The 573,481-nt window shown below is 36.6% G+C and overlaps 1 protein-coding gene, 5 long non-coding RNA genes and 4 pseudogenes across 13 annotated transcripts in view, besides 14 other annotated features; 4 read left to right on the top strand and 6 right to left on the bottom strand.

The window, feature by feature from the left end:
* Nucleotides 3,970-4,264: a silencer, noted in NCBI's record as "tiled region #3285; K562 Repressive DNase unmatched - State 24:Quies". NCBI's record gives its function as "represses a minimal TATA promoter and a strong SV40 promoter by Sharpr-MPRA in K562 cells {active_cell/tissue: K562}" and the evidence as "EXISTENCE:reporter gene assay evidence [ECO:0000049][PMID:27701403]".
* FAM241A (family with sequence similarity 241 member A) lies at nt 22,241-72,043 on the bottom strand. Its single transcript, NM_152400.3, has 2 exons — nt 71,764-72,043; nt 22,241-30,804 (listed from the first exon to the last, which is right to left on the bottom strand). Exons 1-2 carry the CDS (start codon nt 71,914-71,916, stop codon nt 30,559-30,561), a joined length of 399 nt encoding a protein of 132 aa, NP_689613.2. The 5' UTR covers nt 71,917-72,043; the 3' UTR covers nt 22,241-30,558.
* RPL36AP19 (ribosomal protein L36a pseudogene 19) lies at nt 45,919-46,314 on the bottom strand (annotated as a pseudogene).
* Nucleotides 71,133-71,272: an enhancer, noted in NCBI's record as "active region_21820". NCBI's record gives its function as "activates an Ori minimal core promoter by ATAC-STARR-seq in GM12878 lymphoblastoid cells {active_cell/tissue: GM12878}" and the evidence as "EXISTENCE:reporter gene assay evidence [ECO:0000049][PMID:35858748]".
* Nucleotides 71,613-72,262: a silencer, noted in NCBI's record as "silent region_15633". NCBI's record gives its function as "represses an Ori minimal core promoter by ATAC-STARR-seq in GM12878 lymphoblastoid cells {active_cell/tissue: GM12878}" and the evidence as "EXISTENCE:reporter gene assay evidence [ECO:0000049][PMID:35858748]".
* LOC105377370 (uncharacterized) lies at nt 86,420-96,649 on the top strand. Its single transcript, XR_939078.2, has 3 exons — nt 86,420-86,501; nt 88,822-89,036; nt 96,579-96,649. It is a non-coding gene; the product is annotated as an uncharacterized LOC105377370 (long non-coding RNA).
* RPS12P8 (ribosomal protein S12 pseudogene 8) lies at nt 100,513-101,007 on the top strand (annotated as a pseudogene).
* LINC02945 (long intergenic non-protein coding RNA 2945) lies at nt 105,227-414,031 on the top strand. Of its 4 annotated transcripts, NR_186681.1 has the most exons (4): nt 105,227-105,308; nt 196,982-197,083; nt 388,447-388,570; nt 390,292-391,334. It is a non-coding gene; the product is annotated as a long intergenic non-protein coding RNA 2945 (long non-coding RNA). The 4 variants fall into 4 exon arrangements; NR_186682.1 differs by lacking the exon at nt 196,982-197,083; NR_186683.1 differs by lacking the exons at nt 105,227-105,308; nt 196,982-197,083; nt 388,447-388,570; nt 390,292-391,334 and adding exons at nt 144,835-144,896; nt 407,781-407,926; nt 412,904-414,031.
* Nucleotides 130,162-130,730: an enhancer, noted in NCBI's record as "NANOG-H3K27ac-H3K4me1 hESC enhancer chr4:113007923-113008491 (GRCh37/hg19 assembly coordinates)". NCBI's record gives its function as "activates a minimal SCP1, AML or CMV promoter by ChIP-STARR-seq in naive H9 embryonic stem cells {active_cell/tissue: H9 hESC(naive)}" and the evidence as "EXISTENCE:reporter gene assay evidence [ECO:0000049][PMID:30033119]".
* Nucleotides 133,624-134,823: an enhancer, noted in NCBI's record as "P300/CBP strongly-dependent group 1 enhancer chr4:113003830-113005029 (GRCh37/hg19 assembly coordinates)". NCBI's record gives its function as "activates an origin of replication core promoter dependent on BRD2, BRD4, P300/CBP, MED14 and CDK7 cofactors, with strong dependence on P300/CBP, by STARR-seq in HCT116 cells {active_cell/tissue: HCT116}" and the evidence as "EXISTENCE:reporter gene assay evidence [ECO:0000049][PMID:35650434]".
* Nucleotides 133,930-134,224: an enhancer, noted in NCBI's record as "tiled region #2998; HepG2 Activating DNase matched - State 8:EnhW". NCBI's record gives its function as "activates a minimal TATA promoter and a strong SV40 promoter by Sharpr-MPRA in HepG2 cells {active_cell/tissue: HepG2}" and the evidence as "EXISTENCE:reporter gene assay evidence [ECO:0000049][PMID:27701403]".
* Nucleotides 138,971-139,902, bottom strand: TUBB8P3 (tubulin beta 8 class VIII pseudogene 3; annotated as a pseudogene).
* Nucleotides 140,156-140,205: an enhancer, noted in NCBI's record as "active region_21819". NCBI's record gives its function as "activates an Ori minimal core promoter by ATAC-STARR-seq in GM12878 lymphoblastoid cells {active_cell/tissue: GM12878}" and the evidence as "EXISTENCE:reporter gene assay evidence [ECO:0000049][PMID:35858748]".
* CCDC34P1 (coiled-coil domain containing 34 pseudogene 1) lies at nt 148,969-149,491 on the bottom strand (annotated as a pseudogene).
* Nucleotides 156,362-156,575: a silencer, noted in NCBI's record as "fragment chr4:112982078-112982291 (GRCh37/hg19 assembly coordinates)". NCBI's record gives its function as "represses an EF-1alpha promoter that drives an FKBP-Casp9 reporter gene in an ReSE screen in K562 erythroleukemia cells {active_cell/tissue: K562}" and the evidence as "EXISTENCE:reporter gene assay evidence [ECO:0000049][PMID:32094911]".
* Nucleotides 168,103-168,182: a silencer, noted in NCBI's record as "silent region_15632". NCBI's record gives its function as "represses an Ori minimal core promoter by ATAC-STARR-seq in GM12878 lymphoblastoid cells {active_cell/tissue: GM12878}" and the evidence as "EXISTENCE:reporter gene assay evidence [ECO:0000049][PMID:35858748]".
* Nucleotides 225,929-225,998: a silencer, noted in NCBI's record as "silent region_15631". NCBI's record gives its function as "represses an Ori minimal core promoter by ATAC-STARR-seq in GM12878 lymphoblastoid cells {active_cell/tissue: GM12878}" and the evidence as "EXISTENCE:reporter gene assay evidence [ECO:0000049][PMID:35858748]".
* Nucleotides 293,801-371,208, bottom strand: LOC105377369 (uncharacterized). 2 transcript variants are annotated; one of them, XR_939077.3, is made up of 4 exons: nt 370,778-371,208; nt 367,191-367,271; nt 315,330-315,464; nt 293,801-294,071 (listed from the first exon to the last, which is right to left on the bottom strand). It is a non-coding gene; the product is annotated as an uncharacterized LOC105377369 (long non-coding RNA). The 2 variants fall into 2 exon arrangements; XR_939076.3 differs by lacking the exon at nt 370,778-371,208 and adding an exon at nt 369,844-369,932.
* Nucleotides 408,830-409,410: an enhancer, noted in NCBI's record as "NANOG hESC enhancer chr4:112729243-112729823 (GRCh37/hg19 assembly coordinates)". NCBI's record gives its function as "activates a minimal SCP1, AML or CMV promoter by ChIP-STARR-seq in primed H9 embryonic stem cells {active_cell/tissue: H9 hESC(primed)}" and the evidence as "EXISTENCE:reporter gene assay evidence [ECO:0000049][PMID:30033119]".
* Nucleotides 468,738-470,351: an enhancer, noted in NCBI's record as "VISTA enhancer hs926". NCBI's record gives its function as "enhancer in: other[4/7]" and the evidence as "EXISTENCE:transgenic organism evidence [ECO:0001131][PMID:17130149]".
* On the top strand, nt 501,440-512,098 carry LOC105377367 (uncharacterized). Its single transcript, XR_939075.2, has 3 exons — nt 501,440-502,311; nt 503,392-503,468; nt 510,866-512,098. It is a non-coding gene; the product is annotated as an uncharacterized LOC105377367 (long non-coding RNA).
* Nucleotides 505,916-506,085: an enhancer, noted in NCBI's record as "experimental_72110 CRE fragment used in MPRA reporter constructs". NCBI's record gives its function as "activates a minimal promoter by MPRAs in K562 erythroleukemia cells, with activity observed for both the introgressed and non-introgressed 4:112632653 variant alleles {active_cell/tissue: K562}" and the evidence as "EXISTENCE:reporter gene assay evidence [ECO:0000049][PMID:34662402]".
* Nucleotides 541,525-542,225: an enhancer, noted in NCBI's record as "H3K4me1 hESC enhancer chr4:112596428-112597128 (GRCh37/hg19 assembly coordinates)". NCBI's record gives its function as "activates a minimal SCP1, AML or CMV promoter by ChIP-STARR-seq in primed H9 embryonic stem cells {active_cell/tissue: H9 hESC(primed)}" and the evidence as "EXISTENCE:reporter gene assay evidence [ECO:0000049][PMID:30033119]".
* Nucleotides 568,689-573,481, bottom strand: part of LOC105377366 (uncharacterized) — a 16,639-nt gene continuing 11,846 nt past the window's right edge. For 2 of the 4 annotated variants that reach the window (NR_188426.1, NR_188429.1), the window contains exons 5-6: nt 571,826-571,942; nt 568,689-569,346 (exon numbers count right to left, since the gene is read on the bottom strand). This is a non-coding gene — a long non-coding RNA (uncharacterized LOC105377366). The remainder of the gene's footprint in view (nt 569,347-571,825; nt 571,943-573,481) is intronic. The other 2 variants (NR_188427.1, NR_188428.1) reach the window with 1 other exon arrangement.

Raw genomic sequence — 573,481 nt, 5'->3', positions numbered from 1 at the left:
CAAGCCTACTGTCCACATTTGGATGGCACACAAGCTAAGACTGGTTTTTACACTTTCAAATGCTGGAGAAAAAAAGAAAAAACAAAAGAAAAATAATGTTTTGTGCTGCGTGAAAATTATATGAAATTAAAATTTTATCATTCCCAAATAATTATATTGGACCAAAGCAACGGTTATTCATTTTCTTAATGTCTATGTCTGCTTCTGTGCTACAAGAGCAGAGTTGAGAAGTTGCTTTAGAAACTGTATGACTTGCAAAGCCCAAAATATTTACAATCTGCCCTTTTACAGAAAAAGTTTACCACTGTGTACACACATTGCTGAGTTGTCAACTGTTGTCATTTTTTTATAAGGCAATTTGGCCAGAAAGGAGAACAAAAAATAATAATAGCTGTATTAAAGTAACAAAATGATGGATTTTTCCCTTCCCAAATTCCTTCAAGTATTTTGATAAGACATGTATAGTTTTTAAAAAAAAAATCTATTCAAGTATTTTAAGCTAAAGCAAATGAATTTACTGTTTGAAGAGTGAAATTCCAGGCCTATAATAAAAATTGGAAACTTCGTTAGGTCATACCAAGCAAAAGCTTATATAAGTAAAGCTGACTATAAAGTGTGTTGGGGAGCAAGAAACTAGATTCCACTTGTTCAGCCGTAGGGAGGAGCTGTGTCATAGACAGATCAGTCACTTCTGGTTAAAGGTTCAGGTGTGTGCTAGATTCAGAGGCACAGGAATTCAATTTATCCGTCTCCCAGGAGTTGACTTTTGAGCACAATTTTTCCCAATAAGAAAGGCCTGTTGGTATACCAAAGAGTTGTGTGGTAGGTATGAAGAGCAAATGGGCTGAGTTGAGGCTGTGAACAGTTGTCATTTAACTAGGATAGCTTCTTAATATAGGGACATAATTAGTCTGACCAGAGAGCCTGAATTGGTTAATCACAATACCTTCTGCTATAGATAAAGTAGATAAATATTGACAAATCATTGCTCTTTGGTTCTCACATTTTACACCCCATATTTATCATTATTCTTCAGTTATTGTAGAATGGCACTGTTGTAGACAATAATAAATATAAATAATAAACTATTCCTAAAGTTATCATTATATTTACTCTCTTTGATAAAATTAAGGAGCAGCATGGTCTTTTTGATGGAATTTGGAGAACACGCTAATATTATCAGTACCATTTGAAAAGTTAACTCAGAAAGTGACTTTTATTAATCTCTTTCTCTCTAAATTCTGAGGAGTTCATTATTTTTAGGAATTATGTGTTCAACTTATTGTGGGTACTTATTATATTTTGTGATGATTCTTTAGCTGCTTTGTCAAAAGGTGACAACTTTTTTCTTTCCCTTTAGCATGGTCAAATGACAGAGGTAAGGAATGTCACATCATAAAGCATACAAATTTATAGGGTTTGAGGTATATGGATTTTTTTTTCAGTGTATAGAGTGACTTGAAATATACTACAATATTTTCTGTGGTAACTTTTTAGCACATATTTTCTGATAGAATATAAGATGGAAGCTGGAATGGCACAATAGTATGCTTTCCATTTCAGACATATCAAGTCTGAGGGGTCAATGAGAAACAATACGACAAAGTCCAGAAATCTACTGGAAATGTGAAACTACACTGTGGGTAAAGGTGAGGCCTACAGACACTAGAGTTGGAAGTCAGGGCAGAGCAGCAGATGAAGTCAATAAGAGAATATGTGGAAATGGAAGAGAGGCCATGTGGTGTGAAGGGAAGATATATAAAGTATCTGCCATAGTGCTTGGCATGTGCTGTGCACCTTATACATGGTAGATGCTAACAGTGGATCTGCAGCTGAGGAACACTGGGATTACATAAAGGAAAAGAAGCCAGTGAGAGTGAATGTAGCGACATTTTAGGATATAAGGTAAATATACAAAAATCAATTATATTTATCTATGTACTAACAGTAAGCAGTTTAAAATAGAAAATTTAAAAATACTATTTACAAAAGAAACAAAAACCATGAAATACTTGGGATAACTCTAAATCAACTTCATTATTTTTCTCCTTTCATCTTCTATTTCTAATCCCATTCCCTCTCCTCCAGACACTAGAATTAATGCATGTAACATATGCCTTTACAATATGCTCTCCTAATACTTATTTGGACATATATGTATCCTTGAAAAAATACACAGTGGTCTTCCTGTGTATTTAATTTTTTTAATATAATTAGTGTAATTCTGGCCTTTTGTAATTTGGCCAATGTGTTCAGACAATTAAAAACTTACAAAACAAACAAAGTAAAACAAGACACAACCCCAAGAAGTTCAGGAAGTAACTGACAATTACTATATTGGAAGAAATAGTCATATACTTGTTATTTTGTTTCTATTATACTCCCTGGAGGCATTTGTTTTACATTTTTGGGGGGGAATTAAAGCTGTTTAAAGAATTTTCTTTTTTAGTGCTATACTGAGAAGTAATGGCAATATAGTTTTTGTCTTTTGTTTTTTTGGTGGTTTTGTTTGTTTTTGTGTTTATTTTGAGAGCTGGGATTCAGTTCTGAGGATTGCCTACAGGAAGACAATGCAGAAATACTCATGGACATTTCCATGACATATTTAGGAAGAGCTGCCACCTGCAGGTAAAAAAATGAAATAAATGCACTGGGCCTTTTTTTTCTTTTTGAATGAATGGAATTCATTATCACTACTTATTTTTCTTTATTTAAAATAATCTTGCTCCCTCTTTCTCCTGCCAATTTATGAATCTTTCCTGCCTCTCCTTTTCTTAATTCCCAATTCTTTCACTTTTTCTTTGGAAGAACATCATTCTCCTCACCTCCTTCATTCAGTCTACCTTCTACTCCACCAAAGACACATATGACAAGATGTCTAAAATACAGTGATTAATTTAGGGATTTAGTTTTAGTTTCAGTTTTCACACTTAGTATGTTAATGGCCCTAGGCTTTGTCACACATAAAACATTATCTTAGATTTTAGCCTCCAAACATTAGGAATATGCTTATTTGATTCTTTTTTTCTTGCTTTCATAGTTTTTTTTAAGTCTTACATTCAGCTTTCAGAAGTATCACTTTAGAATGGATTCACTATAAGGTCATAAACTTCTTTTATCATTTCTCTTAATCTCTGGGTTTTTCTGAAATTAAAGCTCTATCAATTCTTTCTTAAAGTTGTTTTTTTACTCAAGGCTATTTTTCTTTTGGTCTACAGTTAGATCACAGCTACCTGCATGAGGCTGCACTGACTGGATTTAAATATTCTAGTATTAGTTTCTATTACTTGTTTTTAAGTGGAAATAGCTTAATTTCCAATTAAAAATTTGTTCAAGACCTAAGAGAACTGTACTTTTACATTTGTATTGCTACATTTAAAATGAAGCAATATGTGTTAGTCACCCCTCGGTACGGTATGCTGACTAAAAAGTTGATTTCCGCATTTTAGTGGCTTAAAATAATAAACATTTACTTTTCATTCACAACACAATCCACTATTAGGACACCCTCTTTCTTCTTGTAGCTGTACCAGCTAGAACATGTGTTGTTCAAGGTTGCCATTGCAAGGAAAAAGAGGGATAAAAAAAGGCAACTTAGTTCTTAACTCTTTTATCATTTATGTGACATTCATTACTACCACTTACATTTTATTGGCCAAAAATTGTCATAAGTCCCCAAAGGAAGGCAGTGAAATATACACAAGCACATGGATATGTGATGAGAATTAGTAATCTTTATCACAGTACTTTTCTTGTTAGTCTTTGACTTTTTCTCACAGAGAGTAATAATATATGAAATGGAGAAAAAATTTTGAAACAAAAGAATTACAATCCGATCATATAACTTTCAAAATTAGTAAAGTAAGATTCAGAGGCAAATTAATACATATATTAGGCTTATTTTTAAAGCATAAAGTATACTCATACGAATCAACTTATTTTAAAGGGATTTGTAGAGATTTTAAAATACATCCACAAATTCTTTGCCATTCCTCCCTTCTAAAGGTGGAGACTGATTCCTCTCTCTCTGAGTATGGGCTGCACTTAGGGACTCACTTCTAATGAATTGAGTATGGTGGAAGTGATAATGTGCAGCTTCCAAGATGAGATCATAGAATGCTTTGTGGCCTGCTCCTTGCTCTCTCTTTCAGATCACTGGCCTGGGGGTGGGGCGGGAGCCAGGTGACAAGTTGGGAGGATACATGAAACAGCTCTATGTGCAATGAGGAACTGAGGCCTACTGCCAATAGCCATGCACGTGAGCCTTTGTAGAAATGGATCCTCCAGTTTCAATCAAGGCTGTGAATGCCTGCAGCTCTAGCAACTTCATGAGAGCTCCTGAGCCAGAGCCACCCAGCTAAGTGGCTCTTAAATTCCAGATTCACAGAAACTGAGATAATAAAATTTTTATTTTTAGTCACTATGATTTGGGGTAATTTGCTATGTAGCAGCAGATAACTAATTCAAGGTTATAAGAAAAGTCTATTTTATTGGCATAAACATTTTGAAACTGACCCAATAGTCCCATAGACCAGGGGTCCCCAGCCCCCATCCATGGCCTGTTGGGAACCGGGCTGCAAAGCAGGAGGTGAGCTACGAGTGAGCATTACCACCTGAGCTCCATCCCCTGTCAGATCAGTAGCAGCATTAGATCCTCTTAGGAGTGTGAACCCTATTGTGAACTGTGGATGCCAGGGATCTAGGTTGCATGCTTCTTATGAGAATCTAATGCCTGATGATCTGAGGTGGAACAGTTTCATCCCACAACCATGGCCCTCACTGTCTGTGGAAAAATTGTCTTCCACGAAACCAGTCCCTGGTGCTAAAAATGTTGGAGACTGCTGCCATAGATTGTTTTTTTCATAAACATAGAAATTAACTGTTCTGGTCTTAAAGCTTGAAACTTACATTTATTTTATCTGGGCTTCTTCCTCCAGAAGTCCTCTTAAAAAATGTGTCAAAGAACTGAAACTCACAAGATCACTGCATCCAGACAATGAGATGGCAGTCCCTTCATTCATTATGATCACTTCCTTACCCCTCCCTAGTTGCTGTTTTCTTATACATTGTTACATTTCTTTCCTGCTATATAAACGCCTAATTTTAGTTAGTCAGAGATGGATTTGAGATTGATCTCCCATCTCCTCAGCTGTAGCACCTGGTTAAAGCCTTCTTCCTTGGCAATAATTGTTGTCTCAGTGATTGGCTTTATGAGCTGTGAGCAGCAGGACCTAGACAGAATACCTGGTGTTTCAGCAACAATTTCCTATTGAATGCTAAACAAAAATATTTTAATTAACAACTTTTTTCTTTGTTTCGATACAGGGTCTTGCTCTGTTATCCAGGCTGGAGTGCAGTGGTACAATTATGGCTCACTGCAGCCTCAACCTCCCAGGCTCAAGTGATCCTCCGACTTCAGCCTCCCAGGTAGCTGGGACCACAGACTTTTGCCACCATGCCTGGCTAATTTACATTTTTTATTTGTTGTAGGGCTCTCACTATTTTGCCCAGGCTGATCTTGAACTCCTGCACTCAAGCGATCCTCCCGCCTCAACCTCCCAAAGTGCTGGGATTATAGGCGTGAGCCACCATGCCAGCCTTAATTAACACCTTAAAATGAAATTACATGAATATGCCATGTGTGTAGGGGAAGAAAAGAGAAATGAGGGGTTCAGCCCCATTCAGTGATTTTATTGTCCTCTTATTATACTATATTAACAACCAAATAATTACAGAGAAAACCCCAGAGAATTTAGATGTTTTCATTGAAATCTACCAATAAAACATAGAAATTTAATAACTGCTGTATATGCCCAACATTAAAAAAGGATTCCCATTTTTAGATTAGTCATAATAAGGTATAATTTATAGTAATTAAAATACAGACTTCTTGGTCAGTGTGTAAAGGAAGGAAATATGTTCATGGCTATGAGAAATCAGATTTTGATCATACATAAGCTGCTAGTTACTTGCTGTAATGAGTCTAATTTGATATTTAGGGTCAGATTGTTGTCAGTTTTTACTGCGTGGTAGTTCAGGCTTGGTGGTAAGATGTCTAAAAATGACCAGAACCACTGTCCTATTATAATGAAAATCTGTAAAATAATCAAATTTGCTTTTATTTATGTGTCACATTACCTTTCTTTTTGATAGATTTCAAAGTAAAACTTAAGAATTAGTATATCATGAAGATATTTTAAATATGGTCTGCATTGATTAGTTTTAGTATGCTATCAAGTAAGTAATATTAATAATATCATGAGCTCCCAAAGAATCAGCTCACAGGATGCTTGTACCCATGAGTCAATAAACTTGATCATATTGATACCCTGACCTTAGGCATGCAGTTCCTAATGAAATGAAAAAAAAAGATTATTGATATATAATTTACATACCCATATAATTCACCCCTTTAAAGTGTACAATTCAGTAGCTTTTAGTATATTCACAAGATTGCACAACCATCACCACAGTCTAATTCCAGAACATTATCATCATCCCCCAAAGAAATCTGGTACCCTAGCAGTTACTCCTCGTTCTTCCCTCCCCTCAGTCCCTGGCTACCCATAATCTATTTTCTGTCTCTGGACATTTTATATAAATGAAATTATGCAATATGTGACCTTGTGTATCTGTGTATCTGGACTCTTTCACTTAGCATAATGTTTGCAAGGTTCATCCACATTGTAGCATGTATCAGTACTTCATTCCTTTTTTTTTTTTTTTTTTTTTTTGGCACGGAGTCTTGCTCTGTTGCCCAGGCTGGAGTGCAGTAGTGCAATCTCGGCTCACTGCAAGCTCCGCCTCTTGGGCTCACGCCATTCTCCTGCCTCAGCCTCCCAAGTAGCTGGGACTACAAGTGCCCGCCACTACGCCTGGCTAATTTTTTGTATTTTTAGTAGAGACAGGGTTTCACCGTGTTAGCCAGGGTGGTCTCGATCTCCTGACCTCGTGATCCTGTGTCCAGAAATGGTTCCTTCCGGTGGGTTCTTGGTCTCGCTGACTTCAAGAATGAAGCCGTGGACCCTCATGGTGAGTGTTACAGTTCTTAAAGATGGTGTGTCCAGAGTTTGTTCCTTCAGATGTTCAGATGTGTCTGGAGTTTCTTCCTTCCAGTGGGTTCATGGTCTCGCTGACTTCAGGTTGTCAGTGGCCTCAGTGCTTTCGGGCTATGCCCTTGTTTACACTGAAAACAAGGTGGTATTGGAGTGTTATAGGGTTACAGAGAAGACCTTCAATTATCAATTATAGGTTTTAAATGTACCCTGGCTTTTAAAGGAATGGGGTACACTGTTTTTTTCTTTACTATTTCCATTTCTCTTTCTCTTTGACTTCTTCGTCTCTCTTTTCCTCTCTTTCCTTCTCTCTTTGACTCTTCCTCTCTTTCCTTCTTTGACTTTCTCTCTCTCTGTCTCTTCCTCTCTCTGTCTCTCTCTTTGACTCCTTCTTTGTCTGTCTCTTCCTCTCTGTCTCCTTCTCTTTGTCTCTCTGTTTCTTCCTCTCTCTCTCATTCTCTGATTTTCTGTCTCTTTCTCTCTTTCCTTTCTGCTGCCTCTGCCAGCTGCTTATGCTGCTATTCTTCCCTCTCCATCCCCTTTTGATGGCTTCAGCAGTGTAAGACTGCCACCTCCTTGGGTTTTTGCACTGCGTGCAATAACTCCATGGTTTCTTTGTGATATTTAATGGGGGTTCCTCCAGAGGTTAGGAACTCCCTTTCTTTCCATATTGCAGCATGGGCATATAGGATTAGATAAGCATACTTGCTATCTGCATACACATTTATTCTTCTTCCCTTTCCCAGTTCTAAGGCTCGGGTAAGTGCCACTAGTTCTACTAACTGGGTGCTGGTCCCTGGGGGAAGAGGCTTGCTTTCAAGTAGTATTACATCACTAACTATGGCATAACCTGCCCTTCGTATCCCATTCTCCACAAATGAACTTCCATTGGTATATTAGGTTAAGGTCAGGATTAGCTAAGGGGACTTCTTAGAGATCCTCTTGGGCGGCAAAAGTCTGGACTATAATTTGTTGGCAGTCAAGCTCGATTGGTTCCCCATCCTCTGGGAGAAAAGTGGCAGGGTGGAGGGCCACACACGTGCGTATTTGAAGCACTGGTCCCTCAAGGAGTAGCGCCTTGTATCTAAGTAGGCAGTTGTCTGATAGCCATAAACTTCCTTTGGCACCTAGTATGCCATTTACATAATGAGTAGTCCAGACAGTGAGATCCTTTCATTGTATTATTTTGATAGCCTCTGACTCTAAGATGGCCACTACCGCAACTACCTGTAAACAGTGAGGCCAGCCTTTTGCTACTATATCAATTTCCTTACTTAGGTATGCCACTGGTTGTGGGGTTGTCCCATGAGTCTGAGTAAGGACTCCAAGAGCTATTCCTGCTCTCTCTGTGATGTATAAAGAGAAGTTTTGTCTCATGGGAAGGTTTAAGGCTGGAGCTTGAGTTTGTTCCTTCCAATGCCCAGATTTCAGGGTTGATTCCCTCCTCAAGCAGGGCACAAAAAATGGGTAACTTGTTCCCCATATTCATGTAGATAATAGCTCCAGCTTTGGGTAATATGTCCTTCCCTAATAAGGGCATGGGACTTTCAGGCATAACAAGAAAGGCATGTGAAAAGGGCAAAGTCTCCCAATTACAACTGAGGAGGTGGGAGAAATACCTGATTACAGGCCATCCCAGGATTCCTTGGATGGTAACGGACCTTGAGGACAGCTGTCCGGGACAGGAGATTAACACTGAGAAAGCTGCACCAGTGTCCAGGAGGAAGTCAATTTCCTGGCCCTCAATGGTTAAACATACCTGGGGCTCAGTGAGGGTGATGACATGAACTGGTGCTTACCCTGGGCACTCTCAGTCCTGTTGTTGGATCATCTGGTTGGGGGCTTCTGGCCCAGAGAACCTTTGTCCTCTGGGGCAGTGCACCTTCCAGTGATTGCCTCAGCATAATGGACATGGGCAAAGGGGCGGCTTGTTTCTTGTTGGACAATCTTTTTTTAAAGTGTCCTTGTAAACCACACTGATAACAAGCACTACCGGGTGATTGGCCTGCTCCATTTTCTGTCCTCTCTGAACCACCAAGGTTTGTTTGTCTGAGGGCCATGACTAAGGCTGCGGCCTTTCTCTGATCTTGCTGTTTCTTTTCAGCCTGTTCCTCTTGGTCCCTATTGTAGAACACTAAGGTTGCCAAGTTTAATAATGCCTCCAGATTTTGTTCAGGGCCCAGGGCTCACTTTTGGAGCTTTCTCCTGATATCTGTGGCTGATTGGATAATCTTTTAGGATCAATTGACCCTCTAGTGAGTCGAGTGACAGGGGAGTATATTTTCTTAAGGCCTCCCATAGCCGCTCAAGGAAGGCAGAAGGATTTTCTTCCTTTCCCTGACTTATGGTGGACATCATTGAATAATTCATGGGCTTTTTCCTAATTCTCCTTAGTCCTTCTAGAACACATGTCAACAGATGTTTATGACTCCAGTCCCCATGATCTGAGTCTAGATCCCAATGGGGATCCATACTGGGGGCATCTTGCTGATCGGTAGGGAATTTGTCCCTTTCTTTGGCTGTCATTCTATCATTTACTTGACTAAGATACCAGTTATCTCCAAACTCTCAGGCTACAGCTAAAGCCTCATTCTTTTCATTAAAGGCCAGGGTTTGATCTAACAGTAGCATGACATCTCTCCAAGTGAGATCGAAGGTTTCTCCTAGACCCTGTAGGACATCTATGAACCTATCAGGATAATCTGAAAACTTCTCCAGGTCTGCCTTGATCTGCTTTAATTCAGAGAGGGAGAAGGGGACATGTACCCGGGTTGGGCCAAATTGCTCTCCCACTACGGCTTGAAGGGGACATAATCGATAGCCCAGGGGTTTTTGTGGTCCTTTAGAGATTTCTTTGCTTGTTTCCTTCTGGGTGGGGGAGATTAGAGAAGGCTTATTAATAGGAAGGGGAGCTATAGGGAGGCTAGGATATGGGGGTAAACTGAGAGGTCCTCCTGTGGGATGTAGATTGCAAGCTTTGCATAGTTGTGGATTCACCTTCAATGATAAGAAAGCTTGGACATAAGGTACTTCACTCCATCTGCCTTCCCTCTTACAGAAAAGGTCAAGCTGCAGGATAGTATTGTAATTTATACTTCCCTCAGGTGGCCATTTTTCCCCATCAGAGAGAGAATATTGGGGCCAGGCCATAGTGCAGAAAAACAATGAGCCATCTCTTTTTCAGGGTTTGCAGGTCAAACTGGTCCCAATGGCTTAGGATGCACTTCAAGGATGAGCCTGTTGATGCCGGTTTCCCATCTGAAAGACAAAATCGCTGTGGTTTTGGTTTGTTTCTCCCCCTGCCCAAGAACCTGCAACGGTCCCTGGATCCTGCTGAATGGAATAGTTGCGCTCACCGACGCAGCAGCAGAAACATCCCTTGCTTCCTAAAGTGCTGGGATTACAGGCGTGAGCCACCGTGCCCGGACTTCATTCCTTGTTATGGCGGAATAATAATTATAAAGATATACCACACTTTGTTTAGCCTTTCATCAGCTGATGGACATTTGGGTTTTTTCCACATTTTGGCTATTAAGAATAATACTGCTCATAGCATTTATGCACAAGTCTTTGTGTGGATGTTTTCATTTCTATTCAGTATATATGTAGATATGGAACTGCTAGGTCATATAGAAACTCGATGTTTTAACTTTTTGAGGAACTACCAAACTGTTTTCCAGAGCAGCTGCATGATTTTTACATTCCCATCAACAATGTATTAAGGATTCCTATTTTGCCACACAACCCTTGTTATCTGTTACTGATTATAGCCAGCCTAGTTTTTGTGAACTAGTATCTCGTGATTTTCATTTTCATTTCTTAATGACTAATGATGGTGAGTATTGTTACAGGTACTTATTGGCTATTTGCATATTTTCTCTGGAGAAATAATAAAACCATTTTAAAACTCTCTCCTGTCATTTATTAATCCAAACATTAGTAGGGATAGGTATAAAAGTTTTAAAGCCTTTTTGTGTATGTAATTACAGTTTATTATTCTCATGTTAACAGCATCTGCTTCTCTATGGCCACTCTTGAGTAGTTAATGTATAGAAATTACTTATGCTAACCACGTTAGGAGTGCTGCCTGTCCAGTTTTGCACTTCCTAGACACCCAAAGATCCAAGGGTTGAGACTGCTTAGTTCAAATATTTGTAACAATTCCTACATGGGCTTCCTAAGATGTGAGATTATTAACAAAAGAAAGAATATTAGGTGAAAATAAACACTATATTTAATTTTCTATATTGTTGAGAAGTAAAATTACATGTAACAACTAATACCATACAGTGAGAATATTGATATTACTAATTTTAGTTATTTTTTGTTCATGCACTCACTATTTTTCCATGTTACTGGAGGAATTTTAAAATTTGAAGTTTTGTAATTATAAAATTAATACACATTTATTATAGAAAATTTGAAAACTATAAAAATACAAAAGAGAAAAGAAAAACAAATAGTCTGTTATTTTTCAGAGATAACTACTATTAATATATTGGTATGAGTCCTGGTTGTTACATACATGCATTTTAAAATTATTTACTTAATTTTTTAAGCTAGTTTATATATACACATAAAACAAAATTAAAAGGTTCAAAAGGGCATACAGTGAAACGTAAGTCTCTTTTTACATTGTGTCCCAGTTTTCCTACCCAAAGCAACCTCTATTGCCAGTATCTTGTATAATCTTTGAGATATAGGCACATATACACACATGTGCGTTTTAAATTCCTCTTTTTTAAGGCATTGATGAGAATTATAAATTGTGGATGGTTAAAGACAGTGGTCCCTCTTCTGGTCCAATATGGTTTCCTTGTCTTTTTGTGTTGTTCCCCTTTCATTGAGCCTAGTCCCCCTAATATTTTGCAGATTTTTCAGTCCCTTTATATGTTTCCCAAATTCTAGTATTGAATTTTTTACAAATGGTATTCCTAAGAAAGTTTACTTCTACAATATGTTCTATAACATTTCTAGTAGTTATACAAAAAAAAAGTTCATGGTTCCCTTAAACTCGCTCGGAGTACCTAATTTTGTACCTCCATATGGAAAGGAGAGGTATTTTAATTCTGTTTCTTTTGGCAGAAATAATAATTTTTTGATTGAGCTTTAGCTAATAATGGATTTTCATGTTTATTTCTGATTTCAGCTAAATTATAAACTCTGTAATAGTAATGACCAGGCCTTATACCTTGTATTTCTTATAGCACGCAATGCCAGCACTGCTCTGAAGACAGCAGATATTTAATAGTGTTTGTGGATTGAGTGATTAAATGGAAAAAGCAGATCTTCAAACCTTGCCAAGAAAGCAAAAAATGAAGCAAAAACAAAATAAAAATTTCAGTACAGAAAACAAATACCAAGCGAAATCACAAACTGTTTGTTCCCTTTGCAAGTGTCTGGATAACAAATAGGTGAGAAATTTTTAAAGTTCTATTTTATTTATAATTGACGCATAATTGTACATATTTATGGAGTACAGTGTGATGCTTTAATACATGTATACATCGTACCATGATTAAATCAGGGTAATTAGCACATCCAACAATTTAAACATTTATCATTTCTTTGTGGTGATAACATTCAAAATTCTTTCTAGCAATCTTGAAATATACAATGCATCATTATTAGCTATAGTCACACTACTGTGTGATAGAACACCAGAACTTATTCTTCCTGTCTATCTGCAACTTTGTACCTGTCGGTGAACATCTCTCCATTCTCCTCTCCCCTCAAGGAAATTTTTACTTGGAAAAATTATTGAAAAAAGCAATACGAACTTTAAAAAAATCCGTATTCTTTTTTTTTTTTAATTGTAGTGCTTAAAAAAATTCTACGCAAGTTTACGTGAGAGGAAATGAAGAAAGCAGTGATGGGGCTTGGCGAATACACAATTGCCGTTAGACTTAAGCAAATAACTTGGGATCTGTGCCAAATTATTTAGTTTCAGCTACTATATCCAATTCTCAGGCTGTCCAGAATGTGGCAAAGCCCAGTTGAGCAGGACTGCAAGGCACTTTGGATTATCACAGGGGGAAGAATTAAGATTTAAGAAATGGGACATTTGGCCGGGCGCAGTGGCTCAGGCCTGTAATCCCAGCACTTTGGGAGGCTGAAGCGGGTGGATCACGAGGTCAGGAGATCGAGACCATCCTGGCTAGCACGGTGAAACCCCGTCTGTACTACAAATACAAAAAATTAGCCGGGCCTGGTGGCGGTCATCTGCAGTCCCAGCTACTCGGGAGGCTGAGGCAGGAGAATGGCGTGAACCCGGGAGGCGGAACTTGCAGTGAGTCCAATTCGCGCCACTGCACTCCAGCCTGGGTAACAGAGCGAGACTCCGTCTCAAAAAAAAAAAAAAAAAAAAAAGGGACATTTGGCCCTGCTGTTTATTTGGTTGGTTAGATTAAAATAGGCGTTATTGCCAGCTTGAAGGAAAAAAACAAAACAAACAAACAAAAAACCAGTATTGCTCCAGCAGATGCCCCAAGAGGGCTTCAGAAGAACTTGTCTTGGCCTTGGTTTGGAATTGCTCCTCTCCTACCCAGCTTTCTGTTATGTGGGTAGTGAAAGAGTGGCAGGCTAGGGAACTCTCTGAAAACTATTTCCAGATATTTCAAAATTTCAACTTTTAAACTAATCCTTGGTATGCAAACAGTTGAACAAATAACAGTACACAATTAGGTTCAAAGTAATAGGTAGTGATAAGAAGCTCTCATTTCAAATAGTTTTCAACCTTTGACTGACCTTTCCGTGACATTAAGCTCATTTTCCTAACAACAAATTATGACAGAGTATTTGGAGTACTTCAGGCCCCCATAAACCAGGTGCAGTCTAAAGAAAACAGCTCAATATCTGGGCCTTATTACCTTTTCCATCATCCAGGCATCACCGGATTTCCCCATCTGTGATCAGGCCTGATCACTCATGCAGTTTTTATGGTAGCAAATGAAAATAGTTTGGAAATTTCCATCTCAAAGGCCAATACTTCATGGAAAACCTTAAGAAGCGTTTTATTCATTACTAGAAACCTAGTTTATTAACATTCTTAGTATGTATTTTTGCAGTTCTTTTATATTTCATTGAATAGTTATCTTTTAAAAAACCATTTTTCTGCTAGGAAGGGAACAGGTAAAAGGGAGAGAAATTTAATGCACTGAATGTATAAAATAGCATGGGTCAAAAACTATAATATTTCATTATTACCTTGTACATGGACTACATTCTAGAAGATAAATTAAGCAAAAATGATGAAATGAAAACATATGCCTATCAGAGATCACCACTGTCAACACCTTACTATGTCTCCTAGAAAATATATGTAAACATTAAAAATATATAAACATAAGAATGCATAACAAATATAAATAAATATATATATTTAACAAAAGTCAAGATGTTTTTTAACCCTATCCAATAATGTTTTAACTCTTTGAGAGTTAGACTAAATTGACATTTACAAATAGAGAAATCAAGGCACGATGCAATTTCTAGAGGACAGGAGTCAAGTATAGACTACAAGTGACACAATTTTTTTCTTGGTTATGTCACCTGTTCAATGTACAGATCTTCTGCATAATCACTATTGGATGGCTAGAGTTGCTGACCTTCAAAAAATGATAGAGAATATATGGGACATATTCAGGCAGAAATGTTTTCAAATTCACATAAGCCAGAAGAACTCTTAGTGAGAGGGCAAACAGGCGTTGCTGTCAGAAGAAGTTATCAAGCCTGTAGAGCCTTACACTCCAGAGAATACCCAGAACCTGTTATTTTCCCCTGAGGAGGACCTCTGGTGATATGCAGATATATTAAAGATGCTCTGTGGTTGGGCATGAATGCAAATGGAGGTTGCCAGGCTGCAGGACTCATCTCTACATGCTTCCTTTCCAGGGTCCTCTAAAGGCCACAGAGCCGTATTAATATCAACCTGAGATGTCTTTCTGGAAAGACTTTCTAAGATGTTTCCAGCCTAAGAACTCTCTTATGGATTGACTGGCTCTGGGACCAAGCATGTTTTGGGGTTGGTGGGAAAATGAAGCACTGTTCCAGGCTGGTCTGTCCTGAGCAGATCAGAAGACTCACTGGTGGTAAGGCTCTTCAGAGCCAGAGGACTCTATTGCAGTCACAACTGTATGGTGAACACATGTGATAGTAATAACTGAAGCATACCCTGAGAATGACCGTGTATGGCAGATGCACCTGAATGCATGTTCTGAGCTGGGGAATCTGGGTGTGGCCAAAGTGAAGATTTGTTCCTTTTCTGTGAGGAACATCTGAGCTCCCAGCCCATCTTGTGGAACACAGGCCATACGGAGGTCCAGGTCCCAAGTTTTGAGCTGAATGAAGGTTGCCAGCTGGAGGTCGTTAGGAAAAGAATGCTAAGTGAAAATGCTAAACCACCTGCCTTTTGTAAGCAGTTGCAGTTCTCCTGCCTAGCCTGCTGCTACTAGATTCCTTCCCCTGTATGTAAGCCCCCAATAAAATGTATGTCTCGTTTGCTGGCTCTGGTTCTCTTCTTCAGCTTCTTGAGCCTGGTGCCATTCCCAGTGGCATCCACAGGGGTTCAGGCACAACAACAGCTTGTCAACTTCTAGGGTATTTTGGAAATATCCTGGGAGTCTTCCTGGGATTCACAGATGGACCAAGGACCCCACACCCAGGAGGAACTTCTAGGAGTATATGTCAAACTCAAAGACTCTTTTGGGTGTGAGCTAATTGGTTTGTATTAGGACATTTAGATTCCTATCCTTTCTCCCTCACCTAAGAAATTATTAAACATAAATAAAATGCTCACATGAAATTCTCCCTTGTTAATTTCTCATGCAATAATTTATTTATATCACTATAAACTTGTAGATATTTATTTTAATATGTTTGATATGTCATAGAGCGATAATTTTTCAAAGGAGTATTAATGTGAATTTTATACTGCTGCTTTGAAATGTATAAAAAGAAGAGGGTGAAAAAGTCATTAGAAACTTATGTTGTCTCATAGCGCAAAGGAATATTTATATAGAAAAGGAGATAATATGTGGTTACTGACATGACTAACGGTTAAAGTGGAATTTGTTAAAATTATTATTATTTTTTTTGAGGCGGAGTCTTGCTCTGTCACCCAGGCTGGAGTGCCGTGGCGCGATCCCAGCTCACTGCAACCTCTGCTTCCCGGGTTCGAGCAATTTTCCTGCCTCAGCCTCCTGAGTAGCTGATATTACAGGCGTGCGCTGCCACGCCCAGATAATTTTTGTATTTTTTTTTTAGTAGATATGGGTTTTCACCATGTTGGCCAAGCTGGTCTCGAACCCCCTACCTCAAGTGATCCACCTACCTCGGCCTCCCAAAGTGCTGGGATTACATGCGTGAGCCACTGCGCCCGGCCTAAAATTATTTTTAAAAAAAGTATTTAGTAATGCAGATAATTAAATTTTTGCAACAGAAAAGTTGCAAAGATTATAGAGAGGGTTCCTGTCTATCCAGCATACAGTTTTTCCTGTTGTTAATATCTTATGTCTACGTTCATACTTACAGTACATTTGCTACAACTAAACCAGTATTGATACATTATTATTAATCGAAGTCCATATTTCTTTTAGAATGCGTTACCTTTTCCTAATGTTCTTTTTCTGTTTCAGGATCCTATCTAGGATACCACATTACATTTAATCATAATGTTTCCTTAGTCTTCGCTGGTTTGTGACAGTTTTTCAGACTTGTTTTTGATGACCTTGAAGGTTTTGAGGAGTACTGCTCAGATATTTCATAAAATGATCCTCAATTTGGGTTTGTCAGATGTTTTCCTCATGATTAGCCTGGGGTTATGGTTTCTGGAGTGGAAGACCACAGATATAAAGTGGCATTTCCATAACAACCTATCAAAGGTATATGCTATCAACATGACTTATCACTGATGATACCAAGTTTGATGACCTGGCTGAAGTAATATTTGTCAGGCTTCTCCCCTATCAAGCTACTCTCCCTACTGCCTTCAATTCTGTATTCTTTGGAAAGTAATTCTCATGGATTAGGGAGTTGTGCTCCACCTACCTGAAAGGGCAGTATCTATATAAATTCTTTGGAAATTCTGTGTAAGATATTTGTCTATTCTCCTTTATTAATTTGTTTATGTAATCATCTATTTCTATCAGGATAAACTTGTGAATATTTATACTTTGGGTTACAATTCAATACTACTTTATATATTTTGTTGCTTAAATTGTTCCAGCTTTGGTTTTTTGGAAACTCTTTCAATTGTTGTGCTCTCTCTCTCTCTCTCTTGTGTGTGTGTGTGTGTGTGTGTGTGTGTGTGTGTGTGTGTATGAGAGAGAGAGAGAGACAGAGAGAAAGAGAGAGAATGTTTTAGCTTTCTTTACTTTCCAGGCTCATCTTTCACTTTCCCTGTCTAGCCCTAGAATCAGCCATTTCTCCAGGGAACCTTGATTACCCTTATTACAGAATGGTATTAGAAACAAAGAGATGGGTGCTGATATGCTAGTGGGGGTGGTGGTGTTTCTAGACCATGTCAATTTGGAAAGATATGAGCAGTATACTAACCCCTTGTATACATACATAGCTATAATTATTTCTGTATTTATTCATCTGTATCTATATTAAGCCAAAGATGAATTCATTCTGATGTCCCATGCTCTATATTTAAAGAAAAAAGTTAGCAGCAGATGGTGTGTCATAGAGTTGCATTTCAGTTTGAGAATTTACCAGTGCCACTTTTCCTGGTATGAACATTTCTGAAAGTGATTGATGAAGAGAAATGACTCATCTGGTAAAGAAAATAGTCCCACTAGCAGTTTCTTACTTGATTTGGCAGAAATGAAGGAGCACCACCTAGCATCAGTAAATGGTGCCAGTAAAGCACCTGTAATTTAAAACAAATTTTATAGCCCAGGTCTTTTTGTTTCTAAGTCTTTCTGCCATTGCAAAAATAATGTCTTCTTTGTTAGCCTAGGGCTTTTGCAAGCCAAGATAGTGGAAGAAAATCTGTCTCATCGACAGTCAGTGATATGGTAAGGGAAGAAAAAGCACAGTATATTTCCATTACAGAGAGGTGATTGTGAAGATCAGGTATTCAGGAAAGGAGTTCTCAAGAAATGTTTCTCACAATTTGAAAAATGGAGAAATGCCTGGAGAACTGTATGGGCCAACATCAGCTCTATCTGAGCATCTTATAAAAATATCTGAAAGCATAAATTGACAGTTAAGGAAAATGTGGGAGAACCAGTTTTGAAGTGTACTAAGAGATGGCACTAAAGATATGCCATAACTTTTCATAAACATCTGATTTGAGAAACTTCCACTTTTCAGGTAGGGAGAAATACTTGAAAGAAAAGGAAATATGAAAGGGAAGTCCAGGAGGGAACAATGTAACTGAAGGTTTGCTAAAATAGAAAAAGACTAATTAAAATCATAATATGCATGTAGCATGTTTTCAGACTAAAAAGATAAGACTTTATGAACATATTACTAATACATATTAATCCATATTAATCACCATTCCTGGCTTATATTATCTACTTTTATATAGAATGTATCCATATGTTTTGATGTGGGCTGGATATTTTATGTGAGAGTACTAATATAGGGTATACATTTTGAATACAGGTTATTCTGGGTATAATTATATTTATCTTGGTCAAACATTTTTAAGTGTGTATTGACAATATAGCACAGACAAACAAATTAATTTGAAATTTCATTTTAAAACCAAAGCAAGATACATATTATTCTATAAACATACCCTAATAGTATGTTTATGAAATGCAGGAAAATTTAGAGCTAAGTATTTTCAGAATTGATATCATTTTGAAAATGTTTAAACCCACAGCAGAATCGTGTGTGAATTGTTGAGTGTGGTTCTGCACCTAAGTTTTCCAAGGCAAAGAGGCAACAGAAAGTGCATGGTATTGTGGCAAATAGAGGCTTCAAGAAAACAATGCATCTTGTTAAAGAAGGTATGGTTGCACAAAGCACATTTTATTTCTGTTCATTAACTTGTTGGCTTATTCCTTATTTTTATGATCATTTTAACTCATGAAGCACTCATAGTAGAAATAAAAGATTTCACAAAGATTTCAATCATGAGTGATTGGGAACAGAAGAGCAGTGTAATAGAATTCCCTTGTAGTTATCTTTTGTCAACAATAAAATAACTAAACCTTTTGTGGCTCTCACTATATGAGCTTTCCATGGGTAGTGAAGAAGGTCATCTCATTTATCATGTGTGAATGTTTAATGATAATGACCAGCATTTATTGAAAGCTTGCTATATGCAAGGCACTATGATAAGATACCTAGTAACTTATGCCGTCTTAAAAATTACCTCGTTTTACAGATGAGGGACTTGAAGTTTAAAAAGATGTATTACTTGTACAAGTTCTACACCGAGTAAATGGCAGAACCAAGTCTTAAATTCAGGTCTGACATAAAGAGTATCTTTTACCTGGAAGTTTGTTTGGACATTATTCTAAAATTTTCCTATAACCGAAGAGGAAAAGCATGCCTCAACACTACTGTAGTTTTTGTGCATAACTGGGTTGGGGTCATTGTCTTCCTTGATCATGCCCACTCCTAAGACTCTATTAGGGAGCCCCCAAAATATTCTGGACTAAGACTGGAGAAAGCTCTTGAGTGCTTACTGATTCACCAAATCTGGCTTATGAGACCCTATGTTCTAAAAATAAATAGAAAAGTCAGGATTAGAGCCAAATCTCCAAGTCATACATCAGTTCCAATAGTGCTTTGGGGTGGGGGCACAGCATATGATTTCTTTGAAGTGAGTTCTTTTCTGCCATTGAAAATCTTATTTCGAACATGCTCCAAAAGTTTGAGGATTAAAACTGCTTTGGGAACTTGGGGAGGGGGCCAGAAAGCACAAATCAGAGTTCTGGAAAGACTTACCTACGTCTGTGCTTGAACCTATCCAGCTCCCATGACATGCCCTAATGATGGTTTGTCCTGATATCTTGTGAGGCCCCATCTGGCAGACTTATTAGCTTAAATACTGGTCTATGCAGTTTATATGTACAAAATGTCATTGACTTCCTACTCCTAGCTTTAAGTAATGGGCTTTCTTGTCAACCATTTTTTTTTTTTTACCTATTCCTAACAGAGGCAAGCCATTTTTTGCTTCTGGACATACTGTTAAGTCAACTAAAGCTTTATCATAACTGAATACCGAATCTTATGGTAGAAGCTAGGCAACACAACAGACTAAAGGTGTAGGTATTCCCCCAGTTTTTTTTTTTTTTTTTTTTTTTTTTTTTTTTTGAGACGGAATCTTGCTTTGTCGCCCAGGCTGGAGTGCAGTGGCACGATCTCGGCTCACTGCAGACTCCGCCTCCCGGGGCCGTTCTCCTGCCTCAGCCTCCCGAGTGGCTGGGACTACAGAGGCCCGCCACCAGGCCCGGCTAATTTTTTGTATTTTTAGTAGAGACGGGGTTTCACCGTGTTAGCCAGGATGGTCTCGATCTCCTGACCTCGTGATCCACCCGCCTCGGCCTCCCAAAGTGCTGGGATTACAGGCCTGAGCCACTGCGCCCGGCCAGTATTCCCCCAATTTTTAAGCCATCTTAGTCAATGAGTTTATGATTTAAATCAGTGATTTTTGTATGGTACTCTGAAGACTAAGGTTTTTGAAAGTGACTGAGGTACCATGGAGGACAAGATAAGAAAAGAATGGACTCTATAGTAGATGCTACATTTTGCTGCTCAAATCCTCCCTTCAGAACCAAAGGATTTATTTTGATAGCTGCTGGGAGTGCTGCTTGATAATCCCCAGCTGTCAGCTCTCCCTGGGAATTGCTTTTTGCAGGAGAGAGCTGTCTTCTCTCACCATGAAACAACTCTAAAGGACCATCCTAGCTTCAAAGCACCCCATAGAGTTGTGGCCCTGTTGTGACCGTATTGCTTAACCCCCTCTGTCCAGTCTTGCATCTTTTACTTCCCTTACAGGTGCCAATCCCAGAGCACTCTCTAGTATACTTTCTGCATGCTAATTTCTTCCAAGTCTGCTTCCCAGGGAACTTTGACCTACAGTAAAATCAATCATAGCAGCTCTTTTATCATATAAATGATATTTAGGTATCCTATATGTGATATTTGTGTAAGATTTTATGTAAACTAAATTTAAAAATCTTTAAAAACCACTGGTCTATTAAACAAATGCTTCACCTCATATGAAAAATCATCATTAGAGTTTTGTGAAAGATGAATTTATTTAGGTTCATCTCTCCAAAGTAATACCCAGGGAGGGTGTTTTCCTTTTGTACCTGTTTCTTCTTAACCTTTATTTATATGTTCTGTTTACATACATAACTCTTGTGCCCTTTAAAACAGAAAATATATTAAAAAATTATGACTTAGGGTCCTTCAGAAGTAGCCTGCTGTGGCTACCTGGTGCTGTGGCCTCATGGAAAAACTAATCATGACTATTTTTAGAATTTTATACCTAAAAAATGAGGAAAACATTAACAGAAACAATCATGACAGACCAGAGAAGGGCATTCAGTAGATGGTACATATTTTCAAATATGGATAATGTCATTACATATCCTGCTACTCCCAGAAAAATCTTTTAAAGTGTTTGTCTTAACTGTGGTATTAATAAGTACATTGTATATAAAATTTTCTTACGTTAAACACCTCACATTAAAAATAGACTATAAACTAGCCTCTTATAATACTGGGGGAAACCAATAGCAAAAAAGGTCCATGGTTTTATGATACAAGTTACTGTATTCTATGGTGTTTTGGAAAACTGGCAAAGAAATTTCCAACTAAGTCAATTAAAGATTAAATGATAAACTTTAATTGCTGAAAAGATAACTCAAATTTAATAAACATAAATATGTTTTGGATCGCTAGCAGGCTTCTGCAGAGTTTATTCGATAATTCTAACTTACACAATAGTCAAGCCAACAGAAAGAAGAAAAATACAGCTTGGAGGCAGAGGTTGGTCTTGATCTTGGTTTTCCCACTTCTCCTTTCCTGGGAAGCCATACATGTCATGTCTTGGCATTCTGTTCCAGCAATAGGGATAAGGAAAAAAGATAACCTCTGTTCACCCTCAGATGTTTGTTGTTGCTTTGGTCATTCCAAACTGGATGTGGCAGCCATTAACTGGTAAGTAGAACATGTGATAGGGAGTTGGAAGAGACACTCAGAAGGCAGAGTTGTAAAAGAGTATTATTTATTAGAAAGAATAACAAAGTATATACATGTCATTTAACACATATGTCTGGGCTACTAGGACACTGTAATAGTGGATTTCTTCTGGAGCCTAAAACACCACGCTTCGATACTTGAGAATTTCTGCTCACAAAAAAGTTTAAGAGTTTTTTGTAAAAATTAAAATGTAGGCCGGGTGCAGTGGCTCACGCCTGTAATCCCAGCACTTTGGGAGGCCGAGGCGGGCGGATCATGAGGTCAAGCGATTGAGACCATCCTGGCCAACATGGTGAAACCCCGTCTCTACTAAAAATACAAAAATACAGGCATGCCAGCATGTGCCTGTAATCCCAACCACTCCTGCTGAGACAGGAGAATTGCTTAAACCTGGGAGGCGGAGGTTGCAGTGAGTCGAGATCGTGCCACTGCCCTCCAGCCTGGCAACGGAGCGAGACTTCGCCTCAAAAAACAAAACAAAAAATTAAAAATAAAAATCCTCAATAAAATACTGGCGAACCAAATCCAGCAGCACATCAAAAAGCTTATCCACCATGTTCAAGTGGGCTTCATCCCTGGGATGCAAGGCTGGTTCAATATACGCAAATCAATCAATGTAATCCAGCATATAAACAGAACCAAAGACAAAAACCACATGATTATCTCAATAGATGCAGAAAAGGCCTTTGACAAAATTCAACAACGCTTCATGCTAAAAACTCTCAATAAATCAGGTATTGATGGGACGTATCTCAAAATAATAAGAGCTATCTATGACAAACCCACAGCCAATATCATACTGAATGGGCAAAAACTGGAAGCATTCCCTTTGAAAACTGGCACAAGACAGGGATGCCCTCTCTCACCACTCCTATTCAACATAGTGTTGGAAGTTCTGGCCAGGGCAATTAGGCAGGAGAAGGAAGTAAAAAGTATTCAATTAGGAAAAGAGGAAGTCAAATTGTCCCTGTTTGCAGATGACATGATTGTATATCTAGAAAACCCCATTGTCTCAGCCCAAAATCTCCTTAAGCTGATAAGCAACTTCAGCAAAGTCTCAGGATACAAAATCAATGTACAAAAATCACAAGCATTCTTATACACCAATAACAGACAAACAGAGAGCCAAATCATGAGTGAACTCCCATTCACAATTGCTTCAAAGAGAACAAAATACCTAGGAATCCAACTTACAAGGGACGTGAAGGACCTCTTCAAGGAGAACTACAAACCACTGCTCAATGAAATAAAAGAGGATACAAACAAATGGAAGAACATTCCATGCTCATGGATAGGAAGAATCAATATCGTGAAAATGGCCATACTGCCCAAGGTAATTTATAGATTCAATGCCATCCCCATCAAGCTACCAATGACTTTCTTCACAGAATTGGAAAAAACTACTTTAAAGTTCATATGGAACCAAAAAAGAGCCCGCATCGCCAAGTCAATCCTAAGCCAAAAGAACAAAGCTGGAGGCATCATGCTACCTGACTTCAAACTATACTACAAGGCTACAATAACCAAAACAGCATGGTACTGGTACCAAAACAGAGATATAGATCAATGGAACACAAAAGAGCCCTCAGAAATAACGCCGCATGTCTACAGCTATCTGATCTTTGACAAACCTGAGAAAAACAAGCAATGGGGAAAGGATTCCCTATTGAATAAATGGTGCTGGGAAAACTGGCTAGCCATATGTAGAAAGCTGAAACTGGATCCCTTCCTTACACCTTATACAAAAATTATTTCAAGATGGATTAAAGACTTACATGTCAGACCTAAAACCATAAAAACCCTAGAAGAAAACCTAGGCATTACCATTCAGGACATAGGCATGGGCAAGGACTTCATGTCTAAAACACCAAAAGCAATGGCAACAAAAGACAAAATTGACAAATGGGATCTAATTCAACTCAAGAGCTTCTGCACAGCAAAAGAAACTACCATCAGAGTGAACAGGCAACTTACAAAATGGCAGAAAATTTTCGCAACCTACTCATCTGACAAAGGGCTAATATCCAGAATCTACAATGAACTCAAACAAATTTACAAGAAAAAAACAAACAACCCCATCAAAAAGTGGGCAAAGGACATGAACAGACACTTCTCAAAAGAAGACATTTATGCAGCCAAAAAACACATGAAAAAATGCTCACCATCACTGACCATCAGAGAAATGCAAATCAAAACCACAATGAGATACCATCTCACACCAGTTAGAATGGCGATCATTAAAAAGTCAGGAAACAACAGGTGCTGGAGAGGATGTGGAGAAATAGGAACACTTTTACACTGTTGGTGGGACTGTAAACTAGTTCAACCATTGTGGAAGTCAGTGTGGCGATTCCTCAGGAATCTAGAACTAGAAATACCATTTGACCCAGCCATCCCATTACTGGGTATATACTCAAAGGACTATAAATCATGCTGCTATAAAGACACATGCACACGTATGTTTATTGCAGCACTATTCACAATAGCAAAGACTTGGAACCAACCCAAATGTCCAACAATGATAGACTGGATTAAGAAAATGTGGCACATATACACCATGGAATACTATGCAGCCATAAAAAAGGATGAGTTCATGTCCTTTGTAGGGACATGGATGAAATTGGAAATCATCATTCTCAGTAAACTATCGCAAGGACAAAAAACCAAACACCACATGTTCTCACTCATAGATGGGAATTGAACAATGAGAACACATGGACACAGGAAGGGGAACATCACACTCTGGGGACTGTTGTGGGGTGGGGGGAGGGGAGAGGGATAGCATTAGGAGATATACCTAATGCTAAATGACGAGTTAATGGGTGCAGCACACTAGCATGGCACATGTATACATATGTAACTAACCTGCACATTGTACACATGTACCCTAAAACTTAAAGTATAATAACAATAAAATAAAAGAAAAAAATTAAAAAATTAAAATGTAGTAAATAAAGGTCTATTAAAAAATACTGAACAAAAGTGAAGTTCTGGTAGTATCAGTGACCGTAGGTATTGTAAAATATCCTTTTTGGAAAAATAGTGAATCAACCAAACATTGAAAATACATTTTCTCCTAAAATACACAAGTGTATAGTGGAAATACTGTGTATGTATCCAAATAACAGCAGTATTCTTTTATCAGAAGTGAATAGCTTTATAAATTATAATGTATACATCAACCCATGCTCTTTGTGCACAGTAAGTATACTTTTGGAGTCAAAGAACTTCAAAGTACAACCAGCTCTAGATCTTTTTTGTTAGTGGTCTATATGAAGACCATGAGTAGATGAAGTGGGTTTACTTGATAAATATTTTGATGGCCTATTATGTCCCAGGCATTGTGTTAGGCACTAGCAATGCAATTATAGAATGACAGACATGTTCTCTTCCCTTGTGAAGCCTATTGATTAATTTAATAATTAATCAATTATTAAAGCAGCAGCTGACAAATAAGCTATTGCAATATAGCATGAGAAGTGCTGACCTGGAAAGCACAGGGTTGCACTTGAGAAACCAAGCCATAATGAAGAACCAAAACTGGATTTAAAGGAGTCAGAGAAGTTTCCCTGGAGGACATGATGTCTCACTTGAGGTCTTAAGGCTGTGTAGATATTGGTCAGTCTGGTAGGGAGCAGTTAAAGAAGTAAAGCATGTACAAAGTTCTGGAAGTAAGAAAGCATGTCTCTTTAAAGGAACTGGGGAAAAGTTCAGTATAGTTGAATCCTGGAAATGGAGAGTGGCAGTATAGAGAGATGAGGTACGCAAGAACCAGTACATGAAGAGCCTTGTAAAACATATTAAGGCATAAGGACTTTATCATAACGAAAACAGAAAGCCATTGAAAAGATTTAGGTCAAGGATATCAGAATCATGTTAGAATAATTCTTTAGAAAGATCTGTAACTACAAAGTGGAAAATGAAGGTAGGGAGGCTAATCAGGATTCTCAGCATGCCAGGTGAGATGATGGCAGAATGGACTCAGTGATGCTAGGAATGAATAGAAGTAGAAAGATTATATTTTTAGAAGTAAAATAGATTTGGTACTTGGTTACATGTAGGTAGTGTAGGAAACACAGAGTCAAGGATGTCATCTACAACTCCTGCTTGAGCAGTTAGGGAAAGGATTGTGTCATTTGCTGAGATGGGAAACAGGAATTAAAGATTTGGGAGAAGGATGCTGCGCTCGTTTGGACACGCTGAGTCTTGGGTACTATGGGATAACCAAATGCAAATAAATATTGGGCAAGCAATTGAATGTAGGAGTCTTAAATTCTGTACAGTGCTCTGATCTAGAGATGCAAATTGGGGAGCTGTTAGGATGCAAATGGTAACTCTGCAGCCACGGGAGTGGTGACATTGCCGAGCTGCTGTGTGGAGTGATGTGAGAGCAGGCTGTTGGACTGAACTCCAACGCATACCAAAAATTAAATGTTGGGCAGAGAGACAAGAGTTGCAAATGACCTCTAATCCACCAATACTCCTGAAGTCATAGTTTGTAAATAAGTTTATATTCTTCTCGGCCAACTCTATTACCAGGCATGAAAGTCTTTTTTTTTTTTTTTTGAGATGGAGTTTCGCTCTTGTTGCCCAGATTGAGTGCAAGGGCATAATCTTGGCTCACTGCAAACTTTGGCTTCCGGGTTCAAGCGACTCTCCTGCCTCAGCCTCCTGAGTAGCTGAGATTACAGGCATGCACCACCACGCCTAGCTAATTTTGTATTTTTTTTTTTTTTTTTTTAGTAGAGACGGGGTTTCTCCATGTTGGTCAGGCTAGTCTCGAACTCCCGACCTCAGGTGATCCGCCCGCTTCGGCCTCCCAAAGTGCTGTCCCAGCACTTTTATAGGGATGAGCCACCGCGCCTGGCCGTCTTACATTTTTTTTTCTCCCTTCAATTGTAAAGCCATAAATTGGTAATGAAAGCATTTTAAACACCTGAAATTAATAAACATTTGTAAAATAACTATTAAAACAATCTATGAACCACACGAATAGCCTTTGATTGCTCCAAACCTGGCTTTGACTATTTTGAGCTTTCTATATTACAACAGACCTTTACTTATACTGTAATTTTTCCTCTATCATTCTGTAAGTTTTGCCTTTCCTGATTGCCTGGATAGTCTTTAGTGGATTTACAGCTTGGTGACAGCCTAGAGAGATTTTCTGTGGTCAAAACATGATTAAATAGAGATTTGTTGGTCAGAAGATAACCATGAACCATAATACCCACAAGGGAAAGAGCCAGATTCAGTTTTGGGTGGGTCGATGGGGATTTACCTCATATGCTTTCTTTTATTTCACAAAATGTGTTCTGTTCTTTACTTTCGTATCTGTAGGAATAGAAATGGGAATGTGGCCTCTAGGGTGTGCTGATGTATGTTTAACAGCTGGCTTTCAAGGAAAAAAAAAAAAAAAAGATCTGATTTGCAGTGTTTACTAATTTTTTTGGTGTAAATACTCTCACCATGGCCAATTTCAAACTACCAACTTGACAGCACTGAAGGCAGAAAAAATGTTCACAGTTGGCTCTTGTAAGCCAGTGCAAGCTTGCTCCAGCACACTACTGGACTAGGAATGATCTGCCTGTAGCCAGGAATGGGAAAATACCTTGCCCATGACAGCTTAAGGTATGAGAGGACAGAATTCTACAAAATACAGAGTTTTTACTTTAAGAAAAATGGATTTACTCATCTACAGTCTGTTTATTTGTAGACTTCGACCTTTTTCTTTTGAATTACTGGCCATATGAGTATGCATTATGTAATAACCTTAGCATTGTAACTTCTATTTCTTTATTCATAAGCAATAACAGTTTCTAAAACTGGCTTGTATTTGAGATTGAAATGATGAGAATCATTTTCAATCCAATTTTTTTTTTTTTTTTTTTTTTTTTGAGATGGGGTCTCACTCTGTTACCCAGAGTGCTGGAGTGCTCACTGCAAGCTCTGCCTCCCGGGTTCACGCCATTCTCCTGCCTCAGCCTCCTGAGTAGCTGGGACGACAGGCACCTGCCACCAGGCCCGGCTAATTTTTTGTACCTTTAGTAGGGATGGGGTTTCACCATGTTAGCCAGGAAGGTCTCGATCTCCTGACCTTGTGATCCACCCGCCTCAGCCTCCCAAAGTGCTAGGATTACAGGCGTGAGCCACCGCGCCCGGCCCAATCTAATTCTTTATACCATGAACCAAATAAATTACCAGTTTTATTTCAGGATATTAGTATAATCTGCATTCTAATATATTTCATAAAAGAAAATATTTTATTTCCATTACATAGGCAAAGTTTGTTTTTTCCCATATCAAAGCCAAATATTATTTGATGTACTGACCAATAATATATGTAGAAAGAATAACAGCAAAATATCTTATTTCTTTATATAATTTAATATATACCCTATTAACACCAGTGTGCAGATGTACAGTACTGACAGTATACTAAATAGTTAGTATTAAAAATTACTTTAAAAATGTTTTCAACATTAGGTACTGGTGGAACCAGAGCTGTTATTTTGTACATCATATCATTTATGTGTTGCAAAGGAAAAGTAAAATTTCCAGTAGCATTAGAAAAAAATGTACTGATATTTTATGTAGATATACAAAATCTCATGACATCTATTGAAAACCTCACAATTCTATTGTGCACTAATAAAAACACCTTTTCAAACAACTTGCACTTATACTGAGTTCATAAAGGCTACTATAAAAATATTGCAAAAGCAATAAAAACACAATATCGTACAAAGTCTTTTGTTTTTTAAAAGTCAAATTTTAAAAGGACTGTATTTATATAAATGTGCAATACTTTTTAGTGACCCTGACTAACATTTTTGTTTAGGATTATCTGATTTTAGAAAACTAAGTTAAATGTTTTTCCTTATTTTCTGTTTCAGAATGAGAAGACACTAAGAATGCACAGAGGTTTAGAAATAAGATTGGGTAAAAGCTTTATGAAGTGGGATAGCAAGCACTCTACATGTTTTACTTGTTGCCCTACCAAAGATACAAATGCCTGACTGCCCCAATTTCTGAAATTTAACTTGAATTCTAAATCTTAACTACCCCCCTTTCCTTTATAATCTTTGAGATGAAAGTGTAAAGATTTTAGGTTCTCTAACAAAACCCAAAATATCACTAAAGCCATTCTCCATTTTCAAAGAATATTTAAAGAAATGCGTATTTCAATATAAAACCTGAAAATGCTGAATTAAGACACCTTAATAACATGGCTAGCCAATTACTGATGTGACTTTAGCCTTAGAAAAAGATTATCAAAATTGGCTAAGTTCCAAATTTAAGCATTTGGTTTTATACTGTTAATATTGTACCTTTCTGATATAGATATCAAAGAAAAATGATCTGATTTTTTTCCTGAAAACAACAGTAAAATACAAATTTTTTGTGAAAAAATCCATGTCAAGATAGGAAATACATTGTTTCAAAACTCAGAATAAGTGTTATGAAAGAACTATAAAATTATAAATTTCTAAAAAAAAATACACTGAAAATGTCTCTCTAGGAAAAAATATGCAACTTGTTAGATACAAGAAAATATGGCATTACCATAGGGTGCAGTCAACTAGGCTATGAGACTTTAAAAACTCACAAAAAGTAATTAGCACCAAAATTGTCTGAAACTTCAAATGATATATTAAAGTAGGTCTAGGTCCAAATGTTACATTTTAAAAAAGTTATATTTAACCTGGGAGCTTTCCCCAGTAATAATAAATATATTATTTTTGACCTTTAGAAAACGTTCTATCTTTACTGATTTTCATCACAATATTAAGGTAGTGTATGCTAATTATCATTTACCTTAGTTTAGGCTGGGTAGGGACAATTGAAATCCAAATATTTCCCAAATAATATGAGATTATTTGGTGGGGAGTGTGAGTGGGGAGAAGTTTTCTAAGTGAAACTTACTTTTAGCTTGTTTCATACTTTTTCTTCTGAAATGTTTTATTGGAACTCTTTATAAGAACTATATTGCTTGATTTGAATTCCATGTCCTGTTATTTTCCCTGTTCACTTTCTGGTGGTGTTACTTAAGATTTGGCATGGGGATAGAGGTGTATAAAGGAGACAGAGATCACAGTAGTGAAACAAGAGTTTTGAATAAGCTAATGTATATTCAAAATATATATTCAACCCTGTTATGATCAAGAGTTTAGTTTTAAGTGACATCCATGTATAAATTTACTTACAAAACAGCCAGCACATGATTTGAAACAAGGCAAACTTTTTCGGTTGTCAAAAAGTGAAATATATAACTTCTTCAATTACATATATGGCTACCAAATGTCAAACAATTCAATTCGGCCATGTTTTACTGTTGCACATAAATAATAACAAGGCAAAGAACAGCAACTAGTCCAAGGGCTTGCAGGCCAAGGAACCACAGCATAACCCAAAAGAAAATGACTATTACTGGTTCCACTATTCGTTCTCCAAAATACATCCTTGTGAAGCCCATGTTGATAAGGTTTTTGTTCAGTTCACCAAAAAGTGTTCCCATTTTCTTGTAGTCATCTCCAACCGGCTCACCAGTGTGGTTCTGTGAGTCTTCAACATCCTTTAAAAAAAAAAAAAAAGACAAAACATGAACATAACATGAGAAATATGTAAACGTCTTTAAGAACCTTAGTTCTTCATCTTCCAAAGTGCTGGGCATACTTCTGATAATTATTCTACAAGTACCTGTTAACACAATGGGAATGTTCTTTTTGATCCTGGAATTGCACAAAAATGACTGCTTAAGTGAAGAATCATGTTTGTATTTCTCTTGTGAGTGACCATGATTTCAGAACACCCTTTTCTGCCACCCTCCTGTTTTATGAGGCAAGGCCTGACTGCTCTGTCCTGGTAAGATTCTTTTTAGACGGTTCCTTTGACACTAAGACGTTAAGAAACCGAGCCTCAGATGACCAAAGCATGTTTGCTGTTATTATTGAGCAATCCTCAGCCACTACTGCTGTGATCTTTGTCTTAGGCTCAGCTAAGCAGACTTCAGCGCAGGCCCTTGCATAGTTTCCTGTTCATTATATAGATGCCCTAAATGCCTCTTATTAATTTCATCAGGAGAAACAAATAGTTTTAATACAAATTTTTTTTTTTTACAATAAGGCCAAATGTCTACCCAGTAGTTAGTATCCCAGAAAATGTCTACATGCACCCAATTATACATACCTAAAGTATTATTTCTATTATCTTCCACTTGTATTATAATTAAGGCCATGACAGTAAGCTACTGTCTCTTGGCTTCAAACCCACTCTTTGGAATTCTGCAAGCATTTCTGTCTCCCTGTTAGGCTCTGCCAATAGAGGGACCAGCGTGACACTTCACAGGTAGAGAAGGAAGAAGGAATTTGCTGTTTCCTTCGGATGGGTTTCTTAATCCTGTTAAGTCTCACTCTAGCAACAATTCTTCACTCCGACAGCAATAGTGCCTGCTAGTAGTAGCAGCTGATTGCAATTTGGGGGTTTTCCAACACTTGTAGAACCAATCTCAATGTGCCTTCTTGAGATGCCAGCTCCAATTACTGGGTGCTTCTTCCTCAGATACCTGGTTCCCAGGTCTATAGGCTCCCTCCTCTGAACTCAGAGAAATCAGTACCAGGCAAGCAGTGACCTGTTCTCAAAAGTCTGAATTTCAGTTCCATGGGGGCCTTTTTGAAGCTTCTCAGTTTCAGTAAGTCCATCCATCTCTTTTTCTTTCTGCCCAGTCCTATGAGTGGTTGTCTTGGTGATATTTTAGTGCAGTGGTTTTTAAACTTTAGCATGCGTTAGAATCCGCTGGAGGGCTTGTTAAAGCACAGCTTGCTGGGCCTACTACTAGAGTTTCTGATTCAGTAAGTCAGGGGTGAAGTTGGAGTCTGAGAATTTGCATTTCTAGGAAGTTTCTAGGTGATGCTTATGATGCTGATCTGGTGACCATGCTTTTCCAATACCCAGTTAACAATTACTTATATTAAATTATCTTTGTTAAAATAATTGGTATAGTTTCTCTCCCCCTCCCCACCGCCCCAGACCCTAGTAGAATCACAAAAGAAAAACTGTCATGTAGGTGAGATAATTATAATTTATTTAAATATATTTTATTTAGGAGGCATGATTCAAATAATTATTGAATTATTTGCTCATAGTATGTACATGATGGAGAATTTATTATACGTTTAAAAAGCCTTTAGATATAGGGCTTCACATAATAAGTATTAAATACCATTAAGTATGCCGTATAGGCCAAAGGAAAGCAAAATTAATTATCTTATAAGGGAGTGTCACAAAATCATCTGCCACAAACAGCCAATGAATTTGAGGAAATTTTAAGACATTCTTCAAACATCTGAATCAAACTTACATTCTTTTAGTAGAAACCAAAGCTTGATCATTTCAGTCATCGATCAGTAAATAATTAAAAATATTTTTTTCATTAAAGAAATGGCTATATGAAGCCTTATTTTCTATTGTACACATAGAGTTTAAAATAAATCTTTAAGGGAAGAGTGAAAAAAAATCTAACTTTTGTTTAAAATAGAAAATCAGACAAAATGATTTTCAGTATGACTTTAAGAAATGGGCTTTTCCCATATACTAGTAATTTATGTACAGTAATGAGTACCAAGGGGGACTGATGAGGTAGTAGAAAAATGAGACTCACTGGGGCATCTTTGTTGAGTCTACATCATGTGTTCAAGCCAGATTTACTTTTGAGCTATACTTTTATATAATTTTTTTTTTTGAGACAGTTTCTTTCTTGTTGCCCAGGCTGGAGTGCAATGGCACAATCTCGGCTCACTGCAAACTCCACCTCACACTTCAAGCAATTCTCCTGCCTTAGCCTCCCAAGTAGCTGGGACTACAGGCATGCACCACCATGCCTGGCTAATCTTTTGTATTTACTAGAGACAGGGTTTCACCATGTTGGTCAGACTGGTCTTGAACTCCTGGCCTCAGGTGATCCACCTGCCTTGGCCTCCCAAAGTGCTGGAATTACCAGCGTGAGCCACTGTGCCCGGCCTATTTTATATAATTTTTAAAATTACTTTTGGATTTTCACTTCTATCAGAAAAAGAGTGAGAAGAACAAAATGTTGTAGAGTTATCTAGGGAGTTCACATCCAGGCTGCAACACTTTAACTGAGTGACATGACCTTAGCCAAATTACTTCACTTTTCCTGAACTTCAGTTTTCTAATCCATAAAATGATTTATGTGATCCTTTTTTGATACTGATAGTTTTCTCTTAAGTTATAATTTGTGGATCTTTTCTTTTTTTAAAAAATTGATTTCTAAATTATTTTTTCCTTCACTGATATATTATGACTGGGTCAATTTTATGTTTCTTGTACTTTGATATGATCCATAACAATATACTACATTTTAAAAAAACCCTTATTCTTGCCTAATATTAAAGCTTTCTTTTCTTTAGGGTAGAACTTGAAGAGTCCTCGATTTAGTATGTAATTCTGCTGATCCCTCATCCCTCTCTATTTCTCCAGTGTTCAGCATGTTGATACTGTTTCTGGCCTTTTTTTCTTCATTTTTTATTAAAGTTCTTAAAAAAATTTTTTTTTTTACTCTTCCCAATTTCTTGTAATCTATGCACTCATTGTACTTTGGGGTTTTTTTTGTTGTTACTGAAGCTTTTTAAGACTTTTTTTTTCAGTATTTTTGTGGTTTTAGTACGAAGAAAGTACCCTAATCTGGATGTGGTAGGTACTGTCTGAAGGTTTAAATTCTTTGTAAAATAAATTAAATCTACAAATGCTTGTGGGTTTTTCAGGGGAAGAAGGAGGTGTTGCAACACTTAAATCAAAACAGAGAGTTAGTAAATCAGGCCAGGCGAGGAGACAGCAATGCTCACATTATCTCAGATCTTGAGATCAGCTGGTGGGATTGAGACTGGAAGCTGAAGACCCAGTAAGGACAGGTCTGGGCAAGCTGTGGCTGTTGCAGCCTGCTTCTTCTTCTTTTTTTTTAATTATAAAAAAATTTAAGCACACACAAAACTAGAGAAAATAGTATAATAAACCTATATACGTATCAACCAGATTCAGTAATTTCTAAAACTTTGCCACCTTACTGAAATACTTCTTAATCTGGGTAATCTGATGAAGAAGAAAAAAGTTTAAAAAAAAATCACTAGGCTAATGCCTAAAAGTAACATATCTTCACAAATGAAGTTCTGTAGAAACATCAAATATATCCAGCAATGAATTGGATAGGGGGTTCAAACAACCCTAAAGGAAGACATTTAAGAATGTGGAAAGGGTGTCAGTTTCCAGGCAGGCAAAAGAAAAAAAAAAAAAGAACGTGGAAAAGGAAAATGATCAATATTCTTCAATCAGTGAGATTATAGTCAATCTCATTACAGTATTTTATGTATCTAGGATATCCTCTCAAATAACACAGTTCTAAAGGATACAAAGACTGGTGTGTTGGTAAATGTTTAACAATGGGCTTTGTTGGGGGTTGGGGGAAGCTCTATTTTACAGCGTTTGCCAATTCTGTTGTGATTTCCAATTTCTGTAGTGTTAGTACTTCCACTGTGGCCAATTTCAAACTATTAACAGCCAGCTCAAAAAGTTCCTGAAAATTTAACAACTTGCTCTTTGACGATTGGTAGGAGCCAGCACCAGCACTTCACTGTAGGAATAAGAGATACTTGAAATAAGTTGAGGTAAAGGCCTGCACGGTTATAGTCGATGAGTTTGATCCCTCCCTTCTTTCCACCAACTGGTGCATTTCTATTTTTTTTTTTTTAAGTTTACAACATTGACAAGCTGAGATAATTAAGTAGAATTAACTTATTACAAATATATTGCAAGTGGGTAAATTGTATTAAGAAAGGACTATATTATGACTTGAGTTATGAGATACAATGAAATGCATGTGGTGTCACAAAACTACTACAAGTAACAACATATTGCTTTTTCTGGATTGTCTCATGCAGCTATCAAAAGGTCATCCGATTCAATTATTTTTAGAAGTTCTTGTTTACAATAAAATTTAAACCATCTGGCTGATTTGTGAGGACGAGGGCTCTCTTGATGCTCCCTAGGTCAGTGAATGGTACCACCATCCATATGCCACATCCAAAGGTCAGAACTCTAAGGCATTCTTGACCCCCTCCCTCTCCCTCTTCCCCATGACCCACATCCAGCTCATCACCATATTCTCTTTGTTTTACCTTCTAAGTATTTCTTTAAAGTGTATATACTATTCCATCTACTGCTATAATCCTAAGAGTCTACTAAGATCTCTTGACTATTCCAATAGTTTCCTAACACTGCTACTGCACAAGTCCATTAGCTCCCCTATAATCTATATACCACAATGTAGCCACAGTGGTTCTTTCCAAGTGCAAATTCAATCATGCCACCTCCATCCTGCTTTTAGGATTAAGGCCAAAATCTTTAACATGATCTATGAGGCCCTGCTTAGTCTGGCTTCTATCTGGGTCTCTGGCCTCATTCTGTCATCAGCCTTCCTGTCTTTATTTCAGCCACAGAGGTCTTTCAGCTCTTGCTCGCCACAGGGATTTGCACGTGCTCTTTTCTCTGCTCAAAAAACTATTTCCTCTCTCCTTTGCTTAGTTAAGGCATCCTCTCCTTTTGGTCTTAGCTTAAGCTTCAACTCAGTCTCACAGCATCAGGTAATGCTCTTTCAATGCATTCTGACTCAATGCCAATGTGTGTCATTATTTGATTAATGTCTACCTGTACTATAAACTTCATGAACTAGGAACAGTATTTATTTTTGCTGGCCACTGATATCCTCTGATATGAATATGTAGCAAACGCTATGTCCTGAAAATAGCAGCATATAGAAACATCTCAATAAATATTTGTTGAATAAACAGGAAGAAATTATCATGTATTTTTCTGGCAGGCATTAGAGAAGTATTTGATAGATTTTCTACTTTGCTCCTTTTTTTTTTTGGCCAAACCAAAGATGGGCACTATTTTCCAAAATATTATTTACTACAGTAATCTGAAAACAATGTACATATTTTTATGGGATTAGCAGTATTTCTGTTGTGGACATTACTTAGCATCCAGTCTTCTTTCCTCTTCCCTATTAGAACCTTAAATCCAGCCTTCATTCTTCAGGTGAAGTGAATTCTACCTACTCAGTTCCAGAGATGATTCTAAGAGTAATTTTCTCTTTACTAGAGCTAGTTTTGGAAAGGGTATGTGATCCACTTTGGAACAATGACTTTTGCATGTCTTTTGAAAAAATTATTCCTAGCTCTTCTGGGTCAACTTTGGAAAGTGATCCTTATTTTCTTTTATTTCTCCACATATACTCCTCAAGTAAAGAGAACTTGTACTTAATATTAGTTTTCTATTGCTTCCATAAGAATTATAAAGGTAATGGTTTAAAACAACACAAATGTATTATCTTACAGTTCTGTCTATTAGAAGTCATGTTGGCAGGACTGAATTTCTTCCTAGAGGCTCAAGAGAATCTATTTCCGTACTTTTCCAGTTGCTAGAGCTGCCCACATTCCTTGGCTCCTCTTCTTTCATCTTCAAAGCTAGCAGTACTGCACCTCTTTGACCATTCTTCAGTAGTTAACATTTTCCTCTGACTACAGTGAAAAAAAGTTTTTTTTTTAAATTTAGAAACTTTTATAGCAATTTTATACCACATCATTTTTACTATATTTTACAAATGTATCAGTCAGCAATGAACTGAAAAACAAAAACCTAGCTTTTCGCCACCTTTTGAGAAACACTGGTATAATGAACACCTGTATTTTTTACTGCCTACATTTAACTGTTGTTAACAAACACAGAGAAATATAGAATTCTTCATAAATACTGTATAAAGAGGACACAAAATTAGGGGCCTCAAAAGTTTTAATTTTAAATTATTTCTTTAGCTCTTTTAAAAATACTTTCAACTTTTATTTTAGATACAGGAGGCACATGTGCAGGTTTGTTACAAGGGTATACTGCATGATGCTGAGGTTTGGGGTATATATTCCATCACTCAGGCAGTGAGCATAGTACCCAATAGGTAGTTTTTCAACCCACACTCCACTTTCTTCCTCCACCCTCCAGTAGTCCCCAGTGTCTACTGTTGCCATCCTTATGTCCATGAGTACCCAATGTTTAGCTCCTACTTATAAGTGAGAACATGTGGTATTTGGTTTTCTGTTTCTGCATTAATTTGGTTAGGATAGTGGTCTCCAGCTGTATTCATGTTGACTGCTACAAAGGATATGACTGTTTTTTTTTTAGGGCTGTGCAGTATTACATAATATATATACATTATGTAATATATGTGATATATATATATACACACACACACACACATATACATATATATATATATATATATATATCACATTTTCTTTATGCAATCCACCATTGATGGGCACCTAGGTTGATTCTGCCTTTGCTATTGAGAATAGCACTATGATGAACATATGAGAGCATGAGTCTTTTGGTAAAACGATTTATTTTATTTGGGTATATATGCAGTAATAGGATTGCTGGGTCAAATGGTAGCCCTGTTTGAAGTTCTTTTTTTTAATATATATATATATTTTATTATACTTTAAGTTCTAGGGTACATGTGCACAACGTGCAGGTTTGTTACATATGTATACATGTGCCAGGTTGGTGTGCTGCACCCATTAACTCGTCATTTACATTAGATATATCTCCTCATGCTATCCCTCCCCCTTCTCCCCACCCCACTACAGGCCCCTGTGTGTGATGTTCCCCTTCCTGTGTCCAAGTGTTCTCATTGTTCAATTCCCACCTATGAGTGAGAACATGCGGTGTTTGGTTTTTTGTCCTTGCGATAGTTTGCTGAGAATGATGGTTTCCAGCTTCATCCATGTCCCTACAAAGCACATGAACTCATCATTTTTTATGGCTGCATAGTACTCCATGGTGTATATGTGCCACATTTTCTTAATCCAGTCTATCATTGTTGGACATTTGGGTTGGTTCCAAGTCTTTGCTATTGTGAGTAGTGCTGCAATATTGGACCTAAAACCATAAAAACCCTAGAAGAAAACCTAGGCAATACCATTCAGGACATAGGCATGGGCAAGGACTTCATGTCTAAAACACCAAAAGCAATGGCAACAGAAGCCAAAATCGACAAAGGGGATCTAATTAAACTAAAGAGCTTCTGCACAGCAAAAGAAACTACATCAGAGTGTTTGAAGTTCTTTGAAAAATCTCCAAACTGCTTTCCACAGTGGCTGAACTAATTTATATTCCCACCAATAATGTATAAGCATTCCCTTTTCTCCACAGCCTCGCCAGCATCTGTTTTCTGACTTTTTAGTAACAGCCATTCTGTCTAGTATGAGATGGTATCTCATTGTGGTTTTGATTTGTATTTCTCTCATGAGTGATGATGAGCATTTTTTCATGGCCGCTTTTATGTCTTCCTTTGAGAAGTGTCTGTTTATGTCCTTTGTCCTTTTAAAAATCGTGTTATTTGTTTTTTGCTTGTTGATTTAAGTTTCTTACATATTCTGTATATTAGACCTCTGTCAGATGTATAGTTTGTGGAAATTTTCTCCCATTCTGTAGGCTGCCTGTTTACTCTGTTGATAGTTTCTTTTGCTGTGCAGAAATTCTTTAGTTTAATTAGGTCCCACTTGTCAATTTTTGTTCTTGTTGCAATCGCTTTTGGGGGCTTAGCCAAAAATTCTTTGCCAAGGCCGATGTTGAGAAGGGTATTTCCTAGATTTTCTTCTAGGATAGTCTGAGGTCTTACATGTAAATATTTTGATCTTTGACAAAGCAGACAAAACAAGCAATGGGGAAAGGACTCCCTATTTAATGGTGTTGAGGACTCCCTATTTAATTGGCTAGTCATATGCAGAAGAATGAAACTGGATCCCTACCTTTCACCATATACAAGAATTAAGTCAAGACAAATTAAAAGTTCTCTGTATTTAAGAACCCATGTGAAATCAGTTTGATCCACCTGGATAATTAGGATACTCTCCACATCTCAAAGTCCTTAAATTTAATCACATCTGCAAAATTCCTTTTGCCATGTAAGATATCATATTCTCTGGTTCTGAGGATTAAGATGTGGACATCTTTGGAGAGACCATTATTGTGCCTAGCATAGTATTTTGCTATAAAATTATTTCTTTATATATCTATTTTCTGTCACTAGCTTTGAACCCACTAAGGGTATTAAGGGCAAGAAACATGTCTTACAAATTTTACATTAGTACTTTGTATATTGCACTATGCCTGGCCCATCATAGACTCATAATAAGTATTTGCTGAAGGAACAATGGAAATATTCTACAATAACATACTATGCAAAAAACCCACCAAAATTTAAAACAAAGAAAACTTAAATGTAATATCAATATTCATTATATTCTCCCATGAGCATAGTTGTGAATTTTTCAATATTTTTGAAATATTTATAAATTCTAGACTAAATTACAGAATATGACAGCTGCTAGCTAAAATTTACATGCTCGGCATAATTCCTAACCCACTGCGTTTTAAGAGCAGACACTAATACGTACAGATGAGCTCTTGGGGGTCTGATTCTCTCTCAAGATGCTTGTAATTTTCAGAGTAATAGCAGTGGTAGTGCTATTAATGGTAGAGTAGGAAAGCCAACCCAAGTGCCTCCTATGTAACATGCATTGTGTTTTACATGCATTATCTTGTTTGATCTTTGCAACAATCTGTAAAGGAGGCACTATTATTTCCCCCCATTTATAGATAAGGAAACTGTAAAGTTTAAGAGGAATTAAATGTCTGGACACTGACCTATACTTAGTAATTGAAAGATCTATGATGTGAACCTGGTTATTCTTACTCCAGGGGACTCACCATTAATCCCTATACTGTACACACCCTCCAGTTATTATTACATTAATAGCTAACATCTAGTTAATGCTGCTTAGTTTTCAGAGACATTTTATGTATTCCACCTCTGAAAAGATAAGCTATATAAATACACTTTCATTTTACACAGAATGAATACATTTTACACAGCAAAATGAGTATCACTATCTTTTTTCCTTTACATCTTTTCTCACAGTTTACAGAATACCTAAAAGTATTCAAGCAGAAAAGTTGCTCAAATTCTCATTTTCATCCTGTACAAAAATTTAAGTAAAGCTATTTGCAGCAAGTTAGTACATTTTCATGCTTTTAAAAGTAGTAATGAATTCAGATTCAAATGTGAAAAAAAAGGCTCGGCAAGAATGAAGAGATATGTGGTTGGCAGAATTGCAATAAGACAACAAACAAAAAACCTCCCCAACAAACAATAAGCAAACCCATAAGACTTCACATATAAACCAGTACATGAGTGCAGAAATATAGATGGAGCTTTTTTTTCCTGTTCTATCGTTAATCACTTTTGTCTTTGCCAAAATTTATTCTTTGTATGTGAGGTCCCAATGGAAAAACATTTGTCAAATGTACAGTTTCCTTTGTGGTTATACAGAGAGTACTGACTATGACATGCACACGAAGAGTGTTCTCACCAAAGCAGTGATACTCTTTTTTTGGTCCATGATTAAAGACATACATAAAAATAGAGGGGTGTTCTAACTGATTCAAAATCCTTCTTAAAAGATACCCCAAATTAATGATGAGAAATTAAAGGTAAACCCTTAAGTAATCACTGGATTTTTGAGAAGCATCTTCAAAGATAATTAAAGCACAGTCTCTTACTTTAGAAATTAGGAATGAAGAGGTTAAGTCCCATAGCCCATTAACAAAAAACCAAGGCTTTCGTAGCAAACAGGACAGATTCAAATCCTGCTCCGTCATGTATCAGCTGTGTGACATTGGGCAAATTACTTAACCACTGACTCTCAGTTTCTTCACCCATAAAATGTGTATAATAATACCTACTTTAGAGTTGTTGTGATAAGAAAACAGATAAAACCTTTTTGAATAAGCACTCAATATATGGTAATTATTATTACTCTATTTTTGGCAGAATTTATATCTTGTGATTTTTACTTCTATTCTCTATTGTACCATGCTGCCTGAGATAATTAATGCCTTAGTGATTATCTTTCTCATGATAATTAAGTTCAGTTGTATTTTTTCAAGTGTTACGACAATTTAATTATATAGAAATTGAAGTGGGATGTTTTCTATGGAACATCTCTACCCACAGAACAATTTGTGCACGTTAATATTGGTAGAACCTGTTTACTCACTTTGGAAAGGGCACAAGCTACATTCTATAAATAGGCTTTTGCTGAGTGAGTTGACGATTTAAGATTCACTTATAACTGTCTTCCTGTGTCCAGTATTACATGTTGTTGTGTTAATGCATATCATTACATATGCAGTATTGAAAGTCTGCTGTTTTTGCCTGTCTAGTATATATACCATATATTCTACTTGATTTAACTTTGGGGAAACCATACTTTACCTGCTTTTAGTCCACGTGTTGGTTGAAGATGTCTCCATTCCCCAGCTCCAAGCCTGCCCAATAAGAACATTTCATTTTCTTTCTTTTTTTTTTTGAGATAGTCTCGCTCTGTTGCCCAGGCTGGAGTGCCATGGCATGATCTCGGCTCACTGCAACCTCTGCCTCCCGGGTTCAAGCGATTCTCCTGCCTCAGCCTCCTGAGTAGCTAGGATTACAGGCACCTGCCACCACACCTAGCTAATTTTCGTATTTTTAGTAGAGATGGGGCTTCACCATGTTGGCCAGGCTGGTCTCGAACTCCTGACCTCAGGTTATCCACCCACCTCAGCCTCCCAAATTGCTGGGAGTACCGGTGTGAGCCACCACACCCGGCTGAACATTTCATTTTCTTGGGAACGTAAATGTAACTCAAGACAGGCCAATGAAAGCTCTAGCCAAGACTTTTACTGCAACTATTGAAAAAGAGACAGGTTTTTTCTGTGTTGTTTTTGTTTTTGCTTGAGAAAAAAACAAACAAACTGTAGTTAGATAGCTGGTGAGTTGTAGGCCATCATATTACTAGGGGGGAAAGCTTGCTAAGAACAAAGCCAACATAAAGTAAAGCCAAGAAATGGATAGAGACGGTTTCATTGACATAATTTAAGTACTCAGATATAGCTAGCATATCTACTTTTGGTCTTTTTCATAACGTAAGCCAATAAATTCCTATTTTCCAAAATCTAGTAGGAGTTGGATTTTTGTCACTTGAAACCAAGAATTCTGACTATAGATGATGATAATAATAATAGCTACCACTAATCAGAATTCACCCATCTGCTAGATATTGTGGTAAGCACTTTACACATTCAGCCAGGGACTAGTAGCTTGGAGATTCCCACTCTAGCAACTGACAGAGAAATGCCTTGGGCATATACACAGTTTTTCAGACTGCCAGGGATGACAGTGATGTCACTTTAAAGCCTGGTTTCCAAGGAGTAAGGGGTCAGAATAGTTTATTGTTCAATTGGTTTCAGTCAGATGTTGAATTTAAGCCCCTTGTGCCATTGAGGCTATTGTCCTGTGTTGATGGGTCTATGTACAGCATGGAGAATGCTTTCAAGTCTACCCCGTATCCTACCATAATTGCTCCTGAGAGGGTGCAGCCTAGCACATGAGCCCTGCTTTCTCGAATTCTCACAGTTGACTTTGATCCCAGGAAGGCTCTTCTTGGCTCCTTCCTTGGTTCTCTCTTTAAAACTTCTGGCTGCTGTGTTGTTTTGACGGTGCCACTAGTAATATGTTTTGATATATTATGGAGCTATCAGCCTCCTATTAATTGCTCTTCACCAAGATCTGTATTGCTTTCAACAACAAACTTAGCCCGGAAAGTTCTCCATTCCCTTTCCCAAGTAAACAAAGTCCTCTCAGGGAAATCTATGGAGCTCTTCACTCACCGGCTTCAGCCACCCAAAGTGCTGGGATTACAGGCGTGAGTCACCGTGCCCAGCCAGATCTGCCTTTCCTCCTGGGCAGGGCTCCTGCACCATTGCACCATTCCCTGGGGTGACACCCTGCTGTAAAATTAGACACTTGAGGTTGGGGAGCAGCCCCTGGTTTTCTGGGTTACCTCTCCTGGGAGGGAACCTCTGCCCTACAGTGAGTGCAGGGAGGGGAAGGTGGGCCTCCGTGTTCTGGACTTGCTGTGCCTCGCTTAGAGACTGGTTAGGGGAAGAGAGACTTGGTTGTCTCAGCTATACCTACCTGGAATTGAGATTCCACAACATGGAGCTAGGAGGAGGAGGGGCAGAGAGCTGAAAAACACCAGAGGCCTACTCCTCCAGGGTGAAACTGCAGCCTGAGATTTAGTATATTTTCTTGAATGAATAATTCTCTATTTGCTGTATACCTTGAGGATGGTTCTTGGAGACTTTAAAAGACTTTTATTTTGTTTTGCTCCATAATTTTCAACAGTTAAATTGCTGCTTTGCTGAGGAGACAGTCTGCTGAATTCCTTACCTCATTGTTCTGGAAGCCCTACCTTGGTTATTTCTGGACATTACTTTTGATGGTGAACTGTGAGACAACTTCTGTGAGGCTGAATCAGAGGACGCTGTATGGTAGGTAGCTAGTTCTCTGGAATCAGTCCTGGGACCGTGAGCACCTTCAAGAGTGTTTATTATTCTTCACATGTACTGTGATCAAACTCTCAGTATAAAAGTTTGACTTATAAGGATCCATTTAATCAGGCAGTTCTTACTAACATTAAAAAAAGGCTTTAAATATATATTTGAAGTTAAATGAATTTTAAAATGGCTCCCTTTTTCTCCTTCTTCACTATCCTTTCACACATATCATTAAGTGGGCAATTTTCCATCATTGTGCAGTAGCCTACCATGTACTTTAGCTGGTAATTAACTCATTTTTTCATTAAGCCTAAAGAAAGTTAACCAGAAACCCAAATCTCAGAATAGTCAGTCCTGTTTTTTCCTTAGTTGCTTTCAATACATTAAATGTCACACTCAAACCTATTTTTTAGAAAAACTTTTAGCACAATTAAAATACTTTCTATCATTATTTATAACTCTCTGGGGAAGTTCTTAAAAAATGTAGAAATATAAAAAGTAAATCAAGAATGCTCTGTAAACATTAAAATGGTCTCCTCCTTCTATGGCCCACATTAAATCTCTGGCAGGGCTGGGCATAGTGGCTCACACCTATAATCTCAGCACTTTGGGAGGCCAAGGTGGGCAGATCATTTGAGTTCAGGAGTGCAAGACCAGCCTGGGCAACATAGTGAGACCCTGACTCTACAAAAAAATACAGAAGTTAGCGGGGTATGGTGGTGTGTGCCTGTAGTCCCAGCTGCTCAGGAGGCTGAGGTAGGAAAATAGCTTCAGCCCAGGAGGCAGAGGCTGCAGTGAACCAAGATCGCACCACTGCACTCCAGCCTGGGTGACAAGGCCAGACCTTGCCTCAAAACAAACACAAAATATCTGGCAGCCCAGAAAGAAAAAAACAGCAAATAAATAAACATATTAACGCATAAATGAACAAATAAAACTATGTTGTCATTTATATTCAGCATAACATTTATAATTATTTGGCTTTAAAAACACTTTAGAACCAATTCAACAAACATTTTTTCTGGTACCTATAAAGTATTAGATAAGTAATATTACATCCTTAACTTTGAGAAGCTAACAATCTAGTGTGGAGGTTAACATTTATAAACAAATACATATATTTTAAGGCAAAATGTGATCAACATTTAAGAGCTGCAAAATGCTTGGCATTTAGTTCAAAAAAGGTCAATTTGGTCATAAACTAAATCAAAAGAATTGGCAAAAAACCCACTAATGCACTGCTTTCAAATATTTAAATGATGTTTTTAAAAATGATATGGTGTGTTTAACTGCTTCTGTATTATTATATAAAAGGATAGCTGGTTATAGCACTGATAAACCACAAACCGATTCTGTGGTTTACAAAACATCTTCACTTCAGAATTTAGTCACCTGCAAAGACTGATTTCTTGCTTTGTATTCCTCTTCATCTCAAAGGTTATCCCTATGTAGATATGCTCTGAAATATGTAAGCCTTGAAAACAACAAGCAATGTTTAAATGAAATTTTTAACTTATTTCATGACACATTTATTAATTTAAAAAATGAACACTAATTGAATAGTATGTGTTGGGCAATGCTTTAAGTACTATGATCTTCAAAACATAAAGGAAACTGAGGAAGAGAGATTATGTAATTTAGTCAAGATCCCTTAGTAATTGGTGGAATCTAGACACATTCAGGCAATCTGGCTCTAAAGCCTATGTTCTAAAGCCTACACTATAGGCTTTGTTATAAATATAAAATCAATCTTGTGATGATTCACATTCTAATTGTTTCAATGTATCAGTTTTTAAAAGCAGTTTAGTTATACTTGTCTTGATTCACTTACATCAGCAAAAATAATACTTTTTTTGAATATAAACTCAAGATTTTTTTTTGTTTTTGTTTTTGTTTTTTGAGACAGAGTCTCACTCTGTCACCCAGGTTGGAGTGCAGTGGCGCGATCTCGGCTCACTGCAACCTCCGCCTCCCAGGTTCATGCCATTCTCCTGCCTCAGCCTCCTGAGTAGCTGGGACTACAGGCGCCCGCCACCATGCCTGGCTAATTTTTTATATTTTTAGTAGAGACGAGGTTTCACCGTGTTAGCCAGGATAGTCTCGATCTCCTAACCTCGTGATTCGCCCGCCTCGGCCTCCCAAAGTGCTGGGATCACAGGCGTGAGCCACCGCACCCGGCCATAAACTCAAGATTTTATAGTCTTCATAATAAAACAAAAGATGACACTTAGAACTGAATCACTTGGGCCTTTCTTTCCTTATCTCCTCCCAGTTCAAAATGCTTGCATCTTTTAATAGCCAGCATTCTCTTAGATCTGCAGTTGGCTCAACACACTCAAGCCTTAGCACAATCATCTTTGTAGTTTTATTTCCAGAAAATTGGCTTAGCTTGTCCCCCATAGTCACTCTGCTTCTTGTCGTAACACCGCTTTCCCTGGGCATACAGAGAATCCTTGCCCTTCTTGTACTGTGTCATTTTGTGGGGTTGGTGCTTGCCACACTTCGTACAGAAAGTCCAGTGGGTTTTAGGAATGTTTACCATGTTTGCAGGAGTGCTATCGGCACAGAAAGAAAGTAAAAATAATAATTTTAAAATGGTTTTGTGGTTTTTGCATTTTTTTTCCTGTACAATAACAGTTTCTTGTTTTATACACACATCTGGCTCACTGTAGTATAGCACCTGGTCTCAATTGTCATACTTACTATTTGACCAGGATTTTAAAAATTTCATCTTTTCTTAAAAATAAAAAACAAAACCAATCTCTAACCTTTAATCCCATTCCTACCCCCAGAAGAAAAGAAAAACTATAGAAGTTGGCACAAAGACTAAGCACATTGAGCACTTCAAAAGTGGGCTTTTTTTTTTTTTTTCCTATTTTTAACTGTATCCAGTTAAGAGAGAAAATGTATCACATTTGGCCAGAAAATAACCACTTGTTTTCCCCTGAAATTTTCTTGCCTTCATACTACAGTAGTCCCCCTTATCCAGTTTCTCTTTTCCCAGTTTCAGTTAGCTGCAGTCAACTGTGGTCTGAAAATATTAAATGGAAAATTCCATAAATAAATAATTTGTAAATTTTAAATTGTGGGCCATTTTGAGTATAGTGATGAAATCTCACACCATCTTGCTCCATCCTGCTCGGGACATGACTCATGCTTTTGTCCAGTGTATCCATGCTGTTGACATGATCCACCCATTAGTCGCTTAGTAGTCACCTCAATTATCAGATCGACAGATCACAAGAAGGGTGACTATGATACAATAAGATTATTTTGAGAGAAAGAGAGACCACATTCATACAACTTTTATTACAGTATATTATTATAGTTGTTCTAATTTATTCTTATTGTTGTTAATCTCTTACTGTGTCTTTAACTTATAAATGAAATGTTATCATAGGTATGTACACACAGGAAAAACAGTATATATAGGGTTCAGTACTATCATCAATTTCAGGCATCCACTGGGGGTCTTAGAATGTATCCCCTGTGGATAAGGGGGGACTACTGTATGTGCTTAATAACTAAAAACAAAGAACAATGAACTTCTAACATGAGCAGAATGTGCTCCAACGATCATGGAAAGGCTGCCTTTATAGATAACTTAATTTTAAACTAAATTTAGTTATAGAGAAACCAAAAGAAGGAAGAAGAATGACAGAAAGAAATTAGTTTGTAGTGAGTCTCAGAGGGATTTTAGACTAAAAAATATTTTCTCGCCAAAAAACTGGAATTTTGTTCCACTTAATCCACTCTACCATCCCACTTAACCTCTCCAAAAAAAGGCTTTTTGAAAAATGCCTTGTTACCTTCTTATAAAAGGTCAGGAATCTCACATTTGTGAAACACAAGTAAGACATAGTATCATACAGAAAGGGAAGATAAACAAATACATGACAATACATACTAAGAAAGAAGCAGAATTTTAAAAGCCTCTGGATTAGTTATATATTTAGTCTTTTTGGCTTCTATTTTCTCCTTGCAGTTGAGAATACATAGTGTCTACCATTTCAACTACGAATTCATAGCTACGTTTTCTCCCCATGCCCTGACTTCCTACAGTCTCCAATTTCCCTGTTTCTTTTAGGCTGCTAAGTATTATTGGTAAAAATTGTGCTGAGATGCTTCACTATAAAATTATGTGTCTCAATGTTCCTGGCACTCCTTCCATACTCCCAAATTCTTTCAGTCACCTCTTGATAATTGTCCATCCAATTCCTGAGGATTGTTTTGGATCTTTCTCACTCTTTTGTTGTCTCTTTCTTAGAGGTGTTGCTATTTCTTTTTAAGATTAGCATTTACTCATAATCCCAAATCCTCTTATTCATGCACGCAAGTATAAAAATAGATTTTATACTGTAACATATACCTTTTCATTCCTAAAGCAAAATAAGCAAAATATAGATCCTGATTGGAACTGGATTAGTTTGTGTGTTTGATGAGTCACTTCCTTTTAGGACAAAACGAAGAAAAGCAATAATATTCAAAATCAGCGGCACCAGAAAGAATCTGAGGCACTAACTAGATGAGGACTGATTCTTAAAAACATTGAGTATATCACTGATGCCGCTCTTCTGGTAGTTTGGCCAGCATCTGTTGAAAGAATTATCAACATTCATGATTTTGTAAATACATCTTTTAAATTACATTTTAGGATAGGAGTTTTAAGTTTGTACCTAGCCCAAGGTAAAGTTATATGGAAGATTGAAGACTATTTTGCTTATGCTGTTATATCTTTTCCATATTATATTTAAAGAGTTAAACATGTAGGCATGACTAATAGAAGTATCCAAGGCTAGGTGCCATGGCTCACGCCTGTAATCTCAGCGCTCCAGGAGGCCGAGGCAGGCGGATTACTTGAGGTCAGGAGTTCAAGACCAGCCTGACCAACATGCTGAAACTCCGTCTCTACTAAACATACAAAATTAAGCTGGGTGTGGGGGTGCACACCTGTAATCCCAGCTACTTGGAAGGCTGAGGTGGGAGAATCGCTTGAATCCGGGAGGTGGAAGTTGCAATGAGCTGAGATCGCGCCATTGCACTCCAGCCTGGGCAACAACAGCCAAACACTGTCTCAAATTAAAAAAAAAAATCCAAATATAGGAACCATCCTTCTTAGAACTAAGTTTCCTTTAAAATTAACTTATCAATAATTTCTTAGTAAGATCTATAATGGAATTTTGTCTCATAGCAAAGTTAACAGTACTTATGAATCTAACAATTTTTCAAAAAGTTATGAAAATGCCATTTATATTTATTGTTTGGGAGTATATTGTTTCCTGTACAATAACAGCTTCTTGTTTTATATACTTCACTTTTTGTCAAACCCATTGACTTGGCTGATTTTTTTCTTTGGAGTTCTGAAATAACCACTGCTGTACCATTCTTATGAAATGAAATATCTATTAAGCTATCAATCATTTGGACTAAGTAGGGAAAAAAAGTTTAATTGCTTTTCATTATTTATAGAACTAAAGAGTCTGTAGGAATCTAGTCTTGTAGATAAAGAAAAGTGTGTGAATCTGTGACATTTCTTGTGAAAAAACTCTTTGAAAAACAGTGTATCTACATAAAGTCACCTTATTTCATAACAAAGTATATTAGTTGTTTTAACTTTAGGTGAATGGTGATATAGTGAAAATTACTAGAAGTTTTCTGCTTACTGTAATAAAGTTTGTGCTTACATGCCAAAGTTATGATCCTCTCCTCTCAGCAAGTTTTGCACCTGCATTTTATGCAAGATGTGCTGTGCCCTACTTGTGGCAAGCCTGCACAGACCTGACTGATTTGTCAGACTGATGGCTGCTTACTTTCAGGAAACCACACACTGGTTCTTGATGTCTGTCATGTTCTCCTTGAGAATCTTTGATTATTAAGCTCTAACTCAGATAATCACAATCCTTGATTCACAGAATAGGCTAGCTTGCAAAATAAATTACTTAGTCAATTTAGTTCAATTCAACAAATAATAATTGAATGCTTATCAAGAGTAAGGTTAAGTGCTGTGGGGTATACAAAATAATAACCCATGTTCCCTGCTATTAAACTGCTTAATATATAAAGATATGTACCCAAATTACCATATAAAACACTGCTGCACTATCCCTTCCTAATTAAAATGACCCATAAAAGATTCATGGTTTTCCTCTTATCTTTCAGAACATTACTTCTCAACTCAGGCAACTCTTCAGATCTCTAGAGTAGAATGCTCAACTACATATTCAACATTTCTACATGAATGTCTTAGAGAAACCTCAAATTCAACATGCCCAGTACCAAGTTCATAACCATCTGCTCTAAAATTGGTCTTCCTCCAGTATCCTCTGCCTCGATGAATGGCACAACCTGCAGTGCAAGCCAGAAGCCTACTAGTCACTCTAGGTGTCTTCATCTCCCTTTTTCTCTTTGGTCTACTTCCGCTGGCCCATTCCCTTCTGAGTTTAGTTAGAACTCCTTAGGGGCTTATCTATAGGGCATCTTATCTTTTTACTTTATGTTCTCTTCTGATGGAGAGTTCATCTTCTCTAATGATTTTTATTAATACTTATATAGTTTATATGCTGAAGATTCAATTTTTAAGTCATACCTTGGCCAAGAAAAAATTATTAGTATTTTTATTTTTTATTTTTATTTTTTTTTTTTTTGAGACGGAGTCTCGCTCTGTCGCCCAGGCTGGAGTGCAGTGGCGGGATCTCGGCTCACTGCAAGCTCCGCCTCCCGGGTTCACGCCATTCTCCCGCCTCAGCCTCCCAAGTAGCTGGGACTACAGGCGCCCGCCACTACGCCCGGCTAATTTTTTGTATTTTTAGTAGAGACGGGGTTTCACCATTTTAGCCGGGATGGTCTCGATCTCCTGACCTCGTGATCCGCCCGCCTCGGCCTCCCAAAGTGCTGGGATTACAGGCGTGAGCCACCGCGCCCGGCCAGTATTTTTAATATCTTCAGAAAAAAATCCTTGTAATTTTGATCTTTTTCCATCTTCCTTTGCTTATAGCCATTTGTTCAATAAACTATTAAACACATATATTCCAAAGCATTAGTTCCTCACAAAATCACAGTCAGGTGGGTGCTATTAGACTCCAGAGGTCTAACTGACACCAGAGGACTTCCCCCAAATCAGCCAGCCAGGATTTGAAAGCAGGAGTATTCTGACAACAAATTCTGAGCTCATTCCAATAAACTGTGGTACAGTTTATTGGAAAATTTCTTTTTCAGAAAACATGCTTTGCTGTAAATAACTACATTCTCCTTCTCAACCTCACCCCTTCACATCAAATAATCAAATTTCTAAATCTCTTATTGTAAAGGAGTTGAACCACATATTTAAAGGGAAGTAGAATAAACAAATTCATTTTAAGGTGTGAGTATATAATCTTCATTAAGAAATGTACTTTTAAAAAACATTTAAAAAAATTTTCCCAGCACTTTGGGAGGCCAAGGCAGGCGGATCACGAGGTCAGGAGATCGAGACCAGGAGATACAGACCATACTTGCTAACACTGTGAAACCCCGTCTCTACTAAAAAAAAAAAATACAAAAAAATTAGCCGGGTGTGGTGGGGGGCACCTGTAGTCCCAGCTACTCGGGAGAGGCTGAGGCAGGAGAATGGTGTGAACCCGGGAAGTAGAGCTTGCAGTGAGCCGAGATCACACCACTGCACTCCAGCCTGGGCGACAGAGCGAGACTCTGTCTCAAAAAAAAAAAAAAAAAATTCTGAGTACATAGTAGGTGTCTATATTTGTGGGGCACGAGATATTTTGATACAGGTATACAATGTGAAATAAGCACATCATGGAAAATGGGGTATCCATCCCCTCAAGCATTTACTTTTGTGTTACAAACAATCCAATTATACTTTTAGTTATTTTTAAATGTACAATTAAATTATTTTGACAACAATCACTCTGTTGTACTATCAAATACTAGGTCTCATTCATTCATTCCATTCTTTTTGTAACCATTAACCATCCTCACTTCCCCCTCACGCCCCACTACCCTTCCCAGCCTCTGGTAACCATCCTTCTACTCTCTACCTTCATGAGTTCAATTATTTTGATTTTTAGATCCCACAAGTAAGTAAGAATATGCGATGTTTGTCTTCCTGTGCCTGGCTTATTTCACTTAACATAATGACCTCCAGTTCCATCCATGTTGTTGCAAAAGACAGGACCTCACTCTTTTTAACGGCTGAATAGTACTCCCTTGGGTATAAGTACCACGTTTTCTTTATCCATTCATCTGTTGATGGACAATTAGGTTGCTTCCAAATCTTTGCTATTGTGAACAGTGCTATAACAAATATGAGAGTGTAGATATCTCTTTGAGATACTAATTTCCTTTCTTTTGGAGATATACCCAGCAGTGGGATTGCTAGGCTATATGGAAGCTCAATGTTTAGTTTTTTGAGGAACCTCCAAACTGTTCTCTCCATAGTGGTCATACTAATTTACATTCCCACCAACAGTATGAGGCTTCCCTTTTCTCCACATCCTCACTAGTATTTGTCATTGCCTGTCTTTTGGATAAAAGACATTTCAACTGGTGTGAGATGATATCTCATTGTAGTTTTGATTTGCATTTCTCTGATGCTCAGTGATGTTGAGCATCTTTTCATATGCCTGTTTGCCATTTGTATGTCTTGTTTTTGTTTTGCTTTTGAGACAGGGTCTCATTCTGTCATCCAGGCTGGAGTGCGGTGGTGCGATCACAGCTCACTGTAGTCTTGAAGGAACTCCTAGGCTCAGGTGATTCTCCCACCTCAGCCTCCCAAATAGCTGAGCCCATGCCTAGCTAGTTTTTTTGTATTTTTTGGAGAGATGGGGTTTCACCGTATTGCCCAGGCTGGTCTCAAACTCCTGAGCTCAAGTGATCTGCCTGCCTAGGCCTCCCAAAGTGCTGGGATTATAGGCGTGAGCCACGGCACCTGGCCTGTATGTCTTCTTTTGAGGAATGTCTATTTAAATATTTTGCCCATGTTAAAATTGAATTATTAGACATTTTTCCTATAGAGTTGTTTGAGCTCCTTATATATTCTGGTTATTAATCGCTTGTCAGGGTAGTTTACAAATATTTTCTCCCATTCTATGGGTTGTATCTTCACTTGATTGTTTCTTTTGCTGTGCAGAAGCTTTTTTTTCATTTTATTTTATTTTTTAAAATTATTATACTTTAAGTTCTAGGGTACATGTGCACAACGTGCAGGTTTGTTACATATGTATACATGTGCCATGTTGGTGTGCTGCACCCATTAACTTGTCATTTACATTAGGTGTATCTCCTAATGCTATCCCTCCCCTCTTCCCCACCCCACAATAGGTCCCGGTGTGTGATGTTCCCCACCTTGTGTCCAAGTGTTCTCATTGTTCAGTTTCCACCTATGAGTGAGAACATGCAGTGTTTGGTTTTCTGTCCTTGCGATCGTTTGCTCAGAATGATGATATCCAGCTTCATCCATGTCCTCACAAAGGACATGAACTCATCCTTTTTTTAAAAAAATTATATTTTAAGTTCTAGGATACATGTGCAAAATGTGTAGGTTTGTTACACATGTATACATGTGCCATGTTGGTGTGCTGCACCGATTAACTAGTCATTTACATTAGGTATATCCCCTAATGCTATCCCTTCCCCTTCCCCCCACCCCACAACAGGCCCCAGTGTGTGATGTTCCCCACCCTGTGTCCAAGGGTTCTCATTGTTCAATTCCCACCTATGAGTGAGAACATGCGGTGTTTGGTTTTCTGTCCTTGCAACAGTTTGCTCCGAATGATGGTTTCCAGCTTCATCCATGTCCCTACAAAGGAGATGAACTCATCATTTTTTATGGCTGCATAGTATTCCATGGTGTACATGTGCCACATTTTCTTAATCCAGTCTATCACTGATGGACACTTGGGTTGGCACCAAGTCTTTATAGCAGCATGATTTATAATCCTCTGGGTATAGACCCAGTAATGGGATGGCTGGGTCAAATGGTATTTCTAGTTCTAGATCCTTGAGGAATCGCCACACTGTCTTCCACAATGGTTGAACTAGCTTACAATCCAACCAACAGCGGAAAAGTGTTCCTATTTTTCCACATCCTCTCCAGCACCAGTTGTTTCCTAACTTTTTAATAATCGTCATTCTAACTGGTGTGAGATGGTATCTCATTGTGGTTTTGATTTGCATTTCTCTGATGACCAGTGATGGTGAGCATTTTTTCATGTGTCTTTTGGCTGTATAAATGTCTTCTTTTGAGAAGTGTCTGTTCATATCCTTTGCCCACTTTTTGATGGGGTTGTTTGATTTTTTTCTTGTAAGTTTGTCTGAGTTCTTTGTAGATTCTGTATATTAGCCCTTTGTCAGATGGGTAGATTGTAAAATTTTTCTCCCATTCTGTAGGTTGCCTGTTCACTCTGATGGTAGTTTCTTTTGCTGTGCAGAAGCTCTTTAGTTTAATTAGATCCCATTTGTCAATTTTGGCTTTTGTTGCCATTGCTTCTGGTGTTTTAGTCATGAAGTCCTTGCCCATGCCTATGTTCTGAATGGTATTACCTAGGTTTTCTTCTAGGGTTTTTATGGTTTTAGGTCTAATATTTAAGTCTTTAATCCATTTTGAATTAATTTTTGTACAAGGTGTAAGGAAGGGATCTAGTTTCAGCTTTCTACATATGGCTAGCCAGTTTTCCCAGCACCATTTATTCAATAGGAAATCCTTTCCCCATTGCTTGTTTTTCTCAGGTTTGTCAAAGATCAGATGGTTGTAGATGTGTGGTATTATTTCTGAGGGCTCTGTTCTGTTCCATTGGTCTATCTCTGTTTTCGTAGCAGTACCATGCTGTTTTGGTTACTGTAGCCTTGTAATACAGTTTGAAGTCAGGTAGTGTGATGCCTCCAGCTTTGTTCTTTTGGCTTAGGATTGTCTTGGCAATGCGGGCTCTTTTTTTGGTTCCATATGAACTTTAAAGTAGTGTCTTCCAATTCTGTGAAGAAAGTCATTGGTAGCTTGATGGGGATGGCACTGAATCTATAAATTACCTTGGGCAGTATGGCCATTTTCATGATATTGATTCTTCCTACCCATGAGCATGGAATGTTCTTCCATTTGGTTGTGTCCTCTTTTATTTCGTTGAGCAGTGGTTTGTAGTTCTCCTTGAAGAGGTCCTTCACATCCCTTTAAGTTGGATTCCTAGGTATTTTATTCTCTTTGAAGCAACTGTGAATGGGAGTTCACTCACGATTTGGCTCTCTGTTTGTCTGTTATTGGTGTGGAGGAATGCTTGTGATTTTTGCACATTGATTTTGTATCCTGAGACTTTGCTGAAGTTGCTTATCAGCTTAAGGAGATTTTGGACTGAGACGATGGAGTTTTCTAAATATATAATCATGCCATCTGCAAACAGGGACAATTTGACTTCCTCTTTTCCTAATTGAATACCCTTTATTTCTTTCTCCTGCCTGACTGCCCTGGCCAGAACTTCCAACAGTATGTTGAATAGGAGTGGTGAGAGAGGGCATCCCTGTCCTGCGCCAGTTTTCAAAGGGAATGCTTCCAGTTTTTGTCCATTCAGTATGATATTGGCTGTGGGTCTGTCATAAATAGCTCTTATTATTGTGAGATACGTCCCATCAATACCTAATTTATTAAGAGTTTTTAGCATGAAGGGTTGTTGAATTTTGTCGAAGGCCTTTTCTGCATCTCTTGAGATAATCATGTGGTTTTTGTCTTTGGTTCTGTTTATATGCTGGATTAGGTTTATCGATTTGCGTATGTTGAACCAGCCTTGCATGCCAGGGATGAAGCCCACTTGATAGTGGTGGATAAGCTTTTTGATGTGCTGCTGGATTCAGTTTGCCAGTATTTTATTGAAGATTTCTGCATCGGTTTTCATCATGGGTATCGGTCTAAAATTCTCTTTTTTTGTTGTGTCTCTGCCAGGCTTTGGTATCAAGATGATGCTGGCCTCATAAAATGAGTTAGGAAGGATTCCTTCTTTTTCTATTGATTGGAATAGTTTCAGAAGGAATGGTACCAGCTCCTCTTTGTACCTCTGGTAGAATTCAGCTGTGAATCCGTCTGGTCCTAGACTTTTTTTGGTTGCTAGGCTATTAATATTGCCTCAATTTCAGGGCCTGTTATTGGTCTGTTCAGGGATTCAAATTCTTCCCGGTTTAGTCTTGGGAGGGTGTATGTGTCCAGGAATTTATCCGTTTCTTCTAGATTTTCTAGTTTACTTGCGTAGTGGTGTTTATAGTATTCTCTGATGGTAGTTTGTATTTCCGTGGGATTGGTGGTGATACCCCTTTATCATTTTTTATTGCATCAATCTGATTCTTCTCTTTTTCCTTCTTTATTGGTCTTGCTAGCAGTCTATCAATTTTGTTGATCTTTTCAAAAAACCAGCTCCTAGATTCATTGATTTTTTGAAGGTTTTTTGTGTCTGTATCTCCTTCAGTTCTGCTTTGATCTTAGTTATTTCTTGCCTTCTGCTAGCTTTTGAATATGTTTGCTCTTGCTTCTCTAGTTCTTTTAATTGTGATGTTGGGGTGTCAATTTCAGATCTTTCCTGCTTTCTCTTATGGGCATTTAGTGCTATAAATTTCCCTCTACACACTGCTTTAACTGTGTCCCAGAGATTCTGTTATGTTGTTTCTTTGTTCTCATTGGTTTCAAAGAACATCTTTATTTCTGTGCAGCTTTTTAACTTCATGTGAGCCTATTTGTCCATTTTTGCTTTAGTTGCCTGTACTTGTCTGTATTACTTAAGAATTTTTTGTCCAAACTAATGTCCTGGAGCTTTTCCCCAATGTTTTCTTGTAGTAGTTTCATAGTTTGAGATGTTAAATTTCAGTCTTTAATTCATTTTGATTTGATTTTTGTATATGGCGAGAGATAAGGATGTAGTTTCATTCTTCTGCATATGGATATCCAGTTTTTCCCACAGCATCATTTATTGAAGAGACTGTCTTTTCCCTAGTGTATATTCTTGGCACCCTTGTCAAAAATGTGATCACTATAGGTGTGTGGATTTGTTTCTGGGCTCTTTATTCTGTTCCATTGGTCTATGTGTCTGTTTTTATGCCAGTACCACACTGTTTTGGTTACTAAAGCTCTGTAGTATAACTTGAAGTCAGGTAATGTGTTTCCTCCAGTTTTGTTCTTTTTGCTCAGGATAGCTTTGGCTGTTCTGGAACTTCTGTGAGTGTAAATAAATTTCGGGAATGTTTTTTCTATTTCTGTGATGGATGTCATTGGTATTTTGATAGAAATTGCGTTGAATCTGTAGGTTGCTTCGGGTAGTATGGACATTTCAACAATATTGATTCTTCCAATCCATGAACATGCAATATCTTTCCTTTTTTTTTTTTTTTGAGATGGAGTTTTGCTCTGTTACCCAGGCTGGAGTACAGTGGTGTGATCTTGGCTCACTGCAACCTCTGCCTCCTGGGTTCAAGTGATTCTCGTCTCGGCCTCCGAGTAGCTGGGATTACAGGCACGCATCACCATGCCCAGCTAATTTTTGTATTTTTTAGTAGAGATGGGGTTTCATCATGTTGGCCAGACTGGTCTTGAACTCCTGACCTCAAGTAATCTGTCCACCTGGGCCTCCCAAAGTGCTGGGATTATAGGCATGAGCCACTGTGCCCATCCAGAAATGCTACTGATTTTGATTTTTGTGTGTTGGTTTTGTATTATGCAACTTTATTGAATTTATCAGTTCTAATAGTTTTTTGATGGAGTCCTTAGATTTTTCCAAATATAACATCATATCATCTGCAAACAAGCATAATTTGAATTCTTCCTTTCCAATCTGGATGCCCTTTATATCTTTCTCTTGTTTGATTGCTCTAGCTAGGACTTCCATTACTATGTTGAGTAACACTGGTGACCAGTGGACATCCTTCTCATGTTCTAGATCTTAGAGGAAAGACTTTCATTTTTTCTCCATTTAGTATGATACTAGCTGTGGGTCTGTCATATGTGGCTTTTGTTATGTTGAGATATTTTCTTTCTATATCCAGTTTTTTAGTGTTTTTTAATCATGAAGGGATGTTGAATTTTATCAAATGCTTTTTCAGCATCAATTGAAATGATCATATGGTTTTTATCCCTCATTCTGTTGATACATCACATTGATTGATTTGTGTATGTTGAACTATCCTTGTGTCCCTGGGATAAATCGCACTTGGTCATGATGAATAACCTTTTTAGTATATTGTTGAATTTGGTTTGCTAGTATTTTGTTGAGGATTTGTACCTCAATAGTCATCAGAGATACTGGTCTGCAGTTTTCTTTCTTTGATGTGTCTTTGTCTGGCTTTGGTATAATAAATGCACCCTTTAAAAGAGGAAATTTGCTAACTGAAATAAGTCCATAGTTAATTTACTTTTTCCTCCTATCTTTCCACAAAGAATTTGCGTTTGCTTACAGTAGGAGCAAATAAAATAGCAACAAAATATAGAGAACTGGAAGTGGGGATTGTGAGAAAGAATTGAGAATCTAGATTGAAGAAAGATATGTTACCATAGTTACTAAGACTGGGACTTAAATTGCTTTACTCTACTAAAGAGTCAAAGCAAACCGAGGGGCACAGCCAAGTAGGTAATTCTCATTTACTTTGGGTCTTTGCTCAACTATTACCTCAGTGAGCTCTTCCATGACCACTTTATTTAAAAGTGAAATAAGCCAGGCACAGAAAGACAAATATTGCAAGTTCTCATTCATATGTGAGAGCTAAAAAGGTTGATTTTTTGGAGACAGAGTAGAATGACAGTTAACAGAGCTGGGAAGTATGTATGTATGGGGGGAAAAGGGGTGATAAAGCACAATCATACAGTCAGAAAAAATCTAGTGTTCAATAGCACAGTTAGTGACTGCAGTTAACAGCAATATATTGTATATTTCAAAAAAGCTAGAAGAGAATATTTGAATGTTCCCAACACAAAGAAATAATAAATGTTTGAGGTGATGGATATCCTAAATACACTGATTTCATCATTATACAATGCATGTATCAAAATATCACATGTGCCCCATAAGTATGGTCAAATATTATATATCAATAGCAATGAAAAAATAAGAATAACAATAAAAATAGCAATCCTAGCTCATATCCACATTCCCTGTCTACCTTTCTGCTTTTTTTCATAGTGCATATAACCCAATGATTTACTTGTTCGCTGATAGACTTGTTCATTTATACATTGTCTCTCTTTCCCTACTACAACACAAGATTAATGAGAAATGAAATGTGGCCTGTTTTTATTTGTTTCCTTCTATCTTGACTTAGATCAGTGCCTGGAAAAATAGTAGGAGCTCATTAAATGTTTGAAATCAATGGGCTAAAAGCTATCAAGAAAGTATATGCTAGCCAGAAAAAGAAAGAATACAGAAACATTTATATAATACAATGATTACAATCAGTTGTTAAAACAATTGATGTTCAATATTATGTAAATGGAGAAAGTATCTTCAGTATATGGCAAGATTGTTAGAGCAACTTAAGCCTGAAAATCGTAGCCAAATATAGAGCGCCCAAAGACTTTGATTTCCAAATAGCGAATCATTTAAACTCCAAGAAGAAAATATTATCATCCAGAAATGGCAGAATCATTATACCTTTTTCAGTATATTACTGTTAAATAAACCATAATAATAAATTATAATAAAATAAATAATGAAGGACAAAGTTTGATATCTATTTTTTTCTTTACGTAATTTTTCTCAAGTGTTTTACATTGGATATTTTTATTGATGCCAAAGATAGGCATGCTAATTAGTTAATTCCCTATGGAAAAAAATCACTTCGTTCTTGCCCTTCTTTAAATTTAAAAGCTTAAATGAAATGTGCCTCTACATTGCTGTGAAACTCTTGAGTAGACAAAGTTGTCTCTGAACCAATGACCACTCAACAGTCAGAGAAAATATGCTAGGATGACATGAACAAGCAATTGGGATTTCTGTGCTAAATAAAAACTAGACATAGGTATGGAATCCTCTGAGCAGCAATCTTGTTCTCACCAAAATTTTTTGGAAGTGTTTGGGGTGTTTTTTTGGGAGTGATCTCAGATTCAGGTTAATTTTAGTTATATAATAACAGAATGTCAAAAAGAAATCGATTTTTACTTTTTTTTCATATAAATCATGCACTTTCACATGTACACTGAATGTATGCATTCAATAGTACTAGGCAAGAAGACTGGAATAGAATTAACATTTTCTAGCATCACATGACACTCTAAAGAGACATACATATCCCTGCTATCCAGAAATTAATCTACTTAGTGTAGCAAATTTTAGAAATTATCTTTGTCTATTACTAAATTATCTTTATCTATTTAGAATAAGCAAAAAAAATTTCTGGGTGTCTCTATGGCATTGCTTAGAATATTATTAATCTTCATGGTCTTTGAGTTATTTTAAAGTCCATAAATTACAGATAATTGAGAGCAATGCAAAAATATTCTTATCTGTAGGAATAAACTCTGTTCCAGTGAAGGTTCAATTGACTTCCCTCTCTCTGCCTGTGGAAAAAGCCAGTTTTGAAATCCGTTTCAACATATCTTCTCCATAAATACTTTTAGTTCTTTGATTTCTTCTTTGAATAGGTTGTAACATTTACTGGGTTCCCTCTTGATGATGAGTTACATAAAATCTTTAACACGTGTTTCTTTTATGTTTAATGAGAACCATAATTTTACCTTTTTGGAAATTATAATTTAACATTGTCACAATTGAAATGGCTGATAAGAATTTTATTCACTATCTTTCTACTAGCTCTGGCCTTCATTGACTATCTGGGTTTCTTACTATCCTATTTTCAACAAAACAAAAAACAGAATTCAAAATTTAGAGCAATACAAGTTAATATCCCCAGTTCCTATGTGTGTTAGCCTTTTACCTTCTTTATATTGTGATAATTTTTAAATACAGCATTTCAAGGACTACAATCCTTGCCTACAATTTTACAGATGTTTCACAGAAATCTTTTAAGCTCAATGCACAACTAACATCACTAGTTCCTCTTCTGTTGATTCTGATAAGAAGACATGTTCCTGTTATACACAAAGTCCAAGTTTCTCCCTCATGAATACTAATTTCTGTCATGGTAATTTCACCTGGGAAGTCACAGTTCTTCAGCAAAAACATCAACTGAGTTTTTACTAGCAAGTGTGTTTTTGGAGAAGAAGTTTTGACAGATTCATCTCTAGTAGCTCAGAGATGCCCAAATAATTTTCTGAAACATTTGCCATATAATGTAATCTCTGTCCTCATGGGGATTATGTTTTAGAGTGTACCTGTGGAGAGGGCAGTGAGGAGTGGCAGAGAATAAACATATTAACAAGGAAGATAATTTCAAATAGCAAGAAGAGCTATGAGGAAAAGAAAACAGGCTAGTGGAATAGAGGATTATGGGGTGGGAGGTTCTTTCCACAAAGTAGTCAGAGCTGAACTTTCTGAGGAAGTAATAGATAAGCTGGGATATGAAGCTCTGCCAAGGGAAGATCTGGGGGAAGAGTTCCAGGCAAATGACCTGAGATAGAATTGATCTATCTATGCTACTGCAGTGATCGTGACTGTCATCCACAATAAGAAATATACAGTATTTTATATCCTGAACTAGTACATATTAAGTTCCACAGAGTGACACTCATACTATGTGTGATGCATTCTAATAATTTCTATATTACTCTATCCTGTTTAAAATCCACTAAATTGATTTCATGGCCAAACACTAGCTTGGTAGTTTAGGGCTTTTAAGCATGGGTTTGAATCTCAACTCTGCAACTTACTAGCTGCTATACTTTCACTATGTTACTTAACCTCCTTGCTCTCCAATTTGTACATCTTAAAGTAGGGGCAATAATAGTATCTGTTCATAAGGTTTGATATCAAATTTCCTTTTAGAAATACTGAACTAACTTATACCTCTAATTTTTAGTGTATTTTATACACTATATCTCATATAGCCAAATATAGTATTTTATACACTATATCTCTAAACCCACACCATTCATCTTTTTAATCTTTGACAACTTGATAGGTAAAAAATCATTCCTAATTGTTTTAATTTGCATTTCTTTTCTTTATAGTGAGGCTGGACATATTTTTCTATTTATTGGACTCTACATGAAGTTGCAGTTTTCATTTCCTACAAAACGTTAAAAAATGATATAAATTAAATGTAAAAATGTACTACCTATATAAGGCTTCATCTAATAATAGCATTATATTATATTATATAATTTATAACTTATCATTATAACTTGTTTGTCACTTATCAGTAAATGAAAAATTATAGCATTGTTTTATACTTACCTCCCACTAAACTACATAGACCCAATAAAAGAAAAAAGATTTTTTTGAGGGGATGGATAAAAACAATGAGAATATCAACTAGAACTTAGTCTTTGAAATGATTATAAACAGAAAAATACCAAAATTTGCATTCATTTTTCATTTTAACTACCGGGCTTCAATATTTTTAAAATTATAAGTCATAATTGCAGACACACAAATGAAACCACCAGGTAGTCAAAAAGATACACTCAATTTCAGTAATATCTAACAGACGTATTGGAACAGCTGCCTATTGTAGAGAAAGAAATGGTTATGCAATGGAAAAATAATTAAATAAGAGAAGGGCTTTTCATGAACTAATGATATATAACTGTGGGCCACGAACTCAAGAATATGCCTAACTCAAGCCTCTTTTTTTGTGGCGGGGGAGGGTGGTGGGCGCAGACGGAGTTTTGCTCTGTCGCCCAGGCTGGAGTGCAGTTTGCGATCTTGGCTCACTGCAACCTCTGCCTCCTGGGTTCAAGCGATTCTTCTACCTCAGCCTCCTGAGTAGCTGGGATTACAGGTATTCCCCACCATACCCGGCTGATTTTTGTATCTTTTTGGAGAGGCGGGGTTTCGCCATGTTGGCCAGGCTGGTCTCGAACTCCTGGCCTCAGGTGACCCGCCCACCTCAGCCTCCCAAAGTGCTGGGATTACAGGCATGACCCACCACACCCTGCTCAAGCCTCTTTCTGATTTCAAACTGCAGGTTAAGACATTTCTACATTTTATACTTTTTCAAGAATCTACTTTTTTAAAAAAAAATATGAAATCTCTGGTGACATTACTTAGTACCTTGCATATGCAGGACAATATGCTAGATGCTACTACAAGATGGGTAAACTTATCCATTAAAAGTAGCCAGGCTGGGCACGGTGGCTCATGCCTGTAATCCCAGCACTTCGGAAGGCCAAGGCAGGGAAATTGCTTGAGGCCAGAAGTTCATAACCAGCCTGGGCAACACGGCAAAACTCCATCTCTACTAAAAATACAAAAATTAGCCAGGCATGGTAGTATGCACCTGTAGTCCCAGGAACTCGGTAGCCTGAGGCACAAGAATTGCTTGAACCTGGGAAGTGGAGGTTGCAGTGAGCTGAGATCCTACCATTGCACTCCTGCTTGGGCAACAAAGGACTCTGTCTCAAAAATAAAAAAATAAGAAATAAATTTTAAAAAATAAAGTATCAAACTTAGGGGAAAAAAGTAGTCAAAATCAAATATCTCTCCTGAAAAATGACTTTCCTTCTCAATTCTCAATTTGTGGCAGTGAAAATTTCGCTTCTGCTGTTATTACCTCTAAAACTCATGGAATAAGAAATCCTCAATTCAGTCAGACTGATGGAATTTGCAATCATGCAACATCAAACTTAAATTCCCTACCTCTGTAGGCCATCTGCAGACATTCAAGTAAAATTTAATTAAGAGGATACAAAACAAAAATTAAATTATTTTGGATTAATTGGAAGAGGAAATAAAAGAAATTCTCAAACACAGATATTTAAAAAGTTACATGAAAATAAATACTGTAAAAACCACAATGGGAATTTAACTTTCTTAACATTATGTTTAGATATTAAGTATTAATGATAATTTTATCCTTTATTTTCCATAAAGTTAAAAACATTTGTACCATGCTTTCCTTTTGATTAGAACTCTGATAAGCTGCAGTTGTTGCCCTAAGAAAACAGCAAGAAATAAAGCCAATCACTTCCTCTTCCTATGCCAAGATAAGACTCAGCTGCCAATGAAGTTAAATGGCTGGGGGCGGTGCCGGGGGAAACACTGGGTATGGGGAAAAAGATCAGAAGATAGAAAGTATCTTCTGCATCAGGTTGGTTAGAAACTCGGTTTATCTGCTCAAAAGAAGCTACATTTCAAATGTCTTATTAATTCTCTCAAACACACATAAACACAATGAAATAAAACATAACTAGTAGGAACAAGGTTTTCGGAGATAGGTGGCTGTTACTGGAAGATAAGATTATGACTCCAGAAAAGACAGAAAATGAAGACAGTGTTGCTAAGTCTTAAAGAACACATGAATAGAGACACAGAATTTCTACATATTTCTGTTACAGCAAGACTGATGTCATGGTACTTTGAGTTTTTCCTTTTAATCTTGCCTTATCACTTCTTTTGAATAGGAAACTGAGAATAGTTTGTACAGAGGAGGTGGGTATTTTTCCTCTCAAGGATTAGTGAGCAACAAGGGGGAAAAGAAACCAACTAGAGATCTACATAAAAAACAACATAATTTAGGTTGACAGGTTTAATTTTTTCTTTAGAGATTGTCTATTCTAAACATTAGATACATTGTTTCACAATCTTAACACTTTGTTCAATAAATATTCTATAAATTTGAGAATTACATGTACTAAAAACACAGTTCTATGATGTGTTAGTTGAGGGAAATAAGGGGAGGAAAACCAGAGAAAAAGAAGAAAAATAGAAAAGGTGAGGGAGAAATAAGGAGCAAATATTTATTGAGTGCCTCCATGTGTTAGGCATTTTACATACAAAATGAGACTGAATCCTCATAAAAACTTTAAGAGGTGGGTAGCATCATACCCATTACAAATGAGGAAATTGAATCTCTGACGGATTAAGTAATCAGGATCACGGGGGCTAATAAAGAGTAAAACCGGGATTCAAAATTAGATCTGTCATACTTCAACCCCCTTTTCATTGTTTCATAATGCTCAGCTTCTGCACTGAAGTGGAAGAGGTAGGGGAAGATGTATGCAGAAGAAGAGAAAGTGGTTGAGATGCGTGGGGAGGGAAAAAACACATGAGAGAACGAGACTCAACAGAGACAGAAAGGAGATGGGTGGTAGGAAAGAAAGGCAGAAAAGGAATGTGTGAGAAAGCAAAATACAGCAAGTTGCATACGAGGAGCTGCTAGAAGAGACACAGAGAAAAGTTTGAAATTCTGTTTAAAATACAGGTTTCAAGCAAATAAACAATTTTAACCTATCTATTGGAATATCTATTATCAGAGTAATTACTTTTGACAACTCAAAGGACTGTAACCCTTACATATTTTGAATATTGTTTCTCAACTTTGGCACTATTGAAATTTTGTGCCAGATAATACTTCGCTGTAGGGGACTATGGCATTATACGATGTTTACCAGCATTCCTGGCCTTTTCCTATTAGATGTCAGTACCACCTCCTTAGTTTCAGCAATAAAAAAATGTCCAGACATTGTCAAATGCCCCCTATGGACAAAAGGCCCCCAGTTGAGAACCACTGATTTAGAAGTTCCAGTCTGGATGATTTAAAAAAATGAACAAAAGATGCCTATCAAATGCAAAATTATTCCCTGAGTTACTCTAGTGACTGGATGTCCTTAGGAACAAGATGAGATTAAGTTAGGGCAGAATTCAACTAAGCTCATAGCACTTATTACAATATTGCTTGCAAACTGCTTTTAAAATACGTGAAAGGAAGTGAGTATAAACTAATATTTAGTTTTGAACTACACCATCTAAAGTAGGGCAGAAAATTTGTCAGACTGTTTTTCCATCATGTAATGTGCTTTTTGTATTTGTGAAACAAACAAACAAACAAAAAACACTAGCTTTGGTGTTCGGAAACCTGGGTTCTAGTCTGCTCTAGCATGAGTTAGCTGTAGGACCTACAGCAAATAACGTGGCCTAGGGAACAACTATTGGCTTCTCATATTTTACCAAGAGTTTAAATATACACTTCTAAGAAAATAGTTAAACAACTTCATATGTATATATTACTGATACTATGTTGAAGGGCAAGTGTGGTGAATACAGTATATTGACTTGCTTATTCTCCATTCCCTTGCCAAAATGTGGTCCATGGGCACAGCATCAGCATCACTTAGGAGTTTGTAGAGATGCAAAATCTCAGACCTCACTCCAAACCAACTGAATCAAAATCTGCATTTAATAAGAGATGATTCCTATGCACACTGAAGTTGAGGAATACTTGTGTCAGTTTCCATTGCTATAAAAAAATCAGACACAGACAATATAGCACTGGATAATTTATAAAGAAGAGAGGTTTATTTGGCTCATGGTTCTGCAGGCTGTACACGAAACATAGTGCTGGCATCTCCTTCTGGTAAGGGCCTTAGGAAGCTTACAATCATGGCAGAAGGTGAAGGGAGAGCAGGCAGTGTCACATGGCAAGAGGGAGGGAGGGAAGGAGAGAGAGGGAGAGAGGTCCCAGATTCTTTTAAACAACCAGATCTTGTGTGAACTAAGTGGGCGACAATTTACTTGTCACCAAAGGCATAGCACTAAGCCGTTTATGAGGGATCTACCCCCATGATCAAAACACCTCCCACCAGATCCCACCTCCAACACTGTAGATCACATTTCAGTATGAGATTTGGAGGCAACAAACGCCCAAACTATATTAATGCTGTTCTGCTTTTCGCCTCAGGTGGTTTTCTAATTGCAGAGGCTGGAAAACTTAAAATTGCCTTTCTCAGATTTCGTTTCAGTTAGGACTTTGGTCCAAAATTAGGCCTAACAGCTAACACTCACATGCTAGATAGCTATGTGCCAGAGACTGCTCTAAGTACATCTCATATATTATTAATTCATATAATCCTTCCAATAATCCTATGAAGTTGTTACAATTATTCCCATTATGCAGATGCAGAAACTGCAGCCCAGAGAGGTTAGTTACTTGCCTAAAGTTACAGTCAATAAAAGGCAAACCCAGGTAACCCTGATCTAGAATCTGTACTGTTAATCATATTTCTACTGATAGATCAAAAGGCATGGACCCCCCTCACTGAACCCCCCATTTTGTTTTCTTTTTTACAGATCATCTCATGGAACACACTTTGGCAAATGCTGTTACAGAAGTTCCTTCATTTATTTACTTACATTTATCTATGAGCCAGCATTGTTCTGAAAGTTCTAGGCATTGCCAAAGGCAAGAAATAGAAATGAGACATTATCATTTGAAAGGAAGCAAAATTATTTTTATCTATAAACTGGATAATTATATACCTAGAAGATGCAAATGAATCAAGTCTAAGAGCTACTAGTATTTATTAGTACCAGTATAAAAATTTAGAAAGATGGCCAGTTAAAAATGAAATACATAAAAGCCAATAGCTAGAAACCACCAACAAAATATGATATGGAAAAAATCCTTTTCATAATACCAACAAAAATATAAAAACTTAATACAGACTTTAATATAATCCTTAATACTATAAAAGATTATAAAGCAAGGCAGAAAGTACATTATTCAATGATTAGGACAAAAAAAGATCAGCTCCATACTTCATACAATATAGAAAATCATTCTAAAGAGATTAAATATATAGAGTAAAAAATTAAACCATAAATGCACACATACAAAAGAAAACATAGGCAAATATTTAACTGATTGTAAGATTAGAAAAAATTTCTTAATATGTATAGAAAGAGATACGTGTATACATGTGAGTGGTGTGTGTATATACGAAATTACCAAAAAAATTCCTTTAATAAAAATTCAAAGCATTATCAAATTTTAAAAAACATAAATAAAATTATAAAGTAAATAGCAAGCAGAGAAAATATTTACAGCCAATGTGAAAATAAGGGATTAATATCCTTATAATGCCAAAAGAAAAAAAATGACTAAAAAGAAATACAAATGCCTAATAAATATATGAATGGTTTAGTAAACCTCTCCAGCAACAGCTTACAATATGATAGAAGTTTCACCTATGAAATTGGCAATGATTATAAACTATATTGTTCATTGCTGGCATGGATGGTTTCCAACTGGCCTTTTTACACACCAGTGCTGCAAGTGTAAATGAGTACAACCTTTCTTGAATTAAATTCTTTAGGATGTTTCAAGAGGCTTCAAAGAGTTTGACTCATTGACCTAGTTCTTCTACTTCTAGGAATCTATACCAGGGTAGAAGTTTAAGGATTTACAAGCAAATATTTTCAGACAGCACGATTTATAAAAGAAAGCTTGAAGCAACTTCAATGTGCGGTGTTAGGGGAATGAATTATTTGGCAGCCCTAAAGAGAGTTTTCACATAGAATTTCCATAACATGGGAAAATGACACAACCTTTTGTAAAAGAAGACACAAAATTATATTTATATTAAAACATATTAAAAATACATGTGTGGCTGGGCACAGAGGCTCAGACCTGTAATCCCAGTACTTCGGGAGGCTGAGACGGGAGGATTGCTTGAGGCTAGTAGTTTGAGATTAGCCTGGGCAACATAGCAAAACCCTATCTCAAAAAAAAAGTGTGTATATATGCATATACACATAGACAAATGAATATACTGTAGTAATACCAAGTTTCATATTTGATATCAAAATATTTGATATCAAAATCCCAAAATAGAGTGGGATTTCAAAGGCTTTTTTCTTCTTTAGATCTTTCTATAGTTCTAATTTTCCAAAGCACACATTACTTTTATAATCATAAAGACGTTAAAGCTAGAGTTAATAATTCGAAAGTCAATCTAAGGATAATGGGACTTCCCTATTCTCTAGGTAAGAGGGTCATGTTAGGTTATTTCAGATTGTGAGTGACCTGTACATTGTGCCACATCTAAGCAGATGCTATTGACATTTAAGGCATATAATAATGGACTAGAGATGTTTAGCCTTTCAGCTATGCATCAGGGCACAGAAACTCTTACATAAAGCCACCTGGCATTCACCCTCATGAACATACTTGGATCATCTCTCATACACACAATTACCAACACATATATGGAATAGCTGTGTCCTGTCCCTTCAGTTTCTTGGACATTCCCTGAAATTGCTTCTTTCCCTTGCTTATCTCTCTTTAGACACCTGATCCTATTTCAAACCTGGCACAGTTTCTTCATCTACAGGACTTGATTCATTCTCCCAAGGCCTCCTTTCTTAAGTGACTTGATTTTAACCAGGCATCCTTTGTCAATCGCCCTACCTGGAAAGACTCAGGCCAGAATGACAGAAGAACCTTCATTTTTTGCTCAAATGGAGTAGCATCTAAAGACAAATTGTTAAAAATGATGCAGACAATATCTTAACTAGTAATAAAACACCTATGTTAATACTAGGTGTTTTATATATTTCATATATATATGAAATAAGTAACAAAATAAAGATACATTTTGTTCTGGTATTGTAATAACAAGCTGATGAAAGAGCTTTCCAGGTTGAGGAAAAGGAATGAACCTTTCAGACAGAAGTGGAAAGAAAAATCAGTGAAGGAAGGGATGTATGTGGACGAGGATTTAGCTTGAGAAATAGCCCAAGAAAGAAACCTCCATCAAATTATTAGGAAAGGGCAAACTCTGTGAGGGGAATAGAAATAGAAAGGGACTTAATACAGAAAATTAGGTGTTGACAAAATCATTGAAAGAGCTAGAGGAGCACAAGTCAGGTGCCTCTGGAGCTATGGTGTTCAAGAGCATACAACCATAGCTCTTTTCTGGGTTAAAAGGAGCGCCTCTGCTAGCTCCTGCCTCTAATTTCCTCTCAATACCCATGAGGCTATCCATGACTCCGGAACACGAAGTGAGCGTGCCAAGTAGAAAAGACGGCAGGAAGATGGCCTCTGTCTCATTTCCAGCTAATTAGTTTTGGTTCTGTTCCTGTTTATATCATTGTTTTCATGGAAAAGTTCACCTTAAGTTCTAAATCATTAACTTAGAAACCAATCTTTCAAAAATATTCCATTTGTAATCTGGAGTCCTTGTATCCTTAAACCAACCAACAGGACAAACAAAAATCATCTCCCTAAATAAAAACTAAATAAAATGAGTCCTTGGGATATGTTCCATAGTTGTTAATTTCATTTCTTCCTCAAATATCTTTACACATGTAATACTATTTCTACCATCATTACATGGCAATGCATAATTTCATTTACAGAACTTGAAAAAAACTAGAAAACAAGGCTTTGTGATAACATTACCAAGAAACGTTTTATCAGAAAAGCTTGCTTTTTACAACAATGGGTTGGGTTGCACCAATTTTTTGCTTATTTTTGTCTTCTTGACTAATTCTTCTTTGGTGCTAATGTAGTAGGAAATGCCTATCTCCGGTGTGATTTTCAATTATTGTGTATGGGGGCTTAGAATACATTAATAAATCTTGAGGCAAAAACAGAATGATAAAAATAACACTTCAAAGGAGTACAGGAGAATGAACTTTCATGACATTCAATGAAGGAGGCAGGTATGCAAAGTGATATGTTTTCTAAGATGTACTTTTCATTTTTTGTTTTATCCTTTTACTTTGTACCATAAGCAATTTTGGAAAGACCACAACTATTAGTGATGTCTACATAATCATACTAATGAAGTACACAGAAGCTTAAATGAAGTATTTTTATATGCTCCCTTACAACTATTTGAAAATTTACTTTGGAAACCCCTGCTCAAATGCAACCCCTCCCCACCCCCAAAGGAATTCTTGTGCTGTCTTCTTCACTTTTCCAGTTAAGCAATTTAAGTTAGAGGAAATCAAGCCCTTGAGCAAATGAATAGTTAACGGGAAAAACCACTAGGAAGGGAATCCGAAGAACAAGCTACCAAATTATTTGCTTGAGTCACTTTCTCTTATATTGTCACAGATGAAAAATTACACTCCACGTGGTGATCAAACCTAACGCTAAGGCATATTTTGTGTGCCACACAGTATTACTCTGTTTCCTAAGTAACCTATTGAAACAATGTAAGGTATACATCTATTAATGCATTTAGTGATGATACTGGAATTTGTGAAACGTGACAGAAAGGACAGATGAAGAAAGATGAGGAGAGACAGGTATTAATTGTCCTAACAGTACAGGCTGTAATAAAGGCCAATAATCATTTGAATTCCTGCTCCTTAATGTGAGTCTAAAGAGCGGCTTACCTCAGGTATTTGGAAAGTCTAAATACTGTATTTGCTGTAGAAAATTCATCCAACATACAATTCAATTTTTAAAATTAAACCTTTTGCCTAATCTTTAAGATATTTGATGTTATAATGCCCATTATCACACTTTATTTAAATGAGATAAACTCAGAGAGTTTAAAAAATTACGCAACTTCTCTTTTCCCTTACTATGGCTGGCCTCTTATAACCGAAAGCAATATTCTTGCCTCTCCACTTTTTAACTGAAGCTTTGATCTCATCTGTATTTATGAAGAACGTGCTCTGGGAGAGTCCCTGTCAAGACATTCATTGTAACACCCGCTCCTACTCATGCTTTCAGCGCTGCCCGTGGACGGAATCCACCCACACCTTCCAGACACGCTAGGTGTGGGCTCGGAAACGCAAGATGGAGGGCGGGAGGGGAGCCGGCGTCTCCTAAACCTGGCGCAGGGCACGGACTCGAAGTTGAAAAAGAAGTGTTTACAAGTGAGGCTTTTAAATAAATCACCGCTATGGAGGGCATTTCCTCCGAGCCCTGGGCGCCAGCCTGAGAATCCTCTGCCGGACGCCAGGGGACGAACCACGCTGACCCCGCCAGACACGCGACCCCGGGGCCGGCGCTGGCGTCTGCACTCGCGCGACCCCGCCGCTCCTCCTGGGAGCGCCGTCTAACCGCTCCCGGCGACGACTTCCCAGAGCGCCGGGGAGCCAGTGCCCACGCGGGGCAGAGCTGCGGCGCGGCCCGCGGGCCGGGCCCCTTCCCTCCAACGCCGGGCGGGGCTCGCGGCCCCCGACCCGGCCGCTTCGCCGCCGCCCCTCCCCGCGCTCACCTGCTCGCTCTCCTTCGGCCGCTGTCCGCGCCGCCGCGGGCTCGCCCCGGGATCCCACCCGGTCCCTGCCGCCTCCCGCTCCGCCAGCGCGTCCCCGTCCTCGTCGCGTTCCCCGCCGTCGCCGCCCCGCAGCAGCTCCCCGGCTGAGCACATCCCGCAGCCAACTCCTACCGCCCCGGACAGCCGCCGGAGGACCACGCCGCGACGCACCAGGCAGCGCCGCCGCCCGAAGGCTGCCCTGGGATCCGCCGCACCCGCCGCTGACAGGAGCCGCCGGAGCGCGCCCCGCCGGCCTGGGCGCCTGAAGTACCAGCCCGGCCCCTCCTGTCACTGGCTCGCCCAACCCCCGGCCGTCGGGGCGGAGCCGTACAGGGGAGGGGCCAAGACAGGGGGCGGGGCCAACGGTGTGTTGGGGGGCGGGGGTGTGTGTGTGAGATTGAGAGAGAGGCCGACAGACTGAGAGAAGAAGGGTGTTGTGTGAAAAACTATGGACATACACTGCATGAGGGAGATTGTACATGAGAGAGGCTGTGTGTATGTATGAGGGATATTGTGTGTGCGTAAGAGACCGTTAGAGAGTGTGAGAGAGACGCTGAGCGTGATTTGTGTGTGTGTGTGAGAGAGATTCTATATAAAAGAAACTGCGTATAAGAGATTGTATGCACTTTGGGAGGCCGAGGCGGGCAGATAGCTTGAGCCCAGGAGTTGGAGACCAGCCTGGGCAACCCCATCTCTACTAAAAATAGAATTAGGCGGGCGTGGTGGCGGCAGTGTGGTCCCAGCTACTCAGGAGGCTGAGGTGGGAGGATCGTCTCAGCGCGGGAAGTCGAGGCTGCAGTGAGCAGAGATCACACCACTGCACTCCAGCGTGGGCGACAGAACCAGACCCCGTTTCAGAGAGAGAGAGAGAGAGAGAGAGGAGGGGGGGGGGAAAGAGAGAGAGAGAGAGAGAGAGAGAGAGATTGAGATTGTATGTGTATGCAAGAGACTGTGAGAGAGAGATTGTATGAGGGAACAACAGAAACTGAGAGAGATCAAGTGTGAAAGAGAAATTACTTGTGTGAGAGAGCCAGTGCATATATTTAAGAGAGAGCGCATTTGTATAAGAGATTAGTGTGTGTGGGTTTGTATGTGAGAGAGAAACACACACATGCACCCAGTTACACTCTCCAGCAGAGTACCCCTGTTCTTGCCTGAGTATCTGCCCGTCCTTTTCAAGGAAGACACATTTCACTGTCCCTCTTGTTCCTTTAGCCTCCTTTCCTAGTGTCTCACTGAAGGTCTGTGTATTTGTCCCTTTCTGTTGAGTGCTTCCTAGTGTGTGTTGTTTGTTGGAGCCTTGGGTCGTTTGATGGTGTATCAAATGATGTATCTTTCTGTAACTGGGTAAGAATATGTCTTTCTCAGTGGGTGGTGAGGGGAATATATCCAATTGATAATTATTTTTTGTACTACTCCATCCATTTTATTCAAGGAAAATGGAAGGGTGTTTAAATAAAATATCACTTTTTTTTCTGTGTATGCCTTATCTGTACATTGGGAAAACGATGGGTTATTGTACAGGTAAAATACAGAAAAGTAAATATGGAAAGTAAACATGTGTACACATGGAGAAGAGTAAGAGTTATTTGGGATCTTCTATTAAAATGTTTTCAGGCCCAGAGAAGGAATTAAAATAGGCAGAATCTCATAGGCTTATTTTAAAGAAGTTTCCTGTTTTTTGTAGTCAGGAGATTCTCAGTCTTTCTCACACACCCACAATCTCTCATACACACAATCTCTCTCATACACACATGATTTCACATACATACAGTCTCTCTCACACATATACAACCTCGCGCACACACCATCTCTCACACATGGTTTCTCACACATGCCCTCTCTGATTGTCTCTCCTCCACAAACAATCTCTCTAGGGGCCAGAAAATATGCCGTTGGATATCAAAAATTAGAAAGAAAATGAATCTGGTTCATTCCCTTTCTTAAAAGTCTTTAAAACTCCAGAAAAGAGTATTTAATATTATATACATACAATCAGAAACAAATATCACCATGGGAACCCAGTAGCCTTTCTGATGGGCCTCATTTTTTTTCCCCTGAAGGCAACATTTTCATTCTTGGAATTTTGGTTTGGCTATTAGTAGTGTTTCTTATAAAAACCAACTTTTTTTTTTTTTGGCTGGGCGTGGTGGCTCACGCCTGTAATCCCAGCACTTTGGGAGGCCGAGGCAGGCGAATCACAAGGTCAAGAGATGGAGACCATCCTGGCCAACATGGTGAAACCCCATCTCTACTACAAATACAAAAACTAGCTGGGTGTGGTGGCACATGCCTGTAGTCCCAGCTACTAGGGAGGCTGAGGCAGGAGAATCAGTTGAACCCGGGAGGCAGAGGTTGCAGTGAGCCAAGATCACGCCACTACACTCCAGCCTGGTGACAGAGCAAGACTCCGTCTCAAAAAAATAAAAAAATAAAAATCAACTTTTTTGGATAAAACTTTGGAATTATATACAGCAACCCAGAGAACATCAGCTCTTTACTGCCAACCCCATGAACTAAGGCACATTTTGAAGTTCTCCCTCATAGCGTTTGATTGGCAACTTGATAAGCCAAACAACTATGCACTCTTCAATCAGGCTACAGTGAGCAGAAATTCCTTATATATAAGAGGACTCAGAAGGCACAGAGTATTTATATAGCTGGGCAGGTACAATACAGAGGTTAGCTTTGTTCAGCTTAGGGGACAAGTCTTACAAAATTCCTTTAGAGTATACTGTCTGGTCTTTTGTAGATTCCGGCTTCTTGAGTCTTTGAGAAGTGTATTAATTCAGTTTTTTAGTAGGTATTTATTGAACGCTACTAGGCTTTAGGCCCAGGTCTAGGTCCCTATTCTCTTATTGAACACTACTAGGCGTTTGGCCCAGGTCTAGGTCCCTATTCTCATGAAGCTTCATTTTAATCCAATTCTTGTGTTATTTTCTTGGCAGAAACCAAGAACTTTTACCGAAGAGTAGCCAGAATCCTTGGATCTCCACCTAGGACTGAAGGCAGAACCTTTTTTTTTTTTCTTAATATCATTTACCTTTAATTTAGTGAGTGAGTTTTTCTTTAAGCTGTTATTCTTTTGTTCATAGAGTCTGATTTTTCCTGGAGATCTGGAGAACCACCTCTTTAAATAAATCTAGCATTTTACACAAAAGACATTAAACAGATTACAGCCTAATCTTATGGGAGGAGAGGGCTGTTTTCACTCTGCTGCACAATGTGAAAAATATACACATAAAGCTAGCACTGCCAGTTTCCCATGGGAAATATAAGATTGTTATTACCTAGGCAACTATAACATGTTGGTCTCAAATCATATGTAGTGGTTTTTTTTTTTGTTTGTGTGTGTGTGTGTGTGTGTGTGTGTTTTGGCAGAGTGTCGCTCTTCCACCCAGGCTGCAGTGCAGTAGCATGATCACAGCTTACTGCAACCTCCACCTCCCAGGCTCAGGCGATCCTCCTGCCCTGCCTCAGCTCTCTAAGTAGCTGGGACTGCAGGTGTGTGCCACCATGCCAGGCTAATTTTTGTATCTTTGTAAAGATGGGATTTTGCCATGTTAGCCAGGCTGGTCTCGAACTCCTGCGCTCAGGTGATCCGCCTACCTTGGCCTCCCAAAGTCAAATCATATGGAGTTTTGTTGTGATTTTATTAGTGTGTTTTGTGCTTTCCCAGAAATAAATAAGTGCAAGAAACAGATGCACGTCTAAGGAATGGCCTGTCTAGTGCAAATGTGGCTGGTGCAGTTGCTATGGGAACAAGGACTTTTAATCCTTCACTTTCATGCCTTTATTATTTTTAATGTTCCTCTATTCTTATTTCATTTGTGCATCTTTCCAGAGGGAGAAACGAGCAAATCAGAGAGTTCTGGACTCAATTGGTAATACAATCTTAGAAAAACAAATGCAGTTATTTGTGGAAACTACCCCAAATTACATTTGTTGGTTTGATTTTTGACACACTATAATGTTATTCTAAGCTTCCTATATGCTTTAATTTTTCTCATATGATTTTCATCTGCTTCCTTTCTATTTAGCAGGGCACAGGGAATTATTTTTGAGATGTTTGGAATCTGAACCAAAATTCCAGGAAACTATGGTTCTTGCACAATTGATGTAAATTTCAAGGAAAGGAAACTTGGAGAGGCCTCACTTCCTTTAGTGTTCTTTCAGTTTAAGGAAGCTGTATCAGCTTAAACAACGCTCTATTAATGCTCTCTTGCCTTCCCAGAGAGTCCATTCTGATTGGGAGAAGGAGAAATTTGCTCTTTCTGTTGGAATTAATTTTTGTTTTATTTTTTGAGACAGAGTCTTGCTCTGCCACTCAGGCTGGAGTGCAGTAGTGTAATCTCGGATCACTGCAAACTCCACCTCCTGGGTTCAACCGATTCTCCTGCCTCAGACCCCCGAGTAGCTGGGATTACAGGCGTGTGCCACCACACCAGCTAATTTTTGTGTTTTTAGTAGAGACGGGGTTTCACCATGCTGGCCACGCTGGTCTCAAACTCCTGACCTCAGGTGATCCGCCCGCCTCAGCCTCCCAAAGTGCTGGGATTACAGGTGTGAGCCACTATGCCTGGGTTGGAATTAATTTTTATCCTCTCTGCTCTATTAACGTTCTCTAGTGTGATTTTGTTGCATTCAGATGCACTGCTGAGTTCTCTCCTTACAGTAGGAAGATAGATTAACAGTTGTTTTATTAAAAAAAAAAAGTATTGAGAAGGCTATTTAAACTTATTGCTAGAGAAAAAAGTGGAAATATAGACAATAATTAAGCACTATTTAATATCTGTTAGTAATTTTTAAAATGTCGAATAAAACCTAATGTGAGCAATATTTTAGAGAAATGGTTAAACTCAGGCATTGCTAGTAGCTCTGAAAACTGATAGCATTCTTTTGGCAGTACATACTCAGAACCACAGAGATATCCGTACCCTTTGGCCTACTAACTCCAGTCCTGGGAAAGAATTAAAAAAGGGGTGGGGTGGGGGACAGAGAGATGTTGTCCCAAGGGTACAAAGTTTCAGTTAGACAGGAAGAGTAACTTTTTGAGATCTATTGCACAGCATAGTGACCATAGTTAATAATAATGCATATTTCAAAACTGCTAAAAGGGTAGATTTTAAATGTTCTTACCATAAAAAAAAGATATGTGAGCTGATGGGTAACTTTATTATCTAGATATAATCTTTCCACAATGTACACATATATCGAAACATCACATTGAACCTTGTAAATGTGTACAATTATTATTTAAAATAAAAGTAAAAATTAAAAAACAAAAAGGGGAAAAAGTTGTTTGCATAAAGATGTTCAAGGCAGAATTATAGTGAAAAGCTGAAAGTAGCCTAAATGTCTTCCTGTAAGAAAACACCTAAGTAAACTGTGGTATACCAACACAAATATGTAAAGCCTTAAAATGGTAAAGATTTTATATCAATGTGATAAACATTTAAATATAATGTTAAGTGAAAAAGTGAAGATTGGTAGTAACAGAGTCACTCAGTTATCCTGTACCCCAGGAGCTAGGCAGGTAAAAAGAGTAATTCAGGACTTAGCTTCTCAGCTTAGGAAATAAGTCTCACAGAGGTGAAATTATGTGAACAAAAAGATCAAATTTGGAAGATAAAATTTTAAAATGGCTTTTTGGACAATGTGACTCTGGGGTATGTGTTTCCTTGTAAAATTAATTTTAATGTTGTAATTTAAAAATAAACCATTTAAAAAGATCTATATCTGTTTTTCTTGTAAAATGGGATTGCTGGCACCCAAAGTCTGGTTGATTCAACTTCATAGATGAAAGTTATATTACCTTTTGTTGAATTATTTAGTTCTTGAATGAGTTTGGATCTTTTATTCATGTTGTTCTCAATAATTTAGAATCTTAGAGTTGGAAGGAATCTCAGAGGCAGTTTATAGCAAGCTATCACCCAATGTAGGATCCCTTCTATAACATTTCTGGTAGATGGTCACCCTTCTTCTGCTTGAAGGCCTCCAACTATGGGAAACTCATTACTTCATGATACTGCCTATTCAATTACCAAATAACTAATACTAATTGTTAGAAAGTTTATTGCATCTCCTGACTTGAATCTATATCCTTATCTCCTCTGCCTCTTGGTCCTAATTCATTTCTGAAGTACAAAAGAACGAATTAATTATTATTATTATTATTTTTGGTGACAGTCCTTTCAATTTTTTATTTTTTTATTTTTTATTTTTTAGAGACAGAGTCTAGTTGTGTTGCTCAGGCTAGAGTGCAGTGGTACCATCTCGGCTCACTGCAACCTCCGCCTCCCTAGTTCAAGCGATTCTCCTGCCTCAGCCTCCCGAGTAGCTGAGACTACAGGCGCCCACCACCACGCCCAGCTAATTTTTGTATTTTTAGTCGAGATGGGGTTTCACTGTGTTGGCCAGGCTGGTATTGAACTCCTGACCTCGTGATCCGCCTGCCTCAGCCTCCCAAAGTGCTGGGATTACAGGCGTGAGCCACCATGCCTGGCCTCAAACTTTTTTTAAAAGTGATTTTGTCTTCTCTTATACTTTATTCTTTTTACTGTTATTTATGGATAAATGTTGGGTTTTGCTATTGTTATCTGTACCTACTTTTTTCTTTTAGGCAAAGCACATTTATTATTCACAGATGAGCAGTAAGGTGTACCTACTCCTTTGTTAACAATACCCCAGCTTTTCTTATTGACCAGTCTCCCACTCCCAGTCTGTGATTGGAATGGAGAATATGGCTTTTACTAAGTAAATTAAATTCATTTTACTCTCCCCACCTCCCATGGCCACTGTGATTGGTTCAAGAATAGGCACAAGTCAGGCCAATCAGGGCCAATAAAACTCAATTTGGGGACTTTTGTTTGTATTATAAGAAAAGTATTGTCTACAGGATTGGCCTGTGATGGTATGAGCTTGGAACTGCAGGAGGACAACCATATAGGGCATAAGAATGAAGTCAGCCCAGCAGAATACATGATTGAGAGATGAATATTTTTAGCTAGCTACTCCAAATATTAGAGCTACACCTGTATGCTTTTCTCAGTTATGTTAACCCATAAATCTATCACCATAATGTTGTCCCCAATTTTTTTCCATAAGCCATGTTGAGTTAGCTCTTCATCACTTACTAAAGGAATCAGAATGATATAAACTCTAAACTGGGATACAGGAGAAATGGCTAGTTCTGCCACTCTCAGGCTGCAGAAATTTGTGCAGTTTATTTAAAATTTCTGCTATTGAATTTCATAGTGAGTAAAATGAGCAGGCTGAACCAGACAATTTGAAAAATCTCTCTCTCCTTTAAAATTCTATGATTTCAGCCTGGGGCGGTGGCTCACGCCTGTAATCTCAGCACTTTGGGAGGCCGAGGCGGGCAGATCATGAGGTCAGGAGATCGAGACCATCCTGGCTAGCACAGTGAAACCCTGTCTCTACTAAAAATGCAAAAAAATTAGCCGGGCGTGGTGATGCACGCCTGTAGTCCCAGCTACTCGGGAGGCTGAGGCAGGAGAATGGCGTGAACCCGGGAGGCGGAGCTTGCAGTGAGCGGAGATCGCACCGTGGCACTCCAGGCTGGGCGACAGAGCAAGACTCCATCTCAAAAAAAAAAAAAAAAAAAAAGAAAGAAAAGAAAAAAAAATCTATGATTTCTATCTGACTTTTCTTCTAGATCTAACCTGAGTGCCTTGGCTGCTGTTCTTTTCATTTATTCCAATTAGTCAAGTTGTTCTGATTGGAGATACTAATTCTCAAAAGTGAAAGGATAGAAGGAATTTTTCTTATGCTGTGTCTTAATCATCATAATTAAATTATCTAAGGTTATTTTTGCCAACACCTCCCCAAAGATCTTTAAAATGTTTTGATATACATATAAGTTGTCCTATTATAATTCCAAGGTATCTATTATTTTAACACTCTGCAATGAGAAAAACCCTCTTTACTCAGTGAAAATTAGGTCTATTACATTTTTGCCTCCACATTTTTATTCTGAAAAAATTCACACCTTAAGAAAGGTTGCAATAGTACAGTGAACATTCACAGGGTGTTCACCTGGAATGTCCAGTTGTTAATATTTTTTCTAAATTTGCTGTCCTGTATGTGTTTTCCTGGCTAAGCCTATTACTCTCACTGAGTTGTTTTTAAGTTGAAATAGGGTCTCACTCTGTCACTCAGGCTGGAGTGCAGCAGTGCAATCTCAGCTCACTGCAACCTCTGCCTCCCAGGCTCAAGCAATTCTCATGCCTCAGCTTCTTGAGTACTTGGGACTACAGGCAGGTGCCACCATGCCCAGCTAATTGTTTGTACTTTCGATGGAGATGGAGTCTCACTATGTCGTCCAGGCTGGTCTCCAACTCTTGAGCTCAAGCTATCTGCCTGCCTTAGCCTCCCAAAGTGCTGAAATTTTAGGCGTGAGCCCCCACACCTGACCTTCAATGAGTTTTTAAAAATGGTATATATGAAGAGAATCAAGAAATTCTGGAAGGAATGCTGCACTTCTCCAGGATCTGGAGAAGTAAGGTGGAACACTCTAGCAGTTAACAATTCTAAAACTTGAGCCTTGACTGCCGCTAGATTCCAATCCTGGCTCTTTCTAATCCTCAGTTTTTTTATTTGCAAAATAACGGGTATTATGGCATCTAAGTTTATACTCAAAACATATTAGTTAGCATTAATATTACGTGAATGGAGCTGATAGCATGAGGTATGCTTAGCTTTTTCATTGCATATGGGAAATCTGTTATCTATGCTCTGCAAATGAGCTTGGATCTTGGGTTTCCTCACATGGTAAATAACTTAGTGGTTGACTTAAAAGGGAATGCAAAAAGCTGAAACAGAAATTAAAGAATTCTGTATGTATCTCCAGCTGGGCAAGAAATCAGACCCCAAATAGTATCTGCCAATACGGTACTAGCAGATGTAAGCCTAGATACGGAGAGGCAGATGGGTTTCATCTCACGTTCCAGTTACTGGTAGCAACTGCGTGGCACACTGTATTTTCACAAGAAGGCTTGTGAAAATTTACTGGGAAAGAATGACTGCTATGGAATAGGAGATATGAGTGATGGCACAGTGTCATGTTGCTGTGGCCTGAATGTGTCCTCTAAAATTCGTGAAACTTTTGGCCAATGTGACAGTGTTAAGAGGTAGGGCCTTTAGGAAGTGATTAAGTCATGAGGGCAGAGCTCTTGTGGATGAGATTAGGCTCTTATAAAAGGGCTTGAGGGAGTGGATTTCTTCTCTTCCGCTCTTCCACCATGTGAGGACATAGTGTTCATCCCCCTTTGCCCTTCTTCCTTCTGCCAAATGAGGACACAGTGTTAAAGGTGCTACCTTGGAAGCAGAGACTGCATCCTCACAAGACAACGAATTTGCCAATTCCTTGATCTTGGATTTTTGTTGGTCCATTTTTGCACCTCTATAAAGAAATACCTGAGGCCAGGTAATTTCTAAAGAAAGAGATTTAATTGGTTCTGTGGGCTGTACAGGAAGCATGGCACTGGCATTTGCTCTGGGTGGGGGCCTCATCATCATGGTGGAAGGCAAAGGGGGAGCAGGCACATCAGATGGTGAAAGCAGAGGCAAAAGAGAAAAGGCGGAGGTTCCAGATTCTATTAAGCAACCAGATCTCATGTGAACCGAGTGAGAACTCACTCGTCACCACAGCGATGGTGCTAAGTCATTCATGAGGAATCCACCCCTATGATCCAATCACCTCCCCCCAGGCCCCACCTCCAACATTGGGGATTACATTTCAACATGAGATTCGGAAGGGACAAACATCCAAACAATAGCAGACTTTCTCACCTCAAGAACGGTGAGATATAAATTTCTATTATTTATGAATTACCCAGTCTCAGATATTTTGTTATAGCAGCACGAATGGACTAAGACACATGCATTTGCCAATTCTGGTCTAGGTGTAAAAGACAAAGAAGGCAAGTTTCAATAATACGTGCATACGTCTGTCCTAGCATTTACCACATCATAGCAGCTCCTTTGTTTATGTGCTTCTCTCTCCAGTTAGACTACAGGTTTCTGGATGGGAGATCTACTACTATCCCTGTGTTTTACAAAGTGCCCAGTATGTAGTTGGAACATAATCAATGTGAGAGCTGATTCACCTATAACTAAATTTTAATTAGGTTTGGATCGAAAGTCCTTACCCTGTAAAACTCATCCCATCTCTATGCTTATTTTGAAGACTCCTGCTCTGCTTAATTTCTAATTGAAAATATCTTGGGAAAAGTCTAATATTGTCTTAAGTAAACTAAGTGCAAAAAGATGTTTGCCAAACTTTGATCAATATAGAGAAAGAGCAATATGGTATTAGCCTGTGATTTCTCAGCCCTTTTTCAGACCTCATGAAGGACAGAACTTAGGTAGGGAATGGGGAAACCTGAGGACACTAGAGACATAAACTTTAGGCCATCTGTGAATAGTAATCAGCTCCCGCCTGCTTCTGCAACCCATTAGAAACTGAAAAACAAAATCAAAAGTGAATGATTTCTTGTCTTCTTAAATATTTAAATTATAGACAGTCCTTAATTCTTAATTTCTGAAATTTTGTCAAACTTGGACCTTTCCACATCATTGACACTCCCAAATAAAATGTGTACTATGGTGTTCAGGAGCTGGAGAATAATTATTCTGAGCCATTACAGGAAGCTGGTAAATTGCTCAGTTTTGGCCTCCTTGCCTTCTTTTTCTGAATAGCGACAATGTAACTATTTAATTAAATTTTGTCATAAGCTTTTTTTTTGTGGGGGGCGGGGCACAGGGTTTGGCTCTGTTACCCAGGGTGGTGTGCAGTGGCACGATCTCAGCTTACTGCAACCTCTGCCTCCTGGGCTCAAGCCATCCTCCCGCCACAGCCTCCAGAGAAACTGGGACAACAGACGTCCACTACCACACCTGGCTAATTTTTTGTATTTTTTGTAGAGATGGGGCTTTGCCATGTTGCCCAAGCTGGTCTCAAACTCCTAAGTCCAAGCAATCTGGCCACCTCAGTCTCCCAAAATGCTAGAATTACAGGCATGAACCACTGCGCCCAACCAAATTTCGTCATAAATTTTACAGATATAAAAAGCAATGTGCTATAAAAATGATTCTATTGAAACATATGTAAGAGGTATAGGCTTCATAATCTTAATGACAGTTGAACAAAGGTCAAATCCTTAGGGATGTCTCTAATGGCACAATTTTGGAATGAGCAACACACTGTTTAGCTTTAACTTTCTTATCTGTGTGGTTTGTCAGGTAAGATAATAAACTTAAAGAGTTGATACAAACTGCTAGACATGTGTTTTCCAATTACACTTATAAGATTACCTAAAGGATGTTATAGTTTTTAGCTCTCTGACAATGTACACATTTGACTCTTACATAGATTTATCAAAATCCATTTAATTAAAAACTAGATGACTTCTTATATTTACTTTCCATGATAGTTGCCTTTTTCTCAAATTGTACTTGAGTCATCTTAAGTTTTTCCTCCTTTAATATTTTGCTGTTCCATATCTCTGTCTCTTAATAACTTTATCTATCTAGAACACAGTTAAGAACAAGAAACTAAGCAAAAGGCTTTCTGAATGACTTTTGAACTGCCTTGAGCATTGTAGTTTATCTACTCAGAAAAAAAATGCTTTTTGGGTCCTCACCCAGTCAGTTTATTCATAATCTATTAACAATTCTGACAATCTTGGTGCAAAAGAGACACCTATGCATTGTTTAAGTTCTGTATGCAAGGCACTGTAGGGGACAATTTATATGAAGCGGCACAAAGAACATTAAGAAACGCTTCTTGTTCTCAGGGGCTTAAGCCCAAATAGGACATATAAAGCATGTACACAACTAAGAGTAAAACAATGTAGAATAAAGAAAGTCTCAGAGGGAGTTACAAATGAAGGAGCATATAGCTCAGAAGAGAGGGAGATTACTCAGTTCTCTAACTTCCTTCCATACCTACAATATACAGAAATAGCACATTTAGAAGAGAAGACTGCTATAGGCAGGTATGCTGTCAGCAGCTACTGTTACTGCTGACAAGTTCCATTTACACATCATATCAAGAGAGAACATAACAATACTCGAGAAAGCAGATACCTGAATTTCAAATATCCAGGAGCCCCTTAGTGTAAGGGCAAGCTCTAAAAGATTTTGAAGACACAAATGAATAATATAATAATCAATATAATAATGATGCATAGACATTTAGACTTAAAGTATGTTGGAGGTCATCTAGGGTACACATTTTATTAATGACACTTAGAAATAGTAAATGTCTTGCCTAACATGGTCTGAGGGTGTCATCCTTGACTCCTTTATTTCTCTCTCCCTCACCTTTTCTACCCCTTCCATGTCTTTTCCTCTTCGAATCAATCACTTTGTCTTTTTGCCTCCATTTTTCTCAAATTTATCTTCCCCTTTCCATCTCAGTTTTCACTGCTTTTTATCAGACCTTCAATAACTCTTGCCTGAAATTGTTCCATGGGTTCCTAACTCATTCTTCTCCTTCCATTTCTTTCTTTTTTCTATTTCCATTTCTTATCTTCTTAAATCTATATTCCACTTATCTGGCCAAAGTCATCTGACTGAAATGTAAATCTGATCTCATTGACTGTATACTACAATAGCTGTCCACTGCCTGCAAACTAAACTTCAAACTCTTACCCATCCATTTCCCACTTTCTACCATCAACTACTGATATTATATGTATAATGTAGGGGGACTCAGAACATTGCCCCTTCTTCCTCCTCATTCTCTCTTCAAATTCACTTGACTAATATCTCAAACTTTGGGACTCATCTCAGATGTCTCCTCCAGGAAACCGAGGCTAAGTTAGGAGCTCTTTCACTCTCCAGGATAGATTTTCATTACATCCTATTATATTTTTACCTCATTGTACTTTAATGTATTTGGCCCCATTATTTGAATGTAGACTCTTTGGCAGACCATATTTTATTAATCTTTGTATGCCAAAGCCTATCTTAGGTGCTTGCTATAGACTGAATGTTCGTGTACTCCCAAAATTCAAATGTTGACACCTAATCCCCAGTGTGATGATATTTGGAGGTGGGGACTTTGGGAGGTGATTAGTTCATGGGTGCAGAGTTCTCATAAGTGGGATCTGTGACCTTATAAAAGAGAGACCAGAGAACTCCTTTGCCCCTTCCACCCCATGAGGACACAATGAGAAGATGACTGCCTATGAACCAAGAAGCAGGCCCAACCAGACACTGAATGTGCCAGTCCCTTGATCTTAGACTTCCCAGCCTCCAGAACTATGAGAAATAAATGCCTGTTGTCTATAAGCCATCTAGTCTATTGTATTCGTTATAGCAGCCTGAATGAACTAAGACAGTGCTCAACATTAGGATATATTAGGTGCTCAATAAATGTGTGTCGAATGCATTCATAGCTATCGAAGTAACACTGCCTAAATACTAACAGTCAGACAAGTGTTCTTCCCCTTATACTCCCCATTCCTGAAACTAGCCATGAGTCAGAATTACCAGGGAAGGTTTTAAAAAGCACAGATTTCTGGGCTTCATTCCTGTTCTTTGTATTTTTATGAAGTTTCCCAGGTGATTCTTATGGGTCAGCCAAGCACCTGTGCTCAGGCCAGAGTTTGTAAATCATTGCACAGTGCTTCCTTTCATGACCCTTTAAGAATAATCACATTTGGCTGGGCACAGTGGCTCATGCCTGTAATCCCAGCACATTGGGAGGCTGAGGTGGGTGGATCACCTGAGGTCAGGAGTTCGAGACCAGCCTGGCCAACATGGCAAAACCCTTTCTCTACTAAAAATACAAAAATTAGCTGGGCATGGTGGCACACGCCTATAATCCCAGCTACTCAGGAGGCTGAGGCAGGAGAATTGTTTGAACCCAGGAGATGGAGGCTGCAATGAGCTGAGATTGTGCCACTGTACTCCAGCCTAGGTAACGGAAAGAGACTGTTTAAAAAAAAAAAAATCACATTTAAGAAGTCAAAGCAATGATGTGTAATTGATTTTAGAAAGATCTGCATTAGATTAAATTTGGTTAAATTTGTTTTAAATGTGTTTTAAATATGAGTTAAAGGATAAACTCCCAGCTCTCCAGAAAACTCTGCATTCTATAGTAATTCATTTACTAATGGTTTTGGAGAGCCAGTTTTTTTTATATCACTCAATTATTTATTTTTCTTCCTTTCCTAGCTCCTCTGAAATGGATTTTATTTCTTATATTAGTTTCCTTGGTGTGACCACTTCTCAATATCTTTTGCTCCTTTCTCCATTTATAGTTAAGGGAGCTCTATTGCTTTATTCCTCAAGTCGCTTTTGTAATGAAATGTACCTTTTCAGTCTTTGCTTTCTAAAACTCATGATACTTCATTCAACCCCTCTGTGGGTTGTCTGAGTCTCTGCAATGTACCTAAATATTTCCATTTACAAAAGAAATGTGTCCTGGGTTTCTTCTTTCCATCACATTGAGTTGATCAGTTTCTGTGGCTTGTAAGGGCCCGGCTGAGGAGAGGAGCTGGTGTGGGTGGGAATTTGGCTGACTCCACGGTTTTCCATATGCACCGTGTGCTCCTTGTGCTTGAGCAGGAAGCTGGTCTCCACTGACAGACCTGGGAGCAGGAAAACAGCCACTGTGTAGGTGGTTTTGAAGAAACCTCCCTCTGTTTTTCCTGTACCCAGCCGGTGTAAGTTTTTGAATGGTGGTGCTAAAATGACCTTCAAGTTTTGCCTTTGATTTAATAGGATTTCAGGCTTGTGTTAAAGATTGCCTGTGGTTTTGGACTTGTATTTTAATGCATTTTACAAGACAATTTATCTCCAGTTTCGGTTTTCCATGAGACACATTTTTGTGCAAGTGTTTATTGTTTTTAATTTTGATTATGCAATTTGATTTAAATCCAATGATCTCTCAGTGGAAGTTTATACTACTTTTATTGTGGGGGAGGAAAATGAATTTGTTATAATTTTCATTAGTATTATGATTTATGTGATGTGAAGTTACATTCTAGATGAAAGCGACAAAATACATGTTATTTTCTAGATAATTTCCTAAGGTGTATAGTTTTCAGATCACCAAAAATATTGACGAATTTAACATTTCCATCTTCCACTATTATTATTTTTGCTTTTTTTTGCTAGCTAGCAAAGCATATTTGTTTAGATTCTCCTTGCTCACAGGTGCTTAAAATTTAATTGAAACGATACAGCATTTACAAAAAGAATACATGTTTTGGAGTTGAGAAAATGTCAAAATAAGTTAATGGAACATCTTTATGGTCTTCAAGGATTTATATTCTGAAAGAACATCTTCATTCTGCCTTGTCCCAGAAAATTAGCTGCTTCATGTAAGGACAGGAGGGCAATTTCAGGTAGAAACCCTAGGATTGTTTGTTAACCTGTCGCTGCGTAGTCCTGAACATATAGAATGGCACAGTCTTCAGTAATTATTATTTAAGTTGGTGAAGTGGTTCACTTTGGTTATTTAATGAAATATCCTTTTCCAAGTTTTGCTTAACTTTTCCATATATCTCAAGGAAAATCTGCATTATAATCTTGTGTGCTAACTTAAAATATTAGGTTTCAAGGTTAAAACATTTAAACCTAACATTAGTTAGGTTTAAAAATCCATAAAGGCCTATGACTGTCTCCAAGGTAGTATTTATATAACATAAGGTAGTGTCTTTTAAAGTAGCAGTAGTGGTAGCCATATGTTGTGCTAATGTATCTTCTCAATGCTGAGAGCAATTGACAGTTTTACATATACATGTTTTATATATACATATTAAAAATTATATTTTAAGATTTAAAAAGTCTTGATAGCAGCTGGTTTTTATGTATCACATGTAAAAATGCAGAGTATAGTTTTGGGGTTGTCATTTAAAAAATTATTTCAGATGGAGTCATAGCTCTCACAATTAGAGCTGTTTCATATTTGAGGGTGGTTCATTATGAACTGTTCCTTAGATAATTGGTCTCAGCCGACTTGGTATTTTTAATATGTACTAACAAATATTGAATACACTTTTCTGCTCTATTTAAACCCAGAGTGTGACCATTATCACTTACTGTGATAGGCAATTAAGTGATTGTGTAAGAGATAGCTTTTATAATGTCTAGGAAATATGGTATTTTTGAATATGTTGGGGCTATAGTAGACTGATAGCTAAGTTTAAAGCAGGGGTGGTACTTGGTAAATTCATGAGCTTTAAGTTCAGCAGTGAAGTGTCCAAGCTGTGCAGTCAGATGGGCTTTTAACTTTGATTTTGTCATTTATCATCAGTGTAACCTCAGTCAAGTTTCTAAGTTTGTTTTTCTTGTCTGTAGAATGAGACTAAGGTATCTACCTTATTGTGGTAATTACATGAAAAAATACATAATCTGATTAATTAACATAGTTACATTTACACTTCAAAGTTACAGACTATATTGTAGATTATAAGCTTGATTATAAACTATTAGGGACTTTTAATCAATTAAGTTTATTTGCTTTTTACAAAAACACTGTGATTTTGAAGGTCTTTTTTTCTAAGTAGGTGGCCTAGAAACCTTTTTACCTAGCAGATTTCTGATAAAAAATCTTCATTTTCAAATTGAATGTATAGGACGGTGGAGCTTGAAAAAAACCTTAAGAGCACATGTATTCCACCTGTGCATTTATTGGTAGGAGGCTGAGCCCTGTAAAGTTTAACTGACTTACTCCAAGTTGAAGTACAAAAGGAAGAAAAAGCCATGAATTTGATCATTGCTTTTTATGGGCTAATTATGATAATGGGTATTAGCCCCTTAAGGAAAGCAGAAAAATGGGACAGTCATCTAGACAATAGGGATCTGATACATTTAAAAAATAAACTCTCCAAATATTTAATGATATATATAGATCATAGTTATATGGATCATAGTTTTGTTGTCTTGCTGTAATTATTGTCAGTACCTCTTTCACCCTCAATAGTGTCTCAATTTGGGTAATATATTATGTGCATTTCCTGTTTAACTGTGTTTATATAGGCAAAGAGAGGCAACCATCTGGTGAATTGTGGACTGGGTCGATTCGAAAAGAGACTACTTTTTTTCTTGTTCTAAAACTGAAGTTCAGCTGGAATTACTGAACCATTGCTCAACACTTCTTTCATCTTCTGAATATAGTCTTCTACAAGAGAAGTTATTAATTGATTGGAGGAGATGAAAGGATCTACTAATCTGCTGGAATCATATGCAAAATGGTGAGAGTGTACATGTGAGCATTTTTCTGGGAAGTGTGTCCATGTTTTCTGTCAGATTCACCCTAAAAGACTAAAAACTATTGCTCCCTTTATGTTCTATAAACAAATTCCTGGCCCCTGTTGTGCTCCTTATTATCAAATCTGTAAGAGACAGAAAGAAATTAATTTCAAATAGTCCTTTTACAATTAATATACCTCTATAAATTTAAAACTCTTCAGTGAAAATTATTACAATGAGCCATATGAAATGTTGACAAAATCCCTTGAATGTGAGGTGCATGATAAGAGAGCTCATTTACAAGGAAGGGGGAAGGCAACACCAAACAGCGGGTGTCTGAAATTCCTTTATGCCAGAGTAATAGAATTCTTGCCAGTTTTTGACCTGAGGAAATGAACATTTCATATGGTTTACACTGAATGATCTCACAAGCAAATTTAATTCAACACATTGTATTGAGATCCTACTTTATGAAATCATTGTACAAGGGACTGTTCAAGGAGTATACATCCCTCCGCATTTTAGGAGACTATAGAGAGTTTTAATTCGAGAAATGACTAGATTTGTATTCAGTGTGACTCAGTGGCAGTCTGACTCAGTACTCAAGGAAATCCAGTTCTAGTCAGGGACACAGACATTTAAGTAACTAATATAATGCACAGCAGAATAAAAGTAAGCATTAAGTAACATGCCGTGGGTACACAGAGGAGAAGCAGGGTGGGCTTTGGTGAACAGGCCATGAACAACAGGATCTCCTCTTGTAGAGAGCAGATGAATGGATAGAACAGACTTGAGGAACTTGATTTGCCATGGTTTTTTCTTGTTATTCTTTCTTCCTGCTTTAATCAAATTCTTTCTTTCTGCTTTAATCAAATTCTTTCTTTCTTTTCTTTTTGTTTCCTTTTTTTCTTTGCCCTTCATCCTTTTTTTTTTAAAGTGGGAAGGCAAAAAAAAAGTTTCTTAAAATGACTAACAGAAGAGCACATGCTTTCAGAGTGCAAATCACTGAGCTCTCTGGGATAAAGAGTCTAAATATACACTTAAATCCAAATATAGACAGAAAAGTATCTGCTGGGTTTCCAGGGAGCACACTGACCAGTTGAATGCAGTTTGCTTTATTCTCTGTTTTTTTTTTTAAAGAAAAGTTAAGTTTTAAAAATTGTAACTATCAGAAAAAGACAGTATAATCGCTCAATTTTAAATAACTGCCTAACTAGGGAGCAGAGTCCCAGGAGAGGGCTGGCAGAAATAGCACAGGCTTTTTTTAGCTGCCTGTATTTTAACTTTACGTGGAGAAAAATGAAATCTCTGTAATCAAAGTATGTACAAGTATGTATAGAATTAGAAGGCCTAAATTGTTAAGTGGGTAAAGAATTCCTTCAAAGAACATGTAAAAATTCAAATATAATGATATTTTCTACACACACAGAATTATATATTTTAACCTAGTGATAAAAAGACATGAGCTCTATCAAGAGAAAAAGAAAAGCAGAATATACAGTTGCACCCACAGTTAATAAGAACTGTCTCTGGCAGAAAATAATTCTTATTACTATGTATTTAATTTGTAAACATTGAAGGTCTTTGAAATTTTGATTTTAAAGCTAATTTTCTAGAACAAATAATAGAAGCATACAGATACTGAAGGTCATCTCTCCTAACTTTCCTATTTCATAGTTGAGGACTTGGAAGCCCAGGGAGAGACGAGGTGGCTTGGTCAAGTCTTCTACTCCATTGGTTATTTAGTGCCGTAGCATCTGTGTCACTTATTTTAATGAGTTTTCAAAATTCATGACAACCAAAAATTATAATTAGGTATTTTTATAAGGATATATGAAACTTGACATCAATGATTATTACATTCCAATTTTCTATTTGTTCTAATTGTTCCAAGAAAAGAAGGTTTTATTCTTTTCTATACAGGTTCTCTGGATGTGACTACATACTTGGGAAGGGAAGAAGAAAATGGAAGCAAATATCAAAATCTTAGTTCTCAATGTTTTAACTAACAGTTTAGTTCAGATATAATTCAGAACTGAGTACATACTGTAAAATGCCCTTGTAGAGTGCACAGTTCAATAATTTTTAGTATGTGCACTATATTGTTCAGATATCATTCATTACCTCTTTTTTTTTTTTTTGAGACAAGGTCTCACTTTGTTGTCCAGGCGTAGTACAGTGGTGTGATCACATCTTGCTGCAGCCTCAACCTCCTGGGCTCAAATGATCCTTCCATCTCAGCCTTCTTGGTAGCTAGGACTATAGGTGCATGACACCATGCCCAGCTAATTTTTTGACTTTTTGTAGAGATGGGGGTTTTGCCATGTAGCACAAGCTGGTCTCGAACTCCTGTACTCAAGTGATGCACCTGCCTCACCCTCCCAAAGTGTTGGGATTACAGGTGTGAGCCCCCATGCTTGGCTACTTCTATTTCCAGAATATTTTTATCTCTCTCTCTCAAAACCCCATATCCACCGGGAGTCATTCACCATTTTCCCCCTTTTCCCCAGTCCCTGGCAACCACTATTCTGCTCTGTTTTTATGGATTTGCCTATTTTGAACATTTGATATAGATGGAATTATACAATATGTAGCCTTTTGTGTGTGGCTTTTTTCACTTACAATAATGTTTTCAAGATTTATCCATGTCGTACTATGTATCTGTACTTAATTTATTTTAATGGTCATATAAAAAAGTATTCCAGTATATGGATACACAACAGTTTGTTTGGCCATTCATCAGTTAATGGACATTTGAGTGGTTTTCACTTTTTGCCTATTGTGACTAATACTGCTATAAATAGTCACGTATAAATTTTTATGTCAACATAAGCTTTCTGATTCTCTTGGTGTATCTGCCTAAGGGTAGAGTTGGTGGGTCATATGGTAATGCTATGGTCAACATTTTGAGAAACTACGAGGCTGTTTTGCAAAGTGACTTTACTATTTTACATTCCCACCAGCAATGCATGAGGGTTCCAACTTTTCCATATTTTCCTTTAAAAATTGTTAGTGTTTTTTTTTTATTATTATAGCCATCCTATAGGTATGAAGTGGTAAGTCACTGAGGTTTTGACATACATTTCCCTAATGACTAACGATTTGGAGCCTCTTTTTATGTGCTTATTGATAATTTATATATCTTCTTTGGAGAATATCAATTCAAATCCTTTGCTTATTTTAAAAATTGGGTAATTTTATTTTTAAACTATTGATTTGTAGAAGCACTGGATATAAATCCCTTATCAGATATATAAATATTTTCTCTCATTTGTGGGCTGTCATTTTATATTCTTGATGATGTCCTTTAAGGCACAAAGATTTTGAATTTTGATGTTATAGCTAAGGTACCACTGCCTAATGTAAAGTCATAAAGATTTACTCCAATCTCTTCTTCTAAGAGTTTTATAGTTTTCACTCTTCCATTTAGATATATGATCCATTTAGCCTGAATTTTTGTGTATGGTATGATATAGGGGTTCAAATTCATTCTTTTGCATATGGGTAGAGAGTTGTTCTGGCATTATTTGTTGAAAATATATTCCTCCTCCATTGAACTGTCTTGGCACCTATGTTAAAAAATCAATTAACCATAAATTTAATGATTTATTCCTGGGATCTCCGTTCTTTTCTACTTATCTATATTTCTACCCTTATGCCAGTCCCATATTGTCTTGATTAATGTAGCTTTGTAGTAAGTTTTGATGTCAGAAAATGCAAGTCCTCAAACTTTGTTTTTTCAAATGTTGCTTTGGCTATGTTGGGTCCATTACATTTCCATATAAATTTTAGGATCAGCTTATCAGTTTCTGAAAAAAAAAAAGCCAGGAGTTCTCAATATTTACTGAGGAATAGTTTGTTATAAGACGACCTAGGTACCACGGAGACTACAGAGATGAAATCCAGTCTTTAATCCTAAAAGAATCAACAATCTTGTAATAACACATACATGTCAACCATCAGTTTATTGCCTCTCAGCTCCAGATTCACTCCACAATATATGCCCTTTGATAATAGGCAGAATTCTTTTAAGTGTCTCCTCCTTACAGTGAGCATAATGCTAAGTTTTCTTAGTAGAGGCTGTTGGAAAGATGTCTCCTGCTGTTTCTGGCTGCTCATGGCAAGTTGGTGGAGTGGGTTTGAAGACATTTGGTGGAACTCTGTTTTGGCCACATTCCTAGAATATGCAGTCACTAGGTAACCTTGTAGTTTCAGCCTATCCTGGCAATAAGCTTCCCATGGACCCCTTGGCATGGAAACTGGTGTCCCAAAGTCTTCCTGAACACATGAATGCCCCAATTCCCTGTGCAAGCCTGCATGTGGATTGTCAACAGCCTGAGAGTTTTCCCCTGAGACATTACTCTTTATTTGGGCTCTGTGGCTTGCCTGCTCCCTGGATTCCCACCACCTGTGTATAACCATGCATCTGGCTTCTGATCTGCTGAGCTCTGGCTGCACTCTGGAGGGATGCTTCCTGCTCTCCTAGTGACCCCAGACCAGCTCGGGCTAATGCAAACCAGTGAACTTTTCTGTTTCAGTTATCAGGCTAAACTATACCTTCTCCAATGAGGTCTGAACCCCAGGTCTGGGGAGGGGGCCCCCTTACAACTTTGTTCTTCCTTGATACTCTTATTCAGCCCTAGGGTTCCTTATAGTTTTCCTTTACTGTCCTTTTTTCTGTATATTCATTTATCAGAGTTTAATAATTCTTTATATTATACTTCTTCTATGTAACCCACTGTGTGATTGGATCCACACTAATACAACAAATAACATTACAGTTCGGAATTAGTAGGTTATATCTTAAGAGATCTGCCAGTGAGATAAGGATTTGGTGCTTACAGTCTGTTGATGGAATCAGGAAAGAATTAATGAGGGAGTGCAATTTAAGATGAGCCTTGAGGGATGGATAAAGATTTCCTTTGAACTTGCCATTAGGGAGCTTATCGTTTTAAGATGATTGCCCAGATCTCCACTTCAAGGGTAAAGACATTTACAAACTGAATTATACTATTTGTCCCAAACAGCTCTCCTTTACTCCTAACTGACAAGCTTACCCTGGATTTTGTTAATGGTCTGGGTGGAGTTGCTAAACAAGGATTTAGAGATGAGCAGAAGAGATACCTGAACCTAAGTGGGTCCCTGACCCCCAGACAAGAAATATTTAAATGACATAATCTCCTCAGAATTACTTAATTAAATGTCTGAAAGAAAGGCTTTGATGGACTGTTTAGTTTAGTTAGAAATGAACACCTACAGCCATATGTACCAATTAATTTCCTCTCCAAATGTTTGCATACTGTTGGGTAGATGTGGCCTACGTTTTGGAAGAATTTTTTTCCTTCGAAGTAGTCATTACACTGTTTTATTTCCTATATGAACACCGAGTACACATTACTTTTCATTTCTTTTTGCTTGCCAAGCCTTTTAATTTTCTTTCATCTCTTTACAAATATCGAATAAAAAATTACGATTTGCAGGGCTATTCAAAGCATAGTTCCTGGACCAACAGAATCAGCATCATTTGCGAGCTTATTAGAAAAGCAAATTTTGGGGCTCACCTCAGACTTAATGAATCAGAATATCTGAGGGGTGGGGCCCTGAATGTGTGTTTTAACCAGTTTTCTAGGTGATTTTATGCACACTAAAGTTTGAGAAGCGCCAGTTAGGATTTTACAAATTGCATTTCATTTGAGACACATTCTAGAATTTAAAAAATATCTGGGATCTTAAAAGCCACTTCCAGTTGGAAGTGTGTATCTCTAGCATCCCTGATAGGTTGGCATCTAAATGCTGCTTGACATTTTTTACAGACGTGAGTTCACCACCTCACAAATCAATCTGTTATATTTGGGAACAATTCAAATTATTGAAAAATCTCAAGGCCAGGCACAGTGGCTCTTGCTTGTAATCCCAGCACTTTGGGAAGCTGAGGTGGGAGGATCCCTTGAGCACCGGAGTTCAAGACCAGCCTGGGCAACACAGCAAGACTCCATCTCTATAAAAAATAAAAATAAAAATAAATAAATAAATTAGCTGGGCATGGTGGTGTGTACCTGTGGACCCAGTTATTAAGGAAGTTGAGGTGGGAAGGCTGCTTGAGCTCAGGAGGTTGAGGCTGCTGCGGACCATGATCATGCCACTGCACTCCAGCCTGGGCAAGAGAGCAAGAATCTGTCTGAAAAAAACCAAAACAAAACAAAAAAAAAGAAGAAGGAAGAAAAATCTTATTTATTATACATTTAATCCAAATTGAGTTGATTGCTGCTTTCGATCCTTGCTCCCAATCCTCCTCATGAGGAGCATGAAATAAATCTAGTTTCTTTCTTTTTTTTTTTGGAGACAGTCTCCCTTTGTTACCCAAGCTGGAGGTCAATGGCACAATCTTGGCTCACTGCAACCTCCGCCTCCTGGGTTCAAGCGATTCTCCTGCCTCAGGGATTACAAGTGCCCGCCACTACACCCTGCTTGTATTTTTAGTAGAGACGGGGTTTCACCATGTTGGCCAGGCTGGTCTTGAACTTCTGACCTCAGGTGTTCCACCTGCCTTGGCCTCCCAAAGTGCTGGGATTACAGGCGTGAGCCACCGCACCTGGCCTAAATCCAGTTTCTTTTATACAGTCCAGACATTTAGATATTTGAGACAGCTGTCTGCTCTCTCCTAAGAATTTTCTTCTCAAGAGAGAATATCCTTAGTCCCTTTACTTTCCCCACCTAATAATGCCTTTTGGATTCTTCATTCAGAATGTATTTATATGTCAATATTCTGCCTAAAAACATCACATCCAGGCTCAGCATGGTTGGAGCTCATGTCTGTAAACTTAGAACTTTGAGAGACTGAAGTGGGAGGATGGCTTGAGCCCAGGAGTTCAAGACTGGTCTGAGTAACATAGCAAGACCCTGTCTTTACAAAAAAAAAGAAAAAGAAAAACATCACCCCCAGGAACAAATATAAACTTTTCCAAGATGTTTATCCAATTAAGGCTATTAAAGATTGTTCTGCCAGATGTAGAAATTAACTGAATCCTCTCCTGGACTTTAGAAAGTTGAATTCCAAGCCTGATTTTGGACAGAACACTCAATTTCTGTGGATTTAATTAAAACTGGAATTACTATGTGGCACTTAAACCTGGGGAATTGCTAATGTTTAAGGAGCAGATATTGCCAATAGAGCTTTTGAAAAGAACTGAAATGGAATGGTCACAAAAGCCAGGAGAATCAGTAGAAAGTCATGTTGCAGCTATTTGATTCTTTCTCTTAATAGGTATGTGCTAAGACCTCAGTCTGGACAAGTCCCAGGAGCCTGGGTTGGGCTTTAAGACAGGGTGTTCTTTGCCCAGGGTGCCATAGTTCTCCATAAGGAATCAGGGGTAATTGACAGATACAATGTTCTGCTGGTGGGCAAGGTTGGAGTAAAGATAAACACTCCAAAACTGGGTCGAGCAGGCCTGCATGAAAACAGATTGTTGATGAAGAAAGGACAGATGACTGTGGATCGATAGCAGCATGTTCTCATCCATGTCCTTCCATGCTTGCTTCCACAGATATGCTGGAGGACTTTAAAGATCAGAAGACAAGTGACATGCCTGTAATCTCAGCACTTTGGGAGGCCAAGGCAGGTGGATCACTTGAGGTCAGGAGTTTGAGAGCAGCCTGGCCAACACAGTGAAACCCTGTCTCTACTAAAAATACAAAAATTGGTAGGGACTGATTGTGCATGCCTGTAACCCCAGCTACTCAGGAGGCTGAGGTGGGAGAATTGCTTGAATCTGAGAGGTGGAGGTTGAAGTGAGCCTAGATTGCACCACTGCACTCCAGCCTGGGTGACAGAGCAAGACTCCATCACCTCACCCCACCTGCCAAAAAAAAAAAAAAAAAAAACAAAACAAAAAGAAAGAAGATGCGTGAACAGTTGAAGGCCAAGAGCACAAAATTACAAAGTTTTGACACTGTCAAATGACAGAAGAGTTAACAACAACCAAAAAAACAAGGGTAGAAAGATTATTGAACCCAATAGAATGCTTTTGTTGCAGTATAAAATGGAATTTAAACTGGCTAAACAAAAGAGATTTATTTGTTTGCGAATTAAATAGTGAAGATGTAGAACCATCTTCAAGAGTGGCCTCATCAATCTTTCTCTGGGATTCTGTGGGCCTTGCCATCCCCCATGTGTTATGTTTATCCTCAGGCTAGGCCAGGGGGTCATTTCCTGGGGAAGAGAACATGTAGTTCCTGAAGGGTTGATTGAAAGGCTTGTGGTTTGCCTTGATTAGCTTACTTCTGGACCAATCACTGTAGCTAGGGGGAGTGACTTGCACTGTAGAAGGAGATAGTATAATTGTTTTTTAATGCCTTATGATATGTTTGGCTGTGTCCCCACCCAAATCTCATCTTGAATTGCAACTCCCACAATTCCCACATGTCACAGGAGGAACCCGGTGGGAGGTGATTGAATTATGGGGGCAGGTCTTTCCTGCACTGTTCTCATGGTAGTGAATGAGTCTCACAAGGTCTGATGGTTTTAAAAATGGGAGTTTCCTTACACAAGCTCTCTTTTTTGCCTGCCGCCATCCATGTAAGACGTGACTTGCTCCTCCTTGCCTTCTGCTATGATTGTGAGGCTTCCCCAGCCATGTGGAACTGTATGTCCATTACATGTCTTTTTTGTAAATTGCCCAGTCTCAGGTATGTCTTTATCAGCAGCATAAAAATGGACTAATACACCTCCCAAAACCCATGGCTGCTAAATAGTGGGGGAAGAGTGAGTCATCACTTGAGTAGACTGCAACTCCAGGCCTACATAATCTTAATGCCTACTGATCTCTTGTTTCTTCCAGAAAAAGCTCCAGGGAGGGCTTTGGAGGGATTGGTCCATGTGCTCTTTCTTGAACCAATATTAGGTTTAAGGGGGATAGGCCAGACTTGTGTGTTAGCTGCCGGAGGTGAATGGGAACGGTCAGCACCACACAAACAACATGGAACGAACTCCTTATAGTCACCACAGTCCCTTCAGTGGGTTTCCTGGATTAGTGATAGTGATACCACAGTTATAAAATAGTTTCCATTTTCTGCTCCAGAGAATGATTTTATTTTCATTTTCATTCTTTGTAGAGCTTCTTATTTATGTGTTTTTATAATCTGTTGACTTGGTTTTTTAAAAACTAATTTTCCTTTCATTTTCATGTAAAGGATCAGTGATATCTTTCTTGGTAATCTGCAAATTCCTCCAAAGCAGGTGTCCTCTTCTTTTCTCTCTTCTCTCTTCTCTCTTTCCTCCTCTCCTCTCCTCTCCTCTCCCCTCCCCTCCCCTCCCCTCTCTTCTCTCCCCTCCCCTCTCCTCCCCTCTCCTCCCCTCCTCTCCTCTACCCTCCCCTCCCCTCTCCCCTCTCCTCTCCCCTCTCCTCCCCTCTTCCCTCCCCTCTCCTCTCCCGTCCCCTCCCCTCCTCTCCTGTTTCCTTCTCCCTTCCCTTCCCTTTCCTCTTCCCTTCCCTTCCCTTTCCTTTTCCCTTCCCCCTTCCCCCATCCCTTCCCTTCCTTCTTCTTTTGTTTATCTTTAAGACTTTTACTACCACTTCAATCATGGATTTTTAGTAGTATGCTAGAGCTGGTTCTTTCTGGCTCTCTAGGGTCAAGAGCTAAATGTTCAGAAACTTTTTGAGTTGGTTGTTAAACCATTAGTGCCTTAAAATTGTCCCTGGGGGAGTATTTATACCATGGAAATTGAAAATGCTACAAATCAGGACTCTTCTTCCTCAGCCAGTTAGCTGTAAACCACTAATCTCATGTCAAAATATATTATAATAAAAGGCTTTTCCTGTGTTATAATTCATCCTCTAGGAAGTAAATTGTAATTCCAGTTTCCAAATTCTGTCTGTATTGTGTTTAAAGATTTAAAAGAATAAAATTATTAGGAGATTAAGTATAATTTTTCACATAATATTGAGCCCATTATATTTTTTTCTGATTTCAAAACCTGAGAGTCTTAAAAAAATAAAAAGACAAGCCACAAATTGGAAGAACATATTTGCAAGTACTATATCTGGTAAACTATTTGCATCCAGACTACATAAGGGATATTTATAACTCAATAACTAGAAGATAAACTATCCAACTAAAAAATAGGGAAAAGAGCTGGGTGTGGTAGCTCATGCCTGTAATCCCAGCACTTTGGGAGGCTAAGGTGGGAGAATTGCTGGGGCCCAGGAGTTTGAGATCAGCCTGGGTAACAGAGCAAGACCTCATGTCTCTTAAAAAAAAAAACAAAAAACAAAACAAAATGAAACAAATATATATGTGTGTGTGTGTGTGTGTGTGTATGTGTATATATATGTGTGTGTATATATATATGTATGTATATATATAGAGAGAGAGGCAAAAGATACGTATAGACTTTTTTTTTGGAACAGAGTCTTACTCTGTTGCCCAGGCTGGAGTGCAGTGGCACAATCTCAGCTCACAGCAACCTCTGCCTCCTGGGTTCAAGCGATTCTCCTGCCTCAGCCTCTGGAGTAGCTGGGACTACAGGCATGTGCCACCACACCTGGCTAATTTTTGTATTTTTTAGTAGAGATGAGGTTTCACCATGTTAGCCAGGCTGATCTGGAATTCCTGAGCTCAGGTGATCCACCCACCTTGGCCTCCCAAAGTGCTGGGATTACAGGCGTGGACCATGACACCCAATCTGAATAAACATTTAACAAAGAAAATACAAAATGGCTAATAATCTCAAGAAGAAATGCTTAACACCATTAATCATTAGGGAAATGCAAAATAAAACTACATGCTATTATTACATACCTACTAAAATGGCTATAATAAAAAGACTGATAATATCAAGTTTTTGCTAAGATGTGTGTAGAAATTGGAAATTTCATACGTTGCTGGTTGGGAATGCAAAAATAGTGCAAGCACTATGGAAAACAGTTTGGCAGTTCCTCAAAAAGGTAAATATAGAATCTTTAATCCAGAAATTCCACTCCTAGATATATATCCGAGAGAACTGGAAACATGTACCCACACAAAATTTGCACATGAATGTTCATTATGTGTAATAGCCAGATGGAAACAATCCAGATGTTCATAAACTAATGAGTGGATAAATAAAATGTGAGATATTATCTACACAGTGGAATACTATTCAGCAATAAAAAAATGGCTATTGATACATGCTACAACATGGATGAACCCTAAAACATTATGTTAAGTGAAAGAAGCCAGACATAGAAGACTATCTTGTATAATTTCATTTACAAGAAACCTTAAGAAAACGGCAAACTTATAGTGACAAAAAAAAAAAATCAATTTTTGCCTGGACCTGAGAGTAAGAATGTAAGTGATTGCAAATAGCCACCAGGGACTTTTTTGGAGTGATGAAAATATTTTTAAGTGAATAGTGGTTGCTACACAACTCCATAAATTTACAAGAAATCATTGTATACTTACGTTGAACAAATTTCAAGATATGTAAATTATGCCATTTCTTACCCTGCCACCACCTAGTCGCGTGGAAGTTGAGGCCCAGGTGCATTTAAGATTCAGCCTCACAGGTAAGCCACAGCCATGGCCGAGGAAGGCATTACTGCTGGAGGTATAATGGAAGTTAATACTGCTTTACAAGAAGTGCTGAAGACCGCCCTCGTCCATGATGGCCCAGCATGTGGAATTCTTGAAGCTGCCAAAGCCTTAGACAAGTGCCAAGCCCATCTTTGTGTGCTTGCATCCAACTGTGATGAGCCTGTGTATGTCAAGTTGGTGGAGGCCTTTTGCGCTGAACACCGAACCAACCGACTTAAGGTTGATGACAAGAAACTAGAGCAATAAGCAGGCCTCTGCGAAACTGACAGAGAGGGGAAAGTGGTTGTAAAGTGGTTGGTGGCAGTTGTGTAGAAGTTAAGGACGCTGGCAAGGAGTGTCAGGCCAAGGATGTCATCAAAGAGTACTTCAAATGCAAGAAATGAACACATAAAACTTTGGTGCATACCAACATGCACACGCACACACACACACAAATTATGGCTCTTTAATAAGGCTGTTTCAAACAGCGTGAAAGTCACAAATTCACTTATGTATTTCTCATTAATAAGTAAAAGTAATAAGCATTCAGGGGTTTAACCTTTTCAGCTTCTTTCATCTGCACTCTTCAAACTTCGATGAGTGGGTCAGAAACATTGAATATGCATACTTTTCTAAGGAACAAGATATTTAATCTTTTCCTCAGTTTTAGAATCTAACCTACTGAATGAAAAGATTTTAGAGTTATGTTACAATTTGATGACTGCTTATGTGGAAATTAACGATCACAAAGAAAATTGGGAGACATTACCAGTAATATGCTTGCCAAAGTGGAAAAAGTTTTAATGATATAAAAACATAACTAAATAAAAACACATGGAAATGCATGCACACACACACAAAGTAAGAAATTTATTATCAAGGATGACTTTGGATTTTTAAAATATAATCTTATTCTACGTACTTTATCTAGGTAGATTGTTATTTACCTTTTGGCATTATTTTCAACTGTGGCACATTATAATTTTCTCTGGGCACTGCTTTTATTATTTGATTGTTCTGATAATCAGGAAGTCATTCTTCATGCAATTTGAATTAACGCCTCTCTCCTTACAATCTACCTTGTGACTAAAAATGGGGAAAGATTTGGCTGTGTTCTGAAAATGTGCTGTGGCTGACCCGGCAGCCATAATTTCAAAGTTTATTCTGGCTCTTCAACTCTGTACTGGGAGGCCTTGAGATGGGTTTGAAGAAGGTTGCAGTGACTTCAATCTTTCTGTGTAAGAAAATAGGACTTTTTAAGGGGCCCCAGGTGTGGTGGCTCATGCCTGTAATCCCAGCCTTTGGGAGGCCAAGGTAAACAGATCATTTGAGGCCAGGTGTTCGAGACTAGCCTGGCCAACATGGTGAAACTCCATCTCTACTAAAAATACAAAAATTAGCTGGGCATGGTAGCAGGTGCCTGTAGTCCCAGGTACTCAGGAGGCTGAGGCAAGAGAATTGCTTGAACCTGGGAGGCAGAGGTTGCAGTGAGCCAAGATCATGCCACTGCACTCCAGCCTGGGTGACAGAGCCAGACTCCATCTCAAAAAAAAGAAAAAAGAAAGAAAGAAAAAGAAAATATGACTTTTTTATTCTATGAGAGATGGAGCCCAGGAGGCAGAACAGCTAGACACCTGAACAGCAGGGCAGGAGTTTGTCGGCCAGGTTACAGAAATGATTACAAGACTTTGTAGAAACAGCAAATTAAAATGTTATTTTATAGATATTTCTGTTTCTCTGAAGTAAATTCTCTCCACCGTCCCCAAACTTCAGCAAAGTCAGCTTCTCTGGAAAGCTTGTGTAAAAGGATGTGCATCAGTCTTTCCCATTGTGGTTAAGAGGTAGATGGAGAATGCAAGAACAGGAGATGAGCTCCTTGTGTGAATCTATTCAGGCTGACGAGAGTTAGCAAATGCTAAATGGTCATTAGTAGAAGCAGAGCCAAAAGTAATCACAGAGACTTAGGCTTCCTGATACTTCTTAGAAATCTGGGACAGAGTTAGACTGCCTGAATATATGGGTTTAAAAGAAAGCATCAAAATGTTCTGTTTGTATTAATATATACTGATTTTTTTTTGGAATTCAATGAAAGGCTTGAATATACTTCTTCCTTAGGCTATGCTAATACTATAAACCTGACACAAGAAAAACTTTTCTTTTTTTTTTGAGATAGGGTCTTGCTCTGTTGCCCAGGCTGGAGTATAGTGGTGCAATCACAGCCCACTGCAGCCTAAACTCTAGGGCTCAAGAGATCCTCCCACCTCAGCCTACCAACTAGCTGAGACCACAGGTGCACACCACCATGCCTGGCTAATTTTTTTGTGTTTTGTAGACATGGGGGTCTCCCTATGTTGCCCAGGCTGATCTTGAACTGCTGGGCTAAAAGGATCCTCCTGCCTTAGCCTCCTAAAGTGTTGGGACTACAGGTGTGAGCCCCCATGCAAGGCCCAAGAAGAGCTTTTGAAGAAGAGAATCGGCATATGTATGTGTGTTTAAAACTACCCTCTGGTGATATTATTCTTAATCTTACAGCAATAAGATTGTATTGATGAAGTCAGATTCAAGTTATGCTTTTAGGATATCTGCGGTATAATTTATAAGTTACTTTAACTTCTATCTATTCCCAGACCTGCTCTCCAAGGTTTATCACCCCCACTCTGCTAGCTAATTTTCCTGAAATTCTAGATTTCTAAATAATGTCCTCATATTGCAACTTCTCAATTTGTCATTTGGGACTTAGTTTTTTTCCCCTGTATTAGTGTGTGTTTAATTTGGGGAAATGCAACCATTCTAGTAATTCAGTACAGGGAATTACCAATTCAGTGCAGTGATTACTAAATTGTTGGGAGTAGGGGATGGGGCAGGGAAAAACTGAGTGGGAGGCAAAGGCTGTTGCAGGACTATTGGGTTCAGTGGCATACCATGTAGAGTAGGGTTGATACAGAGGTCAGGTGGCTGCTGTTGTCACCTCTGCTAATGCCCCACATCCATGAAGACACATTAGGATGTGAAGTCTGCCTACTGCAAACATTCTTCTTCTTCTTCTTCTTTTTTTTTTTTAAAGACTGCATCTTGCTCTGCCACCCAGAATGGAGTGCAACCTCCACCTCCTGGGTTCAAGCGATTCTCCTGCTTCAGCCTCCTGAGTAGATGGGATTACAGGCACCTACCACCATGACTGGCTAATTTTGTATTTTTAGTAGTAGAGACGGGGTTTCATCAAGTTAGACAAGCTGGTCTCAAACTCCTGAGCTCAGGTGATCCATCTGCCTCAGCCTCTCAAAGTGCTGGGATTACAGGCGTGAGCCACTGTGCCTGGCCTACTGCAAACATTCTTATCTGTCTAATCTTGTTTACCAGCTGCCTCAGTCACAAGAAAATGGCCTTTGCCTCACTTCTGCCTTCCAAATCTCAAATGAGTGCATCTTATGAGAGAACTTAAATTGTGTCCAGAACTGTAGCTGCAGGACCTTTTGGGAAATGTGGTCATTTTTAGCTTCCCAGCCTTTGTAATTAAGGGGGTATGTGGAAAGAGTGCGAATGTATGTTGAAGGCCAAACAATAATACCTAGAAAACTCCTGTGTTCCATCAGTTTCCTTCCCCTATCCCCTGATGTAGTTACATTAGCATTTTTGGCTAAACCAATACTCAGTGTTTACATTATCATGACTGTGCAAATGTTACGCAATGTTTAGCCATGTTGTGCACTACACCACACCTCTTTCTCATATAATACTTTTCCCTGCAGTTAATAATTCTCCCTTTTCATTTGCCAAGTTTGCTAAGATCTTCTTGCTGATTTTCCAGATCTTATGATATCTCTGTCACACGCTTCTCAAGAATCCTTTCAATGTACTTAAATATGAATTGGGGATGGAGGGGCAAATGTGACAGAGTCGGTGTGTAAGTCTGGCTGCTATTGTTCTGAATGTAGAGTAGAAAAAGCAGCTGAAAGTCTTAGTTTCAGCATCCAGATTTTCACTTAATCCCCCACCCCCTATTTTCAGTCTTCCATCTGCCACACTATGTTTGGTTTCAGGAGTTCAGGGTTTCTCTGAGTGAATTTCTGGTCCTTGATGGGTGAGGTGAAGTGGGAAAGGGGCCTAGACTTCCAGCTGCTTCATAAACAAACAGACTGTACAGTCTTTCAACTAGGCCCTGATTTCAGCTTGAGCCTCACCCCTACTTCCCATAGGAACTCTGCTGTTCTAGCCCCAAGCCTCCAGATAACACATTGGCTAGCTTTACTAGTTTCTCCCTCTGTGGACCCTGAGGTTACACTGCTAAATTAATTACTTCTGCTCCATCTTCTTTTCCACTAAATTTGTTGAGATATTTCTCACCTGCTATTGTCCATTTATCTTTTTTTCATGTACTTTACCGCCTTTTAACCCTTCTCCTTTTTTCTCCATTTTTGTGGGATTTGTGAAAACAGAAGAAATAGATGTTCGATCTGGTTTGGCTGTGTCCCCACCAAATCTCACCTTGAATTGTAACAATCCCCACATGTCATGGGAGGGACCTGGTGGGATGTAATTGAATCATGGGGGTGGTTTCCCCTGTGCTGTTCTCGTGATAGTGAGTGAGTTCTCACGAGATTTGATGGTTTTATAAGTGTCTGGCGTTTCCCCTGCCGGCACTCATTCTGCTGCCACCCTCTGAAGACGTGCCTTCCGCCATGATTGTAGGTTTCCTGAGGCCTCCCCAGCCATGCAGAACTGTGAGTCAGTTAAACCTCTTTTCTTTATAAATTACCCAGATTCAGGAAGTTATTTATAGCAGCATGAGAACAGGCTAATACAATGTTCAATTAACTGTGCTAACTAGAATTGTCTGTGCCTTTCTCACCACAACCTGTATTTTCTCCATAAGGCTTTTTTGATTTTCCTTTGGTGATTACGACATTTTAGAAATGTTTTACTGCATTTTTATGTATAAAGAAATTGATGCTCAGAAAGGTTAAGTAATGTATTCAAGATCAAATAGTTAGAAAGTAGCAGAGTCAGAACTGAAAATTTGGTCTTATGAATTTCCAGGGTAGCATTAGGACCTGGAAGAGTGACTGGTATTGTAGACACACTGTAAATATCTATTGAATGAATAAATAATTTTCATAGATTCTCATGCAGTCTTTGTGTGAACTACCCCATCATGTGCACTGGTAATATTCTGTATCTTGATCTGGCTTCCTATTTTACAGGTGTGTTCAATTTGTGAACATTCTATTCTGGAAGTTTTTTTTTGTTTTTTTGTTTTTTTTTAAATCACATGAGAGGGCAGGACCTGGAAGATCAGGAAGGGCCAGGACTTGGAAATGGTCACAGGGAAGGTACTGAATGGATGACCCTTCAGGAAATGCTGTGGGAAAATCTGGCCTGCAATCAGATCATGGTATCCAGGAGGAATTGCCACAGAAAAAAAAAAAAAACAAACAACAAAAAGCCCACAAAAACAGTTCAGTCCAGTATGGAAACGCTGTGGGAAAATCTGGCCTGCAATGATATTATGGTATCCAGAATGAATTGCCATAGGAAAACACAAAAACAAACAAACCTCAAAACAGTCCAGTACAATAGAGTGAATGCATCTGGGAGACTGAAGAAGTACCGAGTACAGTCAAGCAGGTGGAGTATTGGAAAAGAATATTAAAAGCTAAAATTAAAGTGGATAAAAAGCATACTGTAGATTTTTAGTAGATATTAGGGCCTATATTCTGAAAGGGAAGATAGGAATCAAGAACCAAAGTGTTGACAGGTTTTCAAGAATAAATTTATGATTTATTTCTTAAATTATCTCCAGTTTTCTCATATCCTTATAAAACTGTGGTGATAAAACTAGCTTGGGTGCACTACAGGTTTGACATGTTTTAGTTGGCACATTATAGTTTATAAAAGAAATGACATGAGTGTAAAAACAAATGTGAGGCACTAAGTAAAAGAGTGCTAAGAGAAAGTACTGTGCTTATTTTTGTATAATATTTTATTTTTAAAACATTTTAATTTTTTAAAATATAAATTACTCATGATTCTTTCACTTTTTTGAATTTATAAAAATGTTTTTATGATGTAAAGTTACTGTCAATATCCAGTTTGACTGCAAACATTAGTTTACAACTTATAGCTGCTGCATTATTATTTAAATATTTTTTGGTAGTATGATAAACAGAAAATCAATCAAATTGTACTTGCAAAACTGAATGAATTTTCACAAACTGGACACTTCTGTGTCATGAAATCCAGACCAAGACACAGAATATTATCAGCATTGCAGAAGCCCTCCTGAGCACTGAAGCCACTAACCAACCCTCCCACCTTCCCCAACAAGAGTAACTGTCTTGACTTCTAAACATTGTACATCAGTTTTACCTGTTTTTATATTTTATATTAAGAAAATCATACATTATATACTGTTTTTGTGTTTGGCTTCTTTTCGCTCATCATTGTTTATGAGAGTTATCCATGTCATTAGGCATAGTAGATCATTTATTCTCATTTTTGTATATTATTCCACATTGAGAATATTTTATACTTTATTCTACTGTTGATGGACTATAAACGTACCAATTATTTTAAAGAAAAAAATTAATATAAAGAATTGGCTAAATAGGTGTTGGAGGACTGAAAAGGGAAAAGGAAACACTAAGATAATACAAAGACAATAACTGCAGGAAGCACCTGTAAGGCTTGTGGACAAAGGGGAAAAGATCATTAGAACCTAGAAGTTTAGAGGAGAAGTTCTGTGGAGATGGAATCAAGATCTCTGAAGAGGGGTTGTGGCTCAGGGGGTGCTGATGCCTTGGGACCTTGTAAAGGGGGTCCCTGAGGATCCCAGATGGTACAGATTCCTCTGAGTGGGATGAGGAGACTGGCTGTGAGAGTGTGGGAAAAACTGAACACCACAACCAATTGCCAATGCCAGAGTGAAGAACCATTGTTGTAATGATGCTGACAGAAACAGAAAGCAAAACAGGAAGGAATCTAGTTCCTTCTCCCTCTGCAACCCTTCCAGTCTCTCTTTAGCACCTCCCTTGGTAGAACCTAACATAGATTTGTCTGGCAAAGTAGAAATATGGTTGCAGAATTCCAGCCTCAACCTTACAAAGCAGAGTACAGAATGACAGTTTTGGAGCTGAGAAACAGTAACTAGAAAACCAGCATATGTAGTTTCCAGGTATTAGCTCTTACCAATTGTCTTAGTTCCTTTGGGCTGCTATAACAGAATACGTTGGACTGTGTAATTTATAAACAATAGAAAAGTATGACTCACAGTTCTGGAGGCTAGAAAGTCTAAGATCAAGGTGCCGGCAGATTTGGTGTCTGGAGAGGGCCTGTTTCTCATAGATGGTGCTTTCTTTGTGTCCTCACATGGAGATTTGTCCATTTTTCTACTGGGGTGTCTGATTTTTTTCTTACTAATTTGTAGGAGTTCCCTATATATGAGAGTCTTAGGAATTCCCAGTCTGTAGACAAGTTTTCTTGCTCAGCAGCATTGCCAAAGAAAATAGCAGGAAGATGGACAGCTGGGAAATGCAACCTAGTTGCGCATTGGGTCAGGCACAGAAAACCTTCTTTTGACATTTCTATTATTTATTCAAGGATAAAATCTTTGTTTGAATAGGTTATAATAAAAGGAACCATATTTCAGATTGACCTGTAGACAGGTTTGTGTGAAAATGTCATAAGGCTAACCATATGAAAGAAATCTTCCTATGAGCTTTCTTATTTCAATATTGATATAAAGCATCAGGCAGGTACATCTAATTTCATAAAACGCTTTTTTAGAAATATTTTCATGAGCATCTGTGGCCATAGGATTAAGTAAAGACCTAGCTTATCTAAGTGGAAGGTAAGTGAGATGCTATGATAAACAACTAGCTTGTGTCTTATTCAGAATGCTCTTTTTTTTTTTTCTGGAGGTTTCTTCTTCTGTGAAGGCTTACTAAAATATAGCATCATTAAAGTTTTCATTGTGTGCCCCTTTTGTCCTTCATTTATTATGCAGTTCATGAGAGAATATAACTGAGTCTCAGGTGTCTACATTTTTATAAGATCATGTAACGGAAAGGTGACTTTAGGGACAGCCAGCGTAATTTCTTCTTTGATTTAGTAATTTCTCTATAACATCCTTGAATGAGTCTTCAAAACTCTTTTCAGTAAGAGTAAACTCACCATCTTAGAAAGTAGCCAATGGTAGTGCTAGACAGTTTTTTTTTTTTTTTTTTTTTTGAGTTGAAGTCTCACTCTGTCGCCCAGGCTGGAGTATAGTTGCACGATCTCGGCTTACTGCAAGCTCCCCCTCCCAGGTTCAAGTGATTCTTGTGCCTCAGCCTCCCCAGTAGCTGGGACTACAGGTACGCACCACCATGCCTGGCTAAGTTTTGTATTTTTAGTAGAGATGGGGTTTCACCATATTGGTCAGGCTGGTCTCGAACTCCTGACCTCAGATGATCCATGCACTTCGGCCTCCCATAATGCTGAGATTACAGGTGTGAGTCACATGCTTGGCCTAGACAGTTTTTATTATAGGAAATTTATTTCTTGTTTTGGCATAAATGGACTCAAATTCAGAAAAGAATAAGCATGGTGCTCAAAGGACATAGGATAACATAATTTAAGGAATGTTTGCAAGAGCCTGAGCATGTTTCTTTTGCTAAATACTCAGGAGAGGCAGACAGCTATTTGAGAATATATAAGTGACCATCCTATGTGAAGTAGATTAAGCCCAGTGTGTTTGATCCCACACATGATTTTGACTTACTAATTGAGTTGCTAACAGAACTGGTTAAGGATAGAATGGCTGCTTTAGTAAGATCCTGACTATAGCAGGAATAAGCAGTTAGCAGACCACTTGGTGCAACTGTACTGTAGATGATACTCACACATTGGTCTAGTTCCAACAATAGATAATGAGACTCTATAATATTTGCTTCCTTCTAACTTCCATCTGTTTCTGGCCCCTGAGACTCCTCCCTGCCTGCTGGCCCTAGCTTGGATGCTAAATTAGTTTTCTTGGGATGCTGAAACAAAGTACCACAAAGTGGTTGCTTAAATATGTAAATTTATTGCATCAGGGTTCTGAAGGCAATAAGTCCAAAGTTAAGGTGTTGGCAGGGTTGGTTCCTTCTGAGGGCTGTCAGTGAAGGAACTGTCTAGGACTTTTCTTGGCTTGTAGATGGCTATCTTGATGGTCAATGGCTTTCTGTTTGCAAATTTCTCCCTTTTATAAGGATACCAGTTATATTGGATTATGGACCACCCTAATGAACTCATTTTGACTTATTACCTCTGTAAAGACTTTATCTCCAAGGCTGGGCATGGTGGGTCACATCTGTAATCCCAGCACTTTGGGAGGCCAAGGTAGGTGGATCAGCTGAGGTCAGGAGTTCGAGACCAGCCTTATCAACATAGTGAAACCCCGTCTGTACTAAAAATAAAAAATAAGCCAGGTGTGGTGGTGGTGCATGCCTATAAGCCCAGCTACTTGGGAGGCTGAGTCAGGAGAATCGCTTGAACCTGGGGGGTGGAGGTTGCAGTGAGCCGAGATAGCACCATTGCACTCCAGCCTAGGCAACGACAGTGAAATTCCATCTCGGGGAAAAAAAAAAAAAAGACCTTATCACCAAATAAGGTCACATTTTGAAGTATTGGGGGTTAGGACTTTATATGAATTTGGGGAGGCACACAATTCAATCCATAATAGATATATATGGGAATATTTGACCTGTTGGATAAAGAGACTGGTAGAGCTTATGAATTCTAGAAATTAGCCAGGCCAGTCAATATTTTGCAAAATTTCTATTGTCTTAGAATTAGCAGCTTATAATAAATATTTTATTGTGCCCATGGATTCTGTGGATCAGGAATTTGGACAAGGCCTAGTTCAACTGGCTCATCTCTGCTCATAGTCTGGGGTCTCAGCTGAGGAGATATGAGGCCTGGGGATGACTCAGGGGCTGGGTGCTGGAATCATCTGGAGGTATCTTCACTCACTTATGTGGTGGTTAATGTTATTTGTCAGCTAGGACATTAGTAGAAGTGTCAGTTGAAATACTTACAAATGGCCTCTTATTGTCACCTGGGCTTCCTCAAAGTATGGCAACCTCAGGGGAGCCAGGGCTCCAAAAGTGAGTATCTCAATATATAAAACGGAAGCTGCATTGTCTTTTCTGACCTATACTGGGAAGTCATGAAATGCCACTTGTGCTGCTTTCTGTTGGTTAAAGGTGAGTCACAAACCCACCCAGATTTTGAGGAGGGGATATAGGTCTTATATCTCTCTTGATAAGAGAATTTCTGACCATGAAAAAAAGAACATATATCTCTTTAGAGGGGATTTAGGTTGGCTGCAGTAGTTCACACCTGTAATCCCAGGACTTGGCAGGCCGAGGTGAGAGGATCACTTGAGCCAAGGAGTTCAAGACAAGCCTGGGCAACATAGCAAGACCCTGTCTTTACAAAAACATAAAGGAAAAACAAAAAAACCAGCCAGGTGTGGTGGTGCATGCCTGTGGTCCCAGCTACTTGGGAGTCTGAGGTAGGAGGATCATTTGAACCTGGGAAGTTGAGGCTACAGTGACCCGTGATTACACTACTGCACTCTAGCCTGGGTGACAGAGTGAGACACTATCTCAAAAAAAAATATGTACATATTTTTTTTCTAAAAATGAAGGAGATTTAAATTATAAAATGTATTGTAAAGGACCTTCTAAAAGATAGACAAGTTTGCTTGTCTTGCTTTTGGGGAGCAATAGAAAACAGACAGTACATAGAAAAAATAAGGCTTGTAGAGCTTAGTCAGGCTTACTGGACACGACCACTTCATATACTGGTCATGTGTGTCTTTCCATAACATAGAATAACTTTTGCTTTTAAAGTTAATCTCATACTCTCCAGGATCTGCTGAGGCTTTTAGAAATTACAAAAGCAAAAAGTAAAAAAAAATTATAACTGTTAAGTTTTTAACAGAAAAGTATAAAATAAAGAGGAATAAGTGTAACACATTTTTTTGTTGGGGGAGGGTCTCATGACTTGTCCAGATAATTGTACTACCTAATTTATTTATTTCATACAAGCCCTGAGCAGACTAGGGATTTTAACTAGACTTGATATAGTCAACAGATGGCTTTCACTTTCTATGTAATTTCAGCTCTCTGTTGACTTTATAGCTCTTTTTTTATATCTGCTTCAAAACACATTATAACTTGTGCAGCAATTTTATCAAACAAGCTGGACTGTGTAGTGAGAGAATTATTTTCTATTCTTTCCTTTTAAACCTGCTTTTGGATTGACTCTTCCTTTCCTGGATGAAATATTTGGCAGGTGTAATAGCATTCTGATTCCTTCAATCACAAGGAGGCCTTGTTTTAGCCAATAAAAATCCCAATCAAGGATAATATCATAATTTAGGATTCTTATCTAATTTAGGCTTCTCTTGTGTTCCAGCTTAGGCCTGACTGGGGAAAACATGCTCTGCTTCTCCATGATACTCGAATTCTGCTTGGCAAGGGCTAGACTGTGAAGAGTCTGTTATGTCAAACTAGAGAACTTGGGCCCCATCTCTCTCTCACCAATACACTGAAGAATAAAGAAACCCAGGCGAGGAGGAGTGAATGAGCAAATTTTGCCTTTCTCCCAAATCACTGAAGCCAAATTTGGTTGGTGCTTGGAGGAAAAAAAAAAACAACATAAAATTGGATCAAGATTGAAGTTTTAAAAATTTGATTAGACTAGGCTAGAAATTAATAACTGAAAGTAACCCCCTGCCTATGCAATCTGCTCAGGATATTAAAAAATAGGAAAGAGAGATTGTATAGAGCATGGTTAAAAGGAGAAAAAAATGGTTTCATGTTAGCATTCTACCAAGTTTAGACCACTTGAAAAATTTCATTAAAAGACGTACCCATTATTTAGCAGGGACAGGGTGTAGGGGAGTGGTATGTGGGAGACTGTGGAAGATGCCAGGTTGATGCCAAGAAGATGCTTATTTGTATAATTTTGCTTGGAACTTGAAATTCAAATTTCCATTGTAAATTATAATATATTGCAAAATGCTTTTTTGAGTTAGACATTCTGGATTTTTAACAAAACTCCAGAGAAGTTATATGATGCTGAGTCCATCTTAGATGATCTTCCCCCCACTGCTCACTAAGCTCCACCACATTGGACTTTCTCAATTTCTTAATGCGCCAAGCTCTTTGTTGTTCTAGGAACACTGCATATGTTCTGCTTAGAATAACTTCCCCCAAATCTTCACCTAGCTAACTCCTGTACATCCCTTAGGCCTTAAATTGCATATCCTATTTTAGAGAAGTTGTCTCTGATCCCACAGCATGAATTGGGTGCTTCCTTGTTATAATCATAGATGTCCCTCTTTTCTTTTTTTATCACTGCAATCTGTAATTATATATGTGTGTGTGTGTGTGTTTGTTTTTCTCATGTCTTATTCTTTCACTAAGTGGTAAGCCTCACAAGAGTAGGACTACTTCTGTCCTATTAATCACTATATAAGCAATATCTAGCACAATGCCTGAAAGATAGAGGTTACTTAATTAATCTTTTTTGAATCAATGAATAAATCAAAGTGCTTGCTTGGTTGTACTAAAACATTCATAGTATTTCTGAAGACTTTTTTTTTCTTTTTGTCTGGCATTGCCAGGCTACTCATACTGAGAGAGAGAGAGAATGAATAATTTACAGAATGAATATCTAGGCAACTTCAATTTAGGTGGTGTGCAGCAGAAATGAAGGGATAGAAGTGAAGCTTGAGACAAGGGATTTCAGAAAATTCTCCAAGTAGTCCCAGTGAGTATGAACTGGATCCTAATTGTGCGACAGGCTTCATTTCCTATGCTCCTTGATTTTTCGTCTCTGAACTGTTTAAGGATACAGAAGAAATGACCCATTCTCACTTAGAAAGAGTGACGAGCTTGTGGGGATGGGGATTTTTCCATTTTGTTTGAAACAAATTATGTACAGTGGAATACATGTAGGACTGAAATTATGGGAGCCTTAAATTTATTCTTCACAGGATTTTGAATCAAACAAATATTGATTAAGAATGTTTTGTAGGCCGGGCACGGTGGCTCACACCTGTAATCCCAGCACTTTCGGAGGCCGAGGCGGGCGGATCATGAGGTCAGGAGATCGACACCATCCTGGCTCACACGTGAAACCCTGTCTCTACTAAAAATACCAAAAAAAAAAAAAAAAAAAAAAATTAGCCGAGCGTGGTGGCGGGCGCCTGTAGTCCCAGCTACTTGGGAGGCTGAGGCAGGAGAATGGCATGAACCCGGGAGGCGGAGCTTGCAGTGAGCCGAGATCGCGCTGCTGCACTCCAGAATAATTTTGTATTATTTACAAAAGAATGTTTTGTAAATAATAATATAGTAATGCACTATGAAATAAGAAGTGGTCTGTAAAAGGAAAAAAAAAAAGGCCAAATTTTAAAATCAAAGGGTCACTTATTGTTTCAGGAAATAGCATGTCTTTATCATTGTCACAAAAACCAATAGCAGAAATAGAAATATGCGTCAGTGTTATTTAGGATTGCACTTGAACAATGCTAATTTGCACAAGGCAATTATTTTATAAACTTTTGAGGAATGGGGATTATGTAGAGATGAAGGTTAGAATAAAGGTAGGTATGTAAGCTTGTAGGGAGGAAGATTTGTTTGTCTCTACCCACGAATTGGGCCAATTCCCGGATGTCACATCACAAGCCAGATTCCAGAGGAAATGGCGGTTGACCTTTTATTTCTTGTTCAATGCCATTGGACAAAAACACGAGTTTAACTTTCAAGTTGCTTTTGGCAGAGGCCTTGGGGTTGCTCCTCTGCCCCCAGCTCTTTTCTGAGTGACACACAGAGCCTCAGCCATCCTTAACAGACGTGTTCTGAGTGCTGTTTCTTGGAATAGCAAATAATACGGCCAATACCTAATTTAGAACTTTTATTCTGTGCCAAGTGCTATGAGCTTATTTATGGATTATCTCATTTAATCCTCATTATTATTTATAATGTAGATGTTGTCATTATCTCCATTTTATGGATAATGACACTGAGGCTTAGAGAAGCTAACTCACTTGCCTAAGATTATATAGCCATTAAGTAGCAGTGACCAGATCTGAACCCAGGCAATTTGATTCTAAACTCTCTACTGCCTCTCTTAATGGCTGCCCATCAGGGAATTCACTCTTCATGGTGGATGTAGTGCAAACTTGATAGATAGAATGGAAGGCAAATGTTAAATGCTATATGACTTGCCTTACACTTATTCATGTCAGAGTGGAACTGCCAAAGGTCAGGATTGTTTGGAGGTCCATAAAAATTCTATATTGCTTGTCTTCCCTGTGCAAAGTGCTCATTGAACATCCTATCCCCAACCTACCCGACTCCTTCTCCATCTCTCATGGGGTAAAGAGGGGAAACAAACTCTTTGGCAAAAATAGACATTATGGTGTAAATCAACTAGGTAAATGAACATCCCCCCACCTTATCTTTATAAAGTATGAACATTGAAAGAAAATCAGAGTTTTTAAAAAGGCAAATTTTGCCATTACAATTTGAATAAAGAACTCTTTTGTTTGACAACATAAAGCTTTAGATGAAGTACTATTTTAATATGTAAAAGATTAAGGACAAATTAAAAGCTAAAACATTCTCCGTCAATACTTGAAGTTGAGCAAAAATCACAGGATATAGGTTAAATTTAAACAATTTCCACAGCAAGGATGGTGTTCAAAGTCATCACCCAGTAGGAGGGTGGCCCCTATTCCTGAGTTTTGATCCTTGACCATGATTCCTGGCCTGCAGACACCCAAAGCTGCTTCATCTCACTTTATATCTCTCAGAATGCCCTAGAATTTCTCTCTTTGCTTCTCCAGGAATCCCTATTACCAGCCCCTCCTACTCTCCAATTCTCTGACTCTTGATTTTGGATTATATTTAAAATTGCTATTATTGTACTATGTAGGCCCTTTCTTAAAATTTTAGACTCTCAAATGTTGCAGTCATACACTTCCTTTTTCCAAATTAGAAACTAAGAAAAATAATAGCAGCTCTCTTCTGCTTCCATCCTTCCCCTCTTTACAAAAAAGAATCTTAGAACTCTCAAAATAAAAATATTCTTTTCCATAAATCGGTTCTTCTTCCTGTTGGAACTGTACTTGATCAATATCTCATGACATACTTAATTCTGCTGCTTTCAGCAGTAAGTTTTGGGTAATAATTTTCAGGGACAAGGCAACTCTGCAATATTACCTTATCCATTAACCAATGAATCAGGTAAGAAATTTTGTTTTTCTTCTTTTTCCCTGATAAGCAATTTAAAATACATCTTTTGTAATATTTGGATATGATTTTAAGATAGCACATAAAACTTCCAAAGAATTTCAATTTTGCCATGGACAACTTGCCCTCAAAGTCATTGTCTCCCTCTAGTTTTACTTTCTATTTATTTTTACTTTCTATTTAATTTTCTATTTAAGTTTCATTTTTATGGTAGCTAGACATCCATTGTATGGACTTAATTACTGTACAAAGTGTATAGTGCTCACAATATTTTTAGGGGCCCACAAAAATATATGAATTTTATTTCTAATTCAGAAGGAAAGATATAATGATAATATTTAATAATTAATCCAGCCTGGGGTGTATACCAAAGCAGTCACAAAATATAATTGTGTGTGTGCATGTGTGTGTGTATGTGTATTCTTTTCAATGAAGGAAGGGGCTCTGAAGGCAAAAGTGCTTGGAACTCATGATAGTCATAACACTATGAAAGTGGCTAGCTTCTTTATAGCAAGTGAACATTTTAAAACTGACAGCCATATTCCATATTCTTCAAAGTTTTTATGTTGTTTGTGGTTTTGATGATCATGTGAACCATCCCCACATTATGCAATTTATTGGTCACAAATTAAAACTAAAATGGAGTATAAAGTTCTGAGAATATGAGTCTTGAACAATAAATAAGCCTTCAGGTATTGATATGTTATCTTAATTTGGCTTTAGTCATTCCTTATCATAAGTTTTATTTATTTATTTATTTTTAATATAAACTTAAAATAAAATCCTACCCCCCTTCCCCACCAACTGAACAAACCCCCATTGTGCCCAAGAGAACTCCAGGAAAACCTTAAAACTGAGTTCCCAGCCATGATGGAATGGGAGGTCAGACACATCTCATTAAACCCTTTCTCTTTTATGGTTTAGACAGAACAACTGATCAGCATTAATGTTAAAATAGAGATCATAAGACTGACAGAACAAACTCTTCGTGGCAGTAAGATACCATATTACACCATGATACAAACAGGACCTAAGGCCATGCCAGGCAAGGATTAATTCACGCACCCCCTACACTTAAGTAATAAACTAGGTTTTTCTTTTTCTCTGTCAGCTAAACAAGCACTGGCTTCGAGATAAGCAATATTAAAACAATTTGCACCTCTACCAGATTCTGACCCCCACTCCCTGTTCCACCCACTCCCTGTTCCACCAGCCATAGCTATAGCTTTGATTGGACAAGAGACTGATTTCAATAACTTTCTCCTGATCAGAAGATCATGGACCATGGACTGGTTCTGGGCGGTTTACAGATATTGTGCACTTGTATGCCTTCCTGCCCTGAAAGAAACTTTTGATTTATAGGGCCTAATTGTAAATACATTTAAATGTTAAGTCTCCACCCCAAAGTAAACATGGGTCATGTTACATGCATGTTTGTTCAATAAGCATGTAACATCCAATATGTGTCAGGACCACCCTCATGAATATTCATAGCTCCTCCTATACCTGTTGAATATGTACGTTTAGCCAACCTGTTCAGCATAAAGCTCCCACTCCAAGCACTCCTCCTGTGAAGTGCCTGTCTCTGGTCTTGCGGGAGGCATTTTTCTAAATGCCTTTAGAAGAAACAAAGTCTTTCCTTTTCTAAATCTACATTTATAAATCCTATTTTTTTTTAAGTTAACATAAGACAAGGTTTTTACATGTAACATTATTGGCTTTGTTTACCTTTATTATTTTCCAAAACTATGGCACCATCTACTGGTAGTTTAAAGAACGGTTCTACATGCTTAGATAATGGAAACGGTTCAATCCTACATCCCATGTATTTACAAAAGACAGTTCACATTACTCCCTCCTCCTCTTGCCAATTCAATGCCTTTTAAAAAATCTACTCTGTCCCTTAAAAGTCCGTTTTTACCTCTCCAGCAATGCCATCTACTTCTGTAGTTTCTATTGAACCATAATGTTCAAACTCCAACTCTGATATTTTTTCCTGATGTTTTCCTAGCTTTGTCTTTTCAACTGCTAACTGAACTGGATACCTTTTCAACTCCAGCTGAAAGGCATCAGCTGGATTAAGGATGGCTGCTGTTAAGCCATCTCTGGCAGCACCTCATACACATCAGAAGTCCATCTTTGTCTCATCTCACATAGGACAACTCTCTGTTGTACTTTGCCTTTATTTCCAGAAACTGCCTTCTGTGTCCATACCTTCTGCTTTTGTAGTCCAGCTCACTCACTTAACTCACATCTTTGTCATCTATGCCTTTCTCTATGGAAATTTTCTGGCGCTGACCTATTTCTGGCTATGGAACCTCTCAACTATGATTTCCTCCCCTTGCTGGATCATTCCTGACAGCAACTCTCGGATGCTGCATTCTCTGAAGCACTTAGATGCTTAGAGCCCTTAGATGAGGGCTCAGACTAGCCCTTGGTCTACCAGTAGTTATACTGGCTGCTTATCAGAGTGCTGGGAACCCTTCTTAAAACTCCAGATACTCAGATCTCTCCTCAAGGGATTTGATTCAGTAGCTCTACTGGAGACCCTGGGAATTTTAATAAATGCCTCAGAAGATTTCTGGTACAGCTGTTTCATTTGGGAACCAACAGCCACAAGATAAATTATGTGTCACAGAACACAAAGCTCTGCGTAAACTGGCCCAAGTCTATCGCTGTGGTTTCATATTTTGCCATCTGATCTGCCATTCTTCTGTAGGCATTTTCCTTATTCCTTGTTCTTTCTCTTTTTGCTCCTTCCTAGTTGGAAAATTTCCTCTCATCTTTTTTTTTTAATTTTAATTTTAATTTTTTGAGATAGAGTTTCGCTCTTGTCACCCAGGCTGGAGTGTGGCATTGTGATCTCGGCTCACTGCAACTTCTGCCTCCCAGGTTCAAGCAATTCTCGTGCCTCAGCCTCCCGAGTAGCTGGCACTACAGGCGCCCGCCACCATGCCTGGCTAATTTTGTATTTTTGGTAGAAACAGGGTTTCACCATGTTGGCCAGACTGGTCTTGAACTCCTGACCTCAGGTGATCTGCCCACTTTGGCCTCCCAAAGTGCTAGGATTATAGGCATGAGCCATCATGCCCGGCCTTCTTCTTATCTTTTAAATCACAGGTCAAATATCATCTTCTCTTTAGGGATTCCTTGTATTCTTCTTTTGCCTCCCTTTTCATTAAGCAAAATTAATCTTTCTTTTAGCTGTGCCACTATACCTCAATTGGAGCTCACATCACAGAGTCAGATTCACACTCTGAATCCAGGTGTTTATGTCCTAAAAAACCTAGAGAGTAAGTGATCATTAAAACATGGTCTATGGATCTCCTGCTTCACAATCATCTAGGGTGTGTGATCAGTGAAAGATTTTCACTGCAGATCTATTGAATTAGACTCTCTGGGGATGAAGTCTGCAATTGGTAAAATTAGTGCAGGTAAGTCTTCTGCTCATTAAAATTTGAGAACCATGGTTCTATCAGCTGTAGAAATTCAGGACATCAGCTGAAGTGACAATTCTTCCATGAACTGCATTAATCAACAGGACATATGTCAGGAGCTCAGAGCACTCACATCTTTATCAGCAGCAAGGCCAAGGGGTTGGCTTCAGTTATTGGTGTTGAAGTTAGCGTTAGCGGTACCACTGCTTACTTTTCTTTTGTTTGTTTTTAAACCATTGGTTTTCCTTTTAAACAGGCCTCCCAATTAAAAACAATGCTAGGTAAAAGAAAATATACTTGAGAGCAGCATCTTATTTATGTGTTAAACCATGGTTCTTCTCCTAAAACCTTAACATTCCCTGGCCTTAGAATTTATTATAATCCTAAATTTAAGAGGATGATCTATATTGTTATATTGTCATCTTCATTTCCCTCTTATGCACTTATTGAGATTAGGACCCATATCTAATTGCTCCTCAGTCTTTTTAACCTGGAATCTCCAGGTTTTTTAAAAAAATAATTTCAACTTTTATTTTAGATAAAGAGGGTATATGTGCAAATTTGTTACATGGTCATATTGTGTGATGCTAAGGTTTGGGATATGATTGAATTTGTCACTGAAGAAGTGAGCATAGTACCCAATAGTTTATTTTTCAACCCTTGCCTCCCTCCCTTCCTCCCCACCTCTAGTAGTCCCCAATGCCTATTGTTCCCATCTTTATGTCCATGAGTACCCAGTGTTCAGCTCCCACTTGTAAGTTAGAACATGCAGTATTTGGTTTCTGTTCCTGCATTAATTTGCTTAGGATAATGGCCTCCATCTGCATCCATATTGCTGCAAAGGACATGATTTCATTCTTGTTATGGCTGCATAGCATTCCATGGTGTATATGTACCACATTTTCCTAATCTAATCAACTGCTGATGGACATCTTGTTTGATTTTATGTCTTTGCTATTGTGAATAGTGCTGCAATGACATATGGGTGCATAGTGTCTTTTTGGTAGAATGATTTATTTTCTTTGGGGCATATACCTAGTAATGGGATTTCTGGGTTGAATGGTTGTTCAACTCTTAGTTCTTTGAAAAATCTTTAAACTGCTTTCCACAGTGGCTAAACTAATTTACATTCCTTCCAACAGTGAATAACCATTCCCTTTACTCCACAGCCTCACTAGTATCTGCTGTTTTTTTGACTTTTTAATAATAGCATTTTGAGTGGTGTGAGATGGTATATCTTGTTATGGTTTTGATTTGCATTTCTCTGATGATCAGTGATGTTGAGCATTTTCTCATATGTTTGTTGGCAGCTTGTATGTCTTCTGTTGAGAAGTATCTGTGCATGTCGTTTGTCCACTTTTTAATAGGATTGTTTGTTTTTTGCTTGTTGAATTGTTTAAGATCCTTACAGATTCTGGATACTAGACCTTTGTCAGATGCATAGTTTGTGAATATTTTGTCCCATTCTGTAGGTTGTCTGTTTACTCTGTTGATAGGTTTAATTTAATTTTATTTATTTATGTATGCTGTGCAGAAGCTCTTTAGTTTAATTAGGCTCCACTTGCCAATTTTTGTTTTTGTCACAATTGCTTTTGAGGACTTAGCCAAAAATTCTTTCCCAATGCCAATGTCCAGAATAGTGTTTGCTAGGTTTCCTTCTAGGATTCTTACAGTTTGAGGTCTTACATTTAAATCTTTAATCCATTTTCAGTTAATTTTCATATATGATGAAAGGTATACAGTTTCATTGTTCTGCATATGGCTATCCAGTTATCCCAGCATCCAGGTGTTTTTCAAAATAATATTATCATTTTTCACCTTGGGAGACTCAAACAGATAAATGGGATTATACATATTCTTATAGTTCTTTGGTAAACAATAATATAATCACTGTGTAGTCTCTTTCCTGGATCAGTGGTATATTGAACTCATTTTTAAATTGACTCTTATAACAATGCAAACAATATAACTTTGTCAATTAAACATAGACATATATTTGAAGAAGATAAAAAAGAATAAAACTAGCAAAAACCGATTTGAGAATTCAATTAAAGTCTCTAATATAGATTAAATACCTACTGTGCACCAAGAGAAACACAAAGAACCAGCACGGTCCCTGCTCTAGAGGAATTTATGAACTCTATAGAGAAAAACATATTTATATATAAGCCACCATACAAACAGAGGAGAAAATTTTTTTCATGATGCCTACTTTTAAGCCAAACATTATAAAATTGGAGTAAATACTGATAGTTAACTTTCCTTCTTTTATCCATCCTCATTTCATTTCAGCTACATCAGGTCAGGCCCTCGCTTCCTCACAGTGGTACTCATTACCTCTCAGTTGGACTAGTCTTCTAGCTGGCATTTTATCATCCAATTCACACTCTAAACTATTGCCAGATTACTTTTTCTAAAACTTTGTTTTTATCATAGAATTCTCTGCTGAAAGCACTGCTTCAGTTTTACCTTATCAATTATTATAAGGTCAAATTTTATTGCCTATCTTGGCATTTAGGGTTCTCTAAAGTCTCATGACATTGTACTTTTCTGGTGTGTTTCCAGCTCCTCCCTTGTGTGAATCAGATGCTCTAGATACATGACCATATGCTCACAGCTTCCTCCTCATCCTTCAAGGCCCAACAATCCAAAGTCAGTACCATTCTGTCTCCCAACATCATACTATTTTATACTCCTCTGCCTGAGCAGCTTAATTTCCTTTTGTCTGGAAAGCCCTATCCTGCCATCTCCTCACAGCTAACTCCTATTCACCTTTCATTAAGCAGTTCAGGTGTCATCTTCTGACAAATCCTTCCTCCAGCATCTATGCATGGGCAATGTGCTCTTACTGTGTGCCCTCATAACACTGTGCTGCTGAACCTACCACCTAGCATGGAAACTATCTTTCACGGGTTCATCCTCCGCTACTAAATAACAGGAAATAACTTGCAAACAGAGACTTTATTTTATTCATTTTGATATCTTAGTATACAACGGTAATCAATGAGTGTGTCTTTTTAAAAATTTTTATTTGTATAAATATAAGGGGTACCAGTGCAATTTTGTTACATGGATATATTGCATAGTGGTAAAGTCTCAGCTTTTAGTCTACCACTGGAATAATGTACATTGTACTCATTATACAAATTCTCAAATGATTGTGTCTTTAACTGATCCAAAGTAAGAGCTTCTCCATGAAGTTCATCCCAAGCCTGAACTTCCTTCGCCAAGCTCCAGTAACATCAACCTTATGCCTTTTTACTTAACATCCTTTTGATAATTTCTGTGTATTAACTCTTTTTATTGGAAGTGGCCGAAAATCCAACTCAAACCAGCTTAAGCAAAAAATAGAATTTATTGGATAATCAATTTGGAAGTCTAAATTATAGAGTTGTCTTCAGGAACAACTGGTTTCAGGAACTCATCCAATGTCAGCAGGACCTGGCTCTTCTCTTTGACTTGGCCCTGCCTTCCTCTGGCAGCCCCTAAATGTGCAGGCTCCAGCCTTTCCCACTCAAGTCCAGTGGAAAGCACATGCCTTCCTCCCCTCTGCCCTATTCCCCCTGCAAACACTTGAGAATCAGCTCTGATTGGGCCATGTACTTGTCTGGCTCAATAAGGCAGAGATATAAAACATCAACCTTGTTGCTGGTGAAAGAGAATGTAGAGGATAATCTTAGAGTTTAAGTGAGTTTAATAATAACCTGAGAATGTTGTAGATTAGCCACCAGTCATGACAGTGTTAGACTGGCTCCCGTCTTTCCTGCAGCCTTTCCTTCCCCACTAAGGGCTTACTTAGCCTGCCCCTGGCCAAGCAGAGCAGAACTCTGTGTTCCCACAGACCTAGCTCTTGAGAAAATACATGGAGTTGCATATGTATTTTCTAATGCTGGGCATAGGAATATGCCCAGTATTTTTTTCCCTACTGTAAGAACTAGATACCTCTGTATACCTCCTCTTGGGCTGAGTGAGAAAAGAGGAGTGATTACAATGTTTACATGTCTTTAAAATGTAAGGGAAACATCAAGCTTAAGGAAAGAGTTATTCCCTTCTAATATAGCCCTTCCCTGAACCATTATCTGTGATCAGAAGATGGGTTGGTCTGCTCTGAGTTACATGGACATCCCCAAAGGTAATGTGGAGTTCACACCACCTGCATTCTGACTGACAAGATGAACTTGCTTTTAAACAAAATCCACATGCAAATACCATGAGCAGGGGAAAATTGAGCCTACAGGCAGAAGCCACAAACTTCCACTGTACAATTTACACTGGTTATTTGTCAGGTCAGTACCCTCAGTTTTCTCATTTGTGAAATGGGAAGAACAAAAATATTTGCTCAGGTGTTATGAGGATTTGATGGGACAATGTGTGCGAATAGTAGTCCCATAAAAGCTTGGCGGAAGTGGGCCATTTGACACCAATTCATATACAACTATTTGTTGAGAACAGTGCAAAGAATACATTCTCACGATGCATTCTTTGTATACAAAACCAGGAGATATCAAGCTGGGTATACTAAATGGATATTGCTTCCTAATTTCTTATACGTAAAGATGTGGATTGTTGGCTCTGCCTGTCCAGGACAAGGTTTAGCCAGGTTAGGGGACATGTCAGTGGGAGCTGGCCAGGTCTCTTGTATCCCAAACAAAATCCTCTAAAATTCCAGCATAATTGCTTTGAGTGGTTATAAATATTGCCTTTAGAAAGCTACATCACCTGAATTTGACATTGGGTATTCTCACAACATTCCTTTTAAGGCCCTAATGCTTATTCCAGACATTATAAATAATAAAAATTTATAAACACGTGCTGATATGGTTTGGATGTTTTATCCCTTCCAAATCTCGTGTTGAAATGTGACCTTCAAATGTTGACGGTGGGCCTAGTGGGAGGTGTTTGGGTTATGGGAGCAGATCCCTCATGAATGACTTGATGCTGCCCTCAAGGTAATGAGTGAGTTCTCACTCTGTTAGTTCACATGAGATCTGGTTGTTTAAAAAGTATGACACCTCCCTCCACTCTTGCTTTCTCTCTTTCTATATAATATGCTGGCTCCCCATTTGCCTTCTGCCATGACTGGAAGCTTCCTGAGGCCTCACCAAAAGCAGGTGCTGGCACCATGTTTCTTGTACAGCCTGCAGAACCCTGAGCCAAAATAAACCTTTTTTCCTTATAAATTACCCAGTCTGAGGTATTATTTTATAGCAATAGAAAATGGACTAACACACATGCCTATATGCTTTTAGAAAGCTGTGCAACCTGGAACTAGCATCAGATTTTCTGGTAAAATTTGTACTAAACTACTACTACTTAGACCACAGGTTCTAGATAGCAATGACTTGGTATCCTATATGCCCACATGCATTTATGCAAGAACATGAAGGCAGTCCAAAGATGCAGAGTATCAGGAAGAGAGCTCTGGGATCAACATTCAGGAAGGGACAAGCTATTATCTCAGCACTGCTTTCCCTGAAGGATGACCATAATGAAAGAGGAAGGTAATGCAGGAGTCTACCTCATCAGAGGTAATGTTGAATAAATGCCAATTACTACTCACAGCTCCTAAGAGGACCTAGTGTTGGCTACTATCTCATACCAGTAGAAGCATAACTTGATTTAACGATTTAAAAGGGCAATTTTATTTTATTTTATTTTTTTATTTTTTTATTTTTATTTTAATTTTTTTATTTTTTTAATATACTTTAAGTTTTAGGGTACATGTGCATATTGTGCAGGTTAGTTACATATGTATACATGTGCCATGCTGGTGTGCTGCACCCACTAACTCGTCATCTAGCATTAGGTATATCTCCTAATGCTATCCCTCCCCCCTCCCCCCACCCCACCACAGTCCCCAGAGTGTGATATTCCCCTTCCTGTGTCCATGTGATCTCATTGTTCAATTCCCACCTATGAGTGAGAATATGCTGTGTTTGGTTTTTTGTTCTTGAGATAGTTTACTGAGAATGATGATTTCCAATTTCATCCATGTCCCTACAAAGGACATGAACTCATCATTTTTTATGGCTGCATAGTATTCCATGGTGTATATGTGCCACATTTTCTTAATCCAGTCTATCATTGTTGGACATTTGGGTTGGTTCCAAGTCTTTGCTATTGTGAATAATGCCGCAATAAACATACGTGTGCATGTGTCTTTATAGCAGCATGATTTATAGTCCTTTGGGTATATACCCAGTAATGGGATGGCTGGGTCAAATGGTATTTCTAGTTCTAGATCCCTGAGGAATCGCCACACTGACTTCCACAATGGTTGAACTAGTTTACAGTCCCACCAACAGTGTAAAAGTGTTCCTATTTCTCCACATCCTCTCCAGCACCTGTTGTTTCCTGACTTTTAAATCATCGCCATTGTAACTGGTGTGAGATGGTATCTCATTGTGGTTTTGATTTGCATTTCTCTGATGGCCAGTGATGATGAGCATTTTTTCATGTGTTTTTTTGGCTGCATAAATGTCTTCTTTTGAGAAGTGTCTGCTCATGTCCTTCGCCCACTTTTTGATGGGGTTGTTTGTTTTTTTCTTGTAAATTTGTTTGTGTTCATTGTAGATTCTGGATATTAGCCCTTTGTCAGATGAGTAGGTTGCGAAAATTTTCTCCCATTTTGTAGGTTGCCTGTTCACTCTGATGGTAGTTTCTTTTGCTGTGCAGAAGCTCTTTAGTTTAATTAGATCCCATTTGTCAATTTTGGCTTTTGTTGCCATTGCTTTTGGTGTTTTGGACGTGAAGTCCTTGCCCATGCCTATGTCCTGAATGGTAATGCCTAGGTTTTCTTCTAGGGTTTTTATGGTTTTAGGTCTAACGTTTAAGTCTTTAATCCATCTTGAATTGATTTTTGTATAAGGTGTAAGGAAGGGATCCAGTTTCAGCTTTCTCCATAAGGCTAGCCAGTTTTCCCAGCACCATTTATTCAATAGGGAATCCTTTCCCCATTGCTTGTTTTTCTCAGGTTTGTCAAAGATCAGATAGTTGTAGATATGCGGCGTTATTTCTGAGGGCTCTGTTCTGTTCCATTGATCTATATCTCTGTTTTGGTACCAGTACCATGCTGTTTTGGTTACTGTAGCCTTGTAGTATAGTTTGAAGTCAGGTAGTGTGATGCCTCCAGCTTTGTTCTTTTGGCTTAGGATTGCCTTGGTGATGCGGGCTCTTTTTTGGTTCCATATGAACTTTAAAGTAGTTTTTTCCAATTCTGTGAAGAAAGTCGTTGGTAGCTTTATGGGGATGGCATTGAATCTGTAAATTACCTTGGACAGTATGGCCATTTTCACGATATTGATTCTTCCTACCCATGAGCATGGAATGTTCTTCCATTTGTTTGTATCCTCTTTTATTTCCTTGAGCAGTGGTTTGTAGTTCTCCTTGAAGAGGTCCTTCACATCCCTTGTAAGTTGGATTCCTAGGTATTTTATTCTCTTTGAAGCAATTGTGAATGGGATTTCACTCATGATTTGGCTCTCTGTTTGTCTGTTATTGGTGTATAAGAATGCTTGTGATTTTTGTGCATTGATTTTGTATCCTGAGACTTTGCTGAAGTTGCTTATCAGCTTAAGGAGATTTTGGGCTGAGACAATGGGGTTTTCTAGATATACAATCATGTCTTCTGCAAACAGGGACAATTTGACTTCCTCTTTTCCTAATTGAATACCCTTTATTTCCTTCTCCTGCCTAATTGCCCTGGCCAGAACTTCCAACACTATGTTGAATAGGAGTGGTGAGAGAGGGCATCCCTGTCTTGTGCCAGTTTTCAAAGGGAATGCTTCCAGTTTTTGCCCATTCAGTATGATATTGGCTGTGGGTTTGTCATAGATAGCTCTTATTATTTTGAGATACGTCCCATCAATACCTGATTTATTGAGAGTTTTTAGCATGAAGCGTTGTTGAATTTTGTCAAAGGCTTTTTCTGCATCTATTGAGATAATCATGTGGTTTTTGTCTTTGGTTCTGTTTATATGCTGGATTACATTTATTGATTTGCATATATTGAACCAGCCTTGCATCCCAGGGGATGAAGCCCACTTGAACGTGGTGGATAAGCTTTTTGATGTGCTGCTGGATTCGTTTTGCTAGTATTTTATTGAGGATTTTTGCATCAATGTTCATCAAGGATATTGGTCTAAAATTCTCTTTTTTGGTTGTGTCTCTGCCAGGCTTTGGTATCAGAATGATGCTGGCCTCATAAAATGAGTTAGGGAGGATTCCCTCTTTTTCTATTGATTGGAATAGTTTCAGAAGGAGTGGTACCAGTTCCTCCTTGTACCTCTGGTAGAATTCGGCTGTGAATCCATCTGGTCCTGGACTCTTTTTGGTTGGTAAACTATTGATTATTGCCACAATTTCAGATCCTGTTATTGGTCTATTCAGAGATTCAACTTCTTCCTGGTTTAGTATTGGGAGAGTGTATGTGTCGAGGAATTTATCCATTTCTTCTAGATTTTCTAGTTTATTTGCATAGAGGTGTTTGTAGTATTCTCTGATGGTAGTTTGTATTTCTGTGGGATCGGTGGTGATATCCCCTTTATCATTTTTTATTGTGTCTATTTGATTCTTCTCTTCTTTTTTTCTTTATTAGTCTTGCTAGCAGTCTATCAATTTTGTTGATCCTTTCAAAAAACCAGCTCCTGGATTCATTAATTTTTTGAAGGGTTTGTTGTGTCTCTATTTCCTTCAGTTCTGCTCTGATTTTAGTTATTTCTTGCCTTCTGCTAGCTTTTGAATGTGTTTGCTCTTGCTTTTCTAGTTCTTTTAATTGTGATGTTAGGGTGTCAATTTTGGATCTTTCCTGCTTTCTCTTGTGGGCATTTAGTGCTATAAATTTCCCTCTACACACTGCTTTGAATGTGTCCCAGAGATTCTGGTATGTTGTGTCTTTGTTCTCATTGGTTTCAAAGAACATCTTTATTTCTGCCTTCATTTCGTTAGGTATCCAGTAGTCATTCAGGAGCAGGTTGTTCAGTTTCCATGTAGTTGAGCGGTTTTGAGTGAGATTCTTAATCCTGAGTTCTAGTTTGATTGCACTGTGGTCTGAGAGATAGTTTGTTGTAATTTCTGTTCTTTTACATTTGCTGAGGAGAGCTTTACTTCCAAGTATGTGGTCAATTTTGGAATAGGTGTGGTGTGGTGCTGAAAAAAATGTATATTCTGTTGATTTGGGGTGGAGAGTTCTGTAGATGTCTATTAGGTCTGCTTGGTGCAGAGCTGAGTTCAATTCCTGGGTATCCTTGTTGACTTTCTGTCTCATTGATCTGTCTAATGTTGACAGTGGGGTGTTAAAGTCTCCCATTATTAATGTGTGGGAGTCTAAGTCTCTTTGTAGGTCACTCAGGACTTGCTTTATGAATCTGGGTGCTCCTGTATTGGGTGCATATATATTTAGGATAGTTAACTCTTCTTGTTGAATTGATCCCCTTACAATTATGTAATGGCCTTCTTTGTCTCTTTTGATCTTTGTTGGTTTAAAGTCTGTTTTATCAGAGACTAGGACTGCAACCCCTGCCTTTTTTTGTTCTCCATTTGCTTGGTAGATCTTCCTCCATCCTTTTATTTTGAGCCTATATGTGTCTCTACACGTGAGATGGGTTTCCTGAATACAGCACACTGATGGGTCTTGACTCTTTATCCAATTTGCCAGTCTGTGTCTTTTAATTGGAGCATTTAGTCCATTTACATTTAAAGTTAATATTGTTATGTGTGAATTTGATCCTGTCATGATGATGTTAGCTGGTGATTTTGCTCGTTAGTTGATGCAGTTTCTTCCTAGTCTGGATGGTCTTTACATTTTGGCATGATTTTGCAGTGGCTGGTACCGGTTGTTCCTTTCCATGTTTAGCGCTTCCTTCAGGAGCTCTTTTAGGGCAGGCCTGGTGGTGACAAAATCTCTCAGCATTTGCTTGTCTGTAAAGTATTTTATTTCTCCTTCACTTATGAATCTTAGTTTGACTGGATATGAAATTCTGGGTTGAAAATTCTTTTCTTTAAGAATGTTGAATATTGGCCCCCACTCTCTTCTGGCTTGTAGGGTTTCTGCTGAGAGATCTGCTGTTAGTCTGATGGGCTTCCCTTTGAGGGTAACTCACCTTTCTCTCTGGCCGCCCTTAACACTTTTTCCTTCATTTCAACTTTGGTGAATCTGACAATTATGTGTCTTGGAATTGCTCTTCTCAAGGAGTATCTTTGTGGCGTTCTCCATATTTCCTGAATCTGAACGTTGGCCTGCCTTGCTAGATTGGGGAAGTTCTCCTGGATAATATCCTGCAGAGTGTTTTCCAGCTTGGTTCCATTCTCCCCATCACTTTCAGGTACACCAATCAGACGTAGATTTGGTCTTTTCACATAGTCCCATATTTCTTGGAGGCTTTGCTCATTTCTTTTTATTCTTTTTTCTCTAAACTTCCCTTCTCGCTTCATTTCATTCATTTCATCTTCCATTGCTGATACCCTTTCTTCCAGTTGACCGCATCGGCTCCTGAGGCTTCTGCATTCTTCACGTAGTTCTCGAGCCTTGGTTTTCAGCTCCATCAGCTCCTTTAAGCACTTCTCTGTATTGGTTATTCTAGTTATACATTCTTCTAAATTTTTTTCAAAGTTTTCAACTTTTTTGCCTTTGGTTTGAATGTCCTCCCGTAGCTCAGAGTAATTTGATCGTCTGAAGCCTTCTTCTCTCACCTCGTCAAAGTCATTCTCCATCCAGCTTTGTTCTGTTGCTGGTGAGGAACTGCATTCCTTTGGAGGAGGAGAAGCGCTATGCGTTTTAGGGTTTCCCGTTTTTCTGTTCTGTTTTTTCCCCATCTTTGTGGTTTTATCTACTTTTGGTCTTTGATGATGGTGATGTACAGATGGGTTTTTGGTGTGGATGTCCTTTCTGTTTGTTAGTTTTCCTTCTAACAGACAGGACCCTCAGCTGCAGGTCTGTCGGAATACCCTGCCGTGTGAGGTGTCAGTGTGCCCCTGCTGAGGGGTGCCTCCCAGTTAGGCTGCTCGGGGGTCAGGGGTCAGGGACCCACTTGAGGAGGCAATCTCCCCATTCTCAGATCTCCAGCTGCATGCTGAGAGATCCACTGCTCTCTTCAAAGCTGTCAGACAGGGACATTTAAGTCTGCAGAGGTTACTGCTGTCTTTTTGTTTGTCTGTGCCCTGCCCCCAGAGGTGGAGCCTACAGAGGCAGGCAGGCCTCCTTGAGCTGTGGTGGGCTCCACCCAGTTCGAGCTTCCAGGCTGCTTTGTTTACCTAAGGAAGCCTGGGCAATGGCGGGCACCCCTCCCCCCAGCCTTGCTGCTGCCTTGCAGTTTGATCTCAGACTGCTGTGCTAGCAATCAGTGAGAGGACTCCGTGGGCGTAGGACCCTCCGAGCGAGGTGCGGGATATAATCTCGTGGTGCGCCGTTTTTTATGCCAGTCCGAAAAGCGCAATATTCGGGTGGGAGTGACCCGATTTTCCAGGTGCGTCCGTCACCCCTTTCTTTGACTCGGAAAGGGAACTCCCTGATCCATTGCACTTCCCAAGTGAGGCAATGCCTCGCCCTGCTTCGGCTCACGCACGGTGCGCACACCCACTGACCTGCGCCCACTGTCTGGCACTCCCTAGTGAGATGAACCCGGTACCTCAGATGGAAATGCAGAAATCACCCGTCTTCTGAGTCGCTCACGCTGGGAGCTGTAGACGGGAGCTGTTCCTATTCGGCCATCTTGGCTCCTCCTCCAAGAGGGCAATTTTATAATATATACCAAAAACTTTAAAATGTTCATATCCTTGAGACAGAAATTCCACCTCCAGGGATTTATCTTAAGGCTGCATAGAGACTTTTTTTGTGGTATCTACCCAGCCTATGCCTCCTTTCTTTGGACTCAAGGGAAAGACTCTCATGTCAGTGAGCTTGAGGAGGAGAGAAAGCCACTAGGTACAAGGAAGGGAAGAGTTATCAGTGGACAGCACAATGAATTCAGGCTATGACACATCCTGTCTGCTTCAAACAAACAGCAATGCTAGACAAGTTTTATAAGAAGATATGTGGAAGTACCTGGCCAACTCAAAACAAGGCAAACATTTCCATAGACCACAAATAAGACTTGAAAAATTATAGTAGGGAACAGAGATGAAATCAAGAGCCTGCCAGACTCCAGATCCCAATGTGGGCATCAAAGGCAAATAGGATTTTGGAGAAGATGCAGACCTCTGCCGCTGCCCCACCCCCGATACTGAAGAAAGCTCTTTTGTGAAATGTAAAGATCATCTCACATGGACAAAGCACTCAGGTGAGAAAGATGGGGTGGAAGAAGTGAGTATCATTTCTGGTGTTGATAAGTAGGGAATGACTGAGTGCATTTTTGAAGTGAGAAGTAGTTCCCCTCATCACAGACTAATGCCTAGAATAAGATTGTGAGTAAGAAAAGGAGGTATAAGCACAAGACACAGAACACATAAGAAAAAAAGCCTAGTTGTGTTAGTTGTGTGACATTTAGTAGTTTTGTTAGTTAGAAGGATTTGGAGATTGCTATCAGAACCTACTGTGTATCTGTTATCATTTATTTAATATAAATATGAATTATAAATTGCATCTCTCTCTCAAACACACAGATACAGGCAGAAAGTGAAAATGGGTGTCTTCTGAGGGAAGTGACAGAGATGGCAATTTCTAGTGATCTTACATCCGGGGTTTCCAGTTCCTTATGAGGCCTATTACCTAAGGTTGTGGGTTTTGTGCAATAACCCTGGATCCTTATATTAAGTTTCGCTTTTTAACTTAAGCTCTTTTCTACTTATTTGAGCGATTTTTTTGTTCTTTAAACAAAGGGAGCCTTGGCTAAGCCAAGAAATAATGGGCCTGGACCCAAATTTTACGTATGAGGATGTTTGCTGAGGAACTATGTTTAACAGTGAAAAACTGAAAGGAATGTAAATGGCATGATATAGGGAGGGTTCAGTCAGTGATGGAGTGGTCATATGCTGGAATAGCATGCAGCTGTTAAAAGTGTATTATAGCAGGACATGAAAAGTTTGGGCAAATGTACATAACGTTATTTAGGAGGGAGGGGGTCTTATGTTTTTCATTGTCATCTCTTCCTCTGATGTCTTCCTGAGATTCTAACTTCTATTATGTTCTCACTTCTTGCCTTTTCCCTCAGTTTTCTTAAAACACAACTCATATCAACATTTACATAGATGAGAATTCATTGAACATCCAGGGGTGTCACAGCAAGGGGTTTGCATTATGGGATAGCAGGACACAAGGCAAACAATGTAAGACTAGATGCTACACATTCTTGTTCTTGAATGTCTCTTGGGAATTCCCAACACTGAGAACTTCTTCCTGGCTTCTCTCTCTCACTTCTCTGTTTGGCTCTTTCATTGCCCAGAAAGTCTCAAAATCCTTTTACTTGTTAGGCAAAACAATTTAATTTTGCCATTCTTCTGCTTACTATACTATGTCCTGGGGACCATCACTTCACTTCACAATGAAATAATTTACCAAGGAACAAAAGATAGCAAGATAGTGCTCTTCTCTAAGAAAACTGCTACTTCTATCTTTTAAATAACATCTCTTTGTTCTCTCTACTATATCTAACTCCTCCCCTGCCCCTTAACACTGATAAAATGTGTAATGTATAACAAAAATATTAAACAATGTTTATCTCTGAGTAGTGAATATTATTTTTCTTTTTTATTATTTTCTATTTTTAAATTTTCTAGAGTGTACATGTAGCTTTTAAAAATCAGAAAAATGTTATAAAAATTGTAATTCTGGTAGTACATTAATCAGGGTAGGCTAACTGCTGAATAAAAGCTTCAAAATTTTTAGCAGCTTAATAACTAACATACAGTATTCTTTTTTGCTCACACAATATTTCTACTAGGATATTCCTAGCTTCCTCCACGTGGTGACTCAGGAGCCCAGACTTTTTCTATCTAATGGCTCTGCTATTTACTAGGGTCTTGGATTCCTCTATTGGGTCTTCTGAATCTAGCTAGCAAACAAAGGAAGAAATAAATGGTACAAGATTGGCAGAAGTTATTTTTAGAAGCCACGCCTTAAAGTGGCATATTTTACTTTTGTTTATTTATGACTGGAAGATGAACTCTAGTTGTGTGGTCAGGAGGAAGAAAAAAATGAGGCTTAGTGAACAGATACACAGATCATATGTTGGAGGGGAAATATCATGGGCTTTGGATACAACAGGCCTGGATTTAAATCTCAGCTCCTCTAGTAATATAATAGACAACATGTTAGAATTCAAATAATCAACATTGAACAAACACTAATTGGGAATCTATTAGTTCTTGGCATTGTCTTATGTGCAGATAATATAGAGACAAAAAAAAATTCTCTCCATGGGAGAAGAGCAACAGTCTAGTAGGGAAGTGCACAGTTCTCTCCTCTCTGAGTGGAAGGACATTGCAATGTGGTGAGGAAAGTGCAGCCATAGATGTCTGTGTCAAGATACCCTGGGAGCGCAGATATGCCTGTGATTAATCCAATGAGAGATGGAAAGAAGGACCCTGAAGAACTTCTATGAGGGGGTTTCTTATTTACTTGGACTTTAAGGACAAATAGCCACCCTTCAGGAAAGTAGTGTTTGAGGGAGGACATTTCCTTTGAAATAAAATCATGGACAAGTCCCGAGAGGTGAAAAGATCATGCTCAGGAAACTCTGAATAAAAGAGAAATCACAGGAAAAGCCATAAACATGAGTCAGCCAGGTCTCAAACAATAAATATTCCAAAACATTCACCTTTGAGCAGATGAGTCATTTTTCCTCCAGGATCATGGGGATAATATGCATTCAGGGAAGGAGGAAACACAGCCACAAATGAGGTCAAGGATGACAGAGAAGAAAACATGTGGCCTTCTTGGATAAGTTACTACAGCCTTCTCTCATAAATTAATAATGTTGGGGCCTTGCCAAGAAATGTCATCATTGGTTTTTAAGTAATAAATGACTTAGGATTTCTCTGGTATATGAAATGTAAATGGGACTATCCATACAGGCAAGAAAGAGGTTGGGGTGAATTTGCAAGGTAAGCAGTGCAGGTGGGTGTACCTAAAAGCCTCACGAACTCTTTTTCATGTGAGTAATAGAAATATCCTGTTAATAAATGCCAACTTCAAATGGTGCACATATAAAACAAGTGTGTATGCATATATAGGTATATATATTTAAAATTCAGGTCAAGTTGAATTTCCATGGACTATATTCCATATGTGGTAATTCCATACTTAACTTTTTAAGAAGCCACCATACTCGCTCGATACGTGTAATTAAGCAACATGTTAGGCTGGGCACGGTGGCTCATGCCTGTAATCCCAGCAATTTGGGAGACTGAGGCATGTGGATTGCTTGAGCCCAGGAGTTTGAGACCATCCTGGGCAACATGGTGAAACCCTGTCTCTACAAAAATTACAAAAATTAGCCGGGCATGATGGCACTTGCCTGTAGTCCCAGCTAGTTGGGAGACTGAGGTGGGGGGATCGCTTGAGCCCAGGAGGTGGAGGTTGCAGTGAGCTGAATGCTGCCTGATTTTCATCCTCAAAAGAGGACTCTTGTTTGACATAGGCTGAGTCCCAAGGCAAGTTGAAGTTAGTACCTTTGTTAGTAGGTTAGTGATATATAGCTACCACTAGAAAAGGTTTTTCTGATCTTATTTTGATGTAGGCCTTACCACAATGTGTCTTTCTAGACAAATCCATGCATACATCATAATTATAAACCACATTTTTTGGCTTATATGGTGATTATGGAAAACAATAACAGCTCCTGCTTCATTTGCTTTTTCCTTAGCTATGCATCTTGTTGTTTTATTAACCACCTACCAACTCCTTAATTCCCTAAACATTTACAACCTGAATATTTTGCTGAGGTACATCTCCTTTTTTAATAGTAAGACTTGTTGCTAAATGCCATTAGGAAACTTAGTAAATATTGGTCCTCTGAGTGTGGGAACTTATGTAATTACTTATGATGACTTAAAAAAGGACTCTCTCTTGCTTGGTGGCATTACTTTTATAAAACATCATTGCACACTTTGTTGAAAGTCCAGCTACATATGTTCAGCCAAATGTTCTCCTTCAGGTTTATATAATTATCAGTTTCGAGCATCTTTCCACATGGTGAAGTCTCTGGAAATAGGAATACCAGATGAAACCTACCTAAGGAATTTATCTTGGTAAACTCTATTAAAAATTTTTAAGCAGGTTATTTTTTTCATCCTTTACTTTAGACAAAGCCAAAGCAGAGAGTTTGATGAAAGATAAATTGTAAAAATTTATCTTTTTACAATTAGAAGGTTATTAGAAAATACACATTTTTAAACCACTGTGGAAAATGCCATAACGGCATCTTCTGGGAAAAAGACAAATGGAAAATCCATGAAAAATTGATTATTAATAGAGTGTCAAAATTCCCCATTAGAAATGGACACTCTGTCGTCATTTTTTACAATATATTCCTAATCTTTTCACCCGAGAAATAAATGGTATCCAAGTTCTAGTTTCCATGTGTAATTGGAATTGGGCTGGTTGTGCTTCCTTGTGGTAAAGGAAACCTTTTCTGTGGCATCTTAGTTATATCCAGGTATATTGGTCGCTATGCATGTATGAGCTAATGCATAGTTAGAAGCAAGTCCATAGGCCAAATTAGCATTTGTTAAGTAGGTGCTCAATAGATACAAATAATTTCAAAATATTTCTTGAGAAATAATACAGTTTTCAAAGTTTTCTTCTGAAATAGTCCATTAATTGCATTAATGGGCAATATTCTGAAAATTAGATGGTTTCAGAAAAACCTTAAAAAAATGCAGGTCTGTTTCCCACAATGTGTAAGAGGTTGAGCACGGCAGACAGACTGGGAGTTGGCTTCCCAATCCTTAAGCCAATGCCTTTTTTTTTTTCTCCTTGTACATGCTCTTTGCCTTTTAGCGTCACTAATAATGAAGAAAAAATTGGGTGTTTTATTTTCCTGAAAGACTCATATTTTTTTTTCTGAATACATCTTACTCCATGCCTGCTGCGATAACAAAATACCTTAGATAAGGTAATTTTTAAACAACAGAATTTATTGCTCACAGTTCTGGAGGCTGGGAAATCCACGAACAAGGTACTGGCAGGTTTGGTGTCTAGTGAGAGCTCATTCTCTGTTTCATTAGTGGCACTTTATTGCTGTGTCCTCTCATGGCAGAAGGGCAAGGCAGCTCCCTTCAACCTCTTTCATAAAAGCACTAATTCTATTCATGAGGGCAAAGCCCTCATGACTTAATCACCTCCTAAAGACTGTACCTCCTAATCACCTCCTACAGGCTGTATTATCACACTGGGGGTTAATTTCCAACATAGGAATTTTAAGGGACACCCACATGCATACCAGAGCAATGGGCAAACTACAATATACTTTTAGAAGAGGATTTAAGAGATACAATCAATGAACATATCCATTCATTTACAAATATTTGTCAAACACCAAATATATTCCAGGATCTGTGTAATACACTGAGGGTAAAATGCTGTTCTAAAAGAATATGATGCCTGCTCTCTGAAACCTTAAAGAGTAATGGAAAGAAAAGTTAATAAATGAATCATGTTAATGTATGTATAATTAAAATTAGAACAATTCTCTGAAGAGAGGGAATACAGTTCATTGCAAGTGTTTGACAATGGAAGTTGATCAGGCTTGGGCAGTCAGGATAATTTCCCCAAGGTTTGATACGTGTCCTAATATCCAAAAGAAGAGTTGGATTTAACTAGGTGAAGAGAGGTAGCATGAGGGCAAGGTAGGGAAAATAAGATGTGAAATGTAAGCCCTGTGTGTGTTAGAGAAACCGGTCAGGTATTGTGGGATCAGAAGGTGTCTTTTCTTGCATTGTTTTAAGTGAACCAAGTTGAGCGTGCTTATAATGTGAAAAATGGACCCAGTAAGGGGAAGAGGTTGAACACACAGGAAAGGGGAAGAGAAATAGTTGGGGAAGCTCTCGAAGGAGAGGGAAGGGAAAGTTGTGGGATGCCTGAGATGATGAGTAAAGTAGATAATTAATGGGGAAGAGACATACCTCTTACTCTGAGCATGGATGACAAAAAGATGGTTGAGACTTCACTAAGTATTCAGTGGTATCTAAGGCAAGACCATCTGCTGAGAAGGAGGAGATTAGGGTTAGATTGGGAGCTTGCAGTGAACGGTAAGTGAATACATAAGAAAGAAGGACAAAGAAATTGAGAAATTGTTTATTAGGGCCTATGAAATCAAACACATGCTCTAGAGAATTGAACTTGTTAGAGAGAAATGATATGCCAAGTAGTAAACCATAGTGTCCCGTATGGCAGGGAAGGACTTGAGGCCAGGAAGGATCAATGGATGAGTCAAGGGCTGGCAGGGTAAGAACTTGTCAGAGAGTAGTATTTTGGGGTTAATGTTAGAGTTGACAAGGTTCAAAGTAGGGTGATGGGAGGGATTTACTAAAGTGTATTGAATCCACTGGAATTGAGGAGGTTAGACAGTTACTGAAGCATACTGAAGCCCCTGGAATTGAGGACTCCAGAGCTCTTTGAAGGTAGAACCTTTATAAAAGACTTTTTTTTTCACAAAAAGGTAAAAAAAGTAACATAAAGGCTGAGAATCACACAGTTGTACAATAATTAGATGATGCATTAATAATAGTTCTTCAAAGTAGCAGATGGCAAAAACTTCCCTTTCATTTTTATTTAATTTGTTTCCTTATTATTGAAATAGCCAGATGAAATCATTTGTGTGTTGTATGTTGCATTCCAGTATTAAAATTTAAACTATTAACATCATGGGAGGGAATGATGGAATAATAAACAGACTATAAAATAAAATTGAATGTTTGCACAGTGATTTATGCCACATAAAACTAATATACTTTGTAATTTTTCTAGAATCCTTATTGGTATAATCTGAGCCAGTGACCAAAACACACTATAACATGAAACATGCTTAATGAAAACTATGATAATCTCAATGTTGACATCAACAAAACATTAAATTCAAATAATATAATTATGAATCAGGAACATAGTGAAATATGCTGGATATCAAATGTGCTAACATCATGCTGTCGAAAGAAGAAAGAGAAGGTAAAGTCCAGGGTGATATAATCTAAAAGAATATTCAGTGTAATGTGCTTAGATGAAAAGAGGAGGGAAACAATGGAAGAAAATAGTTATCTCTTCTCCTTATCAGTCTGTGTTCTACTGGGAAAGAAAAGCTGAGGCTCCTCATTAAGTTGTAACCCGACTGGTTTACTATTCTGTTACTTGGTGATCTTCAGAAGATTTTGGCCAATATAAGTTGATAACTTCCCATAATAAAATATGCTATATTTCCTTTTTTTCTTCATTGGACACTTAAAAAAACATGTATTTTTATTAGTTTTCTTTTCTACCAAATCCAGTTAAAAGCAAAGAGCAGTAATCATATCTGAATGAGCACAAATGTACTTGCCAGTTGCTTTCCTCTGTGGCAACACTGTTGCTTGGGAAGGTGTCAGTGCTTTTATTATTGTTGCTGTTATTTTATCTTACTAATGATTTAATCACCCTCTTCAAAAAGTGTGAATTTCTTAGAGGATTTTCTTTGCCTAACTACTGTGCTTGGTGATGCAAAACGTGTATAACTTAGATAACTTTTTCTTTTTTACTATGAAAATGTTTTAATACAGGTGAGCACACAAGAAGTGCACACACAGAGAGACATAGCTTTCATAGAACACACTGGGAGTGAATAAAGAATTCGTATCACTTCTATCTAACAGAAGGCTCTACTAGGCCACCTCCTCCTGGGCCCACTCCTCAAACTCTCCCTCCTCCTGGTACTGTTGGTACTCAAACATCAGGTTGTTCCTGTTGCTCTCGGCCTCAGTGAATTCCATCTCATCCATGTCCTCACCCATACACCAGGGCAAGAAGGCCTTGTGCCTGAACACGGCAGTGAACTGCTTTGAAATGTGCCTGAACAGCTCCTGGATGGCCATGTTGTTGCCAGTGAAGGCAGCAGACATTTTTAGCCCTGGAGGTGGGATGTCACAGAAAGCTGTTTTCACATTGTGGGGGATCCAGTCAGCAAAGTAGCTGCTGTTCTAGTTTTCGCTGTTAAGCATTTGCTCGTCCACCTCCCTCCGGGACATGTGGCCCCTGAAAATGGCAGCTGCCATTAGGTAGCAGCCTTGCAGGGGTCGCACCGGCAGTCATCATAGTCTTGGCATCAAACGTCTGCTGGGTGAGCTCAGCCACCATCAAGGCCCGGTACTGCTGGCTGCCCCGGCTGGTCAGCAGGATAAAGCCAGGCATGAAGAAGTGCAGGTGGGGGAATGGGACCATGTTTATGGCCAGTTTCCCAAGGTCAGCATTCAGCTGGCCTGGGAAGTGCAGGCAGGTGGTGACCCCACTCATGGTGGCAGATACCAGGTGGTTCAGGTCACCATAGTTGGGTGTGGGCAACTTTAGGGTTCTGAAGCAGATGTCATAGAGAGCTTCATTATCAATGCAAAAGGTCTCACCTGCATTTTCTATGAGCTGGTAGACTGAGAAAGTGGTGTTGTAGGGCTCCACCACTGTGTCGGACACCATGTACATGAAGAAACTGCCAGCCACCTTTACACTAGGTGCACAGAATAAATCAAACCAACTTTTCTTCTTCAGAGAAGAGTCACTTGAGTGCCCCACTAAGTTCTGAAACATATGGTAATTAGGCCCCCATGGCCCTGGAGGAAGTGTGTAACAAAAACTTTTTGTGGCTTCAAAGTTTCTTCTCTTCAGATCCCACTGTCTGCTGACAGGGCCAGCCTTAGGGTGTGAGAACAGTGCAGTCACACAGGATCCCCAGCTCAGAAGGGCCCCATAACTGGGCTTAATGCTCAGCAGTTGCTGTCATGACATTCCTTGTAGTTTTATTTTAGAATTTGTATTTTCATAAGTGAAGTCCGATGGAAAAATGGAGCATGTGCCAGGGACATGGAGCCTCAGCTCCCTCTCGGTCCCCCTCCTCCCACTTCCCCAGGATGGGTTCATGGCTACCTGCTTCCTATGCCCTCACACCCTGGCCTCACCCTGCCTCTTCCTCTCTGCTTGTACCCCATTAACTGATGTGCCTTCTGCTTGAGGTGGTCACCTCAAGGGTGTTGGGGTTGAGATGGGCAGCATTCTGCCATTGCCTTTTTCCCCTAGTGGGGGCTTGAACACCGATATGGGAGGTTCAGGGTCGATGTGTGCCCCACAGCATCTCAGGGCAGGGCGAGGTGGTGGCTGTCCCTGCCCCAGGCTGGTAACTCCACGGTACATTTGGTGAGTGAGTTGGCAGGAAAGTCTTTGGCCCACCATATCCAGACACTGAATGCATGGCATGGAGGTTCCCATTCCGTGGTGGTTGCCCATCCACTCTGGGTTGGGACAGTGGGACCATGGAACTGTGGGAAGAGGCGAATGACCTTTCCGCCCCTGAGTAGGGCACAGCCTGTCAGTTTGGTGGATGCAGAGAGGTCGTGGGCTACATGCATAGGGTCACAGGCAGGGCTCCTGGGCACCTGTGAAGATCTGTACTTGCCCTGCAAGTATTCCCATGCCTGAGGGAGCATAACTTTAAATAGCAAATAAAAATCACCATGACAGGAGAAGAGAGAGAGACTGTGGAAGAAAGGAAAACATTTAATATAGTAGTACTTTTACTGGCACTCTTTTCCTGACTTTTGAACAAAAGGTCCTGAATTTCCATTTGCATTGGGCTTTGCAAATTATGTGGCTGGTCTTGTCTGCAGAGCTTGTTACTGGGTGGTTGGGGGTCAGTGAGCCTTTTGGGAGGAAAGGTCCTGGAGACTTCTCTGATGGACAAAAGTGTCCTTGACTCACATCTAGTGGCAGGTAAGGGCCACAGATCTACATAGGAAAACCTGTGAGAAAAGGTGGACCCTGGATTTTTGCTCTTGCACAGCCATCAGGGCCTAGAACAGGCACCATACATTCAATTGGCTGTGGCAAGTAACAACCAGCATCAGGGAATGTGGAGTGGAGGGCACTGCAGCGAAGTGCTTGCCTTGAGCAATCTGATATGGAGGAGGTGAGAGATGCTATTGCGATTCAGCCCCAGATGGTGTTGCTGTGCCGGATAGGAGCTCAGTACTGCAGTATTATCCAAGAGAAACTGGAGATACAGCTTGTTTGGGTGAAAAATTTTTATAAATTAAAAAAAAATTTTTTTAATGAGACAGTCTGGCTCTGTCACCTAGGCTGGGGTACAGTGGTGTGATCTTGGCTCACTGCCACCTCTGCCTCCTGGGTTCAAGTGATTCTCCTGCCTCAGCCTCTTGAGTAGCTGGGATTACAGGCACACGCCACCATGCCCAACTAAATTTTTGTATTTTTATTAGAGAGGAGGTTTCACCATGTTGGCCAGGCTGGTCTCAAACTCCTGACCACAAGTGATCTGCCCACCATGGCTTCCCAAAATACTGGGATTACAGGCGTGAGCCACTGTGCCCGACCTGTGTGAAAATTTTTATATGAAATTTCAAACACAGTATGGATAAACAAAATATTTCAAGGAGACATATTTGAACTGGGGCCCCTTTGTTTGCAGGTCATGGGGTAAGTTGGTTCTGACATAATATGTTACCAGGGCTGTAAACCCCTCTAGACTCAGCCACCCTAGCCTGATTTTCATGCTTTGAGAAGAAAACTGGACATCTGAGTAGGAGATTGAAGAGCCCTGATTTACACTCAAGTGTGCAGTTATACAGGGTCTGGGTCTGTAAAGGATTTTGCTGAGGATAGACATGCCACCGCCATCAGATTGTGAATGTATATTAGGTTTCAACAACGACATCTAGTGGCAATGAAAGAAACAACAGCCTTGCTGAGCCCAGGAAGTTTTCTCCATCAGCCAGGAGTTTAGAGTGAGTAAGCCACTGGACTCAAGAGTGGGAAAGGGTAGGTCTCAAGAGAGAGATAATGGATTTTCTATTAATACAGACAAGTGGGGGAGAGGGTGATTCCATGGAAATATACAAGATATGACCAAACATGCATTCCAAGCCAGTTATATGGGCCATTCTAGTTACATTACTACTGAATTGTTTTGATTAAATGCCACAGAAGTTAAAATAGCAAACTTTCATTTAAGTTTTCCTCTTATTTATGGAAATTCAATAGGACTATTTCAGGAAGGCTTAATATTAGTATCAATTTTTAGTAAATGTTTTATGACTTTATAGTCAGATATTGACCAGTAATAATATCATTTAATATATCTTACACATGATCTTAGTCAAAAGGCAAAGAAGTGATATATGTGTTCAATATATAATAAGCAATAAATAATTACTGAGTCTGGCACAGTTCTAGGCTAAGTATATGTATTAGGTGTCTTATTTGACATTTAAATTCATCATAATATTTCTTGTGTTTTAACTTGAGGGAATGCAAAGAAATAAAAATATGAGATTCTCCCTTAGGTATTCATGTGCTGTATAAATATTTATTGAGTATGCACCACGTACCAGATTAGATGCCGGGATACAATAGCAAGTAAGATGTTTATACTTGCTATTTTCATGGAGCTTACAATCTAGTATGGTAAGTGGTATTAGGCAAACCCTTAGCACAAATAATTAACATCAATTGTGTTAAGTGCTATGAAGGAGAAGCATACAGGGAACTGGAAGCAGGTTTGGGGGTCAAGGCTCAGCAATCGAAGTAGACAGTAATTAGCAATGAGGCTGAAAAGGAAGTTGAGACTAAATCATGTAAGGCCTTGAAGGTTGTATCCAGGATTTAGCTTCTTATTCCAAAAACAATGTACGGACATTGAAGGATTTTAAGCAGTTAAGTGCCATAATCAGATATTAAAAAAAAAAAAAACCCACTCTGGCTTCAGTGAGTAAAACAGATCATACCTACATGAGAAAATCAACACGAGAAGCATTGCTTGAACATATAGGACTTTTGGAATTAACTATAGAACTAGGCACATCAGGAAGCAATGTTCAAGTAAAATTACTGCTTTGTGTGTATTATGGGATAAAATAAGAGGTCTATGTTGGGTGTTTCATTTTATCAGATAAAATTTTAATTTTTTTTTATCATGAAGGAGTCAAAGGAGTAATTTCCTGTCCTTCTTTTTGCAGTGTTATTAATGTCAGAAGCTGACAGATTAAAAAATGATGTTCTACATGGACAAAGCCTGGCATATTTGTAACTTTCAATATGTAGCTATGATAAACTGCATTAATAGCTAAGGAAATGAGTTTGGATTTAAAGGATACTTTTTTCTTGGATTGGATTTTGGTTGGAAAAAAGGATCTTAGGTAAGAAGGATTTTTTTTTCCCATTTACTGGGGGAACCAGCCCCAGTATTTCAACATAGGTTCTTTTCTATTTTCCCTAAGTGTTGGCTGGTCTGAGAAATAAAGAGAAAGAGTACAAAGAGAGGAATTTTACAGCTGGGCCTCTGGGGATGACATCACATATTGGTAGGACCGTGATGATGACCCCGAGCCACAAAACCAGCAAGTTTTTATTAGGGATTTTAAAAGGGGAGGGGGTGTATGAACAGGGAGTAGGTCACAAGGATCACATACTTCAAAGGGCAATAAAGATCACAAGGCAAAGGCAAAATTAGAAATACTGATGAGGGTCTATGTCCTGCCATGCACGTATTGTCTTGATAAACATCTTAACAGGAAACAGAGTTTGAGAGCAGATAACTGGTCTGACTAGAATTTACCAGGCTGGAATTTCCCAATCCTAGTAAGCCTGAGGGCACTGCAGGAGACCAGAGCGTATTTCAGTCATTATTTCAACTGCATAAGACAGACACTCCCAGAGCGGCTGTTCATAGACCTCCCCCAAGGAATGCATTCCTTCCCCAGGGTTATTACTTGCTGGGAAAAGAATTCAGTGATATTTCTCTTATTCGCACGTCCGTTTATAGGCTCCCTGCAAGAAGAAAAATAGGGCTGTATTCTGCCCAACCCTGCAGGCAGTCAGACCTTATGGTTGTCTTCCCTTGTTCCCTGAAAATCACTGTTATTCTGTTTTTTTTTTAAGGTGCACTGATTTCATATTGTTCAAACACACATATTTTACAATCAATTTGTACAATAGTGATCCTCAGGTGACGTACATTCTCAGCTTACAAAGATAATGGGATTAAGAGATTAAAGACAGGCATAAGAAATTACAAGAGTATTAATTTTGGGAAGTGATAAATGTTCATGAAATCTTCACAATTTATGTTCTTCTGCCTCAGCTCCAGCTGGTCCCTCTGTTCAGGGTCCCTGACTTCCCACAACACCCTTCATAGTGATATGATTTGGCTCTGTGTCCCCACCCAATCTCATCTCGAATTGTAATCCCCATGTGTTGAGGGAGGGACCTGTAATCCCCACGTGTGGAGGGAGGGAGGTGATTGGATCATGGGGGTGGTTTCCCCCATGCTGTTCTCATGATAGTGAGTGAGTGCTCACGAGATCTGATGGTTTTATAAGTGTTTGGAAGTTCCTCCTTCATTCTTCTTTCTCCTGCTGCCTTGTAAAGAAGTTGCTTGCTTCCCCTTCAGCTTCTGCCATGATTGTAAGTTTCCGGAGACCTCTGCAGCCATGTGGAACTGTGAGTCAATTAAACCTCTTTCCTTTATAAATTACCCAGTCTTGGATATTTCTTTATAGCAGTGTGAAAATAGACTAATACACATAGATATGGTAGGCTTTTTAGAGAAAGATTCATAGTATATGAAGTAATAGATATTATTACCACTAGTTCTACTAGTACTGATTATGTGCTGAAATTTTATTGTAAACTCTCTCTGCACACCCAACCACACACAAACACGTATTTATTTCATTTATTCCTCACAAAAACCCAATGCTGTATGTACTATTATTATGTTCTTTTTAAAGATAAGGAGACTGAAGCACAAATAAGTTAATTACTTTATCAAAAATCACATAGCTTATTGATAATGTGGCCAGAATATAAAACAATATTTGATTCTAGAATGACTGTTCATAACTATTACTTTATATTGCCTTCCAAGATTGAAACTAAAATTTTCAATTATGGAAAAAATAATACATCTATCCAGTAAACATATCACCAAAGTTATCCTTCTTTAGGAAAATTAAATAAATATAGAGTAATAATCCCAATTGTACAAATTTCAGAAATGTTTATTTGAACTGTAATAGAATGCTTCAATTTTAAGAAGAATGCCCTATTATTAGGTATACATTTTGCAATTACTTTTCCAGAATATTTAAAGTAATTTGATTTACAAGAAACTTTTATGAGTGTACCCATTACTTAATGTCAAGAAATGGTAAAATTAAGTGAAAGTTTTCCTCTTGACATTCCTTATTTTTGCTTTCTTTATTCTACTTTATTCTATTTTCCTTTTTGGCACCCTTTGAGTATTAAATAATAAAAGAAGAAAGAAGAGGAGGAGGAGGAGAAAGAGAAGGGAAAGGAAAGAGGAAAGTGGGTGGGCGGGCAAAGAATACAAGTTGGATATATTGCAGATAATTTTTAAGTGTATATTTTTGAAATAAAACTATCTAGTTCTCTGATTTTTTTTCTCATGGTCCACAAAACTGTTCATTTAGTTACAAATTAATTTGTCATTGTTTTTACTTTTTAGGGAAGTATACAATTACCTTTTTATTGTTCGTAAATTTTTGAGGTTAGTGTTATTTGTTTCCAATCCTTGTTTCTCTGATTTTATTTCAATTTTAAACAATCCTTTCATCAACAATACACATCTTTTAAGATACCTATTTGAAATATAAGAATATGTTTATGATACCAATACATGTATGTAGTATACATAAAAATCATTACCTTAAATATACATTAATTTATCTCATTTCCAAAGAAATGAAATTTCATGTTAATTTCACTACTTTAATTTCTTTTTGGAAACAATATATAGATGCCAGTTTACTATCTCCACCTTTTTCTCTCTTAAAAATTATTATAAAATATAAGACACATTCAGAATTGCACTTAAAGCGTAAATACACAGCTTAATAAACTATTTTAAAACAAATAACCACAATCCACATTTTAAAAAATGCTGCTCCAGCTTCCCCAAAGCCCATCTGGGGCTCGCTGAAAGCTCTTTCTTAATTACCAACCTCACTAAAGGTACTCACTGGCTTGACTTTTTCAAGAGTATTTTTAAAAATTGACATATACCTTGCACAATATAAAATTCACCAGTTTAAAGTGTACACTTTATGGTTTTTAGTGGATTCACCAAGTTGTGCAACTATCACCATTAGTTAATTCTAGAACTTTTCAATTCCCTCCTTCCCCCAGATCCTGTATTTATTAGCAGTTTGTCCCAAATTCTCTCTTTCCATAATTTCCTTTCTGTGTCAGGATTTGCCCATTCTGGACATTTCCTATAAGTGGAATCACATGTGGTCTTTTGTGTCTGGTTTCTTTCACTTAGCATTATATTTTCTTTATTTTTTAATTTCATTATTATACTTTAAGTTCTAGGGTACATGTGCACAATGCGCAGGTTTGTTACATATGTATACATGTGCCATGTTGGTGTGCTGCACCCATTAACTTGTCATATACATTAGGTATATCTCCTAATGCTATCCCTCCCCCCTCCCCCCACCCCATGATAGGCCCCGGTGTGTGGTGTTCCCCTTACTATGTCCAAGTGTTCTCATTGTTCAATTCCCACCTATGAGTGAGAACATGTGGTGTTTGGTTTTCTGTCCTTGGGATAGTTTGCTGAGAATGATGGTTTCCAGCTTCATCCACGTCCCTGCAAAGGACATAAACTCATCTTTTTTATGGCTGCGTGGTATTCCATGGTGTATATGTGCCACATTTTCTTAATCCAGTCTATCATTGATGGGCATTTGGGTTGGTTCCAAGTCCTTGCTATTGTGAATAGTGCCGAAATAAACATACGTGTGCATGTGTCTTTATAGCAGCATGATTTATAATCCTTTGGGTATATATCCAGTAATGGGATGGCTGGGTCAAATGGTAATTCTAGTTCTAGATCCCTGAGGAATCGCCACACTGTCTTCCACAATGGTTGAACTAGTTCACAGTCCCACCAACAGTGTAAAAGTGTTCCTATTTCTCCACATCCTCTCCAGCACCTGTTGTTTCCTGACTTTTAAATGATCGCCATTCTAACTGGTATGAGATGGTATCTCATTGTGGTTTTGATTTGCATTTCTCTGATGGCCAGTGATGATGAGCATTTTTTCATGTGTTTTTTGGCTGCATAAATGTCTTCTTTTGAGAAGTGTCTGTTCATATCCTTTGCCCACTTTTTGATGGGGTTGTTTGACTTTTTCTTGTAAATTTGCTTAAGTTCTTTGTAGATTCTGGATATTAGCCCTTTGTCAGATGGGTAGATTGCAAAAATTTTCTCCCATTCTGTAGGTTGCCTGTTCACTCTGATGGTAGTTTCTTTTGATGTGCAGAAACTCTTTAGTTTAATTAGCTTCCATTTGTCAATTTTGGCCTTTGCTGCTATTGCTTTTGGTGTTTTAGACATGAAGTCCTTGCCCATGCCTATGTCCTGAATGGTATTGCCTAGGTTTCACTTAGCATTATATTTTCAAGATTCATCCATGTTGTAGCATATGTCAATACTTTATTCCTTTTTATAGCTGAGTAAGTATTTCATGTTATGAATATACTACATTTTGTTTAACTATTCTTCAGTTGATGGATGTTTAGGTTGTTTGCACTATTTGGGTATTATGAATAATAGTGCTATGAACAATTGTGTACAAGTTTTTGTTTGATCATATTTTCAGTTTTCTCAGGTACATTCTTGGGAGTGGAATTGCTGGGTCATGGTAATTATGTTTCACTTTTTGAGTAACTGCCCAAGTATTTTCCACACTGGTTGCATCATTTTGCATTCCTTCCAGAAATTTATGAAAGTTACAATTTCTCCACCTCCACACTGACATTTGTTATTAATATGTTTTTTTAAAATTATAGCCATTTTAGTGAATGTGAAGTGGTGCTCATTTTCGTTCTGATACGCATTTCCCTAATGACTAAAAATGTTGAGTATTTCTTTTCATGTGGTTATTGGCCATTTGTATATCTTCCCTGGAAAAATGTCTGTTAGAATCCTTTCACCATTTTAAAATTGAGTTGTCTTTATTGTTGAGTTGTAAAAGTTCTTTGTATATTCTGGACACTAGACCTTTATCAGATATATAATTTGCAGCTATTTTCTTCCATTCTGTGTATTGTCTTTTCACTTTCTTGATGCACAAAAGTTTTTAACTTTTTCAAAGTCCAATTTATCATTTTTTTTCTTTGGTTGCTTGTGCTTATTTTTTGTTTTTTTTTTTTGGTATTACAGTGTAGTTTTAATACCAGCTAAATACAAACACAACACAATTGTTAGATATTCAGTTATGTATCCTGTGAAACAACATGCCAAGATCAACCTTGAGATATTTATAAAAACTAAAATTTATAAAATGTCTTCCTCAATTAACTCTAAGGACTCCATATACGAATTCAAAAATCAGACCTTATCAATAATCACATCAAATGCTGAGCACTGATTGAGCAGCAAAAAACCATTTCTAATTTTAAAATTTAATAGCTCCAGGTAAAAGCACGCTATTTCCTATGTATACTGTCTTTGTATTCTGCATAGAGTTCTAAGGTAAAGATTGTTCTGCTTTTATTAATTGCCAGAAATGATGTCCTTTTTGGCTGCTTTGTCATGGATCTTTCATTCTTCTTTCCTGATGGATCCTTAGTTTCTTTAGGAGGGGTTTATGTATTGGTTTTCGTGGAATTGAATTATAAAAGCCTGGTTCTGAATAGGAATTTCCTCTGTAAAAACCTCTATGTTTTCCTTTGGCATAACCATAGCTCTTTGGAGTGAGATGAGTTTTATTTTTAGTATTTTCCAACCATTCCTTAAACCTTTTTCTTGCTATTTCATTTTTCCCCTATAATTCACTTTGCTGTTGCTTGTCTTTTTCCTTTTCACACTCTTTAGCATTTTACAACTATTCTTAATGTTTTTATTTGCTTTTTCTTGCAAATATTCTTTCTCTAGTTCCTTCATTTCTTCATTATTTTGGGGGCCTTTTCTCTTTCTTCTTTTTCTGAACCCACTCCTTATGTTTTTCTTAATAATTTATCTTTCATTTACTACAGGCATGCACCACCATGCCCAGCTAATTTTTTTTTTTTTTTGTATTTTTAGTAGAGACAGGGTTTCACCATGTTGGCCAGGCTGATCTTGAACTCCTGACCTCAGGTGATCTCCTCGCCTCAGCCTCCCAAAGTGCTGGGATTACAGGTATGAGCCATCACGCCCAACTTGACATGTCAAATTTGATGTACAAAAGTCATTCTGCAACAATGTCTAGAAGATGGTTAAAAAATCGCTCTTAGACCTCAAAGAATAAGTCATGTCTAGATTAGGTGGCCATTGTCCATTTTGTCAGCCCTTTCAACATACTCTTTAATTTTTGAATAACCCAAGCAAGTAGGCATAAGAATCAAAGTAAAATCTATCATAGTCTCAACTGCAATAAATCCCCCCAGACTTGTTTCTGATCCATCAGCTATAACATTTCTCAGTCACTAGTTCCCCTAAATTGCTCTGCCTTCTACATGAATGTGGCTGTCATATTCATCTATAGATTATGCTTCTATTTCAGCCTGCTTATCCTCAGCTTTATGCTTTTCAGATGTACAGAAAGGAATCTCTACACCATAAGCTTTGGTAAAAATATGACTCAACCTCAGCTGAGTGTGGTGGCTTATGCCTGTAATCCCAGCACTTTGGGAGGCTGAGGCAGGTGGGTCACCTGAGGTCAGGAGTTCCAGACCAGCCTGGCCAACATGGTGAAACCCCATGTCTACTAAAAATACAAAACTTAGCCGGGCATGGTGGCGGGTGCCTATAATCCCAGCTACTCAGCAGTCTGAGGCAGAATAGCTTGAACCCAGGAGGTGGAGGTTGCAGGGAGCCGAGATTGCACCACCACACTCCAGCCTGGGCAACACAGCGAGACTCCGTTTCAAACAAATATATAACTCAACTTCATAACCTACCCAAGCCAAGCTCCCTGGGAATATAATCTGATTGAGTCAGGTCTCCAGGATCCTACCCAAAGGAATAGATAGTTATTTACCCCTGACATGAAGAGATCAGATAGATAAAACAGAAAAGAGGAAAAGAAAGAACAGAAAAAAGAAGATACCTGACAACAGAACCTTGGGCAACATCCACATTTTAAGGCAGGCACAGAATAAGAAGCAATGAAAGGAGGTGAGTAGTAGCATCAGAAACACTAAGTGGAGCATAAGAAGGCAACACAAATATTAATAACAGAATAATTATTCAACTAATTGTGGCATATTTTTTCAAATGGAAATGCCATAGAACAGTAACAACCAATATATACTTAGACCTCCACAACAGCCTAAATGTATCTTAAAGTACAATGTTCAGAACAAAGTCAGATGGTGTGTTTTTTAGGTATGATGCAAAAAGCATAACCAATTGGCTGGGCAGGCCAGATGTGGGTGGCAGGGCAGTGGAGATCTGCTACTCCACCTCCCAACACCCACTTCCCAGCTGATTGCAGGCCCAGGTCTCAGCCCTTCTCAGGTTCCTTCTCAGAAGGCTGAGGTGAGCAGATCACCTGAGTCAGGAGTTCAAGACCAGCGTGGCCAATATGGCAAAACCCTGTCTCTACTAAAAATCCGAAAAAAAAAAAAAATTAGTTGGGCATGGTGGTGCGTGCCTGTAGTCCCACCTACTCGGGATGCTGAGGCAGGAGAATCACTTGAACCTGGGAGATGGTGGTTGCAGTAAGCTGAGATTGCACCACTGCACTCCAGCCTGGGCAACAGAGTGAGACTCCATCTCAAAAAAAAAAATTGATGTGTCAGAAATTGAACTGATCTTCCCCTTCTAACTACTTTTCTTGGGAAAGTATACATAGTGCCACAACTGTTCTCCATATCACAAAGTCCAGAATCTCGGAACCATCTTTGATTCAATCTTCTTGCTTATCATCTATTTTTAATCAATTGCCAAGTCCTATTGGTTTCCTTTCCAAATATCACTCTTAGACATTCTTTCGTAGTTTGGTCTCTCATTTGCACCATTGTAATGACTTTCTTACAGACCTCCCCATGTATAATTTCTGACCCCTTCAATCCATCTTTCACATTGTCACAGAAGAAAACATTGTACCAGTGTACTGTACAGCAGAGAATCTACTAGCTGTATGTCACTATTTAAATTTAAATAAACTATAATTAAATACAATAAAAAATTTTGTTCCTCAGTTACACTAGCCACATTTTAAGTACTCCTGTGGCTAATTAGCGACTATATTGGACAGTGCAAATATAGGACATTGCTATCTTTCCAGAAAGTTCTATTCTGTTTAGAATATAGGCAGATAATAGTGCCTTTACTGTTTTAATAATTTGTTATCTTTCTCTCTAGCTTGTATCAGAAAGTGCAAGTTTCTTGATGTGGAATTTAAAGCCCAAATTATTTTTCTAGCATTGACTTCTTTTTTTTGAGACAAAGTCTTTCTCTGTCACCCAGGCTGGAGTGCAACTGGGCAAACTCAGCTCACTGCAACCTCTGCTTCCTGGGTCCAAGTGACTCTCCTGACTCAGCTTCCTGAGTAGCTGGGACTACAGATGCTCACCACCATGCCCAGCTAATTTTTGTATTTTTAGTAGAGACAGGGTTTCGCCATGTTGGCCAGGCTGGTCTTGAACCCTTGACCTCAGGTTACCAGCCTCTGGTAACCATCGTTCTACTCTCTATCTCCATTAGTTCAATTGTTTTAATTTTTAGCTCCCATAAATTAGTGAGACCATGCAAAGTTTGTCTTTTTGGGCCTGGCTTATTTCACTTAATGTCCTGTTCCATCCAGCCTCCCAAAGTGCTGGGATTACAGACATGAGCCACCGTGCCGAGCCTAGCATTGACTTCTAAAACTAGCTATAGTGGTCTATTTCCCTATTTCTCAAGCATTCCAGGCAATTTTGTGCCTCTGTGTTTTTGATATACTCTCTCTCTGTCTCTTTTTTTTGGCTGGGATGCTATCTTAGTTCCCCCTTTCTCACTCTTTGTATGTTTAAATCCTCCTCACTATCGGTACCCTGCTCAAATGATATTTCCTCCTAGGAATCTTAGCCCACCAGAATTATTAGCTTCTTTCTTCACTTTCTACATATTGTTACTTGTACTTCTATTTGGCACTTATGCCAGTCTCTCTTGTGTTATAATTATTTGTTTATCATCCATCTCTCCCATTAGATGGAAGTATATCTTGTTTAAGGCAGGAATGCTTCTAATTTATTTTTCCATGCTCAAAATGTTTAGTAGAGAGTCTTGGACACCTGAAGTATCTCAATAAATTGGTTCAATTGAATTAAAGTGATGGTTGTCGTGGACTATGATTAGGTCTGTTCAGAGAAATGCCCTAGGAAGGAATAATTAGAAAGTTCTTATGTTTTACAACAAAGATGAAGGTAAGGAAATGTTGCAAAACATAGGGCACAGAAAAGGGAGGTGATTCAACTACTGGTGCAAAAGGATTTCAGAACCTGGAGCCCAGACACTGCATTGGTGACAGGGCATTTTGGGCAGCAGCCTTAATATCTTTTGGGGAAGTGCCTGGGCATTGACTTGGCTCTTCTGCGGGGTAAAATCACAGGATTGACTTCTTCAGGCCCCTTGGACCTTGGGCCCAGCTCATCTTTCTCAGGCTGTGATCACGGTGATCACTTTGGGAATCATTGTGATCCCAATATAAACATTGTGATGTTCTTGCTGTGAAGAACAGAAGAGGACAATGCAAGACTAAATGTTCTCAGATTTATCTTTTTTTCTATGCTCTTCTCATATATTTTTTGATGCTAAGTGTGACTTTCAAATATAACTAATCTGTTTTTTCCCACTAATTTTACTTTCACTATCAATAAACCCAGCTCTGATCTTCTTGGATCAGGGGATCAGGAGCTAAGACAGTAGCAGAAGCAATGCAGGCAAAAATAATGCATGCAATTAATTATGTCAATTTCCTAATTATGAACTTGGTCTTAGTGGTCTTAGTGTTCTTTTTAAAGCAGCACATGTTAAACTGTGGCCTATAAACATGAGTGACAGAGAATACAAGAAATCTTGAAACTGAATAATTACATGTGCATTTTAAAAATTTATTTTTTATTTTTATGAGTACATAGTAGGTATATATATTTAAGGGGTACATGAGATATTTTGAGGCATACAATGCATAATAATTACATCAGGTTAAATGGAGTATTCATGACCCCAAGCATTTATCATTTCCTTGTGTTACAAGCATTCCAGTTATACTCTTTTAGTTGTTTTAAAATGTACAATAAATTATTGTTGACTGTATGTCACCCTGCTGTGCTATCAAATACTAGCTCTTATTCATTCTAACTATACCTTGGTACCCTTTAACCATCCCCACTTCTTCCCCACCCCTACTACTCTTCCTAGCCTCTGGTAACCATCATTCTACTCTCTATCTCCATTAGTTCAATTGTTTTAATTTTTAGCTCCCACAAATCAGTGAGACCATGCAAAATTTGTCTTTTTGGGCCTGGCTTATTTCACTTAACATAATGTCCTGTTCCATCCATGTTGCTGAAAATGACAGGATCTTATTCTTTTTAATGGCTGAATAGTGCCCCATTGTGGATATGTACAACATTTCCTTTATCCATTTGTCTGTTGGTGGATACTTAGGTTGCTTCCAAATCTTGGCTATTGGCAATTTCCGTATGTTGAACCAGCCTTACATCCCTGGGATAAATCCTATTTGGGCATGATGAATGATCTTTTTAATGTGTTGTTGAATTTGGTTTGCTAGTATTTTGTTGAGGATTTTTACATCAATGTTCATCTGGGATATTGGCCTGTAGTTTGCTTTTTTTTTGTTTTTTTTGATGTGTCTTTGTCCGGTTTTGCTATCAGGGTAATATTGGCTGTGTAGAATGAGTTTGGAAGTATTCCTTCCTCCTCTATTTTTTGGAATAATTTGAATACAAGTCGTATTAGTTCTTCTTTAAATGTGTGGTAAAATTCAGCAGTGAAGCCATCAGGCCCAGGCTTTTCTTTGCTGGGATATTCTTTATTATGGCTTTGATCTCATTACTTATTAGTGGCTAATTCAGGTTTTGAATTTCTTTATGGTTTAGTCTTGATAGGTTGTATGTATCCAGGAATTTATCCATTTCTTCTAGGTTTTACAGTTTATGAGTAACTAGTATATACTATGATCGATGATCATAGCAGCCACTAATGATCCTTGGAATTTCTGTGGTATCAGTTGTAGTTTCTCATTTTTTCATCTCTGATTTTATTTATTTGGGTCATCTCTCTTTTTTTCCTGGTCTGTCTAAAGGTTTGTTGATTTTTTTTTATTTTTTCAAAAAACCAACTATTTGTTTCGTTGATCTTTTGTTTTTTTGCCTCAATTTCATTTATTTCTGCTCTGATATTTATTTCTTTGACTAATTTTGGGTGTGCCCTGCCTGCCTGCCTGCCTGCCTGCCTGCCTGCCTGCCTGCCTGCCTGCCTCCCTGCCTCCCTCCCTCCCTCCCTCCCTCCCTCTGTCTTTCTCTCCTTCCGTCTTTCCCTCCCTCTTTCCTTCTTTCCTTTTCAATAAAGGTGATTTTCTCTGGTGGTATGTTTGATTTCTTGATTTTTATTTTTTGTGTATCTGATGTATGTTTTTTTTTATTTGAGGTTACCATGAGGCTAGCAAATGATATCTTATGACTCATTATTTTTAAGCTGGTGACAACACTAATTGCAAAAACAAACAAGCAAACAAAAAACTAATAAAAACTCTACATTTAACTTCATGTTCCTGCTTTTTAATATTTTGTTATTTCTATTTATATATTATTATGCTGTCTATGTCTTGAAAAGCTGTCATAGTTATTATTTTCGATTGGTTCATCTTTTAGTCTTTCTACTCAAGATAAGATTAGTTTACACACCACAATTACAGTGTTATAATATTCTGTGTTTGTCTGTGTACCTACTATTGCCAATGAGTTTTGTACCTTCAGATTATTTCTTATTGCTAATTAATATCCTTTTCTTTTGGATTAAAGAACTCCCTTTGGCATTTCTTGTTGGACAGGTCTGGTGTTGATGGAATCTCTCAGTTTCTCTTTATCTAGGAAAGGCTTTATTTCTCCTTCATGTTTGAAAGATATTTTCACTGGATATACTGTTCAAGGTAAATGTTTTTTTCCTTCAGCATTTTAAATATGCCAGGCTGTGACTAGAAATGTTTTCCAGGAGCTAAGACCTGGAATGGGGGCCTCAAAGCTTTGCCTGGTGCCCCATGTAAGTGTTGCTGAGCTGGTATGCAAGTTGCAAGACAAAGTTCTCTTAACTCTCTCCTCTCTCTCCAGGAGCTGTGAGCTTCATTACCTGTGGTTGGGGGAGGGGTGACAAAAGCACTCCCTTGGCCCCCTTGGCTAGTGTCTCACTAGTTCACATGCTCCCAAGTACACTGTCTCTGAGCCTGGCACAGCCCCAAGACTTGCCCAGGAATTGCAGTCCTTGTGGCCTAAACTGCCTTTCAAGTTTATTTAGAACTCAGAGCACTTTAGCTCCAAGGTGGTGGGGCTAGCTGGAGCTCAGGTTCCGACTACTGGGCTGGACAATTCCCCTCTGGCTAGGGCTGGTCTAAATGCTCCCTCTGTGGGTGCTGGCTGATTTCTGGCTCCTGTTGCTTTCCACTGTGACAGGGCTGCGCTGAGTTTTAATGCAAAGTCCCATGATCACTGTGCTGTCCCTCCCCCAAATGCACAGATTCTCTCTCTGCATTACACAGCTGCCAGGGATGGTGGAGGGATGTTGTAAGTGATTCAAGATTGTCTTTCCTACCTCTTCAGTGCCTCTTTCCTTGATATCATGTTAAACCAGTTACTGTGATCACTCACCTGATTTTTGGTGATATAAAAGTACTTTCTTGTGTGGATAGTTGTTCAATTTCATGTTCCTGCGAGGGTGGGGGACAGTGGTGGGCAATTGCTGGAGGCTTCTGTTCAGCATCTTGCTCTGCCTCCCAGATATGTGCATATTTTGGGAGAAAGGGTTTGCTTTTATTAGAATTGCAAAGGTTTTTGTGAACATAGAGTAAAAAAAATCACATTTAAAAAATATTCAAAATTTTTATTAATTCAATAAATATCTGTGAGAACATAATATGGGACAGACACAGTTTTGAGGCTGGGGTACAACTGTGGAATCAGGTAAAGATTCTTCTTCATCGACCTTATATCCTGATAAGAGTAATATTTCACAAGAAATGTCATGGACATCAGTTAGAGAAAACACAATGAAGCCAAAATACTCAGATTCTAATTTCAGAGATACATGTTACCCAAGAATATACAATGGAAAAGTCAGTCTTGGGGTTCTTATTTATGTAGTGTGGAATATCTGAACGGTGGATCACTTTACACTGGATTTCTCACACATTGTAGACATAACTATGGTGTCTTGAATGATTTGGTTTCCTTATTCTAAATGGTCTTCCAGCTTTGAGAGTCTTTGATACTCTGAGATAATGATAATGCATGTTGGTACAAGGCAGTCCTAGTGTGATTGGGGCCTGATCCTTCAAGAAAGCCCCTTCTCCATTGAGTTCTATTATTTGCTCTCTTCTTTGGCTAGAGTTCTGCTAGTCTAGGTCATCATTAGCTGCCACTGGATGGAGCTATAGCATCAGGCAAATAATCTTTTTATTGATTCCAGCAGTAATTTCCCTGACATTTAGCCCTCAATTTTCTTAGCTATAATAAGTAAAGATTGTTCAGTTCCTGCAATTTTGGGGTTGTAGTATTTTATTACTCACTTGGCTGTATTCCCTGAGTTCTTTTATAGATTCTTAAGATGTATTTTTTAAAGTTAGGTATGTTAATTTTGTTTTGGCAATTTTATGACACCCTGAAATAAAAAAATCCTGGAGTGTTGCAAACCAATACTGGTAATTACTGGAGTAGGTATATTAAATGCTGCTGACATGTGTTTTCTGCAACCTTAATAAGTAATGACATGACTTAAACTTACCTTACACTGGGTGACCATTCAGTGGTTTCCTGTTGTCTTGAGATAAATTGCAGAAATTGTAAATTGAAATATTTCTCAGGTTTCATCAGTTTCTATATACTGAAAACTATATCCAGAAAAATTAGTGTTACGTTCAATATCATATCAGAAAACTTAATTTTTTTTGAAGTTTTATCTATCTTCTATTATCTGCCTTTCTATTCATAATCTATTTTACTACTATACTATATAATCACTCTCTACTAATAGAAAATATTTTATGAAAAAATATTATCTCTCAAATCACCTACTAAATTATTACTTTTTGAATGGCCAATATTGATCTAGAATCAGACTCTTAACCAAAGGCTAATATAACACTAAGACCTATGCATGGTGAATTGTCATTATTATTTCATTTATGCCATCAGTAATGAAAGACTTGAGCCATTTAAATATAACCTTTCTTACCTGTATTGTTGTCCTCTGTAGGTTCATTGCTCTTCTCCATAAGCAAGAACGATGTCTCAGATCGGATGTACCCTTAAAGATTGACTAGCCAATAGAAATGCATATTTTTATATTCATCTGGTTGAACTGAACTGTAAATTCTGTGATCTTGTATTAGAAATGATTACTGCCATTCTATAAAGACCTTTTAAAATGTTGTTTCTAGGCATCCTTTACTTCTCGTTTAATAAATTAGTGATGAATTTCTAATAAAACAGTTCAATTAAAACATTTACACCTTTATATATAATGTTTATTACTTTGTGATTTAAAGACTTATAAAATAACAAAATCAGTTTCATGGAACAAGGCAGACAAGTCCACTACTTCTTCAAGTTGCTCATTTTTCTAGTTGCTTGCTTTTATTATAGGAGATGAAAAGAAACTTCCTGGGTTAAACATTGCTAAGGCACATTAATAATAATGAAACAGAAAATTCCAATTTTAAAAGCACAATAAGAAAATTTAAAAGATGTATCTAAACTATATGTTTGGCTATAATATTAGTTCCCTGGATCGTAGGGTAAAATAAAAACACATCTGCCCAACTGACTAATTCCCTTTTGACTGATTTACTCTTTAGATGCCACAGGTAACATTTGTTGAAAAGACAGTAGAGTATATGGGCAGAACCTGGGTTTTTTGTTGGACATGCCTGACACTGAACTCTAACTCCACCTCTTACTTAATTACTCTAACACTAGACAAGAAAGATCTGAAAAATCTGGAATACCAGCCCAAGAAATTTGTAGTTAACAGGAAATGCCTAAGTAGGAATCACTGATAGATTCTTGAGACAAGATGTCATATGATTAGAATATGTTTCTGTTTGTTCCTCCTTCAGGGATTAAAGCAGAAGCATTTGACTGGCTGGGAACAAGTCATAGGTCCATGTCCAGGCTGCCACAGGGCAGAGAAACCAGTGATTTATTTCCTTTTGCTCTTATAATAAACGGTGAGGACTCTACATCTAGCCAATAATACGTATCTTGGGGAACTACCTTGAAGATAAAAGAGGTTTGTATGCTGGCCATTAAAATGATGAATTAGTTTTTACTTCCTTATGTTCAGGTTCTGTGGCTGATTCATTACGCTCCTGTCACATTGTCCAGCATATGTGATCATTTACATACATTCATTCACTCTGTCATTAATTAATTTATTCATTCATAACTGAATGCCTGATCTATATATACCAAGCGCAGAAGCACAATTCACAGCTCTCAGGGAGCTTAATTTTATTTTGGAGAAATAGATGACAAACAAATGAACACAAAACAAAATAATTTTAGAGAGATATAAATAAGAGAATAATGCAATAGGTAGAGATAGAGAGTGATGGGGAGGTGGTCAGAGAATGCCTTTCTTATGTGTGTTTTTAACTAAAAAATTTAAACAATATTTATTGAACCAATGCATGGGCTGGAGGATTGACTACAGAGAAAAGAGAACCATAAGGAAATTGTAATAATCTAGGCAAGGAATCCTGAGGCTTTGTGCTTTCTGAGTATGATGTGCTGGTGTTTCTCTGTTTGCCCCTAAAGGTCTGTTCTTTGCCCTTTTGAATTCTGTGGGCCACATCACTTGAGCTCCATTGTCTCTGGCTTTCAGCTGGACTTGGTCAATGGAAACAAAACCAGAAGAATGAAGGGTAGGAGAAGAAAGAGGCTGGAGTATTTATTCCTCATGGCCTATCACCTACACTTCTGGGCCTTGGTTTTGGCAGTGGCTGCCTTCCTTCTTCTTGCAGTCACAGCACCAATGAGGTGGGCCCTCGCCCTGGGATACAGCTCTCTTTGCGTTTCAGTAACACAACTGCCTAATCTTGCTCCTTCAGGCCTCTAGGTGGTAACTGCTTCCTGTGGTTATGACTTCCTGCATGTTTCATTATTCCTTACACCTCTGTAGATAATTTTTTCATCCACCTCTTAGGAGTTAATCGTTTAGGTGTGCATCTGTTTTTTGGAACTGTGACTGATACAGATAAGCAGATGGAAAATAAGTGGTAGATGTGAGAGACAGTGCAGTGGTAGCTGTAGGGTTTGGCATCTGGCTTGGTGTGATGGGGTAGGAAAGGGGGAGATGGAGAAAGAATGGCATAGCAAGAGGTGGAGAATCATGTAACTCCAGAGAAAGGTTTGAACATTCAATAAAAAACTCATTCTAGACCCTGAAAAAAATGCATCTTCAGTAGAGTAGTGAAGATAGAAGCTAAACCGCTTCTCTTCCAAACTGCCTTCTTAGACTATTGCTGTTTAAACAGATTCTCAACTTTTTGAGTATTTATGACTTAGAGTCAGTGTTAAGAGAGGTTAATACTCCCTGTTCACCAGTGTTCAGCATATGTTGGTTTTCTTGCCTAAGGTGGAGAGATAGCAACTTGAGTATTTGGACCTTATAAGGATCTCAGACTTCTTTGTTGTACCCATTGTATTCGGACAGAAGTGCTTAGCAAACAATTCTAAGCAGTTTTTGTTTGAGTGTAGTAGATGTGCAGTGAGAGTCTTATAGCCACTGCATCTTGGACCTGCCTCCTTGTGGTGTGATGAGATGGGCAATTATAGTAGCCATTGTAATTATTTATGTAAATATCTATTTCCCAACTAGATTATGAAGTTATTTTTTTGAGCCAGGATCTCACTCTGTTACCCAGGCTGGAGTGCAGTGGCACGATCATAGCTCACTGCAGCCTCAAACCTCTGGACTCCAGCGATCCTCCCACCTCAGCCTCCTGAGTAGCTATAGCTACAGGCACTTGCCATCACGCCTGGCTAATTTTTTTATTTTTTATTTTAGAGATGGGATCTCACTATGTTGCCCAGGCTGGTCTTGAATTCCTGGCCTCAAGCATTCCTCCCTGCTCTGTCTCCTAAAGTACTGGGATTACAGGCATGAGCCACCACACCAGGCCAATTATGGAGTTTTTGAAGACAAGGATAGCAACTTATTCATCTTCAAATACACAGTGCCTCAAATTCTCAGTGTCTGTCATACTCAACTGCATTTGAGTGTTGTCCATCTCATGCTCTCTCTATCTTCCTGAGCCAATGCTCTTTGTCAGGGTTGTGCTTCAGCTGTTGATGGGACAACTGACTTTGGTCTCCTGTTTTCTATCTGGGTTTATTTGTGCACAACATATATTAAGGATTCAGCAGTCCTTATTATAGTAACAAAGAAATAATGATAGGCTGCAAATGTTTTTTCTTCCCTATGGCTATAAATATTAATAAATAGTCACTAAACTGAAAGTGATCCCAAAGAAGGGGGTTATGTTTTTCCTTCCATTGACTATTTAATTTGAAAATTAAGAAATGAATTCTGGGCCAGGCGTGGTGGCTCACGCCTGTAATCCTAGCACTTTGGAAGGCTGAGGCGGGCAGATCAGTGGAGGTCAGGAGTTCGAGACCGGCATGGCCAACATGGTGAAACTCCATCTCTACCAAAAATACAAACATTAGCCAGGTGTGGTGGTGTACACCTGTAGTCCCAGCTACTTGGGAGACTGGGGCGGTAGAATCACTTGAACCCAGGAGGCGGAGTTTGCAGTGAGCTGAGATCATGCCAGTGCACTCTAGCCTGGGTGACAGAGCATGACCCTGTCTCAAAAAAAAAAAAAAAAAAAGAAAGAAATGAATTCTGAAAATTTTTTTCAGTAATACAGAATTTCAAGATGGCAATGTCATAATAGTTGATATAAAGAGCTATAATTGATACTATAGTTTAATCAGAAAGAGGTCTTTTAGGAGTTAAGTATGGTATGCTTTCCTTTAAGGACTCTACTTCATAAAAATTCAAATGATTAAGATTCAAAGATTCAAAACACTTAGATAAGTTACATATCACTCATACTTTGAAATGTTTCCCATTAAGAAAAAAATTGATTTTGTGGGACTTGGCCATCTCTTCCAGGTTGCATTCTGTGTTTTCAGAAGCTGCTAGGACTCCTTTCTATTTTTTTTATGAGTAACTTTGTACTAGCAAACTTAAATATTTATCTACACTTTTTTCAAATGGCTAATATTCACTAAAGTGACACTTTAAAACAAAGAAAAATGGAGAATAATTGCTCCTTAGTTTTTGCTGGTCCTAAATAGCAAAAACTTATTATTAAGTATGAGTGGGTGAAAAGCTTAAACCAAACCAAAACAAAACAAAACAAAAAAAGCCTTGACAAAAGCACAAGAAATAAAGAATGAAGAACTGATACCTTCCTTTAGAAGGAACTGTAGCCCTGTAGCACCCAATGCTCTCTAATGCCATCAGCCAATTAGGAGCTGCCCTGAAGCCAAAGCTTGAGAAAATGCAGTGGAATTGGTTTAGTGGTGTTAATGGCCTGAAGGTAGCAAGAATTGCTGCTTAGTTCAAGAAGGTGGAAATTGACTACTCAATTTGGTGTGGTAATTAGGTCCTTAACTGATTTTTCTAAATTTGTCTATTTTTAACTGGAAGCTTTTTGTGCCAGTCTAAAAAATCAAACAAGGTTTAAACGGAATTCTTAAATATGCAAAAAAAATTGTGTTTTCTTCCTCCCCCATTAAAAAAAAAACCTCTCACTAAAATTAATTTAACTTTATATCTCTGCCTTCTTTGGAAATGCTTTTTCCCCAATGTTTCTGTATTTAATTCTTTCATAGCATGCAGTTTATCATTAACTTTGCTTCTAAAAAGTCACTTATATTTTTCTTAAGATATTGAGACTTACCAGATCATGAAGATTCATAGAAAGCTGTTTGTCAGCTTTTAAGTCCTGGCTTTAGTTTTAGGAACTCTGTGTTTTTTCCATTTCTCATTAACAGATTGATAAGGCAGGTATCCTATGTTAACTATTTTTAAAACTATGTTTAAAAAATTTTAAAAACATTTTTGTAGTTGTTTGAAATTTGCACAGATCATCTTTTAAAAATTTTAACCACCATAGCATCATCTAGTGGACCAATTACATAGCTGTAGGGATCAAACCTATTAGACGCGATAAACAATATAATTCCTTCTGTCATTTTGGTTATGATAAAGACCTTAAGGTGCTTTCAATACTAGGGTAAAATTAATTTTTGTATTCTACTATCCTACTGAAAAAATAATAAATATTCAATAGTTAATTTTAGGAGTCAATCCAAAGGTTAACCCAATAAATCTGAGGTTATTGTAATAAATAATTCAAACCATGACGAGCCAGTAGAAACAGATGGTGCTTCTGGAAGAACTTGAAAATTTTCCACTCTTAAATGAACATAAACCTTCTGCTTGGAGCTGTGCAACTACATGAACTTCTGTGCAGGCCTGTAAATCTATGAGGTTACTTTTTTTGTGGTCTTGAGTCACATTCTTTTAATTTGATGCTTCTCAAGGTATGGAAAGCAAAGGCTAACTCAAAACACAAGAGAACAAGTTCTGGTTATTCTCACTTTGTATTGCTATCTTTCCTCTTCCTGCAATTGCTTCCTGCTCCTCAGTTTTGCATGTAAGAATGTGTATTCCAGTAAGAGGACAAAAGGCATTTTAGCAAGCTTTTATTATACCTAAGCCTGGATTTAACTCCCTCAATAACTGAATAGGCATATAATCCCATGGATTTCTTAAGGTAGTGAGTTGAGTCTAGGTGAATTACAACATTTTTTTTTTCCTGAGCTTTTTCAAATGATTAGCAACACTTCCGCGGACAATTGTGTTTGAAGGGTTACAACTGGCTTTGATGAATAATCTGAAGCAGAGAGCAAGTAAATATGCAAGAAAAGAAAGAAAATGAAAATGAAAGAAGAGAAAAGAAAATAAAGTGAATGCATGTGATAGCACCCTGTTTTTGACCATATATTTATGCTGATAGGTTGATTTCTTTTGACCAAAAAAGATGTTGATAAAGCTGTAAATTTAAGATGTGGTTGAAGATGAGCTTGTCAAGAGTATTTTGTTTTCAATGAGAGATAAGTCATTGACTCATAAAAATTGTATTAGAAGTAAATACAGGATATGTAGTTGTCATCTAATTTATATTGGTTCGATTTTATTTCTTTCAATTTTTATTGTTAATTTTTTGTAACTGTCCATCTTTTACTTATATATAATTGAACATATCACTTCATAAGGAAATGCAATTACTTACACAAATACCTTGTCTGAATATTTCTGCACTAACAAGTTGCTGACACTAAAAAATACAAGGATTCACCAAATGCTGGCCAGAATGTGGAGAAACTGGATCATTTGTACATTACTAGTGGGAACGTAAAATGTACAGCCACTTTGGAAAACAATTTGGCAGTTTCTTAAAAACACTAAACTTGCAACTACTACACGACCCAGCGATTGTGCTCCTGGGCATTTATCCCAGACAAATAAGATCTTATGTTCCCAAAAAATCTTTCCATGACTGTTTATCATAGCTTTATTTGTAATGGCCAAAACTGGAAACAGCCTAGATGTCCTTCAACAGGTGAATGGTTGAACAGACCGTGGTACATCTATACCATGGATTACTTCTCAGCGATGAAAAGGAACAGACTACTGATTATATACACAGCAGCTTGGATGAATCTCCAGAGAATTATGCTGAGTGAAAAAAGCCAATCCTAAAAGGTTGCATACAGTATGACTCCATAAAAAATAACATTCTTGAAATGACAAAATTATAGAAATGAATAATAGATTACTGGTGGATTTAGAATGGGGGAAGAGCAAAGGGAAAGTGGGTGCGGCCATGAAAGGGCAACATGAGGGATCCCTGTGATAGAAATAATCTGTATATTGGTTATATCAGTGTCATGATCTTGGTTGTGATAGTACCATAGTTTTCCAAAATGTTACCATTGGGAGAAAATAGGTAAGCTGTGTATGAGATCTTTGCTTTTCTTTCTAAAAATTTTTATTGAGATGGAGTCTTGTTCTGTTGCCCAGGCTGGAGTGCAGTGGTGTGATCTCAGCTCACTGCAACTTCTGCCACCTGGATTCAAGTGATTCTCATGCCTCAGCCTCCCAGGTAGCTGGGAGTACAGGCATGCACCACCACACTCAGCTAATTTTTTTGTGTTTTTAATAGAGACAGGGTTTCGCCATGTTGGCCAGGCTGGTCTCGAACTCCTGATCTCAGGTGATCTGCCTGCCTCGGCCTCCTGAAGTGCTGGGATTACAGACGTGAGCCACCACGCTCAGCCAAGGTCTCTGTTTTTTTAAACTGCATGTAATCTATAATTATCTCAAAATAAAAGTTTAATTAAAAATATAGAGTAGGGTTTACAAAAGATAGCTCACTGCTGAATTGATGAATCTGAACTCAAAATATATTCTAAACTTTCCTATTTAAATTAAGTCTAATAACTTAAAAGTTTGGATCATACATCATTCTTACTATGAAAGAAATACAATTTTGTTTTATCTTTAGCATTAAAAATGAATTTTATCATACCGCTGCAATATTCCTGTTGTGAAAATGATTGTATTACTATTAGTAAAGGGAAAGAAAAAAAAGAAAATTAATATTCCCTAGTGTAAATAACATAATTCATTAAGAATACAGATGTTGGTAAAGTGACTTTATCTTGTGTTTTCATCACTGCTGTTTAATAATAGAATTTTAAACTATATAAATAATTAAACTATATAAATAATATGGTTTCAATAAATTCTGATGAAACAGAACTGTTCTCTTTTAGTGAAAGTTTGCAGAACAACTTCTTAATATGTTGACTGATTTCTAATCACCTTGCCTTTGTAAGTGGCATTACCATGTAGAAGGTCCATACCTATCTTTTGTGATTAAAGCTATAGGAGGGATGATTTTCTATATCTGTGGATATTTCATATGTTGAAAGAGCTAAGGAGTAAAAATGAACAGTGTGTCTACACCAAATCCAAATAGAGAATTGAAAACTGAAATATTCAGCCAACTCTGAATTAGTTGACCATGCCAATCCATGTATCTATGGAAATTGATTTTATTTTACCAAATAGTAGACTGGATATTTAAGTTGTCATAAATTAAACACAATTCTCAGTGAGTTTTTAATCTCAGAATTAAAAAAGAATCAAAATATCTTACTGGTGACTCAAAGATGCTGTAGTGTCTACATATTTAGTGGTGTCCTAGATGGTTGCACACATCCTTACGACCATAGAGAATTTGATAGTCATATTTTACTACTACTCTACAAGGTCCCCTTAATTTCACATAGTATATTAGCTGATATAAGAAAAATTTATTTTAACAGTACATTTGGATCTTAAAAATTAAAAAAAATATATTCTACTTCCACATGTTAAGGAAAATTCTAGCATGTGAAGAGATATTCAACATTGGGGTGGGTTAATTAGATAATCTGGATTAAAAAAAAAAACTTCTGCTGAATTCACTCATTTATTGACAATGCTTCCTAACTGGCTCCACCCTTAGCTGATGGACAGACACTTGATCTGTCTTAAAATATCTAATCTCTTCTTGATTTACTGGCATAAACTCCTTGACAGGTGTTTTTGTTTGTTTGTTGTGACCCATGACTTCAGGAAAGGTTGCACCCTTGGAGCAGTGGTGACTATTACACTCAGAGCTGTTTTTCTTGTGCTTTGTATTTCATCACAAATAGCACTTCTATGATTCAGATTAGAAGAAGGGATATCTATTAAGATATTTCTGTTCTATATGTTTACAAGACTTATAAGAATAAATGAGTTAATGTATGTAAATGGTTTGGAATAGTGACTGACACATAGTAAGTGCTGTAAGTCTTAGCCATTATTATTATGATATTTGCTATTATTACTATTACTTGCTTGTCTCAATTGTTTGGCAAGTATTCTGCAAAGCTAACCCTGTAATGTCAGTATTTTTTCCTCATTTCAAGCACATCATTGCAATCTCAAATAGCTATACATATGTATTTTGAATTTCAGTTTCAATTCTAATGTAGAAAGTAATTTAAAAATACTTTTAAACTGTAAAATATAACATGCATACAGAATAGTCCACAGAACAAAAATATAGCTTAATGAGGCCGGGCACAGTGGCTCACGCCTGTAATCCCAGCACTTTGGGAGGCCGAGGTGGATGGATCAAGAGGTCAGGAGTTCAAGACCAGCCTGGCCAACATGGTGAAACCCCGTCTCTACTAAAAACACAAAAAAATTAGCCAGCATGGTGGCAGATGCCTGTATTCCCAGCTACTTGGGAGGCTGAGGCAGAGAATTGCTTGAACCCCGGATGCGGAGGTTGCAGTGAGCCGAGATCGTGCCACCGCACTCCAGCCTGGGCGACAGAGTGAGACTCCGTCTCAAAAAGAAGAAAAAAATATAGCTTAATGATTTGTTACAAACTAAACCCATGGAACTCACTCAAGTCAAGATTTAGTATTATCACCCTCTCAGAAGTGTCCTTCCAAACTTCCTCTCAGTCATTGCCCCCTGTATGCCTCCTAAAGTTAACTAATATCCTGACTAATATTGTAGTCATATCTTTGCTTTTTTTTTTTTGTGATGGAGTCTCACTCTGTCACCCAGGCTGGAGTGCAATGTCGAGATCTCAGCTCACTACAACCTCCACCTCCCAGGTTCAAGTGATTCTCCAGCCTTAGCCTCCTGAGTAGCTGGGATTACAGGCATGCACCTCCATGCCTGGCTAATTTTTGTGTTTTTTGTAGAGATGGGGTTTCACCATGGTGGCCAGGCTGGACCTGGCTGGGCGTGGTGGCTCATAGGTGGCCGGGGGTGGTGGCTCACATCTGTAATCTCAGCACTTTGGGAGGCCCAGGTGAGCGGATTCTTTGAGCTCAGGAGTTTGAGACAAGCCTAGGCAACATGGCGAAAACCCGCTCTAAAAAGAAAATAAAAAATTTGAGAATTTCATTGTATGAACATACTGTAATTTATCATTTTCCATTTACTGGTTGACATTTGTGCTGTTTCCAGTTTTTTGATATCATGAATAATGTTGCCATAAACATTCTTGAACATGTTTCTTGAAGCACATGTGCATACATTATTGTTAGTTATATAAGTGGAAATAGTGGGTCAAAAAGCATACATATCTTCCATTTTAAAAGATAGTTATATTGTCTTTCATATTATTTCTACTGACATTACTCCTGTTATTAGTGTTAAGAGTTCCCACTGTTCCACATTCTTTCAAATACTAATAGTATTTGACTTTTTCATTCTGGCCATTCTCATTGGTTACTGTAGTATCTCACAATGGCTTCAATTTCTGTTCCCCTTTTACTAATGACATTGAACACCTTTCATATTTTCCAGTCATTTAGATACCCTCTATTGTGAAGCATTTTTTTTTTTTTGAGGCAGAGTTGCACTCTTGTTGCCCAGGCTGCAGTGCAGTGGCACGATCTCGGCTCACCACAACCTCCGCCTCCTGGGTTCAAGTGATTTTCCTGCCTCAGCCTCCTGAGTAGCTGGGATTACAGGCATGCACCACCAGGCCCAGCTACTTTTGTATTTTTTGTAGAGATGGGGTTTCTCCATGTTGGTCAGGCTGGTCGCGAAGTCCCAACCTCAATTGATCCACCTGCCTCGGCCTCCTAAAATGCTGGGATTACAGGCATGAGGCACCGTGCCCGGCCTGAAGCACTTGTTTTAAGTCTGCTGCCCACATGACTATTGCATTGACTTTGTCTCATTGATCCATTGATTTGTTGTGGACCTGAGACTCTTACGGTGTCTTTTTAAAAAAAGGAAGTTTTGAACTTTAACCAACTCTTTCTTTATACCAACTCTTTCTTTCAATATACCAACTCTTTCTTTCATGATCTTTCATGTAGACTAAGTTTAATGTAGTCTGGTTTATCAACCCTTTCTTTCATGGTTTTTCTGTTTTGTTTAAGAAGTCTTCCCCTCCCGCAAGGTCATAAATATATTTTCTAATATAGTTTTTTAGAAGCTATGTGATTTGCCTTTCATATTTTTGTATATGGTGTGAGGTAAAGGCCAAATTTTATTTTTTCTTCACATGGGCACCCAATTGTCTTGGCACCAGTTGTTGAAATGATCATCCTTTCCATGCTGTTTAGCAGTGCTGTCTTTGTTATAAATCAGCTGTCCATACATGAATGTCTTTTGGATCTCTGTTCTATTCCAAAGATATATTTGTCATTCTTGTGTCAATACCATATTGTTTTAATAAGTGTAGTTTTATATAAATCTTGATATCAGGATAATTTTGGCCTTCATTATTTCCATATAAATTTAGCATCAGCTTGTTGAATTCTGCAAAACAAAACAAAATAGAGCCAAAGGCTGCTGGAATTTTTATTGGGATTTCATTGAATCTGTAAACAGTTTGGGGTACACTGATTAATTTCCAATGTAAAAATTCTTCTACAATTTTTGAAATCCACTTTACCTTATTAGCCAGAGAAGATACTGTAGATGTCAGTCTTTCAAAATTTATTAAAACTTGCTTTATGGTTCTGAAGAAACAAGAAGAAAAATCTAATACTATTAGTATTTGAAAGAATGTGGAACAGTGGGAACTCTAATTTTTATGAGGGAATTATATGTGCTCAGAAAGGATGTGAATGATATGTGGTTTAAAATGAATTATATGACTTGAAAAGAAAGTGTTCTGTGTCTGTGAGTTAGGTCAAATTTTATTAATCATATGTTAAAATTATCTAAGTTCTTACTGATATTTTGTCATTTGTATTAACATTTACTGAAAGGTCTGTTAGAATTTTCCACTATGGTTGTAGACTTGTCTATTTTTTCTTTGGAATACTATAAATTTTTAATGTAATATTAAGAGGCTATGTGATAATGTGTTTATACATTTAGAAGTAAATTTTCCTGGTAAATTGAACTTTTGTCATTAAGAAATGGACGATTTTATCTCTAGCAATGCTTTTTTCTTTCACATCTACTGTATTTTAGATTGATATAATTACACTATGTTTTTGGTTAGAGTTTCACGGCATAATATTTATCATTCTTTTACTTTCAACTTTCTGTATGTATTTGCTTTAGGTATGTCTATTATAGCATAGAATTTAAAAATTCTGTTATAATATTTTAATCTAAATTGAAACATTTAGTCTACTTTTAAATTTAATGTAAATACTAATTTATTTAAATTTAAATACAGTTATGCCATGCAAGCACTAACCAAAAGAATGCTAGCGCTCCTGGTGGCTAACCCTTCTCCTTCTAGCTTTATAATACTAGCAAAATCACTGTTCAGCTTCTTAGCCTTTCTGCTACCTCTCCGGGATTTTTCAGATCTCCCAGGGAATGAGTAGCTTCAAATGCAACGCTCATCTCCTTGGTCCCCAGTCCTCCTCAGATCTTGGTCTCGTAATTCTTCACTATTTTTTTTTTAACCTTTCAATGCTATGGAGAATATGTTTTTAAAAATATTTTGTTCAGCCTTTCTAGCTGAGCATTTGTCCAAATTAATTAGTTTGCCGTTACTAGATTCCTGCAATCATGCTTTTTTTAAAGTCTTATGTAGAATGTGCTTAATTTAGTCATTAGAAACTATCTGTATATCAAAAGAGAAATGATGCAACATTGAAATTGGTTTTCAGAATGTAGGTAATCCCGAATAATATACTGCAATTCTTTTATGATGATCCTATTGTAATCTTAGTGCTATAGTAGCCCTACTCAGAGATCCAAGATAGTGTATACTAGTTCAGCAATACATTTCCAGGTTAAAATATCATGACAGATATAGAAATCAATGTCATAATATAATCTCAGAAGCCTAAGGAAAATCCAAAGTGCATTGTACTTATTCTTAGGATAGAAGCAACTATAATCCCTTATAAATAAAATGTATACTGTAATGTCATGTGTTTCTTTGTGTGAATTATCACAGGTGGTTCTTTTGTGAGGAAGCAGTGGTTTAATTCAAAACTCCATTTGCCTTACCTGATTATTCTTTTAAAATTGTCGGTACACCAAACCTCTGTGACATGCAGTTTACCTATATAACAAACCTGCACATGTACCCTGGACCTAACAAAAGTTAAACATAAAAAAATAAAATTTACATGATGAATTTCCCCAGAAGTTTAGTTTGTATAGATGTTTCACATAATTTAAGTAAGAGTCCAATAAATGTTTTGAATTGGATTTATCTATTGTACTTTCCTTTGATATTTAGCAAAATTTACATAGTTTTTGTTCCTTTCCTCTCTAGGATATATTTTTGTAAATATATAGCTTTAAGTTAAATATTAACAATCTTACTCTAAAAAGCAATATTCAACTTATGCTTGGATATTTCCAAAATAAAATAATTGTTTAAAATATTTAGAGTAACAAAAATATAGGCTGAATGTATATATAGTTTACATTTTCTTAAAATACCCAACAGTAACTATTATGATTAGATACCTGATACTATTCTAGACAGGTTTATCAAGAACCTCCACAGTGAAAACCTGCCATAGTCATCTGCTTTACCTGTGATATGTGCTTATACTATCAATATTAATTTAAGGGTTCTAGTGAAGGCTGCCTTTTCCATTGATGAGAACAATTCAAAGTTTCTTTTCAGCATGGGCTTTGGAGTCAGGTCAATCTGGGTTTCAATTTGGTTCTGTCACATGCCAGCTTGACTTTAGGTTCCCTAATATTTTTAAAGTTTGTTTCCTTATTTGTTAAAATGGAGAAATCTCTGTGTTGGGGGGTCTAGAAAAAGAAAACACTGAGAGAGGATAACCTTCACAAATTTCAGAACATCGGTGTGAGACCACCTGGGGCCTACGTTCCCACTGTTATAAGGTTTATATGTAGATATGTATAACTGAGTTTTGGGTTTACCTTCCATTTTACTTGGATTAAAGATTCGAACACCTTAATGCATGCTCTTTTTGCCCTCTTTACAGAACACTTTTATATCATTTTATTACTAATTAAATTTTATATGGAATAATATGGTTACAGGGGGTTTATAAAAAAAAATCTGAGGTGGCTACTGGCCTAGACCAGGTTGTCTGCAGACTACATCTTGTGGGCCAAATCTTCCTGCAAGCTGTATTTATAAAGTTTTATTGGAACACAACAGCTCCCATGCATTAAATATTATCTCAGGCTGTTTCTGGGCTTTTGTGACAGAGTCGAGTAGTTGTGATAGAGACCATATGCCCTGCAAAGCTTAAAATATTTACTATCTGGTCCTTTGGAGAAAAGGTTTGCCATGCCTGGTCTAGAGGATAAAAATGGAGGAAAATCAAGCGAGGCCTGGTTGTGGGCTCTTTCAGCAGCCCCCTACTAGTTTATTCCTTCTAGTGTTTTTCCTTTCTTCTTCCTTTCTTGCTCAAAAAGGAAGTGCTAAACAAGATTGAACTCTTCTGTCCCATGAGTCTCCATTTTCTTAGAAAGGAGAATCTGACCAGTCATTAATAATACCTTACAATGAATTAATTTGTGTGTGCCGAACCTTTCTTAGGAACAATTTTGTTTTAAAAAAGGAATTGATACAATGCTAATTTGTCAATTTGTAATACAAATAAAAAATAAAAATAAACCCAGGAATGAAATGTATCGAGGGAAGTTTATTCAATAGGATAAGTCTTTTAATATTAGAACTTCAGACTTTTTGGAATCTGGGTAGGAACAATGTTTAAGATGTCAACAAGACTTTCTTGGTGTGCTCAGGTTAGGCAGACTGTCACTTCACTTTAGTAGTCAGGTTTGTTTCCAGATCATTGCCATTTTTTTGATGTGTATATCTGTTGTATATATCTATGTCTTCAATATATAATATCTGTTTTTCTTTCTATTCTTTATTTATTTCAGCTCATACCCCTAGTTATGCATTCCTCAATACTTTATTTCCATGTGTCTGAAAAACTGGCTTAATGGTGTCTTTAATTATAGATATTTGTCTTATAACCAAAGAACTATACACTATAGTGGCCAATAGTATATTTAATGTGGTTATGATAATTTTACATTACCATGATTATCTTATCAGTATTTATTCAGATCTCAAATGGGCATTAATTTGAAACATAGAGGTACATTATTAAGCAATGTGATAATATGTTCAGTTAACATGTTTAGTACTTAACTATGTACCAGTACTTACTGTTGCAAAAACTCTCTCTGTCTCTCTCTCTCTCTATATATATATGTATAAAGTGTTCATTTTAACTCACACAGTAGCATTGAGGTAGGTACTATTTTTATCAGTCTCTTATTTTATACATGAGAAAATTGAGATACAGAGAGGTTAAGTAACTTGCTGAATACTACACAGCTGGTAAGCAGAGGAGTCAGTATTAAATCGTAGGCAGTGTGGCGCGCTAAAGTTCCTGTTGTTAGCCATTGTGCTGTATTGCCACAGACACATATGCCAAACATTAATATTTGCTTATAAAAGATACTTAAAAGTAATAAAATATTCCTTTGAATAATTAGTTCTGCAAATGAATCCAAAATAAAATTTAATTGACATATGACATAAAATTGGTAGAAATAATTTGTTTCATAAAGAGTATTGCATTTATGAAATAAATGCTCGTCTCCTTTCCCCACCTAGTTTTCTGTTTGTTTATTTTTGCCAATTTGTATTCTTCTTGTATTTTTTGATTTATGCATGCACCATCTTTTAGTAAAATCCAGCAAAGGGAAACTAACAAAAGTCAATATACCTTTGCCAAGGCTAAAATTAATTTCTCTGGGGTGTTTTCTTTTGAATGACATTTAGGGATTTACTGCTGCCCTCCTGGCTGCTTCCTTATCTCTCAGTGAGCCCCATAAGTTGGAAATCTGCATGGGTACCCCAAAGTCATACACTGAATCATATAATGAGCTTTTCTCAGTATTACCTTTCAGACAAATGATTATCGAGTGTTTTGTAGGACACAACATGGTGCAGTGGAAAGAACATTGGATTGGGCATCCCAAGTCCTGGGTTCAGAATCTGATTCCACTGATGACTAGCTGTATAATTGGGCAAATCACTCAACATCTAAGTTTCAGTCAACTTATTGGAACATGGGGGTGATAATATCTATATCATATGATTGTTTCTGAGGTAGCAAGTGAACATTTGTTCTTAGATGTTAATTAATCTTTAAATTGCACTTTATTTTCCTTTTGAGATCTTGATGAGGCTAGCACATACATATCAAATGGATTTGTGTTTGCAAAGTACAACCTATATAACTCGTCATTTTTCTTGCATTACTTCACTTAAATACGTAAGTCTTACTTGGCAGTATCATGCTATACCTGTCAAAAGTGATAGTAATGAGAAAAACATAACCACGTTTAAGAGCAGTTTTGTTCAGGGTAACACTTAGACTTCAGGTTCTGTAACAGCTAGATGGGAACCTGTTACAAATATTTTTCCTTTGTTCCTCATCAAAAATGAAGAAACCAGTCACTGCATCAAGATAAACATGTGTAATGTCGTCTTTATTTCCTTTGGAATTTGTATGACACAAATGGGAGATATTCTTGATAAATCACATGTTGGGTAGTTTTTGTAACCAAAGAGATAAGGCTTTTTAAAAGACTTCTAAGTTCTTAATTTTCATCACAATGTCATGAGGTAGTCAGAAAAACACAATGTTCCTTTGTGTAATTAAATTAATAAAGCAGAAAATCTGTTTTCAGATCAAATTCTAAATGACTGTACGGCTTGCTCTCTGTGTTGTTTATGTTCATGGTTATTTGGCTTGGTGAATAGCAGGAGGTTAGGAATGATTTCACTTTCAGCTATAATTATGAAGATGTGGAAACAAAATCAGTGCCTAATCACTGCATGTTCATTCCTAATCAGGAAGGTGGCAAAAAAAAGGAAAAAAAAAATCACTGCATATTCACAGGCTAAAGATGTCATAAAATATTCTGAAGTGATATTTTCTCTGAAACTGTCAACCCTCTGACATGCTCCAGTGAACTCTTGGAGGAATAGATACAAATATACTGTGTGTGTGTGTGTGTGTGTGTGTGTGTGTATATATATATATATATATATATATATATATATATATATGTAAAGTATCCAAAGACTTAAGAAAGAAGTTTTTCTAGTCTGTCAGATAACCCCCTTGGAGCTTAGATGCTTCATGGAGCTCTCTTCTTAATTATTACTGAAGTGCCATAGGAAAAATAATAATGTCTGGTTGTTGATGTAGCAGTGCAACTTCACTTCAGGAAATCTTTGTTATTTGATAGAAAGAGATATTTATCACTAATAATTTTTCTAATGGCTTAATGTACCAGTTGCAAAGTGTTGCAAAGCTAAACTGGCCATATATAGTGTTCGCTATATATGTGTTCGCAGCGAAAATCTCTACAATTAGCAGGTATATCCCAGAAATGTTAAAACATTAACCTTATGATCTTTTGCTGGGAGCAATAGTAATTTGTAACCATATCTTTTTCAGGAATTTGTTTGCATCCAAAAATGGGGAAAAGGGCTATGGGGTGTTGAACCCCAATTAGTCATTACATTCCTTTAATCAGGAGATGAAGAAGTCTGAAATGCCTCCTCTTAGAATTAGCCAAAATAATGAAAGTCTAAAAGATAAAGTTTAGAGCTGTAATCTTTGCCTTAAGGATGGCTCCACATAAAATGAGATCATCTTGGCTCATGCTGGACTTTGTAATTCAATTTCCAGCCTTGGATATTTCAGATATTCTTTGTCTACTCTCTATTCCTATAGTATGATTTTTTCCCTAGTGTATATTGCTTTTGCAGGTATTGCTGCCAGGCAGTTTTTTTGCCTTTCCATAAATTTAAAGGGCCCATATAACAGTTTAACACATTTAATAAACAGACTTTATATGGAAATAATTTTATGACTTGTAGCAAGTTAAAGTTTATCTTAAAAAGTTCTGTTTTAGGTTTGCAAGGCAAACGAATCATTAGGTGATTTAAGAGCCTATGGTAATGATAATTTAAATAAAAACTCTAATGTAAACCTTCTGCTCCAATATTCATTCACGTTTCCTTCAAGGTAAGAGGGAAATTTGGACGATGTACTGGGGCAGTGTTTAATAAGACAAAATATCTCTTTATAAAATTATTTTGCTTACATTTGTAAAAGTGACAGCTTAAGAGGATACTCCTATAACTTTGACAAAAGAATAGAGGTGCAGTAGGTCAAACAGCTTTTAATGGGCCATGCCATCCTCTGAGCTTGCTTTCCTAACTTACAGGTTCACATTTGTTTGGGTCCACCTTTTTTGTATAACTTCTTCTTAAGTTTATTTATATAATTTGTTCCTACCAGTGCCCTGGGTCATTTATTACACCTATTAACTTCTCTCTCTGAAGAGATTCTGCCAGAATTCCTTAACAACCATCTTTGAGTCTGTTTCTTCTCTCTTTAAATTTGAGATCAAGGATTTTGCTGGAACAGTGCGTGTTGAGCGTGCTTTGCTGCTGTCCTGATTATCTTTTCTGTGGATAGAGGTACATGTAATTCACCATACGGATACAGTTTCTGTGTGGAAAATACTTTAGAAATGTAAAACTCACACAATTGTTTTTTGATCTCACATTCAACGCTAGCTGGAGCAGTCTCTTAGTATTACATTAAGATATTTCAATGACTTCTCTTCTAAGGATAGTTTTCCATTTTTTATACTTTACATTTTGCCCATGGATCGAGATGAACATTCTTTTCCTATCACACTTTTGTTTTTCTCTGGAAAACATAGTCTGGGAAACCTTCACTCTAACCAATCTTTGGCCAGGTGCACCAGAAGCTTAATTATTAGAATCTCTGTTTTTTCAAGTCCCCCTCTTTTCTAAAATAATCTCAAAATTATTTAATCATGTTAATTAGAATGATATTGTTAAAAAGTAATTTATAGTGGAACATAACTATGCAATAGACTCTGTTAAATGTTGGAGGCAATTTTGAAATTACATCTACTTGACACCAAATTAATTGGTTTAAAAGGCAACATTCTTTAATATTAAGCAACAATTTAAAATTATTTTACTAACTGTAATAAATGCCATTTTAAGAAAATTATGTCAAGGCATTTAAAATAGTCAAGACAATAAGTGTTTTTATAGATTCAGCCACATGAAACTTTGAAGATTAATTCTAATTTGTTGGCCTTTAACACAACGCCATGAAAAGATTCTGCTTTAAAAGGTCTGTACAGACTTTATTTTAGTCTCTAGGACAGACTGTGAAGGTAATTTATTTGAGTGAACTTAATAAAAAACAACACTCTAATGGTCGAACTTAGTAAAGCAGTTATATGCCAGATATAGCTGGAACTTTTACACAGAACGAGTATTCTGTGTAATTTGGGGCTATTTGAATTGGATCTTTCATTATAGAATGAACAACTAGTTATCAAGATAATCTGTGCTTTTAATTAGTGTTTCTTGATTTTCACATATGTGTAAAAGGTACTAAAGAGATTTATAATATAACATGCAGCAATTTATTTGATGTCCAAGTTTAGGTTCTGTTATGTGAGGGTGCTTCTTACTGTTCCAGGCATTGATTCAGACTTATCACTCCAGTGTCTTACTATCATTCTTCTGACTTGGAAGACAACAAAGCAATTTACTGAGAAAAAACTGCACTTCCATTTTGTATTGGATACTACATACTAACTAAAATTACACAAAGGCTGTGGGAATCTTAAACATACCCATGGTGAAATATATTCCTTTCCAAATTTCTAGCTTTTTAGGGTTGGGGATGGGGCACAATCATGGACATATGAATAAAAATGAAGATAGCAAACTGCTAGTTGATAGAGATTATTGGTTGCCTACCAAAATTTGTTCCCTCCTTCCTTAATAATAGAATTGTAGCTAAGGTAAACTAAAGACTACATATTCCAATCTTCCTCAGAGTTAGGAGTGTCCATGTCTAAAATCTTACCAAAAGTATGTGAGAAGTTAGCTGTGGCACTTCTGGGCCTGGATCTTAGGACTTTTTTTTTGAGACCAAGACTCACTCTGTCACCCAGGCCGGAGTGCAATGGTGCGATCTCGGTTCACTGCGACCTCCGCCTCCCGAGTTCAAGCGATTCTCCTGCCTCAGCCCCCCGAATAGCTGGGACTACAGGCGCCCACCACCATGCCCGACTAATTTTTTTGTATTTTAGTAGAGACGGGGTTTCACCATGTTGCTCAGGCTGGTCTTGAACTCCTTAGCTCAGGCAATCTGCCTGCCTTGGCCTCCCAAAGTGCTAGGATTATGGGCGTGAGCCACCACGTCCATCTGGGACATTTTTAATGAGCTGAAAATGATGTGTCTGCATCCAGCTTGCAAATGCAAAAGAGGAAAATGCCGTACAGGATAGCAGAGTAACAAGGTGGGAGAAACACGGTTCACGAATCATGGGAACTAAAGATCTGTGTCAACCTAGAATACTGTAATTTAGAACTGGTTGTCACATCAGCATAACCTTCATTCTAACTAATCTTTGCCTATCAGTACCAACAGCTTATTGACTAGAATTCCTGTTTGTTGAAACCTCTCTCTTTCTTAAGCCAATCTTGGGATGACTCACAAACTCTTCTCAGTAGCCATTGAATTGCTCCTCTGCAGCTGCCTGAACCAATCTTTTTCCTGTGGTTTTAGTTCGGATGTCCTGTCATATCTTCCATTTACATGACCTCAGCATACCTTAAAGCCTGTGGATATTGGCAGTGATGCCTGTCCTATTAGCCCGAGGGATCCTCCTTTCTTCTCTAAGCATGGTTCCTTTAATGTTTGCTGAGTGGTTTCCTTTCCTTCCATAGTTCCAACAATTTTAACAGCTCCCCAACCCTCTTGCCCTCAAAGGGTAGATTTGTTAGAAAACTTATATTTGACTCTCACAATCTTTTTTTAGTTAACATTCTAGAGGAACTCAGGACCAAGTCCCTGGGACAAAACTGGTAGATCAGTGTCACTCCTCACCATCAAATAATATACTGCACCTTGGAGCCTGAGAAGGATAGTTGCAGTGCTACCCTCAGGATTTATGTTATCCTAAGGATTAAATGCACCAAATCATAATGCTGTCTTTTTACTACTTTAATAATAATAATAATTATTGTTATTGTTTTTTGAGACGGAGTATCATTCTTGTTGCCCAGGTGGGAGTGCAATGGCGTGATCTTGGCTCAGTGCAACCTTGGCCTCTTGGGTTCAAGCGATTCTCCTGCCTCAGCCTCCCAAGTAGCTGTGATTACAGGTGTGTGCCACCACAACCAGCTATTTTTTTTGAATTTTTAGTAGAGACGGGGTTTCACCACATTGGTCAGGCTGGCCTTGAACTCCTGACCTCAGGTGATCCACCCACCTAGGCCTCCCAAAGTGCTGGGATTACAGGCGTGAGCCACCGTGCCCAGCCTAACTTTCATAATTAGACTCCCCTCAAAGGCATCAACAACTTCTTATCTAATTAGTAATATTCCAGCCTAGTAATATTATTTCTCTCTTGAAGAAATTGTAAGTTGTGTTCTTAAATATTTTAAAATTAAACAAGTAACTCAATCATTCTCACCCACCCAGAGGAATAAGTTTTTCTTTGTAATATCTAGGAGGAAACATGATGCAGTGAAAAGAAAATTAGACTTAAAAGTCAAGATCTGGGTACTAATTCCAGTCCTTCCATTTACCTACTGTTTGATTTTGAGCAACTCAATTCATATTTGTTGATCTCAGTTTGATTATCTATAAAATTGCTGCTAATAATACCTACTACCCAGAATAGTTGTACATCATGAAATTGTAGCCTAAATTCTGACCTGGATTTAGAGTTAGACCTGTTCAGTCATATATATTTCTAGATCATTTGTTTTAAAGATGAAATGATTTTTTATGTGTAGAATAAAAGAATGTTTAACAAATATTTTATTGCAACAACTTTTGTGTAAATGAGGACAACTTTTGTGTATATTTCCTAATGTAATTAACATTTGTGTTCTTATTGAACCCTATTGAATTATGCATCACTTCCTATAAAGGAGAGCTGTCCTTAATTTTAGGAATATTTCACTTCAAAATGTACTTACCATTTTTATTTTGTGTGTGGGTGTGTGTGTGTGTGTGTGATATACATATTTCCACAGAATAAATAAATTTTGACCTTTAAGAAGAATCTGCTCTTCTGTTCTGGGTTTTCTTTGAGTTTACTGTAGTATGGTATATTTTTATATGGTACACGATTCCTGATTCCTAGTTCCACATCGGGAACTTAGTAGCATCTATTAGGTCCAGTAGAAGTGGGTGGGTGGCTCAGGCTACAGGATTTCCCGTTTTGCAACATAGACTTTTTCTCAGTAGCCACTTTGCTGAGCTACTAACCAGAAAGAGTTGATTTAGCTTTTTAAACTTGAATCTCTCCTGTTGCTCTCTTGGGAGGATATGTCCTAAGAATGTACTGTACTAAGAGGTTTAACAGGGAGAGAGCTGCCATTAAACACTCTTCTTAAGATCATGTTGGAATCAATGATCTAATCCCACTAGAAGTGAGTTATTGACTTCTTAATGTATAAGGGAGGCATTGGCTCCTGACGTTTGGTGTGCTCTGCTTCTCCTCCAGGGAACAGGGATCTGCTAAAGCCTTAAGGAATGTGAGGAGTGTCCTCTTATGGGAGGAGGAAGTTGGCTGTTAGAAAGTCACGAAGGAGGCCAGCATTTCTTCCTTCTGTATTTTCACTATTTAGGCTTAATATTTAAGGGTGTGATTTATAAAGGAAGCATTCATTTTATATATATTGTTCCCTGTTTGAAAGCCTACACGTGTGGCAGTGAGCTAGCAGACAAAATAAGAGAAATCTGGTTATAAGGTGTTTACAAACTTAGACAATCCGTGGGGAACAGAAAGAATTGTCTTGCTCAACTTAAGAATAGCATATCAAAAGCATTAATTTTTTCAGATGAAAAATAGTTATAATTTGTTTTCAGATTCGATAGGTAATATACAGTTGTATTGAAAATGGAAGGAAGATAGAAAATATGAAAAGGAAAATATCAATAGCTCTCAATACTATTATTCAGGCAAATATTCATTGTAAAAGTTTTTGTGAAGATCCATTTAGATATATATTTTTTGCACACTTAAACTTACAGAGTTATGTATATATGTAAATGCATGTAATATATATAATATCTTTATGTGTGTTTATCCTCATACTATATGAAAATTATTTTCAATTGGGACTATGCTGCCCATCCACCCACTCAAAAATCAGTGACTCAGTGATCCACTTTCAATTGTGGACTCTGTAAAATTTCTTATGATTTATGGCAGCAAACAGTTGAAAATCATTGTATATATTCTGCTTTATAATTATAATTTATTCTCAGTGATCTTCAGACCTCTCTATGTCAATGAACACCTAAGAACATTTAACATGAGATCTACTCTTGGACAATTTTTTTTTTTTTTGAGACAAAGTCATGCTCTGTTGTCCAGGCTGGAGTGTAGTGGTGTGATCTGGGCTCACTGCAACCTCCGCCTCCTGGGTTCAAACGATTCTTCTGTCTCTGTCTCCTGAGTAGCTGGGACTACAGGCGTGCACCACCACACCTGGCTAATTTTTGTATTATTCGTAAAGATGGGGTTTCACCATATTGGCCAGGCTGGTCTCAAACTCCTGACCTTGTAATTTGCCTGCCTCGGCCTCACAAAGTGCTGTGATTACAGGCGTGAGCCACTGTGCCCGGCCTGGACAAATTTTTAAGTGTAATATGTAATTATTGATTATGGGTATAATGTTGTACAGCATTTCTCTAGTGCTTATTCATTGTGCTTGACTGAAACTATATGTCCCTTGATTAGTAACTCAAATTTCCCCCTTCTTCAGTCCCTGGCAAACGCCATTCCACTCTTTGATTCTCTGAATTAACTATTTCAGATACTTCACATAGGTGGAATCATGCAGTAGTTATCTTTCTATGTCTGGCTTATATCATTTAGCATAATGTCTTCAAGGTTCATCCATGGTGTCACATATTGCAGAATTTGCTTCTTTTTAATGGGCTGAATAGTATTGCACTATATGTACCTTACACATTTTCTTTATACATTCACCTGTCAATGGACGTTTAGGTTGTTTCTACATCTCATCTATTGTGAATGGTGCTGCAGTGAACATAGAAGTGCCAACATCTCATCAAAATCCTGATTTCAATTTTTTTATGAATACTTAGAAATTTTATTGCTGGATCATATGGTAGTTCTATTTTTATTTTTTTTGAGGATCCTCTGTGTTATTTTCTATAGCGGTTGCACCATTTGCATTCCCACCAATAGTGTGTTAGGGTTGCTGTTTGCCCATATCTTTGCCAACACTTTCTTTAAAAAGAATAATAGCCACCCTGACAGGTATGAGGTGATGTTTCATTGTGATTTGGATTTGCATTTCCCTGATGACTAGTGATGTTGAGGATTTTTTCATATGCCTGTTGGCCATCTGTATGACTTCTTTGGAGAAGTCCTTAGACCATTTTTAAGTTGAGTTTTGAGTTTTTACTATTGAGTTGTAGGAGTTCCTTGTATATTTTGCAGATTAACCCCTTATGAGATATATGGTTTGTCAATATATCACTCATTTTTAAGTCTATATATTTGTTCATGGTATAGATATACTTTAATTTGTTTAACAACTATTTCACTGATGACATTGTGCTTATTTCCATTTCTTTCCTGCTCCTATTATTAATCATGCTTTGAAGGACGTTTTTGTTCCTACATTTTTGTATGTTTGATTCTTTATCTCCTTAGGATCTATTTGGAATCTGTTGGAGGAAGGATGTCTGAGTTAAAAAGAAGGCATTTAATATTGATGCATATCATTACACTGACCTCCAAAAAGATTGTATCAATTGACACTCCTATTAACAATTTATGAGTTTCCACATAGCACTGATCTTTAAGATCTTTATCATTTGGCTAGGTGGAAAGCAGTAAATCATTGTTTGTATTTGAGTTTTGGATTAATAATGAATGTATGCATTTGATTAGGAGCCAAAGCTGTGGAGTGTGACCATGTGAGTTTATATTCTGGCTTTATCACTTACCAGCTTTTTGACTTTGTGCTAATTATTTAACCTCTCTATGTCACAGATTAGTCATCTGGGAAATGGTAATAATAATAATACTGACCTCATAGAATTGTGAAAATTAAATTAATTAATACACATAAAGCTCTTACAACATTTCCTGGTAAACTCATTCTCAGTAAATGTTAGCTATTGATATATTTTAATGTTATCTAATATTTTACTTTTTCTCTCTTCAATTGTATATTCAAGTTCTTTGATCTACTTCGTTATGATGTTCCATCATTTATTTAGTGATTTGATAGGGAACTTTTAAAATATGACAGATATTAACTACTTATCTGTCCTGCATGCTACAAGTATTTTGGCTTTTTTGTCTGGCATTTCTTTGTACCATGTAAGGTTTTACCACTTAAGTAAAAATATACTCATCTTTTAATATTTCTGGCTGTAAAAAAGCGTTTATCATCCTAAAGATTATTTAAAAATTCACCTATGTTGTCTTCAAGGGAGGTAATGATTTTATTTCTCACATTTGAGTCTTTGATCCATCTTGAATTAGATTTGATAGCAGTCATGAAGGATCCACAAAAGCTTTACTTTTTTGACGATGACAATGCTCAGTTTGAGTACTACAAGGACATACAAAATTAAAAGTAGAACTTCCAATTTCCCTTTGATGGACAAAATCTAAATTTATCTTTTGGGAAATTTTTTCATGATATGAGGTAGGATTTTAGTTTTCTTCTATTTCCCACTCTCATTTTCTTTTATGTTTCTCTTCTTTCTGTAAAACATCTGCTCTTGGGGCTTCTATGAAAGCTTAACAGATTTTCTTCCCAGGAGCCAAGTTATTCCCATCGTATCAGGATTTCACATCGAGATAATTGATTTTAAATGTTGCTTTTTTCACAAGATTAAAATATTTCAACCTAACAATTCATACTGTGAACACTGTTTAGACTAACATCACTAAAATAATTGCCAATCAAGATGAATAGATTTTACTGCTGCTTCAAGATCCCTTTGGAATTTTGACTTCTGCTGTGCATTGGCCAGGGTGATAATTATATCATTTAATCAACATACTTAGTAATGTTTATTAAATATAAAAATATCCATATCAATGAACTTGATATGACCTATTTTGTTATTAATGTAACACAGATAGTATAATTGCATGCACATTTATTGAATGTTTCTTGTGTAGCACTGCAGATCCGCTTGGCCACATCTTTCATTTCAGCCATTGCTGCAGACAACAGTTATGAACAGATTTTTGTTTTTTTTTTTTTGAGACAGCATCTCCCTTTGTTGCCCAGGCTGGAGTGCAGCAGTGTGATCTTGGCTGGCTGCAACCTCTGCCTCCCAGGTTCAAGCAATTCTCCTGCCTCAGCCTCCCGAGAAGCTGGGATTACAGGCATGCACTACCATGCCCAGCTAATGTTTATATTTTTAGTAGTGACCGGGTTTCACCATGTTGGCCAGGCTGGTCTCGAACTCTGGACCTCAGGTCATCTGCCCGCCTTGGCCTCCCAAAGCGCTGGGTTTACAGGCATGAGCCACTGTGCCCGGCCTGTGCACAGATTTTGACCTGTTTTATGTAGGTACAACTGGAAGTGCCTTGCCTCAGTCCATATAAAGCTTCTCTGACACCAGAAGCCTTGGATTCTTGAACACATATGAACAGCCTCCCTGTGTGGGTGAGTTTATGACCCATGGGACAGACCTTGACCAATATGGCATAAAAATGGACAGGAAATGCTCCACCCTTGCATCCTTCCAGAGAGTGATTTGGAGATACGGTACAGTCCATAAGTTTTCTCAGAAGGTCCTGTAGATCCAGGAATCAGTTGCATCCAGGAGTGGCCAATTCTATATTGCATCGTTGTATTGGCTGCCCCTCCTTCTGTATCCATTCTTGTCTCTCCTGCCCCTTCCTGTCCCCCACTCCTGTGATTATAGCTTTCATAAACCATGGATGCATCAGTCTCTGTCTCGGGCTGTTATTTTGGTGTTTCTTAGACTAAAAAACTCATTAGAAAAAGAGTTTAAAAATTATTTCTGATCATTTGTATATTGTGGTTTCCACGAACTATTTATTTTAGCTTAAACCACAGAAAATCTACTAGAAACAGACCTTTGGAATTTTAAAAAAAATCTGCTGAAGACAACTATACTCTGTTCATTTTTAGTTATTTTGCTTTAAAAATTGACTTCCAATCTTCTATTTCTTCCTTTAATAACATTAAATATTTCTTCTTTAGAAAAGAAATCCCATTAACTCAGCAAAAAGGTGCAGGGAATTGACTTGTATGTCAGTTGTTTCACTTTAATTTGAGATAATATAAAGTTATTACTCATTTACTTAGACTGTCATTTAAAATGTAAAGTTGATTTAATCATTGATATCGAATTGTTGTTACTCTTACAGAAGTAAAACACAAAGAATCAAATCCTATGATGCATTCACATACTCACCTCAGAATAAACCAAGGCTTTGGTGTAAATTCATTATGATAAATATTTTAAAATATCTAAGTAATGTAGGAAGGATAAACCAACAATTCACGTAATAGTCGTAAACTTTGAAGCACTGTATTTACCGACAATTTCATTTTCTATGTGAGATTTTCAATATGCTTCTAAATTAGAAATCCTGTGTGCTTTATGGATAAAGAATAGCTTCCCTAAATTTTGGCCACTAGATGTCATGGCAGCTCCATATAAGAAGCCTAGAATGGGGGAGGGTTTGACTACCAAATAGTTTGTTTTCAGACTTCGGCTGCTCTGTTGCACAGAAGTGTATCATTCTGCAGTTTATAAAACCAGCCATTTTACAAAATTAAGGACTACCTCCAGCCAGTGTAAAAATCCAACTAATTTTGGATTTTTTATGTGGCGATGTATATGTTGATAAAGAAAATGGTTGAGAACAATTTAAAACAAATTCTGCTTTTTGACAATGTTGTCATTGCTTTGTACTTACTCTTAACTCCTTTATAACAAATACAACCAACCAACCAAACAACTCAGGGAGCATTGAGAATGAAAGCAAAAGAAAGGTTCTAAAAACCAGCTGGTTTTACATTTTGCCATTAGCTGATAAGATATACCAGCTAATGAGCAAATAAAGAGAATTTATAGCACTTAAATAGCTGAAAAGAAATCATGATCTTCTTATTAGATGATGAACTTATTTTATATTGAAAAAATGTGGTGAATAACTGGGCATAGCTCTTTGGCAATCCATACATGATTGCAAAGGCAAGATGGGGTAAGGTGGTGGTTAAGAACATAGGCTTTGGAGTCCCAAAGCCTAAGGTTTGAGATGTGGATTTTCCCCTACTTGTTATATGATGTTTTATTGCTTCATCTATAAAGAAGAATAGTTGATAATACTTATCCTGAAGGGTTGTTTTAAGGCTCAAATAGGTTTGTGAATATAAAGTTCTTAGCACAGTGTCCTCAGCATTGTAAGCAATCAATAAATAGCTACTCTCATTATAAAGATGAAATTTCATATCAAACACTTTAAAATGAAAAGCCCAATACTTCAAAATGCAAAAAGAGAATAAGCTTTAATCATTTTTCTAGCAAAATATAGTTCTGAAATAGAGGATAGCATAAATAGCCCTCCTAAAGTAAAGCCATCATGGACTTGAGACTGCGTCCATGGAAAGGAGTTGCTTATTGCAGTGATCATTACTAATATCTACAATGTTAAGTCCCCCATTTTTATTATTATGGTTTCTTATAGTGATAACAGTGTCCAGAAAGGCTGCTGATTTCTGATTTCCTACGTTCCACCTGAAGGTTGGCAGTCTCAGTCAGATGGCCCTCGTTGTACTGGGTCCACCTGTTTCCTCTCACTCTGACAGTTTAGCATTTAATGTAGAAAGGGCAGCAGGGCACAATCCCAAGACCATGCCTCACATTCCAGAGGGTCTGAACCAGAGACGATTCCATGACACCTTCTTAATATGCATAAAATAATGTGATATTGGAGGTGCCAGGACAGCAGACATCTGTCTTTAAATGTGCTCTTCCCAAAAATTGATGTATATGATACCCAGAAAAAACCTCATATTTATTTGTGCATATTTGAATAGTAACCTGAAATACTTTCATATTTTAAAAGTGTTTCAGCACATAATATTAACGTGATTGTATTTTCAGAGGCATGAAAGGGACAATTGAAACAAGGGGGTGGGTGTGGTGTGACTCTGGAGGGAAGGACAAGATCAAGGAAAAGTGGTGGAGAGAGACTTTGCCATCCATTAGTATGGCTTTGCCAGCTTCAGTAGGATTTAACATGTTGTTCTCCTACTTGCTACAGGTTTTAGAAAACTTTGGTGTAAAATCTCAACAAAAAGACTGAAGATGGGATACAAAAAAGGAAAGTCTAATGAGTAAAAGGATTTACTTCAATAAATCCCCAAATCCTACCACAAGTGGAATGATCATTTCAAATACTATAAGGCAGAAAATGAATCAGCCATGTACTAACAATTACAGAATGAGACAATGATTCATATGAAAGCCAGCATAATTACTGTGAATATCATATTAGGTTTCAAAATGAGGGAAGAACATTTTAGTACTTTCTTGGCTAAGGGTAAACATAATTGATTTATGATTAATATGAGGGTCCAGCTTATCTGGCGAATATATTGTATTTCATGTAGAAATGAGCTTAAAGGCATTTTTTTTTGCATTTCTGTGTGAAACCTAATACTCGCATGCCAGGGAAGCGTGGAGGAACAGTGGCTGGAGCCACTGACGGACGGAAGCTGAGCATTAGGCATGCCAGAGCGCAGCCCATCTGCCGCACCGCAGTGGCAAGATCCATGCTGTGCCTCAGCTTGAAACGATAGGCAATGGCTTATTTATTCATGTATCGATTTAAAATAAAAATTGGATTTATTGGAAAGAATAATATCTTTCCCCAGGCGATGCTGAGAAAATTTCTCAAGTCCTACTTCATAAGGAAATAGTACATTCTATTCTAGTCCACAGCACACCCCAAACACCCTTCTGAAGTTATGGTTGCACTATGAGCTTCCCATCAATACTGTGTTTTAAGGTTTGGGAGAAATCATGTTTGGATTTCTCTGAAAATAAGAAAAATTACCATGTCCTGTTAGGTTCCTTGAGTCATTGTACTGAAGTGACTATAGTCACTTAGTTAAGTAGAATTTATTTGCTGTTCTGTTTATTTGAGGTAGGGTGGGGTAGTGTTAAGATCAGAAACCCAGTCAAACTTCCTGGGTTTGAATCCAGGTTTGGCCAAGTGTAAGCTATGTGCTTTGGGAGAGTTACTTAATTTATTTCTCAGTTTGCTTATCTTTAAAATGGGTGGTACCTACCTCCTTGGTCAGCTATGATGATTAAATTAATATTTGCAAAGAGCATGGCACAGTGCTATTTGCTAAATAAAAATTATACATTTGGGTCTTTTCAATAATCCCATGAAGAAAGCAAGAAATATAGAAACAGAAGAGTTTTGCAACTGAAAAGACCTTAGAGTTTATCTGGTTCAAATCTCTTATGTTAAAGATGAAAAAGCACTTGAAGTGTTATTACTTAATAAAGTAATATAACTATTTAGAATCAAAATATAGTTTTCTTAATTTTCAGGCTGATTTTTTTTCTGCCACATCATTCTGATTTCTGAAAATAAATATAAGGAAGATGAATTCTTAAATAATTTTTCAGTTTTAGAACTGATAAATACAATAGAAATATTAGGAATGAGAGTTGTATAGATTATACAAAGGCATATCAATTTTCTCTAGTATCTGCTGCAATATAATTTTTCTACTAGCTGCATATAGAGCAAACCCCAAATACCTTAAATGAGATAGAAGTTTATTTCTCTTCTGTCTTGTTATCTGTGAGAGAAACACAGATAAGAGAGTCTAGGACTTTTATGGGGACTCTATGGTCAACAGAGACCTGGGCTCCTTCTGCTATTGTATTTCGCCATTCTATGAATGGCTTTCATTCTCAAGGTTACCTCTTGGTCCAAAATGGCTGTTGGAAATTCTACCCTCCCATCAGCATTCTGGAATGCAGGTAGGAGGAAGGGAGAAACGACAAACAGGTGTTCTGTTTTGTTTTTCAAATGTGAGTTAGTGTTCTTTCAACAGTCTTCTAGGATGCCCCATGTCACCTTTGACTTTATCTTATCAGCCAGAACTTAGACACATGTCATGCCTAGCTGCAAGGGAGACTGACAAGTGCTTTCAACCAATTAGCAATTAAAATTGTGGGTTTTCCCATTGAGAAAAAAGGAGTAATAGATATGGGGATGGTAACTGATATTGTTTGTCTGTGTCTGCACCCAAATCTCATCTTGAATTGTAGCTCCCATAATTCCCACATGTTGTGGAGGGGACCCGGTGGGAAATAATTGAATCATGGGGGTGGTTTCCCCTATACTGTTCTAGTGAACAAGTCTCAAGAGATCTGATGGTTTTATAAGAGGAAACCCCTTTCGCTTGGTTCTCATTCTTTCTCTTGTTTGCCACCATGTAAGATGTGTCTTTTGCCTTCTACCATGATTGTGAGGCTTCCCCAGCCAGGTGGAACTGTGAGTCCATTAAACCTCTTTTATTTTTATTTTTTTAATAAATTACCCAGTCTCTATCAGCAGAGTGAAAACAGACTAATACAGTAATTAACCATTTCTGCTACCAGTAGGGGTTCATTTTTCCATCTCTTTTCCTCTTCACATTTCTTTTTCTCTTGCCATGAATCCAAAAGAGCAGACTTGGACTAAGACAAACCACACATTCATGCAGGAGAAAAGAAAATTTCTCTTTCTAAAAAGATGTTGCATCCATATATTAGGATATTGCTGCAAGAAACAAGTCAATTCACTCTGGACTAGTAGGAAAAAAGAACTCTATTATAAATTAGAATGATATTTAATTAAAATCAAACAAAAGAATGAAGAAATTCTAAGAAAGATCAGAAATTGAGAACAAGTTGGAAATACAGGCAGTGTTTTCTTTCAATTTCTTGTTATTGTTTCTTTCTGCATATGATTCTTCTTTTTCTTTTAAGATCCGTTTCCTCTGTGCCCAAGGTCAAATTGCCAGTGAGGAACAAATTGAGATTTACACCTAGATCTTCTAACTCACACTATTATATTCATTATATTTTAAAGTTCTCTCCCTCCTCCTTTGACAGATAGCAAGAGGGTCTCTTTTCCTTACCGATTCACTGTCATCTCTTGATTATAGTCACTTCTGATGTATCTGACCACAATAACTGCCTGTTTGGATCACAATCCTCAAATCTGACATTCAGAAATGCTTATGGGTTCCATAATACCGCTTGGCATTGCACACTAAGCAATATTGTTCTTGCTCAAGTTCTTCTCTTCTCAAGCAATGTATCTTCATTGATATCAAATGTTTCCACTGCCACATCACACTGATGACTCCCAAACACACATTTCCATTTTAGACCTCCCTCCTGAATTCACGGTCCTTATTTTTGTATGATTATTGGTCATTTTTCATTTGAGTGTTTCTTAGTATCCATAGTACCTTCAAATTCAACACATCCATGATCTCATCTTGAATTCTCTATTTTAAAGTGTATCAGTCCAAGCATCCAATAATCTTCCTGCCTCTTCACTTCTGCTGTCAGTTAATTACAAAGTCCTTCAGAATCTGTTACCTAAAGCTCTTATTTCTTATGTGTATTGCCTTAATACCCTTGTAATCTTGTTTTTGTACAATCTCAGCTGCCTTCTAAATCTTCTCCCAGTCTTCAGTCTTGTCTATCCTCTGCATTGTCTCAAGAGTAATCTTTTAACTCTATAAACATGATTATGTCACTTCCCTACTTAAATTTCATCAGCATTTTCCATTTACCTGTAGAACAATGGCCAAATGCCTTGCTGGCCATTTAAGGCTATTTATTATCTGATTTCTTCTTACCTAGCCAATCTCATCTTGGCCTTTTAGAACTATCTAAAATTTCCTAAATAAAACAACAAAGTTCACACTTCTGTGATATTGCACATGATTTTCATTTCCCTTCACCTTAAACACCCTTACTCTTCTCAGTCCTCTTAGTGAGCTTCTACTCACCTTATGAAACTCAGTTCAAACATCAGTTCTTCTCTGAAGGCCTCTCTGATCAGCACGCTGTCTCATCTCTTCATACTTTCCTCTATTTTCCCTTTAGAAGTTAGTTTCTTTCCTTTGCTGGGTCACATAGCATGAATATTTAAAAAGTCAGAGGAACAGACTAAAGCAGATGCTACAGTTTTCTTTCAATGTCTAGTCATTCCTTGAGTAGTAAAATGATTTAATTAGGGCATATGGTTGCCCTACTGAGAGCTACACTTTCCAATCTGTCTATGCGGTATGGCCATGTGACTGAGTTCTTTGCCAGTGGTTTGTGCACAGAACAGTGTAAGCAATTTCTGGAACATGTGATTTAAATAAAGGGTTTGCCCTTGCCTTATCCCTTTCCCCTCCCTGCTGACAGGAATGTGGGTACAATGAGCCTTTTTTGGTGAAATAATTTTATTTTTTGGTGAGCACAGACCGTTTTTTTTTTCCAACTTTTATTTTAAGTTCAGGGGTACGCATGCAGGATATGCAGGTTCATTTCATAGGTAAATGTGTGCCATGGTGGTTTGCTGCACAGATCATCCCATCCCCTAGGTATTAAGCCCAGTATCCATTAACTATTCTTTCTGAAGAATGAGCCATTTTTGACAATAAAGAGGTATGCAACACACCAGGATGGCAGACCAGTAAGGCAGAAGAGGCCTTGGTCCCTTCTAGTACGGGTTATCGTATGTGCCCTGGACTGCTTACAGTAAGACTGCCGTGTGATAAAGATACACTTCTTTATTGTTTAAGCCCCTGTTATTATTATTATTATTTTATTTTACTTTAAGTTCTGGTATACATGTGCAGAATGTGCAGGTTTATTACAAAGGTATACGTGGTGGTTTGCTGCACCTATCAACCCATCGTGTAGGTTTTAAGCCCCACATGCATTACTTATTTGTCCTAATTGCTCTCTCTCCCCTTGCCCCCCAGCCCCTGACAGGCCCTGATGTGTGACGTTCCCTTGCCTGTGTCCATGTGCTCTCATTGTTCGACTCCCACTTATGAGTGAGAACATGTGGTATTTGGTTCTCTGTTCCTGTGTTAGTTTGCTGAGAATGATGGTTTCCAGCTTCATCCATGTCCCTGCAAAGGACATGAACTCATTCTTTTTTATGGCTGCATAGTATTTCATGGTGTATATATGCCACATTTTCTTTATCCAGTCCATCATTGATGGGCATTTGGGTTGGTTCCAAGTCTTTGCTATTGTGAACAGTGCTGCTATAAATATACATGTGCATGTGTCTTTACAGTAGAATGATTTATAATCCTTTGGGTATATACCCAGTAATGGTATTGCTGGGTCAAATGGTATTTCTGATTCTAGATCCTTGAGGAATCGCCACACTGTCTTCCACAATGGTTGAACTAATTTACACTCCCACCAACAGTGTAAAAGCATCTCTATTTCTCCACATCCTCTCCAGCATCTGTTGTTTCCTGACTTTTTAGTAATTACCATTCTGACTGGTGTGAGATGGTATCTCATTGTGGTTTTGATTTGCATTTCTCTAATGGCCAGTGATGATGACAAGCCCCTGTTATTTAAGATATTTGTATCCTAATACAAATATTATGATATAGCAGGTCCTATAGCCTAGCTAACATACCTGCTCCACTATGAGACTATAAAAGGAGTTCATATTTATCTTTGTATACCTAACACCTAGCGCAGAGCCTAAAACACAGTGCACCATCAGGAAAATGTTTAGAGCAGAGATATAGTTGTAAATGGATACAAGTTACAACTTAACTGTGAAAAAAAAGGTAACTTAAGCTTACTCAAGTCCTCATTTTCTGTTGATGAGGACCAACTCATTATTGTCAATTTAAAGTAACTAGCATTTGCAGTTAAACTTTAAGTCTCTTTTGGGTAACAACTTAGTTAATTATGATTCTGCAATCCTGACCATCCTGGCGGGTGGTGATGGTGCTTGTCTTGTGTTTCTTTCTGGCATGGGGAGCCAGCCACCTGGCCTGCTGAGCCTCCTGGCCCCAACCCAGGTGTCACTGATTTCTCCTGGTCTTGGGCATTGGCCTCTGTCCCTGCTGCTGAATCCACACTTTATCTTGGCCTCTAATTCTTATCCCCACTGCACGGCCTTTTTGGGGTTTTGAATCCCAGTCTTGTCTGACTTCCTCTAAAGTTGTGAGGAAAGCTGGCTGCTGCTTTCACATGTGGCACTCCACATCATCTGGAGTGCTGGGGCTCTCTGAGGAAGCTCTCAGGTCCATCTGCCTAGTCACCCCTTTCAGCCACTGCTATTTCAGATCCAATGTGGGATGGAGGACTTCTCTACTCAACTTCTGAGTTATACTCCTAATAGCTAGGCAATTATCCTTCTGTTCTGGGATCTCTCTCTTCAAACTTATCTGGGATTGATCCCAGAACAGAAAGATCATTGAGAAGGAATCTGAGACGCTATCTCAGATTTTCATCAGTATATGCAGAGATGTCTCCCACCCTCCAGTCATTCCTCCTAATCATTACTTAGCCCAGAGAGATGGAGCATGAGGCCTTTTTCTCAGGCATAGTCTCTATTTAGACTCTAGTAGGTCACCCTTGATTCTTCCTTTCCCACAACTGGCTGACATATAGTATCCTTTGTGTTGGAGAAATTGCTTGTCTTTCACGATGCAGTTTTCCTCAGTCTAAGGCTTATGGCATACACTTCAGGATGTCAGTCTTCCAGACTTTGGCTCTTTATATGCAAAACCAAGCTTTTTGTGATTCGTGTTGCCTTTTTCTCTCTTAAAACCCTCTCTCCTGGTTTTTAAGGCAACTGGGTCCAAGATAAATTGAAAACAATAAATGAGTTCAGAACCTCTGTTGACTTTGTCATTCTCTTTCCCTTTCCCAAGATAAAGAAGGCCATTGCCAAAGAGAAGTGTTGCTAGGGAAACCTTCTGTTATTGCAAAATTATAGTGTTGTAGCAGATTCATTCATACAAAGAGGTTGGTTTTTGTATACAAAACAGCATGATATTATATTTGCTTGTGAAAGATATAAAAACACTTCCCACCCTCTGTCTTCCCATTTCCTCAATAGCCCAAACAGGCTGGAAAAGCAAAAGAGGACCAGAAACAATACTCTGAGTTCACCAAACTATTTTATTTTTTTCCTGGGCACACAGGAAGACATATATTTCCCAGTAGCTCCTGGAGTGTGGGTGGACTGTGTCACTGAGCTCTACAGATGGAAAGTGAGTGGAAGTGACGTATAGCACTTCCAGGCATGGCCATTAAAAGTCTCTGTGTGATCTTCTTTGCTCCTTCAACCACATGGCAGGAAGAGAAGGCCTTCGAGATGGTGGAACACACAATGGAAAGAGCCTGAATCCTGAGTTGATCACTTGGAGGAGTTGTTAAAGAGATCTCTTGGCCAGGAACTTGAGCTCTGGATTTCATATGAACAAGAGTGTTGTATTATTGTATTAAGCCACTCTGACATTGGGGTTGTTTATTACAAGTTAGTGTTGAATAATTTTTCTTCTTAGAAAAATTAGTACTTTTTCTAAAATTACTTTAAAAAGAAAACAGGAATTGAAGGATTAAGAACTGCAATTAGAAAAAAGCTATTGAGAGGAGAGAAAGAGGGAAGTTGGAGTTGGGTAACTGTCTTGACTGGGATCCATGGCATGGATGATCGGAAGAGAGAAGTTCTTGGAGGTGTTAATGGCTATAGAAACTTTAAGAACTAAGATGGCTAATAATTAGTTAAAATGTTTTTAAAATGTAATATCTGATACAAAGAAAAGAATGTATAGTGATTTTAACTTTGAAGCATAATAACAAATCAAACACTTGTGAACTCACTCCCAGCCTAAGAACCAGTACATTATCATTGTTGTTGAAACTGTAAGTATATGGATACATTTTAGAAACATGATAAAGTAAGGCAAGTCTCAGAAGATTATGTATTAAGTGATAACTTTTTTTATGAAGCTCAAAAAAGGCAAAATAAAATAATAAGGTATTTTTGGAACCATACATGTTTAATTTTTAAGTTGCTATTAAACCTTCAGTGAAACTTTGTTTGAATTTTGTTGGTATTCTGGGATTAATACCATAGTAGTCTCAGATATAGTAGGGAAAACTTACAACATGCATTAAAGTTAGAAAATTATGACAAAGTGGTAACTGGAGGACAGAGATTATTAGAATCAACATAATCTACCCCCTCAGCCTGAATCCCTAGAGATACAGAAAGATGGATTTCCTATCATAAGTGAAAGAAAGATTCAAATGAATAATTTGGAGGACTTGGGGACATCCAGGAGCTGGCACCTGGAATATAGTCGAATAAATTTAGCTCTTTTTTTTTTTTTTATTTCATGCCATTGCCACAATTAAAAAAACAGGTTTTTACTTTTGATCTGTTTTCCTTAAGAAACTACAAAGTTTCTGAGAAGGGTGAAGGAAGAATACTGTTGGTGAAAGCAGTCCTTGTAAAGCCCATATTTGACAAAGTTGACAATTTTTTAACTATTGTTTAAAGATAAAATTCATTAAATGCCTACTATATTGCAGTCACTGTGTAAAAGCGTTTACTCTTCCTTCCCATTCTTGCCATATGTTTAAGGTCTTAATAGAAGCAATGCTTGACAAACAACTACAGTCATTCTTTTTTTAAATTGACAGTGTGCTAATGGAGGACCTGAGATAACGTGGACTATTATCACTGAGTCTTTATCAGAATCTTTAGAACAGAGGGGCAGGCACTCTTCCCAGTGAAGAGTGGCTTGGCACATTGTAGCCAGGGTGCAAAGACAGTCTTTCTAAGAAATTGGTGGTTTTGCTGCTGCTCAGCCTTTTTTTGTTTGTTTGTTTTTGTTTTTGGCTTATGCTGCCCTTACCTGCAAAGGGGAGAACTTATAATTCAATAGAGAAGGACCAAGGCTGGCATGAAGGGGTAGCCCACTTCTGTCCATAGCTTGTTGTGTTATCTTGGGCATGTCACTTCACTTTTTGAAGTCTCTTTGTTTTTTCATCTGTTAAGTGAAGAATACTAATACTGATCATAGTACATTTTGTAAAAATAAAATAAAATAATAGATACGAATAAACTTTATCAACTCTAACATATTCTGCAAATATAAGAGACTCACAATTAGAAAGCTGAGGAGGATTACACTGAGTGAGACATGAACTGGACCCCAAGGCCTTTGAAGTCATTTCCAGGTCTAATTTTTTTTCGATCACTAAACTAATATTTATTGAGCATCTATTAAGCCAAGTATTGTTCTAGTCATTTGGGATACATCTTTAAGAAAGCAGCCACAGATTTAATTTGATGAGTCTTTACCTTATAATCTTTGCATAGATTTAATTCTAGAAAATGCTAATGGAATCTGGAAACCTTGATATAAACCTAAAAAATTATGTTGTAGAGAGAAATAGTATAAAATATTTAAGCCGTTAGAATATGTTTTTAGAAAAATATCTGATTAACTGTGTTGACCTCACATTAATGTAACTTTCCTGAAGTGCTCTCCTACTTCGAGAAATTTCCAAATCCCTTCTTTTATCAAGAAAGTTATAGGAAAGCTGACCAGGATAAGGTACCCTGTTGAGATAGATGTTGTGTGTATGTCTCTTTAAGGATGAATGAATCAATGACTCCTCTGAACCAGCTTGAGACATGCCAAAGAAAACCCATTTTCGGACCTCACTTTAAATCTAATTCCATTTTTGGATAATATTCTAACCTGTCTCTTTGTCTTGTTCTGTTTAATTTCCTTAAGCTATTTCCTGATTGAGAACTTTGATGTGTACAGCCTGACATCATAAAATTTTAGCAACAGTTCTTCCATTCTATTATTTTCTGAGAATGTCCCTCAAATCTTCTCACAGAAGATGTTCTAGCCTTTGAGGCTGACATTGACTCTCATTCTTTATGAGAATCTGAACTTCATTCTTTATGAATTTGCTTCTGGCCAAATTTTAAATAAACTTTGACTTTTCAGATGTTCTGGAAGAGGATGTCTGTAATCCTGCCCCTGTGAGGCACTGATGGTGATGTGCTACACTCTGTCCCACATCAGCCTTTTTCAACCCTAGTTGTATTGGTAAGTAGCATTCATGAAATTCAACTGTTTCCAGGACTTTAGGTCCTGTCCTCATTTAGTCCTTTGGGAAAGTCTTTTGAATAGAGACAAAGGCAGATTAGCCCTACTGATTTTGGTCAGGTATTTGGTATATATCCCAGGAAAATTTTTTTCCCTATCCAAACACTACTTATTGATAAAACTACTTAGCATGTTGCAACATATGTGTACTTCTTACTAGTGTGTGGGCAGAGTCCTTAGATGTCTGGAACTGACTTAAAAATCTTGATTTCACATATTCTAAGCATCCTTCACTGACGTAGTAATTTTAGCAGACTAGCAGACAGCCTTTTGTGGCTTCTATGATCCCCATGCCTTCGTGTAGTCCCCTGTCTCCTCTCCTTGAGTGTGGGCAGAAACTGGGATTTGCTTCTAGGCATGTAGAATATAGCACAGGTGACAAGATGTCTGTGATTATCTGTATGTGCTCATAAGCATAAGATGTTTCATAAGACTGTAATGCATGTCTGACAAGCAGATTCCCTGTCCTTTGCTAAATTTGATGAAGCGAGTGGCCATGTTGCAAGCTGCCCGTGTAGAGGGTCATGTGTCGGGAAACTGAGGTTGGCATCTGGCCAACAGACAGCAGGAAGTGGGGACACCCTGACCCAAACACCTGTAAGGAACTGAATTTTGCCAATAACTGTGTGAGCTTGGAAGTGGGTCCTTCCTCAGCCAAGCCTCACGTAAGACCACAGCCCTGGCTGATAATGTTGATTTCCATCTTGTGAAACCCTAAGCAGAGGACCTAGCTAAGCTGTCTGCAGAAATTGCATCTACAGATCTACAGAAACTGTGAGATAATAAGTGTGTGTTGTTTTAAACTGCTAAATTTGTGGTACATTTTTATGCAGCAATAGATAACTAAGAAAGAGACTAAAGCTTTGAGACTGACAATGATCTGACAGATCTCTAACCACAGGAAAAACAGGATTGGAAGTTGCCTAGGAATCATCTAACTAGGTGGATATTTTATGAGTCAATTAGGAAATCTTGGACAAACAGCCTTAAACTACATTAGAACTACATAGAACTACATAAGAACTACATAGAATGATCTAACATTGCTAAATGGCAGTCTATGTGATAAACACAGGAGAAAATATTCATTACTTCTCATGGCATTCACAGAGGTTTGAAAACAGGCAAAACTTTACTAGGCCTCAAATAATGGTTAGAAATTGCTTCAGTGGTCAAAGTTGTGGGAGAAAGGTGTCTTTCATTTAGGATAAATAGCGTAAACAAAGGTGACAGATGTAGCAATGTATTTGAGAGAAAAAGGATCAAAATGTCTTCATGATCCAGAAGTTTCAGGAATGGGATAGAGTGGGATAGTGTGAGGAGCATAGTAGTTAAGGAATACGGATATTATCTTGTGGAATACTCCTTTTCTTTTCTTTTTTCTTTCCTTTTTTTTTGGGGGATGGATTCTCACTCTTTCACCCAGGCTGGAGTACAGTGGTCCGATCTCAGCTCACTGCAGCCTCCGCCTCCTGGGTTCAAGTGATTCTCCTGCCTCAGCCTCCCAAGTAGCTGGGATTACAGGCATGTGCCACCATGCTCAGCTAATTTTTTGTATTTTTAGTAGAGATGGGGTTTCACCATGTTGGCCAGGCTGGTCTTGAACTCCCGACCTCAGGTGATCTGCCCACTTCGGCCTCCCAAAGTGCTGGGATTACAGGCTGGCCTGTGGAACACTTTTTTTTTTTTTTTTTTTTTTTTGAGATGGAGTTTCACTCTATTGCCAGGCTGGAGTGCAGCAGTGGCATAATCTCAGCTCACTACAACCTCCGCCTCCTGGGTTCAAGCAATTCTCCTGCCTCAGCCTCCCGAGTAGCTGGGACTATAGGCACGTGCCACCATGCTTAGCTAGTTTTTGTATTTTTAGTAGAGACAGGGTTTCATCATGTTGGCCAGGATGGTCTTGATCTTTTGACCTTGTGATCTGCCCGCCTTGGGCTCCCACAGTGCTGGGATTACAGGCATGAGCCACTGTGCCGGCCTGAACACTTTTAATACAGGATAAGAAGCCTAAAGTCTATCCTTTCAGTCTGTGGTATCTGCTCCCTTTCCTACCCTAACCCAAGGAACTTTGCTTTCATCTGTTTCGTGTATTGGGTTATTTTCAAATATTTCATTTAAACAAAGGGTTCCATGGCTAAAAACAATATGTGAACTTACTTTGGAAATGTGGAGCCTCTTATTTCTTTTGAGCAGAGTTGTTATTAAATTTCTGTTCTGCAATTCATCTGGCTATACTTTTCAAGTGGCATTGAAAGAAGGATAAATTGAAGTTATGGGGACCAATTATAAGGTTATTGCAGTTATTTACTCTCTGAAATGGGTTCATTGATGTAGGCAAAACAGGATTTTGCAATAGGATTTAGGGATTTAATTGTGCTTAGCCCAGAGCCTTGCACACTTGAGACTCTCAATAAATGTACATTGAATTGTAGAGATTTAACAATAAGAATCAAATCCAGACAAAACAAAAAATTGCTAGAGAAAATGTTGTCGATGAACCACATTAAAAAATACCACTCTTGGAGGGGAAAGTTGAATGGAGATAATCCATAAAGATAACAAGAGATAGTTTTTTGGCCATTATGATGAAAACTGTCATTAGAAGTTTGATATTATAACATTAACTTTTGCTAAGAAACAAATTACTTTACTATATGAATTTCCTAAATGAATTTTCTTGCAATAAATCATAAACTCTTTGATATGCTTTACTAAGTAAAATCTGCAAAGTTCTACGTTATGTATTGTTATTTTGAAAGTCAAAGGGAACAAAATTATGCTTATCTGAAGTTTCCTAATGCTCATTAAGACTAACAAAGCAAGGCTGAAAAACCAAGAGAAACAGCTACATCACCAAATTAATAACCCTCACAAAATGATAGCCATCAATTATTTCTTTGTTTAAGAAAAGGAGTGAAGTTTTTAAAGATAGTACCTTAAAAATAAAACATATTTTCTGGGAATATTCAATATGAATAAGGAGTATTTTAAACCAGAATCTCCTTAGCCTTCTTAATTAAAGTTTTCCAGTTATCTTTTAAAGGGATTTAGAATACATAGGGATTTTTTTTCTTATTTTCATTAGCTTCTAATTAGCAACAACACCAAGTTTACTAAGTAAATATATAAATACCAGCTTCTTGAAAATAACTTTATCTTTCCTGGAACTTGGAATAGTGCTCAGATCATCATAACACCCAATGCATTTGACTGACTGATGTTCGAAAGCACAAATAGATGCCAGATATGGTTACACAATTTATCTTGTTTGTGGAGTGTGGTGGTAATCTCTGCAGTCTAATTCTCAGTTCATTTCTTCTCAAACATTTTATAAAATACATCTCAGAAATAATTAGAAGAATATGATTTAAGGAAAAAAAGTCTTAATCTAACTTTTTTTCCCTATATTTTCTTTCACAGTGTCTTCAGAAAAAAAATCTATAAATGCGTAGGTTTTTTTTCTATTAATTATCCAGCAGTTTTTGAATTTGGGTGACTCCTGGCTTATATCTGCTAAATAGTGATTGCTTTCCCGAGAGGCTAAGAATATGAAAATTTTACAACCCAGTAGATGGAAAAGTGTCAAGGCTCTAAAGACACCTTCTGAGTCCTACTATGTGAAAGAAAACAAATATTTCATATAAAATATATGATCTTTTTCCTTTAAAAAACAACTTTTAAAATGTACTTTCCTTTGATAAAAAACACAATAGCAATAAGTAATAAAGGAAAATAATGAAATGCTGGAAAGATTGATGTAACCTGATGATAAGGAAGATCGGATATTTGGACCAAAGGACTGTATATGTTACTTTTGATGCCTAAACTTAAATGACTAAAAATCATTATCTTTCAAAACTTTGAAACTTGTGTGAAGGCATGCACATATAATTATTGTGGTTGAATGTTATTTTTGTTCTTACTCAACTTTCTTTTTAGTGTAGCTCTCCTATTATTTTACAAAACTGACAATGTTGACAAGATCATCTTTATGGGTATTTCACTTGAAATGTGGGAAATTGATCTGCAATTCAAAAAAGTTAGTAGGAAAGAACAATCTGGAAGCCAATAGATCCTTTAGAAATCTCAAGGTGACTGAGGACAAAAAAAAATCAGATAAAATCCAGCAATGATGGGTGAGATATCCAGGCTATTTTGGGCTTTACATCAGGCAAGCGGGCAACAGGTAGCTCCCATCCACAGGGTGGAGAGGCCATCACTGGAGATCACATTGCAGTTTTGTGAATTCTTAGAAAAGAAACGTGGAGGAAATCCAGAAAGGAGAAATAACAGTGATAAAGAGAACTAAAGTATTGATTTGTGAGGAGACATTAAAGCCGCTAAATGTCTTCAGCTGAGGGAAGATTAATTGCATATGTGTGAAGCCCAAATGAAGAGAGGACATTTTTAGCTTAATATGCCTATAGTTAAAAAAGAGATGATTTTCAAGGAAAAGTTCATTTCAAGGAACTTATTAGAAGATACCTCAACTTTTTTTAATGGAAATATTAGTTTTGACAAAGCAGTAACTGTAAAAATGACTTATAAAAATAAACATAAGAATACTTATTGAATTACATTTCAATTTATATAAAAATTTACAATTATTTTATAAATCCTTGTTTTCATCATACTTGTCAGCCATAGACTTTCAGGAACTATTAAACAACATTTAATTATGGAAGAAAAAGAAAAGAGAAAGAGTCTTAAGTTTCATTAGTTCTCAAACTTTTGGTCTCAGGACTTCTTTATACTTTTAAAAAATATCAAGTTTCTCAAAGAGAATTTGTTTTAATAAGGTACAGCTATTGGTATTTATCATATTTGAAATTAAGCATATGACAGTTTTGACATTTATTTATTACTTTCTTAAAAATAATGATAATAAACTCATTACATGTTAACATGTAGAACATTTTTTAAAAATTTTACTTTAAGTTCCGGGATCCATGTGCAGAATGTGCCAGTTTGTTATACAGGTATACGTGTGCCGTGGTGGTTCACTGTACCTACTGACATCCTCTAGGTTCCCTCCCCTCGCCCTCCAGCCCCCAACTGGCCCCAGTGTGTGTTGTTCCCCTCCCTGTATCCATGTGTTCTAATTGAATAGAACATATTTTTAATGAAAAGTAACTATAGAGGAGAAGAGTGGCATTGTTTTACATGCTTACAAGTATCTATAATGTCTTGCTTAATAGAAGATAGTTGGGGTTCTACATTTACTTTATTGGGATTTTTTTTGGGAGAAGTATATGTAGAAAGTCCAGCCTCACACAGAAATGTAAATGGAAAAAGAGAGGGCATTTTTCTAGCTTTTTCATATAACTGTGGATATTCTTTTTGATACACACTAATACTTAAGAAGTTGTAGTTTTTTATGGGTTGGTTGCACTGTGGAATCTGACACCACCCCAGTAAACTTTTAGGGCTCTGTAACATTAAAATTCATTGGTCTGTCTTGCATTTTTAATGGATCTTTTATGATTTTGTAATGTTTATGCATTGGTCATTTGAAAAATATTTGTTCTGTGAGTTATTCTGATTTTCCTAAAGTTGATGCATTTCATTATACAATATTAAAAATTCATATACATTAATATTACCACTGACCCAAACAGAAGTCTTCAAGTTTTAGAAAGCTGTGAAGCTCACAGTTATGAATGAAAGTTTTTCAGACTTTGAAATTCTCCTGAAAATAAGTTTTATCATTGGCCATATATAAAGTCAGATGTTTTCTTGAAGTGATAAGCTCTCTTTGTTCATTTTCAAGAAAAATATTTTCCAAATCTCAATATGAATAGCTTTAGTTTGTCTTTCAATCTTTTTTTTAAAAAGTAAAAATGGCTAGTTCAGCTTACAACTCAAATAATCACACAGTAGGTTTTTTTTTTTTTTTTTTTTTTTTTTGAGACGGAGTCTCGCTCTGTTGCCCAGGCTGGAGTACAGTGGTGCGATCTCAGCTCACTGCAAGCTCCGCCTCTCGGGTTCACGCCATTCTTCTGCCTCAGCCTCCCGAGTAGTTGGGACCTACAGGCGCCCCCCCACCACGCCCAGCTAAATTTTTTTTTTGCATTTTTAGTAGAGACGGGGTTTCACCGTGTTAGCCAGGATGGTCTCAATCTCCTGACCTTGTGATCCACCCACCTCGGCCTCCCAAAGTGCTGGGATTACAGGCCTAAGCCACCGCGCCTGGCCCACACAGTGGTTTTTTCTCGAATCATTGTCCTTTGGTGTGCAGTCAAAACACTCCATGCATCTTTCCCATTTCATCACACAGAATATTAAAAATATGTGTACTCATGGGCCAAGAGTTAATACAATTAAGTTTGCACTGACTCCTCAGATGCGTTCCTGAGTGAAACTGGCTGGATTCTCTGGCTATTGTGAGTGCATGGACATGAAGAGCATGAGGGCTGCTAGTACGGTTTGATTCATGCTAAAGCACCAACAATTTTACCCACTACAAGTGCAAACGTCAACATAGTGTAAAAGTAAAAAAAACTTAGCATAATTGTGAAAGTAGTTTGACCTTGTGGACTCCCCAAAAGTTCTCAGAGACCTTTAGTTTTGAGAAGCAAAAAATTTGAAAGTGAATCACTCGGAGCATGTTTGGTTCCTAACATAAATCCAAGTATCTTTTTTTTCTTTTTTTTTTCTTTTATCTTTCTTTCTTTCTTTTTTTTTTTTTTTGAGAGGGGGTCTTGCTTTGTTGCCCAGGCTGGAGTGCAGTGGCATGATCTCGGCTCACTGCAATCTCTGCCCCCTGGGTTCAAGCAATTCTCCCACCTCAGCCTCCTCAGTAGCTGGGACTACAAGCACACGCCACCATGCCTGGCTACTTTTTGTATTTTTAGTAGAGATGGAGCTTCACCATGTTGGCCAGGCTGGTCTCAAATTCCTGACTTCAGTTGATCCACCTGTCTTTCCTGCCTTTGCCTCCCAAAGTGCTGGGATTACAGGCATGAGCCACCACACCTGGCCCCATGTATCTTTTCTGTATGAAAAATAGCATGTATGGGCTGCTGGTTCAGAATGCAGCCACACTCTAGAGCATACCATACCTTGCAAGGTATATTCTCACAATAGGGGCTGCAACTGAGTCTTCTATAGCTCATTCTAGCACTAAGCCAGTAAACAAGCCCTGGGATGTGTAGGGAGGTGTAAATGACTCCAATTCTTTTAGGAAAAGGCAGAAGGAAGATTTATGGCACTAACTCAGGGTGCTATCATAGCCTTCTTCCTACAGGTGTCCCAGCATCCTTTTCACTGAAGAGGCTCTGGGTTTGGAAACTGAATTAGAATTGACAATTGGATGAAAGGCTAAGACTTGTCAATATGGTCATGCAAGTCAATTTTCTGTTCATTAGGTCAGATTAAGAAATTTTCCCCCAATCCTAGATTTCCACAGATATTATTGGACTGTTCATCTATTTCATCCCTAAGGATTCAAGAAGGTTTAGATGTTATTCCTTTCATCATTGTTTAGATACCACTTCTTTCATCACTGAAGGGTATACCAGCATGCTAAAGTACTACAAGTTGAGCATCCCTAATCCAAAAATCTCAAATTCAATATGCTTCGAAATTTGAAACTTTTTGAGTGTCAACTGATTCTCCAAAGTGGAAAATTCCATATCTGATTTAATGTAACGGGTTGCAGTCAAAATGCAGGCCCACAACACACAGTTTATTCAGCCTCCCCAAAGGAAAAAAGAGTCCCCTAGTCCCCTTTAGCTGCAGTATATCTTTTCCAGGTACACACATATTCCCCCATGCAAGCATGTCCACAAAGGGTAATAAAATGGCAGATGTGTAGGCTGAATGCACCAACAGCAGGTTCTCCACAACACCCCACATGAGGTCAAGACCTACATTCATTACTGACTGTCATTTTCACTTATTCTCTGCTCTGTGGTGTAAATGTATTGTTGAAAATGTCAAAGAGGCCTGAAAAAACCCCTGTGGGTAACATTGATAAGAAAAATGGCCAGGCGCAGTGGCTCACGCCTGTAATCCCAGCACTTTGGGAGGCCAAGGAGGGTGGATCACAAGGTCAGGAGATCAAGACTACCCTGGCCAACATGGTGAAACCGCCGTCTCTACTAAAAATAAAAAAAAATAGCCGGGTGTGGTGGCGTGTGCCTGTAATCCCAGCTACGCAGGAGGCTGAGGCAGGAGAATAGCTTGAACCCAGGAGGCAGAGACTGCAGTGAGCCGAGATCACGCCATTGCACTCCAACCTGGCGACAGAGCAAGACTCTAGCCCAAATGAAAAAAAAAAAAAAAAAGGAAAACAGGAAGCATTTGTGTTTTTGTAGCACCAAAGGCCAAACTGCTGGAGAAACTGGACGGTGGTGTAAGTGTGAAATGTCTTGCAGTAGAGTATGGTGTTGGAATGACCACCGTATATGACCTGAAGCAACAGAGGATAAACTGTTAAGTTCTATCCTGAAAGTGATAAACACAAGTTAATGAAAAATAGAAAAACTGCATAAATTTAAAAACGAAAATCTTGATAATGTACTGAAAGAGTAGGGCCATCAGTGTTGCAGTGAACACATGACACTTAATGGTAAATGAAACAAGCAAAGAACTATCACGATGAACCAAAGGGAACTGTGAATATTCAACAGGCTGGTTGCAGAAATTTAAGAAAAGACAGCATTACATTTTTAAATATTTGTGGTGATAAAATATCTGCTGATAACATGGCGGTGGAGAAATTCATGGATGTGTTTGCCGAGGTCATCACTGATGAAATCTGACACCGGAATAAGTCCATAATGCTGATGAAACGTCACTGTTTTGGCATTATTGCCCCAGAAAGTCACTGACTGCAGATGATAAAACAGCCCCTACAGGAATCAAAGATGCCAAGGTCAGAAGAACTGTGCTCGGCTGTGCTAATGCAGCAGGCATGTGTAAGCACACTTGGTGTGATAGGCACAAGCTTGTGCCCTTGCAGTTTTATTTTATTAAATTTTTTTAATTTTAATTTTTGTGGGTACATAGCAGGTATATATATTTGTGGGGTACATGAGATATTTTGATACAGGTATACAATGTGTGATAATCATATCAGGGTAAATGAAGTTATCCATCACCTCAAGCATTTATCCTTCATGTTACAAACAATCCAGTTATATTTTTTAGTTATTTTTAAATGTACAATTAAATTATTATTGGTTATGTCACTTAGTTGTGTTATCAAATATTAGATCTTATTCATTCTTTTAAACTATTTTTTTGTACCCATGTCCTTGCAGTTACAGAGGAGTGAATTTCTTACCAGTCCATTATTATGCTAACAGAAAGGCATAGATCATCAGGAACATCTTTTCTGATCAGTTTCACAAACATTTTGTACCAGCATCTTGTGCTCACTACAGGGAAGCTAGACTGCATGATGACCAAAAGATTTTATTTCTTGAAAACTGTTCTGCTTATTTCCTTCAGCTAAAATTCTCATAAAAAATAATGCTTATGCCGTGTACTTTCCCCCAAATGTGACTTCATTAATTCAGCCACCTGACAAGGGTATCCTGAGATCAATAGAGAGTAAATATAAAAACACTTTCTTGAACATCATGGTAGCAGCAGTGAACAGAGGTGTGGGTGTGGAAGGTTTCAAAAGAAGTTTAGCATGAAGGATGCTGTACGTGCTGTTGCCAACAGTTAGAACACTGAAGATACATTTGTGTGTGCTTGGCACAACCTCTGGCCTGTGATTATGCTCAGCGATGATGATGAACAAGGTGGCAATTTTGAAGGATTTCATATGTCAAGTGAGAAAAATCCAGGCCTGACCTTCTTACATATGCAAAAATATACCTTCAGAGTCCATCAGTAAGCTGGAAGAAGTGGATATTGAAGAAGTTTTTAACAGTTGTTCATTCGTTGTCTGATGGTGAAATAGCCAAAATGGTTCTGAATCAAGGTGATTATGATAATAGTGATCATGAAGATGATATTGTTAACACTGTTGAAAAAGTGCCTATAGATAACGTGGTGAAAATGAGTGATGAGCTTATTGAATGACTAGAGCAGCATGCATTCATAACAGAATAAGAAATCACGTCAGTTTATAAAATCAAAGAAAGACTTACAAGAACCATTGTCAATGAGGCAGATGACTCTGGAGGAAACATTTTTAAAAAGCACCCAGCAGAATGCCTCCTCAGCCCTGCAGGACCCACTTCCGATGCTTCTTCACACCTAAAACAATGAGATACAGTGTACAGTAACCTTTTAATCAAAACACAGAATCACAGGTGGAGATGGGAAGCCTGCCATTGTTTGTTGTTGCTGTTGTTTAATGGACAATAGAGGTATTCTGTTGATGCTACTGTGCTTGGTTACCCTGAAAACATTGTTGTTATTATTATTTTACTGTATTAATGGTATATCATATTTTTTACTGTTAAGTACTTATAGGTGAATAAGTGTAAGAAAATGATTGGTTATTTGTAGCAGATGAATTCAGAATCAGGGATGATGGTGATGCCAAACAACCATAGACTGTCCACATAGGTGGCTGAAATAGTGACCCCTTTGCTTTCTGATGGTTCAGTGTACACAAACTTCGTTTCATGCTAAAGTTACCAAAAATATTGTATAAAATTACCTTCAGCATTTTGTATAATATATATATATATATATATATATATAAAACAAATAAATATCATGTTTTATATAATTTTTGGTCTTGGGGGTCTCATCCTCAAGATATCTCATTATGCATATGCAAATATTCCAAAACCTGAAAAAAAAATCCCAAATCTGAAACATTTCTGGTCCCAAGTATTTTGGATAAAGGATACCCAAATGTATAAGAGTTGTTCTCTCTAGGCTGGAGTTGAACATGGGAAAGGCTGCCATTGAAATGGGCTTCCTGATTTCACTGAGGATCACAGGATTCAGGAGTGGTGAGGCCCAGTTTCACCACTTAATAGAGGCAGAGTAGCTGAGGTTGTCGCAATTAGCTGATAAACAGATGGTTAGCAGAACTTTTAACCACAGAGAACTTTGGCAGTGCTGACTTTTTCCTTAGGTTCCTTCAGACTCTCTCCCTGAACCATCCCTAAAGGCCTTTTCTTTTTCTTCATCCTCCTCAGATGCTTTTACAGTATATTCTTATTTTTATTTGGAAGATGTTATAACTCAAATATGCAAAGAAATTTTGTACCTTAGTATTTTTGCAAGAGTAGACAAGGGTATACTTTACAAATTAGCCCTATATTAAAAATCTATAGAATAGCATAGACCTCTCCAAATTTGTCACTTCCACCAAATGGTGAAATTGAGATCACTCATATATAGCCTAATATGTGAAATAATTCAAGGTATGAACTTAAGGTATGAACTTAATCAGACTTTTTTCCTCATGATGATTTTTTAAAGTCTAAGACAGAGGTTACCAAACATTTCTTCCATAAAGTGTCAGATAGTAAATATTTTAAGCTTTGTGGGCCATCTGATTTCTACTGCAGCTGCTCAACTCTGCTGTCGTAATGGGAAAGCAGCCATAGATAGCATGCAAAAGAATGGGTGAGGCTATGTTTTAATAAAACTTTATTTACAAAGGCAGGCAGCATGCCATAGTTTGCTGATCCCTGCTGTAAGTTCATGCTTTACTTTCAGCATCTACTAACTTCTATTCCATGTTTTTTTCCACAAATCCATTTGAAAGATACACCCACATCCTCTAATTATTCACTATCTGGTCTTGTATTTATATTTACACTTTTGATTCCTATCTCTCACCACTGAAACTTTTAAAAAGGATATTATTGTTTTTATATAATTATTGTTTATTGGTCATATCTAGTAATTTTTTTGCATATTTTCTGCTTTGATATTCTCGCTATTTTAACAGGGGATATTATTAGGGCCAGAGTTAAGATTTGAATAGACCACTTAACAACACATGCTGGCCTATCAAAAAGAAAGTATGAGACTTGTTAGCAGATGTTCTTCAGAATTGCAAGCAGCTGGTCTGATTATATGAAGTTACTGGTTTCTATCCTCCTTGCTGTTGTTTAATGGACAATAGAGGTATTCTGTTGATGCTACTGTGCTTGGTTTGACGACTGGGAAATTAGGGTTACCTGGGACCCATAACTATCAGGGCTCAGAGGATATTCAGGTTACTCTGAGGGTATCCCTGAAGATGCCCAGAAAATATGAGGAGAGGCATTGAAATGGCAAGATGAAATTCTCCATAGAGGGCAGGAAAGCTGAGTGGTCCAAGCTAACACTCTCTAGGTGGAGAGTGAGGAGTGGGGAAAGGTGGCAAAGTCTGGGAGAATAAAAATGTTAATAAATCTCATTCCAATACCACAATGAAATGCAGCTTACTTAAAGGAAGGCATCAATAAAGTGAAACCTTAATTCCTAAGTAAAATTTGACTACTGATTTAACATAATTTAAAGGATAAAATGCACTGTAGGTGTGATAATTTATTGAATTATTGAAAATATAATAATGAGAGCTAATACTCCCAACACTGAATGTAATATAATTTTTGCTAACTTCATTTCCCTTTTTTCATACATTACATAATACAGTTTAGTATGACTTGGAGAGCTTATTACAATTTTAAAGGAAAGCAGCTTAATTTTTTTTTCTATTTCTCTTTCCTACTTGAATAGCTTTCTCTACCCACGGCCCATCTTTAATGTGCAGAATCCATGATGTAATCAAAGAAACTGTCAAGAACAATTAGATCAAATTAAAACTATTCAGCAGAAAGTATTCCTCACGTGCTTGGCAAAGTTTGTGGCTTCATCCAAACTAAGTGTGAAATTAAAACAGAAGTCCTTGGTCTTTTACTGTTGATTTTCTACCATGTGACTATACAGATTTCAAAAGCTGGTTGTTTGATTGGAATTCTATCTTTCACACATATTGAATTAATTTTCTTAGCAGATTGTTCCACTACATTTTAACTTAAAATAGAAACCCAGAAAAATGTCACTTGCCTTTTTTTTTAATTTTCAGAATAAATTTTAACGTTTCTTCCATTTTGTGATCCACCAGCATCACTGCTATTTTCTGTCTAGTCTTCTATTCTCATACAATTACCCTGGAGATGTTTCTAGGGACAAATCATGGTTGTTATGTATTTATGCACTGGAATTAAAGTATATAGGAAGAGCAAGACCTGAGACAATTCTTTGACTATTAGATTATGGCCTTTAAGCTTTTTTTAAAAAAGTTTATGCATTCATTTGTTTCTTCATTGACAAATATTATTGAATGCTTACTGTAGAAAATACATTGGGTTGAGATGAAGGTGGGGAAGAGATAAAAAGATATATGTGGTACAATCGTCTTTTGAGAATCATAGAATTTTAGAGCTTTGAATGCATGATCTGGATAACTCATTTCAATTTTAAGGGACAATAACATTTTTTGTTTGTTTTCCTCTCCTACTTCAACAGTTTTTTCTACCCACTGCTGCCCATCTTTCACACACAAAATGTGTGACGTGGTAAAAGGAAGCATTTCAACTAGAAACCGAGTTCAACCTTTTCATTAGACATGTGAGAAATCATAGCTCAGAGGTTGTTTTTGTTTTGTTTTGTTTTGTTTTTTGAGACCAAATCTTGCTCTGTTGCCCAGGCTGGGGTGCAGTGGTGCGATCTCGGCTCACTGCAACCTCCACCTCCCGGGTTCAAGCGATTCTCCTGCCTCAGCCCCGCCGAGTAGCTGTGGGACTACAGGTGCTCATCACCATGCCCAGCTAATTTTTGTATTTTTAGTAGAGACGAGGTTTCACCATGCTGGCCAGGGTGGTCTCAATCTCTTGACCTTGTCATCCTCCCGCCTCGGCCTCCCAAAGTCCTGGGATTACAGGAGTGAGCCACTGCGCCTGGCCCAGAGGTTTTAAATGGCAATATATAATGTCACATGACTTCAATTGCTGAATCTAGAAACTCACTCTAATAGAGGAATTTTCAATTTCTCAAAAAATAATTTATAGTAACTGGAATTTAATATTGAATATTTATTGCACTAAATCACTTAGTAGATTCTACAAATGAGATTAAGGACATTTTGAACTTCATTACTTGTTTCCAAATACATTGATGAAATATATTTTGCTTTGCACAGAGAGGTAAAGAGTATTAACATTGCATTTGGTAGCCCCTGAATGCCCATTAACTACTGGAGGTAATAATCGGGCAGCTGCAAACTATTTCCAAAATGCCTGTATAGAATTAATCCTGGCTTGCTCACTGGAGTTAACTTGATCACATGGACTAGCATGTGATAAAGCTAGTCAGGCTGATTTAAGTCTTTCTCTCACTCTGGAACTACGTTGATGCCGAATGGTTTTTATTGGTAATTCAGGCTGATTAGAAGCTCTAATTAATAGCTACTAGTTACTGAATATCTACTGTGTGCCAGTAGATATTTATACTGTGCCAGTAGATATGTATATAAAGTGCTTTATATACATTCTTTTAAAATCATTACAAGAGGGAGGCATTATTATCCATCTTTTAAGCAGATGAGAACACTGTGGCTCAGAGAGGTTAAGTAGGTTAGAGAGGCTAAGTAACTTGCTCAGTGTCACCCACCTAATAAATGTCAAAGCTGGTATTCAACACCAGGTCTGTCTGATTATAAAGCTTGCATGTTTTCTGGTATTCATCCACTCATTAATCCATTCCTTATTTTGTTTCAGAAAAAATTTATGGCAGTTTAATCAGGAGAATATAAAAAAACATGGAGTTACCGGGGGAGAATAATAAATGGTGAAAGAGGGTCTTTGGAAACCTCAGTTTTTGTAGCTCCAGAATATTTTAGAGGAATCTCTATGCTTTTAGTGCTTCCTTGTTAACAGGGATTGCAAACAAGTTCAGTTTGATCTCCGTTCTTGCCAGGTGGATAGGAAAGAATGTTAATTTCCCTTGTTCCTTGTGGCAGTTTCTTTTGTCTCCTAGTGGCATTCAGGCTGATAATCTTTATGGTCTGATTTATTTTTGTATTCTTTACAGTCTTGCTCTTGAGTATACTCAAAACATGGAAATATGCAGACAGCTGATCTGAAATAGGCAGGACCAAGATAAAGGGCCAACTAAATAAAGACAGGGTTCCTTTAAAGTGAGTGACATTATAAAAAGTTGACACACCTTCATGACCATGAGGGCATGACAAGGTGGTTCCTTGATCAAGCATGAACCTAGGAGAACATGAAGGTTTAATCCAGCTTTGTAACTGACTTGCCCTGTTGTCTCTCTTAATATTGTCAACAGTAGACTCTTAACTGTGAAGAACAATGATATATCTAATCTGTTTTGGTGCCTCAGTTTCCTTATCTGTAAACTGGAAATCATATTAGGAGTAGCTCAACTTAAAAGAATGTTGTGTGCTATTCATAAATACGAAACTTAAGAATATACAGTGGTAAAATATAAAGGTTTAAGAATTTCTAGATATAGGGAGGATAAAGTCTGTACTCCTGCATATTCTCTTATTTTAAGCGATATATATATATACATGTGGGCAGAGATTTGGGTAATAAAAGCCTTGAAAAAAAGAAGTCAGTCAAATAGACCTGATTTTTCACCATTAGGTGAAATTCGGCCTTGATTGATGTTGCTCAGGTTAGTTAATTATTGGTTTACCCCCAAAAAGAGTTTTCTCTAGAAAATGGGTCATAAAAAAATGACTGCCTGCAAGGAGAAAATGTAAGATAAGTAAATATATTCTCTGATAGCAAGTGCCACTGAGCTACTCTTTCTCTGTAGCCTTCATTAGGACATCATGCTTGCACACTTTAGTGTACTTTGTGGGGAGGAGAGTAAGAAGCCTGCCAGAATGAAGAGAGAAATACTCTAATTTTTTTTTTTTTTGAGACGGAGTCTCTCTCTTTCACCCAGGCTGGAGTGCAGTGGTGTAATCTCGGCTCACTGCAAGCTCCGCCTCCCGGGTTCAAGCCATTCTCCTGCCTCAGCCTCCTGAGTAGCTGGGATACAGAAGCCTGCCATTGCACCGGGCTAATTTTTTGTATTTTTAGTAGAGACGGGGTTTCACTGTGTTAGCCGGGATGGTCTCGATCTCCTGAAGTCGTGATCCACCCGCCTCGGCCTCCTAAAGTGCTAGGATTACAGGGGTGAGCCACCGCACCTGGCCGAAATACTCTAATTTTTAATAAAGTAATTCTAAAATTTTTCTCCATTAAACATGCAAATTGTTCTTTGTTTACAGTATTTTTTTTTCATAGTTAGCACCTTGGATGGATAAAACTAACTGCAGAGGTAGTTGGAGAGAATGAAAATTAAGATGTGACTCTGTTTACCTTATTTGCACTCATTTTTTGTGAGAAAAAAATGAGTAGGTGGAATAATTTCTTGTTCAAGTTAATAATTACAGGAATTAAACCTCACTGCTGGGACCAGCTGAGTTAGCATGATAGTGTTGCTATTCAGTGAGGCAATAGACCTGCAGCCGGCTGGGGGAGAGCTGATGTGGTCTCTTCCTCCCTGTTTCCTTAATCTCCAAGATTGGGTAGTGGATAGTGACCTCACAGTGACCTCTTCACTGCTGAGATTCTTCTCATCACCTTTTAGCCCTCTTTAGGTGTAATTGTGCCACCTTGTTCCTTGAGGTGGAGGTGATTCAGAGCTGGGGCGACTGGCAGCATCTTAGACATCAGAGGCCCAGTTCACAATAGGTGTTTCTAGGATCCTCCCTCTATTTTTTTTTACTGCCCTGCTAGTGGAGTGAAACTTAAGTCCTTTATTCCACCTCAGTTTACTTTCCTGTTTTCTAAAAAGGAGCTTAATAAAACCCATACTTGCAAAGAATTTTAGACATATGGAGCAGGAATGCTACTGAATTACAAAGTACTATGTTCTATGCCTAGGCTTCAGTTAAAATGCTTTCCTCTGTTCTTCCTCCCAGATTTGAGTTGGCATAGTGCCTGGGATGAAGGCACATCTTCAGGGGAATCTTTGGGTTTTTCAAATTCTCAAGTGGAAGAGTGTGGACAGATGGAGGCCAGTGTTTTCTTCTAATGAACTCTTCTGGGATGGACTGATGCTTTTCTGTGGATTTTTCTCCTGCAAAAAGTTGCCTGCAACTCTCATTTTACTTTAAGACTTTCATATTCTTGGTAGAATTGTGTCTGCCTACTTCCCAGCCAAAGGGGTGGGAATCTGCCTGTGATACATACCCTCCTTGTCTCCACTCATCTTATTTTTGAGAAATGAGCAAAGCAAACAAAATCTCTCGTGGCTTTAGTATCTGTGTTGCTTTGTTATTCCTCAGCATTATATTCATAGGAGGTGATGCTTGTCCTTTGGACTAGGTTTTTTTTTTATTTTAATTTTTTTATTGGAAGAAAAGAGCATATTTTCTTGGTGACACAATAGAGAGGTAAAGGTATAGTAGGGAGAATGGAGAACCAGTGAAAAGGGGATCGAAGCTTTTGTTTAAGTGAAGTTTTGAGTACCTGCAACAGTGTGGATTTGAGATGCTTCTGTATTGAACTTGAATGAGGAGGTTCATGATTGGGATGGGATATATAACCAGTTACAGAACTCTTGTCACCACTTGGTACTGTGGCAATGATTGGGGTCTGTAATTAGGAAAGCAATCAAGACTGTAAAATTAGACCTTCCACTTTAGGAAAGAAGGGACCTGCTTTTATTTACCCATGAGCTCAGCTTGCAGATGAACATTTTGCTGTGGTTTTTAGAGAAGACCACCTTGGGAGAAAGGCATGTAAATCTCATTTCACTGCTAGTTAAACAAATCAGTGAAAGTTGCAGGGGCAAACCCTCTCCAGAGTGAAGCCCTGCAGTAATTACCAACTGTCTCCTGAAAGGAGATGGTGACACACACGGCGAGTATGAGTCCTGGCTTGCTCTTTGGAGTCAAAGAACATTCATTTGAAAAACTGGTTCTGTTGTTATTGTGTCAGAAAGAGGGATTTCTAACAGAGGGATTTGACAGACTAGACAAAAGCCCTGGTTAAGTAATCAAATGTTCATGCAGGTGTTCTAGTTTTCCCTGCAGCACTTGTACATACCAGATGAGCTGTGCTTGGGCCTAATGTACATTCTCCTTGGGTTGAGATTTCTGCATATTAACATTTTTTCATGGATGACACATTTTTATGTAGATATTTTACTACATAGAATATTAGAATTTCTTTAATTCAGAAAATGAGCAACTGCTTTTCTATTTCAGCAAACAGATCATGAACATTCATTATGATATGCTGTTCTCATTGGGGCTTATTTGTGGGTTTTCTGAGTTTGTCATTGGCAACTGCACTGTTTGGCTTCACTGTTGGGCTGTGGAGCAAGGAATTATCCCTTTAATCTCTCTGCTGTTCTCCTTTTTAGCAATATGCTACCTGTATTGTTCCTGGGCACCATGTGTCTTGCTGTAATCCAAGGTGCAGTTTTAATCAGCATTCATTTTGTTGTAAAGGGAAATAAAACCCATTCAAACTAGCTCAAGTAACAAAAAGGCTTGCCAAGAGAAAATAATGGCTTCTCTTAGAAATAAAATATAGGAAATATAGCCCAGCTCAAAGGAACCACACAATTGTCATTCATTTACTTTCATTTTTTGTCCCTATGAGAGTCTCGTCTCTACTCTCTGCACAGGATAGGCACATAGTCTGCTCTTCTTTTTTTCTGCAGAATTTCTTTCTGTGTGTGCTTATCAAGCATGCACGTGACTATTCCATCTTTCAGGTAAGTACCTCCTGCCATATATTTATTATTAATTTTAGACCTAATAGAAAAAGGAGAGACAGAAGGAGGGGTGGGAAGAGAGAGAGAGAGAGAGAGAGAGAGAGAGAGAGAATGAGTATCTGATGGGTTGCTGGCCAGACAATTGTCATCATTAATTTATTGGTTAGGTTAGGATAGTAACAAATAAACTCACCGATCTAAGAGTAAGTTTTATTTTTTGCTCACATTGCATGTTAATTGTGGGTTTTCAGGGAAGCTTTGCACATTGTAGTCACTCAGGAACCAAGGCTGAGAGAGTGGCCACTGTTTTGAACATTACTGGTCACTATGCCAGGTGGAAAAGAGAGCTTTGGATGGTCTTGCTTTGCAATTAAATGCCTGGCCCAGATGACACACACTACTTCCTGCTCACAGCACATGGGACAAAAGTAATTTCATGCTTCCCTTCCCCCAGCCATATGTTTAGAAGGCTCCTGATGGAATATTTGGTGAATAGCACTAATTGCTACTACACCTTAGGACAAGGATCTTATAATCATCTAATTACCTCTTGGCATTAATGTGGCCATTATGTATTTAGCACTTTCTCTTCCTTACTGATGTTTTTTATCTGTGAAAATAAGTTTGATAGAAACAGTATTATGCAAGGTTATAGCTGACTATAAGCTACTTTAAAGATAATGATAATAAAGACAATTATTTTGTACCTACTATATGCCAGGCTATTCACATAGATTATCTCTATTTGTTGTAAGAATCCTTTGAAGTTGGCAATATTAGCATAATATTGGTTATATTGACTCCAAACTCCATGTTCTTTGTGTTACTCACATTGAGGCTAAAGGGTAGTTTTGGAAAGTAAAATTTCTTCAAACTTGCAATGGAAACATCTCCCATTACTTTATTATTTTATTTATTTATTTTTGAGACAGAGTCTCACTCTGTTGCCCAGGCTGGAGTTTAGTGGCACGATCTCTCCTTACTGCAACCTCCGCCTCCCAGGTTCAAGCGATTCACCTGCCTCAGCCTCACAAGTAGCTGGGATTACAGGTGTGCACAACCACACCCTGCTAATAGAGACGGGGTTTTGCCAGGTTGGCCAGGCCCTCGAACTCCTGACCTCAGGCGATCCACCCGCCTTGGCCTCCCAAAGTGGTGGAATTACAGGCGTGAGCCATCACGCCCGGCTTCATTACTTTAATAAGTATCTTGCCTTACAAATTTCTCAGAATATAATGGAGAAAAGTGTAAATTTTATCGCTGATCCTTTAATTTTTTATTAAAATTTAATGTCTATCATAGTAATATACATACACACATATAACATATTGTATATGTGTCTATAGATTAAGATTTGAAATAATACTCTCAAGTTTATAACAGCAAGAATTTCCAACCAATCTCTACCCAACCCTTCTGCAATTCTCATTCTTCAAAAGTATCTACTTCAAAGTCTTTCAATTGATTGTTCTATTATTTACCTCTATATTATAGAATAAAATTATTAAACTGTTATTCCTTACTTTGACAATTTTAGATTAATTACTGTGGAAGATGGAGATTTAGCTCTCTCAACCTGCAGTATACTTTGCTGCCCGCCCAGCTCACCACACCTCAGTCTGCGGATACAGCTGTATCACACGTTTTAGTTAAAGTATTAGTCAGTGTTACAAATAAGCAAATATTTTTCACAGTTGAGCCAGGTTGTTTACTTTAATCATATTATTTTTTACAGTTAATAATTGCTTCTCTTTCTTTTCTCTCTCTCTCTCTTTCTTTCCTTCTTTCTTTCTTTATTTTATTTTATTTTTTTTTGGAACAAGGTCTTGCTCTGTTGCCCAGGCTGAAATGCAGTGGCACGATCATAACTCACTGCAGCTTCAAACTCCAGGGCTCAAGCGATCTTCCCTCAGCTTCCTGAGTAGCTGGGACTACAAGCACGAGATAACCACACCTGGCCCTTCTCTCTCTCTCAAATACTTTTTAGATACTTTCACGAATCTATTTTCCAATTTTCTGGGAATTACAAGAGTCCTTTCAATTTAGTCAAATATATCTTTCCTCTCTTCTTTGTCTCCTCCCTCCCTCCTTCCTTCCTTCCCTCCCTCCCTCCCTCCCTCCCTCCCTCCTCCTTCCTTCCTTCCCTCCCTCCCTCCCTCCCTCCCTCCTTCCTTCCTTCCTTCCCTCCCTCCCTCCCTCCCTCCCTCCTTCCTTCCTTCCTTCCCTCCTTCCCTCCTTCCTTCCCTCCTTCCCTCCTCCCCTCCCCTCCCTCCCTCCTTCCCTCCTTCCCTCCTCTCCCCTCCCCTCCCCTCCCCTCCCTTTCCTTCCTTCCTTCCTTCCTTCCTTCCTTCCTTCCTTCCTTCCTTCCTTCCTTCCTTCCCTCCTTCAAAAAACAGATATGAGGTCAAGAAAATAGGAGACTCAACATGGAAGAGAGCCTGCCTGCCTGCCTGCCTGCCTTCCTTCCTTCCTTCCTTCCTTCAAAAAACAGATATGAGGTCAAGAAAATAGGAGACTCAACATGGAAGAGAGTCTTCCTTCCTTCCTTCCTTTTCCTTGTTTTCTTTCTTTTTTCCTGTCCTCTCACCATCCTTTCCTCCTTCCTCTGTTTCTTTCTTCTTGGACACATCCTTTATGGAGGCTTCTGTCCTCCTGCTTCACTCTTGACTAATTGTTTTCTAGATCCTAATTTTTATTGACACTCTAGAGAAGTTTTTGTCTCTTCTATGTTGAGTCTCCTATTTTCTTGACCTCATATCTGTTTTTTGATTTTTTGCTCCCATTTTTTTGGTTCACATGCGCTGGTGGCTTTCTGAAAAAGGTGATAGGAATTACATTTGTTTTGATATTTTACACAATATTATTTTACCCTCTAAAATGATCGTGAATTTGGCTAGGTTTAGAATTCTAGGTAGAAAAATCTTTTCCTTAGAATTGTGAAGATATTTCTCCATTGCTCAGTTTTGCTGCTGAGAAGGTAACATTTTGATTTCCAAGTATTTTTTATGTAGCTTGCTTTCTATCTCTGGAAACTTTCATTCTATCACATTTTATTTTTGTGATCATGTTCTCGTTTCTAACAGATCCCTTCTGGTGTTAGACTGTTCCTTCTGTTGGAGCATCCTTTTTTTGTTTGTTTGTTTCACAGACTCAATATCTTCTGAAACAACTTTTTTATTCTTTTTTTGAGGCAGAGTCTCGGTCTGTTGCCCAGGCTGGAGTGCAGTGGCATGATCTCAGCTCACTGCAAACTCCACCTCCCAGGTTCAAGCGATTCTTCTGCCTCAGCCTCCCGAGTAGCTGGGACTACAGGTGTATGCCACCACACCCAGCTAATTTTTGTGTTTTCAGTAGAGATGAGTTTTCACCGTATTGGCCATGCTGGTCTCGAACTCCTGACCTCATGATCCACCCTCCGTGGCCTCCCAAAGTGCTGGGATTACAGGCGTGAGCCACTGCACCCGGCCTCGATATCTTCTTATATCTCTTTGAGGAATTCATTATAGTTTAAAATGCATATATTTATGATTTTTAATAGGCAATATATCCAAATGGCCAACCCTTCAAACAGTAAGAAGGTTACTCAATGGAAAGTGTATCTTCCTTCCTCCTTGACACTTGCCATTCAATTTCCCTCTTCAAGGTGTCTTCCCTTTTAGGCCAGTGAGTTCCTTTTTTTTTTTTTTTCCCTGAGACAAAGTCTTACTTTGTCACTCAGGCTGGAGTGCAGTGGAATGATCTTGGCTCACTGTAGCCTCAATCTCCCCAGGCTCAGCTGATTCTTCCACCTCAGCCTGCCAAGTAGCTGGGATTACAGACACGTGCCACCATGCCTGGCTAATTTTTGTATTTCTTGTAGAGATGGGGTTTCACTATGTTGTCCAGGCTGGTGTTGAATTCTTGGGCTTGAGTGCTCCATCTGCCTCCCAAAGTGTGGGATTACAGGCATCAGCCACCATGAGTGTCCCACTAGCTTGCTTTTATAAGAATCCAAGACACTTGCTAGGACAGCGCAGCTGCCAGTGTTCTGGTTTCCAGGTGGGCAAAGAGGTGAAGGGTTCCCAGTGTTAGGTGGGTCAACTGTCACATAATCCCCTCTTTTCATTGTGGTGCCTCATTGTCATTCTTAGCTGTGCAATCTTAAAAGCCTCTCTACTCGAGGGAGGGCTGTTACTCAGTCTTCTTTGGGATGGAAGAGGAGAAGCCCCATGACTAGGATAAGAGTTAGGAGGGAAATCTGGGGCTCTGATTGTTGTCTATCATGATTTTCAATACATCTGCCTGTTTTCTGGCCCACCCTTCAACTTATACTTTAGAAGGACCTGGTTCCTCTAATTTGGAGTCTGTCTGAGGTTTTGCAGCCTTCTGCATAGTCAATGCCAGGTGTCTGATCTCAAGCTACTTTTAGGTATTTAGTGGTTTGGTATAATCCAAAAGAAAACTGTTTTCGATCTCTCATCCAAATCAAAGCTTCTCTCTTTCCCTGCCTAGTGACTAAGTGGCCAGCAGTGGGCTAGGGGGATCTGGTGAATTATTGTTCTATTTTTCTTGCTTCTGCCTTTCCTTTCCATACGTCAGGTTGCTTCAGGATGGAAGAAGGAGAGGTGAGTGGAGGATGAGAGAAAAAGCGCCTTTAAATTAACAAAGACTGCTAGTTCTCTCTTGGCTCTCCAATACCCATAGAGCCTTGTTATGCTGGTATCTCATGGCCCTGGAAAGCAGTCATTTTGGGCAATGTTTTCTTAGTTGCTTCATGCCCATATATCTTCCTTAGTGTCAACCTAATCCTTGGGACTGTGGCATGATCTCACTAAACTACTCTTTCTTCACTCAGGTGTCATGGTTTTTCTGGCCAGTTATCTGTTCTCATCTCTTCAAAAGAGGTCAGACATCAGAATCTATGTCCTAAAACTCCAGAGGAAAAAAGCCAAGAACCTTCTCTCACTCTGTGCCCGTGGTAATATAGGGTTGACTGTGAGCTTTTGTTCTCAGCAAGGATATTGTCTGGCAGTCTGTCTTTCTGGAGAGCATCTTTTCTATCTTTTTCAGTAGTTCTCTTTGGAAGACTTATTTGGCTTGAGGAGAGAGGAAATGAGACAGTACTATTTATACATAAATGCATTACAGAATCCTCACCAGGAGAGCTCCCTATGGTTCTCTTCTTTAGACCACCAGGGATAAATATTGTTAAATGATAAACAGTCTAGTGACCTACTAACAAGTCTTACTTGGGTGTGTCTGTAAATTTTTTTCTTTATATATTTCTTTCAATCCAAGATACATTCTTTGCCCTTTTCTATCCTGTGTTTTACTCCGGGACACTGATCCCTACAGATTTCATTACCTGGATTCCCCCATAGCTGATTGCTATCCTCCAGTTGGATTTGGTCAATAGGAGATCAATGGGAGAATAAGAGGATGGGAGGAAAAAGGGGTCAGAGTGTTTACTTCCTTTTCCTCCTATTCCATCTTCTATGGCTACAGCTCCCATCACTGGTCCCTGCTTCTCAACCTCAGGTCTCTCTGGGTTCCTGGAACAATATTTTCTCCCTTTCTTCCTTCAGTGCCAGTGGTGCTAATTTTTGCTTCCCACTATTGAAGTCTCTGGGTGTCTCACCATTCTTTGTTTGTTTCCTTCATCATGCCCAAAACTAATGTAAGTTCTCACTTCATTGGAGTTTCTTCATTTGGTTGATTTGGAGTGAATCTTTTTCCTACCAGAATCCTGAAGCATACTGTAGGGGTGTTAGTATCATGGAAAATAGAACCATAGCTTCTGAATTTGAAATAAGGGTTTGTCACTTATTGAGAATGAACTGCATTGCAGGAAGGAAGGATGCGAATACTCAACAGTCAGATGCTAGGAGCAGTCACATCCTAGTTCCTTAATGCATCAAAACCAAAGCTTTCTTTATACATACATAAAGCCTAAGAGCCACTTTAAGCATTGCCTTGGTGAGGAGAAGGCAGAATGTGTAAATACAAATTAAGGTGTTCCTAACTTTGAAAGGGAAATGGTGACAATGTTTATCTGTATGTATCTTTTCTGGAGCCTAATTTTTTCTCTAATGACTTACCGTATTATGAAAGAACTGGTATCTTCATAGTTCTCACTCACTTTCCTCAGCTTTGAAGAATGGAAAAACCCCATTCATTTCCTGTTCCACAAGCAAAGCTCTTGTTCCATGCAGGTTCATGAAATTAATCTTTTGGTTTAAATTCTGTCTGCTCTTAGGAATGTCCCCACTACTTTGGATATTTGCATAAGAAAAAGGAAAAGAAAAAAGAAATCTAGTATATCATTCTTGGGGTGGAGAAAGTGGGAAAAAGAAACAAGACCAGCCGCCTGTTAAATGGGTCTATAATGTTCCTGGTGAATCTTGAGAAAAATGCAGTGTGAGAGGGAGCTGATCTAGCCTATTGTCCCCAAAGGACAGAACACGAGTAATTTCAACAGGTTTACAGAAGCTTTTGCCAAGAGGAAAAATCATTAGGTGTTTTGGGGTAAAATTTTAGAGGTTACATACAAATCATCTTGTCTCTTTGATAGATGTTATGAGCATGAGCACTTGGAGAAATTGATTTATTTTCAAAAGATTGAATTAATCGTAAAATTGTGATACAGTCTGGCATGCTTAGTTTATCTCAGTTAAAAAGGAAATAAATGTACATACTTACATTTAATAATAGTCTTCCTCAGGTTTAAAACTAAGTAAATAGGTATAAATGGTAAATAACTATCCTTTATGAATGAATTTGGTAGGGGGAGGTAGGTGGGTGTAAAAAATTATCTGTTTATGTGTCAGCCCATTGAAGGGAAAGGCTGTGTTTCATTTTTCTTTCATCTGCCTGTGTACCTAACATAAGAGGTACTCACAAATGTTTAGTAGCTGAATTTTTTAAATGAAGTTCTGATGGTTATTTTCTCTCACTCTCCCCATAAAAGTAACTTCTACTCAAGAAGCTACTAAAATAGCTGGGCTCAGAAAAGAAAGATAACTTTTGTAAAAAATTTGCTTGAGGGCATGTAATTTAAACTGCTTTCTTCAGCGATGACTTCAAAGATCACATAACTATGTCAAGCTTATTTATTTATTGTCAAGTTACTTTAGTTAGGGGACTCTTGGTAAGTAATCAGTAAATTTAATAGTTCAGTAGTTATGGGATGCTTCTGATTAGTAGATATTTTATGATTTAGTCTAGCACATAGGTTTTATAAAATTTCTTAACATCTATTTGCTAACTATCTTTCATTTATTCAAAATTGCATTTATTAGGGACTTAGTATGTGCCAGGAATGCTTTGGCTATATGTTTGTATTAGAAATGAAAGCCCAGAAGATAGATTTAGGTTTTCATAGAGCTTAAGCTCACTTGTGTGTGTATGTCTGTGTATAATATGAGGAGCATACAGGTCTATAAAATAAACGCGGAATTACAGTGTAATGTGATGAGAATAGCATAGGTGAAGAGCGGGTGCTACGGGTCAACTCCATCCTTCGGGATCAGTGAAGGTTGGGTTCTAGTAAGAAGCCATGTTTTAGCTGAGAGTGGGAGATGAGTGGGACATGGCCAGGCAGGAGGTGGTGGTAGGTGGTGGCAGGGACTTTCCAGGCAGAGGAAATTATACACAGAAAGTCAGGGACCTCAGTGTGTCTGAATATAGCAACTATACAAGAAATGATGTTTCCTTAGTAAAATTCCCACTCTCATTGATAAGAATATTGGCAATAATATCGACGATGACATTAACAATACCAATGATGACATTCAGAACTTGTGGAAGCATTTACTGAATATTTATCATGTGTCAGGTGCTGTTCTAAGAGCTCAATATGTATTATTTAATTCTCACAATAGCCACGAGGCAGAGATTGCTATCTTTATCTTAAAGACAGGGAGATTCTGTGTCAGAAATGTTATGAAAAAGGCCAGACATGATGATAAATGGTGGGTCCTGGACCCAGGCAGGTCTATCTCACTCCAAAGCTCATTCTCTTAATCACTATGCTTATGGTCTGCTGGATCTGAAAATTAATAAAGCAATTTAAGCCCATAATTCACTCTCAGGTAACAGTTTATGCTTAAAGAATCTTAATTTTAAAAATCAGAAAGTATAGACTATTTTCAAATGTGCTTTTCTTTCAGTCCGACAGTTCTATCGCATTGTAGTAAATATAGAGTCAATTTAAAATATTAAATGTAAACATGTTAACAAACAATACAAAGCATGTATGGACACAACACATAGTTTTGAAGTCTGCGTTTTCCTTTCTTTGAAGAGGAAAAATTAACAAGGCTATATAAATCAAGTATGAATTATTATTGCCATATCTTACAGCTAAATAAAAACTAGTACACTGTCTTGGGTTTCTTAGGGAAGCCTCTATGAATTGCAGTTATTTGAAATGAGCCTGATACTAAAAGGCCATGCATGGTGTTATTTTCAACATTATAGGCAAACCTTGGCTTCTGTGTGTTTGACATGTCAAATCCCCTTTAAGTTCCTCATGTGATCCGGCTTGGTCTGTTTACCAAATCTAAATCTCTGGAAAATTTGTTCCTGCAGAGATCTAGAAAAGATGATTGATTTTTATGCCGCACATTTGTCATTCTCCTCCACCTTCCCTTCCCTGGGTCTTGCCAAAGTTTTCATCATCAGGTCTGACGCCGCCGGGAGTATCCTTTCTTGTCTTGTTCTCTGTTCACTTTCTTTCTGTCCTTTCTATTAACTCCTTTATCTACATCCATAATTCTAGTTTATCATCTGTCCTTTTATTTACATATCTCTGGCATCTGTCTTTCTATTTCCCTCTCCTCTACCTCACTTTCCTCTTGTCTGTCCTTCATTTCTATCTTTCACTTTGCTCTTCACTTTTGGAAAGTTATGATAAATACAGATTTGCAGCCCGGTATTATCTAATTCATTGCCTCTTTTCCTTGCATAATCTGGTGAAGGCAGACAGATTCACAACTCCTTCCAATCCTATTTTTGCCCCCTCCTCAGCTATATTGCTTCTTGCATGGTTTTATTGCTGTGGAGGAGGTTGAAAGTTTGCCAAGTGACCCAGAAGACCTGACCGGCAGTCTTTTGTTTCTTAGCACTTGAGAGACAGTATTTAAATTTTATGGGGTGTGAGGTCTTATTTTGGACACTGTACTTCTCCTCTGGCTTAGAAAACCTCTTTGGGAAAGTGGACATTGAGATCTTCAAGCTATGCAGTGCTAAATGTTTCCTCCATAACTTTATGTTCACATATCTTAAATGAATAAGCATTCTTATGTTAAAACAGTAAAATTTTCCTTAATAAAATAATCAATGCCCATTTCAAATAGTAAATTATAAATACTATGTAGACAAGTTTGTATTTTTTTAACCTATTAGTATGATGGCTAAGTTATTTCTTCAGAGTCTACCATAGTCTAACATAGTTTTTAGTCATATATTTTTTAAAATTGCATAATATTTCTTGGAGTACCTAGAATGTAATTTATTCAGCCATTTATCAATTGTTGGCTACTTCTCCACTTTTTAATGTGTGAGCTTTCATGCTTCTAAGTGCTCAACTTGACAAACTTTATTTCATTCTTCAATGACCTTCCACGTGATCCTCTTAGTCACTGTCTCAGGGTGACTCAGGGAGTACAAGGAATAAACACTGAAAACAATCTCAAGCTTGTGATGAGCTTCCTTCCCCCAATCTGTTACAACATGGCACTCAGGAACAAACTTTGAGAAAGCCTGGGATTAATCATGAAGACAAATAGGGAAGGAAGGCTGTTAAGAACACTTCTACAAATGAAAATACAGACCGACGGGCACAAATCCCAGAGAAAAGTTATTGACGTTTCCTCTCAACATGAATATGGAATGTTACATTGGTACCAAGAGAGTGAGTGTTTTGTATGGATGTTTGTTGGAAGGATAGAGTGGTATAAAATCACTAGAGGCAGTCTGATTTTAGGTATATGTGAGTTAGGTCTGTAAGTAACAGAAAACAAAATTAAACTAGCTTAAATAAACAAATAAATATTATTAACTCCCATGCTCGAACATTCAGAGGGGACAGGCTTCAGTCTGATTTAATCCAGTGGCTTTGGCTGGTTCTCTTCAGTTTGCTCAGCTGTAGCCTCCTCTGTGTATTGGCTTCATCTTCAGGCTGGCTTCTTTTGGAAGCAAAAGGACTAGTTACTTTAAGCCTCACAGTTTCATTTCATGATTTTCAGAGGAAGTGAAAACTTTTTTCTGGTTGTTTTTAATTAAGAGTGAGAAAAATTATTTCCCAGGAGTTTCACGTAAACCTTTCTTTGTATTTCACTGGTGTAAATTAGATTACATGTCCATTCCTGCACCAGTCCTTGAGGCCAGGGCAAGGCCATGTGCTGATCGGCTTATGTCTGTTTTCCTGACCCAATCACCGTGGCAGATGTGTTGAGATTACCTCTAAACAAATTTCCCAGGAGATAGGGATGTGGTTAGTGCACCTTTATGAATATGGGCTGCATGAGGGAAGAGGTGGATGCATGGAGGAAAACTGGACCATTATTAGGAAAGGGAAAATAAATGCTATGCAAATTTAATCCATAATATCTGCCAGTTCTCAGCTTCGTCTAGTTTAGGGCTTGCAAACTGTTATAACTTAGAAAATATTCACATAAATGAAATAGATAATAAATTTAATATAAAATATAACTATGATTAAATATGGTGTTATTTAATTTTGTAAAGGAGACAGTTAAGGGGGATTTTATAGTATATGGTTCTGAAAATGTTTCCTGGGTTTCCAAATCCAACTTCTTTTACTTCCTAGCTCTGTGATTTGAGCAAGTTACTTCATCTCCCTGTGGTTTAGTTTCCTTATCTGTAAAATGGAATTATAAAAGTATCTACTGCATAAGGTTGTCATGAGGACTAAGTGAGTTAATACATACAAAGCTTTTAAAAATAGAGTCTAGTTCATAATAGCACTTGATAAATATTTACTTTTAATACTTTTTAATTTTCTTCTTCTTATTTTTTTAGAAGTGAGGTCTCACTATATTGCCCAGGCTGGTCTTGAACTTCTGGGCTCAAGCAGTTCTTCCACTGCAGCCTCTCAAAGTGCTGGGATTATAGGCGTGAGCCACCATGCCCAGCTACTTTTGAAATTTTCATTATACTCTCTGATCAAAATTCCCTCAATGTCCATTTTATTAGTTACTTCTAACGTTTTCACAGAAAATTATTTGAAAGCAGTAATAGTTTAATTTCCTCCATAATTTGATATAAATTTTTTTTTCAAAATATCCAGGAAATATATATTGAAAAGTGACAGATTTTACCTTGCTGTGTGTGTGTGTGTGTGTGTATGTGAGAGAGAGAAAGAGGGGGAGAGAGGTGGTATATGTTGATGAGGGTCATTAAAACCTTTTAAACTTTGTTCATTTTTATGTGCTTTTGAAATCATAAAACAATATATATTGATGGCTATCATTCAGGCCACAGAGGTAGGTGAACCTTCATCCAAAGTCTGATTCTGATGTCAAGACTGATGTAGCTACACATGCACTAAAAAGATATGACAAGGTTTATTACTCACATAATGAGGCTTTCTGCAGAGAGCAGGGTAGCCTCCCAAACAGGTCCAGAGACGACTTGAGAGAGTAGAGAAAGCAGACTTGTTCAGCTTTTATTGTAGTTGGGGGATGGGTGTAGGGTGAGGGTTCATGCCCACAGACCTAGCATTTTATAGTTCACACTCCCTACTGGCAACAAAGGAGGGACCATGCAAGTTTTCTTATGAGCTTGCCCAAGTAAAGGGAAAGGGTGGTGGGGGCACTTGAAAGCCGACAGCAGTCCAACATCACAATGGAATCAGACAGCTGTAGAAAATATGGGAGATATAGAAATCAAAATGCAGAAATTATAATCTTTGGTAACCATCCAATACAGATACATTTATGTATGTATATTTTATACTTGTGTTATCATCTACTTGCATTATTCCTGGTAATTTTAAAGTCCTAGATGTAATAAATTTATTCACTCTTTATTATGAACTACTCTTTATGATGAACCATCCTAAGTCTCACATTGTGTGTGCTGAACCAAAAAAGAAAAAAATTATTTCTGTTTTGAATCTTCTGGATAAAATCAAATTGCCTTATAGGTGTTCCTCTTTTAAATTTCAAGCTATGTAAGATTATCCGTAGTAATGTTTAACAGATAGCACTAGTTTCAATGTATTAACCAAAAGAAAATAGAACCACTGTCCATGTCACGTTAGTCTGGAGCCAGAGAATCAACATCAGTCAGCCAGACAAAACCCCATACTACAATGATCTGAAGGGTTTGTATTATTCTTTGCCTTATTGATTGCCCATTTTAATACAGAGTTATTAATTTTCTTTCATGTTTCAATCTTTTTTTTGTTTTGTATATCACCTTTTCTTTTTCTGGCTAGGCTGAATCTGGGTCAAATTGACTCTAGAGGACTCTAAATATAATCCGGCTTTAAGAAATGGCTTTTTTCCTTTTCGTGGAAAAGATTACTCAAAGAGTAGATATTTGAAACTTCCTTTGTCCAGAAAATGAAAATTATTTTTTAAAAAGCATGATTTTTCTGATGGCAAAAATACAAGGTATGTGAATTAAATACTTATTTTACTTACATTTTAGGGGCAAAATACATTAATTGGGCCAGAAAAATTTTTAACCCTATTCTAACTGTATTATAAAGATTTAAAAAGTGAAAATATAAACTTCACATGCATATATTCTAGTATCAACACTAACAGGCTTGCAGCAGGTCGGATGAAGCTTATAGATATGCTATACAATGAAAATGCTGCCATAAAATTACAGTCATTTATGTATGCATTCACTCACAATGTGGCTGTTGATTGTCTAGAACACAATGATCATAATGATGACTAATAAAGGTCCTGATGCAAGAAGATTTCACTCGAGTGCGGAAACAGACAATTAAGAATTGAATGCAATGTAGTGTGGTAAATATAAGGACAGAACAAACCAGAACAGAACTATTAGGTTTCCTGAAGGAATCATCATTCAGTAGTATTTTTCCTTTAGGGATGTCATCTTGGCTCTTCTTAACCTCTCTGAGCCTCAGTTTTCTAATTTTTTTTAAATATCAGTTTGCTTATACATGATTCATAGATTTTTTTGGTAACGATTAAATTTTAAAAATATGTGGAGCACCTTGCACAATGCTATGCATAGTAAGCACTTGGTGAATAGTAGATATTCTTATTAGTAGTACTCAAAGTCATGATCATTTTACAGCCATACATCTTTTTTAAAAAAATTTATTTTAGGTTTGGGGGTACACGTGAAGGTTTGTTACATGGGGAAACATGTGTCATGGGAGTTTTACATATTATTATATCACCCAGGTATTAAGCTCAGTACCCAATAGTTGTCTTTTCTGTTCATCTTCCTCCTCCCACCCTCCTACCTCAAGCATACCACAGTGTCTGTTGTTTCCTTCTTTGTGCTCATAAGTTCTTATCATTCAGCTCCCACTTATAAATGAGAACATGTGATATTTGGTTTTCTGTTCCTGTGTTAGTTTGCTAAGGATGATAGCCTCCAGCTCCATCCGCATTCCTGCAAAAGACATGCTGTCATTCTGTTTTTATGGCTGAATAATATTCCATGGTGTATATGTACCACATTTAAAAAATCTGTTCTGTCACTGATGGGCATTTAGGTTGATTCCATGTCTCTGCTATTGTGAACAGTGTTACCACCATGCATCTTAAAAAGACTTCAGAAATATTGTCTTAAAATTGGTAAGAGTGACATACAATTTAATTATGATTTAATTATGTCACTTTCTTACTCCAAACCTTGAGTGGTTTCTTATTTTTTTATACAATAAAGGCCATATTACTTTTTCTTATTTTGAGGCCCTCAATAATCTGTCCTCTAGCTCCCTTTTTCAATGAGGTCTTCATGGACTTCATCAGCTATTCCTCTTGCATGCCCTGTACTTGTCTGTTTTCATTCCTCTATGCTTATTCTGTAACAATAATAGAGACTAATATTTATTGTGTACTTATATAAAAGGCACTGTGTAAGGCACTTTACATGAATCATTGTCTTTAGTCCCAACAACAAGCCTATGATTTAATCTTTCTAACTGTCATTTACAAATAAGAAACTGGCGTAAGTCATGCAACTAGTAAGACGGTGTTAGAATTCTGACCATCACCTTGCACTGCTAATTCTTAATCTTTGCATTCTTCTGCCTTCACCCAACCAATCTGATGAGATCCTCTCAACCTTCATGGTGTTCTTGAAACTTTATCTATAGAGATCTTCCCTAGTCATCTGAGCTAAAGTTAACATTTTCTCCCCAAGTATACCTAGACCTTAAATTTAAACTTCTCTTACAGAATGTCCACTACATTCTGCTTTCCATTCCTGTTCTTTATGTAAATATCTCCTGAATGCCATTATAGACAACCTAAGAGTGGGTGTAACGACCAAACAATGTGCTTTACACTTCAGAGACACTCGATGGATGCTTATGGACTTAAATTGAATTCGACTGAAACTGTTCTGGACATATTTTGGTATCCATGCTAAAGTGTCTTTGATGAGTGTGGACTTAGCAGACAGAGACTTTGTAGAATCTAAAGGTGATGTGGTACCCTTTATATTAGGGATAACACTTACACTTAATAAGTGAGTTTCTACAATGTAGCTGATGATTCAGTGGTCACAGTGCTCTTAGTAGCACTGTTCTGGTTTCAATCACCACATATGAACAATTCCATTCTCCTTGCTAACTAGACTACACTGCTAGACTGTCAGCTCTGAGAGGCAGAGGCATGCTTGTCTTGACTACCACAAATGCCCAATTCTTAGAACTGTGCCTGGACAGAGTAAATGCTCAACTCATATGGATGTGGTTGACATTCGTTGAATGTTGAGGTACCCTAAAGTTTTTGAGAAGCAAATGGACTATCAGTTAATAAGTCAAATGCTGAATCAAACAAAGATGATTGGATATCTAAAATACGCCATTTAATTGGTAACTTTCTCTTTCAAGCTGGCATAGTAGATTATTTTAATTCACAAGATACATATTCAATTTTGTTTTTGTGCTATTGCCAAATGTAAAAGCAAACCAGAATGGAACGTGTTCATTTATTTGCCTGTTTGTAATAACTCTAATTTTATGACTGTAACTTTCTCCTTGCCCGTCTCCTATCTATTATCTTTTGTGTAGTTTCTAGAGCTGGCCTCTCAGTGTAAATCCTTATCTGAAACCCACACTTCACCACCACCTTCCTTTGGAGTGAGCGTGGCAGCACCATTTCTCGTTGTGGAACTGACAGAATCCTAAGAGATAACCAGCTGCAACAGCCACTTCCCATGATTTATAAAAATAGGCTTTTGACCAGGACTCTGCCAGGAGCCCAAAATTACTGTGTGAGGGCACAAGAGTAATAAGTCATTTTAATGTATTTCCTAATAAAAATGAGGAGTTTCTGTTATAAAGAAAATATCTGTACTGGAAAATCCCTTTCTGAGCTCTAGAAGTACCATGATTTTCTCTCTGACAAAACAATAATGCTGTGATTTAAAATTCCATTCTCCTGATGGAGTGACTACTGTTATCTGCTTGCTGGGGAAGGCTTCACCACCTTGTCTTAAGCATGAGTGGGAGAAGAAACAAGGGAAGGCAGACGGTGAACAAAAAAGAACGAAAGACGCATTTCTGGTCTAAGAATCCCTGTTCCCTTTTTTCTTGTTATCTTGAAGATTTTGTGGATGCTCATAAATAAGCAGAGGTACTAAATATTTCACAAAGTAGATTAATAGAATGAATTCACTGGAAACACCAGGAAATGTGAAACAGGGAAAAGATTTCTCTCCTTGCCGTTTTGATCTGATATGTGCTTCCCTGGCAGGTGGCTACATACTGCCTGGAGCACATTCCCTTTGAAACCATCCTGTGGGAGCTTGTGGGTCTTCATTTATCAGCTGTTAGACATAGTCACAGGAGCCAGAAGAAGTGAAAATAGAACTCCTTCCAAGTCACTGGAAGCCCCTCAGGAGTCCTTGATAACAAATGGGAAACAGCAGTGCTCGAATGTGGATTTCTTTTACAGGCAAACACTCCTGGAGTCATTAAAAGTTAGTTTCCATTTTCAACCTCTGTCATAAAGTGACTTTTTTTTCCCCAGGACAAATATTAACTACCCCTATTGTTATCAGGAGTATCAAGGTTAAGTTACATGTTTGCATTTTGTAGCATTTAGAAAAGTCCTTTCTTTTACTAAATGCTCTGAAACAAAAGGCTACTTCCCATGCCAGAGAACATGTGATCGAAAACTGCCCTTCAAGATTTTGAGACTTAATCATTTAATTAAGAAAACTGACATACCTTATATAAGCTGGGGTTGCTAGACTCAGACCTTATAGATTTTCTGATAATATTTTTAATCTTCTTATTTGTTTAGCTCATTTCTGATTTCCTTTTTTTCCATCTGTGCTCACAGAGTACCAACATATCTAGGCAACTTATGGAGTTGCCTAGATTAAGATGACTCCATGAAAATGATCCTGAACATTAACTTATGTACTATTGCTGTTTCAACATAAACCTTAAAGATCTTCATTTGCTTTTTTTTTTCTCTTTTACATTTTTGGTGTTGTGTTGACTTTTGCAGAGAAATGTCCCACTATGCTTGACTTACAGATTCCCCCACCCCCACTCCATCTCTTGCCACCTCCTTCACCCCATGGAGTCTGCTTCCTCTATCATCTTTCTGTGGTGCTGAATGTATATGGCCTCTAAACACTCTGGAATGAAAGGTGATATGAAATTGTAAAGTGTTTTTATCACAGAGTTCTGCCCATATGTCTCAATCCTGACGTGTAACACCTCTTCTATTTCAGTGTTGTGACGGGAGCACAGCTGGTCCTGAAAAGGCACAACACTCAGACAAGCATGTGAGATTGCATTCGTCCCTGCTGGGGAGCCCCGAGCTTTAGAGCATCTGCCCCATTAGACGATCAGGGCAATGCGTGGAAGAAGGCTAGTGCCTTGCTGCCTGGGTGTGGTCTGTGACATCATCTGGGATCTTGTAAGAAATATAGAACCTCAGGCCCTGCCAAAGGCTTTTTGAATCAAACTCTGCATTTTAGCAAGCTCTTCTGGTGAGTTGTGCACACATCAGGAGTATAGTCGGCATCTGCTATTTTTGTCGGCCCTGCATTTCTTACTCTGGTAACTGCGTCTCCTACTCCTTCTTGAAAGAACTACTCCCTTCTCCCTACATTCCTGTGATTCTGATGGGGTGGCCAATTACAGGGCCTTAACTTTTTGGCCATAGAGGTGGGCACATAATTCAGGTCTGAACATTCAGGCTACAATGATTAGTTCAGGGTAGCGACAGGGGACCCAAGGGGTCAGGGATTCTTCCCTGTGTTTCTTCACACTGGTCTCTTCCCCAGGCATCTCTTCCCTCTGGAGTCATGAACCTGAGAAGAGGTAAATGTGGAATTGTAAACAGCTATTTTCCCAGCCAAGTGGAGAATCCTTGTCCGCTATATGCGAGAGAGTAATGCACCTAAAGAGAAATAGAGATAAGGCATGGAGATCTGGTGCCCTGTTGCTACCTGTGGTTTGATTATATGAGCTCCTAAAATGTCTTTTCTACTTAGCCTATTTTGAGTTAGGTTTCTGACCCTTACAAAGGAAGCAAAGATTTAAATGACACAGATAGATATCAGAAAAGGCAGGTTGCTCTGAGAAGACAAAGCTTTGCAAGTTCAAATACTAACTTATAACACAAGAAAACAATGGCAAATTCTGTCATCTTGCATTTTCCTCACCTCAATTCTCCATCCTTCTTTATACTGTATATAAAACAATTCTCATAAGATTTTTGAAATGTTTAAATAAAAAAATTGAATATAGAACCCTAACATGGTGGCTGATATATAGCAAATGTTCAGTAAATCTTATCTACTATCATTGTTTTTATTATTATTATAACTGCTACCTCACATAGCTCATTTGATAAGGTACACTCTCTCTAATCCAGGAATCTGAATGCTACTTTACCCTTTCGAGTCTCAATAACTGGTTTGAGTTCTGCAATGCAAATTTAACTGGTTTTTTTTTTAGCCCCTGGTGGACCAATTTTCTCATTAAGAAGAATAGCAGAATTATTCAGGCTGGATAGGAGCTCTAGGTGCATGGAAAGATAAGCATAATTCAGTTTCCCTTCCGGAGAAAGCAGAAAGGGCCAGAGTTGGCCATGCAAAGAAATTTCTTTCCCAAGCTGACACTATCTAAACTTCAATGGCAGCCACTATCAAGAGAGGCAATTCCCCTTGGTTGTTCCTCTTCTAGGTCCCCTCTCTTCCTTGGTTGCACTCATTGGCCATGGATATGAACAGCAATTTCCAGCTATAACGTATAGAAACTCCTCTCTTGGTGTCTTTGGCCCTTGGGACCATTCTCAAATATTTTCTCTGTCTTTATAGCTGAAAACCTTAGGGCTTTTTAAAATTTTTTCCTTCTGATCTGCTCACAAAGGAATCCTTCTTACCTGTGGGTTGTCAAGCTTTTCAAAGTAACAGCTCCTTTGAGGAAATTGTCCAAAGCTCTCTATCTTGCCTTAGGCAAATAAATTTATGTGGCACCATATATCCGCTAGTCCCTTCAATTTCTTTCCATGCTTCCTTGAGGCAGGCATAAACACATGGATGCTTTGGGCATAAGTTAGGCGACTTCTTCCCAGAGATGCCTTCTCAGGCTACGGTGGGGTAGGTGTCATCATTGCCTTCAACTGAAGTCTGAGTTCAGGTATTTCAACACTTGGCAATAGCCCCAAGGCCTTTTTGTGTCTCTCCACAGGGCAATGGTGACATCTTGGAAAGTCAAATTAGTAGTTTTCTGGAGAAGAAATTAGGAAGAAAGTGGAATACTTATTTTGTGCTGCACTTCCCTGTGTCAGAATCAAATTTGATTTTAAAATAATGATCTTAAAGAAAGTAGAAAATATGTTCTGAATCAATAAAGACTAATTAAAATTTGCTCAGAATTGTTTTATTATTGTATATATTTAATTATGTAATTGGTAGCCTGTGTCAGGAAATGGCAATTTTGTTTTCCTTTTAATTTTATACACATTTCTTGAATGACTGGTTTGTATGAAGCCAAGTGCTATAGAAGATAAAAAGATGGATAAAACTTGATTCTTGCCTCTAGGTGTTTAAAAGTTTGACATCTAACCATGTCAGATCAGAGAAAGCTGACTTTCATATTTACCTACTGCTATGATGCTGAGGTAACAATATAATAGACATTCATAATGACTTTTTAGATAACACTCCTTGGACTTACTACTTCCTCTTCTATCATTAGCATTCTGAGAACCTGTGACATGTAGGTTTTATTTATATAGTGTTTCTTTCTAACTGTAAGTGCAACTTGGGAATTGTAAAACTGAGGAGAGAGATTTTCTCTATAGGTACTCTGCGTAGTAAGTAATTTGTATGTGGTTTATGAGTGGTATATATTAACTTATTTACCAAAACAGATGGAGACAGAACATGATATAGTGCAGTGTTTCTTACACTTTTTTTTTCATTATTGTCCCCTTCAGTAAGAAAATAAAATTTAATTTAAATTACCCCTAATGAGATAATTAAATATTAAGGAATAAGATTTTTTCAGGCAGAGTTGGGCTTTGAAGATTCACAAACCATGATGTAATCTAAGAATTTTTTGACTTCTGAGAACTAATTTTCACTTACTTGGAAGTGGTATCACCCCTGTTGAAAATGTATGATGTAGTGGAAATAGCAGGTCTTTTAGAGTCTAAGAGACTCGGATTCAAATACTAGCTCCACCATTTATTAGTGGGTGGCTTTGGGTAAAAATTACAAACTTTCCAACCTTCAGTTTTCTTATTTGTGAGGTGAGAATAATAATACCTATCTTATAGGAATGTTGAGAGGGTTGCATAGAGTATCAGGAAAGTGCCTGTCAATTTAATATGTGGTAACAAATATTAGTAATGTTAAGTGGCTTGAATAGCATTCATGATGACGTTAAATAAAAATGGGATGCTGTAAGTATTTAGCTAATGCTCACATAGTGATATGGTAATTAATATTTCTATAGGCCAGTAGTTCTCAAACTTAGTTGCACGTTAAAGTCATCTGTAGGCCTAGCAAAAATTTCTGAGCCCTGGACACACTGGGACCAATTAATTTACAATCTCTGGGGTAGAATATAGGCATTAATATATTTTTGAAATCTCAGGTGATTCCAATGTGAAGACAAGTTTGAGAATCGCTGCTTGAGACATTCAGTTCACAGTCTGAATATAGCCATAGCTAGCTGTTCATCTCAAGGACATGTTAGCTGAGATTTGAAAAGAAAATATCACAAAGTAGTTGAAGGAATAGCAGTTGTTTTAAATTATTCCAGCATGGAATAAGTTGCTGTTAGATAAATAAAAGCAAAGATATATTTTAATAAAATATGACTTTAAAACAGGTAATTCTTCCCTTTGTTGTTACTGATTCAGAATTACCATGAGTGAGCAAGCCCACAGGGGCCACAACCTTTGTGATAATATGGCATTTCTTTTTGTGAAGGGAAAGGCATATTTTCTAACTTGAGGCATACCAGAGCCTAGGTAGCATGTCACAGCTGAGAAGTAGGCTTATGATATGATTTTCTTTTCATTCAGAAACATGTCACATGTCACAAAAGACTGTAGTTTAATTGCAGCTAACTGGCATTGACCAGGTGAAGGGCACTTCTCAATCATAATAAGAGTAGAAATAAATGCTTGATTTTGTATGTCATAGAAGGCATGTGAAACGATTCTTGGTGTTCCGTGATTTGGTTTCCAGAGTTTCAGGCAGAGATGCTTGTCCATGGAGGGATAATTTAATTTCCTCAATGGGTTGATGCTCTGTCAACACAGGAATGTCAGCAGGACAGATTACAGAATGGATGTCTAAAACAAGATATGTAGCAGACAAAAATGTCTCCAAGGACACCCTACATAGCCTTCATTACAGACGACATGCTTGTCCATACAGGGGGAAAACAGCTTTAATCCTAGGCCTATGAAAATAAATGGACAGAATAAGATAAATAACATAATTTCAGAGATATAAGAATATGTAGGAGATGTAAGATATATTTTTGATGAACAGCATATTAGACAAATTATTGTCTGACAGAAAGTAATTCATCATTGAACAAAGGTCTGAGGTCTTAAGTAATTGGTTCATATCAGCACCTCCTTTTGATTTTTGATGCCATTTAGAGATTACTCACAGGTTAGAACTAGAGGGGAGCCCTTTGCAGAAGGGGCTGACTTGCAAACTGGTGGAAGAATTGATCAGCTGGAGGTCCCAACCATGATACTGCAGAAAGGATCAGAGAGAATGGTAGAAATAATTTTCTATGTGGATGTATTACACTATCACTCTCTTTCCAGGGAATGACTCAGTTTTTAAAAGTGATTCAGCCAAAGTTACTGGCATTAATATAGAAGCATGTTTGTAAACCAGATTTTTAAAAAGCCTTAGTAATAATGGTGAGAATTAGTTTGAATAATAAGGAAGTATTTCCAGTACTTGAGAAATTTTGATTTTGGAAAATTAAAAATCTGGTTTTAGTGTATGCACAACAGGCAATTCAAATATATTTCAACTTTCTAACCTTATCAATTCTTGTATATACAAAAGTATAAACATTTTTATAAAAAAGTATAAAAGTTATCAAAAATTTTGAATATAAACTATTCAGTTTTGGTTTAGAGACAAAAACTGACCATAGAAAATATAAATCTCTATTATGCTCTCAACTTATCTTTTCTCTACTGGTTTTGAAATCACATCCTTATTTTAATTTATATGTCTAACATTTACATTGAATTTTATACCTGGGTAACTGATTTCCTTTTCCTAGTTTTCCTTACCAATAATTTTAGCTAATAATGTAGTTTAAAATGAATTGTATTATTGTTACTTCTTCTGATATTTGGATAGCTAAAGGCCATGCCATTTGAAATTGATGGAATATTTGCAATTTCTTTATTCTTATTTCATATTATTTGCAATGAGCAGTTGTTCATTGCCTTTTGTGAATAAAATTTCCTGAAATAGTAGGATGGAGATGGTTGTGCCATTTTATTACACATGAAAGATATTGGAACAGAAAGTAACTTGGGTCTCTAGCCCAGGAATAGATTATTCGCATCATTTAAAAGTGACATGTATCATCTCTGTTCCATTTTAATCTTATTTTGTTAGGCTAAAAGTAACATTTTTCTAAGGTTAAATAGAATCCTTAATATCTTATAATCAAAATAAAGTATTAACAGACTAATTTATCAATGAGCCAGATTTTTAAAAACTTAATTCCTTCTACCAAGGAATTAAAACACACCAAATACATTGACACCTTAATGGAAAAGAATGGCACCAATTCAAGCTATCAATGTATTTATTGAAATAAATGGTGTGAATTTTCAGGAAGAGCTGTTGGTGATGCCAGTTCTCTCTCTTGATCCTTGATAAGAGTATGAGCTTATCAATAAGAAGGGCAATTTAGTACATTTAAATTTTATTAAAAAGATTATAGACCTTGTTCATTCACTGGTTATTCACTTAACACCTATTCATGAAGCGTCTATTATTTGCCAGCCCCAATTTTGAGATATTCAGCAAATGTCTTTCTTAACTCATTTGGAATAAAACAAATATACACAGACACACCTCAACACAGAAACACATTCATACACACATACTCACACAGAGGTATACACACACCTTTCCTTTTGAGGTGTTCAATAACTGGAGAAAAGAAGAGAACATGTTTAGAAGTAGGGTCTTGAGGAGGTAATGTGGGTTGAATGCTCAATCTGTGGAAAGGGGATATAACTCTTTGGGGTATAATTTAATTTGAGACGCCATTCTATTTTCTTGTGTAAATTTTACAGAAAAATCTCTCCAGTAGGAACAAATACTGAGAAGAGAGGAGATAAATTATAGGAAATGCTTTTCTGATAGTCTGGGATACCTAATACTCAGTTACTGAAAACTGTTTCCTTTGCCCCCAAAAAAGGATTTTCTCTGAAGAACAGAAGAAGGTTTTCTAGTGATTCAATAGATGTAGGTCAGCTTAAAGAAGTAATGACAATTGGGAATTGTAGCCCCAAATCGACTGCAAGAGCAAACCAGCAATCTCGAGAGGACCCACAGACCCTCTGAAGGAAGGAGACTGCTCCTTCAGGACTCGGGAGACCCCCTCCCCCCAACCAAAACTCTGAGTGCCCCAACTGCAGAAGTGGGAAAGGGAGACCCTCCTCTCCCAAACACACACCCCCACTGGAGAAGCTGAAGGTCTGTTTGCGGGAGAAGTTTCTGACTTAACCTGGAGCTGAGTCAATTTGGAGAGCCAAGTGAAATACAGGAGTAGAGGAAGAAGCAGAAAGGCCCTGGGAGCTTGCCGGGTCCCCTAGCAGCCCATTCCTGCCTGACACCACAGGGCTCCATCGGGAGAGGAGCAGGGGGTAAAACTACACAGGGAGAAACAAATCTCTAGCTGAACTTTGCAACAATTTGAACGGGGTGAGAAGCCTCCTGGCCAGAACTTGGGAGGGTGCAAATCTGGTGTGCAGACTCCACATGCAGGTGGTAGGGGGGCGAGCCGGGAAGAACTAAGCCCTTTTCTTTCGCAGCTGAGTGGCAGGTAGCCTGGGGCAGGTTTTCAAACCCCTATTGCTCTCCACCTTGAAATGCACTGGGGGCTGTTGGGTTGGGTCACGGTGGAAATGAGACTAGCCCTTCAGTTTACTTTGGAGCTGGGTGAGGCCTGTAACTGCTGGCTTTTCCCCACTTCCCTGACAACCTGCATGACTCAGCAGAGGCAGCCATAATCCTCCTAGGTACATAACTCCAGTGACCTGGGAATCTCACCCCATTCCTCACAACAGCTGCAGCAAGACCCACTCAAGGAGAGTCTGAGCTCAGACACACCTAGCCCCGCCCCCAACTGATGGTCCTTCCCTATCCACCCTGGTAGCAGAAAACAAAGGGTGTTTCTGCCATCCTGGTGGCAGAAAACAAAGAACTTGGGAGTTCTAGGGCCCTGCCCACCACCGGTTCCTCCCCATAATACCACAGCTGATGCTCTCTGGAAAGCGCCACCTCCTAGCAGGAGGCCAACCAGCACAAAAACAGTGCATTAAACCATCAAAGCTAAGAACCCTCAGGGAGTCCATTGCAACCCTCTGCCACCTCCACCAGAACAGGCACTGGTATCCACAGCTGAGAGACCCGTAGATGGTTCACATCCCAGGACTCTGTACAGGCAACCCCCAGTACCAGCCCAGAGCTGGGTAAACTTGCTGGCTGGCCAGACTCAGAAGAGAGACAACAATCACTGCAGTTTGCCACACAGGAAGCCACATTCATAGGAAAAGGTGGAGAGTACTACTTCAAGGGAATACTACGTGGGACAAAAGAATCTGAACAGCCTTCAGCCTTAGACCTTCCCTCTGACAGAGCCTACCCAAATGAGAAGGAACCAGAAAACTAACCCTGGTATTGTAACAAAACAAGGCTCTTCAACACCCCCCAAAAAATCATACAAGTTCACCAGCAATGAATCCAAACCAAGAAGAAATCTCTGATTTACCTGAAAGAATTCAGGAGGTTAGTTATTAAGCTAATCAGGTAGGGACCAGAGAAAGGCAAAGCCCAATGCAAGGAAATCCAAAAAGTGATACAAGAAGTAAAGGGAGAAATATTTAAGGAAATAGATAGCTTAAAGAAAAAACAAAAAATTCAGGAAACTTTGGACACACATTTAGAAATGCAAAATGTTCTGGAAAGTCTCAGCAATAGAATTGAACAAGTAGAAGAAGAAATTCAGAGCTCAAAGACAAAGTCTTTGAATTACCCCAATCCAATAAAGAGAAAAAAGAATAAGAAAATATGAACAAAACCTCCAAGAAGTCTGGCATTATGGTAAATTACCAAACCTAGGAATAATTGGTGTTCCTGAGGAGGAAGAGAATTCTAAAAGCTTGGAAAACACATTTGGGGGAATAAATGAGGAAAACTGCCCTGGCCTTGATGGAGACCTAGACATCCAAATACAAGAAGCACAAAGAACACTTGGGAAATTCATCGCAAAAATATCTTCACCTAGGCAGATTGTCATCAGGTTATCCAAAGTCAAGACAAAGGAAAGAATCCTAAGAGCTGTGAGACAGCACTAGGTAACCTATAAAAGAAAACCTATCTGATTAACAGCAGATTTCTCAGCAGAACTCCTACAGGCTAAAAGGGATTGGGGTCCTATCTTCAGCCTCCTTGAACAAAACAATTGTCAGCCAAGAATTTTGTATCCAGTGAAACTAAGCATCATATATGGAGGAAAGATACAGTCTTTTTCAGACAAACAAAATGCTGAGAGAATTCACCATTACCAAGCCAGCACTACAAGAACTGCTAAAAGGAGTTCTAAATCTTGAAACAAATCCTGGAAACACATGAAAACTTCTTTAAAGTATAAATCACACGGGACCTATGAAACAAAAATACAAGTTAAAAAGTAAAAGCAAAAAACAAAAAAAACAAAGTACCCATGCAACAAAGAGCATGATGAATGCAACGGTACCTCACACTTCAATACTAATATTGAATGTAAATGGCCTAAATGCTCCACTTAAAAGATACAGAACTGCAGAATGGATAAGAACTCACCAACCAACCATCTGTTGCCTTCAGGAGACTCATCTAGCACATAAGGACTCATATAAACTTAAAGTAAAGGGGTGGAAAAAGGCATTTCATGCAAATGGACACCAAAAGCGAGCAGGGGTAGCTATTCTTATATCACACAAAACAAACTTTAAAGCAACAGCAGTTGAAAGAGGGACATTTTATAATGGTAAAAGAGCTTGTCCAACAGGAAAATATCACAATACTAAACATACATTCACCTAACACTGGGGCTCCCAAATTTATAAAACAATTACTAATAGGCCTAAGAAATGACATAGCAACATAATAATAGTGGGAGACTTCAATACTCCACTGACAGCACTAGACAGGTCATCAAGACAGAAAGTCAACAAAGAAACAATGGTTTTAAACTATACCTTGGACCAAATGGACTTAACAGATGTATACAGAACATTTCATCCAACAACTGCAGAATACACATTTTATTCAACAGCACATGGAACTTTCTCCGAGATAGACCACATGATACGCCATAAGATGAGCCCCAATAAATTAAAGAAAATTGAAATTATATCAAGCACTCTCTCAGATCACAGTGGAATAAAACTGGAAATCAACTCCAAAAGGAACCTTCAAAGCCATGGAAATACATGGAAATTAAATAACCTGCTCCTGAATGAGCATTGGGTCAAAAATGAAATCAAGATGGAAATTTAAAAATTCTTTGAACTGAATGACAACAATGACACAACCTATCTAAACCTCTGGGATTCAGCAAAGGTGGTGCTAAGAGGAAATTTCATAGCCCTAAACACCTACATCAAAAAGACTGAAAGAGCACAAACAGATAATCTAAGGTCACACTTCAAGGAACTAGAGAAACAAGAAGAAACCAAACCCAAATCTAGCAGAAGAAAGGAAATTACCAAGATAAGAGCAGAACTACATGAAATTGAAACAACAACAAAAAAAAATACAAAAGATAAATGAAACAAAAAAAAAGCTGGTTCTTTGGAAAGATAAATAAAGTTGATAGACCATTGGCAAGATTAACCAAGAAAAGAAGAGAGAAAATCCAAATAACCTCACTAAGAAATGAAACAGAAGAATTACAATTGACACCACTGAAATACAAACAGTCATTCAAGGCTACTATGAACACCTTTATGCACATAAACTAGAAAACCTAGAAGAGATGGATAAATTCCTGAAAGAATACAACCCTCCTAGCTTAAATCAGGAAGAATTAGATATCCTGAACAGACCAGTAACAAGTAGCAAGATTGAAATAGTAATTAAAAAATTGCCAACAACAACAAAAGTCCAGGACCAGACAGATTCACAGCAGAATTCTACCAGATATTCAAAGAAGAATTGGTACCAATCCTTTTGACCCTATTCCACAAGACAGAGAAGGAAGGAACCCTCCCTAATTCATTCTATGAAGCCAGCATCACCCTAATACCAAAACTAGGAAAGGACAAAACCAAAAAAGAAAACTACAGACCAATATCCATGATGAACATAGAGGCTAACATCCTTAACAAAATACTAGCTAACCAAATCCAACAACATATCAAAAAGATAATCCACCATGATCAAGTGGGTTTCATATCACAGATGCAGGGATGGTTTAACATACACAGGTCAATAAATGTGATACACCACATAAACAGAATTAAAAACAAAAATCACATGATCATCTCAATAGATGCAGAAAAAGCATTTGACAAAATCCAGCATCACTTTATGATTAAAACTCTCAGCAAAATCGGCATACAAGGGGCATACCTCAATGTAATAAAAGCCATCTATGACAAACCCACAGCCAACATAATACTGAATGGGGAAAAATTGAAATCATTCCCTCTGAGAACTGGAACAAGACAAGGATGTCCACTCTCACCACTCCTCTTCAACATAGTACTGGAAGTCCTAGCCAGGGCAATCAGACAAGAGAATGAAATAAAGGGCATCCACATTGGTAAAGAGGAGTCAAACTGCCACTGTTTGCTGACGATATGATCGTTTACCTTGAAAACCCTAAGGATTCCTCCAGAAAGTGCCTAGAACTGATAAAAAAAAATTCAGCAAAGTTTCTGGTTACAAGATTAATATATACAAATCAGTAGCTCTTCTATACACCAACAGCAACCAAGCAGGGAATCAAATCAAGAACTCTACCCATTTTACAATAGCTGCAAAAAATAAAATAAAATAAAATAGGAATATACCAAACCAAGAAATAGAAAGACCTCTACAAAGAAAACTAAAAAACACTGCTGAAAGAAATCATAGATGACATGAACAAATGGAAACACATCCCATGCTCATGGATAGGTAGAATCAATATTGTGAAAATAACCATACTGCCAAAAGCAATCTACAAATTCAATGAAATCCCCCATGAAAATACCACCATAATTCTTCACAGAATTAGAAAAAACAATTCTAGGCCAGGCGCGGTGGCTCACGCCTGTAATCCCAGCACTTTGGGAGGCTGAGGTGGGTGGATCACGATGTCAGGAGTTCAGGCTGGCCAAGATTGAGAAACCCCATCTCTACTAAAGATACAAAAATTAGCTGGGCATGGTGGTGGGTGCCTGTAATCCCAGCTACTTGGGAGGCTGAGGCAGAGAATTGCTTGAACCTGGGAGGCAGAGGTTGCAGTGAGCTGAGGTTGTGCCACTGCACTCCAGCCTGTGTGATGGAGTGATACTCCATCTCAAAAAAAAAAAAGAAGAAGAAAGAAAAAGAAAAAACAATTTTAAAATTCAGATGGAACCAAAAAAGAGCCTGTATAGCCAAAGCAAGACAAAGCAAAAAGAACAATTCTGGAGGCATCACACTACCTGATTTCAAACTATACTATAAGGCCATAGTCTCCAAAACAGCGTGATACTAGTACAAAAATAGGCAGATAGTCCAATGAAACAGAATGGAGAACCCAGAAATCAACCCAAATACTTACAGCCAACTGATCTTTGACAAAGCAAACAAAAACATAAAGTGGGGGAAAGGACACCCTTTTCAACAAATGGTGCTGGGGTAATTGGCTAGCCACATGTAGGAGAATGAAATGGGATCCTCATCTCTTACCTTATACAAAAATAAACTAAAGATGGATTAAGGACTTAAATCTAAGACTTGAAACTATAAAAATTCTAGAATATAACATTGGAAAAACCCTTCTAGACGTTGGCTTAGGTAAGGTTTTCATGACCAAGAACCCAAAAGCAAATGCAATAAAAACAAAGATAAATAGCTGGGACCTAATTAAACAAAAGAGCTTTTGCATGGCAAAAGGAACAGTCAGCAGAGTAAATAGACAACCCACAGAATGGGAGAAAATCTTCACAATCTATACATCTGACAAAGGACTAATATCCAGAATGTACAACAAAATCAAACAAATCAGTAAGGAAAAAACAAGCAATCCCATTAAAAAGTGGGCTAAGGACATGTATAGACAATTCTCAAAAGAAAATATACAAATGGCCAACAAATATATGAAAAAATGCTCAACATCCCTAATGATCAGGGAAATGCAAATCAAAACCACAATGCGATACCACCTCACTCCTGCAAGAATGGCCATAATCAAAAATTCAAAAAACAATTGATAACAATTGATGTTGGTGTGGATGGGGTGAACAGGGAACACTTCTGCACTGCTGGTGGGAATGTAAACTAGAACAGCCGCTATGGAAAACAGTGTGGAGATTCCTTAAAGAATTAAAAGTAGAACTACCATTTGATCCAGCAATCCCACTACTGGGTATCTACCCAAAGGAAAAGAAGTCATTATTTGAAAAAGACACTTGCACATGCATGTTTATAGCAGCACAACTCTCAATTACAAAATCGTGGAACCAACCCAAATGCCCATCAATCAATGAGTGGATAAAGAAGCTGTGGTGCATATATGATGGAATACTATGCAGCCATAAAAAGGAATGAATTAACAGCATTTGAAGTGATCTGGATAAGTTTGGAGTGAAGTAACTCAGGAATGGAAAACCAAACATCATATGTTCTTACTGATATGTGGGAGCTAAGCTATGAAGATGCAAAGGCATAAGAATGATACAGTGGACTGTGGGGACTTGGGGGGAAGAGTGGGAGGGGGGTGAGGGATAAAAGACTACAAATATGGTGCAGTGTATACTGCTTGGGTGATGGGTGCACCAAAATCTCAGAAATTACCGCTAAAGAACTTACTCACGTAATCAAATACCACCCATACCCCAACAACTTGTGGAAAAATAAAATAAAATATTAAAATAAATGCAGATATATTAAAAAGCAGAAAAGAAAGAAGTAATGATAATTGATGTCTTCTATGGAAAACAAACATGAACAAACAAACAAAGCACCCCCTCACAACCCCCACAAAAAAACTCAAGTCTGTTATAAACTCCTTTGGTTCTTTATATTTTTAAAAAATTATGTAACTATAGCAAGGGATTTTGTCTCCTAGTACTTGAAGAAGAGTAGTCCTGGACTGACCTGTCTTTGTCATTATTATTTCAAATGAAGATCAAGTCCTTTTTTGTTGTGGCTCTGTTAGGAATAGAATGAAGACTAATAAAAATAATAATATTTTGCCTGATGAAAGAAATGAATCTGTAATAAAAAGGATATGAGGATTAATTCTGAGTATTTTTATTAATTAGGGACAGAATTGTTTTTCCAATAATGATTTAGTTTTAATGTTTAGATTAAGAATGTAAGTTCTAAAATTCTTCTTCCCTCTCATCAGTTAAGTAATAGAGGTTGTGTAGTTTGAGCTGTGAATAATGTCTCATTCATCTAAGGTTTATTCAGAAGTTCTTAACAAGAATAACTGACTCTATAGCTGGAAGAAAAGGATGGTGTGGGGATGTCACCAGAACTCACCTGAGTCAGAAACGAGGGGGCTTTGGGGAGATAAGATCATGTAATTAATTTTTTCAAGCATGCACCAGGACCTCATAAACAGAGAGTCACTTTCTGAGCTTATTTTAATAAAACAATGCTTCTTTTCTTGAATGTGTAGGTGGGTGAAGTAAGACAAGCAAGTGTGAGCCAATCTGAATCTACTGAGGTCATTTAGAGTCATTTTAAAATATAAAAACAAATAACTTTTTAAAATTTATTTTTTATTTCAATAGCTGGGACCTAATTAAACTAAAGAGTTTTCAATAGTTTTTTTGGGGAACAGGTGGTGTTTGGTTACATGAATAAGTTCTTTAGTGGTGATTTCTGAGATTTTGGTGCACCCATCACCCAAGTAGTGTACACTGTATGCAATGTATAGTCTTTTATTCATCACCCCCCTCCCACCCTTTCCCCTGAGTCCCCAAAGTTCATTGTATTATTCTTATGCCTTTGCATCCTCATAACTTAGCTCCTACTTATGAGTGAGAACATACGATGTTTGGTTTTCCATTCCTGAGGTACTTAGAATAATAGTCCGCAATTCCATCCAGGTGGCTCTAAGTGCCATTATTTTGTTCCTTTTTATGGCTAAGTAGTATTCCATGGTGTAGTGTATATATATATATGTGTGTGTGTGTATATATATATGTATATATATGTGTATATATATGTATCTATACATGTATATATATATGTATATATACACACACACACACACACACATATATATATATATATATATGCCACATTTTCTTTATCCACTCATTGATTGATGGGCATTTGGGCTTGTTCCATATTTTTGTAATTGCAAATTGTGCTGCTATAAATGTGTGTGCAAGTATCTTTTTGGTATAATGACTTCTTTTCCTCTGGGTAGATACCTAGTAGTGGGATTGCTGGTTCAAATGGTAGATGAATTTTTAGTTCTTTAAGGAATCTCTACACTGTTTTCCATAGTGGTTGTACTGGTTTACATTCCCACCAGCAGTGTAAAAGTGTTCACTTTCACCACATCCACACCAACATCTATTATGTTTTGATTTTTTTATTATAGCCATTCTTGCAGGAGTGAGATGGTATCACATTGTGGTTTTGATTTGCATTTCCCTGATAATTAGTGATGTTAAGTATTTTTCCATATGCTTCTTGGCCATTTGTGTCTTTTTTTGAGAATTGTCTATTCATGTCCTTAACCCACTTTTTGATAGGATTGTTTGCTTGTTTGTTTTGCTAATTTGTTTGAGTTCTTGGTAGAGTCTAGATATTAGTCCTTTGATGGATGTATAGATTGTGAAAAAAAATAACTTTTAATGTAGAACTGCATCTCAAGGAAAAAGGAGGAAAACAAAAATCATTTAATCCCCCTCCCCCTCAGAGGTAGACACTACCAACTTACTGGCGTATAGTGTTTCAGTTTTTTTCCTGCATATATGTGAGCCCATGTTCATGTATGTATGTATTTTATTTACAAAATGGGATAATACTCTATACAACTGTTTCTGGAGAATATTTTTTCTATTTAAAAATACTGTAAATTTTTTCACATCATAGATCTGTCTACAATTAATGACCACATAATATTCCAATGTATATCTTCTATAAAATGGGATTTTTTACTTAATTTCTTGCTTTGCACATTTGAGTTACACATTCTTTCAAAGATTTGTCTATTTTCTTTTACTTAATGCAAGGATTTTTAGCCTCAGCACCACTGGCATTTTGGGCCAGATAGTTATGGCCGGGGATGTTCTGTGCATTGTAGTTTACTTAGCGTTATCTCTGGTCTCTACCTGCTAGAGGCCAGTTCATCCCACAGACAACCAAAATTGTCCCCAGACATTGCCAAAGTCTTCTGGGGTGGGATTAGGGGTGTGAAGAATTTCCCCCAATTGAAACCATTGTTTTAAAGGAAGAATGTAAAAAACACATTAATACATTTGTAATATGAAAAAAAATGTGAGATTCAGAAATAGCCAGATTTGGCTTCAAATTTTCGCTCTACCATTTACTAGCTGTATAAACTTCGTTAAGTGAATGAATGACGGAGCTAGATTTGAAACCATATTTGGTGGCATTTCAGAGTCATTCATAATTCTGCTTATATCCAAGTATCTCCTTTGCTGGACTATTAAGGTTCGTTAGGTCCTGAAACTCTCCTGCAATGGAGTAGATTCTCTGGATTCTGGTGTTATATCTCCACGAGTTTCCCCAAACTATCGCCTCTATGGAGAGTAGATAACATACTAAGCTGTATGAGTCATTAATCTCTCTACAAATTGTTTAATCAGAGGGAAATATAGCTTGACTGGTTACAGCTGGAAGACTGTGAACAGGTGACATGTAGGAGGGTTTCTTGGATTATAAGCATAAGAGCTGACTCTGGCCCACCTAAGCAGATAGAAGGAAACTGGGAGAGTTCTCAGAGAGTTGAAGGGAGTCCAACAGGTAGCATGTGGGCAGAGTAGAAGGCAGAGTGGCTGCAGGGCCTTGTCACAGGAGTTTGTGGTCATTCTTCATAAGGCATTGCCATTAATGTGATTCAATGCCTATCTCTATGTGTCTTAGTCTAGAATTTCAAATTCTAATGAGAGATTGCTGGCTGGCTCAGTTTGAGTCAGGTACTACTTGAGGAACAATTAGCTATTTCCAGCATGTCTGGGTCATGTAAAGTCATGGCCTCACATCTCATCCTATGTTTGTGAATATTTCCCAAAAGGGAAAACTGTGTGCTAAGGAGTTATTCTTGAAGTATCTACCACAGAACAGCAAGACAGTACAGGTCACCTTGAAAATGGGAGGCCTGGGCAGAGAGGTGGGTTGAGGGTGCTGGCAGAGTTCAGTGACTTTCCACTTGCCTTTGGGAGTCAAGCAAATGGATCCATCTTGTCTCTCCTCATTAGACTATAAGCTCCCTATGTCAGGCACCATGCTGTCTTCTCAACAGCTGTATGGTGATGCACAGGATTCTTACTGAAATTGGGTAGCTGCACAGTAAATATCTGTAAAGAACAATGCATTAGCTTTCATACAAAGCTTTCTCCAGTTATTCATTTGTGACTCAGTTTCCTTTTCTATGGGCTGATCACACATTGTGTTCACATCTACCATTTTAATTTAACTACATCACACTGAAATTATTTTGTCCGTCATCCCTACTAGACCATTAGCTTCTAGAGGGCCAGGGGTATGACTATTCGTCTTTATCCCCAGAATTGCATCTGACAAAAAGCAGGCTCTCATTCCATATTAGTTGACCCAAATGCATGAGATTTCTGTTTTTGTGATCAATCATACTAGGTGAGTGCTTCTTATCACGTGAGCTATATGTTGAGAATAAATGAACTAATGAATGAACTAATGAATATTTTGGCTGACTATGAGTATAAGCTTGTGAAGTGCATCAACAGATGTTGGGAACAGAAAACAATTTCATTTTTTTTTTATTATACTTTAAGTTTTAGGGTACATGTGCACATTGTGCAGGTTAGTTACATATGTATACATGTGCCATGCTGGTGCGCTGCACCCACTAACTCATCATCTAGCATTAGGTATATCTCCCGATGCTATCCCTCCCCCCTCCCCCCACCCCACCACAGTCCCCAGAGTGTGATATTCCCCTTCCTGTGTCCATGTGATCTCATTGTTCAATTCCCACCTATGAGTGAGAATATGCGGTGTTTGGTTTTTTGTTCTTGTGATAGTTTACTGAGAATGATGATTTCCAATTTCATCCATGTCCCTACAAAGGACATGAACTCATCATTTTTTATGGCTGCATAGTATTCCATGGTGTATATGTGCCACATTTTCTTAATCCAGTCTATCATTGTTGGACATTTGGGTTGGTTCCAAGTCTTTGCTATTGTGAATAAAGCTGCAATAAACATACGTGTGCATGTGTCTTTATAGCAGGATGATTTATAGTCCTTTGGGTATATACCCAGTAATGAGATGGCTGGGTCAAATGGTATTTCCAGTTCTAGATTCCTGAGGAACCGCCACACTGACTTCCACAATGGTTGAACTAGTTTACAGTCCCACCAACAGTGTAAAAGTGTTCCTATTTCTCCACATCCTCTCCAGCACCTGTTGTTTCCTGACTTTTTAATGATTGCCATTCTAACTGGTGTGAGATGGTATCTCATTGTGGTTTTGATTTGCATTTCTCTGATGGCCAGTGATGATGAGCATTTTTTCATGTGTTTTTTGGCTGCATAAATGTCTTCTTTTGAGAAGTGTCTGTTCATGTCCTTCGCCCACTTTTTGATGGGGTCGTTTGTTTTTTTCTTGTAAATTTGTTTGAGTTCATTGTAGATTCTGGATATTAGCCCTTTGTCAGATGAGTAGGTTGCGAAAATTTTTTCCCATTTTGTAGGTTTCCTGTTCACTCTGATGGTAGTTTCTTTTGCTGTGCAGAAGCTCTTTAGTTTAATTAGATCCCATTTGTCAATTTTGTCTTTTGTTGCCATTGCTTTTGGTGTTTTAGACATGAAGTCCTTGCCCATGCCTATGTCCTGAATGGTAATGCCTAGGTTTTCTTCTAGGGGTTTTATGGTTTTAGGTCTAACATTTAAGTCTTTAATCCATCTTGAATTGATTTTTGTATAAGGTGTAAGGAAGGGATCCAGTTTCAGCTTTCTACATATGGCTAGCCAGTTTTCCCAGCACCATTTATTCAATAGGGAATCCTTTCCCCATTGCTTGTTTTTCTCAGGTTTGTCAAAGATCAGATAGTTGCAGATATGCGGCGTTATTTCTGAGGGCTCTGTTCTGTTCCATTGATCTATATCTCTGTTTTGGTACCAGTACCATGCTGTTTTGGTTACTGTAGCCTTGTAGTATAGTTTGAAGTCAGGTAGTGTGATGCCTCCAGCTTTGTTCTTTTGGCTTAGGATTGCCTTCGTGATGCGGGCTCTTTTTTGGTTCCATATGAACTTTAAAGTAGTTTTTTCCAATTCTGTGAAGAAAGTCATTGGTAGCTTGATGGGGATGGCATTGAATCTGTAAATTACCTTGGGCAGTATGGCCATTTTCACGATATTGATTCTTCCTATCCATGAGCATGGAATGTTCTTCCATTTGTTTGTATCCTCTTTTATTTCCTTGAGCAGTGGTTTGTAGTTCTCCTTGAAGAGGTCCTTCACATCCCTTGTAAGTTGGATTCCTAGGTATTTTATTCTCTTTGAAGCAATTGTGAATGGGAGTTCACTCATGATTTGGCTCTCTGTTTGTCTGTTGTTGGTGTATAAGAATGCTTGTGATTTTTGTACATTGATTTTGTATCCTGAGACTTTGCTGAAGTTGCTTATCAGCTTAAGGAGATTTTGGGCTGAGACAATGGGGTTTTCTAGATATACAATCATGTCATCTGCAAACAGGGACAATTTGACTTCCTCTTTTCTTCAAAAACATAGGTCTCAAAGGAACCTTAGGGATTGATTACAGGGATTGTTAATACTACTATTGCCATAATCAATATTAACATGGACTATATTTTTGGGAAATTTTGTTCTAGTGAAGTGGCATGAAACACTGCTACTCAGTCACAGTGCTGTGACACAAGTCAGGAGTGAGGTGTGTCATAAGTGTTTGTTACCAAACACAGTTGAAGTACTGAAGCTTGCAAATAATTTACATTTAAAATATATTTAGAACAGCCTCAAGGTTATCTCTGTGATAACATCACTCTCACTCTCTCCAATGCTGATATGCCTTTTAGGAGGAGTGAAGTGCAGTATATCTGGTGTCAGAAGTTGTGTTTGGGAATATGCCTTCCATGTGAGGCTCACATGTTGAGAATCATTGCCTGGGGTTATGGGTCACAAATAAAGTCATTTGATGTATCTTATAAATTGTCCCCTCAATTTATACACTCCTTGTTTTTCTAGGCTTTAAAATACAAAGGCCTGATAACATTAACTCAGGGGCCTGAGTAGAAAATATTTTCTGGAAAGAATAAGGCTAAAGAGGCTGTGGTTGCCATTTCCTCCATTGCCTCCTTTGGGACTCTGGGCATTCCACAGCCATGTAAATGTGGCTCTTTCTTTTCTCATTTTTCCTTATAGTAGCAGCAACACATACTCAAGCCCTTTCTTTTGAGTACTATACAATAATACATCAAAAATTACTGATCACAGGTCATCATAACTGATATAATAATAAAAAAAAGTTTGAAATATTAGGAGAATTACCAAAATGTGACACAGAGGCACCAAATGAAGGCATGGTATTAGAAAATGGCACCAACAGTCTTGCTGAATGGAGGAGTTGCCACAAACATTCAGTTCGTAAAATACGCAATATCTGCAAAGCACAGTAAAGCAAGGTATGCCCATATGAAAATGCTTACTTCTGGCAACAGGGACTTTATAATGTCAACTAAGGCAATTACATCTGTACTGAATAGATGCAATCCAAGATTTCCTTAACCTTGGAAAGGGTTTTACTGCTGCCTTACTTGATCCAACCACATCTATCCATACTTCCCTAATTGTGGTCTTGATGTCTTTGCTGGAATCCATGCGAAGTCTCTATTTCTTACTTAAGGTCACCTCTTGGTGAATAATTAAGAAGTCCATCCTCCTAGTCCTAATTTTTATCTTTTCACTTTCCTTCTCCTTTTTTTCTGCCCTCCTGACAATCACAGGCTCTGTTGCAGTCTGGAAACTTGACCCTTTTTCGTCCTTTAAAATCAATTCTTGTCTCCTAATTCTTGCAGATAGTTGGTATGGTGATATTCACATGGCCCCCATTTAAGGATTCACACTCAGTTTTGTGGGGTGCCATAGCCTGCACCCTTCATCTCTTCACTTCTCCTCAGCTTGCTTTCTACTTTCTTTCCAAAATAGTGATAAAGTGCCAGGAGGGCTTCTGAGGAAAGATAATTCTAAGGGGTAGAAGGTTACCTTTGCTTTGTCTTCAGTGAGCGAAAGTAAAAAAGTAAATATTCTATAAGAAGGGTTGGCAAAGTTTTTCTGTAAAGGGCCAGATAGTAAGTATTTAGGTTTTGTGGCCATACAGTCCCTGTGGAAGCTACTCAACTGTGCTTCTGGAAAGTGTCCATAGACAGTACATAAACAAATGAGCATGGCCGTGTGCAGTAACTACTTATAGACACTGAAATTTAAATTTTATGTAATTTTTACTTGCAACAAAATATTATTTTCCTTTCAATTTTTCCGGTCATTTAAAGATGGAAAAATCATCCTTTGCTTATGGGTTGTACAAAAACAGGTGTGGGCCAGGTTTAAGCTTGCCAGATTTAGTAGTTCCTATTTGAGACATTTTTACTAAAAAATTATTTGTCGTTTATCTGAAATTCAAGTTTAACTGGGAATTCTGTATTTTATTTGGCAACCCTAGCTGGCTTTCATCTCTGAGCCACGGTTTGAAGACTCCTATTCTATAATTAGTCAGTTTTTACAAAATATTTCTCTGGTTGCATTTGTCAGGGGAGGGGGTGGTGGGGATTTAAACCCACATATGCTTTGCCCATCTGGTTTTAAATCGTCGTGTGATCATCTACTCTAATGGAGTTCTCAGATGTGGAAGAATAATATTGAGATATTCAGAAACCAGTTTGTTTCCAGAAGAACAGTCATAACAGTAGAGCTTAGGTTTGCAGCAAAGATGCATAAAGCTAACGTGAAATCACCTCAGATACTGAACTATGTGAGAAATATTCTCCTTCTTTTGTTTTTTTTCTGAGTTTTTTTGTAAGAGTGTTTGTTTCAAGGGTGAATGAACAATAATATATTGAGCTTTTTTGTCCCAGCTTGTATAGTGGCCAATTACTGAAATATCCATAGTGAAATATTTATGCTAATGGATTTCCAATTCTTTAATATTCATACATTCAGTGAGTTTGTACTGAGTTCCTACTCTATGCTAAGCATATTTTAAAAGCTGGCTATACAATAGTAAACAAAACAGATAGGTGCCTTTTGACCTCAGAATGTTTACATTCTAGTTGAGGTAAACAAACAAAAAACAAATAAGTAAAGATTTACTCTCTCAGATATGAAAAGGGATATAGAAAAAAATGAAGCAAAGGAGAATAGGTATTGCCAGAGAGGGGAGGGATTGCCTTTTGACAGGTGAGTCCTGAGAAGGTTACAGTGGAGCAAAGACCTGAGGAAGCAAGGGAGGGAGCCCTGTGGCTCCCTGGGAAGAAAGCATCTATGGCTAATGTGAAAGTCCTGAAGTTTGAGAAATGATAAGGAGGCCAGAGTGACTCAAGTGGAATGAACAATGGGGAGACTAGTAGGATATGAGTTAGAGGAATAACAAGGTGGAGGGTATGGTGTAGAGATGATGTAGGGCCTTGTAGCACTGGCTTTTAGTTTGCTGAAATGAAGTGTCATCTTAGAGTTTTGAAAAGAGGGAAGACTTACCTTACTTAATTGCTTATGTTTTACTCAATCACTCTGATTACTGTGTACTTAGTGGACCACAGGGAGCAAGATCAGAGGCAGAAGAGCAGCTAGGAGGCTACTGAGTAATCCAGGTGAGAGATAATGGTGATTTGGATAAACACAGTTGCGGTGGAGACATTGTGAAGTCACATTCTGGTTGACATAGAAAGTAGAAATGGTAGGATTTGGTGATGGACTTGATGTCAGCTGTGAAAGCAAGAGAGGAGTCAAAGATAACTTCCAGATTTTTGGCCTGAACAACTGGGAGGATGGAACTGCTATTTATTGAGAAGGGGAAGATGGTGGGAGGAGAAGATTTGAGAGAGAAAATCCGGTTTGGGTCAGGACAAGATAAGTGTGAGATGAATGTTAGGACTTTAAATGGAGATGTCAAATATGCAGCTGGACGTATGAGTCTGGAGTTCAGAGTTGCTGCTATCTGGGCTCCAGATATAAATTTGGGAATCATCAGTATATAGATGATGTTGAAAGCCAAGCAATTGGATGAGATCATTAAGGGAGTGAGTGTACCTAGAGGAAAGATGAAGCTCTAAGAGCCATCTTTTATATGAGTCACTGGAAATGGCTTGATAGCTTCTGTATTCATCATAGCCACAAATACAATTAATATTAGGAGTATTCAAATTATGAAAACCTCAAGTGCTTTATGGTAGTAAAGAACTTTCATTTGTAATGCTGAATATTCACATGCATCTTTTCTGTAAACAAAATAAAAACATTTAAAAAACACTTAAATTTCCTTTTGGAATATCTAAACTAGAGGTGTAAAATTGACCAAATTCATTGTTTGATTCTCTGTAAAGTCTGGAATTACATATATCTTTCAGTTTGGAAACTGCCGGTAGGTTAAAAAAAATTTAAGAGCAATGAAAACAGGTTTTGATTAGTTGATTCTTTTCTAGCTGTTTTGCAAAATACTTTTTATTGCTAAGTTAAGAAAAAGATTTTGTTTGGACATATGTATATATATAGTGTGTGTGTGTGTCTGTGTATACACACAGACACACACACACACACACTTCCCTAAACATATATATGTGTGTATCTATCTATATCTGTTTCTATCTGTATGTCTATTATTCTGTAACTGTATTTATACATTCTCTCAATTGTCTTGGTAAGGATCCCTGGGGGAATTTCTCCTGTGCCTAGAACCTTCCAACTGAAACAAAAACAAAAACAAAAACACTTTGTAATGAGCTTTTTTCCCCTTGGCTTATCAAACTATTTCCCAAAGTAGTTAAAGCCTCTAGGCATAATATATTAAGCTGGGGCCAGACACGGTGGCTCAGCCTGTAATCCCAGCACTTTGGGAGGCTGCAGCAGGCGGATCATGAGGTCAGGAGTTCAAGATAAGCCTGGCCAATATGGTGAAACACCATCTCCACTAAAAATACAAAAATTAGCCAGGCGTGGTGGTGCACGCCTGTAGTTCCAGCTACTTGGGAGGCTGAGGCAGAAGAATCGCTTGAACCTGGCAGGCAGAGATTGCAGTGAGCCGAGATTGCACCACTGCACTCCAGCCTGGGTGACAGAGAGAGACTCCGTCTTGAAAAAAAGAAGGAAGGAGTAGTACCTGGTCTGGGGTTATGGTTATTTTTATGTGTCAACTTGGCTAGGCCAGAGACCCACATACTTGATCAAACACATCTGGATATGGCTGTGAAGCAATTTAAATCAGCTGACTTTGAGTAAAGCAAATTACCCTCCATAATGTGGTGGGCCTCATCCAATCAGCTAAAGGTTTTCAGAAAAAAACTGATGTCCCCTGAGAAAAAGAAAAGAAAAACAAACTGGCTGAGGTCTTTTTTATTTTTTCAAACAGGACCTTGAATTTAGACCCCAATACTATCTTCAAATGTGAAAGCATCATTGACTTTTAAATTTGTCATGTAAATGTCTTCGTTGGTTAATTTTTAACATGAGGCCCTGAATGTCTGACCATCAGTGATGAGTGGGCGGCCTGTCTCTTAAAAACCAAGTCACACTCAGTGTGATGAAGCTGCCTGCTTCTTCTGGCCTTCATGGCCACTCCTAATAAGAATTTGTACAAGTTGGCTGGTCCCATGAAAAGGAGACAGCAGTGGCCTTTTATTCTGACACAGTATAGGCACATGATACACATCTGCCCAGTCTGTTGCCATTGTACCCTCCAGGGACAAGCTGACAAAAATGCTGCTATCTTTAGAAGAATCAAGAAATGACTCAGCTTCCTTGAGGCCTCACAGCTCTGTTGGCACTTCTCCTCCTACTGCACTGCATGGACAATAGATGCTGGACTCTGCCTGGAGAATGAGCATCCAGAATTGTCAAATTTTCTCAAAGCAAATTTTCTCTTTCTTTCCCACTGAGTTCAGAAGAATGCAAGATATTTTACCAATACTCTATAGTTCTGTATAAGGACTCCTTATCATTGTCCCTTATAAACCACATTTGTCTAGAGGAAAAAGTACTGACTATACCTCCCCTTTTGATACTTGAAAATTAGTACCCTAATTGACTACTATAGAAGCCCTGCTTAATAAACTGGTGAATATGAGGTTGATCTTGTGACCTTCCTTTTCATTCATTTACTTATTGTATTAGGTTTATTGCTAAATAGCAAATCACTCTAAAACTTAGTGGATTAAAACAATAAACATTTTTGAACTCACAGTTTCTATGGGCCAGGAATGTAGAAGCTACTTAGCTGGGTAGTTCTTGATCAGGGTCTGTACAGAAGTTATATTCAGGCATTGGTCAGGGCTATGGATATTTGAAGGCTGGCCTGGGGCTAGAGGATCCCCGTCCAAGATGGCTCACTCAGTTGGTTGACAAGTTGATGCTGGGTGTTATCAAACAGCCTCAGTTTCTTGCCACATGGATTTTTTGGTAGGGCTGCTTGAGTTTCCTCATGACACGATAGCTGTCTTCTCACAGAGCAGTAAATCCAAGAGTGCACAGCAGAAGTTGCAGTGTCATTTATGACTTAGCCTTGGAAGTTACCATCATTTCCTCCATATCCTATTGGTTAAACAGATCAGCCCTGCTCAATGAGGGAGGATGCTATGTGGGGGTTTCTAGGGTTACTACAGCCAGCTGCCACACTCATTTACTCAGTTGAGATTTACTGAGTGCCTGCTATGTGCAGGCACAGTGCTTAGACCCTTTGACCTAACGTTGACTCAGATATCTGACTCATTGCCAAGTGTCCCCTCCTCCTCTACTGGGTATCTTCACTCCAGCCTCCTCTACAACTCCCTCAAGCTTCCTGTTCACTTAAGAGATTATTCCTTGAAAAATAAATTGTATTGTTTTTTAAATTAAGGAAAGAGAGCACTAAACTAGGAACATTACCCAACATCTTTGCTGATAGGCAGTAATTTCACTGCTTGAGAGAACCAGATATTTCTGGCTAAATCTACTATGAAGAAATGTCCAAAGACTGTATCTTATTTTGGGAAGGAGGATCAAAAATCCACTTGAAGTGGGAAAGATACTTATTTAGCACTTACTATGTGCATCATTATAACAACCCAGAAAATAATATTATTTCTGTCCTCATTTTAAAGATGGGAAAATGTATTTACTCAAAACATATTTACTGATTATTTACTATGACCAGGAGCTTTTTACGTGCTTGGGATACAACAGTGAAAAAAATGGACAAAAATGTAAACACTCATGGAGCTTATTTTGTAATGGGTTGGGAAAGAGAATAAACATAATAAATAGTATGTAAGAAGGCAGTAATAATAGCAGCTAATATGCAGATACATGGTAACAGTATGTTAGACGATAGTAAGCACTATAGAAAAGGAAACAAGTACTGTAGAGTAAGGTGGTTTTGAGAACCTCAGGTGTGGAGGCAGGTTGCAGTATTACATAGATGGATAAACTAGACCTGATCGAGAAGACAGTATGCAAGGCAAGATTTGAGGGAGGTGAGGGAGCTAACCACGTGGATGTTTGGAGGGAGAACATCCAGGCATAGGGAACAGCTGATGCAAGGGATTCTAAGATGGGACCATTCCTAGTGTGTTTGAAGCATAAACAAAGAGGCTAGTATCTGGGAGAAATGAGCTGATTAGATATACAAATCTAGAGTCTGGGGAAGATATTTATGCATGGTATATAATATAGGAGTTGTTGGCACAGATGTGATATTTTCAGCCATGAGGCTGAGTAAGATTACCACGGTCAAGACAGTTGATAGGTAGAGAACTGTGGCCTCAGCCCTGGAATACTTCAACATTAAAAAATACAAGGAGCAGAAAATGAGGAAAGAAATCTGAGATGAAGGAACCAGTGAGCTAAGGGCAAAGTCCAATGTGAGAGGCTTCCTGGAAGACAAATGAAAAAAAAAATATTGTATTTAGAAGGAGGGAGTGGTTAACTGTGTCAGGTGCTGTCTTAGGTCAATTCCTAGTTGGGGATTTAGCAATGCAGAGATCACTAGTGACCATGGAAAAAGAACTCTGGAAACATGGTGGAGGAGGAAACCTGGAAAAAATGGTTTTTTACTTTATTTTATTTATTATTATTATTTTTTGAGACAGAGTCTTGCTCTGTCACCCAGGCTGGAGTGCAGTGGCACGATCATGGCTCAGTGCAACCTCCGCCTCCTGGGTTCAAGCAATTATCCTGCCTCAGCCTCCCAAGTAGCTGAGATTGCAGGCGTGTGCCACCACACCCGGCTAATTTTTTTGTATTTTTAGTAGAGACGGGGTTTCACCATATTTGCCAGGCTGCTCTTGAACTCCTGACCTTGTGATCCGCCTGCCTCAGCCTCCCAAAGTGCTGGGATAACAGGCATGAGCCACCACTCCCGGTCCTAAAAGTGGGTGTAAAAGAGGATGGGGTGGGTGTAAAAGAGGATGGGGTGGGTGGAATCACTGAAACTAATGAGATTAGAGAACTCTTTTAGGTTTTGCTGAAAGGGCAGCAAAGACATCGGTGGGTACTAGTGAAAAGTATGGTCAAGGGGAAGGTTTTCTTTATTTTTTAAGATACAAATGCTTTATGATGGGAATAATTCAATAGAGAGTAAAAAATGATAATTTAAGACAAAGAATTGACGGAATAATGTTTTTGATTGGTGAGAAGTGATAAGATCTAATGTAGAAGTATAAGGATTAATTTTTGACAGGAACATTGGATAATTCAACAGTGGTGATAGGCAGGAAGGCAAAGATGTTCGCTGATGCAGGCATGTGGGTGGATGTGTTGGTGGGAGTATGTGGAAATCGTTTTCTTACTGGTTTCATTTTTCTTTCTTTTTTTTTTTCAGTAAAATAGGAAGCAAGGTTTTCAGCTGAGTATAATGGTGGGAAAAGAGGTGTTGGGAACTTGAGTAAAGAGAAAGTATAAAATGGCAGACTAATGAGTGGAAGAGTGTATGAACTGGAGACATGTAGTGTGAATGATGGGCCAACTTGAAGTTAATGGCCAAGTATTTAAAGCAAGACCAGTCATCCTGGCTTGTATTCTTCTCTATCATGCTGCAGTGGGGGCAGATGTAAAGTAGGCTGAAATTTGGATTTAAGTAGGATTATCATTTTGCAAAGCAAGAGTAACCAAATTGTAGAGAAGCAAAGGATTTAATAGCTATTGATAATGGAATTTAAATTGGGTAAGGGCTGGGCACGATGGCTTATGTTTGTAATACCAGCATTCTGTGAAGTCAAGGCAGGAGGATTGCTTGAGCCTAGAAGTTTGAGATCAGCCTGGGAAACAAGGCGAGACCCTATCTCTACACAAAAATAAAAAACTTGGCCAGGCTTGGTCGCACACATCCGTAGTTCCAGCTATTCAGGAGGCTGACATGGGAGGATGGCTTGAGCCTAGGAGGTCAAGGTTGTAGTTAGCTATGACCATGACACTGCACTCCAGCCTGGGCGATAGAGCAAGATCCTGTCTCAAAAAGTAAAAAATAAAAAATAAATAATTGGGCAAGGAGAGGAATGAGGGCATGAGGGTGACAAACAGGGAAAAAATGATAGGATCAATGGCTTCGCAGAAGCAGTGGGATGGAAGAATTGTGATAGATGTGTTGGTGGGAGTATAGTACGGAGAGATGAGATGAAATGATAGGAAGTGATGACAGAGAGCGGGGTGCATGTAACCGACACTAAGGAGAAGATGTACTTGTTAATAGTAACAAGGCCTAGGGTGATGACCGTGGAGAGAGTGGCTAGGTTGGGTAGAGAAAATAAGGGGGAATTCCTGGGGTTTTGGTGATAGGAACAATGAGGAGTCATGCGTGATATAATTTGATGACAGAGATTCAAAATGAGGAGTTTTTAGAAATGAGAGAGGACTGGAAAATGGTTTGAAAGTAGCAATAAGGAGCAAGGAGGACATGTCCTCTACTTCTAGGCCTTATAGGTATAAGAATCGTGAAAGACAAGGTGAATTCCACTACAGAGAACTGCAAGAGTGGCTGTTTCTTCAGTGGAAAGCCAGGTTTCCCTTAAAGCAGGAAGGAGAAGAGAGCATTCAGATAATGGAGAAGAGATACAGGGAATTTTGTTGATGGCTGAGTTTCAGAGGACAGCGTGGAAGGATTTTGAGAGCTTGAGGAGGGGTGAGAAAAGGGGACAGACTACGTTCAGAGTCCAAGAGGGACTGTGGGAGTTGAGAGTCATTTTGGGAGCTGGGGGCAGCCTGTGGTGGAGAGGGATAAAGGGCAATATGGGAGGAGTCCTGGTGGTGGGAGCAAGATGGCGGTAGTGAAGCAGTGAGTGTTGCAGGGGGAACAGAGGGCTCTGGCAGAGGGCTGGGCTCTTTCAGGTCCTCACTGCACCAATGAGGTCCAATGTCAGCCGGGGTCTCCTCAGCTCCAGAATAAATGCCCTTTCCTATACACCCTTTCTCTTCAAAGCGGAGTCTGTGATGAGCTAGTAGTATCACCTGAGAGCGCGTTAGGAAGGCAGAAACTCAGGCCCCATCCCAGACCTACCGACTTTGAGTCTGCATTTTAACACGGTCTCCAGGAGCATTGTGAGCATGGGAGAGTTTGAGAAACATTGCTGTACACTGCATATTTTTCAACCTCTTAAAAATTAATTTTTCTGTGTCCAGTCAATAAGACTCCACGGAATAAAAAAGTAGAACTTTTTGTGATGAAGGCTTTCTGAATTTTTCAAGACTTTACAGAAAGTTCTAAAGTAAGAGTGTGCAAAAATTGAAGGGAGATGGGTATGAGCCAAAAAAATGCTTGTCATATTTATTTATCTGGCTGATGACTGATCGAGTAAAGTTTGTTATTTTCCAACGTCTTAGGGCTATGTGAGGAGAAACCACTCACACATTTGACGTTAAATTCTTCCTGCTTGGATTATGGTGTTGCCACCAGTCTGATTTATAAGCAAACTAGAACTATCAGGAAAAGGAAAGAGGAGGGGTAAAATGAGTGTTTATTTTCTCCAGCTATTATTAACCTAAACTCAGGTGCTTGTACCAAAGAAAGGAATTACTTGTATTTATCCTTACGGATAGGTTGCTAGCAATAAATTATGAAAGGAAAAAAATAACCATGTGAGATAATTGACTGAAAAACAAATGTCAGTAAAAGTAAACAGAATGGATTCCACTAAACCTATTTGCAAAAATGTCAGAGGAGTTGAGTTGTTTTCCCTCACAATATTTGTGCTGGTATAAAGGGACTGCAGTTTAATTAAATTTCTCCGTAGAGACTGGGTATTCTACTATATGTCATTTTGAGATTTTGCTAAAGGAAGGAATGCATTCTGATTAAGTGATGCAACATCTTGCCCTAAGCAGTAGAGTAGAGATGATTAACATACCTCTTCCCCAAACCTCCTGTAGTGGCAGAAAGTCAGAAACATCTGCCACCCAACCAGGACTCTCTGGAAGATGGGTTTAGTCCTGCTTTGGCCACTAACCACTGTGTGACCTTGAGCAAGTACCTTAGGATATCCAGCATTAGAGTATTAGAGACACTGCTTTGCCCTGTGCTATATGTTCAATGGCCAGCTCTCGAAGTCTTCCAGCTCTAAAAATTTCTGGTTCTGGTGGATTTTGTTGTGGGTTGCACAAGTATGCAGTCAGTGAAATTTAGCAAAAATAAGAGGAAATGTGGGAATTTTTAAGACTAATAGATTAATCTCAGGGCTGGAGTCATTAGGTAACTGCATATTGTTGTGGAAATATAAAAAAATACATTTGTCCACATTTTAAAATCTTAAGGCTTTTAAAATTCTCAATATTTAATTATTTGGCTTATAATGCAAGTAGTTCTGATCTTTGTTGATTTTTGTCTGTTTCCAGTCTATTTGAGAATGAGAGACAAAAAGATAAGCATGTTATGTATGTATTGTGATTTTCTTTTTCAGGGGGACCTAAAACTTTGGGGAAAGTGTTGAATCTAATTGATTACTTACTACCTTTTTTTTTTTTCTTGAGATGGAGTCTTGCTCTGTTGCTCAGGCTGGAGTGCAGTGGCACCATCTTGGTTCACTGCAACCTCCACCTCCCAGGTTCAAGCAATTCTCCTGCCTCAGCCTCCCAAGTAGCTGGGACTACAGGCACGTGCCACCATGCCTGACTAGTTTTTGTATTTTTAGTAGAGATGGAGTTTTACCATGTTGGCCAGGCTGGTCTCAAACTCCTGACCTCTAAGTGATCCTCCTGCCTCAGCCTCCCGAAATGCTGGGATTATAGGCATGAGCCACAATGCCCAACCTACTTATTTACTACTTTTTACTTAAGGCATCGAATTCAGATAGTCACAGAACTAGAGGGAACAACAGGCATCTAGCTGTTCAGAATCATTTTTAAACAAATTTCTACATCGTTAATACATCAAAGACGAGTTAAGGCAGTTTTTGTTTTTTCTTGTATTCTACATGTTATCTAGAAGAAAATCTGAATAGACCTGTACATGAAGAAAGAATTATAAGCTGTTGTTTTTCAATAAGATAATAAAGAAATCCTCCCACGGAAGTAATAATCAAAGTGGTTTTTCCTAAGCAAATATAAAATTGCCTTTTCTTTAGTGGGGAAATAAATTAGAAGCAGAAATTATTTTATTTTATTTTTTATTTATTAAGAACTTCTGTGGTATGCCCATTCAGCTTCCATGCCACATGAGCTAAACAGTTGGGTTTGTGATATTCAGAAAACAAGGACATCAAGAACAGAAGTGCAAAGAAAAGAATGTCTGAACTTTAAATACTTTTTAGCTTTAAGGATTGCCAGTGGGTCTTCTAAAACTCCCTCAACCTGCATAATATTTGTGCTGTAAACAATCATGATGTTTGCACCTATGCTCATTTATTTACTAAATTTATGAAAACAATGGAGCACAACTAAAAACAAATTAACCACATGAGTACAAAAGGAACATGCATTTATTGATTGAGTATGGTAAATCCAGCTTTACTAAGCTCACGTAGGTTGTTTCTAAAATGGCATACTAATTTAGCTTCTACTGCTTTGAGGTATAATGGACCATAGACTTAAGTGGGCTAGGGCTGTAGATTAATCATGTAATAAATGAAAACTATTCTAACTGTTCAAGTATAGTGCATGTAGCTAGGAGAAATGATAAACTACTGTGGCTACAAAGCCAAATAACTGTGGTTCCTTGGGTGGTTTTGTGTTGTTTTTCTTTTATCTCTGCAGGAACCCTTATGTGAGGCCAAAATCAAATATTCCTAAAAAGTAGCTTACTTCTGGGTAGATGCTACTCTTAGAAGGGAACATATCTAAATATTTTCATTTCTGACTCAGACTGGGGTGAGGATGGCAGGCATACCAAAGAGCTTGGAAATTTTAGCAGGCCTCTGAAACTAAATTTATTTAGAGTTACCTAATTAATTGGATTTTTTTATTATGATACTATCATATTAACAGCTTTGCACCCATTTGTGCTCTTTTGTCTCCTTTTGTTTCCCTTACTGATAATTTATAAACATATGAACGTATTTTGACCTGGAGTAAAAATTTAGCAAAGGAGTAGACCAATGAGTCTATGTCATTGAGTAGGAGTAGATCAATGAGGCTATGTCATTGAGTAGGGGTGGAAACTGTAAAAAACATTGTGACAATAGTAGGAAACCTTTCTTTGTAGGAAATTGCTGACTTATAGGAAAACTATTTTACAGACTCACATATTAAAAAAAGAGAAACCAACAATTTGTTTTTTAATTTTAAAAACAAGAATTTAAAATTTCCACGTAGTTGCTTTTAAGAGTAAGGCCAGGAAAGAGGAAGTCTTTGGGAGAAGCGAGATAGTGGGAGAAGCTCAGGGGAACGTGGAGGGACAGAGCTGACATTGCCTGCTACTGCTGCCCTGTGATGCTGACCAATAATTCCTTTTTTGCTAAGTAATGGTGGATTCTTATTCAAAGTTCAGAGTGTTTCTTTGAAGAAAAAGGAATTTCCCCAAGGAATTCTGGGGGTTTCTCCTATCTGTAAAGAAATAGCTAAAGTCCAGACTAATAAAGAAGAAAAGAGAGAAGAATCAAATAGACACAATAAAAGATGATAAAGGGGATATCACCACTGATCCCACAGAAATACAAACTACCATCAGAGAATACTATAAACATGTCTACGCAAATAAACTAGAAAACCTAGAAGAAATGGATAAATTTCTGGACACATACACCCTCCCAAGACTAAACCAGGAAGAAGTCGAATCCCTGAGTAGATGAATAACAAGTTCTGAAATTGAGGCAGTAATTAACAGCCTACCAACTAAAAAAAGCCCAGGACCAGATGGATTCACAGCCAAATTCCACCAGAGGTACAAAGAGGAACTGGGACCATTCCTTTTGAAGCTATTCCTAACAACAGAAAAAGAGGGACTCCTCCCTAACTCATTTTATGAGGCCAGCATCATCCTGATACCAAAACCGGCAGAGACACAACAACAAAAAAGAAAATTTCAGGCCAATATCCCTGATGAACATCGATGCGAAAATCCTCAATAAAATACTGGCAAACTGAATCCAGCAGCACATCAAAGAGCTTATCCACTACGATCAAGTCAGCTTCATCCCTGGGCCACAAGAGTGGTTCAACATATGCAAATCAATAAATGTAATCCATCACATAAACAGAATCAATGACAAAAACCACATGATTATCTCAATAGATGCAGAAAAGGCCTTCGATAAAATTCAACACTCCTTTATGCTAAAAACTCTCAATAAACTAGGTATTGATGGAACATATCTCAAAATAATAAGAGCTATTTATGACAAACCCACAGCCAATATCATACTGAATGGGCAAAAGCTGGAAACATTCCCTTTGAAAACCGGCACAAGACAATGATGCTCTCTCTCACCACTCCTATTCAACATAGTATTTGGAAGTTCCGGCCAAGGCAATCAGGCAAGAGAAAAAAATAAAGGGTATTCAAATAGGAAGAGAGGGAGTCAAATTGTCTCTGTCTGAAGATGACATGATTGTATATTTAGAAAACCCCATCATCTCAGCCCAAAATCTCCTTAAGGTGATGAGCAACTTCAGCAAAGTCTCAGGATACAAAATCAATGTGCAAAAATAACAAGCATTCCTATACACCAATAATAGACAAACAGAGAACCAAATCATGAGTGAACTCCCATTCACAATTGTTACAAAGAGAATAAAATACCTAGGAATCCAACTTACAAGGGATGTGAAGGACCTCTTCAAGGAGAACTACAAACCACTGTTCAAGGAAATGAGAGGATACAAACAAATGGAAAAACATTCCATGCTCATGGATAGGAAGAATCAATATCATGAAAATGGCCATACTGTCCAAAGTAATTTATGGATTTAATGCTATCCCCATCAAGCTACCATTGACTTTCTTCACAGAATTAGAAAACACTACTTTAAATTTCATATGGAACCCAAAAAGAGCCTATATAGGGAAGACAATCCTAAGCAAAAAGAACAAAGCTGGAGGCATCATGCTACCTGACTTCAAACTATACTCCAAGGCTACAGTAACCAAAACAGCATGGTACTGGTACCAAAACAGATAGACCAACGGAACAGAACAGATGCCTTAGAAATAACACCACACATCTACAACCATCAATTTTTGACAAATGTGACACAAACAAGCAATGGGGAAAGGATTCCCTATTCAATAAATAGTGTTGGGAAAACTGACTAGTCACATGCAAAAAACTGAAGCTGGACCCCTTCCTTACACCTTATACAAAAATTAACTCAAGATGGATTAAAGACTTAAACATAAGACCTAAAACCTTAAAAACCCTAGAAGAAAACCTAGGCAATACCATTCAGGACATAGGCATGGGCAAAGACGTCATGACTAAAACACCAAAAGCAATGGCAACAAGAGCCAAAGTTGACAAATGGGATCTAATTAAACTAAAGAGCTTCTGCACAGCAAAAGAAACTATCATCAGAGTGAACAGGCAACCTACCAAATGGGAGAAAATTTTTGCAATCTATCTATCTAACAAAGGGCTAATATCTAGAATCTACAGGGAACTTAAACAAATTTACAGGAAAAAAACAAAAAAACCCATCAAAAAGTGGGCAAAGGATATGAACGACACTTCTTAAAATAAGACATTTATGCAGCTAACAAACGTACGAAAAAAAGCTCATCATCACCGGTCATTAGAGAAATGCAAATCAAAACCACAATGAGATACCATCTCACACCAGTTAGAATGGCGATCATTAAAAAGTTGGGAAACAACACATGCTGGAGAGGATGTGGAGAAGTAGGAATGCTTTTACACTGTTGGTGGAAGTGTAAATTAGTTCAACCATTGTGGAAGACAGTGTGGCAATTCCTCAAGGATCTAGAATCAGAAATACAATTTGACCCAGCAATGGGATTGCTGGGTATATACCCAAAGGATTATAAATCATTATACTATAAAGACATATGCACACGTATGTTTATTGCGGCACTATTCACAATAGCAAAGACTTGGAAACAATGCCAATGCCCATCAGTGATAGACTAGATAAAGAAAATGTGGCACATATACACCATGGAATACTATGCAGTCATAAAAAAGGATGAGTTCATGTCCTTTGCAGGGACATGGATGAAGCTGGAAACCATCACAAGAAGAGAAAACCAAACATCGCATGTTCTCACTTGTAAGTTGGAGTTGAACAATGAGAACACATGGACACAGGGAGGGGAACATCACACACCAGGGCCTGTCAGGGGGTGGGGGGCTAGGGGAGAGATAGCATTAGGAGAAATGCCTAAGGTAAATGTCAGGTTGATGAGTGCAGAAAACCACCATGGCATGTGTATACCTATGTAACAAACCTGCATGTTCTGCACATGTATTCCAGTACTTTATTATAATAAAGTATAAGATGTATATTAAAGTATAACATGTATTCCAGTACTTTTATTATACTAAAGTATAATAGAAAAATAAAAATATAAGAAATAAAATCAAAGAAGGTAGAAAAAAAGATAATAAAAAAAGAAATGGCTATAGTCTTAAAGTTTTATTTTGAAACAAGGCAACTATCTTTGCCCGTACTTATTTCTTCATTCATTTAACACATGTCAAACTGGTCACTAGACGAGGAATTAAGGATTCAACGATGAACTTGACGTATGACTTGTTTTTAGAAAACTTGTAGGAGTTGATGATGCAGCAACAATCTGAAAATTTATTGATGTGGGGGAAAAATAGACCTTATTTAAGGCAATGTTTCTCATTCTTTATCTAATCACTATACAAGAGAATTATAATGTTTGAAATGCATGCTGGGATAATCTGCAGAGAATTTATGGTGATAATAAGAAAATACAGAGTAGAATAGAAGAAAATCAATATTTAATTGGCATAAAATTTAAATATTTAATTTGCATAAATATCTAGATATAATTTTTTGAGAAATTTTAGTAAGATTTTAAAATGATCTCTTCAAATTCTTAGTAATAATAACTGATGATAAATTATTTGCATAAATAGCAGAATATTTTAAATATATTTTTACCATTAAAATTTAAAACAGTTGAAAATATTATCTAAGAATCTAAAAGTTTTAATTTTCTTTCTGTGACAGATGTAATATCAAAATATCCTGTGATAATGTAAACAGATGTAGAATTTAATTGGAATTTTTCATATCAAATATTTAAAATAATGAAAATGTAATCTGTAGAAATGCATTAGTAATTAAAAGAGTTACCCTGTTACTCACTTCCATACTACTAAAGGGCATATAAGCATCATCAAAGAGAAGTATCCAACAAATGTGAAGGTTGGAGGCCACTGCCTGAGACATGCTTGCCAGCCTCCTGCTCAGCGTACCAGCCAACCCTTTGCAGCTGTACCTTGACCTATATATGCTATGCTCTCTGGGCACCTGGAACAGGAATGCTACCAGTAGCTCTGTGAGCTTCTGCCTATGATGCGCAGCAGTGCACAGTGTGCCTTGTTACTGGCCATTAAGTAGTTGTTCAGATAATATGGCATACTTGACTGTATGTAATATGTCCATCATAGAACAGCAAATGGCTGGATGCCCCTCTTGGTTTTTGCTGCCCGTGAGGACCATGCAACACACCATCAATCTTTAGTCTGCTGGAGCAGCCCTTTGTTGTTGTTGTTGTTTTTTGTTTTTGTTTTTGTTTTTGTTTTGAGATGGAGTCTCACTCTGTCACCCAGGCTGGAATGCAGTGGTGCGATCTCAGCTCACTGCAACCTCCGCCTCCCAGGTTCAAGCAATTCTCTGCCTCAGCCTCCTGAGTAGCTGGGATTACAGGCGCCCACCACCACTCCCAGCTAAGTTTCGTATTTTTTTTTTTTTTTTAGTAGAGACAGGGTGTCACCATCTTGTCCAGGCTGGTCTTGAACTCCTGAGCTCATGATCCACCTGCCTTGGCCTCCCAAAGTGCTGGGATTACAGACATAAGCCACCGCGCCCGGCCTGGAGCAGCCCTTTGAAGAGCCCTTTGAAGAGCTCATGCCTGGAGGTAATTGGCCTAGGTAATCTGGACAATCCAGACTCTCTGCTGATCTAAGAGTTGATGGGAGTGATAGAGTCATTGCACGCCCATAATCTATTTGCAGCATATTGGTTGGATACTTGCAGCCAAATGCATTCTGTATTGATGCAGGAAGTTATCTTAAAAAAAGAAAGTATTGCACCACGAAATTAGAAATTTAAGAAGCAACCTCTCTAGTAATTTGGGATTATATGAAAATTTATGTTTTTACAAAATAAAAATTACATTACATCAAGTTTTTCCAAAGTTTCATAGATTTTTTCAGTGCCTTAAGAACTCATGCTTTACCTGCACCATCTGCACATGTACCCCAGAACTTAAAATAAAATTAAAAACATAAAAAAACAGAACTCATACTTTTTGAAAGGAGGCAGAATTTAAGTCTATCTTTGCTTTTTTTTTTGTTTTTGGTGACTCCAGCGTTTTTAATGTAAATTCAGCAAATCGTTCTCAGTGCTGGGTGAGTTGTCACTTTATGGAGGCCCATGGGCTGGGCCAGTCTCTGCCCTTTTACAAAGACAATTACAAAACATGTACCATCTGACATCCACCCAGAGGAAATTGAGAAAGACATGGGCAACTCACCCTCTGGACCTAGTGCATCTAGGTTGTCAATATTTAGTAATGCCCTCTCAGAAGCTAGGTGTATTAGTCAGGGTTCTCCAGAGAAACAGAACCAATAGGCTGTATATGTATAAAATGTACACATATATACATACATATCTATATGCCCATATATAGATTTTTACATATATGGATATATATACGTATCTATACAGGTATCTATCTATATTGAAATAAATATTTTAGGGAGTTGGCTTATGTGATTGTGGAAGCTGGACAGTCCAAAGTGTATAAAGTAGGCAAGCAAGCCAGAAGCTCAGGGAAAAGTTGATACCGCAGTTTGAATCCAAAGGCAGTCTACTGACAGAGTTCCCTTTTTCTCAGGTGACATCAGTTTTTTTCTGAAAACCTTTAGCTGATTGGATGAGACCCACCACATTATGGAGGGTAATTTGCTTTACTCAAAGTCAGCTGATTTAAATTGCTTCACAGCCATATCCAGATGTGTTTGATCAAGTATGTGGGTCTCTGGCCTAGCCAAGTTGACCCATAAAAATAACCATTACCCTAGACCAGGTACTACTCCTTCCTTCTTTTTTTTTTTTTTTTTTTTCAAGACGGAGTCTCACTCTGTCACCCAGGCTGGAGTGCAATGGTGCGGTCTCGGCTCACTGCAACCTCTGCCTCCTGGGTTCAAGCGATTCTCCCGCCTCAGCCTCCTGAGTAGTTGGGACTATAGGTGCGTGCCATCACACCTGGCTAATTTTTGTATTTTTAGTAGAGATGGGGTTTCACTATGTTGGCCAGGCTGGTCTCAAACTCCTGAACTCGTGATCCTCCTGACCTCATGATCCACCTGCCTCAGACTCCCAAAGTGCTGGGATTACAGGCGTGAGCCACTGTGCCTGGTCTACTCCTTCCTTTAAGTAGTTACTAACCTGAGTGAGCCATGCAGACAAGGCCCAGGTTTAATCCAAAACTTCAGTAGCTTTCTCCTAAATATGAACAACTAGATCTTACATTTCCCAGGGGAAACAAGCAAGGTTTAGTTTTCCCTCATATCCTCCCTATTATTGCTAACAGTAGACACTCTCCATTCTTCAACCAGGAAGTCACTTTCCTAAAAGTCTTCACAGTTCTTGGTTGCCCACCAGGATTTAATAACATGATCTCACAGCTTTTCTAAAGATGTGATGAGTCAAAATAGAATGAAATTTTATCTTGTAGCTCAGCAGCTACAGAGAAACAAATTGGCATGGCAACCAAAATTTAATGACGGCCTTTAGGGACATCATATAATGATTTAGCCTTGGTTGAGCTTCGTAGCCTCTCAAAACTGGTCCACTTATGTACAAAGTTGGAATTTGGTCATGTCTTCTTGATGATGCAACAACTTAGCTAGTTAGATGAGAAACATCCCCCTTCCAGTTAAAGAAATCAGGGCCACCACATGGGTATTGCATTCAGATACTTTCTCTCAAATTAGTTGAATAGTAGACGTCAAATGTGCAGAATAAAATAGGTAACGTTTGTTAAATGCTTAACACATGCCACACTTAGTTCCAAGTGCCTTACATGAATTAGGTATTTTAATTCTTACAGAACACTAATAGTAAGATCCAATTATCCCCATTATATAGATGGGGCATCTGGAGGAAAGGAAAGCCCTGTAGATCTCTGAAGGCCATACAGCTAGTTAGTGACAGAGCAAGGACTCACATCTAAAGAGCTTGGCTTTAGAGTCTGCTCTAAACCACAGCACTGTCCTGGGTGCTGAATAAAAGAAGCGACTTATAGTATGCTCAGAGAAGAGCTCTCAGACTGCCAGGTCTGGAGTCATGGAGCCATGTTACTGGAGAGTAAACAGTGGCTGGCATTTTAAAAAAAGAATATATTGGAGTGAACAAGCCCCAGAAGGTATCTACCAAAAATAATTGCACTAGAAATGAACACTGATCAACTTTGTAAGTAGAGAACTGGTTTATGGTCCTCATATTAAAAACCAGCTTTTTGGTGTTCTCACATGGTATGAAAAGAACCGAAGTACAGAGAAGAGGTTTTTTGTTTTTTTTTAAAAAAAAAAAACATGGGCAGTGCAAAGAGACAAGGGAACCTGAATGCACCAGAGTAGAGGCCACATTTTTGCTGAGAATTTTTACCCATTTTTATGGAGGAGCTAATTTGAAATTTATATTTGAGCCTTACTGTACCTGTATTATAGTTTTAGTATATACATATTATTACACTCAAATTATGTATGTAATTGTATATATTCATAGATCTCATTCAATATCATAGTTTGAGTGATTACTCAATAATTCCCTTTATTTTCTTTCTGAAACCTGAATTAAAGAATAGTTTGAGCTATTGTGCCTTGAGCTGCTCATCTGGATTGAGCAGACTCTGCCTTGATTATCAGGGTCATGATGCAGATGCTGATTGTGGTTGGTTTGCCAAGCTTCACCTTTCTCATGATAACGCCGGGGTGTGCTGGCTGAAGTCGGTGTTCTTCACAGAAATTTCGCTGTGGTTGTCTTCCCTCTGATTAATGCAGTAAGTGGCCTCCACAGGGCCTAGCTCATGGACATTGTGTCTCTCTCTGTTTTGATAGAAATATAAATTTGAGTGCTCTTGAAAAAAAATCCTGATATCTGAAGTATGAGGAGGGGTGATTAGAAGGAGGAGCAACAGCAAGAGCTGTTGAGCTGTTTGAATACATTGGCAGAAAAGATTAAAAAAGAAAACTTATCTGCAATACCGATTATGTGGATAAGTCTTCAGAATGATTTAGACACGTTGGAGTGATCAGGCCGTCACGAGCTTGGCTGTGGTTATAAGATGCTCACTCTTCTTTTTTTACATTCCTGGCTGAGGTTCAAAATTTAGAGAGGTGGCAGGCTGAGGCCCCACGCAGCTGTCAGCATCTCTGTGGGCAGCTGAGACGGCACAGGGCCCACACATGGTCATGAGTGAGGCATGGACCCTCCTTTTCACAGGCGGGCTCTGGATAAAATGCGGGCAAGGATGGCCTTGAGACTGTGGCAAGAGGCTGTGTGGAGGGAGTGGCTTGACTTCCACCTAGTGGCAACTGCAAATGGGGCAGCCACTCTTGCCAGGTTAGAAACATTTAAGACTAACAACCTTTCCAAATATGGGGCTCAGAATTTTCCTAACTCTTTCCCTTGGGAACAGGCCAATTCTGACTGCTACCAAATCAAACCAAACAAAAGATAAGCAAAGCAAACCAAACCAAACTTTTTGGGTGCACTTTCAGAGAGAAATTTCTAATTTCAAAGGAATTATCATTTTATATAGGTATAGAGAGATTCAAAAGTTATAAGCTGTGGTTAAATGTTCTTAAGCAATGGAAAAATAAAAACTTTAATAGTAAAGTTAATTTAAATTAATCTTAAAAGGTAAAACTTCATGTTTTTCAATAATTAGGAAAAGGAAATTATATGGCTAAATATATCTCTGCTCTTGAAATACTGTTTTATTTAACAGAGTACAATAATGCTAACTCTAGATTTTTTCCCCATTTTAAAAACACTTACATTTATGTACTTACTACTTCACTTTGAAAAGTAAGAAAAATTAAAGTATTGATTTATGAAAACTCTTCCCTATCTTTCATTATTTTTTTTTCTGAGGATTAATATGTAAAATATACTGTTTTGCAATAATTAATGACAATTTAGAATATTTTTATTTCATAGACGGTTTTCAACATTCTTTTTTCTGATGTAGAAATTCCATCTTTTATTTTTCCTTTTGCTCATTTCTTAGCAACCACTTTAATATCCTGAAAACTTGGCTTCCATTATATAATTTAATTGTCTAATTCTTAATATAATGATCCAGTATGTCATTAAAATACAGTAACATTATTAATGTTGATTAAATTTTGTGTGTCTAAAATTCTATTTTGTTATTGTTGATATCAATAAAAATTCCATAAAAATAAAAGTAAGAAATATTTCTAGTATAAGGTGTATTATGAGCATAAGAAGAATATAGACTATAAAAATTAAATTCAATTTTTTAGAATATATGTCAATATGATTGTGTAAGCATAGTGTATGGTTTTTTTTAAAGTGATGTTTTAAAGGCAGAGAAGCAGGACTGAAGATCAGCTTTGGGTCAGACAGATAGCTGTTGGACAGATCACACGCAACTTAGCTTTGGCTTTATTTTCTGGAAAATAGATATAACAAAATACATATACATAATATTTGTCATGATGATAAACTAACTAATGTTTGTGAAGCACATAGTATAATGCTGAGAAAATAGCACTCAAAAAGGGTGATAGCAAATATATATATATACCTACTGTGTTTCCACAAAAATTAAAAATACAAAAAAACTTTTAAAAGGGTGATAGCTTTTGTCATGATGTTGTAATAGTATTATATTCTTTTAATATTTACTTCTCAGATAACCAATAATTCTGAGTTTTATACCAAAGGGGAGCATATTGTTTATAAGTAGTAGTATAATAAGCTTTTTAATATATTTAGATTTGTATTCAGGCACTCCTATGTAGTCATGGTTTTATAGACAAAAAGACTATGACTTTTCTATTTTGTGTTTTTCTTTTCCTGCTTCTTTACTTTGGAATTTTACTCATAAGAAAGGTGAATTTTTCTCAAGAGGAATAAAGAAATATTTATGATATGTGCTGTGGTTTGAATGTGTACCCAAAGTTCATGTGTTGGAAACTTAATCCCCAAGGCAACAGTATTGAGAGGTGGAGCCTTTAAGAGGTGATTAGGTCATAAGGGCTCTCCCTTGTGAATGGATTAGAGTGGGTTAGTTATCTCAGGAGGGGGTTCCTGATAAAAGGTTGAGTTTGGCCCACTTCTTCTCCCTCCCCTTTCTCTCCCTCTCTTTCTCTCACACACAAACTCCATTGCCCTTCTGCCTTTCACCGTAAGATGATGAAGCAAGAAGACCCTTGCCAGATGTGGCAACTTGACCTTGAACTTCCCAGCCTCTGGAAATATAAGAAATAAATTTCTTTTCTCTATAAATTACCCAGTCTGTGGTATTCTGATAGAGGTGCATGGAACAGACTAAGACAACATGCATGGACCAAATTCCATTATTTTACTCTGGTCAGGTCTGGATAAATAATAGTGCCAAATCAAGTAGCTGAACATTGTATAACTGATTAAATCTTTAAAATTACTCTATAAAGTGTACAAAAATCATTTATGGTTTCATTACCAATTATGAAAAATTATTTCCTTCCCTCAATTTAAATATTCAGTGACTAAATTAAATTTAATAAAACAAAATCCTCAAGTTTTTTATTGAGAAAGGATGTTTTAGGTTAGTGAAATTACAATTTATATAATTATTTCCACTGAAAAGCCTTATTGTCTTCCTCTTTTTATTGCCTTATAATTTTTTATATGTCTTAGTTTATTTAAATGCTATTGAATGGGAAAAACACTTTTTCTTTATATACTCACATTCAACACAGAACATTTCTGTGATCAAAAGTGCGGATTTCCTCCCCACATAGTAAGCATTTCTCCAATTCTCTGCAGTCATCAACTTGATGTTCTTCGACTTAACTCAGTTCTGACACTATCTACCTGGAGATACCATCAAGTGCTTTAGGTTAAGGGCTCAGTCCCACAAGACTGCCTCCCACTTCAGAGGACAGTTGAAGTCTAAATTGTCACCTGTACTTTTGATGGCAGAGCTATAAATTGAAGGTTCTCATGACCCCCTTCTTGGGTTCAACCATTTGCTAGAATGGTTCACAGAGCCCAGGAAAGCAGTTTACTTACTAGATTACCAGTTTATTATAAATAATTCAACTCAAGAACAGTCAGATGGGAGAGATGCATAGGGCAAGAAATGGGAGAAGGCGCTTGGAGCTTCCATACTCTCTCTAGGCACAACACCGTCCCAGCATCACCATGTGTTTGGGAATCTGGACTCTTCAAATCTGTCCCTTTGGGTGTTTATGAAGGCCTCACCATATAGGCATGATTGATTAAATGATCAGGCATTGATGATTAAGTCAATCTCTAGTCACTCTCCATTCCATCAAGGTTGGGAGCTGGGGCTGAATGTTCCAACCCTCCAATCACATGGTTGACTCCTCGGGTCATCAGGCTCCCCCATCTTTAGAGACATAAGTCCCCTCATTAACATAAACTCAGGTGGGTTTAAAGAAGTCTTCTTATGAGTAAGAAAAGATGACCCTTTCAATTTCATTACTGTTATCATTTAGGAATTAAAAGTATTTTAGGAGCTCTGGCCAGGAATCATGTATATTTCTTGTTATAACATCACAACCATAGTATTGAATCTGGTCAAATAGCAATTTGACTTACAGCTTTGGCTTAAGCGGGTCCCATACATTTGAAAAGGATTTTGGCTGCTGATGAAGGAATTTCAGAAGACTAATGCAGAAATCACAGCAACTTGAGTCTACTAGTTTAAACAAATACATTTACTTAGTGTTTTCAGACTACATAAAAGACAATGTTTACTTATTCTCTGTTTTAGTTTATTTCATATGAATTCACAGCACAGCCCCCATTTAAATTGCAGAGTTAGTTATTTAGGGAGCTCTGTTCCAGGAGGTAGTGTGCTGTTTGGGTGCTCCTGTCACTCCCCACCTCCTCCCTTTTTCTTGAGTCTGAAGTACTGCCCATATAGTATCTGCACTGCACATGCACTGGAAGGTGGAGGCCCAGAAATTGATTGATGTCTCAATTAAGAGAGGGCTATGTGGTTCTTTCCGCCACTTAACACTAGGCTGAAATAATTTCAGCTTCTTCAATGATTCCAATGTCAGCAGACGCAGAATGTTCCTCAACCACATCTTGAAGTGATTATAGATATAGATATAGATATAGAGATTTGTTTTAACATTAGCAAACTGTGATTTAAACACAGTAAAGGAAAATACTCTGGAGTTGTAGAATGTAAAGTATATAGGGAAAGAAGATAGTGGCTAAGACTTTCACTTTTATATTTTGTGTTTTGTTTGCATTAGAGCCTGTTTCTAAAATATTACAGGGAAGTATTTATGTGTGTATATATATATATTATAGTAGATATATATCTCCTTTCATCCATATTTACATGATCCATATCTATATATGTATATGTGTATATGTATGCACAATGTGTATATGTATGTACAATCTATTTTGTTGGCTTTATAGGTTTAATACATGAGTCTCGTTGGATTCAGTTTATGCTATCACTGATAAGAAACAAATAAACGATTTGGTTGGTTTGGTTTTAATCTTTTTTTTCAGCAATAAACAGAGGTACTCTAAGTTATTTCTTCTAGTTTAGTTTTATGGTATTGATATAATTATAAATCAGGTCAGCTCCTTCCATTTTAGAAGTTATATTTTACATGTAAATCTTTAGCAAACACTAATTCTTTCTAGACAAAAGAAATGAGAACATTTTATTATGTTTTTAAATAAACCACACCAAATTTTATAAAAATTCCTCATAAAGTGTAATAGCTCAGCATAAGAAAAAATATATTTGTCTTTATAAATAACATATTTATGATTTGATACATTCAGTTTTCTAGAGAGTCTACTTATGGCTACAGTTTTCTTTTTGCAAACAACAATGGCAGAGAAAGGAATGTAAGAATAGAAGACATCCTCATTTGATTAGCAAGCAATAATCCCTTCGTGTCCTCCTTTTCCTTTACCCCCTTTTCTGATTAAAATGAATTTAAAACTAACTTATATTGATAAAAATATATCATCTACTGTGCAAAGGTTTTAGATCACTCCTCCCAGCTCTGCGAAGGTCACTTCTAGAGGATTGTATTCAGTCCTCGGCATCACACTTTCAAAAATGTATCAAATAATACTTCCTCCAGAGGAAAGGAGCAAGAAGATGAAGGACTTCAAATCATTAGATATAGAAGGATCACCGAACTGTGACTGGTTAGGATGGAGAAGGAAAGGCTCAGGGGAGTGGTTGGGAGCTATCAACTTGTGGATAACCTGTTAGGTCATTAGAAGCGATCTGTCTTTAGAAGTGCGGTTGGATTAAATTATCTTTAATGGTTTTTCCAAACCTGAGATTCAGTGGTTCTTTTTCTGACCTTTTGCTAGAGTTGTTCTGAGGAGCTGAGGCTTGGTGCAGGTATTGTCTTCACATTTCTTTGTAGAAATTTACATACTTACTCTGCCTTGCAATACTGCAATTTCATAATTGTCTGTATGAGGAGACTACTTAATATTTCATGACAGATATATTTCTTGTTGTTGAATGAGTGTTTTACTCATGTAATCATGATATGGAAATATCCCCATGCAAACCATTACAATATGTTAAGAGAACTTTATGTGAAATTTTAATGGTCAAAATTTATGGTCATTAGTAGATTTGCATGCTTAACTGTGTAAATATTTTTGCTTGATTGTCTAAATCTGTCTATGTTGCTGTTTGGTATGAAGATCAATGCTTTGGAGGAGCCTCTTCTTTCTTTCCTTTCTTTTTTTTTTTTTTTTTGAGACAGAGTCTCGCTCTATTGCCCAGGTTGAATGCAGTGGCCTGATCTCTGCTCACTGCAAGCTCTGCCTCCTGGGTTCATGCCATTCTCCTGCCTCAGCCTCCCAAGGTGCCTGCCACCACACCTGGCTAATTTTTTTTTGTATTTTTAGTACATTTTAGTAGTTTCACCGTGTTAGTCAGGATGGTCTCGATCTCCTGACCTTGTGATCCACCCGCCTCTGCTTCCCAAAGTGCTGGGATTACAGGCATGAGCCATCGCGTCTGGGCTCTTCTTCTTTTTATACCTCTATTTCAGGAGTTGCTTGCCTCAATGAATAAATATGGTAATTTTTAGACATGTGATATCTGAAAGCAGGTCTGTCTGGGACGCGTGTCATTCTTTGAGATAAGATGCCAAGTAACTTGCAGCAGAGTCTTAAGATTAATAAGTCAGGATTTTGAAATATATCAGATTAGTTTGTTCCGTATAATTCCTTCCAGATTCTTTTATGTGATCACTATCTCTGACATTAATAAGCACGGGTAAACAAGTAGAGAAAGAATAATTACTTAGTAGGAAGAAAATTGCTCAAATCCCCCTATTTTGCTTTAGTCACAGCTTGTAAATGTTGTATTTAAGAACTTTAATAAAAAATTTGAGAAACTGGAAGATGAGGAAAATATTGGAAGATGAGAAAAATATAATAATGTAGTTGCTTCTAAACCTAGAAAATGAAGAAGTCTTTTGCCTTTAGCCCTCCTTCTTTAGAATTAGCCTCAGGGAATAACCATGGAACAAATGCTCTCCCATTGGTGCATCCTCAGGAATAGAAATGTTTGAGCAATAACTTGATTACATAAGACATACTACAGTCTATGAGGGAAAAGAATAGATACCTTTATAACTAAGCTCAGCATATTGTGAAAGACCTGAAGATGGAGCTCTTTGCAAAGTTTTGATAGTGAGTATGATACCAGCATTTGGATATTGGTGCTTGTTTACAGTCTTAGAACTTTCCTTTTCCCCAAAACTTTGATTTATAATCTGCTTGAAATGTAAACTTAGGCATCATATTTTTAAATGTGAAAGAATTAAGGAAAAGTTAACACAAAATCTCTGATTTTTTGGATCATATTTCTGAAAATAATAGCCTAACTTAAGAATCCTCAGCAGTCATTCTTATTTTGTTTTCCTCTTTAAATCTTGCATGGTGTCATTTTTGGTGATAGTGATGATAGTTGATAACGTAATGTTCATGGTGAATGTCTTCCATTAATTGTACTTGAAACCTCCCTTTCCACAGCTACCATATTTACCTTTCTTACTTTCCTTTTAGATATGAGATAATACATAAACAAACAAACATGTCTTTCAGATATACCTTAGCAATGTTTTAGAGTTGTTTTGTGATCCCAAAGAAACATTTTCTTTGGCAATCTGTTGTCTAGTTTGATTTTTAAAATGAAGAAGCTTCCATATCCTTCCCTTATCCCTTTCTCCCTCTTATATTTATTCAAAAGAATTTGCTGTTACTCATTTTTTCTTAATATATAGTTGCTAAATCTTTTTGGTGTTTTCTATTTCTCTGTTTTTTTCATATTTGTATATGTATGCTTTACAATCCTAGGATCAATTTTAGAAATCAATTTTTATATTTATCTAATATTTTAGGATGGCTAACAATACATTGACTTAATCTTTTTATTAGGATTCCATGTGAACTCTGTTTATGAGAAATAGTTGTTTTCTATATTTTCTGTCTTCTTTGTGTTTCAGTCAATGCTGTGAGCATTGCTTAAGATAACTCAATTAATTTTAATTATATTTCTAATAAAGGCAATGTTTTTTAATTCTAAAATTTTAGGTTACAAAGTTTGGAGTCATTCTAAACCACTGTTGAGATACTCTCCAATGTGCATAAAACCTATCCTGTCATATATATTTCTTAATTCATTGTTATGTGGTGGTTTAATTAAGATGCTTAATTAAGCTTCAGAGATAAGAATTAATCTTGTCAACATTTCTGGTTATGAGCAAGCTGCTTGCTCATTTTTCTTGTAGTTTTGAAAGAGCACAGCATAAATACTGGAAAATATCATCTTTGTTCCTTTTAATTACTAAACTGAAATCCCAAAGCGTTACTGTTTCAAACAAAAACTAAAATGCATGCAAATCTCAGAAGGCATATTTTGGTGTAGTGGATAACTACCACTTTGCTATATTTTTATGTTTTAAAGTATATATATATATATAAAATATATATTGTATGTATGTAATGACATTGGTGAGAATATTAGAATGACTTAAAAAATAAAAAACAATGAATGTGTGATTAGTTTCGTGAAGAAAATATTAAAAATATCTCATGTATAGCAGTAATTAATTTGATCCCCTTTTTTAATGAAAAACTAATGGTTGCAGATTATACAATAAATATTTTAAAATATGTTTTCACAGCTGGTAGTTTTAAATGACCATTTAAAAATTGTAATAATTATTCCTTCTTTGTTACCATCGTGACTTCATCAGATTAATCGTTTTCTTCGTATTAAGTCACATTTTTAAGGAAGAGTAACTAACTTTTCTTGAGAAACTTGAAAATGCAGCAAACACTGATAACCTTGGTTATAATGGTGCTTTCATTAAATGTGTCAACCTGGCATTGTCATTTTAGTCCAAATTGAGTCCATTTGATTTAATTTGAAGATTGAAGGGCAAGAAATGTGAACTTCTCTGTAAGTAGCCCCTCTCTTTCTTCTACCAGGAAGCCTTTCCAGGAAACCTTGTTGAACTTCCAGTCTCTCCGTATCCCTAACTCTTCTTGGCCAGGCACTCTTCAATGCGCTCCCACAGTGCCCTGCATTTAACTCTTGCCTAACTTCTATAACACTATAGTCCTGTATTGTCATTGCCTGTTTATCACTCTCGCCTTTCCCTTCCAGCAGATGAAGTGCAAGAGCATGTCTCATATTACTGCAAAAATTAACATAGTAAATGGCACATGTTAGCATCCAATAATTATTAATGAATCCATCAGAAGTCTATAGAATCTGGCTGCATATACACAGTTGTCTTCAAAACAAGCCCACAAATGAGGCGATTACTCTTGTAAGCACCATTTTTATATACTCACATTTATGTATGTAGAAACTTGAATTTTTATATGCTCAAATTTATATATGTAGAAACTTGAATTTTTTTTCCCCTGAAACTAGCAATGTCAGTTGAAAATCTTTTTATTCATAATTTGGTTTTTGGTAACTTAAAATGCAGTTATTTTCTTCCACAGTAGTATATTGATACATTTCTTTGATATTCCATTTAGAAGTTGATCAAATTTAAAAAGTAATATATTTTTTTATAAAGGTAAATAGCTTGTATTATTAATTTGTCAATATAATTTTGCCATGAGTAATCATTTTTATGTGAGATTTTGGGAGATACAATGAGTAGTATTGTCATAGTAGTTTATGAATGAATGGAAATACGTTGCAAAAACTGTCCATTTGGTTTTATGCTTTCAGTAATGTGGATTATTTTCTCAGCACTGTAATAAAATCATCTGAAATCCATTAAAATCCACCTGGAGCCTGTGAAATTCACAAACAGAAGTAATTTAATCCCTTCATGGCATGACAGAGCAAAAGGAAATCTTACATGGTGCCAGCGATTAAAATCCCAACCCACTAGTCTTCTCAGTCACTTGGTCTCTTCTTCATTTATTCCTATCTTTGTAGATGAGACCCTTGAGACTTAGGTTTAATTCTCACCAGTTTTAACATGACCCCAAAATGCCACAGAAAAATGCCTCATCCATTGCTAAATTGATTTTCTCTTAGTCACTTATTTGTATGTTTAAGAGATTATCCAAGGAACCTACAAGGGTGTTTTTTTTCCTCTCAAAAATCTGCTATTCACAAGGTCTGTGAATATCTTAAGTTACTTCCTTTACCACCTTGCCACATCCTCTTACAAACTTTTATTGTCTTGGGCTCTGCAGTCAATTATCCTGTTTGAGACTGATGAATAAGAGCTATTCATAGATCTCTCACTAACCCAGTGGATTAAGAGTCTCTCTGGGTATTTCCAGTACTAAAACATTAGACTGTATAGAACAACAATTACTTGATATTTTGAGAAAAAAAAATTATTTTTAGTTATACATATACTCAGATAGCTGTGATGTCTTTGAACATTATATTATTTTCTCCCTCTTAAAAATATTAAAAATCTTGCTTCTTGGAATAGGGAATTTGAAAATTAAAAAAAGAAAAACTGTCAAAAATATGAAAAATAGGAATTTTATTTTGGTATGATTTAAGGTAATATAGGAGGAAGACTCATGCAAGCAAACCATGAAATGCAAAGATACACAATGAAGATTGACTTAGACATTCTTCTGCAGGGAAAAACAATTTGCAATAAATAGTGGGTTATAATTAGTATTAAAGTGAGCACTCTTGTTAGTAGAATGAACTCTATGATGATCCTAGACTTTAGATACTGAAGTGTGGAACCTAAATGTTGGGCTTTATATTCATCAATCAAATGTTTATTGAGTGCCTAATAAATGTCAGGCCCTGTAATGTCCTGAGGATATTGTGGTGAACAAACAGTTCCTGCTCTCACAGAGCTCAGGTTCTCACAGAAAAGACCGACATCGCAAGTGTTGAGCATGGAATTATACTTGTAGTTCAAAGATTAGAAGTGAAGTTGGGAATGGCATCCATGGTTTGCAAGAATAACTACATGATAGCTCATTTTTTTTGCTATATTTTTTCCCCTTGAAATATCAGTTTCTTTTTTTTCTGTAAATCCCTTATCAATTAATTTCTATTGACACAAAGTAAAATCTCATTCAATTGGGACATAGTTTATTTATTCTATTACTATTGTTATTAATATTCTGCAAAAGATACTTTTTAAACATTTGAATATAAATTATATTTTAAAATTATGCACAGGAAATATTTTGGTATGACTTACTGGTTACATATATTATTTTTCAATTTTTCTCATTGTCCTATTACTCTATATTTATTTTTAAATTTTTTCAAATATCACTAATCTGAAAAGTTAGATAAATATTTAATTTTCGTTATGATTTGTCTATTTAAGTGATAATGAGATTTTGAAGACTGTAGAAAGAATAAACCAGAGGGATGGCAATGCAAACACAAAAAGCCTGTTATAGAGAAAAATTTGATTTAAATAATCTGGAAACATTTCTTTTTCCTTGAATTAGCATGTTCAAAGAAAAAAAAAAGAAGGAATGAGACATGTCTGATTCTATTATACATGTTTACACAATCTCTGAAGGGCTATATTGGGCATTTATCTGTCCATAAATGCTACAAATAAGAAAAAAATAGATGTTAAAATAAATATGAATAATATTAAATGACCAGTTATGACATCAAACTAATGAGCACTATAATCTATTGGAATTTATTATAAAGTCTTATCTTTTGCACAAAGTGTTGGGATATATTTGAATCTGCATCTAAGTGGTAATACTTGATTTGTTTTGGAGATTAATACATTGACATAAAATATGATTATGATTTTATTAAAAATGCTGGTTTAATTGGCCTTTGCAAATGTCTTTTAAGGATAATGCAAAACCATTTATTCTTTATTATTGACATGTATAGAATAAAGCATAAGCAAAGTGAACATATCCTTCATTTGCTGGAATACCCCAGTTTACACCTGCTGTAGATCAATTAATGGCACTTAATTATTTCAGCCCCACTTCACTCTCAACAATGTCCCAGTTTGGACAGAAATACATCTTCACTTGAGTAAAAGGTTCAAGAGTTTAATTTTGTCTAGACAACTAAATTAAAGAAAAAAAATCATTACTTTTTTCACAAAAATTTAAACCTAATTTAAAACATTTTGAAAAAGTAACAAAGATCACAAAATCTACATATAATTTTCCAGAGCTGGATCTTGAGTAGTAATTAATTCCTGGGACAAAATGAAGATTTTACTTTTAATTCCTTAAGCCATAATATTCGGTTCCAATTTGCTAGGTTTTATAAAGTTTTGAAGGGCCACCTTAGAGTTTCTAAATATGGGTTTAGGAGTAGTCCTACTATTGGTAACAATTAACATTTTAATCAGCGTATAGTACCAGACACCATTCTAAGAGCTTTTTGTACATGATTTTTATCTAATCCTCACGGTAACATGATGAAGGAGGTACTATTATTCTCTATTTTACAGCTGAGGAGACTGAAACTTAGAGTAGTTAAGTGATTTGTGTCCTTCCTACCTTCTGCTTTGCTGAACAATTGACTAGATAGCTATGTTCCAAGTCAGCAGGATAAAATAGGTCCATCTCTCCTACCAGTGAATGTAACATTAGTATTTGCTTCCTAACTCATGAGATGTTCAGTAACTTCTGAGATTCCATATTGTTATATGTGGGAAGATTGCCATAGAAGATGTAGTCTATACATTCCTTGAGATAATCTAAATTTTACTCTGGGATCAAGCCACATCATCAGGCATACCTACTTGGATAACATTGCTTGGGAGCATTAAAAAATGTGCCTCCTCTGAGCTAGGTTCTGGTGTTATTCCCTGAGTTTTCTTCTAGGGCAATTTGAGTAGGTGCTCCATTTTTTGTTTATTTATTATTATTTTTAGAATACTCTTTTTTTTTCTCATAATGTCCACCAGATTTTAGAGCTAGGAGAAGCCAAGTGTCTTCTGAGTTGTTGATATGTCTTTTATTTTATGGGCACTGTGTATTTTGTTCCTGATAATGTCGTTTTCTTTCTTCGATTTCCAGAAAATCAGAGCCAAATGTCTGATTTACTTTTTGCTGTTAGACAACATTTTCAATGCACATTTCTTATGCTGACTTTAACCCTGGCTATCTTTTCTTTCTCTGTCATTAATGGCAAGAGCATGGATCTAGAATTAGACCACTAGGGTTCAAATCTCATCCTAGTTGCTGTTCAATTTTTTATCTTGGGCAAGTTAGTTAGCCTCTCTCAGCTTTCTCTCCTGTAATAGAGGAGGGTAACAATAGAGAGACCTCATAAGGTCATAGGAAAATTAAATGAAATAATACATGCAGAAATCTTTGAACACTCCCTGGCACATAATGTAGGTGTGTATTACTATTATATAATTACATTGTCATTTGTAAACTACTCAAATCCTTTTTATATTGAGGCTTAACATAAATAAATGTTAAAATGTTGCCTTGCTCCGTATGTAGTAGGAAAACAAAAACATACTTTGGCCAAATTGAAGTATATGTTAGACTGAGACTACAAATCACAAAAGATAGATTTTGGTTACCTTGTTTTGCCTATTTTCAGAAAATATTTAGAGAATTTAGGCAAAACCCAGAGAACTTGTGTAGATGAATAGTTTTTAAAAATATGTAAATGATACTCGGCAAATTTGAGAAACTGGTTAAATAAATGTAAACTTCTGATTCTGCTAAGATAGAAATAGAAGAATCTATCAAATAGGTAAATGTAAACCTAAATAAAAGAAAACAAATATATAAAATAAATATGAAATTTTGCCGATACTTTACCTTTTCAGGAAATGAAAGTATTTTCTGTTCCATTGTGTGGGAGGAAGCACTTGAGTTTCAACCACAAAAGCAAGCATGTACAGGCAACCAAACACATGCAGAGATGGTTGGCCAGGCCTCATTTCTGCAACAAGCTCATGAAAGATGGGTTAACTAGGTTAATACTGTAGCCTACGAAAAACTCATTGAGGGTAACTAGCTTTTGTGGGGACATTGCATGTATCATTTCCTTTTATTTCTTAATAAAAGGAATACTGTAGTCTACGAAAAGCTGTTAATACTGTAGCCTATGGAAAACTCATTGAGGGTAATTAGCTTTTGTGGGGAGATTGCATGTATCATTTCCTTTTATTTCTTCAAAGTTTGACCAAGCTATACAATAAGATGACATTTTCTGTTGAAGCTTGGAACTAACATTAAATTACAGATAAAAGTTATTTTCATCTTCAATTTATCTGAGTTTTATTATTATCAAGACCCTTTGCATTATGCTTAAGCATGGTTATTTACTTATTTTATTAAAAAAATTTTTAAAAAGTTTATTGATGGAATCTCGCTCTGTTGCCCAGACTAGAGCGCAGTGGTGTGATTGTAGTTCACTGCAGTCTTGAATTCTGGGGCCCAAGCTATAGTTGTGTGCCACTGCACCTGGCTTGTTTGTTTTTATATTGTTAAGGTTAATCCTGGCCTGTATTTTTTCATTTTATTATCCATAAATACCAAAATTATAGTGGTCATCATTGCTATTTTGAATACCACCCAGGTTACAACTTGGACCATAGAATATATTAATGAAAAGGTCCAGGGGAAAGGATTTTAAGAGGAGGATCCTTCAAAGTGGAGCCTTCGATTTACTGAAATAATAGAAAGAAAAGATCAAATTGTGTAATAAGTGCTTGAAGTTAACTTGTAGGTTGTGAGAGGAGAAGACAGTGTGTGATTAGCAGACTTAGAGGGTTAGGATGCATCTAGCACTATGTTAGAAGGTAAAGTTAGAGTGATAGGAGAACTGGAGAGAAAAAAGGTATTTAATGTGTTATATAAGTGGTAGACAAGATGCAGACTACTCTTGAAACAGGATCAATCTTCTTCTCAGCAATCCTAGAGTCAAAAACAAGTAATCAGCAGCTATCTAAGGTTTAATCAGTCCAGATTTAAATGAGGAAAGGTCATCAACATAGCTCTGGCAGTATAATACTGATACTCTCTAGTTTGGTATCACTTTATGAAACCAAATCCATAATTAAGAGACCATAAGGTCAATAGATCCTCTGGTCTATACCCCAAGCTCATGCAGGTATATAAGAACAAGTGAAATTGTTAGATTTACATGGATCCCTGGGTAGTTCTAAGGAAGGAAAAAGAAGACAGCCCAAGAATGTATGTGATTTCAATTCCTGGGTTTAAAAGTAATATTATCATGCTACTTTTATTTTTCCTCTGAAATGCTATATTTTGACATTTATAATAATAAAGGTAAATATTTACTAAAAACTTATTTTTTAATAGGCACTTTAATATTTCATTTATTTTAATCCATATAAAATGCTGTGATTTATTTTCTTCAATGAATGAATGGGAAAAGTGAGAGTCAGAGAAATTACATGACTTTTCCAGGTTCTGTAATCATTAAGTACAAAAATATTATAAGGTTTTTTATAAACTACATTTACAGAATTGAAGACATGGAATAGATTGAAATATAAATCTTATAACTTGATCAAATATTTACTCAACACTGAATGAGTCCATCAAACCAATACACACTTGCTTTATGAAGCTACTTCACTCAAGGCTCCTTCTTAATTCAAATAATTTCAGATAATATAATTGAGATTTTCACATTGAGTAGATACCTTAAAACTGTTAGTGATATCTGAATATTGGTGGTAAATGGAGAGCTAATGGAGAGCTAATCTCTGCTTTTATACTGGACTAGCTTACATTAAAGATCTGCTATCAGTGCATATTGGCACATTTATTCATATAGAAATAGTAATGTATGTTTGTATTCTTTACTGTTGAAATCAGAAGAAACAATGAACAAAATTGTTTCTGTCCTAAAAGATTAAATTGAACCTGATAATGTTTTATCTTCAGAAAAACTTTAACACTTTAAAGATGGGGTTTTAATGGGGAAAGGACTCTATATTCAATAAATGGGGCTGGGATAAATGACTGGCCATAGGCAAAAAAATGAAATTGGACTCCTACCTTTCACCATATACAAAAATTAACTCAAAATGGATTAAAGATATAAATTTAAGACCAAGAACTACAAGAATCCCAGAAGAAAACCTAGAAAATACCAATCTGGACATTGGTATGGGAAAGAGTTTATGACTAAGTCCTCCAAAGCAATTGCAACAAAAACAAAAATTGACAAGTGGGACCTAATTAAGAGCTTCTGCACAGCAAAAACAAACAAAAAAGACACACACACAAAAGCTATTGACAGACAACCTACAGAATGGGAGAAAGGATTTGAAACTATGCATCTGACAAAGGTCTATTTTCCAGAATCCATAAGGAACTTAAAAAATTCAGCAAGCAAAAAACAAATAGCCCCATTAAAAAATTGGCAAAGGATACAAACAGACACTTCCCAAAAGAAGACATACAAGTGGCCAACAAACATGAGGAAATGCTCATCATTACTAATTATCAGTAAAATGCAAATCAAAACCATAATGAGATACCATCTGACACCAGTCAGAATGCCTATTATTAAAAAGTCAAAAAAAAAAAAAACCATATTGGCAAGGCTGTGGAGAAAAGGTAACGTTTATACACTGTTGGTGGGAATGTAAATTAGTTCAGCCACTGTGAAAAGCAGTTTAGAGATTTCTCAGACAACTTAAAATTGAACTACCGTTTGATCCTGCAATCCCGTTACTGGGTATATACCCAAGGAAAACAAATCATTCTACCAAAAAGACACATGCACTTGTATGTTTATGGACTATTCACAATAGGAAAGACATGGAAACAACCTAGATGCCCATCAACAGTGGCTTGGATAAAGAAAATGTGGCACACATACATCATGAAAAACTATGCAGCCATAAAAGAGAATAAAATCATGTCCTTTGCAGCAACATGAATGCAGCTGGAGGCCATTATACTAAGCAAATTAACACAGAAATAGAAAACCAAGTACTGCATGTTCTTATTTATAAGTCAGAGCTAACCACTGAGTTCACATGGACATAAAGATAGCAACAATAGACAGTGGGGACTACTAGAGGGGAGAGAGGGAGGGGCAAGGGGCTGAAAAACTACCTATTGGGTACTATGATCAGTACCTAGATGACAGGATTATTTGTTCTCCAAACCTCAGTGTCACACAATACACCCAAGGAACAAACCTGCACGTGTACTCTCTGAATCTAAAATAAAAGTTGAAATTATAAAAGGAACATAAAGATGGGCTTTTACAAATTGTCAGGAGGTAAATAGGGGATAAGTGAACCAATTAGAAAATACTTGTGGTACAACTAGGTATTGATGACCTTTATGTTTTTGCAATACGATATAAGACAACAAAGCAGGTCTTACCTGGTTAGGCCAATTATATATGTGTGTTTTTTGCTGTTGATGATGATAAACTTACTGATTTTAATTGTCCTTTATTTTCTTCATATTTAGAAAACATCAATGTGGTCTTTTATCATTTTTCCTACATGGATTATCACAGGCGTATATGAAGAATGAAAAAAGTTGTTATTTGAAGGAGGATTAGGCATTGGTAGTATCTTCTGCCTTTCTGTAAAATTTAAATACATATAATTTTAATTATATTTTAAAGAAAATTTCTTCTTTTAGTCTAAAATTTGGATCCAATGGCCTTGTGTACCACAGAATAATACAAAAACACTAGTTCACAGTTTGTAGCTTAATAAAACTTAATAAAACTAAAATGGTCTCAGCTAGTTCTTATGAAATATTTATAAACATAAGTTCTATGAAACTATTTCAGACTAATATTTGATATAGTTTGTTTTTCCAGCCCACAATTTAGAGATATCTTTGACCTTTTGTCCTGAAGTATTTGCTGGACTTGACCATGTCATGTGCAAAAGATGTAGCTCACAGGCAAAACTAGACCTGGCAAAATTAAGTAGTCAGGATTTGTCTCTGGGAACAGGGAGAATTATTATCCCCAACAGAAGAATAAACACTTTCATAAGGATCAAAGTTGTCAACTAGAGGGATAAAATTCTGGTAACGAAATTTCAGACAATTGGCTCACAAATGAGAGAATTTTTGTGTAGGTGGAGCCTCACCTCTTTCCTGAAGCCATGAAATCCCTTCAAGATTTTGACTGGCTCTGCTTATTTAGTTACCATTTTTTATAGGTTTTTAAATTCAGTTTATAGAGATTATACCTTAATTCCAGTGTGGGTGGTGATGTGTACTGGGCAAATGAGGGCTGCCATTTTTGTCTTTTAGCGAATATAGATCAGTTTGTAAGATCTATCTTATGAACCTCTAAAGAGGAACAGGAAATCACAGCATTTGTCAGAAAACCCATTTTCAGTGGAATAAATACTTCATATTTATCATTTCTTATTGTCTTTGACTTGCCTACTTGTATCTTGGTGGCACTCAGGTTCAATTATTGCTTTATATTTGGTAGTGTAGCTGCTAGCATATTTCAAGCAGAATGTAAAGATAATAAAGTTAACTCTGGATTATTAAAGCTCACGAAGAAGAGAAATATCACAAAGTGATTCTCTACAGACAATTCTTTATTTTCATACTCCATTAACTTCTTTCTTCTGAATCTTTTATTATAGTACCTGTTAAATGTTAAAACAAACATTTGAAATCTAAGGCATGTTTGAATCTCTCTTGCTCTTTTAAATGACTAAAATCAATCTTGGCTTTCCTTAGAAAAGCAAATGCAGACATTAGTTAAGATCAGTCATATATCATGGGATATAAATTACCAATTTCTATTACATAAGAGTTCAGGAACATTCACTCAGCCTATTTGCCACTTCTTCCCATGCTTTTTCAGAGACCATTGGTGGATCTTAATTGAGAAAACATTTAACTTCATTTATTGAAAGGATATAAAATAAAGCCACCTAAGATAAAAAAAGATGAAATTATTGAGTGTTCAATGCTACTGGGCTATTCTTATTTAACCAAATTCTGGGTTATTCAATTTTTCATGCTGTGGTTTGTGAGTTAAACAGTTCAGTCACTTCTATCTCTTCTTTCAGATGCATTTCAATGATTATTTTCTAATACATTTTAGGCTATTGCTGTCAATGATGAAATGAATTATATCTGTTGACTTTGATATTAGTTAATATGGGACTTAAAAAGTAGGCCTTTACAGGCAATACATGAATGAGTATAAAATTGAAGGGATAATTAATCCATATGTATACTTCAAGTTGATAGTAAACATAAAATGCATTTGCTTACTTGGATAATTATTGACTTCATATAGTTTCACAAGAAAATAGAGCAATGATAGCACTTTTCTTGTGAAAGTATGTGATAAACTTTGACACTTTTCAGAATTAAAACAAAAAAAATTGGATGTTCATGTAGAGTTGGCATCATGGCAAGCTAAAATCACATTCAAGCTGAAAGTTTTGGGGGAGCAGAGATGCCTTGAAAAAGCAGAGGAAAATGGACCAGAGAATCAGAGCTGAGAGATCTGCCAGACAAGGACCCAGGAAAGGACCATCAGCTTTACTTCCTCACTTTCCAGATGGAATGCCCTCATGTGGCCAAGCCGTACATTTTTTTCTTTTCTGTGTTATCTACAAAATTTTGTTTTATCTTTAATGAGCCCCATTTTCACTTGAGTTGATTTGAGTGAAAATGATTCCTGATTGAGACCTTGAGGCATCCATGTTTAAAATCAACACATCTTTTACTCCACCAGAACTCTCAGTGCCCTCATTCTTACAGTCACCCAGGTCACAGACCTTTGCATGGTCTTCAACTCATTTCTCACTCTTATTATCTATAGTCAGTCATACATGTGTGTAGTATACTTCTCGGTTACTATGCACCACAACCTCAGTGATGGTATTTCTTATGGTTCCCTGACTCACATCCTTCATTCATATAAAAATTTAACTGATGTACAGATATCTCAAATATATTTCTGCCTTTTTGCCTTAGTAACTATTACTTTCCTGTTCTTCCTCCTTTTTTGTTTATTTTAGATTTTTCCTTTTTTTCCAGGCCAGTTTAAATATCACTTTCTCTATGATTTTTTATTTATAGTGGCTCAAAAATGTGTCTTTTCTTTGAATACTTAGTTTACTTGTCTGAAAGCTCTTAGTTAACAATATTTAAGATAAGATCTCCTTAGGAATAAAGATAAAATTATTAGTTTAATTCTGTTCAACAAAATTTACTGAGCATCAGCTATTTGCCAGGCACTATGCGAATTGCTGAGACATATAGGACAATAAATGATTCATTTCTCCAAGAAATAGAGATTGAATTCCTAAAATATGCTACATCTTATTTTAGGTAGTAGTCTCTGCTCTCCTGGAGCTTAAATTCCAGTGGAGGTGAAAAATTACACTGATGTTACTTCGTGTATGCTAATGATGCCTCTTCAAGTAAATTGTAAACCCCATAAAAGGAAGAAACTGACTGGTCTTCCTTATTTCCTGAATGCCTCCTCATTCTTCTCATGAGTGCTTATTTGTGGAAACTCCATAGCCTAAATTCTCAGTTCTACTCTCTCTTTTTCATATTCTTCACTAGTAAATTCAGATGACTTTTATTATTGCACAGTGCCCTGTTTCTAATGGCTATGTATTGTGTTCTGAACATGAATTCCATGTCCAAGTCCCTACTCAGCAGTCACTAAAATTCAACATACCTAAACATAAACTCATGCCCTCCCACCGCATGTTCTTTCCTCGTTTTAACTCTTCGTGGCGCCACCTCTTCAGTCCCCAGGCTTGAAACTATCCAGTCATCTTTGACTCATCCTTCGTCTGCTTCAGTCCTTGCATCTAATTAGTTACAAAATTATGTTGATTCGTTCTTTTGACTCATGATCACATTGACCACTCCAGATTAGGTCTTCATCATTTCATACTTGAACCATTAGATTAGTTTCCCAACTGTACCCTTATTGTCATCATGTACTCTCTCCAAATCTTCCTGCCATAAAAGAAACGTCTTTGAATACTTCCATTTATCATCCTTCTTCCAGTTCAAAAATTCTATAAGGAAGTCTCATTTCTTATTACATCAAATCTAATTTTTCGTGAGTTTCCAGGCACTCTCTAACTTGGTCCCAATCTGCCTGTTGACCTTTGTTTTCCTCCACACTCAACATGAACTCTTCTTCTTCAGTCAGGCTATCTTCACATATGCCCTGCTCATTCTCATGACTTTTCTCCGGAAGTACTAGAATATAGAGGTTAAGAGCATGGCTTGGGAGCCAAACAGACCAGGGATGGAATTCAGCTCCTGCTTAGGTCATTTCCCAAGTCCGTGACCTAGGGCAAAAAAAAAAAAAAAAAAAAAAAGAAAAAGAAAAAGAAAAAAAAGTTTTCTAAGCCTGTTTCCTAATAGGAAGTATTTAACTTAGTATCTATTGTGAGAAGTAAAAGATAATGTAGTTTAAGTGCTCATTGTCTGATAAAATCATGTGCTTAAAAATGTCTTTGTAGGTATTTTTAATGTAACTATTGTTTTTCCCCTTCTGGCAGGCATTTCTTCTGTCCCCTCACCTAGCTTACCTGATGCCACTTTTTTTTTTTTTTTTTTTTTTTTTTTGAGACGGAATCTCACTCTGTCGCCCAGGTTGCAGTGCAGTGGCGCAATCTCAGCTCACTGCAACCTCTGCCTCCCGGGTTCAAGGGATTCTCCTGCTTCAGCCTCCGGAATAGCTGGGATTACAGGTATGCGCCACCATGCCTGGCTAATTTTTGTATTTTTGGTAGAGACAGCGTTTCACCATGTTGGTCAGGCTGGTCTCGAACTCCTGATCTTATGATCCGCCCACCTCGACCTCCCAAAGTGCTGGGATTACAGGTGTGAGCCACCGCGCCCAGCCCCTGGTCCCACTTTTAAGGCTTTGCTTAAAGCTCTCTGTCCCTGTGAAGTCTTAAACAACTTACATGTGCTTTCTCTGAATTTCTAAAGAACAAACAAACTACATAAAAAATTGGGGGTATGAATTACATATTAAGAGGGTGAACATGAAGGGGGATATGGGAATCCAGGAGGCTTGGAATCAAACCCACTCTTTCAATAATTAGCTTGAGGCCAGAGGCAAAATCATTCTGCATCTCAATTTTCTCATCTTTAAAATGGAAAAATTACCAACTTTTCCTACTTTATAAGGCTGTTGGAGGATCAAATGAATTTATCTCAGAAATTGTCCAAGATTATTACAAGTCTGGATTTTCACTGCATATTTAAAGATTGGTTCTGAGGATATTTTGGTAAAGAATGGACGTTGATTTGTGGGGTGTTTATAGGTTTTTAGAAAAAATATTGTATATAAAACCCAATTTATTAAAGGTGTTGTTGAACAAATATATTACTTTAGGACAAGATGAAAATGACTAATTATGAAGAAATATAGTCTTCTAAATTCATTTAGATATGTAATGCAATAATCATGTTTTGTCTAGTTCCTTGAGAACCATACTTCCAGAAAGGATAGGGGCTTAAAACAAACAAGTTAACTCACTTTTGTTATTCTCAGTGCTCTGTGATAATTGCAGAGAAATTTATTATGTCTTCTTGAGTGATTTTCAGAGTTTTCAAAAAGTGTGAAGAAGATACTATGAACAAACACTGATTAGTAATGTTTACGTATTTTTCTAATTTTGAAGTCTAACTTTTCCCTATCCTTAAGCTGTCTAACTTTATTTTTAGTTTGCCTGAAGCCTACAGACCCTTTTCCAAGGGAAACTTATTACTAAAATGGCCTCATATGTAAGGTAACCTCTCTGTTAACCCCACCCAGGCTAATTGGCGTCATTAAAGGTGGAAAGAAGGAATGCTAGCCACAGGGAGTTGCCCATTTTCTATGATTCATAAGAGCCACTAGGGTGAAATTTAGAGGGAATCCACTCCTATTTAAATGACAGGTTCTCACTCTTAGACAATTATTTTTTAGTACACAAGTTTTTTTTTTTTTTTTAAATCTGGCCACACCCCTTAAGAAAACAAAAAAAAAATACGTCAAGCCATCACCATTGCATCTTCAGTCTTATTCATTCACAGTTTCATTAACCGCAGACACAATGAAGAAATAAGAGTAATTCAAGGTGGTAGTTAGCTAAGTTCTTTTGTTTAGCCTCAAATCTGGGAATTTTGAAGATGTAAATGTGTGTAGTAGAAATCAAGATGATTTTTCCCCAAAGAAACAACTTTAAATTTCCAGGAGTTCACCCCTGCAATCACCTGTGTTTTGATACTTTTGGAATAAATAGTATTCCGAAGTTAGAGTAATCCATGTAGGAACACTTGGGGGCTATCACACTCTCCAAACCGACCATTAATAGTGCATGCACTGCTTTAGCTTCTTTGGTAACTAGAAGAACTAATAATAATAATAGGCCAAATGTGCCACTAAAATCTCTGATCAGAATCCTTGGGCAAGTAAGTGAAAGCAGTGAACATAGCAGCAAAAAATAATTTGACCTAAAAGGTGTGGTTTATACAGAATTTTAAGCACGTTGGCTGTTACCTTGATGTTGAAACTTATCCTCATGCTTCATGTATCTGAATTGTGCAGCTCAGAAAGTCTTCAAATTACTTCTTAAACTTTACTGTTTTTTTCAGTGAAGACTTGGGTTTAAATGAAATTCTAAATGAAAATGACCTTATAGTAATGTGTTTATATTCTTGCTTTAAGGTCCACATTTGAAGTTTACTAATGTAAGAATTTTTGAAAAATGAGACTTTACTTTCCAAGTTTCTTTTTTTTTTCTGGATAATTCTTCCTCAGTGGATTTCCAGGCTTATGTTCCAATAACAGAGTGATGGTTATGTCATTTTCTGGTTTGTTTGTTTGTTTTTTAATTAGTCTCTACCCCTCATAGTTTTTCTATCAGTTTATTTCAAAATCAGATTTTAAAATATATTTATTTGACTATTAATTTTTTCTGAAAATAATTACATTTAACAGTGAAAATTCATTAACTTCTAATTGAATTTAATTATTTACTAGAAAACATGGCTTAAATTTTTTTTATTTAATCGGCAGTATTCCCTTGTGAATTGTGGAAAGTCAAGCTGTAAAAGAAAAAGCAAAGAACCTCTTTGTAAGACTCTCTATCAAACTATTACTTTGACTTAAAGTTCTCTTTTTTGTTCTGCCTCAACTCAAAATTCATGAGTAAATCTTTTTCATGTTCTTTTTTTTACAATAAAAAAAGGACAAATACAGGTCTTTTGAAAAATGACAGGTTTAAGAAGGTAGAAGAATTCAGCAGTGAATGTGGGTTGTGGTGTTAGACATGGGTAATAAAAACAGTATTTTCAACATGGCAGCTGGGTGAAGAGTCGCAGTTTTGGGGGGCCAAAGAGGAAAAAATGAAATTGTAGAAATAACATGAATCGAGGGTCACATATGTAAGTGAATTTGGAAATTTTACTCACCTCCCAAAGAATATTCCAAAAATTTGTTCCTACAAGTGGCCCATTACAGAAAAAAATATGAGAATTGTTGACTGAAATCACTGCTATTACACAAATTGTCTAATTTTCATGCAGCTCCAAATAAAGTTGTATGAATAAAAGTGATATTACAACATTTTGTGTTGGGCTGGCTCATTCTCATTTTTCATGATAGGTATGATTTCCCTCCCTAGCACAGATGCCCACTAATTTTTTCTCTCAAATGTCTATGATTCAGAGCTGACAGCTAAGGAGAAAATGGGAGGACAACCCCAATATGAAGGGTGGAAAAGATTAAAACGCAAATGAAAGGTATCAATTTTTTTTCAGTCTAGGCTGCAAATCTAGATTGTATTTCATAGATGGGAGAGGAGTTGCAGGAGGGTTTTCCCCTGTTGCTGTGACAGGTCACCATTTCTAATCTGAGGGTCACAGCCAAGTTCCCTGTTTAGTAATTGCTTGATTTGACATCTATCTTGACCTTTATTTACTTTGGCCTTTCTGGCTAGAGGTCACAAAAGCAAAAGAAGATAGAAATCTTATAAATGCTTTGATGATGAAAAATGAGAATGGTATCCCTTTGGCCCTATGTATGAATATATGTATAATGTGTTGAGAAGTTTTAACTCTTTGGTGCAACCTACAGTGGAAACACCTATAAATTTTTATCTGATACTAGAGATGCATTTTATAATGACTTTGTGGTGAAGATGATAGATGATAAAAGTGGCAAAATCTTGTTCAATCTAAAACTTGACTATAAGAGAGGTACAGGCAGATTGTCCTGGATTAATTATTTTTGATCTGATCAGAATTCATGAGCACATAATTGTGGAGTTGCACATAGAAAGTGTTACTTTCCAAACACTCTAAAACAGGGCACACTAAGCATTATCTATATGCTTTCATTGTATGCTTATCATTTATCATAGGAAATGTGATGTTATGAATAGACGGCAAATTTATCTTTTATATGTTGTTAGGTATAGATCAGACATAAGTCTCAGCCTTTTCCAAGGACAAGCATTATTTTTTTCCCTAAAATAATGTTAGTGAAAAAAATTCACTTTTTTTTAGATAATAAGCCTAGGAATGTGAATTTAGGGTTGAGATGCTGCATTTTCTTTGCCAATTGTTTTGTCCTAACCAGGGGATTTTAGCTAATAATCTTCAAGGCACTTAGTTAGAAGAAACTAAGATAAGACAGGAACTTAAGACAGAATATGATGATTGGCTTTCTATAAAACTGTATGTTATCACTTGCTTTAGTTTGTAGGGTCTAATAACAAGAACGCTTTATTTTATGCTATTGTAAGTGACCCATAAGGTTAAACTATCGGGGATTTTAAGTGTTTATCATTCTCCATATTTTCTTCATAGTATTCATCACCATTTGTGATTATATATTTATTTCATGATTTATTTGAGGTATATTTCTATTTCCCACTCAACTAAAAAACTTTAAGAACAGGAATTAAGTCTGTTTGTATACAATTGCATGCTCTTAATTGGTTCTTCTAGTCCCTAGCTTAGTTCCTGGCACATAGTAGGCCTTCAATACATGTTCTTGAATAGCTGTGAAAACAGAATAGTTGCAATGAATGAATTATCCTTTGAGACTCCACCTTACTAAGGCAGAAGTGAGGTTAGTGGAGGGATTAGAAGGTGGAAAAGTGAAGAGTTTTTACTTCTCTCAGTATAAAGAGATGGGGCTTATTGGCCTATAATCTCTCCAATTTTGAGCAGGTTGTGGAGTGCCTTCTTACCCAGGGTTTCTATTCATCGTGGTTCAGATGTGGGTTTATAGACACAGGAAGGGAAATGGTAAAGTCTTGTGCTGGTAAACTGGCTCTCAAAACAGTAAGGCTCTGATTTGTAACTTCTGACTGTTTTTGTGGTGGAGATATTCTCAAGAAAGCTGATTTCAAGATACAAAGCTATGTCACTGAGTGCAGCATTAGGAAGCAATTTGTATAAGTGGTTTTTTTCCCCCAGAAGTGCTAGCATATCATTTTGAGAATGTGTCTTTGAAAAATCTGTCTTTTCAGCCACTTTTTATACCAGTCTCCAGATGGAAATTTATAGTCTAATAATACTGGACCTAGATTCACACTTGTGGCAGACGCAGAGATGCACCATGCTGGACCCCTTCAAGGAAGGACTTGCTGCCTAGCTGCCTTTCAGTCAATTCTCTGCCAATTGCTTCAGCCTGCAGCCCTGCCCAGGGTCACATTTTCTTGTCATATTGCATGCAGTGGCAGAGCCAGGAAGGGATCTAAGGTCTGGCTGCAGTCCCTCCATGGTGCTGGTAGACCACTAGTGTCACACCTCAACTTCTCCCTCTGCCCAATCCTGCTTCTTCCTACTCACTTCCACAGGTATTAATTCTCATGAGCATCTTGTACTTAGTGTCTACTTCAGAGGGACCAAATTGTGACTACACTTGTGTATTTTACTTCATTTTGTTTCATTGTCTGGGGGAACCTTCTCATCTTCCCCACGGACCAGGCTCATCCATTTTTCCTGAAATTAAGTCAGGTCTATCACTTCCAGGAAATCTATGAACAACTCTTAGATAAAGCCAAGTGGTTGGTTTTTATTTTGTTTTGTTTTGTTTTGGAGTCTCGCTCTGTAGCCAGGCTGGAGTGCAGTGGTGCGATCTCGGCTCACTGCAGCCTCTGCCTCCCAGGTTCAAGCGATTCCCCTGCCTCCTGAGTAGCTAGGACTACAGGGATGCACCACCACGCCTGGCTAATTTTTTGTATTTTAGTAGAGACAGGGTTTCACCATGTTGGCCGGTTGGTCTTGGTCTCCTGACCTTGTGATCCTCCTGCCTTGGCCTCCCAAAGTGCTGGGATTACAGGCGTGAGCCACTGCACCCGGCCCAGCCAAGTGGTTTTGTGGCACCCTGTGCAGATTGTTATCTCTTTCTTTCTCTCTCTCTCTCTTTTTTTTTTAGCACATTATGTCATATATGTTTATCTATCTCCATCATTAGATTGTAATTTCCTAAAAAGTTTTCTTTCATCTCTGTTGCCTGATGCTTAGCACATCGTATGCATTCAATAAATACATACTTGTTGAACTGAACCAAATCAAATGATTTGCTTACACTCATCCAGTTCCAACTGTGAGCCAATTATGTAATAATTGGGAGACTTCTAAATCCCTGTACTGCTAAGATGGAATCCTGTGGGAATGAATGACTACCTTAGTCCTTGAAGGGTTGGAAAGATGGTCAGTTGGGCTACAGTGCTAGTCATATTCTCTTGGTGTGAAGGCAATGACATTGACTCCCTTTATGATGGAAGACAAGTAAAAACTTGAGAGGGACTATGTCTCTTAAAAAACACAGCCAACTTCTAAATGATATTTAGAAAGCTAATAGTCCTTGTTCTTTGTTCATATAATAAGAGCTATTTATGACAAGCCCACAGCCAATATAGCACTGAATAGGCAAAAACTGAAAGCATTCCCTTTGAAAACCAGCACAAGACAAGGATGCCCTCTCTCACCACTCCTATTCAACATAGTATTGGAAGTTCTGGCCAGGGCAATCAGGCAAGAGAAAGAAATAAAGCGCATTCAGGTAGGAAGAGAGGAAGTCAAATTTTCTCTGTATGCAGATGACATGATTGTATATTTAGAAAACCCCATCATCTCAGCCCAAAATCTCCTTAAGCTGATAAGCAACTTCAGCAGAGTCTCAGGATACAAAATTAATATGCAAAATTAATGTGCAAAATCACAAGCATTCCTATACACCAATAATAGAGAGCCAAATCATGAGTGAACTCCCATTCACGATTGCTACAAAGAGAATAAAATACCTAAGAATCCAACTTACAAGGGACGTGAAGGACCTCTTCAAGGAGAACTACAAACCACCACTCAAGGAAATAAGAGAGGACACAAACAAATGGAAAAACATTCCATGCTCATGGATAGGAAGAATCAATATTGTGAAAATGGCCATACTGCCCAAAGTAATTTATAAATTCAGTGCTAACCCCATCAAGCTGCCATTGACTTTCTTCACAGAATTAGACAAAACTACTTTAAATTTCATATGGAACCAAAAAAGAGCCCGCATAACCAAGACAATCCTAAGTAAAAAGAACAAAGCTGGAGGCATCATGCTACCTGATTTCAAACTATAATTACAAGGCTACAGTAACCAAAACAGCATGGTAGTGGTACCAAAACAGAGATATAGACCAATGGAACAGAACAGATGCCTTAGAAATAACACCATACATCTACAACCATCTGATTTTTGACAAACGTGACACAAACAAGCAATGGAGAAAGAATTTCCTGTTTAATAAATGGTGTTGGGAAAACTGGCTAGCCACACGCAGAAAACTGAAACTGGACCCCTTTCTTACACCTTATACAAAACTTAACTCAAGATGGTTGAAGACTTAAATGTAAGACCTAAAACCATAAAAACCCTAGAAGAAAACTTAGGCAATACCATTCAGGACATAGGCATGGGCAAAGACTTCATGACTAAAACACCAAAAGCAATGGCAACAAAAGCCAAAATTGACAAATGGGATCTGATTAAACTAAAGAGCTTCTGCACAGCAAAAGAAACTATCATCAGAGTGAGCAGGCAACCTATAGAATGGGAGAAAATTTTTGCAATCTATCCATCCGACAAAGGGCTAATATCCAGACTCTACAAGGAAGTTAAACAAATTTACAAGAAAAAATATATGAACAGATACTTCTTAAAAGAAGACATTTATGCAGCCAACAAACATGAAAAAAATCTCATCATCACTGGTCATTAGAGAAATGCAAATCAAACCCACAATGAGATACCATCTCATGCCAGTCAGAATGGTGATCATTAAAAAGTCAGGAAACAACAAATGCTGGAGAGGATGTGGAGAAATAGGAATACTTTTACACTGTTGGTGGGAGTGTAAATTAGTTCAATCATTGTGAAATACCATTTGACCCAGCAATCTCATTACTGGGTATATACTCAAAGGATCATAAATCATTCTACTATAAAGAAAGATGCACATGTATGTTTATTGTGGCACTGTTCACAATAGCAAAGACTTGGAACCAACCCAAATGCCCATCAATGATAGAATAGATAAAGAAAATGTGGCACATATACACCATGGAATACTATGTAGCCATAAAAAAGGATGAGTTCATGTTCTTTGCAAGGACATGGATGAAACTGGAAACCATCATTCTCAGCAAACTAACAGAAGAACGGAAAACCAAACACCACATGTTCTCACTCATAAGTGGGAGTTGAACGATGAAAACGTATGGACACAGGGAGGGGAACATCACACACTGGGGCCTGTTGGGAGGTGGAGGCCTAGGGGAGGGATAGCATTAGGAGAAATACCTAATGTAGATGACAAGTTGATGGGTGCAGCAAACAACCATGGCATGTTTATACCTATTTAACAAACCTGCATGTTCTGCACATGTATCCCAGAACTTTAAGTATAATAAAGAAAATAAAAAAAAATGGGCAGGATTGGAAGAATCTTAAAGCCTAACTGGATAATGACAATATTTTCTTTGAGTGCTTTGAGCTCAGTGCTGTGGCAAGTAACAGTTTAGACAGATAGTTTAAGGAGAGGATACTGAAAATGCTTCCTGAAGGGAGAATTGTTATCCAAGTAAAAATTAGGAAAAAGTAGGGAGAAATTTGCAAAGAAGCAGGAAGGAAATCTGTACCAAAGCATAAAGGCAAGAAATCACCTGGAATGTTTCAATAACTATTGAACATTAAGCGGGGTGGGATGTAGTCTGTGAGAGAAAGAGTAGAGAGAGATTAGGATGGAGAGTTAAGCAAGGGACAATTAACAAAGGACCCTAAAAGAGCTAAGAAGGCTTTGAGCTTTATCTCCAAGGCACTAAGGAACTATTTAAGGCTTTTACATTGGGATTACTATACGACAAGATGTGTACTTTCGAAAGCTCATTCTGATTGTGGTGTGGAGAGTAGATTAGAGACAGGTAAGACTGGAGGTAGAAATATCAGTTGAGAACTTTTACAACCATCCAGGAAAGGAATTATGAGAGCAGAACTAAGGTAGAGAAAACGTAGTTGGGATAAACCTGGATTTGAAAGATATAAAGTAGAAGAGAGGACATGTTGACTTATTGGTTATTGAAAATGAGGAAAAAGGAGTTAAAAATTATCCCTGTTTTCTGGCTTTTGCAGATAAGTGGAAGTATGGTACCATCTGTAGTAGTAGGAAATGTCACAATAGAGACAGATTTGGGGATTTGGCAGAAAATATATGAATTCAGTTTTATATGCCTAAGACTTGGAATTAGACAGACCTGCATTTGAATCCCTGTTGAACAGAACTGGGATTCGAACGCTGTGTCTGTTCTTCACAGTCCATGTGTTTTGAGCATACAGTTTAACCTCTCTAAGCCTTGAAATTTTAATCTGTAGTATGGGGATGTTATAACCATAACATTTGTCTTATAGGGATTGGATCGTCAAATGAAAAAACTCAGGTAAAACATGCACTTCACACTCAATAACTAGTAATTATTCCGGTCCCCAAACAGAAGAGGACTGGAAAATCTTGACTAGCTGTTGTATTTACATGAGTTTGAAAGAAATAGAGTTCTTGCCCCCAAAAGAAATAGTGAGGGCAATCTCAGATATGCGTATCATGTTCATGTTCTAAATCCTATAGCATCCTTGTAAGCCAGGTGTGTGTTCTCAATTCCTGTTCAAAGTTGATAGGATATACTGGTATAACACTTAGAATTGCTCAAAATAAACTATACTGCGATTCAATTTTGAAGTCAAAAGTTTGATCATGGAAATGCTAGCATATTCAAACAATGATGTAAAATGTACTTCTTCATAAGTCAGTAAAGAAGGGCTGGGCCATGAAATCTACTTCCAAAGCTTAATTTTATGTTTTCCTGAAATGTTGTGCAACTGAGCCTTTTTCTCTGAAATAAAACTTGGCACAGAAAAGTGAAAACTTAGGTGTTGTTTAACCACTCCATGGGGTATTTTTCCTTCTTCACTGTGTCATCTTTTAATTTTACTGTCATATAAAATTAGACAATTTTAATAATAATACTCCCTTTCAGCGAACAAGGCTTTCTTCTATTTTATCACATCATATAATTAAGAACCATTAACTACTGTTAGGGGATTTGGTTAAATTATCTTTAAATTCATGCAAACAAAATGAATGGCCTTCCATAATCTTAAAACAGTCATGGACTTTGGCAACTAGTGAGAAGCTACTGTCAACAATTCTCCTTGGTATTACTGCATTGTGTGATCTTCATCACAGACGTTTCTGAAGACCTTATTTAAGTTTTAATGTAAACTTACTAAAAGGTTTTGGGTTTATGAAGCAACATTAGCTAATTATAACAAGCTATTTATTGTTAAAGTCACTTTCTAGGGAGATGCTATATTTTTAGTAGTGATGCTTTATACATTTTAAGTATGAAGGCAATGCTAAATAAGCAGAAATTAAAATATAGACACAAGTTTTAATGATAGTATTTGGAACTATACTTACTTTTGCCTTTATTTCTTTACAAAAGGCATAAAGTAGGCTTTGTTGTCAAAGTAGGCTTTATTGTTTCATGAGTTATGACAAACTTTTTTCTGCAATTATAAAAAAAAACTTAAAAAAAATTTCCTCTACTTGTACGGTATAACTTCCCTAACACCAGTATCCCTATAACTTTTTTAAAAGACAGAATTTCTTTCTCATCATACCACAGTGATGGAATGATACATTTAATTTTAGGTTGATGAAGATAGCAATTATTGAGATAATGTATTTTGTTCAGCATGACTCAATGGAAAGAAGAATTGGTCAAATATGGAAATAGACCTGGGGAAATATCTATGATGTCAGACCACTGAGCAGAATTTTGAGGACACCCAATCATTGTTTTCTCCTATACTGGTGTTTAAAAATTACAAAACAGTTCAGATTACTTCATAGGTCGTGGACAAATGTAATCTTGGTGGGAAGCCTAAGTACAGAGATACAAGCTCTCGGTTGGAGGAAGGAGTCAGTTACCAAATAAGGGGGAAATACGGTCATTTGTCACTTAAAAGAGTGAATCTCATGATCTGCGATGTGAATCCTATCCCATCCAGTGAATTAGAGATTTGTGGCAATTTTCTTCAGTGAAGGACCAAATGAATCCTATAAGTAGGGATTCAAACATCTTCAATGTAACATTTGTAAAAAGATATTTTGCAAGAATGTAGGGAATATTGATGACTCCTTTCAAATTGTCTGTTAGGGGAAAAGAAATTTTTAAACAGAAAAGTTTTAAATCCTGAAAAATGCCATCATCTCTCTAGTAGATGTTGGATGTACAATAGGCCCCTCATGAGTAACAAATCCAAAACTGGGCTCAGAACCTTTAAAAATATCACTTCTCTGAATTTTAAATATAGTCTCCTAATTGATATTTTCCCTCTATGTCAATCTCCTCTAAGGTATACCCCATGCCCCAGCCAAAATTATTTTCTCAAAACTCTGATCTATAACGTGGCTTCTTTCATTAAGACACTCCCTTGATGCTTCATTGTTTACATGATAATCTACAACCTTTCTTAAGGCACACATGGCCCTCCATGAAGTAGTCTCTGTCCACGCCCTTCCAAGACCTAATCACTCTCAGCCTGTGCCCTAGCAGTAGGCACCAATCTGAACTGTTCTAATAGCAGTTTCAAGAATTTGCTATGTTGTTTCACGTTTCTGTAACTTTGTTGGTGATGTTCATTCTGTCTGAAATGCCTTCTCTCTCTTTTCCCATCTCCCTTCTCTCTCCGCAGGCCCCCATTGCCCATCTGGCAAAATCATATTCATTCTTTATTCCTTCTTTGATATTCAAACTTCTACCACAATACCTAGCATATGGAAATGCTCAATAATTGTTGGATAAGAATGATGGTGATGTCACAAAATACACGCTATCAGATCACATATAATTCTGTCTGGTTTGTTGATTTGTCTGTTGATTGAGAGGGGCATAGAGGCTGTCTTTTTTCTACTTGTTGCTCTTCTATCATAATTAAAAGAATCCTTTCTGGTTGTGCCCAAAGAAAGAAGAGATCTATGTAACCTGTATTTAACCAAGCCTGGTGTTAAATCCTGAGGTAATCCTACCATTTGGTCACTGAGAAACTTTGATCCTTGAAGGTCTTTTATTGATTGATTGAGATGTTGAAATTTACAGAGAGAAGCAGAAGAACTGAGGATATTACTTTATTAAGTGTCTAAAACATACCCTGTTACTTAGAACCAGTAAATTTTTGTAGATTAATTGCAATTTATGTGTTTATAAACATATATACTTAATGGAAAATGGTTTGAGGATAATCATTACAATTCGCATAGAACTGGAAAGAGAAATAAAATATCCTTAAAATATTTTGTTTTTTTGAATGTAGTATGGTTAATGTTCTTGATTTTATATCTGAGGAGACCTGCTTTAAGCAAATTATGTTCCTTACATTGCGATCAGTTTCCTTTTCTACATTCCTTTTTTAATGTGTAAATAATTTCATGTCAAAAAACAGTCTATTTATAATGGTGTGTGTTTGCATAAACTTAAATATGCAACATTTAGCTGCAATATCTAATAATTACATAGTCAGTTGTTTTTAGAACAACCAAGATAACTTCCACAATAGGTCATTTAGACCTGTACAGGCTTGATAGATTTTTATTATAGCTAGATCATAGTCTTTGAGAAATTATCTTTTTGGTTGGTGGGTTTATAATGTGGTGATTTTCTAACCATGTTAGAGACACTATGCTATACCTAATCTTGGAGTTTCTCTAGGATCTATAGGTATGATATAGAATGATATAGGTATGACTGTTTCAGATGGTCTTTTCTGGAAGTCATACATAAGTTAAAAAGATCTCTCTCTTAACTTTACTCTTGTTATACATTTTTGTGTAAAAATATCAAGTGAGTAGGAAGAAATAAGGATAAAAACAGAGAGAAAATAGTAAAATCTGAAGATGCAAAGTAGTGCAGATTATATAATTTTTTATTTTTTAAAGGAAAAAATTGTTAAACAAAAATTTTTATTTAGAGACAATTACATTTTATAAATATAATAACCATGACATTGATAGTATTTTCCAAAAGAACTCAATGCATTTAATAGACAGAGCTTCAAATTTTTAATGTAAAAAATAGGCATCTGCCAGGTGAGGTGGCTTACACCTATAATCTCAGCACTTTGGGAGGCAGAGGCAGGTAGATCACTTAAAGTCAGAAGGTTGAGACCAGCCTGGCCAACATGGTGAATCTCCATCTCTACTAAGAATATAAAAAAAAATTAGCCAGGCATGGTGGTGGACACCTGTAATGCCAGCCACTCAGGAGGCTGAGGCATGAGGATCGCTTGAACCTGGGAGGTGGAGGTTGCAGTGAGCTGAGATCATGCCACTGCACTCCAGCCTGGGTGACAGAGCGAGACAGTGTCTCAAAAAAAAAAAAAAAAAGAAAGAAAGAAAGAAAGAAAGAAAGAAAAAGTGCCATAGTATTTACTGTAAAATTAAAGAAGCTTAGAATTAGAAAGCATCTCAACTGTAAAAATAAAATCTTCACACTTCTTATTAGAGAGTCTATAAAGTTATTTTTTTTCTTTTATCATGTCTCTGTTTAGATACTGATCATTGACTATGTGGACAAAGAAGAAATGTGTGATAGATGCTATGATTGTCAAAATATTTGGGACTTCATTTTATTGGACCCTTGTTTACTTCATCCTTTTCTACCGGGTCTCTTAAATATCAAGCTTAGCCAAATATTTTGGCGGAGGAAATGTGTTACAAAGAAGTATGGACAAGGGATATGTGCCACTTCCATGCCGAAGCCTTGAGAGTTATTGCCTCATCTATTACTTAACTGTCCTATTAGCATATCTCCTACTTAATTGCCCAAGAAGCCCAGAAAATCCTTAATACTAAAGGAGAGGCTAGTCTTATTTCAAGTACTAGAGCACAAGAGGCACAAGAAAGTTTATTCAGTTCACGAATGCCTTTGCCTTCTTCTGCCACATGGTGTCAATGTCAGAAACCTGTCCTGCATTTTTCAGCTGGATGCCCACCCATGCTATAAGATTGGGGCCCTTTGCTTATATGCTCAGTTACCAGTCACTACAGCACAGCCTTGACAGAGTATCTGAGTGTGAAAGTTACTAGTCACTACAGCACAGCAGCCTTGCAAAAGTGGCTGAGTCTGAAAGGCTTCCAATGTCAATCAAACATTGTGCCCAGCGACCTGCCCCCAAGAATGCCTTCAGTCGGTGTTCAACCCTGAGCTTGTAACAGTCTAGACTTTCCTTTTTCTTAAGGACTCATTGTTCTTTACTCTCATATCCTAGTTTAAGATATCACTGGTTCTGTACTTCCTACGAAAATGATCTACCATCTCTTTCCTTAGTGACAAGCTCTACTTGTAAACGAGTGGGGCATCTTTGGCCCATGTACTCAAAATGCACACTCTATTTTTATATCAGTCTCCTAGGACTTCAGGTGCCTCCTCATCCTATGTTCACATCCTATATCATACCCAAACTAGCCAGGGTTTGACTACCCAGAAGGCAACTGTATTTGAAATCTATTTATTGGTAGAGGAGAAAATATTAGGCTCCTGTGGCCCTTGCAGGGATAATGTTGTATCTTTTGATGTAACATTATCAGAATGTGCTTGGCTTGCTGACAGGGTGTGCGTTGAAATGCCAGGACCCCAGATATACTGTCCTGTCTATATATAGCTTGGCCTAAAGAGGTAAATCCTTTTCTCTAATATGCTCCTTGGTTTTCTGCAATTATTTTCTGGCCGTTTGCATTGATGATACATTTCTGTAAAATTTTAGAACTTTTTCTCTGCCTTCACTCTTTGAGATTTTTAATCCACTAAGGAAATATAGCCTAGGATATGATTCTTTGATGAATGATATGGTGATTATCTTATACAAATCTGGTAAGACTAGGTTGGGCACAGTGTCTCATGACTGTAATCTCAGTATTTTGGGAGGCTGAGGCAGGAGGATCACTTGAGGCCAGGAGGTTGAGACTAGCCTGGGCAACATAGCCAGACCCTGTCTCTACAAAAGACAAAACAAAACAAAGAAAATAAAAACTGATATGACTGACACATTTGAGCACTTTGCTGCTAAGGATCCTGTTTTGCTACTTGACTTCTAAGTGTGGTTCAGAGCAGGCACTTCTGAAACTATGTAAGAAATGTGATGTTTCTTTTATGATAGTGGCCAGGACCTTAAGAAAGTTGGAGACCATGACCATTTTGTGGAACTGGAGCTTGGGCTTTCTATCATTTTTTTCCAAAGTTTATTGTCATTTTTTATTCCATTCTCTGCTTTAAGATCTATCTGACCAATATTTATCCTAAAGTCTAAGCATTGTGTGGTGGGAGTGATGGTTTGAGGGAGGGACAGCAAAGTCAATGCAAGATAGAAGAAAATATAGAGGAAAAGAAGGAGGAAAACTCAGTTACAGAGCTCTCTGCTTACATGCTTTACTAAGCAGGTAGTAGATGTTATTGACTGTCTTAACTGACATTTTCAAAAACTATAAAAGCATAACCTTTAATATACACTATGGCCCTATGGAGAAAATTTGAACACTGGGATGTTAAGTAACTTATCATATGATGTAATAGGTTGAGGATCTATGTGACTTGCTCTACTGATCATGATTTTCTAAATTGCTGAGACTTTATTCTTGTAGGTGGTGGGGAGGTGCCAAAGGGCAATAGATAAGGAGGGTACTGATATGATCAGATATATATGTGATTTATATATTTATGTGTATATTAGACTTCTTCCCCTTTTCTTAGGGACTGATTGTTCTTTACTACTATCAGATATGGTGTATTGGATAGGGAGCACTAGAGTCATAGAGATCCAGCTTGGAGGCGAATATCATTGTAACATGCCCTGAAGATCTTTCATTCATTCAACAAATATTAATTGAGCACCTCCTATATGCCAGTTATTATTCTAGTCTTTAGGGATATAGCAGTATACAAAAAAGACTAAATTTCCCTCTCATGGGGCACATGAGCAAAGTGAGCCGATATAGATATGCAACATTACAGACTATATATAATATTATGAAAACATATGTGAGCGAGCACTTTGCTAGGGCTCCTTCTGGGACTTCAGAAAGGTCCTGAATGGTTCTGAAGTTGAAACTCCACTAGCTTCTTGGTAAATCTGCTTTTGACATTCAACTGGCCTGTGTAAAGCTCTTTAATGTCCCTTTGTTGCAAATAAAAATACCATCTATATTTCTTTCAGTAGATTTGTGGTCCTTCCATGAATGAGTTGCTCTAGATTTTTCTGTTCATGGCCTCTTTGAGACCCTTCTTTCAGTTTCTCAAATGCTTCCAGCTCTTTCTCACCTCAGGTTTTTCAATCGTGCTTGTCTTCCTGCCTAGAAGACTCTTTCGCCTCCTCTGTACCAGGCTTTTACTCAGCTTCTAGGTCTCAGGTTTCTTAAAAAACATTTATCAGAAATGTCTTCCATGAACTTTATCTAAATTAAAGCCCCCTCGCCCAATTATTCTGTCTTTCTGTCTTACTGCATCCCCCTTACCCTTTTATCATGTTTATCATAAACTGTAATTGCTTCTTTTTTCTTTCTTTTTAGAAAGAGTCTCACTCTGTTGCTAGGCTGGAGTGGAGTGACGCGATCTCGGCTCACTTCAGCCTCTGCCTCAGCCTGCCGAGTAGCTGAGACTGCAGGTGCACACCACCATGCCCAGCTAATTTTTGTATTTTTAGTAGAGATGGGATTTCACCATAGTGGCCAGCATGGTCTTGATCTCTTGACCTCATGATCTGCCCACCTGTAATTGCTTCTTTGTTTGTTTATTTTTAGTAATTTGTCTCCCTCACTTGGTTGCATGCTTAAGAGCTGAGAAGGGGTTTGTTTTGTTCACCGTCTTATATGCAGCATATAAACAGAATGATTGTCATATAACAAAAGTTAATATTTGTTGAGAGAATGAATGAACAAGTGAACCATTGGATTAGTCTGTTGAAGGTCAACTTGCAAACATGCTACACTTGTAGGAGTGGCTCTTTATCATGGGGCATCCTCTCATTCCTTTCTCAGTCTGGAGGAGGAGTGTCTACAGTTGAAATTCTTCTCAAATATTTATTAGTCCTTGAGGTTTAAAAACCTGACATATCTGTTTGGAGAAATGCTTCTGAAAGGAATTGACTTTGGTCTGCATGGGTACTAATCTGGAATTATATATTGTTTTTCAGGAGAGTTTTCTTTAATTATCCAATGTTTTCTACTAGATTTACTGCTTTTTGCAGGTTGAGGCTCCTTGACTTTTTCCTACTGGGCCCTTAGTTTCTGTGGCTTTATAATTTGCCGGTGTATTTTAGCTGTGATTTTGGTTTGCTATGCTCCAGTTTCTTCTGAATTCTAATTCTTACCTCTGTTGCATCATTCTCTTTTTTTTTCTGGGTCCATGCATATTTGCTGTATAACTTAGTAGCATTAACAGGTGCAACAATCTTATTTTGAGTCATTACTTTGCGGTGACCAGCTAAGTTTTAGCACCAACTTCTGGCACCTATTTTGAGTACATCGTTGATTAATTTTCTCTCTTTCAGTCACTGGCCAGGGATTCAGGACCGTTTACCCTATTCTGGAGCTTAATCAGATTTTTCCATGAAGATAGCTGTAGTATAGAGATCCTACCCCTTAGAAAGGAAGAGTTTGTGAAGCCTTATGCATTTCAAGGCCTAAGCATTAACCTATACCAAATACTGACTATTCAACATCAACCACCTAAAATAAAACCTCATGACATAAATTTGATAATCATATACAAAAAAGCAGAACATAAATAACAGAGCTTAAATGGTAACATTTACTTTAATTTTAAAAAAGCTCTATATTTTATGAAAAATGGTAGATTCACCACACTTTACCAGAGTATTGAAAAAAGAAAAGTATTTGCAGAGAATTTCCAGGGCACTTTAACTTCATTGTGCTATTTGACCAGGTTAAAAAGTTAGTTATCTGTGGTTTGCCATCTCTTGAAATATTGTATAGCAGACCTTTTGGCCTACAAGTCCCAGAGTCATCCTGGATTAGTTCCTAATTTTAGCAATATCCTGAGGTGACACTTTGACCTGGAGATCCCTAGGGCCTCCAAAAGCTGATTTGAATCCACTCACCATCTGTAACTGGCTTGCATTTAAACAATTTGTCCCATAAAAAGTAAACTTTGTGTTCATAGTATCATCCAGTAGGAAGGGACCCCTAAAATTATAAAGTTTATTATGATGGTTATTATCCAAGCATTTTAGACAGCTCTTTCCCATTCACTAGTATTTCTGAAAATGCAATGTTATCCAATTTCATTAACCTTCTCTTAAAAATGAGATCCATCATTTTTCTCTGCAATTGTTTTTAAACATCAATATTTTCCAATATTAATATATTCAAGTAATATATTAAGCATATACCTAGTTATTATCCTCTTTAGAATTATATAAATCTTCCTGATCACTTTTGATTATTCTGATGTTCAGCACAAATATATTTTCAGTGAGAATATAATCAGCAGAGATTTGTTATCACTAAACCAATTCTGTCCCAATCTAGTGACCCTCAGTTTAAGTAAGAAGAAATGAAGTTAGAGTAAATGACTATTGATTGATATTGGTCTTTAGTTTGTAGAATCCAAAGTAAAGGTAGAGGTTGAAAGAAAAAAATCATTACGTACTAATACCTTTATCCCAAATGGATTTATAAATTAGTGTCTAAATATTTATGGGAAAACAGTAGATAGTAAATGGTTGGGTTGTACGAGTATTATATATCAAGTTATATTCCCTCTCTTTCTATTTCAATTCAGCCTTAAAATCTCTTCACTTAAAAAAGTGATTGCCTAGAGACCTTTGAAGCCAGGGAGGATGATGAGGGGGCAAGAGGTTTATTCCCAGGGTCACACTTCATTTGCATAAGCTAGTAACCATAGGGTATTATGGAATGTCTCTAAATAGATTTCATTACAGAAGTTCAGCTTAAAGGGACTAAAAATAATCCTCAAGCAAACATTTTATATTGCTTCAGGTTCTGCTGTAATAAAAATATTTTAGTAACACAACATTCTATGGAGGCAGGAAATGAAACAGGAGGGTCTTCATATCTTTCTTTTGGTGCACGGTTATGAAATGTTTTAAATAAGACAAACACAATATTCTTACTTTAACAAAACAGTCCTACAAAAACAGGATTATGTCATTCTATATGGCTGTCACTAGGTAGTAAAACAAATACAGATCTTTTTCTCTTCCCTCCTCTCCTCCCTCTTCCTCTCTTTCTCTTCATCTTTTGCTCTCCTCTCTTTCTGTCTTGGCTTTCGTTTCTCTTGAACTCTTACTTTTTCATCCTGCCACTCTTTCAGGTTCACTGCTGCAGGATACATCCAACAATAACATGCCTGGAAATAATGAATATTGCATTCTGTTCTCTAAAGATGTTTTGTCTACAAAATTTGATTCAAAACTCAAATGTCAGGTTTAAACGTTGGCATCTCTAAAAAAGGAATGTATATGAAATACACTGTTTTAATTCTGACACAGGAAAAGGGAATGTTCCATTAATCATAATAAAGCTCGAATTGAAGGAAAAACAGTAGAAGACATCAATAAGCCTAATTTCTCAGATTATTATATATATATAGACACATATACATATATGACCACATTTTCTGGTACTCAAAAAGGTGAGTAACTTATATCAATTGTTCAAATAGAAATATACTGCTATGAATGTTATTTTAATTACATTTATGCCAATGACATAGACTTTCATGGATTTTGTATGTTGGCTTTAAGAAACTGTGAGGGTACATTTCATTTGTGGGTCATGTTCTGTACCCTACCAAGCCTAACATTTTATTTATTTATGCATGCTTCATTCATCCATTCAACATTTACTAAGCACCTACGTAGATGTCGGACACTGTGCAAGGTGCTGAGCAGGGGATAACACTTGGGAGCAAGTCTCAGTATTGGATACCAGGAATGTGAGAGGCTAAGTAGTGTACTAGGCTGATCATTCACTTTGGATTTGGGTCAACCAGGGCTCAAATACTACTTAAGAAACTAGTTAGTTGAGCTGTTTAGGGTAAGACACTTCACATCTCTCAGCCTCAGTGTCCCCATCTGGAAAAGAGGTCAGCATATCTTTCCTGCAGAATGCTTGTGAGGTTTAGGGAAAATAGAGGTAAAATGATAGCTACATTTAGTATGCTGATGCTGGAAACATCATAACTAATTTTATTATTAGAAATAGTACTGATTTATTCCTGCTCTAACTCAATTAATAATTTAATAATTTTAAAAGTGATTTTAATAATTTTAAAATATTCATTTGTCAGTAATATAGGAACACTTTTTAGTGGTTTCAAATTGAATGGTATAGTTTTGTAAGGCAGTTTTATTTGAGTTATTGAGCAATTAAAATAAGGCAGTTTTATTTGAATTGAGTTTACTGAACAAAATAAATTTAATAGATTTAGCCATATTATCAGAATATTAGGATTAGCACATTTGAAAACCTCACGCTCTGGAGGTCTGGAATTGATATTCAAGAAGAACTTCGGTAAAAACATTGACACATTTGTTAGCGTAGAGACTATTAGATCAGTCTCCACACATAAAATGCCATCACATTTCTTTGATTGCACGTGGCCCAAACTTGTATTTCTACTTAAAATATCTCCCATCCTCCACATATGTTTGTTTATAAGAAAGTACAAGTAATGACATAGTCCTATAACAAAGAATGGAGAGAGAAAATACAGAGCACATAGCTGCATCATTTTTCCATGGAAATACATGTCTTTTTTATAGTAATTTAATCAGATAATTTCAGTTTATGTTACTTTGTGTTTCATCATGTTTACTTTTCTAATAACTACAATTATTCTCAGACTTACATTTTTCCCTAGAATAGATGTGCTTAAATTGAAAAAATCCAATTGAATAAGAGCATGTAACGAGAAAATGTAATCCATCGTTATTAAAAAAGGCAGCTTACCTTTATCTGGGTGTTAAATAGTACAAATCCATGAGAGCCAGTGAATGTTTTGAAGTCAAAACGAAGGGCATTACCAAGGCTGAAGTGGATTTGTCACAGAATTATCCGTATTACTTCAGAAATAGGTTATTATATCTAGGCGGGGTAAAGGGAAATAGGAAGGAATAAAATGAGAGAAAGACCATTTTATTTTTATATGTCCTTACCAGGGTGAAACACTTCTGATTTAGGTTTTTACGCCAAATGTATCTAAGATAAATAAATCCAAAGTGGTTAACTGAATAAAGAGCTTTACATCTAATTTATTAAATAGGATATGATTTCCAGAAGGAAGCTTTAGATGAAGATGTCTTTGACTAATGAAACCTCTTATAATAGCATTATAAAGAACACCAGCATAGAGGCCAGATATTATGAGAAATTGTATCTGTTTTGACCGGGAACCCATACACTTAACCCGCAGGAGTCACGATTGGTTTAACGCATGTTTTTAAAGTGTTTGTGAACCATGCGTTTCTTGTTAGAAGATGTGACCACTTACATAGTTTTTAAAAATTTTACAGTGGCAGCAACAAAGTCAACATTACTTTAAGCATGGATTTTTAAATAAAGCATTAAAATGTACTGATTCATATGTAGTTGTAGTGCTCTTGAATTTATTTACAATGAAAATAACAAAAAGCAGTGAGAAACAGCATTTCACTGAATAACAGCACCTTAGTATTATAGTAAGCAGAGCATGGTTTGGGATAAAATTACCTGAATAATTGAAAGAATTCCATCGTAACATGATTTCACCTATATGTTAGACCCATGGATTCTATAAACCCACTTAGAGCGTTGTACCAATGTTTAAATTACATGCTTTACAGAATCCAATTCAAATGTATTTTTATATGTCATCAGAACTGCCATGGAAAGTGGTAACTATACATGCATTGTGGTTTTAGGTAAATTTTCTTTTAAAAAGAGGAATTGTATATGTCTTCATAGGAAGTGATCCAGGGAAAGCTTGATTTGTTTTAGTAATTCTTTTCTTAATACTTTTACACTCTTTATCCTACTCTCATTTCTTCACATTCACAAGAAAGAGGCTTTGTTTACCTTTCTGCTCACTTTTGGGTGATCATGATGTGTCAATGTAGGTTCATCAATTGCGTAACAGTGGTATCACATTGTTGTTTTAACTTGCATTTCCCAAATGACATACAAGGTAGAGCATCTTTTTGTATGCTTATTTGCTATCTGAATATCTTCTTTGGAGAGGCATCAGTTAAGGCCTTTGGCACATTTAAAAAATCAGGCTGTGTGCTTTCTTATTGTTGAGTATTTTTTTTTTTTTTTTTTTTTTTATACTCTAAGTTTTAGGGTACATGTGCACATTGTGCAGGTTAGTTACATATGTATACATGTGCCATGCTGGTGCGCTGCACCCACTAATGTGTCATCTAGCATTAGGTATATCTCCCAATGCTATCCCTCCCCCCTCCGCCGACCCCACCACAGTCCCCAGAGTGTGATATTCCCCTTCCTGTGTCCATGTGATCTCATTGTTCAATTCCCACCTATGAGTGAGAATATGCGGTGTTTGGTTTTTTGTTCTTGCAATAGTTTACTGAGAATGATGGTTTCCAATTTCATCCATGTCCCTACAAAGGATATGAACTCATCATTTTTTATGGCTGCATAGTATTCCATGGTGTATATGTGCCACATTTTCTTAATCCAGTCTATCATTGTTGGACATTTGGGTTGGTTCCAAGTCTTTGCTATTGTGAATAGTGTCGCAATAAACATACGTGTGCATGTGTCTTTATAGCAGCATGATTTATAGTCCTTTGGGTATATACCCAGTAATGGGATGGCTGGGTCAAATGGTATTTCTAGTTCTAGATCCCTGAGGAATCGCCACACTGACTTCCACAATGGTTGAACTAGTTTACAGTCCCACCAACATGGTAAAAGTGTTCCTATTTCTCCACATCCTCTCCAGCACCTGTTGTTTCCTGACTTTTTAATGATTGCCATTCTAACTGGTGTGAGATGATATCTCATAGTGGTTTTGATTTGCATTTCTCTGATGGCCAGTGATGATGAGCATTTTTTCATGTGTTTTTTGGCTGCATAAATGTCTTCTTTTGAGAAGTGTCTGTTCATGTCCTTCGCCCACTTTTTGATGGGGTTGTTTGTTTTTTTCTTGTAAATTTGTTTGAGTTCATTGTAGATTCTGGATATTAGCCCTTTGTCAGATGAGTAGGTTGCGAAAATTTTCTCCCATGTTGTAGGTTGCCTGTTCACTCTGATGGTAGTTTCTTTTGCTGTGCAGAAGCTCTTTAGTTTAATTAGATCCCATTTGTCAATTTTGGCTTTTGTTGCCATTGCTTTTGGTGTTTTGGACATGAAGTCCTTGCCCATGCCTATGTCCTGAATGGTAATGCCTAGGTTTTCTTCTAGGGTTTTTATGGTTTTAGGTCTAACGTTTAAATCTTTAATCCATCTTGAATTGATTTTTGTATAAGGTGTAAGGAAGGGATCCAGTTTCAGCTTTCTACATATGGCTAGCCAGTTTTCCCAGCACCATTTATTCAATAGGGAATCCTTTCCCCATTGCTTGTTTTTCTCAGGTTTGTCAAAGATCAGATAGTTGTAGATATGCGGCATTATTTCTGAGGGCTCTGTTCTGTTCCATTGATCTATATCTCTGTTTTGGTACCAGTACCATGCTGTTTTGGTTACTGTAGCCTTGTAGTATAGTTTGAAGTCAGGTAGTGTGATGCCTCCAGCTTTGTTCTTTTGGCGTAGGATTGACTTGGCGATGCGGGCTCTTTTTTGGTTCCATATGAACTTTAAAGTAGTTTTTTCCAATTCTGTGAAGAAAGTCATTGGTAGCTTGATGGGGATGGCATTGAATCTGTAAATTACCTTGGGCAGTATGGCCATTTTCACGATATTCATTCTTCCTATCCATGAGCATGGAATGTTCTTCCATTTGTTTGTGTCCTCTTTTATTTCCTTGAGCAGTGGTTTGTAGTTCTCCTTGAAGAGGTCCTTCACATCCCTTGTAAGTTGGATTCCTAGGTATTTTATTCTCTTTGAAGCAATTGTGAATGGGAGTTCACCCATGATTTGGCTCTCTGTTTGTCTGTTGTTGGTGTATAAGAATGCTTGTGATTTTTGTACATTGATTTTGTATCCTGAGACTTTGCTGAAGTTGCTTATCAGCTTAAGGAGATTTTGGGCTGAGACGATGGGGTTTTCTAGATAAACAATCATGTCGTCTGCAAACAGGGACAATTTGACTTCCTCTTTTCCTAATTGAATACCCTTTATTTCCTTCTCCTGCCTGATTGCCCTGGCCAGAACTTCCAACACTATGTTGAATAGGAGTGGTGAGAGAGGGCATCCCTGTCTTGTGCCAGTTTTCAAAGGGAATGCTTCCAGTTTTTGCCCATTCAGTATGATATTGGCTGTGGGTTTGTCATAGATAGCTCTTATTATTTTGAAATACGTCCCATCAATACCTAATTTATTGAGAGTTTTTAGCATGAAGGGTTGTTGAATTTTGTCAAAGGCTTTTTCTGCATCTATTGAGATAATCAAGTGGTTTTTGTCTTTGGCTCTGTTTATATGCTGGATTACATTTATTGATTTGCGTATATTGAACCAGCCTTGCATCCCAGGGATGAAGCCCACTTGATCATGGTGGATAAGCTTTTTGATGTGCTGCTGAATTCGGTTTGCCAGTATTTTATTGAGGATTTTTGCATCAATGTTCATCAAGGATATTGGTCTAAAATTCTCTTTTTTGGTTGTGTCTCTGCCCGGCTTTGGTATCAGAATGATGCTGGCCTCATAAAATGAGTTAGGGAGGATTCCCTCTTTTTCTATTGATTGGAATAGTTTCAGAAGGAATGGTACCAGTTCCTCCTTGTACCTCTGGTAGAATTCGGCTGTGAATCCATCTGGTCCTGGACTCTTTTTGGTTGGTAAACTATTGATTATTGCCACAATTTCAGATCCTGTTATTGGTCTATTCAGAGATTCAACTTCTTCCTGGTTTAGTCTTGGGAAAGTGTATGTGTCGAGGAATGTATCCATTTCTTCTAGATTTTCTAGTTTATTTGTGTAGAGGTGTTTGTAGTATTCTCTGATGGTAGTTTGTATTTCTGTGGGATCGGTGGTGATATCCCCTTTATCATTTTTTATTGTGTCTATTTGATTCTTCTCTCTTTTTTTCTTTATTAGTCTTGCTAGCGGTCTATCAATTTTGTTGATCCTTTCAAAAAACCAGCTCCTGGATTCATTGATTTTTTGAAGGGTTTTTTGTGTCTCTATTTCCTTCAGTTCTGCTCTGATTTTAGTTATTTCTTGCCTTCTGCTAGCTTTTGAATGTGTTTGCTCTTGCTTTTCTAGTTCTTTTAATTGTGATGTTAGGGTGTCAATTTTGGATCTTTCCTGCTTTCTCTTGTGGGCATTTAGTGCTATAAATTTCCCTCTACACACTGCTTTGAATGCGTCCCAGAGATTCTGGTATGTGGTGTCTTTGTTCTCGTTGGTTTCAAAGAACATCTTTATTTCTGCCTTCATTTCGTTATGTACCCAGTAGTCATTCAGGAGCAGGTTGTTCAGTTTCCATGTAGTTGAGCGGCTTTGAGTGAGATTCTTAATCCTGAGTTCTAGTTTGATTGCACTGTGGTCTGAGAGATAGTTTGTTATAATTTCTGTTCTTTTACATTTGCTGAGGAGAGCTTTACTTCCAACTATGTGGTCAATTTTGGAATAGGTGTGGTGTGGTGCTGAAAAAAATGTATATTCTGTTGATTTGGGGTGGAGAGTTCTGTAGATGTCTATTAGGTCTGCTTGGTGCAGAGCTGAGTTCAATTCCTGGGTATCCTTGTTGACGTTCTGTCTCGTTGATCTGTCTAATGTTGACAGTGGGGTGTTAAAGTCTCCCATTATTAATGTGTGGGAGTCTAAGTCTCTTTGTAGGTCACTCAGGACTTGCTTTATGAATCTGGGTGCTCCTGTATTGGGTGCATAAATATTTAGGATAGTTAGCTCCTCTTGTTGAATTGATCCCTTTACCATTATGTAATGGCCTTCTTTGTCTCTTTTGATCTTTGTTGGTTTAAAGTCTGTTTTATCAGAGACTAGGATTGCAACCCCTGCCTTTTTTTGTTTTCCATTTGCTTGGTAGATCTTCCTCCATCCTTTTATTTTGAGCCTATGTGTGTCTCTGCACGTGAGATGGGTTTCCTGAATACAGCACACTGATGGGTCTTGACTCTTTATCCAACTTGCCAGTCTGTGTCTTTTAATTGCAGAATTTAGTCCATTTATATTTAAAGTTAATATTGTTATGTGTGAATTTGATCCTGTCATTATGATGTTAGCTGGTGATTTTGCTCATTAGTTGATGCAGTTTCTTCCTAGTCTCGATGGTCTTTACATTTTGGCATGATTTTGCAGCGGCTGGTACCGGTTGTTCCTTTCCATGTTTAGCGCTTCCTTCAGGAGCTCTTTTAGGGCAGGCCTGGTGGTGACAAAATCTCTCAGCATTTGCTTGTCTATAAAGTATTTTATTTCTCCTTCACTTATGAAGCTTAGTTTGGCTGGATATGAAATTCTGGGTTGAAAATTCTTTTCTTTAAGAATGTTGAATATTGGCCCCCACTCTCTTCTGGCTTGTAGGGTTTCTGCCGAGAGATCCGCTGTTAGTCTGATGGGCTTTCCTTTGAGGGTAACCCGACCTTTCTCTCTGGCTGCCCTTAACATTTTTTCCTTCATTTCAACTTTGGTGAATCTGACAATTATGTGTCTTGGAGTTGCTCTTCTCGAGGAGTATCTTTGTGGCGTTCTCTGTATTTCCTGAATCTGAACGTTGGCCTGCCTTGCTAGATTGGGGAAGTTCTCCTGGATAATATCCTGCAGAGTGTTTTCCAACTTGGTTCCATTCTCCACATCACTTTCAGGTACACCAATTAGACGTAGATTTGGTCTTTTCACATAGTCCCATATTTCTTGGAGGCTTTGCTCATTTCTTTTTATTCTTTTTTCTCTAAACTTCCCTTCTAGCTTCATTTCATTCATTTCATCTTCCATTGCTGATACCCTTTCTTCCAGTTGATCGCATCGGCTCCTGAGGCTTCTGCATTCTTCACGTAGTTCTCGAGCCTTGGTTTTCAGCTCCATCAGCTCCTTTAAGCACTTCTCTGTATTGGTTATTCTAGTTATACATTCTTCTAAATTTTTTTCAAAGTTTTCAACTTCTTTGCCTTTGGTTTGAATGTCCTCCCGTAGCTCAGAGTAATTTGATTGTCTGAAGCCTTCTTCTCTCAGCTCGTCAAAATCATTCTCCATCCAGCTTTGTTCTGTTGCTGGTGAGGAACTGCGTTCCTTTGGAGGAGGAGAGGCGCTCTGCATTTTAGAGTTTCCAGTTTTTCTGTTCTGTTTTTTCCCCATCTTTGTGGTTTTATCTACTTTTGGTCTTTGATGATGGTGATGTACAGATGGGTTTTCGGTGTAGATGTCCTTTCTGGTTGTTAGTTTTCCTTCTAATAGACAGGACCCTCAGCTGCAGGTCTGTTGGAATACCCTGCCGTGTGAGGTGTCAGTGTGCCCCTGCTGGGGGATGCCTCCCAGTTAGGCTGCTCGGGGGTCAGGGGTCAGGGACCCACTTGAGGAGGCAGTCTGCCCGCTCTCAGATCTCCAGCTGCGTGCTGGGAGAACCACTGCTCTCTTCAAAGCTGTCAGACAGGGACACTTAAGTCTGCAGAGGTTACTGCTGTCTTTTTGTTTGTCTGTGCCCTGCCCCCAGAGGTGGAGCCTACAGAGGCAGGCAGGCCTCCTTGAGCTGTGGTGGGCTCCACCCAGTTCGAGCTTCCCAGCTGCTTTGTTTACCTAAGCAAGCCTGGGCAATGGCGGGCGCCCCTCCCCCAGCCTCGTTGCCGCCTTGCAGTTTGATCTCAGACTGCTGTGCTAGCAATCAGCGAGATTCCGTGGGCGTAGGACCCTCTGAGCCAGGTGTGGGATATACTCTCGTGGTGCGCCGTTTCTTAAGCCGGTCTGAAAAGCGCAATATTCGGGTGGGAGTGACCCGATTTTCCAGGTGAATCCGTCACCCCTTTCTTTGACTCGGAAAGGGAACTCCCTGACCCCTTGCGCTTCCCAGGTGAGGCAATGCCTCGCCCTGCTTCGGCTCGTGCACGGTGTGCGCACCCACTGACCTGCGGCCACTGTCTGGCACTCCCTAGTGAGATGAACCCGGTACCTCAGATGGAAATGCAGAAATCACCTGTCTTCTGCGTCGCTCACGCTGGGAGCTGTAGACCGGAGCTGTTCCTATTCGGCCATCTTGGCTCCTCCCTTATTGTTGAGTTTTAAGAGTTCTTTATATATTTTGGATAACAGTCCTTTAGCAGATGTGTCTTTTGAAAATATTTTCTCCCAGTCTTTGGTTTGTCTTATCTTCTTGACATTGTCTTTCACAGAGCAGAAGTTTTTTTTTTTTTTTATGAAGTTCAGCTTATCAATTATTTTTTTCATGGATCATACCCTTGGCATTATATCTAAAATGTCATCATCATACCCAAGGTCATTTGATTTTCACCCACTTCATTTTCTAGGAGTTTTATATTCTTGTATTTTACATTTAGCTCTATTAATCATTTTAAGTTTATTTTTGTGAAGGGAATAATACCTGTGTCTAGATTCAGTGTTTTTGCATGTAAGTATCCAGCACCGTTTGTTGAAAAGACTATTTTGCTTTATTGTACTGCCTTTGCTGCTTTTCCAAAGATCAGTTGACTGTATTTATGTGATTCTGTATCTGAGTTCTCTATTATGTTCCACTGATCTATTTGTCTATTCTTTTACCAACACCACAGTGTCTGGACTACTGTAGGTATGTTATAGTAAGTCCTGAAGTCTGGTAATATCAGTCATACAACTTTGTTCTTCTTCAGTATTATGTTGACTACTCTGGGTGCCTCTCCATATAAACTTTAGAATCAGTTGGTTGATATCTGCAAAATAATGTATTGGGATTTTGATTGGGATTTCATTGAATCTACATATCAAAATTTTCATTTCTTATTGTATATAATAAAAATAAATAATTGTTTTCTATTATTGGTTCCTGGTATGGAGTTCTAAAACCCTTGGAATTTATTATCTTTTGTATGCTAGTGAGATGACCGATGGTGAGGATGAGGGCTGGTCACAAGAAAAACTAACCACATGATTATAGTTAGAACTTTCAGCTTTGTCTCCCTAACTCCAGGGAGGTGAGAGTGGCTGGAGATTGAGTTCAGTCCTCAATGGCTTGTGATTTCATTTATCATGCCTAAATAATAAAACCTCCATAGAAATCTTTGCATGGTGGAGTTTGGGGGGCTTCTGAATTGGTCACCATATCCACATGCCAGAAAGGTGGCACACTCAATTCCATGGGGCAGAGGCTGTTGTGCTGGGGACCGTTCTGGACCTCTGGATGACAAACTGGCATATAGTGAATGCCAACTTGGTGATTTATACTTGTAAGGATTATTTGAGTTTCAAGTAATTGGAAGCTGAATTCCAACTAACAAAAACAAGATTTACTGACTTATGTAATTGGAAAGATCACGGATAGTACTAGCTTCAAGCAGCACTGGGTCCAGAGACTCAAGTAATGTCATGATTCCCAGTATTTCTACATCTCTACATTTTATTATTTCTTTCTATTGGCTGCATTTTCAGGCATACTGTTTTCTCATTACAGCAGATCTGAAAATACAACATCTGAAATTCAGAACACAGTGAATGAGTTTAACAGCATGTGGGGCACAGCAGAAGATAGGATTGATGAACGTTAATACAGGTCAACACACAGTATTAAAATTAAAACACACCAAAAACACAGGAAATATAAAACATAGCCTAAAAGATGTGGCACATAGTAAAGAAATCTAATATATGTTTAATGTGAGTAACCAAAACAGGAGAGAGAAAATTGGGAAGAACCATATTTGATAATGGCTTGGTGTGTCCCCAAACTGATGAAAGCACAAACACACAGATTCAAAAATCTCAGCAAACCCCAAAAAGGATACAAAAACCAAAAAACCAATACACACACACACACAGAGACACGTACACACACACACACACATGTACACACACATACACACACACACACAAGCACATCATAGTCAAACTGCTGAAAATCCAGAACAGAGAGAAACATTTTTTTAAGTTGGAGAAAAATTATTAACTTTAAATAAATAATTTTAAGACTTGCATCTGTCTTCTTAACAAATAATATAAGCCAGAAGGCAATATTGAAAGGGTTAAAAGAAAATAACTACCAACCTAGAATACTATGACCAGGTAAATATCCTACAAAAATGAAGTGGGATATAAAGATATTTTAAGCAAATAAAAACTGAATTTTTCATAAGCATGTCTGTATTGAAGTAAATACTCGAGAAAATTCTTAATGAACAGGGAAATGATTCTACATAAGATAATGAAAATATAAAAAGAAATGTAGGCTACTAGAAAAAGTAACTCTGTAGGTTAATACTGGTGATAAAATAATGTCTTATGGAGTATAAAGCACTTGTAAAATATTTGTAGAATTAAAATACAAAATTAATGTAAAAGGCAGAAAAAAGGTAAAGTTAAGGCACTTCAAGATTTTAGCATTTTTTTAGGAAAGTAGTAATAATTTACATGAGAATATAATAGATGCATGTTGTAACATATAGATTAATGGCTAAAAGAAGGCATATTTAACAATTTAACCAGTCAGGAAATGGAACAATAATTTTAAAAAATGTTTGATTAGACAAGGATGGTAAGGAAGGATAAAAAACAAATGCACTTAAATTAATGCAATTGGAATAAATATGCAAAGAAAAAGACTAAAGTTGTAGATGATGGGGAAAACAAATTATGTAATGCTTACAAGATACATAGCTCAAATGTAAGATAATGATTGAAAGTAAAAGGATTAAAAAAGACATGTCATGTATATACTAGCCCAAAATAAATAATGTCAGAGAAATTCTACTTTAATTTTAAAAGTCAAGTTTGTGTCATTATTGGTGATAAATAGGGACTTTAAGTGATAGCCAAACCACTAGGACAATGTCACAATCTTAAAAATATTTATGTATATAACATGATTTTATTACATTAAAAAATATAAAGGAAAAATTAACTGGAAGAAAAGGAAAAATATACAAATCCATAATCAGAGTTGGTGACTTAAATAGACCTATCCTAAGAGCTGAGAGAACAAGCAGATGAAAATCTTAGTGGGAGTATAGAAGATCTCAATAGTACAATTATCAAATTTGACCTAACTGACTTATATAGAACAATATGCCCAACAATGACAGAATTCACATTCCTTTCAAATGCACATGGAATGCTGATCAGACTTACTATAATTGGACCATAAAAAATCTCAATACATTTGCAAGGATTGAAATAATTCAGAATATGCTTTCCTAAAGGTAATAAAATAATAACCAAAATGTATCAAAAATTCCAAAATTGTCTTTAAGTTAAACAGAATACTTATGAAAGCCTGTGGGATAAGGAAGAAATAATAATAAACTTTTAAAAATTATTTCAAATTAAATGATAATAAAATGTGATATAGCAAAACCCATGGAATGCAGCTACAGCTGTATTGCAGTGGAAATTTGTAGCATTAAATGCATACAATAGAAGAGAAGAAGGGCTTAAATCACTGTTCTAATGCTTTCATCTTCATAAGTTAGAAACACCTACAACAAATCATACTAAACAGAAATATTGAAAGGAAATTATAAAGATAAGAACCAAAATAAAGGAGAAAATAAATGTAAAGAAAGTTTTGACAGTCAAAATTTGATTATTTGAAAAAGTCAATATGATTGAAAACCTTTTTTAAGGGTGATAAAGCAAAAGAGAACACAAATTATCAATATTAATAATGAAAAAGGCAACAATGTTGCAGATACTAAAGACATCCAAATGGGAATAAAGGATATTACAAATAAATTTATACTAATAACTTTGACAGCTTGGAGGAAATGGATAAAGTTTTCTAAAAACACCACCAAAATTGACAGAAGAAAAAAATATAAAATGCTCCAAAGCTTAAAGAATCAATTACTTTTAGTATAACATGCCAGGTTACTCTATTTATTATTAACTAATATTTTCTTATCTCATAGTATTTTGCCATTTCTCAAGGTTCCCCCCTCCCCCCCTTTTTTTTCTGTTTTAGATCTCTTCCCAACTACAAATATTTTCTGAATATTTATGGCCTCAATAATCTTTGCAAAGCACCATTTTCATGCAAGTCAACTCATGGTCCCTAAACAATTCTTGAACTTCTAATTAAGCCTTAAATATTTGCTTAAACTATTTCCCTTTTCTACTTCTCAATGTATGGTCCTAGGATCAGCAGCACGAGTCTCACCTAGAAATCTGCTAACGCAACTTCTCAAGTCCCATCCAAACTTACTGAATCAGAGATATCTTTATCTTTATCTTTATTTATTTTTATTTTATTTTATTTTATTTTATTTTATTTTATTTTATTTTATTTTATTTTATTTTATTTTAGAGACGGCTCTTACTCTGTCATCTGGACTGGAGTGCAGTGGTGTCATCATAGCTCACTGTGGCCTCAAACTCCTAGGCTCAAGCAATCCTCCTGCCTCAGCCTTTGGAGTTGTTGGGACTATAGTTGCACGATACCATGTCTGGCTAATTAAAAAAAAAAAAATTGTAGAGACAGGGTCTCTCCCCTTGTTGCCCAGACTGGTCTTGAACGCCTGGCTTCAAGTGATTCTTCCACCTCGGCTTCCTAAAGTGCTGGGATTACAGGCCTGAGCCACCATGTCCAGCCCTGAGTGAGATATCTTTAATAAGATCTTCAAAAGATTCCTGGTGATCCTGATATATGCTATAATTTGAGAAACATTGCCCTATACATAGAAAAAAAAAACTACCTTTTATCTAGACTTCCCTAAATGATATTGCTAGGCATTCCTGCTACTCCCTGGATTTACTAATTACATTTTTATATGTTTATCTTACCTTCCTAACCAGATTGTATGTCATCCAAGGTAAGGAAACATTTACTCTAGCATAGTACTTTACATATGGCATGTCCTGAATTAATGACATTGACCAGAATACTCAGGTGTATTCTTTCTTTTTGTTGCTGCTGTAACATATTACCAAACCTTAGCAACTTCAAACAACAGAAATATATTAATCTGTCAGTTTTTGTAGGTTATAATTCCTTGTGGACTTGGCTGGACCCTCTGCTTAGGGTCTCACGAGACTAAAATCCAGGTTCCAGCTGGGCTGCATTCCTTACTGGAGGCTCTGGGGGGAAGAATCTGCTTCCAAGCTATTCAGTTTCTTGGCCAAATTTAGTTCCTTATGGTTGTAGGACTGAGGTCCTTGTTCCTCGTTGATTGTCAGCTGGGGCTAGTCTTTGCTTCTAGATGCTGGTTGAATTCTCTCTCATGCTTTCCATAGGTCACCTCTAATCATGGTGAACCAATTCCCTATCATGTTTCAAATCTCTCTGATTTCTCCTTCCGCAACATCTCTGACTATGGCCAGAGTCATGGCTCATGTGATTACACTGGGCCTACCAGGATAATCCATGATAATTACCACATTTTAAGGATTGTAATTTTAATTACATTCTCACAATCCTTTTTGCCATGCAAATTAGCATATTCACAGGTTCCAAGAATTAGGGTGTGGACATATTTAGGGGAGAGATTCTGCCTACCACATCAAGCAACTGATTTAATGGCTATATGAAAAAGAATAAACTGAAATGATAAATTCTGTATTGCATTTGTAATCCAGGTACAGTCAAAAACAAAGAAACAAAATTACAGCACTTTGAATTTTACTAACAGCCAGAAGTATTTACCTATATAAGTAGAAATGTATGATATATTTTTAAAAAACAAACTTGACAGTCTTTAACATTTTTTAATAGTGAAAAAGAAACCTTGGATCATATTCTAATACCTAATAAGATAAGCATAGACTATATCTATGTATTTCAGTTTATTCTGCCCAGTGCAGCTTCAAACACTGTTGGCAGTTTCTGGATGATAAAGCTTCTCCCTTGGAGACCCCCCCTGTGAGGGCCCTCCTCACTGGATTTGTTGAGCAATTATTATTTTATGTCTTAAGTCAGGCCATCACAAGCCAAATTTGGTGAAAATCTGTCTAGCCATTTTCAAGTGATGGTGTAACAGGTAGTTGATAGAAACTTATTTATATAGATTAGGACATAAATGCTTTGTATGCCAATTATGATGCAACAGTCATGCTTTGAAAAGCTTTAAAATCTCTTGAAACAAACATAAGGTATTATTATCATCAATAATCACAATTATCTTTTATGATTTTCATTGCAAGCACTGTCATTTTATTTATGTCTATAAGAAGGGATAAGACTATCAGATATCTGATAGGGCTTAATTATTTATTATGAGACTTTATAGCATATTTAATAAAATTAATGAGATTCTGATTACTTGAGCTTGCTGCTCTCTTTGGCTGGAAAATCTCTTCAATAAGAAGTAAAGCAAGATTGCCAGTTTTCTTATGAGAATTACAGGGTTTGAGGATTAGTCAACTGAGAATTGGTGAGGTCCTTCTCTAATTAATGTCTTCCCACTGATGTTTGCCCTAATCTCCCCTTTTATTACATTTATTACAATGTTTCAGTGGGATCTATTAAATAAGGCAGGGAAGATCTATTAAATAAGGTTACTGTTCGGTTAGTGAAGTAGCAATAAAGGTCCTATTTCTGTATTTGTTACTTTGTTAATTCCTTTTAATTTAAAGCGTCACCTTGAGGGAGGCATATATTTAAGATAGAAAGAACAATAGAACTGGAAACTAGAAGATCCACTTCCAGTCTTGGCTTTGGAATCTTAGGCAGATCATTGAATCTCTTTAGTCCTCAATTTCCTAAATCATAAAAATATGGGGTTTGAGCAAGATAATTTCTAAAATCACCTTAGCCCTAAAATTAACAATTTGCTGATTTAAAGGAAAAATCTTGCAAAAATTAATTAGCAGAAACATTTTCATAACTTTATCTACCTCCCACTTGGATTTTTGCAATTGTCTCCTAACTAGTGTTTTCTGCTTTGATTGTTTTGGTGCAGTAACTGCTGCAGTCTATTAGAAGATTTAGATTCACAAAATGCTATTCATTACCTGTTCAAAAGCCTTCCACATTTAGCTTAGATTTCAAGGATTTCTGAATTTTGATCTTATCTGAATTTTTAGCTTTCTGTTCTATTATTATTATTTTTATTGTGGAATCCTTCTCCCCAATCCCACATTTCAGTTAATTTGCTTGCTATAATTGAATATGTTTGTATTTTATCTTTGTGTTATTCTATCTGCCTGATAGCCTTCCTTCCTCAACTCCACTCCCTTGCTCCTCAACATGGAAATACACACTTTTAACCCCATCTACTGAAATTCGAACTCATTCTTCAAGATCAACTCAAAAGCTATTTTGTTTCCACTGCCTTCTATAATTACTCCAACTGGAAGCAATCACTGTCTCTCTAAAATCCTACAGGACTTAATGATATATACAACTCAATAATAAACAGTTAACAAATGATGGTTTAATGTGCATGTTTTCTAGGTACTGCCTTTGGTACTGGGAATAAATCAAGAAGAAAAATAGACATAACCTCTGTCTAATAAGCCTTACAGTCTCATGGATAAGACAGATGCTAATAAAATTATACCTATTAGAATAAATATATGAAAGAGAAAATCCTACTTCTTTTTTTTCTTTCCTTTTTTTAACTATTTGAATCTCAGACCCTACACTAAATTGTAAACCTGAAAAAAAGGTTTTATATATCTTTATGGTATTAAATTATTTCTAAATAAATATTTTTAGAAGAAATACTTGAGTCTTCAGATTTGGAGTTATAAATTTAAAATTGTTTCTAAGACTGTCCTAGACCAACTAATAACTTGGCATTTTCTTCTACTTCCTGTTGTTTTCAAAGTTGAGTGGGAAAGATGTTAGATGGGATTAAATATATTAATAAAAATCTCTCATTTTTATTTTGGATCTTAGCGATTTGGTGGGTCTTATTTTAGGGAAGTCACCTTACCATGATTTCTTTTGGCCACCCATATTTGAGGTTTTGCATTAAAACATTAAATGCTTTTACTGTTATATTTTGAGTAAGATGTTCTTCTTTATTTAATAAAGAGGTCATAACTTTTCCAATGTGTATTTACTGAATACCATTCATATACAGAAGACTGTGGAACTTGTTATGGATGCTACAAAGTAGTATGAGTTTGTTCAATAAGCATTTGTTGAATGTGTACTGGAATCTTACAGTGTAGCGGGCTTTGAGCATGAATGAGACACAATTTATGCTATTTGGAAGATGCAATCTTGTGGAGGAGGCAAAACAACATTATATCAATATTGTCATGTTGATAATATGAAAATTTTGGATCCAAACATAGATCTTTATCCAGAGGAAGTAAGTTTATATAAATTCCAACAACAATGCTCTTAAGAAGATAAAACAAGGCCACACAATGTGAGGGTAATGAACATTTTAAGGAATGCTGTGGTCAGGGAAGTTTGATTCATTCCATTGTCCAGCCTCTTGTTTCTAAGATAATAATAATGATAATCTACATTATTATTGTAGACGAGGTGGAAACACTTTAATGAAATAATTTAAGCAATCATAAATATTTTCAATTTAATTTTTTGGCAAAATCCGTTATCAGTCTAATCACGAGCCTTAAAATCTGGTCTTGTAGCTTGACAACTGGTTTTCTATTACTGGAAAGGCAATTCATGATCGTAGTTGAGCTTTCAGCTCTAGATTCAGACAGGTCTGTGCTAGTATCAAGATCAAGGCTTCATTGCTTACCAAGAGTATGACACTAAAAAAATAACTATCTATCTAAATCTCACTGTTCTTATCTATAAAATGAAGGTAATAATAGATCTATCTCACAGTAAATGCTAAAGAAATGTAGCTATTCTTTATCTTATTTCAAACCAAAGTTTAATTTGAAAATGGAAAATCTTTATTATATTTGTAAAATACTTTCAATTCAATGCAGAAATAAGGACACCCTGATTCTGGTAGAGATAGTTAAAATGGGGCTATGAGTAGAGGATACTATTTGGACCAAAGAAACAAAACTAAAGGGACTTGTCTGAAGTTTACTGAGTTCACACATACATGTTCACAATACATGCCAAATTGCTTTTTATTGCTCAAGGGAGCATGGATTTTAAAAATGTGTGTTCCTTCATGGTAGTGTTTTGTTCATTTGCTTAATTTTGTTTACAGAATAATCAAGTGATGCTTTTGGAAAAGGTCTATAGAGCTCTATTAAATGACAACAAAATCATAAAGCTTTACAGTTCCAGAAGTTAGAGATAGTTCCAAAATTGTGAAGATAAAAAGATGCTCTTAAATTTAATATTTCAGAGAAATAGACTTAGGAAGCCCATTGGACAAGAGGTAAAAAAAAAATAGAGGTAGACACAAGAAAAATGGGAGAAAGAAGACAAGTAGCCCTTCATCCAATAAATTTTATTATTTTCCCATTGTAATATGCATTTAGGGAAACAACTTACAATCAAGTGGAAGTAATATACTCTTTTCATCATTAATACCTTGGAGAACATTAAAATTATACATTTTGCTGCTAATAGGTTAATGAAATCTGAAAATTAAACTTATATAAATCTCATTGTTGAGGTAAAGTTACACAAATTATAGAAATAAAATAAATGTTCAATAAGTACTATTTTGGTAATGTTTATTTTATTTTATTTAGTTTGTCTTTTTCTGCTTTATGATGGTATAAGATAGTGGTATTAAAATGAATGTATAAAGAAAATAAAAATAAATATTCTATCATTACTTCATAACTGGCAGCAACTTTAATTCACCTCCTGGACATGTAACCCATAATGTTCAAAATATCATCTCGTAACTCTAGGTTTTATTGTATTCTCCTAAGTGTATGATGACAAAGACTGTGGGCAAATTTCAGATGGAAACAAATGCCAAACAGAGAGAGACACAGATGGGATTGGTGGGGAGAGAGAAAAAGAGAGAGAGTGAGTGAGTGAGAAAGAGAAGAGAGAAGGAAGAAGGGAAGGAAGGAGAGAGAGAATAAAGAAAAAATGAAATTAAAGCTCTAATAATTCAATCAGAGGCAATATCAGATCTACAGTAGCATTTCTGCTATCTCGAAAAAGCCTCTGCTTCCTAGCTAGTTCAGAAGGGATATCTTAAGTCCAGCTTCTTATTTGGGAGTACACTTTTTTTTAATGTATAAACTCAGGTAAATCTCAAGGTAACCTAGAAATACATGAGAAACAAACTCTCTCAGTGACTGTACCATGAAATATGTGCAGTTTTATTTATAAGAACTCTTCAGATGCAAGTTAATATTCAGTTAAATGATATAAAGTTTTTACTGATAGAAATAATAACATGGCTAGTTTGCAATTATTCAGATAAATGCCAGGGAACAAATGCAGCAATATTGATTTGCTTTGATCATCCTTAGTTCAGACTTATTTAAGCAAAGTAGAAATGGTGCACTTTGAATTATGTGGCTTGATTTAGAACAATTAATAAACCACAGAGTAAGACTCCGTCTCAAAAAAAAATATTGAAGATATAGAAAGGCTTCAATTTTCATGAGCCATTACTTTTTCTTCTCTTGCAGCCTTGTGTTGAAAATGGGAAAGTGGACTCCCTGTGAAATTTCCAGGTTTCTAGATTAAAGGAGTAACTTCTGTGAAAATAGATAGTCATGAAGCAATTTGTTTTGTAATTATATTCCCCAACTTTCTATTTCTGGAAGGGCCAAATTTATGAAGAATGTATTATTTAATACTTATACAACATTTTGAAAACCTAAATCACATTGTTGCAACTAGGCAACTGTTAAAAAGTAAGTACCAGATTTATTAGCAGCTATTTTCACAAAGATTCCATTTAATAATGTTGGTGTACCCTCTGTAATTTATTTGATTAATAATATTTGATTTGAACCCAAATGATGACTTCTCACATATATGACAGAACTAATGAACTGTGAAAGAAGAACTGTTCAGATGGTCACCAATAACCACTGCTTAGTTAATCCTTTAAATAAACTGGAGCTCACAATGTGTCCCTTTGAAGTCATAAATAATGTATATTTTTCTTTTGACTTTTAATAAGCCAGTAGGGTTCATCTCACAGTCTCCAAACACATATATTTTATTATGGGCCTCTGCAGTTTACTTTAATTAGTGTGTCTGAGTGCTTTGGGAGACTTAGCCCTACTGAAAACAAACAGAGTCTTACCATCTATAAAACATTAGCTCCCTTTGGTTTATCCTGACACAGCGGGGGAGGCTCAGTGAGAAACACATGGTGTAAGTAAACACTCATAATTGCATTAGCATTCTCTGGTGGATTGGTAATTCAAGCTCTGTTCCATGATATTGTAAGAGCAGTTAGAACAGGTTTACCAATCTTGTGGTCTGCTGGGGATTTCATCAAATTCCATGTGAACAGAACTTTAAGTGACAAATCTACTGGAAACAGAGTACGAGAAAGGAAAGCTTTCTGTTAAATGGAAGCTTAGTATAGGCAGTATAATTTATTTCTTACATAGCTGTGAGATTTTTCAGTTCTATTTGCCATTTCTTTTCTCATGTTATTTAATATGAAAGTGGGTTCCAATCTGCTCTTTGGATACACCCACTTTATTGACTATGATTGTTCAACACTGTATAAAACAGCTAGTTGGTTGATTAAAATTTTCGGCTTTCAGTATCTATTTTGATACCATTATATACCCAAACATATTTGCCAATAAAATAATCGTGCTACTGATTGTTGATAGGATTAATGTCTTATTTCTAAGAAATTAATATATTACTTAAAAAATAATTAGTAGTTAAAACTCCATGTTTTGTAAACATCCTTTGTATATATAAGCCTAATGCCCATTATCACTCTTATGCTTTTGAATGTAATATTCTAGCCATTGCTTGGAATAATATCTGACCAATATATTTGGGACAATAACAAGAATGTAAGATATTCCCTAGCTGGATTAATCTGATTGATTTAGATAAGAAATTGAGTTGTATCAATAAGCACAAATGGTTTAGCTATTTGAACAATGTGACCAGTGGAAAATTGCTCAATTTATCTATCTTTATATAACTTCCCATGTTTTGTGTTTTTTACTGACTTTGGATTTACTTCACTTTTATTTTTCTTTTGGCTAATTTTGTCAGTTAGGCTGGTCAAAATAAACAAACTTATCTGTTTAAGATATCTTTTAGGCTTTTCAGAAAAAATAAGTCCCATCAAAATTTTGATTGGAGTCACTAATTATTTCTAGTGCAATGAGTATGTACTCTACACTAGTGCTGTTCATTAGAAATAGAATGCAAGAAGTATACTTTTACATTTTCTGGTGAATATACAAAAAGTAAAAAGAAACAGGTGAAATAAATTTTACTAATATATATTATTTAACAACATATCCAAAATATTGTCACCTCAACATGTAATCAATATAAAAAGTTACTAAGAATATATTTGATCTTTTTTGTACTAAATTTTTGAAATCCCAGGTGTATTTTACACTTAAAGAACATCTCAATTTGGACTAGCCACACTTGAAATGCTCATAGCCACATGTGGCCAGTGGCTACCATGTTGGAGAGTAATATTACACCTTTTCATACAGATTAAATAAATGGATGGTTTTAAAAAGAACTATGTTGAAACTTAAAAAAATCCACAAAATCCTTATTCCCTATTAAGTATACATTTCCTTAAGCATTACTCTTTCTGGAATCTCTGGTCTGATTTGTAAGTTGTAATTTTTCTATTTTATTTTACCCTCTTCCTTCTGACTCTGATGTCATCTCATAGTTTGCTCTCACTGTTTTATATTTTGAAAATTACTTGGCTCATATGCCTAGTTAAGAATGTAATTTTTCACACTGATGTCAATGAGAGCAAATTGCTATGTTAATGGTATGAAACTTATTGATGAGCAATGAGAAAGAGCTGTGCAGAAAATATTATCTTTCAAGTATAGAAAAGAGACTGGTTATATTTTCCAAGCTATACTGTATTATTTTTGCATTGTTTTAACTGGGTGCAGGTACTGCCTACTATTGAAATATTGTGAAAGGAAAAATGTTGAAGCTTTAAAATTTCTAAGTGTTAGCTAAGTAAATAATAGCAGAGTATTATAAATTATTTCTCTTTTTCAATTCTCATGTTTTAGAAGTTAATTTAACTTTGATACAGAAAATGCTTAAAAAATTTGTCCATGTAATATGGACTATATAGTGTTTATATAATTATTAAGAAAAATTTCTTCAACGTGTCATTTTGTATTTAGAGGAAAATACCTAAGATTGAGCCTTACTGATGGTAAGGCAAATAAAAATAAAAACTTAAAAAAAAAAAAAGAAACAAAGAAAGGAACTAAAACAAAGAAAAGAAACCAAAAACAAAGAAAAAAATAAAAATAAAAACTTACAAGTTTCTCATCCATAATTTGCTCTATTTACAAAGATATTCCCATCTTGCTGTAGCTATTCAGTCCTATATCTATATGAGTTCAGCTTAAAGAGCACAAATATTTTGAATATTTTCAAGTATTTATATTGCTAAAAAAATTTGTCTTCTGATGATTAATTTAAAATAAAAATTGTCAGAAAATGCTTTTAAATGAATATTAAGAAATTATAGGATCATTCAATGCATTAAATGATTTAATTTGCTGAGCCACTGTTTAGTCAAAATGAGTCTTTTTATTTATCAGCTTTTCGCTGGTCACATTTTTCTATAGCTATAATAGATGTCACCTTTAAAAATATCTGAGTGTTTAAAATTCTTTTAATTTGGTTACACTATGTAAATTCAAATGTATATTTAAAAATTTCATATGTAACTGAACACTATAGGATATATAAATATATCTTATACAAATTATGTAGACTATAAACATGTAGATAAAATAAAAATGATATTTATAAAGTGAAAGTATAGATTATATTTAACTTGCATCACAGATAAGCTTCTATATGTAAATTTGTTGTGTCAGTGATGTATTTTGAATATTATTTACATAAAATTTGGTGTGAGATTCACTACTTAGATATTTTACTAAGTCATCATTAATATTCAATTAGCAAATTCTCTGATTTTATACCAACTCCTTGAAATTTCTTTTGCATTTGCAAAGTATATTGATATGTAGTCTTATTACATGAGATTCAATTTCTTAGAATCAAAAAGTTGATAACATAAATAACGCAATAGAACAAGAAAACTTTTCTTAAAATCTAAACCATTAGGATAGGGCATAGTGGAGGACTATTTAAATTGAAATTTTCTTATATGATGAGTCATGTCAGCATACATTACAATTTTAAAAAGTAGTAGTAACACTACCTGAATTCTGAAAAGATATATTTCAAATGATGATTTTATTTACAGAACAACCTACTTTATGTTTTTCTATAATGTATGAAGGCTCTTTGTTTACGTATTATGAGTATTTAAATCTTACGAAGGAAATCATTACTCTGTCAAAACTTTAAAGATTTGAATTTGATAACTAAATGAACAATGCTGAATAGTTCTTTGAATTATCTCCATAAACTTGTTCGTAGGCATCTTTTCTAGGAGTAGGAACCAGATTTGCTTTGAAATTGCTCAATGTTTGCCTTCTGCCAAAGCTGAGCTGCTGATAAGCACACCCACCGGCTTAAACAAGGTGCCTGACAGACTAGAATGGTTGGTGAGGAATCAAAAATATGCTTTAATCCAGTGTTCATTCTCATATCACAAAAAGGGGTTACAGAATGATTGCTGTTCGCAAAAGAAAAAGGCAAGCACAATTAAAAGCCAGGTTTCTAATCCCTTCTGCCTGGGTTTAGAATCAGAGCCAAAAGAAATAGTGTTTTAACAGGTACATATGCCCTTAGGGGAAAGCACACCCCGACCACCTAGCTGGTGAGATGAAAAGATAATAGGATTCAGTAATATCAGTGGCCAACAAATTGTGCCTCAACTGCTATGGCTGACAAGAGGCCATAGAACTAGTGGGTGGCCAAGAAAAACTCTATTTTGTGACAATGGGCAGATAAATGTGGTGGCCAAATATCATCTTTCCAGCCTAAAGCTTCTGTCTTAGCAGTCAAGACATATACCATCAGTATGTGAGAAAATTTTAGAGCAAGTGCCTGACTTTTTGGAGAGCCATTTCCAAATGATTGAAGGGCAGTCTGAGCTGCTAACCACTAATTAGCCTAATTGACACCAAATTGAAAGGGATGACTCAGCTGTTGCAGCAACACTGCCTAATGGCAGTGTTGTGTCTCAGCTGTTTGAATGAGAAATGATTATTAATTGCACCCTGTGGAAAGAGAAACTGCTGCATTATATTAATATTGGGGAAGTAGAGGATTAAACCTCTTCTTAATCTGACTATAAGCTTGCCCCACCTTGCTGGCACTCTTGTCATCAGGAATAGCTGACACAAGTTGGGTAAAGTGATTTCAGCTCTACTATTGCCACATTGGGGATTTTGCAGACAGCCCTTGCTAGCCAACCAGTTTTCTGGGAGCAACAATAGTACTAAATCTAAAGTTAAAAAGAAAAACAACAAAAAAGCCAATAGTAGATACTGAATAAGTGTTTACTATTAAAAACATGAGTTTCTTTGTTTAGTAGTTTTTTGAACACAAAAAACATTATTTTTAATTGATAAGTAGAATTTTATTTTCTATTCTAAACATTAATTTTTAATCACTGGATATAACAGTTGTTTAGTTGTGTCTACTGAAGAAAGGAAGGAAGGAAGGAATCTTGAATGTACTGTAAGTTACAGGTTAGTATATGACCAAACAGTGGAAAAGTAGTTGACTTTAGTTGGATTTGTCTTCTTATATTGGGAAATTAATTTCTGGGACCAATAGGAAGGCAAATGTTTGAAATACAGCTCTTACTATCTAGGAAGGCACTAGTTTTTCTCTTTCTCTGTAAATCATTAGATTCCTTTACTTAAGATGAGATCTTTCCTGTGTAGGTTTGTAGCTATAGGATTGAAAGGACCTCTGCCGGCCTTTTGGTTTTTGGCAAACAAAATAGTCATACCAACAACTGGGGAACTGTCTTCTCTAGAATTATGCTTGAAACTTTTAATTATAATGTAAATTACTGAATTTTTAAGAAGGCACAGTGATAAAACCAGGTTTAATTCCAAAATTTTAAAATTTTCTTGGGAAAGCTCATTAGAGAGAACAATATTTTATTCTACTATAACAACTATAACCATAAAGTTTATAAAGATTTGGCTTGGCAGTTGTAGAATAACATATTTTCAGGTCTCTAACAAGATGCAGAGTTGAATGAAATATATCAAGTGTGGTCAATATCCAAGCTAGCAATGAGATGTGTTCTAAGTGAGTGCTTTTCAATTGGATTGTGCATCAATATGCATTTAGATTCCACGATAGTGATTTTGACCTTACATCATTAATTCATTCACTCATTTATTCATTAAGACAGCAAACATTCTTGCAACATGTATTTAGGTACCGTATGTATCTCTGAATTAAAATTCAGATTAGCTAGTCAGAGACTATAAAATGGTAATATATAGTATTACCACTTTATATTTCAATATTTCAATCAGTATATTTCCAAAGATAATAGTGGGAAATAATTATTGTAATGCAGCTTACAAAATAAAAGGATACAACTTGGGATAATTTTGTGTATTTGTAATGAAACACATGAAATTATTGAATTGAGTCTTCCTCAAAAGTCCTTGTTTTCCACATCAGCTCAAGGAAGAACAGATCTACATTTATCTACACACATGAAAATATGGGACTGGTTGCTACTGCTGCCCAGTTGAAGGCAGGTTCCTGATAGAGATTATGACAGTGCTAATTTGTGATTATAGTATTAGTGAAGGAAAAACAGCAGGGAAACTATTGGAAAAGCAGAAAGCTAACACACACACACACACACACACACACACACACACACACACACACACACACACACCAGTATTTGTTGAATGCAATTCTGAGCCAAGTGCTTTCATTTATTGCCGTCTTCTAGTTGCTCACTTGGCTTCCTGGAGTACAAGCAGGCTCTCCCCAGTGAATGTGACCCTTGAAGTCTGGAGGAATAGTTACAGCACAGGTACCAACAATTTTGGACAATTTTAGAAATACAGTATTTTCTCATAACCACAGTTTAGCAAATTAATTCTTCCACTGCTAAATTCAGAAGTATTTCAACCATATTCCCTTCCATCACTGATCTTTGTATTACTTACAAAGTAAAATAGCTGAGAATACATTATGGTGGTACAACTATCTTATATTAATACATACTTCCTTCTAAGAGCTGTCCATAAAAGGGTATCACAAGACTGACAGAGGATTGAGAGAGGAGATGAATATTCACATATTTATTCAACAGACATGTGTCCATCATCTCTCTGTGCCAGGCACTTTGCTGTGCACTTACTATGTGAAGCCATTTGAGGTGATTGTAAAAATGAAGAGATGGGAAAGAATTTTTGAGGAGGCTCCCAGTATCACAACTTTGCATGTTGCAAATATTCCCTAGGGAGTAATTATAGTTATTTAGCCTTCCTCTTGACTCTAGTCCTGCTGATAGGAAATAAACATCTACTGCTCTGGACTTAAAAAACAACCATGGAAGATGCCTTTATGTTTCCTTTATTCCCCCTTATTTTTAAAAAGACCATGGTATTGCCAAATGTGCCAAGTGGAGAGAAGACTTTAATTCATAGGTTCAAGGGAAGAGGCTTAAGATCAAAAGCTTAGCTGAGCCATTAAACTCATTAGACTCAATATTCCAAAAGAGAGAGAGATGTAATGGGAAGAGGGAAAGGGAGGATATTGACTGGGGTTCTTTTTGTTTTTCAGGTAATCATGAGTGTTGTTATTGGGAGTGAAAGGTTTGGATGTCACTGATTTCTAAGTTACATTTTTAACATATCTATGAAGAAATATGCTAGAGGCAGCTTGTAGAGGTTCTCAAGAACTGAAGGTGCACCTCTCTTCCCAACTCTGAAGTCAATGACCTCATGTTGATATCTTCAAATTGGCGATGGTAGGGATATTTATTTCATAGGAACTGGAAAATACTGCAAATCAGGGCTGACCTTCTCCCCATCCCACAGAACTGATTGTTAACCATTTACCAGCATACCACTGGCTGTAAGGATTTAGGATCTCAGTGAATCATCCTACCACATTCAACCACACTGTGACCAGTTTCAGAAATTAGCACTTGGATGCTGATACAATGTAAATCCAATGTAAATCCAATCTAAATCACTCATAGTCACTGGGAAACCCAGTGACTGCAGTTGCTGTATCAATGACACACAGACAACTAATATGGGAATTGTTAATTTGCATCACACTCAGGTTATTGGTATAAATGAAAGAAAAATCACAAATACTTTAGAACTTAGTAGCATTAAATGATGCACTTTATTGTACATAACAGCACTGACATTAAAGGAACTCTTTGTTAATTAAAGTGTTAAGAAGTTAAAGGACATTTTTAAAACCAGAAGCAAAAGAGAAAAAGTCAGTAGAATGTATGCTGGAATTGGTAATGCTCTTGGGATAAGCTGCAAATATGGGTATTTCTGGCAATGTTTCTGAAAATTTTATGATTTAAGCTTATCTGAGTCCTTACTGAATAGAGATATTGTATACTCTCTGTTCCTTGCCTTTTTTTTTTTTTTTTTAAAGATTGTCTGGTTTAGTAGTTTCCATGGTTTTTACTATGATTGTTTTTACCTGGCAAGTTATGCTAATCTCATTTCCACAAAAATTGCCTGGAAGAATGCAGAATTGTACTTGGTTTCTATACGTCTTGGATTGGAGTTACTGAACAGTTATTCATTTTGGACCAAAAAATATTTCGTCTCTTTGGTGCTGTGACTTTCTTACAGTTTTAAATACTGTAATAAAAGTAAGTTAAAAATACTTGAAAGTTAGGGTAAATGAATATTTCATTACATATGCATTCTATAGTTACATATAGTGTATATGCATAGAAAACAAAAAGGATATATATTAACATTAAGGGAATGGGATAGAGGAAGAATGGGGCCTTTATTTTCTGATGTATACATATGTGTTGTCTGAATTTGTTACAAAAAATATATATTAATAAAAAATAATACTTGCAGGCTGGGCACAATGGTTCACACCTGTAATCCTAGCACTTTGGGAAGCTGAGGCAGGTGGCTTCAGATGGCTTGAGTCCAGGAGTTTGAGACCAGCCTGGGCAACATGGCAAAACCCCGTCTCTACAAAAAAGACAAAAAAACGGCATGGTGGTGCACACCTGTAATCCTGGCTACTTGGGAGGCTGAGGTGGGAGGATCACTTGAGTCTGAGAGATGGAGGTTGCGGTGAGCCGTGGTTGTACCACTGCACCCCAGCCTATTTGACAGAGTAAGACTCTGTCTTAAAAAAAAAAAAACACCACTTTGGGAGGATGAGGCAGATGGATCACTTGAGGCCAGGAGATCGAGACCAGCCTGGTCAACACAGTGAAACACCGTCTCTACTAAAATTACAAAAAAGCCGAGCATGGTGGTGCACGCCTGTAGTCCCAGCTACTTGGGAGACTGAGGCAGGAGGATCACCTTAGCTCAGGGAGGTTGAGGCTGCAGTGAGCCAAGATCATGCCACTGCACTCCAGCCTGGGTGACAGAGACTCTGTCTCAAAACAAACAAACAACACCCCCCCATTCAAAACCCCCAAACAAACAAAAAACAAACAACGTACAAACAAGCAGAACAAGAAACCCAAAAAACTTGCCAGTTTCATTTTTACAATGCTTCCCTTACTCCCTAAATGCAGAAAAATGTGAAATAAAAGGAAGATGAGAAGAGATTACAGTATATAAATGGCTCTGTGGTTTTTGCCTTTATCTTCAGAAGAACATACATAATATTTGTCATGCTTCTAAAAAACTAGTGTACAGCCACAATAGGGTGACTATAGTTAAGGATAATTTATTGTTTATTTAAAAATAACTAAAAGAGTAGAATTGAAATGTTCCTAACAAAAAGAAATGATAAATGGTTGAGGTGATGGATACCCAAATTACCCCGATTGGATTACTACATATTGTATGCTCTTATCAAAATATCACATGTACTCCATAAATATGTATAACTATTATGCATCCATAAAAATTAAAAACAAGAAGTTTTATAAGCTGAAAAAATAAAAATCTAAATTATCTATTTTCTATTGCTGTTTCTATTTTTATACCAAGAAAAATAATCATTACAACTATTTCCCAAATGGAATTTTGGCAAAGGGGTTTGTTTACTGCTCTGCTGATGTTTTGACATTTACAAGGTAATTTTTATTAGTTCAGTTCTCAGAAAACCAAAAACTATGTGTTCTTACTTGTAAGTGGGAGCTAAACATTGAATACACATGGACACAAAGATGGGAACAATAGACAGTGGGGAGCGCTTGAGGTGGGAGGTTGGGAAGAAGTGGGTAGGTTGAAAGGCTACCTATTGGGTGCTATGCTCACTGCCTTGGTGATGGGATCATTAATACACCAAGCCTCAGTGACACTCCATTTACCCACATAGCAAACCTGCACATATGCTCCTGAATCGAAAATAAAAGTTAAAAAAAACCAGTCCCGTTTTGAACTGAAATTTATTATTCTGTTAAGGGTTTCTTGCCTTGAAATCTTAATGATATAGGCCAGTATGTCTAACTGGAATAGCATACACCGTCTCACAGTTTTCTGTCTTCTGGTAAAGCAAAGAAAAATGCAGCTAAAATGGATTCATTTATAATTTCAGGAGATTGCTGTAGCTTTTATGTTGTCACAGCTTGCATCGTGGAGGTAATTTTTACTATTACAATAAAAAACTTCTAATAATTCAAGCTACAGTGAAGGAAGGCTCCAAACCTCGCTGTCCTTTATGTACCTTTTAAGGAGATGAAAGTAACATCTTAAAGTCTCAGGCGGTCAGAACAGTTTGAGGTATGCTGTCACCACATCACCTCAGCTTTTTTCACTCAAGAGCTATTTCAGATCTCTTTGTGGTATGTTTGGCAATACACTTAAAGGATTACTACTTAAGCTACTGATAATTTGGCTTCAAGCAATTGTCTGTCTGTCCATCCAGTGGCTTATTCTTTCTTTGGTTTTCAAAAACCCAAAAATGAGCGGCCAGAAACACAACAACAATGAAAAAGGAAGAACCATAATCTCGTTTAGAGTTTTCCTTCCAACTTTCAGACAGCTATGGCATTAAGAGAAAGTTAATGTACTCTGGTTCTGTTTCAAAATACTAATTTTTAAGGTTTTTTCCCAGGCGGATGAGGTGGGGTGGGATAGAGTGGGAGATAGGAGGTAATATGGAATGGAGTAATTTTTTTTTTTTTTTTGAGACGTAGTCTCGCTCTGTCACCTAGGCTGGAGTGCAATGGCACGATCTTGGCTCACTGCAACCTCTGCCTCCCAGGTTCAAGTGATTCTCCTGCCTCAGCCTCCTGAGTAGCTGGGATTACATGTACCTGCCACCATGCCCAGCTAATTTTTTGTATTTTTAGTAGAGATGGGGTTTCACATGTTGGCCAGGCTGGTCTCGAACTCCTGACCTCCTGATCCACCTGCCTCAGCCTCCCAAAGTGCTGGGATTACAGGTGTCAGCCACCATGCCCAGCCAGAATGGAGTAATTTTGAAATCTCCATCCCCTCTTTCGTGTTTTAATCTGTTTCTTTCAGTGTTTTACTTTAGATTAGGAAAGACAAATCTCTTTTTTTCAAACTTCACTTTTGAAGTGTGGTTTTTGGTGGATTATCTTGATGGAACATTTCTCTCATGAATCCAGCTAAAGATAAAACTAATTTGGATTTCTGTAAAGGTAGAGGTAATTCACAAAGTAACAAACATCTTGTTGCCTTTGACTTCTTCATTCCTAAATTTCATATTTTATCTAGAATCTTATATTCTGAGGACTCAGACATTATTTTGTATACACACACACACATAAAGTTTATATATAAAGTTTAGTTGACATTTATCTGAAAGTTATTTTGTCTTAAAAAAGAACTATAACATTCATTACAAATAATAAAAAATAGAAAATAAAAACAAAGAATAATTGTTCAATTCTATCATATCTGAATTTCGTTTGTATAGGCAATGATACAAATATTTGTTTTCCTATTAATACTGTTAACAATTATTAAATATGTTAATACCCTAGAATTTTCTGATGCATGTTAAAATATTCTTATATTGCTATTTATACTTATATCTAATGGAGTTTTATTTTTGTTTTTATAGCATTTTTGGTTGCTCTTAAGTGACTATGCACTATATATCATATATTTAATAGTTAGAACTAAATATATATGTGTATATGTTTATATATATTATTAATGACTATACATATTGTTCTAATCCTAAATATTAAATATATAAGGCAGATTCTTTTTATTAGTCACTTTTTCTCCCTTTCCCAATGCCTTAAACACAGAAGAGACTTTCAATTAATCCGATTGATTGAGCTTTTGTCTCCAGTGAGCTGTGTGGCCTTCAGTAAGTCAAGTTTCTTTGGTAGTAAAATGAAGCCAGGTCTAAAGAATTCCTAGGATTCTTTCTTGTTATTGGATTTTCTGTGATCTGCCTTAAATTAAGGACTCAAAGTAATATAAGCCAGTTTCTGAAAAATGTATGTAAATGAAATGTTTCCCTAGCTAAAGGTGAGGTATTTAGAAACTATAGAATGTGATCCATACAGCAAAAGATGGTAGAATATAGTCTAGACCGTAAAGAAAGACTGTGGAGTGTGGTGGGTTTTTTTTGCACTTCAGTCACCTCCTTTCTCATTGTCCTATGTCCCCTGATAGATGCTCCCCTCAAGATAATGACTTCTCTCCTGCTCTACTCTGGCTCATAGGAATTGCCCATTTCCCAGCTCCTCTCAGGTGGGCCAACCCTGAGAGTGAGAGCATCCCTCCTTTGCCACATACCTGGCCATCTGCTGCTCTGTTTCATTGTGGACCTGTTCTTTGTCAAGAAGCTGGGGATTTGATAGGTGGTAATCAGAGGCATGTCTGGGTTTTGTCTCAAGTTGTGGAAGTTTACACAACTTGAGAGGCTCTCATTTAGAAAAAGAATACAAAATTGGGTACAAAGGAAAACATTTATTGAAAATGAAAAAAATCTTAAATGACAAATTTTCAAGTTAACAAATATGGCAAACATTACAAAATCTAGAAAAATAATATAATTATTTTAATTAACTGTCACACATTTTAAATATCTTTTCCCTATACATTTGTCAGCATATTTTTTGATTGCCTCTTCATTATGATGAAAATATTTTAATAACAATCTCTGTAGAGAAAATGAAAAGATAATTTTGTCTTTCCTCTTTCATAATGAATCAAATTTTCTACTACTGACATTTTAGAAGTTTCTTTTTCACTTCACAATTTGTAATTGCTCTTATGTAAACTTATGTAAATGTTTATGGTTATGATAAACTTTCAGGCTTGTGAAATTTTCTTGTGCAGCAAACAATGTTAAATCTCTTTGGATTGACGATATTCTTTTTTTTTTTTTTTTTTTTTTTGAGACAGGGTCTCTCTCTGTTACCCAGGCTAGAGTGCAGTAGGACAATCATGATTCACTGCAGCCTCAGCGTCCTGGTGATCTTCCCACCTCAGCCTCCAGAGTAGCTGGGACTACAAGTGTGCGTCATGACACCCAGCTGATTTTCTGTTGAGATGGGATTTCACTATGTTGCCTAGGCTGGTCTTGAACTCCTGGGCTCAAGCAATCCCAAGCTGCCCACCTCAGCCTCTCAAAGGCTGACATTACAGGAATAAGACAGCCTTATATCATTCTTTATCCACATTGCTTAGAGCCTTCTAAGGTAACGGGGAGGATCTCATGTGGTTAAGGGGACCTGAAGCTTAAGTATCGTTTAGTTGTGGCAAAACCACCCCTGGTGGTAATTGGTAAAGAAAAATCTTTAGAGTTAGTTCTATGCTCAAGTTTGAAATTCACTACATTTTAGTTATATGACTTTAGAAAAATCATTTGGTTCTTTGAGCTTCAGTTTCCCCAATTCTAAAATGAGACTATTGATAGTATTAACCTTATTATATTGTTTTGAGGATTAAAAATAATAGTGTGTTTTCCCAAACTATTAGTTTCTTCCATCATCCACTTCACAGTATTTTCTAATCTGAGTCTTAAAAAGGCTTTTTTGAAACGAGGTCTTCATGTCAAAATTAGATGGTGATTTTTAAAAAAATTATCTCATCTAGCTATTTGTGAAAAATATTTGGGAACAAAATTGAGAAGATAAAATACACACGTTTTGCATTTCTAATATGTTCCAATAGCTTTCTCATGTATTACTTCAGCTCAAATATTGTGGGTCTCCTTGTCTACTCAACCATAGATAAACATACAGAATCACACTCAAATGATCCTATCTTTTCTTCTCACAACCAAGGTCTAACACCATCTTTAAACACAGTTAAAACTCAGTAAGAATTCATGAATAAATGAATGGTCTCATATAATCCTGCAACGACTCTGATAGGGAGACTGACTTTGCTTTACAAGAAAAGGCTCTGATAGGTAAATTCACCTATCCATGGTAGCACAGCTAATAAGACCCAATCCAACCAAAGTCTAAGTTCATCCTCTTTCTTTTACACTTTGCATTCTTCACATTTCTTGACGCTCCTCAAGTCACTCCTTATAGGTAGATACCTAATCCACACACTTTGGATTGGTCACTTTGAAATGCTTTTTAAAACTTTAAGGATCTCTGTCTGATATATTTCATTTATTTACTAGTCAATTATAACATAACCATAACATAAGAAGAAAACCATGCATTTATATTGTGAAGATTTAGTGTGGTTTTAATAAAAAATTGTCACCATTAATTTTCCTTGTTAAACTATTTTACTTAAATATCATTATATATTACTCTGCAAACTTATTTAAATGAGAATTTTAATTTTTCACTTACCTCTATTGATTGAGGAATGGGCATTTTTGTTAATTGAGTATCTTGTTAATGTAGGAGTTATAATTCTACAGTTCATGCATTGCTAATTTTCTTAAAAGTATAAAGCACATTGCAATTATAGTGAATGTCAATTTTCTTTGATAATTCAGATGACTTTTTGAGTTCTCTTTGTATCACAGAATTTTCATCAGATGACTTTTTGAGTTCTCTTTGTATCACAGAAGTTTCATGATGAACATTAAATGTGACAGAAGGTGTAGGAGATAGAGCTGACAGGAATCAAGATTGAGTTTGTGATCCAGCCTGGATTTTTTTTTTAATCACCTTGTTTATTTTTCATTTACATCCTTATCCATCAGAGAGAGAGGAGAGTAAAATTACATTTTATATATCCCTTTGGATTTTGGATAAATATGAATTACGTCATTATTTTATAATTAATCTCGGTACATTCATAGGTATCTGAGGAAGGCATTAAGAAACCCAGATGCATGGAGAGTATGAGCTCCTCTGTCTCTTAGTTTCCATATATCACAATGTCTTTGAGGGTTCCGACTCACTCACCAACTTCCGAACATTAGGGTATCCCTTACTTCTTCCCTTTTGTATATACACATACTCCCCAGGTAGGCTCTTTTAATACTAACTGTGCTCTGACAAAGCTCAACTTTATCTCTTTAGCTATACCCTCTCCTTGAAATGCAAACTCAGTATCAAACTGCTTACTCTACAAATCAAGTTTGGAGATGCATCTTAAGCATTTGAAACTTAAACTGAACCCCTGATTTCTCACCTCTACTCTCCCATCCCTAATCCTCTAGAGGTCTTTCCTGTTTCAGCAAATGACAACTCCAAATATTCAGTTGCTCAGGCCCAAAATTATCTTTTGGTTTTCTTTTTCTTTCATAACCCAAATCTAGTCCACTTCTTATCCTGTGGGGCCACTTTTGGCTATAGACACCATTACCACACTGGTCTGCATGACCACCATCTGTGCCAAAATGATTGTGGTTGTCTCTCTTTTTATTTATTTTTTATTTTATTTTTTTGAGAGTCTTGCTCTATCACACAGGCTGGAGTGCAGTGGCGCGATCATGGCTCACTGGACCCTCTACCTCCTGGGCTCTAGAGATCCTCCCACCTCAGCCTCCCAAAGTGTTAGGATTATAGTCATGAGCCACAGTTCCTGGCCAGTCTCTCATTTTAAAATGTAAATCAGGTCATGCCACTCTTCTGCTCCAAACCCTCCAGAGTTTCCACCACTTTGCTCCATCTCTCATTATGCTCCAGGAATGCTGGCCCCTTACTGTTCTTTCAGCCTGTCAAGCACACTTCCTGTGGGCACTTAGGGTTTCCTCTGTCTGAAACTGCCTTTCCTCAGATAATAATGTGGTAGGCCGGGCGCAGTGGCTCACGCCTGTAATCCCAGCAGTTTGGGAGGCCAAGGCGGGCAGATCATGAGGTCAGGAGTTCTAGACCAGACTGACCAACATGGTGAAACCCCATCTCTACTAAAAATACAAAAATTAGCCGGGTGTGGTGTTGCATGTCTGCAATACCAGCTACTCAGGAGGCTGAGGCGGGAGAATAGCTTGAACCTGGGAGGCGGAGGTTGCAGTGAGCCGAGATTGCGCCATTGCACTCCAGCCTGGGTGACAGAGCGAGACTCCGTCTCGAAGAAAAAAAATAAAAAAAGATAATAGCGTGGTGTGCTTCTTTCTTTCCTTCACTTCTCTGTTCAAATGTCACTTTATCAAGGAGGACTTAATCATCTTATATAAAACAGCAACTCCTCCAGCCTCCCAGCGAATTGTCTATGCTCCTTTCTTTGTTTACTGTCCTTTCCACTCATCAGTATCTGACACATCTATGTTTTAATTCTTTGTTTATCATTTGACTTCCCTATGTAGAATATAAGTGGCATGAGGACAGGGACTTTATCTGTTTCTTTAGCTATAAGCTCTATCTCAAACAGTTCCAGCTATAAAGTAGACACTCAACAAACATTTATTGAATAATGGCCATCTCCCTGAATGAATTAATAATAAGTGACTATAAATTATATTTTCATACTAGCATGGATATATGGGTTTTATATATTTGTCTCATACAGGATCCCATAATTTAAGTTAAAATTAAAGTACAATTTAATAAGATATGAAATATAAAGGCTATAAACTTATAAAAGCCATAATTTTAAAGTTTGGTTATGGAAATTAAAATTATTTTATTACCATTATTTGAAGAGATATATTTAAATATCTCTTTCTGAATAAAATACCTAGAAATCCAACTTACAAGGGATGTGAAGGACCTCTTTAAGGAGGACTACAAACCACTGCTCAACAAAATAAAAGAGGACACAAACAAATGGAAGAACAGTCCATGCTCATGGATAGGAAGAATCACTATCATGAAAATGGCCATACTGCCCAAAGTAATTTATAGATTCAATGCTATTCCCATCAAGCTACCACTGACTTTCTTCACAGAATTGGAAAAAACTACTTTAAATTTCATATGGAATCATAAAAGAGCCTGCATAGCCAAGACAATCCTAAGCAAAAAGAACAAAGCTGGAGGCATCACACTACCTGACTTCAAACTATAGTACAAGGCTACAGTAACCAAAACAGCATGGTACTGGTACCAAAACAGATATGTAGACCAATGGAACAGAACAGAGGCCTCAGAAATAACACTGCACATCTACAACCATCTGATCTTTGACAAACTTGACACAAACAAGCAATGGGGAAAGGATTCCCTATTTAATAAATGGTGCTGGGAAAACTGGCTAGCCATATGGAGAAAGCTGAAACTGGATCCCTTCCTTACACCTGATACAAAAATTAACTCAAGATGGATTAAAGACTTCAATGTAAGACCTAAAACCATAAAAATCCTAGGAGTAAACATAGGCGATACCATTCAAGACACAGGCATGGGCAGAGACTTCATGACTAAAACACCAAAAGCAATGGCAACAAAAGCCAAAATTGACAAATGGGATCTAATTAAACTAAAGAGCTTCTGCACAGCAAAAGAAACTATCATCACAGTGAGCAGGAAACCTACCAAATGGGAGAAAATTTTTGCAATCTATCCATCAACAAAGGGCTAATATCCAAAATCTACAAAGATCTTAAACAAATTTATAAGAAAAAACAAACAACCCCATCAAAAAGTGGGCAGAGGATATGAACAGGCACTTCTCAAAAGAAGACATTTATGCACCCAACATACATATGAAAAAAAATGCTCATCATCACTGGTCATCAGAGAAATGCCAATCAAACCCACAGTGAGATACCATCTCACACCAGTTAGAATGGTAATCATTAAAAAGTCAGGAAACAACAGATGCTGGAGAGGATGTGGATAAATAGGAACACTTTTACACTGTTGGTTGGAGTGTAAATTAGTTCTACCATTGTGGAAGACAGTGTGGTGATTCCTCAAGGATCTAGAACTAGAAATACCATTTGACCCAGCAATCCCATTACTGGGTATATACCCAAAGGATTATAAATCATGCTACTATAAAGACACATGCACATGTATGTTTATTGAGGTACTATTCACAATAGCAAAGACTTGGAACCAACCCAAATGTCCATCAATAATAGACTGGATAAAGAAAATGTGGTACATATACACCATGGAATACTATGCAGCCATAAAAAAGGATGGGTTCATGTCCTTCACAGGGACATGGATGAAGTTGGAAACCATCATTCTCAGCAAATATCATAAGGACAGAAAACCAAACACCACATGTTCTCACTCATAAGTGGGAGTTGAACAATGAGAACACATGGACACAGGGAGTGGAACATCACACACTGGGGCCTGTTGGGGGGTTGGGGGCTGGGGGAGGGATAGCCTTAGTAGAAATACCTAATATAAATGATGAGTTGATGGGTGCAGCAAACCAACATGGCACATGTATACCTATGTAACAAATCTGCACATTGTGCACACGTACCCTAGAACTTGAAGTATTTTTTTTGAGATGGAGTTTCACTTTTGTTGCCCAGGCTGGAGTGCAGTGGCGCAATCTCAGCTCACCACAACTTCTGCCTCTGGAGTTCAAGCGATTCTCCCATGTCAGCCTCTCGAGTAGCTGGGATTACAGGTGTGCACCACCACATCTGGCTAATTTTTGTATTTTTTGTAGAGATGGGGTTTCCTCTTGTTGGCCAGGCTGGTGTTGAACTCCTTACCTCAGGTGATCCGCCCACCTCAGCCTTCCAAAGTGCTGGGATTACAGGTGTGAGCCACCTTGCCCAGTCTTAAATACCTCTTTCTATATATTTCTCCCTACAAGATTAGTTAAATTAAAATTGCAATTTCTTGTTTACCTGAAATGGCTGAGGATTAGTTGTTTTTGTTCACTGAATATCTCATTGATATAAGAATTACAATCAATCAATTCACAGACTGCTACTTTTCTTAAGTGTATATTTGCACATCACAGTTATGGCAAATGAAAATTTAATTTGATAATTTGGAAAACAACTTGAGCCCTCTTATTCTTCACGATATTCATCTTAAACATGAAATGTTATTTACTTCAGGTACAACGGCAGATTGTTGAATTAACAACATAAGTAATTAAAGTAAATAATGAAAAGTAAGTTTTTAATTTAATTTTTTTTCATGCCACACTTTCTGGTGCAGCAAGTCCTCTTCCTTGGCCACCTCACTAAACTGATCTCTCGCCATTAAACTCTTGTGAGGTCACATCACAAGCACTGTGTGTGATTCAACACCTCACTCTTTGGATATATTAAAGCTCAGATTACAAATGCAATGCCTTTGTTTCTGCAAAGTTTGAATATTGACTATAGCAATACATAGCACAAGAGAGTGGTTATGTTAAACTAGAATAAGAAACATGACAATATTTAGAAAATTTAACCTTCCAAGTGTTTTTTTTTTTTTGGTAAGTGTGTAGCATTATACTTCTGAAGTTATTAAAGTTTAAACCTATACAAAGGGCCGGGCACAGTGGCTTACACCTGTAATCCCAGCACTTTGGGAGGCCGAGGTGGGCAGATCACCTGAGGTCATCAGTTCGAGACCAGCCCGGGCAACGTGGTGAAACCTCTTCTCTACTAAAAATACAAAAATTAGCCAGGTGTGATGGTGGGCGCCTGTAATCCCAGCTACTCGGGAGGCTAGGCAGGAGAATCACTTGAACCTGGGAGGTGGAGGTTGCAGTGCGCAGAGATGGCACCATTGCACTCCAGCCTAGGCGACAAGAGCGAAACTCGATCTCAAAACAACAACAACAACAAATGAAAAACAAACAAACAAAAAACTTTACAAAGACCTTTGGGACTTTCATACCAGATAATAATGTTGTATGCTTCAATTAAGTCTTGCATGATACCCAAATTTGATCAATTAACAAAATTACCTGAAAAGTTTACTAAAAACACAAATTTCTGGGCTTCCCATAATTTCTTCCTCATCTCCACCAGAAATTCTGAGTCTGTCAGTCTTGATGGAACCTACAGTCTATCTCTATATATTTCTATCTATATCTGTACCTGAAGATATCTCCGTGTGATTTTGATGATGAACCAGATATGGTAACTCCTGACCTAGAAGAGCATGTCTGGAAGTGTGTATGAAAGAACATTAGTCTCCCAAAGAGCTTTGCAGCGAATGGAGTCTGCAGTGAGATAAGATCAAGAAATGCTGTATCCAACACATCTGGAATATTCACAGTGCGTACTAACATAGCATAGGCTCTGACACGTCCTGTAGTTTATGAAACACAAGCTTTTGCTTAACCCATAGTTTATAAAGCTATTTGAACAGGTAATCCCATTTTCCCCTACAGCAGCTGTTAACCCTCCTTGAAATGGAGGAGCTGGCATGCTGCTTTCAAACTCTGTTAGACAACTGACATTCATCAGGCTGTTCCCATATAAAAGATAAAGACTATTCTTTATAGAAAACAGAAGTTTTTGAAATATTTTAATTCCTCATCCAAGCCCAAGTTTATCTGTATACTCTCTAAGGTAAAGTTCAATCATTATTATTTTCTTAAAGATTTTCAGAGAATTTTTATACTTGAAAAAGGTAAGAATATTGCACTATAGTGATCAAAATATATTTGTAACGCTGTATCTAGGGAATTGGCATTTTATTAAGATTTTGGGGGTGCGATCCTTTCCTAGTATTTCCACTATTGGACTTACTATGAGCTCTGTAGCCTTACTCATTGTAACTTTGTTTGCTAACAGCACACGGAGCCTTATTTTAAAGGCTGTTTTATTTTTGTCAGCTATCACAATAGCTTCTATTTCTTGTCTGCTGGTTGCCACAAGTGTGGCAAGATGAATCCTAGGAGTATGATCCAAACCCTTCCCTGTCACTATCCTTACATTTCAAAGAAAACTGGTTTCTTTCCCTATAAAAAATGTTTCCAGTTTATCTAAAAGTCTGCTACTTTCACAACAAAGAGTACAGAGATAACAAGAAGGCAATACTTAATTATTTTGGTTATTTCCTAGAGGTAGCACTCTTTCTCTCTTTCTGTTTTCCTTCGCTTGCCCCTTGGTTTTCCTTTTTGGTCTTTGGCCTCGTTTCCTTTTTGGTCTTACCTACCATCATTGTTCCTCCAAAGCCACTTTCTTGTTTTGTTTGTTTATTTACTCTTATTTCCACTTCCATTTTACATTCCCCCTTTTTTATGGGCAGTCATTCTAATATATTTAATGTGTATCCTTCTGAACATATGTATTCTTTTAAATGTATTTTGTTGTTAATGTGTATATTTTTAAAAATTTACATAAGTGGCATTGTGCTATAGTCATTCTTCTTTACAGATGTTTTTCAGCACTCTATTTCATGTGTCTCTTTTAGCTGCTGCATAGAGCTTCATAATGGTCACTATATTGTATGTGTTCACTCCCCCGAGGAAAGACCTCCACTCCCCATCATCATCAGCAACACTGTAATGAATATCCTCATGCTTTCCCACCTATATAACTGTTGGAATTTCGGTGTGACACATACCCAGGAAAATATGTAACTTCATTGGATACTGCCAGTGCACTCTTCTCCGGGCTGGCTGATGGTCTCCCATCAGTAGTGCCCACCATGCATACCCCATATCATCATATTCCCATCAACATTTGGCTTTTTATTGCTTTAAGGCTTTTGCTAGTCTATAGAGTATAGACTGAAACTTCACTGTGGTTTTAATTTGTACTTCTGATTAATAATGAACTTGAACATCTCTTCATTTTCTTATTAGCCTTTTGGGTTTCCTCTTCTCTAAATTGCCCATGCACTGATAGCTGTTTATTCTTTTTCTATGAGGTGCAGTTGATTAAATTTGAAGACTTATCTGTAGCAAAAATTAATTTCTTTATGTTGTTTATTTTTTCAGATTGTTGATCTTATCACTGCATTTTGCCCATTTTTATGTCAGTTTATTTTTTTGTTGCAAAATCAAATTTTTTTGCCTTAAATTTTAAGATGCCTATTTTTGTTGTCTCTTTATCTATAAATGATAATAATGCAGATCTTTCCTTTTTCCCTAGTCCGTAATGAAAATATCTATAGTACAACAAAAATTCTCTGTAGACACAGCAATATAAGTGAAAATATCAATGGAGATATGTTGTAGAGATCTTACGCTGTCTTTACTGTCTGCCAATCAATGGTATTAATACTAACATGTTTGTCCTAAAAGGAAAATAATGTAATAGAAAACCAAGGCAAGTTTTGCCTGCTCCCGCAGTGTCCATAGTGGGCATTCCATATGCACTTGTTGAAACAGAGAACCTATAATAATTCTTTCCCTAGAAAGGTTCAGAAAGAAGAGTTGATATTCTCCCCTCTAAGGATAACTCTTCCACCTCTCCTAAGTCATTGTGATTTGTGACTGAGGAAGGCTCACAGAAATGGGATTCAAAGATGGAGAAGAAAGAGAATGAATAACACCAGGAGCCAGCCGGCTGTGAACACATGTCTGCTTTTCTCATGTGGCAGTGCTGAAGGGAAGCATGTTCAGAGGGATTCTTCAACACTGAATCTTTCACTTCACACATGTTATTAAATTTTTGTCAAGACAGCATTTCACATAAAGTCTGTCTGGTTAGACCACACATCTAACACAGAACAACTCTTAACAATCTTTAGCATTTGAGCGTCTGTGAGGATTTCTGGAGCTCATGGTATTAGCACTAATTGTTTTGTTGTTGTTTGCTCTTAATTGTGTGAAAGATTAAGTATACAGGCTTCTATTATTCAAGGTGTTTATATACAATTGTTAGGGAAATTGAGATGCAGAAAGATGAAGTATTTGGCAAGATTGCAAGGTGTTCCTCACAAACATATCAAAGAGTAAATGCCACAGTTCCTGAACCTTACCTCTTGTTCTATTAACTAGAGGCTGCTTTCTCAGTAAGGACGAGAAGTCAGCAAGACCTGGTCATATTATTAAAGTATTGAACTCGAAACAAGATGGAAGGTTATGAAGGTGACATTGTCATATTTGTTAATCTTCTTTGGCTACTTTGAATTTCCATACTTGACTCTACAAAAACACTTGCTACCACGTAAAAGATCATTACCTTACACTTACTGCTCATAGTTTTTGTTCTGAAATTTTCTCCTTTACCAGTTTTTAAAGCTTGATTTTCTCCTGATCCTCCTGACCACTAGTTCTGTTGCTTTTTCTCGTTTTCTGCCTCAGCTTCTGTTTGGGTCCAGTTTTCAATATTTCTCTTGCTTTTCCGTGCTCTATCCCACCCACTGTGTGGCATTACATTTAATAAAACTAAGATATTAAATACTAGTTAAATTTGACTCAGAAGATTCTTTTGACCCTGAAAACACAAGCAAGGGAAATGATCCACAGGTATTGTCCCAGATATTCAGAAGAAATCAGATAATTTTAAAATTTCAATTAAATGTCTAAAAGGCTGACAACAAATGTGAGTAGATACCTCAAAAAAGTATCATTAGTTATAGGAAAATACGGAATTAAAGCCACAATGAGAAACCATTTTATACCTATTATAGAATGGCTAAATAAAAAGACAGACAATACCAAGTGTTGATGAGGATGAAAGCAAATAGAACTTTCATACATTGCTAGTGAAAGGATAACACAATACAATCACTTGGAAAACAGTTTGAAAGTTTCATATCAAGTTTAATATATAATTACCACAAGACCCATAATTCTACTCCTAGTTATTTACCCAAAGCAAAAAGAAAACATATGATCACACAAAGATCTGTACAGGAATCTTTGTAATAGCCTAAAACTTTACTCATTATAAGATTAAAAGCTGAAGTGTACTCAACTTTATTCATAATTTAAAACTAGAAGCAGCCCAGATGTTATTAACAGGAGAATGAATAAATACATTGTGGTTTATCCATATAATAAAATATCACTTGGCAAAAAAAGTGAACAGACTTACTAATACAATACGAATGAATCTAAAAAACATTATCCTGAACAAAAGAAACCAGACACAAAAAAGTACATACTGTATAATTCAATTTATATGAAATTGTAGAACAAACTACTCCATGGTGATAGGAAGTAGAGCAATGATGGGAGGGGACCAGTTGCAGGGGAATTGTCTACCAAGGGTACCAGAAAACTTCTGGGGCAAAATGGCAATATTGATATTTTGACTGTGGTGGTGGTTACATGGATGCACATGCTTGCCAAAACTGATTCAAGTTTAGATTTTAAACGGCATATTTTATGGCATGTAAATTATATCTCATAAAGTTATATCATATCTTATATCTCATAAAAAATCAAATAAACCCAATGGCAAAAGGGAAAAGAAAAACCCTTAATTAAGGGTTTGTAGGGATTTGGGGTTGCCGACAAAAGATGTCATATGAAAATGTGCAGTAAATTCGGCTGTTTTGTGACCAAAGTACTTTGTCTTTGAAAAGTGGAATCAATGTGATGCATTATATGTCATTTTGTATTAGAAATTATTCAAGGCACTCTGTGAGCATAATCTCATTTCATGTTCAAAACACTCCTGTGAAGTGAATATTATTAGCCTTATTTTAAAGATGGTACATTTAAAGGTAAACAGATATTTTGAGGGGGACTTATTAAATGTAGAATATAATTAGAACATAGACAGCCCATTATATGATATTATATGTCCATATGTTAACTAGTACATTCTCTTATCTTTCCTATAAGTAGAAAAAAGTTGATGAATCAGGTGGAACAAACCATTTATATTCTTCAGACATATGATTTATATCTGAGTATAAGAGTAACAATATTAAAAATATTTAAAACACTTTTATTATAGTTTGACATTTTTTACAGAGAATTTAGTACATTCATTGTATTTTATAATATTAACCAAAGTGGACAAATATACAATAAATGGAACCTCAGGGTTACAGTAGTAATTCAAAAGTTAATTGAAAACAATTTAAGGATATCATACCATTTAGATAAAAGGTAAAATTCTATAAAATTGTTTCTTTTGTATCAGAACCATGAAAGACTTAAGATTTCTTAGCTCAGAAATGTCATCTTCTCATCATCGATTTCTCTGCATTCTTGACAGTAACTGCTGAACAGATTTTTAAAATAACTTTTCTATTTCTTGAATTCTTGTTACAAAGAATTGTTCATTTAAAAAGAAGTTTAATATAACAAGGATCAAGTTAATAGGTAATACAGGGGCAGTAAATTTGCATAGAACCCCAATATCACAATATTTTGAATGCTATTCCTTACTCTCAGGGCAGCTGATATGGGAAATGTCTTTGATGCAATTTCCCACGTGGAGTGTTTGGAATCTTTGGGTTCAGTGTTCTTCTTCTCTGGGCTATATACGTCATGGTCAGGCCCTTGGGGAATCACTCAAAACTGTACTGTCATCAAATAATTCTTAGTTTTTTGCTTAGCTCCTGCATTACTCTACTATTTACTTATCACCTCAAACAAGGGATAGAAGAATGCTAACCTTTCTACAATTTTTAATATGCATTTCCTTTGCAATTCAGTCTCAATTTCTCTGTCCCTTTATTAGAAAGTGTTGAGCTCACCTTCAGTTTACGCGCCCTTAAAAAGATCTCCCACCTACCCACATACAGATTCTTACTCTCTTATTTTTTACCTTCCTATAATCTGAATAATAAAAGTGTAATTTGGTCCAGTAACTTGACAGCTAAGTGAGAGACATAGTTTGAAATAGGTATGCATAAAAAGCAGTTCTCATTTTAGTTTAAGGTTGATTATTTCTAACTTTTTTTTGCCTATAAGTCTCCATTCATAATGGTAGTAGAACACTAAAGGACATAATGAAAATGAAATATTTTATGAAATATGAGCTAATGATTTGGGCATTCTCTTAAAAAGATGAGCTATGTGTGGCTGTTCCATAGCTACCGAGAAAGAGCCCAGCCCATATATCACTGCCACTTAGCTGTTACGTCCAGAGATCAGTGTGCCAGCTGCTTTACTGGGTGGATGAGATGATAGAGCTGCCCTCTCAATCAGAGGAAACAAGACATAGACGGCATTCTAGAGATGTTTGTTTCCAGTTACTGTTTCTTTGTGGAGGATAAGACTCATTAGATGAGAAACATGAATTTCTTATTTTTATATTGTGAATCCTTGCTTATCAATTTGTACCTCCTGGGTGAATTGAATTTGCTGTGCTGAAAAAACATAAATTGCAAGAGTTTTTTGTTTGTTTGTTTTAGCCAGGTTTATCAGAGCTAAAATAATAATGCATCTCATAGTTAACCAATTCCCGTCTTTCAGATCAGGTTCAGCTTGGAGCAAACTGCAGTAGTGTGCTTGATTAGTCATTCCTGCAGGTAAGCAGGATCCAAACACCAGAATTTCAGGCATCCTGTAGTTTAGAGTTTCCTATTAGGTGCTTTTTTCCCCTGTATTCTGACTAATTAACTAGTTTTGATGTTTGACGATCTCCTTCGTGGTCAATGGGACCTATATTTTGGGAGATAGAGCTAAAAACATGCCACAAAAAACACGTATGTTTCAGCACCTAACAATCCTATAGTGACAAACCCATTAATTTCTCTGCTTGTAGCTTGTGACTTCCAAACGGAGAGTCAAAAAAATAAAATCTTTCTTTTCTTTCTTTCTTTTTCTTTTTCTTTTTTCTCTTTCTTTTTTTGAGTTGCTCTTGTTCCCCAGTCTGGAGTGTAATGGTGTGATCTCAGCTCACTGAAACCTCCACCTCCCGAGTTCAAGCAATTCTCCTGCCTCAGCCTCCTGAGTAGCTGAGATTACAGGCGCATGCCACCACACCTGGCTAATTTTTGTATTTTTAGTAGAGACAGGGTTTCGTCATGTTAGCCAGGCCATGGCTGACCTCAAGTAATCTGCCCGCCTCAGCCTCCCAAAGTGCTGGGATCATAGGCGTGAGCCACCATGCTCGGCCAAAAAATAAAATCTTTAATAAAACTACCAAAAAGTTTGTGACCATACTATTTGGGACAAAATATGTAATGATGGCTACATTAATGTGTATTCAGGTGAACAATGACTGGAACGTTAAAGCAAAAATGAAAAACGTTTCATTAAGATGGTGAGATGGTAATGATTAAAGAATTTTAAATTTTATTGCTATATCTTTTTTCACCATAGAGATAGTAACCTGTAAAGCCAGATTTGCAGTGACAGCCCTTTTATTTTCAGAAGTTACAATTTGATTTGATACTTGTTAACCACAATAAACAGACAAGCATTTGGTTTTATAACTGTTAATTGTTTGGCCATAGAACACTAAAGTCATAGTAACTGGCATTTGTGTCACTGTAGCTTGTATTTGTGTTGCTTTTTCAATGTTTTAGTAAAATTACTAGCACTTTTCTGTTTACTTCAATAGCTAAATATTTTCAAGGGACTCCAGTCTTCCTCATGTGACAGACTAGTTTCTATATCTGTATATCTTTATGTTTTTTGATAGCTATAATTGCATTTTTCTATTTTAAAAAGTCAATGGTTTAAAAAAGGGAACTATACAAGATAGGTAAGAAACATATTATGTATTTCTCCCTAATAGAAAGAATGTACAGTTTTTACTTTGCTTTGCATGTTCTCTGTCCTAAGATCAAGTTCTAATTTCAGTTTCTCAAATTGTTAGTCTATGACAAAATAAATTGTAGGTGACAGATTCATGTATCACTTACACTCCTAATTCACCGACGAAGACCTAATATAATTGCAGACATTTAAGAGCTGTTTTGAGAAGGTAGGGAGGAGGGACACTATTCATTAATGTTTCCATGTTATCATCTCAATCAGGAAGGAGAACTTATGATCCAAAAGGGATCTTGAAAACAAGGCCCAGCCTCTTCCATGGCTTTAGGAGGGTCCAGTCTTACTAAAGTCAAAAGCTGAGTTTGCTGCTGTAACCTGTGAAGGCAGTAGGAGCAAAGGGCCTAGATCTAATTGGTATTTATTGCTGTCATTGTTTTGGATTCCAGACCTTTGATAAACCTTTCCCAGTGAAGCAAACCCATGGTTAACTCTGCAGCAGTGAGGAAGCTATGGAAGCAGGACTGCAATTAACCTTTACTGGGAAAACAAAACATAAAAAAACTAAAAGGAAGGCTTGGTTTTTGCAGATGCAATTTTAAATGACAGGTGGCAGGTGAAAACATTACCCTTAAAATGAGAACGTATTTTGTATTCGTACACAATAACCAGGGAAAAGACATTATCAAAAAAGGGGTAATTATTTATATTGAAGTGAAGAAAAAAGGTAGAATGTAAAGGACAAAATAGTTATAATTAAAAAGTAGATTGCTCTAATACTGACATTCAAATATATGTTGTCAGGTGGATTTTATTTGGGTGACGATATTCAAAGAGTACCAAAAACCTAACCCTTTCCTCAAAGCTTTTTCTGTGTTGTTATCTTTTAGAGGTACTGTTAAATAATGGGAAATACTCTGTCTTAAGAAGCAGCAAGTTGTATGTAATTGTCAGTTGGCAAGACACTTGCTCTAAGCCTCAATTTCAGTATCTGAAAAATTCAGAGACATCTTAACAGTCTGCCAGCTGAGAGGTGTGTCGCATTATATAGTGACACCATGTGGGGCTGTAAGCTCTACAACTTGAATGCTTTTTAGCAGAGTGTCTTTGGTAAAATCCCTTAAGAGACCCTGCTTAACATGTTAGTCACAACGGATGGCTGAAGAAAGTTCACTAGAGGATGATTAAGGGAAATAAAGGACAAGAGAGAAGAAGCAAGCTCTTAACCTAGAAAAAACAGTATTTGGAGGTGGGGTTCATGTGACTTGGACAAGGTGGTTGTATTAGGGAGAGAGTCCAGGTTAAAGTAAAGAATGGAGGAAGAAAAAAATCAGAAAAGGAGCAAAGGTAAGAAGAGGGTTGCACATGAATTTGTTAGGGAGGTTGATTTAAGAGGTGGGATGAGGTATCAGAATTGATGAGTCAGCTCTGTTGGTAGGAGTGGGATTGGCCAAGCCTCCCTCCCATCTCTTACTTGAGCAGTTACCAGTGTCCATAAGTTATTGTGCATAGTGCTTGTGGCCTGACTAGTTCCGATAAATATAGAGGTTTATAAATTTGGAAAGCAGATCTATCTTCCCATCTTTGTTCCAAAGCATTTTCCTTTCTCAGAAGTTATGCTTTGAATTTAGTGGCTGCTATGAAGGTTGAACTCTCAAGGGAACCAAGGCAATGTTGTATGTGGGACACGGTTGAAACCTGCGCCAAGGCCCAGAAATTCTGATACTGTGAATGTCTCAGTGCCTGCCTAGAACCTCTGGGACTTGCTGGTATTGAAGACTCTCAGCTGGAATATATTCTGCACATAACCATTTTTCATTGTGTCTGTTTCCATCAAATTACTTGTCAGGTTGGGAATATTCTGTTATTAGCCTATCCCCTGGTGTTGTAGTATTTATTCTACTTTTCTAAACCTGAAGCTATTAATGAAACAGTATATGGAGTGAAGCTTTGCTTCTATCTTCTCCCTTAAGTCAAGCCATGTTTTTTAAGCTTCAGAAGTTCTTGGAAACTTTATCTTGGGACATTCATTACTTGAAATTGATTTTCTATACAAGGGAAGTCCTCCTGGATCTGACCTCTATCTGTTTTTTGTCTCATTTTTACATATATACCAGCTGTTGCCAGGTGGTGAAGAAGACAGACAATGAGCTTTTGCTGGAGATAATTCAAAGCATCACTTTTCCCAACTTTTATTTCTGAACTATGTTGATATTCTCGGTGGCCACTAAGGGGAGCCACATACCCATATTCTCTCAGGCTTAACAGAATCCTTTTATGAGAAAGGTGAGATCATATTCAGCTTGTGGCCAATTCAAAAAGTAAATTGCCAAATGCCCTTGGAAATAAAGCAGCAATTTAAATTGACAAATTCATGGGTTTAAAATTTAAGCAATACTTTTATTCAACTTTTCTTGCTTCTTTCTTCAGAGGATGTGGAAACTCATGCAATAAGACTGCATCTGTCTTTAGGGAGAAATGCATACTTTCAAAGCACTGTTCTAATTTCTTTCTTTTTTGCATGTATCTCTGAGGATAGTAGCTGTGAGACAGTTAACACTCCAAACATATTTGTCTTAAGTCATAAGTACATATTGCAGACATTAGAGCACCCATATTCTCTGTGAAGATTAGACAAATAGCATTAAAAGGCATATTTTAAATTTCATTGTCTTTGTTTTGCACCTCTTGGCTGTCTCCAAATTGAATTTATTTTTAGCTCCATCATCTAAAAACAATCTTAAGTCATAGAGTCAAGAGAGTATCAATACTGTGGGAAACAAAAAGATGAGTAGTGGAGAGAAATATCCCAGTCACTGCTACTCACATCAGTTTATAACACTGGTTATTCTGTGTACTGTTTCAACACAGTGATAAAAAAACTGAGAGAGAGTGATGAGATAAAATAAAGAATGGCATACCACCTCAGGAACTGAGACTTATTTTAAGAGTCTTCTTTTGAAGAATGGGGTCAAATCTATATTTAGAAATATTAGATGTGGGATTTAAGGAGGTTGTAAACCCAGTGACTTGAGACTTTGATTAGTGTGATGTAAACAGAAGGTGAGGGCCTCTGAGACCCTTTTGCATGATTTGCCTCAAGGAGAAACCCTCGTTTGATGAGACTGTGGTAGTGGTCTCTTCATTTTCCCACAATGCACTTTACTGAATTTCTTGATCTTGTTCCTGTTTCCATTTAATTGTGTTATGATCAAGTATCTCTTCAGGGAATAATAATTAAAAATGCTAGAATTTTAATCAGATTAATGCTGTACTAGATTTATGTAAACTGTGTACATTATATTTGAAGGAATAGAATCTTTTTAAAGGAAAAGAAAACCCAAATTGAACAGTATTGTAATTTTATGATCTAAAAGTGTATCTCAGTCAAACCCTTTTCTTTTTCTTGGTAATAAAAAAGTCATATCCATAATGTTTGCAACAAGATTTAATTTTGTAAGTCAATTTTAATTAAATAAGTGATTGGCAAATTGTTTATCATAATTGTCAATATATTATTTTTTCCTGCAAATCCCCTGAGTTCTAGGGAAAAAAAGCATATTATTTTTGTGAAGAAAGAAACAGGGGTGGCGAATCATTTTGGGGAAGTAGTTTGGGAGAAAACTGGCATTTGTTGAAAGTTTGCTGCGTCCCAAGCACTTTATATGCATGCATTTACTTATTCTTCCCAATAACACAATGAAGATCACACGTTTTACAGATTGGGAAACTCAAGTGCAGATGTTCAATAACATACACAAGCTTGTGCAGTGTTGGAGATGTAGTTAAAATAGGTCTCTGTTCCACCAACATCTATTATTTTAAGAAAAAATTATTTTTAATTTGTGCCTTTTAATTTAAAGTTTTATAGTTAATTTATATATTTTTGTATTAATTTAGAGTGATGTGTTAAACAGTCTAAAACAAATCCAAATTTTCTATGTGTGTCAACTTACATAGGGAAACTTGCCCTGCTATTCTTCAAAGGCTGTGCAGATTAATTGTTTAACTATCTTCCTTTTCCCAGAGTTCAGCCTTTTAGGTTTATTAAAATTCTCACCATGAAGAAATAAGTGCAGGTGTCTTTTCCAGGTGTCTGGTACTACCTTACTGAGCTTCATGTGTATAATTAAATTTCATTCTAATAACCTTCTTCTTCCAGTTTCCGTGTTGGGTACTATTATGATTTAGTGGTGATGGAAATCATACATGAATATCAGAGAAAGAATTAGAGAAAAATGTAATTTTTATTTCTTAAAGAGCTCAAATATTCCATTGAAGCAGGTATTTACCGGACAATAGGGAGAAGAAGGTCATGGTGGAGAAGGTAGATAAGACAATAAAATCTGTTTTCATTTCGGGTATGGGAGAACTATTCATGGAGGCCAGAATACTATAGCAAATGAAATATTTTTCTTTTATTCCCTTAATGTGTTTCTTGGGTCAGCATCTTACTGTTGTTTAACAAAAAGCTGTATTTTAACAAATGATAGCTTAGCAATAAGTAGAAAGTAACAGATATTTTATTAAGGAATACACATTATTATAGTTAAGAGAAATAATTTTAAATGACAACAAATTTTGTTTCCAATTTGGCTGGATCAGTGTCACAGTCTGCTCAATGAAATAGCCAATATGCCAACCATGTATAAAGATAAATTTTAAATTAGACACAAGAAGAGATTCAAAAGGACCTAGATAAATTTTTCCCATGAGCATATTATTTTTCATGTCCTCCTTTCACTGTTCTAGGAACAAAATTGTCTTGAATAATTTAATCTGGCTTCCAAAGGTCAATTATTTGCAGCCAACAGTCTAGCCTCTGAGACAGTCTACATTATGTTGTTTTTTAATCAGAGAAGAACTAGAAAACATATTTTCATAATGTTTGTAAATTTACTTCTACTTTACTGAAGAGTCAAGACAGTCCTCATTTCTCCCTAACGTTTTATTTAAAAGAAAACTCCAAATTTCCTTTGTCTCTCTTGGCACACATTTACTTAAAAAAAAAGCTATTTGAAAATAAGTTGCAGACATCATGACACTTGACTTCTGGATCCTTCATCATGTACTTTCTAAGAACAAAGGGCTTTTTCATACCTAACCACAAAATCATTATCACACTTAAGGAAATGTACAGTCATTCAGCAATTTATTTACTATCCAGTTCATTTTAAAATTTCTCCAATTTTTCCCTGATAAGAGTTCCATGATGGTCTTGGGGGTTCTTTTCAATAGCTTTACAGAGCACTTCTCAGCAAGTCTAAGTTAGCTCCATGGAATAAGAGGCTAATACCAGCCACTGGACTCTGGAGGTTTCGTATTTCTACTGAGACCATTTCTCAACCTATGAGCTTCCAGTGTTGCATGGTTGCATAGATTATCCCTGCCTGGGCTACATCCTATAAATATATAGAACCTTATCAATGAGAAAGGGACTCTCTCTACTGGAACATTAGCCAGGCACTCAGAGGTCATGTATGTCCAGTCTAAATTGTGAGATTATAAGAGTTATGGGGAATGCATGCACTCTGCTTCAAGTCTTTCACTCAATAAACCTTATTTTATATCTTAGTACTATGTGTCTGCGCTGTCTTTGAATTGCATCCTCCTGAAACTTAAACAATTTCTTTTTTACTTTGTGCACAATCCAATCAGGGCTCACATATTACATTTGTTTTTCATTGCTCTTTAGTCTTATCTAGAACAGTCATTCATTTAAAAAATTTTTTTTTTCCATGGCAGAGCATTTTGAAGTCTATGACAATTTTCTCTTAGAATTTCACATATTCTAGATTTTTCTGATTACTTCCTCATGACATTATTTAACTTATTCTTCCATCTCCTATATTTCCTGTAAATTGAATGTTTGTTGAAAAACCTGATAAGATTAAATTTAAACATTTGTGACAAAAAGATTTTACAGATGATGTATACTTTGTATTACATTATATCAGGGAGCATATAATATAAAGTTATCCAACTATTAGTGATTGGCTGAGTGCTAATCGTCAGAATTGCTACTGAAAAAGGCAAAACATTTTTGCTATTGTTAATTAATATTCAATGTTAGATGATATTTTGGCACTATATGACTATCATGCTACACAACTACATTCGACCTAATGGTTTTAACTCCTTGCAGTAATCCTTGTCTGAATCCTTTATTACATTTGGGGGTTATAAAATGATGATTCTCTAATTCTATCATTTCTTCTACATTTATTAGCTGGAATTCTTTTATAAATAAGAATGTAATTCTCTGCTTCCCACTTTTTAAAAATCAGTATGGACTCATGGATTTTTAAAATCTATTATATCATAATAAATTATTATATTTATTCTTATAGATGGTCAAATTTCCCTAAATGGTCAACTCAATTGGAGCCCATTCAAGCTGTTCCTTTGATCTTTGACATGATCCATGTGATAGGCAGCCTCTAGAATGGTTTTGGATAATCCCTGCTTCTTGGTATTCATGACCTTACATAATTCCTCTCCTTGAGGGTGGGCTGGACCTAGTGATTCACTTCTACCAAAAGAAGACAGGGCAAAAGTGAATAGTATGTAATGTCTGATGTTAGGTCATAAAAAGCCTGTGGCTTCTGTCTTGCTTACCTTCTCTTACTCTCTTGCTTGCTCTCCATAATGAAAGTGAGGTGCCATATTGTAAGCTTCCCTATGAGGAAGTCCATGTGGCTGGAAGATAAAAGAGGCCTTTGATCAATAGCTGATTAGTAACTTAAATTTTCAGTCCAACAGCCATGAGGAAGCAAATATTGTCCACAGCCGGGAGTGAGCTTATAAGCAGATCCTCTTTCAGTTGAGCCTGCAGAGAGCTGCAGCCTGCCTGACAACTTCATTGCAGTCTTGTTACAGACTGAGTCAGAGGATCCAGCCAGTTAAGCCACTCTCCTATTTCTGATCCACAGAACTGTGAGATAATAAATGTTTATTGTTTTAAGCCCCTAAGTTTGGGAGTAATTTCTTATGTAGCAATAAATCATTAATACAACCTAAATAGTCTTTGAGCACTTCTATTTTTTTCTAGTGCAACAAGATTTCTCAAATTCAGTTTGTATTTTCCCAGACTCAAACATGAAATAAATATTTTTTTAAGTTCCTGTGGTTTCTTTCAGTGAAGAATGGTGGTTAGAATACAAGACCTGGGCACAAGATGTGCTCATTGCTACAGAGATATCATCATTTCTATATTCATTAGAAATTAGAGCTAGAAAACCATACAACAAAATGGTGAGCTCACACTGAAATTTCCAACTTATATTTAATATTTCATGGTTCTTCCTGAGTTTATTTTATTGGTATATCTTTTATCTCTTATAGAAAAAATGTTGGTTCCTTAACAGCAGAGGGTTAACATTACAAAGAAGTGGAGTAGCAGGTATCATAATGTGGGCAATGATGGTATGTTCTCTGGCTTTCTGGAACATCCATCTTCATTTCTACCACTTAAGATTTATTTGTTTGATCCTGAAGGGCTTTTTGAATGTTAGAATTTTCTTATCCAAAAAAATTTTTTTGTATTATTTTCCAACCTAAAAAATGATCCAGAAACAATAAAATAAAAACATTGGAAATAAATATAGAAAAATATAAAAGAAAATAACTCTGAGTGGTGAACTTGTGGATATGTTTTGTTTATTTTAATAAGAAATAAATATTGAGTCCCTAATATATGCCATTTACTAAGAAGGCACTGAAGGCTCAAAGTTTCTGGCTGGAAGAATTTATATTTTGGAGAGAGAGTTATATAAACATGCCAATATATTTGGTAGGTGATATCATAAAGAGATACACAGCACTTTCTGAGGTTAAATGCTGCCTAAAAATAGATATTATTTTAGTAATACAAACATAATAATTCATTAAGGGAACAAAAAATAAATCTAGGCGGTGAGAGGGGCAAGAGGAAATACAAATGGTAGGAAAATGTTCTTCCTTGAATTGGGGAAGATGTCAAAGGCAAGCTAGTTTATTTCACAATTTTTATCCAATTCTTATTAATTTTAACATGAAAATTTCTCCAATAAAGCGTTGCCTTTTAACCTGTCTGCTTCAAATTAAACTAGATTTCCGTTCTGCATTTTGGTGAATGATAGCATACATGTTTCTGGTCAACTGTAATGTTGTTAAGGAATGTGAAGGAAAATATTGAACAATCTATTCATTTTGTGATTTCCTTAGATGGTTAAGTTCTTCATTTGTTTATATCTCCTTCTAAAAAATTATTGTTATTTAAAAATTTTTTTACATGTGTGCTTTAGCTAAGCTTACAGATGAAGCCTTTTACAAATTTGTACAACCGTAATTTATGATCAAGCTCCCGAGGAGCAGGAGTCAGGGCCTTAGAGCATTAGTCTGTTCAGTATAGTTTATAGAACCCTTTGGGGAAAAGAAAAGGAGAGGGCAGGGACACGAAGGAAAGGCGAATCAAGTGGCATTTACATTTTTCGTTGTTTTGTTATTGGCACTTTTGTTTAAGCTTATTCATATCAGTTTTCTTTTTTAAAATTTATTTTTCATCATTCATACTGGTTTAATTTATGATAATCCTGATGGAGGCAAAAAAGCATGCTATAGAATTGCTTTGATAGAACATAAATAAAAAGTTGACATTTTAAGTCTGTTTGGTAGTCAATATGCACAATTGCAAAACTTTCATTAGTGTCATAGAAATTAATTCTAGGGAAGTGCAGTATATTTACAGCTGGTAGCTCCCCATACTTTGTGGAGTTCTTGCTAGGCAATGGCACATCAGGCTTTGCAGAAGTCAGCCACGTACGACTGGATGAGAGAAAGTTACTGAGGATGGATTCTCATGGGCCATTTACTTCATAAAGGACTTTAATAAAAAAAGTTTAAGAAAAAATTTACTAAGCTCTTTCCCTCCGTTTTAGTTCCATTTCTAGCTCAATCACTGGAGCAATGTCACAGCTTTTAGAGAACATATTCCTGATTTGCAAAGCTGAAATGCGAACCAACAATTTCCATCTACTGGTCACTCTAGGCACTACAGACGCAAAGAATAATAAGACAAAACCCCTGCTTTCAAGCAATTCTCAACCTGAGCCCATCTGGGTCATTACCACAGACACAGACATCTGCTGTAGGAATGTTTTATAGGGCAGTGTCAACCAGTGAGGGCCATGGGATATCACCGGAAAATATCCATTTAGGAGACTACCTTATGGGCTATTTGGCCTCTTTTGTTCTTTGTAACACTTGAAACAAAATGAATTTATGTACTTACTGTCTTGTCATTGTGTGATAGATAACAGTGAAGCAAAGGCCACGAGGAACTAGCCTAGTTCCAAAGCCTTGTAAACAACAATCAATTTCATGTAGGTGTCCACACAAAGTGGTTGTGAGTCATGGTTAAGTGATTGTGACATGTCTGAAAGGCAAACTTATGTCACAGGAAAGAAGAGCTCTCTGGATAGATGGTTCCCTACAGTTTTGTAAAGACATCTGGAAACTTTGATCTGGGAGACACCACATCACAGAGAAATTGTTATCGTCTGAGAGCACACTGGTGATAAAAACCTTTAAACACATATCTTAACTAAATCTTATATGTGCTCAAATTGCCACCTGTTTTGTTATAATTGGAGTTAATAGCCTGCCAGACACAAGGATAAGTGGATGTTCTAGCAGGAAAATGCATGCTTCCTCTCTGATATTTGATTTTGTTTCCAATATTCACTGAAAGTATTGTATTAATAAATTTCACTGAGGATTTTTATGTAATTCCATTGTCCTTGCATAGGATTATAGTAATAATGGAGGTCAAAAAGAAGGCATTTAAGAAAGTTGTAAGGAAATGTACTCATTTACTTGACATAGGATACAGCATTCCCCATGGTCTGGCTCCTAAGTCTCCAGGCCAAATTTTTGTTGTGTCCCAATGTACATTTTTTTTTATTCATCCAAACCAACCAGGTGGTGCCAGTTCTCTAAAGGTCTCATTCCTCCTGATTGCTATACGTGCTGTAACCTCACTGCATGTCTCTTGTGTGCTTCTTAGTAAAGCCTGCAACAGCTAACATAACATTTCCAGAAAGAAAATTATATTACTATTGGCCAAGTTCATCTCATGAGAGGCCAACATTTCTCTTTTTTTCTCTGGTTCTGTTTCTTTTCTCTTCTCTTCTTTGCCTGCACTTCTCTGGACTTTTTGGACTTACCTTGCCTGTGATCATTGGGTTCTCTGAGAAGCAAATATAGAGACTGAGTAGGAGTGCAAGAGTGAAGAACGCAGAAATGGGTGGGGAAATCATCAGATTGCGATGCCATCTGATGGAGCCCAACAGGGAGGTCAGGAGCCATGACTGCTCTCCAGAGGAGTACACATTGGGTGGAAATAGCCGGCCCTGTGAATCACTGTTCAGTCATTGGCTAGCTCCTGCTCCCGGAAAAGAGTGACTTCTGGAAGTTGTCAGTCTCACAATTCACTCCTTGCAGCTGTGCAGCTTGTCTTTTCTTGAAGAATCTCTCTCTGCTACATCCCGCCCCCAGGATCTAAATTCCATGCCTGAGACACAGCAGAATCCTCAACACTTCCCATTTCTAGTTCTATCAGGGTGGTATTTCCCCCCTCTATGTATCAGGAAGGGGCCTTAGATTTTCAGAGTTCTCAGAGTTGAGATAATAAAAATAAATAATCCCTACTCCAGCTGATTTTAACAACCCCTCATAACATGACTTTGTTTCCCTATTTTAAAAGCTCTATCTCTTTACTGTGCCTCCTCTGTCTCTAACCTACTTTGAGAAGAAAAGAAAGAGTGAGGGGGGAGAAGAGAAGAACGAGTCAGATCAGATGTTAACTTCTCCTCGGAAATTTTTCCAGTCATGCACCCTCCTTCCTCTGGGGTGAATTCATGTAAAAAAAAAACTTCTATTAAGTTCAGGGGTACATGTGCAGGTTTGTTACATAGGTAAACTTGTGTCATGGTGGTTTGTTGTACAGATTATTTCATCACCCAGGTATGCAACCTAGTACCCATTAGTTATTTTTCCTGATCCTCTTCTTGCTCCCACCCTCCACCCTCTGATAGACCCCAGTGAGTGTTGTCCCCTTCTATGTGTCCATGTGTTCTCATCATTTAGGTCCCACTTATAAGTAGAACATGTGGAATTTTGGTTTTTGTTTTTGTATTAGTTTGCTGAGAATAATAGCCTCCAGCCCTGCAAAGGACATGATCTCATTCTTTTTTATGGCTGCATAGTATTCCATGGTGTATACATACCACATCAGTTTATCACTGATGGGCATTTAGGTTGATTCCATGTCTTCGCTGTTGAATTAAACTGTTTTTTGACTGTGCTTCCACCTGAGTGTCTCAGTTATAGCATTTAGCAGTTTCTATTCTAGTAGTCGACTTCCTTGTCTGTGTCTTTGCTAGACTGTGTGCTTCTCAGGTGCAGGAAAATTCATTGCCCTTCTGCCTGTCTCTAACAGTCTTGCAATAGATACTTCAGATCTGAACTCTGTGCTGTGACAGCAGTGCCAGGCTCATTGTGATATAAAGCTATATTTTAAGTGTTTTCAAGAGATATTTCCAAACTATTAAAAAATATAGTCAGTGCTCAAAGAGTACTTTTAAAAACTTTTAATAATACATGTGCATTACAAAATTTAGAAAATATTGAGCCATTTTTAGGAGAAAGTACAACTTTTGTAATTGTACTACCTAAATATAATTAAGGTAGTTAATTACATTGTTTTATTTTCTTTGTGTTTTTTAATGTGGTTTAGAATTTGTCTGAGTTGAAATATATGAATACATATACTTTTCCACCTAATGTTACATTAAAACATTTGCGTGTTAATCACATGCAAATTCTTCAAAAATTATTTGTTTAATTATTTTTCTATTATTCAAAGTTAGGTTGTATCCAATATTTGTTTTTATTTACAACCTATTATGAAATTCTTTCAATATACATCTTTATTCTTATTTCTGCCTATTTCCTTTGGGTTAAATAGCAATATATTTGTTAATTTTTGTTCATGTTGTCTGATTATTTTCCAGAAAGTTTATACCAGTTTATCTTTCCCACCAGGTGTGTGTGAGAGACTTTTCTCAATACACTCATGGCAGCACTAAATATTATCTTTTAAAAAAGGACAACTTAGAAAACATCGTATTGTCTGTTTTAACTGGTATCTCTATTTATTAATAACTTGAATATTTTATTTCATATCTTATTAACAATTTATATGCCATCTTCTGTGAATTTTGTATTCATGTCTATTTTCAGTCTAAGTTTTAGTGTCTCCTTTATGAGTTTGAGTAAGTTTTTAATATAGAAAATATTATTAAATATCAGTCAGCATGGATATAAATAATATTCTCAGTTTGAATTGTCTTACAATTTTCTGCAGAGGCTTTGCTCTTCAGAGATCTTCAAATTTTACATAGGTAAGTTTAGAATTTCCTAATGAGGAATTTCATTTTTTTCCCAGTTTAGAAAGCTCTTATCCATTCTGATAATTCTGAGATCAGTTAAACAGTTGCCAATTTACATTTGTTTTCTGCTTTTATTTTTTTATTAAATTTATTTTCATGGATGGCATTATAAAATTGCAACCCAACTTAATCTGTTCCTCAAAAGTATAATTTCCTCAGAACATTTGGATAATTCATCTGCATGCATTAGTTTGTAATGATTCATTCATGTATATATGTATATATATTTTATTTATATATTATTATTTATATAAATTACATATAATTAATATATAATATAGTTTAATTATAATTTAATATATTATATATTAATTATATATAATTCATATATAATATGTATTTATTTATATATTTTATTAATGTATATATATTTATATTATATATGCATATATGTATATATAACATAAATATATTTTATACAAATATATTTATATTATATATATACATATATACAAATATATACACATTTATATATAAAATGGTTTCATTTAGTTTTTTGGCCTTAAGATGGTCTCTATTGTTCTGTTGATTTGTTTGTCCATTCTTGAAACAATATTTACAAATGTTTTATGATTGTTTGAAAAGAAGACATATTTCCTGTTAGTGGAAGACATAGATATATATGCATCTATACATTCAATATTTGTTTCAGGTCAATCCAAACACCTTCAGAAGTCAAGACATTGACATGAAAGTGCTCAACAGCCAGATGTCATTCAATAAAGAGGGGTGTAAATGAAGTAACAGGAAGAGCACATATTTGGCCTGAAGACACAAATCCAAAAAATTTTTTAAAAATGACTATACGAGCCGGGCACGGTGGCTCACGCCTATAATCCTAGCACTTTGGGAGGCCGAGGTGGGTGGATCACGAGGTCAGGAATTCAAGACCATCCTGACCAGCATGGTGAAACCCTGTCTCTACTAAAAATACAAAAATTAGCTGGGCGTGGTGGCGTGTGCCTGTAATTCCAGCTACTCAGGGGGCTGAGGTAGGAGAATCCCTTGAACCTGGGAGGTAGAGGTTGCAGTGAGTGGAGATCAAGCCACTGCACTCCAGCCTGGGCAACAGAACAAGACTCCTTCACAAACAAACAAACAAACAAACAAACAAACAAACAAACAGATTATATGGATATACCTCCTCAAACTTAGCTGTGTTGACTGAGTGAATTTGGCCTATTACTTCTTCGTTTGCATCCTCCAATATGCCTACTTATATTGGAGGGGGGGGTTTATTTAAAAAAATAAAACAATTGTAACTCTTTTAGTTTTCTGAGGGAGGGCAAGAATGATGTTATTCATTTTATTGGGAAAAGAGATTGGTGTAGGTGGGAGAGAAGAAAGGCTGAACTTTCAAAGTTTCTATCAGTTCTTCTGTGTTCAACTCAAAGTGTTGAGCCATTTGCTTATCAAAACATATAATCCAAGCTTTGGACTTGTAGAGAGCTAATACTGCGCAAATACATAGTGAGGTTTGAGAGTGGCAATTTGAGTGGAGGGAGAGATTAGAGACCTTGTCTTTGTTGAAAAGTAAAACGATGAAAAGTAAAGTTTGCAATAATATGTATTTAAGTTTAAATAATATTTTAAAAATAAGTAGCCTGCAATTAGAGGGAAACAATTTTTGAGTTTAAAAAAAACCTACAGGACTGTAAGTACAAGGAAAGTGAATGAAAAAAGATAAACCAGTTAGTACCAACTTGTGTTTATTGTAGAAAACAAATATTTGGTTCTTTGCATTACTGCAACAGTATATAACATCTTTTGCACAGACTTGGAAGTAAATCAGCTAACATTGGATTTATCATCAAGGAATGATTGCATAAGTGACACATGAGAAATAGCCTAAGATGCCAAACCACTTACCATATGCTACGGTTTGAATGATGGTGTCCTCCCCCAAATTCATGTTGAAACTTAATTCCCATGGTAGTATTAAGAGGTGGAACCTGTGGGTTGGTGATTAAGTCATGAGGTCTCTGCCCTCGTGAATGTGATTAGGTGTTCTTATAAAAGGGGGCGAGTTTGGCCCTTTTTACCCTTTTGCTGTTGGCCATGTGAGGACCAACAAGGAGTACTTCCCCAGATTCCAAATGTCAGTGCCTTGATCTTGAACTTACATCCTCCAAAACTCTGAGAAGCACACTTCTATCTTTTTATAAATTACCCAGTCTTAGGTATTTTGTTATAGCAGCACACATGAACTAAGACACTACAATGACCATTATACAAAGACATGCCAATGAAAGGATCTGGAAGTACCGGCTTGATCTGCCATGCCAGAGAGCTGAGGCCCAGGCTAGGGTGAAGCACTAACAGGTACCCTTGGCAAGAGTTTACCTCTTGCAGTGCCTTTCACAGGAGATGTCACCATCAACAGACTGTCAGGATTAGCTAGAAGAGCAGCATAAGCCAGTATCAACCCATAGGGAGCCATGTCATATTAGACTTCCCTGAGGGAGCACTGACAGGGAACTGGGAGGAGAGAAGAAAAGAAACAAAGGAAGCAAGTTTTGTTTGAGTTTCTGTTTTGCGTAAATCCAAATAAGCTGTGTTTTTAAAGAAGTGGATCTCAACTGTGTGGAATATAAACATGAAATTTTTTACGTTTCTCTAATCACTGCTTTCGATATTTATCAAATCCTCTATTTCTTTCTTTTAAGGACCTTGTAGACAGATTTAGGACCTTTGAACACTCTTAGATTTAAAAACTCAACGCAATCAAGTTTAAAGTTCCCCTTTCATTCTTGCTCTAAAGCGTTCCCATGTCACGTCATGACTTAATGCCATATTTCAAGGGTTTTTGAGTGGGGAGATTAACTTGGCCTGTTCTTGTGCTCCCTCACTTTTACCCCTCATCCAGACTCTAACTTCTGTGTTTGGGGACAACAGTAAGAAAGAAAGTGCCAGAGTGCCAATCTGCTTTACCCAGGGGTATTTGTGCTTCTTCCTTTGTTGGCTCATGCAGGTTTATGTTGCTCTTCTGCTAATAATCTTGACAGGCTTCTCCTGATGGCATCTTTGTGTGCAGGCATTGAAAGAGTTGTTCTTATGGTAGGTGTATGTGAGTTTTTTGCCTTGTCCTGTGAGAATTTCCTATGGCTCAGTTTTGTTGCAAGGAGCATCTTCTTTGGCACAAGTACTTGTAATTCCTTCTACTCAGCTCCTATCCACAGAGGTGGATCCCACAGCTTCCCCCTGCTGGAGCCCCTTTGCCTGGAGGATGAGGAACTGGCAAAAAGGACTCAAGACTAGCTCCTTTTCTGGTGTCCTTGGACCTATAAGAAACTCACACACCGTTACCATTGCAAATGTTAACTTGGCTGCTGCACTGTCTTCCTCTTTCTTAGTGTGCCATCATCTCTCTTTAATTCATAGGGAATGGTCAGCAAGTCCTAGCAGATAGATAGTATAGTCTTTCTCCAAATGCAAGGCAGTCGCTCATCTTGAAGGCAGTAAGAAATTATATTCAGTAATTGTCAAATCCCATTCAGTAATCGTGAAATCCCTTCCTGCCACCTTGGCTTAAGGGCTGGGTAGTACCTTTTTCCATGAACACTATAGTCCACACAAGCCCAGTGACTATAGCAACTCTTCCCTCTCTCCCTCCAGTCTTCTCCTTATATAGCTGGTTGGGATGGGCAGGGATGGGCACAGGCTGGGGGTTGCTTTTCACTAGATCATGTGAGAGATATTGATCCCTAGTGCCTCACTTTAGAATGTGGTATAATAGGCTGGGCGTGGTGGCTCACACCTATAATCCCAGCATTTTGGGAGGCTAAGGTGGGCGGATCACCTGAGGTCAGGAGTTCGAGACCAGCTTGGCCAACATGGTGAAACCCCGTCTCTACTAAAAATACAAAAGTTAGCTGGGTGTGGTGGCAGGTGCCTGTAATCCCACCTGTTTGGGAGGCTGAGGCAGTAGAATTGCTTGAAACTGAGACGCGGAGGTTACAGTGAGCTGAGATCATGCCATTGCACTCCAGCTCTTGTTGTTGGGCAACAAGAGCGAAACTCCGTCTCCAAAAAAAAAAAAAAAAAAGGAAGAATGTGGTATAATAGTGTTTCTTTGTTCTCAGGATTGAACTCTGGTCAGTTCAGTGTAATTAACGATTTTAAGTTACTAAATTATACAGTTTCATATCCGTGTTGCCTCAACTGTTTTAATCAATGTTGTTACATGGACTAGAATAGGCAGAGTGTCATGTTCCTGTGGTCTCTGTGGATCCGAGTGATGGAGTCATCTTTTGCTTAGAGTCTTCTCCCTCTTCTTATCACTGCCTTGGAGGGTTTAGCTGGCTCGTGTGGCAGGAACATGAGTTAACAGACTTGAATCTTCATTTGCACATTAAACACAGTTTTCTTAGGATTTAGGCAGTGTTGTGCTGGTAAGCAGGCTCCTCAAACAAACAGCTCACTAAAAACCGCAAAAAAAACCTCAATCCCAAACCTAGCCAAAACAAAAAATCACTGATATTCGGAGTGTTTGCCAGCTTCTATGTTGTAAATACTTTCAATATGAGGATTTCAACCTACTGATGTGAAGTTACTGCATGGAGAGTAGGGAAGAGATATTATAATCCACTCTTATGAGCAACTATGAGCTGGCTGCAGTGCACTATTGAGTATATATTTATTTTGCATGACTCTATGGAGTCTGAGTGAAATTATGGTGATATTGTAGCCCCCCAATATGTTTCACCCATGCTACCTGTTGGAGTTATCTCTAATATTTAAAAAAATAAGCAAAATTTATTTTCTGAGATGATGCAGAATGGGGTAGACCTGAAAAACAGAGAAATAGGGAAATGTTAGGACAGAATTCTTAAGGCAAGCAGGAAGCAGGTAACAAGGCAAGAAGCTAGATTTACTAGGAATTTGAGGGAGAAATTTGTTGCAGTGTGGTAGCCAAAGCCTAAAGACTTCTGAAAATAGTCTGCCTGTGTGTGCTTATAAGCAGTTTGCTTGTCAGGGCTGTCATCCCACTCTACTGCCCCAAACTTTCAGTTAACTTGACTATAAACAAAAAAGGCCTTTGTGAGCTGTTGTTAGCTAGATGAAGAAAAGGGTCTGTGTCCCGCATCTGGGTCTATGCGGAATGTATAAAGGGGAATGAGACAGGAGGCAAGAACTAATGAGATTCAGAGGGCAGGGACAAGGCTGGAGGGAATCTCAAGAATGAAAGACATGGAGATTCCCAGAAGTTTTGGGGAGGCCATTGAACCTTTGCCAGACAAGTAATGGGGGCATTTGCCAATTTTATTTTTGACAGAAAGATGACTTTAGCTGCCATCTGGATGTTATTTATTCTACTGTTAAAAATAATTATGGCCTTATTTTTGTTTGATCTGCCAAAGGTTGAGATCTATTACTATAATTGTCTTTCTGCCATTTACACATATACTTAACAGTTTTGTTTTATACAAATTTATGCTATACTACTTGAGGCATCCAAATTCATGGCTATTAGACCTTTTTTTGTGGATTATCAAGGCAAAATCTCTCTTTGCTCACCCAAGAATGTGGTGTGCTTTGTATTTGTTTAGATCCTATTTTGTATCTAACAGGCAGTTTGAAAGTATTTCTTATAGATATTACATATTTTTTTTCTTAAACTTATTCTTAGGTGTGACAGAGACTGCTAGTTGTCTCCCAGTATCATTTCCCCTTTTCTTTCCCGATAGTGGAAGCTCTGAATCTTAGCTGGCGTATGACCACTCAGAACAAAGGCTACATTTCACAGCCTCTCTTGCAGTTAAGCCTGGCCATATGACTGAGTTTTAGACAGTGGGATATGAGTGGAAGTGGTATGTGCAATTTTGAGGAGTGTTTTCCAAGCGAGGGGCATGCTCTTCTCTTTCTTCTTTCTTGTAGTAAGAATGGGACACCAGGGCCAGAGCAGAAAGCTGGAGGGAGCCTGGCACCCCTGGGATATGTAAAACATCTATTCCTGTCTTGGATTGGACCACGGGACATTTCACATGAAACAATAACCACTGTGTGACTAAGCCACTGTTTATTTGTTGTTGTTGTATGAAGCTGGACCTAATGCTAAATTACATACTAAGTATTTTTTTTAAATCTCTTTTATTGATATTTTAAATGAAGTATTTTTCCCCTTTATATCTTCCAGCTGGCTATAATTGCTACATATGAAATATGTTGTTAGGCAATTTTGTCGTTGTGAGAATGCCATAGTGTACTTATACACACCTGGACAGTATAGTCTACTATACACTTGGGCTACACAGTATAGCCTATTCCTCCTAGGCTACAAATCTATACAGCATGTTACTGTACTAAATATAGGCAATTAATTATAACACAATGATAAGTATTTGTGAATCTAAACATAAAAATGGTTTAGTAAAAGTATGATATAAAAGATTAAAAATGGTATACCTGGAGAGGTTACTTACTACGAATGGAGCTTGCAGGAATGGAAGTTATTGCAGGTGAGTCAGTGAGTGAGTGGTGAGGGAATGTGAAGGCCTAGGGCATTACTGTACACTACTGTAGACTTTATCAACACTGTGCCCTTCGGCTGTACTAAACCTATAAAAAATATTCTTCTTTCTTCAATAATAAATTAACCCTAGTTTACTGTAACTTTTTAACTTTATAAACTTTTCATTTTTTTAATGTTTTGATTCCTTTGTAGTAAGACTTAAAACACAAACACAGGTACAGCTGAACAAAAAATATTTTCCTTCTTTATATCATTTTCTATAAACTTTTTTTGTATTTGAAAATGTTTACTTTTATTTTTATTTTTTACTTTTTAAGCTCTTTTGTTAATAACCAAGACACAAACACATACACTAGCCTAGGCCTACGCAGGGCCAGGATCATCAATATCACCATCTCCACCTCCACATCTTGTCCCACTGGAAGGTCTTCAGGGGTAATAACACACATGGAGCTGTCATCTCCTGTGATAACAGTGCCTTCTTCTGGATACCTCCTGAAGGACCTGCCTGTTTTACAGTTAAATTTCTTTTTAGTAAGTAGAAAGAGTATACTCTAAAATAATGATAAAGGTGTAGTAAATATATAAACCAGTAACATTGTTGCTTATTATCAAGAATTATATACTGTAGATAATTGTATGTGTTACACTTTTATACAACTGGTAGCACAATAGGTTTGTTTATACCAACATCACCGCAGACACATGAGTAATACGTTGTGCTGTGACATTAGGACATCTATGATGTCACCAGGCGAAAGGAATTTTTCAGCTACGTTATTTTTTGGGAAGTCCATGGTTGAATGAAGCATCATTATGGGGTGCATGATTGTACTTGGATAACAAAAAAGTAAAGAAGGAAGAGTTCTTACATATTGGGAGAGCCATCAACTGTCTGGTGATCTAATGAGGCCAAAGCACCGTTGTAGGAGTAGCTGAATAAGCAAGTGGGAAGGAGAAGCAGTATGGTGAGAAAGCAGGAAACCACCTGGAGTGTTTTTGGAGGTGGAGCATTTGTGGTTGTAGCTAAGACTGAGGTATCAATCTAGTTGCGGGTGGTTGAGTTGCATGTGGAAGTAAAGGTGACTTGGAACCAGCAGGCCAAGGAACTGAGAAGGATGGGTTAGTGATGGGACACTGCAGTCCTTCCGACAGATGGCAGGGTTTAACATGGAGAGGAAGACTGTGGGCCAGATGGCAAAGGCTGTGATTACTGTAACAGGAAAGCAGTGGAGAGTGTGGCAAAATTGCATGCGTTTCTCAGAGTGAGTTTTATGTGACAGGGTGGGGAGTAACAATGATCTGGAGCAAAGATACAGTCCTAAGAGTTCTGAATCCATGAAGAGACAATGAATAGATAACATTTTTCTTCTTGTATTTTTTCAGGTAGGAAAATATTTTTTATAAGTTAGATTTTTTTGTTAGACTTTACAGATGATAAGTTAGATTAACCTTATCATTTATAGAAATTTCTTCAAAATTCTGGAAATATTATTTCTATCATATAAACACATTTCAAATGGGAAATCGTGAGAGTCTAATTCATGCAGCTGCCAACTCACTGCCATTTCAAATGGTAAGTTTAGGTAAAATCTTTATATCAGTATGTTATATAAATGTCAATGGCATGCCATTTTTAGTTTGTGCAAATTTAAGATTTTATAATATTCTCCTTCAGCATTAATGACTTGAGACAAAGTGGTGCTAATGTAATTAGACAATTTAATTATAAAAATCCAAACCAGTTTTTTTTGTTTGTTTGTTTGTTTTTGAGACGAAGTCTTGCTCTTGTCGCCCAGGCTGGAGTGCAATAGCATGATCTCAGCTCACTGCAACCTCTGCTTCCCAAGTTCAAACGATTGTCCTGCCTCAGTCTCCTGAGTAGCTGAGATTACAGGCCAGCACCACCACGCTGGCTAATTTTTGTATTTTTAGTAGAGATGGGGTTTCGCCATGTTGGCCAGCCTGGTCTCGAACTCCTGACCTCGTGATCCACCTGCTTCAGCTGCCCAAAGTGCTGGGATTACAGGCATGAGCCACCCGCACCCAGACACCAGTTTTTAATAAAAAGACAAATCTGGTTTTTCAAAATGACTAATGTGTTAATTTCAGTGCTAGTTTAAGAGTGAAATTATCAGCCTTGCAAAGTTTTCCATCACAGCTGTTTTCCTTTATTTGATTCTATTTTTGCCTGTTATGCCTTAAAAAAACAAGGAACAGAAAATTCTAAGACAGATGGCTACTATATATTTTATAGTTTATTTTAAAAGTACAACCCACAACATCTGACATAATCTGGAACCAGTGTTCAGAAAATAATTTTGACTTGATGTTTGGTGTATACCCAATTGGAAATAATAAAGGTATAAATGGAGTCTAGACAAACACTAAGGCGAGCATTGTGCTTTTGTGGCAGCATTTGAAGAGTTTTCTAAGGTTTTATTTTACTTTTTAGTTAAGTTCTTCCCTTGTATCAATACTCTATTATATTTCAACTTAGTCTTTGTGCTTGCATTTGTTTTCTTTCCACCAGACATCTACATTTGTCCCCATTTTCTCATGAGATCATACTTTATTTTATAGGTCTAGCAATACTACAAGGCCAAGATTCCTGTTATTTCCGAATAAGATATAATGCATTAAAATTTGACATGTGTGCCTTCTTAAGATAATCAGCGAATATATTAAAATATTTAAATACACACCTGCTTCAAAGGTTAAATATTAATAAAATACATGTTTTTACTAGGATTATCATGAAAAATGCAGATATATCCAGACATTCCATAGGCCATCATTTTAATATTTTAAGGTTTAAACCTTTCTATTGATGTTCTAGAAAATGTGGAGACCTTGCAAATAAAAGAAGGGCTGAGTTGCTCATTATTCTTAGAAAAAGTAGCAATGCTAAAAGGAAGAAATTTAGTTAGAATTTTAGCAAATATGTATGTGTGTTAAATTAACATCGTTCACCTAGCAAATATATATATCACATATTATGTGTATATGTTTTCATATTTTAAATTGTTTTTAGAGAATATGTATTGAATTCTTACTATATTTCAGATACTACTTAGGCATCAGATGTCAACAAAGCAGACAAAATTCCATACAAGTGAGAGAGATAATAAATAAATGTACAAATAACTTAATTTTAGAAAAAGGTAAAATTCAGGCAAAGACAGACAATAAGCAAATAAATAAATGTATAAATAGTGTACTTTTAGAAAATCACAAATACTGAGCCAAAGAAATAGTATAGTAGTAAAATAGAGGATGACTAATAGGGAGGGTTGGGAACACATTAGATGTATTATTTCTTCATTTCAAAATTATAAAATGAAATCTGTGATGTTTCCTGCATAAAATTTTAGAAAAACTTTAAAGATCTTTTATCTCTGTGATATAAAAATACTAGTACATTTCATTTTTTTCTCCTCTAATTGTTATTATTTGTAGTCTTTACCTAGAATTTTACATTTGTAACTTATACACTGATTTTTCTTAGGTACCCATCTTGAATTGCTTGGTAAGGGGCAGCCAAATCCATATTCACCATTTGATGCATGAGAGGGTATATTCTGTTCTCACGCTGCTAATGAAGACATACTCAAGACTGGGTACTTTACAAAAGAAAGAGGTTTAATTGACTTGCAGTCTCACATTGGTGGGGAGGCCTCACAATCACGGTGGAAGGTCAAGGAGGAGCAAAGTCATGTCTTACACGGCAGCAGGCAACAGAGTGTGTGCAGGGGAACTGCCCTTTATAAAACCATCAGATCTTGTGAGACTTATTCACTATCATGAGAGCGGCATAGGAAAGAATCGCCCCCATGATTTAATTACCTCCCACCAGGTCCCTTCCATGATACATGGAAATTATGGAAGCTATAATTCAAGTTGAGATTTGGGTGGGGACACAGCCTAACCATATCAAAGGGTATAAAGAAAATATAACTAAAGTTGAATTTTCAGGTATGTAGAAAATAGTATGGTACATAGACCTGTATGAGACTTGGATTTTAAATTCCCCCTTTTATTTATCAATTTTCATTAAAAATAAATACTTGCGTCTCAGTAGCCTCATCAGCAAAATAAAGACAGAAGGCTTTCTAACTTTGAAGAATGATTGTTGTATAGTAAAATCTATTCAGGAAGTTCTAGTAATTTTGATTCTGTGAATCAAAATTAATAATTCATGCTGTAGATAATAATACCTTCTGTATTGAGACTTCAAAATTTGCAAGTACCACTGTAGCAAATACTATTTTTTTATTTTTGGTCTGGAAGAAATACTGAATTATTTTAATGAAACTTTTTCTTGTTTCTTTATAGATCACATAGTGAACTTGTTTATGTATTGTTTCTAAACTACCATAAAATTTATTTTTTCACTCTTGCTATTTCCAAACTTTTATTTTCTGGCAAAGAACCATCACCTTCAGCTTTCTTCACTTTTTAAATTAGTACTAGCCTTTTTTTTTTCCCAGAGGGGCTGCATTTCCCAAAGAAATAAACTGCTCTAGTGACACTATAAGCAAAATAAATGAAAAGGAAAAAGGACAAGACGGTGTCCTCTTAGTGATTCCATCTTTCATCCAGTGACCCTCCTTTACAATGCTCACAAACCATCCACTGATGGCTTGTTTCACAAACTTCACCAGGATCAATACCAAGCTTGGTAGCCTTCAATTCGTGTTTCTTCTTCTTCTTCTTCTTTTTTTTTTTTAGATAAGGCTTTTCTTCATCTCTAGCATTCACTGATAGAGGTATTACAGTCTTATTTGCAAGTTATTTAAGCATCCCGGGTTGTAATACACTGGGGTCAAGAGCCTAGGAAACAACTAGTCCAGCCAAGTACTTCCCGATGCAGGGTCACCTTCATTGTTGAAAGTGGGCATATTCCACAGAACAGGGATGTGTTTATCCTCTGAGTGTTGTTCTAAGCTAAATTCGTCACTCTCTTAGGCCTATATCCCATATATGTATTCAATCGAATTGAAAATAGCTCTTCTATTGCAGGATAAAAAAAGTGTGAATACAATTGTATTTTAACCATCCCCTAGGCTGTGATCTTTGCTAATGCCAATTGCTATGGAACCCAAAGACCTGGAAACCAAGTAGTACAGAAATGATATCTACTAATTCGACATTCATGAAGCTTCTTTCGTTTACTATCTTAGTGAATACACTAAGGAGTATAAATGAAGGACACTTCTGAGCTGAGGCAGCTCTGAACTATAAATGTGATCTTTTGCAAAACCGTTGATAACCCCATCCTACCTCAAATTCACGATCTAATGGAGTTTCATCACATTCAGCACAATCCACAAAATTATTATTTTTTTACTTTGAAAGGTTGTACTGTGGAAAATATGATGCAAACCCTTTTTGTTGATCTCTTATATTACCACATAGGACAGAATGTAGCTTGCTTGTTTACTACCTTTTCATAGGGTTAACATTTTTCTAATCTTTTAGTAAAGTTAGTTGATTCAATTTACCACACTAATATAAATAAATCAAGAATCTGTCCACCACCAAGAGGGAGGACATTAATAAATTATTTATGATTAAAATTACCATCAGTGAAGTAAAGTCATCTCTCTCTTTACCAAAATGCCATTGCTTTCATCCTCTCCTTGAGGTAATGCAGTGGCCTTTTTCAATGATTGATTTGGGCCATTAATGACAAGCCCAAGTAGGTTTTAGTTCATCCATCTTCCTTTAGCCCAGACAAAAATGCTACTACAAATAAACATCATGTCTGAATGATTTTTGACAGAAAGAACAACAGAAAGCCTCCTGGCCCATTATATACTTGTCTCTTCCTCTGTGATAGAGCTCCAAGAAAGGCCTCTGAGCCCATGAATTTGGAATGTCCTAAAAATGTAACTGTGAGATAATTTTTTAGGGGTGCTAACTTGACACTTTGTAATGTTGGTATAGTTTTAGGAGTGCCTAGGGCTATCTTGGGTATTAGTGAAGAATGACATAGAAACACAAACCTTAAATATAAACAGTACACACAGGTGCCTGAGTGTATTTCTGCAAGGTGTCCCTGAATGTTGACTTGCAAAATGACAAAAATCAGAAAAATTGTGCTGAAGGGATAATTTCTGATCACAGTGCTGTTTTCAAGTCTTCCTCATCCTGGCTGTGATTCTTGAAGAAAGCTATTGACAAATACATGGTAAACACATCTGATAGAAACAACTTAAGCATGTCTTGAAAATAAGCCTGTATGACAGATGCACCTGAATGTGTATGTTCCAAGCTAGGGAACCTGGCAGTGGCCAACCTGGCAATTCATTCCTTTTCTGTGAGGAACATCTGAGCCCCGACTTGTCCTGTGGAATACTGGTCACATGGGACATGAAGGCCTTGAGTTTTGTGTTGAATGAAGGTTGTCAGGTGGAGGTTGATAGGGAAAGGGTGTTCAGTGAAAATGCTATGTAAACTGCGTGCCTTTGCAAGTGGTTGTGGCTCTCCTGTTCAGCCTGCTGCAACTGGACTCTCTCCCCTCTATGTAAGCCACCAGTAAAACTCCATGTCTTTTTCACTGGCTCTGGGTCTCTTCTTCAGCCTCTTAAACCTGGTACCATATCCATTGGAGTGGATAGGGGTTTGGCACGACAGCAAAACGTAATTTTTTTTTTAGTTTATATTTTAAAGAAGATGTGGCTGTAAGTGGCAGCTGAGTTGGCATTAGATTCACAGTCAGATTCTCCTGAGCACATTGCACTGAACGCTCCATTTCTCTGCTTTTCCTTTAATTCTCTTGGTGATTCTGTTCTTATCTCTGTGGGAAGATATTAACTATCCCCCACTAGTAATTTCTGAGCTTCTGAAAGCAAAAACACCCAAAGCAGATTTTTGAGTAATTTGAGAAGCTCCCTCATGAGAGTGGAAATCCAGTGACTTTATTAGCATGACTAAAATTGTTAGAACAATTCTGTGCAATCTGCTGTACTTCTGTGAGGTAAACATTTTTTTCCCTCCTAATCCTCTTATTCTTATTGTATAAAGGAATAACAATTTTTCTTTTTAAGTTGAATCAATTTGTTCTTAGTCATATAAAGTTGGAACCAAAGTTGAAGTTTGGCTAGAAATTGCAAGATGTCTCTAACCTGTGAAAAGTCAATGGTGACGCTCTTGGTACATTTGAATGTCATGAAACTACTACAAAGAAAGACTGGTTTCTGGATTCATTTTTGGTGCAACATTTATTAAGCTCTTTCTCTGTTATCACCCCCTGCCTGGCATTTTCTGAAGTCTCCAAAAAGAGGCCACTACTAGGAAGTATGAGTCTTGAATTGCTTGTCATACAATATAACATCCTGCTGATATAGACAAGGGCTTTGAAAATGCAGTAAATAATTATTATTAAAAATCCCAAAGGAAAAAAATCAGTTCTGAACTGTCATCATACATTAAGTATACACTGACAAGCAATGCAGCTACCTTAGAAATTACATAAATATAAGACTGTTATATTACCTTTAATTCAGCCTTTTACTTCCCCCACTTAAAAGAATCAGTCTGAGGAAATGGAATCAGTATTTATTGGTATCTTTATTAATTGATTCTTAGAAGGGTGATTGACCACTAAAGTTCTCCTATCTTGTCTCCTCCTGAGAAAATGGATAGGAAATTTTACAAAGAACAGGCTATACAGTCATTAAAAATTGTTTCTCCAGCCAGGACAGGAAAACTTTCCTGTCTCCCAACCTTCAATTTTTCCTTGTAGAGTGATTGTCATCCACTGTCATTGCTCTAGCTTGATCCCTTTCTGTGTTTTCTCTGGACTTTCATGAGAAGATTCTAAATGGCTCACTGACTTCAGTTCACCTTCATTTCACTTCACGCCGTTCTGCCAGGATGTCTCCCTAAAGGATAACTCCATCCAGGTCACTCTGTTGCTCAATATCTATTACCCAGAGAATCTAAGGCAAACATCGTAACCTGACTCACAGAGCCTTCTATGATCCAGGCCTATCAGATTGTGATAAATGGTTAATTGTCTTTTCAAGTATATGACATTTCTGCCTAAATATTGGAAATTGTTCAGCTACAATCATATCACTTACTTCCACCACTGTGTATTATTTTATTAGATCAGTTATGTCTTTCTGGGATATATATACTGGTAAATGTAAAAAAAAGTCATTATTTAACTTTTTCAAAATATATCAAAGCCTTGGGCATGAAACTGCATCAACTAGATCCTGGCACAGTTGATCCATATAGCCAGCAATTCTACTCCATAGGTATGTGTCTGACAAAGTCAAACACTTACATCAACCAAAAGAGACATATAAGAATATTCAAAAAAAAAAAAGAATATTCAAAGCAGTGTTATTTGTAATAGTTTAATGCCAAGATAATTTCACAGCTACCGATAGAATTCATAGATCCTAAGTTGCTCATAATTTTCAAGACTTTCAATAGTAAATGTCTACTAATGGTAAAATAGAAATAGACATATCTTGATTATATTTATAAAATGAATTACTATACTGTGATAAAATGGCTAAATTATTGCACATGCAACAGCATGATTGCATTTTATAAGTATGGCATTGAGTGAAAGAAGCCAGAAATTTTTAAAAATATGTTTTCATTTATATAAATTTCAAAAATAGGAAGTGGTGGTAGAAGTCAAGATTGGTGGGTACATTCTGAGGTAGTGAGAGTAATGATTGGCAGGTAGCAAGAAGGTTGCTTCTGGGTTGCTTGTGGTAATTTTCTAATTTTTGCCCTAGGTGATGGTTGCATGGGTTTGTTCATTTTATAATAAGTCTTTGTACTGTTCATTTATATATACTTTTCTAAATCAAGACTATTTTTTAAACCAAATGTTTTGTTGACAAAAACTATTAATTAAAAATGTCCTGATTTCTATCTCTAGGAATCATGTTTTTCCCGGGATGTCAAAGATAAACTGGAGTTTCAATCTTGCTATCTTAACAAGAACAGAGGGAGAACAAAGAATAAAACAAGAAAATAAAGCTGACTATATTAAAAGAACAGAGGTATGTCCTTAAGAGAAAACCTCCATCCTCAAAGACTTAAGAGAAAGTAAAGAGTGGAAAACAGGATATCAAAATGCAGTACAAATTGCAAACAGTGGGAATAAAAGAAATATATCCAGGATTAAGCTCTCTTAAAGAGGGGCCAAGAAAAATCACAAGATGGGTATATATTTGAGTTGTTATTGATCAGAAACTATGACTTTTTCCCAGATAAATTTATCAGAGGAATAGGATGAAGATCATGGAGAGCAAACTGGAATGACTTTCCAGATAGTAAGATCCAGGAGATTAATAGTAAGATCCAGGAGATTAACGTAAAATGGTCCCTTAAATCTGCCGATACCTTTCCTAGACCCTGTATTCTCCATAAAACTAGTTATGCTATATTAAACATAGAAAGATTGTATCATAAGACTGTATGGTTATTGATTTGGGAGAAGGTCAATATAAGATTCTGAAAGAATATCCAAATGAGTTCAACAGTACGGCAGATGACTCTGCAGGCTGTGTCTTTGGGAACATAACTAAAAATTGTGAAATTCAAGGGAATGTGCAGCAGTGATGAGGCTTATCAGTCAGAAACCTGGTAGAATAAGAATAGATGCAGTTGGAATAGATCTTGGTTGGATGAAAGAATGAGCCTGAATGAAATTATCTGACTCTGAAATGATGGCAGATAAAAATTATATGAACAACAGATGCTTTGGGAAGACAGTGATCATTGATTTCATAATTGCTACAATATGGGATTTCACAAGATGAAATCTAAATTATTAAATTAGGAAAACACAACGTGTTCACCAGAATACAAAGGAAGGTAGGATAGAGGGTTTTTAAAACTAACAAGTAGCATTGGCCTTACTTGTGGAAGGCCACAAAAGAGTCAACAAAGAAGTTGGAACTGTTATCAACTCAGTTGAAAAGTATGACAGTGGTTTTTCAATGGTGGCTGCACATTAGAATCAGCTGGAGAATTAAAAAAAATACTGAGACCTGGGCCTCTCCACAAACCAATTTTACTGGAATATATGGTGGTGAGGTCCTGGCAATAGCCTCTTTGCAGTGCTCTCCAGGTGATTCTAATGTCTATCAGGTGGAGAATCTCTAGAGTAAGAGATCAGGAGAGAATAATACTTAAGGCTATTCTTAGTGGCAAGTGAAAAACAGTTCCCTCCTCACAAGGCACTAGGGGTCACAAACTTCAGAGCCATTAGTAAATATTCAGTAGAATCTTCAGATAAACGTTCTTCTAAGGCTGCTTTCCCAGCTGAAAAAAATATACAGATATATTGGAGATGGGTGGATGGATAGATCGGATATATGCCTATGGGTTTCATAGGCATATATGGGAAGCTGACAACACAGGCCCAGAGGGTAATTAAAAGGTTCTAAAAAAGCTAGATTTGGGCAAAGGGTGAAGGCTTTTCAAATAAGGCATGCTGTCTGGGTTTACTACCAATGTAACGTTCTATGCAAGAACACAAGACTTTCCAATGCTACAATCTGAGAAAGGTGCCAAAATCTTAAGAGAGAATTGTCTCTTAGAAATAAACCCATTAGGTTGGTGCAAATGTAATTGTGGTTTTTGCATTGTTGGAATTTGCTGTTTGATATTGGAGTACATTCTTAAATAAATGTGGTTATATTATACATCATTTTAATGGGCATTTCTCACTTTATTTTTTTTTTGCTTATGACTTATTACTTGCTGTTTATTTTAGACTATGGAAATGATGTTAGACAAAAAACAAATTCCAGCAATTTTCTTATTTGAGTTCAAAATGGGTCATAAAGCAGTGAAGACAACTTGCCACATCAACAACACATTTGGCTCAGGAACTGCTAACAAATGTACAGTGCAGTGGTGGTTCAAATTTTGCAAAGGAGACAAGAGCCTTGAAGATGAGGAGCATAGTGGCTGGCCATCAGAAGTTGACAAAGACCAAATGAAAGCAATTATCGAAGCTGATTCTCTTACAACTACTCAAGAAGTTGCCGAAGAACTCAATGTCGATCTTTCTACAGTAGTTTGGCATTTGAAGCAAACAGGAAAGGTGAAACAGCTGGATAACTGGGTGCCTCATGAGTTGAGCGAAAATAAAAAAAATCGTCGTTTTAAAGTGTCATCTTCTCTTACTCTACACAACAACAAACGAACCATTTTTTGATCGGATTGTGATGTGCGACAAAAAGTGGATTTTATATGACAACTGGCGATGACCAGCTCAGTGGTTGGACCGAGAAGATCCAAAGCACTTCCCAAACTCAAACTTGGTGACTGTTTGGTGGTCTGCTGCCGGTCTGATCCACTACATCTTTCTGAATCCTGGTGAAATAATTACATCTGAGAAATATGCTCAGCAAATCTATGAGGTGCACCAAATACCGCAATGCCTGCAACCAGCACTGGCCAACAGAACGGGCTCAATTCTTCTCCACGACAACTCAGGACCACACGTCGCACAACCAATGCTTCAAAAGTTGAACGACTTGGGCTACAAAATTTTGCCTCATCCACCATATTCACATGATCTCTTGCCAACTGACTACCACTTCTTCAAGTATCTCGACAATTTTTGTTTGTTTGTTTTGCAGGGAAAACCTTCTACAACCAGCAGGATGCAGAAAATGCTTTCTAAGAGTTTGTCAAATCCCGAAGCACAGATTTTTATGCTACAGGAATAAACAAACTTATTTCTCATTGGCAAAAATGTGTTAATTTTAATGGTTCCGATTGTGATTAATAAAGATGTATTTGAGCCTAGTTATAATGATTTAAAATTCATGGTCTAAAACCGCAATTACTTTTGCACCAACATAATAATTAGCCTCTATTAGCCGGGCATGGTGGCGCATGCTTGTAATCCCAGCTACTCTGGAGGCTGAGGCAGGAGAATTGCTTGAATTCAGGAAGCAGAGGTTGCAGGGAGCTGAGATCATGCCACTGCACTCCAGCCTGGGTGACAGAGGGAGACTACATCTCAAAGCAAAAACAAAAACAAAAACATAATAATTAGCCTCTAAAAGGGAAGTTTCTTGCAATTGAAGTTAAGTTCATAGGTTTTGGATTTTAATAACGGGCAGAATAGACTGACATCTGGCTGTGGCTGAAACTAAGGAGCTTGGGGTATTGTAGATATAACAGCCTCTACTTGGGAAGAGTCCCTCAGTGGGTAGCTGGCCCAGTTTGTCTTAGAGCAGGAAAGTAAAATGAACATTCAGAGATGGAGTTGAGGATAGAGAAGCTGTTGCTGATAATAAACAGAAGTTTTAGAGGACACATAAGAAAATGTCATGTTTCTTAACAGATAAACTATTGGCAATTTAAGTGAGATCATTTTTACAGTGCAGAAGCTCTCCAGGATAAGGGAGGACATTTAATATCTCTGATTCCTGCACCAAAATGCCAGTACAACCACAAATGGGACCCACTGGGAGAATCAGTTAGGACTGAGGGCTTCAATCAGATTAGAGGGTCTACATAGCTTAGAGGATAAGATCTGGGAATGAAAACTGCCTAAAAATATATGGGGTGGCTTGCACTCCCATTGATGGGATTATGTTAACTAGGGACATAGTGCATGTTGGCATTAGCTTTAATGGTCTTGTAAGAAGAGTAAATGGTCGGATCTAATGATATTCTCCTTTAGGGGGTGGTTTCTTAAGCAATTTGCATTGGTGAAGCAGGGTGTTTTATGTGGTAGGAGAAAAGTGGTCTCACTGGGACCACATGTTAGTCCGTTCTCATGCTGCTGTAAGGACATACCTGAGACTGGGTAATTTATAAAGGAAAAGGTTTAATTGACTCACAGTCCCACAGGGCTGAGGAGCCCTCAGGAAATTTACAATCATGGCAGAAGGGGAAGCAAACAATGATAGGGGAAACAAAGAGAGGGAAAAGCTCCTTATAAAACCATGAGATCGCTTAAAAACTCACTATCAGGAGAACAACATGGAGGTAACCACCCCAATAATTTACCTCCCACCGGATCCCTACCATGGCAACTGGAGATTATGGGAACTACAGTTCAAGATGAGATTTGGGTGGACACATAGACAAACCATACCAGACCATGTGGCATTCCTGAGTTCCCTATCACTGTGTGGGCAGTGCTGAGGCAATGGAACAAGGTCGTATGTGGAACACTTGGAGCTTTATGGTTTCTTGGCCAAACAAGCCTTCCGTAGATGATTTCAAGTCTAGGAATATGCCTTAGATTCTGTATGAGGGAGTTGAAACTAGTGGTACCAGGAGGAAATCTAAGCCTAATTTCTTATACCAACCAATTAAGTAGAAAACCGTATGACTATACTCATGATTGCCACAAAGACATTCGATAAAACCCAAACAATTATTTGTTATGTAAAACTCTAACTGAAAGGAAGAGAAGGACAAGTTTATTTATCTGCACCAGGAAGTGAGAAAATAAATGGTACAATGTTAAGCTATTTCCATAAAAATTAGAAAAAAATTGTGGAATATCCACTTTTACCCTTTTATAAAACATTTTAGAGGTATTAACTAATGCAATAAAAAATAAAACAATGTAAACATTGGATAGATTTGTATCTTTTAGATGACAAAAACCCAAAAGGATTTTCCTTAAAACTCCTAAATTTAATATGAAAAATTGGAATATTGGCTGAATTTTAAAAATCAGCTTGTAAAAATCTATAGAAATTCTTGAATTAGAAAAAAATAATTTAGGCTGGGAACAGTGGCTCATGCCTATAATCCCAGCATTTGTGAAGCCTGGGGAGAGGATCATTTGAGTTCAGGAATTTGAGACCAGCCTAGGCAACATAGTAAGTCCCCATCTGTACAAAAAATTTAAAAATTAGGCATGGTGGCATGTGCCTGTAGTCCCAGCTACTTGGGAGGCTGAGGTGGGAGGATCACTTGAGTCTGGCAAATTGAGACTGCAGTGAGCTGTGACTGTATCGTTGCACTCCACCTTCGCTGAGAGAATGAGACCCTGTCTCAGAAAAGAGAAAAAAGCTATTTAAAAATGGAAGCAGAAAAATATCTCATTTGAAGTAGTGATAAAATTAATTTGATAAGATATTTTCTATACAAAAACAACAAATTATTGGAGGACATTATAGAAAGTCTAAACAAATATACAGGCATAATATCTTTCCCAGGGAAGAGACTTAATATTGTAAAAATATTACATTTCATAAATATATTATGTCAATTAGTATTCTAGTGGAATAGAATTTTTATTTATTGGAATGTGATAAAGTCAGATTTCATATTGAAGTATTAGCTGAGAATAGGTATGCCAATTTGAAAAAGTGTAGAGTCCTTGATTTACCAGGTATTAACTATCACCATAACTCCATAATTCAACTGGTTGTTCAGTCTAATTTTGCAGCCAGCATCCCCCAAATTTTAGCAACCAAACACAGGTCATACTCATGTAACTGGTGGTAGAAGCGGGAGACCTTTTCTAGCAGTCACTCAGTGATATGCTATATCAACCAGGAGACAGAAACCACATCAGTTATTGGAATAGGGAAAATGTAATATAAAGATTTATTAAGCGGGGGATTAACGACTAAGGTGTGGAGAAAATTCTAAAGAATAGAAGAATAGAAGAATTGGGGAGCAGTCACTCCTTATAGGGCTGAGGCAGAGTAGCCAAGGAAAGAATAGACTTGAAGACCCAACCCCACTCAAGACTGACAATTGGAGCTCTTTGGAATGTGTCCCTTGGAAGTGGAAAAGTTTGCTGCCACTGGCTGGGGCTGATAGGCAGAAAACTGATCACTGTGGTGCTAGCAAGACTCTCTCAGAAGCTGCCTGCTGGTGTGTCTAGGGAAGTTGCTGGAGGGTGAATGCTACCAGGTGCCACGTGCTCCAAGAATCAACAGGAAGGGCCGGGCACAGTGGCTCACACCTGTAATCTCAGCACTTTGGGAGGCTGAGGTGGGCAGGTCACTTGAGTTCAGGTGTTCCTGACCAGCCTGGGCAACATGGCAAAACACTCTCTCTACAAAAAAAAAATACAAAAATTATCCAGTGTGGTGACACGCACCTGTAGCCCCAGCTACTTGGGAGGCTAAGGTGGGAGGAACACTTGAGCCTGGGAGGTTGAGGATGCAGTGAGCCATGATTGTGCCACTGCACTTCAGCTTGGGGGACAGAGTGAGCCATTGTCTCCAATCAATCAATCAATCAAATGATTCAAAAGGAAAAATCACCTCAGAAGGAGGAAGAGAAGTCCCTTCCCCTTAAAGTGTCCCTCTAACACCTTCCACTCACTAAGGTTAATCTGATGTTTAATCTTGTGCCACCTGACGAAGGAGAAATGTTTACAGGCTCTAGCTCCAGTGTAATGAAGCAGGGGAAAGTAGGCAGATTTAAGCTAAGAAGCAATACCTTGATAAAGTGGCACAGCTGTGTTCCTTCTGTCTTGGGGCTCTTCCTTCTGAAAGTTTTCCTATTCATTAAGTTTATGGCAAAAAGATGGAGAAACCTCACTTTTCCTAAACTTCCGTGGAAAGTAGACACTAATCATGTGGCCTTCCCTAAATGCAAGAGGGATAAGAAGTGTCTTCTAGTGATATACTCAGGAAAAAGAGGAGCACACAGATATTGATGAATAATAGTCATCTCTACCACACACTATAATCAAAGCTGTGTTACTGGCCCAGGAAAAGATAATCAGATCAGGCAAATAGAATAAAGCATAGACCAATATATATTAAATAGACCAATTTTGAGATTAAAGATAAACATATCCATTGGCTCTTTGACAATCTACCTTATAGTAATAAATGAAAGCTCCATTCTATAAACAAATATATAAAAGGGTATTTATTGCAGAATTTTTAATAGTAATTAGCAAACACATAAACAAAAAAGCCAAGGAGTATTCATGAATAATTAAATAGTGGAATCAATTACGGTATTTCATATTAGAGAATACATTTTTTAACTGAAAATGAATTAGATCCATATCTATGAACTGGTGGAATGTTGATAATATAAGTGAGAAATGCGTTGTGTATGGTACAATCCCACTTACATCTAAGAATCTTACATACCTGTACACTTGTATATATCTGTATGCTCAAGAAGAAGAATGTTAACACTGGTTATCCAGTGTGGGAGTGAAAGGAAAAGGGGTGAAATCATTAACTCTTCATGCATTTTAGCTTGATTCCTTGGTTGCAATTAGCATGAATTTCTTCTCTAAGATAAAATAATAAAATGTGAGGTGAAAGAGTTAAGCTTTATCTACATTACACAATCAAATAAACAAATGTTTTAGATCTGGAAATCCTGGCAACAACAAGCTGCCTCCTCCTAATGTTGACTGAAACAAATTTGAACTAAGTAGTTACTTTGGCTTGCTTAAACTTTGTCTTATCTCATCTGTCCAACCTCTTTGAACACTTGCAAAAGAGAACTGCTTTTAATGGTTAGGTGGCATTGCAAGCATAATAGCATTGGAATGATAACATTTTTGCTGAAAGAATGTGTTGATATATTTATACTGAAGGTATAGGGAGGCAATGTAAGTTTCAGTGTAGCTAGTGCATAATATTCAGCTTATGCTAATATTTAGCAATTATAAATACATGTATAGTTTATATATCTCAAAAATATACAAGAAAGAGGTAGAGTCTATTAAATAATTAAAAACATAAAAGTCAATATATAATTCAGTGCCTCTCACCCTTTTCCCTTAAAATAACCTCAGAACAGAATGAACGTGTACACATAGTAGTAGGAAAAAATTCAACCTAAAGGGCTCCCTTCCTGTATACAATTTTTTTTGAAGTCTCATGTTTTCTCTATTAAAAAATTAATGTGAAGTTTGCATTCTACTTCATATTATATTCAAGTTTGCCTTATAAATTTAAAGTTTTAAATTATGTACAAGTTAAATAACACATATCTGACTACACCCCTACCCTACTCCCCCAACCAGTTAAGATATTCCAGGAAAATGCACAATGTTTATTGTGTGGCTTCAAGTAGCTCAGAAAAACAATTGCCTGATGGCAAATGTATCTCACTGCAAAGAGAGAGGCATCTGAAACAAGGTAGTTGTCAAGTGGTCCAAGAAGAACGGAGATAATTTTTTTTTTTTCTGAGATGGGAGTTTTGCTCTTGTTGTCCAGGATGGAGAGCAGTGGAGAGATTGAGGCTCACTGCAAGCTCCGCCTCCTGGGTTCAAGCGATTATCCTGCCTCAGCCTCCCAAGTAGCTGGGATTACAGGCACCCGCCACCATGCCTGGCTAATTTTTTGTATTTTTAGTAGAGACGGGGTTTCACCATGTTGGTGAACTCCTGGTCTTGAACTCCTGACCTCAGCTGATCCGCCCGCCTCGGCCTCCCAAAGTGCTGGGATTACAGGCGTGAGCCACCGCTCCTGGTCCAAAATGAGATAATCTACTTCTTCACTTTCACTATGTTCTTGGAGATGTTCCTTATGGGACAGGAAACAACTTTTTCTTTGGCATTTGTAGCAGAAACTGACTAGATGCTTATCAATTTCATTTTCTCTTCTGGGGCGAACAGAGGATTATGTTTACCAGCTTGCTTTGCTGGTGGGTTGCAACCGTGGGATCAGGTTCTGGCCAGTGAAATGTTCATGGTGGACTTGAACTTCATTTACATACCTGGTCATAAAATTATCCTGTATAATTTTCCTCACTCTTAATATTTTTGTTGGTTCAATGCAGAGAAGCCTGTGGATGACTCTGAGGAATCTTTGCTAGATAGTGGTACAGTGAGATGAAAACAACCGGGATCCCGAATAACCACGTGGAAGGATGCTAAATGAACACTTGAGATTGCCCCTATTAACATGCATATATACATCCTCTTATAGCAGTCTTTGCAGCAATCCTAAAGGGACAGAGTTTTTACAGATGGAGAAATTAAGAGATTAAGCACTTGTTCGATTTTCCATAGCTAAGTGGTAGAACTAGAAATTAAATTTAGTTTTTCCAATTCTGAAGTAACTGCCACAATATAATGGCTTACCTACAGCATTTCAAGTAAGGACTCTTGATATTTAAATTTGCTATTGGTTATGCTTATTGGGAAACTTGGTTAGTGTACAGGGACAGGCTCTTAAAAGTGTAGTGCTACCAAGCAGGTGTGAACAAATTTTCCCATATGTTGATTAAAACGATCTTCTGGTAGAATGTTGGGTTTAAAATTTTTTTTTTTTACTGTAGTAAAATACACATAACATAAAGTTTACCATTTTAACCATTTTTAAGTGTATGGTTCAGTACCATTAAGTAAATTCACATTGTTCTGCAACTGTCACCACCATCCATCCCTAGAACATTTTTCATCTTCCCAAACTGGAAGTCTATACCCATTATAATCCCCATTTTCCCCTCTCCCCAGCTCCTGGCAACCACCATTCTACTTTTTGTCTCTATAATTTGACTATTCTGGGTACCTCATACATGTGGAATTATAAGCTATGTGTTCTCTTGTGACTAGCTTACTTCACTTAGCATGTCTTCGAGTTTTATCCACGTTGTATCATGCGGTAGAATTTGACTCCTTTTTAAGGCTGAATAATATTCTATAGCATGTATATCTCACATTTAGTCTATTCATTTCTCAATAGACATTTGGGTTGGTTTTGACTATTGCAAATAATGCTGCTGTAAACATGGGTGTGCAAATACCTGTTCAAGTGTCTGCTTTAAATTGTTTTGGATATGTATTTGGAAGTAGATTGCTGAGTCATATAGTAATTCAATTTTAAATTTTTTGAGGAACTCCATACTGTTTTCCATAACAGCTGTTCCATTTTGCATTCCAACCAGCAGTGTACAAGGGTTCCAGTTTCTCTACTTCCTATCAACATTAGTTACCTCCTGTTTTTCTTTCCTTTATTTTTCTTTTTAAAAAACCAGTAATAGCCATCCTAATGAATGTGAAGTGGTATCTGATTGTGGTTTTGGTTTGCATTTCCCTAATGAGTAGTGATGTTGACCATCTTATTTTGTGCTTATTGGCCCTTTGTATATCTTCTTTGGAGAAATATTTGCCCATTTTTAAATCAGGTTGTTTTTGTTGTTGTTGAGTTGTAGAAATTCTTTCTAAATTCAGGATATTAACCCCTTATCAGATGTATAATTTGCAAATGTTCAGTGTGCTTATTGCCTTTTCACTTTGTTGATAGTAACCTTTGATACACAAAGTTTAAATTTTGATGAAGTTCAACTTATCTACTATTTTTCTTTTGTTGCTTGTGCTTACTGCCATATCCAGGAAATCATTGCAAAATCTAATGTCATGAAGTCTTTCCTCTATGTTTTCTGCTAAGAGTGCTTTAGGTCTTACATTTAGCTCTTTGCTTCATTTTAAATTAATTATTATACTTGGTGTGAGGCAAGGGGCAAACTTCATTATTTCACGTGTGGATATCCCATTTTCCCAGTGCCATTTGTTGAAAAGACTATTCTTTCCCTAATGAATGGGCTTGGCACCCTTGTCAAAAATTGTTTGACCACATAAATGAAGGCTTATTTCGTTTTTTTTTTTAATCTTATTCCATTCATCTATATGTCTGTTGTTATTCTACTACCACACTGATTTGATTATTGTAGCTTTGTCGTATGTTTTGAAATCAGGACGTGTAAGACCTCCAACTTGTTCTTTTTCAAGATTACACTATTTAGGATGCATTGAAATTCCATATGAATAATAACGTAGATTTTAACAGTTATAAATTTAGATCTAATCTAGGTGTTCTTCCAAACACCAGTACTATTTTGAAAAAATAGTATTGAGAAAAATGTCTTGACTTTTCATCAACTTTAATGATAAGCTATGGGAAAATATCTAAAGATGTAAACTGTAGAAGACTTAGAACAGAACCTGGGCACAAGAAATAACCAAGAAACACGAGCTGTTTTTCTATTACTCCAGAGTCTCTCTTACTGTAAATACTGTTTGTAGCATAGCTATTTTTTTTTCCTTTTTACAAATAGGCCCCTGTTTCACTGCCAACTGATATTTATTCCGTATAGATCCTTAATAGATAGGCATACCTTTCCTAACAGATTAGGGCTGAAGGATTCAATTACTCTTACTTTAATCTCTCTTTGAAGGAATGACTTTTAAACTGAATACTTAATATGAAATGTTGATTTGCTTCTTGTATTAGTTTTCTATGCTGTGTGGCAAATTACCATGAATTCAACAGCTTAAAGCAACACATACATGTTATCTCAGTTTCCCTGTGTCAGGAGTCTGGGCATGGTTGCCCGGGTCCTCTACTCAGAGTCTCACAAGGCTGCAGTCAGGATTTTGACCAGGCTGCATTCTCCTTTGGAGCTCAGGGTCTTCCAAGACCATGTGGTTGTTGGCAGAATCCAGCTCCTTATGTTTGTAGGACTGAGGCCTCTGTTTTCTTGCTGTCAGCAGCAAGCTGCCCTCAGTTTTAGAGGCCACCTTAGTGCCCTGCCACATGGCTTTCTTACAACACAGCAGCTTCCTTCCTAAGGTCAAGGCTAGTAGGAGAACCTCTTTTTCTTCAGTCTACTAAGGCATTGTCTTATATAATGTAACACATCAGGGGATGACTGTCCCATCACCTTGCTCACAGGACATAACCTCATCAAGAGCTATTATTCCATCATATTCATGGCTCCAGACTGCGCTTGAGTAGATTATAAACAGTGTGTTTGCCAGGAGACAGGATTCTTGCCACCATCTTAAAATTCTGCCCACCAAACTTCTCTTGAGTTTAGCTTATTAAACAAAGCAATGCCAGCCCATATAGGGGGAAAAACAGTACTAAAATAATCAGAAATCAAGTCATAGTTAGTAGGGGATTTAAAAACAAAATATTGCATTGATTATGTAAAAGTAATCTAAACTGTTTTTAATTCTAATATTTTATGGCTGCTAAATGTAATTACCCAACAGGTTCTTCTGGCCCTCTGCACAGACAAAACGAATTCACTGAGATCAGTAAAGAAAGAGTTTAATTAACTTGAGCCCAGCCACAGGAGAACTGGAGTTTCTACTCATATCAGTCTCTCTAAAGGCTGGCAGGGTTAGGGTTTTTATGGACAATTTGATGGGTATGGGGCTTGGGAATGGGTGCTGCTGATTGGTTGGGGGTGAAATCAAAGGGGTGTGGAAAATGGTCCTTGTGTGCTGAGTCCTCCTCTGGGTGATGCCACAGGACTGGTTGAGTCATGAGTCATGGTCAGGGCAGGGTCCCTTGGTTGTCAGAATGCAAAAATCTGAGAAAAAAACCTCAAAAGACCAATCTTAGGTTCTACAATAGTGATGTTATCTACAGAAGCAACTGTGGAAGTTACAGATCTTGTGACCCCTGGCACATAACTTCAGAGCAGTAGGGAGTATAGAAACTACTCCTATATCTTAAGCAGAGTGGAGGCCTCCTTCATAATTCTAATCTAGTGGCCTTTCATCAGTTTTACAAAGTTGGTTTAGTTTTGGGAAGCGCTATTATCATCCTTGTTTAAGGGTAAACTATCAACTAAATTCCTCCCAAAGTTAGCTTGGCCTATGCCCAGGAATGACCAAGGACAGCTTGGAGGTCAGAAGCAAGATGGAGTCAACTGTAACAGATTTGTCTTGTCATAATTTTGCAAAAGTGTTTTCATAAGAAAGAAATAATAACTAATATATTTTAAGTCACATGTATAGATACTTATATCTACTTTCTTATTTAATATTCATAAATCTAAGTGGCTAAGACAGAATTTGAACCAGATCTAACTCTAAAATGTCATTCTTCCCATTATAGCATTTGAGCACTTAAGTATATTTATATATGTGTGTGTGTGTATACTCTCTCTCTCTCTATATATATACTCCCTTTATATATATATCTATATAATATATAGATCTATATTATAGTTTATATCTATATATTATATATTATAATATATTATATACTATATAATATCTATAGATAACATCTATATATTGATATATATAATATATATCGATATATATTTTATATATATAGAAAGAGAGAGACAGAAAGAGAGAGAGAGAGAACAACATACTATGAAACTTATTTTAAATATGAGGTATATATTTGAAATACTGAAATACTACAAATCAATTCCCTTTTGGGAAAGTAGTTGTATTATGAGTAGGGAGGCTTGAGGCTTCAAAAGATTGAAGCCATCTTTTCCAAAGGGCTACAATACTTAGAATGCAGAATCTTGTGCCCCTGCTACCCTGCCTCACATTACGTTGTGACCCTCTTTCTATTTCAATACATGATTAATAACAGGACTGAACTGGAACTAATGGGAGAAAAGGAAGCTAAAACGACAGTGTTCCAAGTTAAAGGTGGATCAATAAAGGCTTTTGCTTGAAGTAGTTGATGGAGCTTCAGAAGTGCAGTCTTCAAACCTGACTGCCAAGTGACCTCCTCTCAATGCATCCCTCAGTTTATCTCCAGCTCTTCAGCCCCTAGGCAGTATTTACAGGCAAACCAAAACAAAATGAGTGTTTTTGATTTTTGAAGTATGGATACTTTTAGATGATTCTTTGAAATTTGTTCTTATCAGTTTCTATTGATAAAATTTTTTAAGAGGAAAAGCAACTTAAGTAAAGATTTTGGTATCAGTCTTCTGCATTTAACATTAATGTCAATCTAAAGAGAAGAAATCATCTGGAGGGCTTGTCTTAAAAGGCTAGATAGGAACCCCGTGCCATTTGGTGCTAGGCCCTATTGACAGATTTACTGCCTTCTCAGAGGAGCTGCGGCCACAGAGTGATGGAAGTGGCAGGTGAGGGCGGCAGCTAAGAGGATTCCCATGCTCCATGCACGTGTGTAACTGGCGGCATCTAGGGTCACGGAGAGCCAGGCCTGTGTTTACAGTTAGGGTTTGTTGGGGGGTAAAAATTTATTTTTCTCCTATCCCTCAAGGTAAAAAACTCTTCTCACTGCTCAGTTAGGAGACTTTCCAAAGTAACCAAACCAAAACCAAGCATTGGTGTTTTAGAAATAGTGCAATGGTTATGCCTTTCTGCAGCATGGAAGGAAAAAAAAAAGAATCATAAATGAAAAATGACAAAAAATGAATAAAATAACCTTTTTGCCCACCATGTTAAATAAAAAGCACTCATTGGAAGCTAATATCAGTTAGGGAATGAACATGATGAGAATTGGTAAGCATTTTTTTGTCTCCTGTCTGCAAATAGCACTGATAATAAAACAGAATATAATATGCAGAATTTCAGTCTTACCCAGTTCATATGAATCAACCTTGAATTTGAAAACCATGCAGGGTAATTGATAGAGACCTACTGCTAAAGTGCAATAATGCCATCTAAATTTATTAAAGATTGTTAATGTATCCAGTCCAGAGGAAAAAGGACTATTTCAGGAAATAGTCAAGGGCGTCTTGGACAGACGAATTTTGTATAATATCAGAGGGTCCAATACTGGAACTAATGCCCCAGGACAAAGAGAATTCTGCATGAACTGTACTGGAAAGCCATGAACAGTACTGGAAAGCACTTCCTTCAGTATTGTTGGCATTCTGTAAATTCCCACATTCTACTGACTTTTCTTAGAGAAAAAAACATTTTAACTCAATGAATAAGGCAGTATCCCTACCCCCATGCACTATTAAAAACATGTCTTCTATATTTAAAATTGGTAGTTGAAGAGCTAACAAAGGAGAAAATTCTTATAAAGAAGCATTGTGTAGTCAAATTTGCTGGTAACAGTTCTGTTACAAATACATGTCTTAAAGCCAGTTTCTTTATTTTAATAACAATTGTTAGAGTACATAATCCTCTACAGCAGCGACCAGGTATCACTCATTTCTGATTCCACAATACCCAGCATAGAGCCTGGATCCAGCCCCATAAGTGCTCAGAGTATATCAAGTCTCTGTTTAAAAGGAAACTATCAGGCATTCGTGCCAATGCTTTTGTTCTTTTGAGTCAAGGACTGTTAATGCCATTCTCATTTTGTGGCCCACTTAAAATGTTTACGTTTGCTTTGATGTACTCTGGAAGAGCAGCAGAACTAATTTTGCTCACTGATAGGTGGATGTGTTTGTGGTGGGGATAGTTTTGAAATCACTTGATAATGACAATGAACTGCTGCCAGGGATGGGGGTTTACAGATTGACTGAATTAAAGCAAGCAGTTAACCTTCATGTGTAACAGTGGTAGTGTGTGGGCTGGTAGGATAGATGAGGGTGGGTGGTATCACAAGTTGATGAGTTATGAGGAAACTCCTAGACACAGAGAAAGACTCAGACATGAAGCTTTTAGGGAAACTCAACTAATGGGTCTCTTGTTTTGTATTTGTAGTAAAATGAAAAAAAAAAACTCTAATAAAGCACCTTTCACACTATGTTGTAATTATCTGTTTGAGTTTGTCTCCCTTAGTAGTGTGTGAAGTTCACAAAGTTAGGTAACATATCTAATATTTTTACCCAGTATTTAGTGCCTGACACTTATTAGATCATCAATAATTTATTAAACCAATAAAACAAATGAGTGCCAGCAGAGCCTTCTTATAATGTGTATTGGAAAAACATATGGGTGTGGTTTTACTTATATAATTTTATAAGCATATATTTTATATAATATACATAGATAGGTGTATTTTTTTTCTTTTGTGCTTAGTAGAATAATGTTCAGTGTGATGGGCAACTTGAACAATTAAATGAAAATAAATTCAAGATTAACCGTCGAAGAGCTTTAAGAGATTTTGAGACTGAGGTAATGAGCCATAAAGGTTAGTAATCCAGTCTTTTTAGTGGTTTTTGGGATATTTATGGACCTATATTTGCTTCCACTCTCTGAAAAAAGAATGGGAAAAATAAACATATTATTCATTGTGAATGACTTCATTAATATAAAGGGGGAATGGACCTTAAAGTCATTTATATATCTTAATGTGATAAAGCTTGAACTATGTTCCATTTTACATATCATGGAAGAAAACAATTCATGACATCATCAAATCAGCTACTCCCCTCCCCAACACACATGCAAAAAGAGCTAAAGGTTTAGGGCATTGTAAGACAGTGTAGAAGATCTGACTAGGATACACCTGCTCCTTAACAGCCTTCTTGTTCTTCAATAAGAAGTTAAGCTTGTTTGAGCATATGTCTTTCAGAACCTGAGAATATGGAGAGGACATATCACGAGAATTTGCCTTATCTCACTTAGGATTTGCAGAGAATAGAGCCCCCATTCTTTATTGCACTAAGACAATGGTTCAGTGGCTTTGGTGCTTTATCTCTTTGTCTCAAGCAAATTTGTTAAGTATTTCCCAAGATGTATTTTCTTATCACATTACATTAGGTAGTTTTTCATTATCAAATAGTTTATTTGAGATTTCATCAAAGTTACAAGTTGCTTATTTTACCCATGTTAGGGATAAGTTGAATGGAATGTTCATTATATACATATTTGGAATCACAACTATACTTTTTGCTGGAATTGTAAATTACTTACGCATTTTCAATAAAATGTAAATATTTTATAATAAGCCTGGGTGTATATTAAGTTTGGGAATTCAACATGATCACTGTCAGTAATTTACAATTTTCATGGTTATTAAATATGACAGGCAGCCCAAACAATTATTTTGCATAGGAGGGACTACTGTGTGGATTTTGTAATCCAGTTCTCTGTAGTTCATAGCTACATAGCTCCCCTATCCACTTCCCCATTGAAAAACTAGTTTCTGAGTCCATTTATTGTCCCTAATTATGTCAATGGTCTATATCGATTTTCCAGCAAGTCATCAAACAAAGGTAAATAGAGACTCTTCTCTACATCTATTTATTCGAAAGCTTTTGAGAGGGCTATTGAAGGGCTTGTTGGGAAAGGTGTTAATGAATTTAAGAGATTTATTTTAGGAAGCTCATATGCATTCATATTCTCAGAACAGGAACATGTAGTATAACTTACATTTTCAACCATGCTAGCATGCTAGCTAGTGCTGTTAGAAAAAATGCTGTGTCGTTCTCAACACTATCTGATCTATCTTTACTATGCACAAATACCTCATAACATTTTTCTAGTAAGCCAGAAGATTAATAAGAAAACTGACTCAGAAGGTGACACCAGGCTCTGGCCTAAAGCACGTCATAAGTTTGATTTTGACAAGTAGGTCTGCAGTAGAAATATGTTAATACAGCACTGAGTCTTAATGGAGGAAGAAAGAAACTTTGGTCTTTTAAAATGTTCTAAGGTTTTCATGTTGTAGAATAATGATTTGTGGTCAAATTGAACAAAGTAGAGGGGTCTTCCTTGGATGCCGACTTGAACCCCCAGGATATTTTTAAGACACAAGGGACATCGTGAAATGATCACTTTAACATAACTTCTTTGTCAAGGGTCCATTTAAGAAGGCAAATTGTGCTATTTTGAGTGGCACATGAAGAAAAGAGTAACTTCGGCATTACCATGGAAGATAAGTGTGTATAAATGCTATGAATAATTTTATTTTTATAGTTCTTTATTTTCTTTCGCTCTTGAAAATAAGTTTATCTTAGAAAGAAACTTCCAATGTTCTTGAAAGTTTTAAATTAAATCTTAAAATTCTGTCCAAACAGCAGTCTTAACACTATAATTTTTGTGTTTTTATATTTAATAGTAGTGAACTAGATGGAAGGAATGGAATTACAATTAACCACCACTACCAAAGCTTGCCATCCCTCAATTAGCTTTGTGTAAAGGGATACTGCTATTTACCAAATATTTCTATTGGAAACGGAGTCCAAATTATCCTTGATCAAAACTTAATTGGTAAGATTTAAAAAGCAAAAACAAGAATAAAGTCAAATTCCCAAATAGGGAATTGATTTCTACTAGAAAGCCAGTATTTTGGGACTTTAAAATGAATTGTGTGTCTAAGGCACTCCTCTCTTTCAATTTGTTGAGCACAGCAGTGTCTGGTGGAAAAAATGTCACCACATCACGTCCATGCCTCCTGTGGTAATCCTTGTGGTAGTCTGAGATGTTCTGCGTACTGAGGGCGCATCTATGTTCAGCCTCGCCACAGCCTTAAGCAATGGGTTGTATTTTATTTCAGAGGACTTCTTTCTCCGGTGAAGTATTTAATAGCTACTTTGGCACCTAGTACTAAAGTAATGTTATTTATTTATCTTTGTATAGTATTTTAGAGAAGTCATTCTCAAAGTGTGGCTCCTGGTCCAGCAGCATCAACATCACCAGGCAACTTGTTAGAATGCAAATTTCTAGGCACCACCCAAGACCTACTGAAGTAGAAACTCTAAAGGTGGGGCACAGCCATCTGTGTTCTAACAAGCCTTCCAGGTAATTCTGAGGCACACTAGAGTTTGACAATACTGCCTTAGAATTTTCAAAGTGCTTTTGTTTTGGTGTTAGGTAGTAGGGTACTGAGTTTGTTTTTCAGAGGAACCTAATGCTTACAGAAGTCAATTGATGTGCTCAAGCTCAGTCAGATCTAAGTAACGGAATTTGGACTTGAGCCATGTTCTTTTTGTTCCAAATCATCCCATTTTTTCCATCCGATACCTGCCACCCTGGCTTGTCAAAATAACTCGATCTACGAACACTGGGGGTTGGGGAACAGACCCAGGCTCCCGCCACACAATGTCAGGATGGGAATATTGTCTGAGTTTTAGGAGTAAGTCGCTTTTTTCTTTTTCTTTTTCTTTTTTTTTTTTTGAGACAGAGGCTCGCTCTATCGCCCAGGCTGGAGTGCAGTGGCGCGATCTTGGCTCACTGCAAGCTCCGCCTCCCGGGTTTACGCCATTCTCCTGCCTCAGCCTCCCAAGTAGCTGGGACTACAGGTGCCTGCCACCACGCCCAGCTAATTTTTTTTTTTTTTTTTTTTTTTTAGTAGAGACGGGGTTTCACCGTGTTGGCCAGGATGGTCTCGATCTCCTGACCTCGTGATCCGCCCACCTCAACCTCCCAAAGTGCTGGGATTACAGGCGCAAGCCACCGCACCTGGCTGATAATAGATATATTTTGAAATGTGAAATAATTAATTCCTGTGTCGAAGTACTGAGAATCTGTGACTTTAAAAAAATCAGACAAGCCCTGTAGAAACTTAGAGAGCCATCCACAAGACTGCCCTCACTTCTGACAACAACTCCAGAGTTCAGGGCTTCCTAAGACCACATTCAGTTTTGAGAGTTCACTAGAAGGACTCAGAACTCACTGAAAACTGTTTTACTCACATTTACAGTTTATTACAGGGAAAGGATACAGACACAAATCACCCAGGGGAAGAGATGCATGGGGCAGAATCCAAGAAGGTTCCAAACCAGGAGCTTTCAGTTACCCTTCCTCACGGAGTCATGGACAGCGCTGCTTTTCTGGCAATGACATGTGACAATACACAGTGAGTACTGCCAACCGGGGAGTTTACCTGAGCTTTGTGTTCATACTTTTTAGTGGGGCCCAATCATGTAGCTGACTGCCTGAGTGTCTGGCCTTTAGTCTTCAGCCTCTTTGGAGGCAGAGTGGTTACTACATGGCAGAAAGCCCCTATCATAAGTCATGTTGTTAGAATGTCTGGTGTGACCTAAAGCCCCCAGGTAAGCAAAGCCACTCTTCCTAGAGACCACCTCCCAGGAGACAAGGGCAAAGGCCAGACCTCTCTTTGGGTAAGGTTAATTCTTTTATACACACTCTGAAATTTAACTAGCTTAAGTGACTGAATCTTATCCTTTTCTTTGTCTCACTCCCTGTTAAGGAGGGATGTTGCTTCTGACCATGCAGGGAGTATCACAAAATGTGTGTTTATTGCCTCATCTTAAATAGTTATCACATTTTGATGATAATTTGCAATGTTTTATCAGTAAGGAAATGGTGAAGTGTGGCAGCTTGGGTTCAGCTTTTAGGCACACGTTCAAATGTAAGTTAAGTGTTCTGGCTCTTGTGCAGAAATTGGTGGCCCAACAGTCATTAACCCCAGAGCTTCTCTTTGCTTTCCATACATTACACTGGCTTTGCCCTTAAACATCAACATTGCTTCCTTCCCCCCTCCCCCCACAATGATTATCTCCCACCTTCTCTGCTCTCCCAACCACTGGTTTAATCAACACATATTGATTAGAAAATAATGCATCCAAATAATTTGTATTTTCTTTTTGGTCAAAATGGGCTTGGTTAACAAATTTACTTGAAATTATTAGTGTTGACTTATCAGAATGGAAAGGTTTTGCCTTACCTGGTTTCACTCACTCATTTATTCAGAGTTTATTAATTTCCTGTGATGTACCAGGTACTGATATGCACACAAATATGCATGCACTATATCTCCTCCTTACAGTAGGGAGCTTTGTAAACTACACATGACCTCTTTTCATTTTCTGCTCTCCATCTTCTCGTTCTGTTAGTCTTCTGGAGTGGGTAGAAGTGACGGGAAGGTGAATGTAAAGACACAAAGAGGTCCCTAAATGATCTGTTCAGCTCCTTTTCAACTACCATTAAGAACTGCTGTTAGAAGTTTACAATGTAAAGGAAGAGACAGAGAAGATAATCACAACCTTCCAGGTGAAATACTAATAGAGGTATGTTACTAAATACATTACAACGTTTGACTATTGTTAGAGTTAGAGAAGCAAGGTAGAGGAATGGATTCTCTGTTGGATTCCCCAGTAGGTGACAGATTTTCAGAAAAACTAGTTTAAAAGAGAATTGAAAGTATGTGTGTGGGGGAAGATCTATTCAGTTAGTTTTAAAGCTTATTTGTTTTTGGTCCTATGAGTTGATGCTTGTCCAACACAAGTCATAGGTAGTATTCATGATTAAATTGATTGATGAGTTACTGATAGGGATGGGTATTCTAACCATGGACTCACATTTAGATTCAAAGGAGAATAAAGTTAGGTAGCTTTACAATAGTAGAAATTTTAAAAATGCAGTCATTAATTACGTAACGCCACACAAAGGCATTTTACTGTAAGCAAAAAAATAAGCCTTTTCTTTTTCATTAAAAAGAAATCTATATAGATGTAGCCTGGAGAGGAGGAAAGTGTCAGTTTTCACATTTAAGGATTTGTACTTTATGAGCCTTGATATGTTAATGCCTCCTTTGGGGTTCTTTCGGATGAGCACATTGCACAGGTGGCCCGCTGAATTTATAGACACAATAACTGAACTGGAGAAAAAAGAGGCCAGAGCATTTGTGGCACATTGGATACAGCTGGCTTGGCTCCTTAAGAGCCGACATGAGTTTTATGTGACAGAGCCACTTACTGAGTCAAGAGACGCTCCTTTTCCTGGGATCCCGACCTCCTGCTTTTTTCTCTTCCCTCCCTTTAGTATAGACCAAGGCAAGCTCTCAGAGCTGCTTTGTCAAACTGTGAAATGAGGAAATTAATTTATCATAATTTATAATGTTCTGAAGGTCTTTGAAATGAACATCTGTTAAATGCAACTTCTCTTTGTAATATGCTAAAACTTGGGTGAGTTAAACAATTAAGGGACTGGGAAACTTGAAAATATTGAAGTGTCTGTGTCTGAAAAAAGTTTATGCCAGAGAACTGGCTTTTGTAAATTAAAGTGGTTATTTTATCATCAAATTATAAACACTGCATATACACTTGCCATATTTGTCAGGGTGGGTATTAGGTGTTTGACTGGAATTTCCTCAAGATTATTGGTATAGTCATTGCCAAACATTGTTGAAAATAAAAAAGGAAAATGATTTCTCTGTCTCTGTCTTTCTCTCTCTCTCTCTCTCTCCACACACACACACACACACACACACACACACAAACACACACACACACACGATATTAAACTTAAAAGATGCAGAGTTCGTTATTAACAAATACTTCTACAGATTCAAGGTGTTCCCCTGCCGGTTTCAACTAATACTGTAGCAAAAATGGAGGCCCTTTTCAGCACCACTATCTCAAGTAAGGGGTATACGTCCTGGAGAGATAGGAAAAGAGAGATGAAAGCATGAGAGAAATGGTAAAAGTTAGAGACGGTGTGATTTATAAAGCAAGAGTCAATGAGGAATAGGGCATGATAGAGAGAAAAGAGGAAAAAATATTGTTTTCCTTACCTTTGCATATTATTTATGGGCAAGACATTATTTTTAGTTTTTCCTCTATTATTTCCCCCTGGGTTCAAACTTGTAGCCAGACTCTGTGCCTTCAGGGGAAGTTGACTTAGAGGGCAAAATGTAGAAGTTATTTGCAAGCTGTCTGTATTTATGGATTTTGTTTTCTAGAAGCTTGAACACTGAGGAGAGAGGCTGGAGTGCAGGCATTACTTGAGGCTAGGTGGCCCTGGAAGCCATGAGCTCCCCACGGGGAGGTTAAAAGTCCTTAGAAGGGAATGTCCAAGAGGTTGGCCCTGGACGCTGGTCCTGAGCCTCAGGTTTCCAGCCTTAGCCAAGACTCCCTTGTGCCACCTCTGGTACACAGCGGGATTTCAGGGCCTGACGTGAGCTTGGACAAAGGTTATCTCTGTATGAAGCCATTCAGAGAGAAGTCCAGAAGAGACTTCTTAAAGTACTGGCATTATGCTATACTGTATTACCTTTGTAATACCCACATGGAGTACGGGAAAAAAATTCCCTGCCTTCCCATGGGATGGGGCTCCAACTAGGGTTTGTAGTTTCACATTCTTCTCTGCCTGCTACATTTGCTTTGTGGGCTTGAAGTCTCCTTTTTCAATAACTCTTCTGCACTTCCTTGCCCATCTTACCCATTTCTGTTGTCTCATTTCTAGCAGAGAAAAATATTCACAGATATTGTTATGTATATATGTATGTATTCAGTTACTTTTAACTTCATCTATTCCCACAAAGGACTTTAGATAATGTAGGAAATTTGCTTAGAAATATTATCAATATAATAATAGTATCCTTTCCACATTGAACAATCAAACATAGGTATAAAGAATTGTGAACCAATGGATTTGAGACAAGAGCTAAATTTAAATTTATCCATTGTTTAAGACAAAAGGCCTATTAAAATCTTAAAAATATACAAAAGGCTGTGGGTTGGCTATTTGATATTTTCATGAGCCTATATAGTGTAGTAGCTAATGAACTTGGGGTCTGAGGTCAGACATACCTGAGATTCAGTTCCAGCTTTTCTTAATTCTAACTGTACAATATTGGGCAAGTTTATTTATTTTTTTTTATCTGCTCTACAGGGTTGTTGTGAGGATTGACTGTAAATACGGGTAAAGCATTGAAGAGTGGCTAGAACAGACTTAGTGTTTAATGTTTAATAATACTATTTAGTATGCTTGCTACTAAAGGGTCCTGCTTTCAAAAATTTAGGATACGCACATGTGAGGCAAACAATTGTTATGCTCATAGCAAGTCATGATCCTGGGTTCCTTTCAGTTAGACTCCTAAGAATCTCTAGCAGAACACATTTTAGTATTATTACTGTGTGTACTCAGAAAAATAATCCTATATATACTTCTTTGATATGTTTCTATAATTCAAATTATCTATTACTTCAGATTGGTATTTCTCTCACCTACAATGAAAAATGAGATATTTTTATAGAGGAAAAACACATCAGCATGACATGTTTTGGCTTGCTTTATCTAAAAGTAGTAGTGAATTGCACTAAATTATTAACATAGTTTTTCTAGTTTTCACTGTTGGTTTTGTGTAGTGTGTGTGTGTTTGCCTGTGTACTGTGCACGTGCACCATATTCATGCACTTAAAGCAACCTGAAGTTATTTAACCTCAACAGTTTAATTGATGTTGAGGTTATCACACTGGCCTCATAAGCACTGTGCTTCATTTAAAGAGCTAGTCAATACAGACTAAATGTACAAAATGACACGACTAGATAAAGCGTTTTCAAAGCATTGTGTGCAATACATGCCATATGCTGGTAGAAATCATTTTTCTTAAGGGGTATTCTATAAAGGATAGTGCTTACTTGCTCTGCATTTTTAAAAATTTTTTAAAATATAGCCTTGATTTGAGTAATAAAATAACTTCTACTTCTTTCAGATGTTTATTTGACATAGATATTTTACTTGGGAATGTATTATAGCCCATAAAAAGGATTAGCTAAGAATAACTGAACCTGTACAATGAAGTGAGAAATATGTACTGTTAATTACCTGTTAATTTAATATGATCATATAGCCCACAAATACATAGAATGAATACGTTAGTTAGATGGTCTTTCCTCTCTGAAAATGGGTGGAAACCTTGGCTGAATTTGTCTGGCAATATTGTCTCTTAATTGACTGGTCTGCATTGGAATGTTTGTTTCCTTACATAATAATTTAATGCAATTTGTAGAGAATTCTGTTTCTCCTTCTGCAAGCGGTCAAAGTTCTGTCTTTCAGGTTCTCTTTTTTCATCTTGTTATTTTCCAGATCTAGGCATATACTAGGCTGTAACGAGATTTGCTCTGAGGACACATGCTGTCTGTGAAACATCTTCTGCTTCACTCTGGGAAGAATGATTGAATTTCTTTAGCCACAGTTTTGTTTTCTGTCTCAAGGCGTTCACTGCCAAGGTAGAAGGGATTCAGCATGTTCTAGGTCAGGTTTTTACTGAAAAAGATTTTTATGTCTTTCTTGAAAAAGTCATAAAAGGAAAAAGAAAAGAGAATGGATGGTCACAAACTAAATGGTTCAGTTGCGAACGTTGCCTCAAATATTTCCTTAAGGCTCATTAAGAGGAGATTTTTCGGCAGTAGAATGAGTGAGTCAGAAAGGTTAATATCTGGTAGATTTTTAATAGGGTTTTACTAACCTAGATAATACATTATCCTATTAGTAGAAATATCTAATTGCAAAGAATAATTCATTGGTCGGCCTTGCTTACAAAAGAGAGTTTAGTTATTGAGCTAGTATAATAGGCTTCTCTGACATCTAAGAATTTATTGCAAAACAGTTAAAACTATATGTACAGACTTGACTAGAAGGGTGGTCATCTTAGTGTTGTGTGTATTAATAGTAGACAACAGGCTGGGCATGGTGGCTCATGCCTGTAATCCCAGCACTTTGGGAGACCAAGGTGGGTGGATCACTTGAGGTCAGGAGTTCGAGACCAGTCTGGCCAACATGGTGAAACCCCAACTCTACTAAAAATAAAAATAAAAATAATAAAAAATGGGCTGGGCATGGTGGCGGGTGGCTGTAATCCCAGCTACTTGGGAGGCTGAGGCAGGAGAATCTTTTGAACCTGGGAGGCAGAGGTTGCAGTGAGCCGAGATCGCGCCATTGCACTCCAGCCTGGGTGACAAGAGCAAGACTCCATCTCAAAAAAAAAATAAATAAATAATAGACAACAATGAGAAAAGCTAGGTATGCATTAATTCAAAGTTGTTTAAATAAATTATTGTAACAAGCAAAATGGAACACTCTGAAGTAATTTTAACTGACTTATTGATATGAAAAGACGTTTTTGATATAGTTTTAGTTGGAAAAAAATACAGAATAGTATTGTATTGTAATTTCTATGTTAAAGTTTTAATAAAGTTCCTTAAGTGCTGACAAGATTATGAGTAATTTAAAATTTATTGTATTTGCTTTCTGTATTTTCTAATTATCTGGAATGAACATGTATTGTGATAAGATATATCAGAATGTTATGCACATAGCCCAGTCTTATTAATCAAATATTTCAATTAATAGAAAATTATAAGATAAATTTCATATTGATTAATTTGCTTTTTCACTTAACCCCACACTATAAACATTTTTCCATGACAGTAAATATTTATCAAACATTTTTCTAAAGTTGTTTTCTGTTTTATTGCTTAAAGGTACAACAGTTTAACCAAACTCGTATTGATGAACAATATGATTGTTTTAAGGCTGTAATAAAACTACTATTGTATATACCTCTGCTTACTTGTAGGAGTATTTCATAAGAAAATTTCTAGTAATGGAATTGCTAGACTAGAGAGAATACTAATGTAAAAACACTGTAAACATTACTGTTAAAAATATTAGAATTTTTTCCTGCAAATATTCCTCTTAAATCTATCAATTTATACTCATACCATCAGGGTATGATTGTTGCCATTTTCCTTGCCCCTTGATGTCGTTTGGCTGTGTCCCCAACCCAAATCTCACCTTGAATTGTAATAATCCCCACATGTCAAGGGCAGCACCAGATGGAGATAATTGAATCACGGAGGCAGTTGCCGCCATGCTGTTCTCGTGATAGTGAATGAGTTCTCACGAGATCTCATGGTTTTATAAGGGGGCTATCCCCTTCACTCAGTACTTTTTCTCTCTCCTGCCGCCCTGTGAATGTGAAGGGGTGCCTCCCGCCATGATTGTACGTTTCCTGAGGCCTCTCCAGCCATGCGGGACTGTGAGTCAATTAAACTTCTTTTGTTTATTAATTACCCAGTCTCAGAAATTTCTTCATAGCAGCATGAGAATGGACTAATACGGCCCTCAAAAACACCATTTATTATCTATAGCTGTGCTGTTCAAAATGGAGGCAGTGCCAATGTGTGACTATTTAAACTAATTACAATTAAAATACAATTTAAAAATTAGTTTCTCAGTCTCATTAGTCATACTTCAGGTTGCACAATAACTACCCGTGGCCAGTGGTTACCATAGTAGGCAACATATACAAACTATTTCTATCATTTCAGAAATTTCTATTGCACTGTGCTACGTTGTGCTGTGCAATAGCACAGTTTTAACCCTTGATAATTTGGCAAATGAAAAACATCTTGTCTTAATTTTCATTCCTTTGATTTTATTCAGCTGAGCATCTTTTTAAACATAATTGTTAACTATGTTAACTTTTTAAACATAATTGTTAAGTTTTATGTTAACATAATTGTTAACATAAAATTACCTTTTTTTGTCTTTTGCTCATTTATATACTGTGTAGACTTTATTTTATAAGATCTTTATATTATGGATATTAACCCTTTATAAATATGTTGCACAGTTTTTCTTATTTACTGTTTATCTTTCAAGTATATTTATAGTGTCTTGCAATATAGAAGTTTATGTGGTCAAATGTGTGAAGCTTTTTCTCCGTGGTCTGATTTTAATTTCTATCTAAATAAAACACCACCTAAAGAAGTATAAAAATATTATCTTATATTCCTTTAGTACTTTTAGTTTTTTTATTTATGTAAAATAAATCCATTTGATACAAGGTTCTTTTTGTTTCCACAAGTAACCAGTTTTTTATCATAATTATTGAATAAATTCATTTATTCCCTAATGCTTCAAAATGCCAATTATTGTTTATTGCATTTGTCTCTAGTTCTATTTTTAGATTTATTGATCTGCCTATGTTTGTGCATGCCATATCAACTTTATTACTGTAGCTTTATATTATGTTTTACTAACTGATGGAACAAGTTTTCTAATGTCATTTTTCAAAATGTCAATTATTGCTATATATTCATTCATTCATAAAATCTATAACTGTCAGATTCTATCTCTTCCACCATAAACTATTTTTATTTAAAGTTTATTAAATATACAAATAAATGTATTGTCATTAGATCTGTACAATTTTGAGGTTTTTTCATCTAAGAATATTAAATTATTTTTTAACTTTGAAGAAGTATGTTATAGCTGATGTTCAGTTTCATATTTATAGTTTGTACTCATTTTTGTGCCTATCAAGATCATTTTTTAATTTTGCTTTGGTCTAGTATATAACCCAATTTACTGTTTTGTGTCATTTAAAATTGTTGATGAGGATTCCTTTACATGTTCCGCAAAATAATTGCTAAAATTGCTATCAGGACAGAGCCAAGCATAGAAGACCATACGGTGTGCTAAATTTAATGCCACAGATCTGTGATTAACTTAGGAGAGTTAAGTAATCTCTAATTCTGTTAAATATGAAAACTATATTTTAACATGAAATTACATTATACAAAATTATTTTAAATCATTCAGAAAGGCTTTGAAGACCTTTATTGTGTGCATATTATTATTTTATACGCTAATAATTATTTACTACTTGATACAGTTTGGATGTTTGTCCCCTCCAAATCTCATGTTGAATTGAAATCCCCAGTGTTGGGGGTGGGGCCTGGTGGGAGGTGTTTGGATCATGGGGGTGGATTCCTCATGGATGTCTTGGTGCTGTCCTAGTGATTGTGATGGTTTTCACAATGTCTGGTTGTTCAAAAGTGTGTGGCAACTTCCCCCTCACTCTCTCTTGCTCCTGCTCTCACTATGTGATATTCCTGCTCCCGCTTCAGCTCTGCCATGATGGTAAGGTTCCTGAGGCCCTTATCAGAAGCAGATGCTGGAGCCATGCTGGTACAGCCTGCAGAAACTGAGCCAATTAAACTTCTTTTCTTTATAAACTACCCAGCCTCAAACATTTCTTTGTAGCAACTCAAGAACAGCCTAACACACCATTCGCATATGCAAGTATTGATTACTGAATTTGATGATTAGCAGAATGCCTGATAACCAGGCTTTCCATAATAAATACAACATGAAATATCACTTATTCCTTAACAAATTCTGTATTTCTCTGCTTTCTTTTCAAGAGCTCACCCTTCCTCAAACGCTCAAATCAAATCCTTCCATGCGTTCATTTCTGCTGGAACATTTTGCCCAATATTTGGTTTAGTTGCTGAGACAATGAAAGTTAACTCGGACTACCTATAGGGGCCTTAAGTCTTGCCACAAAGAAGGGGTAAGAAATCACTCTGCTGCCTTCTTCCTTGAATCTGGTGTTTAGTGGGTGAACTCTGATAGGAAAATAGCTTGTCTTTTTCTCAGCCAACTCCATATGGATCCCATGATTACTAGTTTGAAGTCCAAGTATCATCCAAGATGAAATCTTGCCCTCAACATCAGGCTGATTTGAGTCATACCCTCATTTTCTCTTCCATTTCTGGGAAGTTGAATCCTATATTTAACCACCACCACCACTCTGGCTGAGGCATTCCCTCATCCCATCTTCCACTGCCACACCAGGTCCAGGATTCTACTGTACTATAGACAGGTGTTACACCGCTCTCCAGATTCACATCATTATGGCCCCACCTCATAGAAAGCAACGCACATAGCGTAACAACTTGAGTTGGGCAGTTCACCATCTCCTGCTTAGGCACTTGGTTGGATTCTTGTTAATTCTGCTTGAGTCCTACTCTAATGTCATTTTAGTTTTCACAGAGACAAAATTATCCATGTTATAAATACAGTTGACCCATGAGCAACATGGGTTTGAACTGCATGGGTCTACTTGTATGCAGATTTTTTTCAACCAAACACTGACCAAATGTACAGTTTGCAGGATATGGAGGTCTGACTCTGCATCTGCGGGTTCCACAGGTACTACTGTGGGACTTGGCTATGTGCTGATTTTGGTATATGTGGAGGTCCTGGAACCAATTCCCTGGCTATACTGAGGGATGACTGTACTTGTTTTTCCCTGCCAGCCCACTGTTCGGGTAGCTTCAGACATTTTATGTGAGACTATGAAGATTATGAAGTTTTGACTTCCTTGACAAGTCTAGCTTAATTATGAAATTATTTTAGTGATTTTTTCATGCAGTTTGTAATTTATCCCATACTTCTAAAGTGCAGGAATTATACTTTATTATATCTCTCATTGTTGTAGTAGCCATATTTTCTGGGAAAAAAAATCCAGATACATGATTTGATAAATTCTACTATTCTTACACGGTCAAAGTATGAATTATTTGAAATAGAACCTGACATTTTTATTCTGGCTATCATTATTTCTTGCAGGTAGCATTCAAAAAGTTTCTTGTTTAATATATGTGAATAGCATATGAAATGCATTAGTTGAAGAAGCATTTTCTTGATTGTAAAAATAATTACTTTTAGGGAACTTTGGAATAAATTACTATGTTAATTTTTTTTTTTCCCTGAAAATTCTTAGCACTTTGTATTGCGTCGCAGAGACCCTCCCCACTCTGTGCATAGAATAGTCTTTTCAGTATAGCACCTGAAGGGGTCACTCATGCACAGGATACTTTCTCTCTATCCTGTAAATACTCTCTTGGTGATGGGTACTCTTGATTTGAATAGCAAAATGTCTTTGAGTAGTGGTAGAAACATTTTGTGTTCCTTCTGAGGGACAGAGCAGTTGAATTCTGTCTTGAAATAAAGGTGGTTTTCCTAAGAAGTGTGTTCAAACTTAGGAATTTAAGGGATATTCTTTTTGTTATTTCTGAAAAAGTTATTTTCTTGACATTTTCCTAGAAGTTTGTTTTAAGGATAAGAATGGAACCTAGAACACATATGCATTAGAATGATTAGATTTTCAAAAGCTTTGTAGGAAATTAGGGCAAAAAGTATTTTCAGACCTTCATATGTATTTTTTTCATGGAGACAAAATTTTTTAGTAGAGGAGTGGGAAGGGTTATACTTGCATAAGCATAATTTTCCCCGAAATTTAAATTCGCTTGCGTTTTTCTAATCCAAAATATAGCTCAAGAAAATTTCCTCTGGCTTTATGGTTTATTACTGATTTCACTCTAGGCAAGAATAATGAAAACACCCAGCTTTGGCAGTTAGATATTGTTATGACAAAATCTTTTTATAATATTGAGACTTTTTTCTCATTACAAAATGGGACTGATGAATTTCACACACAAGGGGCTACCTTGACAATCCTGACACTTGTATGATTATTGCATATTATCCTGTTTTTTAAAAACGTGTGTGCCTAAATATCCCAGAGTAATGATTATATGATAAAATGTCATACTGCTTTTGAAATGCTTTCAGTCCTTTCATGACAGAAAATTAGGTAGAAAGTCCAATTTTCCATATCTCTGTGTAGGCTTTTTTATTTCTAAATTTAGATTAGGTAGACATCTTAAAGTAGTTTTATAGAGAAAAGTGCGGTCATATTTTTAGGTTCCTTATGTTTGACACTTGCATTTTTTAAGCAAGCAATACTCATTGATTACCTAGGAAAGTTTCCTTATGCTTTGTTAATTTGATAGTATGGGCAATTTATTAGGTGTTTCCTGTTTTTAACTGCAGTCTGATTCTGAAGGAAATGAGCAGAGTCTGTGGCACAGCAGATGAGTCTGTGTCTGATGAGAGCCATGTGGGCCAAACTCTCATTTTTCATAAGTGCTGTCATTTTACAGATGTATGACCTTTTTCTTCTTTCTTCAGAGGAGGAGGGGTTGGGGAAAGAAGATAATGCACAGGGTTCATTTGAGAAACTCTTGTAGGCAGATACACAAATCATGTCACGTAAACCAGAACAGGCTAAGGAAACCTCACATCTCTTTTCCGAAGACAATAACAGATAGGACAGAGAAAGATGGAGTCAAAGATGATTAGGAAAACAGGAATGGTTAATGGATAACAGCAACGTGGCGCCAAGCTGTTCATTCCATGTCATAAAGATATGAAGCCACACAAACAGAGGCCAGGTAAAAGGTCTCTGAATGAATATCCAATCAATGCAGATGTATATTTGTGCTTTGAGACTTTTTAATAGAGAATAATGTGATGCATGGAGAAGTTACTTGTAGCAAATTGAGCTATTCCTTACTTAGAAGTTGCAGCACGCCCGGAGCTAGCTTCCCAGGTGTGTGGTGTGACCAGTGTAGTCACACAGGGCTCCAAGCCAAAGTGCCAAGCACTTAGTTTAATGCTCTGCTGTTGCCCTGAATTTTGATTTTGCACTGGGTCCCACAAAATGGTAGCCAGCCCTGAGAACATGCCTAATAAATTGTGGAGATGTATATCTTATGTTTTCAGTACATGGCACTTTTAATTTCTAAAACCATAGGTTCACATGGTCCTGGAAACCAATGGTGGTTCAAATGGTGGTCATGGCGGCCAGCAAGGAGAGCTGTCTTAGGCTCTTGTCTCACCGAACATCTGACCTACCTTGCTTTAGGTCCAGGGGATTTATTTGATCAAGGCTAAATTTGATGGAAAGTTGAGATCAGTTCCACATCATAACTCATGTTTAAGGTAGGGTGAAGAAAAAAATTTATTCTGACATTTTTTTTCTATGAATAACCAAAGTTATGGTTCTCTAAACTTGATCAACATATATACACACATGAATATGCACACATATGTGCTTATACTTAGAATAAGTTTAGTAATATAAATTATATATTAAAATAATTTATTTCATAATATAAAAACACTGAATCAAGTGTAAAATTTTCATACACATGAAGAGATATCACTTTGTAGGATCTCCTTGAGAAAATAAATCTTCACTATATCATATATTCATTTGGAGTAAACATTGTACAATATTATCATCACACTATTAAAAGGGGTTCATTAAGAAAACAATTATTTTTTTACCTGACTCTTGCTAAATTGTTTTCTAATGATTAGTTTCTTTTTAACATCTATTTAAACTAGGTCTGACAGTGCTATATTATGAAGTCAGTTTCTCATTTTTTTTTTGTAGCACATTTTGGTTTAATTAATCTACTTTACTTTGTCCTGTAATAAACTCTCAGGAGATGTGACTGTAACTCATGAAAGCCCAGTGAATTATCTCAGCTGGAGCTTATTTGGCCTCATGATTACAGGGAATTTTTGAATCTGAGCTCCTCAGTAGCAGTTTCCACCTCACATAGACAATATTGTTCTGGAGCCTTCCCTCAGCCTGCTCTCTCAGATGCAGGAGTTAATGTTTATTTTGGGAGGAGCTACAAAGGAAGAATCTCTTTCACTTTAGTTGACCTTTTCCAAAAAAAAGATAACATGCTAGTCAGCTATACATATTGTATCTAATGATAAATGTTAAGAATGGCTCTGATATCAATTAAATCAACTTCATATATTCATCTTAAAAAATACCCAATCAATCAAAATGCTTTCTCGCAGGAAAAGTGGACCATTAAATGACAGTTGCCAAGCAATTTCTATTTTACAAATCAATTCCATGCTTAAATTGAGGTTTATATTGAAAACATCTAATCTATTATATATATCTTAAAAAAAAAAAGACCCTCCTCCCAACCCAAACTGTTAATTATTGCACAGTCAAGGCTGCAATTAAAGGCTGAAGAGATTTGTCTAGCAAGATAACAGAGGGAGGAAAACAAGGAACACAATCTCTATGGGGCAGTTACATCACACTTGATAGCTCTCTCACACTTGATAGCTCATCCCATGGATGCTGTTGTTTGTTCCTTAGCAGAATATCCTAGTCAATAGATAGATAAAAATAAAGAGCAATTGAGATGTGCATCTGCCTGATATTGGAAAGGAATATACCTCTCCAAAAGGTCTGAAAGATTCTCCTCTATCTGGATGCCTCAAACTCAATGCTTTCTCTTTAGTTAATTCCTCAGAAAAATGTTACCGATAGCAATATAACTATCCAATCACTTATTTACTCAAAGATAAGGGACTGTATGTAAACTCACTTAAGATAGGCACAACAATTCTTTAAGAAAGAAGACTTCTTCATAAGATTTAATTTAAACCAAAAGAATAGAGCTAAGATTAAATAAAGATATTTCAGAACAAAGAAAGTGTCTTATATGATATCCTTTGGATTTCCATAACAAAACTTCAAGGCTCTAAACTTGCAGCTACCTCTAATATAACACTGATTTGTTTTAAGTATTACTCTGAAATCTTTTCTGTTACTTATCAAAATTTGTTCTTTTTAATTTTCATCTTCTCAACTTCAATTTTTAAAGTCACCTATTTCTGAAAATAATGGTTTTTTCTTTACTTCGTTTTTTTTAAGAAAGGAAAATCAAGTTCTTGTCATACTGTCTGAAACCAAGGCATCTGAAACTGGATAAATTCTCTAATTCATTTTTTTTAAACTTTACTTTTGAATTGGCCCTCATTTACATAATCTCTTTTAAGAGTCTCCATTGTATACTTAGCTTAGGTACACTTACATGTATCTTTCAGCAGTACTTTATCCATCTTGATATAAGAGGCATTGATTAAAATCTATCTAGACATGAAGTCTTTTCTTATTTTAATAGAGTTGCTGTATTATAGTTTCTATAGTTGACATTAGAAATGAGATATTTTCATCTATTTGTTGAAATTATCATAAAATAAAGGACTGTAATAATAGACTGAGTTATAACAATGGTGATGTTTTGAATTGAGTCTCAAGTTATGCCAAAAAGTTGTTTAACAGTCTTTTGGATACATATAACTATCATAACTATATACTTCTATAGTCTTGTGACTTGAAGGAAGCCTTTTTCTTTGCCATAAAGATTGAAGATGATCTAAGAAAAGTATGTCATAGCCACACAATAAAAGTATGAGGAGTTAGGTGTTGGGAGAGTTTGGGGCTCATGCTTAACTCTCTGCTTGTACTATTTTACTGATGTAGTTATGCTGAGTTTCTAAATAATGTTTTCCTCTTTACTAGTTGAAAATAAATACAAATAACTTTAAAAATAGGCCATGGAATTTAATGAAAGGGTTTTATGAGAATCTAAAACCCCTGTGAGTATTACAAAATAAGTGATCCTAAGATTTTAACCTTTTCAATTAGATCTGATGTGCATGCATATAGATTTAAATCAAACCTGAAAACCCTGGGCTCTCCTGATACTCTAGAATCTTCTTGAACCATTTTAATATGACCCACTTAATCTTTCATTTATATTGAATCTTCAGAAAGACTTGTAGATCCCAATTTAAGGCTTAAATTGCTACCCACACAGATTCTGAGTATTAAGAAGCTCATTGTTATTGAGACAGAGCATATTTCAGCTCTTCCTTCTTAACAAATACAATCGCATATCTAACAGGATGTTGAGAATTGACTTCCCATTTTGTGTAATATCTACTAGGCAGCAATTCTGAATTGAAACAACGTAGCAAACTTTCTGCCCTGAGCAGCCATATTTATAGAGTATAATTTTTAGGCTCTTTGTGCAGAACATTGAAAACAAAATATGAAATAGTGAGTCTGTTTTGCTGAACTATAGGGTTGTTTTAAAATTCAAGCAACATGCAAATCAGAAATAACATCCTAGGACTGGGTCAATCAAAAAATTCTGTGAGCAGATAATTTGTTTAATAACCATTCATAGGGACCCCCTGTGTTCTTTTTCTCTTTGGCACAGTTGTTTTCCTTCTTGTCTTCTAAGCCTAAGGCATCTCATTTGCATTTGATTTGCATTTTGTTCTTAATGGGAAAAAAGAGCAAGCACATGAGAGAAGGAAAGAAAAAACAGTTCCAGATATCTAGCAGTAACCAATTCCTTGGTGTTAGCCTGTGCTGTTGAATATTTTATAATTTATAAACTGAAAACACATTATGCTCTGCTTTTCAAACAGGCTTTGTCACATGCCTTTTCTAAACCTTTTAAGACATTAGGCTTGTGACCGGGATAAAAAAATATGCATTCTTTATTTCTACATATCTCTTGTGGTGCTACACTGTGGGAATGGAAGAACAGAGGAGGTTAGAAGGAGGTCTGAAGTTCCTGCTAATCATTTTCAGAGGCAAAACTGATTTTAAACTTGTTACTTTTATTGAAAAAATATACGTTGATACTTTTAAAATATCAAGAGAGTATATGCTAGCTAAAGAATTTCTGATTTCTCAACCATCATCTGGACACAATATTTTGAGAGATGCTACTGAGAGATTTGTTGAACCTCATTGAATTAAGGTCAACTCATCAATTCTTAACAGGAATATAAGTTGAAGCTGATTCCTAATAGCTTCTGGAATGCAAAAGAAATGCTGACCTTTAGTCTAGATGTCAATGGAAGCAAAGTCAAGAGCCAGAGAGTTTTGGTTAAAAAATTTATACACTGCTGATAAGAGGTGGAGATTGTCCCTGTGTTTCATATACTGGAATCCAGAGGCAGTGTTTCTAGCTCTGCTCTTGTAAGATCAGAACCAGTCATTTAACCTCCCTTTTATTTCTTTGCATGAACTAAAATTTATGTTGGCAAATTGCTTTTCTGGAGAGAAAATAAAAACTATGTTAATGTAGCATATTAACTCATTGCTGAAAGTACAATACAAATGATTTGAATTTTCTAAGAGAAAAATCTCTAGTTAGCTGAAGACCAGATTTGAAAGCAGAGGGAACATTGAAGAGAAGGGCATAGCCTGGCTGTTCTTTGAAAAGCGTTGCCATGGGCCAAGCAGTTTCCAGACAACTGCCCAAGAGCCAGGCAGTGCAGGGATCCTGTAAAACTTCAGCCCTTGAATTCTGTACTGATAAGAGAGGCTGTCTGGATTAACAACCCTGTCAAGGGTAACCCTCTGAAGTGCTTATTTGTTTAGGAAAAGAACCTCATTCATCATCAGGGAGTGACAGAAAAAGGGGCTGTTTGACACCATATCTGAAGGCTACCTGGATGTATGGGCTCTTTGGGTACCTTTCATGAAAAGGAAGAGGAGAAAGGATGCTGTTGCTATTCAGTTTCAACATAGTATTAAAAGGAAATGTATTATACATGTTCACAATGCCATTTTTTTATGATGCAGTTTCATTTCTTTTCATTGTAAAACTCTTTGGGAAAAATTTTATCTCAAAAATCAGAGATGATATATTTATGTTGTTAACTAACGTAAAGATACACAAAAAGAAAAGTAAAATCTGACATTAGAATTGTAGTTTGCCTTTTGTTGATTTTATTATTAGATCCTTTGAAACCTCTTTTATCAATTTGTCTAGTTGAACATGTGAATATTATATTTATTTGCCTCAATAAACTGATTATAGGCCCAAATTTAAAAAAATGCTATAGGTTAACTAGTGATTTAAAAAAACTATTGGGATAATTATAGATTTTTTTGATCATCTAGAATTTATGTTATAAAAATGGAGAAAGTTCAAAAGCAGATATTATTATCTGAGGACATGAATGACAATAACTGATGTTAAAATTGAATGCCCTGAATATAGATAAAAATAAAATTGCTTGCTAGATAGGTGACATTTTAGGTACAATACTTCATCTGTTGTGATTGACAACTAAAACTAAATTCTGTAATTTTGACTGTTTGCATAATGATTAAGAAGATTTCAGCTTTATTTAAAGCAGAAATGTCACATGTATTGCAGTTACTAATTTGTATTTATATAGTAGGTAAATCACAACTACTATATAGTGATAGGATCATATGTCATAAGCAAGAATGCACACATATAAACTACAAAATTCAAAGCGTATCTGTACTGTCTATTATATATAATTTATTGGGAATTATTTGCTTAATTACCTCTTTCTTAAAAAATATCACTCCAAGTAGATATTGTAGCTTTACTGTAGGAAAGAGTAGTTTGGAGAGGTTAAATAACATGTACAAGGCCACATAGCTAGTACGTAGTAGAAACAGGATCTTAAGGCAGATTCATTTGGGCCCAAAGCTCTTAACAACCCTTTATTTGTAGCCACATTGCCTCCCTTTAATGAATCCACATGTATCTATCTGCAAATATCACTCTTGTTTCTAATAAAACTGTGTGCAATGCCATCTCAAAGGTTCTTTCAGGTACCCTAAGGGTATAAAAGGAAAAAGAAAACAAAACAAATACAATGGTTGACACTTGCCATCTAAGAATCAAACCCAGAGTAAATGATTAAATGTTGGAAAAGAGCAGCCTGACATCAGAAAAATCGCTTATGCTGTAGGCACAGTCTGTTTCTGATATTATGTCACTACTCATTATGTCTATTCTACTCCCTTCTAGCACCTCCTGGAGTCCTCCCCATTACTGCTTTACTCAGATCTAACTTCCAAGGAACTTCCTTCACTTTGTCTGATTTCTCAAGGTTTTGATGTCTCCTGGGTAACTGTGGGTTAAAATAGATTATCCTAATAATTGGGCTAATGTGATAGCAAGCTAACTTGTTCCTATTCAGAGAAATGTAATAATAATAATAATACAGAGAAGAGTAAACAATAATAACAATCAACCATTTTCCTATATACATGAATTGACACTGGGGACTGAAACTACCTACCACCCCCTTCTACCCCTTTCCCCCTACAATTTGCTGTCTGCATGTATATGACTGCTATTTCATGAGTCTCTTGGCCAGGCAAATGGTTCGGTTGTTCATTACAAGAACTTCCCTAAAGACCCACCAAATCCTCAAAGGAAAGCATCAAAAGATAGGGCTAAACAATTGTATCCTAATCTTTACTCAGAATTAATCAAGCTTCCTAACTGAAAGCCCACCATAAATCAAATATCCAATTTTCAACACATGCTGTTCTTGCTTCTTTCCCCCTTCAAGACATTGCCAAAGCTCTGTCGAAGTTGGGCTCTCCCTTACCACAGTAAGCAATAAACTCAACTTTCTCTTATCAACAGATTGTGTTAGTAATATTTGAGGAACCTGCATTTGACACTAATAACCACTAATATTTACATAGCACAGTAAATAAATGTGCCAAGTAGTGTGTATACATGTGCATACCACACACACACACACACACACACACACCCCATTTATCTCCATATTACACATGAGGGAACGGAGGCCTAAAGTGGTATTAAGTTGCTTGCTCAGGTGACACAGCTTCATAAGTGGCCTTCTAAACTGTTTCTTGCAATATATATATGACCACCAAAGAAATATGTCTTCAGGAGGCCTCTACAGGAATGACTGTTAAAGTGAAACTTACAGAACTGTGATTGCAGACTTAGGGAGATAATTGTCACTGGGTATGTGTTTCTAGTTAGATTAGCTGCTATTATGGTCTACAGATGGTACCAGCCTTGCACATAAGGCAGTCAGATTGAGGGAATTAGTATGACATGTTAGTTGAGGAAGGAAAATTGTTTTACTCAGTGTCTGAATGAAGTATGATTGTCAGAGATGACAGTCTCCTGTGGAGGTTTCCCACACCAGCTCTATCCACAATTTCACAGTAGATTTGCATTGTACCAGGCAACCCAGCCCCTGCTGTGCATGCCTCCAATCAAGGCAGGATATACTCATGGGGAAAGGACTAAAGTCACAGAATAAAAGAAGCTACAGATTAAGAGCTCCGCAACCTCACACTCTTGAGTTATGGAACACAGTGCTCTAACGCTAAATCATCATTGTGATTCCTTAATGGGAAGGATGGCGGGGCAAATTCTTTTCTTGATATTCAGTCGATTCTCTATGAATGGACTTCTAGGTAAATGGGACTGGTTATATTCCCTCCACCACTGCCTCTCTCGTAGCCAGTGTCCTGTACACCTGGCAATCAGAATTCATAAGTTCCTGAATTTGGAGAGGCAGAATGTGGACATTAGAGGACACCTGTATGTTTTCTAGTCCTCTTTTTCTGTCAAAATCTTCTCTCCCCCGACCCCTGCATCCACCCCACTTCTCTCTCGAGTGCACGCACACGCAAATTCTCTCCAAATTTTCCATCTTTCCATTTTCATGCTTTTCATGATGCTTTTACAATTCTGCATTAGGTTCTTTTAGGTGATGACTAGGTTGACGTGTGCTTTGTGACCTCATCTTCTGGGAAGTGAGTCTCTGTTAACTGCTATTTGACAAAATGTTGCCTCACGATTACACTCCTGGGACCATTTAGCGTCCTTGAAACTAGGAGCAAGGAGCCCTGATACTCTTTAGGAATTAGTGTAAAGGAAAATACAGGATAAAGTATGACATTTAAATACTCCTTAAGTCATTTATCCTACATGGTGCTCAAATAAATACTCACAAGGATTTTGTTTTTATAAGTTTCATATACATCTATGTATATATGCATGTAGGTATACATATATTTCCAATTTTTAATACAAACTGTCTTATTACTTTTTCTAAAATAATTCCCATGCTCAAAATCTTCCTTTATCCTCCTTCATTTGCAAAATAAAATCTGAAATGTGTTCTGGACCTCATGGACCATATTTCCACTTGTCATGCTTACCTGCCATAGTTTTCTAGAGCAAAGCATCTCAAACTTGAATGCGCATGTGAACCAAAGCGGGTTCTAGTTCCAGTGCAGATTCTGATTCCACAGGTCTAGGGTGAGGCCCAAGATTCTGCATGTCTCACAACTGATACTGGCAATGCTGATCCCTGAACCACGCTATAGAGTAGGGAGACTCTAGATTCCACAGCCTTGCTCCTGTAGCAAACAGCTGTTTGTTCTGCTTACTACCACTTTTAGAAATTCTTTCCCTTTCCTGCCCATTTGCTTTGCTTCTGCTGTTTCATGTCTGTCTCTCTTTTCTGAGATTGGTATTATCTACAGAAATGTCCAATGAATTAGACAACTTTTCATAGGCACAGCACACCCTTTCAAAAATCGCATTTCTGTGTCTTGAAGGAAAATCCTTTGCACTTGCATTTCCTGAACAAATGCCTTTCTTTGAATCACACCCTTACACTCTTAAACATGCTCTGGAAATGGGGACTCGGCCTCACTGAAGGCAGTCCTGTGACACCAAATCATTGAAGGGAAAGGCTCACATTGACAATACAGTCTTTAGCGCAGAGAAGTAGCACTTCCCATAAAAACACAGAGAATTTTATCATAAGCTTTCCTTCTCTTTTTCAACTGCAAGGAAAACACTGTAGTTTCAGGAGGGACAAAGCAAGTACATTCTGGTGATTAAGAAACAATGCGCAAGGCAGAGCACCCTAGCAACCCTGATACCTGAAAGTGCGCCCTCCTTCAACATGATTTTGGAGTGATTATCTCATAATATTCAATGACAAGATCACCTAGAAAGTGCTAATTAATACACAGGAGAGTCTCATCTAATATTTATGTTGCTGGTGCGGCGGCTCCGCGGCGTTGCTGGCGGCGGGGGGAGCGGGCTTTAGCGCAGGATTGCCCGAGCCGCGTTAATCCCTCCCTGATGAGCCAGGTCCCCCATCCGCACCCATTCGGAACGCGCGGCTCTCAGGGCGCTAGTAAAGCCCTTCAGCCTTCCAATCCTGACTTCCGGCAGGGCTGCTGCTTGCTTTCCCAAGTGAAACCCTCTGCTCACCTGGTTAAACTGGCTAATCCTAAATTGGCTTTTAGATTGTCACTTAATAACTCTGAGACCCTCCAGCAGGCTCCTGTGCAAATCCCGAGATGAATGAGGCCTAGGCACAGTGAAAATGAACCCACAAAAATATTTTTTGCAAATTCTTGAAGTTACATTTTATTTCTTTTGTCTGAGAATTAAGGTCTGAAATCATTTTTAAATGATGACACATGACCCTAAGACTTTCTACGACACTCCGTGACTTTAAAAATCGAGTAATAAAGCAATAGCTGCATTTTCTATTAAAATTTTTTTCTTTTAAAAATTTACTGGTGACATATTGCATAGCACTTAAAATTTTGACATCTGCTAGATGCTGGATATTTTTGGTCTTAATTTATTCTGCAAGGCATGCTTTCAAAATGCGTATGCTTTGTTATGGAAAGAACTCTGTCCTTTGAAGAGTATTTTCCTTATTCTTGTAATGAGATAGAAGTGATAGAAATGATTATTAGGGTCCTTATAAGTTCTCAAATTTAATGCAAATCCCATATATACCCAACAATGTTCTGATTCAAAAGTTCTAGAAAGAAGCCAGGAATCTGTATTTTTACCAAGCCCTTTCAGGCTATTTTGATGCACATATAAAATATGTTCTATATTTTTTGAGGAAAGTTTTCTTTTTTGTTTATACATTTCTTATCCAAAATGAAAAAGAGTAACAGACAAACAAATGAAGTACAATGTTTGAAAAGCATTGTAGTGGTGCCTCAGTGACAGAAGGAGACACCAAGATGCCTGGTTACTGAGCTCCACGTTCCGCAATGGGATACACAGACACAGAGCTGGGGTCTGGCGGGAGCAAATCAGTGCAGAACGATTCAAGAGAAGAGGGCAATTGGGAGCTCTGATGAGTGATTTTGAAAGGAAGGAATGATTCGAATGGAGGCCACATGGTTTAACTTACAATGAACCTGCAGGTTTTGAAAATTGCATGCTGGATTTCCTCATAAACATACATCAATCTCAGAACAGGCGGCTCTGCTCTTTGGTATGCAATCTTTTGGGAGGTTTTTCTCATTCAGTACAAAATCATAGAAAATATACATTGGAGTTGAGAATTTTAAAATGCAGAGTTAAAAAAAGCTTTCAATAATTTAATAAAAAGCACGCGGGCAAATGTGAATTCCAGTCACTTTCTATTTAAATTATGAAACCTTTGAATTTGCTTTTGGGAGGATAAGCATAGTGTGCTTTGGCATTCTCTCTCTCTCCTATATTTTTTTTAACCTGCACATCATTTCAGAATGAAGTGGTAGCAATTATTGTCAGGAACCCAAGCAAGCAGTAGCGCTTAATAGGAAAAGAGGGATGACACACGGTACAGAGAAAAATTGGGGTGCCACTTGCCACTAATCATAAGAACTTGTTTTTCCCAATACACAATTATACAGGAATAAAGAAATGTGAATGCGCAGAGATATAAAAGTCTTATTTTCACTGTTTTTTTTTTGAATTAATAGAATACACAAAATCTCTGGTTTGTCTTGTAGGAAGTTTAGCAAGTTTCTAGGATTAAATGGCTTTCCTCTTCTGTGAAGGGTCTGATGTAAACCCTTGTACCAAGGCTTAAAGTCTTAAGCCTGTTAGAAGTTTCCATCAGTCAGTCTGTATGTCAGTGGATAAAGTCAGTTGCTGATCTAACCTATTCATTGCTCTCTGGAAAGATGCATAAAACTACACAAATATTTTTTAGTGATGTAGGAAGGCTGGGGAAATGAAGGTCCATCCAATGATAAAATGCATTTTCTAACTGGCAACATTTTGGAGGAACGTACTACCACAGTGCTTTTCTATGTAATTTTAAGTGCTATATTTGATGAGGTGGTGAAAAAAAGAGATCAGTTTTCTTTGGTAATCTATCCTTAGTACTTTGATAAATGTGAAAGTCTCTGTCATTTCCATGCTTAGAAAAGTTGTGTTCTATATATATTCTGCCTGAAATAGTTTTGCACAATCCATACCAGAAAAATTGTGAGGAAATAAAATTTCTTTTATTTTCTTGCCTTGTCCTCTTTTATCTTCATTTGATGTACATTTTTAATACTTAAGATATCTGCATTTCATGATACCATATTATGTTTGCTGTCTGCTAGTCAACAATAGCAGATACATATTATGTATGCTGTCTGCTTGTCAACAATTATTTGGTACTTACTGTGTGCTCAACTGTGTACTGTACTCAGTGAAATGTCAGCAAGAGGGCAGAGAAGGGGTAGAATGCAGATAAAATACCACATCTGGCCTTAGTCTCAGCCCTCAAGGGGTTTGTGTAGCATATTTGAAAACATTTGATGGTAGATCTTAATAAGCTTGGGTTGATGGCATACAAGTATACATATGCTTTGCATGCCAGTGAATTCTTATCAGGCTTCTCTTATAGTTCATATCACAAAGTTCCCCAAAAGAATTTGCTAATGATTTAACAACGTTGTTGAAATTACCAGGTTACTTTTCAGTCTAGTTGGACTGGCAAACTTCCTATGAAGCATTTTAAATCCACATTATCACGTTCCATTCCAACAATGAAGTTTCCTAAAAAACTATTTAGCTTCTCTTTTGTTATCCTCTTTTTATGATATCCTGTTTTAACTTTGCTTCCAAAGTTAGAGTATATTTACCAGATATTCTGAGGAGGCAATTATGACTATGGAAAATTAGCTGATTAGCAGGTATCTAAGGTGAATTTTGATATTTTTTCTTCAGTTAGTACTGTGTCTGGATGGTTAAACAGATAAATGTTAACATTATTCATTTTTCCAAATGTTATAACTAAGTTTTTGACTTGAAAGCATATTGAAATAACATTATATATTTTTGTGGGCTGTAGAAGAGTATTTTTTGTACATGAGCAAAGGTAGTAACATAAAAATGACAAAACTCAGCTTTTCATGGAAAATGTATTGATTGGAAAACAATTTCATCACTTTCCACCAATACAAAACAGAAATATGGTGATTTTTTTGCAAATCTAAAAATTTCGTAGCCAAATCCTATGAATAAGTCAGCGACTATGAGTTCCAGGCTGGAACTTTGGGAAGGGCATCAACTCTGGTTGGCCACTTGGATATTATAAAAGTGGCCAGCATGTCCTAGAGTGGCTCATTCATATGTAGCATCTGGCTCGACATTTGCTTCATTATATTAGCATTCTTTCTTTTACAACGTGGTATTAATTTCCTGCTGCTACTTTCTATTTCAGCTTAGATGATTTTTGGAGTTGGGATATTTTATCTGCTTTCTTCCTTCTCTCCTCATAAACTCCCAACCCAGATGTCTAAGACTTTTTTTATTTGAATATAGAAAGGCTCATTTACTTTTTCTTTAAAAGGAGCTTTGGGGAAAAAAAGTACCAAAAATAAAAAGAAAATATAACCTTATACAAACTTATAAAATAAGTCTTTCATTTTAGATAACTACAAAAATCATCTTTACAAAGAAACAAACACTAAATGTTAGCCCAGATTCTAAGCAATAGAGTAACTCACTGTCCTGTCATAGTAGGTTAAAGATAGTTCTTCATTTAGTTTTTAACAATGCCTGGACAACAGACCTTTCCATGGAATCCAATCACTGCATGACTTGATAGGTTAGGGGGTCAGGGGTGCATCTCATCTCATCATGTTTGTAGTCTGAGAAAACAAGCCATAAAAGTTAGCTTGGTTAATTTTTTGTAACTGATACTATTAGTAGAAGGCAGAGTTTATCATGGGGAGGAGAGGAAAATCATGATAGATAGAAAACAAACATTAAACTCACACGGCACAGAAACAAGCAAAACCAAACATTGGTCATAACATCATGAAACAGCCCTGAGTAAGGATGAATTTACTTTGCTTTGTAAAAGGTCAAATCATCCTATTTATGATAGTATATCCTTTGCTAATTTTCTTTAAAATCTCACTCTAAAATCCTCCCAATATTTTTCATTTTAATTAGTAAGATTTAAGTGAAACATATTATTTGGATAGAAAAGCTATTGAAGTTTTAAATTATATTTGGCTTATGCTAAACATCATAAACTATGTGGAGGGCATACAATCTTTACTAATACCAAAACCGAATGTCTTATAACTTAGATTTGTTCTTAAGATTTTATTCTCATACTAACCACAGATATTTTACAGACCAAATAAGAACTTCATCTGTTTATTGTTATTTACCATAAAACTGGCTTTTGTCTAAAGTGCCTGAGTAATTGCAAAGAGTATTACAGGGAAAAAGACCTTAACCTACATGAACAATTGCCAAAAATTGTTCTTGTGTGCTTTGGCTATCTGAACAAAGAAAGATGCCTTGATTTTGAAATTTCATTAATCTTTTTCCTCAATAAAAATTTGCTATTATAGTGCTACCTAGAAGCAACAAGTGTTAAATTTCTATCTAAATGCCATTGATACAATTTTAATAACTATAGCCTTCCAGTGATGAAATATTTTTTTCTCCAGAATATCAAGATTTATTAGAGAATTAGAATCCAACTTCATAGCTTATTTTTTATATATATAATATACTTCTTATATTATATATAAGTACTTCTTATATATAATAGTACTTCTTAACTATTTCAGTACTTCTTAATTATTTAGCCATTCTACATTAGAGTTGTTTTAAGTATGAATTAAAGATTAGGATAGACACTCCCATAAATAATAGATGCTTCATATTTATATGTTGGGTTCAGTAAAATCTATCAGCTTCCATAATTTTCTTTGGCCCTGTGGACTTACATTAAAAATAATTACACATTATATAATATTAATCCTGGTGAATTTTAAAGCTGTGTAAACACAATTGAGTCCTTTTCAATTAAAATGAATCAGGTTCATTTTCTTCTGGCATAATTTATTTTAGGCTTTCAGATTCTGGACCTAAATCAATATAGGTAGAAATAGTAAACAGAAAAAAGAAAGGGATGTTGCACAAGAATCTATAAATTTAGCAAATTTAAATCTAGTGAGTTTTCCATAAGGGATATTAACATGAAGTTAATGTCAGTCTTCCTTGGGTTAATATAAAACCAAATTGATGTCAACAGTAGGCAGCCATGGTGGTCAATTAAGTGCCAGATAATAAGAGGTTGATTTAATTGCTTTTTATTGAGTACCATATGGATGTATGATTTTTGAATTCTCTGACATGGATACTTCACAATATTTTGCATTTTTATAGTTACCTTTGTAGGAATACTAATATAGTTCACCTCAAATTGTTAAACTTCCTCTAATACAAAATTGTTTTCAGAAGAAATTGCTTCATATATATGGATCTTGGTGTCAAATTCCCAAGATGAGCTCATTATAAATACAGCATTTCTGATTAATGTGCTCAATCAGTTTTAGATTTTTCCATGGTGATTTTTAAAGAAAGCTAACTAGTGTTACATTCTTCCAATAAATAACTCAAAGTATAATTTCCTAATATAAACCATCATCCCAAATGCATTCTGTTTCATGCTATCTGCCTTTTGCTGCCAAACGTGGATGCGTATTTTTTCTGATATATATGGATAATAAATTATAGTAGGGATAAGGAATGTACTCTCTATACTACATGTTTAGAGGTACACTTTATTCAAATTATGAAGTAGGTAAACTATTTATTTGCTCATTTGTTTAAAATAGTCCTAAAGAGACACTGTTTTACCTTCACCCACCTTTTCTCATGGCTAACCTACCCACACTTGTTTCCAATGTTCTTGGGACTCATAGATCTTCATTACTACTTTTGAAAGATTTTGCATGTGTGTGTGGTGAAATATGTATAATAACATAAAATTTACAATTTAGTGGCATTAAGTATACAGTAGTTTCCCCTTATCCTTAGGGGATACGTTCCAAGAACCTCAGTGTAAGCCAGAAACTTCAGATAGCACCAAACCCTAGATACTGTATGGTATGCACGAATTTATTTTTCCTTCCTCACAATTTCATAGATAGAAGATTCATTCTTACCATAGATCTTAGCAACATTAGCGTAGGATTTTTTTTTTCTTATTAAGTCAAGAACTTTCACCTTTTCACTTAAAGGGAGTGCTTCATAGCTTTTCTTTGGCACATCTGAATTTCCAACATCACTACTATTGTGCTTTGGGGACGTTATTAAGTAAAATAAGGGTTGCTTGAACATAAGCACTGCCATACTGTGACAGTGGATCTGATAACCTAGATAACTGCTAAATGACTCATGGACAGGTAGCATCTATAGCCTGGATATACTGGAAAAAGGGATGATTCATATCCCAGGCACGACGGAGTGGGAAGACACAAGCTTCATTAGGTCACTCAGAACGGTGCGCAATTTAAAACTTAGGCATTGTTTGTTTCTGGAATTTCTCATTTAGTATTTTTGGACTGATGTTGACAGGTAATTGAAACCATGGGCAATTAAAACTGCAGAAGGCAAAGCTGAAGATAGATGGGAACTAGAGTATTTACATGGTTGTTACCATCACCTCTATTTCTAAAACTTAGTGGTTACCTCAAAAAGAAACTCTGTACCCATTAAACAATGACCCTCACTTTCTTTCCCACAGACCTCAGTAACCTTTATCCTACTTTCTGTGTCTATGAGTTTATTTATTCTCGGTACCTCATTAAGTAGAATCACAATATTTGCCCTTTTGTGTGTGCTTATTTCACTTGCATAATGTTTCTAAGGTTCATCTGTATCATAGCATGTGTCAGATTTCATTTTTTTAAGGCTGATAATATTTTATTGTATGTTTATGCCACACTTAGTTTATGCACACATCTGTTGATGGACATTTGGTTTGTTTTCACCTTAGGCTATTGTGAATCATGCTGCTATGAACATTGGTGTAAAAGTTTCTGTATGAGTCCTTGCTTTCAGTTCTTTTGGGTATATTCCTAGGAGTGGAATTGCTAAATCTTTTTTTTTTCTTTTTTTTTGGTAATTCTATATTTGACTTTTTGAAGAATCACTAAACTGTTTTCCACAGCAGCTTCACTATTTTAAATTCCGCAATTCACCAGTAATGCACGAGGGTTCCAATTTCTCCACTTCCTCACCAACACTTTTGATTTTGGGTGTGAAGTGGTTTCTCATTGTGTGTGTGTGTGTTTTTTTTTTGTTTTTGTTTTTGAGACAGTCTCATGCTTTTTCCCAGGCTGGAGTGCAGTGGCATGATCTTGGCTCACTGCAACTTCCGCTTTCATGTTCAAGCAATTCTCCTGCTTCAGCCTCCTGAGTAGCTGGGATTACAGATGCCTGTCACCATGCCCAGCTACTTTTTTTGTGTGTTTTTAGTAGAGACAGGGTCACCATGTTGGTCAGGCTGGGCTCAAACTCCTGACCTCAAGTGATCCACCTGCCTCAGCCCCCCAAAGTGCTGGGATTACAGATGTGAGCCACTGTGCCCAGCCTCATTGTGGTTTTGATTTGCAATTCGTAATGACTGGTGATGTTGCCTATGAAGAATTTAAGTGTTTTCAACAAACTATAATAAACTTTCCAAGTTCCATACTGATATTCACCTGTTACAGCTTCACAAATCATTGAAAATAAAAACTTATTTCTTAAAACTTCCATCAGAGCAGAAAGGGCGTTACTATATGGGAGGCAACACAATGTGGCATAAAAAATATGATTTATAAATAAGCAGAAACTGTATTCAAAATCTGCTCCCTCACTAGTAAGCAGTAAGATTTTGGGCAAATTGCCCTAAATTGGGAAGCATTTACGGCTTATGGGATATTATGAGGCTTACACTGAGCTATGCATCTATATTTGTTCGCTACTGCATCTCCAGCACATATAATAGTGCCTGAGGTATAGTAGGTGCTTAATAAGTATTTGCTAAATTAATGAATAATGCTTATAATATTACTCAAATAATTATAGCTATTCTTATTACTAGATAAGCAGAGACATTAGCCCTTCTATTTAAACAAATTTAAATGGCAGATCTCAATTTGTACATTTTTAAATAATTTAAAATTATGAACATAAGCATAATATACTTGTGTTTACATATATTTACACATACTATCAAAATATATTTGCGATAAGTATATAGCTCATAAAAATTTGAAATTTACAGTACAATATTAAATTTCAAAACTTTTCACATAGACAAATTCTGAATAGCCAGAAAAACCCAAAAAAACAAAAAAAAACAACTGTATAGTTTACTTCAATTGGCCAGGTGCGGTGGCTCACAAAGTGCTGTAATTCCAGTACTTTGGGAAGCCGAGGCAGGCAGATCACTTGAAGTCAGGAGTTCTTGACCAGCCTGGCCAACATGGTGAAACCCCATTTTCACTAAAAATACAAAAAGTAGCCAGGCGTAGTGGCGGGCGCCTGTAATCCCAGCTACTCAGGAGGCTGAGGCAGAAGAATCACCTGAACCCGGGAGGCAGAGGTTGCAGTGAGCCAAAATGGCGTCACTGCACTCCAGCCTGGACAGCAGAGCGAGACTCTGTCTCAAAACAAAACAAAAAAACACCCCAACACTATACAGCTTACTTCCATTCATACTGCTTTGATTGTAAAATGATTTAGGATATTTCCTAAGTGGGAATTCAATTGTCCAGTAATCTAGGCAATGTATTCCCCAGTAAGAGTCACTATAAATGTTTTGGGCATTTCTAACTGAAAAAATTAGGGCATTACCATCTCAGTATGTGCTGTTTATTGAGTTGTTTAAATTTCTGCACATGTAATATGTGGAGACAAGCTAGATCCCTGTCTTTCCCCTTGATTTTTCAGGTATTTTTTAGCCGTCTGTTTGTGTTGTGCCTCTGCTTGATTTTTGCAATTCCTACTTGTTTAAAGCCTCTTAGAGAGCAAGCAGGATGTCTTTGCACGGTATCATGAAAAAAGAGGTAAACTGACCAGTATACTTCAGATAATTCAACTTCCTTGTGCTATTTTTTGTTTGTTTAAACAAGGTAAAACAGAAACACAGTTACACACTCATTTCTTTTTTAGACAGGTCAAACAATTAGCTGTCATGCAGTTATTTTACTCAGCCTTAGGAAAATCACCTTTAAAAGTCCCTGCTTAAACAACAACAAAAAATCTCTTGGTAGGTTCCCTGATGTGGAATTATTAGCAGAATAATCTTTCATCTCAAATTAGATGGATTCCAAATGGCACCTTTTAATGAAATGCTGATTTCTTCAAAGGGATGATCTCTTCTTGGGAAATTTTCACACTCACTGCCTGACAAGGGTTTTTATTTTTGTTCTAATTTTATTTGGAAAATTACCACTGTCAGCATGTTCTCCTCTCTGCCTCTCTAGATGGCAGCATTTGCCTTGTGGACTCTCTTCCCTTCTTTGCTTTTCTGGACCACCTTCTTCATGGAGGCGCTGCCCATAGGGAATAAAATGCTGACTGATGACTACCAGACTAACTAAATCAATGACTGCATGGCTTGTTGGTTAAAGTTGATGCTATTATTGTGTGGATCCTATTTATCTCTCTTCAGCAAAAAATTTGCACTTCACCAAAATCAATTAATGGAACTTAAAGATAAGGGAAGCAGTCCAACTGAGCAAATCCCAACTCTGAGAGCTTTACCCTCCCAGACCCCCATCACCAATATGTTCACATGGGGCACTGGGATTCTTCTATCTTAGAAAAATCTTACTGAGATTTTTACCAACCTGGCTGAAATCCCAAAGCTCAAGAAACATTAAAAAAAAAACAACTTTGTTTTCTAGCCAAAGTCATTTGTGAAAACCCATATCTACTTGATACCTGGAAATAGAAATAAAAAATCCCCACCTTTTGAGGTTTGCGCATCCCTAGATAGATTAGTGGCAGGAAATGTGGTTACAGAGTGTAGGATTTAGAAGGAGCTGAAATATGCTCCCATCAGGGCCACTTTCCACAGGCGTCTGACCTGAGCTGCTACACAAGACTCTGCACTCAGCTCTAGTGCTTGGTTTAATGCTCTGTTATAACTGTCTTGAAATTCTTAATAACTTTTGAATAAGAGGCTCCTATTTTTATTTAGCTCTGGGTCCCACAAATTAGCCATTCTTGCTACATTTTTACTAAGGGTAAGTATCTCAAATAGACAATACCAACATAAAGAATAACAGATCATTCCTTTTCAGTCAATGAAATGTGAAGTAGATCAAACGTATGATAATGTATGATAAGGTATAATAGAAAACACTTTTACAGGTTTCTTGAATATTTAAATTACAATTTTCCAAAATTAGCAGCAGAATTTTCTAAATTAATGGCAATTGAGAAAAAAATGATTTTTAAACTGATTTTTCAGCACATTTGCTACTGTGGTTCCAACTGGAATGCAGAAATCCAGTAGCACACATAAAAGAAGGAAGATGGAACTGAATGTATTTCATTTATGTTCTTCTGAATAAAGCATCTTGTAAACTGTTATTATGGCTGGAAAAATGCCGTAAGGATATGCTGCTACTGGAAAAACAGACAACAGACAATCAGTTTTTAACTGAGAGAGAGAGAGAGAGAGAGAGAGAGAGAGAGAGAGAGTGAAAGAGATGACATAAATCAGGATGCTGAGACTATTTTTTTCCATAAGCTTTTAAATAAAAAAACCCCACGAATTTATGGCTATGCTGGAAAAAATAAATTTCGTACTCATTTTCGTCTTGAAGTAGTAATGTAAGACAGAACATGTACTAACATTACCGCCTGAACAAAATAGTTGTCTAAACCATTTAAGAAACCTAAGGTTAGAGTTGCCAATTTAAATTTATGGCTGCATGAATTCAGCTTACTTCACTGACATCTAATTAAACATATCTTTTAATAGTGGTTGACTTTTTGGATGTTAAATAAGTAAAGAGCATGCGAGCAATCCAATAACCCCCATCAATCAAGGGAGAACGCAAAGAATGTCCAGCCTCCTGTTTATCCCATCACTACCTTCCTAGATGCTGGGGCGTAGTCAGAATGGTCCTAGAAAGTTCAGTGGTGATCTCTAGCACAAGAACTTCATGACAATCAGAAGAGAGGAAGGAAAGAATGAAGGCAGGACAGAAGAAAGGAGGGAAGGAAAGATGGAAGGAAGGAAAGGTAAAAGGAAATTTTCTGTATGTACATAAACTGTGGAATTAGGAGTAAGGAAGAATTAGATTTACAGTGTTATAGAAAAGGCTTTTAAATCTTACTCTTGATTTCTAGAGCTGCACATGGTCTCCTTCAAACTTGCAGACTATGTGTTTAAATATAGTGGGAAGTTCCATACATAGAAAGATTGCTAAGTGTGGGGGGCTGGGGAGGTTTAAGACTCACACAGTCCTCCTCTGGTCTTAAACCTAGAGACAAACCACAGTCCCCTGAGTCAGAGGCAAGAGTACAATCTTCTCATTTTATATTATTGCATGTCTTTGGCTCTGTCTTCAAAGGTAAAGTTTTCATTCAGCAAGTCAGTGATAAACCCTGAACATATATCTAAAAATAGAAGCAAAATTAGTGCTTTCTCACATATGGTAAGGTCATACGTGATTTACTCATTGAAAAAAAATATTATATCCCAATGCTTTTAAATGCTTTCAAAATATGCCACAACTATAAAATTAGGAGTTTGTGAAGAAAATGCCAAAGGAAGAAGATAATATTTTATGCTAATAAAACAACCAAAAAGATACTTTCCTAAGAGTCTTTCCTGACTGCATGGTTTGGATAGAGGTAAGACAGTGGTATGAGTCACTGTCAGTATCGGAATAACTCAAAGAGATAAACAAAAGTTATCTAAACAAACAAGTTATAATTCCATTCCATGAAGACATTTTTAGGAACATTCACTTTTTTTTCCCAAGTTGATAGAACATCAAGCAATACATAAACACTGAAATAAATTGCATATTCTAGATATATGTGAAAAGGAAAGGCATCTTAGTGTAACTGAGCACATATGCATCACACATAGTTTCCTTCTGAGCTGTAACACTGTTCCCCCCCTCCCAGTTGGGAAGATACATCTGTGTCTCCTCCCTCATTTGATATGATCCAGTAAAATCCCAGCTTTGGAAACACTTGCCTGGAACATCAACGATTACTTCATTTATCAGCACATATATTTAACTCCGGTCCTTGCTGGGCAGGTCTTAGCTATGAGGTAACTCAACCTATGGCATCACTGCTCTGTGTACCTTTTCACCAGGGGACTCTGTAACCTGCCTCTCCAACACTGTCAAGACTGATGTCAGCTGTTTCCCAGTTCCACACGGTGGACAAATGAACACTATTTGAAGAAAAACAGAAATGCCTGTGGAAGGTTTGCAGTATTTATGGATGTTACAATTGTGAACACTAGGCTTCAAACTGAAAGTTAAGTTACAAAACATGATGCTGCGAAAACTCTACTGGAACTAGGAAGCTATCTCTCTGCCAGATTTTCTCTATGGACTCCTCCTCCTCCCCTCCCCTCCTGAAGTTTCTTTTCCTTAGGTACTTGTCTTTCATTTTGAAAAGGTTTTACACATTAATGGCACTTTCTCTTTAATAGACTATAGCACGTTCGTAATAGTATTTTTTAAATTCTTATTTTAGTCATTACATTCACCAGCCTTGCCAACAGGGTGTGAGCACAAGTTACCTGAGAATAGATTTTCTTGTTCTAAGATACTGTTTTTTTGGTTGGTGTGGGGGAAAATGAAGGTGTTTGCTTGTTTTGCTGAATTAACTAGAAAGGACTAAATTAACAGGCTACCTTGACACATAAAAAGCTTCCTATGTAACAATGCTATTGAGCATATGTATTTAATTGCATTTCACATATCATGTTTTAGACTTCCTGCAGGGCCAGCTCTGTGGGCATGACACACATGTAATACCACAGAATTCTATCCTCAGTGGAGCCTCATGTTGCCCTGGGCCCCACATATTATGTAGCTGGTCTTGACTTCCAGTAATAATTTCTTACAGATTCTAGGCCTTTAGGTACATTGTGACTGCTAGAGAAGGCTGGTTTATATCCATGAGAACACAGTGGGTATTCAATAAACTGTTGATTTAGACAGAGCCCTGGTTGTGAAAGAAGAATATAAGTATCAGATGGTTGTATAAGATTGTTAAAGAATAATCACATAAAGTTTTCCATTGACATTCATTGTGAAAACAAAGATTTGTTCTTATGCTCCATTCTGTCAGTGGACAGAGTTGATGTTTTTTGTTGACAAGAGTTGTTTCAATTAAGGAGCTTGCCTTATTCTTCATGGAAACTCTAGGCAAGGCAGAAAAATCACTGAGGAAAGAACAAAGGGTCTAGTTGACAGGGTGCTGTGACCCCCAGCTAGAATGTCTCAGTACTTAAATAGAAAGTTGCTAATGTAGGGATTATGGAAAAGTAGAACTTGCTGTATGTTGTAAAGTGTTGCTGATGCTCGCCAAACTTCTCCAGAAGGCCCTTGAGCAGATGGGAAAGCTGGGTGGGCATTGGCTGGAGCCATGGTGTTTCATCATGCAGTTGGTGTGGACTAGCTGTTTGCTCTTTGATAAAGTATGGTATTATTTAAAACAAAAAAAAAGGGTAGGCTTTTCAAGGAAGTTAAGAGGATGTGTTTACATAATTAAAATTATGACTTCCTCCTTCTGTTTGGAAAAGTTATGTTTATTATAATAATTTGCTAGTCTGTGATCTTGGTCTAAAATTCTTCAACATATAGCTTCTGGACTCCTACAATTAACTTTCTGTGATATCTTCCAAATTACTGGGTGCTTTCATGGCCTGTGGTCCTATGAGTGAAGATTATAAAGTCTTTTAGAACAACAGAGATCATGTTTAAGCCCTGGTCATGGGCACAGTGATGGACTTAATCTCTGACTACAATGAAGCCAGGCATTTTGATATTTCATTGTCGTAGCAGGAGTGTTTGGCTTTGTTTTCTGCAGACTGGCACTGTGCCATTACTTTATATCCTCCTGAAATAGCACATCTTATACCTGTGCCTCCTTCCACTGCTCTTGCGTTAATTCAAGGCTGAGAAGAAGTGGCCCCGTGCCAGCTCTAATTAAGCAATAAGACACTCCAGGCAGTACATTTCTGGGGATTACTGCATGCCTGCCTTAAGTGCATCACTACTCAAGAAGGGCAATCATCCTTTAGAAAATGCATTCTCTGAAGTGACTTATTGCCATTTGGAAGGGGAACTTTTATAAACTAGAAAGAAGAAAGAGAGGAGGATATGTATTTCCCATGCACTGGATGGTATTCTCTGTGTGTGGCTTTCTTATTTCTTTGGAAGAGGGAAGCAATATTCACTCTAGAACAACACAGTCAGCATTAGACACTCTATTCAGGGTCAATCTGACCACGAACACATATTTGTTCTATTATTTTTTCACTGTTGAGCTGTATACCCAATGGATATAACTTTAAATCTGAGGTGTTTTTTTCCTGTAGTATGTGTTTCCTCACCAGATAAACATTAAGATAACAGTAAAATTCTCTTGTTGCTTTAAGTTTAAAAAAGAGTTACAAAATGAATCCCGATGAGCTTAAGACAGTCACTTACTTTGTTTTCTTGTGTCTAAGAGGCACACAGTATAGAGTATGGCTTATGAAGCCAATCTCTCAAGCCAGACTGCCAGGTTTGAATGCTAACCCTGACACTTTTTATCTGTATGACCCTGAGAAAGTTATTTTAATTCTCTGTTCCTCATTTTTCTTATCTGTAAATATATTTAATAAGTATACTTATTATAGAGGGTTGTTTTATGGATTAAATGCGGTGACATATATAAAGTACTTAATTTTGTCTGGTACATAGCAAAGCAAAAATATATGTTCATTTTGGGAATAATAATTATTATATTTTAATTTATCAGTAATCCTGAAAGGATGATTAGCAGAGAATTAGAATTACTCTAATTTACTTTTAACTGAATAAACTGGAAAAATTGATATCTCTAGGTTTTATTCTCTATATCTATAAAATGACCAGTACCCTAGGCATGCTCTGGTGGCCTCCAGTGATCCCTGGCTCTTGGTTTTCACACCCTGTGTAATGTTTTCCCCCTGGATGAGGGCTACACGGAGATGTTACATCTGAGATTAGGTTGTAAAAGATGGTGGCTTCTGTCTTAAAGCCCTTTTTAGCTCTCTTTGTCTGTCTCAGCTCACCAGCTACAAAGTCACAAGGACACTCAGAAAACGTGTACAGTGGGCATGCAGTAAGAACCTAGACCAGCCAGTAATGACACAAGTGAACCTGAAAGCAGACCCCCAGCCCTGGAAAGCCTTGAGATGAGTGCAGAGTTAGCCGACAGTCTGACCAGAGTCCCGTGAGAGATGTGACAAGAGATGTAGAAACAGGGGCACCAGCTAAGCTGTACCCAGATTTAACAGCAAAGGGACTGAGATAACAAACACTTTTGTCATTAGGCACTAAGTTTGGGGGTAATTTGTTATGCAGCAAAAGGTAACATACAGTCGATAATATGTGGAAGATGGCGGAAAACACAAAATGCTTGCCAAATTGAGGCATTGATATTGTTAACACTATCTTCAAGAAACTAATAGGAACAAAAGATGATTAAACTTTAATATTATTACCTTTATTATTTGCTTCATTTGTATTTGTATCATTCGCTCATTTTTTAAAAAAACTAGAAATCACCTCCTATGTGGCAGGCACCATTACAGGGCTGGCAATTTAGCAGCAGACAAAATAGACATCTTCTGAAGCTTGCATGTTCATAAATTTCTTAAGATATAATATATTAGATATTGCTAAGTACTCATGATCAAAATTAAACAAGGAAGGAGGATAGAGAGTGCTTGCATTTCAAAAACAGTTTTTAAACCTTGGCTAAGAAAACTTCATGAGAAGATAATATATAGGTCAAAAATCTAAAAACACAGAAGCAGTCCATGAGGGTATTGACAAAAGAACGTTCCAAGCAGAACATATAAATATACTATGATAAAAATAAAAAATAGACAAGCAAAGTCAAAGTGCTAAGGCACTGATGTCAAAGCTTTCCTGGTCCTTTAGGAGCAATTAGAGATGATAAGGGGTACAGGGAAGGAGTCAGTGCAGTTTTCTGTAGGCCATTTAAGAATGTAGGCTTTAACACTTGAATGAGATGGGAAATCACAGAGTAATCCAAGTAGGCAGTGGCATGATTTGATTCCAGTTTTAGAAGATCTTAGGCTGTTCTTGAAAGTATAGAATAGGCGTGGGCGTGGAAGGTGGAGAGGCAATATAGTAGTGGAGACCAGATACTAGTTAGTTTAAGTAAAATAGTAAAATATGACTTAACTGTGGTAATTGAAAAAAAGATAATATTCCTTTCATTTCTAAATATTATATTAACCTTGTTAAATTTTCATGGGAAAGGCAACACAAGCATTAAAATAGAAGTAAAACATGTTATTTTATTCATGACATTTGATAAGACCTAGCCTTAAGACTAAAATTACAAATGTACATCTAAATCCAAAATGATTCAGCTACATATATATAATATATAAAATTACATGTATATATATATATACATGCATAGCTGCAGAAAGTGTGTGTATATATGTGAATATGTGTACATATAAACACATGAGAGAGAGCATGAGCATGTAAATATGACAATGTTGGCAACTAGTAAAACCAAATGAAGATGTTGTATGGCTGTTTATTTACTATTTTTGTCAATTTTCTGTAGGTTTGACATTGTTAAAAATAAAATGATAGGAGAAAACATGCATCACAATTGTGTATTCCAAATTGGTTTTGTACTTAACATATAAGTATACTATGATAAAAATAAAAAATAAACGGGACTATGACCTTAAGATTACCACTCAAGTATTTAGACACTAATTATGACTAATTTTAAACACTATAAAGTTATATCAAATCACTGATGCTTGAGGCTTTGGCCATTTTCTGGATGATTATAACTTAACACTGATGAATCCTTGCAGGAAACCTCATTTAAATGCTAAAATAATTAACTTCAGAGCACTTGCTAAAGGGAAGTTGGTAGATTTAACTTAGCAGAGTATGGTAGCTGCAGAGTAGTTGACTCACTTGCCTAATATATGCACTGCTTAGAAAAGTGATTCCATACATATGTGTTACATAAGATATGCCAATTGTCCCAGAAACACATAGTCAACTATACAATTGATGTGGACAATAATGCTTTCAAAGTTTTATGCATGAAATTGTTATTGATCTGCTACCATTAGTTGTATAGTTCAATCTATACTTGCCTTGGTCTATCAAGTGTGGAGCGGCTCTGCACCCCCTTTCTACCCCATACCACCATTGCCAGTGGCACGGACTGTGAATGAAGGCCATCAGCCCTGCGCCTGCATGCACCCGGCCCCTGGTGTTGACATTGCCAGCAGCCCTGCCCCTTGCCCTACCCCCAGCCCTGTGCTGCCACAGCTGCTGCTGCAAACACCATCATGGAAGCCAGCATTTCCACGCCTGCCAGTGTCCCAACCCGGTTGATGAGCATGTACCCTGCTATGTGCTGCTGCCACTTTCACGTGTGAACAAGCATGGATCCTGCTGCTACCACCCAACAAAGTGCTTTGACTGGCACCGCTTATCAAAATATTGTAGACTACGGTCTTGGAACCGCTTGTTCCCTCCAGCACAGCAGAATCCTAACATCAAGGGGCCAGAGAACAAAGCTGGGAGCCCATTAATAGCCTCCCAGAGTCAGAGCATGCAGCCCAGGAATGCTGAGCTGAGCTTTGGCCCCCTGAACTCTTCCAGAAACAAAGCTAGTTTACTGAACCCTTATAGTACAATCAAACCCCCCAAGGACATCAAAGAAGATGAAAGAAAAAACACATCTAAAGGACAGCAAGCTCAAAGACTAAATGAAGATCAGCCCACAAAGATGAGAGAGAACCAGTGCAAGAACTCTGGCAGCTCAAAAATCCAGAGAGACTTCTATTTGTTTATTTATTTAAATAGAGATGACATCTCACTATGTTGCCCAGGCTAGTCTCAGACTACTGAGCTCAAGTGATCCTCCTGCCTCAGCCTCCCAAAGTGCCAGGATTATAGGTGTCAACTACTATACACAGCCCAGAGTGACTTCTTCTGCAATGGTTCCTAACCACGATGAAATGGCTGAAATGACAGAAACAGAATTATGATTATGGGTAAGAATGAAGATCATTGAGATTCAGGAGAGAGTTGAAATCCAATCTAAGGATTCAAAGAAATAAAATGCTACAGGAGATGAAATATGGAATGACCATTTTAAGAAGGAAAAAACTGATCTAATAAAGCTGAAAACTTAATTCAAGAATTTCAGCATACAATTCCAAATGTTAACAGCAAAATCAACCAAGCTGTGGAATCTCAGAACTTGAAGACTGGTTATCTGAAATAAGTCAGATGAAAATAAAGAAAAAGAAGAATAAACAAAACCTCTGAGAAATATGGGATTATGTAAAGGGATCAAATCTATGACACATTGGGATCCCTGAAAGAGAGGCAGAGGAAGTGAGAAGGTTGGAAAATTTATTTCAGAATATCACCCATGAAAACTTTCCCAACTGTGCTAGAGAAGGCAACATTCAAATTCAGGAAATGCAGAGAAGCCCTGTGAAATACTATACAAGAAGACCATCCTGAAGACACACAGTCCTCAGATTCTCCAAGATTAAAATGAAAGAGAAAAATGAAAAAGGCAGCTATAGAGAAAGGGTAGGTCGCCTACAGAGGGTACACCATCAAGCTAACAGTGGACCTTTTAGCAAAAACCTTACAAGCCAGAAGAAATTGGGGGCTTATATACAGTATTCTTAAAGAAATGAATTAATAACCAAGAATTTTATATGCAGACAAACCAAGCTTCATAAGTGCAGGAGAAATAATATCCTTTCCAGGATATTATGAATCCTAAGGGAATTCATGACAACCAGACCTGTCTTAGAAGATTTCCTGAAGGGAATTCCAAATATGAAAGGAAAGGCTGTTATCAGATACTATAAAAACACACTTAAGTACATAGAGCAGTGGCACTATAAAGAAACCACACAAATAAGTCTGCATAATAATCAGCTAATAACACAATGACAGGATCAAATTTGCACATATCAATACTAACCTTGAGTGTAAATGGGTTAAATGCCTCAATCAAAAGGCACAGAGTGGCAAGTTGGATAAAGAAGCAAGACCCACTTGTATGTTGTCTTCAAGAGTCCCATCTCACATGCAATGACAACCATAGGCTCAAAGTAAAGGGATGAAGAAAAATCTACCAAGCAAACAGAAATCAGAAAAAATTAGAGATTTCTAATCTAATTTTAAACAAAACAGACTTTAACAAAAATCAAAAAAGGTAAAGAAGGGCATCACATAATGGTAAAGGGTTCAATTCAGCAAGAAGACCTAAGTATTCTAGATATATATGCACCCAACACAGAAGCACCCAGATTCATAAAGCAAGTTCTTAGAGACAAAGAGACTTAGATAACCACACAATAGTAGTGAGAGACTTCAACACCCCACTAACTGTATTAGACAGATCATCAAGGCAGAAAACTAACAAAGATATTCAGGACCTGAATACAACAATTGACCAAATGGACCTAATAGACATCTACAGAACTCTCCACCCCAAAACAACAGAATATACATTCTTCTTATGTGCAGTGGCATGTGTTCTAAAATCAACCATACAATCAGATATAAAACAACCCTCAGCAAAGTAAAAAAAAATCCTGAAATCATACCAACCACATTCTCAGACCACAGTGCAATAAAAATAGAAATCAATAGTAAGAAAATTGCTCAAAACCATATAATTACTGGAAATTAAAAATTGTTCCTGAAAGACTTTTGGATAAATAATAAACTTAAGGCAGAAATAAAGAAATGCTTTAAAACTAATGAGAAAGAAGATACAATATGCCAGAATCTCTAGACACAGTTAAAGCAGTATTAAGAGGGAAGTTTATAGCACTAAACATCAACATTAAAAAGTTAGAAATATCTCAAATTAACAACCTATCATCAGAGCTAGAGAAGCTAGTGAACTAAGAGCAGACTGATCCCAAAGCTAGCAGAAGACAAGAAATAACCAAAATCAGAGCTGACCTGAAGGAAATTGTGACACAGAATACCATACAAAAGATCAACAAATCCAGGAGCTGGTTCTTTGAAAGAATTAATAAGATCACCAGCTAGGCTAATAAAGAGAGAAGGTCCAAATAACAACAATCAGAAATGACAAAGGGGACATTACTACTCAACCTACAGAAATAAAAAAAAAAAAAACCTTTAGAGACTATGAAACCTCTATGCACACAAACTAGAAAACCTAAAAGAAATGAATAAATTCCTGGGAACTGTAACATCCCAAGATTGAACCAAGAAGAAATTGTATCCTTGAACAGACCAATAACAAGTTCTGAAATTGGTAGAATTTTTATTACTGGTTCAATCAGAAAAAGCCCAGGACCAGACAAACTCACAGCTGAATTCTATCCAATGTATAAGAAAGAGCTGGTACCATTTCTACGAAATTATTCCAAACAATTGAGAAGAGGGGTCTCCTTTTTAACTCATTGTATGAGGCCAGCATCATCCTGATACCAAAACCTGGCATAGATACAACAAAAGAAGAAAACTTCTGGCCAATATTCTTGATGAACATAGATGCAAAATTCCTCAACGAAATACTAGCAAACCAAATCCAGCAGCACATCAAATAACTAATCCACCACAATCAAGTAGGCTTTATCCCTGGGATGCAAGGTTGGTTTAATATATGCAAGTCAGTAAATGTGATGCATCACATAATTAGAACTAAAAACAAAAACCACATGATTGCCTCAATATATGCCAAAAAAAGAGGTTTTCCGTAAAATTCAACATCCCTTCATGTTAAAAAGCCTCAACAAAATAGGCACTGAAGGAACATACTTCAAAATAGTAATATACATCTATGAAAAACCCACGGCCGATATCATATTGAATGGGCAAAAGCTGGAAGCATTTTCCTTGAACAACTGGAACAAGGCAAGGATGCTCCCTCCCACCACTTCTATTCAACATAGCACTGGAAGTCCTGGCCAGAACAATCAGGTAAGAGAAAGAAATAAAGGGCATCCAAATAGGAAGAGAAGAAGTCAAATTACCCTGTTTGTAGATGTTATAATTCTATACCTAGAAAGTCTTATAGTCTTTGCCCAAAGCCTCCAAGACCTGATACACAACTTCAGCAAAGTTTCAGGAGATAAAATCAATATACAAAATTAGTAGCACCTTATACACCAGCAACACTCAAGCTGAGAGCCAAATCAAGGGTCAAATCACATTCAAAATAGCCATGGAAAGAATAAAATACCTAGAAATACAGCTAACCAGTGAGGTGAAAGATCTCTACAGTAAGAATTACAAAACATTGCTCAAATAAATCAGTGATGACATGCACAAATGGAAAAACATTCCATGCTCATGGATAGGAAGAAACAACATTGTTAAAATGGTCATACTGTCCAAAGCAATTAAAGAGTCAATACTATTCCTATCAAACTACAAATGACATTCTTCACAGAATTAGGAAAAACTACTGTCCAAAGCAATTAAAGAGTCAATACTATTCCTATCAAACTACAAATGACATTCTTCACAGAATTAGGAAAAACTATTTAAAAATTCATATGGAACCAAAAAAGAGTCCGAATAGTCAAAGCAATCCTAAGCAAAAGGAACAAAGCTAGAGGCATCACATTAGCTGACTTCAAACTATTCTATAAGGCTACAGTAACCAAAAGAGCAAGTTACTGGTACAAAAACATAGACCAATAGAACAGGATAGAGAATCCAGAAAGAAAGTTGCACATCTACCATCATTTGATATTTGAGAAAGTCAACAAAACCAAGCAATGGGGAAAGGACTCCCTATTCAATAAATAGTGCTAGGATAACTGGCTAGCCATATGCAGAAGGTTGAGACTGGACCCCTTCCTTATACTATAAATAAAAAACAGAAACTATAAAACCCTTGTTGATAACCTAGGGAATGCCACTCAGGACATAGGACCTGGCAAAGATTTTGTGATGAAGATGCCAAAAACAATAATAACAGAAACAAAAATTGACAAATGGGACCTCATTTGCACAACAAATGAAACTATCAACAGAGTAAACAGAGCACTTACCAAATGGGAGAAAATATTCACAAACTATGCATCCAACAAAGGCCTAATATCCAGAATCTATAGGGAGCTTAAACAAATCAACAACCAAAAATTAACCCCATTAAAAAGTGGGAAAAGGATATGAGCAGACATTTTTCAAAGGAAGACATACATATGGCCAACAAGCCTATGAAGAAATGCTCAATATTACTGATCATTAGAGAAATGCAAATCAAAGCCACAATGAGATACCATCTCACATAAGTCAGAATGGCTATTATTACAAAGTCAAAAAATAACAGATGCTGGTGATGCTGCAGAAAAAAAGAATGGTTATACACCACTGGGGGGAATGTGAATTAATTCAGCCATTGTGCAAAGCAGTTTAGCAATTTCTCAAAGAACTCAAAGCAGCAGTACAATTCAACCCAGTGATCCTATTACTGGGTATATACCCAAAGGAATATAAGTCATGCTAACATAAAGACACATGCATGCATATGTTCATTGCAGCACTATTCACAATAGCACAGACATGGAATCAACCTAAATGCCCATCAGTGGTAGATTGGATAAAGAAAATGTGATACAAATACACCATGGAATACTATGCAGCCATAATAAAGAATGAGATCATGTCTTTTGCAGTAAGGTGGAGGGAAGTGGAGGCCATTATCCTAAGTGAACTAACATAGGAACAGAAAACCAAATACCACATATTCACACTTAGGGAGCTAAACATTGAGTACATATGGACACAAAGAAGGTAACAACATTGAGTACATTTGGACACAAAGAAGGTAACAACAGGCCCAGACATCAGGGTCTACCTGAGGGTGGAGAGAGCAAGAAGGGTGACGATTAAAGAAGTACTTATTGAGTACTATGCTTAGTACTTGGGTGACAAAATCTGTTCACCAAACCCCTGTGACACACAAATTACCTATATAACAAACCTGCACATGTACCCCTGAACCTAAAGTAAAAAAAAAGTTGCTGACACATTTGTAAAAAATTGTTTTTTTTTTCAGTTTCACTTTAAAATAGTCAAAGCAAGTAAAATAAATGGAAAACAAAGGGACAAAACCATAAAAGTAGTTACTTTAGGTTGCACAAAAGAAAAAAAATCCAAACAAATTAAAAAAACATGTTTTTCTAAAACTGAAAAGTTGCAGGAAGAACACTTTTGTTATTTTGTAGTACTGTATTTGTCTTATGGGACTTCTACCCACCCTCCAAAAAATCATGTCACATTTGTAGAGTATATTCGTTGTGAAAATAATTTTGGATTTAATTACCAAAATATTTTTGGAAATGACATGTCTGAATAATAAAACAATTCTCTAAAGTCTCTCCATGTTGTTCTATTTAAAAGATAGGTATGAATCATTTTATATGTATGTATACATTTAATGCATTTTTAAAAGTTCATGTATTAAGTAGCTGCACATCTAACGATTTCAAGGGATAGCAATGCACTCTCCATCTAAATCCCCTCTACCCACCCCAGCATGTTCTCTATGCTCTGCAATAATACTACACAGTCGGTTTGTTTGCTTTTGTTTCTGATGCTGGGTAATTTTTTTAAATCACCACCAGTATTCCTGTTTTACACCAGAGAGCCATGGAGAAAAGAAATACATCTCTGTCAAAAGACCTAATTCTTGTATAAAGAATTAGGACACATTAAGTTTTCTTTCATTAGTTATCACGTATGGGAATCTGCTTGCTGGTGATAAGCTGTTAAGTAGGGTGGGAGAAATAAGTGAGTGGGGACAATTTGGAACAACAAGGCCTTCATATTAGAAGAAATGTTAGTTATCGATCCAGGAGTTCCCAGATATAGGGTTTTCATGAAACAGTATACATATATGTATTTTATTGGAGAGGGTCCCTCATCTGCTTAGCCATTTTTTTTCTGTTGGTCAAGTAGGATTTTAATGAAGATTTGGGGGAAAAAACCCTTTATCTAGCATTTTTATAATTTCATAAAAGTTATAATTTTAACATGAAAAAGAAAAAGACAATCCTAGACTGGTCCAATAGAAGTATAATCTCCTAAGAGAGAAATCCAAGGTTATAATTTTTAAAAACATTTTCATGGGTACATAGTAGGTATATATATTTATGGGTTACATGAGTTATTTTGATATAGGCATGCAATGCATAATAATCATATTTGATATGTCTTTGATTTTGGTAGCAGAGTAATCCTGGCCTTTTAGAATGAGTTTGGAAGTATTCCCTCCTCTTCTACATTTTGTAATAGTTTGAATAGGATTGGCATTATTTCTTCTTTAAATGTTGGTAGAATTTAGCAGCGAAGCTATTGAGTCTCAGGCTTTTCTTTACTTGGAGACTTTCTAATATCGCTTTGTTATTGGTCTGTTTAGACTTCAGATTTCTTCTGGTTCAATCTGGGTAGGTTGTGTGTGTCTAGGAATTTGTCCATTTTCTCTGGATTTTCCAATTTATTGGCATACAGTTGCTCACAGTAGCCACGAATGATCCTTTGGATTTTTGTAATATCAGTTGCAATGTCTCCTTTTTCATCTCTGATTTTACTTATTTGGGATATCTCTCTTCTTTTCTTAGTCTGGCTACAGGTTTGTCAATTTTATCTTTTTTAAAAAACAACTTTGCATCCTAATATTTTGTATTTTCTTCATTTCAGTTACATTGATTTCTGCTCTGATCTTTATTTCTTTTTTTTCCTACTAATTTTGGGTTTAGTTTGCTTTTGCTTTTCTAATTCATTAAGATGCATTATTAGGTTATTTTAAAAAATGTTTTTCTTTTTTTGATGTATGTACTGATACCTATAAATTTCACTTTTCATGCTGCAAATTGAAGTGTGTTTTTCTTCATATTTATTGTGAGAAGAATATTACACTGTAGGCAGTGGAAAAATAAAGAATTGTTTGGCATGTTTCTTTAGCATGGCTACCTCAACTTTATAACTGTAATGTTGACATTCAGGATTGTGAATTTTACTTCCAAATATAGTCAACGATCCTCTTCTTAGAGGTGTCTGATACTGACATCTTTTGTTACTTATTCTTCACATGAAGGATTTGATTTTAATGTGTTAATGAATTCAAAGGGCTAATCACAAGAAAATATTCTTGGGTCCTTTTACCTATCATTTTCCACTAACAAAGAATGCCAGAAATCCAATATTTAAAGATAAGAGCTAAAATTTTGAGATGTAATGTAATCATCTCAAACATTGTCTGTGAAATCTTTATAATTAGCATAACCTTTGGAGAATGTCATTGGATATTGATGAAACAGGGCATGAACTCTGTGTTGCCATTTAGCAGGGCTTGCAAAACTACCCAGAATGACGCCTGGGAATTTTAAACTACCAGATAGTTCTTATCTAAGAAACTGAGTGAGAAAGGCGTTTGTCGTCTCTAATGACTTCTGTTAGCAGATTTATGCCACTTGGATCAATATATCTCCACCTTCCCACCCCCTAAGCTCTACTTTTTAGGTTAAAAAAGAAAGGGAGGGAAGGAAGACTCCCAATTTCAATTTTTATAATGGAATAAAACTACATATAACTTTCTAGAAACCACTATAGTTCATGTTCCTTGTTATAATATTTTTAAGCGTGCTTAGAGATACAAAGAAGTAAACACAGAAAAGTATTTTTGTTTTCTTTACAGGACTAATCACACATTTTAAGAAAACAAATAGAATTAAATTGAAATAGGCCAAAGGATGAGATACTTTATTAAAAACATTTCAATCAGAAGTCACTTCTTCATAAACAGTTTTTCTAAATGGTCATTGTTTCAGTGATTATAAGACCATTACCCTTTCTCTAACATCACTCGTGACTAAAGATCAATTAAAAGAATAAATATCTCTTTTATAAAGATAAATATTGTTGGGGAAAGGATAATTTTTAAAAGGTGTGCTACAGTTTTCGGGGTGAAAAATTGCCTATTGTAACCTAAGGTTTGCTCTTTGATTAAAAGTATTTCTAAAACAAATAACCTGCATGTGTATATGTGTGTGTAACTAATACAATTAATCTTCATGCTAGATTAACTTGATAAAATATTGACCTAATTTGGGATTAAAAGATTACAAGTAACATTTTGCGCTGAACGCTGCAACATGCCTCATGTCAACACAGTAATGACAGAATTAACCTCCCAAGCCCTCTTCAACTGGGGCATTTCTGAGCTGCTACTTGAGCAGGGTTTGGATGACCTTCAATGACTAGTGCACAAAAGACCCAATGATGCCGTTTTCTCAGCCAGCTGAGCTGCCTCTGTGGTTCAGAACCGTGCAAAGGAAAAACATATTTAAAAGACTTTCTAAAAATATCCAGCTTCTGCTTGTCAAATATTTTAACTTACTAGTAACAGAAGTTGTCTGGGAATACTTAAAACATTCTTATACAAGTACAAAATGTGATTTATAAACACTGTATAGTTACTTGCAAGCGTCACACATTTTGCTATTAAAAGTAAAAATTGAAGCTAGAAAAAAACTTACCCGAATGTTTAATTCTCTTTCTGTGATTTTGGTTATACTTTTCTGACAATTAATAAGGAATTCTTACTGACTGGTTAGTGTGGATAAGAGCTAATGGTGTCTGACTCATTTTTCTTATTGGGCTAACTGTATAATACATAAAATTCCAATCTACCATTAACTCTCAATTACCCTTTGGAATTGGAGATGAGGTTGCATAACCAATAAAATACATAGATAATTGAAAGATTTTTAAAAACACAAACTTTTGAGAGAAAAACAAAAGCAGCCTTAGTGTAAATTTTAATGATTGACTAGAAATGACAAAACTGTCTAATGAGCATTGCATTCTTGAATGGACCATACCTTTCTTCAGTGGATTCCTGATTATCTGGATCCTGAATTTTCTTATCTGTATGAGTACACCAAAGATTTACATGGAAGGGGAATAGGAAGAAAAAAATGATTCTATCAGTTGATACATTCTATCAGCATATAAATTAGTAAAAAATTTATATATTGAAATATGTGAAAGAAGACTAACTCAGACTGGGCTAATGTTGCAGAGAGGAATGCTAATGATGTTCACAATGGGCTTTGGAGGATTATAGGCCAAGTCTTCATGATTTCAAATATGAGCCAATTTCTAATCTTTCTACCAGCAGAGCTTCCTTCTTTTGGGTATTGAAGGCTTTTGGAAAGTCAAGAGGCATCTCTTAGAAAGCAAACATATTTGGCTTTTCTAAGATCTGCCATAATGTTTGTTTTACTGTACAATTATAGCTACAGTACTTAGTTCAGGAGATGGCAGTTAGCTGGGTCATACTAAAGGTACATTGAGGCCAAGATCTATCTATCTATCTATCTATCTATCTATCTATCTATCTATCTATCTATCTATCTGAATTATTCATCTCCATCTTCATTTGAGAAACATATATTGAGCTCCTTTTATGTGCTGTACTCTGTGTTGTGTGTTGGGGCTACAAGGAGAAAAAATATTTCTGGACATTGAAGGCTCTAGAAAAAAATGTTCTTTTTTTCTACTAAAAAGATTAACAGGTGTTAGATAAGTTTTAAAAACATATTAGGAAATTTTAAAAATTAATTTACATGATTTAACAGAGTTAAAAGGAGAATAACTATGCCTTCATGTGATTCAAAGAGTACTGTATATTTTACCTCAGCAATTTATTTTTGACCTGCTGAAAGGCAAGATAATTGGGTCTTTTTATATTAAAAAAAATCTGAAGTACAGGCTGTCAAGTCACATTCAATGGATTGGGTGAATGGAATCTCTAATAAAATAACAGTTTCTCCTTTTTTTTTTTTTTCTGTTCATCTAAAATCCCTCCTAGAAGTTCTGGGGAACCAAGGAATTGCATTCTAGCACAACTCCTTTTAAATTTTGTAGGACAAAAAATACTCAATAATGTTTCTTAGTAGATCCATGGGTTATAGCTTTTCTATAATTTTTCATTTTCTTCCTGTTCTCTTTTTACTTATTTTTCCTGATAGTTCCCATTTTATTTGATTAGAGATCCAGCAGAAGGTAATGGATAGCATGAATATTTTTTGGATCAAGAGAAACAATACAACAAGCCCCATAAAACAATGAACTGTATATATACGTAACAACTGCAATGAACAAATTGATTGGTTTTTAATTGTATTTCTATTGTTACTCTTTGTTTGTATCAGTGAAAGTCCCTGCCATTCATTGAGTGATGCTCTTTATTAAGTATAACGTTCAACTTCTATAATTATGTGTTTCGAAAGGAGTGCAAATTTCAATGTTTTCACACAGTTAATTAAAACAAAGTTACAGCTAAAAATAATTGCCTCTTTTTAATGTACAATTAAAGTGCTTTTTATTTTTTATTTACTTTTTTCTTTTGAAAAATATACATTTTGATCTGCTTTACTTTAGGTTTAGTTATCTTTAATTTAAAATAGTATTATGGCATAGTAGAAAGTATGGCATTGGCAGAAGAAACACATGCTTTGGGGCCACATGGATTGTAAGTGTCAGACATTTTGCTATTAAATGGTGCTATTTAATATGCACCATTTTAATGGTGTTATTTAATATGCGCCAGGCACTGTCCTTGCTTCTGGGATGCAATCGTGCAAAAGAAAGATGAAGTTCCTGCTCTTAAAGTTCTTACCAAGTTGTGTGACTCTAGGGAATTTTTTTTTTAATACTTTAAGTTTTAGGGTACATGTGCACAATGTGCAGGTTTGTTACATATGTATACATGTGCCATGTTGGTGTGCTGTACCCATTAACTCATCATTTAACATTAGGTATATCTCCTAATGCTATCCCTCCCCCTTGCCCCTGCCCCACAACAGGCCCCAGTGTGTGATGTTCCCCTTCCTGTGTCCATGTGTTCTCATTGTTCAATTCCCACCTATGAGTGAGAACATGCAGTGTTTGGTTTTTTGTCCTTGCGATAGTTTGCTGAGAATGATGGTTTCCAGCTTCATCCATGTCCCTACAAAGGACATGAACTCATCATTTTTTCTGGCTGCATAGTATTCCATGGTGTATATGTGCCACATTTTCTTAATCCAGTCTATCATTGTTGGACATTTGGGTTGGTTCCAAGTCTTTGCTATTGTGAATAGTGCCGCAATAAACATACGTGTGCATGTGTCTTTATAGCAGCATGTTTTATAATCCTTTGGGTATATACCCGGTAATGGGATGGCTGGGTCAAATGGTATTTCTAGTTCTAGATCCGACTCCAGGGAATTTACTGCTCTTTATACTGACTAAGTTTCCTTATCGGTAAAATAAGCATAATGGTAGCTATATACCAAATGTTGGCAGTAATGTTATTATGTATCTTTTACAGTATCTGACACACAGTAAGCACTTAATAAATGAAAGCCATTATTATGCTTGATATTACTGATATTAGTTATATAACTAGAATGTTGATATATAAGCTTAGAGTTCATAGCTGGGTCAATTAGAGTATCTGAAAAAAAGATTTATCAATTAAAGTTTCTCCTATTTTTCCACCTCCATTTCGATTATGAACAAATCAAAGATATCTATGTATTTATTCTTCTCAAAAATGAACCTGCAGCTGAATACACACATACGGCACACATGTACAAGGTAGTATTTATTACTTTGTAATAAAAAATAGTCATGGCATTTTTATGCCAACTTTTAACGGCTTACACTGGTAGCTCAATATACATCCAAAGATACTTTAAGACATTTATTACCAGGAGTTCTGATTCATTGCAATTAGAACGTTGTAGAGACTATTCTTTCAGTGATTTCTTCCCTGCTATTCTTTCTGCACCATTACTCATTTCCTCTCCTTGTTCTTTGGTGTTTTCACTTATAAGTAACTCAAACCCTTTTTGAAGTCTACATCGCTCTGCATTTTATCTCTGCAAGTATTTAACACATTAAGCCAGTCTTCATTGTTTTTCATATAGAACTCAGAATGAAAAGAAAAATAACAGAAAAAAATTGCTATTTTGTCAGAGATCCCATTAGTCCAATCCATTGAACATGGCATATATGGCTGCATATACTTCAGATGTTTTTGTAGACAAAAAGACTCTTAGGTAGTCTTGCCTTTCAGCAGGTCAAAAACAAATTAATGGATGAAAGAGATTGTAATCTTGCTCTCAATGTGTGCAATTGTTTCCTCAAAATGATTAGTGCTTGTAGTTGAAAGAGTACAGACCAGCACAAAGTTGTAATTTGTACTGGTACAAAGTTCTACTTTTGTACAAAGCACAAAATTACTTTTGCATGCCAAAGAAACAAACAGAAAATTCCTGTTTTTCCTGACAGAACTTGTTTCTATATACTATTAATATTATTCAATTTAGGAGGATTTATTGGGTAAGTGTTTCATAATATTTGTACTAGTTGCATACAGCAAAGACCAAGAACTGTATGATAAGTAACTGCACTAACTTTATCAGTCCATATCTTGACCTGTTTGTAAATTTGTGATTCTAGATTTATATCTTCTCTTAAAACTCTTCTCCTTTGCCTTCCTGGGAGGTTCTTGTTTCAATTCTCTTCATAGTATAGTGACTCTACTTTCCTTCCCTTCTTGGACCCTCTTTATTTTTATATTCACCAGCTTGTTCTAGTTGATTTCTGTTTACATCTCTCCCTTGGTGAGGTCACTTATTCTCTTGACCTGGTCTATTAAATTTGGACCAAAAGCATCAATAATTGATCCTGTGTTCTCCCTACCATTTTATTTTTCCATTTTCAGTGACTTTTGGCATTTCTGCTGGGTTCAGAAAAAACTGGTTCCTAGGACAGAGATGAGCTTGGACACGGAGTTCCTCTTTTACCACATTTCTCTGCTCCCAGGGCAATGGCTACCTGTGAGAATACTAGAATTTTTTTTTTATGGGGTCACACTGGGAATTAATGAGACTTAGTTTTTACAGCCCAAAAGCCAATGACAATTTTTGTGTTCATCATTATCTTCTACTAACAATCAAAATCAGGATTCACACCATTCAGCTAGATATTTCTTGATCTAAATAAATTTTTGTTGTCTGCAGATATAAAGTTAGACATAAGGAATTCATAGAGGAAAATGACCGTAAGAACCTGTAATTGTTTCTGTTAAGAAAATTCAAATTGAGAATGTCTTCAAAGTAAAGGTGATTCCGTGTTGAAATGTTTGATAAAACATATCCTAAGGGTAAGTAATTTACGTAAAGTTTTAATTTAAAGCAAATAAATGTTCTGTGCATGTAAGTGAAAAGGACGAATGACAGACATTAGGTTTTATTTGATTTTTTTATTCAGAGTCCCTAGTACTATGCCTGCCCCACAGTGGGTGATCAGTAAAGATCTAATGGATTAGAAGTGTTGAATTGCAATGGTTTCTGTTTCTTTCATTTTCTGTTACTTTCCAGATACTATTTTAGGCATCTCTGAAGGACTCTCTATCAAGTACTACATAGTGAACGGACAAATGAAACTTGATTTTAAATGAGATGGTTGAATTTCATTTCATTTTTAGGAAAAAGTAGTAAAGAATGAGTGTATGATTTGGCTTATATATCTTATTGCTTCCAAATAATTTAATGTATTGGTTTTCATAGAAACTCACCAAATGCATTTGGATACTAACTTTAAAAAAATGTACTTCTGAGAAATATTGACAACGATTTTCTTAGCTTGGTCATAACATAAGTCATAACATAAGTCTCCTTCTCTGGAATTCACTCCTACAAGAAGAATCCACAGTGTGTACCAGAACTATGGAAAATCATAATGTATGTGTGCATGTACTTGACATGGAGCACATGAAGATTTTTGATTGCTGAAACTCAGTGGTTATTTCCAAAAAGCGGGAATACGAGGGACTTTTTCTACTCTCTCTACTATTGAACTTTTTGCAAATATTATTTATTATTTTTAAAATTAAAAGTGACGGCATTTGTATGTGGACATTTTTTGTGCATCTGTGTGTGTGAGACGGAGTCTCCCTCTGTTGCGCAGGCTGGAGTGCAGTGGTACGATCTTGGCCCGCTGCAACCTCCACCTCCCGGGTTCATGCGATTCTTCTGTCTCAGCTTCCTGAGTAGCTGGGATTACAGGTGCCTGCCAACATACGCAGCTAATCTTTTGTAGTTTTAGTAGAGACAGGGTTTCACCATGTTGGCTAGGCTGGTCTAGAAATCCTGACCTCAAGTGATCCGCCTGCCTCGGCCTCCCAGGGTGCTAGGATTACAGACATGAGCCACCGCGCCTGGCCTGTGTGTCAGCTTTTAATGGTTTACACTGATGGCTCAAATCTTAGGACTTTTTCCCTGTAAGTTGGCAGTTCTGTTTCTTCTTCTTCTTTCTTTCCTCCCCTTAAGTCAAAATGTAGTTCAAGGTACCTGCTCACTACCACAGCTCCAAACTGAATGATCAATTTGCCATCACCTATAAGGATCTCATCACTCTCCACTTCATTTCTGCATTTATAGACTCCCTTGGTACCTCATTATGTCTCATTTGGGGATCTGTTGCTTTATACACTTATAATAATTTTACTATCATTGAAAATTTTTAAATTTGATAATAAAATTCTCTAATGTATATACACTAGTAAGAATCATCATAGTAAAACATAATCCAGATCATGTCTCTTTGTTCGAACACTAATGTTTTACCAGTTTGCTTGAGTGAAAGCCAAGTTCATACAGGTATAACCTCGAATCTGAAAACTTTGGAACCACATGCATTTTGATATTAACAATTTTGAAGATTTTTAGAGTTAATGCAATGCATAGAACATATTTTCTATTATGCGGATTGCCCACTGGAGTTCTGGGGCCATGTGGAATATTTATATGTCTTAAATTTTCACAGCAAAAGGAGAAACAATTAAAGACTGCAAATAGCCTCACATCAGATCAGATCTAGTTTTACTCTAACATGATATTTTATGTTTAGACAGTTTAGTAGCAGGAGGGAGTGACTTTTGGTTGTCAAAACTTTTAGGATTTTAAAATTGTGAGCAAAGATTTTGGACCTTATTATAACCTACAAATCCTTACAAGATCTGGCTGACAGTGCCTTCCTGAGATCATTTAGTGCCACTCTCTCTCTTGCCTTATTTTTCTTCATATCACTTACCACCATCAAACAGTTCATATATAAACATATATGATATAGTTCTTATTTGTTTTTTATTCTCTATTTAAATATGCCTTTCTTCAAGGCAGAAACCGATGGTGCTGCATCCAAAGTGTTTAGAAGAGGGCCTGGAACATAGTATGTGCCATGAATTTTTGTGTGATATTGAACACATTTTTTTGATTTTTATGATCACTGTATATTGAATTACACAAAAGAAATAGTAAGGACTGGTTTAACACATGGGCAATGATTAATATGCAGCATTTAACAGTATTTTTATTTGCATACAGATATCTCTCCTTATCTATGGTTTTGCTTTGTGTGGTTTCAGTTACCTGCAGTGTAGTACAACACAATTTTTCTGAGAGAAGAGAGAGTAAGAGCACATTCACATAACTTACTACAGTATATGTATAATTAGTTATTGCTATTTATTACTGTGCCTAATTTATAAATTAAACTTTATTATAAGTATATATGTATAGGAAAAGTCATATTGTATATAGGGTTTGGTAACATTTGTGGTTTCAGGCATCCACTGGGGGTTTTAGAATGTTTCTCTCAAAGTTAAGAGGAACTAACATAAACTGTGATTTTAAAAAAATGACATTTCTGAAACTGTTCTTGAAACACTTTCAGTTGGTCATGGCGGATTGACAGCATTGACCTTATGGTCTAACACATAACAAAAATCACACAAGCAGCTACCTGTCATAGATCTGCATATGACTCTCAAGCTATGTTTCCAGGTCTAAATTATGATTTGCAATATTTTCCTTCTGCTTTATCTTCTGATATAAGCTCTGAAATCTGTTTGTAGGAAAAAGCAGAAACAAAAGAAAAACTAAGTTATGGGTGAAGAAATAAAGGGCAGTGGTGCAGTAATTGAAGGGCCAAATGTGGGTATATCTTGTCTCTGGAGCTCAGCGCATGGTGTTTTCTGTCATTCATCCACTGAATTCAATGCGCCAGTCCTATCTGAGGTTCTGGAGAATCAGCAGTAAATGAGACAGACAAGATCACTATGTTACAGATTGTTTCAGGTACTAAGTGCTATGAAGAAAACTAAAGCTAGAGAAGATGACAATGTGTGTGTGTGTGTATGTGTATGTGTATGTGTATGTGTATGTGTATGTGTGTGTGTGTGCATGCCTGTGGGCTTGTGATGTTGTTTAAGATGAGATTGTGATATAGAAAGGGAGGTGAGGAAAAAAAGAATCATTATTGTATAACATATCTCTGTTACCTATCACTGCTCTACTTTATCCAGTTTGGACTACATTATTCAGTGGAATCACACATGCACAAACACACACACTTCTTTACTTTACATGGGTCTTTGGAAATACAGCTTTGATTATTTGCCTTTGAAAGTGGTAAAACACACATAGCAGTTCGTGTATAAGCATGGCATCTATTTCAATGCCTGTTACTGCACTGCTCAGCCAAGTGCATTTTAGGAGTACTGGCAAGAGGGAAAATACCATTTCCTCACAGTGTTTATGTTTATTTTCCTAAGTAGGTCCTCTTCTTTTATGATTTACTCCCTTGGACATCCTTCTTTTCAAACTTTGTATATACTTTCGGGCACTTTTTTCCATGTCTAAAACACATTATTTTCTCAGTAAGTATTTCTTAAATTGAAATGAATTCATGATTTAAAGGTTTAGTTTTTCATGCTAAGGATAGTTGGGATTTTATGGTTGTGTTTTTATTAAGAGATCTTAGGAATATTTTTCTTCCTTTGAAATTATTACAATTATAATTACTATATATATACAATTATAATTACTATAATTGTAATAATTAATTGCAATAATTGTAATAATTATCTTTTGAGGTATGCCACCTACGGAGGTTTAGAAGCTGAAAGAAATGTCCCATGGAAAGCCTGCTGGCTCCTTGCTCATTTGTTACTCTTAATGAACAGACACCCACATTCGTGAGTGCCTGTGGTGCCCACACTCTCTGGAGTTTTGAGTCATCTTATTCTGCCTTAGTGGAATCACCATCCTTTTTCAAAGGTGGGTTCAGAGGTGGATTTAGATGTTGGGTGTTCACATTTTTGTTTTATGTATTTCGGGAGAAGTTCTTAAAACAGCTATAAAAATACTTAAAGAAAAAAAATCACTTTACCTTAAGCATGTGTCTTAATGCTTACTCCTTCACGCAGTCATGAAATGAACTGAAAGGCATGAATAAACCTCAAAGTTTCTTTATAGAATTTGACAGAAAATTACCTTGCAGTTACTCTGATTCTTCCATATAACTGTTTCACATTCTCTATGGCAAAAATTTTGAAAGGGATCTCTGAGTGTGTTCATCAGACTTCACATTTTATAATTATTTCAAAAATTATTATTGTTTTCTCTAACACCACCAATTATTAATAGAAGACAAATTGTGTCTGTATATTCCTTGAATGCTAGAATTCCCCCATTATTTTGTCCTTAACTTTCCTACCCCATGGGCCATCTCCTATACTATCTAAATTTAAATAGCTCCTACTATTTATGCTAATGGTGCTCATTTTCTTGATCCATGTGGCTGCTCCCAGTCCTTGGATCCCTCCTCTGCTCCCTTTTTCCCCCCAGGCTAGACCCTGTGGCTGGTTACCCAAATTACTTGCTCACAAATATCCTTGACTCTTATATCTGTCTATTCACCTATTACCTACAATATTCTGATCCTACACTGTTGCCACAATCCACCTTCTCTGCTCCCATATCCTAGTAGCTGAATCTGCCAAAGAATAATAACAAAAACTTAAAGACCATTACAAACCTGTGGTCTCCAATTTGTCTAGTCACTGTAATATCTACCCCCTTTCCCAATCTTTTCAATGAATTATTTAAACATGTGGTGCTTTTCTTATGTGCCCTCTTCAATCTTTTCCTTCTATCAGCTAATGACTTCTTGATTTATTGAGAAAACTGTACCTATCACAATTTTGTTACAAACTCTCATTATAGTTTATCCCTCTACCTGTAAACTATCTCTAGACCAATCTTAAAAGTCTTTTCCCTAGACTAGGAAGATGTGTCCATCCATCCCATCAATATTCCAAAATCTAATTTGCCTAGACTTGACTCTACTTTTCGGCCTCCCACCCTCCCTTTCATACTCACCTCCTCTAATGGTTCCTTCTCATGAATATGATGATGCTCCAGCCCCTCTTATTCTAATAAAGTGTCCCTTGACACTGGAGTACCTCTGTTATTATTCATTTTTTCTTCTTTTCTCATCCAAACTTTGCAAAGAAGTAGTCTTCACTTCCTTACTTAAATTTTTTAGTTCTCTGAAATCTGATTATTCCCTCACCACCACATTAGAACTGCTTTTATTAAGGCAACACTTACATCTATTTTAATTTTCCAAACCCAATCATCATTTTTCATCCTCATGTTACTGGACTGGACTTTAGAAATCAAAGTACATGAATTATATAATTGTTGAATTGCTTTGACTTTTAATAAGATTTTATTTATGCTAGAAAATTTATAACAATTTAAATATCTCTTAAATTTGATGTTTTTATTTAGGCTTGCAAAGATACTAAACAGCAAGTTCTGTAAGACACAAAACAGTAAGACTATCTACAACAAAAGCTACAAGGCTAATTGGTTTAGGAAAACTGTCTTAGCATTGACTCTATAGGATTTTAGGAGAGGCTGCTGTCATTTTTGAAAAGAATAATAAGTAATATAATGACTTTGCTCCATTAAGAAACAGTGACCTGATTTGAGGAGTTCAGAGACTCTTCAAATGTGCCAAAGTTTCTGTTTCCCTTTCACCAATTTGTTTTTCTTTATTAAGTGCTTATAAGTTACCCAAGCCTGTATTATATTATCATAGTTATGGAAAAGAGGACAATCTTTAGATCTAAAATATTTGGTGGTCTATTACCTTTGAGAAAATGCGAAAGGCTACAGACTTGAAAGAAATTCTGCACTATAGGTGGCTTCATTGAGATGACTCAATAATTGCCACCTGTATTTATCTTTAAAATCTCTCCTTCCTCTGCCAATCTTTTAACACATTTAAAATTGTAAATATTTGGAGTTTCTATATAACTCCAAGCCATAGCCCGTTTATTTGTTTTTATACTAACTCTTCTTATGTACATAACATGAATGGCAGTTAAATAAAGTTCTCTTATTCTATAAACATCCTTTAAAGATGATGTTTTTCATAAACTTCATTTTTATTTCAAAATGTTTTCTAGGTAGTTATATTATTCATCAAGTTATTTTTATTGCTATTTCACTACTCATAATAAAGAAATAAACTTCCATTGTTGCTTATTGCTTCTATTTCTTCAGAAACAGTCTCTCTAATTTTACAGCTAAACTCATGACATGTTTGTTGTGAGATTTTAGAAAAGGGTGGGGAGCAGGAGGATGCAGTACCTTAGAACTTTCTATCCAGGGGCTGTGGCACAGGGGCCTGTTGCCCCAAGGTTTAAAGTTGTGCAGAAAAGTTAATGTCTTCAGCCTTGGGGAAGCAGTGGGGACTCCCAGTCAAGGGCAGCTTTCTTTGTCAAGCCAGTACCCAGAGAAATATTATCATTTCCTTTGTATACTATAATATAAAAATAATAAAGAATTGCTACTTTACAGTAAAGCAGAACTTATCTTTAGGACAAGTATTGAAGAAAACAAAAACTTGATATTCTTTTTTATATTGCTATAAAAATAATGGATTATTTTTATTAGAAACTGATAAATCAAAATTATTTTTAATGGTTATTAGCTAGTAAGAACAGGCGGTATATGTATGTGTACAAGAAATTTGAGGTTCATTGTTAAAAATGAGAAGAATTATATCATTGATTGCTTTATCTGAATAATATTTTATATAATGATAGTCTGTTTTCTAAATGGGTTATAAGTAAACACAGATTTGAAGGTGTGTTCATACACAATGGCTGGCTTAATTGACTCTAGTGAGAAAAATCACAGCTGCGGGCCAAATAACTTCTTAATTTATTATAATGCTATATAAACAGACTGAGTCTATCTTTTTTAGTCATTATTACTGTTTTATGCTTTATGTATTATATTAACATCCAATAGAGCAATATTGTACAAAATGAAATTTCTAATAGGCGTTTTTCTGCTTCTAAGTAACAATGAATTCATTTATTTGCATCAAACATGTTTTATTGATTTATGTATCTCTTTATCAAATATTTATTGAGTGCCTACTATGTGCTAGATAGAGTGAGATGAAACAGCAATGGAAAGCCGACATGGAATTCTTCTCAAGCTCAAAATGTTAATTTGTTACTGTGGATTCCTTCTTTTTGTAATTATATATGCTAAACCCCCCAGTCTGAGGAACTGGGACTTAATGTATGGTGTTTTCTGCGGAGAAGAAAAGAAACTCTTCTACTAAGTAAAAGAGAATAATTTGTCATTGAAATCATTGAGCATGGAATAAATAAGAATCCTACTATTAATATATTACTGTTAGAGTCTATAAATGTTGGCCCCTTATTTCTCAAAACTCCATTTTTGAAACTATAATAAAGCAATAATAATAATTCCGCTAAAAGCCCAAATTTCTGAATATTCTCAGTTTTGATATTTTAGAAATATTTTAATTTTTTTGCTAGTTTTACCTTAGTCTAAATAGAGGCTTTTATCTGATGATAAGTAATTTTCCCTTTAAGAAATACTAAAGTAGATTATAAAACTTGTACCAAGAACAAACTCTAAATTATTTTAAAGTGTTCAATGTTAGTAAATGGAAATTTAGTCACGATTAATTAACAATTGCTCTTTAGGAATTTTAGTAACTCCTATATTGGAAAAATGTAAACCCTTTCTATAGAGACCTAAATTTATTTTCATTAAATGTACTTTAATGTTAATAACTATTAACTATCTCGGATAGTTCCTGAAACTGATGCTGAAGTCATTTCATGAAAAAAATCACACTATATTTTATCATCATAATAAATGTATTAATGTTATCATGGTTATTTATTTTGGCTTTGAATTTCATTAAGTAATACCATTGTCTTAAAAATTTATCACAGAGGACAGAAAACAAATGCATGTCATTTGGCTATCTCACCGATGTCAAAGTTTCTTTTCATCCTGGGGCTGGGTGTTGGGAGGAGAAAAGTGATGTTAGGAAAATAAAGTCTCTGTCTGTCTTGGAGATGGGGGTACTATTTTATGAATCCAATTTCATATCTATCTTGCCATCTGTCACTAGGCAGAAGAGATATAGGACAGTGGCAAACTCATGTTGTAAAGACTGTCTTGGGATAACAAAGAGAAAAGTTAATGGACATGGATTTACAAATTATTAATGATTTTTCTTGTCATTTCTTGAAAAATGAAAGCTATGCACGCTGCCTCTCTCCCCAAACAGATTGCATTTTATTCCTCTGCAGTTTGTCCGTCAGCCTTCACTCTGACAACATAATCCAGAACTAATCCAGAGCATTCAGTTTTCCTTGTTGGCTCTCAGGCAGCCTGCTTAGACAAATCCTGCTACCTGTCAGCCCTCCTGTGGGTGCCAAACCGGCTGCCAGGTTAACCTCTGGGGAAACAGGAAGACCTGCTGATTTAACCCCTACTTCCCTTCCTATAATCCACAGTAAATAGGGAGGATGTGAATAGGCTAACTGTTCTAATCAGGCCTGGATCTCTTAAAATCTGTTTCATACACAGCTTTAAGAACTCAGGTTATGAACATCCCTACATAAAATCACATGGCAGTTCCTCCAAAACGTGGGCCTTAAAGAAGCAGATGGATCAGATACACTGAAAGGTCTTAATCCTCTAAAGTAGCCTGTGTAATATATATACCATTTCCCTGAGCCACATCATTGCTTATAAATATTTCCTAATTATCAGGGTGAGGTCTAATTTGATTATGAAAACTCCTATTTTGTTAATTTCTAATATGACTGCCATCATTTACCTTTTCTTTGTCCCCTGCCTTCCCCAATACATGTGTATGCACACATGTTAATTCTTATTGCATGACAGTGAATTTGAATATTGTTTACAGATTGGCCTCAAATGATTCCAATATGAGCAAATAACTAGACAAAGTTTTCAAATGAGTAAATATAAATTAATGTTGCATGGCATTTAAATGACTCTCATTGAATTGATCAAGAAGAAAAACGGAGCAACTTAAGGTAAAAAGCCTCTTGAAAATACTCACTCTTTATTCAAAAAGAACAACACACTACCTTCTCCTTGTTGGAATTCAAGGCACATCAGTCTATCTGCTCCTGCAGCATCAACAATCCACAGCAGAAAAAAAAACTTGCATAAGCATGGTGTTCCAAGGCACGCTTCAAAGTTCCACTAAGTTTAGTCTCCTGAGAAATGTGATGAAAATTCACTCAGGTCTTTTAATGTTAGGAGGGCGAGATATTCAGGTCAATAGGGGAGGAGGTAAGCTTAGACCAGTCCCTGGAGAGGGAATCTGAACTCCACCATAAACAAGTGGTGGGAATCACTATGACTTCTAATGAAGATCTTCAGTTCTCCTTCATTTAACTGCAGGCTTTTCTGTGAGAGTGAGAAAGGCAAGGTTTACTTCTTCCCTACTTATTCCCTCCCACATAACAGAAGATGAAAAATGAGGAATGTTCCTTATGCAAAACAAACACCCAGATGTGGGTTTGATGAAGTGAGTGCACTTGTACATGCATAAACACACACACACACACACACACATCACACTCACTTGATGGTTTCTAACCTAACCGGTTATGATATTAAATATTGTATTCCTACTTCCGGTTACTGAGTTGGCCCATCTATCATTATGTAATGACCCTCTTTCTCTCTTTTTATAATTTTCATCTTGAAATCTATTTTTAATTATTGTGATAACAAATGTATTTTTGTAAAAATAATTGTATCAACTTTTATGCAATAGAAATAAAAATAATTTTGTACTTCAATACCTAATAATTAAAAAAACTAATATTTAATTTTATTACCTCCTTTCTACTCGAGATAATAAATGTACTTTTTTAAAAATAGATTTTTAATTTTTTAAAAAACTTATTTGGGTTTGTTTATGTTAGCATTCTTTTCACCTTTCTTTCTCTTTTGATGGTCCATGATTTTTTTTCTTTTACTCTTTTAAATTCATATTTGTTTTATTGGTGATAAAGTTTGCTAGGATATCAGCCAGTAATTTATCACAAAGCAGCTGAATTTCATGGTTAAGGTGAGAACCAGGGATTAATTGTCAAACACCACCATGTAAGACAAAGCTTGTTTTAAAGCAGACCAATTTGTTTATGTTCTTTTTGATAAGTAGGTAGTTATTAAACTGAAATTTGGAAAAAAATTAACATTAGAAAGGCAGGATGAGATTTTAAAATTCAACCACTGGAATAAAAAGTCTTTAAAGTATTTCATTAGGTTATATTGATCATTATTAAAAATGTTTTTGAAAGAAGACTTTATTACAATAATGACTAAGTTTTGTGATAAGATGCACTGGGGCTATAATCTCCAGATTGACCAGGGATGATAACCGAGTCACTTACTAGGAGCCAGAGGCCTGGAAACACGGACTTGGGTAGAGGAAAGTGGGCAGAAGGGGATGTGAGGTTGGGGAGAAGTCAGCTGATCTGGGATGCAGCTGGGGGTGCAGGGAGAAAATGTGGCTTAACGAAAGAGAATGGAGTGAAATTTTGGGAGAGAAAATCTATGTAAGCAAGTTAAGAGAAGGGGAATAGAGAATAAAAATAGAAGAAAGAGGAAGGAAAGAAAGGCGTCTGTGCATAGGTTTACATATGAACGTACCCCATGTAATGGAAAATAATCACAGGAGTTTTAGAAAATAGTGTTACTCAGTAATGCAATCTTTGTGCCATGTTTAAAACTTTCAAGAATATGTATTATTAGGAATTGTAAAGATACATACCTTAACACATACATATAGAATGCAAGAAAAATCTTTTAATAATTATATGAAGGCACAGAGGTTAGGAGCATGATCTACAGAGCTGGACTGCCTAGGTTTGAAACTCAGTTCCACCATTCACTAGCTGGGTAATATAGGGAAGAACTTATTCTCTTTGTGTTTTATTCTCGTCCTCTCTAAAATGAATATTTATCCATAGTGATATTGTGCAGATTCCTTTGGATAATATATGTGTAGTGCTTAGAATGGAGCTTGACATGCATTGTAGGAGTTCAATGCAGTTTAGCAGTTACTCCCGAGTTTAAATGCACTTAAACCTCTATTAAACTTCCAGTGTTAGAACTCTTTAGTCAGAAATCATAGGTTGGTATTTTTTAAATTAACATATCAAGTTGTTTAAGGTTCATATTAAGCAGAATATTTAGAATCTATATATCAGAATTATTTCCAGTGCTTTAGAGCTTTAAAAAAGAGCTTTGATCCTTTGGGATACTGAGTAAATTGATTTTAAAAACACTCATACATTTCTTTGCCCTAAGATATTTCAGGGCTTAAGTTGACCTACTTTTTGTTTGTATTTGACATATTTACTCAGTGAAGAATACGTTATTTTCAGAACGGACTGTAAGAAAAGTAGCAAGATGCATTATTGAAGCTATATATTAAGTAGAAATACAAAAAATCCTGTAGCACCCTGGGTTGCTATTTGGTAATAATGACATAAAGCAACTTCAGCTTGAGCAGTCATGCTGTTTAGAATACATTAACTGTTATACAATTAATCAATATGTTGTAAACAAATGCTGAAAATGTTAGGTCATTTTTGATCATCTTTCCTTTCAAAAGCACCAGCTGTAAGGGGTTATCTGGTTATCGATCATGTTTCTTATCAGCCCTGCACATTATGGTATGTTTGTAGTTGGTACATAATCTAAACAACGCTGGCCTAATTCATCGACCTTTGAAATCTGGGTCTAAATGGCAGTAAAACAAGAAGACTGATAACACTTAAAGAAGTCTTTAGCTTGGTCTCACTGTCTGCTAAAATTTGAAATGATTCCAACCCATAAAGTAAACTCCATGGCACATGTTACCCAAGGAATAGTGTTCAAGCCAATGGAGGAGAATAAAATTTGAACTTTGAATTTTTAAGTCAGCAATTATTTTCAGCAAAGAAGAAACTATACTTGTTAGAATCAATATAAAGATTTCAGTTTCTGTCAGATCCTAGCTTCCACTTTCAGCTAAGGGATAATGAGATGCCCCCAGAGGGTCTGAATGAAATGTAGATTATTTTAATTTGGAATGAAATATCGCTAATGGTATTTTCTGGTTTGGGGATTTTTGGAAAAAATTTGTCAAGTACTTGGAACACACATTCAGTGAATAGACACACAAATGTTTTTACTGAATAAACTGGTAAAAAGTGATTTTAAAATATATAAGCAATCACAAATTAAAAACAAAAGAGATGAAAGTCTAAATTAAGCTGAGTCAACCAACTAGTGGGAACCTTTAATTAATAATAGATTTCTGCATTCTTCACCAGCCCCCCACAAGTTTGACACATGTCCACTTTGGCTTTTTGTAAATGGGATCATTCAGTACTTACATGTAACATCATTACTTCTATTATCTAAGGATATTCTACTGTATGGACATGTCAACAAATACTTAATCAGTCTCCTTTTGATATATAAGTTTGTTTTCAAGTTATCACTATTTTGACCATTCAGGTTTATAATATCTTTGCTTCTTTTACACTTACTATTTCCTTAGGATAAATCCTTAGATGTAAATTGAATGGGTTAGATGGTACCTATGTTTAACACTCCACTCTATATTGCTGTATTACCTTTTAGAAAGAGTGCAGCAATTTATACTTTTACTTCCTTTTTATATATTTATTCGCTTCCATGGTCCATTGACACTATTTCCATTTTTTTTGTTGTTGCTTCCTAAGCAGGTAGACAAAGTTTGCCTTTAATTTGCATTTGTTTAACTGTGAGAGTGAACAACTTTTCAGAGTTACTGGCCAGTTTATTACTTTTCCTGACGCCTCTGTTTATTTGCCATTGTACACTTTTCCATTGAGTTGTGAAACTTTTTATTTATTTGAAAGCTTTTTACATAAAAGTATATTCCACTTTATTATATATAACAAATATATATTTAAATATGGTAATGTATTTTACTATATAGTGCAAATATTTCCCCTTTCTGTATTTTAATTGTTAGTTTTTTAATTTCTAGATTTATTCCATTATGATCATAGAATATGGCCTCTGAAATTCTGTTTTTTGGATTTTCTTGCTGTTGTCTTTGTTACTTAATATATGGTCATTTTAAAACATTTTATGAATGCTTAGGAAAGAAAACATATTCTTAGTTATAGGTTGAATCGGATACATTAATTTTATAATCAAAAATTCTATATTTGATTCTCTTTTTATCTGTGTAATCTGACAGAGGTTGTGTGGTAAATGCTCCTACTACAATTAAATACCAGAACATTTCTTAAAAATTTGTAACAGTATTTGCATTGCATTACACATTTTGATATTGTTATTAATTACTGAAAGTTATGATTGTTATGCTTTTCTTTGGAAAGAATCATGCTTCTTTTAGCTAAAAATAACCTTGGACATATATAATATTTTTATTCTGTTGTATATATTATTTGCAAGATATTCGATATCCTTTTACTTTATTTCTTCCATGTCATTTGCTTAGGGATTCTTCCATTTGCTTAGTATTTCTGTGTATATCTCCTTTAGTGAAGCAGAGTTTTAGTGGTTTGAAGGTAACTCTCTTGGCCAGGCTTTGATATAAGGCTTACAGTGATTACAAAAAATGTATTAGATATGATTATTTTTCATGTTTTAGGTAATTTTAACAAAACATTGGAATTATTCTTTGAGAGACCAAATTGACTAATAAAAAAGTTATGAGTTTGCTTCATATTATTGAGGTAAACTTAAAATTAAGTTGTGATTTTAAAAGGTAGAACTTATAATTAATGAAACTAGTCAGTTTTGACAACTTGCTCAGACTTTTTGGTGTTTCCTCTCTTTAGAACAGAGTATTTGATTCATTTATTTTCAGGTTTGTGTCCCAGTTGCAAATTCTAGGGTAATTGAAAAGTTCCATTCAATATCTTGTTGCATTAGATTTAGGTGATTATACAAAGTTTATTTTTTTCTCTTTTCTTCAATATTATGTGGGAATTTAATATATATTCTATATTTAATATAGAATAAATGAGAGACAAAAACAACAAAAAAGCAACTTAAAAGTAGAGGTTGTTTCCTTTTGAAAATTGAAACTGCACACACAAGAAATCTCTCCATCAAAATAATGACCTATTGTTGAGCTAAGAAGGAAAATGAGAAACAAAATTTATATAGCCTCATTTTAATAAAACAGCTTTTTCCAAGTCAATTTTATTCATATCTTTTATGGGTATGCATAGGCCATATATTCATTCATTTATCAATTATAAATTTATCAAATGGTTCATTCATCCCAAAACTTTCATATACAAAAAGCAAGCCATTGTGAATCATACACCTTGTACTATGAAGATACTTGAAAAATAGCATGACAGTAATTTTGCACTTAATAGAATTTGTCATACAATAGAGAGATAACACATGGTCACAATTAAGCAAATATAGATATGGAGAAATTTTATTTTCTTAGCAGCTGATATGAAACTTCATTTTATGAAGAGACTCCCCCTATCCATTCCTCTCAATGATGTTTTGATGATAATTTGATGAGTTACAATCTGGACAGAGGCTAGGCTTCCAAGGACTGGCTATCAGCTGGCCCCCAGGTTTCATAAGACAGAGAAAGCCCTCTGCCTGGTAGAGGGATATTTGGCTGTGCTGGTTGACTGAGCGCTGATTGTGTGGGGAAAGCATAAGAAGGTAAGAAGACTTCTTGGAGCCAGGTGCGGTGGCTCACGCCTGTAATCCCAGCACTTTAGGAGGCCGAGGCGGGTGGATCACTTGAGGTCAGGAGTTCGAGACCAGCCTGACTGACATGGTGAAACCCCGTCTCTACAAAAAATACGAAAAATTAGCTGGGCATGGTGGCATGTGCCTGTAATCTCAGCTACTTGGGAGGCTGAGGCACAAGAATTGCTGGAGCCTGGGAGGCACATGTTGCAGTTTGAGCTGAGATAGCACCATTGCACTCCAGCCTGGGTGACAGAGCAAGACTATATCTCAGAAAAATAAAAGAAGACTTCCTGGGGGAGGCCCAGCTAAGACAGGGACTTGGGGAAGACAAAAAATAGTCAATAAGCATTTTAAACTGCTTTCAAATTGTTTCTGAGGTTCTTTAATGTGAAATACCTGTCTTGCAAGTTATAACATTTTGTGTTAAAAAACCTTTGTTTCTCATCAATTAGTATGTGTCTTTTTGGGAAACATTACAAAGTGTAGAGTCTCACATACTCATTGGTGCCAGGTGAAAACAGAACTAACTGGTTGCATAGATCTTACAAACCAAAGGAAAAGGGAAAAGATGACATTTGAGTAACAGTAAATCAAAATTTTTGATGTGACATAACTCATCCACAAAATTACACTCCTCTTCCATAGGAGTTTAGAAAATGGAAAGATTATTTCCCACTGTGTAATTAGAAGATCCATAGACACAGTGGGATTTGAAAACAGGTTTCTTTGGTGAGTGAATGGTGATCATAAGAGATATTAATATATGGGGGGATATTTGCAATGAGAAAGAAGAGAGTGGGTAGATTTAGAAATGTAGACATGTATCAGGTATATTCAGAGAATGGGGAATAGTTTAGTTTGTTTAGTCCTTAAAGGCAAAATCTAAGAGTTAGAAAAAATGTTGAATATGCATATTTGAAAGGACCTAACAGGTTCTGAAATGTTATATTACTTACTGAATAAATAGCAATAAGTTCATTGCCAAATTAATAGACATGTTGAAGGTAATTTTCATAAAAACTCATGATGTTTTAATAAACTAGTTCTAAAACTTATCTAGAGTAATAAACATATGAGCATATATTCAGAAAAAAATACAGTGATAAAACTCAAAATACAGATGCAATTATTTAAACATTTCAGTAGTGACGCTCAGAATAGGCAGACAAATAAGTGTATTAGGAGTTCTTGAAATAGACTTATTGGGCTAAAGGAGACATTAGGGTTGGATTGCAAAGGGAAGGATTATTTGGTAAATAATGTCAGTGTTAGCTGACATTTTGGAAAAAGAGATAATGTAAACCCTGACATTTCACATCTCATATTTAGAAAATCAAGTGATATCAAATAATTTTAAAACATAGAAACATCCCAAAATAAAAAGATTGAAATACCTATTAAGTTTTTATTTGGGCACAGAAAAAGAAGAATATGACTGGCAAATTTTAGAAGCAACTGAAGTCATCATGGAGTTGAATGTCTATAGTTGACATAAAATTGATAAAAACAAACTTAGGATATAATGAAATAGAAGTTTGAGGGAAGGAGAGTCCTTTTTGGATTGCAGCAGCTGAAGAAGGCACATCAAGATCAGAATTTCCTTAAGGAAAGGAAAGGATTTATTCAGAGTAGGACAAGTGGAGAGGAGATAAGTGTGAAGTGGCCTGGAGCTGTGTAAGACGTTTGCAGGGCAAAATGATCCTACTGGCCTGTGCAGAAGCAGAGTATGCTGTTGGGAAGAGCTGAGAGGTCAGATTAAGGAAGGTCTTGAAAATCAGTCTTAAGAGTATCTATATGGTACAAAATGACTTAGAAAATGGCTGTGGGAAATCAGGCATGAAATGAAGATGGCCAGACACTTTCTTTTTATTTTCAATTAATTTCTTTCCATTTGAGTACCCAGTGTTTTGTCTTTTCAGTATAAATCTCCAGAATGGAAAAGCCAAAACTATGTTTCCATTAAGATTTGTTTGTAACCTCTTGTTCTGGCAGGAAAGACCAAACGCTTTTACAACAGTTAATTCAACTTCAAAGCCAAATGACAGGAGGCAAGCAGACACTTAGCACGATAGTTTTGTGACAGTTATTAACAGCATCTTTTATTTCTGATTGAATGCATTTCAACGAATCATTCTAGCACTGCTACAAGATTGTCTTGCCATACCTTGTAACGTCTAAAATAGCAAGACATTCTCAAGTGTAATAAAATATGGGACAACACTTCTTGGTGTTTAGCACTTTTGTTGATTACAATGCTCCATCTCATCTCCTTGGCCCTTTCATTGATGATTCCCGCTCAAGGTCTCATCACTCAACTTTCTCATGACAGCTGAACTGCAAAAAAGTAAGAAGGATGAAATCTGAGATCATTTTTTAAAGAAGGATTTGCTAACTTTTAGAAATGCTTAATACAAATGGCTAATATATATAGCTGTGTATGTAAATATAATAGCTAAACCAGTAATTCACACGCATTTACTCTTTAAAACAATCCACTGATGTAAGTACCCTTCTTATAAGTGAAGAAACTGAGGCTTATAGAGGTTATGTAACTTGCTGGGATCGCAGAACTGGTGAGTGGCACAGCTAGCATTTTAATCTAGACAATGTGGCTCCAAATTTCAGGCTCTTAGTCACTACATCATATCACATCCACCATTTCCTACGTGTTGAATTCTCCTTATTTGTCAGGATTCAGTTAACTCTTAACTGCAATGAGGACTTCTCTAATTCCTCACCTGGATTTACTCACTATATTCTTTAGGCTCTCAGTAACTTTTACTTGTACCTTTACTATAGCATGTGTCATATTACAGTTTAATCTCTTATGGTTTTATATTTTATAACAAACATTGCAAATTGCAGACCGAATTGGGCAGAAGGGTCATTTTGATTTACTGAAGTAATGTTTAAGTATATTTTATTTTGAGTGCTTCTGCATGGCGCACACTGTGGAGTTATTTAGAGTTCCCACTATACCCTAATGTCTTATGCTTAGTTAGTTCCTGAATTTGCATTTCCTGATTGTACTCTCAAAGGCTTTTGCTTCTGTGTTCTGTGTTGTGTATTTTCTTTTACTCTCTGCTTATTTTCTCTTACATTCTTCCTCCTTCACCTCTCCCCAAACCTCACCTCTGGGTTAAAAGCTCTTTGGACTCAGATTCTGTGGTTTATTCATTTTTTGTTTGCTTTCATCACCATATACCACAGAGCCTGGAATATAGCTAGGAATAAATACAATGACTTAAAAAATTTCTTGGTCTGCTCTTCTTGATGCTTAGGATTATATAAAACTTCTATCAAGATAGGAGTGCTCTAATTAAATATTTTCAAGAAATGTTTGAAAGGACATTATTACCATTAACCTTCACATAAACCATTTTTAAATGGCTTAAATGTAACTTGTAAATAATTCCTGTAGAACTGTGTCTATAGCTTTTGTTTAAAAATACATGTACGACTTTTCCATCAACAAAGACATTTAAATTTAGTCAAATGTTTGGTAGTAATCTCACCAAATACCTATTTGAGGAAGAGTATTTTTTTCCAGAGCCCTTTGAGTCTAGATATAGTCATAACGGTTTCACGTCATTATTTCTTATTTGACAGGATGTTATTTTCCTAATCTGTAGTAACACTCAACTTGGAAAATAATGTCCTCTAATATTACTTTATTATCTGTAAATTACAAGTCAAGTCAAATCTTTTAAAAGATCATGGACTAATTGTCATTTTTTTCTTTACTGGAGACAAAACCAATGTTTTTTATTTGAAAGCTGTTAACATCACCCAATTCCCTTGTTTCCATTAAAGAGGCAGAATCAAAAATAATTATATGGTTAAATTGTTTATAATCATTTCTTTTTTAAAAAACTCATTAACTCTAGCATCAATATTCATAATATTCTAATAATTCTGTTCTGAAGTAGATTTACTAATTAGATTATAGCCATGATTCAGCTATACTGCAATATAAAACTTCTTCAGTTAAACTAAATGTTTTGAATGTGTTACTTCAAATAATTATTATTTGGTTGATATTACTATTCACTTATTGGACAAAAACTAAAGTTTTCAAGATATAATGAGGACAATATACTGAAATAAAAGGACCAAAATGTTATAAGCACTACAGTTGAATATAGGTAGCAGGGATTAATAAAATCATATTATATATAAATGAATAATTTTTTTCTTATGTCACTCTGTGACATCCATTTTCAACATCTAGTACTGCCAGCTTCAATTACTATAAACATTTCATAAGCTACTCCTCAAAATATGACCTCAGTTCTGTTGGGATGTTCTAAAGATTTTTAATTCTAAAGGGGAAAAAATGTAAATTCATAAGGCCTATACTTTAGACATACTTTTAACAGTTTGGGTTTAAATAAGACCTATTTTGCTGTACTTATGGATAGAAACGAATCATAATTTTTCTTGAAATCTTGGGGCAAGTCATTTAAAAATATGAAATTAAAGCTGCACAGTGATTGTCATGCATGGCTGGAAGCGGTAACCACTTCAGCCATTGAAATACACTGCGATTGGTGTTCATGTGGATTACATTTTAATATTGTACTGGAAGCTTAATTATAAAGGATTATTAGCAGATCATAAGAGGACTACAATGAAATAGGGTCGTGCAGAGTAGTATATTATTAGCTTCCTAATCTTCAAGTCATATCTTCCTTGCAGGTTGACATCTTTCTTCAATGTGAACTGTGGACTGGGTTTATAAGGGCTACTAGTTTTTTCCTCTATTTTTAGCAAAAAGTCTGTCTCTGCATTGTTGTGGGTTTGAATTCTTTGCTGGTTGGTATGGTTGCTCCTAGTAGCGTTCTATGATTCTTAGAAATTGAGCTTCATAATATGGTCCCTCAAAAGCTACTTGACTCCATTGGCTAACAAGTGTCAGTCGATAAAAGACGAGCAAGATAGAGGATAAGTAGATCTTTATTTTATTTCTTTGCAAAGGTGAAAAATGAAATAAATGAATGTATTGAAGCACGTACTTGGGCTCTACATTTAAAATCTTGCTAATCTCACAGCAAAACTGCAATTAGGCAAAGAATCAGTGCTGCCTGTTAAGCTTTTCAACAGATGATAGGAGTAGCCAGGCATAAGCAACTCTGTCTTTCATAACGCGGGTGCGGCATTGTCTTAAAATAGCACTGATGTTCACTTTGTCATGTTAACTGTGGGAACTTTGGAGGAAATACATTTAGGCACTTGAAGACTATAAGTTAAAAGATAAGGCCAACTGATACTGTGAACAGTGTGCCTGAGAGGTAAATTGCATGGAGAAACTAAACATGACAGGCTTAGATAAAACACTTATTATGATTAATACCAGAAGTAGTAACAAGCTCATTTCTTTCTGCAGCCCCAGGAAACCTCACTTTTACCTGATAATGCTTATGGCTCCAGCTCACTCACCCAAACCCCACAGTTTCTTAATGGCAGGCTACTAATCTGTGAAACATCAGGACTTCGGGAATTCTTGCTTCTCTGATTTTCACCTTTCTTTGGAAGATTTACAAATCATTACTGTGCAATTCCCATAAAAAGAGCTTAAGGTGGTAGGCCAGAGGTCTAATATTCACCGAAACTAGCTGAGACTTAATGTAATTTATTTTCTTAAATATAGGTAGATATCATCTGTTGTTGGTTCTTGGACCACGTATAGGCATAGAGACTTTACCTGAGTTATTGTTGAGGGAAATAAATGAGGCAGACTAACTATACCAATATTTGGGAACTTATTTTGGGCCAATATGAGAGGCAGCAAGAACTATAATTTCATTACACTGTTAACATCCACAGAAAACAAACTTATCTGCTTTTATGTATATTACTCATAATGACATATACATCTTAGAACTGTAGAATTTTGAAGTTGGAGGAAAATGTAAAGGTCTTACAACCTGATCCATTACTAATCTATTATATCCCTGACACTTTCACCCACGAGAAGCTCATTATCACTTGAGAAAGCACTTCGATTTTCTAAACAGCTTTATTCTTATCCAGTTCTAACTAGTATTGATCTGATCTGTCTCTATATAAGTTTGGCCTGCTTGTTCTAGTTTGGTACCTTGCAATTGCCCAAAATATGTAAAATCTTTATTGACAAGGCAATTCTTCAAAGCATGTAATTTTTCTAAGATATGAATTCTAGCAGAAAAATTCCAGTTTCTCCAGTCATTTGACAAATAAAATGATCTTTAAACAACCCATTTCTTTAAGAATGCCACCAATATTTTACTATTTCACTTAAAATATTAATATTTCACTTAATATTTTACTTAAAGTATTTACTTGGAATTCTACATTTCTACGTTAAGTGAATATTTTACTTTGAATGTTGTAGTGACCAGCCCATAATGTAGTTTTACTCTGGCATTGGAAACTGCACTTTAGCTGATGAACTCTAAATTAATTGTACATTACTTTTTTGAGTAGTCATTTCTTGATTGACTCACAGACAATCAAGTGGAGGGAAATCAAATAAGCTTTAAGTTTGTTTGTTTTTTTAAGTGTGTTAACGTCTACTGTTGTTAAATTAGGTCACTATTTGAATCGTTGATTTTTAAAAAAATCAATATCTAGGACCTTAAAACTCATCTCATTAGTATGGTCCAAATGTTCCAACTATTGGGATCTTATTTAAAGTCTTCCTTCCAAGCTCACATTGATGTATAAATTAACAATCTTTGCCTCTAATTGTGCGTCCGTGTAGTCTAATGAGTACGTATACTTATTGGCACATAGCATTCAGTAACTATTGTGTGCAAGCTGCCTAAGAGTAAGGAAACCGTATTGGTCTGTTTTTATTACCCTATATTTAGCTCTTAGAAAATGCTGGTGTATTGGCATGCAGTAAGCACTCAATAAATACTGCTGAATTAATGAATAAACAAATGCATGAAAACTGTAATGTCATTAATGTCTGAATGTGGTGGTAGCAAATCATAAATAGTGTTACAGGTAGAAGGAGCTAAGGCCTAGAAAGCAGATGTGCTCATAGATATAATCGCTCCCATTTCCAATGACATTAAATTCACTTGAAAGATGGCAGCCTAGAGAGATGGCTTACATCAGAAAAGTCAAGAAGAAGGTTATTGGTGTTTTTATCTATTCATTCCCTTCACCCAATCATGACATGGAAGAAGCCAAAAGTCTTAACTTTCTTTATAATTTTTCCTGACTGAGGAGTAGTAGAAAAATTCCTACCTAGCCAGCAGTGGCTGGAAGTTTCAGAAAGAGCTGATAGACATGAAGGACCTTTGAGAACTGAAATAATGTAGAGTGGATAGCAACATTTGGATTTACTTCCTAGGGCCAGATGGGATGAAAAATGTGTCAGTGGATGTCCCCACGAATAGATAATGTGTATTGTACCAGTTGCAAAACTTCTCTTCTTTCCAACAATTTCGCGTCATTTGAGTTCCTAATATTTAGGTATAACTCTCAGGAAAGGGGCCACATATATAAATTGAGTTGATGAAAAAGTAAATTTATATTTTTTGCATACTGAATTTATGGATTAAGTTTAATATCCACTAAATAATTCAAGGGAGACAATTTTGAACATACCAAGATACTGTGAGTATCACAGTGAGCCAACCCTCAGAAATGGATTATGATAGAGAAAAAAGCCAAAGTATTTTAACTAGGGCTCAAGATTTATTATGTAGTAATATTCCAAACAATAAGACTCACTGTATGGTAAACTTATTGCAGAATCACCTGCATCACTGACATAGGATTGTATTAACAAGGGTTCTTGGTTTCACAAATAGAATATGTTCTGGACAGTTTAAACAGAAAAGGAATATATTAGAAGGATGATAGATATTTCACAGAGTTATTGGAGAATTTGGCGGAGCTTGAGGTTAAACTCAAACTCTGCCCAGAACTATGTCCAGAATTATGTCTGCTACTACTGCTGCCACTGAGAATTGAATGTCAGCAACTCAACTTTACTGCAATAAGCACAACTGCCAGCCCCAAAGTCCAGTTTTGCATTAGGAAAGTGACCATGCAGTCAATCCCTGCTCCACTCCAACACGGAAGCATCTGCTACAAAATGCACCAGTAAAGTTCAAGCTTATCACAGAGCCTCTTTGCTGGAGGTGCTCATTTCTAAATCAGAGTCTTGAGTAGTTGGGTGTGATAGGTGAGTTCACATGTCTGTATCTTAGTCATAGAGAAGGCTCTATTTTATATGTATATAAGTAAATTCTGCATTCTGACTTCTACACTAAAAAAGGACACTCAAAACCTAGACATTTTCTTTGCTATAGAAAAACTAATATATAATGAACAGTCATAAACTCATGCATCGGAGACATAGAATTGAACAAAAAGTCAAATATTCTGGCTATTGTACAGTTTATATTCTGGGGAGCTGGATGAGGGGGCTGGGAGAAAGGAGAGTAATATCTATGTAGAAATTTTAGTATGTCAGATGGTTATAACTTTATATCAAATAATGGAGTAAGGAAGGGAGATAGAGAAATGCAGAGGCAGAAAAAATTGCATAAATAGCCATGGTTATCATTAGGAAGACCTTAGTGAAGAGAGGATATCTGAGACCTGAGAGTTAAGAAAGAACCAACTATCCCTACAGGAAAGACACCAATGTCAATGGAATAAATCCCATTTATTAAATACCTCTTTTTTTTCCCAAAATAGATATAAAATGTTGCAGTTATCACATAGTACATATGGTCTCCTTATTTAAATACAAAAAAATCTTTAAAATAAATTTCAGAATTCTGTAAAAAATGACATATAGACAAAAACAGATAAAATAGTCCAATAACAATAAGAAACAAAATAGTCCAATAATGAGAAATATGTATGATTTCATAACATGAAACTATTTTACATCAAAAAATGAAATTCAAAGGCTACTTATAATACAAATTCTAGTTTCTAAATATATAATTTTCATGGTTTCTTAAGTGGGATGTTTTGTTCATATATAACTTTCATGCCTTTCTCTTTTTCTAATGATTATTTTAAGGGTATATAGTTTTTGTACCCCTCCCCTACTTTAAAGATATTCACAACAATAGTTTCACAGTGATTTCTATAAATTCTGGTTTCTGGAAATGTGATTTGTCTAGGCTTGAAGACCTAAACTAATTAAGAGTAACTAGGTTATTTGCTGTCAATTCCTTATCTACCCTGAGTTTCAAAACCCTTTTTAACAATATTAGCTCTACCATTTTCATATGTTGATCATTATAATTGTTGAGGAAAATAAACACTAAATTGTACGTGTGTGTGTGTGTGTGTGTATGTGTGTGTGTGTCTACACATACTCTACCTTCCCCAAAGACTGACCCTATCCCTTACTCTCTCTCTCTATATATATTTATATATAACATATATTTATATATTTATATTTATATATAATATATACATAATATATGATATATATATGATATATCACATACATAATATATGATATATATATTTATATATGATATATCATATATAACTATATATAAATAAATATCAATATATATTGATATATGATATATATGATATATATAATATATAAATACATATTCATACTTTATATGTAAATATATATATCTATATATATAAAACCAATCAATCAAAATAAGCTAACAATAACAAAAAAAAACCCAACATAGCCTACTCCCCATTTCACAAGTATATGTTTTTTCTTTTTTTCAAAAGACTCAGTTCTTTTTGGGTTTTGGCTATGCTACTCTTTGGTATTCAAGTGTGTTGAGTTATGAGAGTTCCCTTCCAATTTCTGTTCACAATCATCCCTGTGCATGTAGATCAATTTCATTAGCTTTTGCTGGTTCAGTTTCAGTTTACTTTTATGGTCATATCTTTTTAGACTTTCATCTTTCTTGATCATTTACTGTTTAAGAATTTCTAGTGTCATCTACCTGTTAGTCAACTTAAGAATATGCTATTTCAGAGGACAGGCACTTTTTTTCTTTTTTTTTTCCTATAGCCAACATTTCTTTTTTTCTCTTCTTTTCTTTTTAGTTAGATGAGTTCTGAGATGAGAGTCCCTCTTTGCCAACATTTTTGCCAATTTCATTTTATCCTCTTGTTTTTTGTTATACCCACTTCTTCATCCACCAAATATCTACGGAGTGGCTGCTGTGTGTATAGTATGAACTAGGATCTATCAGAACACAAAAATGAATCAAAAGTGGATTCTACCCAATAAACTACAGTCTACAAGGAAGATTAAATATGTACCCAAATAATTGTATAACAAGATAGTTCTTTTAATCATCAGTGTATATAAAGCATTGCTAAAGCTGTACTAGGTGTTCAGATTATTGTTGACTTTGACAAAGATCATGTTTGAGGTGGTCTGTGAAGTGCATAGACACAGATGAAAGAAATTGCGTTCCAATCAAAGCAGCAGAATAAGATCATAATAGGAGCATGAAAATGTGTCCTATATTCAGAGGAAAAAAACTGTTCATTTTGCCTAGATTGTAGAGTTTATTTAAAAAGTAACAATTTTGCAAAGATATGTTGGGATCAGATGAAGGGTATGTCCTAATATTTAGGCTAAGAGTGTTGGGTTTTGTGTTGATGATGATGTTTGGAGAAATAGTAAAGTGTTATGAACAGAACTTCAAACTGCCAGCAGAAGTGTTCCTATTTCTCCACATCCTCACCAGCACCTGTTGGTGGGACTGTAAACTAGTTCAACCATTGTGGAAGTTGGTCTGGCGATTCCTCAGGGATCTAGAACTAGAAATACCATTTGACCCAGCCATCCCATTACTGGGTATATACCCAAAGGATTATAAATCATGCTGCTATAAAGACACATGCACACGTATGTTTATTGCGGCACTATTCACAATAGCAAAGACTTGGAACCAACCCAAATGTCCAACAATGATAGACTGGATTAAGAAAATGTGGCACATATACACCATGGAATACTACGCAGCCATAAAAAATGATGAGTTCATGTCCTTTGTAGGGACATGGATAAAGCTGGAAACCATCATTCTCAGCAAACTATCGCAAGGACAAAAAACCAAACACTGCATGTTCTCACTCATAGGTGGGAATTGAACAATGAGAACACATGGACACAGGAAGGGGAACATCACACACTGGGGCCTATTGTGGGGCAGGGGCAAGGGGGGAGGGATAGCATTAGGAGATACACCTAATGCTAAATGACCAGTTAGTGGGTACAGCACACCAACATGGCACATGTATACATATGTAACAAACCTGCACATTGTGCACATGTACCCTAAAACTTAAAGTATAATAAAAAATAATAATTCAATGACCTTAAAAAAAAAAAAACTGCCAGCAGAAGCCAAGACAGGCTAGAAAACCGAGGTGGGCGGATCACGAGGTCAGCAGTTCCAGACCAGCCTGACCAACGTGGTGAAACCCTGTCTCTACTAAAAATACAAAAATTAGCTGGGCCTGGTAGAGTATGCTTGTAATCCCAGCTACTCAGGAGGCTGAGGCGGGAGAATCACTTGAACCCGGGAGGCGGAGTTTGCAGTGAGCCGAGATTGAGCCACTGCACTCCAGCCTAGGTGACAGAGTGAGACTCCGTCTCAAAACAAAAATAAATAAATAAATAAATAAATAAATAAATAAATAAATAAAATGATTTGAGAGACTAGAAAAGAGCTTAAATGCTTTTGGGGAGATAGAAGCCACGAGACTCATGGTTTAGGTTAGGTTGCCTAGGTTAGATAGCAATGAGACTGAGAGTAGGAGATGAGTCCACGGGATTCAAGAGAGAGGAGAGGAGAATTTTCAAAGAAAATTTGTATGCAGCAGGTATACAAGAATATGGGTATAGTGTTGTTACAGTATTGAAATACTGGTTGATAAGTCCCGCTTCCTAGAGACACTCAACTGTCCCCCCAGTTCACTGGACGCTTGGAGCTCTCTCCAGGTTTAGGATTCTCACAACCCAACAGCTAAACAACTCACTGCTGGAGCATACAGGGCCTCTGGAAACTGACTGGCTGGTGCCTGTTCAGTACTGCTTATTAAATAGTTTGAACATCATCCTTGACATGTATGGATTTAGTAAAATTAAGTTCAAAATACCATTTCTCCACTCCTGCCTCCTTAGCCTGTTGGGATATGAAATTATCAGCAAGTCAAAGCAAGATAAGGCAAGGCAAGGATTTATCAGGCGCTCTCCGTTTTTAGCAGAATAAGACTTCCAGGTGATATCCAGAAGGTTGACATTTTCAGTCATAAATATATCATGCTTATGTGTCAGCTTTATAATTTAATTGGGGAAAACATCAATTTCATTTTCTGTCTGGGAATTTTTGTTGATAACTGTAGCAGTTTAGTCATCATAATATTGAGTGAATTTTTATATTCCCAATAATGTCTTTTTGTCTTTGGATAGAAGCTTCTAGAAAAAAATTACACATTTACATTATTATACATAAATGTATATGTATAGTTTACACAAAAGTGTATATGTACATATATAAAAGTATACATTTATATTATAATAATTACATAGATTAAAATCCAATTAGCTACATTATGTGTTGCTAGTTTAGATATTATAATTTTTAGGAGATAGTCTAAACTAGATGGACTAAAAACTAAACACTGAAACTTTTTTTCCTGCTTTTTGAATCATCTTAGACATACTTTTTATTCTCTTCAAGTCCCAGTTTTTCCTGTGAAATGTGAGTGGTTATTACCTGTTAGACCAATGCAAAAAGTAGTACTTGAATATGAGAGAAAATTAGATAGCTGTAATGGTTCATTAGGACCTTAGTTCTGATGTTTCAATTCATTGGGAAGTCTTTGTGTTTGGAAATACTGTTTATTAAATTAGGAAGTGCATGACTGAGGCTGGAATCCCTGATTCTAGTTCACTCTTCCATGGAGCTTAAATGCAACACATTTGAAGCAGCAAATCCAAGATGACACCTACTTTTGAAGTGATGAATACAGGAACAATTCATAGTTGTTGAATGAATTTATCATTTGTGTTTTATGAAAATTGTGTTTCAAAAGACTTTCATGTGATTTTATTTATGAGAGGCAAGTGAAATTATTTTCATTTTAAAGTGATCTATAGGTGTATCCTGTTTTAGTTTAATTGTATTGAAAAATACATACCAAGTTTTTGCCATGTTCAAGACACAGTTCTGGGGACCACAGTAAAGAGGAGGATGGATAAGACTTCCTATATGAGGGAAATATAGGAAAAATAAATACACAAATAACTCTGGTGTTAGATACATGTGAAAATATTTTGACACAACACACACACACACACACACACACACACAGGATTCAAGAAGAAAGGACTTCCATACATTTTGGGGGGATAATACAGATTACATTTACCATATTTTGAACAATCATTGTGTGCTAAACACTTAAAAGGGTATCTCTCATTTACTTTTCACAACATTTTTATGAGATAGGTACAAGCATGTCAGTATTTCATAAATGAGGAAACTGAATCTTGGAGTAATAAAGTAACTTGCTTAAGGTCACCTGTGTAGTAATGAGGTGAATCAAGTTTCCAACCTAGATAATATGATTTTGAAGTCTGAGATGTTTACTAATTTATTCCCTTATGAATCAATTTTAAGATAAAGTTTCAAGATCCATGACTCTACTTTCAAATAATCTAAGATCGAGCATACTAGAAAAAAATTATTTGGTTGCCTATTTATTTTTATATGAGAAATAAATAAGCATTAGGGATGTTAACAACTGATGGGTACAGCTAGAATAACAATCAGATTTCCTAGCACTTAAATTTATCATGCTAAATCTTGAGAAATCTGAAAGACAGAATGACTGAAAATAGATTATGAGACTGGGCTGGACAGTAGAGTTCAATTTTTTACGTATCTCAATAAAGGTGTTATTGATAAGAGCTACAGGTAAAAAATAGCAGAGAGAAAGTTGAGCCAGTTTGAATTTGTCTTATCTCTAAAAGCATTAAAAATTATATTATGGTTAGAAATAATATAGAACTGTGGCCGGGCACGGTGGATCACGCCTGTAATCCCAGCACTTTGGGAAGCCGAGGTGGGCGGATCACCTGAGGTCAGAAGTTCGAGACCAGTTTGACCAACATGGAGAAACTCCATCTCTACTAAAAACACAAAATTAGCCAGGCGTGGTGGCACATGCCTATAATCCCAGCTACTCAGGAGGCTGAGGCAGGAGAATCGCTTGAACCTGGGAGGCGGAGATTGCGGTGAGCGGAGATCGTGCCATTGCACTCCAGCCTAATTCTTAGGCTAATTTTTAATACATAATTCTAATGGGCAACAAGAGCAAAACTCCATCTCAAAAATAATAATAATAATACTATAGAACCAACTTATATCAAAGAAATATAAATATGGCAATTCATCAAATCTTTTGTGTATGAGTATATTTTTCAATAAAAGTAATTAGAAAAATATTAGAGAAATGAGAAAAATATGCACTAATATTAAAAATACTAGACTATGTCAGAGAGAAGAAAAATAGTTTAATTTCCAGTGTTAAACTGTTAATTCATGCAATGAAAATTAGTTGAATATTGCCCGTGTGCTAGGAACTATCTTAGACACTTGAAGTACAATAGTAAATGTAAAGAAAAAATGCCTGCCCTCCTGAAATTCATGTGAATAAATAAATATGAATAAAAATAAATAATAGTCATGCCCGATGGTGATAAATGCTATGGAGAAAATTAAAGCAAGGGTCAGGGGAATGGAGTGACTTCTTCAAATATACAAAGGAGCGGGGAAGAACTTGAAATTCTAAACTTACTGGTGATCATGCTATTTTTTTACTTCTGTGTCTTCACACATTCCATGATAAGATATGTAACCGAGAAACCATGAGGATCAGAGGACACGAAGAGCCATTTGCCTTTGTGGCATAGGATTATGTGAGTCCACAGTTATTATGTCAGTAACACTGTCAGATTTGGGTGGGCCTAGATCAACTGAACTGCAGTGCATTAAAACAATCCATTTTCTTGTAGTGGAGGAATCTATAAATTTTATTAGTCCATTAGTTCTTAGGTGAAGGAGTTAAATGTCATTATCCTGAGGAAGCACTTCATTTTAAGTGACAGCAGTGAGATTAATATGTAGAGTCCTCAGTCAAAAATAAATTTGAGCAAAAAGTAAGCAGAGGCATAGGATAATTATTAGTAAAAGAAGTAACTGAGTTAATGTTTGTATCTACTTAGGACTAACTTAGTATTTCTGGTGGCAGCAGATTTTTCTGACCATTGTCAATTTGAAGAGACTGATTTAATATTTTCCTTTGTAAATTATTACTGCCAGAATCCTTGAAATCTGTAGAATGTGGATATAGCATCATATATGTGCATAGATGTGTAATTCTTTATCCAATGGAGATACTGCAAGTAGAAAAGAGCAATAGAGGCCAGGTGCAGTGGCTCACTCCTGCAATCCCAGCACTTTGGAAGGTCACAGCGGGCGCATCGCTTGAGATGGGGAATTTGAGACCAGCCTGGGTAACATGGCAAAGCCCCATCTCTACAAAATAAAAAAATTCGCAGGGCTTGGTGGCATGCACCTATTGTATTTGGGAGGCTGAGGTGGGAGGATGGCTTGAGCCTGGGGAGTCAAGGCTTTAGTGAGCTGCAATCACACCACTGCACTCCAGCCTGGGCATCACAGGGGACATGATTAGTGACAGTCTTGGTGACAAGAAGCCTCAGAAAGGTCTGGGTTCCCTCTGGATGGGTTGTCCTAGCCTAAGAGCTCCAGATGATTGGTGGCTAACCTACAGGTAGGTATAAGAGTAACTGCAAAAAAGGAAATGATTTCAGATTGACGTTTTAAATATAATTTTTTCATAAAATACAATATATACAAGTACTTGTATTTTGTTTAATACCTAATGCATTGGGATAAAATTTCAGAAAGCACAAAATATCAGATTATAATAAATATGCTTTTAGAAAAATAATGTTCAGGAAGATGCTTGGGAAGTTGGAATTTTTTTGCTATTTAACTGCAAAAAGTGATCTACTTTATGTTGCCTTTCATTGCTGTACTGTTTAAGAAATTTTTTTTTATTAAAAATGAACCAAAATTTAGCATAAAAAGTGTCCCTGGCCAGCCACGGTGGCTCACCCCTGTAATCCCAGCACTTTGGGAAGCCGAGGCAGGAGGATCCCTTGAGCCAGGGCGTTTGAAACCAGCCTGGCAAACATGGCAAAACCTAATCTCTACAAAAAATACAAAAATTAGCTGAGTGTGAGTGTGGTGGTGTGCACCTATAATCCCAGCTACTGGGAGGATCGCTTGATCCTGGGAGACAGAGGTTGCGGTGAGCCGAGATCTCACCATTGCACTCCAGCCTGGGTGACAGAGAGAGAGAGAGAGACCCTGTCTCAAAAAAAAAAAAAAAAAAAAAAAAAAAAAAAAAAAAGCAACTCCAAAGAAAACTATCCCTAAAGCTCCTTAATTGATATGAAATTTTTGTCAACTATTTCCATCTTCTGGGCAATAGCTTAAGGGTATACATTTTACTCAGAAACAACTATATCAAAATCAGTTGTTTGGTTGAGCCAATTTGTACTTACAACTGTGTGATAGGTAAACCCAAGCTACAAATTCCTCCTCTCTCAGCTAGTCCAGTGGACCAGTGGTCTCCAAAGTGGATGAGCATCCCTAGGTGTCATAAGCACACGACTCATAAGGGTGGAAGAGGATAAGATTATAAGTTCTATTTATCTCAATTTTTACCTAAAATGGGAAAGAATTAAAGTTAATAGTGTTTCATATATGTTCTGACACTTTGACTGCCTATGTTTGATTTTCACATACACGGTGTGTTTTCAAGAAAGGGTGGGAGTGTGTGACAGTAGCACATTCATTCATATGTTGATTTGCTCTCAGCTTATTGTGAGGCATTGTAGTTTATGGGTTACAAGGTGTTATTGATTTTGTTATGATAAAACCAAGATTTTTAAATAGTGGTATCTTTAGTACTATGTGTAATGGCCATAAAAATCTTTTGTGAGATTTATGGGTTATCTTGTGAATAACCATATCTTGTGAATTGTCAAAGATGAGTTACACACATTCTTTCTTAAAACAAAAATAAAAGTGATCTAATTTTCCTGACTGTTTCTGTGATATCAAGTGGGTGATAATACTATGCTGCATAATAGGTGTTATTAAAACGTTATATAAGTTAAAGTTAATGATTGAAACAGTGCTTGAGAGATTAAGTGCTGTTCAAAATAAACTTATAATTTTGGAGAAAGTATTTTGAAAATTTGACTTGGAAAATTTCCAATCGTGATTTTTATTGTTAAAATATGTTTATCATCCATAAAAACCTTCAGAGTTGAACACTTTTTAATTTTTTTCATTTTGGAAGTAGGAATTTTTAACTTCTTTAAAAGTCTCTCAAATAACAAATTTAAGCAGGTTTTGAGTCATGTGTTTAAAAATATAAATGGGCAAAATCTTCCACATAGTTTTTAAGAATAACTGATTGACTTAAGAAAGAGAAATTTCCTAGCAAAATAATTTTTCTAAATTATATATAATCATCTATAATATTGTCCATATTATAATGTTATGGATTAATATGTAATATATGTATTTTATTATACTGTAGATTATATAAAGGGGTTACAAAAATAAACATCATGATTTAGTAAATGTAGTCTATGTACTTTGGTACATGCCTTTCCTTTTGTATCAACTTATCTCTATGAGATAATCCTTCTAGCTGTGATTGCCTCTAAAATAAAATAGCTATTAAACTTAATTATAAAAAACATATTCAATGATGCTTCTATTTAAAAATACTATCATTAATCAAGATTTTTGTGAGAGCAATAGCTTAGTACTGTGAGTTAACATAAAATGCTGTTTATTTCACCTTTGCTCATTATTTTAATTTCTATTTTATTTATGTTGAAATATGCATATTCATACAGTTTAAATGAGTATAGCTAAAATTTTCAATATTTTTAAAGGTGAAATTCATATAACACAAAACTAACCATTTCAAAGTGAACAATTCAGTGGCGTTTAATACATCCACAATTTTGTGCAAACAGTACTTCTATCTGGCTCCAAACCACTTCCATCACTCCAAAGTAAAACCACCCATTAAGCAGTTTCTCCCCATTCCTCCTACCGTCCAGCCCCTGGCAACCACCGGGCTGTGTTCTGTCTCTCTGGATTTATTTATTCTGGATATTTCACATAAATGGAATCATATAACATGGGACTGTGCCTGGCTCCTTTCTGCATTATGTTTGTGGAAGTTCATCGATGTTGTAGTGTGTGCTGGTACTTTGTTCCTTTTTATGGCTGAACAATACTCCATTGCATATGTAAACCACAATTTATTTCTTAATGGACACTTGGGCCATTTCTACTTTTTGGCTATTGTGAATAGAGCTGCTATGAACACTCACATGCCAGTATTTGAGCATCTGTTTTAAATTCTTTTGGTCATTTATCTAGGAGTGGGATTATGGGCTTGTATGGTAACTCTATGTTGAGCTTTCTGAGGATGGCCACACTGTTTTTTCCAGTGACTGTACCATTTTACTTTCCTGTCAGTACTGTATAAGGGCTCTGATTTCAATGAGCATACTTTAATAAATATTCTTATAGGATTGTGCCTGCCCAATGTGCTTTACTGACTAGGAATAAAAAATCTGAAAAGTCTGGAGCCTACCCCGGGAGAGTACTTTGACCCCATGTAAGGTAAGGTAAGTGCATGATCAGGTGTGTTTTGGGGATGGGATAGGGCTGAACCACTGTACTAATGGGAATCTGGGTCTGACTTCCGTTTGCCTAAGCTTCTCTATCTGTAAATGAGAAATTTCTGCAATGAGATTGTAGGGTAGCCTTCAGTAGGCCACTGGTCATTCATTATCCCTCAGGATCTGCTTGCTTAAATTTTATACCTTAGAAAATGGAAACAAGTTACAATCTGACTTCTTATAAACTATAAGAAAATCATATGCACCATTTGCTTCCCTCCTTCTCAGCACACTGGTCTGTGTTGTGATTATCTTACTGCAGGTGCCTTTGTTGCTAATGCAATCTGTTTTTTAAAAAGGTGTCATGCAGTAACAACAATAAAAATGATATAGAGAAATTACCTTGTATAATGCACATAATGCATTATTTGCAAACATAATATCACTTAAATCACATTAGAATCCTAAGTATGTAGATATTATGATCTCTTCTTTACAAAGAAGGGATCTAAAGTTAATAGAAGTGAACAAACTTACCTAAAGAATAAAGTGAAAGAGCTTGGATGGGGACTCAGATTCATACAAACTTAGGATAATTGCTCTTTTCATTGAGCTTTGGCTGGAAAGAAAAATAGTTCTACTGTTTTCTCTGAATGTCTCACCCAATCATTTACCCAGCAACTCTGACCTTGGCTTGATTTATCTTTATTACTCATAGGACACTTGAATTGTAAAACAGCATTAGCCACATGACCAGGAAATTATCTTCCAAAGATCATTAATAACAACGACTAAATTGGTTTAGGTAGGTGAAGGAGATCTAATCCCTCTGTACTCCTTCTCCCATGAGGCAGGTAGGTGAGGATTTGTTTATTGATTTCATTTAAACCTATGCTTATGTAAGTTGGTACATTTACTTCTGGTCCAGGAAAACAGAATGATTTAAGCCGGTAAATCTCAGGAGCCTAAACCAAAATCCCAAGACTAATCATTCTATATTATATATATATAAAAAAAGCCACATTCCTAGCATAAAGCCATTCTACATTTCCCGTGCTACATTGAATCAAGATTTACAAAGATGAGGAAGTCCTATGGGGACTTTAGAAATACAAATTGAGGGAAAGAACAGTAAAACCCTGCTGCAAAATCATCTTGATAAAGAAAGGTGTCAAAGCGATGAGAATCCCACTACTAGCTCCAGCTTTGGAATTCTAAGCACCAAGTTTTCGTATTACGGCTATATAGAACAAATATATATTGTTACTTATAATAAATGTCACTATCCAAGCACTGTGCTTATTGTTTACAATATTCAAAACTAACAGAAATAAGGAGAAAATGCAAGAAGTCATGCAAGAAGTCAAGCAATGGGCTTTCAACCCATGGAACTCACTTATCTAGTAGTGGTTGTAGTAATCTACCTATTTTGCTATTGTCTCCAATTGAGTATGACAGTTCATGAAAACAAAGAGCATTCTTTCTAATCTTGTTATTTCTGATGCCCAGCGCTATACCTAGCAGATATGAATCACTCAATATAAGTATGAGGAAGTAATTGGTAAAAGAAGCAAAGATAAAATTGTCTCTTAAAGCAAAATGTTTTTGTTATATATGTTTTAATGATTTTGCCTTAGATTCTGGATTTTTAATACATAGGGAAAATTTCCAGAATGGTACAAATACATCTACATACTTTTAACTCTAAGAAGAAGGAGGTTCTAGAAAAATAGAAGACACACATAGATGACACTTCTCCTGTCTACCTCTCTTATGTTGGTTTCTCAGGTTCACTCTGAAGCTCTCCTCCCTGCTGTCCACCTAAGTTGCTGACAAGGAATGGACTGTGTTCATGGGTTCCCGGCAGGATGTGGTGGCTTACACTTGTAATCCAAACACTTTGGGAGGCTGACGGAGAATGGCTTGAGCGCAGGAGTTTGAGGTTGCAGTGAGCTAAGATTGCACCACTGCACTCCAGCCTGGGTAACAGAGCGAGAATATGTCTCAAAAAATAAAAAATAAAAACAAAACAAGAATGGGTTCCCTTGCCTCTGGCTGCTGGTTTAGTCACAGGCAAGAGGAGAGTGAGGTCACGCTGCTCATTCCCTTCACGTCCTCCCTGTCTTTTTCAGGTGGATTTCATCAGACCCAGCTCTGTCTCTGGGTTTCCAAAACTGCTCAGTCTATTCACCCCTTAGGCCTAGAGGTTTTATGAGCCATGGAGGATGCATGGCTATTGTGTCTATTGTGTGTATGCCTGCTTTATCAATTTCATTAAAAATATATCTTATTTTTGAAACATAATATAATTCACTAGTGGCCTTTAAAATTTATTATTTGCATCTCACAGGAAAAATAACATGGTTCCTTCGAATCTGAAACTCTTAAATTCACATTTCACCTTCATATTTTTACATGTCTTTACAAGGCAATTTTTAAATGTAAATTTTCTTTGGAATACAATAATCTGTCAATAGGACAAATTGCATTATTTCTTACATAACTCTGTAGTTCTGTTGTCCAAGTAAAGTGGATACATAATATGATTAGTATGAAGTCAAAGTTCATTTTAGTCAAAGATTCAAGGCAAGGAGTTCTCTAGTGAAATTGCCTGGGTTCCAAATCCTAACTCTATCACTTACTTGAAATTTTTAGAAATTTACTTAACTGCCTCAGTTTTCTCATCCATTGTATGTAAATTACAAAAGTGCATTTATTACTGAGTGTTGGGAAGGCCAAGTGTAAAGGACTCTGCCCACTGCCTGGCCAGGGGAAAACACCAGCACATGTTCCCTGCTATTACTATTACTGTGAGTGCAGCATCGCTGAATGCTATCAGGAAGTGTCAGTTATCTCTAATTTATTAAGAGCCCCAATTTTCAAAAAATTAATTATTTTAAAGGAAATCTTTCTGAAATACACCTTACTGTTCTGTTTTTGTTTTTAAGATAAAGACTATCTTGTCTTGGTGACCAGTCTCATCTTAATAGGCATTAATTATTATGGATTTATGATATTGTTAGTAGATATTAAGATATTCAAGAGAGAAATTGCTCTATAATCAAGACAGTGTTAAATACAAATTCTAAAAATATTTCCAGGTTGTCTATGAATTTTACAGACAATAAGTACCATGGGATTGCTATGGATTTGAATGATTAAAGGCTTCATAAATGGAATTTCAGCTGGACCTGAAAAAAATGGACTTGTTTTTACTCATCCTCCAAAGCAGTGAATCCATTGACCCTGTGGGCTCAGGCAGTTTCAGGTGAATGCTCCCCAACAGTCACCTGGGGACAAGCCTATCATTGTCGGAGAAATGGAGGATAGGAGAGCTTCCTAACAATATCAAGCACACATTATATGGCCCCAGAACTCATCTTTGGGACTTGGATAGAGTACTCTAGGTGCTATGTCCCTGTTATCAAACTTCCCCTCTGAAGAAAGCAAATCTTTTTCTCTTCTTCCATCTTGGAGGGCAGTGCTCTGATGAACCAGAGAAGGAAGCGGGGAACCCACAAAAGAAACTAATACATATTTATGTTTCAGGGATGTCAAGCCTTAAGATTAACTCACAGGATGATGTCTGAATTCTGTACTTTTTCAGAGTTTGCTGGAAGTGGATCATATGTTTAAGAGTGAACAGATGTTAAGACGACTCTGCTTTGTTAAAAACTTCTGTTTTGCAGTGAGCAGAAACAGGTTGGGCTAAAAGACTGAACATGAAATAAGCTTCACAAAGAATTTAATGACTGTTGAAGAAGAAGAGAGTACAAACAAATAGGAGAGAGGAGAGGCCAGTGAAAGATCACTGTGGAAAGGGGAAGCAAAGAGCTGGAAGAGCAAAGGCTTCTCTTTCAATTGTTTGCATGTGCAGCCAAACAGCTCTGTACCTTGATGATGGGGGTAGTGCTAGTGCGTAAGCATTAGAAGGCTCCTGTGGTGTTTTTGGAGAAACTCTAAAAATCGTTTTTCTAAATTCAGGTTGACTGTAAGAGGATTTAACTGTGTGTGTATCAAAAAGGCTTTCAGGGATATAAGGATTTTAGAGCACTTGAAATAATCCCTGCAGAGCAGGCAAGAAAATAATATCTTTAGTAGATCTTGATCCAGTAAAAGAGATTATTAAGGAATCACATATAATAGATGCAGTTCAATTTACTGCATTTATACTGAAATTATTTGCTTAGCAAAATTAAGCAATACTTCATGGAATCAGCCTTGTTTACATAAACTTTTTTCAAGTATTGATTTATCATTTGTCTCAGCATATTTGTTACCTTTTTTTTGGAATGTAATTCTATTTTTTAAATAATCTCTCTCTTCTCTCTCTCTCTCTCTCTTTTCCCTCCCTCCCTCCCTCCCTCCCCCCTCTGGCTGTGTCTAGAAGTGGGAAAAAAATGAGTTAATAGCTTGGTCTGAGAGTCTGACAGACTTAGATTCACATTTAACCTCGGGCTAATTGATTGTTCCATACGTATCTTTTGGCACACTACTAAGCTTCTTTGGGCCTCAGTTTCCTGATTAGTAAGCTGAGAATACTCACACATACCTCATAGTTTTATATGTGGTAATATATATAAGGTGCTTAGTATATAGATATTGTGGAATATCTAAAAGCTGGTACTTTTTCATTCTCCAAATGACATTTTTATGATAATGTTGACAGTTTATATTACATATTAATTGTACAAGCAATGTTACTTTTATTTTCTCATTTCTGACCTTGCAGTTTGGTAGAACTTATTATTGTTATTCCCTGTGTACAGATAATAAAGTTTAGCCTCAGAGATTTTCAGTCATTTGCAACTACTAACTAGAATAATTGAATCGAAATTAGATCATCTAATTGTAAGTAACTGAGAATATTTCTGTCTCAGTGGTGTATAGAATGCTCATTATGGGGAATGAGAATGGAAAGAATGACTTTTTTAAAAAAATTTACAGTGATATCTTCTTTTTTAGCTCATTCCCCTGATCCTGTAGTTCTATGGCTAAAACATCTTGTCCTCACCTCGAAAGGCTCACTGACAGCAGCAGGGAGAAATATTCATGCATGAAGAGTGTTGGCAAGCACACCAGGGAAATGAGCCAGCCTTTTCATTGCTGTCCTACCTTAAGGAATGAGACTTTACTGTTGCTCAGATAGTTTTTAAAACTCAGGGACATACCATATAAAATATAATTTAAAGGAGCTATCCAGTCCCCCTGAGATAAGCAAATGGCTATGGGGACTTTAGCCAGCTTAGAAAATAAGGCCAGGACATCTTCAGCCTCATTTATAACCTTGAAGGAAACTGTAGGATGGGGTATTTTATTTGGCTTCCTTTCTACTGGCAGGATGAAAAAACGAAACATTATCAGCTCAGAAGGATTTTTTTCAGGTCTTAAGGATTAACCACTGAAAGGAAAGACAATTTTATTAAAAGTTCTTCACTTTAACCATCTATAAAGGATTGATTTGAACTATGGATTCCAAAAGGTTTTAAATTAGGTGACAGAATCATTTTTCTTTAAAAAATCCACCAGTCAGGGCATGAAACTAAACTCCTTGGGAAAAATAATGCCATATTACTTTTGGTTGAGTATTTTCATACTGAGAACAAGAGTAAAAGTTATACCATCACTTAGAAGAAATAAATGCCATTTTTTTTACTTCAAGCACAAAATGTCACCTATTCTTTATTTTCCCTACATCTACCTTGAGTATTTTTATTTTTTAGAAAATATAAGATAAATGCTTGATTTTAAAAAATTTAGCAGTTTTCAAAATGAGTTAGTTCCCTAGCATTCTCTGAAAGCAACCAATGCATATGAATTTAAACAGGCAATCTATTGCAGTTACTATAATTATGGATACTCACATTGTCCCATTTTTGGCCAGTGGGATCCTCTTTTGTCACCTGAGTTCTTTGAACATGTCCTCAATTGTTTTTGATAGCTTTCTGATCTTCTACCACGCCCATCCTATACATTTCCCACTTCAGAGTTGGAATCAGCTCTTTCTTCAAGGTGTTCTGCTTCTTTCTAGCGTTCAACCATTTTAGAGATTACAGTCGGATGTGAGAGAAACCAACCATTTTCAACTGACCTGTCATTCTAGCTTATATCAAAATTACTTAGACTATTGCAATTGATTATACTTCAAGATCAAACCAAAGTAATTTAGACCAGTGGTTTTCAATTATTTTTGTTATGTGCACTTGTAAGTAAAATGTTTTCATGATATTCTTTCACTGTAGGTACTTTATTATTATATTAATGTACATGATTGAAAGTTAGTAAGAAATAGAAATGGGATTTTATAATTTTTTTGTCATACACCTATATTGTGTTGTAGGGTGTGAGAGGTGCGGGTGTACCCTCCAGGCCAGAGAACACTGATCTAGACTAAGAAGGTCAAACATTACATGTTTTAATTTATGAAGTATCTAATCCTTTCACCTGCTTAAGATTGGTGAACAATTTCCTCTTGCCCGTTTTGAAAATTAAGTCAAGATTTAGTGATGATTCATTATGTGTTTGATAAAATTGAGAAGTACTTGAGATTTAGAAGTAGCAAATTCTGAATGTGCTTTTTCAATGTTTTCTTTTGACTCATAGGTCCATTTAAACTCTTTAGCTGTTGATTTAACTGTTTGGCTCAAGTACTTGTGGGCAAGTAATAAGAAGCTATTATCTGTTAGTCTCCATTTAATTAGTGCTGATTAATATATAAATAAAATCCTCTCATTCCTTCAAACACTAGTGCTTATGTTAAACTGAAATCAGTAGTTTTTTTTTATAGTCCTAGGAGTTTAATAAAATGTTACTTGATCTAAATTAAATTTTGATTTTGGAGAATACTGATTTTTCACTTGTAATGATGGATAGAAGGCCTGTAGAAAATAGTTCTTGGGATTTTATTTTAAATTGGGATCCATTCCACTATAAAAATAATAATATTTAACTAATTTCATTACCTAGGTGTGTACTATACACTATTAGAGAATAAAAAACCTTTTTTCTTTACTAGATTTTGAAGCACACTAACGTATCTTAGTTCAAAACAGTATGCTCTTTATTTTGTTACTATAGTTTTAAAGTAATTAAGTTTATGTAGTTCAAGGGTGTATACTCTATCTCAAATATAAGACACAGTTATGGTGAAAAATTATCTTTACTGTATTTTGAAATATGAAGTATATTAGATTAATGTGCTAATAAGCATCACTCACATTTTGTCCTTGAGGTTTTGTTTTGTTTGCTCTGTAATCCATGGTTGGCAAACTGTGAAGAACAAGATAATAAATATTTTATGTTAGGCTTTGTGGACCATACAGTATCTATTTCAACTACTAAACTTTGCTGTTAAAGCATGAAAGTAGCCATAGACAATATATAAATGAATGACTTTTGTTGTGTTCAAATGAAGCTTTATCTGTGGAAACTGAAATTTGAATTTTATGTAATTTTCACTATCACTAAATATTTTTCTTCTTGTAATCTTTTTCTCCAACCATTTAGAAATATAAAAACCATTCCTAGCCTGCAGGCCATAGATAAACATTTGGTGGGCTAGATTTGACCTGGGGACCATAGTTTGCCCATGCGTTGGATAGTCTACAGAACACAGTCCACCGATTGAAGTTTATATTTGGTTATTACTTTAAGAGAACTCAGAGAAGTTGAAAATTTAAGTCGTTGAGAGTGTAGGAGATTGTCTCAATAGCGATCACTGATGGTCAATTTCAATTATCTAAAGATTTTAGGAAATAAGTATAAATTTGAATCCCTTCTAGCCTCAACTATAGTGTTAGTCTTTTCTCTATAATTTTCTTGTTTTATTTTTTATTTTTATTTATTTATTTTTGAAACAGGGTCTTGCTCTGTCACCAGGGCTAGAGTGGAGTGGTGGAACACAGCTCGCTGAAGCCTCGACTTGCCAGACTCAAGCAATGCTCCTGCCTCAGCCTCCAGAGTATAAATTTGAATCCCTTCTAGCCTCAACTATAGTGTTAGTCTTTTCTCTATAATTTTCTTGTTTTATTTTTTATTTTTATTTATTTATTTTTGAAACAGGGTCTTGCTCTGTCACCAGGGCTAGAGTGGAGTGGTGGAACACAGCTCGCTGAAGCCTCGACTTGCCAGACTCAAGCAATGCTCCTGCCTCAGCCTCCAGAGTAGCTGGGACCCCAGGCAGGTGCCACCACGCCTGGCTAATTTTTTGTATTTTTTGTAGAGATGGGGTTTTGCCATGTTGCCCAGGCTGGTCTGGAATTCCTGGGCTCAAGCAATCTGCCCACCTTGGCCTCCCAAAGTGTGGGGATTACAGGCGTTAGCCACCCCGTCCAGCCAATTTTCTTGTTTTAAAGAGGTTATTTTTCTCTACTCACATGCATGAAGTGAATTATAAGATTAGGATTATACATGGAAATCAGCTGAAATGGTCAGCAAGACTAATTTTATTTTATTTTATTTTTTACTCCTGCAGAAAAAAACTTACACAGATAATTCCTTGGAATTTAGAGTAATAACTAACAATATACTAACACTTTGATTTTTGCTGACTTTAATTTGCCCTTGACAGCAGCTTGTGAGGCAGATGTGATTATTATCTCATTTTAAAAAAAATTAGTGGTTAAGAAGTTCGAATCAGGGCTTGAACTACTTTGAATTCCAAAGCTTGGTCTCTGCCACTGTAAATGTATTTTATATATATATATATGCGGGGTTATATATAAAATATATATATTTTATATATATATGTGGGGTTGTGTGTTCATGTACATATGCACATATTAATACATATCCATGTACACATTACCAACATATGTAACAGATTTAAAATTACCTCTTATTACTCATTTGAAAATAAATTGGGAAACATTGCAGATAATTTATTATACAAACATGAAATAGGAAATTTAAGGTAACTCCTTTCTTTAGTAATTTTTAAGAACACTTTCTCCTAAATTTATATAATTGAGAATCTTAAGCCAGTATCTGAATCATCATCAATACTGAAACTAGGATCCTCAGAGTTTACCTTAAAAAAATAAAGCTTTTATTTATCTTTTCTCTCCTCCTACTTTAGAAGATATTTATCTAGAGAATAATCGAGGAAAGTTGAGATAGAGACAATCAGATCAGATGAAAGGGACATCAGGAAAGGTGAGTTAAAAATATCTGATTATTTCCCTTAGGAATTCAATGGAAACACACTAGAAAATTATTTGTTAGGGCCCAGATTCTAATTTTATATTGATTTAAGAGAATTCTGTTGAACTTTATGCTGCTATGTAATTTAATAGCACCCTTATGATGTATGCTTTATGGCAATATTTTTCAAACTGTGAGCCATGACACATAAGTGGGTCATGAAATCAATATGGCAACTGTGGTCAGCTTAAAAATGATAGAATAAAAAATGTGAGCGTGCATTGCACTAAATAAGGATAAGTATTGTTTCACAAGATGTTTGTTAAGCTGCGGATGTTTAGTTGTATTTCTGTGAATGTGCTTTCAAGCTTTAATGTAAAATGGATTTCTTACTGTGGGTGGTGGGCCGGACCCTTAGAAGCCCCTGCTTTATGGTGGGGGTAACCCCCTTTTCCATCCCTGAATGCAGTTTGTTCTTTCAGTTCAAACTTAGACTACAGCTCTATTTACAGAGTAGTAAGTGATCAAGAACTTGATTTAGAGGGCATTTGATTTAAAATGTTTGCCTTCTTTTGTCATTTACATTTAGCTATACTGAGCAAGAAAATCCCAGATTCAGACGTTTGGACAGAGCTGTTTTAATGATAGTTTATGCAAATATGGGCAGATGCTTAGAAGAGTCACAGGGAGAAAAAAATGGAAATAGAGACAAAAACATATACGGATACACACAGTTAGAAATTCACAAAAAACACACTTTAGGGCTTATATACTAATGAAGGATATATAGGATGACAGAAAAAGTTCTGTATTTACTAAAATAATAATCTGGATTAACTATACTTTTCCATAGGCAACATGTTTATTTCCATATGAAACTTTAAACCAGTTTTTCCAAGACTTTTAGCTTTCTGAGATCAATAAAAATAAAACTGGGAAGACAGGCAGCATAGCTTCAAAATTTTCATTTTGTCAAGATAAAAAATCAAATGGTTTCTTTTAATTAGCCTCTTTTATTTGTATAAAGCACATTTTTTATGTTAACTTAATTTTTATTTATTTTTTTATTTTAGGGGGTACATATGTAGGATGGTTACATGGATATATTGTGTGATGCTGAGGTTTGGGCTTCCACTGAACCTGTCACCCAAATAGTGAACACAGTACACAATAGATTCAACCTTTGCCCCCTAGGATCCCTCCCCCTTTATGGAATCCCCAGTGTCTATTGTTCCCACCTTATAAAGGGTATTTTAAAAGTGAAAAAGTACAAATTACAAAAAAAAAAAATACAGTTGATTTTATTTAAAATTCACTATGTTGTCCTTTTTTTCTTTTTTCTCATTTCACCAAACACTGAAAGAAACTCAAGTTTCATCTGGTAATCACTGCTTTAAATTTTGTTCCAACATTGTGGAAAGGGTGTGTCTGCCAGCCTGTCTATCTAGGTTTCTATTCAAAAGAGGAAACACAAGACCTTGGGAACATGTGGAAACGTTAAATTAAAACTATACATTAACTGGCTTCCAGCATCTGAGGGAAAGGGTGGTTCTCAAGTAGATTAGCATTTGCAGAGAGAAGCACGCGGTTAGTCAAACATGGTGATGGATAGCTGGTTGATTCTCTGTGTTCTTTGCTGCTCTATTCTTTTCTCCAAATTACTGCCTAGAATTTCCCAGTATCTCTCTGTTTATTGGACTATGCTTTCATTGAAATGTTAAACTCTAAAAATGACATAAATCACAGAAGGTAGCTAAAAAGGTTTAATTGATGACATTTTATGTCCTATTAACTCCTCTATAAATTTGTCTGTCATCACCTTGAGATAACTGACATAATTGGGATTATCATCTCAACACTTTGGAAATTCTTTTTTCTAAATCATTTTTATAATCATCTTGATTACCACTCTTACATATACAAGAGGGTATAGTTCTAGAATTAGGTAATTTAAATTATTATTTGCTTTGGTATATTAAATCATTCAAAACATTTTCTTTGGTCTGCCTTCTTTCTTTACCCAATTATCTGTGGAGCCAATACCTCACACAGGGTTTTAGATCTTTCTCTTTCTATCTGGAACTTAGAATATAAGATTCTATTTAAAAAATCAAAATGCAATTCACATTCAATTATTATTGTTAAAAACAGTACATAAAACATACAGCAACCACATGTCAGCAGTAGCACTATTATTTTTCAAGTCTTTTAAGTTTTTGGATTCTATGGAAAACTGATGAGGGGGGCTTACTTGACTAATATCCCGGTATTCAGCAAAATCACATGTGTATTTTCTATAAAGATTGCATACGGATTTCATAAAACTGTGTAACTGCCTAAGGAGGACAAGGCTGTCCTTGTCAATCTGTCTCAGATATGTTGATGGATGTGCACTGAGTTCTGCTAGCATGCTAAAAATGTCCTTGTTCCAGCACTCACTGACTCACTAGATCATCCATGAGTTGGTGAGCATCTCCTCCTAGATCCTTCAAAGAACTGTACAGATCATGCAGTCAATACAGGACTTGGGGATTAGATTGGGAAAGTTTGTGTTGCAGATATTTCAATGCGACTGTCATTCTAAGAAAATCCTGCCCTAGACTTTCAGCAATTGTTCAAAACCTGTCTCAGTCATTGGTAAATTGTCACTGTCACACTGTTCTTACAATGTTGGCTTCACTGTCAGTGGCAGATTAGGAAGAAAGCCCTGGGAAGCAAACCACAGATGCATTTGTCTTTAAGCTTTAAGAGTGAATTTTAACACATAGTGTATCTTAATTTAAATCCAAGTGGGATCAGTGGCGGATCAAATTTCTTTTGCTTTCACATTCATCTTACAAAGCTGTTTTTAGAAGGAAAATGATTAGATCTAGACCTCTTCACTGGCCATCTTATGGTATTTGAAGTTGAAAAGTCACTCAGTGATTATGAATGGAAGAGCATCTGATAACCTCAGCAACTGAAAGGAAAGAGTAGTTGATGAAAGCTTATGGCTACATGCTCTTTCTTCCTCCATCCCAATTGGATAGTTGATCAGTTTTCACTTATTTTTCTCATATACAATCACAGACACCATTTCTATTCTCTAAGGAATCAATATGGTCTCAATGGAGTACAGGAGTTTTGGGATATTTTAATGACTGGAAGTCTTAAATAATAAAACCATATTTAAAAATCATTATAAACACCTTGCAAAAATAATCTTTAAGATTGTTTTGAAAACATAAAGGTTAAGAATGTTAAGATGATGGGCTGGGTACAGTGGCTCATGCCTATGATCCCAGCACTTTGAGAGGCTGAGGTGGGAGGATCACTTGAGGCCAGGAGTTCCAGACCAGCCTGGCCAACATAGACTCCTCTCTCTAAAAATATTAAATAATAATATAAAGAAAAAGCTGTAATATATCTACCTTAGGCAGCCACATTAACTATCCTGGCTATGTTGGCCAGGGAGATTAATGTCTTTAACTGAAGAATTTTTATTATCTAAAAATATTAAAAATAAAAAGAATATAATTAATTTACTAACTAAGCATCAAGAATTTATTGAGTGCCTATATTTACCAGATTTAATCCTTGTGATACACACAGGTGAGTAAGAAGTAGTCCCTTCTTCAAGGCCAGTAACTTCAGTGATAGAGATTGATATTAGACATTACAAAAGCATTTGATATGAAGACGTAACCTGATCAAGGGAGTTCAACAATTAAGGAAGTTTATTTTACTTTTGAAATTTCCTGGGATTGCTTCCCTTTGTCAATAGCTACTCTCTATTCTTTTTTTCCAAAGTGTAGATCAAATTTTCTGCATTAAGTGTGATGAGGTACTAGTCTCAACACTACCAGAAAATCTCATCTTGTGCAAAATATAGTAGGGCAAAAAATGTACTACAGTGTAATGCAAAATACTGGCCTATGTGCCAGTCACTTAATCTTTCTATGCCAAGCTACCCATAAAATAGAGATAATACTTTCCTAAGTATCAGAATTATTGTGGACATATTATATGAAAACTAATGCTATGTAGTATACAAAAAGGGTTTAAGACTATTAAGCAAGATTGTAAGAAAAATCTTAGAAAACAGAGAAGTTGGTTTGTAAAATTTTAATACTGCAAGAAAGTCATTGTTTTTCCCTTTTACTTCGAAAACAGTGTTCATGCCTATGAATTAGAAAATTGTAACATTATTTTCGCTGTTTAAAAATCTCTCTGCTATGCATTTATCATTTAGTTCTATATGGAAAGATAGTCTAATTTTTATGCACAAGTACTGTAGACATGTAAGTGAAAGGAATTATTCTTCCAGTATATAAAATTTATCATTGCACAGCCATTCTGACATAGTGAAAGTAACACTGGACTAAGAATTTAAAACTTGGCTTAGAGTTCTTAATCCATGATTGTTTGTGTTACCCTGCCTGAGTTTTGGTTTACTCTTCTAGAGAGAATAGGGATAATAATTATTTTTCTATTTACCTTATTAACTAGTTGGGAAGAATAATTGAACAAAGCCTGAAATGCCATATAAGTTGTGTCTGGAATTGCAATAGCTGGGCATATGTTGAATTAAAATGTATGTGGTAAATGCAACTTTTCTAGAATGTGCAATTACTTCTAATAATAGAAGCTTCCCTGGCATTTTCTACACGTGAAATATTTGTGCAGGAATAAGAGCCATAATTTTCATTGCCTTTTCATGAGTCCTAGGAGGCAAGAGTCTCTCTGCAAAGCTCATAGATATGTCTGCCTGAGGACAGAACTGCTGCCAAAGAAGTTAGTATTTAGCCTTGTCCTTGGAGATGTTCAAGCTGCACAGCCCTCTATTCCTCAGAGGTCATTTATTTTAAATATATTAAATGTGAACATGATATATTCACATGTTCTGGACAGAAACAAATGGACCTTTTTTAGCATCAAGGAAAGTTGATGAATCTAGATCATAACAATCTAACAGTCTAGAAAGTTACAGAATCTAGATATTAGGGAAGATACTTGAACAATATTTTATGAGGATCAGGAAAAGAAGAAAGCAGAAATGATCATCTATAACTAAAGCTAAGCTCCTTGCTGTGAAATAATTGCATGATGTACTTTAAGGGAAGCATCTTAGTTTATATTATAACAATGCCATAAATGTGATTAGGTAGAAGAAAGAGGCTTTGAATGGCTGATCCCTATTAAATATAAACCAAAACAATTTCTGCTCACACAGAGGGTGGTAGCTCTTAATTATCCACCAGTTCCATAGCTCTCCACAATAGGACAATCAGCTACTCTCTAGTTCTATATCTTAGTAGCACTCTTTGAAATTATTGATTGTACTTATTATTATTTGAAATAATCCTGTGAAGTTATTTATTCATTCGTTGTTAGTCTTGTTCTCTCTATCCATCATACCTAGAAGAGTGGCAGGCACTTAAGAGGCAATCCTTTATTACTGTTGAATGACTGAGTGAAAAATGACCTCTGTAACAATATCAACCTCACCTATGGCAGACTTAAGTCTGTAAGCTGTGATATTTACTTGTGTGTACGGCTTCCCTGTTATGAAGTTTTTAAGGAAAGAAATGGTAATTTTATTCATCCTTATATTGCTACACAGCCTTAACCTAATGCCTTGTACTGGTAAAGCCATAAATACATGAATATAAATACATTTGTTTAAACATAATTCTGGCATTATTTTGGTATACAAACATATAAAAGAGTAATAAAATATTTTAGTAAATACAGTTTTTGGCCGGGCATGGTGGCTTACACCTGTAATCTGAGCACTCTGGGAGGCTGAGGCTGGCAGGTTATTGAGGTCAGGAGTTTGAGACCAGGCCAACCAACATGGTGAAAGCCTGTCTCTACTAAAAATACAAAAAATTAGCCAGGTGTGGTGGTGGGCACCTCTAGTCCCTGCCACTCAGGAGACTGAGGTACGAGAATCACTTGAACCTGGCAGGCAGAGGTTGCAGTGAACCGAGATTGCACCACTGCACTCCAGCCTGGGCAACAGAGTGGACTCTGTCTCAAAAAAAAAAAAATTAATAATTAAAAAACATAAATAAATACAGTTTTTCATTATTCCTTTTTAGAAAACTCTTCTCTAAGCAAAATTCAATTTTAAATGATTTGTATTAAAATTATGTAAGTTATTTTGAGTCTCATTTTTACAAATTTAGTTCTTTTTATGGATACTTTAATATAAACATTTGCCCTTAACATCATTTAAGTTTATGAGATACTTTAAACACAGTTTAGGAGTAGATAATCTGCTGTCAGGTGACAGATAATGAAAATGATAGTCTATGACTTAGCTGGGGTTTGTACATTTCATATTCTGATTTTCCATATTTCTGCTAAGATTTCTTTAACAGTCCAGTTTCAGTTTCACATGTTCCCACACTGTCATTTGGTACTTATTGGGCATGACAGACTTTGTTGAAATGAATAATCTCAAAGGACATCCAAATATTTCTTTTACTCTATGTAACTATCAGCTTAAATCTAAATTATTTTCTTTTTATAGGCATGTTATTCAACAAACAATTTAGTGGTCACATTTTTCCTATGATATATTTTCTAGTTTATAAGTATTTAAGCAGTGTATATGATTTTTAGTTTGATGGTGGTGTTTTACCACCATGATGCTATGACATAGGATAGTTAAGAGAAAAATCAACAATTCTAAATTATATCAAATGACTACATAATGGAAGAAATTATAAATTTTTAAGGCCTCCACCAGAAAAGTTGTGAAATATCAAAAGAGTTAGAATACTCACTTTAATGGATAACAGGGAAACTTTATGTAAATTGTGGGAAAAATACCTTTAGAATCATAAAAATTTTAAATGTGTAGGGTAAGTATGTGTGTATATTCTTCTATGGGGGACAAAGAAGAAGCAAACAAAGAATGTGGTTAAATTTTGTAATAAATATATATATATATGTATATATATATATATATACAGTTATTTGTCAACTTAAAATTTTATCTTTACTGATTTATAATTTTAAAAATTGCATTGTAAATCTAAGTGATTTTAAGCTTAGCTAACACTCTACCACTTGTGACCACTTCTTTTGAGAAGGGAAAGATGTTTCAAAATTAGAAGAATGTCATTAAATAGGTCTAAGTCCTTTAAGTGGCCAAACTTCAGAAAATTCTGTTCTAACCCTTCATATAAAGCTCAGCAGTTAAACAAAAGGTATTTTCTCTCTTACTCTCCTTTTGCTAATTCCTTATCCATTTAAGTTTTCTCTAGAAGATGGAAGATTTTACTGTTTTCTTTGGATAACTTAGAATTATCTGTATTATATATGGTAAAAGATAATAAATTACCTTGTTAAGTGAACTTTTTGATAAATTAACCCAATGTCAGTAAGTAAACACTGGGTCTTTTTTTTTTCTTTTGAAGGCATTGTGATATGGAAGACCCCAACAAGCCCAATATCATAATTAATTTCAAAGACCGTGAGAGAGTGGTAAAACTACCAGGCAACTGATTCAGCAGGGCTGCCACACTGATGTAGCTTCTTGGCTTTATTCCAACCCTTAACATTTTTTTCCCCCTAAACTAGAAAATAGTTCAGAAAACTTACATATATTGTATCCCTGCTTTTGCATTTACTCTGGAGAAGACTACCATTTTGTTCTACATAGCACTTATATTTCTATGTTATGTATGTTTCTATGTAATTTCTATGAAGTGAGTATTTCATTCATGATTAGTTTTTCCACTATTTCGTTTGCACTAATTTTTTTTCTGTCTTCTTCAACCTACTGTTCGTTTATTAAGTAATCTCGACTGTCTGTGTCATCTTTAGTCCTTCTTCAGTCCTACAACTTCTTTTCAATACTGCAGTCATGATGATCCTTAAAATTGAGAGGATCATATCGCTTCTAATTTAAAACTCCCTAGTGGCTTCCCTTGAGATTTCTACAAGATTCTATTTTTTCCCACTGATAAAACATTAAGCTTCCTTTATTGATTGCTACAGGATCAATTTTGAAAATAATTCATATATATTTTAAAAAATGCACTTTCTCCATTTGTTAGGTAATGGTTCTACATATATCTGTTAAATCAAGATTGTTAATTGTGTTGTTTTAACCTACATCCCTACTAATATTCTATGTATTTTCGGAAAGAAGTATGTGGAAATCCAAGGTGTTACCTATTTTTTATTTTCTTCTTGTTATTTTTGTCAGGTTTTGGCCTTGATGTTTGAGACTTTATTTTAAGAAATATTCATACTTATGATTGTTATGTCTTTTTAGACCATTGTTTCCTTTATGAATGAATAAGATCATGTTTTATCCTTATTCATATTTTTTGTCTTTTATTTCTATCAAAGCGTTGTTTTGGTAAATATTTGCCTGGTCTTATTCCCCATCATTTTATGTTAACATTTCTGTCTCATTGTGTTATAAACTTGTCTTTGGTAAATATAGTGATGTTGTAGGTAATCCAGTATCAGAATTTTGACTTTAATGTTTAATTGATTTTCATATATTCTAATTGTTAATGTGTTTGATTATAATTCTATTACCTTATGCTATGTTTTTCCTGGATTTTTATTTGTTATTGTTGTTTTATTGTTTTATCTCTCTTTCTCTGAATTGTTCTCCTCCACTTCATGCCTGTGATTTGGAAGTTTAAAAGGTCTCTCTCTATATATCTATATCTATATATCTATATATCATTATATATAATGCATATTATAAATATAAACTGTATAAAGTATTTTCTATATATACTGTATCTACATATATATTTAATTGAACAATGTATAAACTTCATCCTCAATCTTCCTCCTGATTTTGTCACTTTGTTTATTCATTTAAACATTTTATTGACACTTATTTTAAAGTCGTTTTTAGATTGCCCTTCTATTTTGGGTGTGAGACTTCTTGGTTTTTGAATGTATTGACTCTCTCGTGATATATTTCTGCCTCTTGCTGTTACAAATTTTAATTGTATATTCTTCGGTGAAAATTGCCAACTTGTGGGAGTCCTGTGCATGACCTAAGTTGTAGAGGCAGCAATTATCCCCCCAAGTTTATTTCTGTCTTATCCATACGGGTTTAATTGATTCTTGATCAGCTATTTTGTTTTTCTTCTTGATAAGGGGTTTATTGGGTTTCTTTACCTTATAGATAAGTGTGTGCTTGGGCTCTACGCTTTCTGTGCAGGGCAGTCATTTTTTTGAACTCATGGCCCATAGTATGTGGCCTACATCTGTGCTACATCTCCATGCCAGTGTACAGATTTATTTATTTTTTTCTAATTTACTTACTCTAGTTCCCATTTCACGGAAGAGACAGCTCATTCTGGTCCCTAGATTTGTGGATAGACATTGGCTTGTAAGTTCTAGCTTCTTACCTGGTGCAAGATCTCTAGTGTTGGCTCTTACCCTCAGTTATTCATGAAAATCCCAGCCTCTGCTTGTATATGTGGTCCTGAAACCCTGGGTGCTTAATCATGTTTTGGAATGGAAATGTCTGTGTATCTATCTATAGATCTATCTTGAAAATTGTTAGAATTTTATCCTTATATATACCAAAATACATTTTGGCCTTTTATGGCATTTCGTCAGCACAACTAAAAATCCTGATTTCCTTATTTGACTCAGATGAATACATTTTAGTTCCCATTATTTACATTTAAACTTTTTTTTCTATGTATATCTCATTAAATGTTTCTTAAAAACAAAATATTACAATTTTTGTTTTTGAACTTTGCTTAAGACGCCTGTACTTATTTGCAGAGGGTGTTAATAGCTACTAATGTGGCAGGTTTTAAAATTTACAGCTGCAAGAATCGTGAGTTCCAGGTGACCAGGAAGAGATAGAGACATGCATATATATACATACACACAGAAAGTATGAGGGTAAAAGAGTTCCCAAGTCATTTAGGTAAATATGTAAATCCTTATTGGTAGTAACAAGTTCATACAAGGTAGGAACTCATCTCAGCTGAGCTTCCCTTAACTAACACAACAATGACCGTGACTTATACGTGTCAGATCCCAGGTGCTCAGTGTTTGGCTCTTTATACTCACCAGTTGGAGTGCCTTCCACCAAAAATCCAGGTGGGTCTATTTAAGGGAATGCTTACAAACAGGATTGTCTCAATTCTTGAACCAGTGTGAGCAAGGCCACATACTCATTTCGGAAGGGGAAAAATCCGTGCACAGGTGTTTTGAATAATTTATCAGTCTTCTGCTCACTACTGTTCCAGAAAGGCGGTTTCTCCGCAGATCACCCTCTTCCTCTGAGTCATACAATTCCTTTCTGGATAGTTCTGATAATGTGTTTGGTCCAAATACATTACCGTAGTAGAATTCATTAGCAAACATTTATTGAGCACTATCTCCCAGGAAGAATGCAGATGCTAAGAAAGCAGTTGAATCAGACATCATTCCTATCTCAGGTGGAGTTCATGAACTGGTGAGTTTGCAGAATTGTGTGTTTCTTCCCTTTAGATGATGATAATGATGATGATTGTTAATGTTCTATAAATAGTTGCCATGACACTTGCTTTAATTTAAAAGAAAAAATCATACAAAGCTTGGTAGTTTGGTATTAGACCCATTATTCTGCAACAATCACATCATGCTTAAATCATGATGCTCAGTTTGGGACATTATACTTCAAAGAAGATATACACTCTCATTTATTCAGGAATGACCGTAATGTTGGGGAGATTTGAAAGCATGTTATGTGAAAAATGTATAAGGGGATTGGAAAAATAAAATTGCTCATAATTAAGTTGAGAAGACTTATATACACCAATCCCTACATCCCTTTTTCATGTAATATGATGTCATTCAGAATAAAAAGTCTGTAATTTCCTATTCCTATCAATGTGAAAGTCATATTAACTATTTTATCAGAGCCATGAGACGTCGACCTAGTATATTTGCTTATTGTCACAGGCTCCCAATGCCTAGTAGAAGGAATCAAGCCCTTCTACTGTTGATTATTCAATAAACACCAATGTCAATGGCTGGCTCAAGTTTTATTTACATAACAGGATGCTGAAGCTATCATTGTAGGCTAGAGAGGGCTCTTCACATTTGTTTCTGGTCAAATCCAAAATGTGAGTGGTCTTTAATTTATTTATTTACCAAGAAATAAATTATAGCTTTTCACATGGAGAATAAACTCTTTCCATCTGTCTCTTTTCAAAATTGTGTTGTGCCATGCATGGGGCTTTTGTGAGCCACAGATAGAGTCACATTTCTGTCTACTAACTGAAACAAGCTTGTATAGAGTTAACCATCAGAAAGTTAAATATTTGTTATGGGTTTTACAAATGGAAAATATGAACAGCAAATTAGTTTTTCTTTTTCTTGAAAATATGATCTATCTGTAAAATGGTAGGATAGCAATACAAAAATGATTTTGGTGAATGATAAATTCCTAACTCTCTACATCAATTTTGGGAAAGGGGGTAAAAATGTTGGAACTCTGGCTTTTTATCAAATTTAAATCATTACCAGACAAGATCATGCTAAAGCCCAAATACTGTGGTTTGGAACTATCTGAATCCATTCCAAATTACTCTTGGACAACATCAGACAGGTTTAAATTCATTGACTTATATAAGAAATTACTTTTTGCCTATACTGGTTCCATCTGTTCTAAGTTGCAATGAACATATCCCAATTGTGTCTGCAGTTCCAGTAAAGGTGTCTCACAGGTGCACATGGGGCCATTTGCTGGTGAAAGGTCACTGAAATTCCTTTCTAGCTCTAATTTTAGGTTTAACTCCTTTCTCAGAGAATTGAGGAGAGAATCAGAGTGGAAAGGAAAGAATGCTTTATTTCTCAAAGTCAAAAAAAATCTTATTCATATTCCTTGCTCCCTTTTTCCCATAAAGGATTTAGACTTGCAGAGACCATTTATATTCAAGTGCTGTAGTTCAACGATAAGTTCCAGACATCTCTAGCTACATCTTGTTTTATGTCCTTCTGGCTATGTCATTTCAATAAGGTAATGTTTATGCCAGTTCTAGTGAGGAAGATGGAGAGGGGGTTTTGCACACCAGCTGTTAAGATGGAAAGTCTGAGATTCTCCAGCATATTTTTTGGAAATTATTTCATTCAATAAAAAAATTTTCATTTTTCAATGAAAAATGTATTGAGTGAGTAGGGCACAAAATAATGTAATTGATGTTTTAAAAATTTTTAAAATGCTCATTATTCCTCAGAATCATCTCCTGGTAGGCAAATGTACTTTTACATCACTGAAAAAATCAGAATATCTTTTAAAATTTTTTATGAATTTATGTGAACGTACATTTTATTGCATGATTGTCTATTTTGCGCAAAAATTTTTATTTTCAATAAGCCTCCTTTTATTGATTCATAGTCCAAGCAAAATAGGACAAATCTTCCCCCAATTTTTAAATCTCGTTTGCTTTGTTGTCTTTCTCACAACAGCAGCTTCATTTCATTTTTTTTCCCTATTTTCTGTCATTTCTTTCTTCCTGTATTGACCTATGGCTTGACGGAACATAGAATGCAATTCCTGGCTTTTCTTCCAGGGAGATATGAGCATGTGGATGTTAAATGCACTGCATAATAGGCTGCAAGCAACATGTTCTATGGCACTTTCTAGGAAATTTTGCGAAGAGAGAAATGGACATACACTCTGTCCTCTTATTTTCTGTTCTCATTTTGCTGTCTGAAACACATGTGTGGATCCTCTTGGACCATAAGCATGAGGCCACACCCAAGAGTGTTGGAGTGGTGGCTGGAGGAACCCCAGAGGGCTGCACTGTTGTGCAATTCCAGTGGGCAACGATCTACATGACCTCTATGAATAGTGCCCCACTGGAGTTTGTAATGCAGTAGCCATAGGAGATGGCTTCCTAAGGACTTTGTGGGACAGAGCCACTGCACCATGGCCTCTCTCCCCGGAATTCATATATGTGAGAAACAAACTTCTTTCTTGCTCTGACCATTGTGAATTTGGATTCTACTATTAATTGTAGTTGAATCTAATACCATCTTATGGCTCATATAAAATATGTATACTGTATATGAAATACACGTAAATACACTATATATGAAATAAGTTTACATTTAAGTTAGGAAGTGAGTATGCATACATGAGATGACATGAAACAGTTACCAGGTTATTTGACAACAAGTATAAATATTAAACTAAATTATATATTAGTGGAGGCTATCAAATCTTTCTCCGCTTAGTAAATACACACAAGGCGAGAATTTCATGACAAATGACACAAAGCCAGAAACTCAAACATGTTGGTGATGAAAAGCAGATGAAGATGCTAAAATAAAAAATAGCATTGGACTAAACAAGCCACGAAGGGAGGTGACATGTGGGAAATCGTGCTACAAATGCCAGCGGTGGAAGTGACTATAATAAGAAAGTTCATAGGACTAGTATTTTGCACTGTGATGACATGAGGTGTTATTTCATTTATATTTCAAGAGTTATTATATATGTCTTCTCACTATATAAGTTAAAATCACTAGCTTGTAGATGATAGGGATTTTGTCTTTTATTGTTTTGTAATTTCCCAACATGGCCCTTTGTTATTTTTATAGTAAAAAGTAAATAAATAGCCCTAAAATGTCATCTTTTTAAGTGAAATTTCAAACCCATTTAGATCATGAAGAATTTAAATAATTTAGTTTGAGTCTTCAAAGAGATTTAACTTTCAGAGATTATATTATAGCCTCATAATTTCCTGTATTAATTCATGGCCACATTTTGAAGTTTTCACTGTTGGAAAGCTCTTCCATATGCTTTAGTTAAGTCATGTGATTTAAGCCAACTTTCCTTGTCTCTTATTATAGATGCAGCTTCATGCCCTGTCCAATCATCATTTTAGAAAGAAATTCAATTGCACAATAGTAAAAATAAATCTTTATATTATAAAGCTTTATACATTTTAATAGACTATAGTATGTGTATTTTATTTATTTTCACAACAATATTATAGAGTTATGTTTATTATAACTTAATGTTATCTCTCTTGGAAATTACTGAACAGAAAATTAAATCCAGCTCCTACAATTTCAAGTCCAGAAGGCTCTGTGTATGAATCTAGATTTTATGCCATGTGAAACCTATTTGTGCAATTTTAGGGACTGTCCTTATCAAAAGTAATCCAACATTAAAAATAAAAATGTAGGCTCAGAAGTGAGAATTAGAATAAGTAATCACAAAAAAGTAAAAATGTGAAAAAGCCAAAATATCTAAAAAATATTTAAAATCCATTTAAAAGTGTAGAATTTTAATTAACTGCTTACACATCCATAAGATATTTATTTTAATTTTTTCATAGGAAACATCCTGTGTACTATTTGATTATCTTCTCATATGACAGTGATTTTGTAATTTCTTCAAATAGAAAGGTAATTCAGTCTTTTTTATTGGCAGTCTTTTTTTGTTGACAGATCTGAAAACTGTTAGATTCATGATTCATTTTAGTAATGTCAAATACATTTTTAGTCTTATTCTCAAATTTGGCAAAACTGTTAACTTTCTTTCATGTTTGGGCTATAAGATTTCATGGCTTTTGAAGGCCATTTATGCAACAATTAATTTTAAATACTCCTTGCATTAACCAGTTTTTTCTCTACTATGTCCTTATTGTAAAGGCTAATTGTGAGATTTGTAGTTATTTTTTTCATGTCAGCATTTTGTGTCCAATCAGCAAAAAAGTCTTTACTAATATAAGATTTACTTTTCTTCATTTATTGGATTTTCAAATAATCTAAAAGTCTTTTCATTACTGCTTTTCAAAATGTATCTCTTAAGGAATTATTACTGATAGCATGGTCTAATTCTTTGTCATAATTTACTTTTCAATGTCAAGGTAAATTCCACTGCTTCCCTTGCTTTTTTATTATATTGTTTTGTATTCTACTAATTTTAATCAGAATTTTCTTAGTTTTTTCCATAAATAAATTTAATAATGACTAAAAGTTACCCTTCATTTGTTCCAAATTGGGAGTACTGAACTTCATGATGGTGTACTCAAGCACTGATACTACATGCATCGTTTGATCAATTAATATGTGAAGAATTTCAGTGCTGAATGTTTATTTCTTCATATTGGCTTGCTAGATCTGTAGCAGTTTGCATGCCTTTTATTCTGAAACCCTTAGACTTCATCAGGCCACAAGGAGTCAGATATACTTAGACATGATCCAATATGTTGGCATGGAGAAAGCAGGTGATTTTACTCACAAATTTTGAGGTGAAGCAGTACTGCTGGGCTTCTGTTCTACAAACAGGATTTCTGATCACATTCCAATGCAATTCCCATAAATAAATAAAATGTTTAGTGTGTGTATAGTTACTATGATGAACTACTGATTCTAATCCTTTAATGATGAGAGTGAATTTATGTTTTATCTAGGTATTGATGAGAAGCAAATCCCCCACTCATAACTTTACATGTCTGTTGATTAGAAAATTATCCAAAGGCTACATTCAAGCTTCATTCATTTTCCTTCCTTCCTTTCTTCCTTCCTTTCTTCCTTTCTTCCTTCCTTTCTTCCTTCCCTCCCTCCCTCCCTGCTTCCCCCCCCTCCTTCCTCCCCCCTCCCTCCCACTTCCCCCCTTCTTCCCCTTCCCTTCCCTTTCCTTCCCTTCCCTTCCCTTTCCTTCCCTTCCCTTCCCTTTTCCTGCTCCACTATGCACATACTCCCATTTCTAGGTCTTCAAGGACATATTCATATCATGGTATTATCTCTGGCTCTGCAAATGGTTGGTAGGAGGATTAGTAGGAACTATTCTTTTGACTGACAATACCTAAAGTATACACAGAAATCACTGCCAGTCCCTAAAATATATTCCAGTAAATCTAAACTAAACATTTCTCCAAATAATTTCCCCTTAGCTGGATCTCAAAAATGTATTTGGCCACTCTACTGTTAGTCAAAATTAGGGGATAAATATAGAGGGAAGTTGGAGTCAAAGGAGAGAGATTTCTTAACCAAATTAAGAAAGCATATCTTACTTTAGAGTATTCTGCAAAACTATATAAACTTCAGAGTCCAGGAAGGGGTTGGTGAAAGTGAGAAATGCTTAAGTTTGAATAGCTTTGCAGTAAACATGCCTCAGTATGCAGTGGTATCATTTTAAAGACATAGATTTTGTATTTAACATGGAAATACTTGACTGTTTACTGTTAGATAAAGGAGTAAAATCAGAATTTTTACTGAGGTTATATTTAACTACAAATTTCATCTGCAATTTGTCAGCTGGTTAGCCATTTTTATGGGTGTTCTTTATGTATTCAGTTCTGTTTTGTTTCATCATGGTTGGCATGACACACAGTTTGCTATGCATTTGGATGATCTTTGGTTGCTAATACTTTCCAATGGTTAATGACCATGCCATGGTGCTTAAAAGACCTCCCATAAAATTTTAGTAACTTATCCCTGCCCATCTTATTAAGTGTGCCAGAAGGGAATCTTGCAGTTATTTGTTTTTCTTCTTTTTGTCTCTTTGTTCTACTGAAGTTAGATTATTTTTCAGAGGGCAAACAAAAATGTCAGTGAGTGGCCTGCCTATAGTACACGTTTCTATTGGTGAGTCTTCTTTAGTGTTAAAAGTATCATATAACACATTAGGGTGCACTGAAGCTGAACATGTTATATGTTGCAAGTCAATACATGCCCCCACTATATTTATGTTTTCTTTTGTCTCAAACAATGCTGCATATTTTGTCAGCAAAATTCCAAAAGAACTAATCTTGCATTCTTGATATCGTGTCTTATTTGTTTATTGGAGATACCAGTTGTATTACTTTTCTTAGATAGCATAGTATATGAATAAACACATATTTTCTTGATTAAACTTTTTATCTCAATATTTATTGCAGTCTGTGTTTGACAAGAGTATCAGTAGGTTAAAAATTCTCCTCAAAAGGCTGGTATCATGACCCGAAATTTTGCACATTTTTTTAATGTTGGAAAAACACATGGTTTTCCTAAGGATAGTTTATAATACTTGGTGATGATATATGACAAGGACTGGGTGTTTATATTACCTCCGTCAGGATTCCCTTAGGTCTATTAATGTGCTCACCAAACACTATAGAGTTCCCTGATGAATGTACACAGCCTTTTAACTGAGTGACCCAAGGATATGTTGTATTTTAATCTCCACCTTCTACATTCACTTTTCCCAAATATTTTATTTGGCATTTATCACATTCAGTGCCCTCCTATTCTTTTCATCCTTCTTGTTTTATTGATGAATAATGAGAATGTTAGCACTGCTTATCTTGACTTGGGCAAATGAAGAGTGACTTGCCTAAGAGCCTCTAGCCTGAATCAACTGGATGATTTCTGTGTGTTTGCTTCCAGTTTTAAGCTATGATTGCTTACACCTAACAGTAGCTATAAAATACACATTTGTGGGGAAGGCTCTAATCTCACAGTCAACGAAAGTAATCTTATTTTGTGATATGACTGTAAATGAAACCATACTTTACAATGGCTAGTCTGATGCCCGTGTAAAACCAAAAGGCTTTAAGACACAAGAAAATTGAAAGGAGGTAGCTCAATAGGTGTTTTAACTATGCTAGCCATTTTTTCCATTCAAATAACTGCTATGATGAATATTTTAAAAATATGTTCATTCTCACAATTTTAGTAGGTTAACTATCTTTGTGAAAGAATTTATTTTTTCACAGAGAGATGGATTATGTGACAAAATTGGAAACATGGAAATTGAAATCATAATGATAAGATAAACCACATAAGCAGAGGAAAAAGGTGAGTTAGGGACGTCTCCAAATGAGTTGAGAAAAATGTTGATGTTACAAGAAGATGCCATGTACATATACAGAAGTGCCTGAGTCACTTAAAGGTTTATGCTAACAACATCACGTGTGTGTGTACACACACATACATGCATACTATATGTATGTATGTATAGGTATACATAGAAACATCAGAATAGCATATGCGATTCTAAAGTAATTTCTATATGAAATAAACAGCCAATATTTGTTCTTTAGTTCAAACCAGCCATTATGGTCTCTTAATATGCATATACATATGGGTATATATAATATACATATATAAGTATATATATCATATGTTACATATATATGCAAATAGTATTCTTTCAGCAACAAAAGCCAAATTTTTATAACAGGTTGTGCTGACCAAGCATAAACTCTGGCAACTTCAGCCTTTTAACGCTTTTTACGTCCAGCACATTTCTCAAATTGCTGAATTCATCTCTTACAAGAAAAATGGATTGTTCTTGCATCTTACTTTTTTAATCTTCTTGCTGCTTTGGTTCTTCCTGAATTATATTACAACTAAGATGCATATTTTGAGTTTTATCTTCTATTTACAAAATCAAAACTCTGTCAGTCTGCTTAGTCACATTGGATTGTGTTTTGTGATCATCAAAGATTTTACTGGAGGAGATTCAGCCACACATTCCTCTTTTCCCTTATTGCTTATAGCAGTTCACAGTAGAAGTGCTCATTGAAATGGGAAGGCATTTTTGTTTGTGAATTCATTTCCTCTTATCTTTAATACTATGTACCTTGTACTCTGCAACTGGTTTGTGTGACATTTTTTGCTTTACTATAATATTTTTATATGGGATAGAATACATATTTATGTATAAATTTAAGAAACATTAAGAATAAAGAACTGAGTAAGTGAGAAGAGGCTTCACAGTTTCCAAGAGACAATAGCTAGCTTCGGGTATGCATTTTTTGAATAACATACTTTATCCTTGTATACTCTTGAGATCTTTCAAAGGATACCACTATAAGTAAGCAGAAGTTAGTACAACACAACTTGGGCACTGTTTGTTTGTTAAAGTGGTACAATGTGTAGGATTGGAGAGAAAATCAGCCCTCCTCCAGAAATGAAACTTTCTTATTATCTCTGGAAGCTCTGGCTCTGGCCTATGAGATTGATTTTAATCAAAGGATCTGTGTCTATCTGACATAAAGATGTCTGTAAGTGCATGAGCCCTTCTTCAATATGCAAAATCTTGAGATACTGTGTTCTTACCTTTAGATCCAATAAAAACAGTGTTTTGAGTTTAAAACAATGGAAATATCATTTCATAAAACCTTTGTGATTCTTTTAAACAAAGTTTAGTTCTTTTAAATTTTATTTCAATTAATGTTTTTGCAAAATTACAAAGTAATTTTGGTACTTCTGGGGAGGCAATTGAATTGTCATTAATTACATGAATTTCTTAAACTGCTTTTAAGTAACTGTTTTTAAAAGGTTTAAAAATTTTATATGTTCCTTCTGAGTCTTGGTCAATGTTATAAATTGAGCTTGGGCTCAAAATTAGGATTTGTACCATGAAAACATATGCAATCAAAATACATGGGTTGGAGTCTAGGGTTTATGACTTCCTAGCTGTTTGACTTCAGTGAGTAGTTAATTGGCTCGCTGAACTTGAGTTTTTCTCAAGTTGAAAATAGATATAATAGTGTCTGATTCACAGGATGTGTGAGAAAATAAAATGATATGTGTCTATTATATACGTAACATTTCTGTTTTCCTATAGTCATATGATATTTAAGGCATCATCATTATTATAGTCAATAATTAGTTAATAACCCACATCTGGCTTCTATCTCATGTCTCTAAGAAAGTGAATCTATGTAACTGTGTGAGCAAATATCCTCCTGGACCCTGTATAAAAGAGACTGTAAACACAATGGGGAGATGTGATTATTATAGTCCAAGGAGCACCTCACATATATTAGTGCTCACAGCTGCTGAAAAAAACAGTATTAGCAGTACCAGCACTGACAGAGATGAAGTTAAAGCTGTTATTTTAAGGGATTAAACTTGAACAGAGGTACTATGCATTTACCTCAGAAAAGGCATGCCTGCTGGAGGGGTCACAACAGTCACAAATCTGGTTTTATCAGTTCATGTTGAAAATTATTATTAGTGCTAATAGGTCCATAAAAAATGTTCAAAATATTTCAAAGAGAGCAAGTGCAGCTGTTTGGCATGCCTTAGGTATTGATAATAAATATGCCTGACAGTGACTTACATAAAACAGCAGTACTGCGTTGAGCTTAAGCAGCCCACCTTACTATGTCAAGGCTGTAAATTGTCTCCTGGAAGTCATGTTATGTAACATCACGTGAAATCAAACACCAGCCACTTTTGAAAGTAATAAACTTAAAGGGTAAGTAGGTTACTTTTTTCACCTTTGTGTCTCTCAGCCTAGAGCTTGTGTGATAATCTAAAATACAGAGAGACTGGCAGAATCTTTAAAATCAAATCATAATTTCAGAACAGAAACTATATAATTAATCCTATAAGTAGTACAACTTCTTGGATAACTTTGAAATATATTTCACTTCAAAAAAATAAAAATAAAAAGAATATGACAAAAGAAAAAACACACAGAAAAAAATAGTTTCATTTATTTATATGATTATGTACAGGATGATAAAATATTTCATTGAATGTTACAACTGAGGTAAAATATACACATTTAATGTATGAAAATTTTCTTAAGGTATGTCTGTAAAAATGACAAAATGTGTTAAAACTTTTAAGTTAATTCTACCATAGAGTGATTTAAACCTATTTATAACTTTGACAAATTGTCTACTAACATTTGCTTCTTGCTTCTGGTGTCCTTTACAGATACTCATTAATTATCAGACATTACACAAACAGATTCCTTTGGAAGGGATGGTGTTTTTTTTTTTCTTTCCACAGTATAGTATAGTATCTTTAGAGCTTGTTAGTCAATCATTTCTTCTCCCCTCCATGCTTATTCAAAGATAAGCAAATACCCTATAAGAAAAACAGCAAAACTGTATTCCGAAAAACATTCTTGCTGATAGTTATTTATATCAATAATTGCACTATTAAACAAAATTTCTGTACAAATCATTGCCTTTGGAGCTACAAGAAACATAAATATAGATGACCATGAGCTTTATCTAGTAGAGGGATGTCACAAATATTTGGTTAAGGACAACTCTCGTCTTCTGGATGCTTATAGATAGAGGGTAATTTGAAAGCTTTAGGCATGAAAAGCTTTGACATCTTTTATTTGTCTGAATATTTTAGCATGGCTCATATGGAAATCCCCATGTGTTCTAGAACAGTGATCTCCAACATTTTTGGCACTAGGGACCGGTTTCATGGAAGACAGTTTTTCAACAGACGGGAGTTGGGGATGGGAGGGGATGGTTTGGAATGAAACTGTTCCACCTCAGATTATCAGGCATTAGTTAGGTTCTCATAAGGAGCATGCAACCTAGATCACGTTCCTATGAAAATCTGTTGCCACTGCTGATCTGACAGGAGGTGGAGCTCAGGTGGTAATGCTTGCTAACCCATCACTCACCTTCTGCTGTGTGGCCCTGTTCCTAACAGGCTACATTACAGACCAGCCCAGGGGGTTGGAGATCCCTGTCCTAGAATACTTTTCAAAAACTTTCATGTGATATATGGCAAAAGAAAGGCACAAAGTTTGTGAGAGCTCAGAGAATCCAATGATCACACTTTGTGGTTGATGGGGAGGGACTTAGAAATACCTCATGGCTAGACGCTGACCTGCAGACTTCTCCATTTTACCTACTTGATGCCTTCAATTGAATGTCCATTAGTAATTTCTAACATGTTTAAAATGGAAGTCTTGGATTTTTCTCTCAAATACAGTTTTCCATCTGATGATAAATGGTACCAGTGTCTTCCTAGTTGTTGAAGCCCTAAACATAGGCGATATCCTTTACTTTTCCCTTCTCCTCTCTCCCGATTTTCACATCACCCATATCATCCAAGTCACTCCAGTTTTCATTGTCTTCACTGCTACACGTCATCCATACCAACATCATCTCACTTCCAGAGCACATATAGTCACTCACATGCTTAACATCCTTTTCTCTCATAATGCCCTTTCCTGGGCTAACTGCATGGATAGTCCTTTTTCATCCTTTAGCTGAAATGCCATCTGATGAGAGAAGTTTTTTGCCTAGTCACTCTCCCTGACACTACTCTATATCCTTCTTTATAGCCTTGTTTGAAACCTGTATTTATATAATGCATCTGGTTTGACACTGGACTAACAACTCCACTGAGAATAAAGAACTTGCCTGCCTTTTTTACCATTTGATATGGTTTGGCTCTATATCCCCACCCAAATCTCATCTTGTAGCTCCCATAATTCCCACATGTTGTGGGAGGGACCTGGTGGGAGATGATTGAATCATGGGGGTGTGTCTTTCCCGTGCTGTTCTCATGATAGTGAATGGGTCTCACGAGATCTTACAGTTTTAAAAATGGGCGTTTCTCTGCACAAGTTCTCTGTTTGCCTGCTGCCATCCACGTAAGACATGACTTGCTCCTCCTTGCCTTCCATCATGATTGTGAGTCCAGTGAAACCCCTTTCTTTTGTAAATTTCCCAGTCTGAGGTATGTCTTTATCAGCAGTGTGAAAATGGACTAATACACCATTATATGTCTAGTGACTGAATGTTGGGCATATGTTAGGTGCTGAATAATTATTGAGTGATAGAATACCTGTACATGTTTTGGGGGTTCTGGTGTTTCTAAAGGAAAACTACAGCACAGAGCATATCACGAATATATAAAAAGGAGGCCTCTTCAATTCATAAAGTATATGAAGAGACAGTAGGGCACAATGGCAAAACTTACCATCTGAGGAGCCAGAGTTTCTAGGGTGGAATCCTAACTCTGCTTCTTCCTTGTCATGTGGCCTTGAAACATCACTTTATCTTTCTCTGCCTCATTTTCTTCATATGCAGAATGGAAACCATAATTTTAATATTTCATAAAGTTTTTATAAAGGTTAAATAAATTAATATGCATAAAACACTCAAAATTCTACCTCATTTTTATTAAATATTAGTCTTATTTCACATTTAGCCACAGGCAAAAGTTCATGTGTTTTGTCCTGCGCACCTGTAAAATATCCCAACTTACAGAATAAAATAATAGAGAAAAATATAACTTGGCCAAGTTTGGTATCTTAAAGTTAAAGAATTTCTTTCAGTTGACAATACAGTAGTCTTTTTGGTAAACTTTGTTGTCAATGTTAATGTTGTTTATAAGTAACCAGTTTTACAGGGTTTCATCCTCATCCTTCTAACTGCCTGCCCCAAGGGAAGATGCAGGTCTGATATCTGTGATAAAAGAGAGAGAAGGAGAAATCTCAGACTGGCCAGGCCAATCAGGAGTCCTTAAGCCAAAGATGCCCGTTGAAAGAGTCCTGAATTTCACCGGAAAGTCCACTTTTGTGCCTCCACTATTCTTAGTCATTTGCTAGAAGTAGCCTGTAGGAAGTGTGGCCTCCATGGAAACACAGCGGGTGGATCCAGGGGCAGACACAGCAGTGGAGGCTCTCCATCCACTGCGTTCCACACTGCAGGAGATCTGAGTGGTGCATTTTCATGACTGCCACACTAACAAAATACACATCTCTGACTTCTTCCCCTCATAACCACAGTCAAATTATTTCGGCTGAGTGCGGCAGAAGGTGGCTAAGGCTTGGGAATGATTGCAAAACTTAGTGCTATGCCAAAATCTGGAAGGTGAGGGTATGCACAGGGCTTTATCTCCCTGTAAGCTGCACGTGGTGACTTGAGGTAGCACAAAGGCTTGAGAGAGCACCAGAACACTGATGATTTTAAGCAGAGCATTGCCTATGTGATCTTTGAAATGCTTGTGGAAGGCTTGTCCCTGTACTCATGGAAGGTCCTGCTAGGACCTGGGAGACACTACTGCCTATGAATGAAGAGTAGAGAATATGCACTAATTAGCTGATATTCTTCTTATCCAGGGACTGGGAGGGGGCTAATTGTCTTCAGTTTTTTTTTTTTTCTTCCTTCTTGGTGTTTTAGCATAAAACTGATGGCATGCAAATCATCAAACTTCTGGCTAATGGAGGTCAAGACAGCAACAAGTCCCATTAATAATATATTTATTGTGCCCTAAAGTACTGTAGCAGCTTATTCTTAGCTTCCCTGGTGGACATTCTCATGAACAGACAGCTCTTAGAGAAGGCTATGTCAGGTGATTCTGCAGTGAAGGGGAGATAGAAACTTTTGGATTCCTTCTGTGCTATATAAAAGATGAAGGAAACTTGATAGTGACTCAGATCTGCTCTGTCTAACCACAGCCATTTAAACTTTACTGTAAGATTCCAAACAGAAAACGCAATTCACCTAGAAGTGCACTTTATGGGTGCTCAGCATGCAGAGAAAGAATAAGAAAAATCTTTAGAAGAAAACCAGGAAGGCCTTATTTTCTCTGTGGTAACAACATGCAGTGCCAGAAAACAGGTAGAGATAGATAATTTTGACAGCAACAACAGAAAAAAAATAAGAGAATCTATGAAGATTTGAATGCAGCATTAAAAAAGACCAGGAATTAGAGTTAAAAATTTGTTTTTAAATTGTAAATTTCAGTAGATACATTCAGTGATGATTAATCACTCTTGAGCTTCCTTTCTTAAATGATTAGGTTTTGCCATTGAGTCCTTTGAAGTTTTAGCCATTGATTTATGGCTGCTGCATTTCCTGAGTTTTTTTCATGTTTAAAAATATCTGTCTGTTGCCTTTTTACTTGGATAACTTCTTGGCTGGGCATTATATTCTTGCATCACATTTGTCAACATTGTGCAACTGTTTTCTGGCACTGCCTAGTTCTGTGGAGTAGCCTGAGATGTGCTTGATTTTTCCATCCATGTAGGTGAACTGCTTTATCTAGATGCCTGAGTAATCCTTTATCCTTGAAGTTTTATGGCTAACCTAGGACTGAACATTCTGCTTCAGTTTTTTCAATATGCTCTTTAATTGCAAATTCAGTTTTTTATTTCAAGTAACTTTGTGCAAAGAACATTACAGAGATATGATGTATTTGTTGGGATTTCTATTCCATCTCATTCCATCTCATTTTGATCTATCTTTTATGTATATTTTCTTCTCTTTAGTTTCTTTAAGATTTTGGTCTTCCCCATCTGCATTTATGTTGAACATCTTAAACCTTTTATTTATGCCCATTAACTTTTGAGCAACATCTATTTTGGTTATTTCTTATTAATTCTACAACAAACTTTTGTCTTCAGTTTGTTTTTTTTTTCAATATTAAATATCTCTCTCCAGCCTATTCAGTGTTTTAATATCTCAAATCTGAGAACCTATTTGACTTATTTCATATTTTTACTATGTACTTTATAGTATAAAGAAGTTGTGAGTAATAATCTTCTGTTCTTTGATTTACATTTTTTTCCAGGTTGGGTTATCTTTGAATGATCTTGATCTTTTCCTTGTACTAACGAGAAGTGAAAAACATTGCTGGAGGGAAACTGGAAAGTAAACCATAAGGAGCTAACTCTCTCAGATTAAAATGAAGGCTCTGGGGCTACATATTTACTTAAAGAAATGTTATGAGACCTCTATTAGTCCGTTTGAGCTTCTGTAACAAAACACCCTAGACTGGGTAATTCATAAACAACAGAAATTTACTGCTTACAGTTTTGGAGGCTGGGAAGTTTAAGATCAAGATATCAGCACATTTGGTATCTAGAGAGGGTCTACTCTCTGCTCCAAAGATGGAGCTATGCATATTATTGACAGGATTTTTAAAAGGCTAATGAAATTAACCAGAAAATTGTGAATAGACATATAATATATTTTAAACTAATAAAATGAGAACTGAATAAATGAAAGAACAAAATTTCTATTGAGTAGAAAACAATATCATAATTACCTCCATAATTAACATAGACATAAATGCAATTGAATTAGAATCAGGATGGTTATTTTGTTTGGAATTGGCCAAAATAATATCGAATTTACAGATAGGATTAGATATATGAAATTAGCTAAAAGTTATTTAAAAATTGATAGGGAACTTATTTTAAAGGAATTAAAATATAACAAAGCTAGTATGATTGTTCTAGTATAGTATTGGAATAAAATCAGATGAACAAAAATTTGATATCTTATATATAAAAACTTATAATAAATGTATTTTTTGAATTCAGTGGTTTATTCAATCAGTTTAATTATGGTGTATTTAATAGTACCTATACAACTGGTTCTCCATGTGGAAGAAAATAAAATGGAGGACCTATGTGATATTATACACAAAAATAAATTCCTAATGGATTAAAGTATTTATGTAAAAATTAAACAAGAAACAAAGTGAATATTTATCTTATCCAGGTGCTTTAAAGACTTAAAACAGGTAATCTGAAATTAATGAAAAAAATTTGCATTCATACTTCTTTGAATTTATGGAAAAATATAACCTCAAAAGATGTTCTATAAAATGAAAAATAACTTCTGAATTCATGATGGATAAAGATTTAATGTCTAGATTTTCAAAAGCTCTTCAACTTGAAAATTAACAAATTCGTAACTATACTAAAATGGGCAAAAATGTTATTTTGTTGTTAGTTGACGGGCAAATCCAGATGGCTAACGAATGTATGAAAATATGTCCAGCTTCATCACTCTTCACAGAATTTTATTTTGAATTCTTCTAATGAGGTTTCTTATGATATCCATAATTTCCAACATTGCCCATAAAATATCTAGAAACAAAGACTATTGTTTTCTATCAATAGTATGATACACTGATAGAAAAAAAAAAACCCAAACACTGGGTTTGAGTTTTTTTAGACAAATTCTCCACATTGATTAATTTGCTATAGTTTTATTCAAACTTTTAGGACATAGATCGTGTATTTCTAGTGAAGCTCTTCATGCCACATCAAAACTCCTATCAGGACTGGAGTGACCAGTCCTTTGTGGTAAAAACAATTTTTTTCTTATTTTGTTGCATTTTGTTGTTGGTATTTTTCTTATAAAATTTGATTTACCTGTTCATTCTCTTCTTCATGAGTTTTGCTTCACTTTTTTACCTAAAGCAGTAATCCTAAGAAATAATTCAAGAGCGTATGGAAGAGGACAGAAGGATGCAGAATAAGAGGAACTTGCTCTTTGGGTCTGTCACTGCTCTTTGCGCCTGAGCAAGGCTCTTAGTGCCTTTCTGCTGTGAAGCCTCGGTCTGATGAAAGGCTGTGTGAGGGTTGTGAGGGTCCACTGTTTGCACTACAGCGGTCTTCAGTGAAGCGAACCCTTAATCTACTGACAAGGGAAATGGAGTGCAGAGGTAGTCTGAGAACTCAGATTTCCCAGTTTCAGCACAGTGATTTTTTTCTATACTAGCAATATCTAAGTGTATATTTTCTTTTTTTTTTTTTTCCTACTAGCAATCTATTTATACCACTACAGATTATCTTAAAAAATAAATAGGAATTTTGGAAAAGAAATTCCATGTTACATGATAGGAAACAATTTTAAGTAAATAAAAATCTTTTGGTCAGTGCATTATTAAAGATTTTATTATAGGGCTTATTTATAATTCAATTTTTAGTAGTGTTTATTATATGAAATATGTTTTTATTTAACAAATTAAAAAGCATTAAACTTACTTTAAATAAATTATGTAAGTAAAATATGATTGCTAACTAATAAATTTGAAAATAACCTAATATTTTACATTTGGTTTGGGATCATTTAAAATGTTTACATAAAATTTAAGTATGTTATACAGAATCAAAATAGAAAAAAATTCATAGTGGAAAGATATTAGTCTTTTTATTTGCACTTTTTGCTTAACAAAACAGTTAAATTATTTCTATAATTTTTTATATTGATAATATAAAACATTTAGATTTCTTTTTTTGTAAGCTTTTCTCTAATTACATGACATTACTGATGGGGTAAATTTTTTTTTCCCATAATTGGGAATAGTTGTCACAAATATTTTAAACAGTGAATTTATTTTATAGTATAAAAGTGGCATTATTATGTATAATATAGGATTGTTGATTATAGGAAGCTAGTAAAGGTTATTCTGAAGTGAATTTGCCGTGTCATCACCTCAGGCTCTGTGTCAGAATTTTCCATTGGTTCTCTTACATTTCTTAGCCTCCTTGTAGTTAGGGAAGACATAAAACTAATTTTTGCCAGTGGACATTTTGTGAGGAGAAATGACACATGCCATTCTGGCCCAAAGCTGTGAAAAGTCCATTGTCCAGTCTTTTCTCTTCCCTTGCCATGGTTACAAAGAAGGCCACATCTCTAGATGGTATAGTTACAAGATGGTAACACCATCATCTCCACTATCCTGGTCCTTGAGTGACTGCATTTAATGGAGTACCTCTGTGCCCTGCAACCCCACCAATCCCACATTGGGTATATCCTATAAATAAGAAAGACAAATTATTTCTGAGAATTTGGGATTGTTTGTTGCTATAGCATAACTTAGCCAACCTAAACAAATATAAGCTCTTTATTACTTTATAATCATGTTCAAATAAAGGCCCAATATGGATACAAAAAATCATTTATAGCATAATAGTCAAAAACATCACAGTGGTGACTGTTGCTCAGTTGAGCGACTAAGACATTGAATGAATGAGGCTAAACATACTCGTTTGATCTTCATTTACCCCCATACTTAGTGTGCCTGAGAAAATTTCACGTTCTAACTTATAAAGATGGAAATTGAGAAAACATGATATTTACCACTTTTAATGCCATGAATCTTTGAAACAAGTTAAGGTTCTGTAAAAAATGCTGAGAAGACAAATTACAAAAATTCAGCTTCAAGGGCATTTTTGAATCAGTAGTGCTATTGGAATATGTGTATAGCATCTTAATAGTTGTAAAGGGGAAAATATAAGTTATGTAAGTAGATCAAAGTTAGTTTCATGACTTGTTGCATCTCATTTATGTCTGAAGTTCAAAAGAATTACTTAATTTTGGTGCATTATCAAAAATATATAATATCCACTTTGATAATATACAAAGACACTATATTTGTTCAGAGTCACCTCAAACTAACTTAAAAATTAAATTTAGCAAAATTACATGAAAGTGCCAAGCTTCTGGAAAAGCATGGATGTATCTCAGCCTCAGAAATTAATAAAACAGAACATAATTTGAATGCTGACAAAACTGTCTCTGTTCTCTGTGTTTCTCTGAGTGCCCATTTTCTTTTTTCATATTGTAGATTTATTGTTTTTTCCACATAGCAAACAAAACAAAAAACACAGGAAACAAAAAGTCTGGATTTTACATAGATTTGTCTTAAGTGACTAAGGATAAACTGAGCCAATTCTCTTGGTCTTATGTTCAAAAATCCCAGGGAAGGGGCTAATTTGCCCAGCTTGGGACAGGAACTTCTCCCCTCTCCTATCAATTGAAGTTCTTCAAATTGATTTGCCCATATGTCTTGTGGTTTTTGGTTGTCTGCTCATGTTTGAAAATGATGGACAAACTAATTATTTCTGCTAGCTCTTGTGAATTTTCTCTAGATGGGCTCTTCCATGATTGAGAAGTTTGACTGGGGACAAGGGTGTAATTGGCTGGCTGACAGGCTTCACTGTGTGATATAGGGTGGGGAACAAAGGAGTTGACTGAAGGACCCATAAAAAGCAGAATTGTTAAAGTTTGTGTTGAGACTCCAACATTCCCACTTAGGTCTGCCCACGCAGATTAATCACTTTTTCAATTGAGATGATCACTGGGTTTCTTTTTTCTTTTCTTCTTTTCTCTTCTTCTCTCTTCTCCTCTCTTCTCTTCTCCTTTTCTTTTCTTTTCTTTTCTTTCTTTTTTGGTTAATAAAAGCTATATGAGAGGGGATGGGCAGAAAGGCCAATTGGTACAACTATTTCACAAGTAGAGCTTCCTTGAGCCTCATGTTCCAGCCGTAATTCTTACACATGATTTTCTTTTGTTCTTTCTTTCTCTTTCTTTTTCTTTTTTTTTTTTTTCTCCTGCAAAATGGATCCCTGGGCCTGTCTAAGATTTTTCTTGAAAGAGTAACTTAAAACATATCTACTGTCCATAAATTTCATCTAGGGTTGATTCAAAATATTTAAAACCAATAGAGCATAGGGAAACTGAGGCAAGGAACTGATATCAGTAGGAAACAACTGTAACTGAATAAATAACAGCCTATGTCCTTACTGATGTAAAGGAGACTTGGAAGAGAGGAAGTAGGGGAAAGGTATGCTAATTTAGCTTTTGAATCATGTATATATTATTTTTCAGTCACCTTCTTCATATTTGCATTGTGAGGCAAAAACAAACAAATAAACAACAAAAGAAAACAAAACCAACCCCTGTACAATTAAAATTAGAGATGGAATTATAACAGCAAGCTTCTGGCCCTTGGTCCCATTTTCACATTAGTCCTTTCTAAATTTTTATTTTTATTTTATTTATTTATTAATTTTTGAGATGGAGTCCCGCTCTGTCACCCAGGCTGGAGTGCAGTGGCAAGATCTTGGCTCACTGCAACTTCTGCCTCCCTGGGAGGCGATTCTCCTGCCTCAGCCTCCCTAGTAGCTGGGATTACAGGCACTCACCACCATGCTCGGCTAATTTTTGTATTTTTAGTAGAGATGGGGTTTTGCCATCATGTTGGCTAGGTTGGTCTCAATCTCCTGACCTCAGATGATCTGCCCGCCTCAGCCTCCCAAAGTGCTGGGATTACAGGTGTGAGCCACCATGCCTGGCTGCCTTTTCTAAGGTTTTTAATCAGATGTAGCTGATGGAAAAAATATAGTTTAGACTAAAGTGGCTTTAATAAAATTACAATGTAGACATGGCTAAAACTGAGGGAGGTCATTCATTACATGATGCACTGTAAGTTGTGAAGCTCATTTTTTTCATGAAAGTACATTTTAAAGGAAAATTAGTACGTATGTTTTAGACTCATTTATATTTAAATCACTGAATTAGTTTCATTTAGAAGCTCTTAGATTCTACACACATATTTACTTCGCCTCTTTCACTGTCTCTCTTAAGAGCTAGCAAATGTCTTTATACAAAAGATTCACATCCAGGGAACAATTCCAAACATATACGATTGGGCTATGACACAAACCGAAAGTAACTTCTTTTTTCCTTTGTATTGTGTTTTACCAAAATAGAATCAATTTCTTCTTTGTGTTATGATGCTTTTCTTCCCTCAGTTTATATTCTATATAAGTATATATTCTATATACTCACTGTAACGTTATAGTTTTAAAATATAAGATAATTCAGGTGCCAAATTATGTAATTAATTGAATAATTTAGCTTAAATACATTCTTTTTTAGAATAAATTAATACTGTCTTGACTTGCCTATGGAAGAACACACAGTGATTATGATTATAGAGAACTAAAGGAGAAGTAGTAACTCATTTGACTTTTAAAAACTGTCTTCAACAAATGTTGAACATTTCTTGCTACTCTACATGCTACTAGTGATGTGGCAAAGAAATCAGTGAATTTACTCTTTCCCTCAATAATTAGTTCTGACTAAATTGTCCTCAGCTTTTATGCCTTTTGGCCTATTTTTTTATATGCATTGTCTCATTTAAGATGTCTTTTAGGACTCTGCTTACCTTATTACACAGTATCTTTTGAATGAAGAAATAGGAGGCATTTATTGATTGTAATACTATGGATAGTTGAGTTTCCTTGAAATATTTTATTTTTAAACTTATGGCTACAGAATCATGAACTTGATTAGGTTTCTGCTTTGAAATGGTTATGACAAAATTCAGAGTTGGTTATCTTTGTTAATTACCTTGCAGTAGACATTTTATGTACTAATCTTATTCCTGGCTTCTTCTAAGTTATACTTATCGTATTTTCTTTTTACTTATTTTATATTAGCAGCTATAGCTATAACTTCTATTAGCAGTTATAACTAGCATTTTTCCTTGTGGAGAGAAATGTTTTTATTTTAGCAAAGACATTCATTAGCCTTCATGGCTAGGTGACAATCTAAAATCTTTAGTAATATTGTTACCAGAAAGGGCTCCCAATTCAGACCCCAAGAGAACGTTCTTGGATCTTGGGCAAGAAAGAATTCAGGGTGAGTCCACAGAGTAGCGTGAAAGCAAGTTTATTAAAGAAGTAAAGGAACAAAAGAATGGCTACTCCATAAGCAGAGCAGCCCCAAGGGCTGCTGGTTGGCTATTTTTAGGGTTATTTCTTGATCTTATGCTAAACAAGGGGCAGATTGTTCATGAGTTTTCCGGGAAAGGGGTGGGGATTTCTCGGAACTGAGGGTTCCTCTTGCTTTTAAACTATATAGAGCAGGACATTGCCATGGCATTTGTAAAAGTCATGGCTCTGGTTGGAGTGTCTTTTAGCATGCTAATACGTTATAGTTAGCATGTAATGAGCAGTGAAGAAGACCAGAGGTCACTTTCGTCACCATCTTGATTTTGGCGGGTTTTGACCAGCTTCTTTATTGCATTCTGTTTTATCAGTGAGGTATTTGTGACCTGAATCTTGTGACCTCCAATCTTATCCTGTGGCTAAAAATGTCTAACCTCCTGGGGGATGCAGCCCAGCAGGTGTCAGCCTCATTTTATCCAGCCCCTATTCAAGATGGAGTCGCTCTGGTTCAGATGCCTCTGACAATATCAAAAGGGATTGTTTCCTTGTTTACAAGGAGACTTTTGTGCAATGCTGGTCAGAGAGCTGGTCAGAAGGCACAAGGCCAAAGGCTGAGGACGAAAGGAACTGAGGACAAAGTCCTCTGATAATTAACTGAAATTTGGAGAACGACTTAGAGCTTCCATAGGTCAAAGAAAGCTGTCCAAATGCTAGCAGAGTCCCCCAGTTTATATCTCAGCTATACTTGTGTATGAAATACTTAAATGAAAATACTTTTGAAGTATACTGTGCAAGTATCTTATAGCCCCTCAGATTATGTTATTTTATGTGTAACTCAATATTGCACATTTTAAGTTTTTAGTATTCCATATTTGTTTCAATTTATTATGTATGTCATTACAATTTTTAATTTTTTCTTCCTCAGATTATACACGTTTTATAAAACAGATGAAGTACACATAGAAATTCTAACGTTTGGGAATATTTAGCCTGTTGTATATATAGCAGTTATGTTTACAAAAATGTAGATTCTTTATTTTTCTTTAACGAAATCAATAGATTATCATCATTTTAACAGAGATTAAATAAAATCATATTTTACTTTATCTCAAGTTTTATTCCATTATTAATAATTCTATTCCAATCCGGAAAACATACCATGCCAACAAGCCAAACACAGACGACATACTCAATGACATGCAGTAGATACACATTATCACCACCCCCCCACCCACGTATTTATTGGGGACCTCTATGCTCCATGCACTTTCTAAGTACTAAGAATAATGCAGAAAACAAAACAGATCAACATACCTATCCTCGTGGAACTTATATTCCAGTAAGGGGAGATAGGCAATAAACACAGTCAATAAGAAAATAGATTGTACGACAGATTGTGAAATGTTGTAAGGAGAAAAATGGAAATAGAGAAAGGGGATAGGGAGATACGTGAGGCTTAAAATTTTAAGCAGGTCATAGAAAGCATCCCAGAGAAGGCCATATTTTAATAGAGACCTGAAAAAGGTCAAGGGTGACCCAGGCGGATATTAGGCGTACCAGCAAACAGCAAGTGCCAATAAATAAAATTGGATTTTCCTTTTTCTCATGTTTTATTCCATTGTTAGTAATTCTAGTCCAATCAAAAAAAAGTACTGTGCCAATGAGCCAAACACAAATGACATACTCAATGATGTGTAATAGATACAGAACATTTAAACATTCCATACATATTTACCAAATAGCTCTATGCTCCAGGCACTTTCTAAGTTCCCCATGAAGTGGGGAGCATGGCCTCTGTGTTGGAGCAGTGGGAAAGTGACTTGTGTCTGTGGAGTGAGTGGGAAAAGCCTAGGGTAGGTAGGAAATGATGACCAGATTTTGCAGAGCCTGAAAGACCACTATAATGGGTAAGGTTTTTTGTTTGTTTGTTTTTTCTCTGAGTAAGGAGGGACACCATTGGAAAGTTTTGAGTATAAAATTGCTGTAATCTAAAATGCTTTAACAAGAATCACTGGCTACTCTGTTAAGAAAAGACTTAAAGAAGGAGAAGGATGAAAGCTTAAAGGCTAGTTAAGATGCTAATGCAAAAACTCATGTAAGAGCATATAGTGGCCAAAACCAGAGGAAAAGTCATGGTGAGGAGTGGTTGGATTTGAGTGTTAAACCCACGATTTGTAGAATGATTGGATGTAGAGTGAAAGAGAATCAATGAAGACCTTGGGATTGTTGTCTAAACAACTGGAAGGATGGAGTTGCTAGGAACTAGGTTGAAGAATCCTGCCAAAAGAATGAATTTTCTGGGATGATGTGAAGTTCACTTTTGCTCCTTTTGAGATGTTTATGAGATATCCAAGTGGAGATGACAAGCTGATTCAAGGTTGCCCAGTGTTTTGTGTGTGAGCAATTATGTATTTATAAAACTCCAATGATCCAGGAAGCTTGGAAAGTCCTATTTTCAGCTGACAAGAGGTGTTTTTCTCATCACATATCTCTAGATATTTCTGCTGCCGTCATTGTCTACTGTTGTAAGAGTATTGGCTTTTACCTGATTTTAAAGTGCTTAATTCACTGTTTATACTAGAAATGCACATACGTAATGTTTTAAGGGGAAAAATAAAGCTGTGAATAAGAACAAATAATTCTTCATATCTTCACATGGCTTTCAGGAGGTCAATAAGAAATCTAAACAGAGAATGAGAGAGGTATTTGACATTAGCATATGTACACACACACACACACACACACACACACACACACACACACACACACAAATCAAAGTAGACTGACCCTTCCACGTGAAAAAGAAATCGAGAGTAAATAAATGTTTATAACTATTAAGGGTCTTTCGTATTAAAGGAGGCCAAAACAAGCTGGCTGTATCTGGCTGTATCTGACTGTATCTGGTGGCTGTATTCGCAGGACATTTCCTCTAAGGGAGCCTTGCTAGTTAAGACTGTAGAAGGAGCAACAGATAAGGTGGAGAGCTCACAACTTAGCAACAACTTGGAAAGTATTGTCAATAAATGCTCCAGGTTGAAATGGGGCCAAGTGATAGGATGTGATAATATTGTACAATTGAAGCAGCACTTCAGTATCTAATCTTGGGATTAGAGAAAAATCTGGCGTTCACACCAGGGAAACCATGTCAGTTTGGAATTCATAGCTCTTCTCCATTTATATTAAGAACAGCCACAGATTACTGGAGGCAAACTGTGATACAGCTTACTGCAACATGTCTATGATAAAGCATGGAAACTTGCTTTTTATACCAGAAAAAAAAAAACCACCCCCCAAAAGTGTTGTAATAGAAACCAAAGCATCTGGTTCCCACTATCACCATGTTTTGTATAAATGTTTCCTAAGATCTAGTTTCTTGATAACGGCCTTTGGTAAACTCATTTAAGAAAAATTTGGCCCCATGTCAATGTTTCACTAAACAACAATGACTTTACATGTGAGCTATCCTCTAACCTGGTCTTTCACAGTTAGCATAATGTTGAGACAATTTGCATTTAGTTCATAATAGGCAAACAGGAAATCCCATGGAAGTGTGTCAGGACTTCACAAATAGCTGGCCAAGAAGCCTAGAGGAGAAGCAAGAAGGTGACTAGAGGAGAAAAAAGAGGCTGAGTTAGAAAAGGGAGTAAGGAGAGAAATGGAGTGTGAGAGAGAATACAAATTGGAAACAGAAGCTTGAATGGGAAAATGCCATTTTAGAAAGTAATCTTTTAAATTCTGTTTTTAAAGTCATGCCTAGAAGCTGTCCAAACTACAGCCAAATAATAAGATTATGTCTGATTCCCGATCCTAGCACTGTCAGGCTTGGTTAGTGTGACGCCTTTAATGTATTTGGTGTGATTACTTTTTGTTTTGTAGCAGCAGCAGAAATCCTCTACATTAGATAAAAATTGTTTACAGGTTAAAAAATGTTTTTATTGCAAAATTTGCGTGCAAATTTCAAAGTGAACATTTTTACTTTATAATTTTTTTGGCCAACTAACAGATATAGCTACTTCAACAGAAATGAAAATCACTACACACAATCAAAAATTCTCTTTCCTGAGAATAGAGGAGACTTCATATTTTATAGTAATTTTACATAAACATGAGAGAAACCTTGTTCATTTTCCTGTTAGAAGTAAATCCCTGCATCATTTTAATGATGTTAATAATTAACAATATTGATAACAATAATACCAATACCAAAAAGAGAATAAGATTATACTTGGAAAGTTTTATTTGATGCCTTCCTTATTTTTAAGACTATCTTTTATCCTTTATCTTATCTCAGGAAATGTTTATTGATGGGCTCAAAATAATATTTATTAGAAGAAAAGAACAGATTTAGGACTAAGATATGTGATGTTGATATTAATTATTGAGCTAAAGATTTTGCCAATTTTACATGTTTTTCATTGTAAAAAAACGTTTTTATCTTTCCATTTCCCAGTAATTCTTACAGGACTAGTTAGCAAATGCTGTTGATTTACAAATGGTATACACTTTAAAATACTGATATTATTAATACTTCTAACAGTTGTTAGCTTGATAGGCTCACAAAGGAATGAATGATTAGCTTATTTTATGGGCATTATTCTTAGAAATGGAAATGAAGTTTAAGTCACATTTTGAACACAGTTGGATAACATCAAGTTCACACTTCTGAACTGAGAGAAGTTTTCAGATATTTGCTTTGATCTCTATCATAGGTCCTTAAGCAATTTCACTTTTAAAATTTTTCTTTAAAAATTTACACTCACATTTGGGTAAACAGATGGCTTGCACTGCCTAACATCAGATGATGTGCCAAACAGTAATAACGTCAGTTATTTTTGTTGTTATCCTTACTGTTGTATAGAGTACATTTGATGAAAACAGTGAGAAAAATAAAAGAATCCGCAGCTCAAAACTTCATGAGATTATTGTACTTGGTCACTCTCTTCAACACAAATTCTGATTATTGTCTGGAGAGTTCTGGCAGGATTTTGTAACAAGTTAGCTTCAAATATTTAACTTTTCTGGGACAAAGACTCTTGGAACTTCGGTCTTCTTGCCCTGTAAATCTGCAGCGTTTCTTATTTTTGTCAACAGGCATGCGGAAGGCCTTAAAAAGACACATTTATTTCATTTATGAGAAACTGAATCCAGATATAAAGCTCTTCTCTCACCCACTACTGTTGGCTTTCTTTAGAATGATTCTGTGGTGGTGCTGGGCCCCAGGAAGCATTGTAACATGTGTTGGCAATCTTGCAAACCAAATTTAGAGTCTCTTAGATTCAATATCAAGATATTTATTAGGAGTGAAGCTTGCCTTGAGCTCTTTCTGTGAGTTGATGTTAAGCCACTGGCAGTGCTTCTAGAGTGAGTTTTCTTGTTTATCCCTGGTGATGTTTAATGCAAAGCTAATTCACTTCCTGGGACATCCTACTGGGGACAAGTCACTCTATTAATAGCTAGAAGTCTTGATTGTGATTTCCAGCTAGGTTTGGAATTAGGGTTTATAGCTTCTGGGTAGCTTTCATTTATATAAATGAAAATTATCTTGAGACAACAGGAAAAGATAACATGAAAGAGTGGAAGTTTTGTTACTTGTGACATCTCACTGCACATTGTTTTAAGTGTAACTAATTTGTTTTAAATTACTCTTTGAAACAATTCCTACTATTTTTAGCATGGAGCCAATCATAATTCAAAAGCAGAAGACCTTTGTTGTTTAACAGTATTGGTTTACTTACCCCACTCAAGGAGGACTAGTGGTGCGCTGATAAATGTTTAAAAACTGGCTTTCCAAAGGCGAACAAAACAAAATAAAACTCAAAAACAAAGGCATTATGTGGAGCATTTGAAAAGGTATAGGGTACAAATGATCCCAGCATGATCAGTTCTAACTTCATAGCCTAACGTCAACTGGCTTTCGATACTTCTAAAAATTTAACAGTAGGCTGCACCTATGTCTGGCTCCCACATGCCACTGGAAAAATACTGTGTTACTTATATGTATTTTATGTAGGTAAGTGAATATGTAAGTAAGTGAAATTATGTAAGTAATTGAAACCGGAAAGGTTCCCTTGTCCCCCGCAGGCATGTGACAGGGGGAGTGGCTGGCCTCTTCAGTGCCCCCCTGCTCAAACCTCTAGGGGGAGCATACAGGCTAGCAGAATGAGGGGGTCTGACCCCACAGCAGTGTCTAGGGGTGAATGATTACAGCTCCTGAAGCCCCAGTGGGCGTGTTACAGGGTGCTCTTTTAGTTTAACTGTCCATAGGCGGCTTGTGTTAGCTCAATTAGACCCTCTGCCTTATCGCAAAAACAGAGGGCTTTCTGTATGCTAGGGTTCTTGCCTTGGTGTACTGGAAGCATCAGATCACACGTGAGCTTGGAGAATGAGTGCAAGGTTTTATTGAATGGTAGAAGCTTTCAGCAAGGTGGATGGGGAGGACAGAAGCGGGAGGGAGTGGGAAGGTGGTTTTCCCCTGGAGTTGGGCCACTCAGCGGTCCGGGCTCCCTTCTGTCTGCCTTGACCAATCTCCACGTCATTCCGCCAGTGGATGGCCTGCTGGCCTGCCGGCCTGCCAGCGTCTATCAGTGTGTTCTTTCGCTGGCATGCTACCCTAGACGTCCTTTCGATGTCCAGCCGCTTGTGTGTTCTTCCGCTGATGTGTTTCTCTCGACGTCCAGCCTCATGTGTGTCTGCCCACTAGGGTCTCGGGGTTTTTATAGGCACAGGATCGGGTTGTGGCAGGACAGGGTGGTCTTGGGAGATGTAACATTTTGGTGTGAAGGGAGGAGTGCCTGTCCTGACCTAGGTCCTTAGGCACAGGCCCGAGGGTGGAGCCCTAGCCAGGGACCCGCCTTTCTCTATCCAGCTTTTCCCTGCCCCCCTCCCATATCAAAAGAGCTGAAAATGATGCTAACCTTCAAGAGAACATAACAATTCTCTCTACAAGAGTAGATGGTTTGGAATGGCTTTTTTTTTTTTTTGAGACGGAGTCTCGCTCTGTCGCCCAGGCTGGAGTGCAGTGGCGCGATCTCCGCTCACTGCAAGCTCCGCCTGGCGGGTTCACGCCATTCTCCTGCCTCAGCCTTCCCAGCAGCTGGGACTACAGACGCCCACCACCACGCCTGGCTAATTTTTTTGTATTTTTAGTAGAGACGGCGTTTCACAGTGTTAGCCAGAATGGTCTCAATCTCCTGACCTTGTGATCCGCCCTCCTCGGCCGCCCAAAGTGCTGGGATTACAGGTGTGAGCTACCACACCCTGTTGGCTGGAATGGCTCTTTGAGTTATGTAATAGAATTCTGGAATTTGGGAGCTAGGAGGACTTTTTTTTTTTACATTTCTAAACTTTTATTTACAGTGGACACATAATGACATATTAATGGGGTGCAGTGTGGTGTTTCAATGCATATGTGCATTGTATAATGATGAAATTGGGGTAATTAGCATATCTATCACTTTAAACATTTACCATTTCTTTGTGGTGATAAATTGAAAATTCTCTTCTAGTTATATTACTATTAATTATTTATTATTATTTGAGACTGAGTCTTGTTCTGTTGCCCAGGCTGGAGTGCAGTGACACAATCTGAACTCACTGCAACCTCCACCTCCCAGGTTTAAGTGATTCTCATGCCTCAGCCTTCTGAGTAGCAGAGATTACAGGCATGCGCCACCACGCCCAGCTAATTTTTGCATTTTTAGTGGAGACAGGATTTCATCATGTTGGCCAGGCTGGTCTTGAACTCCTGACCTCAGGTGATCTGCCCACCTTGGCCTCCCAAAGTGCTGGGATTATAGGCGTGAGCCACCGTGCCCAGCCTTCTTCTAGCTATCTTGTAGTGTATAATATACTGTGCTAAAAGAAAATACTTCAGCGAAATTAGATTTAAAAGAGTTTAATTGAACAATCAACGATTCATGAATTGGAAAGTCTTTCGAACCAGAATAGGTCCAGAGACTCCAGTGCAGGCACATGGTGGGAGAAGATTTCTGGACAGAAAAAGGAAAGACATGCAGAACACGGAAGTGAGGTACAGAAACAACTGGATTGATTACAGCTCAACATTTGCCTTATTCGAACATGGTTGGAGCAGTTGACCAACATGGTTGGAGTTTTGTTTGGCCAAAACTTGGTGATTGGCACAAGTGTAGGCTACTCAGTCTGTTTATACCTCCATGTGTTATATAGTTCACAATGTACAGAAAAACCTTTAGGCTGAACTTAAGTAGGTAAGAAGACAGCTTTAGGCTAAACTTGATTTAACAACTGTTATTAGCTATAGTCACCCTAGTGTGTGAAAGAACACCAGAATTTCTTCTTCCTATCGAACTGTAACTTTGTACCTGTTGGCCACCCTCTTCCCATCTAACCCCTATCCCCCAGCCTCTGGTAACCACTATCCTATTTTCTACTTCTATGAGATCAACTGAGGAGGACTTTTGAAAACCTTGGGTTCTGTATCTTCATGTGGAAGACACTAAGACCCAGAAAAGAGTGATTTTTTTTTTCAAGGAGGCAATGGCAGCAGTAAGACTCAGGCCAGATTTACTGAGCTTCCAGCTCTGTGTTCTTTCCATTAACTTACTCTTTTTTCTTATTTAACGGCTCACACAAATTGTTTTGATTTGCCTGGTTTATTCTTGCTTTTGATAGAAGTAGTTTGCTGCTCAGTTGTTATAATCAACTGTCCAATCTCAGGAGAATTAAGACATAAGTCAGTAAATGGTTTCTTATTTCTTTAGTGCATATAGATAATGACTATGAAGTCTAAAAAGCAAAAAAGGTAAAATTCCACAGGAGGAGTATGTGCCCTTTTAACTATGATGTTCCTCTCCATTTTACTACTTCAGATCTCAGGCAAACATGCAAATGATGGGCATTCCTTTGGATCCACAGTTTTGATCTTTTATCACTCTTAGCTAGAAAGTCATTCTAACATTTCTGCTATAAAGCCCCTTGTTGGTATTACCTTTAGCTGTTGCTACCCTATACAAATATTCCACTACATGACTAGTGAATTATTTACCTCCAAGTCAGTTTTCATCTCAATACTTCTCTGTTTAAAACAAATAAAAAGGGGCTGCCTTTCACCCAACAGATTAAATCCCAAACTTCTTAACCTAAACCCCTGAAAACAGGAATTGAATGTGCTTTGCTCCCCTAAATCTTTAGTGCTCCCTTGTATCACAGTGCCTGGCTCAGGCCAGTATTATTAATCATGTATTGTCTTGTGTACCCACATGTGCCTTGAGAATGGGTACTATTGGAATTCCCACTTTATACCTGAAGAAATAAGTGCAAGAAACTTTCCCCCAAACTCACAGTTGATTGGCAACATCACCTAGACTTGAACCCAGCTTTTCAGATTATACTTTAAACGGCATGCCATACTACCCTCTTGAATATTCTGATGCCCTGTCCTAGTATGAAGTGCTCTCCATAGTTTCGTACCAGCACATCTACCTAGGTTCTTTCTCTCTCAGTCTCTGAGTGAAGTCTTGATTTCAGGCACCCTGGTCCTCTCAGGATGACCTAAATAGGCTCTAGGAATCCTCTATGCCTTTTCTACAACTGTCTCTCTTGCCCTTGTCATTGGAATTCCCCTTTACTTTGAAGAGCATCTTAACCTTCCTTCAAGGCTGTTCTTTAAAACACTTTGACCTCAGCCTCTCCTCTTCAGACTGCTGACTTGTCCTTGGCTCCATACACTGCTTGTGTTTCTGGACTTCAGGCCTCGCCAGGCAGTTTACCACTTTGAGGACAAGCATTAGGTGTCTTTCTGTTATCCATTGCAATCTGTACACTCTCATAACCATTTTATAATACTTAGTATATGTTGATGATAATTTTATTTGCCAATCATTCAGGCCTTTGTAGGTATTTTGACTGTACCTCAAAAGTGAGATTCTGGAGAGGGGCATTGCATTTCAAGATGCCTTTGATGAGTGATGATTTGATAGAGACAATAAAGAACAATTCACCTGTGAAGAGAAAACTATCCTGAGGACACAAGACTGAACCTTCCAGAGTGAGGCAACAGTAGCAGAAAAATAATGGGATTAGAGTGGATAACAAGCTAAATGGGAATCAGCAGCATGTCTTTATGAGCCGCACATAAATAAAAGCATAGCAGGCCAGAAGTCTGTGCTAATCCTCTTATTAGATTTAGCATAGGTCTGACTTTCTTAGAAAAAAATTCACTAGCTTCTGAGTTGCTCTCTTTCTACTGAAGTGATTAGGAAAGGACTGTAACAGTAGAAATTTAGACGATATATTGGAAGGATATTTGAAAAAAGGAGCATAAAATTAATTCAACTTTCTGCCTTTTGAAAATCATCTAATCTACAGTTACGATTTTGCAAAGGCTACTATTAAAGCCAACCAGAAGAGGTTTTAGTCTTGTCTACAGTTTCCAGGCTCCTTGTCAACAATGTTTTGGCTGCGAAAATCTGATTGTCAGGAACTTCCACACAAGACTCAATCTCAAACTGTGTGGCTGTGATCTATGTACAGACATTCTTGCTCCATTCTCTGCAAGGGCCAGCCCTGAAGGCCAATGAAGCTCCTAGTTTAAAATTCATATTTACATATTACCTTATTACATATTACCTTATGAAAATCCTTGTATCCTTACCTTTGAATTGCTAAATCAAATTTGTTTCTAGCTGCTTGAAGCTGGTACACTTAACGAAAAAGGCTTCCTATGGGAATGGTGAAGTCTTTAGTCCTATGAGGGAGCCTGTTTGGGTTACATGATGGTGATTAATGTTAATAAATATTTTGGATGTGTTAGGAATTTCTTTACTTTCACTCGTTCAAATATGACTTGTTCCTTCATATGGTTTTATTTATTTTTATTTTATTTTATTTTATTTTATTTTATTTTATTTTATTTTATTTTGGGACAGAATCTCCACTGCCCAGGCTGGAGTGCAGTGGCGCTATCTCGGCTCACTGCAACAACTTCCACCTGCTGGGTTCAAGTGATTCTCCTGTCTCAGCCTCCCAAGTAGCTGGGATTACAGGTGCCTGTCACCATGTCCAGCTAATTTTTGTATTTTTAGTGGAGACAGGGTTTCGTCATGTTGGCCAGGCTGGTCTTGAACTCCTGACCTCAGGTGATCCGCCTGCCTTGGCCTCCCAAAGTGCTGGGATTACAGGCATGAGCAACCATGCCTGGCCTTTCATATGGCTTTATAAGAAATAGACATATTAACCTTCAGTGATTTGGCAATGTATGAGGTATTTCACACTCATTCCATCCGATAACGTTTTGAAGTGATATTATTAGACTTTTCTTAATAGATGAGGAAGCAGAAGTTAAATATCTATTCAATGAGAAACAGCTAATAACTGCTTGACTTTATGATCTTTCTACTGTATTATGGAGCCACATGTAATCTTCTCTTTGACCAGGTCAGTGAATTTGATCTTAAGTGTTCTGATTTTTCCATAAGAGTTATAGTAGAAGTCTTCAGCAAATAAATTTGTGTCACATGTTTACGTTGGAAAGTAGGAAGAGTCTTACTGGTCAAAAATAAAACAACTACAGTGTATCTTGTATTTTTATAACATAGAAAATGCTTGATATTAATAAAAATATGCTAAAGAAATATCTGTATTATAAAGGTGCTTATTAGGGACAAGTGGTATAATGTTATAGCGAGGAATCTTTTTGGGAATTACATATAGTAACTCAGATTTGTAACCCTTTGAGTACTGTCAGCATTGTTTTTATTATTAGAATCACTACTACCGCAGGTTGTATTTTTACAATTAGCCTTGTTGCCACCATTTCCTTTCCCACTCTGGAGCTTCCAGGAAGTGTTGGTCATTTCACTCCAATAGGCTTAATGGTGGAGTAACTTTAACCCTCCTTAAATGGCTATCCCTTGATGTACTAATTTTTCACAGGCTAAAACTGTAGCCTGTTAAAAGTAAATGCATTCCTTCCAGGCTCCAATGGTGAATTCATTCTCAGATGACCCCTTGACATTTCACAGGCATTGATGAGGTGCTGTCCCCTCTCTGGAAATAATCTAAACACTGATCCCAATGAATGGAAGAGAGCCCTAGATAAGCAGAGGGAAATGTGTTTATGGACATGTTCAGGTCATCCCCACTGTATTACTGAAGGCTAAATACTTATACTTCTAGAGAGAAGGTAGAGGGTGGGAAAGGAAGCACTTCTACCTAGCCAATTAAATTTTTTTTTATTCCTCACATGTAAATGATCTCTTGGATACATTATTAGGTTAGTAAAATGCAAGGCATATTTATATTCTGTTAGGTGGTGAAAAAGCTCATACTGACAGAGGTGAGATAATGTTAGATGGTACCAAATAATATTCTTTTTTTCACTTTCTAAATATTTTGGCAAATTTTAACAAAATAAGCATTAATTTAAAACATGTCAGAGAACATAGACTGCACTGGACATTTGCTTCGGATTTGCTTAAGAATTTTAAATCACTTTTTAAAGAGCTCTGATGATTCTTGATGTGAATACAATGACTTAATGCTTTACAACTCATGCACTAGGAGGTATGGTTAACATTTTACATGTCTGGCAAACTGCAGTTCTTAATCTCAGCGTCAGTGGGGGTATTTGCTTATTTTTGATAGTATTGCACGTTCAAAATTTGAGGTAAAATGTATGTTTTCTAATACAAAGAAGCAATATCTATATACATATAAGCATATATTTGTTTTAAGTAATTTATTTTAAGGAGTCAAAATTTATTTAAATTTATTTTAGTAAGCCAGAAACTTTTCCTAAAATGTAACCTCCACTGGGGTAAGGATTTTTGTTTATTTAGGTTGTTGCTTTATCCCTAATGCTTGACACATGGTAAATGCTTAGCAAATATTTTAGTAAATATTTATAAATGTTTTAAATATTAATACATGTTTGAAACTAATGCTTATTTTGTCAAAATTTGCAAAACTATCTAGAAAGTAAAAAGAGAATTTTATCTGGTTCAATCTAATATTATCCCACCTCTGTCAGTGTGAGCTTTTTCACCACCTAACAGGGTACAAATATGCTTTGCATTTTACTAACCTAGTAAAGTATCCAAGACATTATTTATATGTGATGATTTAAAAGATATTTAACTGATTAGGTAGAAGTGCCCCAATAAAATTCATTTGAGGAGAATTTATTCAACACAATCTAGGACTTGCTGGGCTAGGCAGTGGATATAACCTTATTGTGCATGTGGGCTTATAAGACTCTCTTCGATTAATGTCATCAGGCACTCACATCAGATAAGTAACATTTCACCCTCATCAGGCAAACTTTTGACTATAATTTGTCTGTGGCCTAGAGGTTAAAATTTCCATAATGTAAGGAAACTATTGTCTATTGTTCAGTGACCTTGCAAATAGCTGTTTTTATTATAAATTAATGAACTCATATTGATAATTTTAGTTATTTCTAGAGTTTGGTAATATTAGTCTGTCCCTGAGAGACAGTTTATATATGGAGCAGTGCCTTATACCAAACACTGCATGGGGATAGGAAACAAATTACTTCTACTCTTCAAAGAGAAAGTTTGATTGAGGCACAAATGACACAATCTTAAACCATATAAAATCAATGCATTTATGTGGTACAAAATATGTACATGTGAGCCAAGGAAGAATACAAGTAAAATTAAGGAAGGCATTCTAGAAGAAGAAAATAAAAATAGATTGACCTCTAATAAAGATGATATTATCACTGGTAGTGAAAATGCTATGGATAAGAGATATAAAAATGGAAGGAAGCTTATGTAAAGGATAGGTTAAGCAGATTTGCTTAAACAATAGGTTAAGCAGATTTGCTTAAACAAAATAGTTTGTGTTAGGAAAAATTAAGCATGAGGCAGATGTGACAGATAAACAAAAACTTATTATCAAAGGTGGAGGCAATGGGCAAATGGCCTTAAGTTTCATCAATGGTTTTGAAGATTAACATATAGTTTTGCAACTAATACTAGGTGTTTTGGTTCTCTATTGCTGCATAATGAGCCATCCCACCATTAAGTGACTTAAAATAGCAACATATAATTATTCCCTAGGTTTCTGTTGATTGACTGGAGCTCAGCTGGATGGTACTTTTGCTGTTCTAACTTGGTGTCACTCATGTAGCTGTCATCAAATGGTGGCCAATACTATAACATCCAAGATGGCTTCCAGTGTCTTGGCAGGATGGCTGCAAGGTTGGGCTGAACTTGGGTGGTAGGATGGGCAGGCCTCTTCATTTCTATCTAGTCTCCAAGGTCTCACCCTCTCTTTGTGGTCTTCCTACATCTTCTCTCTACATGATATCTCTGTATCATGTCAGCTGGACTTCTTATATGAAAACACAAGGGCTCTCAAAAGCTCAGGAGAAGCTGTCAGGCCTAAAAAGGCTTAGGCTTAAAACTGGAATGGTGTCACTACATTTCACTGGTTGAAGCCAGTCAGTCCAATATAGAAGCAGATTACACAAAGGCATAAATACTGGGAGGTTCATTGCTAACTGGGGACCATCTTTGGAAACTCTCATAGTCAGTGATTTGAAGTCATTATCATGTCAAGCCTCATCAACATCATCACAACTGCAGCAACAACAACAACAACAACAAAAACCAGCTAATATTTCTGGGGCCCTTAGTATTTACCAAGCATGATTATTAGTACTTTACATTTATTAATGTATTTAAATCTAGAGAGAAGCAATATTATTATTCAAATTTTACAGTTGTGGAAACTGAGATCTGAGAGATTAAGTAATTTGCTCAACATTGTGTAGTTTATACTTTGAAGCCAAGCAGCTGTCAGAGTTTGTGCTAGTGAGCACAATGTTATGCTGCTTCACTTGTGGAATGTAAAATCCCATGAATATCTCTCTATATCACATCTGACCATCTCTACTAAACAAAGAATGTCAAAAATATTTTAAAATGATGTGCTGTTTCTCATTATTTCTACCATTCTCAAAATACTTCAAAATAGCGCAAAAGATTCAGCTTTATTTATTATGCAAAGGATTTGATGTGAGTCTTAGTTGAGTTTGCCAGCTGAAGGGCTGTGGTATTGTGTTCCTGGTACATGATTCAGGGTCAAGAGTTCCAGACTCTGTGCCACAGGAACGGGGCTTAAGCCTGAGAGGCCTTGTTATTAGTTGTGCTACCATACATTATCACATAATTTCTCTAAATTTAAATATAGCAGTGTTACTTTAATAACTCATCCAGTGGCATAAACATACTTTCCTATCTATAGAATAGGGATGATAACCTTTAGTTCTCAGAGTTTTCTGAGCTGAAATGAATGTGCAAAGTTGTGTATGCTAAAATAGTTTCATATAATTCAATTTATACAAACTACAAGGTAGTATTAATGACAATTGAGATAAAAATAGAGCTGAATTTATGTTTTACAGTTATTGTTAGAAACCACTTTAATAATTCAACTGACCAGCCTAATATTCTTTCTGGTGTGGTACCTATATTAAGATATCCCCAAAAGTTTAAGATTGACTGAGACAAAGCCTTTGAATATGTAAAAAGTGAAACAAAAATTGTTTTCTCTAAAAACAAACTTTACTCATTTCATCTTGGATACTCAAAATGTCTTCATTATTTTCTTTAATTTTCACTGGTGCCTATTACATGCCAGGCATGTATACTGGCTCAGCTCAGGCCAATTTCTGCAACAATGGAAATGCTTTGTATATGCACTATCCAGTGCAGCAGCCACTTGCCACACGTGGCTTTTCAGCACTTGAAATATGGCTATTGCAACTGATCAACAGAATCTTTAATTTAATTTTATTTAAATTAATTTGAACTTAAATTTAAGCAACCATATGTGGGTGGCAGCTACCATATTGGATGCTGCAGAATTAGACACTATCAATGTGTCCTACTGTCTTTCATATCCTGGTTCACTTTTGGGAGGCGATGCTCTTGGAGTCTTATCTTTTGATGGTGATTGGTATTATTCATCCATACCCTTTAACCTTGCCCTGCTTTAGTTAAAGGTATACATTTTCAAGGAAACTGACAAATGCTAAGGAGGCCATCTGGCTTAAAGAAGTGTTGGTAACTGCCTTCTCTAGGCATGCGGAGCTCATGAGTTTGAGTCAGATTTTCCTTAAACATCAAACAACTTTAAAAAGCTAGAAAAACCTAACCATATGCCCAATCCCCTTATAGTTTTAGGAAAAGAAATAACATGGGCAGTAAAGGAGCCATTTTAACTAATATATACTCAGCATTAGAGTGGGAAAACTCAGTAACTTCTTAAATCCACAGTGTCTTACATGATTTAATTGTTTAGCTTTTGCAAAATTCAAAAATCATTGTTATGTTCCTTTCATTTAATTTTTAAATCTTAGAAAAATTCGTTTCATATGTTTCTGATAAATGTAGATAGAACTCATCGAAATGCATTTGGTAAGAGTTGTTTTTAGAAGATTCCAGATATCCCGTGAATCTTTGGAATAATGAGAACGACTTCATTAGTTTTGCATAAAATTCCCATTTAGTCAGAGATTATTAAACTGAAAGCCCAGCCATCTACCACGTCAGTTGAGTGCTGAAACTATTCCCCCTTCTATAGCTGGCTGAATATTAGTATTTAGGAATAAGTTATGTCTATACAAGCAATATAGGACTAAAAATCACCTACCAATTTCCTGTCTATGTTTAGGATAAAGAAGCTGTGGCTCAGAGAATAAAAGTAAGTTGTTCAAAATCTTTAATGTGGCTTAAGACAGATAAGAAATTTGAACTCAGGCTACCTGGTCGTTGGTCATTAATATTTTTCAACAGAGTACACAGTCTCATCTTCATTCTTTAAGTCAATGTAGTGATAGGTTAGAAAAATACTTTGGTGTTTTTAAGAGCATACAAGAATACCTTTAATTTTATTTAATTTTTCCTCTGATAGCACATAATTAACAATTCAATTAAATATATATGCCAAAATTACTGCCAAAAGAAATATATCTTTTAATTGACATAAACATGAAGACATTTCTTATGCAGAATATCTAATGGGAAATTCCCCTCGGTAGCTAGCTGTTTTTTGATCAAAGAAAATAAAAAGAAGATAAAAGATTTTGCCTAATTGCTTTCCAGAGAAAAATAGATGGAGTCATATTCTGTATGATTTGTGAATGTAAAAGCTTGTAGAATTGTATGATATAATTCAAGGGATGAATTGTGTGTCAGTTCACACCTGATGCCCTGAGATCCCATGGCTTTTTTAGGTTTTTGTTCTAGGGATTTTAGAGAAGAGGTGTCACTTAAACTCTTAAGTGCTCTCAGTTCCTTTGGGGAATGTCTGTCTGAAGGAATCTTGGTGTCTCTAAATTCTTGTCTGTTGCTATCATCAATTCAACAGCATTGTAGCTCCCCTCTAAAAATTTATAAGCTAGCAAATGGCTGAAGCTGGGAAGATAAAAAATGCCCACTGTGCTATCTATCATTTGACTCTTTCAGAGATGTTTACACACAAAGGCTTTTTGGACAGACACTATTCAGCTCCTGACAATTTACAAATGCCTTCCTAGATAGATTTAAAAATTAATCTTAAGGAGACCAAAGGTTTGGAGCATGGAGATGGGATGTTCAGGGTATAGCCTTCTTTGTATGCTTGATTCATGGGAAGTCTGAGGTAAAATTTTGAGTGTCTGGAGATCTTGGATCCAGTCCACAATCTTTTCCTAGTTGCTCTGCAACGCTGAACAAGTTAGTTAACCTTTTTGTGCTCATTCTAGGCTCTCAGTTTAAAAAAGGGAGATCAATTCCATGAAAATTAAGGTGCTATTAATAGTTATACAAGGTAATACATTAAAAACTCTCTATATCATTCATTAAAAATCAGATTGTTATTTAAAAAGTTGGAATTTAATCTCATCTAAAAAAGCTTAGTTATTGAAAATTAAAGGACAAAGGTTTTAAATACTTTTGGAAGATAAAAGTAGAAGAAAACAAATACTCTACAGATAGAATTAAGTTTACAAAATAGCCTCACAATGGAAATATGGAATCAGAAAGGCTATCAATAAGAAAAAAAAGTTAAAATAATGAAAAGCATTATTTTCTAGAATTTACAAAAATATGACATTTAAGGGAGGAAGAAAAGGCCACTATTAACATAAATATTATAGATCCTTATAGTAAATGATTACTGAACAGAATTTTCATCAAGGTACTATTTTAAGTAAAGTTTCTTTGTGATGATTACGATGAGATGTAAAAATTTTAAAAGAAATGTGCCTTTTTAGCCAGGTGCAGTGGCTCACACCTGTAATCCCAGCACTTTGGGAGCCTGAGTTGGACAGATCACAAGGTCAGTAGTTCGAGACCAGCCTGGCCAATATGGTGAAACCCCACCTCTACTAAAAATACAAAAATTACTCGGGCGTGGTGGCGGGCGCCTGTAGTCCCAGCTACTCAGAAGGCTGAGGCAGAAGAATTGCTTGAACCTGGGAGGCAGAGGTTGCAGTGAGCTGAGATTATGCCACTGCACTCCAGCCTGGCGACAGAGCAAGACTCCATCTCAAATAAAAAAAAAGGTGTCTTTTTAATTTTAATATTTTTCATCTATATTTACTACTAATCATATAATTATATTTACTAGTAATAATATAATCAAACATTAGACACCAAATATGTATTTTTGTGGTTGCAATAAATCACATGCTAAAATTAATTCATAGGTTAGCAGTCCAGCTTTAATTCATATGTCTCCTTGTTTATGCATATTGCCAAATATTCATGTTTTATTAAACACTAGAGAACTGCTTTTTCACCTCTGGTAATTTTATGACCATGACTGGATTTACTATAACCTCAATTCTAAGCAAGAGAATAAAGACTTCAATAATGTCAAATAAAATAGCATGAAGTGGTCTTGTAGCATACTATTATTGTTTCATAGTCAACATTTAACAATAATTATTCTTTGGAGAACTTTGTGTTATGTGGTTTTTGTAGAACTACATGTGATTTAGTGACAATAGCTTTCTTTAGTGATTACAGATTTAAAGGATTACTGAACTCTTCAGATTTTAAAACAACAGAATTTCCAAGAGGATTTTATTTTCAATTCTTGTTTACTTCCTAAATCATGCATTAATGTGATGTTTGGAAAATGAGCTAAATTTCTAGTGCTGAACCAGAGCCATCTAGAATGTGAATTAGAAAATTGAAAACAAATTTGCTAATGTGTACTAGAAATGATGTATTATATGCAAATGCATTTACAAATAAAGCACAGTGTAAGTAGAAGTATGAGTGTGGAATGTGCACCTAGTTAGGAAATAAACCTATTTTTTGCATGCATGGTATGACCCCCCATGGATTAAAAGGGTTTATATATGTCAAAACTGTAGATCGGTGCCTAGCACACAGTAAGAGCAACAGTGTTTGCCTCCTCCCTCTCCCCCTCCTCCCCATCCTCCCTCCTCCCCCTCCCCCTCCCCATCCCCCTCCCCCTCCTCCTCCTCCTCCTCCTTCTCCTCCTTCTCCTCCTCCTCCTCCTTCTTAATACATCATCATCATCATCATCATCATCACTGTTGTTCACCCTCTCTCTTTCTAGCTTCTTTGACTTGTATATGAGATTACATTCCTGGCTCAATTATTTTAGTTCTTTTATCCTTTTGCTATTCCACCTGAGCCAATTCCCAGCCTTGAGACAATTGAACCCTTTTCTTCTTCCAGAATTTCACTTGTGCCATTTGGAGTACCAGCATTTGAAATTGGGCCTTGACATCGCTCGGCAATCCTCTTATTTAGCTCTAGTCAACTAATCGTACATATTTATAAAGTATGGTGTTATCTTTTGATCCATATATACAGTGTGTAATGATCAAATTAGGGCAATTAGCATATTCATCATCTCGAACATTTATTCATTATTTCTTTGTGGAGAGAACAATAAAAATCCTTTCTTTTAGCTATTTTGAAAGAGACAATATATTATTGTTAATTACAGACACCCTACTGTGCAAGGTAACACTAAAACTTATTTCTCCTTTCTAACTATATCTTTGTACCTGTTTATCAACCTTTCCCTCACCTCTCCTCCCCTCTCTACTTCCCAGCCTCTTGTTACTATTCTACTCTTTACTTCTATGAGATCAACTTCTTTAGCTTCCACATATGCATGAGATAGTGCAGTGTTTGTCTCTCTGAACCTGGCTTATATCACTTAACATAATGTCCTCCAGGCTCATCCATGTAGCTGCAAATGACAGTATTTAATTATTTGTTATGGCTGAGTAGTCTTCCATTGTCTAAATAGACCACATTTTCTTTATCCATTCATTTCTTGATGAACACTTAGGTTGATTTCATATCTTATAAAACCTTTATTGCTTCCTTGAAACCTTCACTGCAACTTGCTTTTCTCGCTCTCTTTTAGCAAATGATCTCATCTCATTCTTTGTTATAAAAGAAGCAAAGTGATTAAACTCACACCACACATACATACACACACACACACACACACACACACACACACACACATATTTTAAAAACCCTTCAACTTCTCTCTTCAATGGCTCAAAATAACTCCCAGTGTCACCCAGTTTTTTTCCTTTCTTTTTTCTGCCTTGGTGATGGGGGGTTCAGATTATTTTCTGATCTTTCTCCTGCTATTCTTTTGATCAAGGCTTATTTCATTTTCCCACAAACCTTGGTCTGTCACCTCCTATCTAAGATATTTTGAAATATAGCCCTCTTCCTTTTGCTTCCTTCTTCTTAGACATAAAAATTCTATCCTTCTCTTAGGAAAAAAAATTTCTTTAACCAATCAGTATTCTTCTTCACTGTGAACTTTTTCACAAAACATTAAAAGTCTTGATTGCGCTACTTTACCTACCATTGATCCTCAACTCACTGATTCTAAAAGACTAATGATACAGAAGAACTTTTCTAATTGCCTCATCAATGACCTGTTTTTCTTGATCATTATCCTGATTGGGGAACATCTATCGTTTCTGACTCTGTTCTCTGGAATTACAACATGAATTTCTAAACACTTGCTGACAACATGATCCGAGTCTCTTAAAGACTTCTTTCTTTACCTTACTATTGTGTTTTCACTGATGGCTGCTTCTGCTTTGTTAGAGTCTTCTCCTTAAGATTCCCTGACATTCTTTCTTGCCATGTCTCCTCCCCTCTTCTTGATTTCTCTGTTTTAATATCCTTATCTCCTTTAGTATTTCCTTTTCTTGTGTCTGTCCCTCCTATAAAGCCAATTTCCCAAAGGTCTATCTTTGGCTTTCTCTTACTACTCCATGGTCCCTTCCATGAAAGATCTTGCTTCCTTCACTTACTTATGTGGCTTTAAATTTCACACATTGTCATATGGGAAGAATATATAATTCTTCTATCTTACATACACTATGTACACTTACAACATATATCATAAATACATGATGAAAGTACTATGAACTTTTTCCATCTTTCTATTAATAATCTATCATCTCTCCATCCTCTATCATTATTTCTGGCTCTGTTTCCTCTCTTGAACTATAGCGCACGTTCTTGAATACTTGCTGGCAACATGACTTGAATATCTTTAAGACTGCCCTCTTGACCTTAGTATTAATATTCATTTATTTGCCAAATTCTGAGTATGCCATTTCTAAGGGCCTCTTATATCTACCTCTCCTAGATCCATTCATACTCCCAGTTTAATAGTTCAAGCTTCTTCCATTTCTTACTTAAAATATTTAATTAATCTCATTGTATTAGGGTTCTCCAGAGGGACAGAACTAATAGGATATATATATATATGGAGAATTGGCTCACATGATCACAAGATGAACTCCCACGATAGGCATCTGCAAGCTGAGGAAGAAAGAAGCCAGTAGTGGCTCATTATGAGTCAAAAAGCCTCAAAAGCAGGGAAGCCAACAGTGCAGCTTTCATTCTGTTGCCAACGGCCCGAGAATCCCCGGCAAACCACTGTTGTATGTCCAAGAGTCGAAAACCAAAGAAGCTGGAGCCCGCTGTCCAAGGGCGGGAGGAATGGAAAGAAGAATCCAGCACGGGAGAAAGATGAAAGCCAGAAGACTCACCAAGCCAGCTTATTCCACCTTCTTCTATCTGCTTGGTTATACCCACACTGGCAGCCAATTGGAGGGTGCTCACCCACACTGAGAGCAGGTCTTCCTCTCCCAAACCGTTGACTCAAATATTAACCTCCTCTGGCAACATCCTCACAGAAACCCCTAGAAACAACACTTTACCAGCTATCTCAGCATCTTTCAATCCAATCAAGTTGACATGTGGTATTAACCATCACATTCTTGTTTTTGTTTTTATTTTTGTTTACATTTAATTAGAAATCATCCCCTCCAATCCATCTTTTACCCATATAACATACATATTTTTCTAAAAATTCAAATATGATCACATAACTCCTTTGCTAAAATATCCAACCTGATAGTCTATTTTTTTCTCTAGGATAAAGTCCAAATTTCTTAGTCTCCAAAGAGTTCTCCATAAACTGCATTTCTAGTTTTATCACCATCATTCCATCAATGTACCAAACACTGGGTCGACAGGACTATTTGGAGCTTTCTTTATTGGATCTCAATTCTGAATCAAGTCTGCTCATCCAGCCAAAATACATCCTCCCATCCTTATCTGAAAGTTGAACACATAAAGCTTTTAATAATGCACCTAGTAATCATTTTTAATAGTGCAGATGGATATTTTATTATCACTTGGTGATATTTTCTCTTATATTTTAATATGCGACTCCAGTGCCACCTCTTCTATTTTGCTTGATCCGATTCTGCCAAGTAGGAATTCATCACTCACTCCTCAATCTCTCATAGTACTTAATACATTCTATATTGCCTTATGAGTAGTTTGGTTTGCCTTTCTCCTTGAAGAATATGGTCTGAAGTCAAAAGAACTTTAGTTTAAATTTTACCTTTACCTTTTGCCAGCTTGGCAACTTCTCAATCTATTTGGCTAAGGCATAATGTTTAAAATACCAAGCATAATGCCTGACATCTATTTAATATTTAACAAATGTCATTTCTTGTTATTTATTTCCCTTTTCTTCCTCTCTACTTATTCTCTGATACCTAGGACAGAGCAAATAGTAAATACAATTTTTTCCTGCTGTTCAATTAAATTCAAAGAAAGTTATAGGAGGACTAACTCAGATATCTTGTCCAGTAAATTTTTAAGGTTTAAGAAATCAAAATACCCACCTGGCAGCATTTGGAATTATTAGCTCTGTCCTTACTATCACATGACAACTTCACATTGTTAACTATAATGACAAAATTTGGAGGTACTGTCAGGCACTGTGCCAAGCACTTTTTATACATTATTTCATCCCTACATTAACCTCAAGAAGCAGAGGTTATCATCACATCCAGGACTCCACAGACAGGAAGTAATCAAGTTCGAATAAAAGACTGAGTAGTCTGATTGAGTTTAACTCTTACCACTATTACATTAACTTTACTTCTGTTTCTGGCCTCAGTTCTCCTACTTTCTGTATATCAATTGATTAATTGAAAAATATTAGAGTGCTGAGATTGGGTGTTTTGCAAGACAGGAAAGAGATCCAAAGAGTTGAAGTTTGAATATTGGAATAGGTAGTTGATGGTAGAATTTGAAGGAATAATGGTATCAGAGTATAATAATAATAAAAAAAAGATTTGGGTCAATGAAATGATAAACCAAATAAAACAGGAAAACTATTCAAATGACCTATATAAATACTACTCAATCAATCCAGTAGAAAGTTCCTTCATATGGTTTAGGAAGAAGATACAACTCACCAGAGTTATATACCACTGTATATGACTTGATTCAGGCCCACTGAGTAGATAACCACATACAGTGATGCTAATATGCAAGAAACGTGTATCCTGTATACTCTGCCCTGAGAAGACATATATGTTCCCTTTCTTTGTGCATGTAAAATGTGGTTAAATACAATTATGCACAACAATGTTTTGGTTAACAACAGACTGCATATACAATGGTGGGCCATAAGATTATAATACTGCATTTTTACTCTGCCTTTTCTATGTTTAGATATGTTTAGATACACAAATGTTCTTCATTGTGTTACAGTTGCCAACAGTATTCAATCCAGTAACACGCTGTAAAGGTTTGTAGCCTAGGATCATATAGCCTAAGTGTGCAGTAGGCTCTACCATCTAGGTTTGTGTAAGTACACTCTATGATGTTCACACAATGCCAAAATCAACTGGCAACACATTTCTCTGAAAGTAAGCCCATTGTTAAGCAACACGACTGTAATTATAAAACAATTCCTAATTTTAGTATTAGTTTTTTTGAGGCTTTATTGTGTACAGTTGCACATTTATAAATTTCAGAATAACAAAAATTATTAGAAAGTTAAGCATGATATAGGAATATGCAAACATGTCTTTGCTGAGTTCCAATAAAATGAGATTTCAGAAACAATATTTTTAATGTGATTTATTTATAATGAGAATTATATGTGCCATTTTGAAAACTAGTGTGCATTCAAAACAATTTACACTTATGTAATTTCTTGATTGCTGTGTAATTTTCCCCTAAATGAGATGTTGAGCTTAATCTACCAATAGAGTAGGTCATTCATGCTCAAAAGCCCATCTCTAGATAGCGAAGTGGAATACTTATTTAAGCACTAAAAGCACAGCTTATGAAGGATCATAGGGCAAAGAAAAGATTAGGAAGGCTTTAAAATGTTTGTAGGAAGAAAATAGAAGACAAAGCTCATCTCAAAATTTCAGAAAACCAGGAAGATGCCACTACATTAAAAGCTTCTGCACATAGGGTGTTTTTTGTTTCTTGGATTATATATGAAATAATTACTTTGGGATTTTAAGCATTAGTAGAGCCTTAGGATCTTTCAGTGTACTTTTCTTAAATAACATTTTGCTAACTGTCCTTTGTGACTGTAGGATGCCAGGTGTAACTTGAAATGATAAGTCCACTTTACTTCGCCTTTCAAGGGTTTTTCCTCTCCTGACAAAGACAGTCGGCTAATAGTTATGTGCTCTTGTTGTAAGGCGTGCTAACTTACCCTTCTTTCTGAGGTAAACAAGTTTAAATGGGAAAGTTTTTGTTTTTAGCATACACCTCCTACCCCAAAAAGATAAATGTGACATGAGCTGGCATTTCTCCATAAGAAAACAGATTTAGGATGATGATCAGGTTACATCAGAGAAATTAGGGAGAGGCATGACTACCTACCAACAAATCTGTAAGTGATAATTGTTACTCGTCATTTTCTCTATCATAAAATTGTCCTATTTGGGAGAAGACTGAAAAGAGCTCTTCATATTCTTCGTTAAACTGGAGATAAGTATAGTTTGGGTTTTCTTTAAAAAATTTGTAACCATCTTTCCTTTAGTTTGTGAGGTGTGTGAAGTGACTATGATTCTATAGCTACATTTGTGTGGGTGCTACAGCTACTGCCTTGAGATCTAAAGCTAAACTTACATGCTTTGAATGCGAGGAAAACGAAGGTGTTTATGGGATTTAAAGTTTCTGAAACAAATGTTGTAAGTTTGAAATTTTAAAAAACTGCTAGATTTCCCCAGATCTCCTATTGAAATCTGTTGATTGTCTTCTACATCTTGGTTGGAAAAGTTTACAAAATATTGCACTAAGGAAATGCCGCTGACACTGAGACCTTTTAGAAGACAGCCAGATAGCCCACCCTGCTGTCAAGCCTTCAGTGCCGTGATGGACCAGGGCACCATTCTGCCTGTTTGAAACGTGCACAATTAAAAATGTGTCCTTGCTGTTTTTCACATAAGCAGATTAAATTGAACAGACTTTAACAATAATATTTTGATAAAAACCAAACAGTAAACAATATCTGGCCATCTGTAATATAGTTTAATACATATTTACTATACTGATGTCTCATTTATCCAGCAGTAAAAGATGAGGTATTTCATGCACATTTTCCAAATAATTCAACCTTACCCCTTTGTGTGCCAAACCATTTTATCTATTTTTATTCTGTATTAAAATTTTATAAAATCTATTTCCATGCCATCCAACACACAAACTATAGCATTATAATTCACCTTTTCTTGATGACACAAGAGCATCATTTTGAATGAACACCCCTTCCTATGGAGCAATTCATCTCAATGTGTGCTTTTTTCTATCACCTTTCTTGATATCAATTGTCACTTCATTGCTGTCAGAGTAACTGCCTCTCAATTTTTATTCCTACCACCCAAACTTTCATTCTGTTATTATTATAATCTTTTGAGTGTTAGCAAGTCAGGTAATCAAACTTTAAAAAATTTCTATGTATACAATTATACATGTTCATAATAATAGAAATAAAAATAACAGTGATGGAAGTAGGAAATAGCTAAAGTTTTATTGTTAGCATTTGCTCTAATAATATCCTTTGATCCTTTCGCTATAAACACACACACACACACACACACACACACACACACACACACACACACACATATATGTGTGTGTGTATATATATAGTTTGCTTAAAAATAACCAAATTTGGCCGGGCGCGATGACTCACGCCTGTAATCCCAGCACTTTAGGAGGCTGAGGCGGGCGGATCACGAGGTCAGGAGATCGAGACCATCCTGGCTAACACGGTGAAACCCCGTCTCTACTAAAAATACAAAAAATTAGCCGGGCGTGGTGGCGGGCACCTGTAGTCCCAGCTGCTGGGGCGGCTGAGGCAGGAGCATGGCGTGAACCCAGGAGGCGGAGCTTGCAGTGAGAGGAGATCGCGCCACTGCACTCCAGCCTGGGCGACTGCGAGACTCCGTCTAAAAAAAAAAAAAAAAATTTATATCTCTCTGAATGAAGGTAGGAAGAGCCAGCTGAGTGGGACCATCACTTTGACTTGGGCCAGGTTGCCAGAGTTGAGCCTGGTCTGTAGAGTGGGTAAGGCCAAACCAAGGACATTTTTAGTTCTGCCTAGGAGTGTGAGCATCTTTGAGAATGAAGGTACAGTCTGGAATCAACAGCAGCAGGCAGAGAGAGAGAACTACAGCTAAATGCAGGAGTCAGGCAAAAGTAGTTTGTTTTCTTCATCATTGGAGCCGGAGATAAACACAGTAAAGAATAAAGCATAAAATGATTTTTTTCTTTTTAAAATGCTATGTAATTTATAATTTATAATTCTTAGGAGCTGTCAGTTTTGAGGGAAAAAAGTAGATGCTTTATCCAGTGTGTAAAGGCATGAAAGTCCTATTTTTGACAGAAATAAAGCTACTAAATTTGTAAGAACATAACCCATTTGGAGAACTATATTAATGTGTCATTTTTGACAGTGTAGTATATCAGTGATAAATAGAGATCAGAAATAGAGTTTGGAATAATAAATATATATTTCTGGATTCAAAGGCAACATTTAACAACGATAATCACATTTCTGTGCCTTTATTACTGTTAAAAAAAAAAGATAAATAAACAAATAAGATGATGTAATTAAGCCTGATAAAATTCTGGAGTTGGAAGAGTCGTTAGAAATCTCCCTGTCTAGTATTTTTATAGTTCCCTGGAACACTATTCTTCAAGATGGTATGTACACACACACACACACACACACACACACACACACACACACACACACAATGTTCCTTTGTTAAATAACTTAGGAAATACTGCAAACTATATCTCTCTTGCTGGAGATTCATGGTGCAAATCAGTGTTGTAAAAATTCTAAGTCCTGCGATAAACAAAATCTGTTTAACTGTGTTTAAACAAACATTGCCCAAGTATATCTGAACACAGGACACTTTCTTTGCTTCGTGTAGGTTTTAAAATCTTACGTGGAACAACTTGTGGGAAATGCTGATCTCATCCTAAACCCTTATTTTACATACAAAAAATTATGTCCAGGGAAGGTTCATGAAATTTAAAAATAGTAAATCCTGAACCCAAATCAACACACCATGTTACCTTTCCCTGTGGTCGCTCTTTCTCTGACTTGCCTAATTCTGCACTCTCATTTTCCATTGCATCCAGCATCTTATTTTTCCCTGCTCCTCCAGCATCTCTACCCTGTAAAAGTTCCTCTGTATTCAGTTTTGGGACTACTCACCCACTCATAGCCTCATATATATCACCTTTACCTTTGACGCCATATTCAGCTCCAGCCCTGATTTCTCATGGAAGTATCACTGTGAAATTACTGGCAGCTGTTAGATTTATTTGTATATTTTGTCTTTATTTCAAACCCAGAATGTCTAAAATCAAATTTATCTTCCTAGCAAATTGTCTGTCTGTTTAAACTTCTCTATTTCTGGTAACAAAATCATTCAATTTTGAAGGCCTTTGTTTTTGCAGTCAGTTTTGAAGTATTTATGCCTCACATTATTTAGATCCAGTCATATTCTAATTTCTCAGGTTATTTTTCACTTAAAGATCAGCCTAATTCACCCCCTCTCCTCCCTTCCCTATTTTAGATTTGCATTTATAGCTGCAATACTAAAAATTTCATAGCTCCTGTCTCTTAAACCAGTCTTTTTCCATTTTATTATTATTAATTTATTTAATTAAAAAATGTGTTTAATTTAAAAGATTGTGGGTTCATAGTAGGTGTATATATTTATGGGGTACATGAGATATTTTGGTAAAGGCAATGTGTAATAATCACATCATGGAAAATTAGGTATTCATCCCCTGAAGCATCTATCTTTTGTGTTACAAATAATCCAGTTACACCCTTTCAGTTATTTTAAAGTGTACAGTTAAATTGTCATTGACCATAGTCCCCCCGTTGTGCTGTCAAATACTAGATCTTACTTATTCTTTTCAAGTACTTTTTGTACCCATTATTGTATTATAATTTAAATATGACTCTTAGGTTATTCACTGAAAAGCAAGTTTTATCTTGTTAATTCCCTGTGCGGGAACTCTTAATGTGTATCCATTTCCTGATGTCCCTGTCTGTTTTCCAGCATCCAAAACCTGGCCACACATTATTGGCTGGTAGAAATGACCTTAGGCTCCACATTCTCTTCAAAGTCACCACTCTGCTCACTGAGATAAATGCATATCTGATTGCCTCCTTTGGAAAGGCTTATCAGAAACTCAAAAGAATGCAACCATTTGTCTGTCACCTACCTGTGACCTGGAAGCCCCCTCCCTGCTTTGAGTTGTCCCCACCTTTCTGGACTGAACCAATGTTCTTGGTTCTTACATATACTGATTGATGTTTCATGTCTCCCTAAAATGTGTAAAACCAAGCTGTGCCCCGACCACCTTGGGCACATGTCATCAAGACCTCCTGAGGCTGTGTCATGAGTGTGCGTCCTCAACCTTGGCAAAATAAGCTTTCTAAATTAACTGAGGCCTGTCTCAAATTTTGGGGGTTCACACCAGTTAAGGTCAGTGAGAAGTAAGGGGGTAAATAAAGGGAGAATAGATAATGTTTATTGTTTCTTTTGAGAAAACATAAGAAAATAGAGTCTGTTCAATTGACAAACAGATGAGCTGTAAGTCAGGATACGGTGAGAATGAACAGCATGGCTAGATCCGCACTTGGGGGTCGTCTCCTGTGGTGTTCTTTCAAAGATCACTAGTGCTCCAAATGACATTATACATTATAGTCATATTAGCTCACTACAGCTCATCACTTCATTAAAATAGTCATCTGACTCATCCAAGTCTAAGAAGGAAAAAAATTCTATTTCAAGCACTTTGCTGAGGTGCAGAAATACTGCCTGAGGGAACCGTTACCCTTCACAGGGCTACCCAGGCTCGCTCTCCCTGAGGATTAAATGCCTGCTAAGAAAGTAAGCCTTAGTTCCAGAATCCTTTCTCATTGGATTTGTAATATTAGGATGTTCCATAGAACTTTTCTGTGTTTCTTGGATACATAAATTGGTTTGGCATGCTAATTGAATAAAGTATGAAATATAGAAGAATGATCAAGTACATGGGGTGCAATAACATGATGTAACTATATGGAAAGAGATTTTTCAGTATGTAAAAGAAGTGTAGAAAACCATATTGAGCTCTTTTTCTTTGCTCAGAGGCCAATACCAGAAATTCAAGAGACTCTTAGAGATCCTGTTCTGAAATATGTCAGTTGGTCCAGTTAGTCATGCTGAGATGTGAGAACAGATGATTACATCCTTTCAACCCCTTTGATTTGGGTATTCGGTTCAGTTTGATTAATTTTTCTATATGGAGATGATTTCCTTATTTAAAGAAGTTATCTCACTTTATATATTTTGATCTTTTTCTGCTATCGTATTTTTTAAAAAGTCAATGAGTGCTTGATGAAAAACAGATTTCTTCTTTATGCAGTTGAGACTGAAAAGAAACCATAAACATCATTCCCTTGCTGATACAGATAACAAAAATTGATGGTGGGAGTGGAGAAGAGACCATTTGACTCCATTTTGTGGATTTTCTGGAAAGAAGCACTTTTAAATAAATCACTTTATCAGTATTTGAGCAAAATTGTCAGACTATAGGTTTCACGAACTTAAAAAGAGCATTTATGAAGTTATTCAGTAACAGGATTTCAGGTAAAGGCATCTGAGCTCTCCACATTTCATCCCAAATGCCAACCTTTCTCTTTTCTCCCTATCCTTCCTTCAGACTTCACTCCCTTTCTCTCTCCTTCACTTCCCTTCACGTCTTCCTTCTCACATATGCATTCAATAGATACTAGCTTTTGTGTTTTATTTTCAGTGTTTTGTGTTTGCAGAACTATCTGGGGAAAATGAAAAATGACTCTCTAAAGATTTTCTCTAAACCAGCAGTGCACACTGTCTGCACAGCAGCCCTCCCCTCACTCCCTCCAAAAAGGAGATAAAAACCAGTCCTACGTTTCTTATTGTTGGGAGTTGACACTCTAATCCACACTTACGTTAAGTTGTTGCATGAAGAAAAAAGTCAGATATCGTTTGACAATAATAAAAGAAAGTTAGATGCCAGTGCAAACTATGTGTGTAAATTAAAAAAGCCTGCACAAGTTGAGACAAGAGACTGGGCTGTTGTGTGCCACCTAAATGTCCAATTAGGAGGAGAGCAAATTGCCCATAAAAGGTAGCGTGCTGTGAGAATGGGAGGGGCTGTTGGCTCCATGTGCAATAGTATAAGATTCTCTGCTGTGATAATTACTATTTTTGGCCTCCCAAGTGTAGCTGAGAGTGAAGCAGCTTATATTGGCCTGTATGCATTTAGACAGTTGGTGATACCAAATCCAATTATCCTCAGCTGCATGACCACTGAAGCTGTTTTCATCTGTGAGTGATTCCTCACAGCAAGGAGAGGGAGACAACACTAATACTCTTCTATAAGGCATGGGGTGGGGTGTGGGGAGAGACCATAACAAGAGGGCTAACATAAAGCAAAACAAAAAAGATTAGGAGGGAAGAGAACAAGGCTGATGGTGAGCTAGCATTGAATGAAAGGATTTCTAAGCTGCTATCATTTGCAAATACCTTTTACAAAAGGCCGTACCACAGCCTACCAGGCTGATCAAAAGCTTCTAGTTATCAGCTAAACATTTTCATTGGCCTCAAAATGTATTCCCGCAATTTGTTTTTACATTTGTGATTCTCACCCTGACAGCACTAGAATTGCAGGAGAACTTTTCGAAATGCTGATAGTCAGGTCCCAGCCCAAATCAAATAAATCGGAATCTCTTTTTATGTTTAAAAAGACCCCCAGGGGAATTCTAGTGTGCAGCCAGACTTGAGGACCACTTAGTGAAGGAACACTAAAGACAATGCAGACGTCCTTAGTATGCAGGAATTCCCAGGCATTTACATTTGCAAAATTAGGGCTAAAATATGTGAAGAGCTCTCTTCTATTAAGGTGACTTCTAAGCAGTGTGACATATTTTGCCCTGCTTTTTGTTGACATAAAGTCATATGTGGCTCCCATAGACCAAACTGCAATCTTTAACAGCAATGCTTCCAAATATTATCAACAAAGCCACTGGACAGAATTGTTTGGGAAATGCTGTATTTTGGGGAGTTTTCAGAACCTTTTTTTTGAGTATTGTCACATGTGTACTTACTGTATGCTAATGTATATTTTTAATCTCCAAAGTTTCTTAAACTTATTTGATCAAAAATGTTTTGCAGAGAGAGAGAGTATCCGTATGTAGTTTCCTGTTCCACAAAATACACTTTGGAGAAGATCTGTTTAGTCTCCACACCCTTCACCTCCTACCCTCAACACTCTCCCTTCTTCATTCCTATCCCATAACTTCTGACACTGACAAGAGTTATGCTGGTTCTGATTAGAATTCTGAATATCAGAAAAACATTGCCACAATTGAGATGTATGTAAATATATATCTTTCACAGTACCTCAATGGACATGGTCCTTGCCCAGTGACCTATTGATAAAGACCTGTCAAGCCATAGAAAAAACACCTGTTTTTTTTTTTTTATCATTAAGTTCCAAAAAGTAACAAAACTGGACCACTGCTAGCTCTTTAGTGGGAGTCAGCATTTCTATGTATACTAACGTTTTGTAAGTGTCAAAAAATTGCTATCAATGTACTGTTACACCCTACTTTCTACTGAGGGTGTCTGCAATGCCTTCATTGCACTGCAGATGTCAACCTCAAAACTGGGGAAAAGTATCTGGGGACTCCCAGACCATTTCCTGTTTACTCTCTTCTCAGGCAGATTAAGCTACAGCAAAGAGGAGTTAGGATAGCATTTGTTTATTTCCAGAGCGGTCAAAATTGTTCATTGAGTAGATTAAATCCTATGAAGAAAAATACCTATGGTTAGAGAGGTTCACTCACTCCATTTCTCCGTCAGTCTGCCTTCTTTCCTTCCTCAGGTGCTTACCAACTACTTCCCCATTTCTCTCTTTCTTCAACCACTTTCCTTTACTCTTCTTGTTGTTTTTTTTTTTTCTTTGGTTGTCATGTCATTCTCTTTTCCATTTAAATCTTTATGATTTAGTTTCATTTAATGATCCGAAAAGTTGTGTAGACATAATAGCCAAATAATTGCCTATTAATTTATCAGCACTACTCAGTGAGATAGGTTTTCTGAAATAAAACTGTATGGGTTTAAACTTAATTAAATAAGCTCAAATATTCCAAATATATGAGAGAGATTTTTTCTACAAAGCAACCTAAGATGTTTAGTACATTATAATTATGTTTTAACTAGTTGTTAGGATATTTTATTAGGTTATGTTAATAATGTAGAACAAATCTGTAAACAATAACATTCTAATTCTAAATGGATTTTTCCCATGTGAAAGGATGGGCAAAGATACTTTCACTGAAGGCAAAAGAATAAAAAACAGTGGCATTTTAAGATGTATTTGGATATTTTCCTTGGACAGTATTTAAAGTTTTCTTTGAGATTACAGATACTTTTCCAACGACCAAGATTGATAAGATAGCCTCTTGAGGCCCTCCCCAAAATGGCGAAGTTTTATTACTGCTCAGGGCGTTTTCATCCTTTTATCTTTGTAAGGTGAATAAATTGTTTTCTATGCAATATTCAATCTGTAGATCTTTTCTATTGAGACGCAAATCTTCTTTTGCTCTTTGCAGCTATATTTTTCAAATCTTATGATATTTTCCAGAAGGGTAGAGCTTCGAATATATCAATGGACTCAAATGTTAAGAATCTAAATGAAAATCAGGAAAATCAAGATCTTTGCCAGTCTCATTGGTTCATTGTTTGAGGGGATATTTTCTTAATATACTGCCTTGAATTCATAAAGTCCTTTATATTTCTAAAATAAGTTTTAGATTAATCATCTCATGAGACTTTTTCCTTGTGGCAAGGACGTAACCACTTCTGCCAACTATTACGTACAAAGAAGGAAAACCCATTGTTTATGAGAGTCACACGACATAACTCCAGTCACACGAAGGATTAGGAGAGAATCACAACCAGGACCCGTATCCTGAATACTAGTTTCTTGTATTCAGATCTCCACTCTTATCCCTAGCCTAGGGGTAAAAATATAAAAGAACAAAAAAGGAATAATAGTAGTAAGAAATGACAGTGGAGAAGCATCCTTGTATCTTAGCCTTAGAATAAATAAACTGGTTTTTGAAAATGGAAATGTTTTGTTAATAAATAAAAAAAATTTTAAGATAAGAAATAATAATATAAAGAAGTTCGTAATGCAATGTTTTTCAGTGATACTCTCACAAACAATTATTCTTCAGACCTATGTTTCTCTTTTTCAGTTTCCTTTTCCTTCTTCTTACCCCTTCCCATTCCTTCCCCGTTTTCTTGCCTTCTTACTTTTTTTTTTTTTTTTTTTTTTTTCCCCAAGACAGTCTTGCTCTGTCACCCAGGCTGGAGTGCCTGGTGTGTTTTTAGTAGAAACAGGGTTTCACCATGGTGGCCAGGCTGGTCTCAAACTCCTGACCTCATGATCTGCCTGCCTTGGCCTCCCAAAATGCTGGGATTACTGGTGTGAGCCACTGCTCCCGGCCTCCTTCTTACTTTTTCATAATATATATATGATGTGAAGTTGGTCAAGGCAAAGTTTCAAATTGCTATTTTGATTGAGAATTAATACATTTTTAAGCCAAAATGAGGATTATTGGATCAACTTTTTACTTAACGCTATATCTTGTCAAAAAGGAATCAAGAAAGATTGTTTTTTCTCTCTCTTATGTAACATTCCATAATGTCAGCAATAAGTTCAATAACCATTAGCGATTATTAGAGGATCATTCAAGAAGAAATTGACAAGTACCTAATAATTTTCCTGGGTAGCAAACTCTGTCTTCCTGTTTTGCCCTCTGGGCTGAAATAAAAGATTTTTCAAGTTCCAGACAAATGAAATAAGTAGAAAATGTCTATACTTTATTCTTGTAGACTGCAGCATGTTCCAAGGCCTCAATATCTAATTACACTTACTAGAGAGTTTTGAAATAAAGAGATAACCCCTTTGGCTATTAGGTGTTTTAAAAATTATGGGAAGAATCCCAGAGAAATTTTCCTCCCTCCTGACACACTCTCCTTCTCCTCCCCGCCCAAGCCCATTACATCTATTAATCACAGAAGCCATATTAATCCGTGTATGTACATTTCCTCATGGTATCCAAAAATCCTTGGGTTAATTTGAGTATGGGAGGGAATGTAATCGCATAGAGTTATTTTGTTGATATTGCTGTGTCTGCTGATACTCACATCAGCGATGAAGCAGGCTTGGGTGCTTTACTTATATGAATACATTAGCAGGGATAAATTTAATAAAGCAATAAGCATAATATTTGGCAAATATGATATTTGGGACAACCTCTTTACCTCTCTCAGCAGAAAGGACTAAGTGATTTTTCATAATTTACTGACCACATCTGGATGATTCTATTCATCACATGCAGAGTGGGGATTTTAAATTACACAAGGTAGGCATACATTTTGAGTTTAGATAGAAAGCTCCATGTCAGGACTCAAAGATTCATAGACTTAAAGAATCTCATGTTTGGGATGTTCTACCTCAGCCTGCTCTTTAATGCTTAAATCAACTCAAATTCCAACAGCTATCATCTGCCGGCTCTGTAATATGTGTCTTAGGCACATGCTCACATTTAGTGTTCCTATGAGGCATGGATTGTTGGCAAAGAAATTGCAGCCCTCGGAGGTTAAATAATTTGCCCAAAAATATGCAATTAGCTTTGTATATAGTAAGTGGTGGATTCAAGATTTGAACTTCTACCTGTATGACTTTATAACTGATGTTCTTTAAATTGCCACCAGGTTATCTAAGGCCATAACACAACTTACACAGAAGAATTCGAGAACACTGTGTTTTTGGTTAGCCAAATTCAGATATTGCATTAATCTGGTCCCTGACTATAGCTGAGAGCATTTTTTGTTTTGACATCCGCAACTGTCAAGGCCAAACCTCTATAAATACTCTCTTCTACAGATAGATGACACTGATGAGGCTAGAACTTATTTCTGAATATATGTATTTGTGTATATATACACAAAAACACACAAAAATATTTGTAGATCTAAATGCACATTTCTTTCTCCCACTAAAGAAGGGGAATGAGCGGGTGGATCACGAGGTCAGGAGATCGAGACCACCCTGGCTAACACAGTGAAACCCCATCTCTACTAAAAATACAAAAAATTAGCCGGGCATGGTGGTGGGCACCTGTAGTCCCAGCTACTCGGGAGGCTGAGGCAGGAGAATGGTGTGAACCTGGGAGGCGGAGCTTGCAGTGAGCTGAGACCACGCCACTGCACTCCAGCCTGGGCGACAGAGCAAGACTCTGTCTCAAAAAAAAAAAAAAAAAAAAAAAAAGAAGGAATGATTTCCACATAAGGTAATATTATCTGAATAAGGAAAAATATCAAATTATTTTTAAAAATATGGACAACTGAAGACATAGCATGTATCTCTCTCATCAAATAAAGAAAAAAATCATTCTTTGGAAATACCCCCTAATTAGTCTTTACCTGTTGCTGGTCGTCCATAGGCCTCTACTCCCATACTGCCCAAAGTAGTATGTTCTGCCAATTACTTTGAACTTCAGTTTCTTCACCAATACAATGGAACAAGAACAAATTCTACGTCTGAAAAATTTTTTAAAAAGTTTGTATTAATATATGGATTTTTTAATTACACTGCAAATCTTGGTTCTTCCAATTTTAAAACATATTTAATATTTATTGAGTGAGCATTGCTAAATGCTGAAAACTATTTTAAGCATTTTACATGTCAACCTCACTTGACCCTTATAATAACTTTATCAAATATATACTGTTTCTACCTTTAATGTATAGATGAGGAAGCTGTTATAGGGAGAAATTAAATACTTTCTTATGCTCATAGAACTAGTAAGTGAGGGATCCAGGATTCAAGACTGAGCAATCAGAAGCTAGAGAAAAAACTAAAGAGGTAAGCAGGAATTAGAATGTCGGTTTCATGAAAAGTCATTTGCAAAAATATTAGTGGTCTCTCCACTTTGCACTAGCCTTGGGGGAAGATTTCAAAGCAGAAATATTACTGAAAAGAAAAAAAAATAGTTTTGGAAAGAGTTAACCTGACTAGAACTATCCAGGTCTTTCCCCTAATGGGCTGTTTCTCTCAAGTAGACTGTGGAGTTTTCCACCTTGCCCTACCTCCAAGTCCCAAGGAAAAAAACTACATGACTCACGACAGTGCAAGAGGAAAAGAGTGGCTTTATTTTCAGATTCCAGATGAAGTTTATGATGTTGTCAGAAAGAAAGCCATTTGACTTATAGCCTCAGTAGTCTCAGTATAGATTCTTTTTTGAGACATACACTAGCTGTGGAATGCTACAGCATGAATTAGGTTTTACTATAATTTATTTACTGTGTTTTATAATTCAGAAGTTTTGAGATTAAAACTTCAATAATAGGCACTTCTTAAAAATAATTATGATGATGAAATCATAATAGAGCAAGAGCTCTAGAGTCAGACTTGGGCTTGAATACTAGTTTAGGTTATTCAACGTGGCCATTTTAAAAAAAAATTTGTACTTTAGTTGTCTTATCTGGAAAAAATGGGGTAATAATGGCCTTCAGGATTGTTTGGGGGTTAAATTAATTAATAAAACTAAAGCATTTAAACTGCTCAGAACATAGGAGGTAATTCAAATTAGCTCATAAATTTCTGATTTTTGTGTGTTTTTTTTGTTTTTGTTTTTGTTTTCTTTTTTTTTTTGATAAGGAGTTTTGCTCTTGTTGCCCAGGCTGGAGTGCAGTGGCGCAATCTTGGCTCACTGCAACCTCTGCCTCCTGGGTTCAGGCGATTCTCCTGCCTCAGCCTCCCAAGTAGCTGGGATTACAGGCATTAACTACCATGCCCAGCTAATTTTTTTTTTTTTTTTTTTTTTTTTTTTTTTTTTTTTTTTTAGTAGAAACGGGGTTTCACCATGTTGGTCAGGCTGGTCTTGAACTCCTGACCTCATGTGATCCACTCGTCTCAGCCTCCTAAAGTGCTGAGATTACAGGCATGAGCCACTGCTCCCGGCCAACCTCAAAAATTTTCTTTGGTTGATGCTAGGTTGGATGAAGATGAACACTGGCTTCTCTCCCTCTTTTTAAAAATGTATGGTGACTATGCTGAAATTTTTCCCATTAACTGGT

Source organism: Homo sapiens, chromosome 4 (genome assembly GCF_000001405.40).
Source record: "Homo sapiens chromosome 4, GRCh38.p14 Primary Assembly".
Classification (NCBI taxonomy): domain Eukaryota; kingdom Metazoa; phylum Chordata; class Mammalia; order Primates; family Hominidae; genus Homo; species Homo sapiens.
Note: the sequence above shows the minus strand (reverse complement) of the source record. Positions and strands in the feature narration are given on the sequence as shown.

Coding starts and splice junctions, on each gene's coding strand:
- FAM241A (NM_152400.3), bottom strand. CDS start 71,916: ATGTGCTCAGCCGGGGAGCTGCTGCGGGGCGGCGACGGCGGGGAACGC. Junction 30,805..71,763: donor GGCCGAAGGAGAGCGAGCAG/GTGAGCGCGGGG, acceptor TTTTTTTTAAAG/GATGTTGAAGACTCACAGAA.